This window comes from Ovis aries, chromosome X (assembly GCF_016772045.2).
Source record: "Ovis aries strain OAR_USU_Benz2616 breed Rambouillet chromosome X, ARS-UI_Ramb_v3.0, whole genome shotgun sequence".
Classification (NCBI taxonomy): Eukaryota; Metazoa; Chordata; class Mammalia; order Artiodactyla; family Bovidae; genus Ovis; species Ovis aries.
The window spans coordinates 123,781,849-124,358,564 of NC_056080.1; the positions used below are offsets into that span (position 1 = coordinate 123,781,849).

General features: G+C 41.8%; 4 protein-coding genes and 1 non-coding gene across 14 annotated transcripts; 2 read left to right on the forward strand and 3 right to left on the reverse strand.

Moving 5' to 3' along the window:
• Positions 1–12,013: 12,013 nt before the first annotated feature.
• Positions 12,014–318,684, reverse strand: PAK3 (p21 (RAC1) activated kinase 3). 10 transcript variants are annotated; one of them, XM_015105099.4, is made up of 19 exons: positions 139,211–139,492; positions 138,211–138,276; positions 137,983–138,092; positions 132,328–132,426; positions 110,943–111,144; positions 87,365–87,465; positions 83,036–83,080; positions 81,740–81,893; positions 79,984–80,021; positions 75,458–75,589; positions 73,111–73,276; positions 65,640–65,703; positions 42,689–42,737; positions 42,269–42,381; positions 40,525–40,642; positions 38,848–38,947; positions 38,072–38,268; positions 22,322–22,459; positions 12,014–18,875 (listed from the first exon to the last, which is right to left on the reverse strand). In XM_015105099.4, exons 5-19 carry the CDS (start codon positions 111,115–111,117, stop codon positions 18,786–18,788), a joined length of 1,680 nt encoding a protein of 559 aa, XP_014960585.1. In that variant the 5' UTR covers positions 111,118–111,144; positions 132,328–132,426; positions 137,983–138,092; positions 138,211–138,276; positions 139,211–139,492; the 3' UTR covers positions 12,014–18,785. The 10 variants fall into 10 exon arrangements, with proteins under 10 accessions (XP_014960585.1, XP_060264422.1, XP_060264423.1 ...); XM_060408436.1 differs by lacking the exon at positions 12,014–18,875 and adding an exon at positions 18,884–21,989; XM_060408439.1 differs by lacking the exon at positions 83,036–83,080.
• On the forward strand, positions 192,922–192,993 carry TRNAD-GUC (transfer RNA aspartic acid (anticodon GUC)). Its single transcript has one exon. It is a non-coding gene; the product is annotated as a tRNA-Asp (tRNA).
• LOC114111684 (protein FAM209-like) lies at positions 250,548–251,090 on the reverse strand. Its single transcript, XM_027963483.1, has one exon. It carries the CDS (start codon positions 251,088–251,090, stop codon positions 250,548–250,550), a length of 543 nt encoding a protein of 180 aa, XP_027819284.1.
• An 88,797-nt stretch (positions 318,685–407,481) lies between the features above and the next one.
• Positions 407,482–408,024, forward strand: LOC132658810 (protein FAM209-like). The gene has a single exon (XM_060407997.1). The coding sequence runs from the start codon at positions 407,482–407,484 to the stop codon at positions 408,022–408,024; it is 543 nt and encodes a 180-aa protein (XP_060263980.1).
• A 107,686-nt stretch (positions 408,025–515,710) lies between these two features.
• Positions 515,711–516,193, reverse strand: LOC132658811 (protein FAM209-like). The gene has a single exon (XM_060407998.1). It carries the CDS (start codon positions 516,191–516,193, stop codon positions 515,711–515,713), a length of 483 nt encoding a protein of 160 aa, XP_060263981.1.
• Positions 516,194–576,716: the final 60,523 nt, after the last annotated feature.

Consider the following 576,716-nt stretch of genomic DNA (forward strand, 5'->3'; position numbering starts at 1 on the left):
TGTCCTGGCTATTATAAACAGTGCTGCAATGAACATTGGGGTACACGTGTCTTTCAATTCTGGTTTCCTCGGTGTGTATACCCAGCAGTGAGATGGCTGGGTCATAAGACAGTTCTATTTCCAGTTTTTGAAGGAATCTCCAACCCTGTTCTCCATAGTGGCTGTACTAGTTTGCATTTCCACCAACAGTGTAAGAGGGTTCCCTTTTCTCCACACCCTCTCCAGCATTTATTGCTTGTAGACATTTGGATCACAGCCATTCTGACTGGTGTGAAATGGTACCTCACTGTGGTTTTGATCTGCGTTTCTCTGATAATGAGTGATGTTGAGCATCTTTTCATGTGTTTGTTAGCCATCTGTATGTCTTCTTTAGAGAAATGTCTGCTTAGGTCTTTGGCCCATTTTTTGATTGGGTCATTTATTTTTCTGGAGTAGAGCTGTAGGAGTTGCTTGTATATTTTTGAGATTAATTCTTTGTCATTTACTTCATTTGCTATTATTTTCTCCCATTCTGAAGACTGTCTTTTCACCTTGCTTATAGTTTCCTTTGTTGTGCAGAAGCTTTTAATTTTAATTAGGTTCCATTTGTTTAGTTTTGCTTTTATTTCCAGTATTCTGGGAGGTGGGTCATAGAGGATCCTGCTGTGATTTATGTCAGAGGGTGTTTTGCCTATGTTCTCCTCTAAGAGTTTAATAGTTTCTGGTCTTACATTTAGATCTTTAATCTATTTTGAGTTTATTTTTGTGTATGGTGTTAGAAAGTGTGCTAGCTTCATTCTTTTACAAGTGGTTGACCAGTTTTCCCAGCACCACTTGTTAGAGATTGTCTTTTCTACATTTTATATTTTTGCCTCCTTTGTCAAAGATAAGGTGTCCATAGGTGTGTGGGTTTATCTCTGGGCTTTCTATTCTGTTCCATTGATCTATATTTCTGTCTTTGTGCTAGTACCATACTGTCTTGATGACTGTGGCTTTGTAGTAGAATCTGAAGTCAGGCAGGTTGATTCCTCCAGATCCATTCTTCTTTCTCAAGATTGCTTTGGCTATTCGAGGTTTTTTGTATTTCCATACAAATTGTGAAATTGTTTGTTCTAGTTCTCTGAAAAATACCATTGGTAGCTTGATAGGGATTGCGTTGAACCTATAGATTGCTTTGGGTTGTATACTCATGTTCATAATATTGATTCTTCTGATCCATGAACACGGTATATTTCTCCATCTATTAGTTTCCTCTTTGATTTCCTTCACCAGTGTTTCATAGTTTTCTATATATAGGTCTTTTGTTTCTTTAGGTAAATATATTCCTAAGTACTTTATTGTTTTCGTTGCAATTGTGAATGGAATTGTTTCCTTAATTTCTCTATGTTCTCGTTATTAGTGTATAGGAATGCAAGGGATTTCTGTATGTTGATTTTATATCCTGCAACTTCACTATATTCATTGATTAGCTCTAGTAATTTTCTGGTGGAGTCTTTAGGGTTTTCTATGTAGAGGATCATGTTATCTGCAAACAGTGAGAGCTTTACTTCTCTTTTCCAATTTGGATTCCTTTTATTTGTTTTTGTGCTCTGATTGCTTTGGCCAAAACTTCCAAAACTATGTTGAACAGTAGTGGTGAGAGTGGGCACCCTTGTCTTGTTCCTGACTTTAGGGGAAATGCTTTCAATTTTTCACCATTGAGGATAATGTTTGCTGTGGGTTTGTCATATATAGCTTTTATTATGTTGAGGTATGTTCCTTCTATTCCTGCTTTCTGGAGAGTTTTTTATCATAAATGGATGTTGAATTTTTTCAAAGGCTTTCTCTGCATCTGATTGAGATAATCATATGGCTTTTATTTTTCAATTTGTTAATGCGGTGTATTCCATTGGTTGATTTGTGGATATTGAAGAATCCTTACATCCCTGGGATAAAGCCCACTTGGTCATGATGTATGATCTTTTTAATGTGTTGTTGGATTCTGATTGCTAGAATTTTGTTAAGGATTTTTGCATCTATGTTCATCAATAATATTGGTCTGTAGTTTTCTTGTTTTGTGGCATCTTTGTCAGGTTTTGGTATTAGGGTAATGGTGGCCTCATTGATGGTGTTATTTGAAGCACGATGTTTTTTAGTTTCGGTGATATCCAATCTATTTATTTTTCTTTTGTTTGTGGTTTTTTTTTGTTTTTTTTTTTTTTTTTGCTTTGCTCCATCACCATTTACTGATATAATCTTGGGAAATTTTTTTTTTTAATTTTAGTTTTTATTTTTTAAATTTTAAAATCTTTTGTGGTTTTGATGTGATATCTAAGAAACCATTGTCTAATTGAATGTCACAAGATTTATGCTTATGTCCACTTCTAAAAGTTTTGTAGTTTCAGCTCTCACAGGTAGATTTTTGACCCTTTGAGTTAATTTTTATTGTTGATATACATCAAGGGTCCAAATTCATCCTTTCGAGTGTGGATATCTAGTTGTCCCAGCATCATTTGTTGAAAAGACCACTTTTTCCACTACTGTATAGTTTTGGCACTCTTACTGAAAACCAACTGACCATAAATGTATGGGTTTATTTCTTGGCTCTCAATTCTATTTCATTGATCTATATATCTGTCTTTATGCCAATACTACACTGTCTTGACTACTGTAGTTTTGTGGTATGTTGTTGTTGTTGTTTTTTAACTTTTTGACTGTGATGGGTCCATCGCTGTGCAGGTGTGTGGGTTTCTCATTGCAGTGGCTTCTCTTGTTGCTGAGATGGGCTCTAGGACACATGGGCTTCAGAAGTTGTGGCTCCTGAGCTCTAGAGCACAGGCTCAATAGTTGTGGTGCATGGGCTTAGTTACTCCAAAGCTTGTGGGCCCTTCCCCGACCAGGGTTGAACCCCATGTCTCCTGCACTGGAAGGCAGATTCTTTACCACTGAGCCACCAGGGAAGCCCTGTAGTAAGTTTTAAAATCAAGAATTGGAGATTTTCAATTGTGTTATTTTTAATTTTTATTTTTTTAATATAAATTTATTATTTTAATTGGAGTCTAATTACTTTACAATACAGTATTGGTTTTGCCATACATCAACATGCATCCGCCCCAGGTATACACGTGTTCCCCATCCTGAACCCCCCTCTCTCCTCCCTCCCTGTACCGTCCCTCTGGATCATCCCAGTGCACCAGCCCCGAGCATCCAGTATCATGCATCGAACCTGGACTGGCGATTCATTTTATATATGATATTATACATGTTTTGATGCCATTCTCCCAAATCATCTCACCCTCTCCCTCTCCCACAGAGTCCAAAAGACTGTTCTATACATCTGTGTCTCTTTTGCTGTCTTGCATACAGGGTTATTGTTATTTTAGCTATTCTGGGTCTCTTGAATGTCCATATAAATTTTAGGGTAAGTCTAATTTCTGCAAAAAACCAGCTGGAATTTTGACAGGGGTTGCTTTGAATGTGTAGATCAAATTGGGTGATATAGACATCAAACAATGTTAAAAAGCATTAATTTAACAACATCAAAATGAATATGAGACATGCATTACTTTTTAGATAAAAGTAAAACTAATATCATTTATTGATAAAATTGTATGCTAACTCCATTTATGGCCCCCTTCTCAGCAAATGCCCCGTGTCCCTCTTGTGTTGTTTCTACCCGGTCCTCTAGAAACAGGAACAAAGACCTTGCTATTACAACTGTGCTGTGCATGCTAAGTTGCTCAGTCATGTCCAACTTTTTGCAACCCCATAAACTGTAGCTCCAGAGAAGGCAATGGCTCCCCACTCCAGTACTCTTGCCTGGAAAATCCCATGGAAGGAGGAGCCTGGAAAGCTGCAGTCCATGCGGTCGCTAAGGGTTGGACACGACTGAGCGACTTCACTTTCATTTTTCACTTTCATACATTGGAGAAGGAAATGGCAACCCACTCCAGTGTTCTTGCCTGGAGAATCCCAGGGATGGGGGAGCCTGGTGGGCTGCCGTCTATGGGGTCACACAGAGTCGGACACGACTGAAGTGACTTAGCAGCAAACTGTAGCTCCCCCAAGCTCTTCTGTCCATGGGGTTCTCCAGACACAAAAACTGGAGTGGGTTGCCATGCCCTCCTCCAGGGGGTCTTCCCAACCCAGGGATTGAACCCGCATCTCTTACATTCCCTGCATTGGCAGGCAGGTTCTTAACAACCAGTGCCATGTGGGAACTGGGCCATATCAAAAAGAGGCAGTTCTGACCCTGAGAATTTTTGGTTTTGCAGACTCACTGTTCATACAGTCCCAGGCTGGGCCAGGGTAAATGAAAACTACCATACGTCAAGAGCAATGCTACTGCTACTGCTAAGTCACTTCAGTCGTGTCTGACTCTGTGCAATGAACTTACATTGGTAAAACAATTCCAGTTTTACAGATGATGAAGTGAAAGCCTGGGGAGTTTAAGAAATTGGATTCAACTTACAGGGCTATTCAGTGGCAGAGGTGGGAACAAAGTCGTTCTAACTTCAGAACCTCTGATGGGCCAACTGCTCCCATGCCCTGAAGACAGTGAGTGTATGAAAACATCTGTCCAAGCCCCTTTAACCCTGCTTCCCGGACCTAGCAGAGGGAGTGTCACTTCCTTTCTCTGCACTTTCTTAGGCTGTTGAGTTGATGCCATATTCTCCCTAGAGATGTTGAGGGTTACTAGGGAAGTCTGTGGTCTGTGTTAGGGTTCTTATCCCAGCTAACCTGGACTCTTGCACAGTACATCTCTCCAGAGAAGCTTTGCCCAGAGAAACGCATTTCCTTTTATCCTGGGGCTGGACTTAGAGTCAAACCAATAACTCTTATATTTGGGGATTTTAGTGTAGACCTTCTCACCTGGCAAAACCTTTGAGATACAGGTCTCAGCAACTATTATGTAAAGAACCCATTTTACTCTGTAATGGAAAATGTATGTGTGTCTAGCTCTAGACCACTATAAGGCCGTTTCCAAGCATTCTGAATATATTGAACCTATCCAGGTTATTGGTCAAGGACCATACCTTCTTTCTTTAATTAATGTTTATTTTAACTGGAGGATAACTAGAATATTGTGGTGATTTTTGCCATATATCGACACGAATCAGCCATGGGTCCACATGTGTCCCCCCCATCCTGAACCCCCCTCCCAGCTCCCCCCATCAATCCTTCTGGGTTTTCCCAGAGCACTGGTTTTGAGTGCCCTGCTTCATACATTGAACTTGCACTGGTCATCTATTTTACATATGATAATAAACATGTTTCAATGCTGTTCTCTCATCATCCTACCCTCATTTTCTCCCACAAAGTCCAAAAGTCTGTTCTTCACATCTGTGTCTCTTCTGCTGCCTTGCATATAGGATCATTGTTACTGTCTTTCTAAATTTCATACATATGCATTAACATACTTTACCTTAAATTTTTTTTTAAATTTTAATTGAGGTATGTTTGATTTACAATGTTGTATGAATTTCTGCTGTACAGTAAAGTGATTCAGTTATACTTATGTATACATTCTATTTTTAAAGTTTTTTTCCACTATGGTTTATTATAGGATATTGAATATAGTTCCCAATGCTATACAGTAGGATGTTGTTGTTTATCCATTTTATATTTAACAGCTTTTATCTGATAACCTTAACCTCCCACTCTATCCCTCCCCAACTCCCTACACCTTGGCAACCACAAGCCTGTTCTCTTTTAAGGACCATACCTTCTTGAGCATCAAAATGAGAATTAGCTTACCTTCCAGGATGGAGGCTAGGCTGCAGCAATTGGAAGGGCAAATCCAAATGCCATGAAATAGAGAACACCATGTGATTCTGAATGTTGGCTATTACAAAGATGCCCCCTCTTCTCAGTCTGTGAGTTCTCAGCTTCAGAACTAATTATAGCATTGGCTTTATATGTTTTTCCTATGGGATTATCATACAGGAAGAGTTTGCAATCACAACCTACAGTCAGGGTTCTTAAGCATCTTTTTTCTACTCTCTACAAGCCTAGGGTTCATTAATTTTGATTTATTGATGTGACTTTCTTATGTGGTTTCTGTATCTCTCCATGGATGTATAAGCAAGGGTCATGGTTCCTTTTTAGGAAGTATTTGACAAGCTCTTGAACATGATATGAGAATCCACATGAAGGGCACGCACTGGAGAGCAAGGGGCCTGTCCTGGTGATGCTAGAGAGTCTATGGAAAGGATTTAAGAAAGGTCATGACTTTGTCAGATTTTCTTTCAGAACAGACACTAGCAGCAATGTGAATCAGAAGAGTGTCAAGAATGGAAACTAAAAGACTGGTTCCTTCAGGCCTTCATTATTTATTTTTGCTGCAATATTCCCCAAATAAATAGTGGAGGTAAAGAGTAAGGGACAGTTGAAAAGATATTTAATAGGAGGACTCATAAGAACTTGGTAACTGAGGAGACAGTATGGGTAAATAAAATGAGGAGAAGCTCAAGGATTATACCCAGGTTTCTGACTGCGGTGGTGATGGGAGACAGAACATAACACAGGGAGAGGCTCTGATATGGTGAATATTAGTTGATGCATTCAGTTCAGGACAATTTGAGTGTCGAGTGACTTTGGGACACATTAGTGGAGATTTCAAACGGGTAGATGGGTTTACAATCACGATCTGAAGTATAGAGGAGACATATGGGTTGTAGATATTTCTTAGAGAGCTATGATATGTGGGGGGGATGGGAGACTTGGGTGTGAATAAAATTGACCATGAAAGAATCCTGAAAGAACATCCACATGTGAAGGATGGTTAGAAGCAGGACTCTGAAAAGGGAATTGGATAAATGGAAAACAGAGAAGTAAGAGAATGATCAGGAAAAACTAGTCACAGAATCAAGAAAAGACAAGAGTTTCAAGAAGAAAGGAACAAGGATTTTCCTGGTGGTCCAGTGGTTAAGACTCTGCTCTTTCATTGCAAGGGGCTCAGGTTTGATTCCTGGTTGGGGAGTTAAGATCCTGCATGCTGCATGGGCAAAAAAGACAGGAAGAAAAATTCTTGAACTGAATAACAATGAAAATACAACATATCAACTTAAACATTTTTTAAAAAACAGAAAGAAGAAAGGAATAGCCAACATTCACCAAGTTAACTAAGGTTTTATAGATAGCTGCTGTGTGCCTGGGGATGCCTCAAGGGATTAAAAAAAAGATCTTTGCCCTGGTGGAGCTTACATTCAACTGGGAAGAGTCAGACAACAGATAGAAGAAATAAATGAAATGGTAGAGTATGAAAGTAACTGATAGATATTGTGAGGAAAAGGACAAGGGAAAACATATTAGGAATTCTGGTGGTGGAATTGCAGTTGAAATGGGGTAACCAGGTTGGCCTCACTGAGAAAGAAACATTTGAGCAAAGACCTGAAGGAAGTGAGACATGAGATGTGTGGCTATCTAAGGGAAGTGTTTTCCAATCAGAAGGAACAGTCATTACAAAGTCTCTGAGGCAAACACACGACTGAAATGTTTGGGAACTAGCAAGGAACCAGTGTTCCTGGAACAGAACGAGTGAAGGGGAGAATAGAAAGGGATGAGAAGGTAGGGGGTGGTACCCACAGTGGAGGGCCATGTAAGTCATTATAAGGACCCTGTCTTTACTCGGAGAGGAATATGGACCCAAAGAAGAGTTTTGATTTATGTTGAATGTTGCATAGAAGCAAGGACACCAGGTAAGAGGCTATTGCAACCAAGCAAGAGATAAAGATGCCTTGGATCAGATTGGTTGCAGTAAATGTGGTCAGATGATATATACATATATTCACAAACACACACACACCAGCACACTCACACTTAAAATCATATACAGGTGGTACCCAACTTACTTCGACTTTAAAGTTTTCAACTTCACAATGGTGCAAGAGCAGTTTGCATTCAGTAGAATTCATACTTTGAATTTTGACTTCTTCCTAAGCTAGTGACAAGCAGTACGATAGTCTCTTGTGCTGCTGGGCAGTGGCAGTGAGCCTCAGCTCCCAGTCAGTCATACTATCACAAAGGTAACTGATACACTGACAACCATTCCGTATCCAGACAACCATTCTGTTTTTCACTTTTAGTGCAGCATTCCATTAATTACATGAGATCTGCAGCACTTAATTACCAAATAGACCTTGTGTTAAATGGTTTTGTTCAACTGTCAGTTTAGTTCAGCTCAGTTGCTCAGTCGTGTCCGACTCTTTGTGACACCGTGGACTGCAGCAGGCTCATGTAAACGTTCTGAGCACGTTTAAGGAAGGTTAGCCTAAGATATGATGTTCAGTAGGTGAGGTGTGTTAAATGCATTTTCAACTTAAAATATTTCCAATTATAGTAAATTAATAACTTTTTCAAGAAAAGACAGCAAATCCTGAGTTCCTATCACAAAAAATTATTTCTTTAATTTTGTATCTATATGAGATGACATATTGTTCACTGAAACTTATTGTGATATTCATTTCATGATGTATGTAAATTCAATCATTATGCTGTATACCTTAAACTTATACAGTGCTGTATATCAATTATATCTCAGTAAAACTGGAAGAAAAAATAAAAAAAAATATTTTCAACTTACAGTGGGTTTATTGGGACATAACACCATCAGAAGTTGAGGAAGATCTGTTGTTTCTTTTTAGTCAGTTTCATTGAAGCATAACTTAAATACAATAAGATTGCCTGACTTTAGTTGGATGATTCAGTTGTGGGCTGACTATGTCTTATATGGATGCTGTAATGCCTCCTGCTAAAAATAAGTTGAAATAGCTGGATTTTCCCCAAGAGTATTGTCTTATGGCTTTAAGAGTGTTACAGAATGGATTTGGCAATATAAGAAGATAAAAGATTTGGTAACTCTTAAAGAACCAGTTATTCCAGCCAAAGATGGATAAGGACTTGAAATACAAATGTGAGGCAAAAGTTTGCTTTGCACAGCACAAGATTTCACCAATACAGATAGTGTAACCCAGATACAAGCCACCCAGGTTAGCAAAGATTTTCTTGTTTTTGGATGTAGATTGGAAAAAACAGGGTGCATACTTACACTGCACAGTTCAACAACCTTCCAGTCTGGCTCTACACAGGACCAGAAGATCTCTAATGATGGCTGCTGCGTCATGCAAGAAATACTTCTTTGTGTTTGGATCAAAAGCCAAAATTCACTCAGGACTGGCTACTCTTGAAGGTGTTCCAATCGGCCAGGATATTTTACAAGGCTAATGTGCTGTGCTGTGCTTAGTTGCTTAGTTGTGTCTGACTCTTTGCAACCCCATGGACTGTGGCCCGCCAGACTCCTCTGTCCACCGGGATTCTCCAGGCAAGAATACTGGAGTGGGTAGCCATTCCCTTCTCCTGGATCTTCCTGACCCAGGGATCAAACCCAGGTCCCCTGCATTGCAGGCATATTCTTTACCATCTGAGCCACCAGGGATGCCCAAGAGCTACCATTTATTGATACGTTTTGATATGTATTGAGCATTTTGTATTGAGTATTGAGTTATGCTATGTATTGAGCATTTTGATGTGTTAACTTTCCTATTCTTCACAATCCCATCATGTATATTTATCCTCTTTTGATAAATAATCAAAATAATTGAAACTAACACTTAGTTAAGAAAAGTGAAATGAAGTTCTAGCTCTAAAATCTAAACTCTTAATTCCATGTCAGCCTAAGGGGAATCCATCATTTACGAGATTCAAATGAATCGACAGTATATGGTCAAGTGCAGTTGAGGCCAGAGCAAAAGAGGTGATGGGAGCCAGGATTTGGGTTCTGGGTTGCTGCTGTATTATGAATGATGATTTTACACTCATGGTTTTATTTCTGGAGGGAAATCCAGAGACTTCTATGCGGGAGGAAGTGGAAGGTATGGAAATTTAGGAGGATGCTGATGTAATATTACTATAAACTAGACTAAATTAAAAATGGCCAGAAACATATAGATTGCCACCTCCCAGGGCATTTTGCAGCAACATTGAATGGCAGAAGCACCAGAACAATGTTGGAGTAGGAGGACAGCAGCTGAAAGATGGAGTGCTAATTGATGTTGAGGAATGGGGGGCTTCCCTGGTGAGCCCCAAATCATTGCTCTATCCATGGACAGGGAGTGAACATATCACAGTGGGTCACAGAATGTACCCCAGCCAATAGGCAATTAATGGAAAGCCAAGGGAGGCCACTATCCACGTGCTTGCCAGCAAAGTAAATGCCCCTTCAGGCAGGGTTCATTCATTTACTTCTTACATAAGAGTCCAAGGAGCCAAACTTGTACAACTGGCTTCTGGAGCTGCTACACCTCAGTATAGCCAGGTTCCATGGCAATGACAAAGAAAGTTGTGATTGGAGATGATGTGTTACTGTGTGTGGGGTGAGGGAAGGGGGAGGGAGCCTCCTTCAATTGTTATGCCATGATGGTAAAATAAAAGGTGGTGGAAAACTCAAAGAATTGAGAAAGTGAGGCAAACTAAAGCTGGTACATGGCATCTTCTGGATCCTTAAGCCTGTGGCCAAGTGCCGAGCCTCACCTTTTCCATCAGAGGAACAGTGCTTCTTGAAGGTCACAGAGCACCACGCACAGGCCCAGCACAAGCAACACTGTATCCCTTAGAGTACAGATGTTAGTGCAGATGACATCTGGGCTTTGACTAATAGCCTATAAAATCCTATGATCCAGACCCAACTTGAAGGATGGCTTAAGGTAGGTGTTCATAATCCTCAAAATGATACAAATAATGAGTTAGAAAAGATCATGGGATACAGAGCCCCTGTTTAAGTTTCCTGAGCCATACAGCAAATTCCTGTTGGCTATTTATTTTACAAGTGGTAGTGTAAGTTTCTATGTTACTCTTTCCACATATCTCACCCTCTCTCTCCCTCTGCCCATGTCCATAAGTCTGTTCCCTATGTCTATTTCTCCACTGCTGCTCTTTAAATAAATTCTTCAGTACCATTTTTCTAGATTGCATACATATGCTTTAGAGTATGGTATTTATCTTTCTCTTATTGAGCACATGCTCCATGAGAATACAGTCTTGCTGATAGCAGCCTGGGCAGGAACCAGCTATCAGGACACCTCCTTCCTCTGATGACAGGGCAACTCGTTTCACCCTCCACTGGTTGTGTACTAGTCTCTTTATCTTGTGTGCCATGCACGATAAGTCACTTCAGTAGTGTCTGGCTCTTAGTGACCCTATGGCCTATGGCCTACCAGGCTCCTCTGCCCATGGGATTCTCCAGGCAAGAATATTCAGTGAGCACAAGATATATAATCTGCTCAAAGGGAACAGAGTACCATTGGGTATCCACTTACACAAAGACATCAAATTATATACACAGGCTCCAGAAGGAATACTATCCCACTGTAAAAGTATTACCAGGGTAACAAACCTCCACTATGCTGAATTGCTGGTGTTTTTATCTCATCCTAAGGACTCAGAGAGTTTCTGATAAACCTGACTCCAACATGTTCACTTAGCAGCTTTCAATGAACTTTACTGTCATTTAGCCACACTTAAAGTTGGTTTTTAATACAAACGTTATCTTTCTCAGGAAAGTCCACAGTGCCTGACATATAGCAAGAGCTCAATAAACCTTTTATGAATGAAAGAGTGAATGAAAGAATGAATGTTCTCAGTGGCATGGCTTTGGAATCTCCTGTGACTTGTGGCCCTTGATTCTAGATAGAAGATAAACACTAAATATTATGCAGATGTACTTGCTCAGAATTTTCCAAGCAGAAAGATGAGCAAAAAAGCAAATTACTACATGCGCTTTCTTTTGGCAGTTTTCCTTTATCTACCTTTTGCTCTGCATCGAATATACAGATTTGTCTCTTCGAGCTCTTCTATGTAAAAACCCGATGGAGATTCTGGGCCTGAGTTATCCAGTGGCAGGATCTGCAGGACATTTCCTATATTGCTTACAAGGTTGGACGTTTTCCCTGCCTTGATTCCTTTGAGAGAATGCTACCCTCTAACCTGTGAATGGGGTAAATGGCCAATGCCAAGGGGGTGGGTAGAAGGGTGACAGAAGAGAGAAGCACCAGCTCAGTGATGTTTGTCATTTTTATTTGCAATACTTTAGGTCCAAGTTTCAAACTGCATTATTTTTACACTCAAGACACAGTCATGCACAATCCATATTTCAATTTTCTATTGCTTCAACCACAATTTAAAGTAACAATATAATAAACAAAAGTCCTTAAAAAGAGCAGATGCTGAGGTCAGAAGGATGGAACCATACCATCAGCAGGTTTACAAAAGAAATAATTTACTTAAAAAATCAAACAGAAAGACCATAAATACCTTTAATTCAGTTACAGAAGAATTTCACTACACATGGGTTTACAGATAACACATTTTAACAAAAGTAAAGCACAGCCAAATGAGATACAATTCTGATAATGAAAACACAGATCCTCCTTAATTTGTTTTGTCTGGATATTATGAGTATAATCCCAGTACACATCACTAACTACCCTGTGATCTGTCTCTTCCTTGCTGATGTACTGAGATTTAAAACTCAACCCACTAGTGGTTACAGAATTCTGTGAAAGGTCTTATTATCACTAATGAATATAGTATATGCGGGTCCATAAAGCACACCACACACAAGCACACACACTGAACTTGAATTTCACACTTAGGGCTGGTTGGCACTGCTGTAGGCAGGGCATTGGGACTGTCCACTAACTACAAGTTGATCCTCTTTCTAGTATCATACTCATCCAATTGGCCAATCCCTGTGGGAGCTGTCATCAGAAATGCTGTCTTTGGTTCCCAAGTGGATTTGTCAACACTCCTTAATGCTAATAGCACATAATCATTTTTTCCTTTTTCTCTCTGCAACCTGCAAATGTTTAGGCCCACTCAGTAGTCCCAGCCATGGCATGGGTTCTGCCATCTTGTGCCATTTTGGAAGTAAACTCTATAAAGCCCAACACTGCTTCATAGGGAAGGAGAGGCCGAAGTACAGTTCTATTCTAGCAAGTGTGACAGTGTTTCTGTTCTAGTAGCAAATACTGGCCACAGCTTAATGAAATCCAGACTTTACATACAGAGTGTATGGAAAAGAAAAACTGGAACACTAAACAGGAAAGGAACACTAAATCAAAAACAAAACAACAGTGAAGGAATTGGAAGGCTGCCACGAGTTTTATCAACATTCCCTAGTATTTATTCACTTCATTTACTTGAGGTTTGATTTTTTTTTTGGCATCATCTTACATAGTTCTATTGTTTAACTGCAATATAAGAGACCCAGGCTTAAGCATATGATATTTGCCATCACTTTAGCAGGATGAATTAGCAAGGCAATCTATAGTACCACAGAATGTTAGAGCTTTGGAAAGCCTTGGAGAGCTAGTCCAATACCTTTATTTTATAAATGTGGAAACAGACACAACATAGTTAAGTGACTTGCCCAAGGGCACGCACTAAGTTAGGAGCAGAGCCTACATTAGAATCCAAGCATTCTTATTTCTGGGCTTCCCTGGTGGCTCAGTCGGTAAAGAATCTGCCCGCAATGCAGGAGATCCAGGTTCAATCCCTGCGTCAGGAAGATCCGCTGGAGAAGGAAATGGCAACCCACTCCAGTATTCCTGCCTGGGAAATCCCACGGACAGACGAGCCTGGTGGGCTACAGTCCACGGGGTCACAAGAGTCGGACATGACTTGGTGACTACACCACGACCACCATTCTTACTTCTAGGTTAGCACTTCTTCCATTACATCTGATTGATTCTAATTGCTGTTGATTTCCTCATAGGTCCTAAATCAGGTGCACATGGTACCTACCTCACTACTGGTATTATGGGATAGCATTCATCTGACGGCAGCTTCCAAAGGAGACTCTGATGGCACTAAACAGCTTCTATAAGTTTATCTTGCAAATGTGACTGTATCATGTGGCAGTAAATGCTCATTATTATCGTCTACTTGAACACAAGAGTGTGCACGTGGAAGTTATAATCTCAGTTCCTGCATCTGCAGATTCAGTTAGATACTGCTTGATATTAAACAGACATCCAATGCATGAGGAGTTGGGTTTATATTCACTTGGTCACTAAAGGAGCATGGGATCAGAAAAGGAATGGAAAAAAAGCTTACCAACAGAAAGATCATATCAAAAACCAATTTCTGATGAAAAAGTCTTTCTTAGGAAAAATAGTTCCATTATTTCCAGGGTCCTCTTTAATTCCTTCCCAATCCACATGCAAATATATGTTCAGAATTGTGTGTTAAGTTCACTCAAAATCTCAGGTCTGTTAGACTGTCAGTTTATACATGCTGAATTTCAGTCCTCTTGCTCAGAGACTAGGAGTAGGCCATCAGTGGCCATGCCTTTGTTTAAACAAATATCAACTGCAAGTAGCTCAGAAAAGGACCATGAGATACAACTGGGGATGTCAGGGTTAAGACTCTTATAAGTAGATTACATGTTGAGAATGGCCCAAAGTGGGTTCTCTAGATAAAAGGTCTGCTCTTGGTGAAACTAACACCTGAGGCCACTACCGTATCATAAAAGTCCTCACCTGCAAAGTCTTTGGTGAGTTACAAGGAAATTCCTCTCTTTGGGTAGATAGTCTCCCTGATTCTCGTTTAAAATGATAGTAGTCACTGCACACAACCTATAATTAGGCAGATCAGAAAGCACCTAGAGGTCACCATCTCAGGCCAAAGCTCAAAGGAGTTGAGATTGAATGCCAAGAGGCCAGGGCTGTTCTAAATATTTATCTCAATATTTTCATAGTCAGCTTTTAAGTGCAAGTCATAACTTCTACAGAAATCAACAAGACTTGCCTACTGTTTATTAAAAGAAAATCCTACCTGAATGATAGTATATCCTGTTGGAAAAGGAAATGGTGGGAGCTGGCGATTTTAACCTTCTGTTCTTCCAAAATTCAACCTAAAATCTGCTAAAATGATCCAGAAAGGCAGTACCTGAAACAGATGTTGTCAGAGGGGCTATCCAAAGTGACCCCTCCAATCTAAAATAAGTAAAACAGAAACCTTAAGGCCATACCAAAGCAGAGGGGGCAGCCAGATAGTTTGAAAGCAGAAGGATGTGTTTGGAGTTCTAACAGCGACATCTCCCTAGCTTTAATGTATAGATACTAGTCCCCGAAGAAAGCATGTGCCATACCAAGTGTGTGCCAACCGCAGCATCCAGGCAAATATAAAGCCTATAGAATAATTGTAATTAGCAAGTATCTGTACCCTGCATGCTCTGGGCTCTGGCCAGAAGGCATCTGCTTCTGGCGTCTTTTCTATGTTTCTATAGTCCTCTTTCTGATGTTTATTTATTATAAAGCAATAGTATAACAATATCAAAGAAAATTCTAACAAGAAAAAAATGTGCATAATCCCACCACCCCAACACAACTGATTTCAATTGTCTGTGTTCCCAGTCTTTGTTCATATGCACACTTATTTTTACATAGTTGTCATCCCTGTTTATGTTATTTAAAGGTGATTTTATAGATTCTCTCTGAGAACTGGCAGCCTCATTAGAAATAAACAACCCATTGAACAAAGGAATAGAATTATTTACACAATCTTTGAGCTGAGAAATATCATTTATAGACAAACATCTCAAACTATCAAAACAGTTTTACAGACGACAGGAAGCAATTTCGTATTTCTTTTTCTTTTAGCAATGGAATGTGCTTCACAAGGGAGGGAAAGATGTGGGGATCAGGTGGTTAAAATCAAACATTGGGGTGCAATTCACAAGCCTGAAAGAAATCTGAATAACACAATTAAAGAATAAATACTTGAGTTAAATCTTCTTACATGACTTGGCCATCCAGTAGCCAAAATGGAACACGGACACACAAATATTTACAATGACACATAGACGAGATCAGCAAGAACGAAGTCATTACCCAACACGGTGACTGATTTGAGGGGATGTGTCATCCGAAAATCTTCACGGGATGATGACAACGTGCTGGATCCTTGCTACAACATTAACGTTCTTTTCTTTCTTAAATAAATAATCTCTACTGTGCTTCTCACCCTTCCCTGACTTTCCCACTGCCCTATCCCTCTCTCAGGACATTTTGGAATCAACATTCGATGATGCGCCCTCCTTATCTCAGGGCATGGATAGACTCACCAATGTCAAGATGAGCTGCAAAAAAACAATCCAGGAAAAGGGAATAAACTATTAACCATCTGGAGTACAACTTGGTTAGGTATACCAAGTGTAAATCCCTCAGCATCATTTTGGCAGGAGAAACAGCTTCTCTCTAATACTTATTAGAAATATACATAACTCTCCAACACAGGGAATGGTCTTTAGAAGCTGTTCTCATTTTAAAATTTACATAGATATAAATCTGTAAGAGTAAAGCCTACTGGGATATATTATCATAAAATCTTGATACAACAGGATGTGGTGAAGTAGTACAAGACTCCTCGTTGTTAACATGCTGAACTGAAAGCATAAAAGAGCAGCCATTTCTCTGCCTCCAATAATCTGAAGGATCACTGCTCCAGGTGTCCTTCCACCAACAAAATGCCTTCATGACATATAAGGGATGCTCACGGACAATTAGGGCTTCCCAACCAGGTTTGGGGCTCTCTCCAGTGGCAGGGCATAGGTACCAATGTACTGAATTCTATTTGCATCCCACCTATTGTTTCACTGAATTCCCTGGTACGATGAATGAAAAAATTTTAAAATACTTAATTTTAAATGAAATCAAAATTAAGGCCTCACTCTCTCACACACATAAAACAGTGTGGCATTAACATTTTCAGGCCCAGCCATGTCTTTGTGAAGAATAACATAATACGGTTCGAATTAATATTACCATTTGATCTTTTCACATTTGTTGTTTTATGCCCATGTGCACATTTTCTAGGGGAAGGGGTCAAGCCCCTCCCAAATTTCATAGTCAAAGAAAACAACAGGAAATCCACCAGCGGTGTTATCTCCTAAATATAAACATGTGCACTATATGGTTGGTTAGCAGAAACTCTCTAAAGAAAGTGCTTTCATTTTAAGGAATGAACAGATGATTACATGGACGGATGTGCCTCAGCAGAGAAAGAGAGAGGCCCACGGCAGTGATCTCGTTCCCTCTCTTGCTAAATGCAGATAGGTTCTATTCAGATTCTTGACATACTACAAATCAAGGAGCCCTCTACTGCACAAACTGCTAGCTTTTCAAAGGCTTAGAGAAAAAACTCTGCAGAATTTACAAAACTGATAACACTTGAAAGAGAAGCATATCCTTTCTATGCAGACACCCTCCAGATATTTTTCTACTCTCGAAGATTCAGGAAGTGGTGACTGTTGAGTGTCTAATAAATTGATACATGGTGAAATAATAGTCAAATTTTCATATCTTGCCCAAGCCACAAAAGGAACTCAGTTGGACTGGTAGGTCTTGGGATACATGATTGCAAAGCCAAAGGCTTTTCACTGGAGAGCTTCAAGATCTTTAGATACATGTTTTTGAAATTCAAAAGCCCAAAGGGCTAAGTATGAACACACCATATGCAGAAACAGAAATTAGTGATACATAGGGGAAATGACAATAAGTACTTAGAGCCAAACAACATTGACTGGGATGTAGTTTTCACTAACCTCCCATTTCTTGCAGAGTTGAATGCTCACATATTTCTGTTCTCCATATCTTAAAACTTTTTTTAATGTTTGTTATAAATTGTGAAGATAAATAATATTTTATCATCAGCAAACATTGGGTAATGGGTCTGTTTCCTCCTGATGTGCCTGTTTCACAGGTGCATACCTTCCACAAGCACAAAACAGGATTAAATTAGGTATCTATATCTTTGTTTACTTACTATCCAATGAAGATTTCAGTATTTCATGCTTATATTATCTTCCTTTTGGCCCTTAGAGAAAGCCCCATGTTTGCTTAAGTGTGGTCTCTCCAATCAGGATTTCCTAGGTTTAAGATTTAGACTCACCCAACTGGAGTGCCATAGTTTTGGTGTGTCTTTTTGCAGGTACCATGAAGATGAGCAAGCAGGTTTATACAAATGATAAATCAACTACCACTTAAGCATCATCATGAAAATGTGATAAGATTTCACCATCTGAACTTTATTTAGATAGTTTTTAAAAGCCCTTCCTGAACACACATATTCCTCTCTGCTTTTGGAAAATGTCATAAAAGAAACCTTTCCCAGTACAAATGCAGAAAAACAGGTACACAAACCAAGCCACCACTATAGAAGAATAAAAAATTGCAACTCTATGAGGGCATGGACTTCCACATGTTCACACAGTACTTGCTCTGAGGTTTTTTTTTTTTGTTTTGTTTCATTTTGTTGTTTTTTTGTTTGTTTGCTTGTTTGTTTTGTTTTTTACTTTCTTTAAAAAAAAAGTTTGACATGTTTTTTCTGGACATCTAATGACAATGCAAGTGAAAAACATTACATTGGGTAAGGAGATTTGAAGGAGGTTCGAATGCAAGAGGGACTACTCTCTAACTTAAAAACAAACACAACACTATGAAGAGGGATTGTGCATCTTTGAGAAATCTTTTTTCTTCAAAGTGAATGCACAAAATGAGGGGATTCACTACTGGCTCTTTCGCTTCACGGTGGAAGTGACCTTTTAATGGTCACTTCGACATTGCTGCCCTGTATGGGCTGCGATTCAGGCTTACAAATAAATTACATAATCTGAGGGAGTAGGAAAAAGGCTTATAAGAAGTTTCTATTCATCTCAAAGTTAAAGAAACCCCACCCCATTTGACTGTCTTTTCTTCCATCTTTCCTGCAGCGGAGTTTTATTTCAGTCTTACTCATGAGGGAGATGGTGTGGGGTAAGGCTGGCAGTCCTAGCGGCTGCTGTTCTTAATCGCTTCTTTTGCAGCAATAATCAGAGGAGTCAGGCTGGAGAGAGGCTTGGCTAATTTTAAAAATGGATGCTGCAAAAGGAAAAACAGAGGAATTACTGGAATTCTTTCCTCCAACAAGTATATTACTTTACACTTGCAAGGAGCCTTTTTTTCATTAAAATTTGTATTTTGTGGATCCAATTAAACATCATTTAAAAAAAATATAGTGCCAGCTTTTGTCCTTCAGATGTTTTTGTTCTTCAGTGTCATGAAATCTTTGGGAAGCTGACTGGCAGAGCTAGAAATTCAGAGTAGGTGTCTTGTGAAATCTCATTGTGTTCGGGAGTCTAAATTTCTGATTTTCTTAAATTGATGACTTTATCTGGAGCAGCCTTCAATGCTTGAAAAACTGTGTTCTGTTGACCACTAGAGGCCTTGACCCTGAAACCAATGGCCTCCTAACTGCTAAACCCAATAGTGTGCCTCGGCCATTTCTTCTTTGGTTGCTCCATAGTACTTCATACAAGTGAATGTCCCTTCCTTCTTTGAAATGTTGTTCTCTTTGGGGGCCTGTAACATTCTACTGTCTCAGTTCTCTTCTCTATGCAAGCTCACTGACTGCTCCCTCCCTATCTTCTTCCTGGTTTCACGTCCTCTTTCCACCTCCCATAACTTGACTCTCATCATCTTCTTTTTCTAATTTAATTCCTTGGAGAGTTCATTCCTTTCCATGGTTCTAACCAAGCTCTCATCAGCCTTATGGAGATGACTCCCAAATATCCATTGCGTGACCTGATCTCTTTCCTGAATTTTGGCCCTATTTCTCTAATTGTCTGTTGTTTATTTCCTTTTGATTGTCCTCCTGCCACCTTGAACTCAACACTGAAAAATGTACATTCAATCAAGTTGATGTATGGCAGAAACCAACACAGTATTGTAAAGCATATCTTTCAATTAAAAATAAATAATTTTAAAATAATATACAGTTTTTTATGCTTTGAAGTTTCTCAAACGGAGTACTCTTATGTGATGTAAGCTATAGGGGCTTTGGAGTCAGAATACCTAGGTTCAATCCAATCCTCTGCTTATCACAGTGGTTAAATGAGGTAAGCAACAGTTTCTTATAAGCTATATCAAGGCCAATCCATGTTAGCCAGTGTATTATTATCTTCTATCACTTCTGCTTTCGCTGAATGCTACCACTGGTTTGATATTCTGAAGTCACTTTTGTGTTCTTCTTATGTTTTACATGCAATCAGCTACCAAATGCTGCCTTTTCAATGCCTTTTACAATGATCTCTTGCTTTGCCTAGGCCTAATCAACTTAATCCTGAATTACAACAATAACCTCCTCCTCATCTTCCTGCCTCCATTTGTTTCTGTTGCTAATTCTTATTGCAGACCACCAGCGTCATCTTCCTGAACAAAGCTTTCATCATGTGTGTCCCTCAGATGCCTTCAGTGTTTCCCCATTACCTACAGCCCGTATGCTTTAGCCTGGTGTTCAAGGCTCTCTACAGTCCTGCCACCTGCAGCTGTCCTGGCTTGAACTCTACTTCAGCCACACTGTCTATTTTCTGTTCCTTTGAACTTTGCCTACATGTCTTTGATCAGGTGATAATCCTTCCATCTGAAATTCCTTCCCCTTTTCCCCCTAAACTATCTAAGACTGATCTGTCTTTCAAGGCCCAGGCAAACTCTTTCCCTTTCACAGATATCGTCTGAGTGCCATAGGCCATAGATGCATATCTTTAATCAGTTACGACATTCACTGTTTGAATGGCCACTTGGTTCCACTGAGTCTCTGAACAATCTTGTTTTTTTTTTTTTATTTTTCATATTCCCAAGGAGACGGAACTTCTAAAGAGTAGGAATCATGCCTTTAAGAGATTTGTATCAACCAGTGCACTTAAGCCTTGCAAATAGAAGTTGCTCCATAAAAATCCATTTATTTGTTCCTTTTCTCAAGCCTTCCAGTGGTGTGAATGTCATGTAAGTCTGTTTTCCAACCTCTAAAATGAACTAGAGGCAGAGAATGGAGTTATATGGACTTAAGGTAATGTGCAGAGCTTACATGTATAAAATCAAAAGATGCAACAAATACACTCTTCAATCTTCTCAAAACATCATTTTGCATCAGTAATCTGACTGGTTCAGATAAAAGTATTGTTGAGTAAGGAATTAACTAGATAATTGATTTAATTATATATATAACTATATAGCTACCTTAAGTGAAACTGTATTTTCACTCATCCTTGAAGAAGACATAATAGGAATGTGTACAGGATGTGTAAGTGGGGTGGTGAGAGGCGTGTAAAGACATGGAAATGATGTACTCAACAGTTCCAGTTTTTCATCTATAATTTGAGGCTGGAATAATGGGACGACTAATAAAGGGCTATTTCAGATAGGACATTTTCAGGCCTCATGATAGCCTGTGAAATGCTCACAGGTAGCAGAAAAGAGAAGGTGTAGCTTTCTCAGTTCCTCCAAATTGGTTTATCCCAAGTATGACTTAGGTTGGGGTAGGGTATTTTTGCCTGAGTGTGGCTCTCTGTCTCTGGAAGGAGTTCAGAAGCAATAGGAACTTTTTGTTGTTTGGCCGAGAACAGACTGAGTTCATCATTAATCACACTCTGCATGACCAAATGTTATGCCTTTTGTTTAACTGGATTATGTGTTCAAAGTCAGGAGGGACAAGTAGTCACTTTGCTTGGCTTGGCTATTACAGATCTTTATTTTCTTCCCCGAGGGACCATCCCCAGCAGTGATCCTGGGCATGCATTGCTTTATCAATATAAATGTTTTTTTCCCTTCTAAATTGGTTTGTGTGGAAGAAAGACAATCCAGGGCTCAAGTTCAAGTTCTGCCCTTCGATATTTGTGTGAGCTTTAATTTCTACATCTGTAACAGGGATTAATAACACCTATCTTAGAGTGTTGTAAGAATTAATGAGATAATATGTGTAAAAAAGTTGGTATCAAGTAGGTACTAATTATCATCATATATACGAATCCCTGAGAGCCATGAAAAGGACAAATGGTTACAGAGGCACTCACCACTGGATGGTACTCACCCAGGCAAGCAGGTGCCTGCCATTTGGCATCACAAGCAAAGGGGCTTTGACCAGTAAAGCATTAGAGTAGCAAATGCCATGGAAATAATTGCATAGTTATGTAGAGAATTACCTCCGGCCAAGAGCACCTGCGTACAACATCCAGGGGCACAAGTAAAGTTTAGAACAAAACAGTAACACCAGAGGTTCACATTGTTTTTTCCCCTTGCAAAATAAGACTCCAGGAAGAACAAAAGAGAGTTCTAGTTTAAATTGCCAACTTCTCAGAAGAAAGGCCACATGCCAATCCATTACATATTAGATGCATGCCTATATTTCTGTGCCTGTGATCTCAAATCAAATGGTTAGCACCTAACTCGAACTAGGCATCTCTCAACAGAGTTCTCTGATTGTCACACATCGAGGTAGAAAAGCTCAATATAATGACTCTCTGTTTGTAACTGTCCTATTTAATTTTCACCTGCAAAAGCTCCTTGGCAGATCCTCGCCTATCCACATCCATCTCAAGACAGCGATTTAAAAAGTCGCGGAATACAGCAGACAGTCTCTCAGGATTCTGCAGCTCTGGGGTTCCATTAGTGGCTATCAGATATAATGCCTGTAGAAAAAAATCAGAAAAATCTATTCAGCACGTACATATTAGGATCGTGAGTTGACACAGAAGACACACATCCAGTTTCTGATTTTTACCTTGGGTCAAAAAACTCCATTTTAGAGAATGATACTGGCATACACTGCAAAGTTTCTGTAACATTGAGAAATGATTACTCTTGGCAGTAAGTGAGGGACAGTGAGGTGACCCACCCTCAAAAGTTTAGAAATACGGTTATAAGGCTGTCCTCTGAGAGCTAAGCCAGTAAAATGAAAGTGTTAGTCTCTCAGTCATGTCTGACTCTTTTGCCACCCCACGGACTGTAGCCCATCAGGCTCCTCTGTCCATGGATTCTCCAGGCAAGAATACTGGAGTGGGTTGCCATTTCCTTCTCCAGGGGATCATCCTGACCCAGGGATCAAACCTGGGTCTCCTGCATTGCAGGCAGATTCTTTACCATCTGAGCCACCAGGGAAGCCAGTAAAAATCCACATAAAATGAATGTGTCATTATCCACCTAGGAAATGAAACCAAGGAACTGCCTGGGACTCTGTGATCACAGAGTTAGGGAAACACACACACACATCTAAACACATTGATAAAAGTATAACCTCTGGAAGGCACAGTTGCAAAGGTGATTGTAATTTACTGTTTATCTTGATTGGAGAATACTTGTGAGTAGACCAGGGATGAACAGGGGCTTCCCGGATGGCTTGGTGGGTAAAGAATCTGCTTGCAATGCAGGAGACACAGGAGACTCGAGTTCTATCTCTGGGTCAGGAAGATCCCCTGGAGGTGGAAATGGCAACCCACTCCAGTATTCTTGCCTGGGAAATCCCATGGACAGAGGAGCCTAGTGGGCTACTGTCCATGAGGTCACAAATAGTCGGACATGACTGAAGCGACTAGTACAACACAGGTATGAACAGGCTACATTATAGAATCAGAGAAGTAAAAGCAATCAGAAGATGGCAGTGGCTGGATGAGATGAGAAGTAACCCATGGGTCCCAAAGATGGAAGTATTCTGTTGGCCAAAAAGCTTTTTCGGATTTTTTTCATAACATCTTAACAAACTTTTTGACCAATCCAATACTTTTGTCCTGTGGCAGATATACCCCTATAGATTTTAATTAGGTTTCCCATGAAAGTCTAGCTATAATAGAAAATATAAGAAAAGCTGACATTAGTAATCCTGTATCCTACTGTAAGTTGTGTGTGTGTGTGTGTGTGTGTGTGTGTGTGTGTGTGTGTTGGAGAGAGAGAGAGTCATTCAGTCATGTCTGACCCTGTGACACCATGGACTGTAGCCAGCCATTCTCCTCTGTCCATGTTGCCATTTCCTTCTCCAGGGGAATCTTTCTGACCCAGGGATCCAACCCACATCTCCAACATTGCAGGCAGATTCTTTACTGCCTGAGCTACTAGGGAAGCCCACTGAAACATATTAAGTTGCTAATATATCTCTGAGATCTTAGTTGAGGTCACTGAGAGAGATCAACTCATGGTGTGCTAACAGAATCAAGGACCCTAACTTTCAAGGCACAGAGCTGAACTCAAGACCATGGTTAATTCATGGTTAATTCAAAGTAAACTCATCTTTCAAAGGCTTCTGAGCTCCTGACAGCCATAAAAAGCTGGCCATTCCTCATGCCTCCTCTAAGCAAATTATTCTAGAGTATTAAGTATGTATCAGGAATCATATTAGACACTAGAGATTCAAAGATGAATAATGGAATGTCCTACTTTCAAAGGTCATACAGTTTAGTGAAGAAGAGAGACTTACATATACCCACCATACAGTGAGATAAGAGCCAATCAGAGGAACGTTGCAAGTGCCAAGTCAATACAAGGATGAAGCCATTGACACCAAAGCTCAGAGAACACTTCACAGAGGAGCTTGACATTTGATCAGGGTCTTGAAGGATACACAGGAGTTTTCCTGCAGGTATTACCACCAGGGTTATGCCTGCCTATGCGCCCAGACTCCTAACTATTATGAAGACATGCTCCCGCTTGAACTGGCTTGGACTTTGTAGCAAATTATCATCCCCCTTTCCCACCATGGCTCTGAATATTATTATCAAAAACATTTCTATCAAAGTCTTTTCGCAGGCCCGTTTTCATCAGCTGGTGAGAACATCTCTCCTCCATTCCAGAAACCTCCACAGATGTACTTTAGAAAGGGTTAGGAAGGACCATTTCATCCAGTGGCTATCAACCTATAGCATGTATTGGAATCACCTAGAGGGACTTGTTAAAAACAGATCAATCTGGAGAGGGGTCTGAGAATTAGCATTCTAACAAGTATCCTGTTGATGCTGAAACTGCTGGTTTTAGGACCACACTTTGAGAACTGGTTTATTCCACCCCAATAAGCAATGGGTTTAATGATTAATACTCGGAGCACCTGTCCTCACAAGCCATCTTTGTTCTGTTATTAAAAGAAAATTGTTACTGCAAATGACATTTGCTGCCTCCTCCTAAACTCTCTTATTTCAGCTAGTCACAATTTCTGCCAACCTCTGCAGCCTTTGCTTGCTTTTTTCTGTTCTGTAGCCAAACCAAACCCTAAATAAACACATCTCTTTTCTCCCTTTCCACTCTCCCTGTGTCTGTGTACATGCCATACTGTTTCATCTTCTCACTTTTCATCTCACCTTTCTTAGCTCAACACATTCTACTCTAAATAATACTGCTCTTCACAAGTATATGTCTTTCTCACCTCTCTTCAATTCATGTACTAAGAAAAAGATTGATAGGAAACACTCCAACATGTGAACAATGGTTCCTCCTGGGTGGCAGGATTATTAATGATGTAATCTTTGAAAACAGTTTTTCAATTTTCCGAATTTTCTACAATGAATGTGACTGCTCTATTTCAAAAAAAAATCCTCCAAAACGAGACACATGTACCCCAATGTTCATAGCAGCACTGTTTATAATAGCCAGGACATGGAAGCAACCTAGATGTCCATCAGCAGATGAATGGATAAGAAAGCTGTGGTACATATACACAATGGAGTATTACTCAGCCGTTAAAAAGAATACATTTGAATCAGTTCTAAAGAGGTGGATGAAACTGGAGCCGATTATACAGAGTGAAGTAAGCCAGAAAGAAAAACACCAATACAGTATACTAACGCATATATGTGGAATTTAGAAAGATGGTAACAATAACCCTGTATGCGAGACAGCAATAGAGACACAGATGTATAGAACAGTCTTTTGGACTCTGTGCGAGAGGGAGAGGGTGGGATGATTTGGGAGAATGGCATCAAAACATGTATAATATCATATATGAAACAAATCACCAGTCCAGGTTCGATGCATGATACTGGCTGCTTGGGGCTGGTGCACTGGGATGACCCAGAGGGATGGTACAGGGAGGGAGGAGGGAGAAAGGTTCAGGATGGGGAACACGTGTATACCTGTGGTGGATTAATGTTGATGTATGCTAAAACCAATACAATATTGTAAAGTAATTAACCTCCAATTAAAATAAATAAATTTATATTAAAAATAATAAAATTTTAAAAATGAAAGAAAAAGAAAAAAAATGAACTTGTGTGTAAGCTGGGCCCTATCTTTGTAAAAAAGAAAACTGCTACTCACTGCCCTGCTAATGAGAGACAAAACCAGTTGTGGGCAATACACCAATCACAGCAAAAAGCATTTTCCTAGCAAAGTCAAACCTTAGCTGAAGAAAGATTGAAGAAAATCAAACTAGGCACAAGTGACCACATTCTGGTTTTTATCTAAGTTAGTTGAAAGCTCAAAAGAAAATTGGCTTGCTCATTTTATAGGAATGAAAATGGGCACAAGTGACCACATTCTGGTTTTTATCTAAGTTAGTTGAAAGTTCAAAAGAAAATGGGCTGGCTCATTTTATAGAAATTGCTGTTGTTTAGTCACTAAGTCTTGTCTGTCTCTTTGTAACCCCATGGACTATAGCCCACCAGGCTCCTCTATCCATGGGATTTCCCAGGCAAGAGGCAAGAATACTGGAGTGGGTTGTCATTTCCTTCTCCAGGGGATCTTCCCGACTCAGGGATCAAACCCATGTCTCCTGATTGGCAGGTGGATTCTTCACCCCTGAGCCACCTGGGAAGCTTGGCTCAATAATCAGACTAGACTTATTTTACTCACAAGGGCTTCCCTTGTGGCTCAGCTGGTAAAGAATCTGCCTGCAATGCAGGAGACCTGGGTTTGATCCCTGGGCTGGGAAGATCCCCTGGAGAAGGGAAAGGCTACCCACTCCAGTATTCTGGCCTAGAGAATTCCATGGACTGTATAGTCCATGGGGTTGCAAAGAGTCAGACACGATTGACCGACTTTCACTTCACTATTTCACTCAACATGCTGCTGCTGCTGCTCACCAAATCAGAAAAAGATAAATATTGTATGATATCACTTACAAGTGGAATCTCAGAAATAAAACAAATGAGTGTATATAACAAAACAGAAACAGACTCACAGATACAGAGAACAAACTAGTATTTAGCAGTAGGGAAAGGGAAGGGGCAGGGGCAAGATAGGAGGAGGGAATTAAGAGGTACAAACTACTATGTATAATAATAAATAAACAACAAGGATATATTATACCACACAGAGAATATAGCCAATCTTTCAGAATAACTATAAATGGAATACAAATGTTAAAAACTGTGAGTCATTACGATGCAATCCTGAAACTTACAATATTGTACATCAAATATGCCTCAATAAAAAAAAGAGATTAGAGATTTTCTTTGTAGTTGGTTGCTTCTTTAGTAAGAAACCCAGAGTCATACTTGACTTCTCCTTCTTCCTCATCTAGAAAATATTTCCTCCCCCAACTTTAGCAGGTTCAGTTCATGCAACCTTTAGAAATGGCTTTCATACCCATCCACTATTCTCTGTCCCTACTGTTACAATAGCCTCCAATAGGTTTTTTTCGAACTTAAGCCTCTGTGTTCTTCAGTCCATCCTCCTGAACAATCTGTCTTATCTTAAACCTCATCATGACATCCATTTTTCTGCTTTAGCAATTTTTATTGGCTCTCTATGGCCCACAGAGGGCTTCCCTGTTGGCTCAGTGGTAAAGAATCTGCCAGCCAATGCAGGAGATGCAGGTTCAATCCCTGGGTCGGGAAATGGCAATCCACTCTAGTATTCTTGCCTCTTGCCTGGGAAATCCCATGGACAGAGGAGCCTGGAGGGCTACAGTCCATGGGGTTGCAAGAGTTGGACAAGACTTAGTTACTAAACAACAACAACGTGGTCCATGGACATGGTTTTCAAACTGTTCTCCCCTAAATTCCCCTCAAGACCAGCTAAGTGGGAAAAGGGGTGGGAGAAGGAGATAGATGGAGAGATTCTAGGACCCTGTACCACATGTGTTTCAATCAGAGAAATACTTGATTTTATTCTCTATTTATTTATGCTTCCCTTGTGGCTCAGCTGGTAAAGAATCTGCCTGCAATGCGGGAGACTGGGTTCGATCCCTGGGCTGGGAAGATTCTCTGGAGAAGGGAAAGGCTACCCACTCCAGTATTCTGGCCTGGAGAGCTCCATGGAATGTATAGTCATGGAGTTGCAAAGAGTCGGACACGACTGAGTGACTTTCACTTTCATTATGCTTCCAAGCAAGGTTTAATTTGAACCAAGGGATCACTATAGCTGTTTGAAAACACTGGACATAGTAAAGATTCCTTTGCATGGCATAGATGGTCCTCCACGATTTGGCCCCTGCCTCTCTTTCTAGTCCTCCTCTGTTCTCATCTGAGAACCCTGCTTCCCCCACTTTCACATACATACACATATCGGCCAAGGCTCACATACTATTCATGCCAATTAGTTCTTCATTCCTATAATAAGAAATGCTCTTTCATATCTCCCTCAAATGCTATTCCCTTCAGTGCCTGGTGAACTTCTACTTGCCTTTTAATTTCTATTTCAAATGGCACTTCCTTTGCTAAGTCTTCTCAATCTCTCCCAGAAGGATATGGTGAACAACCACCTCGGTTTTCCAGGGACTGTCCTGGGTTTTACTACTGAAGGTTCTATGTCTGTCAGTGCCAAGCAAACTGGGGTGGCAGTCACCATGGAGACAGGGTTAGCCCTCCCCTCCTTTGAGCTACTATACCCCTTTGTTTATACATCTGTTTTCATGTTGTAGGGTGAATACCTGTTACTTGTTCACAGGTCTGTCTCCCTAGATTGTGAAGGTAGGAATTGTGTCACAAGCATCTCTGGATATTGTGGATAGTGGCTCAAAACAGGTGATCAATAAATTTTTTTGTTGCTAAATGAAATGAAAACCAAAAAGTAGAAATAAATCTCATTGAGATGGGAATATGACAGACTTTGCTATATGAAGTATTAAAGCTCAGAAGCTAAAGCGAATGAGTGAACATATAAGAAGATACATAGAGAATGACACCCTTTCTGAGTTGAATAGGCCTGGAATGTGGGAACTTCTGACTACCCAACTCTTCAGTGTGGGAGAAGGAAGAGAGTGCCATGAGCAATGTAAGTAAGGGGATGACATCAAAGGGAGGGAAAGCTGGAGATTACCACAACATGGTAATCTGTTGTGGGCAAACCCAGAGAGCAAGTGAAGACAATTAGTTCTCTCTGGAACTGGAAACACAGAAACTTAGTCTTCTCTGACTGATCTTGAACAGAGAAAGAGCTCTTGATTTTTCTTCTGCTACATTATTTAACAAGGTCTGTTTTATTCCTAAGGTGAGACAAAGCCCCCATGACCTACTGACCTTATTTATAATATTAGACAGACAACCTTTGGCCAAAAAATATTGCCTTTCTTCATTGTGATATACATATTACCTAGAAGTTTTTGGTGTTCTGGAATTCTTAATAACTTTACATCCCTTGTCAATAACAAACAAATGTTGCAGTTTTCTATGGATCCTGATGTGCAACTAAATTTACCTAAGTACTCAGATAGCACGACTTTACCCAGTTGGAGGAATAATTCAATTTACCTTACTGGCAATTTCCTCAGTTAAAAACTGATCAAAGCAGTCATCTTAGAAGTTACCACATTTCTCCAAAGAGGTCCCCAAACAATGCATAGGTACCCAATACATTTTCTTTAAGGCAGTTTTGCAACTGGACTAACCATTTGATTAAAAGGCTTCAGTTTGTGACTTCAGTTCATTTTAACAGTTTGTAAAGTTTAGGTTAGAAACAAACCAAGAGACTCACATGGAAATGTGTTAGTAACCCTGAGAGGCCCCAGCACTGATATAAAGACTCTCTTTACAAAGAGGAGAGTGGTGGAACATTTCTTTCTAAGTTGAATATTTGGAACTCAAAATACATTCTCTCATGGAAATGGTGTTATACGTGATGAACAGGCTCCCAAACTAGCCCATAAAAATCTATTTAACAAACAATGTAACAATATCTTAATATCTGTATAAAGACTGTTTCATGGGAAATATTATTAGTTAGCACTTACTGAATGATTACTATTAGCTCACGTGATTCATACAACAATCCCCTGAGTTATACTCGATTATGACCAATTGACAGATGAAGAAACTGAGGGCGGTAGGGCTAACATAATAACTTGCCCAACATTACACAATTAGCAATGAGGGAGTCAGTATCTGAATCCAGGAAGTGTGAGCCCAGAGTCCATCCACCTGACCACTTCACGGCACCACCTCACAGTGCTCCCACCCTCTGTGATTTTGGTTTTCGTAAACAGAGGCAGACAAGGACTCTTTAAGAGATGAAACACTCTGACATAAGACCAGGTACAGAAATTTCTTGGTCTAAAGGCATTGAGTTCATACGGTCTGTTCTCTTATTACTGTGGAATTATGTTAGAGACCAATATCAAAAGATTTGAAAATAACCCACATATTTTCAAATGCAGTGTGACATTTACCAAGAGAGCTCTGCAACTTAGCTTTTGAAAACCTCAATAAAGTTAGAAGACTGAAAAATCATGGAGGGTGACTGCAGAGAAGAAAGCATTTTAATGAGAAAACAATGTCAAAATGAGAAATTAATATCAAAGATACTTTAAAAACTCCTATGTATTTGTAAATTAAATTTCCATTTTAAAATGAGGGCTATATCTAAGAAGCCATGGTCTTATGTCCCTGGATATATTTCATAATCTCCTAGTTTATACTCTATGGGAACTTGAATAGAATTTGTATCCTACCGTTGTGTGAAAATTGTATAAATCTTAATTATGTCAAATTGGTTCATAGTGCTTTTCAGGTCTACTATATTCTACTTCTCTGTACACTCATTCTATTAATTTCTGAAAGTCTGATATTGAAACTTCAACTAAAAAAAAAGAGAGATGAGACACACTGAGCATGCGTAACTCCACCTCTACCTTTAACAAAGGAAATGGACCCTTTTGAGGTCAATCGTTTTGCAACTAAACTTGGAAATTGAGAACAAAAGGCCCAGTTAGGCTTCCTATTGTATTCACCAGTATCTGTATATATGTTGAGTGTTTATAAGCAGTGTGTCTTCTGGTTGTTGCCCATAACCTACTTATGTCTCAATTCCTTTCAACTATCTCTGAGTGTTTTATGGGAGAGATTTGGCAACAAGTGACATGACACCTTATGACTTAGAGGTCACTTTTGACCTGGGATTTCAGAGGTTAAAGGCCAGAGTGTATTACTGCCTCTGATGTTTTTATAGATTTCATTAAAGGCCCTGACATTTCTAAGATGAGAGTAAATGGGGCCAAATCTACAAAAGAAGTTGTTATATTATAACAAATGTTGTATTCCCTATCTTGACTTATTCAACCCAACAGTTCAGTGTGATAACTGAATAAACACTGTGCTCTAATTTAGTTCCTGACTTGTCTTGTATAGTAGGTCTCATCTGTCACTAAATTATACATGGTAGGGGGCTCTGCTGTTATTGTTTAATCCTTTACAAGTCATTAAAAATTGAGCTATTACAGATCTATTCTCTTATTGGTTTATGGTAAAAGGTAATTAGGTACCACCAACAGATTAGGTGTTGAACTGCCTTTAGAGTGCTCCTTTCAAGCATAAAAAATTGGCCATTGCCAGAAAATAAAGACCAGATGACTCCAACAATGGGCATGCTCATTTTAATCTCTCAGGAATAATAGTGTTTGTCAAGAAATGTGGAGCAGGCTATGTGTGCTCAAGGAGCCACCCTGGGTAGCCCAGGAGGAACCCAAGCTTGAGAACCACAAGGGGTTTGGAAGTAGAGGAGGGATAGGCATAGAGATAGAAAATCAGGAAAGCAAAATGGGGCAGGAGGTAGAGGAGAAAAGTTGTAAGAAGCAGAGGTAGCAGAACACAGGGCAAGGACTAGGGCCAAGGGACCATGGGGAAAGAAGGTGGCTGGTGGAGTGACGAGGAAGAGAAATGAAGATAAAGGCTCCACAATTCAGGGAGGTCAAGGGGACCTGATCCTAGGATCCATTCTGCTACCTCCCCATTTCTCTGGTCCTTCTCCCATAAAACATCTCAAAACATCATCTAACACGTGGTCTGTTGACTTCCTCATCTCCCATTTTCTCTTCAACCCACACCTAGTTTCTAGTTTCAATGTACTGTTTACCATTATATGTTTATTCCTGTCTCACTTCAGAACACTGGAGCAGGAAGGTACTAAGTCCCTGATTCTTTGGGGCTTTTCAAAAACCAGCTGGACTGTGATATGATCTGTGAAACATGCATTACTGCTTACATAAACTGGCTTCAACTTCTGTTTTATATGCAGTTCATCAGCTGAACAGCTCTGTACACAATAACATGCACATGTTCTCAGGACAGCCCAGGGTAGAAAATGGGTCCTTGAAATAGCTTTATCACTGTTGTGTTCTTCCCGGGCTTCTTACCCACATGCAGCATGTTTCATTTGTATCACAATCGAATGTCTTTCTTGGTAGGGAAATGGGGTCCTTTCCACTCTATAGAATACAGACTTAGTCAGGAGATAATCAGAGAGATGTCTCCAAACAGCTTTCTTTGCTTTTTCTTTCTTTTTGGCTGTGCCACTCATCAAGTAGGTCCTTAGTTCCCCATCCAAGGATCAAACCCACACCCGTTGCATTGCAAGCGTGAAGTCTTAAACAGTGGACCACCAGGGAAGTCCCTCCACTCAAGCTGTCTGAAGATCACAACTCTGGAAGCCCTCCTACAGACAGTGCCTACTCAAACCCAGGCCGTCCTGGCACTCATGGGAGGCTGGAGCATATATCTACAGCCTAAGAAAACAGAATCAGAGACAGAGACCATGAGTTTCCCCTTTTATTTAACTAAATTTCATGTGGAAGCCTGATACAGAAAACAAGTTAATGAGGGAACTATTTTGGTGGACTTGAGAACCACATGACCTCCCCACTGGGCCCCAAGGACCTCCATGGAATTCTAGGAGCCCATGGAATTCACAGAGTTCACGGGTAACCAATAATCTTGTCAAATTCCACTTGTTTGAGGCAAAAGTAAATGAGGCCCAGCAAGAAGTAATCTATGCAAGATCATGGGGCTCCTGATGGGTAGACCCGGGAACAGAATTGACTCTTCAACTCATATGATAAAGGAATATCAGTCTTGGCCAATAGTAGGTCCCTGGTTACCACGTTTGTAATCCCTCTTTGCCACATCTTCACCTAGTCAGAGTCTCAGACTTTTGTTTGCTGTGGAATTAGTTTCTCCTTTGGCTGTCTTCTGGATCATAAATTACTGGTTTGAACTGTCTGCTTCTGAATTACAATCTAAATGAGACTTGCAGCTTTCCTATGGCTAGGTCCCATTTTCCTATGCTAAATTCCTGACAACCAATGAGTCTTAAGAGCTATCTATCTTTTGACAGGCAATATTTTTCTGATTAAAAAGAGACTCTGTTACTGTTTCATGATTATTTTAGTTGCCGTTATCCCAACTTGCCCCTCCTTTTAGGCATAGGTTTGCCCTCAAAGTAGGCGGAGTGTCAACAAACCATCAATAAACCTTGCTGTTCCATAGAGGCTTATGGAAAAAGAAGGGAATGCTCCCAGATCTTCCTGAAATACATTCAAAACAATATTGACAGAGTGCTAGCAAAGTACGCTTGCTTCTCTGGCACTCAGGAAGTTTATATTTGACTTTAATTCCATCAAACCCAGACATTCCAGTCCACAACACAGGTTCCAGTGGTTGGAGGGAGCTCAAAGCACTTTGGCCCTAAGTTGCTGCTTTTTAGTGCTAGAGATTCTATTCTGCTTAATTCTCTTCTCTAGGCATATAAGCTAACCACAATTTCCCTAGTTCTATCGGAAAAAAGAAGAAACTAACACTTGTGCAGTGTTTCAAGTGTGGGGATGGGGGCGTAGGGAGCTTCTTCCTGTAGACAACAGGTCTCAATTGATACTTCTTCCCACCCTTCTCTCTGACCATACAGGTTCTACACTCTTAATTATGAGCAGTCAGACTAATGGCTTTATTATCATCAGTACATGTGATGTACACAACGGCTATCAGGTGGTAATGAGGGACTCCATTTGCAGGAGAAGCAAAATTGAAAAAGAAAATGGCATAGCAAGGAGGTATATGCTGAACTAATGTCATTTCTTTTGTGATAGTGTTGCTGGAAACAGTAAATCAAAGAATGCCAGAATGTGCCAAGATTTTGACAAAGTGATTCATGATGTCCTTTTTAGATGAAAAGGAGAAATGTGGCCAGAATGAGAGCATGCTCTTTTCTGGTTGAACAACCAGGCTCAAAGAGGGCTGATGAAGAATGTTTTTTTCAGTTTAGACAGGGTTCTACAAAGGACTAGCCACAGAGCTTTGTATTGATGTTTGTTCTAGTCCTTGGTGTAGAAACCTGACCTTATCAGTTCTTGAAGCTTCACAGGGATTCCAATGTACAACCAAGGAGGAGAACCACTGGTATAAGATAGGTGGGTTCCATACTCTCCTAAACACTGTTTTTAGCCTTCAGATATCTCTTCTTGATACTGATAATAGTCTTCCAAAGATCCAGTGTTTGATACGGCTTCACAGATGCTTAAAGCAAGGGTAGAAAGAGAACACTTAAAGTTCATCTCAACTAGGATAAAGGTCTGGAAAGTTACACAGAAAAGGGGCACCACCCACAGGGTCCAGTAGGATCCTCCACTGGATATCACTGAGACGTTTCACAAACACCAAAATCCCTCAAAACCCATTGACAAGAACAGCCCCATTATGTTGAATGCCAAGTTAATAAAGAGGCACTCTCTTAGTGCTGAGGAAAACAACAACAACAAACCAAAGATTTGTTTTATGGAAATGATTGTGCCTCCTTATTTAGAATCAGGTCATTATAATCATAGGTTTATAAAAAGATATCTTCAAACGAACACACAAGCTGGGGAGAGCAGCAGTATCCCAACATTTGATTTACATATCTACAGAGAAAGTTCGAATTTGACTTCAGTCACCTTAGTGAACAGAAAGAACAAGGCACTTTATTATTAGAGGCTGCACCAAAAATGGCTGTGGGTTACAGAACAACACATTCAAGGCCAATTATGTTGAGTGCACAGACTTCAGGCATTGAGGAACTTGTCTCCTCTCTGTCTCTGAAAGGGTACCAACCTTATAACATTGGCACAGTTAACAACTCTTTAACCTTTAAAAGGCATTTTATGAGCAAATTAGGTCAATTAGTACAGAGCAATTTACTTAAAAAAAACCCCAACTGCTTTAAAACTAGGGGGGGGAATGTAGCTAATTCCTTGCATCAGTAATAAGTTAACAGGCAATATTCCAAGAGGGCTTGCTCAGTTCCAACTGACACAACAGAGACACACACACACACACACACACACACACACACACAAAAGCCACAGCAAAATGCCAACAGCCTTCGAATGTATAGTCCCAGATTTCATCTTTAACCTCTGCTGCTCAGTGTAACCTGTTCATGGTAATTTATACTGAACCGTGTAGGACTTTCCACTCTTCAAGGGGATGCTACTGTGGAAGGAAAGTGCTTGGGGGGAGAGGGGAATCCAATCTCCCTTCATGAACGGGTAAAAAGTATTCTAAGCGTCTGTTCTGTTTCCTTTCTCACTTTTCTATTGATATATAAATCTCTTTCTCCCTCTCCTTACAATGAGCTAGACACTGTGCTAGGTGTTTACATGCATGATTTCATTTAGATTTCATACTAACTCTGCAAGAGAGATATTGTCCCCAATTACACACAGGAAACAGGGCTTATAGAGGTTTTGGGTCACCTGCTAAAGGTCACAGAGCTGGCAGATTGTAGAACCAGGACTTACCCAAATCTGCCTGACTCCATAGGCCAAATGCTTTTCATATTAACATGTTAGACTTCACTCTACCACTCTATCTCATTTCCACTTCCTTTCTTTTGTTCATCTTCAAAGTCTAAAGTGGTAGACGGGTGGTAGTCTCAGAAGGATGTTAAAGAAAGAAGGGCTAAGCCAGTTCTGCCATTTTCTATTTCTCCACACATGCCCTGGTCACCAGAATTCAAGAAAACACATGCTTCCAACAAGGTCATGGTATGTGTTTTTCTGTCCAACCTCTCCAGTGTTTCAGTGACTATATTTTTCAAATCCCAAATAAGGGCCTATAGCCAGGGATACTGGATTTTATTTAAGAGAACAGGAGGACAACATATTCAAAATCAAAACTTAAAAAGTCCTTGTGGTGCCTGGCAAACAGATAGAGGCCTGCCTCCATACGGACTTGATTGAGTCACTGGAGGTTGATCACACACAGAGAATAATGAGCATAGTTACAGTAAATCCTTATCAGTGGAATTCAACAGGGTGGTCTTCCTGATGGATCTTTTTGTTATAGCCATAATGGAGGCTTCCTGAACCTGTGGCTTGTTAATCTACAAGTACTTGTTTAGATACAAGGCTTCGGATCCTAAGAGACAAGCTGTTAATTATTAGCTCTAATCCTAGGCTAGAAGATGCCCATAAAGATTACAACTTGTTTCCTTTTTTCTAACAATTAACAGCCTTGCTGAAGAGCGATCAATTGTACTTGGGGAACTGAAGAAGGTAATAAATGCATTACTGAGGCCAACTGCTTTACAGAGCCATTTATTTAAACCTTAAATATTGCAAGCTGTAAATTACTCATTAGAAGGCAGAAAGCAAAATAGCCATAATCTGTTTAGTTTCTCCAAACTCTGAAGACTTAAAGGAGGAAATCCATGGAAATGAGAGGCCTGGTGTGTTCGTTCACTGCTACTTCTTAAAGGGCAAAGGTGGTTAGACAATTAGGACAAGCCCATGTAATTATCCATAGGTCAGGGGTGGGTTTGATTAAGTTCATGGAGGACTGACCCACAAACAGTGGGAAAATGTTCCTCTTTTTCCACTCAGCCCTGCAGGCAGCTAATCACGGTGCACGTCTCACTTCCAGATTGTTTCATGAACCCAGAGAAATAGCCCATAGAATTCATTAGGGCATTCACTCCTATCTGTTATTTTCTAATCAGTGCCGGGTCTAAGACAAGAGGCCAACTAGCAGAGAAGAATTAGGAAGGGGCAAAGGGGAGGCTGTCCCCCTCTCCATACACAGGGAATGCAGCTCCCAATTAGAAACTGCTCCATTTCAAAATAACTAGATAATTAATCTGTAAGTTTCTTTACATGTACAGAAAGCCACATATATTTGATTTACATATGGATTTTATAAGCTGAACGTGTAAACACTTAACCATATATAGGCAATGATTTTTATATACTAATGGTAAAATTCAGTTTTAGGCTCTTAGTGGTAAGGAAGACAACAATACGCAAGACGCCTTCGGCACTGGCACTCTGCATAGGATTGGAGACTAGAATTCGAATTGATACATGTTTCCTTTTCTTAATAGTGTGATGCCCTTTATATACATAACACAGCTTCTGACTTACCTTTAGGCTTTATTCAACAAAACAGCTCCTGGCTCACTTCTGCACTGAGCAACCATTTCTTTCATGTTCCTTTGCCTTTCTCTGAATGGGTGTTAGGCTCCAAAATGGAGTTTTTCTCTTCATAGAAGTAACCAGACCACATAAGGATCTAACCTCTGATTCTGCAGTCGAAAACTGAGTTACCCAACACAAACAATTTCCATTCATTTCTAACCTGACAGTCTAATTAAGTTTGTGATTTTGCCAGGCTGGTACTGTGTCTATCTTTTGTTCCATTCAATACCCACCAAGCTGCTGTGGCTCAATAAATCATTACTGATAATGTAAATCTAATTTTAAAAATTTCAGCTGTTCTGGAAATGCATTTATTTACTCTGCTAAAAGCAAGTTGCATGTGATAAAAAATACTGTTTTCTTCCCACATCTTGCTTAAAAAAAAAGCTATATATTTTTTTGACAGCAGAAAATTATACTACAAAATTTTAAAGACCCCTGACAATAGAAATAGTGCTATCAAAGCATTTGAAAAAGCTGTTGAGACATCTTAAGAGAAACAGAAAATAAATAACTCACAGTAATTTTGAAAATTACAATTTGGAGCTTCTATGTCACTTGTCCCATCAAAGAGCCCATTCTGGCCACTTTTAGTGGAGACAAGAAATGACATTTGGCTGTTTTCCCTTCCCTTGGGATAAAGGACTTGAGTTTTCTTTTTACTTACCCTGAGTGGATTTTCATTAAGGTAAGGGGGTTCGCCTTCTACCATTTCAATCGCCATAATTCCCAGAGACCAGATATCAACTTTCGGACCATAAGCTTTTCGAGTCACTACCTCAGGTGCCATCCAATAGGGAGTTCCCACCATCGTGCTTCGTTTACTTTGCTCAGGAGTGATCTGGGCACAGAACCCAAAATCAGCTGTAGAGAACAAAAGTCAGTTAAAATCAGCTCAACTTATTTTTTCTTTTATGAGAGGTCACTTTCAGATACGACTGTACCTTCCACTGAGCTTCTGAAACTGCCTCACTCATATCCTTTTGTTATCCTATCTCTCAGCTGCTCCAGATTTTAAACTAGTCTGAAGTAACTGAGTGATATCATTTTTACTAGAGCTCAATCCTGGTTCCCTCCTCATACTGTTCCCTCTAACTTATAGAATCTTTCTCTTTTCTTTCTTTTTTTTTTTTTTTGATTTTTAATCTTAAGATTTTATTATGTTTTAGTATTATTTTGACTATTATAGTATAATTATATATTACAGCTTAGGTATTTGTCATCCAGCAGATAGAATCCACTAGATATTATTAACTATTAACCCTCCCCAAATCTGGTCACAATCTACAGGAATACAATGTGAAAAAAATGCTTCACCTCAAACAGGCCTCTAAATGCCTTCAAACCCTCACTCTCAAGAGCCCTTTTCTTCTCAAGATAGACAGTGAAAGAACATAAATCCCCTGACACTCTCTCACATGTTATCTGCACCATAGTACTTACTCAGTTTGACAGAGCCATCCATCCCAAGGAGAATATTGTCACTCTTTATGTCTCTGTGGATCACTTGGTTTGAGTGCAAGAAATCCAAAGCTTGGAGGCACTATTGTATCAGGAAGAAAAAAGTTCTAGTTATATCACAAAAATTTTTTTTTGATGTTACTCATAAGTGGAAGCTAATTTTTTATTTATTTATTTATTTTTTTGTAGCTCAAGGATACTATTTTATTTTTTATTTTTTTATTTTTTTTAATTTTAAAATCTTTAATTCTTACATGTGTTCCCAAAAAATGTGTTTCATTTCTAGATAAATTTTGAGCAAAGGTACAAGCTTAAGTTGTCAGGAGAAATAAATTAAATGTTTCAAAGCCATTTTGAAATCATGTTGCCATTTACATCAGTGATGCAACTTAGTGTTATACATATGAAAGCTCCTGAATCAGACTTGGCCACAAAGAGTGATGGTGTGGTAAGTAGCACTACATTGTTAATGTAGTTGAATGAACCAATTACTATAATCATATTTGGATCTACTTGTCTGGAGGATATGGATTCGGCTTGATCTGTTATAGATATAGTAAGCATCTGCATCTGGGATATGATTAGATTCAGAAGGTCTGGAGTGGGACCTAGAAATCTGCATTTAAAACAAGTGCCCCAAGCTAGTTCTGATGGACAGATAGCTAGGTTCCGGAACCACCTCTAGGCTCTGAAGTAACTATAGGTACTAATTTGGAAATGGCTTTGTGTTGTAATACTAACAGATGGAACCACAGGCTAAAGGCTGAAGAATCCCCTGAATATTTTAAGTTTGATTTATTATATGAATAGAAAATATATGAATTTGGTGGATATGTGTACATATTTGGGGAGGAAGAAATGGGAATGAGAGGACAGCAGAAGGAGGAAATTTAAGTGAATAATTTAAAATAAAAAACAATGAAAGGCTAGCTGACATTATTTGGCTTTGTTTTACTATCATTGATTTTCAAGTTTCAGTGGGTCAGAGTTCCTACTTGTGTCTATAGAAAACTTCAATGAATAGAGGGTAGAGGGTAATGCTCAAGATAAGACTCCAATGAGGAGTGCTTTTTTTTTAAAATATTGAGAAAATTAATATAACAAAATATCCTTAGTTTAGTTTGAAACTGGGGATATGCCACTGTTATTAGAAAACAGGCAGACACTCAGACCCACTGTAGGGGTCTGAGGGAGTTTCAAGATTGTACTGTGAAAGCAACTACTTTCTGGACTGAGGGAGGACCTTGTGTAAACAACCTTCCAGAAAATGATGGGGTTATAATGTGATCTGTATATGTACATGGCTTATATTGCATAGACAAGGCAAAATAACTATCATATAAAAATTCCCCCAACCAGGAAGAAATCCCATGTCAATATTACTGCCTTCCATATTCAACAAGACTCCACTAGGCAGGCTTAGATATTGTACCCTGTGAATGGTATAATAGAATTCAGAAAGATCCATCACAAAGCAACTAAAATAAACAAGGAGCTGGGGAGAGAGGGTTAGGATTTAAATTGTTAGGATCTTCAATTGTTTTTTAGTATAAAAGTTGTGCTACTGATATTCTGACGTTATAAACATTCTAAATAATCAAAGATAAAAAAGTGCCAATGTGGGTGTTCTCATCAGCCAGAAATGTTCTGTTTTCTTACCTCTCTGCAGACAGCTGCTATCTGTCCTTCATCCATACAGGTCTCTGTGACCACATCAGTCAAAGAGCCACCAGCCAAGTATTCCATGACTACCCACAGTTCATCGCCCACTAAGTAGCTACAACAAGAGAGGGAAAAGACGTTGACTCAGGCCTTAGGAAGTGGAGACCCTTCTATATTTCCATTAAGAAGGCAATGTGCAGTGAGCCTCTGTCTGCGTTTGGTCATGTTATCTAACAAGAGGAACATATCAGTTATGATTATAAGACACTTCCTTTATCTTAGAAGAGAATATGCATGGAAATCAAAGGATCAGGAGATGAAAGTACACCGTGGAAGGAAGGAAAAGAGCAACGAAGCCTTTGGTGACTGACTACTGTCAGTCATTCCACTGTAAAAAGCTAATTTCAATTAACAGGATTGGTGAATAGCCCTTTTGGATCATTTAAGCCATAGTGTTGACTTCTTGGACTAAACTGCTCCATGAGACAATTTTATAGGATAATGTAAAAAGATTCAAATTGGCAATGGATTTACTGCACTGAAGTCTCAGTTCTGATGGAAGTCGTTTATCACATGCCCATTATCTTTAAGTAGGTATTGAGGAGCACAGTCCATATGATCAAATACGGGAAGGCAGGTCACCAGAGCAAATTCAAACCCCTGGGATCATCTGAAGGCATTTTAACAGTATGATCAGGTCTGTCTTTCCCCTCGTGTAGCAAGGGAGAGGCATTACAATGAATGGAACAATCCCAACAATTCTATCCTGCTCCTAGCTTGACATCAGTATGAAGCAAGACTTTCTATCCAGTGGTGTTCAAACTGCAGTGCCCATAAGATTCACTCAGAAAGTTTGTTCAAAAGGAAAATTCTCATTTCACAAAAATGAAATACCTCATTCGTTACAGAGAACCACCAAGAAATCTGCATCTTTTTACAAATGCAGTTTTTACAAAATTACAAAAGCAGAATACAGTCACTCTGCTGCAGTTGCCTCCTAAATGACACTTTTTTTTGGCCCCTCTTTTGCCTCCTTTCTGTACCACTGGTCTACCTGGTATAAAACACAGAAAGTGAGATCTCAAGCTCACTGAGGTTGTAGACTTGGTCTTATTTCCTTTGTATCCAAAGGAAACCCAGAGTACACAGCACAGTGGTGCCAAACAAACACATCAAAATTGAATGCGACAGATGTTAAATCACAAGTAAAGAGTTAATGCTGTTTTTAAACACCTATTAATAACCCACTGCTAACACGACTGATGAAAGAGACATTAATTACCTGGTCTAAGAAAAAGGTTTGAGATTAAAGTCTCAATTCCCTAGACCTCACTGTCAGTTCATCACAAAGCACCCATTAAAGCAGGGCCATTGTAGTCTGTCTTCTTTACTTAGATAGCCAGACACTGCACTGCTCCAAACAAACACTTGATTAAATGTTTAAAACACCGCAGCTCTTTACTATACGCGATAGTCTGTTTCGTGGCAATACAGAACCACAGTCTTCAAAAGAAAATTACACAAACTGCTCATGTTTAGAAGCAACACCATAAAATGTGTCTTCAAATGTTTAATGGATGAACAAAGATAAGTGGGTACAAGTTTAGCAATATATTTGATACTGTTTTATAGCACTTGAAAGATATTTGCAGAATGGATGCTAAATGAATAGATCCTAAATAATTGGCCATGAAAATTATATCCCATAAAGAAAACAAGCATATGATGAAAGAAAACTTACCTATCTAAATAATTAACAATATTGGGGTTCTTATTTTCCCTCATGACCAGAATTTCATTAATAATTAATTCCTTTTTGGGCTGCTGTTGAAGGTTCATCTGCTTTATGGCCACCTGAATCATGATTAAAAGATAAGAATGAATTACCATCATTAGACTAAACACAAGCATCCATATTTTTCAGCAACAGGGTCAGACATACAAATTCTTTACCTTACTAGGATTTTTCTTAATGCCACAAACTCCTTTTCTTTGGCCAATCATGAATTCATCATTCACAGCAGATACTTTGGACATCAATGAAGGAAACTTATGTCAACCCAGTGGTACCCATTTTGTCAGGCACAGATGCCATCAAAGAAGAATTCTGATCAATACGAATAAAGGAAAGTAAAAGTCAGAAATGAATGTTAATGCTTACCTCTTGTCCTGTGGCAATGTCCAGCGCTGTATAAACAGTACCTGAGGCCCTGTGAAGGCAAAAGTTATCAAATGAATAAGCAATCGAAGTGTTATCAGTATATTTTATTTGGAATAATACGTAACTATTTTTAGGGGAGGGAAATCAGAAAACTCAAGATTAAAGGATGAAGTACAAAAGGAACAACCATTTTGTATAGTAATTGCTTCCCAAACTACCATGAAGTATCTCTATTGGTGGGTCAGAAACTCTAATCAGATGTCATGTGTGCCATGGAACTAGGCAGTCATGAATTGAACAAAATGGCCTGTACCTTCTAGGAAACTCCTGGAATATTTTGAATACACCTTGGACGTTGCATAACCAATACTGCAGTCCTCGATTGAATACTTTAGGGAAGATTATATCATCTTTTGCTTCAGTTCAGTTCAGTCGCTCAGTCATGTCCGACTCTTTGGGACCCCATGAATTGCAGCATACCAGGCCTCCCTGTCCATCACCAACTCCCAGAGTTAACACAAACTCATGTGCATCGAGTTGGTGATGCCATCCAGCCATCTCATCATCCTCTATCGTCCCTTTCTCCTCCTGCCCCCAATCCCTCCCAGCATCAGGGTTTTTGTCTTTTGCTTAGACAACCGTAAATTAATCTTTGCTTTTAACATATGGACAGACTGGCTTTTTCATATATTTCTAATTCTTAAGAGTATCTTCATCTAACAAATCAATCATTCCCAGCACTGTAATTACCTATGTTGTCAATATACAGAGGAATAACAACGTGGCTTTATTCTTAAGCCTTTTTTTTTTCTTTTTTGTTAAACTTCTCAATAGTTTCTACTCTTAGGTTTCACTCCAGCCCACTATCTTTTAAAGTCTATTATTCCTTAAATCTTGGTAGTACTTATGCTTCTATTCTAACTTCAGTAATAGGGTTCCCTTGCTTTGAAAATAGAAATTGTCTAGTAAAGCTGTATGCAAGGGAACTTTCTGTGAAACACACATGCATTCTGAACCACCTCCCTACTACCATCCCCAAGAAAAAAGAAAAGCTTAGTGAATTTCATTGACGTGTTTGTGATGAATAAAGGAATGAGGATAGAGTTCCATTCTGTGATTCAGCAGGCACTATAAGGCTGCAATTTTATGATTTAAACTCTCTGGTAACTGCTATTTCTCCTCTGCTTTTTGGTTATCTCCCTGGCTGTTTTGGTTTCTGACTCTAGGAATTCTTTCCTTATGTTATCTATTTCCTTGTTTTCCTCTCCCTTCTTCTCCCTAGATCAGCCAACTTATTTCTAACAAGCATAGGAAGTTTACATTACCTCTTCCTAGGGAATAAAACAGGTGGTATAGTAGAAGGAATATTTGCTAACAGAGATCTGAGTTTTACTATCTGCCCTAACAACAGACTATATGATCTTAGGCTAGTCATTTCCCTTTTCTGAGTTTCAGTCCCCTCACTCAGCAAATGGTGATCACAATAACAGTAAATGTATAATATATTGAGCATGTTGTGTTCTACACTAAGAACTTGATATAAATTATCTTGTGCAATCCTTACCATGTTTCTGTAAGGCAAGTGCTTTTACCCCCATGTTACAGGAAAAGCCTGAGGCTGGGAGAGGTTCAGTAACCTGCCCAAGGTTATACAATTTACAGTCCAAGGCCATCTGACTCCCTGACCTATAAAATGCAGGAAAGGGGCTATCTCATTACTAAGGTTCTTTTATTCCATGATCTGCGGCAGCAGCAGAATCCAAGGACTCTACTGCCCTCCTCACTCGATGAGAGTATTTGAATAGCCATTGGAATGAGACTGAAAAAGCACACTTGACTAATAGATTCTACCTAAATTTGGTTATATCAGACATTCCTTAGGATCGAGGGTTTTATTAAATCTGTCTCAATTTCATGTTTGAGTCACTGGGTGCAGAGCAGATAGTTGGTGCTCAAGAAGTGTTTGTTCAATGAACAAATTAATAAAAGTCTTTTTAAGCAAATATGTAATTGCAATAAAACCGTTCCTTTCTGTGAAGGAAACATTTCTTCTACTTAAATCTATGGAAAACACTTCTCTGTTGGAATCAGCTATCAGACATTCCCAATTTCAGGGGCCAGTTTGTGATTTGTCCTTCTGAACTCAGAACTGCCTGGGCTCAAAGGAATAGATCATCTCAACCTGGTGCGTATTTCAGCTGCAAAAGGCCTGAGCAATTACTTAAATCTGTTTGCAGAGTGATTCAAACATGCCTTTACTTGGTTTATTCCTATATCCTTAGGCCACCTGTATAGCTTCTTCACAGGCAAAAAAGTGATGACATGTGCAAAATGAGCATCTATTTCACAGCGCTACAGAGAACAGAATGGCACAATCTATAAAAGCATTTAGCTCTGTGCCCAGATCAGAGGTGACACTGAATCGGGAACTGCTATGCTTTTATTTCTACTTTATATTGGAGTATAGTTGATTTGCAATGTTGTGTTAGTTTCAGGTGTACAACAAAGTGAATCAGTTATACAGATACAAATATCTACTCTTTTTCAGATTCTTTCCCATATAGGTTATTACAGAATACTGAGTAGAGTTCCCTGAGTTGGGTCCTTGTTGATTATCTGTTTTTATATACAGTTCTGTGTATATGTTAATTCCAAACTCCTAAAGGTGGGGGATGGTAGCTGTTATTATTATCATTGATTGCTGTTATTGGTTCTATTCACTGAGTCATTACTTAGACCTTCCCGATCTCCCAGCCAAAGCATCCTTGCTAGTGTCTGCCCCTAAATTCAGAAAGGACAAAGGTGACCTATTTGAACACTTTTTAGAGCTTCCTTGTCTGTTTTTTTTCCTCCCTTAGGAAAGTGGTTTTGCCTTTTTCCTTAAGTTTGGAATGTCTGTAAAATGAAGCCTCATGGATAAACCCTCAATATAAAATGGGAGGGTTAAACTATAAATGGGAGGGTTAAACTGCTCAAGTTAAACTAAGGGAGGCTATGTGACACAGGGGGCTGAACCTAGTGCTCTGTGACAACCTAGAGGGGTGGGATAGGGAGGGAGGTGGGAGGGGGGCTCAGGACAGAAGGGCCATATGTATACCTATGGCTGATTCATGTTGATGTATGGCAGGAACCAACATAATATTGTAAAGCAATTATCCTCCAATAAGAAAAGCTAGGGAGAGAGGCCCCAAATTCTTGTCCAAGTGGCCTTCCCCTTATTCACCGCTCTGCCTCCACCCCCAAGTCCATTTCCACTATCCTAGGAGATAAAATTGCGATTGACTTAGAATACAAGGGGGATTAGTCATTAGCATCTCCCAGAGCTTTATCGTTCAAATCCTTGACCTTTGTATTCCTTACCTCCCTCAGCATTTCATTGTCTTAAAATTGTTAAGAGTACTAACCCTGCAAGCCCAATAGCCAGGGTTTTATGGTATTCTGTGTTATAGCATTGCCACAAATCCCTACTCCGGAAGTTTAAAGACCCTGAAACTCTAGAACATAAGTTATTAACTCAAAGATGAGTTTTTCACCTCTTTTCCCCTCCCCCCACCTTATTGCATATATGCCACTGTCCGGGGGCAGCCATTTTCTCCTTCCCTCCAACTCTGTTCCCAGTCTTAAAATGGGGTTAGCCACCTCTACCCAACTTCTCACCCCTCTAGGCCCATACCAACCATGTTGTTAGGCATTCAGAATTCATTGCTCTCACCAATAAGTTACTGATTGGCCCAACATTCAACCTTTGTAGAATTCTCAACACAAATGCACAAACTCAGGTACTCATCTAAAGAGTAAAGATTGGTGCCCTGTCTCCAGCTACATTTCAGCACTCCTAGTACTTCTCCACCCTTCAGTTCTGATGCCTTTCCATATTTCAGCAACTTAAGATTCAGTTGTTAAATGTGAATCTCTCTCTTTCTCTTATTCGCCTACTAGAGCACTGTCTCTGTTCACTGATGAGTTAAGGACAGTAGGCCTCATCTCCATCAATTCAAACCTTCTGGGGTTCAAATCCTCCACACAATTCCTAGTTGTGTGATACTGGGTAAATCATTTAACCTCTTTGTGGCTCAGGATTAAAGGAAGATTAAATGTGCACAGTGTTTAAAACAAGTTCTGGCATATAGTATTAACAATTGCCCAATAAATAACATCAATAATAATGATAATCATTATTTGGTTGATCATTACCTAATGTATTCGTTAAATTTCCAAATTATAATCCGCTGATCACTAGAAATCTTTTTAAGTATCTAGGAGTTTCCAAGATATCTTGGTGTTTCAAATTCACAAGAGAAATTTGATACTTACCTAAGATGAAGCTAATTAAAATATTATATACATTTCCTTTTACTGAGAATTACATCAAATTGTGATTGCATGTCTCATGCTGATCAAATGCTCTAAGTAGCAGTTATATGTTTGTGTTTTTTTTGTTTTTGCCTCGCCAAGTATGGGAAATAAGCTATAATAGATATAATTTAATAGTTATTATTATTCACAATCTGGAGTTCATAAAGACAAATAATTAAATCTTTGCTGGTAAGGTTGAGAAGTACTCTCCTTGTAATAGTTGATGTACAGTAGTGTGGAGTCACAAAGAAACAGTCTTTGTGTCAACAAGATGCCATAGTAATTCCCAAAAGACAAACTTTGCAACAGCTGGGGTATATTGAAGTATCTCATTAGGTATCTTTATAAAATCTGTCAATCACTTTCACAGGAAAAAAAAAAAGGTCAGTATCACGTAGCACTTTAGGAGATAATAATGGCAGAAATCAAAGTGACAAAGGTGGCAGTTAAAACTAATCCTCTGGTATATTGGTGCTGAGGTGTTAAAATGGTCAACATCATCTGATTTTTATGGCATTTAATTACATTGATCCCTTTTATTCTCCTATTGCAGTTATACTGAAGCCAGATTGCTGTAGGGAGAACATTCGTTTATGATGGGGATTTTGTGTATTCCAAACCTTAGTCCTTCAGATGGTATAAAGAAATCATGCCTTATCAGGACCCAAGGGAATATAGAGATCATCCAGGTTAACCTTCTCACTACAGATGAGAAATCTGAAGCACAGAGAGTTTTGGAACTATGATTCAAGAATATTAAACCAATAGATTGCTCAACCATTGGGCCTCATCAGCAATTACAGTGAAATGTGTACTGCTGGGTTCTTGGCATCCCATTAGATGCTTTATCAACAGTTTCTTCCTGACCTGGCCAAGCACTTAATACTCAAATGGAAACACTGGCATCTAGCCTAAAGGGTCCAAAAAGAAACAAAAAATTCACTATTTCTCCCTTTCCTCTCAAGACAAGTCAGTTTATGTATCAGTAATCTTCATCACGTTTCAATGTTTTTTGCTCAGAGCCAATGTCAACCAATGATCATGAGCAGCTGCCAAATCAGCAATATGGTAGGACTTATAATTTAAATAAATTACTCTGATTTCAGCATCAAAATAGATTAGAGGCAGTAAAGAAGGGCAGGGCTAGGAAGAAACTCTTGCTCTGGGAGAAAATGGAAAGAGAAAGAGGACTAGAAGGTTCAAAGAGGTTCAAGGAGAGCCTCATGGGAATAAGAGTGAGACAGCAAGAATAGGGCATTATTCACATTTAAGTTTTCATAAGTATAAATCTGATGCTAGTGAGATCACAGTCAAGACTTTAATCCACATTTAGGTTGGCTATTTTTTACATCTACTTTGACTTCTACTGCTGCTGCTAGAAAAGACTGTATCATTTATTGAGCCTTACTTTCTGCCTGCTCTCTGTAAATGGATGAGCTCACTTAATGTTCACCCTATACAACCCTATGAGGTAAGTTCTATTATCTTCCTTTCACAAATGAGGACATGGGAAATGGTAAGTAGCTTGCCTAAAGTTACGGAGGGTCAGCAGCTTAGCTAAAAAATCCATTTGTTTGATCCACAGCCCATGGTCTTAACAACCATTTCATACTCTGCTATAGATCTTTAGGATTTTTACAATGCAAGTGTGGTACTTCCCAAAGCCTGCATTTGTATCTACTATGCTAAGCTGCCTCCCTAAAATATTTCTCTTGTCTCTAATTTTCTATTCACTTAGTCCATGTGCCCCATTGTGAACCATTTAACTTGCCCCTGGACACAACCAGAGATCAAATTGCCAACATCTGCTGGATCATCAAAAAATCAGGAGAGTTCCAGAAAAACATCTATTTCTGCTTTATTGATTATGCCAAAGCCTTTGACTGTGTGGATCATAATAAACTGTAGAAAATTCTAAAAGAGATGGGAATACCAGACCACCTCACCTGCCTCCTGAGAAATCTGTATGCAGGTCAAGAAACAACAGTTAGAACTGGACATGGAACAACAGACTGGTTCCAAACAAGAAAAGGAGTATGTCAAGGCTGTATATTGTCACCCTGCTTATTTAACTTATATGCAGAGTACATCATGAGACACACGGAGCAGGATGAAGCACAAGCTGGAATCAAGATTGCAGGGAGAAATATCAATCACCTCAGATATGCAGATGACACCACCCTTATGACAGAAAGCGAAGAAGAACTAAACAGCCTCTTGAAAGTGAAAGAGGAGAGTGAAAAAGTTGGCTTAAAGCTCAACATTCAGAAAAATAAGATCATGGCATCCAGTCCCATCACTTCATGGAAAATAGATGGGGAAACAGTGGAAACAGTGGCTGACTTCATTTTGGGGGTCTCCAAAATCACTGCAGATGGTGATTGCAGCCATGAAATTAAAAGACACTTACTCCTTGGAAGGAAAGTTATAACCAACCTAGATAGCATATTAAAAGGCAGAGACATTTACTTTGTCAACTAAGGTCTGTCTAGTCAAGGCTATGGTTTTTCCAGTGGTCGTGTATGGATATGAGAGTTGGACTATAAAGAAAGCTGAGTGCTCAAGAACTGATGCTTTTGAACTGTGGTGTTGGAGAAGACTCTTGAGAGTCCCTTGGACTGCAAGGAGATCCAACCAGTCCATTCTAAAGGAGATCAGTCCTGGGTGTTCACTGGAAGGAAGGACTGATGTTGAAGCTGAAACTCCAATACTTCAGCCACCTGATGCGAAGAGCTGACTCATTTGAAAAGACCCTGATGCTGGGAAAGATTGAAGGCAGGGAGGAAAGGGGAAGACAGAGGATGAGATGGTTGGATGGCATTACCGACTCAATGGACATGAGTTTGGGTAAAGTTCGGGAGTGGGTGATGGACAGGGAGGCCTGGCATGCTGCGGTTCATGGGGTCGCAGAGTTGGACACGACTGAGCGACTGAACTGAACTGAACTGGACGCAATAAGTTTGATTCCTTTGGAAGAACCACAGAAGATGGGTCTTCCTGTTTCTGAATCAGTTAAGATTGGTCATGCAGCCAAGAGTTAACTGGACCTAGAATTAGTTTTTAGGCCAGGACTTTATCGTCTACTGAGTATATAAGATACACGTACTCCTTGTAGGCCTCTATGTAGAAACTGTATTAATGAGTTTGATATAAAAATATATAGATATCATATTTTCAATACTCCCACATATTTACTTCTTTTGGTAAGACATATTCTTTAAGGGGCTTCCCCATGGTGGCTCAGTGGTAAATAATCCACCTGCCTATGCAGAAAAGGTGGGTTCAATCCCTGGGTGGGGAAAATTCCCTGGAGAAGGGAATGGCTACCCACTCCAGTATTCTTGCCTGGAGAATCCCATGGACAGAGGAGCCTGGCGGGTTACAGTCCATAGGTTCGCAAGAGTCAGACATGATTTAGCAACTAAACAATGGCTAAACAACAGTTGCTTGGGGCTCAGGAATGGTAACAATGTTACCATTACTGGCAATAATGCTGCCAGAAAAGAAGAGATTCAGAGTTTCTTATAATTTGCCACTCAATATTTCACCACTAAATTAAAAAAAAATTGTGCAAAAATTATGTTATCTTAGTACCTTTTAAAGTATACAGAATGTGGCGAAGGGCCAGGTGATATAGTCTTTAATTACTAGGATTATAAACAGAAACAGGCAATTTTTTGTTCTTTAGCTAGGGCATGACTTTCCCCAGTGTATTCATGGTCATCTAATTTTAAATAGAATTGTAACACATTATGGGTGTGGGGCCAGGGAGCTCAGTGGGTTATAGTCCAGGGATAATGAGGCCAAGGCTTAATCCGTGGAAAAGCCTGCTAACTCTCAACTACTCACTCCAAAATTAAGTCTAAGCAACTGTTTGCCAGTATGCACTATTGGTTTCAAGAGGGCCTAGAGAGGAAAAAGGTAGGGGAGGCAGGTGGCTTAATACAAGCTCATTGCTGTGGCTGGAAAAAAACAACCTGAAGTGCAACCTCTGCTAATGGTGGCTGATTGAGTGGCGTCATCTTTCTTTACAAGGGACAGCACACAACACAGTGCATTTAAGAGTATTAAGTAGAACTGTGTCTGAGTGTCTCCTGTGGATGTACAGGTCAGCAGTGGACTGCTGCAGGGGCAGGGGCTCTGGGTGCAGCAGACTTGGGTATGGCATAAGCCCTTTTGGAGGAGGTCGCCATTAACCCCAACATATAGCTGCTAGAACTTACACAGGATGGGGGAAATAGACTCTTGGAGGGCACAAACAGAACCTTATGGGTATCAGGACCCAGAACAAAGGAGCAGTGACCGTACGAGAGACTGACCTAGACTTGCCTGTGAGTGTCCAGGAGTCTCCGGTGGAGGTGTGGGTTGGCAGTGGCCTGCTGCAGGGTTGGGGGTACTGAGTGAGCAGTGCCTGCATGGGACCTTTTGAAGGAAGTCGCCATTATCTTTCTTACTTCCATGAAAGTTTGGCCTCAGGTCAAATAATAGGGAGGGAATACAGCCCCAACCATCAACAGAAAGTGAAAGTAAAGTCACTCAGTTATGTCCCACTCTTTGCGACCGCATGGACTGTAGCCTACAACGCTCCTCCATCCATGGTATTTTCCAGGCAAGAGTACCAGAGTGGGTTGCCATTTCCTTCTCTAGAGGATCTTCCCAACCCAGGGATCGAACCTGTGTTTCCCAAATTGTAGGCAGATTCTTTACCATCTGAGCCACCAGTGAATATACCATCAACAGAAAATTGGATTAAAGACTTACTGATCATGGTCCCGCTCATCAGAACAAGACCCAGTTTCCCCCTCAGTCAGTCTCTTCTATCAGGAAGCTTCCATAAGTCTCTTACCCTTCTCCATCAGAGGGCAGACAGACTGAAAACCACAATCACAGGAAACTAACCAATCTGATCAAATGGACCACAGCCTTGTCTAACTCAATGAAACTATGAGCCATGCTGTGTAGGGCCACCCAAGATGGACAGGTCATGGTGGAGAGTTCTAACAAAATGTGCTCCACTGCAGAAGGGGATGGCAAACCACTTCAGTACTCTTACCTTGAGAACCCCACAAACAGTATGAAAAGGCAAAAAGATAAGACACTGAAAGAGGAACTCCCTGGGTCGGTAGGTGCCCAATATGCTACTGGAGATCAGTGGAGAAACAACTCCAGAAAGAATGAAGGGATGGAGCCAAAGCAAAAACAACACCCAGTTGTGGATGTGACTGGTGATGGAAGTAAAGTCCAATGCTGTAAAGAGCAATATTGGATAGGAACCTGGAATGTTACGTTCATGAATCAAGGCAAATTGGAAGTGCTCTGACAGGAGATGGCAAGAGTGAAGGTCAACATTTTAGGAATCAGTGAACTAAAATGGACTAGAATGGGTGAATTTAACTCAGATGACCATTATACCTACTACTGTGGGCAAGAATCCCTTAGAAGAAGTGGAATAGCCATCATAGTCAACAAAAGAGTCCAAAATGCAGTACTTGGATGCAATCTCAAAAATGACAGAATGATCTCTGTTTGTTTCCAAGACAAACCATTCAATATCACAGTAATCCAAGTCTATGTTGCGGCCAGTAATGCTGAAGAAGCTGAAGTTGAATGGTTCTATAAAGACCTACAAGAACTTCTAGAATTAATACCCCCGAAAGATGTCCTTTTCATTATAGGGGACTGGAATGCAAAAGTAGGAAGTCAAGAAACACCTGGAGTAACAGGCAAATTTGGCCTTGGAGTACAGAATGAAGCAGGGAAAAGGCTAATGGAATTCTGCCAAGAGAACACAATGGTCATAGCAAACACCCTCTTCCAACAACACAAGAGAAGACTCTACATATGGACATCACCAGATGGTCAATACCGAAGTCAGATTGATTATATTCTTTGCAGCCAAAGATGGAGAAGCTCTATACTATATAGTCAGCAAAAACAAGACCAGGAGCTGGAGCTGACTGTGACCCAGATCATAAACTCCTTATTGCCAAATTCAGACTTAAATTTAAGAAAGTAGGGAAAACCACTAGACCATTCAAGTATGATCTAAATCAAATCCCTTATGATTATACAGTGGAAGTGAGAAAAAGATTCAAGGAATTAAATCTGATAGAAAGAGTGCCTGAAGAACTATGGACGGAGGTTCGTGACATTGTACAGGAGACAGGGATCAAGACCATCCCCAAGAAAAACAAATGCAAAAAGGCAAAATGGTTGTCTGAGGAGGCCTTACAAATAGCTGTGAAAAGAAAAGAAGTGAAAGGCAAAGGAGAAAAGGAAAGATATACCCATTTGAATGCAGAGTGCCAAAAAATAGCAAGGAGAGATAAGAAAGCCTTCCTCAGTGACCGATGCAAAGAAATAGAGGAAAACAATAGGATGGGAAAAACTAGAGATCTCGTCAAGAAAATTAGAGATACCATGGGAACATTTCATGCAAGGATGGGCACAATAAAGGACAGAAATGGTATGGACCTAAGAGAAGCAGAAAATATTAAGAAGAGGTGGCAAGAATACACACAAGAACTATACAAAAAAGATCTTCATGACCCAGATAATCATGATGGTGTGATCACTCAACTAGAGCCAGATATCCTGGAATGTGAAGTTTAGTGGGCCCTAGGAAGTATCACTATGAACAAAGCTAGTGGAGGTGATGGAATTCCAGTTGAGCTATTTCAAATCCTAAAAGACGATGCTGTGAAAGTGCTGCACTCAATATGCCAGCAAATTTGGAAAGCTCAACAGTTGACACAGGACTGGAAAAGGACAGTTTTAATTCCAATCCCAAAGAAAGGCAATGCCAAAAGAATGCTCAAACTACCTCAAATTGCACCCATCTCACAGGCTAGCAAAGTAATGTTCAAAATTCTCCAAGCCAGGCTTCAACAATATATGAACTGTGAACTTCCAGATGTTCAAGCTGGATTTAAAAAGGCAGAGGAACCAGAGATCAAATCGCCAACATCCGCTGGATCATGGAAAAAGCAAGAGAGTTCCAGAAAAACATCTGCTTTATTGACTATGCCAAAGCCTTTGACTGTGTGGATCGCAACAAACTGTGGAACATTTTTCAAGTGATGGGAATATCAGACCACCTCACCTGCCTCCTGAGAAATCTGTATGCAGGTCAAGAAGTAACAGTTAGAACCAGACATGGAAAAACAAACTGGTTCCGAATAGGAAAAAGAATACGTCAAGGCTATATATTGTCACCCTGCTTATTTAACTTACATGCAGAGTACATCATGAGAATTGCTGGACTGGATGAAGCACAAGCTGGGATCAAGATTGCCAGGAGAAATATCAAGAACCTCAGATATGCAGATGACACCACCCTTATGGCAGAAAGTGAAGAGGAACTAAAAAGCCTCTTGATGAAAGTGAAAGAGGAGAATGAAAAAGTTGGTTTAAAACTCAACATTTGGAAAACTAAGATCATGGCATCTAAGACCCCATCACTTCATGGGAAATAGATGGGGAAACAATGGAAATAGTGACAGACTTTATTTTGCGGGTTTCCAAAATCACTGCAGATGGTAACTGCAGCCATGAAATTAAAAGACGCTTGCTCCTTGGAAGAAAAGCTATGACCAACCTAGAAAGCATATTAAAAAGCAGAAACATTACTTTGCCAACAAAGGTCTGTCTAGTCAAAGCTTTGGTGTTTCAAAGTAGTCATGTATGGATGTGAGAGTTGGACTATAAAGAAAGCTGAGCACCAAAGAATTGATGCTTTTGAACTGTGATGTTAGAGAAGACTCTTGAGAGTCCCTTGGACTGCAAGGAGATCCAACTAGTCCATCCTAAAGGAAATCAGTCCTGAATATTCATTGGAAGGACTGATGTTGAAGCTGAAACTTCAATCCTTTGCCACTTGATGTAAAGAACTGACTCATTTGAAAAGACCCTGATGCTGGGAATGATTGAAGGCAGGAAAAGAAGGGGACGACAGAGGATGAGATGGTTGGATGGCATCACTGACTCGATGGACATGAGTTTGAATAAGCTCTGGGAGTTGGTGATGGACAAGGATGCCTGGCATGCTTCAGTCCATGGGGTTGCAAAGTGTCGGACATGACTGAGGGACTGAACTGATGTGAACTGAAGTAGAACAAAAAGCATCTTCCATTTCTCCATAAACACTGTTTTCACATATGCTAATGTGTTTCCAATCCCCTTCATCACAAAATCTACTATGAAGCTCAGACGGCATCTATTTAGTTCCTCATACCAGTGTTCTATTTTGTACAGCCCCGAATAGATCCGATGAGGAGGCAAATACTTTGGGGGCGGGTGGTCTTACCCAAAGAATCACTTCTGTAAGCCCTCAAGTTACCACTTCTGCTCTTGCAAATATTTTCTTGAACAAAGAAAAACAAGTCAGAGGTTTTATTCTCAGCACTTATCCCTGAGTTCTATGCTGAATACTGCTTTGTCAGATTTGCAAAGCAAGCTGGTATTCATCCAGTCCTTGAAGAAACAAGTTTCAAAAATATTCGTCTTCCATATGGGAACATCATGTTACAATAATAAGAAGAGATAAGTTTGCAAAATACTTAATGTGATATATTTGCTTACTTAAGCACTAAAACTAAAGTTAATTTAGAGGGATGGGGACTGGGGGGCTTCCAAAAAATGTTTGTTTGCAATTACTGATGAACTGGTCATATCATTATTGTATATAATGATATACTTGGCAAAGATTCAGAGGTAGACAAAAATTTCTTTGCATCAGATATCCATCTTTATGCATAGGAGGAAAATGATTTCAAGAAATCCTCCCATTGTCACTTGCTGACAAAGTGAGCTGCATGGCTGATTTAATATATGAAGAGACATGACATGCAACAAAGATACTCTGGTATAATATAAACATGGATTATATTGGCCAATGGATTCTTCAGAACAGCCTTCTCTTTTGACAGATAATTTCTTGTTAGAATATCTTTCTTAGACATTTTTTCCTTTGAAAATCAGTGTGGGGACAGTTTTTATTATTGTACTAAAACCCCACATATTTGAACATGGTGAGTTGGCGAGAGTGTGGACAAACAGGCACCCTCATACATTGTTGGTGGGAGTGTTAAATGGAACAACCTCTATGGAGGGCAACTTGGAAATGAAAAATACACTTATCTTTTAATGTAACAATTCCACTTTTAGGATTTCATCCTAATGATAAACTTGCATATGTATGAAATGGCTTATTTGTTTATAGTAGCAAAATACTGGAAACAAGCTAAATGTTTATCAATTTGAGCCTGGTTCATCTAAACCGCAAAACACTGTGCATCTGTTAAAAAGAATGGAGCACCAAGATGGAGCCATCTCTAAGACACAGGCACATGATAACAAAGGAGATATACAGTGTTAACATTGTTAAAGATATATGCACAGCCTGCATGTGCACAAAGAGAAATGCACCATATATCCCAAATACAAGGTAAGGGGTTCTCTCCCAATTTTTTCCTCAGAAAAAAAGGGAATGACCTTATATTCATATCCTTATAAAACCATTTATGCAATGTAATAATTCTCCATTCCCATTTATTTTTATCTACAAAGTACAGTTTAGGAGAGACACAGTAAGTGGAAATATTCTCAATCAATGCTAGTTTTAGATGCTCATAAAGAGTGTCTGTCAGAATTGGAAAGAAAGGATGTAAGTACACTATTTCTTAAGGAATGACCTCATAAATGCAGGTGTTAGATATAAAAACAAAAGTTTTTAAAGGCCACTTCCAAACAATGCAACTTAAATGGGAAGGAAATCTATGAAAGAGGGGATACATGAAGATGTATAACTAAGTCACTTTGCTGTATAGTAGAAACCAAAACAACATTATAAAATGATTTTACTCCAATAAGTTATTTTAATTTAAAAAATAAACCAAAAAACAAAATGAATGCAATGAAAAGGGATCCCAGTAGGTAAAGATGGGACAGTTTGACCATCAAAAACAGTAATAGGTGAATTGAAACAGACTGAAAACATAAAAAAACCACAAGTCTATAAAGAATTTTTTTTAAATAAAAGAGAATACTTCCCTCTTCCACTTAAATCAAAATACCTCTCATTGGACACCTTTGGAAGTAGCTTGAGTACCAACATGTTATACTGAAAAATGGCAATTTAAAAATTAAGTATTTATCTTGACTTCCCTTCATGAGCTATATTTCAGGGCAACCAAAGACTCCCCAGCTAAAGAGACAAAGTTCTTTTTAACGTAAGTATTTTAACCGATAAGTGTAGACAGAATGATAAAATTTTAAAAATGGCCATTCTGTAACCTCTAATGGGGCAATTGATTGGGGCAATAATCATCAATAGACGAAACCTTTAGATGAAAGGCTGATGACAAAATTTGTATTGGAGGGGACAATCACCCAGTGAGTCTTTTGATCTACTCATCACTAAAACATGGGACAATCAGACACTGTACCTCTTGATATGCTGCTGCTGCTAAGTCGCTTCAGTCGTGTCTGACTCTGTGACCCCATAGGTGGGAGCCCACCAGGCTCCCCCGTCCCTGGGATTCTCCAGGCAAGAACACTGGAGTGGGTTGCCATTTCCTTCTCCAACGCATGAAAGTGAAAAGTGAAAGTGAAGTCGCTCAGTTGTGTCCGACCTCAGCGACCCCATGGACTGCAGCCCATCAGGCTTCTCCATCCATGGGATTTTCCAGGCAAGAGTACTGGAGTGGGGTGCCATTGCCTTCTCCGGATGTGAACAAATAAATCAACTTAAATTTCTGTTACATTTTTCAGACTTACATAAGAGTAGAAAAAATTGTATGGGACCTTCCATATTCTTATAACCCAAATTCAACATTTATTATTATTTTAATATAATCATCATGCCATTATAACATGTATAAAAATTTAACATCAAACACCCAGTTGATAATCAAGAGTTGACCATTTGTCTCAAAAATGTGGTTTTTATGGAAAGTGAAAGTGGACTTTCCACAAATGAAAGTGGACTTCTATAAGTGAAGGTGGACCTTCCACAAAAACTGCATTTTTGAGACAAATGGCCAACTCTTGATTATCAACTGGGTGTTCGATGTTAAATTTTTATACATGTTGTAATGTCATGGTGATTATATTAAAAATAATAATAAATATTGAATTTGGATGATAAAAATATGGGAGGTCCTATTCCTATACAATTTTCTCTACTTTCGTGTAAGTCTGAAAAATGTAACAGAGATTTTTAAAAGTGATATAGTATAGAGTTACATTGTTAAAATCTAAATCTACACCTACAGGATAGATTCAGAAGACAATCATCTTAATGTCATATAAATGGGTAATTGTAACTAGGAATAAAATATCCAGGGTCAGAATCATATGTAGATTCAAAAATATTTTCTCTCAAAGATCTTAGATGGAAGTCAGATAATGTACTTGGCTAAATGCTGGGAACTCAAAAAGGGGGCTCTGGGATTAGAAAAAACAATAAAGATTCATGGGCAAATTTTGAATTATACTGCTTGTGAAATGTTAAGAGTAGAAAAATGTCTTCCAATTTATACATATTTTATGTAATTTTAAATATGTAAATAAGGGTGAATTAACAAGTTAAATGTCATAGACACTCAACATTTATTCATATAGCTAATACTTTGTGTATTCAAGTGAGTCAAAAAACAGTGTCACCTAATATTTGAGCATATATGATGTGTATGAGCACACATGTACACATGTGTATGTGTTTGTGTAAGTGTGCAGAGATTTTGTGAAAATATAAGAAATCAGGAAAAAACCTCTTTCTGGAAGTTTTCTTCATGCAAGGTGACTGAGGCTGAGGGGGAAGGGTTGGAGGGACACTTACTTTTCACTGTCTACTCCTCTGTATCTTCTATCATGTCCAAGTATTACCTACTTAAAAGAATTAAACTCAAACAAAGAAAAAACATGGTATTGCTTATATCTCTCAATTTGTTTCATAACATAGCCCCGACTGACCTTTCTAGCATTATTTCCTGTTAACTTCCCTGCCAACATATACTTTTGTCTATAGAATTGGAATTCTTGATTTAATTCTTCTAATCTTTTCAGTATGCATTCATCCAATACTTGCTGAATACTTACTCTATGCCAGACATTATTGCAGGTTCTAGGGATATCAAAATGAATGAAACCTACAGTCTGAAACAGGTGTTCACTTGGTTTTCTTCAACTGAAACTTGCTATAATCTCTATTTGTTAAATCCCAATGTTTAATCACATCCTCCTTGAAGAGTTCTTCATCATACCTGTCCCCTGGCTATAAACGATTTGTCCCTTTCTCCCTGTCCCCATAGCTCTTAGTAATTATTTACAATAATTACTGTATTTTTGCTAACTGTGGGTGTGACTTTTACCCCTAAAAATAACTATCATTTCTGGAGCCCTTCACTATGTGCTACGTACTGTGCAAAGTACTTTAAATATCTTCTCTCATTCATTTCTCACAACCTTATAAGGTATGTGAATTCTGCCTACTATGACTGAGAGAACTGGTGCTTAAACTAAATACCCTGCCCATAGCCTTCTGACTTCAGAATCTGGGCTTTCTTTCTCTTCAAACTTTTCAAATAGCCTCCCTTGATTTCACCATGAATTTCAGAATTTCAACCAATTTTATATGCCTAAATAAGCTAAGATATAAGTGGTGTAGATGTGCCCGTGCAGATCTAAGCTGTAGGATTCAGAAGGACATAGAAAAGATGTTACGGCCACAACAGCCAGAGAGCAATTTGTGAGGAGATGACAGTGAAGAAAAGAAGAGTGTGTGGATAAAGATGGGGGAAAGGTAGATGCATCTGGGAGTGAGGCGGTCCAGCTTATTTCTTAATACAACTCTCCATTTCTCTGTGTTAAATGTCTGAGAGCTAGTAAGGTCTCTGTTGACTCCTAGAACCTAGTTCTTAACTACCACTCTGCATTCTACATAGTAGACCCTTGACAAAAGTTTGCTGAATGAAACACATTATTTGTTAAACTGGATCCAAACCATTTCCTCTGAGCTGCTTCCTGAACAATATTTTTCTGTTAAAATGTTGAAGAGAAAACTAACAGAAACTTGAAAGAGAAAAACGGTTTATTTTCAGTGCACTCTCACTTAAGGAAAGACCTTAAAATGAATTCAAATATATTAATGAGAAATTTGTTCGGACAGCTGCCATGTTCACAGATTCAGCCCTCTGTCACACAGCTACTGTTTATTCAGGAGTTGCACAGGTGAGCCAATGACAGCTGTTGACTGAAAATCAATATTTCATTTTGCTGTCTCACCCTACCTCATTTATTAAACAAGTTATTTTCTATAACTATCCTAGAGAGTGAAGATGCTTAAATCTCCACCAGATATATTTCTGAGAAACTCATATTGTCAAGTTAATGATAATTTCTGGGGTGCCAGTCCTGTTTTCTTTCTTTCTGTTTCTTTTTAAACTATGCATACATCTGCCCTAAATACTTAGATTTGGTGGCCACTTATAGCATACTCTTCACAGCAAATCTGATAAAATAATGTCATTTTTAGCCTTCAAGTCACAGCTATGACCTTAGATGATTAAACATGCAATTCTGAAATTTGATTTATGAGAGATGAAGTCCAATACTCTGGCCTTAGGCCTGAATGCTGGGAGAGTAGGAACCCATACTGGAAAATTTTCATTTTGCAAGTAGATGAGGGTGATTAATGGAGAGGTTCCTCTCAAATCTGGCTCCCAATAGTAAGTTGTTGTGCTCCAGGGAGCTAAAAATGGAATACTGGGGCTGATTATTCCTAGCACCAAATGGTTACTGACACAGGTTTGAATGTCACCATCATAGTAGGTAAAGCAAATCAATTTTTTAAAAAAAAACAAACTCCATAAGTTTGAAAAGAAAATAAAAACTCTATACATTGATAACTACTGTTGTTTAGTCTCTCAGTCATGTTTGACTCTTTGCGACACCATGGACTGTAGCCTGCCAGGTTCCTCTGCCCATGAGATTTCCCAGGCAAGAATACTGCAGTGAGTTGCCATTTCCTTCTCCAGGGGATCTTCCCAACCAGGGATTGAACCTGCATCTCCTGAGTTGTAGGCAGATTCTTTACCAGTGAGCCACCAAGGAAGCCCATATATTGAGAGTAGAATCTAGTTTATCTAACACGGGTCAATATTTCATGGGAAAATTAATTTAAGTGTTTTTTTTTTCCTGGTCTGGAGAGAAATAAATCAGTATGTTTCTCATTCCCTTTAAAATTAAGAGAGCAAAAAATCTACTCAAAAATGAAAAAATGAGTTTATTAAATAAGTAATAGAGTAAATAAATCGATTTAAGTTACTAGCTTACATCTTTAATAGCTATGTAAATACATCTTGATTTTATATGATAACCATTTTAGTTGGATGTGTATGTGAAAATGGGCAGAAGGTGAAGCTAACATGGATAAAAAAGACAGACATGTGACACACACAAATAGCCAAACAGCCAAAGGAGAATGTAAGGCTGATTTAGTCATTATGAGAAACAGTTGAAGACACATTGGGAAAAAAAGAGAGAGACAGAAGGAGCTAGAAAGACAAGCATATACTCAGGAAAAGACAGAGGACAGAAGAAAGTCAAACATTTTTATTAGTTCAACAAATATTTATTGGGGCAAAAACAGATCAAGAGAAATGGGGAAAGCAGACAGGGGAAACTATATAAATCTTTGAGCTTGGCCAAATGAACTCTGGCTGTTGATTAAAACTGTTTTAGGGGGATTTGCTAAGTACAAAAGGACTGTGCTAGACAATAAAAGGCTATAAAAAGGATAAATCAAAAAGAGTCCTGGGGGGAGGCTGGGAGGGAGGCTCATGAGAAAAGGGAGATACATATATATATATATATATATGTGTGTGTGTGTGTGTGTGTGTGTGTGTGTGTGTGTGTGTGTGTGTGTGTATGTGTGTGTGTGTGTGTGTACTTATGGCTGATTTACATTGTTGTATGGCAGAAACCAACACATCTTTCTTAAGCAATTATCCTCCAATTAAAATTAATAATAAAAAAAAGAATGCAAAGAAAGTGATAGGTTTGGGGGAACCATCAATATTTAGGCAATAGAAAATGTAAAACCAAATAGCTTGGGGCCAATTCAACTCCTCCCTGTAAAATAATGCTGGTTAGAGCAAATTAATATTTTGAGTAAGAAACCTAATCAAATATAACTGTAATAAAATTAGGTAAATTGAGAACACCCCCCCACAAAAAAAAAGACTCCCTACCCTCTAAGGGCTTATTTAAAAGCTGAATGTGGTCTGTGAGTGAACTATCTGCCAGTTTCATCATTCTTGAAAATGATGAACTTGTTGGGATGTTAAATCTTTCTGCAGTGGCAAGCAGGATTTCTGCTTTGATTTTTCATTTTAGATTGCAAAAGCTTTACAAAGGTATGCAGAAAAAGAGAACTCTCCTTTTGCACCTTCAGAGGTTAGAGGCACAAATACCATCCAGGAGGGGAAATCTCTTTGGTATGCAAAATAGCCTGGCAGTCTAATCTTTGTTCTTGGAAAAATCAGTTTTGCTTCATTACCTGGTATCTGGGAGATATTTGAAACCATCTCTTACTTTTTTCTTTTCTAAATTCAGTGATGTTTTTGGCTCGGTTGCATCTTAGTCAGAATAAGCAATCAAAACAAAATTATAACATCTTTCATGCCCCAAAAGACAACTCTGAAAAAAACACTTTATGAACAAATAAAAAGCTCCCATTTAAACCTACAACTAGGGCAGTGTTGTCCATTAAACATATTAACGTGTGCCATATTTTAAATTTGGGGGGAAGCTATATTTAAAAAAGCTTAAAGGTGACATTAATATTAATAACATATTTTACTTAACATGTATTAAAATATCAATTCAGCATATAATCAATATAAACCTTATTACTATGGTATTTTGCATCATTTATTTCATAGCAACTTTTTGAAATCAGGTGTCTATTTTATAAAAACAGTATATCTCAATTTGGACTAGTTACATTTCCAGGGCTTAACAGCCACATGGCTACCATACTGGACAGCAAAGATCTGGAATGCTATTTCTCTATGGACTGTGTATCACTTTGCAATGTTAGCTCCATCAAAGACCCAATTCAATTAAAATAAAATCTAAAAGGTAACTTTTCCCTTCCAAGTTTCCTTAGTACATAACATTATGTTTTTTAACCTGCCTTATGGTGCTAACCTTTTGGACCAAAAGAGAGTTAAGGCTTGTATTGATACATGGACTTGAGAAGGCATAGCTTCCTAACTTAAATAAAACAACTAGTTCACTGGAAGCTAAGAAGGAAAACTCCAGGTGGGAAATAATGGCTACAGAAGCCAATCCTGCCCTACATTTCGGTGAACTGACTAGGCATGTCACCCAAGGTATCCTATTTAGCCTGTTCAAGCATTCATCAGGGCTTTCCTGGTGGCTCACAGGTTAAAGCATCTGCCTGGAATGTGGGAGACCCGGGTTCGATCCCTGGGTTGGGAAGATCTCCTGGAAAAGGAAATGGCAACCCACTCCAGTACTCTTGCCTGGAGAATCCCATGGAGGGAGGAGCCTGGTAGGCTACAGTCCATGGGGCTGCAAAGAGTCGGACACGACTGAGCGACTTCAAACACACACACACACACACACACACACACACACATACACACAGGCATTCATCACTATAGATTATAAGTTCCTTGAGAGCCCACATTAGCAAGCTCTGTTTCTCCTGCACTTAGCATAGTGCCTGGCACATAGTTGGTATTCAACAAATGTATGAACAAATAAAGTTATGTAAATAAATAGCTCTTGTTTAGTCTAGACACATTTGAAGTGCTCTATAGCTTCCCTGATAACTCAGTTGGTAAAGAATCCACCTGCAATGCAGGAGACCCTGGTTCTATTCCTGGGTTGGGAAGATCTGCTGGAGAAGGGATAGGCTACCCACTCCAATATTCTTGGGCTTCCCTTGTGGCTCAGCTGATAAAGAATCCACCTGCAATGCGGGAGACCTGGGTTAGATCTCTTGGTTGGGAAGATCCCCTGAAGAAGGGAAAGGCTACCCACTCCAGCATTCTGGCCTGGAGAATTCCATGGACTGTATAGTCCATGGGGTTGTAAAGAGTTGGGCATGACTGAGCGTCTTTCACTTTTATACAGCCAAATGTTAGTGGTTACCACACAGGACAGTGCAGATGAAGACCATCTCTACCATCCTGGAAAGTTCTACTGGACAGCACTGTCCTAGAGCAATGGGCAGAAATACTATTTGACTTGTTAAGTTTTAGGGGACCTCTAGACACCACAAAACTTTTTTTTTTAAATGAGTGAGTGAGAATACCAGTGGCATCAAATAATGAGGAATGAAGCAAGAGCACAAACAGGTATACATTTTACTCTCCTAGAAAGTTCAAATGCATCACCATTATAGTTTCCATTGGAAGAAGACATTGCCATATATTTCTCCCTGAGTTTCTGCCTTCCTCTTAGGGTCTTCTCACCTTGATTCCCACCAGGCACAATCCCCAAGTGTCCCTCTTACCCTCTAGTCAAAATATCTAATGAATCCTTTCCCTCATCTCCCGACATAAGTTGGCAATTTCAAAAGACACGTTAGTACAAAAGTTGGGCAGGGCAGAGGGAGAAAGAAATAAAATATAAAAATCACAAAACACAGTTCAACTTATATACAATATATAATTTCCTGAACCTAAGAATCCCAGGGAAAACAGTGAGGTGGCTGAAGCAATCCTACATTCTCTTACCTGAAAACAGACTCCATTAGCTGAGGGGATAGCACAATTTTGCAGGTACATCAGCAGTATCCCTCTCTTCCCAGCCCCAGCCTCAGTCAGGAGACCTCTGGGGTGCCATCTTGGTTCCTGGCATACAGGAGTTGGTACACCTAAATATTGTATTGGCCAAAAAATTTGTTCGGGATTTTGTGTAACATCTTACCAAAAACCCAAATGAATCTGTTGGCCAACTCAATATCTTGTCTCATTTCCCCTTTAAGGACACCCCTTTAGAATGCTTCATTTCTCTTTAAACAAAACATTTTCCTATTTCAAACCCTGTTGCCTACTCAGGCACTCCTGCTTAGTTTCATATCGAGGCTTGAGAAACATGTCTATTTATAGCTGACTTGTAGAACTGGTGACTCCCACCTTTGGCTCCCCTGAATGATCTAACCCCCTGGTTTCCAGGTCTAGCTGATGGGTCAGGATTATTTGAGGAAACAGTTCCAAAGTTCAGGTTACTAGGCCCCACTCCAGACTTCTGAACCAAATCTCTGGCAGCAGGGCCTGGGAATCTCCAGTCTCATAAGCATACTAGGTGAAAATGATGAACTCCATCCCACTCAGGGATTACTAGTCTATTTCTTCCTTACTCAGTCCGTCAAATCTGCCCATCCCTGGATCATTCAATAAGGATCTTCCCCACCACCTGTCACTTTACACTTTGACAATGAAACAGGATCTTAAGTATTAACATCCATACAGATGTAGAGGGGGCAGGAGTTTTCATATAAGCTAACATGCAGGCATGCAAGCACGCACACACGGTCTTCATATATATAATCACTTACCCTTGACCTATTTTTTCAAATCTTGTGTATTTTTTCTTTGGGTCACCAACACTCACAATGCTTCCTGAGGGGAGGGAGGGAAGAAAGAGAGAGAGAGACATTTAAATTGATTGATTTGTTTCTATTTAATACTAAAATTTAAGATGCTAGAGCCAATGACAAATAAAATGTTAGAGAAACATTCTCATGTGGTTTCTAAAATTTATATGGATAGTGATACATTTTATTAAAGTAATAAACAGTAATATATTAATTAAACTAGTAGTAATAACCCAGATGCTTATACTCAAAATTGATGATGTTTAGGCAACAAAAAGAACAAATCATAACCCAACATTTATAAAAAAATGTTCTCATAAAAGGATACTGTAGATTAGGAGATAAAAACATCTAAAGACTTGAACACAGTATTTAATAAAATCACTGTCTTCTCTGAATTAGAGTGAAGTTGAGTACATTCAATTCTGCAGCACATTCAGTTCTGCTGGATAAATATCTCTTGAGCAATTAATATGTACCCAGTACTACACTAAGGGCAGTGGGGGATGGGGATGGGTCTAATAAAGAACACAGTTTAGTAATGAGGCTTTGTGTTTTTTTTTTTTTAAAACATACATCCCCAGATACCTGAAAGTAATATAATATTGTAAGACAATTATACTTCAATTAAAAAATTGTATAATTATAAAATAAAATCCTAAAAATCTCTACACATCCTTGAACCTAGGACCCTGCTAGCATTCAAAACATTAATAGTTTAACTGAGATATGATTTCCATACCATCAAGTTCACTCATTTAAAGTGCACAATTAAATGGCTTTGAGTAAACCTTTAGGCTTGTGCAAATTTACTAAATTTCACCATAATCTGATATTAGAACATTTTTATCATCCTAAAAAGAAATCTTGTATGCACTCTAGAAATCTTGGTAAGCACTCTAGATTCCCTCTGTGCTTACCAATTCATCCCTGGGCAAGCACTTATCTATTTACTGTTTTTGTTTCAAACATTGTGGAATAATTTGACAAACCACATAAGAAAACCATTCATTTATCCTATTTGGCTCTGGGAAAAAATACTGGTTTTACAAGTTCAAAATATCATACCCACTACTCAGAGAATCAATACTTGCCATTACTCAGAATGAATCTAAAGGAAGTGACATTGACTCTTCAATGCAAAGCTCAAATAGGTACAGGAAAATTCTGTGCCATAGCAGCATCATGGGAATAAGTTTGCAAGAGGACAACTTTGAAGGGAATCATTTATCTGGATACTTTCAGCTCTCCTTTCTCTATCGGAACCTCAGTATCAGTATCAGTACTTTTAAATTATCTTAAACATCAGTATCATTACCTTTAAGTTATATCTTACTAACATGGCCCCTATTCAAAGAAGTGTGGAATCAGTAAAAAAAAAAAAGATTTATACACATTATCTAATTATGGAGTCTATCTGCTAATTGTCACTCTTATCCATTTTCTCCTCTTCATGCCCATGGCCACTGTGATTGTTTAGGCTCTCAATATCTATTGTTCAAACATTTGTGCTAGTCATTACCAAACTCCAAACTCTGCCTTCTCTAATTCTTTTTCCACAATGCCTCTGGAATAGGGTAACCATATAATTCATAAACCAAGACTGTCTTGGGTAAACTGAGATGTAAGGTCAGCCTACTTCAGAGTGATTTCACTCCATTATCCATAAATCCTCAAAAGTTCCTCCTTACTACAGGATCAAGTTCAAAGTTTTCATCTGGCATAGAAGGCCCTTTACCATTGAGCAGCATCTAACTCCTACCCAATCAAGTCTAACCTTATATTATTCCTCTCCTCTCCAACCTTCCTACTTTATATCCTAGCAACACCATCACTATCCAAGGCTCTGGTCTTTGGACATGCTCCCTCTTTCCCTTTCTTATCAATCCCATGAATTCCTGTTGATTATGTAAGTATAATATCAAGTTATCCCTTGTGAATTCTTCTTTGATCCTTCTAATGAGACGTGTGTGGCTAAGTCATTTCAGTCGTGTATGACTCTGTGTGACCCCATGGACTGTAGCCCGCCAGGCCCTTCCTCTGTCCCTGGGATTCTCCAGGCAAGAATACTGGATTGGGTTGCCAAGCCCTCCTCTAGGGGATCTTCCCTACCCAGGGATCAAACCCGCTTCTCTTACATCTCCTGCATTGGCAGGTTCTTTACCACTAGCACCACCTGGGAAGCCCCAAACATGCTGCTTTCTGAGGGCCAGAACGTTGTCTTTTCATTCTGGTAACCTCATTGCCCAGAACAATGGTTTTCACTGATCCATTAACCAAATGAATGTGAACAAGAAAAATTGTATTCCAGAGCTAAACTGTGTGCTACAGATAATACTTTGTACTAATTTAGACATGACCTACTTTCTGGGCTAGTGAACAATTTAATTCAGAATTACCAGTACATCGTATACTTGAAAAAATAATAAATGTTTCACTCATGGGTTGTTCATCCATGGTGGTTAGGTTTTTGTTGTTCGTTTTTTTGTAAGACAAGCAAGTCCATGTTCCAGTTAGGTTAAAGAAGACTTACCATATGTGAGTTATTGTAAGTTTTTTCCTCTTGTATTCCCAATCTCAGTTGATGGTACTACCATCCCATGAATTAGGAGCCCAAGTCAGAAATCTGGTAATCACCTTGACTCATCCCTTACCTTCATCCCCACATGGAATTTTCTACTGAGTCCTGGGCCTATCTCTGTTTACCTCCTAGATACCTTTTGAATCTATCATTCTTCATTACTACTGATTTAGTTGGGCCCTCGTCATTTTTTGTTTGAACTATACAACAGCCTCCTAACTGGACTCAAAATTTTCAGCCTCCACCCATTCAGTCTAGGCTCCACACCTCTATCAGGATACTCTAAGTACAGATCTGATCAAGTGATTCTCCGGTTCAGGGTTCCTGGAGCCTTCCCCAACACCTACAGGGTAAAGCTCAAACTCCTTGGCATGGAATCCAAGGTCCTTCATATCTGGCTCCTGCATCATTCTCCATCTCATCTCCCCGACTGGAACCCTATGCTCTCACCAAAATGAACAACTTGCAGCTCATGATCAGATCCTGCTACGTGATTTAGCTTCTTCTCTTAAAACTCTCATATCAACATCTACCATCAACTCTATATTCAAGTGGTATTGAATGAGTTAACATTCCCAAGCATATGCCTTTATACCTCCTTTGTGTGCTAGTCTCTGCCTAGAATGTCCTTCTAAGTTTTTTTCCTGGCAAGTTCTTATGCAGCTTCAACTCAGCTTCAGTTAAGCCTCTTCCAGGAAGTCTTCCTTGATTTTTTGGAATAAAGTCAATAACTTCTCTGTACTACTATTGCACCTTCTCTCTCTCTCTCTCTTTCTGACACTTCGGCTTTTTTCTTGCTTTTGTTCTTGCTCTCCTTCTTTGTACTTAATCTATCATCCTTCTATCTATATCTGTGTATTTGACATCCCCTTATAGATCGTGTCATAAGGACAGGAGCCATGTCTTATGCATCTTGTATCCCCAGTGCTTCTTCATATAAAGCTGTGTGTGGAATACATTGGTTACTCAATAAATATCTGTTGAATTAAAAGCAAATAATATTAGGAATTTCATTTTGTAAATGCCCCATATTTTAATACAGAGATGCATTTTACTTGAGTTATATCTACCACCAACTTAATGATTCCTGAGTTGCTATTTCATTTTTCAAATTGCCTCCCAGATTTCTATAACACTGTGAACTACTTTTATTAAAGCTAGCTATTAATGGTTAGTAAGGACCTGGAACTTAATTTTTTTAATGAAATGATTTTAAAGTCACTTCAAACCAAAGTTTTATTAATAGTTTAAAGTCTTCTAAGAAAGTTATACTATACGTTGCTGAGCAAATTGTTTTCTGTAGATGGAACAAAAGTAAGTAAGCTTTGGCCCAAGCCACTGTCTGAATTATGACCAAATCCAATTGGTAGGCATTAGTTAACAAGGTTTTATGGTAGTAAATGATTTAACTTTTATTTCTGTGGTATGCAGGATAAAAACAACAATAACAAAAACTGGGAATGAATACTTTCATAAGGAGTATGTGTATATGTGTGCACATGCTCTACCGTGTCTGACTCTTTTGCAACCCCATGGACTGCATCCCACCAGGTTCCCCTGTCCATGGGATTTCCCAGCCAAGAATACTGGAGTGGATTGTCATTTCCTTCTCCAGGGGATCCCAGGGATTGAACCCACATCTCTTAGGTCTCCTGCATTGTCAGGCGGGTTCTTTACCAGCTGAGCCATCAAGGAAGTCCCATAAGAATTACCAAAAGATGGCCATTTTGATGTGCTCCTGTTTCTGACTTTAACTGCTATTCAAATAAAATGGCACCTCCAGGTCCATTATCAGTCACAGGAGAGTGTGTGCTGCCATCTACTGATGCAAAACGAGTGAACAGGAAACCTTGTTTACAATTCTGAATTACAAAACAAGCTTTTACAGTGACCTCTTTCATCAGAGCCATTATAATTTGCATTCATAAATTACACTAAAGATAGGATTAAAAAAACATTGTGACACAATAGGCACAAAGTGATGAAAATCAGCCACTCAAAATCAAAAGGAAAAAATGATAGCAATACCAGAAAAACTTCCAACCAGAGCAATTTCCTAAATGAGAAACAAACCATTCACTTTAAAGGACAAGGATTTAAGAAATCACTAAATACTAATATTTAAAAATGGGGCTCATGATGTGGTTTCAGTGACAGAAAAGTCAATCAATGTGTTGTCCTACATATAAAATAAACTAAGATGTCCATCCACGAAAAGATTTTCTCTTTGGCATAATGAACATTTTGACTTCTGCAAACAACCAAACAAAGAACAAAAGAACTCTCTAAACTCATATTGGCTCTATTTCAGGGTAAATTAAGAGAAAGAATTTTCAGTGGGGAATTTCAGCTGGGGAGGGGGTGGCGAGAGAAGGAGGTGTTTGTGGGGCCCAAAAGAGGGAAGCCCGAAACCAATTTCTAGGATTGCACAATTCTGCTGACAGTCAGCACCTTTTGAAAAAATTCAGTAAAATGTAGGGGTTTCTTTATTTTCCATCAAATTCAGACCAGACCACAATGAACAAGCCAGACCCAGGCTATCCATCTGTGTAAAACTGAAAGATGATCTGTTCATTTCAGCCATTAATGAATGATTCCAAGGGCTGGCCCTCACAACAGCCTGACAGCTCTGTCGTCTGGGCTACTCACCTCACAGTAATCAGATTCCTGAGACTGAAGGTGAGGCCACCCTTCCCACTTTCCCCACTTATAGTGGAGTTCACTTTGGCATGGGCTGTGTATCAAATAATCATTTTTACTAAAGCAAAGCTGTTATATTTTTAAAATCTGATATAATAGGACGTGTAAAATAAAGAAAACTAAGGCATTAAGTATTCCAAGAATACTTGAACTGAAATTATCCAGGCAATTCTTTCCTTTATTCATGCCTTTTATACAAACAGCCAGCCAGCATATGCAGAAGTAAACTGAATAATGGAAATAATACAAGCTTCAAAGGCAAAGAGATTTGCATTTCAACTCTGGGTACGTCATGCATTAGTTTGGTGATCTGGTAACTTTCGCTTTTTGAGGCTTACTTTCACTGATCTGTAAAATGAGGCTAGGAAAATCTACCACAAGGAATTATGGTGAACATTAAACTCGAAAATGTATGTTAAGTGGCCAGCAGAGAAGGCACTTAGTAAATGGGAATTATTTCTGCTTTTATTCAGGAATAGTTGGTATCAGCACTAAAGAGGTATATTTAATCATGTACAGTAAAGTCAGTTGGCTAAACGCTCAATTCCAGTTCTGAGCACTTACTGAAACTTAGCCTTCCCAAATACCTCTGTCTCAGAATGTTTCAACATCAGCACTGCTGAATAATTCTTTGATGCAGAGGAGAAAGGAAGGAGGCTTATCCTTCGCATCACAGTGTTTAGAAGCACCCTTAGCCTCTATCCACTAGATGTAAGTGGCATTTCCTGTCCTGTGAGAAAAAACATGTCTCCAGATACTGTCAAATGTCCCCTGGAGGGCAAACTGGCTCTCCGACCACCTCTGCAGAGTCTTCCTGTGACCTATAGCCTGCACTGCTCTCTTCCTTTTCTGAGTTCTTTTAGAAGGACGGTTGCATGAACAAGATGGCGTCCTATTCTTTAATTGTGTCACACTATTAAACCTTATCTTACAAATAAAATTGTAAGCTTCTTAATATCAGGAAATTGTTTTTGATTGTTTCCTCCAAAAAACTCTGGCATAGAACAGACAAGTAGGAACCCGGTGAAGAGGCACTTGTTTACTCATTTTTTCACCCATTCAACCAAATAGCATCCATTAAGTCCTTTTATGTACCAGGCACTTTATTAGAGCTGGACATGTGGGAAAAGAAGACACAATCTCATCTTTAAAGAGCTCCTGGTCTAGTGAAGAAGACAGACAAGTACAGTGGGATTATTTGCTACAATAGTTCAAAGTTCAGTCACTAAACTGTGTCTGACTCTTTGAGATCCCATGGACTGCAGCATGCCAGGCTTCTCTGTCATTCACCAACTCCTGGAGTTCGCTCAAACTCATGTCCATTGAGTTGGTGATGCTATCAAACCATCGCATGATAAAGGCAGTAAAAAGATCCCTCAACTCATACTGAGAGAGAAAAGGACAGCTTTCCTGAGGAGGCATCTTTTGAGCTGAGGTTTGAAGAATGAGTAGGAATTAGATTGAAGGCACAAAGTGCAGAAAACTTGCAATCTGTTAGATGCTTTTGAAGTATGAGTTTAATGAGTATGCTTCACAGAACTTTGGCTCTTTTCAACAGAGAATTTTTTTTTTAATCTTTCTGGCCCAGAAAGGTAACTGGAAAAGAAGTGTTTTGTAAAATGGAGCAGCTGTGTATGCACAAGCATGGATACACTAATAACACTGCAAGAAGGAGGTTGAAAGCGTCAGCTTGCCCTGACTTCCTGTCCACATAGCAATGTACCTAAATTAAGAGAAAGGGCTATTTTATTGTGGCTGCCCATTTTGACTGACTGTGTTGGTTTCTGAGGTTGAATTATCTATCATGATTGATCAGGTGGGCGCCCCTAGGGTATGATCATAGGATATTTTTCATCAGACTGTTTCATCTCTTTGGGAGGAAGTATAATTTTGAAATAAAACTTACTGCTTAATTCATTTAGTAAAGTTTTCCCCTAAATTGATTTTTTCAAGTGAAAATATTTGGTTTCTGTGTAATTAGGAGTAAGAGGGGGTGGAGATTTAAAATACACAGTGCATCTCAAACTGTTTATCTCATGACGTCAGGGAGTCTGAAAGCAGGTTCAAATTTTTAAAGGTTTAATTCCCACTCAAAGTGGTTTATAAGAAACGCTCCCATGAAGAAATGGATGATGGTAGAAAAAAACTCACTTAGCTTCTCTAGGATCTCCTCATCTGTCATTTTGGATTTTTTCCTTTGCCGATCTGTATTTCTATACAAAGTACTGGAATTGGCGTTCTCAGCAGAAGGTGGTGTGACCTCTTTATTTGGTGCTGCTGGTGAAGCAATTGATTCAACCACGGAACGAGTGTAGATCTTAAAGACAAAAAGTTTTGTTACAAGTTAAAGACAACTGATGAACCAATATTGACACATCAGAATCACTGAATGTCCACAGTTTACATGTGGTTCATTCTTTTTTTAAAACATACACACAATGATTTATCATGTACTTTCATAATTATTAAATGTATCCTTTACAATTATGCCTCTAGAAGTATCAATTTTTGTAGATCATTAATATACTCAATTACTGACTCAATGGACATGAATTTGAGCAAACTCTGGGAGATAGTGAAGTACAGGGAAGCCTGGCGTGCTGCAGTCCATGCAGTTGCAAAGGGTCAGACATGACTTAGTCACTGAACAACAACAACAATAAATTCAATGTCCCTTTAATCTAAAATCACCGAGTGTGGGTGATACAAATACTAGCGAAAATTCTGTAACTAAATAGTTGTATAATCCTAGATAATTACATCATCTTCCTAAAGTTTTAGGGTCTGAGTATACTTGCTCTCCAGAGAAGGCAATGGCACCCCACTCCAGTACTCTTGCCTGGAAAATCCCATAGGCAGAGGAGCCTGGTGGGCTGCAGTCCATGAGGTCACTAAGAGTCGGACATGACTGAGCGACTTCACTTTCACTTTTCACTTTCCTGCATTGGAGATGGAAATGGCAACCCACTCCAGTGTTCTTGCCTGGAGAATCCCAGGGACGGGGTGTTGGGGGGAAGCCTGGTACGAGGCCGTCTATGGGGTCGCACAGAGTTGGATACGATTGAAGCAACTTAGCAGCAGCAGCAGCAGCATACTTGCTATCTCTCTTCTAATTCTCAAAATTTATGTTTGACCTTCCCCCTTGATTCTTTCTTTCCAGAAATGCCTTCTCTGTATCCCATCATCTTGTATATGAGCTGGCAGCCTCCAGGAGTATCCATTTCTGTAGAGGTATTTACTGAACAGTTTTTACCTACAGAAGTCAAGCAGGAGGAACTAGAAGAGCAAACTATAATAAAGGTAGCATTGGGCTATTACATTTTTGGCCACACACAGACTGGATCAATAGAATTATGATATTCAAGTGCCCTATTTGTCATCACTTTCAATCCAACCACCATATGGTTCACTCTTAGTGCTGTACATTCTATGGGTTTAGACGAGTATATAATGACATGTGGGCTTCCCTGGTGGCTCAGTGGAAAGAATTCGCCTGCTAGTGCAGGAGACACAGGTTCAGTCCCTGGGCCAGAAGGATCCCCTGGAGAAGGAAATGGCACCCCACTCCAGTACTCTTGCCTGGAAAATCCCGCAGAGGAGCCTGGAAGCCTACAGTCCATGGGGTTGCAAAAGAGTTGGACACGACTGAGTGACTAAACAACGTAATGACATGCATCCATCCTTATGGCAGCATACAGAATATTTTCTCTGCCCTAAAAATCTGTGTGCCACCTATTCATCCCTCCCTCCACCCTGCCCCTCAGCCTCTAATAAGCTTTCAAAGACAACTGATTTCTTTCAAAAAAAGAACTTTACATAGCTTCAAGTATACTGCCCTTGAAAGCTCTCAGGCAATAGTCTTTTGAGGTCCCCAAACACGCTGTGCTAATTGCGGTCTTGGTTCCTCTGCTGATGCAATAGTTCCTACATGATTCCCATGAATTTCATTCTCTAGCTTAACTTCTGCCATGGTTTCAAAATTTAGCACTTATTTGTATATTGTTTGGTATTATTCTCTCACTGTCATGTGTTAATCTGTATCTTCAAACAGTAGCCCCAACCAAGTTTGTATCTTATATTCTAGTTCTTTACCAGCTGAGCCACAAGGGAAGCCCAAGAATAACAGAGTGGGTAGCCTATCCCTTCTCCAGGGGATCTTCCTGACCCTGGAATCGAACCAGGATCTCCTGCATCACAGCAGATTCTTTACCAACTGAACTATCATTGCAGGAAACCTGGATTTGATTCCTGGGTTGAGAAGATCCCCTGGAGAAGGTAAAGGCTACCCACTCCAGTATTCTGGCCTGGAGAATTTCATGGACTGTATAGTCCATGGGGTCTCAAACAGCTGGACACGACTGAGCGACTTTCACTCACTCATTCTAGTTCTGGGAAAACAGATGCTCAATAGATACTGGGCCATCAACTAGTTTTGAACTCCAGGATTGTTTCAAAGGACATCTGTTGAATTATTTGGAAACAGTCACTTGGGACTTACTGATTTTGTATGCTCTGGTCTTGGTGCAATGACTGGTGGGGGCTCATTGTCATCTTCTTCTTCTTCCTCTTCTTCATCTTCTTCTTCAGACACGGGAGGAGCCAAAGGAGGCTCTGATGCTGTTTTTGTACTCTTAGGATAAAAACAAAGACCAGGTATTAACTATTCATTGTTTCTCTTCAGAAATGAGAAAAGGGAGATAAGATATTTAAGCACGTAGGGATAGGAGGGAATTTCATCTTTTACACGTCAGCAGAACTGTCTGCAGTTTGGTGGCCTGGACCTGCCCACACTCAGAGATAAATTCAGGTCAGGATTTAAGCACCATGAGATTTTTTAAATTCCTTTCATTTTCCACTGAGCTCACAAACAGTGAACTATTCATGTAACATTTTCGAGTTTTAATGTTTTTTAAATCAATGAATATATTGTAAAAATCAAATTAATTGGTAATAAAGCCTTGAATTTGTACCAGGCAGGTTATCATTGTGTTGACTGCTGACAGTTTATCAACAAGAAAAGGGCTATTTTGTGCCTAAGGGTAAGAGCATGCATCTGGATATGGCATAAATGTGTGTGTGTGCACGCTGTCACTTCAGTTGTGTCTGACTCTCTGGGACCCTATGACCTATAGCCCTCCAGGCTCCTCTATCCATGGGATTCTCCAGGCAAGAGTACTGGAGTGGGTTGCCATGCCCTCCTCCAGGGAATCTTCCTGACCCAGGGATCAAGCCCGCATCTCTTGTGTCTCCTGCATTGGCAGATAGGCTCTTTACCACTAGTGCCACCTGGGAAGCCCTGATAGTACAATAAATATACACAAATGTCAAAATAGCCTCAGATTGAACAGTAGGTCCCTGAACAGTATTTAGTGTTTAATAACACTAATACCAAAGAAGCTGTGATGGGTGAGAAGCAAATCAGATTCCTACAACAATGGGAGGCATCATTAACTCCATATTAATTATATAGCCATTAGTTTAACACATTTAGTGACTACAACATTGTTTCTGTTTTGATTCCCATCCAGGCTACTAGAAGATGCTGAAACTTGTAAACAATTCAGGCTATGTCTAGAAGGCGTAGTCAATCCCATGAAGTCACATCCTATAGGATAGCTAGGTCTACTGGAAGTGTTTCTAATGCAACAAAAGCACAAGCAGTGTGAAGTACAATCTTCCCCTAAAATCATAAAAAGTACATAAAGTGCAATTCCCCAGTTCTAAGTTACTGAGTCCCAAAGAAGTGATCCAACGTGACCTTAAGATTCCAAATTTAGTTCATCTGATCAATAGAAACCCACCCTTAGTCAGGTAGTTTAATCAATTGTCTCCATCTGGGAATCTGGCCAGCCCTTTGAACTCAAGTTGCCTGATGGGAAACTCAGCATCTTCTTACAGAAATATGCACCTCCTGGAAGATAATGTTCTCATCTTTTTGGCCACCCACATATCATGGAAAACCTGCAATTATCTTTGACCTCAACCTTTCCTCCAACATCTAATTAGTGACCTGGATATCTCTGGAATTTAAATCTAATCTCCATTCCCATTGCCACTGTCTCACGTAGGCCCACATCACCTCTGGCCTTGGATGCCTGCAATATCTCTCCGGTCGGTCTCCCTTCATCCAGTCTTACCTTCTGTCCTTAATTCCTTGTGAACATGTGTGATCAAATCACCCTTCATAAGCTTTAATAACTTAACTCTCTTGCTCCACAAAACTTCAAGGGCTTCCCCCTGTACACTTAATTAGACCAGATTCCTTAGAATACTGTTTAAGGGCTTCTATGATTTGGCTCCAACCTTTCAAAGCTGAACTCCTATGATTCCTTTTCTTGCATCTCAGTCTTCATTCAAACTCATACCCCATTGTCCCCTTGCTCTCTTCACTACCCTGCCCTTTATCATGCTTTCCCTTTGCCAAGAATACCCTTCTGTATCTTCACAGATCCAAACGCATCTGAACTTTAGGATCGAGTTCAAATTCCACCTTTTCTATGAAGCATTTTTCTAATTCAACATTCAAAATATGTGCCAAGTGCATATTTTGTACTAGGCACTGAGCTTAAGCCCTTGAAAAGGGCCTGCTTCCTTTATTCCTCCCCAGATAAAAGGTAGCTCCTTTCTTTGAATTCTCATAGAAAATGGAAATATTTTATGGTGTATAACGTGATCCATATGGTACTGTGCTTCTTTATGTTCATACTTCTCTTCCTTTACTTGACTGAGCTCTAAATTTCCTAGTTTTGACAAGGAGGCACTTGATAGATACATGTTTTAAAAAGTAAATATCCAGTTGTTCTTAACTCCAACAGTGAATTCATCAGTTTCTGTCCTGATCTGATGGAATATTTTGAACATTATATAGATTTAGTTTTAGTTCTACAAGTAAAGCCAATAGAAGCAAGCTAAAAAGAAGGCCAATGGACCATCCTAGGAAGCTGGTGTTCAAAATAACTGACCTCCCTAAAGAGATAACAACTATTTGTCAACATATCTATCTTGAATTGCACAATAATGACAGTAATTAAATCAAGGGAGGTAAAATATGTGTTGATGATGGAAGGTTGGCATTTGTCTTTCCCACTTTGTTAGCATCTTCCTTCATGTGCTGTTTTCAATGGAGTCCAGGAAGCTGTCATAGCAAAGAAGCAGCAGGAGGGCAATGAGCAGTGAGAACAGGAGGGCTACCTTCTGCTCTGTTGTGAGAATTCTGTGCTAAGGCACCAGTACCAGGGCCTCATGCAAGTCTCACGTGTGGAGAGAATGAGTTTTCATCCTCGTTGCCATCTAAAAGCAGCAGCAGTAGTAGCTTACATTTAATGAAGATGTAGTAGGTGCTAGGAAATGTATGAAGTATATTATATGCATTATCATATTCAATAGTCACACATGTTTTAGGAAGCAAGTATTGTTAGTATTCCCAGTTAAGGCTGAGGAAAGAGAGGGTCACAGAAATCAAGCCACTTTCCCAAAGTGGCCTCAGCTTGTAAGTGGAGGAAAAGACCAAACACTTATGTCCAGAGCCTTTATTCTTTTAAGTTTTCTCTTTAGTTGTGATAAAATAGACATAACATAAAATTTACCATTTTTAAGTGTACAGTGCAGGAGAGTTACGTATATTCACATTGCTGTGCATCCATCACTGCTATCCATCCCCCGAATTCTTTTCATCACTGAAACTCTGTACCCATTAAACAACACCCCATTTCTACCTCACCCAGCAACCACTTTCTGTATCTATGATACTGACTACTTTAGGCACCTTATATATAGGCAGAATCATGGTATTTTTCTTTCTGTGACTGGATAGTTTCACTTAGCATAATGTCCTAGAGGTTCATCCATGTTGTAGCATATATAAGGATGTCCTTCCTTTTTAAGTTTGATTAATAACCCATTGTAAGGATATACCACAATGTTTATTCATTCATCTGTTGAGGGACACTTGGATTGCTTCCACATTCTGGTTACTGTGAACATTGCTGCTATAAATATGAGTGTATAAATACCTACTCAAGACTCCCCTTTCAGTTCTGGGTATATATCCCGAAGTGGAACTGCTGATTCATGTGGTAATTTTCTTCTAAATTTTTGAGGAACTGCCATATTATTTGAGAGTCTTTAATTTTCACCAGTAATGATTTACTGCTGTCACACTGACTGCCCAGGGTGACATCAAAGCAGGCCAGCATTTGTCCTTTATAAGAGGAAGAATTAGCTTGATTATCCATGACTCTGAATAAGCAGTTAGGAAACTTTCACTATTGCTAATTATAATATTTCACTCTTAAGGAAGCAGACAAGGCAGGAAATTATTTCTATCAGGTTTTCAAAATGAAACTCATACAAAGAGAAGCCTTGTCTAAGACGATTTTCTCTGTATGAGTATTCTTTCAGATACTATAGCACTTTCAAGGCCCTTGAGCTAAGTTTCTTATTTTCCAGTCACTTCTCTGATGAAACTATCTATGGGACTTTTAGTTTTCCCCTCCCCACTTCATCTCAGTGTGCTGGAACAGGTGATACCAAAAGATGTAGTGGTATGGCCTTAGACAAGTTATTTCACCTCTCTGAATCTCACCTGTAAAATGGAGACAGTGATAAGACTTACTTAATTGGGTCATATGCTGAGTGAGAAAAGTCAATCCCCAAAGGTCATATACTATATTATTTCATTTATGTGAAATGTCCAAAATGACAAATCCATAAAATCAGATTAGTGATGCCCTAGGGCTAGGGTGGGGTGGATGGGGTTAACTCTAGGCAGACTTAGGAGACCTTATTGGGGTGATGAAAATGTTCGAAAATTGGATTATGGTGATGGTGGCATAGGTATATACATTTACTAAAACTCATCAAACTGTACACTTTAAAAGGGTGAATTTTATCATTCTAAATTATACCTCTGAAACTATTTTTTAAAGACTCTATGTGTATTTAAAAACTAGTCTTGCACAATTATATTCTGTTGGACCACCAGAAATACCAATCATACAAGACCATTTTCAATTTTTCACTTACCGAAGGATGGGCTGCTATGTATCCGTGTGCGCTTTTATCTGAAAAGTGAAGATAAAGATATTACCTTTGTTTTATAAAGACTGCCTCATTGAGAGACTATGCTCTAAAAAACCGCATGTGTTTGACCAGAAGGAAAATTGTCAATTCAGTATTAAATAGATATCATGACAAATGACATTTTTGTTAAAATAGTTCACACCCTTGCATCATCACCATATTCTCGCCACCCCATTTTATAGGTTTTAATGAAGGCCTCCAGTGAACTGCACCTATACTGAGCAATGCTGAGACTACCTACTTCTGACTGGTATGACTCTACTCATCTATATTCAGAATTTTTCCTCAGCTTCCTCCTTCCCTCTTCCCCTCCTTCCTTCCCTTTCTTTCCTTCCTTCCACCCTGCTTTCTTTTCCCCTTCTGCTCCTTCCCTCCCCTTCCTATGCTATTAGTCACAACATGAGAGCATCAAGAAAACACATGGTGAGTTTCAGAATACAGCAGTAGCTCAGACACTGTTGAGTTCTAACCTAGTTTTCAGGATCTCATCTTTGTAAGCTGGGAAAATTCGACACATAAAAATGGTGAAAAAGCAGTGGCAACATGGAATAAGGCAATGGCACCCCACTCCAGTACTCTTGCTTGGAAAATCCCATGGACGGAGAAGCCTGGTGGGCTGCAGTCCATGGAGTCGCTAAGGGTTGGACATGACTAAGCGACTTCACTTTCACTTTTCACTTTCATGCATTGGAGAAGGAAATGGCAACCCACTCCAGTGTTCTTGCCTGGAGAATTCCAGGGACCAGGGAGCCTGGTGGGTTGCCGTCTATGGGGTCACACAGAGTCAGACACGACTGAAGTGATTTTGCAACATGGAATAAAGAGTAAATTCTGCAAATCTGCCCTATGTATTAAAACCAATGCCAAGAGGGAGGGGCATTTTTTAGCTGGAGCTGTAATGATAGTATTCTCTTCTTCCTTTAGATGTAAAATAATAAATTGCTTTAGAGATGCAACCCAGTTGTTTATCGTACAAATTTGGACATCAACGTATCAAAGGCCAGGTCACATGCTAGCAAATGAAGCTGAAATAAGGCAGGAGGAACACAGCCATTTTGATCTCTTATAAATACCAAGACATATGTCTTTTTTGTAAGTCTAATTTTGAGGTCTGATCAAAATAATCCAGCAACCATAAAATTTGTGCTGTGTCATCATGGTGCAATTCAATGATCAAAGAGATAAAAAAAATAAATTTCAAGAGACCAGGGTTTGATCCAGACACCTCTTATTTCATGAACACATCACAAGGCCTGATCCTAAGTGACTTGAGTGTCTTCACGCCAGTGAAGAGTCAAAACAACAATTGTGATTGCTGATTCAAACTGACAACTACTACTTCACTGGACAATTTCCTTGTTTGAGCTCTAAAATCACTCAAATACCATAAATCTCCTAACATCAACTTCAACTTCCAACTTATCCTCTGGCTAACTTATGTTGAAGTCATTTGGAAAAGGAGCTTGAACTGTCTTCAAATGCCCTCCAGGCATTCTGTTCTAATCCTGAATTTCTGAGACTGAAATGACTTCAATTTTTTGTTTGTTGGTTTTGGATGTGTCGCACAGTTTGTGGCATCTTAGTTCTCCAACCAGGGATCGAACCCAGGTCCATGTCAATGAAAACGTGGAGTCCTAACCTCTGGACCACCAGGGAATTCCTTCTCCTTTACTTTTTGATATCTTAGATTTATTCTTACCTCCTGATGTAAAGCTCATGTATTTCTGGTTGTTGACTGTTTCTTTGGAATCATAGAATTTGAGAACATCTAGGACAGCTTGGGGGTTTTTCTTCTGTTCCAGCTTTGTTATGTTGGAGGTCTGGAGTAATCGTGCCCATTGCTCAGGAATTCCCTGTGGACAACCAAAGGGAAAGAATGGCAGCTCAGAACATTCGGCAGCTGCATTTTCATGTTCCAGTAAAGTTCTTCACCAAGAAGCCCATGCTACCTGTAGGATTACACTTGGGAAACTGAAGTTACACTCTAGATTTAAAGTTAGTAACTTAATAATGCAATCATTCTCTTCTCTAATTAAAACACATAGGTAAAACTAGGATCCAACTTAAAAAGGGTGGGTGGGAGTATGACTGTGATAGAAAAAAAAAAGCGCATGAAAATCACCTCCATATTAACTCTGCTCATCCATGAAATGATGTTTACGGCTTAGCTTATTTTTTTCTGGCGACTCAGGGCAGACATAGCAAGACTTCTCTAAATTTGTGCACAGCATAGTATAGTTCGGATCAATAGGATTTATATGTCTAGAATAACATAAGCTGTTTCTGAGCATGTTGTAATCAGAATATCTCTTAGAATAAAAGGAAAGCCTCACCCTTGGTCAGTTCATATTTTGTGATTATCAAATGCAATTTTTGGGGGGCCTAGAACTTTAATATAAAGAGGGATTGAGAGGAGACGAAAACAGAATCATGGCAGAGCAATAACCACAGGAGTGCTAAATAGTCAAGGCTGCTTTGGGTATTTTCCCTGCAGCTTTCTCCTCTCCTCCCTCTATCCCCTCCTCCCTGCTTCATTCACTGGCCACATAGAACCTGGGGACTGTGGCAACCAAGCCAAAGCCTTGTGAAAATTTGCAATCATCCAAAGCATTTAGAGCAGAGAGGAGGGAGTACTTGGCACTCTAACCAAGGAGAATTGCAAAGATTACACTGGGAGGTGAGCTTTGCATCCTTTCCTACATGTTCGGCCTATGGACGCCCCCATTTCATAATTATCCAACCTCCAAGAGCAACTTGGAGCGAGAAACAGACACACTATTCCTGAAGTGCATCTAGACACAATTTACGTGGCTTTGTCCTATGAAGTCTCGGCAAAACAATGTGTGACGTGGGCCTCCAGAGTTTGGGAATGACAACAAAAAAGTGAGATAAGCCAAGCAACAACTCTACTGCACACACATGAACCTGCTGCTGCAGTGCTATGACATCTCAAAGAAGCACTTTGATGCAAGCTTCTTTTGGGCCTGTGACGCACCTCTGGGAGCTTCCCTGGGCACATCTGTGAGCCATAGAGATCTGGCTGTAATGGACGTAAATAAAGAAAGAAAAGAAAGTTAAAACAGAATGTGGGACAACTTAGAAGGTGGGAGGAGATGAAACCAATGGGTCTGAATGGGGAGGGGGTAATCCCTTCTAAAGTGGGGCGGTTGTGAGAATAGGGAGGTATTAACTAAATCAGGGCCAGGACAGGCTACAGGACAACAGATTTCAGAAAACAGAGAAAACGACAATGTTCCAAAGTTTGGATGCAGTAATTCCAGTTTTGGCCAGATGCTTCCTCCATAAATAAGCAGTTGTAAGAGTTACCATTACATGGCTAGAGAAATTACCAAAAGGCAGAAACATGAATTTGGAGGAAAGAAGGATGGCATCAAGAAAAGCTTCAACAATAATTTGTAAGTCATCTTTTACAACTGGGTGATCACAGGTAGCCAGTGGCCATGTGATGAACTTACAAATTTCAGTTCCCAATTCTGGTGAACCGTTTTCAATTTCACATGGGAAGTGTCTGTATGGCTAAAATTCAACGAAGAGTTATATTGTGATGCTGAATTTAACCTTGACCTCATTAAAGTGATTTTCCTATATTTTGGAGCTAAAGTCATGGCTGGCTTAGAAAAAACTAGATTAAGGATTTCCCACACAGCCAGACTCTATGTTTGAATTTCTGAGTCATTTAGACCAGGGAAGGGAAACCATTTCATTTCAAACCACATTATGAACAATCTCCATTTTAATGTCGCTGTTCCAAAGTCCCATTTCCCACATAATAAGATGAGACATAAGGTAACACCTTTGTCTAAATAAAGATATTATTTACAACACTACAGAAACATGCTTTGACCCAACTGGTTTGATTTGGGATACAGGTCTTTGATTCCTGGCATTTGGGGTTACTCCAAGCACAGTGAAAAGGACACTTTTACATGCATTCATCACGCAATTTGATGCTAAAGCTTTAAGCCAAAAATTGGAACTCAGGAGCCCATGCATGATCCCAGTTCTGATTCTAAGTGCAATTAATAGCATTTGGTTAATACTCTAATGGCCAAAGGAGTTATTAAGTGTTACAAAACTAGGTATGCATTGCACATAACCACTAGAGCGGACGTCACTGGCATGATCATTACCATAATCATTAGAATATTTGCAGTCACTATACATTCTCATGGCACTTCTAAACTTTTGTGATAATAGTCTTATGATCACTAAACAGCAGGAATAACTGCTGTCAACTGCAAAAGATCTTCCAGACAACTATACTTACCATGTGACTATGCTGCTGACATAATGTCTTTTTTCCTTTTTTAAGTTGAGATAAACCAATTCATCAATGAGACCTAACACTTAAATCTGAATGTATGCCACAAAGGGATGTAAACAGAAAGCCATCTCATTATTCCAAATTGAGGTATGTAAACCCCAGAAGTCAGATAGCTCATGAAGACCTAGACGTGTGAGCATCAGAAGCAGGAGCACATGTCAAGGCCTGACCATGTAGGTAATAACAACTAGATGTACATCAAGCTGGGGATTATCCATTGTAGCCCAGGAGAATGGCAGCATGATACAACAGGCCAAGCATTTATCTTATCAGAAGAAATGATTATTTATATCACTCATACCATTTTTCCCTCTGATTGACTTGAAGCGACCGTCACAGGTCTAGAGGTCTGGAAGGGGGAGTTCTGAAGTATTTGGGACAAAAATGGCAAGATAAAGGGTAAGGACTTGTAATAGTTTTATACCCCAAATCTCACCTCCCAACCAATAATTTTAACCTCAGGGTCCAAGTATACAAGGTTTTATGGGCCAATCAGTCAAAGGATAAGCACCAAGCAATATACCAAATCAGTGTCCAAATATTCTAAGTAACAGGCCCTTCGGACGCAATGGGACCAGATAGTTCAACCAATTGCTCAAAATTCAACCTCAGCAACTGCAGTGGGCAAATTTAGTAATATGTCCCTCCCCCTCCACATGCACACTCACATATACATAATCAATTAGTGGATTAGGGGCAATTAAGACTTAATTCTAAATCCTACCAATAAAATGACTTTTAAAAGCTTATTATCGTTTGGTATTGTTAAAGTCAGTAAATATAAATCACAGGTTAAGATGGTAAAAAAAGAATTTGGTATTAAAAAAAATAATGTGGGGTCAGACAGTTATAAGAGATTATCATGATGACAATAAAGTATATCAGATTTCCAAATTTAGCCTGTGTCTTATCCATATTCAATGGATTTCTAACAACTGCATCAAACAGTTTATTTCAATATTAGATTTTTGAGAAGAGGGGAAAAGTTATTGTTTGGTTTGGTTTAGTTGCATTGAGCTGTTTTTCATGATTGGAAAGACTGCCCATCACATATTGCTATCCCACACCGCTCTGACTGGTTCTTTGGGTTCTAATTGATAGCAAAGTGAAAACAACTGATCTACAGTCAGCAAAATGCTGTGATTCACTTTCTTTCATTTCCATTCAAAACCCATAAAGAACAAACGAAAGAAAAGACAGAAAAATTGTATCATAAGATGTCAGACAAGTAAGAAAAAGTGGAAAAATATTTAAAAATTGGAAAGGAACCAGACTATATCACATGAGAATAGTGGAGGGGAAATTTTTCACATCCAAAAACAAAAAGGAAGAATAAAAGAAAAGAGAAATATGAAATAAGACAATAAAACAGAAGAAAAGCACATAGAAAACAAAAAGGTCAAAACTGGGAAAGAGAGCTCTTAAATAAGTGAAGTATTTTAAGAGAAAACTTATAATGATTAAGTGCTTTTACTGTTTCAAACGTCAGAAAAAAAGTCATCTCTTTACGATTATTTTTAAAATCTAATCTTGTTCAGATTATTCAAAATACCAATATATAATGATTTGTTGGTTTTGGTGGTGGTGATAACAGTGGTAGCAGTGATAGTGAGGTTACATTTTCTAAGTGTAGCTAACAGAATATTCTCAAATATGGCAAAGAACAGAGACTGGGCTCAAATTCAAAGCTATTTAAATAATGTCTCTGATTTCAGTGATGAAATTGGTTAAATCATTATCTCAACTTTATTAATGTCAGTACTTCTTAACGTTCTCTTCTACTTGCTACTGAGAACATACAATAAGTTTATATCATTTTACAAGACTAAGATGTTTAATCAATTTCCATTTCATTCTCACACAGCTTACTTTTGGAATTAAGAAAAAAGATAACTTGTCTGTTAATTTAGAAACATCATTTGATTCTCTAAATCAAATTAATTTGTTTCTTCTTTTCAAAAATTTAATCTTATGACAAAGTCTACTCACTAACCATCATGTTATGAAATAGGAAATTTACTTATGTAATATCTAAATTTCTCTCTGGTTTAAGAAGCCAAGAATCAATGGAGATGGTTCCATCAAAGATTGTTTTTTCCAGAATGCATTCAAAATTACTCATTATCTCAGAATGCACATTTTGACTGAGGTCCTTACTAGTATGAAAAAGTACTTGATCTTCCTGAGGACATATTTCTACCCATATCTTTTCCTTTATCCATCTAAAAGAAAAATGCTAGATCTTTAAAAAAAAAAAAAAAACAGGCGTAATATATCAGATCTGAGATTATGTGCCATTTGGGCACTACCAATATCCAAAGAAAGACTGGATCTATAGCTATAGCCTTTCTGGGAAATTCTTATTGGTATTTATTATATATACAAATATAAAGTAAGTATATAACCACTAAAGCACACAATACACCCATCAATATTTCTTTCTGAAACATGAGGTTTGTTGTTTTGAATGTCTATAAAATATACCTGTATATAAGCATAAAAATAAGCTATGTTCTTGAAATCAAAGGGAAAAAAGATCAGTTTTACAGAGATTTTTGGTTAGTGTGGTTAATTTATCTAGGTAATCCAGGATCCAATGTAAAGCCTGAATTATTCAGATAGACTGTCCTCATTGGCCAAGTTGAGTCAATGGTTCTCAGATTCACTTCAAGTGATAAAGAACAATCTCAAGTTGAGTCTATCTAGACTATGCTTCCTGTGCCATAGGAAATTAGCATTTTCAATCAAGTTGAAGGCTAACCACAATTAGACATTTTTGTCACGATGAACAAAATAATTTTGCCAATTCAAAAGCCACTCTCTAGTTCTACCTGTGATAGTCTAGGCAAAGTCCATCTTCCTTGAAGTCACCAAAGACATCAAGTCTGATATTTTGGGACATGGCAATTCTTCTTTGAAACTGATTTTCACAAAGGAATTTTTTTATGCCTTACAAAACAAAATAAGAAGCTTACTTACAGTGAATTCCCCGGTGACTGCATCAAACCCAACATGAATCGTATGTTCAAAGTCTGAAGGAAGAGAGATCTCTGGGCGCTCTTTCTCTTTCTTCTTATTGGCTAAAGGCAAAATGTTAACATGTATTTATTTGGGATAAAGTTTTGCCATCCATAAGTTGTACAGTTAGGTTCATCAAAATAATTACAAAGCTGAATGACAATTGAGACCAATGCAATTATAAAAATATTTAACTCCAGAATTTATAATTTTATATAAGTAAGTGGCTGAGAGCTGGACAAAATGTCAGGTCCAAATAATTTACAAATTTCCAAATCCAATTCAAACAAAACTTGTAGTCAAACTGATTTATATCTTTTACCAGTCTAATGATATAATCAACAGGTATCTAGGTAGATTGTATTTAACTGGCTTTGCTGAATCAAATATCACCTACTAAAGAAGGAATTCATTAGACTCAAGTAAAGCTAAGCTTTACTATTAGAAAGAACGAATAGAAAAGTGCTTAAACTATCTATAAGTGTTTATCTATTAAGCGTTTCTATGTTAAACCATAGCTAAATATTAAGTAACTAGAACTTTTAAAACTTACATGCTTACATTACAAAGCATATCTTAACAGATGCTTAGTCTTCTGTCAGTGAGAATATTATTGCAAATCAATAATATTGCAAGTCTCTCTTTATCATTAAAAATGTTTTAAATCATATCTTACCCAGAACATTGCTAGCGAAAAAACAAAGAATAAGAACAAATTGCTGCTTTTTACTGGATTAATTTCAGGTCATTCCTAGAAACAAAATTTCATGCAAAGATGGACACAATAAAGGACAGAAATGGTATGGACCTAACAGAAGCAGAAGATATTAAGAAGAGATGGCAAGAAAACACACAAAAACTATACAAAAAAGATCTTCATGACCCAGATAATCACGACGGTGTGATCAGTAACCTAGAGCCAGACATCCTGGAATGAGAAGTCAAGTGGGCCTTAGGAAGCATCACTATGAACAAAGCTAGTGAAAGTGATGGAATTCTAGTTGAGCTATTTCAAATCCTAAAAGATGATGCTGTAAAAGTGCTGCACTCAATATACTAGCAAATTTGGAAAACTCAACAGTGGCCACAGGACTAGAAAAGGTCAGTTTTCATTCCAATCCCAAAGAAAGGCAAACTACCACACAATTGTACTCATCTCACACACTAGCAAAGTAATGCTAAAATTCTCCAAGCCAGGCTTCAGTAATATGTGAACCGTGAACTTCTAAATGTTTAAGCTGGATTTAAAAAGGCAGAGAAACCAGAGGTCAAATTGCCAACATCCGTTGAATCATTGAAAAAGCGAGAGTTCCAGAAAAACATCTACTTCTGTTTTATTGACTATGAGGATCATAATAAACTGTGGAACATTCTTCAAGAGATGGGAATACCAGACCACCTGATCTGCCTCTTGAGAAATCTGTATGCAGGTCAAGAAGCAACAGTTAGAACCAGACATGGAACAACAGACTGGTTCCAAATCAGGAAAGGAGTACATCAAGGCTGTATATTGTCACCCTGCTTATTTAACTTATATGCAGAGTACATCATGAGAAATGCTGGGCTGGATGAAGCACAAGCTGAAATCAAGATTGCCAGGAGAAATGTCAATAACCTCAGATATGCAGGTGACACTGACCTTATGGCAGAAAGTGAAGAACTAAAGAGCCTCTTGATGAAAGTGAAAGAGGAGATTGAAAAAGTTGGCCTAAAACTCAACATTCAGAAAACTAAGGTCACGGCATCTGGTCCCATCACTTCATGGCAAACAGATGGGGAAACAATGGAAACAGTGACAGACTTTATTTTGGGGGTCTCCAAAATCACTGCAGATGGTGACTACTGCCATAAAATTAAGACACTTGCTCCTTGGAAGAAATGTTATAACCAACCTAGACAGCATATTAAAAAGTAGAGACATTACTTTGTCAACAAAGGTCTGTCTAGTCAAGGCTAGGGTTTTTCCAGTAGTCATGGATGGATATGAGATTTGGAGTATAAAGAAAGCTGAGCATCAAAGAATTGATGCTTTTGAACTGTGGTGTTTGAGAAGACTCTTACAAGTCCCGAGGAAAGCAAAGAGATCCAACCTGTTTATCGTAAAGGAAATCAGTCCTGAATATTCATTGGAAGGACTGATGCTGAAGCTGAAACTCCAATACTTTGGCCACCTGGTGCGAAGAATTGACTCATTTATAAAGACCCTGATGCTGGGAAAGATTGAAGGTGGGAAAAGAAGGGGACAACAGAGGGTGAGACGGTTGGATGGCATCACTGACTCAATGGACATCAGTTTGAGTAATCTCTGGGAGTTGGTGATGAACAGAGAGGCCTGGTATGCTGCAGGCCTGGTATGCAACCCATGGGGTTGCACAGAGTCAGACACCACTGAGCAACTGAACTGAACTAGAAACTTCAAACCAATTCCGATATTTTGTAGCTATTCGTCCATGTCCTTATAAATTTTGTCATGGTAGCCATTCAAAATCATTGTCCTCAAGTAACAGATTTTTCATAGTGACACAATTATGAATAAATATTTCAAGTCAAAAAACTTCAAAGGAATTATGAATAAATATTTCAAGTCAAAAAAACTTCAAAGGAATAATCACTGAAGAAATAAATTTGGGAACTGTAATGAAATTAGTCTATCTCAAAATGATCCCAGGAGGAAGTTATTGTGGAAACACTGTAAGATGGCATTTATATATCAGCAAATTTGAGTATGTATCTCTGCTATGGCTGCATTTCACAGTCAAAAAAGTAACCTCCTAATACAGGGTAAGTCAGCATGAACCAGTTTTGCCCACTTGAAACCAATCAACTTTAGAGCTGCCAGGGTGGCAAATTTAGAACATTCTGGTTCAAATAGATGTTTCCTTGCCTTGAATTTTAGACAACATTCAATTAACCATAATGGATTACTGGTTCTGTGGGTTATCCAGGATAAATTTAAAATTCAAAACATTTCATATCCAATGGTCACTCTTATGGCTTCTATTTGGGGACAGAGATATGGGACACAAATATGGAAATTCAAGAAGTAAGAGGATTAAGATACAAGATTAGGAAAGAAAGATTAGGCGGTCAGGGGGAGTGGGTGAGGGGGACAAGGGTCACTCAAAGTCTTTGCCTGGTCATGGAACACATTTAGGATTCATTTTGAAAAGTATATATGTGCCATCTAAATTCAACTCGGTATAGATTCCACATTTACAGTGAATCTATTTTATTGACTATCACTTTAACTGAACAATGAAGATTAGCATTTTCTGTAGGTACTTCTACTTCCCTTGCATGTTTATAGACCATAACTACCACTTATGATTGTTCAACTACCACTTTTACTTGTCCAGAAAGGCAAACAAAACACTCAGCTTTCTGTTCTAGCCAGTCCACTGATCACCACTGATCACCCAGCTACTCTTCTAATCACTTTCTTATTTTCCTCTTTCCTGATCTCCCATTCATGTTGAACATGGCTAACCACCTTTCTGTTTCCTCGACAATGTGGTCTGATCGTCCTCCTCCCTGAGTAATCATTCTTTATTCGATGGACATTTCTTATTCTGCCTTTCCTTTCCTAGTACAGTCTTTGGCATTCATTTCTCTTGGATGGCATTCACTCCCAGATACTAACTCATGTTGGGTAGTTTCCTAATCAGTGGTTGGCAGGGGTAGATATAGATTTTGTGGGTACAAAGACTTTATGTGATTTGAGAGGAATATTCCCTTTAAGTAAAAAACAATACAAAAATGGTAGGACTCCTTCAAGAGCCTTGGAAGAATCCCAAGTGAGAAACTGAAGAAGCAGCTGTATTTACTTCACAGTAAATCTACTGGTGGTTGGTGACCATTCTGGTATCAAAGACCAGTATGAAAAATCTAAAGAAAGCTGTGGTACTTCTGTCTACAAAATTGGATTATACACACATATACACACTTCTGAATATAACTTCAGAGGCTCAAAATTTCCCTAGGATCCAGGTTAAGAACCCCTAGCTTAGGCTATATCTTTAATCATGATATTAATTTGCATTCATGATCTCTCTTGCCAGCAAACAGGCTCTCCTTATTTCTCTGTTAGCAACGGCAGCACAATTGAAGCATGTTGACTGAGATGTAAATAAGTGTTAGTTGCTCAGTCGTGCCCAACTCTTTGCGACCCCATGGACTGCAGCCCATAAGGCTCCTCTGTCCATGAGATTTTCCAGGCAAGGATACTTGAGTGGGTTGCCATTTCCTTCTCCAGGAGATCTTCCCAACCCAGGGATCGAACCCATGTCTCCTGCACTGCAGGCAGATTCTTTACCGATTGAGCTACAAGGGAAGCTCCACTACTTAAGCTGAATGACAAGAATCAGCTTAATGGTGTCTCCCTAAGGCCACCTGATTGCCAGTCCCTTACCAGCCTAATTATGCCATTCTCATCATGTAGCACTAATTATAACAGAGGCAGGACATCCAAACTGCTCCTCCTTCAGTGTCCATGTTCTCAGTGAAATGATAACCACTCACTGCCCAGATCAGAGAAGGATTAAGGCCTTGGACTCCTCCCCTTTTGGAGACTCTAAGCAATGAAAAGATTGTGACTCTCTCTCTCAAATAAAAACAATCCTACTTCATAAAAAAGGTAAGGAAGCCACAAAAGTTCTGATGTTCCTATGATGATTAACTTGTCTAACTACTGTATATCCCAAACCAAAATGTTTTCACATTTTGGGTGCCCTAATTTGCTGGGTCTTAGACACATGCTTACTCTGGCTATTGGGTATTTCAATACTGGCCCAACTGCTCAAATCCTAAATTTGGGAGCTTCTTTGACTCCTTCGTTAATTCAATTTAATCAGTCATCAGGTTCTAACTCATTTTGGATCCATCTTCTTTCTTTCATCTCCACAAATCATCATCATCTTAGTCCAAGGCACCAGCATTTTTCACCAGGTCTTACTATCTCCAATTTTGCCCTCTGTGATTCATTACTCTGTGGCCAGAATAATCTTTTTGGAATATATGTATCTGACCACATTCCTACCTTTAAGACCCCACATTATCCAGATGTTCAAAGATCATGCACCCTAGCATGTGAGCCAAGGGCCTGCATGATCTGCCCCCGGCTTACCTCTCCACTGTCTATTCTTGCTGTGGCCCCCACTATTCCTTATCCATTTCATACTCCCTCAACTGCCAGCTTCTCTCTTACTGCCAAGCTTTTACACGTGCTAGGCTGAGGCCTGGAAAGCCTGACTTCTTACCACACACCTCTGCTTTGTGTGGACAACTCCCATTAATCCTTACTCTTGAAGACTCACTCTTGCATTCTTTCTCCTTTGGCAAGACTTTTGCTGTCTTCCTTCTGCAGACAAAGTTAAATGCCCTTCTCTTCCTGCTCCAATAGAGTGACCCAGTGTACACTCTGAGCTTGGCCCTGATTAACACTGCATTTTCATTTCTTCTTTACATACCTATCTCTGTAGCTAAAATTTGAAACACTTGACAGCAGAGACTGTATCTTACTCATTCTCACATTTCCTAGCACACAGCTTACATCTGCACACGTAGTCACTAGCATTTAGAGAATATTTACCACATGCAGAGTGTTTCTAGGGTTATCTCATTTAGTTTCAACCACAATTTTATAAGGCAAAGCTGCTCAGCTGGTAAAGAATCCGCCTGCCAATGCAGGAGACACAAGAGAGGCAGGTTCGATCCCTGGGTTGGGAAGATCCCCTGGAGAAGTAAATGGCAACCCACTCCAGTATTCTTGCCTGGAAAATTCCATGGACAGAGGAGCCTGGCGGGCTACAGTCCATGGGGTCACAAAGAGTCGGATATGACTTAGTGAGCATGCACACACACACACACACACACACACACACACACACACACACACACACACACATTGTTGTATAGATGAAGAAAGTGAGACTCAATGAAGTTAAACCACAGATGCAGGATTCAACAGCCGACAGAGCCAGGATTTGAATCTAGATCCCAGTTGTGTCCACAGAACCTACACTCTTAATAGTTGCACTGTTTATTATTCAGGCTTTCCTGGTGGCTCAGAAGGTAAAATAATCTGCCTGCAATGCAGGAGACCCAGGTTCAATCCCTGGGTTGGGAACATCCTCTGGAGAGGGAAATGGCAACCCACTTCAGTATTCTTGAGTATTCTTCAGTATTCTTGCCTGGAGAATCCCTATGGACAGAGGAGCCTGGTGGGCTACAGTCCAAGGGGTCGCAAAAAGTTGGACATGACTGAGCAACTTCCACATTTATTATTCAGTATCATTTAAAAAAAATCAATAGATTTGAGCCTAATCTTCAGCAAATGTTCAATGACTGGATCCTAAGTTAGAACTTTTTTCTTTCTTTTTCTTTTAAGGTATACTAAAAATGTCTGTATCTCCTCTAGAAAATTCTCAGGAACTGGTTGTTTATATTAAGATTCAGCCTAACCTGAATCTTGGGCTCATAAGATGCAGTCTGTTCAGCTCTGGATTGATATTTGCAGAGAGCAGAAGCACAAAGAAGAAGCACCACTTTGTAAGACTGTCAACCATATTCTATCGGAACCTGGAACAGAGGTCACAAATTGCTGACTAGACCACAAATCACAAATGGTGTTTAGTACTGGGACCCTCTGCATGTGTATGGGTTCTGGCTGTAACTCCAGGGGTCAGCTAGTCTCTCCAGAGTCTTTCATCTTGACATCTCTCTCCATCCCCCTACATTTTAAAGGAGAAATCATCTGCCATCTCCTATATTCTTCACTCCAATGTTTTGCATTTCCTCTAGCGACTAGGGCTTACTCCATTAAAATCCCTCTACACCTTCACTCCAACCTCTTCATTAAAGGCACTGTTTACTTCCTGCCTTAGGTTCTCAAACCTCACTATGCATCACTTTTGTGTGGGAAACTTCAAAAAAGTCAGAGAGTGAGTGAGAGAGAGAGAGAGAGAGTTGGAGAGGTGGTGGAGAGAGATTTCAGAGCCCTACTGCTAGAGATTCAGATTTACTCTGGGGTTGTCCCCAGAATCGTTGATTTTTAAAGGCCCTCCAGTATTTCCTTAAGCAGCTGGGGTTGAGAAAAATCATTTTAAACCCTGCTATCCAACGAAGATATCACTTTCTCAGATAATCCTGATGGACGCTGATCATTCTTCCCCATTCCATGTCTTTAGGCTTAGGGCAATGGAGAAGGGCAGAGTTGCCTCATTTTTATTCCAAATTGTTTGAGATAAGCAATTCTGCACTTGTCTACAAAGCCCCCTCCTTTGAGGTCACTGCCATTTAGTTCTCCTGGCCAAGTCTCCTTTATCACTGACTTTGGCTCCCAGTATTCTTTCCAACACTAAGTGCTGCCATCTTGCTGTTAAACATAATATACAGATGGGCACCTCTGTCACACACACCCTCTCCTTTTAAGTCCTTGATGCCCCTCAGCTTTAATGAACTTCATCTCCTTTCCACTCCTTCAATCCATTCCCATGGCCACCATTACATGAGTGGTTCTTAACCAGGGCTGCTCATCAGAATAACCTGTAGAGTTTCACAAAAATCTGAATATCTTGAGCCCACTCAGAACCTACCCTATCAGAATTTCTGAAAGGGAGGCCTGGGCAAATGATGTTTTGAAGCACCATAGATGATGTGCAGAATGGAGAATCACAGCTATTTCAGGCCTTTTCATTATCCAGAATGACCCTTTCTCTGTAATATTCTCTCAGATAACTCTGTTATCTTATTCTCTGGGCCCAGCTTTCTCACTCTTTCGTGTCATTACTCCTATTTTACTTATTCTTTGATTTCAACAAAACCTCCAATCCCTGGATCCTTCCATTTTTAGCCAACTGCTCAGCTTCCTCCTGGCCTAGACTCTACAGTACATCATTTAAACTGCCCTTAAGCCACTGCCCTGGAAACTTTGCTCCTTTGACCTCCTCTTTCAACTCTCCAACAAAACTTTACCCTGATAGAATCTAGCCATGAAACCTCCATTTCCATACCGAGGCTGGTAAAGTTGTTGGGGGCAAAAATCACAACCATATAGACTAGGGCTTACTATAAAGGTCACGGACCAGAGCTGGATCATCAGTGGTGCTGGCAACACCCTTCTTGGCCCTGGTCAACTTCCTTTCCCACGCCTCTTAGGGAACATTCTAGAATTTCACCACTTCACTCAAACTTCTGCTTCATCCTCTCCTCCTTTACTTTCAGCATAAGAAATTCCTTCTACTTCACTGAAAAAACAGAGGCCATGAGTTTAGAACTCCTTTGACTTCACTTCCTGTCCCGCTCCTAGGAATGTATCTCCATTAGTAACATCTCCCTTCACATCTTACTTACTTCACATATCTTACTTCACATCTATCCTTCTACCTGAGGTTTATACGCTCAGTGGTGCTCCACTGTCCCTGTCCCTCTCATTTCTCCATGGAGGTGGGGGGGGGGTCTCACTCCATTGATTATTTCTTATTTCTTCTTACATCTTCAGTCTCTTCCTCTCTACTGACACTTCCTATCTGGCTTTAAAAATACATGCTGAGATTTCTTTTGTCCTTAAAAATTAAAACTCCCTGCTACCACATAGCTTTCTTCAGTTGCTATAATCTCTCAACCGTTTCTTCTCTAGCTTCAACTTCTTGAAAAGGCAATCTAGACTTCCTTAACCCTCACTCTTCAAATCAGTGAAATGAATCTGAGGTCCCAAACTGATCTCCTCCCTGAGATGGCCATGTTTCAGCCCTCACAGCCACTGACTTCAAGTCAAAACTGACATGCTGACTATGATCTTCACGAAACTAACGTCTCCCCACCATCTTTCACACAATTCTTTCCGAGAGTCTACTCGTACAATTCTGGGTCTTCGGTAGACTCTAACTAGTAGTCCCCAGGAGCTGTCCTAGGTCCTCCTCTCTTATCATCAACACACTTTTCCCTTAGGTCACTTCGTCTACTTGTGTGGTTTCAATTACTGTCTACTTTCAAGACTCCTCAGGTGGATCTCCTCTGACCCCATGGAGTTAACCGCCTACTGAACACCTTTATTTGGCTGCCTCACAGCCCCCTCACTTGAAATATTTTCAAAAGAAAACAAATTCTCAACTGCCTATCCCCACCTACAAGAAGAAACTACAGTTCCTCTTGTGTTCCCTACCTCACTCTACTTAGCTGCTCCTGTCACCATCTGATTACTTGCCTGCATGCTATGCATGCTCAGTCAGTCATGTCTGATTCTCTGCAACCTCATGGATTGTAGCCCACCAGGCTCCTCTCTGCCATGGCATTCTTCAGGCAAGAATACTGGAGTGGGTTGCCGTGCCCTCCTCCAGGGGATCTTCTTGACCCAAGGATCAAATCTGCATCTCTTGCATCTCCTGCATTGGCAGGCAGATTCTTTACCACTGAACCACCTGGGAAGCTTGATTAGTTGCCTAGTTCTATTAACACTTCCTCCTAAATATTCTCTCTGCATTGCTCTCTTTTATTCTTACAATGCTGGCCCTTGGGTTAGGCCTCTGTGATTTCCCACCTATGTGATTCACACAGCCTGACTTGCCTTCTCTCATGATGCCCCCATCCTCTGCACCATCCACATTCATTCTTTTCCTGTGGCTACAGTGATATTTTGAAACACAAATCTGATATTATTTCCCTGCTTCAGTGTTGGCCCACTGCCTTCAGAATCATATCCAAAGCCCTCAGTATGACATATGTAAACCCTCGGGAACTCCCCCAATTACTTTCACAGCTCCATCTCCTACCCTTCCCCTTAGCACTCTATGCACTAGTTATGCTGAACTACCTGTAGTTATAGTCATAGAACCTCAACTAATATTATGTCATGCTTACTGCCTTCATAATTCTGTTCCTTGTATCTTAAATGCCACCCAACTCTTACATAGCTGGCTCTATTCCTTCTTTAAGATTCACCTCAGTTGAGTGGTCCCCTCCTCCAGGAAGCCTTCCCTAACTGCTCCTTCCCTCAGTCTTCAATAGACACCCCTCCTCAGTGCTTACTTCTCTATTGCACTTACCATGCTAAACTATACTCACTAACTGACTTGCATGCGTCCCTCGCTAGGCCATCAGTTCCTTCAAGGCAGGAACTGGGACTTACTCATCTCTGTACTCCAACGTTTACCCTGCCTGGTGCCTGATTCACTAAATATTTAATGAATAAGCAAATGAAAAAATGAATGGGTGAATGAATGACCTTCATTATATGAAATGAGACCCAATATATGTAGACAGGTCATGCCTATTTGCCATTATGTGTTCATGGATGAGGAGACACTTATCCAGTTTCCCCAAGAAGGCTGGAGGGGTGGGAGGGTATGTTTTAGAGTTGTGCTGGGTGGTGATGGCAGTGTTGCTGTTTTCCTCAACACTGGGGGATGACCCTGTACTCATTCAGGCACACCTCTTGCCAGGTGCCATGTTGGGGTCAAAAGCATATATTGGTAACTCAATTGTGCCAGGTTCAAGGCACAGCAAAGCAACCAATTCTGCCCTGGACAAAATCCCAGGGCAGTGCTACGCTTGCCTTCAGAAAGCATTTTAGAAAACTGTCAAAAAAAAAAAAAAGAAAAGAAAGAAAACTGTCACCTGAGTCGTCTTTGTTGTAGGAGTTCCATTTGTCATCTTCCCCTAAAATTCCTGGAAGTTTTTTTGGACCTTCTCATTGGATGTCATGGTCACATGCAGAATTATTTTTTACAACACTACCTAGCTCCTTCAAAGCAGAGCATGAAGGAAAAGAAAAGGAATAACAGAGGACAGACAGAGAAACACTTTCCTATATAAATTTGGCCTAAAAGCATAGAACAATCATTATTTTTAGAAAAGCAATGGAAAGCATGCACAATTACAATGTATGGCATAAGGAAAAAGTGACACTGAAAGCCATAATAATACAGAAAGATTAAAAAAACAAAATATTATATACAACATTTTTTAAATGCAGAAACAATTTTTCCGAAGGGGGGAAAAAACCACAGAGGCTGACTAGTTCTAAACAGCAAGCATTTCACAACCTTGCCTCTGAGGAACAATGCTTGCTAGGGGCTTGGCCCCCTTTCCTCGGAACCAGTCAGTGGGTCAGTTAACCAGTAGACTTGGAATTGTGGATCAGTGCGGTGACAGATTGGACTGGGTGACTCATTGGGAACCTAAGGAATGTTCTAAATGTGTGATCTCATTGGGGAAATAAGCTTAGCAAACATGAAACAGTTTGACAGAAGACAACAAAATTCTGTAAAGCAATTATCCTTCAATTAAAAAATAAATTAATTTAAAAAAAAGAAACAGAAACCGATACTACCAGACTAAAGGAAATTTGGTGCTAAGTTGTGAAGAACAGAGTATAAAGCCTGTTGTATGTCCAAAGAAAAGAAGATCAGAGAACTCTGTGGTGGAGAGTGAGGGCTTACTGGAGAGGAAGGAGGGTTTGAGAGATGGGTCTTAAAGAAGGGGTAGGCAGGAAAGGTAAGGCATCTCAAGTAGGAGAAATAGGAGAAGCAAAGCTTGGACATTGGAATATCTATAGCACACTGATGAGGACTGAGAAGAAAGAAGAGTAAATGGATCAGATATAGTCTTAGAAATCAGGAAGAAGAAATTGGACAGTCATAGAGTATGCTTGGAAAGGCTTTTGAGCAGATGGATGTGATGATGAAAAAGGTGTCTACTGTAAGACAAACCAGGTAGCTTTGTGCCACTCGGTACACATGGGATGATGGGGGCAGGCTTCAAAATGGCTGTTCTTTCACACAGGCTGAGGAAGAAAATGAACGGTGGGGATGGAATCGGAAGATCCATCTGCCACTGCATCTATTGCCTTGGAGATCACCTGCTGGGCATTTTCTATGTAAACTGTGTGTGTGTGTGTCTGATTTCTGCACCCAAATCGAAAATGACCTGAGGACAGAGAACCTTGTCTTACAGGTAGGATCCCCCCATGACCCTCAGCACAGAGCGAGACACATAAAAAGCAGACACCAATCTTTTCTGAGTAAAATATGTAAGTAAACTGCAAAAGATGCTCCTGCTGCTGCTGTTGCTAAGTCTCTTCAGTCGTGCCCAACTCTGTGCGACCCCATAGACGGCAGCCCACCAGGCTCCCCTGTCCCTGGGATTCTCCAGGCAAGAACACAAGCCTATATTGACATCCAATTCTGTTCTATCTCATTTTTAAACTGAGGTAGCTAATAAACTAGCTCCGGGCTCAAAATCAGCATGCAGCTCAGATTTAATTGGCTGGTTGCACACAGGTCTCTATCAGGTGAGCTTCCATTAAGTTCATTTGAGACCAAGGAGATCTAATAACATATTTCACTAGGAGGCTTGTACTGGAGTTGCAGCCCTCCTAGGAGGGTCGCTTGTCCTACAACCCCTAGCTTGACACTAGAAGCACTCTCCTGCTCCCCCAACCCAGGAGCAATCTGTACTCAGTGTTGTGTGTTCCTGAAGCCAAATAACTTGTGTGGACAGAAAGGTCATTTCCGGCAGGGCTAGTAGAGGTGGCTGGGTTAGAGATGCATCATATTAAAATGCTTGTTTTTCACCTCAACATTTCTGAGCTTTGCTCTAGGAATGCCATATTAGAAGGATAGAAAAATATTTTCAAAGGGCCACCCATCTATGGGTGACAACCTTTACTTTTCCTAAGAGACGATTCTTAGTGACTTGGTCACTCCTTAACTGGATGAGAGACGCTTTCAGTGGTTCAATCATTTTCTCTATTTCACTAAGAGGCTACTAGTCAATGGCTCACAAAGATCATGTACAAAATGTTACCCTTGTGGTCTTTTAGGAATTAGAATGCCTCAGTGTCTGCTTAACTACCAGAAAAGTAAATTGAGTACTGCAGTTGGTGCTTTAATTAAAAAAAAAAAGCCATTTTGCTCCATCCCCTGCTTTGTGGGTCACTGAGCACCCTGAGCCATAAACCTCCCTCTCTCCCAAGGGAAACTTTTTGCAGCCTTATTCTTGGATAAGACTAAGTATCCCAGAGCAATTCTTTCTAAAGCAACAGAGCAGCCTTGCAGGTGGTATCGAAGAGGCAAGTGCTCAAATAACAATGTTGTGATAGTTTCAACATTGTTAATCAGCTATACTCCAATATAAAATAAAAAAATTTAAAAAAAAAGAAGTGAGTGCTCATTGTGAGGACAATAGTTCCAGAGGGACTGATTTATGCAAAGACGGTTCTAGTTTTTGGCAGTTCTGCTCTATAAACAAACATCCTGTTGGAGAACATATTATGAGAGGGGACCCACAGGAATGTCTCACCTCCTGGATTCATGAAATGCACATTTTCCCTTATGCAAGAGAGAGACTAGTTTTCTAGTTTTCCTTCATTTATTTATTTATTTATTTTGGTAGAAAGAATGACATTTTGTGGGCCTTAAAATTTATTTTTCCCATTGGAAATACTTCTATGTGGTCACTACAATGGAAAATTAGGCATAAAAATAGATTTAATTCTTGGCTATAAGTATTTAAAGCAAGGTGGGTAAAAGATTTAAAAAGAGGTTCTACATAACAGATATATTTCTGGCTTAAACCTAGCATCCTGAGCAAAATACACACTGATTGAGCAGAAAAGGAAACTAATGTTTAGTAAGTGAGGGAAAGGGCCCAAACCCTTAAACACTGGATTATGAATGAATCTAAAGGGAGGAATGACAGACAGGTGACTCTATCTAGTTCTTTAATATTTTAATTATAAAGTATCAGATATTTTTGTAATCAAGAGTTAAAGGATGGAAAAATATAACACAGGAATCAAGGAAAAATAATTAACAATTTTTTTTTTAAACAAAGGCTGTTTCCTTCTGCTAGCAAGTTATGCCTTCAGGAGGAGTAACTTGTAAAAAGACATGACTACCGTTGTAACTGTTGAGTGAGAAAATAGATTAGATTCTCTTAGGTTTTACTTGCTTCCATAAAAATTCCATTTTTGATATTTCACTGGCCCCAAACCTATTTTCAAAACACATTAGGTGACTCTCTTTTTATGACAAGCAGTATCATAGTCAATCACTGAACCAGGAGTCGGGGATCTAAATTCTAGGCCAGCCTCACTTTGTAACTGGTAGTGGGGAAGCTTTGTAAAAGTCAGTTAACCTCTCTAAACTTCTGCCTTCCTTTGTAAAATGGATAAACCTTGCCTTCATCATAGGTTTGAAGGAGGTGATTGATATGAAAGTTCATCAAATACTATAATAACCCTACAACTGCCATCCAAAAGATATCATCTCACTAGGAATATACATACATATTAACAGGGTGACTGTTTTTGCTGGAGAATTAAGGAATCATGTCACCATCTAAACCCAGCACTTCCCATCTAGGGAATGACGACCTTTCAAACATAACTACCAAGAAAGGAGATTAAACTGGGCTATCATAAACAATCACTGCTCTTATGTCTTTTGTTATATTAGCAAACCCCAGTAGTTGGGAAGGCTCATGGGGGAAGGTTCATTCTCCTGTCTTCAGGTAGAATGTGCTAAAGCCATGAGACTCCATCCTCCAATAAAGAACCTAGAAAATTTCACCCTTAGTAATTGATAAAACTTAATCGGCATATCTGGAATTTATGGCTAGTTACATTCCCTCTGGTGAAATAGTAAGTACATTTCCCCCATCAGCTCTTCAGTGGCTATGAAAAACAATATATGTTCTCTATAAATTGGCAGCCTTTAATGCATAGATAAAAACTCAAAGTGGTACCTGATTCTGCAAGAGTAGCTATAAGCCCAATTCAAAAGTGGCATGTTCCATGAGGATGATAGGGAAAAGGAAATGATGGTCCCATGTGAGCCCCTCTGGTGACCCCCACTCACATACAGACAGCCGTCAACTTCAGTGGTATCATCTTCAAAAACTTTCAGTAAAAGTGATCATTCTGGCAAATTATCAGGAACCTAACTCTTACCCATCTTCTTCCAAGGCAACACACACTAGTTTCACTCTCATTTATACCCAATTCACACATGCAACAATTTCAATGGAAAATGTTGGGGAAAAAAAAAAAAAGGAAATATGAGGCAATGCCCTCAACCATACACTTCCATTCACATGGATAATTATATAGGGCACAAATAAGTTTGAAGGAGTCGGGGAGGCCTCATTTGTTTTAAGGAGGAAAACAACTTCATATCCCTTAGCTGGTGTCAATTTTAGTCTCCTTGCAACCCTTCATGTTAATGTTTGATGTATCTCTCTTCTGCCTTCCTCTCTTCTCCTCCATTTCCTATATCTTCTGCATCTCTTAATCTCCCCCCATACACTCTCTTAATTCCTCATAATTCTCATAACTCTCATAATTCTCCCCCTCATTCCTCTCTTAATTTCTCCCCATTGCTTCTTTCATTTTTTCTACTTATCTCCCAATCCTGCATTCCATACTATTTTTTTTTTTTTTGCATTTGTCTGCTGTCTCTAGTGGGATACCATATTTGTGTTCAACTTCCCTGTTTACTGGCCTTGAAATAGAAGCAAAGGCTCTAGTACAGAGTGCATCCTTACCCCACCATTTTCCCATTTCAAACACAGTGGACTTCTACGAGTAAAGGGGTAATATAGGAGGCTCTTGCCCTGGGGCAGAGCACTGACCCTGGAGGACAAGCAAGATGCTATGTCCTTCAGACTCCCCAAAGGGCAGAGCAATGACCTCCAAAGAGTACTCTTTGCTGAGCTGTATGGTCTACATTTGAAGAACCAAGAGGGATTGTAAACACTATCCAGGATGTAGTCGTCTCTGACATCTGGCTTTCTGCTAAGAGAATCCTCAATGAATTGAGACTCCCATTCATTGTTAACGCAAAGAAAATAACCTTGAGCTGCTGCAAAATCCCAAAGGGTCTTCAGCATCACTGAAGAAAGATGGCATACTGTTCAGTCTAGTTAGCACACTAAGAATTTTTTATTGTGAGCAATTAAAGTTAATAATGTATATTGACCAAAACATGTGAATAACAAGACCATAAAGGATAACTGAATTTTTAATGTTAAACAGTAATGCTTCCTGCTGTGTAGTATAGATAGAAGACAACATACTCTAGGAATTAGAACAATAATGTATATGATATACAATAACACAACTATATGGCACTTTAAGAACTTTTTCAATCAAATTTTTAAAAAAGTTTTCACATATACGAACATACTCAATTTAGAACCTCAACCTTTTAAAGTAAGCAATATGTAAGCCAGTAGACACACAATGGATGAGAATCTAACTCATCAAACACCCAAATCAAATTGTTAGCACATCTCTCTGGTCAACAATATTTTCTCACCATCATTTCTTTCCAAAAAACATGAAAAAAAAAAGTTTTCTTTCCTTCTGAGTGGCAATAAAAAGGAGAGTGTGATAGAGTAGTACAAGCAGAAGGTTTGGAGTCAGAAAGACCCAGGAGATTTCTGGCTTCTGGCATCTGCTGTGTGACCCTAGGCTGTCTACTTAAATGCTTTGAGCTTAAATGGCCTCACCTGTAAAACGGGGTTAATACAGAGTGGTTATAAGAATTGAAAGACTCAATACATGTAATGTGCCTGACACAGGCTTGACACTAGGAACTAATAAGTTAATCTTAGATGACTTTCTATTCATCCTGATTTGCTTTATCCAACTATCTCCTTGCCTGCTTCCAGGAAGTAGGGGCCTTTACTTCCATCTGCAGGGCTCACTAGCTCCCGAATCTCTGGATTTCTCACAAACAAAATGCACAGGAACTGTGCTCCCTACAGACACAGCTCTTCACACAGCACTGCCTACCCCCCGAAAGACACCTAAAGCTCTAGTGCAGCACAAGACATGAGACGCATAAGCACGCTTCAGATGACACAGACGTCACACGGGACTGTCCCTTCCAAAGGCAGCCTCACCTGCCTCTTTCCCACAAGTTCTTTTTTTAAGAGGAACTATGCCATTTTCAGAATCCTGGCTGATTCACTTGTCTCATTGCCTTTGCCTTATTGTTTTATTTATTCATGTATTTTTTATGGATTTATTCATCCATGTATTTATTCTCCACCATGTTTCGTAATGGATATAAGGTGGTTTACAAGAAAGGGATGGGATGGGGAAGGACGTGTGTGTGGGGGGTCAGAATAGAGAACACATGTACACCCATGGCTGATTCATGTGAATGTATGACAAAAACCACTGCAATATTGTAAAGTAATTAGCCTCCAATTAAAATTTTTAAAAAATTAAAAAAAAAGAAAGGTAACAAGGAAAAGTGCCCCTGGCTACTTTCACTTAGAAACTGGAGTGGCCCTTGTTGTTACCCGGATGCTAAGCCCCTGGAAAGAAAAGGCACAATTGTTATGGATTTTAAGGCTCCTCCCATCAATATTCTTAGTTTTCTCTTTCCTTTTTCAGTCAAATCTGAATAGTTTTTTTTTTTTTTAATCCATTTGAGAAACCAGCCAAAGATATTTTAGGTAAAGGGAAATGAAAGCAAAGAGGTCTTCCTTTGTTTCCAGATTTCAAGGAATTCATGCCTGGAGTAGTGGGTCTCCAAGCGTGGCCCCTGGACTGGCAATATCTACATCACCTGGAAACTTGTTAGAAATCCAAATTCTTGGGCCTCAAGCCAGATCAAATAAACCTGAAATTCTGAGAGGTGGCACCAGCAGGCTGTGTCTGAACAAGCTCTCCAGAGTGACTCTGATGTACAATAAATTTTGAAAACCAAAAAAAAAAAAGAATACACAAAATACAGTATGATAGCAGAAATTCAAAGTCAATCAAGTGAAAGGAAAACAAAACAAAGATAAGCTCATAAAATGAAGCCTGGAGGAAAGCTATACCAAGTGCATACACACCATAGAGGCCCATTACAGGTGCCAGGCATGGGCCACACATCTGGCACTAAATTTTCAAGCAGCCAACAAAAGAGAAACCTAATCTCACACTTCACAGGGTCCATAAAAGAAAAATGAACCTCGTGTTCAGGATATCCTTTTCCTGGTCTAAATTCTAAAACTTTTCTATGGTGAAGCATCATAATATGGTGGCCAACTGTCCCTCTTACTTTGCTCTAAAACTAAGATTCAGCTCTTGGAAAGATCTCCAACAAAGAGAGATCCTCAACCTGGAAATTATATTTACTGCTTATTTTTCTTCTACCTGTCTTTTGAAGTTCCATTCGGTCAATGAAATGTAGCAACGAAAGAGATTCCTTAAAACAAACAAACAGAAACCTCTGCTGTCACCAAAGCAAGTATTTTCATTTAACTCAAGAAATAGACAATGTGATATTATTTGTGACAAAAATTTGGATAGGATCCCAAATAACCAACAAAATAAAGGGTTAAATAAACCATGATGCTACTATATGATGAAATATTCTACACCATCAAAAACTGTATTTATGAAAAAATTTTTAAACATAGGGGAAAATGTTCATGATAAAATATTGAGTGAAAAAGCTGGTATAAAACTATATATTATGATTTTAACTATATAAAAACTACATATATATATATATATATATATATAGTCATTAAAAAGTATGGAAAGCAAGCCACTAAATGTTAATATTGTTTCTGAGATTTGTGGATATGAGTGGTTTTTATCTTTTCTACATGTTTGTCTTTATTTTCCAAGTTTTTATTAATGATGACCATTTCCATACGATGAGAAGAACTGGGAGGAAAAATACCAACCCAGTTAGTTATCTTTGGTTTGTGAAATTTTGGGTTGATTTTAACTTAAAAAAAATTCCTATTAACTGACATATAAATTCTAGTTATGGACAAAGTTACTTAAAACAAGAAACAAGAATTCTAAAACCTAGTTTTTTAGTTGTTTGTAAAGTTCCAGAATGATACAGATATAATAACACCTCAAAATTACTTAGGACTTTAAAATTTTACTTTTAATAGCACTCTGATATTGAGAATTACATTTGATTATAAAAAATATTTTGCTAGGTAGGCCATGTCTTATTATCGTCATTTAACAGGTGATGAAACTGAGGATCAAAAAAACGAAGTGATTAGCCCAAAGTCACCATAATCAGTGGCAGAGCTGGCCTTGACCCTAAGTCTCCAGACCCCAAGTACAGTGCTCTTTTCCTTCATTGGAGACTGACTGTGGTATAACCCAAGTCATCACTCACAGGCAGAAACATATAAACAGCAACCCCTCCTTACCTATGAGGGTCAAGTTCTTCAATAACCCTCACCTAGATAGGAGAGTTCCACTGAGGAAATGATAATTTTTTGTGGTTAAAAAAAACCAGGGGGAACTGAGGTCACATGTGAATGTTTGAAAGTCCTCATAAATATTTTTTATGCAGTAAAACAAAATAATAACAGTACATTTCATAAACAGAATAATGAAAATTTACATAGCTTGAATTAGTTAAAAGTGATAGGCTTGTATAGTTTCCATTTAGAGCCTGAAATGGTTTCCAGAGGTGATTAGGATGTACCCACTCATGGCAATGGAAATTTGGGGTGATGGTGAAGCAACAAACAGAGGTGGACTGTTAGTTCAAATTATGGATCTTCGTGCTCTCAGCATCTTCATCTAAGTCTGATCCTGGGATTAAAACAACTTGATTGGGGCTTTAGCCCTAACAAGCAAGTGAATTTCGGTGGCATGACTTAACAACTTTGGCTCTTCAAGATACTTTCTGTCTTCGCAAGTCTTTTTCTGAAGACACCATAGCATGTCTGCATAGAGTGCAAATCTTTAGCTCAAAAGAACTAAAATTCATTCTTTCTATGGCCAAGTAATATTCCATTGTGTAAATGTACCACATCTTCTTTATCCATTCATTGATGGACATCTAGGTTGCTTCCATGTTCTAGCTGTTGTAAATAATGCTGCAATAAAGACTGTCTGAAGGCAGCTTATTTGCTGTCTGACACAGATATTTAAATGACACTACTTAATGATTTAGGCTCTTCCGAGGTTGCTTTCTTCTGAACATGGTGTTGTAAAAAAAAGACTCCACCTCTTCATAAATTCAGTTAAATCACTCAAGCCTTGTACAAAGGCAGTTTATCAGCTGTCCAGGAATCATATTAAATGGTACCACCTGATGATTTAAGCTCTGCTGAAGATGGTTTCTGTGCAAAGTGATTTTTTTAGAAGGCATCATAGCACCTCTTAAAGAATTCAGCTAAATCACTCAAGCTCTGAACAGGTAAGCTTTGATGTGTAAAGGTACACATATTTTTTTTCATTACTTTCTTGGGGGAGGTTTTAATCTTGTTCTAAAATTTTTTCTCTTGTTGCTTATAATTGTGTTTTTCTCCAGTATTATAGCTTCCTAATTATCTTCATCATCACTTACGATAATCACCTCTGGGGTCCCGCAAGCTTCCTGAGTCATCTTCTAGCCCAGCATATCACTTAAATCAGCATCAGTAGGTTCAGACTCAACTTCAGCCAATGATTGCTCCTGTGCCAAATGTTCATCCTCACCCACAGCTTCTTGTTCCAATATTCTTAAGGTCTTTAGGAGAAATCACTGAAAGACACTTCTCTATCTCTAGTCCAATTTTCTCCCATGTCATATTTTTTTCCCCATAGGAACATATTTTTTTAATATAAATTTATTTATTTTAATTGGAGGTTAATTACTTTACAATATTGTATTGGTTTTGCCATACATCAACATGAATCTGCCACAGGTATACACGTGTTCCCCATTCTAGAAGAAAATTGCTTTACAATTTTGTGCTGGTTTCTGCTGTACAACAATGCAAATCAGCCATGTATCACCTCCCTCTTGAGCATCTCTCCCCTTCCCCCAACATTAATGGGGGAAATTAGTTTAACATTAATATCTAATGCCTCTTTTATGAAGAATACATACTTATTCTTACTTCACCCCTCCAGGTGATCACAGAGCAGGGCTGGGCTGCTGCTTGGAGCCTAGGCTGGGCCCCCTATGTTATACAGCAACTTCTCACCAGCTATCTATTTTACACATGATAATGTATAAACGTTGATGCTGCTTTCTCCATTTGCCCCACTCTTTCCTTTCCCGACTGTGTCCACAAGTCTATTCGCTATGTCTGCATCTCCATTCCATCCTTGTAAATAGGTTCATCAATACCATTTTTCTAGATTTCATATATATGCATTAACATGTGATATTTGTTTTTCTCTTTCTGACTTTCTTCACTCTGTATAACAGGTTCTAGGTTCATCCATCTCACTAGAACTAAAATCTGTTCTTTTTTATGGCCGAGCAATCTTCCATTGTGTGTATGTACCACATCTTCTTTATCCGTTCATTTGTTGATGGACACCTAGGTTGCTTCCATGTTCTAGCTGTTGTAAATAGTGCTGCTATGAACACTGGGGTACATGTGTCTTTTTCGATTATGGTTTTCTCTGGGTATATGCCCAGTAATCTCCCATGGCACATTAATGTTAAACTATCTAATGCCTCTTTTATGAAGAATACAGCATGAGTGATGGTGTAGGAATTTCATGCACTAGGATCTTTAGACAGAGGTGCCTTTGTAAGATCCTGAACAACAAAGTTATACATTAGCTTGGCATAAGTCTCCTTAAAGGTCAGACTAAACACTGTCTAAGGGTTCCAGGACCTGAATCATGCCACTGCTTATAAAGACAATCTTAAACTGAGGATGCACATTTGCCAATGCATCTGAGGAACCAAAAGGACAAGCAGGAATCAATACGACCTTGAATTCAAGATTTCTTTAGAGTAGTCTTGAGCTTCTGCAAGAAAGCACTGTTAAACCCATTCCTTAAGGAGAGAGGGAGTCATCAGGCTTTTCTATTTGCATGCTGGTATGCTGGAAACTTAGCTTAGTTGTTTCCTCTGAGAGGATATGGGCCTAGTTTTCTGCACACCAGTAATGGTTTCACTGTGAGGTCACCTGAAGTATTGGCACAAAACAGAAACACCAGCCTCTCTGTTTTGGCTGGCCTCATGTCAGCATCAGTTGGCTCATGCTCTTCAGAAGGGCAAACAGGATTGTTTAAGGGCTTCCAAAGCATGGTGGTCTCAACAGCGCCAAAGATTTGTGCACACACATGACTCTACTCTTCAGCTGCTTTCTACAGTTGTGGCAGATACACCACGGGAGCTGCAGGATCTAGTGGTTCTTTCTTTAGCACCACTGTCACCTAGGATTCAGTTTCTAGGTCGTGCATGCATTTCCAGGTGCACCATGCATTTCTCAAACCATCCATTGCTCTTGGCAGGGTATTTTGTTTTTTTTTTTCCCCCAAGATCCACTTTGGTGTCTGAAAACATGTCTTCAAAAATTCCTCTCATATGATGGGAGATCCCTTTCATGGAAAAGTGAAAGTGTTAGTCACTCAAGTCATGTCTGACTGTAGTCTGCCAGGCTCCTCTGTCCATGGAATTCTCCAGCAAGAATACTGGAGTGGGTAGCCATTCCCTTCTCCAGAGGATCTTCCTGACTCAGGGATCAAACCTGGGTCTCCTGCATTGGTGGGGAGAGTCTTTACCATCTGAGCCACCAGGGAAGTGTTTTCTTATTCCTTTGTTTGTTTTCAATCCAGAGGTTTAACAACATTTCTGTCTTTTCCATCCTTGTGTCACAAGGGATAAAGCATTTATTACATGCCATAGGTATATAGGAGGCAATCTTGGCCTCAATAAGAGTTTCAGCTTTCCTTATGGAAATTCATTAATATAATATAAGCTACCTATAAAGCTATCTGTTTTACCTTTAAGAAGCTTAAGAGTGTCCCTTTTCTCTTCAAGAGATATTACTCTTCTTGCCCTTTAGCGACTTTCTCTGGTGCTAGAGTCCTTGTACCTGGTTTCACTCTCTTCTGCCACAATAGTCACATTTACAGAAGCCATGTTTAGGCTTTATCCTAATTAATGCAACCTGACAATTACTTATGAGGGATTTTATATTCCCTAATGCACAAAGTGTCAGCATATGATATTTGAGGCCCAAGGATAAATGATAATATACTGTTGTGATACTTAATGCAAAATAGGCTGACTGTGTAGGGGATGACTGGCAGAAGAATGGTAGAGGAAACAAATGACTCAGAAATTTCTTCACACTTTGTGATATAGTCAGACAGACAATAATGTGGCACTTGGACTGACTTAGGTATGCTCAATTCAACATTTTCATGGTTGTCAAAATGGTATACAGAAGTAAATCCACCAATACTCAAATTCCTAATAAGGACAACTTGTAGTTAGGAAGGGATTACTATAAATTCTCCTTTAAATTTTATCAGAAAGAAAGGCACTATTCATATCTGTAAAACAGTCTTCTAGCTATGATTTCCCATGGCTTACTGCTGAATTTGATGTTATGTGAAAGGCAAACACAGCATTTAAGTGTATTTTCTGTAAACCTACAGTAAGTCAATCAAACATCATCCTCTGACAAAATGCAACCTCTGAAGATGGATATGCAAAAGTCAGGCAGGCCCTGAACAGCCATGCTTAAGAAATGACTTGAGAAAGAAAGCGACAATGAAAGAATAAACTAGCCCCTTTTCAACACCCAGCCACTGATACTTTACTTTTATCCCCTCCTCCTGGGAAGATAGAGCGAAGCCTGGCTTTCTTATTCTTCTCTTCAGGGGCCATAGGAAGTGGTTTGGAGCTGTGGTTGAGTGCCGAAGAATCCCGGTTGTTACTGTTCATCCTCAGTGGGGGAGCTGGGGGTTTCTCTTCATTATCCAGACCGTCAGACATTTTCAGTTATAACTGATTGCACAGCTCCTAAAGAAGAGGAGGAGAAAACAGGAGTTCAGAGAGGTCTGAAAAACAATCTGGTATATACAGGAGGTCTAACATCTTAGAAACAGAAGCATTGGTATCATGCTATCTCAGGTTTGACAATAACCTTCCTGAGGGGTTCCTTTTCTAGAGGGAAGGGAGCTGTCTCCCTAAGGCCCAATGATGCAATTTCCTAAAGAGGAAAGCAAAGGTGAGTTTTTTCAACATGTAGATACAAATACCTAAGACGCTTTCTCCCAAAGACACTTTATTTTCTGCTGCCCACACACAGTCTTTTAATGCACAATTTACAATCTTTCCTCTTTGTGAGCAAAATTGGGCACAGGAGCAGAAAGGGTGACAGAGGATGAGATGGTTGGATGGCATCACCGACTCAATGAACATGAGTTTGAGCAAGCTCTGGGAGCTGGTGACGAACAGGGAAGCCTGGAGTGCTGCAGTCCATGGGGTTGCAAAGAGTCAGGCAGGACTGAGTTACTGAACAACAATGATCATTTTGGTCAGGTAGCACCACCTCCTTGGAGTCTAGAATTGACATAGGCCTGGTTATTGATTTTTGACGCCCACAACAATCATGTTAGTCACTTTGATACTGGGATGCCTTCGGCATCTGATTCTTACCTGTGTGTACTTGATGAACAAAACACATTCTATTGCTTTATGTGGAAGAACTGAGAAACACTCTAGAAAACCAGGTAGTTTCAGCAGAGTTGGGGTAGACTGCTAGAAGCACTGCTCCATCTTCAAGTAACAGAGTAGATGATAACACAGAGATAAGTGTCACCAGGAGCAAAGAGGAACTCTAAGGAGAGGCCTGTTTCCTGAGGAGACACCATAACCCTATTCCTTGTCATATTTTATGTCCTGGAAGAGGGAACAAGGGAGTTGACAGGGGTGACAGGCTCGTAAGAACCAGTTTGGGTCTTAGCAACTAATCTGCTCTTAATTTCATTATTCTCTAGTATTTTGTGCTGAGAGCTGAACACATTTGGGTTTCACCCCACTGAAGAGTTACGTGAACTGGAAAAGCACAAACTCAAGGAAATGTTGTGGTTCCTGGCTGTCTTCCCACTCTAGTTCAAGTCTTTCCATTAGGGCCCTGACACTTGCCATTCCAAGGCAGGTGTTACAAGTACCTTTCAGGGGAAACAGGTTGGGGGAGGGATGGAGTGGGAGTTTGAGGTTAGCAGATGAAAACTAATGTGTACAGAATGGATAAAAACAAGTGAACTCTATTCAAGATCCTGTGGCAAACCATAATGAAAAGTAATGCATGATATATATATATATTATTCATATATATATATATATATATAGCTAAATCACTTTGTTGTACAGCAGCAATACATGCAACATTGTAAATCAACTATACCTCAGTTTTTAAAAAGAGTACCTACCAAGTGAATCTCTACTTCCAATAAAAGGAAAATCAAATCCTACTGCAACAAAATCTTTGTAATTTCATCAAGTATTAACTGACACTAATTAGCAGTAAAAGAGCTCTCCAAACACAACTCAGCATATCACTTTATTCCAATAACATATCTAATGAGAGGGGGTTCAGGATGGGGAACACATGTACACCCATGGCGGATTCATGTCAACGTTTGGCAAAACCAATATAATATTGTAAAGCAAAACAACAACAACAACAACAACAACAAAAAAACCTGCTATCATTCTTTTCAGCCCTTCAGAGGTTACATGTTTATTATTTTCAGTAATGAATTCTAAATTATATTACATTAAGTAGAAATTTAAAAAATTTTACTGTTAAAAATTTTCTTAAATATATAGAGCCTGTAAGTATTCAAAAATAACTGAGTACCAATTCATAGCTTCTCCATCTGCACAGGTGACCGCCAACAAACAATGATTGGTGAGACCTTGATTTGCACAAGAGATCTATTTTCCTTTGCCTAATTTTCATGCCTTGCATTATCTTAATGAATGAAGACCAATTCTAGTTTTTTGGGGGGAATTGTGACAGTGAAAATATTCAATAGTAAATGTTTTGTCACTACCACCACCAGCTTTGTAAGTCTCACATTTTCCTATATGGGTGAAACTGTTGTCTTTATTGTTTAATCACTCAGTTGTATCTGACTCTGCAACCCTATGAACTGTAGTCCATCAGGCTCCTCTGTCCATTGGATTTCCCAGGCAAGAATATTGGAGTGGGTTGCCATTTCCTTCTCCAGGGGATCTTTCCCAACCCAGGGATCAAACTTGCGTCTCCTGCTTGGCAGGCAGATTCTTTACCACTGAGCCACCAGGGAAGTTGGTGAAACTATAGCACAAGGTAAAATGAAAAAGAAACTGTGATGTCAAGGATCAAGTATATCCATAGACTACTGGTCAATATTTTAACTAGCATATGAAATCAGTGCTAACAGGTCTACATTCTCTTTCACATTTTGATCCTTCTCAATTCATTCTTTCTCCAGAAGAGAAGTGAGTTTAAGACTGATTTTACCAATGGTATTCTGTATCAGACAGGTTCATGGTTTTACTTACTAGTGAACAAGAATTTGCCAGATGAAGAATAAAAGCACTAGTTTTTTCGCCTTGTATGTGTTTTGTTTGTTTTCCTTTCTGGGTTCAAAAATAATGCCTGAATATGAGATGATTATTAAATAAAGCTCAAATGTACAGAATCTTGGTAAAAATAATGAAATTTGAAAGTTATTGCAAAAGAACTGAGGATTCTAAGTAAGAACTAGAAAACAGATTTCTGAAAAATGTGTCTCATGGGGAGAGAGAGCCACCATATTCTGGATGATATCTATTTTCTGAGGACATATTTAACTTGAGATGACAGAAGCCAGAGAAACATACATGGCCCCTTTAAAATGATATACAAAACTGATCTTACATAATAAGGCAAGTAGGAGTCTGAGCCATTCAGGGTTCTAGTGCACCCAGGTAATCCAAAATACTAGGCACCTTTGCTGTGGATAATTAGGTGTGGCTAACAGTGGCCTTTTTCATCCTTAAATACTCTCTCTGGCTAGAGACTCAAAAAGTAGATGCCCTGTTTCTTTTCAGGTCGAGATTAAAAAGGGCTACTTGGAATATAGAACTCACACTATACTCTCCTATACTAGACTAGAAATTGCTGCCAAAAATATGAATACCACATACTTGCCACTGTCCACATCAAAGGCATTCTGTAAGGGACCCAGCTTAAATGGCACACCTTTCTACTGCCCAGCAAACTGGAATTGGTTTAATTCCGTTCAACTCGTCAAGGGATTATAAGAAGGGCTGAGATAAATCTCTTACAGAGATGGAAATGAAACTGAAGAATCTTGGCCCATTTCCACAATAGGAACATGAAGCAAACAAACACTCAGTTTACCTAGACATTTCAGATTCTGTTTTGCTCAAATTATCCTAATATTATGCCAGTTCTTTGTGACCGTTTACAAGGCACAACCAACCTTCATCTTTTTCTAATGGTCCCAGATAATTCTGAGTTTGTGACCAAGGAATAATGTGGGCGACTCCTTATCGCTAACTCACCTTAAAAGCAAGGGCTTCAGAGTATACTTTTAGGTTACCAGTGGAGAAAGGCTAGGGCCCTGTAAGGCAATCTTACTGTTAATCTATTTGCTTCCCAAGTGGGAGGAATCTCCAGCTATTCCACAGACATAGAAAAAAAGGGGGAGTCTATTCTGCTATGTTTATAAACAATGCTGATTTACGAAGCCAGGTCCCTCCCCTGAAACACCTCTCTACAAAGGAAACTATTAATGGATTGCTGGTTCAATCTGCCTATGAGGTCATTATTTCCAAGATCTTGAAAGAGACTATTTTGTTTGGGGTGGCTGTAGGCTCTACTTCAAGAATTGTACAAAAGCACCATTATTCTCCAGGAACCCAATCGAAAAACTGTTGATCTTTAAAGTTTAACTGTTGTTGTTCACTTCTGCAACACAGAAGAAACTTGCAAGTGTGGGTCATGCCGGACCCAGCCACCAGCCATGTCATTTCATTTTTAGAACATGGCCCTTTGCACTGCTGGAGGAACAACTAATTTGAATGGACACCCAGCAACAGCTTGTATCTGTTCATAAATTGCTTTCAGACTTGGCTACTAGGTTTTTCCCAAGAGAATTCAAATGGCTTTTGTAGATGGTATATTTTTGGTTCAGCCCTTGGGAGTTAATGTGGCTTACCAAGGTTCTGTAATTACAATTGAAATTCATCAGCAGTAAGAAATGAGCCTCTTGTCTCATGATAACCAAGAAGCTAGAACAACCCTCTTTCAGAGTACAAAAAAGATTAATTTTTTATTTCCCTCCCTCCTTATTTCCCTTTTTCTCTCACTCTCCTATCTACTCCCATGGTCCCACCCCCAAATGCAAGGGCAGGCATGTGCACACAGGTGCACACACACACACACACGCACACACCCCTTCACTGAGTCGCCTTTTGACACAGAGATTTACTACAAAGTATTTCAAAGGAAAACTTTTATCAAGATGCATGGCAACTTTAGATGAAATGATTAGGCATTGTATATACTGGTCATTTTCTCATTCTTCCAAATGTATTCTGTTAATGTGGTACCAAATGAAACCCTCAGAGAACATTCAGTAGGTTAAAAAAAAACGCCACCAACCTGCATCTCCCAGGAGTCAATGGGAAAGACAGGTGTTCAAATATATTCTAGATAATGTGGCCAAAATTCATACCATGACATAAGTGTGGAATTGGATACAATCAAAAATACCAATTGTGCCCATTTGTCACGGGTGCTCTACTCACATGTGTGAAAGGTGAGAATCCAGAAATACTGGCCCTACGACTTGCAAGACCATCTATGGAGCCACTGGCAACTGAAATCAATATTTTCACCAGATCTGATACCATCAGAGACAATGGTATCTGATACCATACAGAGACAATGCATGTCTGTATTATTCCGTCTGCTTTCAAAAATCTAAATCACTGTTTATTTGCATACTTTCCCAATGAGAAACAAGCTAATACTGGCCTCCTTTCAAAAACAAAAGCCTAGGCCAGCAGACACACAGCCTTGATCTAAGAAACCCAGAGGTAAAATTCTCAAACCACCAGCCACACAAGGCCATTACTATAAATCGGTGAGCCCATCAACACTGCTTATGTCCCTCTCATATCAAACTAGAGGATATAACACAGGAATGAGATGCAGCCCAGGGGAAATTTCCAAGGTTTCTGACATTTCTGAGATACCTACAAAAATAATAGGGTTGGCTGCAAGACACCTGGAGCTGATGAGATGACAATCAAACTGACAAGCACACATAAGAAGATTGATTCTGGTATCACAAAAATGTAGTCAACAAGTCAAAGAACTCTCACTATGTTAAGACATTAATAGAACATGAGGGCATTTCAAATGTCTAGAATTGGGTAAATCTTTATAGCAAGAATTAGCTCTACAGATCAAGAGGAAGTGAACTTTTAATAAGTTTCCAGATTTGGAGGTATTAGGCTGACACAGATTTAAAGTCAGCCAACATCTCCTTAGACAAAGATACCAACGCTGGACTGTTCTTTGTATTTTGGGATGAAGTTACTGCTTTTACTGTGAGAATGGTGTATACACTGAATTATACTTGGTTGTGGGAAAAAGGATCCAAGAGTTACTTGCTGACTCTTTCTTGGGCTCCCTTGTGAACAGAAGTACACATTTTTCAAGATGGCTAGCTGAGCTTCCAGGTATAAACTGTGATGGGGACACAAATGATGCTTTGCTAACTAGCCTATGCTGATACTAAACCCACTTTACCTTAGACAAATTCTTAGCAACTGCAGTAGCCAGACGCTTATGATTGGCAGTGTAAGTAGATGTAGTGAACTGTTTACAATTGCCAAAAAGGAACAAAACACCTGGCCTTCCACCAAGGGGACAATGTATTGTCCTTTGAAAGAATATACAGTGCTTTGCATTTTAAAGCAACTTGCATCTGAAGATTTCTAGCAACTTTTCAGCCACTGTTTCCCATAATAGGCTAAGATGCCAAAGAAGGGATAAAGGGCATTCCTCCCATTTTATAGGGAGGAGAAGCCACCACATCTGTGTCCCTCAGTAGCCCTAAATCCCCACTCCCAGGCTAGGTAGACAAGAGCCTGACCCCTAACAATAGCCGGCCAGATGGGCCCAACTTAGCATTTTGACCATCTTGTCTCCAACTGCACGTAGTCATTAAAAATGTCATCCCCCTCACTAGATCATAAACTCCTAGAGGGTAAGAACTCCTCAGTCATAACTGTCATGCTTTCATACTGCTTAGTACAGTGCCTTGTTCCCAGTAGGCATTAAGTACACATGTGAGGGAATGAATGGAACTCTATATGTTCTATGCATTTGTTGAAGCTCTGAGTACATTTTTCTTAATGTTGAATAAGCCTATATGCTTACTCCAAGCAGGTCTGAGCCAAGAAGGAGTTTGGACATTTTGGCACTAGTCTATTGGCCAAGAAATTGGGCATCATGGAGAAGCCAACCACCTTTGGATTATCAACACCTCATTGTTCACTATATGACCTTGTAATGACCACGAGTTTATTCAAGCTCTGCTCTTATTTGAGCTGGACAACAACATGTGAAGAAGGGAGCACCATCCGCATTTTCCACATGGGGAATTAACAAGGCATAGAGTTTAAATGACTTACCCAAGGGTCATAAAATAACTGCAAGAACCAAGACTAGAATCTCAAACTCTCCTCAATTCCCTTCCCTTGATACCATTACAATGTGGATCCAGGTAAAGCCACCCACACATGCACACACTCTTTCTCTTTATACATACACTTTCATCCTCCCCAAATATTCATATGACAGTTCTACCTTTTTTCATTTCAACCCACTTCAGGCTGGTACTTACTGATTTCAACTGCATTTCTCATCCAAAGACCCAAGGCTAGAAGATTTACTGATACAACTCCAGGAAGATTCGTTGGCCGGTAGGACCAATTCTTAGATGGCCTTGTTTTGGGGCTTGTCTGTTCTGGGGCACTCACCAAGGGAACTCTGCTATCAAGAGACAGGGGTGTGCTGTTTCAGTGAGCCTTGCCTGGGAGATACCATTACAGCGTGTAATGGAGGGAAGCCATTTCGAAGATCATTTGATCATGAGGAGCTGAGCTACTTATTAGGCAGATTTGCAAAAGCAGCCAGACAAGTAAGGGAGGCACTAGCTCTTTTTACAGCTGCCTTGTTTCAGTCTTAGATCCTGCAAAAGATAGCTCACAACTGACACACATACAAAACATGGTCACACAGAACACATTCATGCTCTCACACACAAGAGCAAATGAGGTCAGTTCTGCTGTAGTCCTATTCTCTGCTAACATCTTTCTGAGTGACTTCCATTGTTTGCATCAGGAACTTCACATTAATGAAATCCAATAAGCCAGCATATTATAGTTGCACATTTCAATGATAGGTTGCAAATAAAGAAATTAATAGGTATACCACGGCATACTGCACATGTTATGTGGGAAAAGTAGCTCCCTATTTGAGCGACTTCCTAAGCTTCTAAATGGATGCAGCACCATACTTTATTATTCATTGTGTATGCTGCATGAGCTAATGCCAAGAAAATGCTAATGACCATCTGACGTGTGTTTATATTTGCAAACTGATGCATTATTACAGGTTTGGGCTTTTCATTTCCAACACTGATGCTTCTAAGAAGAGAAAATAAGATGCATGAAGAACAGAGGTAGAAATTGTTAAAGCATAAAAAAAGTAAAAGATGCTTCAAATAAATGTGGCGGGGAGAAGAGAAGTAAAACCAAGTAATAAAACACTTCCTGGTTCTCAAAACAGAACACAGTATCCTTGGAAGCTGTTGGACAGAAAAAATTAGATGCAGATGAGCAGCCCAAGTGAACAGGATATGGTAAACCAACATCTTGAGTCTCTGGGGTTCTAAATGTTCTCTGTGACTATGCATGGGTGATAATTACACCCTTCCCTGATCGACGCTGGGGAAAGAGTCACAAATTCCCTCAAACTCAAGGCTAAAAATTCAATTGCCAAAATTTCTAGGGCTCTTTGTATACATAGAGATGTCTGGACATTGTTTTCAAACCTGTGCCTTATGGCTCATTGACCTAGGAACTTGCTCTAGTCTCAATTTGTCTATACCCAAATTGGCTTTCTATAGGGAAGGTACCCACTGAACATTTAAAGAGAAGAGCTACATGGGATCAACTGAGACATTCACATAACATGTTTTCTAAACTAGGAATTTAGATCATTTAGCAAAGCTCATATTCTACCCACCACCCCTCCAAAAAAGACATTTTGCCAGAACTGGAGGTCAAAGAATTTAAACTGGTATAAAATGCAGCAACTCTTCCTCAGCTTTTGCCCCTCAACCAAAGTTTACAAAAGAGCTGAACATGTGTCTATATAGCATGTGGGGGCTATAGTTAATGAAGAGGAAATATTATCTTTAAAAAAAGGAAGAATGGGAAATGATCAGACCCAATTTCCATCTATCACACTTCACAAATAGTAGGGGATAAACTGCTGGCCACAGCCTTAGCTGTAGGAATTCCCCATCTCCTACCCCCACCGAAATGGATTATTATTGTCTTAAAGAAAATTGGCCCTGGGTCTAAGAAAAGATTACAGTCCACCCAAAGAAATTCCTCTAGAAACCAAAAGCCTAAAGGATGACCTCACAATCAAGCCTGCTGGCTTTCCTGTACCAGCTAAGTTCACTTACGAGCTTCAGATCCACCAAGTGACTCATTCTCCTAGCGGCTGGGTACTCAGCCACATGATTGCAGCTGCCACTGCGCACTTCTCTAAGATATGGCTCACGACTGGTTCATGCTGGAGCAGACCCCTCCTCTAGCACACGGTCAGTTTTGATGCCCCAGTACTCACCCGCATACACAAAGAGAAGGCTGTCAGATACCTAAGTCTTTCTGTGGCCTGGGGAAGTCCCCAGACTGAGATCATAGGGCCCAGCCCTTACCTCTCAAAGGAGGGAAATGATATCCTGGTAGGAAAAGTGCAGATGAAGCAGAAGCAGGATTCAGTGCAGGCAGTGGGAATCAGCAGGGGGATTCAGTCAGTAGTTCCCAATGACTCCTGTGGAGCCAGAACTATGGCCTAGGACACATCCTGACCAAAACTGGGGGAAGGAAGGGACTTCCCTGACACTCCAGTGGTTAGAATTCCACGCTTCCACAGCGGGGACAGGTTCAATCCCTGGTTGGGGAACTATGAGCTCACGTGCCATGCAGCATGACCAAAAAAAAAAGGGGGGGCAGGAAAAGGGGAGGAAAGCTGAGTGTTCATAATAAATAAATATATATAACTTTGTATTACAATTCGGTGTCAAGCAATGGTCATCTCAGAGTGTTCTTTCTCCTTTAAGATTGAGCCTAATACATTCCCTGCACTTACAATTATGTCAGCCAATCACCAGCAGGTTATACAACTGTATAAAGAGAGGAAAAGGGAAGATCTTATGTCAGCCCGACATTGCTTTTTATAGGAAAAGAAACCAGGTACATGCCTTCTTATTATGGATTGCTGATTGACTTTCATTTCAAAGAATCTGAAGACCAAAACAGAGACCTGCTACCCTATAAGGTGGTCAGATAGTAACTCATGCCTCTTAACCAACCCATCTGTGCTTGTATTCATTTATTTCAATAACAAATATTTATTGAGACTTATGTACTGGGTACCATGTGAGGTGCTGGGAATAAAGAGATAAACATCAGTAAATGTCCAGCCCCGAAAGAGATTATATAGGCTTGAACAGTGGGTTTCATCTCCGGCTGCATATTCTATATAAAATGTATATTAAATACACAGATAACAATACAACTACAGAATAGGTAAGGGCATGTGTTTTGCAAATTGAAGAGTGCTAAAAAAAAGAGGGACTGGAGGAGTTCAGAAGGAAGAAAACATACTTTTTGACTGCTATCCTACTAGGTGAGAAACTGGTACCAATAATCATACCTGCACATTCAAGGCAAGTGTTTGATATGGATGTTCATGCCTCCACAGGCATGCAAACTACCACACAATTGCACTCATCTCACATGCTAGTAAAGTAATGCTCACAATTCTCCAAGCCAGGCTTCAGCAATACATGAACCGTGAACTCCCTGATGTTCAAGCTGGTTTTAGAAAAGGCAGAGGAACCAGAGATCAAATTGCCAACATCCGCTGGATCATGGAAAAAGCAAGAGAGTTCCAGAAAAACATCTATTTTCTGCTTTATTGACTATGCCAAAGCCTTTGACTGTGTGGATCACAATAAACTGTGGACAATTCTTCAAGAGATGGGAATACCAGACCACCTAACCTGCCTCTTGAGAAATCTGTATGCAGGTCAGGAAGCAACAGTTAGAACTGGACATGGAACAACAGACTGGTTCCAAAGAGGAAAAGGAGTACGTCAAGGCTGTATATTGTCACCCTGCTTATTTAACTTCTATGCAGAGTACATCATGAGAAACGCTGGACTGGAACAAACACAAGTTGGAATCAAGATTGCTGGGAGAAATATCAATAACCTCACATATGCAGATGACACCACCCTGATGGCAGAAAGTGAAGAGGAGCTAAAAAGTCTCTTGATGAAAGTGAAAGAGGAGAGCGAAAAAGTTGGCTTAAAGCTCAACATTCAGAAAACGAAGATCATGGCATCCGGTCCCATCACTTCATGGGAAATAGATGGGGAAACAGTGGAAACAGTGTCAGACTTTATTTTTGGGGGCTCCAAAATCACTGCAGATGGTGACTGCAGCCATGAAATTAAAAGATGCTTACTCCTTGGAAGGAAAGTTATGACCAACGTAGATAGTATATTCAAAAGCAGAGACATTACTTTGCCGACTAAGGTCTGTCTTGTCAAGGCTATGGTTTTTCCAGTGGTCATGTATGGATATGAGAGTTGGACTATGAAGAAGGCTGAACACTGAAGAATTGATGCCTTTGAATTGTGGTGTTGGAGAAGACTCTTGTGAGTCCCTTGGACTGCAAGGAGATCCAACCAGTCCATTCTGAAGGAGATCAACCCTGGGATTTCTTTAGAAGGAATGATGCTAAAGCTGAAGCTCCAGTACTTTGGCCACCTCATGAGAAGAGTTGATTCATTGGAAAAGACTCTGATGCTGGGAGGGATTGGGGGCAGGAGGAGAAGGGGACGACCAAGGATGAGATGGCTGGATGGCATCACGGACTCGATGGACGTGAGTCTGAGTGAACTCCGGGAGATGGTGATGGACGGGAAGCCTGGCGTGCTGCGACTCATGGGGTCGCAAAGAGTCGGACACGACTGAGCGACTGAACTGAACTGAACTGCCTCTCATCTCCACATCACCAACATTCATATCTACCAGGTATTGTGTCAGGTACATGGAGATATATACAAATAGAGATGTATGAAGACCAGTCCCAGTCTTCAAAGAGCTCACAGTTAAATAAGGATGGTGGACACGCATACATGCAATAGGAAATACAAAGGGATGCAACCCAGGTAGGCACAGGATGCTTTAGAGGGACAGAGCAGAAAGGGTAACAAATGTTCTCAGAGAAGATCAGACATATATCACTTCAGCAGAGTATTGAAGGATGAGTAGGAGTTTGCTGGGGTTTGAGAAATGGGAAGTACTAGGGTGGTGTTATACATTATTCAAGAGTATATTCCAGCAAAGAAATACTCCAACCATGCTAGATCAAGTTTCTAAGGTTTGGGCAGCTGTTTCTCCTGAACTAAGTGATTCTGGTCTTATGTAAAAACAGATCTTAAAACTCTGGAAGAAAGTAACATGTATAAGACTTTCAAAAGGCAGAACACGGGATCCTGGTAACACATAGAAGAGACCAGTATGGGTAACACAAAGCATTTTCCAGACCTAATGTCATATATGGGCAGAACAGACTTCTTTGAGGGAAAATATATTAAGACTATAATATGTGGGAAAATAAACCACTTTCTTTCATGTTCCATTTAAGAACTAAGTTGCATATTGTTCCCTAATTTTAATTTCTGGAGTTGATTTTTAGTTAGGTCTTTTTATAAACCCCCCAAAAATTGTCTCCAACCAAACAAGAATGGCTAGTTCTAGCTCCACTCTTGGATTGTTCTTGCAATCTTGAGGCAATCAATAAATCTTCATAAATAAATTCAATCCTTCATTCAGTATTTATAGAGTGTCTAATATGTGCCCAGAAGGAGGAGGATGCTTTGAAAAGTTAGTGCAGGAAAGGTAGCTAGTACTCCCCACAGGTGTCTGAGGATGCTACCCTTGAGCAAGGTATTGAAGGATAAGTAGGAGCTCACCAGGGTCTAGGGCAAGAGATGAACTAGTTAGTCCCTGCCCTCGAGGAAAACAGTTTCATGGGTGTTGGCCATGGCAGCTCAGGGTGAAGATGACAACAAGTAGCTACTGAAAGACAAGAGAGGGGCTCCCAACAGCCTGAAGAAGGAAGCTTCACAGAGGAAGTATACTTGAGTTGAATTTAAAAGGACAAGTAACCAAAGGTTACATTTCAGACACAAGGAACAACATGTACTAAGACCAAGAGAAGATTACAGACAATGCAGTATGAGAGAAGCTACACATACCGTGATGCAAAAAAAATAAAAAATAAAAAAGATAAATAAGACCAGTAAAGACCAAATTAAGAAGGATCTCATATGCCTTTCTTAGGGGTTTGGACTCTGCCTGTCTAGATAAAAAGCCACAGGTGAGAAAGCACGGGCAGTATGGAAACAGGAAAAGAGAGGTTTCAAAAAGTAGCTCTATTCTGGACATTGGCCAAGGATGGCAGAGATGCTTGTAGCGGGATTAACTGGTCTCAGGACCCTAAATAGAAATCTGGGTACAAATAGAGTTCTATCCCAAGAAGCCCAGAGGAGTGTTGGAGGACTAATGTGGGTTTTGTTTAGGCTTTAGGGGGTCTTCCAGCTTTATTTCAGGATAATTGACAAATTTAAAATGTATATATTTAAGATGTACAATGTGATTAATGCTTTGGTATATGTACACAATGGGAAATGGTTATCACAATCACATTAATTGATACATCCATCATCTCACATTGTTTTATGTTTTGCTTTGTTTTGCTTTTTGCTATGTTGAAAACACTGAAGATCTGCTCTCTTAGCAAATTTCAAACATACAGAACAGTATTATTAACTACAGTCATCATGCTGTTTACATCCCCAGTGTAGCCTTTACCTTTTGTTCAGGATTCCAGACAGAACTGTGCTTCAGTTTGTTTTTAGGAAATGAGAGTAAACAACAAGCTTAGAATGATGATTATTTAAAAAGCTAATGAAGTTGGTATGCTGATAACAAATATGATGATGTGGGAGGCCCCTTAAATGAGCAGCCACTGGACTGCCACCAGTAATCATATTCCCAAGAGAATTCTAAGAACACATTAGTCTGCTTTTGGCCAGTTGGACAGCCCTTATCAGTTTCATAAAAAATTTGTCTAAAGACTCTACCAATAAACATAAACATTCTACAAAGACTAAATATCTACAAATGGTCCTCAAATATATAACTTTTCTACAAGTCTACGTACAAAGAAGAGAGAACAAACACAGTGACACATTGGATACCTCAATAAAAATTATATTAGAAATATCTAGTGGGAAGCAAAACAAAGATCTAAGAACCTTATCTTTATTACATAGCAAAAATAAAAAGCTGAAAGGAACATCAATTCACACGTGATTGGGAAAAAATTCTCTCTAGCTTTATCTATTCCTCTCAATGTGTGTGCTCAGTCGCCCGGTCATGTCTGACTCTTTTCTGACCCCATGGACTTTAGCTTGCCAGGCTCCTCTGTCCATGAAATTTCCCAGGCAAGAATGCTGGAGTGGGTTACCATTTCCTTCTCCAGGGGATCTTCCCAACCCAGAGATTGAACCTGCACCTCTTGCGTCTCCTGCATTGGCAGGTGAATCCTTTACCACTAGTGCCACCTGAGCAACATTCCTCTCAATAGAGACAGCAAAATTAAGACAATAAATGTAAACAGAGCAGCAGTCATAACATGTTTATATGGCATTATGGAATGGTTCAATGGAGAGCAGGATACGTGGGCTGAAACTAATAATTTGGAGACCATCAGCATGGAAGTAGGTGCAATCTCCCAGGAAGACACAGAATGACAGAAGGCAAGATCTCAGGGGAACACCAATATTTAGGGGCTAGAGGAGGAACCAGGGATCCTTGAGAAATACGATTAAAGAAGTGGAGGAACTGAATCTATGACATCATGGAAACCAAGAGAAAAGTATTCCAAGATGAGTATGGCTATGAGGCAAATGTCACAGAGAGGTCAAAAGTGCTCTCATCTTTTTGTCCTTCCATCCTTTCCCTAGGGTTCACTAAAGTTGATGCCTCGTCATTTTCAGGTCAGAAGAGAAACAGCCAAGGAGTCCCCAGAGGTCTAGTGATGTGTTTCAGTATATTTCAAGAATTTCCATTTCCAGGCTCTGGACATTTGGTACTCCTTGAGCAGCATGAACAAAACCACATGACATGCCTTGAGAAAGATTTTCCTTTTGGTGGGAACTGGTACTGCCATAGCCATATATCACCATGACCCTCAGCTTTGCTGCAAAGGGCACTTTTATGATGTCGTATTTGTTGCACTTCTGCAACATGCTGGACAACACACAAGACACAGAGAGAAACACCACATGGTTCAGAGAACAGAAAAACTGTAGCTACCATTTAGACTCTTTTTTTCACAAGGTTATGCTCAGTTCAAAGAGGTTGTACTTGCTAACCACCACCTCAAAGGTGCTGTGAAGCAAAGATGCAAATATTCAGCCTGGACTGGAACCTTCTCAGCCCAGCACTGCTGCTAATGAGCTTTATGACCTTGAGTACATCCCTTGATTGCTCTGAATCTATTTCTTCACAGACGAAAGGTGACTACCTCACCAAGAGGTTGTGAGGATCAAATGATCCACATGTGAGAAATGAGTAAAGCAATTTAAGGTACGTTACCCACAGAAGATGTTTACAATTACTGCCACAGATTTCATGGGCCATAAAATCACCACCATTCATTAAGATTTATGTCCTAGGCACTCTGCTAAAAGTTACTCATGAACCAGTTCACATAACTTGCATAACCCCTTGAGGTATCATTATTTCCATTTTACAGATGAAACTGACATTCAGAGACAGCCCCTTACTTGCCAAGGTCACAGAGTGAAACTATACAAAGGCAGGTACCATACGATTATCACTTATATGTGGAATCTAAAATATGACAAAATGAACTTATCTATGAAGCAGAAACAAACTCACAGACATAGAGAACAGACTTTGGAGACTTGTGGTTGCCAAGGCAGGTGGGGTAGGGAGGGGGAGGGTTGGATTGGGAGTTTGGGATTAGCAGATGCAAACTATTATATATAGAATGGATAAATAACAAGGTCCTATTGTGGCACAGGGAACTATATTCAATATCCTGTAATAAACCATAATAGAAAAAAGTTATACAATCTCATGTCTGTGTGACTCCAAAGTCTATGCTCTTATTTATGCTTCCTCAATCACACTACAGTTTTAATGTGAGATGATGAGTTCTCAGTTACCACAGCTTTCACATAGACAACAAAGCTCTTAGGGCTTTGAGATGGGTGAATTGTGCTTCCATTGTAATGTTTCGGAACAAAGCTTGGAAATGAGCAGACCCAGCACCCACAATGCAGGCATTTCAGCATTAGAATCAAGGTCAGAGGCGTGCCTGTGGCTAGAGACCAGATCTTGGGCTCCACTAGCTTAAGGAGTCTTTTCCATTCCTCCTCCCCAATGAAGGTGACGTTACTGAAGGCTTCATGAGTTCAAGGTAAAAGTTGTAGGATGAGAGGGGACATCGAAATGAACAAGAAACATCACTACAGTGGCCAGATAAGGATGTCCTAAAATGACACAGGAATTGAGGAAATGCTCACGGGTTTTCTTTTTCACTCTTCTTAAGTGGGAATGAACATTGACCCCAGCTGGTGGTTAAGAGAAATAAAAACGTAAAGAAAAGTAGGCAACAAGTTCTGTGAAAATCGGGTCTTTGGCAGCAAAGGACCATACTATTTCTCTGTTACTTCAGGGTTCTGCCCCTTTGAAAGCACTGCAGTCCAAGGGTTGTGGTAAGGATAGTAAGAGCTACCATTTGTTGAGCACTGACTTTGTGCTCAACATTTGTTGAGCCAGATATTGCATTTCATCCTAACAACTCAATGAGGTAGATGGTATTAGTGTCATGCCCATTTTACAGATGAGGAAACTGAGACTTGAGGAGCATAAGTAGTTGACTCAAACAAGGTTACATGGTAGGAAGTGACCAAATTGGGATCAGAAGCTGGGGTAGCTAATTCCAGAGTCGGTGCTCCTAATGGTTCTTGCAAAAAGTAGACTCACTAGAAAAGACCCTGATGCTGGGAAAGACTGAGGGCAAGAGGAAACGGGGATGACAGAGGATGAGATGGTTCGATCGTATCACTGACTCAAAGGACATGAGTTTGAACAAGCTCCAGGAAATAGTGAAATACAGGGAAGCCTGGTGTGCTACAGTTCATGGGGTCACAGAGTCAGACACGACTTAGTGACTGAACAATGAACACCACCACCTCTATCATAGTGAATGAACAGGTTATTAGATATTTTGAGAAGCATAAAATACCATATAAATACAAGGGGTGGGTCTCTTTACTTAGCACTCCTCACTGTATTGAAGTGAATTCAGGTAGGTGCATTTTTCCCCTCCTAAATTTCAGTCAGTACTGTCAGTTTTATAATTTGCTTTCAGTTAAGTCTCAGCATATTGGCAGAATAGATCAAATATAAATTTGCCAGGCAATTTCCCTAAAGCTGTCTCCTGGAGGAGGTTGTGGCTACATCTTAATTAAGTACAAGATTTCCATTAAGGTCTAAAGGCTCACTATTCTTCCTGTGCCTTATGCTCAGTGATAAAGTGCTTTGTTACACAATTTTCTATAAAGATGAATCATCTTCCCTGTGCTAAGAAAGATGTCCATGAGGCAATCTGCTTCAGGAAGTGGCTTCCATAATCCTGACTGCTGTTTCTAACCACTTATGGGCCTTCAAGGCCTTTGGATGCTGAAAAACCACTGGATGACATGATAAAGATTCCTCTAACCCCAAACTTCAAGACTGCTGCCTTGGACTACAGTTTCATGGTGATTTCATCTTTCCCATTCAAAGGAAATTACATCAAAGGCAGAGTCTGGGGCTTTCACCCTTTGTATTTCCCCTACTATGTAAGGTCCACAGAGGACTCTCAATCTGAGCTGGTAATGCCATTGGAATTCTGGGATGGAGGGACAGAGGCACTGGATCTGTCCTGACAATATGCCACTGCCCACCCACCCCTTTTATAGTTTCTTAGCTGAGTTTCACAAGCAGCTGCTCTGAGTCTGGCATTATGCCAGGCATTGAGAATCCAAAATAGGTAAAGTGATGTGGTCTCTACTATTAAAGACGTTCTCAGTCTCATGATGGGTGTGCATGGCAGGGTGGTGGGGAGCTGTTATCCCAGAGTACAGACTCTTCCCTATTGTGTGCCAGAAAATACATCACATGGCAGCATGGTCATATTTTGCACGATTTTTCCTCCAGGGAGACTCCTGCCCACGGACCAGGGAGCCTTCTACAGGGCGCTGGTACAGACTAGCGTGGCTCACAGCTCCAGCACCAGGCTCCTGATCTACTGGTTCACTCCTGGGTTTTTTTCTCACCCTCTGCAAGGAAATCTACAGTCTGTCTGGAGTGCAAGCAAGTTTCTTCAGCTTGTCTTTACCCCCGCCTACTGAGAAATTTCCTCTGTTGACTTGACTTTTAACAGCTGTTGAAATTCCAGTGCAGTCTATATATGCACGTGCACACTCACAATAGAAATGCATTTTATTATCCAGCTAGCTCATTAACCTTCTCTTTCTCCTCCTTGAATACCACGATCCAGAGTAAACAGGGGAAAAGCAGACCTGGCTGGATGAGAGGTACCTGCTTGGAAGCATGACTGCCCTTTCCACGTGTCTAATCAGCAGGCAATTCCAGATCATAAACATAAAAGCAGACACCTGCATTTGCATGGGAAACCACTAACAGTGCTTAAAGAAATGCACGCCTCACCTTCATCTCCCCTTGGGAGGGAAATGAAGTGGCAAGTTAAGCCATAAACTTGGAAAAGACAAACAAACCATCTAAATTCTAACCTCTCTGGCTAAGGTTCTGCCTATTAGAGATGATTTCTGCAAAAGGAATCTATGGCAAAAGGATGTAAAACTTGATCTAGGATTTGAGTTGCTTCTTTTTTATCCTAGACATAAATCTCCCTACTTTCTGCCAGAAAGATCCAGTCCCATTGGCACCTGCCTAAGAGCAACTCTCTTCCTTTTAGCTGAGGCTGAGAAGAGAACAATGGCAAATGGGGGGGGGGGGAGTGACAGTTGTGATCATGAACACAATTGAGTGTGTCACAATGTGTACGTATGTGTGCATGAGAAGTAAGAAAGTGTGTGAATGTGGTAAAAATCAGTCTATGTGTATACATAAGAGTTTGGGAAGGTTTTATGTGGGTGTGTACATTAGAGTGTGGGTCACTATTTAGCACTATTGTGAATCTATGTCAAAATGAGTGTTGCCATGTGTAAGTGTGATTACATGCAAATGTGACTGAGTTACAGTGATTGTGTCAGCACTGAGTACATGAGTGGAAGAGAATGTAATCCAGACTGTACAAAAACAAGAGTTTAAACAGGTGAGATTGTGTTTACGGTGTGAGCATGTATAAATGTGAACATATGAGCATGTATACACATGTGTGTGTCCTGGTGAGTTATGAGATGTGTAAATGTGTAACTGTAAGGAGGAAATAGTGATGACAGTGCAAATGTGTTACAGTATTTGAAACTGAGTGTGTGTATGGACTGCATGAGAAACAGGCAGAGGAATGTCAACCTGTATCTGTACACAAAGTGTGTGTGTGTGATTGTGTAGGAATTTGGGAGTTAAGGGTGACTATATCATCTGTATGGATGTGAGTCTGTAGGTATGACTGGGAGTGTAAGAACGTAAGAAGGAGCATCAATGGGTGAATGTATGAGAACGTGAGCATGGGTGTGTGTCAGTATGAAAAGGTGAATATGAGTAGGGGGACTTTCCTGGCAGTCCAGTGGGGTAGGACGCCATGCTTCCACTGCAGGGGGCACTGGTTTGGTCCCTGCTCAGAGAATTAAGATGTCATGTGGTGGGCCAAAAATTTTAAAAGTTAAGATACAGTGCATCAAATATATAAAAATAAAAATAAAATAAATAAATGTATGTATCAGTGTATGGCAGTAGGAATGTACTGGTACATAGCGTGTCTGGAAATATGACCATGTACAAGTGTGAGGGGTTAAGGGTGATCATTGCTATAAATGTGTCCGGTGTGAACAGTGAGTGTGAGCCAGGGAGGTAAATATGATCATGTCAATGTACAAGAGTGTGTGAGTGTGCATGTTTTGTGTGTGCATGCATATGTATATATGTGAACAGTGGAGGGCTCCAAAATAAGATGCTGAGACACACTTCAGGAAATGTCTCCCCCCCAAATCACAATATATGTCGAGTTACATGCAAGTGCCTTAGCCGCTCTCAACCTCTATCTTCTCATGGGGAAGAGAGATGATAAAAATACCTACCTTGTGCTCATATCACTTTTTTTTAAAATCAGAAACAAAAACAGCAACTATCAGAAAAAAAAACCTACCTTGCAGAGTTACTGTAGGATCAAACAGTCTCATGCAAATAAAAACACCTAGCATAATGCTGGCAACAGTAGGTACTCAATAAATATAAGTTATTATTGTGGCTGTCATTGAACACCCAGGAGAGACCCAGGGGCATGCTTTTTGTTTTAGCCAGTTCTAGTTACTTTCTGTTGCTCCAGCTCTATAGAGGATCCCCTACCAGGGCATCTCTGGAAAGCTGAATGCATTGGTATCGACAAGGCTGTAATTTCACACCTTCAATTTCACGGCCAAAAGTCTGGAGCTTCCCTCTCCATGAGAAGGCATCACAGAAACACCTGCCTCTGAGCTGCAGTTCTCTGTCCTGTAGGCCCAGGACAGGCTCAGTGTGAAAGAGAACTGCACTGCATATTCCCTGTTTCTTATTTGAGTCTGTTTGCTTTTCTCATGGGGTATTTTATTTCTCTTTTGCTTGTCTGAGTTTGCCCTGGGCAATATGAGAGACATCTCTGCAACTGACAAAGAGACAGAAGACCAGTCAGACAGAGGGACGGTAAGATACAAACAGATAGCTAGACTATAGCATATAGCAACAGAAGGCCAGATGGAGGAGACAACAGAGGAAGAAGCTGTCATGGCCGCCTGAGAGGAAAAGACACAGATCAGACAGGCAGGCCAAGAAATCTGAAAGAAGTGGACAGGAAGAGAGAGAGGCTCAAACGGAAAAGCTGGTAGGGAGCTGTCAGACACTTGAGTGAGACTAGAGAACTGTGAAATTTGGTCCCTACTCCTGAAGAGCTTCATTCTAGTTTACCTGCCAAGAGGAATATGCTAGAAACCATGCAAGGGTTAGTTAAGGCAGCAGAGCAACAAGGGCTACACTACATGCTATGGATTCAGGCGTTGTTGGAGAGTTGGGGAAGGACACACCCCCTGGCTGGGTGGGAAGACAGAGGGAAGGTTCTGGAAAGTTTAAGTTAAGCCTGCCAGACCCCGAAACTGGGATGGTCAGGATAGGGGTATGCTTTGAATAGGAAGGTAACATGAAGGTTATGGGGCAGTAGAAATGACAGGAAAGAATTGGTGAATTTGTCGACTTCACTATCAGGAAAGCAAGAGGAAAGGAAATGACAGCTTGATGGTATGTGTGCCTGTGTTACACTAAAGCTCCTAGATGGCGCTGGACATTTGCAAAGGACTTGGCAATGACTGTTAGCTTATTTTTCCTACTCCAGGATGTAGGCTAAAGCTGTCATTTTCATGTCAGAGATGGGAAACCAAGGGCAATGGTATAAGTCCCTAGAAAGTAGGGTCTTTGATGGCAGGAGCTCTGGTGGAAAGGTGGCATTTACCTGAATTCGGAGATCCCTAACTTCCTGCCCTGGAATCCATTACTCACCTCACACCGCCACTGCTGCAGGACCTCCGATGGGCTCAGGGCTGGGAACAGCAGCTGTCACAGGGTACAAGGACTCAGCTGCTCTCTCTTGGGGGAAACCTGCCAAGAAAAGTATTGTGGGGGACTGGGAACCTCTTTCCCCACCTGCTCCTGCTCCATTCATCTCCCCCAAACATCACACACACACACACACACACACACTACAGAAAATCCCTTAAGAAGGCAGAGAGTCAGAGTCAAGAAGTATAAAAAAGCCCAGGAACATCAGAGTCCAGACAGGACACTGAACTGGGAGTTTCAAGTTGAGGACAGCTATCACTTCACCACTCTGGAACTGCTTGCTAGTGGGTGGACTACCCTCAGCAGCTTGGGTAAGTGCTGAGAGCGCTCAGTCAAATATGACAGATGTGAAATATTTGCATATTTCAGGAGATGGTGTCATCTAGTGGATAGGAGGAAGCCATGAGATGATGGCAAATGCAGGTTTGGCTCTGGTGACACCTGAGCTGCCTCAAGACTCAGCTGTTCAGCTTATTTCATCCTTAACCTCCAAGTCTCCACCATCATTTCCGTTTCCCTTCTCAACAATGTCCCTCACTGACAGAGCAGTGGGCAGAGCACTCTGAGCTTCCCTAACTTGCTATCATCTCACAGCTGCCGAGGGCCTCAGCCTCTAATCCTATTTGGAACTTTCCTCTAATCTCTGCCACAGGGATGTCTTCCCTAGTCTTCTCCAGATTTCTTTGGGTGAATACATCCAGGGCTTTTTAGGAGGTTACAATTTATCCTAGCTTCCCCCAAGAGGTTTCCATGTCCAACCACAAAGAAGACAGGGTCTGTTTAACCCCTCCCTTTCCTCACAATCACTTCAGCCTCTCAAGGAGGAGACTGTTTCCTTGATAGGACCCCAAGCTCTGCAATCCTTCTCCTCCCTTCCCTGACCCCCTCTTCTCCACAGTCTTTGTCCTCAAAGAAGAGCAGCACCTATGGACTAACTTCCAACAGAGTCAGATACAAGCTAGCACACGCAGAGGGTCCTAATCTGAACACATGGATGGATGGATGGATGGGTAGAGACAGTAAAATTGAAGCCTCAGGGAGCCAGGAAAAGCCCGGTCATTCCCAATTCCCCTCTTCTAGAATAAAAGGACCAAGCCATCCCCCAGGAATGCCAGTTGCTGCTGGCAAGCCTCCCAAGCACATCTGTTCCCTGAGGGCCCTGGCATTCCCTGGGCGCATCCCACATGCACACTCCAGGCAGTCTTTCCAAATCTGACCCACTGCGCTGCTGAGCAGTATGCTACCCCCTCCCCTGCTGCGTGGGACCATCCTACAAGGGCATGGGATGGGGGCAAAGGCGGGAAGGCTGCCAAAGCTCCTGAGAGGGCTCAAGAAGAATGGGCGCAGTAAGTCCCCTGCCCATCCCCTAGTGGGGAGGCACACTAGAGGACCTGAAAGAGGGGAGGGGGCAAGTGCACCAGTCAGTACTAACCAAGCAGCCCCAGGTTTGTGTGCCGGATCAAGAGCTTTCCTTAGGCAGACCTCCACTTCCCTTTAGCTGCTTGTTAACTCCGGGGCAGCCTGCTTTGAGCTGATTGCACAGCTGGAGCCAATGGAGAAGCAACAGCAAGAGCAGGACACAGAGCTCCACCTAGTGGCCACACTCCTCCCACCCGTCTGGAGGTCAGTGTTGCAAGTCGGGAGTGGGGGTGTCCTGTGTGTGCACACAAATGGGGTCGGGTATGTCTGAACTGCATCCAGTACCACGTATTTGTGTGCCTCTACCATATCCTGTGTGTGGTGTGAAGTTGTGTTTATATCGTATTACATATGTATATCCGGTCAGCACCGTATTGTGTATGTGCCCTGGGCCTGCACTGGGTTGCAAGTGTATTCCATCTATTCCGTGCTGTGGGGTGCCTGGGTCTAATCTATATTGTGTATCATATGTCTATGCCACATTGTGTGCATCTTCTTGTGTGTTTATGCTGCTTGTGTGTGCACCTGTGGCTCAGCCTCCTACTGGAGGCAGAGGTAGAGATCAGGGGAGCCCTCGTGTGCCTACCAAGACCCCAGCCTTGCTGCCATCTTCCTGCCAGCATCTGTCTGGGGATTAGGGTTGACACCTCTTTGGTGGGGGAGGGAATCTGTGAACACCCACTCTCTCTACTACAGAGCAGCCCCCTCCCATGGTAGGTGCCTGGCCCAGCACTGAAGATAGCTGGGAATGTTCCAGAACCTTTTTCAGGCCCAAAGAAGGAAATTGGGCACTGGGGGTGGTATGGCTTCCTCTCTTAACTCCCAACCCCAGATGGGCCTGCAGGAAGCTGCAGCCGCCTGAGTTTTTTTTCTTTGAGCTGTTGGAAGTACTGGACCCCTTCTCCACAGGGAGTTAACAGTCGCAGAGCAGGTTAAATACTGACACCCCAGGTATAAGGGGAGCTCTGTCAAAGGCATTCCCATTGAGGTCACTAGAGGGTGCAATTGTGCTGATTGTTAGGGGCAATGTCTCTTAACAGTACAGAAATCCAAAAAGTCCACCTGGCTCAGAGAGAGAGCAGGATGGAGGAAGACAGAAGGAAAAAGATACAGACCCTAAGCCAGGCCCTTCCTTCACCTTCACCCCAAGCCCTTCTGTTCTCAGAATGACTTGAGTCAGGGTGACTATTGGGTATCTGCCTCCACCCCAGGGTAAAAGATCTGGGTGAGATTCCCCGTAGTGCTTTTTAGGGGCTTGGTTGAAGTGAAAAGTAAAAAGTGTTAGTCGCTTAGTTGTGTCCAGCTCTTTGCAACCCCATGGACTGTAGCCCACCAGGCTCCTCTGTCCATGGAATTCTCCAGGCAAAAATATTGGAGTAGGTAGCCATTTCCTTCTCCAGGGGATCTTACCGACCCAGGATCAGACACAGTCTCCTGCATTGCAGGCACATTCTTTACCATCTGAGCCATCAGGGTCTTGGTTATAGGGGGAGATTCTACACGTGGACATCTCCCCCCATCCCACTCCCTTCCCATTCATTTTAAATAAAAGTAAGGGCACACTGCTGAGAGAGATGAAATGTGTGTAGTGGTTGTGGGCTTGTTTTGTACTGTCTTCCTCTAAATTAGAGGAATGCCCAAAAGTATGATTTAAAAGGTGTAAATTGAGGGGAAGGGGCTCTCCTTGAGTGAAACTTTTTTTCATTACCAAGAACAAATGGACCCACTTCCTAAAATGTTACTACTATCTTAGGAACCACCTAGTTCACCCCAGTCATTTGAAAGACAAGGAAACTTGAGGCCCAGAAAAGGGGAAGAAACACTCAGATCAGAACACTGACTTTTGGACTCCCATGGTTGGTTCCACTCCAGCTATTTTTCCCTTTAAAACTTCCTTCTTTGGACTTTCATGGTGGTCTAGTGGTTATGACTTCGCCTTCCAGGGCAGGGGCACAAGTTCAATCCTTGGTCGGGAAACTAAGATCCCACATGCCACATGGCATGGACAGAAAACAAAACAACCACCAAAAAAAACCCCTTCATTCTCCAAATCCAGGGTCCTCCCACCTGAAGGCAAAACCCTGGCCTCCATCTCCACTGTGTGGTCTCCAGGATTGTCCTATTTCACTTCAGTGATCAGGCACCCAGGCCTTATCCTGGTTTCTATTCCCCACCAGGAACCTGTTCCTTTCTTTCTAGCCTTCAAGCTCTGCTTCCTTCATTAAGCTTTCTGCCAGCATAGCCAGCTGTGGCTCTGCCATCTTGCCCTTCCTCGCATCCCCCCTGGGTGCCATGCAGATCGCCCCAACCTGCAGATAACTGGCCAACTGTGCAAAGCAGACACGGATCCATTGCATTGATTAACATTTCCAATTAAACTCCAGGTTAGGCGATATTAGTGACTCCAGTAATCACCATGGAAAGTGAAAGTCCCTCTGTCGTGTCTGACTCTGCAATCCCATGGACTATATAGTCCATGGAATTCTCCAGCCCAGAATACAGGGGTGGTTAGCCTTTCCCTTCTTCAGGGGATCTCCCCAACCCAGGGATCAAACCCAAGTCTCCCACATTGCAGTATTCTTTACCAGATGAGCCACAAGGGAAGCCCACAGAGATAAATGCAAATACCTTCTCAAGGAAGCGGGGCACGAGAGGAAGCAACACATTCTGAGAGGAAATGGAAACAGACTGCAAGACCCGAAGGTTCATCTGGTACCCCTAAAGCAGACTTGAAATGTGTGCCAGCCTGTCACTTGATAGGAGGCTCAGGCTTCACACCTGAAATGGAGGACTCGCGTCCCTGGTGCCTGAAGGCTTGCCCTTGCCCGCCCCCTGCTGGAGAAGCCGAGTAGTGCCTAGTGCTGAGCTGGCAGCCGAGTTCCGCCCTCCCCCCCAACCCCAGTCCCTGTAGAGGCAACCACCTGGCCTCCAGCAGGTGGTGAGGTTGCGGGGAACAACAGGGGAGCTTAAGCTGAACTCTAGATGCCTCAGCAGCTTCACTTACCTTCTAGGGCAGTGGTTTTCACCATCCCTGGCCTGCACAGGGTCGGATACATACCCCTGAGCAGGGGCCCCAGGCCCAGCCCTGGCCCACCCCATGTACAACCAGTCAACCTACCTTCTGGGCCATGTTAAAAGCTCCCTCAGTCCTTTCTGGAGCCCCAGCCCTCCACTCCCTTCTCCTTAACCGGGAGGAAGAGCCAGTTGTAGAGGGTACCCTGCTCATCATCAAATTTCTTCTTCCCTCGACCAAAGCTATCAGCTCCTGAAGGCAGCTTACCTGGGTAGGATGCTTTTGATTCCCCAGCTATGCAGAAATTGTCCCCTTAAGTCTGGGCTAAGCCACAGGTGCCTCAGCAGCAAAATTTCCTCTAGTTCACCAGGGAAATCAGGGCCTTTGGGCTCCTGGGAAAACGCTGCCTTTTCCTTCTTCTTTCTCTCTATGGTTTTATTCCTACCTACTCCACTGACCTTACCCCACCTACTGTATCTGATTTCTAGACCTGATTTGTTTGTTTGTTTGTTTGTTTGTTTTGCCTTGGCTACCCACTTTGACTTCACAGTAGCTCAGCCTCTGACCTCGTAGTAACAGTCTCTGATGGGAGTAGCACCTCCCAAGCCCTGCAGTTATCCTTCAATTCCCTCTCTCCTCAAGTCTATCTGCTCCCCTCCCCTCAAAGACCTCAGCAAGCTGGCTTGCTCTATACTCCATTTCTGCCTCCAACTCTAAAAATCTGCTACCTGTGGGAATGGTCAGCTAGTCAGCTACTTGGAACGTCCTTAGGATGTTGTGGCCCAATGCCTGTACCCCTATCACAGGCGAACCCCCTTTTTCTGTTAGGTCTCTCCTACAAGGCCCACTTGCCTGCCTGGAGGCTTGGAGGGCCTTTCCCTTGACATCCCAAGGTCCTCCTGCCCTCAAGATCTCGCAGCTGTCAGCTTTTAGCCACATATGTCCCAGTCTCTGGCTATTTTGCCTCTTTCATGGGAGAGGAGGGTATGATATCTGTATTGAGAAACAGAGGCTGACATGACTCTATCCAAGCCCAGGCCTGTTAATCGTCTATTACCATATTAAGCCCCTTTGCCCAAAGGTGTCTTGAGAGGCCTCAAGAACCAAATCACAGACCTGCCCAATTATAACTTTGCAGATGGCCCAGTGAAAACCGCACTGACCTTTATACCTCGGTCATCCCAGAACAGGGGCACAGTGTTGTCACCAACAGGAATGGACCTCCTTCTGTTCCAACACCTCAGCCAGCCATACAGTTGGCCTGGATTTGAGTCTGCAAAACCATGGGGGGAGCAAGACTAACATGGCTAAAGGCTTCCCTGCTGAAAACCAGTTTTTAAAAATAGCACTGCAGCCGCCCCCTTCATACTTCCCAAAGCCAAGCCACTCACCCTTCTCTCCTTGGCTTCTACAGACCACAGCCCAGAACCCTCAAGTCCAGAGTCTGCCACTAGATTCTGAAGGTGGGACCAAAAAACAAAACAAAACAAGTGGGGCCTCTGGCTCCCTCCCTTCAGGCACCGCCCTCCCTCCGCTCCCCCACCCCACCCCTCCACCACCACCTGGGGAAGGAGAGCCTACCAGAGCAAGAATCAGAGAGGTCCAAGTTCCCCCCTCCCGAAGTATGGCAGGTATCTTGGCAAAGCCAGTTCGCAAACTGAGGGCAAGGGCCGGGCAAGCTGAGGGGGACTGGGAACGGGGGCAGTGGACCTGGTGACCCTGCTCCCCAGACAAAGACAGAGGCCAACTGAGGGACCCTGGGCTTTCTAGGGACATTATTGCATCATTCTAGTCACCACAGGAGAAGAAAGGAGGTCTGCTCTGATTGCCCTCCTCCACCCCACCAAAAAAGGGGTGGGGGGAGGAAGAAAAAGAAAGGGGGAAAGGCGTCCATTTAAGAAAATCGTCACTTTTTCTCTGTGCTTCTGTCTGGCTGTTCCTCCTCCCCCGGACTTGCCGGGCCGCGGCCACACCCCCTCCCCTTGGGGGGGTGGTGGGTAGCGCTGCTGTCGCTGCTCCAGTGTCTGGGGAGGGAGGCGGGAAGATGGTATAAGACCTACACCCTGACGTAGCTCTGGGGGCGGATTTTGCCTCAAGCGGCCCAGGCCCCAGCAAGCGAGTCTAGGACTTGACCCAGCAAAGGGGCCCTGGGCCTCCGGGAATGGCCTCGACACACCCACTTGTCCGCGATCGCGAGCCGGGATGGTGCACAGTGCGCGCCGGGTGTCAGGGCTCCGGGGGAGGCAACGTAGGGGACTCGAGGCCAGGGCTCCGCGACAGCGGGAGGAGGGTCCGAGCAGGTAGAAAATCGGCCCGGCGGCCTTAAAAGCAGAGCCCAGCCGCCACCCCCTTCCCCAGAGCGAGCCGGGTGCCATCCATCGTGGGATTTACCTGCCACTGGTCCAGCCACCCCGTCCAGACCTTGCCTCTCCCTCCGAGCGCTGGGGCTGGCTGGCGGGGCTGGGGCGCCGAAGCCCCGCGGCCGCAGCCGCAGCCCGGGCTCGGCCCGCTCCCCACCACCCTCCCCTGGCTCTCCTCCCGCTCCTGCACACTCGTTTCGGGCAGGGGAAAGCTGGAGCCCCCCGCGCGAGACCCCACACTGTCCGCTGCCCACAGCTGCCAGTCCGCGGTCGAGCCCAGCTCGGCAACCGCTCCCTCGCCCTGCTCCGCTATGACGTCACCCGGGCTCTGCACCGCGCGGAGGCCAATCAGAGAGGGAGCAGAAAACTAAAATCACCCTGAGTGGGCTACTGGGGACCAATCTTTTGTTTCCAGGCAGGAAGCGCCTGGGAGGAAAAAAAAATGAAGGGGAGGGAACAGGGAGAAGGAAAGGAAAAGGAGATGGAAACTTCTACACTGTCAGGGTTGTCTAGACAGAGGTGGGGCCCTAGAGAAGGAGGTGCACCTGACGGAGGTAGAGGAGGGGGGCTATTGAGCATAGCTTCTTCAGCTGCTGCCCGCAAGAAGACTGGCATTTCAGGTACATTTTCAGGGAGGAAGTCTGTGCAGCTACACAATCACTCTTTACTGGGGGGAAATGCTATGGATTTGGGACACCGCCTGTCAGGCAAGCAGGTTACCCTGATGGAGTGTCCTGAATCCACAGTAAACTGAGAGGCAGATATGGCAGTGGGATGCAAAGAGATGACAATCTAGATAGGAAAAACACCCTTCTACACATGAAACACACGTGGTTTTTTCTTAAAGCATTATACAAAAAGAGAACTATTAATCCACTTCAAATATATAGGTGTATAAGACTCTGATGCTGGGAAGGATTGGGGGCAGGAGGAGAAGGGGACGACAGAGGATGAGATGGCTGGATGGTGTCACTGACTCGATGGACATGAGTCTGAGTGAACTCCGGGGGTTGGCGATGGACAGGGAGGCCTGGGTGCTGCGATTCATGGGGTCGCAAAGAGTCGGACACGACTGAGCGACTGAACTGAACTGAATATGTGCTGTGCTGTGCTAAGTCGCTTCAGTTGTGTTGCACTCTTTGAGACCCCAAGGACTGGAATCCTGTGTGTGTGTGTGTGTGTGTGTGTGTGTGTGTGTGTGTGATTATACTAACAATCGTTAAGATGTGGCTGTCTCTGTCCATCCTTTCACTGAAACACTTCATGGCATCGCTTGTCTTTAAGGAAAAGTTCAAAATTTTGCCGATGTCAAAAGCCTTCTAAAATCTAACTTCAAATATCAGGTTTTGTTACTCCAAAATCTAATTAGAATAATTTGGCTAGGTTATGTAACTTAGAGTAAAGCCTAGCAAGAAGCTAGTAAGCTGTCATCAAAAATGACCAAAAGTGCAAAATAATAAGTACATTCAAATTATAATGATGCAAAATATGCCAGCAAAAAAAAATCAAAGATGAACATCAAATTATAATAGTTGGTTAAAGTAGAATTATGCGTGATTTTTCCTCTTCACTTCTTTTTATAAAGATGTGTGTCTTCACATACTTAAATGGTCAAGATGGGTCTAATCCTCTCCAGTGCACTTTTATCCAATTTTCTCAACATGTACATAATATCCAGCAATCATTTTGGCATGAAGTCAACAAAAGAAGCTTCAAAGTCAAGAATGAACTAATATATCTGCAAGGGTCCTTTTAGGAAAAGTCACACACCAGGCCCCTAAACTCACCAGAGACAACATCTGAGGAACTTGGAGACTGAGATGACTTTTTGGATTAATTCATTTTATTTTACTTTATTGGTGGGTATTAACTTCCTTTTACTTTTAATTGGAGGATAATTGCTTTACAATGTTAGGTTGGTTTTTGCCAAACATCAACATGAATCAGCCATAGGTACACACATGTCCCCTCCCTCTTAAACCTCCCTCCCACCTCCCACCCCATGGACTAATTCCTTTTAAATTTTGATGATACTTGGAATTGAAAAGAGAATAACATTGACCCTTCAAGTCTATGACAGAGCAGGAAAGAAGGAGGCAAAGACTAACTAAACCACATACTCCTCAACTTTAAGGATCACTTTGCATTTTACTTTTTATTTTTCTTAATTAAAAATATATTTATGCATACATGAGTATTACATGAATTTTGCAGAGCTGGCATTTACGTATAGATCTGACATTTATGTATAGATCTGAGTACAAAGCCCATGCTTTTTCTAATATGATGTGTGGTATTACTGATTTTGTTAAAACATATATTGGCTTTGAAAAAAAAATCTGAGTATATCAGCTTGATTTTCTTTAATCAGGCATTTTTAAATAGCTTTTGTTTTCAGTGTGGTTATTGTCTTCTAATGCAAAAACTCCCATTACCCTTCTCCTGAAATGCTTGATTAATAGGCTTAAATCAGGATGGTTCTGCTTCCAATGATCTCACAGATATCTTTTTAATTAACTTTGGGGTTAAAAAAGAGGAGCCCATCACATTGATTTTGGTTTTTACATCATGGTAAAAGTAATCTAAATATCACTGATATAAATGAATGTCATTTACTAAATGCTACATCTCTGATTTGTAAAATGCACTTCTTTCTGTTATTTTAAACAATAAGAACACATTTAAATAATAAAAAGATATAACTGGATTTTCCTGGCTAATGATTTAACTTGGGTCTTCTAGACTATTGATTTAAACTGTAATTAAAAGGTACTTGATTTCACCCTAATCATCCCATATACCTCAGCTATAACTCAGAGCTATTTATGCCATTACCACACACGGTTATTTAAATGTTTCATGCATGTGTTTCTTCTCTCTCTGGTGATTACAGAAACTAGCACAGGGCCAAAATCCTATTAGGTGCTTGATGAATTAAAACATAGTGGTGTCATAGAAAAAGGACTGGACTTAGGAGCCAGAATCAACACAAAAGATTTCAGTCTTGCAGTGAAAGAGTGATAACCAATATCATTCTTTTTTTTTTTCCCTATATCAGTCTTCATACCATAAAGCAGTCTTCACTGCTGTTGGGGTTTGTTCTCCAGGAATATAGGATAACTACATGGAACCTTGCAGGGAAACTGAAGAGTCTTAGAAGATTTCATGTATTCATCAACTCCCACTCCCCCCTGCTCCCTTCCCCCAAGCTCATTGATTTAACAATACAACAACATTGCCATAATAACCTCTTGGCATGTGCATCCTCCCTCCTAGGTTACATACCACTTTCATATCTCCTCGTGTGCATCCTCACAATGACAACAGTGTACTGTGGCAATTATTATGACCTGCATTTCACAGATGAGTGAATGGTGATCCAAGGGTTGAAAGTAAGATCAATCTCTCTGTTCAATGCCTCAGAGAGATGGTCCTAGAAACCAGGTTTCCCACTGTCAGTTTTGTTCTTTCTACCACCCTACATGGCAACTTCAATTGTATTTTTCCTTTGGTTCCCACCAACCCGACCAGCCCTTTGACTTGCATGAGAAGTGAGAGGCTCTGGGATAGGGCTTGTAGCAACAGACATAAACTGAGTATCTTCAAACTGTCTCAGCAAAATCCCAACTAAAGGGCACATTATTGTTGTTGTTTAGTCACTAAGTCATGTCTGACTTTTTCACAACCCCATAAACTGTATGTAGTCCACCAGGCTCCTCTGTCCATGGGATTTCCCAGGCAAGAATCCTGGAGTGAATTGCCATTTCCTTCTCCAGGGGATCTTCCCAACCCAGGGATTGAACCTGGGTCTCCTGCATTGTCAGGCAGCTTCTTTACCACTGAGCCACCAGGGAAGCCCAAAGGGAACATTGCTCACTCTCATATACCACTGATGGCGGTGTCAAATGGCACAGCCTTTTCGAGGGGAAGTTGGCAATACTTAGGAAAATTTTACTGCATAAGCTACTTGATCAAGAAATTTCAACTCAAGGAATTTGCCCATAGCATTTGGCCAACATGCCAAAATGCTTTCAAGTATGTTCAATGCTGAGTCTTATGAGAGAATGAAAAAATTTTACATAAAGGACAACCTAAATGATCCTTATAAGGGAACTGTTAAAGAAATCACAGTATATACATGTTGTGGAATATTATATATCAGCAAAAAAGAATCAAGTTGATACCTATGTATGGAAGTAAAAATACACATTATTGAGTAAAAAAAAAAGTTGTAGAACTTGTACTATTATTTTATTTTTGTTTAAAACAGTGTGTGCATGTGTTTAAGTTGGAATTATACACACCAAACCAAGCTTCCCTGGTGGCTCAGCAGTAAAGAATCTACTCGCAGGTCAGGAGATGCCTGCCTGCCAATGCAGGAGTTGCAAGAGATGCAGGTTCGATCCCTGGGTTGGGAAGATCCCCTAGAGGAGGGCGTGGCAACCCACTCCAGTATTCTTGCCTGGAGAATTCCATGACAGAAGAGCCTGGTGGGCTGCAGTCCATAGAGTCACAAAGAGTTGGACTCGACTGAAGCAACTGAGCACATACACACCAAACTGCTAAAACAGTTAACTCTGGGAAATAAAAAGGTGGGAAGGAAAACACATGGGTGTGTGTGTGTGTGTGTGTGTGTGTGTGTGTGTGTGTGTGTGTGTGTGTTGTGGGGAAATGGTGTTTTCTTTATATGCTTCTGCATTTTTTACAATACACAGTATTTGTATGTAAGAAACATTAAAACGGGGAAATATAGCTTAGTTTGAATTAAGAAAAAACAAAAGAAACAAAAGCACCCCTACTATCCTAAAAGGTATCTGAATGCCAGGTCAATGGTTCAGGCCTGGCAATAAAGGCTCTGATGTTCCAGGATAAGCTGAGCCATACCTGGGCAGGCACTGGAGGCTGGGCAGAAATGTACAACCCACTGAACAAAAGCAGCCTGGATTTTCTGGCTTCCTCTCCACCCCTGCCTCAATTCCCAAAGCCAGAAATTATTCCTGGTGGTCAACTCTAGGTCTCTGTGGCTCTTGGTCTTCACAGTTTTTGCTATAGCAGCTACACTTGGAAAACACACACACACACACACACACACAAAACCTACTGCTCTGAATACAAAAGAACCTGGCTTGGCAGCTAGGGCACAAGGCATTGTCTGGGAGCTTGCTGCCCACTCTTCTTTCATCTGGGCCTGTTCATTCTAATCTATTGCCATCACTGTAGTCCGGCCCTACTGGGCTCCTTCCCAACTTTCCCGCCTTCCACTCCAATCATTAGGGGATCCAGCTGTCCTGTAGGAGGAAATGTGCTGGGTAGCCTGTTGAGCAGAGGTCTCATCCAACATTGCTTAAAACCAGAGGCTGGGGAAAGAGGGAATCTCATGGCTAGGAAAACACCATTTGCGTGGGTCTTAAAAGTTCTCAACAGGGCATCAAGAGACCCAGATTCTAGTCTAACCTGTGGCCAGGATACCTTGGGAAAGACAAATTTCACTCAGCTTGAGATTTCTCCATTGTGAAACTTGTCCTGCCTATTTCCTTGGACTCTTGTATGGAGTTGGCATTGCTTTTTACTCACTAAGTTGTGTCCAACTCTCTTGCAAACCCATGGACTATAGCCTGCCAGGCTGTTCTGTCCATGGAATTCTCCAAACAAGAATACTGGAGTGGGTTGCCATGCCCTCCTCCAGGGGATCTTCCCAACCCAGGGATCGAATCCGCGTCTCCTGCATTGGCAGGCGAGTTCTTTATCACTGAGCCACTAGGGAAATCCAATGGCTAATGGAACAGGAGTGGTTTTAACAGGTTTTAGAGCTACATGCCTCCTGAATAGACTTAATGAGTCCCCATTTACATACACTCCCTGTATGGCGGGACCTTGGGACTTTGGGGTATTTCTCCTCACCTTCCCTTGCTATAGTTAGCATCTGTTAAAGACCTGCCCTGTACATTCTACAAGTTTCAGAAGCCCACAGCCTCCGCCCTCCTCCCCTCTACCAGGGAGTTAGTGAAGGAAAAGCAGAAGACAATTAAATGCAGGTGGATGTGGATGAATTAATATGAGAATTAGGAAGTTCTTCTCCTCTGACTTGGTTTTAATTAGCCCCACTACCATGGTCCTATATATCAAACCACATGATTTAATTGAGCTGATGCTCTGTTTGATTTTGTTCCTAAGTAGATCACATTATACATTCCTTCCCCACACTGCTGTCCAAACCTAAGTCAAATGGCAGAGTAAACTGAATCCGAAAAGTTGTTTTCATTGCTCTTTCCATTTTACTAGGGGGAAAGAGAGAGAATGAGAAAGTGGAGGACAAAATCTAGGGGACAAAGAACCAAGGGGAGAAACAGAAAACCAAACCTTAATTTGTGTGTGTGTGCGTGTGTGGACTGGCTGGACTATGTGGACTATGAGGACTATGATGTCATGCTTTCTCAGTTCACCTGTGATTGGCTGTTCAGTTCAGCATCTGCTGAGAGCAAAAGGATGATTATTTGCCAGAGATACAGACCTTTCAGGGAAGCTTTGAATCACTGCTGGTTGTCGTGACAACCTGGGCAGTGTCTGCTCCTGATAACCACATAATGAGGTTGTCAGGAACAGAAGTGGCCCTGTCCCCACATTCAACCTTCCCTTGTGAGCAATAGCAAAGTGGTGAGCAATAGAACATTTCTCTTGGGAGGTGAAGGGGAAAAAAAAATCATCAATAGGCATAGTGGAGATCCCCTCAGACAGTGTATGTCAGCCCAATCCTGGAAAAAAAATCTCCTTGAGGAGCTCCTCACCTACCATTGACAAGTTCCCATCTAAACCATTATATCCACTATAGATTCAGTGACCTGACAAACAGGTGGTGGAAGGGTGAAGCCTATCTCTGCAAGCAGGCAGAGAAGCTGAACAGAGGGCAGTGTGAGTGGAATATTAAACTGATATGGGCAAGGTGCATTACCTCTCTTCAAAAGATACCATCATGGTGTGGTCGAAGGTCAATGGAGGGCATGTGTCAAAGATGGCAGGGCATGGCCATATCTGGTCACCAAAGCCAGACACAAAGGCAGCTTGAGGACGATGAGTTATGTGCTTCTCTTCCTGATGCTTTCATTTTCCTGGAGGTCAACACCTCTCTACATTATCTTAGGGCTCCAGATGTTCATGAGAGGGAATATCAACTGCACCTCTGTGACACATTCTACATGCAAATCTAATTTTATTAGCACCTACTAATGACAGGGCACACAGTTAGGTGTTACAGATACTACACAGTTGAACTAAACTTGGACTGTCTCCTCAAGGAACTTGGGATCTAGTTGGGGAGAAAAAATACAAACCCAAGTAACTAGGATACAAGAGAGGTGTAGTAAGTATCCCAAGGAAAATCCAAAGTCTTAGATTTCAGAAAGAGGAGAATTATACCCAGACAGTTACACTCCAGTTCCAACTCATCTTTTCTAGGTTCTTCTCCCACCTGTCCTCCCTTATACTCCAAGTGTCAGCTCCATCAAACCAATATTTGTTTCCCTGATATGCCTTGACTTTCACACTTTTGTGCCTTTCCTCCTGCTCTTCCCTCTGCCTATCATAGCTTTCTCTCTCTTTTCCCTGTTTCTGTGTGTGTGTGTTAGTCACTCAGTCGTGTCTGACTCTTTGCAGCCCCGTGGACTATAGCTCGCCAGGCTCCTCTGTCCACGGAATTTTCCAGGCAAGAATTGCCCACTCCAGTGGGTTCCCCACCCAGGGATCAAACCCGGGTCTCCCGCATTGCAGGTGGATTCTTTACCAGCTGATCCACCAGGGAAGTCCCTTCTTTCCCTACATGGTGATATTTAATGCATATTTCCAAATCCTACTCAAATAATATCTCTGTTGAAGCACAAACTGTTCTGATGTTTATAACCCACTATTATCTGTGCCTGGTAGACATGAATGTTGACTGACATCACTGCTTGGTACCATATTCCAATTCAGCGACATACAACAAAACGTTAATACAACCAATTTTGGATTATTTGCGGGGAAGAGAATAGTCTTAAAATGTCTTATTAAGATGATCAGCAGAAACCTATTCTGCTACACATCTTCTATAACTGTTTTAAACTTTGAGAAATTGCAGAAATAGTACAGAGGGTTCCCAGGTATCCTTCAATGAGTTTCCCCTAATGTTTTGATACATTGTATTATGTTACTTTACACAGCCACAGTACCTTGTCAAAATCTGTGAAATTGACATTGATACAGTACTACTAACTGAAATACAAGCCTTTTTCAGAATTCGCCAGCTTTACATGCGCTCTCTCACTAGATAATATACCAACTCAGTTGAAAAGCAGCAAAACTATTCATGGTAGATATGAATGTCAACTTTTCCCCCCTCAGGCCCACCCCCTCTGAAAAAAGTCCAAAATTTCTAGAGTCAAAACTTGCTTGGGACTGAAAGAGAGAAAAATCAGCTTGGACTAAGGAAAAACAGCCCTGCGATGCCGGGAGCCAGCGTGAGGAATCCCACCCGTGACAAGGTCATGAGGAAGGAAGCCTGACAAAACACAAGGACGCGATCAGGCTTCAGGGGTTCCCCTGGAATTTCCTGAGCATCCACCCCCCAAAACCAGAGTCTGCCTGCTTTACTGTGTTATGCTTTCCATCTACTCTTCTGTCATTAACAGGGGGCTGTCCCTCCCCCCCCCCCCCCCCCCCCAACCTTTTTCTGGAAAAAATGAGAGCTTTTAGGTAATAAATCCCCTGGGCATAATACGAGTGTTTCAATCCAAAAACCCCTCTGATGGCTTTCTAGCCTGCCTGCAGGACTCATACAGCTGCGCATGTGATTGTTTGAGGCCTCCCGACCCCAGGAGGCACAGGAAGCTTAAAACATCCTAGGAATGTAGGGGCTTCCAAGATGTGTCAAAATCATTAGAATAGAACTGATTAAAGGTTTCATTTGTTGAGCCAATACTTGCTGCCAAATTTTTCTATCTTTTATTTTTAGATATAGTTGGTATATAGAAAAACAGGTAGTAGACCTGGTATTAGCAACATTAGATCTTTGAGTTAAGTACTTTCTTTGCACCTTTGTTCTACAGGAATGTAACTTTATTTAGTACTTTGAGGGTGATGCAGAGTAAAGAAAAAACACTTCTAGGGAAAAGGAGTTTTCTGGTTTGATAGACAATTATCCAGGAAGAGAGCCATAAAAATGTTAACAGGCCTCTTGGCCAGAAGATAATGTAAACTACCTGAGACCTTTTGTATACGGAAGGGTATGCAAAAAGAAAGCCTTATTTGTCTCAATGAGGGTCAGGACTGCTGCCCCTGCATAACTCTGCATATTCCATTATTTCTTTATGTACAACTTGGGGTATATAAGCTGAATTTTGAAAGTGGAGATTTTGGAGTCTTGCACCGATGCTGGGCTTCCCCATGTCGTTCTTTTTCTCCCCTTTTTCGGCTGAATTCCCATCTGGGGCATGGAGGCTCACCATGTATACTTACTTATCCTGGCTTCTAAGATCCGTAAGAGAGAGAGCCCAAGGCGGGGTACTCTCCAATATTCAAATGGACGCCGGGGGCCTAAGGTAGATGGTGCAAGCTCCTTGTCTGGAACTTTATTGGCTTTCCACGTATACCAAGTTATTCAGCCTCTTTTCTCCACTTAATTTTCCCACTATACTATTTCTTCCTAATCTAATCTTATATTAATAAATAAGTTTTTTTTCCTCGCCTATCCATCTCCCCTTCGAATCACCCTGGATCCACCAGGGCTGGACCCCAGCACTGCCATTCATTAGGCTGGGAGAACAGACAAAGGAACTCAAGCTGTAAAGTTAGCAGAAAACACAGTTTCTCCCAAGGTTACATAGCACCTGTAAAATGCCATAATGACCTCCATCTTCTTTGAGTGACTACAACTATTGATACTGTCTTGCCACTGATGGCTCAGACCCACTTTGCTCTTCTCATGTATTACTAGGAATACCAATTATTAAGCCACCCTTGCCTCATGACAGTACCCAATTCTTACTCAACCCCTCTTCTCCTGATCCCATCTCAGAAACTGCAATCAATCCAGAAATCATCCCTGCTTCCTTAGACCCTCCTCAGCAACCTTCAAAAGATGTTCCCTCCTCCTCCTCTTTCAAGAGTGGTACCCTACGGTTCCTCTGGAAGGCATTTCCTCAATGCATATTGACTTTGTCCAATTGTATTTGACAGTCCAATACATTTGATTTTGTACAACTATAGTCTTGTCTCTGGTAGCCTTTTGCTTATTAAGCTTTAACATAAATAATGCAACAAACAACCTATGGCTATCCAGAAGGCCCCATGAATTACCAAGAGTTAACCATATTTCCTTGAATCTACCTAGAGTCACACACTATACCTAAAACTGAGATTTACATAGTAGGTACCTAGTAGATTTTCACTGAGTGGATGTGGGGTTGTCATATCAGATTTGTTGGAATGGTACTGGATCCAGGGAAAATAGCCCAGAGAAACAGTATCGTATAGAAGTTTAATGTGCAGACTCTGAAATTGATCTGCTGATATTCAGACTCTGGATTCACTAGTTAACAGCTCTGAGACTCTGACAACTTACTGAGCCTTTCTGAACCTCAATTTCCTCATCTGTGAAATGGGGATCTAGGAGCACCTCCTTCTTAGGGTAACTGGGAAAATTAAATATAGATTAAATGCCTATAAAGTGGGAAAGCTTTATGGTAGTAGGTCCCAATTTGCTGCACTTGGAATCACTTGGTGATCAGTATAAAATGCCAGTGACTGACCTCTGCCCAGAGATTCTTATTTAGTTGTATGGTATGAAACTGGGTATTGGGGTATTTTAAAAAATCTCATACGCTACTCTTCTCTGATTCAAATGTGTCCTAAAATTTGGGAAGCACTACAGTTGGGGTTTCATTACTTAAGGATTAACTTTCCACCTTAATTAGTGGGTAACATCTCACCATCTCTCTCTCAGGGCCAGGAAGTAGAATTGGAGAACTTTCCCAAAGGGCAGGCATTTAAGTTTGATTCTCTCCCAGGCTTTACACTGTTTTTTTTCCAGCAATCCCCATGTCAACTGCCAGATGGTTTGTTTGACTTGGAAAAAAAAAAACAAACCACAACCCTTTCCTTCCATGTGCAGAACAAAGTGATGAAGACTCTGAATATCTGAGTAAAATTTCAGCTGTATTCATCTTTCCTTTTTTCCCCTTCCCAAATACAGCTCAGTCACACTTCAAATTAAGTGGTCTCAAGAGTGGATTTAAAAACCAAGTTAATATGTGAATGCAGGATTGGCTGGCCATCTTGGAGGTGGTTAATAGATTCAAATATCACTGTGCTGCTGTTCCAGATAGTTATCCACCTGTTGAGCCTCACAATCAATCCTTATCTTGTTATAACCCAGAAACTGATTACATTCAATGTTCTCTGTGTTCACTTGATTGGTCACTTGTGGGGGGTGGGGATATCCGCAATGGCTTGCCCCTCTCCCCTTTTAATCAACCAAGCCAATACATTCCGTACCCAGTAAATAATAAATATGAATTAACTGATGAGTTTTAAAGGTCAGTTAAAAATCAAAGTTGAAAATATGTTGGTGCTGATTTTTTACGAGTGGTTCACCCCCTCCCCTCTTTATTCATTCCCACAGCTAATATGGAAAATTGAACGATTTCTGACCTGCCAGGCTCAAGTTTACTGCCAAAAAGGAAAGGGGGTAGGTTGCTAGGCAAATTAATACTATAAACTCAGGAAAGTGACATCCTGCTAGGGGAGTGTGCTAACAAGCAGGTTTTAAGCGCCACTCTGACTGCACTTTGCATTCAAATGACCAATATGCTAATTACAGTCCTTATCTGTTTGTTCAAGGCCTTTAAGAGGCTCCGCAGTTCAGAGCACAGACCCCAGCCAGCAGTTTGACCGCAGGCAGGTTTGTGGAAATAATCACATGGCATTTCTTTCAACATATTTTCAAATTCAAGTTTCTTACAAATCTAGATTGGCCTTTTCCCCATTCAGGGAATTAGTGAGGCTTAACTGTGTTCACTGTGGTGCTGGCCCCCACAAACCCACGCTAACAAAGGTTCTGACTCCTACTTGAGCACCCCATCCGTTGGGGCAGATTTCCATGGTAATTTGCTGGCTCTCTTTTGAAAGACATGCAGTGTCTTTGTAAACCGGAGGTGGGTGTACTTTCCCACTAATCTTGGGATCGTCTTTGACCCTTTTTAATTTTCACCATCTATGTAAGGCCAGGAAGAACTCTTAAGCAGGCTTTTTTTGTAATTTCAAAAGCCCACGCCCCCTCATTCCTTTCTTAAGGGAGGAAGGCAGACAGAGCATCATTCTCCCCCCAACTCTAGTTGAAATCATGAGACATTTATCAGAGCTACATTGGGGGTGAGGGGCTGAGGATTTATCACCCTCCCCCTACCCAGGCTCTATTTGGATTTTCCTCGGTGGAGGAGGGTGATGGGGAAAGTATCCTGTTCTAGTTATACCACACAGTCTTCAAATTCCTGAGATTTTTAGTAAACGCTAAAAGATCTAGAATTTCCATAACAAAAGCCTCAAATACTAAATCTATTTTTTAAAACTGTATTTCACTTTTTTATAAAAAGGCCATCCCACACACACAACACACACATGTTGACATCCGAGTCATCTCTCTACAGTTTAAGACAATAATCCATGGACATGACAGGCCTGTCCTAAACAAAACTATAAATTTTTCTTAATATGCTGTAATCAAGATTGACAGGAAAAATAACAGCAGTCTCAGATATGCAGATGATACCACTCTAATGGTAGAAAGTGAAGAGGAACTAAAGAGACTCTTGATGAGAGTGAAAGAGGGCAGTGAAAAAGCTGGCTTAACACTCAACATTCAAAAAACTAAGATCATGCCATCCAGTCTTATCACTTCATGGAAAATAGATGGGGAAACAAAGGAAACAGTGACAGACTTTATTTGGGGGGGGGGGGCTCCAAAAATCACTGCAGATAGTGACCACAGAAGTGAAATTAAAAGACGCTTGCTCCTTGGAAGGAAAGCTATGACAAACCTGTGTTGCGTTGTGTCTATGCTTAATCATGTCCGACTCTTTGAAACCTACACAGCTTATTAAAAAGCAGACACATAACTTGGCCAACAAATGTTCATTTAGTCAAAGCTATGGTTTTTCCAGTAGTCATGTACAGATGTGAAAGTTGGACCATAAAGAAGGCAGGACACCGAAAAACTGATGCTTTCAAATTGTGGTGCTAGAGAAGACTTTCCAGAGTCCCTTGGACTGCAAGAAGATCAAATCAGTCAATGCTAAAGGAAATCAACCCTGAATATTCATCGGAAAGACTGATGCTGAGGCTGAAGCTCCAATACTTTGGTTACCTGATGCAAAGAGCTGACTCATTGGAAAGATTTAAGGCAAAAGAAGAAGAGGGTGGCAGAGGATGAGATGGTTGGATGGTATCACTGACTCAATGGACATGAGTTTGAGTAAACTCTGGGAGAGCAAAGGACAGGAAAGCTTGGTGTACTGCAGTCCATGGGGTTGCAAAGAGTTGCACGTGACAGTCACTGAATGCAGGAGACCCCAGTTTGATTCCTGAGTCGGGAAGATTAGCTGGAGAAGGGATAAGCTACCCACTCCAGTATTCTTGGGCTTCCCTTGTGGCTCAGCTGGTAAAGAATCTGCCTGCAATGCAGGAGATCTGAGTTCAGTCCCTGGGTTGGAAAGATCCTCTGGAGAAGGGAAAGGCAACCCACTCCAGTATTCTGGCCTGGAGAATTCCGTGGACTGTATAGTCCATGGGGTTGCAATGAGTCAGAGACGACTGAACAACTTTCACTTCGCTTCACTTCACTAGTGACTGAACAACAACAAATAAATTCTTTCCCTTTCTGTGTTCCAGTCTTCCTTTCAACGTCTTCTCCCAGCCACCCAGAGACCCAACGAGCTAAGGTAGCTGCTTGTTTCCTTCCTTGGTTTGGGTAAAAGAAATCTGACTGAGTTCTCAGTACAGTCCTAACCATTTCATGGATTGCGTCCTTTAGATACCTGTATTTAGAAATGAATTGCACAGGTGAAAATATAGAAGCTGCTGCAGGTTTAAGGGGGAGAGGATGAGAAAAGGAATTTTTTTGATAGAGAAAAAGAACCTGCTAAAGAGACCATCCCACAGCCAAGTTTGGTTTTGATGGGGTTCAGGGTTCTCAGTCATCAGAACTCCATAATCTCAAAGAGAGATTTCTGCATTTATACAGGCAAGGAAGACTTGTCATCAACTCTAAGAAATTTCCAAACAAAAATAGGGCTTTCGGTCAGAGAGAAATTCAAAATGCATCTCAGTGCTGATGACCCTCAGCTTTCTGGTTAATTGCAACTTGACCATACTAGGAGTCAAGGCTAGTTCCCATCTCAAGAACATCCATCTTTACTGCTGTTCATCTTTCTGCATTCTGATTTAGAAGGGCGGGAGGTGATAGTGGGGCTGGGACACATTCTCACTGGTATTTTAACAGACTCTTGAGATAACCTGGATTAAAACAGACTGGTGAAATTGAAAAAGCCATTTTCTGGTCTGAGGGTTTTGATTGGCTATAATACACTGCTTTAAAATAACATCTTCATTTGTTATTTTTAAATAACATCTTCATTTTTAAACACAAATTATCTTGTTTAAAAAACGACATTTACAAATAATTCAGCACTTGAAGATAAGCTGGATGTTTTATGTAACTTTTGGAAAACCTGCTTGTACTGAAAAATAAAAATAATAAGCAAATACATTTTCCTCTAAGTAGATACTCTCCCATTTTCAATGATTTTTGAGCCTGAAGCTCTTTCTACACTAGCCAAGACAAATGGGCTAGGCCATTTACCCAATAGGTCATTTGCAAAGCACCTAGGGAAAAGGGTAGTTGTTTTTCAAATAATTTACTATGCCAAAACATACGAAAAAAAGAAGACATAAAAAGAAAGCAAAATAAAACCTCACACATTCCATTGGGCTAGTGACAGCATAGTTTCAAAGTTTCTGAATCAAAAAGGTAAATATTGTCACTCTGCTTAACTTATATTCAGAGTACATCATGCGAAATTAGGAACTGTATGAATCACGACCTGGAATCAAGATTGCCAGGAGACATATCGACAGCCTTAGATATGCAGATGATACCACTCTTAAGGCAGAAAGCAAAGAGGAACTATAGAGCCTCTTGATGAGAGTGAAAGAGGAGAGTGAAAAAGCTGGCTCAAAACTCAATATTCAAGAAATGAAGATCATGGCATCTGGTCCCATCACTTCATGGCAAACAGATGGGGAAAAAGTGGAAGCAGTGATGGATTTTATTTTCTTGGGCTCTAAAATCACTGCAGTGACTGTAGCCATGAAATTAAGACACTTGCTCCTTGGAAGAAAAACCCTGACAAACCTGCTACTGCTGCTAAGTCACTTCAGTCGTGTCCGACTCTGTGCAACCCCATAGACGGCAACCCACCAGGCTCCCCCGTCCCTGGGATTCTCCAGGCAAGCACACTGGAGTGGGTTGCCATTTCCTTCTCCAATGCATGACAGTGAAAAGTGAAATTGAAGTCGCTCAGTCGTGTCCCACTCTTAGCAACCCCATGGACTGCAGCCTGCCGGCTCCTCTGTCCATGGGATTTTCCAGGCAAGAGTCCTGGAGTGTGACAAACCTAGACAGCATATTAAAAAGCAGAGATATCACTTTGCTGACAAATGTCTGTATAGTCAAAGCTATAGTTTTTCTAGCAGTCATGTATGGATGTGAGAGCTGGTCCATAAAGGAAGGCTGATGGCTGAAAAATTGATGCTTTAGAACTGTGGTTCTGGAGAAGATTCTTGAGAGTCCCTTGGACTACAAGGAGATCAAACTAGTCCATCCTAAGGGAAATCAATCCTGAATATTCATTGAAAGGACTGATGTTGAAGCTGAAGCTCCAATACTTTGGCCACCAGATGCAAAAAGCCGACTCATTGGAAAAGACCCTGACTCTGGGAAAGATTGAGGGCAGGAGGAGAAGGGGGTGACAAAGGATGAGATGGTTGGATGGCATCACCGACTCAATGGACATAAGTTTGAGCAAGCTCTGGGAGATTGTGAAGGACAGGGAAGCCTGGTGTGCTGTTGTCCATGGGCTCGCAAAAAGTTGGATACAACTGAGTGTTTGAACAAGAAATAAATTACAGAAAGGCTTACAGGCTCAAGGACTCAGCTACTGGGCTAGGTGTTTTGAAACCACCCTGGATGCGAACCATCCACAAGCTAGACACAAGAGCTTATCATTTACTCTGCTCAATTAGAAAATAACTGGGTGCCATCCATCCACACCACAGAAAGGGAGGCTGATTCCAAGGAAGCTTCCTAGAGGAGATGCTGATATCTGCTGCAGAGCCTGAACTCAGGATGGAGTATGAAAATCCCTAAGGAAGACACAGAGGGTAAGCAGTCCATGTTTAAAAGCTACTTCACAATTGGAGCTAAACTATTTACAATCTGTGATTAGTTTTATGTCAATTCATTTCATTTCATTTAACAGTCACTACTTCTCTTCAATAGCACAGAGAAGAGAAAATTAATTGAATGCAGTGAATCAGTAACCTCTTGTACACATTATTTTATATGCAGTGGAGTGAGGCGGCTCTTAGCTAGCTTTCCCCAAAATCAAGGCCAACAGGCCAGTCCCTGCCCTCTGGATGCTCACAAAGACAGATAATCCAGGAAGGAATAGAAATGTGTGTGCACTTGTGAATATTTCATGAACACATCTGAATGGACCAGCCAGTCAGCTCTCCAGCATACTTTGAGGTTTGTGAATGTTATATTTCAAGACACCCAAATTAATTGTTGACACAAGATTAATCAGGATGGGTATATCTGCAATGAAAAAGATAAAAATGATTTTGAAGTTGCCTTTATTCGTGTCATGGGTAAAAGAGGTGACTGTTTAGATATGAAATAAATAAGATCGATACTTAATGGCAAGGCCATTTTCATTGCTATCTATATAGTGTTTAGCACTCTGCCAAGTTTCTAAAAGTGTTCAGTATTGGAGAACCAAGTGAAAGGCATGCTGTATAAAGAAAACAGTTGGTGCAGGCAGTGGGTAAAGCATGGGGCAATGATAGATACCACCTGGGTGAAGTCTCCTTGGCTCACTGTCAAGAACAAGGCAATGCAGCTTCCAGAATGAAAAATCAGAGGTGAAGTTTTATGTGCAACAGTTTATCAAAGAGGCCAAGAATTGGCTGTGATAAAAACAGAGGAAGAAGGAAGGATGTAAACAAGGATAAAATTCATCACTTAAGATGTTAGAGAGTATGGAATGTGGCAAAGGAAGGAGGGAAGGCGCCACTTAAAACAGAGGTTAAAGAGAACAGAAAGGGTTCATGCTAATAAATCAGGTGAAAGAGAAAGAGACCAAAAACTAGTCCTGGAACAAGCGAGAGAGGCCATGGAATAATAATGACTCAAGCTTACTAGAGTGGAGCCTTTTTAAAAGTCAGCTTGCAGACAAATGAATAAACTAATTTAGGCAAGTGGCAAGTCATGGAGACCTCATAAAAATAGCCATCAACCAGAATGAGGTAAGGGACTACTTAAGCAATGTGAGCCAACTCACTCTGAGCCAGCATCTATGATACACAAAATCGTATGAAGGAAAAGACTGGTTACACTTTCTATTCTGTATTTGCATTTATGGGAAAGGAATGTCAAAAGCCACAAGAAAAGCAAATAGGAAGACTTCCTTCATTTGAGCCCACCAAATTTAGTTTTGTGAAAATCCCAGACCTAGGGTGGAATAAAATTACCTTTTGCATTTCCTACCAAAAAACTGTTTGCTAAGTAAATTACTAGTGTTCATGTCAGATTATTTGGGCGAAGATCACTTCTTTTCATTATTTCTGTGGCATTAATTTGTATATCTATGTCTTAATTATCAACGTGTCCCATTCATGCAATGAGCAATCTTTTCTTTTTATTGACACCTTTTATATATCAGGAAGCATGATAGGCATTAAGGAAACAAAGATATAACTATATGCATATTCCTGCCCTCAATAATCTCATACTCAGAGAATAGAAATGGAGGAATGAAATCAGAGGCTGAAAGTCTCCATTTAAATATAACTATACAAAAAAATTATTATGCAAATTCTTTTCCGATTTAGGTTGTTACATAACATTGAGCAGTGTTTTCCGTGCTATACAGTAGGTCTCTGTTTGCTTTCCATTTTAAATACAGCAGTGTGTATAACAATTTGAAAAAGATTAGATACATGTATATGTATAACTGAATCACTTTACTGTATACCTGAAACTACCAGAACATTGTTAATGTAGATACTTAATGTATGTTAAGAAGGCTGAGCACCAAAGAATTGATGCTTTCAAACTATGGTATTGGAGAAGACACTTGAGAGTCCCTTGGACTGCAAAGAGATCAAACCAATCAATCCTAAAGGAAATCAATCCTGAATATTCATTGGAAAGACTGATGCTAAAGCTGAAGCTCCAATACTTTGGCCACCTGATGCAGAGCCGACTCATTGGAAAAGACCCTGATGCTAGGAAAGACTGAAGGCAGGAGGAGAAAGGGATGACAGAGGATGAGATGGCTGGATGGCATCACCAACTCAAGAGACATGAGTTTGAGCAAGCTCTGGAGAGATGGTGAAGGACAGGGAAGCCTGGCATGCTGCTGCCCATGGGGTCTGCAAAGATTTGGACATGACTGTGTGACTGAACAACAAAATATATGTTAATGTGCAGATACTTCAATATAAAATAAAATTTTAAAATAAAAGAAAAATAAAAATCATTAAAGGATATCTACTGTATGTCACAAAAAGTGCTGTATACTTGATATATGTAACCTGCATTTCCACATGTACACAGGTGAAAATGAATTTGCTGTAATAATAATAACTCAAGTAAAACTTGCTTCTTCTTGGCACAGTGGAGAACAACAAAGAATCTTCTTTTTGTCCTTTTTTCCCCAACCTATTACTGTTGGCTTTCCCTTCCTCCAAACTCACCTCCCACAGGCAAATGGAGCACCTAAACCTCAGGAAAAACCTGCCAGAATCAGCCCTTCCATCCTCATCCCACCCGAAGGTCCTCTTAAGAGTCAAAAAACATCCTAAGATCCACTTGGTGTCTACATAAAGCTTAGCTCTCTAATACCCAGGACACTTCAGAAGACATTTTGAACCTTTATAAACCATTGGGTCTCAAGTTTCTCCAAACCATACCTGACCTTAATTACACATGACATCACATACATTTTAGTAAGTCACATGGCACTGACGCATGTCCTCCACCTGCTCAGTTCTCCTTACTGTTTCCCCAGTTATTTCTGAGAATCTTCAAGACAAGTTCTTTCCTGTTATTCTTTTACTCTCTCTCCTCACAAATGGTCAACTGCCAATAAATGAATTGAACAAATGTTCTTTAGGTAACTACTATGTGCCAGGCACTGGCCCAGTTGCTTGGACCATGACAGCAGACATTCCTCTTCTAATGAGAGACCCAGGCCCCAGTGCTGGAGGGCACCTCAGGCTGTGGGAACATGGAGGGCCCGGTTGGGGGTGGGTATGGATTCCTGAGCGCTCACAGCTGCAAGTCCGCAAAGGCCCATGAACAATGCCACCCTCCCTTCAGGAAGCAATGGCTGAAGCCTCTGATGGGTCTCCCCAGAAAGACAGAAATGGCTCCTCACTTTTCTGTGACACACTTTTTCACCTGGACCCTGAAGCTACATTGTGTCTATCCTGTAAGGCCCGGTGGAGAAGAGGACCTTCAGCTTCTTCCTGCAGCAACACCCCCTCTTCAGAGCCCTCACCACCCTACCTCACACTTTCCAACTCTGTTCCCCTGCCTACTTCTGTAGGCAGCACCATCATATCCTACTGGATGGCTCCTCCACCCACAGCCCAAGGTGTCCCACAGTCCTCCTCACAGAGCTCTTTCCTTTTCTGCAGATTATCTCAAGCAAATAGACATCTGGCAGTCTTCACAGACAGGTGTGTCTGAATCTCAATTTAGGGTCAGCAGCAGGACCTCTGCTACTCACAATGTACTTCACATGTAACCCTTCGAATAATCTTATGAGGACAGGTACAATTCTTCAGTCCATGATTAATAATTCCCATTTCCAGAAAGCTCTGAAAACCAACTTTTTTTTAAATATATATAAATTTTTTGACTAAGCTTATACGGTGACAAAACCATTGAGGCTCTCTCTATGAATATGCATATGTTTCCTTGCAGAAATATTGATGTGATTGATTGCTGGGTTCTGCAGTAGTAGTTTTAAAAATAAAAAGAAAATAGTGAATTATGAAACTTATCTGGCCACTAGGCTTTTAGATAAGGGGTTGCAAAACTATTTCTATACCACTTTTACAGATAAGGAAACTGACATTCAGGGACTTGGCCAAGGTTGCAGAGCTAGCAAATGGTGGAGCCTGGTGGAAAATCAATGTCTTTCTGTCTCCTAACCCTTTGCAATGTCCACTATGTAAGTTTGGCTGGGAATTTATTTAAGAGGTAGGGTGTATGGGTGGATGTTGCAAATAAAGGAAGGTTGAGACCAAGTAATCAGAGCGTATCTCAAAAATCTGCCTTGCAAAATTGTGTCTCTGTTAGTTAGCCACCTTGGTAGTATCATTTGTCACAATTCTATCCTCAAAAGAATTATTTTCTGATAGTACATTTTAGTACTGACAGACGGTCAATGGGGAAACTCAGAAAGATGATCCATTTCTAAAGGATTCCATGGTGTTTATCACTCTACTCTCTAGGAGGGACAGTTGGATTTGCACTAGAAAATTTGAACAGTACTATTTGCTCAAGATAAACCATCTGTGTGACCAAATAAGCCATGCTCCAGCAACGTGACAGATTCATGGTATAGTCGCAGCACTCTAATAACCATATTCATAAGCAGTGCTATTTTTGAGAAACTACTAGAGATAAGAAACATTGCCATATAGTTTATATCATTTTATTTAATAATCTTACAACAATCTTGAAATATAGTTAGAGACTGTGGTGATGATGATGATGATAACAATGTACTAAATTTTACAATGTCGTAGACACTGTGTGGGATAAATTATTTTATTTTTTTATTGGAGGATAATTGCTTTATGGGTTTCCTACGTGGTGCTAGTGGTAAAGAACCCATGTGCCAATGCAGGAGACACAAGAGACATGGGTTTGATGCCTGGATCGGGAAGATCTCCTGGAGGAAGGCATGGCAACCCACACCTATATTCTTGCTTGGAGAATCCTATGGACAGAGAAGCCTGGCAGGCTATAGTCCATAGGGTTCACAAAGAGTTCAACATGACTGAAGCAACTTGGCACACGCAATTGCTTTACAATGTTCTAGTGATCTCTGCCATTTATCAGTGCAAATCAGTCATAATTATACATATAGGAGAAGGAAACGGCAATCCACTCCAGGACTCTTGCCTGGAAAATCCCATGGACAGAGGAGCCTGATAGGCTACAGTCCATGGGGTCACAAAGAGTCGGACATGACTGAGTGACTTCACTTTCACTTTCCCCTGCCTCTAAAGCCTCCCTCGCACTATTCCACCCCTCTAGGTCATCACAGAGTGCCAGGCTGGGCTCCCCGTGTTATACAGAAGCTTCTGGCAAGCTATCTGTTTTACACATGATAGTGAATATACTTTCTCATTCCATCCTATCCTTTGGGGAGACCCTTTGCCTGCTGTGTCCACAAATCCATTAAGTCTGTGTCTCTATTTCTGCCCTGCAAATAGGTTCCTCAGTCAGTTCAGTTCAGTCGCTCAGTCATGTCTGACTCTTTAAGACCCCGTGGACTGTAGCACATCAGGCTTCCCTGTCTATTACCAACTCCTGGAACTTGCTCAAATTCATGTCCATTGAGTTGGTGATGCTGACTCAAAATAGGTTCCTCAAGTACCATTTTTCTAGATTCCATATATATGCATTCATATGCAATATTTGTTTTTCTCTTTCTGATTTACTTCACTCTATATAACAGGGTCTAGATTCTTTATGTGAATTAATCCTTACAACAAACCCATGAGACATGTACTATTATTATCTTATCAGATAAGGAAATTAAAGCACAGAAAGCTTAATGTGTCCAATGGCACACATCTAGTTAAGTAGTCACTATTTCATAGTGGAGCAAAGCTTAGAATCCAGTTTTATCAGTTAACGCTGGGCTGGAGGAAGCACAAGCTGGAATCAATATTGCTGGGAGAAATATCAATAACCTTAGATATGCAGATGACACCACCCTCATGGCAGAAAGTGAAGAACTAAAGAGCGTCTTGATGAAAGTGAAAGAGGAGAGTGAAAAAGTTGGCTTAAAGCTCAACATTCAGAAAACGAAGATCATGGCATCTGGTCCCATCACTTCATGGCAAATAGATGGGGAAACAGTGGAAACAGGGTCAGACTTTATTTTTGGGGGCTCCAAAATCACTGCAGATGGTGACTGCAGCCATGAAATTAAAAGACGCTTACTCCTTGGAAGGAAACTTATGACCAACCTAGACAGTATGTTAAAAAGCAGAGACATTACTTTGCCAACAAAGGTCCATCTAGTCAAGGCTATGGTTTTTTCTTGTGGTCATGTATGGATGTGAGAGTTGGACTATAAAGAAAGCTGAGTGCTGAAGAATTGATGTTTTGTGAACTGTGGTTTTGGAGAAGACTCTTGAGAGTCCCTTGGACTGCAAGGAGATCCGACCAGTCCATCCTAAAGGAGATCAGCCCTGGGTATTCGTTGGAAGGACTGATGTTGAAGCTGAAATTCCAATACTTTGGCAACCTCATGCGAAGAGCTGACTCATTGGAAAAGACCCTGATGCTGGGAAAGATTGAGGGCAGGAAGAGAAGGGGATGACAGAGGATGAGATGGTTGGACGGCATCATTGACTCAATGGACATGGGTTTGGGTGGACTCCAGAAGTTGGTGATGGACAGGGAGGCCTGGTGTGCTGCAGTTCATGGGGTTGCAAAGAGTCAGACAGGACTGAGCAACTGAACTGAACTGAAAGACCAATATAGCCTCAGTAAACTGGTTTCCGCAGTGGCATATATAAGAATTCCCCCAAACACTTTTAAACATCCAGCTACATATTATTAGTATAAGCTTATTGTCCTATTAAGCATCTTCCCAGGTTGTGTAGTCATTAAGAATCTGCCCACCAACACAGGAAATACAAAGAGACACAGGTTCAATTCCTGGGTCAGGAAGATCCCCTGGAGGAGGAAATGGCAATCCACTCCAGTATTCTTACCTGGAAAATTCCATGGACAGAGGGGCCTAGTGAGCTATAGTCTATGGAGCCACAGAGTTGGACACGATTGAGCAACTGAGGGACACACACCTTGTCCCATTAGGTTGGGTTACTTACATGGATTCTAGAGTCTGATGTGCAGTCACTCATTAACCATGAGAGCCACCTGATGACTCCATGCACCCTATGAAGTATCCTCAGAAAGAATATTTTAATAGAAACATCAAAGGTTTGGGGAAATGGCAGGTTGCATGTGAAAGAACTGCATGTGACTCTGGAAGCTCAGGGAAAATATCGTTGCATTAAAGGATACAACAATTCTCTACAGGCAAACAGGAGTCAGTCAGATCGCCCTCAATCATGGGAACTATGAATGAAGATTCTCCCCATTAGTTGCCCAGCATGCAGCAACATGGTCAGACTCTCTGGAGAGCAACAGCAGATCAAAGTAGTGACCAAGACAGAATATCACAAAGTAGAGGAAATACGAACAGGGGCAGTATCACAAAGTAGAGGCAGTACGAACAGTGGCAGCATCAAGTATGATGTCTTCTGACGATCCTGGGACTAGAGAATGGTGTTTTTTGTGGCCTTTAGCTGCCTCATCTGTAAAAATGGTGGTCACAGTACCATCCCTAGCAGAAGGACGGGAACTGCCTCAGATAGTCTCAAGGTCCTTGCTAGTGCTAAGATCTATGATTCATTTGAAAGAGTCATCCAAGAGGTATAGTAATGATTTGTTGTTGAGTCGCTAAGTCATATCTGACTCTTTGTGACCCCATGGACTGTAGCCCACCAGTCTCCTCTGTCCATGGGATTTCCCAGGCAAGGTTACTAAAGTGGGTAACCATTTCCTCTTCCAGGGGATCTTACTGACCCAGGGATTGAACCTGTGTCTCCTGCACTGGCAGGTAGGTTCTTTTGTCACTGAGCCACTGGGGAAGCCCATAGTAATGCCTTACACAAAGGCTTTACCATGAGATTAAAACATTCTTGTGCTCAAAAAACAAAACAAAACAAAAAAACCTTCCCTCCTAACCCCTGCCCACAATTCAACCTAAACTGCAAAGATTTCCCTGCAGTGAAAGAATTGCAAAGATTTTTCTGCAGCAATAGCAGCCCAGTCTCAGAAAGGCAAGATGTCTCCATTTGAGGCACATCCCAACCTGGAACATGACCACCACCATTTTGAAGTCCTGGAGTACTTAATGGGAGTCTCGTTGGAAGAACATGCAGTCCATACAGCTGATCAATTTCAAGACAGCTCTGGGTTGGTGCAACTCCTCTGGAATCCCAGCCAGCCTGTTCTTTTGTTTCAGGGTTACCTTGTGCCCATATAATGCAAAATCACTTTGTAATGGCTTGAATGGGTAGAAAATTGACCGTAAAAAAAGAAAGTGCTAATAGATAATCTAGTCCACAGCATATCTGGCAAAGAGATTAGCAGAATGCCATGTCAGAGCCTGCTTTGTCCTGCACTGTCATTAATGACACAGAAGAGAGAAAGAAAAAGGCAGTCCGATTTTATCTACAAAAGAGCCCAATTAAGGGTTGTCTGGAAGCAAGGACATTAAAAACAATGGATGAGGGTGTGAAAATGAAACACTGCTGGAGGGTGCAGTTGGAAAGAAATGGCCCTATTCATCTGGAAAACAAATTAAAACTCACCATTCTCAGGATGTATACATCAGGCAGCAGTGGGGGATTGGCAGTAGGAGTGCACAGAGGAAGAAACCACAAAAGCATTGAAGGAGGCCTCTGTCCGGACAGATGATATACAGACTGTGTCACAAGGCAATCAGACTGTTCTTACACATAAAGTACAAAGGGAGATGAAACACCCATCCAGACTGTTAAGTAGGAAGACGATGGATTTTGTTTTGCTTTTGTTTTATTTTGCTAAAAATATCGTTACCCATTCATCTCATTTATTCTTTCAGCATGAATTTACTGAGGCATTTGTTTTGCTTAGCTCTTTACAAACATACTTGAGGAACTACTGTGGAGCTAGGTAAGAGGCAGCCCCCGCCCTTAAGAAGCTGAAAACATTAATGGGGAGACAAGACAGCTATGCAAAAGTTACAAATGTAAGCAAAGAAATACCATAGGTTACAAGGTAATATACAAATTACCCCCTTTGCTGTGGATAGGGTGGGTATGAAAAGCAAGAAAATAGTGGTGTTGAGCAGAAAAAAATTAACCAGAAGCCCTAGACTCCATGGACAGATAGCTTTTTTTCTCCAGGAGTGGACTTAGAAGCTTCTATTTCCTCAGTCCTACATGATCTATGAGATGTGCCCATAACCAACTATGCAGGACTCTTCAGGGTAGCTACAAACCTCTAGAATTAGATAAGCCAACATGCTAATTGTGTACTGCCTGGCAAAGAGGGCTCATAAGGCAAATACCTCTCTCCAACCCTGTAGAGGAAGCTCTTTAGGAAAAAAGCTGCCCCTCTCTTAGTGGATCAACTAACTTTTTGAAATTGACATTCAGTCTCATTTCTCATATAATCAAAGGCTCACTCCTTGGTTGTGCTGAATAAATAAGTCAACACCACACTGCTTCCAGATTGGGAGATAAGCAGAGACACACACTGGGATGGACAATTACTCTTTGTATTGATTGAGAGCATAGGTTCAAAGTCAGGCCATGCCGGACTCAAAAACAATTAGAAATCGGCAATAAAAAGATAACCAAATACCATACTCCCACCATATAGATCCAACCAACATACATTTATAAATTAAAGCCACAAACGCACTTCTAAACAACTCTTAAATAAAAGAGAAATTTAAAAATATTACAAATGCTTTAGAACTGAATGATAATGAGTACAGTACATATCAAAGTCTGTTGGACATAGTCAAGGCAATATTCAGAGGAAAACATATGGCCTGAAATTCACTTATTAGAAAATAAAAATGAAAAATAAATTAATTAAGCTATCAAATCTAAGAGTTACAAAATGCACACTTAAATTAATTTGTGGCAAATAGAAGGGATTGATAAAGATAAAAATCAGAAAATGGTGAAATAGAAAATAAATAAAATAGAATTGATTCATAAAACCAAAAGATTTTAAAGTTAAACCTTCAGTAAATACTAATTAAGAAAAAAAATAAGAAGGCACAGATGAATACCACCAGGAAGCCAAATAGGGTCACAGGTAACCAAGGTAATATTAAAAATAAAAGAATATTGCATAAAATCTTATTTAATTTTTTTTAAACTGAGGTAGTATTAGTTTATAATATTACATGTGTCATGTATACAACACTATATTTTGACTTTGTATACCCTACAGTGTGCTCACCACCAAAAATTTAGTTTCTATCTGTCACTATATAGTTGATCTTCTATATACATTTCACCCTCCACCTAAACTTCCCCCTCTAGTAACAGCTACTCAGCTCTTTGTATCTATGTGTTTGTTCTAAACTAATATATTTCAATAGGAAAATTTCTAGGAAAAGACAAATTACTAAAATTTATTTAAGAAATAGAAAATATAGAAAAAATCATATAGCAAGTTAAAAACATAAGCAGCTTTACCTTTTCAAACCTTTAAATCACAGACAATTCCCATTTTATATAAATGGTTCCACAGTGTAGAAAAAGATGAGCCACTCTCACAGGAAAAGAAAGAAAAAGAAAATTATAAATTTATTTCATTTATGAGTAAAAATATAAAAATCCTAAAGGAAATGAAATCTAGCACCTTATTAAAATGATACATTATGTCCAAGTAGGGTTTATCCCAGGACAGTAAGGAGAGTTCAACACTAGCAAATTTATGAACATATTTCACTATAATGGCAGATTAAGAAAACAAATCATACAGTCATCTCAACAGAGGCAGAAAAAATTTTTTGACAAAATGTAATACCCACTGCATGATAAAAACCCACAGCAAGCAAGGAATAGAAGAGAACTTCCTCAGCAAATTTTTAGGAAACTGCCAGGAGGTAATATTGGCTATAAGCACAAGCTTTGGAGTCAGACTGGTTAGGCTTGGGTCTTAGTTCCATCATATACAAGCTATGTGATCTTGTGCAAATTATTGAATCTTTGTGAACTTCACTTTACTCATATCACAAAAGTGAGGAAAATAATAGTATCTTCTCCTAATAGTATTGGTATGAAGTTTACATGATATAAAATATATAAAGGCACTTACAAGAGTGTCAGACAGTATTAATTACTCAATAAACCATTGTTAGTTAGAACTACATATTGACAGAACATTAAGATGAGAAAAAGACAAGGATGGTCACTATCACCACTTACTATTCAACATTCTGATGCCTAACCAATGCAGTAAGATAAGAAAAATAAATAAGAGAAAAGGATTAGAAAATAAAAAAAAGCTATTGTTTACAAGTAATATGGCTATAGAGAAATCTGAGACAGTCAACTGACAAAATATTAGAACCAATATCAAACTCTAGTAGGGTATATAAAATATCATCCTATGAAAATCAATAGCTTTCCTACTACAATAACCTATTAGGATATATGATAGAAAAAGCAGTCATTTATCATAGCAACAGAAACTACAAAATACTAGTTATAAGGCCCTGAGCAAGTTATTTAACCTCCCTGGGCCTCAGATTTCTCATGTGTCAAATAGATGAGTTAACAGTAACTATCTCATAGGGTTCTTATGAGGAGAATGAGACAAAGCATGCACAGTACTTGGCAATATTCTCCTTCACAAATCCTATATACTCATTAAATGGTACTACTACTTTTACTGGACATTACTGCAACTATTGTTATTATTGCCATTCTTGTTTTTAAATTGGGTAACTTTCTATCTCACCAAGTCCTGGTGAAAGAGGTATGAGTCACAGCATCATTCTCTTTTGGCAAATAAGAAACTGTTTAACAGAGTAGGGAAATGGTTTCACCAAAGTATGAGTATGTCAGAGCCCAAATTAGGCACACCATCTGGTTTCCCCTTTAAACAACCAAAGCACTCTGATGTACAGAGCAGTAAACAGATTAACATAGTTCAGGGTATGTGGGAAGGGTCTGTAACCTAGAGCAATCCTGGAACTGTGGTCTTCCCTTTGCCAATAAATTCCCTGAAACACAAGGAAAACCCTGGAGATTTTCAGGGGTTAAATCAAGTCAGTCTCCGAGTCCAGCTAATCTTGAACAATGTTGAGGAGTCTAGAGTTTATTTTCATGTGTACAGAGTCATTGCTTTTGCAATGAATGCCCAGTTACCTGTGACCACTCTTTCCTAGAAGAAGATATGGCTGCTTTAGCAGCAGGGTGCTACTGAAGATCTCTCTGGGGAATCCTGTTTCTCTTTCAGTTCAGTTCAGTTCAGTCTCTCAGTCATGTCCGACTCTTTGCAACCACATGAATCACAGCATACCAGGCCTCCCTGTGCATCACCAACTCCCGGAGTTCACTCAAACTCATGTCCATCAAGCCGGTGATGCCACACAGCCATCTCATCCTCTGTCGTCCCCTTCTCCTCCTGCCCCCAATCCCTCCCAGCATCGGAGATTTTTCCAATGAGTCAGCTCTTCACATGAGGTGGCCAAAGTATTGGAGTTTCAGCTTTAGCATCAGTCCTTCCAAAGAAATCCCAGGACTGATCTCGTTTAGGATGGACTGGTTGGATCTTGCAGTCCAAGGGACTCTCAAGAGTCTTCTCCAACACCACAGTTCAAAAGTATCAATTCTTCGGCACTCAGCTTTCTTTATAGTCCAACTCTCACATCCATAAACGACCACTGGAAAAACCATAGCCTTGACTAGACAGACCTTTGTTGGCAAAGTAATATCTCTGTTTTTCAATATGCTATCTGGGTTGGTCATAACTTTTCTTCCAAGGAGCAAGCGTCTTTTAATTTCCATGGCTGCAGTCACCATCTGCAGTGATTTTGGAGCCCCCCAAAATAAAGTCTGACCCTGTTTCCACTGTTTCCCCATCTATTTGCCATGAAGTGATGGGACCAGATGCCATGATCTTCGTTTTCTGAATGTTGAGCTTTAAGCCAACTTTTTCACGCTCCTCTTTCACTTTCATCAGGTTCAAATCATTTAGTGTCTGCTTGCAAGTCACTGGAGAGAAATGGATACAGAGTAAGACAGTGTATCTTCCCTTTCACTCTGAGGCTTTTCACAATAATTCCATTGAGTAATTCATTCTAACAGATAATTTTTGTGAACCCCGAATAGTGTTAGGTTCTTTGCTAAGCATTTTATACATACCATCTTTTAATCATCACAATGAAATTATTTTTGAGGTAGATACTATTTTCATCTTCACTTGGCAGATAAGAAACTGAGGCACAGAGAAATCAAGTGACTTGTCCTAGCTCACGTAATAAATGAGGAAAAGACCAATGTTAAAATCTAGGTCTGTGGTCACCTAGCTCCTTTCACAGGACCATGACCTGACTGAAGAATATTCATTCCATTATGCTTTCTGGGTACTTCCCCAAAGTATGAGGCAGAGAGGTTCTTTTGATGAAGGCACATGTTAAACATTTGGTGTCAGCTGCCAGGTTTTCCAAGCTAGTGTAAGAAGCAAGATTTTTTTTTCTCTTCATGTAGCAGAAGCAGAAGCTGTCATATGGCACTACAAACAGCATGTCATGGAAAAGGCAAAGCCAGTCAGCCCTAAGCAATGATTGTCACAATGACCAGATGACAGTCTTCAAGGGAGTGGCCTTTGTCTCCTGTTCAGTTTAATTGATCAGTCCTGCAACCCCATGGACTGCAGCATGTCAGAATTCCCTGGAAGTCTATCACCAACTCCCAGAACTTATTCAAACTCATGTCCATTGAGTTGGTGATTCCATCCAACCATCTCATCCTCTGTTGTCCCCTTCTCCTCCCACCTTCAATCTTTCCCAGCATCAGATTCTTTTCCAATGAGTCAGTTCCTCACATCAGGTGGCCAAATTATTGGATTTTCACCTTCAGCATCAGTCCTTCCAATGAATATTAAAGACTGATTTCCTTTAGGATTGACTGGTTGGATCTCCTTGCAGTCCAAGGGACTCTCGAACATCTTCGAGACCACAGTTCAAAAGCATCAGTTCTTCGGTGCTCAGCCTTCTTCACAGTCCAACTCTCACATCCATACATGACTACTGGAAAAACCATAGCTTTGACTAGATGGACCTTTGTTGGCAAAGTAATGTCTCTGCTTTTTAATTGCTGTCTAGGTTGGTTATAGCTTTTCTTCCAAGGAGCAAGTGTCTTTTAATTTTATGGCTGCAGTCACCATCTGCAGTGATTTTGGAGCTCCCTGAAATACAGTCTGTCACTGTGTCCATTGTTTCCCCATCTATTTGCCATGAAGTGATGGGACCAGATGCCATGATCTTTGTTTTTTTAATGTAGAATTTTAAGCCAGCTTTTTCACTCTCCTCTTTCACTTTCATCAAGAGGCTCTTTAGCTCATCTTCACTTTCTGCCATAAGGGTGGTGTCATCTGCATATCGGAGAAGGCAATGGCATCCCACTCCAGTACTCTTGCCTGGAAAATCCCATGGACAGAGGAGCCTGGTAAGCTGCAGTCCATGGGGTCGCTGAGGGTTGGACACGACTGAGCGACTTCCCTTTCGCTTTTCGCTTTCATGCATTGGAGAAAGAAATGGCAACCCACTCCAGTGTTCTTGCCTGGAGAATCCTAGGGACGGGGGAGCCCGGTGGGCTGCCGTCTATGGGGTCACACAGAGTCGGACACGACTGAAGCAACTTAGCAGCAGCATCTGTGTTTCTGAGGTTATTGATATTTCTCCTGGCAATCTTGATTCTAGCTTGTGCTTATTCCAGCCCGGCATTTTGCATGATGTACTCTGCATACAAGGTAAATAAACAGTGTGACAATATACAGCCTTGACATACTCCTTCTCCAATTTGGAACCAGTTCATTGTTCTGTGTCCAGTTCTAACTGTTGCTTCTTGACCTGCATACAGATTTCTCAGGAGGCAGGTAAGGCAGTCTGGTATTCCCATCTTTTGAAGAATGTTCCACAGTTTGTTGTGATCTGCACGGTAAAAGGCTTTGGCGTAGTCAATAAAGCAGAAGTAGATGTTTTTCTGGAACTCTCCTGTTTTTTCTGTGATCTAAAGATGTTGGCAATTTGATCTCTGGTTCCTCTGCCTTTTCTAAATCCTGCTTGAACATCTGGAAGTTTTCGGTTCGTGCACTGTTGAAGCCTCGCTTGGAGAATTTTGAGCATTACTTTGCAAGAGTGTGAGATGAGTGCAATTTTGTGGTAGTTTGAACATTCTTTGGCTTGTTTTAAGATGAAATTAAAACATACACAGATTGTAGAAGCCAATGCAATAAGACATATGAAGAAGTTAGGTTTAAAAATAAAATGACAACTATTTAGAGCTCAGAGCACTTAAAAATACTTTTATTCATTTATTTATTCATGGCTGTGCTGGGTCTTCATTGCTGTGAGGGCTTTTTCTCTAATTGCAGTGAGCAGAGGCTACTCTCTAGTTGCAGTGGGTGGGCTTCACACTGTGATGGCTTCTCTTGTTGCAGACCATGGGCACTAGGGCGCACGGGCTTCAGAAGTTGTGGCTTGTGGACTCAGTAGTTGTGCTTCCCAGGTTCTTAAGCATAGGCTCATTGGTTGCAACGCATTAACTTAGTTGCTCTGTGGCATGTGGGATCTCTAGATTAGGGATCAAACCTGTGTCTCCTGCATTGGCAGGCAGATTCTTTACCACTAAGCCACCAGGGAAGCCCCTAATAGCACTTTTAAAGGTGATTGGGTATATGGTTTACAAGCCAGAAATAATAGCTTTCTATATACCAGAAATAAACAACTGAGAAGTGTAATAGAAAAAAAAAACAACCTTCTGAAATACATAGAAATAAATCTGACCCCAAAATGGTCAAAACTTTTATGAAGAAAACTATAAAAATGTATTGAACAACATAGAAAAACCTTATAAATGAAAGACAGGATGTTAAAAACATAAATTCTCACAAAAATAATCTTGTAAGATCAAGGTAATCACAATCTAAATCATAAAAGATTTCATAATATTTGACAAACTGATTCTAAAATTTAAAAATAAAGTGAATTTGCAAGAATAGCCAAAATAGTTTTAAATAGACAAGGTACTTGTAGATATCAAAGCATGTAATACCTCTGGGTAATTAAAATGTATTTACATAGCATAGGACTAGACAAAAATAAATCAATAGAGCATAATGAAAAGTCCTGACACTGATTCGTGTACCTATGGGAATTCAGTATACAATAAAAGTGGCATCTCAAATCAATGAAAGCCTGACTATTCAAAACCTCACATCTAGACAGCAGTTTATCAGTTTAAGTAAATAATATTATTACCTAATATACATCATTTGGAAAACTAATTTTCATGTGAATGAAAGATCTAAATGAAAAATATGGATGCAAGTCTTCATTTATGCAGAATATATAATAAATGCCTACAAACCAACAAGACAAAGATGTTCAACACAGTAGCAAAATGTGCAAAGAATAAAAACCAAAAGTTCACAGAACAGTAAACTCAAATGGTCAGTAAATCTAAGACTATATCCAATCTTCCTAGCAATTAACAGTGAGATACCATTTTCATCCATTAGACTGTCAAAATGAAAATTTTCTAAAACATCAAATGTTGACAAGAAAAATGTTTCTCCTAACACTACTCAAGCCACCAGATGTAACTTCCAGGTTATAGGAAATACAAGGGAAAAAATAACAGGTAAAATAATAACATTTGTTACTATACCATTTGAAATAATAGGACAGATAGAGAATAGGAGATAATCTAGAAGACAATCAACTTGATATACTTCAAAATCAATGTTTGGGGAACAAAGGTGGGAGTATTGTTCTAGAATAAAAGAGTCTAAAGAGACATAACAAAACCAGAGTTTCACAAAGGACCAAATTGACTCAAAAAGAACTGTAAAAATCTGAATAGAGCTATATAAAAACATTGAATTGATAATTAATTACTTTCTACCAGGAAAAGCCCAGGACAAAAAGCTTCACAAATGAATTCTATGAGATGTTTAAACAAAAGTTAATACTTGACACTTCACAAATTCTTGCAAAATTAGAAGAGGAGGGAACACTTCCTAACTCCTTCTATGTGGCCAGTATCACCCTGATACCAAAACCAGACAAAGACATTGCAAAAAAGAAAACTATAGACCAGTATACTTTACAAATAACACATACAAAATCCTCAACAAAATAGAAGCAAATGAAAGCCATCAGCATATAAAAAGGATCGTATATCATGACCAAGTTTAAGATTTATCCCCCAAATTCAAGATTGGTCCAATATATGTAAATCAACTGACCTAACATACCACGTTAATAGAATAAAGGGGAAAATCCCACTCAATCTCAATAAATATTTAAAAAAGCATTTGACAAAACCAAATATTCTTTCATGATGAAAACACTTGAAAAACCAGAGATAAAAGGAAATCTCAACCTGACAAAGGATGTCTATGAAAAATCTTAATAAAGATTTCCCTATAAGATCATAAAATATGAATGTCAACTCTCACCATTCCTATTCAACATTGCTTGGAGGTTTTAGCCAGGGCAATTAGGACAGAGGAAAAATGGTATCTGATATTGCAAAGAAGAAGTAAAACTATCTCTATTCATAGATATGATCATATGTGTAGAAAATTCTAAGGAAATCAGTAAAAACTTTTAGAATAAATCAATAAGTTTAAAATAACATTAAAAAACTTGATTTTTAAAAAATACTTAGGAATATATCTACCTAAAGAAACTAAAAAGCTATATATAGAAAACTATAAAACACTGATGAAAGAAATCAAAGAGGACACTAATAGATGGAGAAATATACCATGTTCATGGATCAGAAGAATCAATATAGTGAAAATGAGTATACAACCCAAAGCAATCTACAGATTTAATGCAATCCCTATCAAGCTACCAGTGGTATTTTTCACAGAGCTAGAACAAATAATTTCACAATTTGTATGAAAATACAAAAACCCTCGAGTAGCCAAAGCAATCTTGAGAAAGAAAAATGGAACTGGAGGAATCAACCTGCCTGACTTCAGGCTCTACTACAAAGCCACAGTCATCAAGACAGTATGGGACTGGCACAAAGACAGACATATAGATCAATGGAACAAAATAGAAAGCCCAGAGATAAATCTACACACCTATGGACACCTTATCTTCGACAGAGGAGGTGAGAGTATACAATGGATTAAAGACAATCTTTTTAACAAGTGGTGCTGGGAAAATTGGTCAACCACTTGTAAAAGAATGATACTAGATCACTTTTTAACACCACACACAAAAATAAACTCAAAATGGATTAAAGATCTAAATGTAAGACCAGAAACTATAAAATTCCTAGAGGAGAACATAGGCAAAACACTCTCCGACATAAATCACAGCAGGATCCTCTATGACCCACCTCCCAGAATACTGGAAATAAAAGCAAAAATAAACAAATGGGACCTAATTAAAATTAAAAGCTTCTGCACAACAAAGGAAACTATAAGCAAGGTGAAAAGACAGCCTTCAGAATGGGAGGAAATAATAGCAAATGAAGCAACTGACAAACAACTAATCTCAAAAATATACAAGCAACTTATGCAGCTCAATTCCAGAAAAATAAATGACCCAATCAAAACATGGGCCAAAGAACTAAATAGACATTTCTCCAAAGAAGACATACAGATGGCTAACAAACACATGAAAAGATGCTCAACATCACTCATTATCAGAGAAATGCAAATCAAGACCACAATGAGGTACCATTTCACAACAGTCAGAATGGCTGCGATCAAAAGTCTGCAAGCAATAAATGCTGGAGAGGGTGTGGAGAAAAGGGAATCCTCTTACACTGTTGGTGGGAATGCAAACTAGTACAGCCACTATGGAGAACAGTGTGGAGATTCCTTAAAAAATTGCAAATAGAACTGCCTTATGACCCAGTAATCCCACTGCTGGGCATACACACCAAGGAAACCAGAATTGAAAGAGACACATGTACCCCAATGTTCATTGCAGCACTGTTTATAACAGCCAGGACATGGTAACAACCTAGATGTCCATCAGCAGATGAATGGATAAGAAAGCAGTGGTACATATACACAATGGAGTATTACTCAGCCATTAAAAAGAATACATTTGAATCAGTTCTAATGAGATGGATGAAACTGGAGCCGATTATACAGAGTGAAGTAAGCCAGAAAGAAAAACACCAATACAGTATACTAAAACATATATATGGAATTTAGAAAGATGGTAATGATAACCCTGTATGCAAGACAGCAAAAGAGACACAGATATATAGAACGGACTTTTGGACTCTGTGGGAGAGGGAGAGGGCAAGATGATTTGGGAGAATGGCACTGAAACATGTATACTATCATGTAAGAAACGAATCGCCAGTCTATGTTCGATACAGGATACAGGATGCTTGGGGCTGGTGCACGGGGATGATCCAGAGAGATGATATGGGGTGGGAGGTGGGAGGGGGTTCAGGATTGGGAACTCATGTACACCTGTGGCAGATTCATGTCAATGTATGGCAAAACCAATACAGTATTGTAAAGTAAAATAAAGTAAAAAATAAAATAAAATAAAATAAATAAAAATAAAAAAATAAAGCTAATTAACAAGTAAAAAAATAAATAAATAAAATGGGGAGAAAATATGAATGAACATTTTTCCAAAGATGATATACAGATGGCCAATAGGCTCATCAAAAATGCTCAAAATCACTAATTATCGGAGAAATGCAAATCAAAGCCACAATGAGACATCACCTCACACCTGTTAAAATGGCTATCATCAAAAAGTTTATAAATAATAATTGTTGGTGAGGAAGCAGAGAAAAGGGAACCCTAGTAAACTGTAAATTGGTGCAGCCACTATGGAAAACAGTAGGGAGGTTCCTCAAAAAAGTAAAAATAAGAACTATTATAAAATCCAGTAATTCCACTGCTGAGTATATATCTGAAGAAAACAAAAACACTGATTCAAAAAAATGCATGCACCTCCAGTGTTCATAGCAGCATTATTTACAGTAGTCAAAGATACAGAAGCAACCTAAGTGTCTATCAACAGATGAATGAATAAAGAAGATGTGGTATATACACACACACACACACACAACAGACACAGGGTGGAATATTACTCAGTCATTTGAAAAAGAATGAGATCCTATAATCTGCAACAACACAGATGGACTTAGAAGATATACTTAGTGAAATAAGTCAGACAGAGAAAGACAAATATTCTATGTTATCACTTATATGTGGAATATAAAAAATATTCACAGATAAAGAGAACAAAGGCTTCACAGGTGACACTAGTGGTCAAGAACCCACCTGCCAATGCAGGAGATGGTAAGAGACACAGGTTAAATCCCTGGGTTGGGAAGATTCCCCTGGAGGAGGGCATGGCAATCCACTCCAGAATTCTTGCCTAGAGAATCCCATGGACAGAGGAGACTGGCAGGCTACAGTCCAAGGGGAAGCAAAGAGTTGGACATGACTGAGCGATTAACACTTTCATTTTTCACTACTTTCAATAAAATATGCAATTAGCCTTGACTGGATCCTGGTTGCCAAAATAAAGCATTATAAAAGACATTTTAAGACTCTTAGGGAAATTTGAATGTGAACTGGATATTAAATAATATAAAGCTTAGGAAATTATTGTTAATTTTCATAAGGGTGATAAGATATTGTTTGAATGTAATTGGCATTTATGTAGGAGAATGTCCTTATTTTAAGAGGTCCTTGCTGAAGGATTTTGAGGGTTGAGTCATGATACTTACAACTTACAATGAAGTGGTTCAGCAAAAAATGATAGCTTGATAATGGATAGATAGATAAAACAAGGATGGTAAATGTCAACAATTATTTAATTTAGGTGCGGTTATATAGACAGTCATTATACTATCACATTTTTTCTGTTTGAAATTTTTCAGAAGAAAAGTGTGAAAAAATATTTGCAAAGGATTGGGGAAGCATATATGTTTATACACTCTAAATTATGAAAAGCTACTTAAGAGCATGATTATAAAAAGTCCACCCACAAAATAATCCTCTATATTTGCATTGGTCTCTACATATATACATAAACATAGAGGAAAAGGTCCTAAAATACACATACCAAATGGAGGACACTGACAACTTAAGGAGGGAGTGGGGAGTGAGATTGAATGTGATGATATCACATGTGAGACCAAAACTGAATAGAATGTAGTTAAAGAAGAACAGTGGGCAGAAAGAAAGGACAATGAATTATGGTTTGTTTCAATCTCTAAAGATTGACAACAAACTTTCATATGAAGGGTTTCTTATAACAATTATATCCCTCATGTGGTATAGCAAGGAGTGGGGTATGAAGAAGCTCAGATTTTCTCTACTTTCGGTTCAAGGGCTCCTCTTGGTCAGTTCAGTTGCTCAATCATGTCTGACTCTTTGCGACCCCATGGACTGCAACACACTAGGCTTCCCTGTAAGTCTATCACCAACTCCCGCAGCTTGTTCAAATTCATGTCCATCAAGTTGGTGATGCCACCCAACCATCTCATCCTCTGTCCTCCCCTTCTTCTTCTGCCTTTAATCTTTCCCAGCATCAGGCTCTTTTCCAATGAGTCAGTTGTTCATATGAGGTGGCCAAATTATTAGAGTTTCAGCTTCAGCATCAGTCCTTCCGTGAATATTCTACCCTTTAGAATGGACTGGTTTGATCTCCTTGCAGTCCAAGGGACTCTCAACAGTCTTCTCCAAGACCACAGTTCAGAAGCATCAATTCTATGGCGCTCAGCTTTCTTTATGGTCCAATTCTCACATCCATACATGAAAACTGGAAAAACCATAGCTTTGAGGTCTCCTCTAGTCCCTCTCAATTTGGCTGACATCACCCTTCATCTGGGTTCTGGTCTTATCTCACCAGCAGCTGTCTTGGGGGCCCTGCTTACTAGAGGAAGGGGATTTTGTTCCCCAATCATGCTCTTCCAGGAGCACAGATTCTCATTCAGGAGGCCCAGTCTCCTGCAACAGTCCTGCCTGGTGACGGGGGAGGGAGTGCTGGTATTGCCTTCTTGAGTTTTCCTCTGGCCTAAATAGAACTGGGGACACATCCAAACTTTTTCTTGACAAATAATACAGCAGTGACTTGACTGAGAGAGAAACAGAACAATGGGAACAGAGAATGGAAGTAAAGGGGTGAGAGGAAGGGGAGAAGAGGGGAGGAAGAGGGAAGGGGAGGGAAGGAAGAGATGAATGTGAAGAATGGGACCATATGCCAGGTTTGTTCACAGATCAAATCATCTCATTATGTGGAGAATGCTTCTGTGGGCTCTGGTCAACTTAGCAGCTTCTGTTGGAGTTCTTAGTCTTTCTCAGAACATTTCAGTTTTATGGGCTGAGGTTTGTTTTCTAGCCTGGCGAGGACTTGTTTCAGGATGTGAGGCATGGATATGTGTGTGATTTTCTGGTCAGTATTGATGCGGATCTCACACTGGTCAGGGATGACCTAGGGCCATGTGGAGAGTAGTTGCTGCCCTGTTCTAGTCAGTGTCCTGAGTGGTTTCACAGGACTGCTTGGGGTAGTGATTCATTGTTGAGGCGAGAGGGACTTGAGACCTGACTCTGTTTACTATGTCCCTTGAATTATTGGGGGTTTCCCTGGTGGCTAAGATGGTAAAGAACCCACCTGCCAATGCAGGAGACACAAGAGATGTAGGTTTGAAACCTGGGTCAGGAAGATCCCCTAGGGAAGGCAATGGCAACCCACTCCAGTATTCTTGCCTGGAGAATCCCATGGACTGAGGTGCCTGGTGGGCTACAGTCCATGGGGTCACAGGCAGTCAGACACAACTGAGCTACTAGCATTTTCACTTTCACTTGAATTGATGGAGACAGTGTTATGGATCTTGGTTTCATGAGTTCAGCCTAATGCTCTATGGATAGGTGGTGTGGGAGCCATGTTATAGGCTGACACCATACTCTTGGTGGACTCTGGTCTGGTTCTTGGGCTTTGAGGACTGGTACCAGCTATGTGGACCTGCTCTTGTCAGTCATTTCCTCAAGCTACAGTTGTGTGCACCGGCCAGATCATGGGTTGTCCAGATAATAGGAGCAGTCGTGAGTGGCTGGTCAAGCCAATAAGTGAAGTGGAGGCATGGTTATAACCTGTCACATGGTGTGAGGAGATGAATAAGTGTCTGGAGGGCTGCTCCATGAAGAGCTTGGTTGGGGTGTAGTCTGCTCAATAATAGCCCCCAAAGGGTCCATATAAGGATGGGGAGTGATGGTGCGGGCCAGTGGTTAGCACGCACTGCATACGTATACTGGAGTCTTGCTGGTTTGGAAGAGATTTGCCTCATGGCATGTGCACCAAGGTAGTAAGCTTTAGAGAGCTATATAATGTTGGATGGCAATGGCTGCAGGAGAGGATAATGTTCAAAATATTTAACAACAGATTCTGCATGGGCACTGGCCACTTGGAATATGATGCTAAAGCAGGCCTTATATCTTGGTTGTGAGATCCTGAGGAGGTCCAAGAAGTCTTAGGGAGGGCCTAGGGAAGCTGGGAAGATGATGGGATGCACAAAGGGAAGGGATGATGATATAGAGAAGTAGGTATTTATCAGTAAGTAGGGAAGAATTTCAGTATTTGAACAACTGTTATGGCTATACTCATATATTCTGGATGAATATTTGTCCTAGTTTTAAGGTTACTATTCTAAGCAAAGGCTGTCTGATGGCATGAGGCATTTTGAGTAGTGACAGGTGACTGCCTCATAGTTTGTGGGGAAACAGAAAAGGCAGGCCAAACAAGGCCTTTGCAAGCCCTAATTAACTGAAAAGAGTTTGGAAGTTTGCCCTCATCTTTCTCATGCAAATGGAAATCATTCTAAACCATATAACAGGTGTTAAAAAAATTCAAAAAAGTTCTGATTTTTCTTATCATGACTACTTCATTTTTTAAAATTTATTTATTTATTTGTTAAAATTTTAAAATCTTTAATTCTTACAGGCGTTCCCAAACATGAACCCCCCTCCCACCTCCCTCCCCCTTACATCTCTGTGGGTCATCCCCATGCACCAGCCCCAAGCATGCTGTATCCTGCATCAGACATAGACTGGCGATTCAATTCTTACATGATAGTATACATGTTAGAATGCCATTCTCCCAAATCATCCCACCCTCTCCCTCTAAGTCCAAAAGTCCGTTATACACATCTGTGTCTTTTTCCTGTCTTGCATACAGGGTCGTCATTGCCATCTTTCTAAAGTCCATATATATGTGTTAGTATACTGTATTGGTGTTTTTCTTTCTGGCTTACTTCACTCTGTATAATCGGCTCCAGTTTCATCCATCTCATCAGAACTGATTCAAATGAATTCTTTTTAACGGCTGAGTAATACTCCATTGTGTATATGTACCACTGCTTTCTTATCCATTCATCTGCTGATGGACATCTAGGTTGTTTCCATGTCCTAGCTATTATAAACAGTGCTGCGATGAACATTGGGGTACATGTGTCTCTTTCAATTCTGGTTTCCTCGGTGTGTATGCCCAGCAGTGGGATTGCTGGGTCATACGGTAGTTCTATTTGCAATTTTTTAAGGAATCTCCACACTGTTCTCCATAGTGGCTGTACTAGTTTGCATTCCCACCAACAGTGTAGGAGGGTTCCCTTTCTCCACACCCTCTCCAGCATTTATTGCTTGCAGATTTTTGGATTGCAGCCATTCTGACTGGTGTGAAATGGTACCTGATTGTAGTTTTGATTTGCATTTCTCTAATAATGAGTGATGTTGAGCATCTTTTCATGTGTTTGTTAGCCATCCGTATGTCTTCTTTGGAGAGATGTCTATTTAGTTCTTTGGCCCATTTTTTGATTGGGTGGTTTATTTTTCTGGAATTGAGCTGCATAAGTTGCTTGTATATTTTTGAGATTAGTTGTTTGTCAGTTGCTTCATTTGCTATTATTTTCTCCCATTCAGAAGGCTGTCTTTTCACCTTGCTTATAGTTTCCTTTGTTGTGCAGAAGCTTTTAATCAAAGAGGACACTAATAGATGGAGAAATATACCATGTTCATGGATCAGAAGAATCAATATAGTGAAAATGAGTATACTACCCAAAGCAATTTACAAATTCAATGCAATCCCTATCAAGCTACCAGCCATATTTTTCACAGAACTAGAACAAATAATTTCAAGATTTGTATGGAAATACAAAAAACCTCGAATAGCCAAAGCAATCTTGAGAAAGAAGAATGGAACTGGAGGAATCAACTTGCCTGACTTCAGGCTCTACTACAAAGCCACAGTCATCAAGACAGTATGGTACTGGCACAAAGACAGACATATAGATCAATGGAACAAAATAGAAAGCCCAGAGATAAATCCACACACATATGGACACCTTATCTTTGACAAAGGAGGCAAGAATATACAATGGAGTAAAGACAATCTCTTTAACAAGTGGTGCTGGGAAAACTGGTCAACCACTTGTAAAAGAATGAAACTAGATCACTTTCTAACACCCTACACAAAAATAAACTCAAAATGGATTAAAGATCTAAATGTAAGACCAGAAACTCTAAAATTCCTAGAGGAGAGCATAGGCAAAACACTCTCAGACATAAATCACAGCAGGATCCTCTATGATCCACCTCCCAGAATTCTGGAAATAAAAGCAAAAATAAACAAATGGGATCTAATTAAAATTAAAAGCTTCTGCACAACAAAGGAAACTACTTCATTTTTTAAAGTCACATTTCTAACTCCTTAAAAAGTTATTTGAGGGCTTCCCTGGTAGTCCGGTGATTAAGACTGCAGGCTCCCAATGCAGGGGGAAGGGGTTTGATCCCCCGTCAGGGAACTAAAATACCGCATGCCTCACGGTGTGGCAAAAAAAAAAAAAAAAAAAGTTATTTGGTGCTGCTCCTGCAGTGCTGTGCCCTAAGCATATATGAGCTGGCCTTCTGGATAACACAGCACTAATCTGGGGCACAAGACAGTCGACTTCCCTGGTGGCTCAGACGGTAAAGCGTCCGCCTACAATGTGGGAGACCTGGGTTCAATCCCTGGGTCAGGAAGATCCTTTGGAGAAGGAAATGGCAACCCACTCCAATACTCTTGCCTGGAAAATCCCACGGATGGAAGGGCCTGATAGGCTACAATCTGTGGGGTCACAAAGAGTCGGATACGACTGAGCGACTTCACCTTACCTTAGACAGTTGTTTCACCAGGCATATGTGAACCCTGGTCTAGGAGATGGGTTGCGTTATTAAGAGCAAAATGGCAGCATAAAGCCTGGTGAAGATGAGAGCTGGCAAGGTCAGCTACACCGCTGATCTAACAAGGAAAGTCTCTGACCTGGCCATCCTGCATGAAGTGGTGGCTGGGTGGTCAAGATTGACCTCATGATATTCAGAGTGGTGGCATGGTGACAGATCCTGTAAGACTGGCTTCACTACATTGTAAAGTTCAATAAGAGCTCCAATCTGAGCAGCAGTTGCCTCACAGAGTTAAGATTGGTGAAGTAGGCCATGGAGGTCACTGTCAAGACTCCATAATGGTAGGGTGCACTCTGGTGGAGAGCAGGCTTGTCTCAGTTTATATCACAGCTAAGATGCAACCTCAAAAAGAAAGCTCTTATTCTGTACAGTTAGGGTATGGCTTCTCATGTAAGCAAGAGTTGCCTGACAGTATTGGGAGAGTGGGTGAGTGCCAGGAGGGCTGCTGTGTGGGGTTCACCACTGTGGTGTGGACCTTGGTCTGAGAAGGTACTGTGTGAGGTTATCCTGATCAGTGGATGAGATCCCTAAAGGAATGTGCCAAGATAAAAAGAAAGGGCTCTAAGATGGATAGGGCCTGCCTTGTGTTGTAGTATGGCACAGATGTGAGGGTCTTAGGTGGGGCACGAGTGACCCACTGTATGTACCTTGGTCTGAAAGTTTCCTTATTAAGATCCTGCCTAGTAGTATGTAGTGTGTCAAAAGTGCCTGGTCCTGGAATGGACCTTTAAGGATACTATATCCAGACACTTAAAACACACAAGGAACCAGTACTGTCAAAGGTTTGCTGACTGGTGACTACTCAATGGCTTATATTCCATCATTTAATACCTATGCATGCTAAGTCACTTCAGTCATGTCTGACTCTTTGCAACTCTATGGACTGTAGCTCTGTCCATGGGATTCTCCAGGCAAGAATACTGGAGTGGGTTGTCATGCCCTTCTCCAGGGGATCTTCCTGACCCAGGGATTAAACCTGGGTCTCTTATGTCTCCTGCATTGGCAGGTGGGTTCTTTGCCACTAGCACCACCTGGGAAGCCCACTTAATATCTATATAGATAAATAAATAGAGATAATCTGGGCATTTTTCTGGACCTGTTCCTAAAATCTTGTAATCTAGAAGACATCAGGCCTCCAATTACCCATTTGCACTCAGAGACACTGGTAGCAACTGGCCAAAGGGCACTGAGAACCTCAAGATTCAGAATCTGTTGGGGTTCCAACTGTCTCATCCATTCCTGAGCCAGTGGTAGAGATTCATTCCTCAGCCAGGCACACCTCTTTCCATCAAGTCTTCTAGAATCCTATACTTCTCTGTATTTTAATCTCAAATTCCTCCTGGAAATAAACATATAGGAAGGCCCTGTCTCAGGTATCCTGCACCTCACACATGGGGCACATTCCTGAATATGTCCTATATCTCAGAATAATAGTGAAAGTTAAAGTTGCTCAGCTGTGTCCAACTCTTTGCAACCCCTTGGACTATACAGTCCCATGGAATTCTCCAGCTCAGAACACTTCTCCAAGGGATCTTCCCAACCCAGGGATTGAACGCAGGTCTCTCGCATTGCAAGCAGATTCTTTGTCAGCTGAGCCACGAGGGAAGTACCAGAAGAATAGATGTGAACCTAATTTCACAGTGCCTATGAGATATCTGTGCTGTACATCTATGAAAAGTTTGCAATGTAGAAGTCACCACTGTCAATTCACAGCTTTACAACATGTATAACATGTCCTATTATTTAATAAAAGTATAAAATATATCACCATATCCTTTTTAGCTTTTCTGACATAAAGGGATGTGGCCAAGATATTAAGTCCCTTATTCTGAGAAAGAAGTTAAACTGTTTATAAAATCACCCACTTCCATTTCTACTGTGTCAGCTTAAAACTTTATAAAGCTGGTACTTATGTCAGAGAGTTAAAGGAAGGAAACACACTTATTGTAGGTGCACCTATTTTGCTCACAGAAGTTAGAGAGCCTGGCTTCAAACCTTGTCTCAATCACTCAGTAGCTGTGTGACCCAAGAACATGTATTCACCACTCTAGGTCTCAGCTTTATCATCTAAAAGCTAGTGATAATATTAATTGCACTTGCCCCTTGGGAATCATTGTGAGGATTAAATGAAGTTGTGCGATGATTTGCTTAAGAGGATTAGGACAGTATCTGGCACATAGTTTACAATACATGTTGAAGTGAAGTGAAGCCACTCAGTCATGTCGGACTCTTTTTGACCCCATGGACTGTAGCCTACTATGCTCCTCTGTCCATGGGATTTTCCAGGCAAGAGTACTGCAGTGGGTTGCCATTTCCTTCTCCAGTGGACTTCCTGACCCAGGTCTCCCACACTGTAGGCAGACGCTTTACCATCTGAGCCACCAAGGAAGTCCACAATACATGTTAGCTGCCATTATTATTAACTCCACAAGACAGAGTTAAAAAAAAATTATTGACTATTACTCTGTATTCTCTATAACACATGACAAACAAAATATTTAAGCTATAAAGCTATATAAAACACTTTCTGGAGGCCCTCTGGCTCACATTCCAGTGCTCTGTTGTCTTAACTCATTCTTCTGTGTTGATGACCTATAAATTGTTCATGACCTCTGACTCTTGTCTGCTCCTACAATTCTTCCCAGTTCACCAATAAAGTATCTAGCTGCTGCTACTGCTGCTAAGTTGCTTCAGTCGTGTCTGACTCTGTGCAACCCCATAGACAGCAGCCCATCAGGCTCCACCGTCCCTGGGATTCTCCAGGCAAGAACACTGGAGTGGGTTGCTGTTTCCTTCTCCAATGCATGAAAGTGAAAAGTGAAAGTGAAGTCACTCAGTCGTGCCCAACTCTTAGCAACCCCATGGACTGCAGCCTACCAGGCTCCTCCATCCATGGGATTTTCCAGGCAACAGTACTGGAGCGGGGTGCCATTGCCTTCTCCAAATAAAATATCTAAAGTGAAGTGAAGTGAAGTCGCTCAGTTGTGTCCAACTCTTTGTGACCCCATGAACTGTAGCCCATCAGGCTCCTCTGTCCTTGGGATTCTCCAGGCAAGAATACTGGAGTGGGTTGCCATTTCCTTCTCCAGGGGAACTTCCTGGCCCAGGGATAGAACCCAGGTCTCCCGCATGGCAGGCAGATGCTTTAACCTCTGAGCCACCAGGGAAGCCCAGTTTAAAGTATCTAACTTAAGGCTAATTTCTCTTCCTCGGTAATTTCCAGAGATGGTGGGAGAATCAGGGAGGAGGGAAGGAAGGAGGGCTGAGGGGATGTGACTCAGGCTTCTGAACTAGGCAGCTCAAAGAGCTAGGCTCAACCTGAGCCAGAGGAGTGGGCTAGATGGTACCTGCTGTCCCCATTACTCTACTCCCAAGGAGGAAGTACTATTTGCGGCCACATGCTTGTTTGTCTTCCAAGCTTCCCAGTATCTTATTTTGCAATGGAGCTTGGAGCTGCTGAGGATGGATTCACATTATGTGTGTTTGGGGAAGGTCCACCTTTGCCTTGAAATGAGAGCTCAACCTTAGGGCCAATTTGAGACTTGGTCTTGAAATCTTGAAATGTTCAATATGGAAGACTAGGTCTAGAGAAAAACAAAAAGGGAGGAAATGGACCCAAGACCATCTTTTAAAAGCAATCTCTGTGAGTTTTTGGCTTATTGCCTGGAATGTTACAGAAATTAACCTCTTCCAGTGATAGCTAGGACAAGCTGAGTTTATCAATACAATTCTAAGATTTGGGATGGATATTCAAACCTATTTTCATTCATCCACATATTCAACATATATTTTTTCATTTTTGTCAACACATATATACTGTGCACCTGCTATGTGCCAGGCACCCTTCGATGCTCTGGGGAAAGACATGTGAACAAGCCACACAGAGTCACTGCTCAATTGGAACATGCCTCTTTTTTAAAAAAAATTTTTTTCAGAATCCAAATCCAGACAGTTTTGTTTTATTCAGAATGCAACAACCCATTGTGACCACCCAAACCCACCCCTCTCTTTCTGCTCAAACCCAAGGCCCAAAGCCCAACACATAGTTGTAAGTTTCATTTCACAAAGCAGCTGAGAGACTTGGGCCACTTGCCATTTTGTCCTGAGTCCCTACTTTATAGCATTATCCACCCACCCCTGGCCTCCAGGTTTGCCTTGTGGGGTCTAGACACTGACATAGGACAAATAAGCCCTTCAATTGAAACAAAATCATCATTGTCATGTCCTCATTAGGGACCCTATTATATACTCTCTGCACAAGTCCTGACACTGGCCGGTGCCAATCTGTCAAGGGAAGTAGAACAAACAGTCTCTGATAGGCTCTTGGCTCCCAGCAGGGATTCAGGATGAAGCCCAGGGTGAAGAATGAGACCTTGTTTACTGGCAGAGGGAGAGGGTTGGAGAACACTCTGAGATTGTTGCCAGCAGCTCCTTCTAAGCAGAAGAGCTGGCCCTAGAGGTCTGAGGACCTCATCCCAGCCCTGCTACTAAATTCCATGAGTGAGTTCCCTCACTGTGACAAGCCACATGTTGGCCGTGAATACAAATTATAAGTGTTTTGACTGACAACATCAGCCAGCTTTACAAGAGGCTCTGCATGTCTAGAAGAGCTTGTTGATGCTGCATTGTCTCCGGTGGATAAGGGATCAGAAAGTGCACTTGTAGTGGGAAAACAAAATAGTGGTGATGACTTTATAGTTCAGTTCAATCACTTGGTTGTGTCCCACTCTTTGTGACCCTATGGACTGGAGCAAGCTGTCTTCCCTGTCCATCACCAACTTCCAGAGCTTGCTCAAACTCATGTCCACCAAGTCGAAGATGCCATCAAGCCATCTCATTCTCTGTCACCCCCTTTTCCTCTTGCCCTCAATCTTTCCCAGCATCAGGGTCTTTTTCAAAGAGTTGGCTCTTCACATCAGGTGGCCAAAGTACTGGAACTTCAGCTTCAGCATTAGTCCTCCCAATGAATATTTAGGGTTGATTTCCTTTAGGATTGACTGGTTTGATCTCCTTGCAGTCCAAGGGACTCTCAAGAGTCTTCTCCAGCACTACAGTTCAAAAGCATCAATTCTTTGGTACTTTATAGGCAGGCTTCCCCTCCCCTCCCCCAGCTTTTTCTTCAATCATTCTGAGGCACTCTCCACTGCTTATCTTGATAACCGCCCCTGTGAGCAGTGAGGAGCGTATGTTATGAAGCTGATACCAGGGAGGATGACACTGACTCCTCACAGCCCACGCTTAGGGCCCCCTGCTTGGGAAAGAATCCACAGGATTGTTCAAGGGAGGGAGTGAACTGTGGGGAAGAGGCTTGGGGAGTCGGAGATTATTATAATCCACACATTCTAGTTGTACATCCTGGGAGGTTTGAGATGTAATAAACAGGTCCCTTGAAATAAGAATTTTCTATACCCTTCAGTTGCTTTGTACTCTTCAAGGATCCTGCTGCCATTACTTTCAATTCTCATCTCTATGCTGATAAAATCTTCCACCTCTATCTCCTCCTCCCTGTAGGATTCTAGGCCCACATTGAAAGGCTCTGCCAGAAACCTCAGGGGATGAGTGAAACTCAGTGTGTTCTAAACCAAGCCTGTCATCCTTCCTTCCCACCCACCAGCAATTCTTCTCCCAAGCTTTCTGCTTTGATTTCATGGCAAGAATCTATGAAATTATCATTTATCCCTTCCTTCCACTCCTATAACTTCCAGATAGCAAGTTCTACTAATCTATTCCTCCAACTCTTTTTTTTTGATTAATGAATGGATAATTACTTATTTCTTAATTGACCTGTGGTCCCAGTTTTGATACTCTATAATAGAAATAGTGACCTAAGAAGCCTTCCAGTGTTTCCAGCATTGCATGTGTGCATATTCAGTCATATCTCTTTTGTGACCCTATGGATCACAGGCTGCCAGGTTCCTCTGTTCATGGAATTTCCCAGGCAAGAATACTGGAGTGGGTTGCCATTTCCTCCTCCAGGAGATCTTCCTAACCCAGGGATTGAACCCACAACTCTTGCGTCTCTTGCACTGCAGGCAGATGCTTTACTGCTGAGTCACTGGGGGAGACCATTTCCAGTATTAAATGCCCTGAAATGAAATCTGGGTGGGTTTAATCTGATATTGGTATTTTTTTCCAATTTTGCTTCCTATTATCACCAATTTAATTAAAGGGACTTTACTGCCTGTTGCATCACTGCAGTAACTGCTCTGCTGCCAATTAATTTATTCAACATTCATTCAATATATATTTATTGTATGTCTACTACATGCCAGGTACTGTTCCAGGCATGGAGAATACAAGGGCAGATGAAACAGAAAAGGCTCCTATTCTCCTGGAGCTCACATTCTAGTTGTGTGTCTGGATGGTGGGGAATAAACACTTAAAGAACAAGATAATTTGATAGAGATAAATACTATGAATAAAATAAAACAGGGACTTTCCTGGTCATCCAGTGGTTAAGAATCCACCTTCCAATGCAGGGATGGGTTCAGTCCCTGGGTGGGAAACTAAGATCCCACATACTGTGGGGCAACTGAGCCCATGCACTGCAACTAGAGAACCCACGTGCCACAACTACTAAGCCTGTGCGCTCTAGGGCCTATGCTCTACAACAACAGAAACCCATGCATCGCAACTAGGGAAAGCCCTCTAGCCTCAACAAAGAGCCCATGCACTGCCACAAAGACCCACCACAGTCCTCCTCCCAAAAAGAAAAGAAAACAGGCTGATGTATTAGAAAGTGATAGCAAGGAAGGAAGTGGCCATTACAGGCCTTTCTGAAAAGGTGACATTTATGCTGAGTCCTTAATGACAAGAAGACATCTATCACATGTAGAGAATTATGAGATCAGCATTCCAAATAGAGAGAGGAATTGGCACAGAAGCCCTAGTGGACTTGTTTATCAAATAGACAAGACAGTGAGACTGAAATATAGGGATCAAGAGGGAACTGGCACATGCTGAGGCTGAAGAATCATGCAGGGGCCAAATCCTGTAGGGCTCTTATATGTCACTGGAAAGAGTTTGGATTTTATTCTAAGTGAAATGAGAAGTGATAGTTTCAAGCAAATGAGTGATGATCTGACATATTTAATTAGATTTTTAAAAATATTTATTTATTTATCCATTGAGCCTTTGCCCTGAGTCATGCCTATTGAAAATCCCAGGTTTCAGTACCTTGCTTGATGCCCCAACAAGATATGATCCCTTCTTTTCCTGGTGCAGTTCTTAAGGCCTACAGAAAAAAAAACTACAACCATGAGCATTTATATAGTTTCAGCTTATAAGGTTATATGCATGTTCTTATTTAGACTCATAGTTAACACTGCCCTGTCCTATAACCCGTTGAGTTTGTGTGTCTCTCCCCCTTAATGTTCAACTAACTCTCTGAGATCAGGGACTAGGCCTTATGCCACAAATATTCATTGATATCTATTACTATGTGTAGAGTGTGAAATGACATCATATCTTCATCTATACACAGATATATCTCAATGCAGTCAACTTGTTTTGAAAGTTAAAAAGCATCTAGAATTTCTATAAGGAATCCCTTATGGCATTCACCTCACAAGCTATCAGTTTAAAGAGGCCTGAATCTTATTATGGTGATCAGATTGAAATGTATAGACATATCGAATCACTATGTTGTGTAAAACACACTTATAATGGTGTTGTAGGGCCATTATAATGAAAAAGCAAACAAACACAAAAACCCATAGAAAGACAAGATATTTATGGTTACCAGAGGTGGGGTGGGGGAGGGGGAATTAGATGAATGCAGTCAAAAGGTAAAAACTTCCTGTTATAAGATAAATACGTACTAGGGATGTAATGTCGGAGAAGGCAACGGCACCCCACTCCGGTACTCTTGCCTGGAAAATCCCAGGGACAGAGGAGCCTGGTGGCCTGCCGTCTATGGGGCTGCTAAGAGTTGAACATGACTGAGGCGACTTAGCAGCAGCAGCAGCAGCCACAGCAGTAGCAGGGATGTAACGTACAGCATGATAAAGATAATTAACACTGCTCTATGTTATCTATGAAAGTGGTTAAAAGAGCAAATCCTAAGAGTTCTCATCACAAGGAGAAACACTGCTTTTCTTTTTGTTTAATTTTGTGTCCATATGAGATGAGATAGGCTTCCCAGGTGACTCAATGGTAAAGAACCCTTCTGCCAATGCAGGAGATGCAGGAGATGCTGGTTCTATCCCTGGGTTGGGAAGATACTCTGGAGAAGGGCATGACAACACACTCCAGGATTCTTGCCTGGAGTGGATTCTTGCCATACAGAGGAGCCTGCTGGGCTACAGGGGGTCACAAAGAGTCAGACACAACTTAGTGACTGAGTCCACATGAGCATGAGATGATGGGTGCTCATGAGACTTATTGCGGTCATCATTTCATGATGTGTAGCATCAGGTCATGATGCTGTACTTCTTTAAGGGGTATTGCTGTAAGGCAATCATATCTCAATAAAACTAGTAGATAATAAATACAAATAGGTCTGTCTCTCATTCACTGGGGACTGAGTACTGAGCTTCCACCCCTTCACGTGGCCGGGTGCTGTGTCATATGTGCGTTCTAGGGCACAATTATGGTTATGACTCAGCATGCTGAAAGCTGTACATAATAATATGGAATTGCAGCATTAGTCAAGTTCTGCTGCATTAAGGGGTTACAAACACTGAGACAATTCATATAGGAAAGATAGGGGAATGAAATACTCATTAATATCTATTATTTGTAATAATAGCAATTTTTTTAATGTTTCAGTACTATTCTGATTTTTTTTCATCTAAACAGGTGTTAGCCATATCTTTAGTTACAGATGTAGAAACTAAGGCACATCCAGGTTGAGTGACTTGGATGAGTCACACAGGTGACAAGTTGCTGAGTTGAGATTTGGGACACTCCACCCCATTTGTAGGGCTTCCCAGGTGACACAGTAGTAAAGAATCCGCCTGCCAATGCAGGAGATGCAAGAAACACGGGTTTGATTCCTAGATCTGGCAGATCCCCTGGAGAAGGGAATGGCAACCCACTCCAGTATTCTTGCCTGGAAAACTCCATGGACAGAGGAGCCTGGCAGGCTATAATCCACGGGGTCACACAGAATCAGACGTGACTGGGCACACATGTGCCAAACTGAAGCCCAGTGAAAGGAAGTGGCTTGTTTAAAGTCATATGCTTGTTGGACCACAGGCTTCTCATGCCTCACGGAGTAATCCTTCCCAACAACACTTCACTGATGGCAGGGAAAACAAGTGGATGGCACACCCTTTAGGGCTTGAGCCATTCTGACTTTTCTTTTGGTGACAGCAAATGAGAACTGTCAATGCATGTAAAACACGTGCCTAGCAAATAGTAAACATGCAGTAAATGGTAATGGCCTTCTTGCCCTCTCAGTCTCGGCTCCCACATAGCTCACTCTGCCCACCATCAGCCAAGGATCTCTTCTGGCTCGCAGTTGAGCAGGTTAGCCAGGATGACCCTTATTAACAATAAGAGATGAGATTACAGACTGAAACTTAGATCAGTAAATGAGAAGGCCAGACCACCTCAGCTTAGTGGCATGGCAGTGGCAGAAACAAAAGCTCAGAAGCAGGGTCAAACAGAGGTGACTAGTGTTGAAAAATTCCTGTCCGCTGGAGCACCAGACAGGCATCTGGTAGCCAGTGCAACTCATGAGCTGCCACAACCCCCACAGCCTAGCCCAGCTCTGGACCATTGAAACAGCAAGTGGGATGCAGGGAAATCAGCCATGGAGGCAGTTGCCTAGAATCTTGAGACCATAATCTTGAGACTTTCTAGGGGAAAATTAATTTTTCTCATTACACCAGTACCTCTATAGCTGGAAGTGTGTAACTAGGCATGATTGTTGGTGAGACAGGTGGCCCTTATTCAATAGAATAGACCCAACTTTTGTTTGACAAATCCAACCAATTATCTTCCTTTCTCAACTTCCCAATTATCTTCCTTCTCATTATCCTGGGAAACATCAGATTGAGTGCAATCACATCACACTTAGAGGGATAGCAAATTTAGTGAAATCTCTTATTTATATGAAAAAGAAACCCATAACCATATGCTAAATTTGCCACAATTTTTCTCAAATATCAATAGAAATATTGTGCTCAAAACATCAGAAAATAGAACTGTTGAAAATAAAAGTATAACATAATCCCAGCAACCGGGCAATATCTGCCAATAACATACTGGGAAGTGTTAGCAGTGTGGTTCTGCTTTTAACTAGTGTCAAACCACCTTACTGCTTCCAAATTGACATTCAAGGTAATTTCCTATACATTTTGGGCACTTTGCCCATTGCTTCCCCTTGTTGGCCACTTTCCAGACATCTGTGTCTGATTAAACCTGCAGCATCTGATGAGGATCCTTGGGAAGAAAAGCTAACAGTGCCTAAGATCTAAAGTGGCAGTCAATTTCATTGTGGAAGGCAAAAGAGGAGAAAAGAGCTAAAGGAGTCTGTGGCTGGGGTGTCTGTCACCTAGGCTTCCCTTGCAGAGGTTGTGTAGACAGATTGTAAGCTTTCATGTCATATGTCATAACTGGAATCATTCATCTTCTAGACATTTCTGAGACTCCAATGCCAGCCCCCACTCTCCTCTCAAAAGGCTTATTTTCACAATCTCCATGATCTAGCTTAGGTGGGCAATGCCAAAATGGCAGGTTTTCTTGGAGTTTCTGTTCCACTAACCTGCAAAATGCATTCTAAGATCACATTCTCATAGTCACAGATGACAGCACAGATGGAAAAATTAACACTTATGAGTTAAAGCACTCCAGAATTCTGGTATTCACATTCTTCAAAGCCGCACCTGAGGGACTGCTACTACAGTGTAGGAGATGATGATAGATGGGAGTAACCAACAAAGCATCCATTATTTGCCAGCGACCACTTATCTCCCTATTTCTATGGTAACATCCAGGGAGTGACCAGGGTACTTGGACAGAAAAGAAAAGAAAGGACCAGAAACCTTGATACCGCTGCTTTTAAAAAGTTGCCAACTCTCTTTCTAGGGGTTCCTATGCAAAACAGAGTGGTTAAAGACCAAATTAATAAAGCAGGTCTTGGGAATTCCCTGGTAGTCCAATGGTTAAGACTTGGCACTGTCACTGCCAGGGCCCAGGTTCAGTTCCTGGTCGGGGAACTAAGATTCCATAAGCTATGCAGCGTGACTCTCCCCTCCCCCCACCAAAAAAAAAGGAAAGAAAAAAAAAAGGCAGGTCTTGTTCTTTGTTGATGTGCTATTAGCAGCCATTGAGTGAACATAGAAGGAAAATGAGGAGCAACTGAAAGCCACATTCTCAGGATTTGTCAAGAGAAGTGGGTAGCAAAAAAAGAAAAAAAATGGAAATTATCTATTATGTTAGATTATGTGTCCATTCTCAAATGTTCTAATAGGAGAATATATTATAATATAATAAATTAATCTTTAAATGCTAAAAAGAAGAGTAAGGGGTAGCACATTGGGGAACAACACCCCTCCATTGTTTGGTAATCTGGTGATGACATGGTGGTAGAGTACAAGAGATACATGGTGGAAGCCTGAATTCTCCTTCAAACTCAGTCATTATTTAACTGTGTGGCTCCAGGCAAGTAAGTTCCTCATCCACAAAAACTGACATAATTTAGCCTCCCAGACTATCTGTCTACTTCAAAGCATGATGACAAAATTGCATTCAGTATACTTTGGTTTCTTATACTGTTTGAAGCCATCAAAAATCTCTGGATAAATATATGTTTTTAAAAAATGTCTTAAAATCAATAAAGAACCACATTAATTATGAACTATCAGAAAGAGAAATTAAGAAAACAATCCCACTTAAAATTTCATCCAAAAAACAACAAAATACCTAAAGAATAAATTTAACCAAGGAGATAAAAGACCTGTACCCTGAAAATGACAAATCACTGAAGAAGGAAATGGAAGAAGAAACAAATAAATGGAAATAAACTCAGTGCTCATGTGATGGAGCATGGGTTGCTTCTTAAAATGTCTATACTGCCCAAAGTGATCTACAGATTCAATGCAATTGCTATCAAAATTGCAATGGCATTTTCCACAGAAATCAAACAAAGATTCCTAACATTAGGATAGAACCACAAAAGACTCAAATGGCCCAAGCAATCTTGAGAAAGAAGAACAAAGTTGGAGATGTGCTCCTTGATTTCAAACTATATTACAAGCTATAGGAATGAAAGCTGTATGGTATTATCATAAAAAGGACACATAGCATCAAACCTGGACTGGCGATTCATTTCACATATGATATTATACATGTTTCAATGCCATTCTCTGCTGGGAGCCAGCACGAGGAGTCCCGCCTGTGGCAAAGGTCATGAGGTTAAGGGGTCCGACAGGCAAAGGCGAGTCAGGCCTTAAGGGAGCCTCACTGAATTTTCTCAAACATCTACCCCCCAAACCAGAGTCTGCCTGCTTTATTGTACTGTGCTTTCCACTCTTCTGACATAACAGGGGGCTATCCCCAACCACCTTTCTCTGGAAAAAGTTAACTTAGAGCTCCAATTGACAGTCTCCTGCATATGAAAAGAATCTTTCATCTCATACCCCTTTGATGGCTCTCTAGCTTGCCTGACAGGTTTAACTACACATGTGAATTGTTTACGGCCCCCAACCGCGAGAGGCATGAAGCTTAAAGCATCTTAAAGATATAGAGCCTTTTCTAAAGAGCTAAAAATTATATTGGTGATGGGTTTCACTGTTGAGTCAATGACTGCTGCCAGACCTCCATATTCTTCATCTTTTACGCACCTGGAGGATATTATTCAATGTAATTGGGATATAGAAAAAGGAATATAGTAGTTTTGATGTTAGCAACACTAGGCTTTTGAGTTAGTAAACTTTCTCTTTGTTATAAATCACTGTACTCCACTTTCTTTGTTATAAATCGTTGTGTCCTTGCTATGTAAGAATGTAACCTTAATTAGTGCTTTCTGAGAGTGGCACCAGACTTTTGGAAAGAACAACACTTTTAAGACAAATAAGTTTTCTAGTTGACAGACCCTTATCAGAAAAGGGCCGTAAAATGTTAATAGGCCTCCTGTCCAGAAGATGATGTAAATCACCTAAGACTTGTGTATACAGCTAGGTATGCAAAGAGAAAGCCTGGTCTAGATAAGAGTCAGGGCTGCTGATGCTGCATAACTTTGTATTATCCATTGATCTCTATGTACAACCAAAAGTATAAAAAAATTTCCCAGACAATAAAGGATGGACCAGTCACTGGAAAGACTGGTTTCCCCCATGTGGTCTTTTCTCCTCCTCTTCTTTTCTGGCTGAATTCCCATGCAGGGCGTGGAGGCTCACCATGTCTACTTACTTGCCCTGGCTTCTAAGACCCACGTAAGAGGGAGCCCAAGGCGGGGCACCCTCCGCTATTCAAGCGGGCGCCGGTGGCCTATGTAGATGGTGCAAACCTCTTGTCTTGAGGTTTTATTAGCTTTCCACGTAAACCAAGTTATTCAGCATCTTTTCTCCACTAATTTTCCTACTACACTATTCTCTCCTAATCTAATCTTATATTTCTAATTAAATAATTTTTTCTAAGATGCCAACTCTGTTTCCCCTTTGAATTACCCTGGATCCATCAGGGCTGGACCCCGGCAATTCTCCCAAATCATCCCACCCTCTTCCTCTCCCACAGAGTCCAAAAGACTGTTCTATACATCTGTGTCTCTTTTGCTGTCTCACAAAACCAATACAATATTGTAAAGTAATTAGCCTCCAATTAAAATAAATAAATCTATATTAAAAAAAGATAGATCAATGGAACACAAGAAACAGCCCCAAAATAAATTCATGAAGTTATAATAATTCAATTCAATTCAATGGCGACCGCATGGATAGTAGCCTGCACCAAGCTCCTCCTTCCATGGGATTTTCAAGGCAAGAGTACTGGAGTGGGTTGCCATTTCCTTTTCCAGGAATCTTCCCAACCCAGGGATCAAACCTAGGTCTCTCACATTATAGACAGATGCTTTACCGTCTGAGCCACCCTATTATTTTATGACAAAAGAGCCAATTATATACAATGTGGAAAGGACAATCTCTTCAATAAGTGGTGAGAAAATTGGATAGTCACATGAAAAAGAATGAAATGGGACCACTATCTTATATAATACACAAATTTTAGATCTAAATGGAATCAAGACTTGAATGTAACATTTGAAATCATAAAGCTCTTAGAAGACTACAGAGACCATGAGCTCATTAACACACATCTCAGCAATGATTTTCTTGGCTCTGACACCAAAAGCAAAGGCAACAAAAGCAAAAACAAATAAAGGGAACTACACTAGACAAAAAATTCTGCACATCAAAGAGAACCATCAACAAAATGAAAAGGCAACCCACCAAATGGAACAAAATATTTGTAAATCATATATCTGATAAAGGATTAATGTAGCCATGAAATTAAAAGATGCTTGCTCTTGGGAAGGAAAGCTATGACAAACCTAGACAGCATATTCAAAAGCAGAGACATCACTTTGCCAACAAAAGTCCATCTAGTCAAAGCTATGGTTTTTCCAGTAGTCATGTATGGATGTAAGGGTTGGACCATAAAGAAAGCTGAGTACCAAAGAACTGATGCTTTTGAATTGTGGTGCTAGAGAAGACTCTTGTGAGTCTCTTTGACTGCAAGAAGATCAAACCAGTCAATCCTAAAGGAAAGCAACTCTGAATATTCACTGGAAGGACTGATGCTGAAGCTGAAGCTCCAATCTTTTGGCCTCCTGATGTGAAGTGCCAACTCACTGGAAAATACTCTGATGTGGGAAAGACTGAAGGCAAAATGAGAAGGGAGTGGCAGAGAATGAGATGGTTAGTATCACCAAGTCAATGGATGAGTTTGAGCAAACTCTGGGAGATAGTGGAGGACAGAGGAGCCTAGTGTGCTGCAGTCCATGGGGTCACAAATACTTGGACGTGACTTAGTAACAGGACAACAACAAACCAAAATATATAAAGAACTCATACAAACTCAATAGCAAAACAAAACAAAACAAAACAAAAACAATCCAATTAAAAGTGGGCAGAGGATCTGAACAGACATTTTTCCAAAGAAGGCATACAGATGCCAAATAGTCATATCAAAAGATGCTCAACATCACTAATCATCAGGGAAATCAAAATCAAAATCACAATGAGGTATCACCTTTCACCTGTTAGAATGACTATTATGAAAAAGACAAGAAATAATAAGTGTTGGCCAGGATGTGAAGTAAAAGGAATTATATTGTTGGTGGGAATCTAAACTGATGCAATCACTATGGAAAACAGTATGCTGCTGCTGCTAAGTCACTTCAGTCATGTCCGACTCTGTGCAACCCCATAGACGGCAGCCCATCAGGCTCCTCTATCCCTGGGATTCTCCAGGCAAGAACACTGGAGTGGGTTGCCATTTCCTCTCCAATGCAGAAAAGTGAAAAGTGAAAGTGAAGTCGCTCATTTGTGTCTGACTCTTAGTGACCCCATGGACTGAAGCCTACCAGGCTCCTCTGTCCATGGTATTCTCAAAGCAAGAGTACTGCAGTGGGGTGCCATTTTTTTTCCCAATGGAATACAGTATGGGGATTCCTAAAAAGCTAAAAACAGAATTAGCATATGATTCAGCAATTCCACGTTTGGGTATTTATCCGAAGAAAATGAAAACACTAAATCAAAAAGGTATATGTATTCCCATGTTCACTGAAGCATTATTTACAACAGCCAAGATATGGAAAAAGATGTGCAAGATTCACACATTTGCAAGACTGGTTCCAAATAGGAAAAGGAGTACGTCAAGGCTGTATATTGTCACCCTGCTTATTTAACTTCTATGCAGAGTACATCATGAGAAACGTTGGACTGCAAGAAACACAAGCTGGAATCAAGATTGCCGGGGGAAATATCAATAACCTCAGATATGCAGATGACACCACCCTTATGGCAGAAAGTGAAGAGGAGCTAAAAAGTCTCGTGATGAAAGTAAAAGAGGAGAGTGAAAAAGTTGGCTTAAAGCTCAACATTGAGAAAACGAAGATCATGGCATCCGGTCCCATCACTTCATGGGAAATAGATGGGGAAACAGTGGAAACAGTGTCAGACTTTATTTTTGGGGGCTCCAAAATCACTGCAGATGGTGACTGCAGCTATGAAATTAAAAGACGCTTACTCCTTAGAAGAAAAGTTATGACCAACCTAGATAATATATTCAAAAGCAGAGACATTACTTTGCCGACTAAGGTCCATCTAGTCAAGGCTATGGTTTTTCCTGTGGTCATGTATGGATGTGAGAGTTGGACTGTGAAGAAGGCAGAGCACCGAAGAATTGATGTGTTTGAACTGTGGTGTTGGAGAAGACTCTTGAGAGTCCCATGGACTGCAAGGAGATCCAACCAGTCCATTCTAAAGGAGATCAGCCCTGGGATTTCTTTGGAAGGAATGATGCTGAAGCTGAAACTCCAATACTTTGGCCACCTCATGCGAAGAGTTGACTCATTGGAAAAGACTCTGATGCTGGGAGGGATTGGGGGCAGGAAGAGAAGGGGATGACCGAGGATGAGATGGCTGGATGGCATCACAGACTCGATGGACATGAGTCTGAGTGAACTCCGGGAGATGGTGATGGACAGGGAGGCCTGGCGTGCTGCGATTCATGGGGTCGCAAGGAGTCGGACACAACTGAGCGACTGAACTGTGCGTGACACAAACACACGATGGAATATTATTCAACCATTAAAAAGAACAAAATTTCTCCATTTGCAATAACATGGATAGAACTTGAGCACATTATGTTGAATGGAATAAGTCAGACAAAGAAAGATAAATACTAGATTATTTCATTTCTATATGGAATCTAAAACAGAAAATGATCCAAGTTCATAGAGACAGAGAACGGATTGCTGCTTGCCAGAGACAGAGGGTTGGAGTGGGGGTAAAATGGTGAAGGTAGTTTAAAGGTACAAACTTCCATTATAAAATAAATGTCATGCATGGAAATGTAATCTATAGCATGGTGACTACAGCTAATACTGTATTGCATATTTGGTCTCTTAGCAAAGTTGCAGAGAGAATAGTTCTCACAGAAGAAAAAAATCTGTGATTATATATGAAGACAAATGTTAACTAGACTTATTGTGGTGATTGTTTTTCAGTATATACAAGTACTGAATCATTGTGCTGTATACCTGAAACTAATATAATGTCATATGTCAATTACACTTTAAAAAAATAATAAAAAAGCTAATGATACTGATTAAAAAAGAAATTAGGCTAATGGGATGAAAGGAAAGAAATGTACAGTAATGGTTAATAAAATATTACACACATAAAAAACAAACAAACAAAAAAGAACTAACAAGGTAGCAAGTACTATAGGACAAAACTGAAGTGATAATAGGAACCTAAAAAGTTAAGTGAGCATGGAGGTAGTTTCTTTTGCCCTAAGGGACTTTTCTAATGGTAGAAAATTTGAGCTTTCATGTTGAAGCCTTGTGGGTCAAAGGGGACAGAAATCAAAGCCCAGAACAGCAGAATGTGAGAAATACGACAGGAAACTCTCCCCACAGAAATCCAGGGCTCCAAATAATTATACTTACAGGATATGGGTGAATCATACCTGAACCTTTTAGACAGGGAGGGAGAGAAGGATGAGGATAGGGTGAGGGAAGCAGCCAGAGCTTCAGGAAAGAGGAAGATGTGGAAGGACTCAAAAGCCATAATTTAGACTTGATCTAGAACTAGTAGGGACCAGCACCAAGGGTTTGGGGCAGCAGAGGAGTGGCATTTGAAGGGGTGTTTGGGGAAGCTGAACCTAGCGGCAAAGGTGGGGTACTGGGTGAGGTGAGTAGTTTCAGAGCTTCTGGGAGAAGAGTTAAACAGTCTCTAAGGGCATCTGGTCAAGGCTATGGTTTTTCCTGTGGTCATGTATGGATGTGAGAGTTGGACTGTGAAGAAGGCTAAGAGCCGAAGAATTGGTGCTTTTGAACTGTGGTGTTGGAGAAGACTCTTGAGAGTCCCTTGGACTGCAAGGAGATCCAACCAGTCCATTCTAAAGGAGATCAGCCCTGGGTGTTCTTCGGAAGGAATAATGCTAAACCTCATGTGAAGAGTTGACTCATTGGAAAAGACTCTGATACTGGGAGGGATTGGGGGCAGGAGGAGAAGGGGAGGACAAAGGATGAGATGGCTGGATGGCATCGTGGACTCGATGGACGTGAGTCTGAGTGAACTCCAGGAGATGGTGATGGACAGGGAGGCCTGGCATGCTGTGATTCATGGGGTCGCAAAGAGTCGGACACGACTGAGCAACTGAACTGAATTGAACTGAAGGGCATCTGGGCAGACTGCATCCCAAACATTCCCCTTACATTGTCCCTGAGGGCAACCACCCAAGAGGGCAAAGTGAGAGCAATTCAGCCATCTCTTCTCATCCCTGCCCAGCAAAGTCTGTCTGGACTCCAGCTTTTGCCTCAGTGCCTACGCAAACACTAATAAGTGCCAAGGCATTGCCATGGAAACCACTGCTTCAGCTTTCTCATGGAATGCTCTGCAGCAGCGAGGCTTCCTGCTCTGGGAAGCTTTTAGCAAATATTTGAAGAAAATGGCAAATGCATCAGCCAGGAGTGTACACGTTCAACTGGCTGGTGGGGTGTGGATGTGGAAGGAAGGGGCTACATCATAGTGCAGGGTCCATTGGGAAACCGACTCAGCTGTAGGACCACTGAAAAACAAAGACCTTTGAAAGCCACAGTGCTTTTAGTTAATAGGCTAGGCTCCTAACGTTTTACCTCTTTCCACTAGCACACGGTTATACCCTAGGACCTGAGAGTCTCAATTGCATGCCCCAACTCCAGGAACCCATCAGTGACACTCTGAAATTCCCTATGGCACAGCTCAACATGATGGAGTAAAGTCTGGTGGAATAACATGGAACATAGCAGGGCTGAGAACTGCAGAGGGAAAAACATCCATAATGATAATAACCAAGAATAAATCTTAGTTAATTCTGTACAGAGCACTGCTCTAAGCACTTTCTAGGGGTTTTCTCATTTAATTCTCACAGTATCCTGTGAGGTTGGTCCTATGAGCCTGAAGTAGCTTCATGATTTACCTAGGCACCCACAGGTCACAGAGCTGAAGGTGTGAACCATGATTCATCATACATTTGTAACCATTCTGCCTTCCATTTTTATTTCTGATGATGGCTTTATTGTGAAATATAGTATGCCTTAAAAGTATGTGAAGGGCTTCCCAGGTGGTGTTAGTGGTAAAGAATCCACCTACCAAGCAGGCGATGCATTTTCTTTTTTTTTTTTTTTTTTTTAATACTCCAGGGGATGAAGATGTTTTACTTTTTTTTTTTTTTAAATTTTAAAATCTTTAATTCTTACATGCATTCCCAAACATGAACCCCCCTCCCACCTCCCTCCCCATAACATCTTTCTGGGTCATCCTTGAGGCGATGCATTTTCAATCCCTGGGTTGGGAAGATTCCCTAGAGGATGCATGGCAACCCACTTCAGTACATTTGCCTGGAGAATCCCATGGGTAGAGGAGCCTGGCAGGCTATACAGTCCATGGTGTTGCAAAGAGTTGGACATGACTGAACTCTGGGAGATGGTGATGGACAGGGAGGTCTGGCATGCTGCGATTCATGGGGTCACAAAGAGTCGGACACGACTGAGCGACTGAACTGAACTGAACTGAACTGAGCTACTGAGCACACACACACACACACACACACACGTAAAAGTATGTAAAAAACATATAGGTATTTTCTTAGTTATATTTGTCTGCTTTCAGTAATTGATCCATAATGTTGATGATGATGATTATAATAGTTAACATTTACTAGGCAGTTAGTTGTTGCCAAGGAGGGTCCTAAATGCTTCACCTATCTTCTATCTTACATAATTCTCACAACAACCCAGTGAATCAAGGACTTCTATCATCACCTCTATTTTAGAGAAGAGTAAAATTGAGGCTTGGAGAAGTTAAGTAACTCAACCAGTGGAATTTGGCAAAGCAGGGACATGAACCCAGGTCTCTCTGATTCCAAGGCCCTACTGCCATATGCAGTCATTAAGTGCCATTCTCTCTGGACTTAGGTTGAGTCTTCTAGTGCAGGCAAACCTCCCCCCTCCACTACTCTGATAGCATCTTGGAGACAGTTTGTTTGTTTGTTTGTTTGTTTTTTGCTATATCTGCATTTCCTGAAACAGTTAAGAACCCCGAGGGGCCCAGCCCCTCTCTAATATGCAGGATGTCCCCCTTGGATTCTTAGGGTGGGCAAATGTTTCTCAGCCAGGACCCTACTATTGGGTGCCTCATAGGACTCTTTCTTTCATTCATTAATTTATTCATTTATTTTTGGCTCTGCTGGGTCTTTGTTGTTGCACGGGCTTTTCTCTAGTTGCACTGAGTAGGGGCTACTCTCTAGTTGTGGTGCACTGGCTTCTTATTGTGGCTTCTCTTGTTGTCAAGCATGGACTCTAGAGCATATGGGCTTCAGTAGTTGTGGCATGTGGGCTCAGTATTTGCAGTTCCCGGGCTCTAGATCATAGGTTCAATAACCGTGGCTCAAGGGTTTAGTTGCCCCGTGGCATGTGGGATCTTCCCAGGTGAGGGATCAAACCTGTGTCTCCTGCATTGCAAGGTGGATTATTTACAACTGAGCCACCAGGGAAGCCCCACAGGACCCTTTTTTTTAGCCACAGGGCACCACACAGGCCCAGCCACTTTAGGGAAATTCATTCACCTATTTGCTCATACCTAGCTTGCCTTCCTTGGAGAAGGAAATAGCAACCCACTCCAGTGTTCTTGCCTGGAGAATCCCAGGGATGGGGGAGCCTGGTGGGCTGCCATCTATGGGGTCGCACAGAGTCGGACACGACTGAAGTGACTTAGCAGCAGCAGCAGCTTGCCTTCCTGGTTTGGGTTTCAGACAAGTTTAGGGCAGGCTATACTGACCCTCCATCTCTGATCATTCATGAGGCTGCATCTGTGTGGGCTGCAGTCTAGCCTGATTCTCCAAGAAAGAAATCATCTCTGCCCCAGTTCTCTCACTGTTCTTTGTCTTCATGGTCTATTAAAGCATCAGCTTGGTCTGCTGAGCTTAGAGTAACTCCAGCACTCTCTCTTACTGAGCAACCTCACCTGGAGGCGTACTTCTTCTGGTCTTTAGTGAGTGGTGGGTGGTGGAGGGTAGATGAATTGATGCTATTTTTTGCTTAGAGTCTAAAGTCAAATGGCAGCTGCAGGTACAGCTAGGTCAGATATAAAACTGAAAATCTGATGGCATCAGCTTTATAACATGATAATTCCTCTCATTTAAGAGCAACAGGAACCTTACAAATGGGAAGTCTATAAATCAGCAAGTGACATTCAGCACATTAATGAAACAATTTCACCCAAAGCCTCTTGTCAGTCAAAGCTGTCCAGGACCTGACAAGGAGGCAGCAAGTAAAACTGGATTTCTGAGTAATATAGCTGCTTTGTGAGCATGAGAAGGGTGACTGGTTGAACTTGCCCTTTATGCCACTGAATTTCATGGATTGATCTTCAAATATCATCCAGGGAAACACAAGCTTAAATGACAGTGACTGCCATAGGAGAAAGAAAACTACTAAGTTCTAAGTAAACCTGGTTTATCCGAGGTATTACTTGCTACTGACTAGCTGGGGTGACCTTGTGAAGCAAGTCACAGAACTTCTGATCAGGAAGTGATGATAAAGTTTATCTTGTCTAATCCTCTCCTGATGCTTGAATATATTTCATAATACCAGTGACTACCGGCATCCTGGGAGTGACAGGGAACTTGCTACCCATCAAAGCACTTCCTCCAATTCTTAATGAGCTTTCAATTTCATCTATTTTGCTATTTAACTAGCACTTACATTGTGCTTCATATATGTCAGATACTGATTTAAGCAAATCACAAATTTTGAACTATTTAATCTTTAAAATAACTTTCTGATATAGGTAGGCTTCCCAGGTGGTGCTAGTGGTAAATAACTAACCTGCCGATGCAGGAGATGCAGAGACATGAGTTCGATCCCTGGGTCAGGAAAATCCCCTGGAGGAGGGCATGGCAACCCACTCCGGTATTTTTGTATGAATCCTATGGACAGAGGAGCCTGGCAGGCTATAGTCCATGGGGTCGCAAAGAGTCAGACATGCCTGAAGCGACTCAGCATTGCATTGCATTGCATGATGTAGGTAATATTATTATCCCAATGTTACAGGTGAGGAAGCTGAGTGTCAGAGAGGCTAAAATACTCAAAGTCACACAGCTAGTGTCAGAGACAGGATTCTGACCGAAGCAAGGAAGCTTATCACTGTATGCTCACACACTGCACTGTGATAAACTCTTTTATTGAGCTGAAACATGTTTACCTCTGTAACTTTGTTACCTCATTGGTCCTAGTACTTACTCTTCCGGCAGTCCCAAAGGCTACATTAGATTTAACCTCAGAAAGGCCTTTTCTACTCTTGAGTGCAAGGCAGATTAGGATGCTGCAGCCATTGCTGTAAGAATGATGGGTGGGATTGGGTGGGGGAAGGAGGAATGTGGGAAGAATTGGGAGACTGGGATTGACACACACACACATATTATTGATACTATGTATAGAATAGATAACTAATGAGAATCTACTGTATAGCACAGAGAACCCTACTTAAGGCACTGTGGTGACCTGAATGGGAAGGGTGTCCAAAAGGGAGGGGATATATGCATATGTATGGCTGATTCATTTTGCTGTACAGTAGAAACTAACACAACATGGTAAGGCAACTATAGTCCAATAAAAATTGATTAAAAAAGAAGAATGATGGGGTTAGTGCCCCAGTTCAGTTGGGCAGAGGATGGCAGAGCACTTTACTGTCAATGTACCAGACCCAGAGATGGAAAGAAACTACTCTAAAGTCACAGAATGAGTTGATGATAGAGTTTGAACTTGAATCTATGTGTTTGGACTTCATGTTAATGTCCTTTATGCTCCAGTCCCTGAGGCTATGTCCATCCTTGCCCACTGCTCCCAACACACACATTATCATCATTGGTAATAATTGTAGCTACCATTCAATGAATGCTTACCTAATCTGTACCTGATTCTCTGCATACATTGTCTTGTTTAACCCTGAGAAATACCTCTACACTGTAAGATAGGTACTACTATCATCTTCATTTTACAGAGATAGAAATCAAAACACAAGCAGGCACTTGCCAACAGTCAAACAGCTAGTAAATTGCAGAACTTGTTTTTTTTTTTTTTTAATATGGACCATTTGAAAGTCTTTATTGAATTTGTTACAATATTGCTTGTTTTATGTTTAAGTTTTTTGGCCACAAGGCAGGTGAGATCTTAGCTGCATTGGAAGGCAAAGTCTTAACAATTGGACAACCAGGAACGTCCTCAGACCTTGGATTTGAAATGAGATCTTTCTGTCACTAGAGTTTGGGCTTTTCATCACTACATTGCAGACCTCTCCACAATATTCACAGAACTGGGGCACCTTGTTGAATCCCTTGTTGAAAGGGAGATTATGAGTGTTAAAAGCCCATGAATAACTATAGATATCCTGTTCCTGATATAATCAAATTTTTATTATATTGAAAGAGTTTGAGAGAAAAAGAGAAAGAATGGTTTTTGCCTTTAACTGAGATAAGACATGAGAATATAACTAGTAAAACATGGTGGGGGAGACTCATGCTTGCTTTAATTTTACAACAAAGTTTTCCTCAGCACCTACTGTGTACCCGATACTGTGTACTAGAAAGACAGCAGACCTGTGCTGTGTGCTACTTAGCAGGCTCAATTTTGTTTCTTACCAGGGTAATGCCAAGTCTCTACGACTAAGGGGAAGACAATATTCACTCTACTTCCTCTAAGAACTGAAATATTTGGTTACCCTTGAGTGATTAAAAACCACAGTATCAAGGAAAGATGAGTTTGTGAACAAACAAGGGATGTGGGACAATTAAAAAAGCCATCTACACCCTTACAAACCTCAAATGGAAATCCTCTCAATTTTAAAACAGTGGCAGGGAATCAGGGAGCTTAAAAAAAATTGGCACAAAAGGTTGATAGCCTTCATATATAAAGAGTTTCCAATTTGTCAAGAAAAATAGACACTAATGGTTAAGTGGGCAAAAGGTACAACTATTTTCTAAAGGAGGAATTATAAATGGCTAATAAATATGTGAAAAGCTTCCAACCTCACCTAGAAATAAAATACATAAAATGAACTAACAGTCAGAAGCAACTTTTGCCTATTAAATAAATCCCCCCAAAGATTTTTTAATGAAAGGACTCAACGTTGGCAAAAGAAAGTCCTGCGGGCTCTCTTATGCATGGCTAGTTTCAATTGGGCAAGTTTTCTGTAAAGTTTTCCCTGATGCTGGGAAAGATTGAAGGCAGAAGGAGAAGAGCGTGTCAGAGGATGAGATGTTTGGATGGCAACACCGACTCAATGGACATGAACCTGGGAAAACTCCCAGAGATGGTGGGGGACAGGCAGACCTGGTTTGCTGCAGTCCATGGTGTCTCCAAGAGTCAGACACAACTTGGCGACTGAACAACAACAAAAATAAGTATAAAAAGCCTGTGCTTCCCTGGTGGCTCAGATGGTAAAGAATCTGCCTATAGTGAGGGAGACCAGGGTTGGATCCCTGGGTCAGGAGGATACCCTGGAGAAGGGGATGGCTATACACTCCAATATTCTTGCCTGGAGAACTCCATGGATAGAGGAGCCTGGTGGGTTACAGTCCATGGGGTCACAAAGAGTCGGACACAACTGAGCAACTAAGATTTTCACTTTCTTTTCACAAAAACCTACATTTAGACCCATGGCATCTAATGACTTGCCTGAGGTCTATGTGAGGGGCAGCTATGGTCCACAGGTCTATCTACTTACTCAAAAGACATTCAGCACACACAACTTTGATCAGTCAAGCTTAGCCTCATGTAATTCTTGGTGTCTCAACTAGACTTTGGTCTTTGTCCAGGGCCACCTCCTTTAGCAAGTCCATTGCACTGAGTACTAGTTCAAAGAATCACTGCCTAGAGATGTATGAACTGATGGAAATGGTGTTACATAGGGAACCCAAGACCCACATTTCACATTATACAGTTAATAAGCCTGAGTTTTGGCATTAGCTCTTCCACTGATGGCCATTTGGCTTTGGGGAGTTTACTTACCTCTCTGTTTCAGTCTCCTGACCTGTCCACTGGGGTTGGTTTTATTCACCTGTCAAGATGACTGTGGAGTGAGGCTCTGCCACTTGATCTTGAGAGAGCTACTTCACCTCTCTCAGAATTTCAATTTTCTCATCTATTTAGTACTTCTCTCATGGGGGGCTGAAGTGGAGAAGGAATGAGAAACTGCATGGGAAGAACTTAACACTGTGCCCAGAGTAAGAGTTTATATATATATATATATATATGAGGGGGCTGAAGCATAATCTCTTCTAGTCACACAGCATTTAAAATCCTATTTTTAAAACATTTTCTTTCTATTTTCTCTCTCTCTCTAGGAAAGCCTGAAAACATCTACTAATGTTTCATAGCTATGACCACAACCTCTGCCTTCTGGCATGCCACACCACTTCCCCACACCACTCCCCGCCTGCTCTCATGCCAGGCACCATTCGGTCCCCAGCATGGCATTGACTACCCACAGCAAAGAACAACAAGTGCTTTGCGAAAATTCAGCCAACTGCTTACAACTCCCTCTGGGTGTGGCATCACAGTGGCTATTTAATGGGGACTAAACTGAGGCTTAGAGATTTGGGTGAGTCCCTGCAGATGGCAGCAGCTGAAACAAGAGGCAGAATCCTTAACCCTCAATAACCACAACTATGTCCATTAGCATAGCATTACATGTGTTCAGGACTCTTTCCTGATATCTCCATTGAACTGCCCAACAAGGCTATGAGGCCAGCGGGGCAGATATTACCATTGCCATTGAAAAGATGAGGAAGTGAGGCTCAGAGGACAGCCTTGCCTAAGGTTATACAGTTAGCTAGCAGAAGAAGTGACATTAGATCCTAGGTCTAGTCTAGAGCTCTTTCCACTACATCTACCACAGGCTTGACATAGCTGTCAAGGTCAGTTTCAAAGGAGTGCAGCTCAGGTAAGATACAGAGGTTGTCTTGGGAAAAAAGAGCAGATGACATTGACAGCAAGCCCACCCTTTGTCCCCATAGTAATCTACTTGCCCTGACCTGGGAAATAACTAAAAGACTGAAACAGCAGCATCCATGGAGTACTACAAAGGTTGTCTAAAAGATCAGACAAAGAAGCTTATATAAAAATTGTATTTTACACATTGTTGGAAAGGGAGGAGTGGAAGAGCAATGACAACGTGATCACTGGAGCATTCAGGCAGTCTCTCGCTTATGAAAGGTGACCTCCATTTGTTCTCTGGATCATTTTAAAAAATCTCTGGGCATTTATCTGTCTCTCTTTCTCTGTCTCTCTCTGGAGATATAGATATAAATACATAAGACAGATAGACATATAGATATCTTCACCATCTTTGGCAGAGAAGGCAATGGCACCCCACTCCAGTAATCTTGCCTGGAAAACCCCATGGATGGAGGAGCCTGGTAGGGTGCAGTCTATGGGGTCACTAAGAGTTGGACACGACTGAGTGACTTCACTTTCACTTTTCACTTTCATGCATTGGAGAAGGAAATGGCAACTCACTTCAGTGTTCTTGCCTGGAGAATGACAGGGACGGGGTTGCCTGGTGGGCTGCCGTCTATGGGGTTACATAGAGTCGGACACGACTGAAGTGACTTAGCAGCAGCAGCAGCAGCAGCAGCAGCAGCAGCTCCATCTTTGGCCATATTTTAGCCTTCTGAGTAGTTTACTGTGACCATCTCCCAGGAAATAATCTATCCTTCAGTCTTACTCTGTGGCTTCCATCCTCATGGACAGAATAAAGTACAGAGAGAATTAAGAATAGCAGGGGAAATTTAAAGTAGGACTGTGTGTATGCATTTGTATGTCTGTGTGTGTGCACACGCACAGGGGCAGGAGAAATGAGAACTTGAAATAAAGAGAAAATGTTCCCAGCTCTGCTAGGGTGCTGACACTGAAACGATGTAAGGCATAAGATTGTGGAATTGTTTTTTAAAAATATATGAGATTATGCCCCTTCACATGAAGGCTGTATAATAACAATAATAATCACAAAATTAAGGTCAAATGTATTGAGATATGTTGTTCAGTTGTTCAGTCATGTCCAAATCTTTGTGATCCCATGGACTGCAGCATGCCAGGCTTCCCTGTCCTTCACTATCTCCTGGAGTTTGCTCAAACTCATGTTCGTTGAGTCGGTGATGCTATCTAACCATCTCATGCCCTGCTGCCTTGTTCCCCTTTTGCCTTCAATCTTTCCCAGCCGTTTTTGGGGATTAGAATGAAAACTGACTGTTTCTAGTTATTGAGATCTTATTGTGTGCCAATTACCCTGCAAAATGCTTTATAAACATCATTTTACTTATTCCTCACAACTCTGTGAGGTAGGTATCATCATCACATTTTACAGACAAACAATGTTTAGGGGAATTAAGTAACTAGACCAATGTCACACTCTTAATGTCACAGCTCAGGCTGAACCCAAGCATCCATCTCCAAAGCCTGTGACTTAAACATTACACTCTATTCTTCTGCAGGGGGATGAACTCCCCCCTACTCCCACCTTGCTCCAAAATAAGACATAATACTTATGCAAAGTTCCTCAGAATGCCGTTATGCTTTTCACTTTGTTTCATCCTTATAACCAGTACTATCAGTCCCCACCTTATAGTAAAGAAAGTTAGGAAAGAGAAAGTAAGGGAAATTGTTCAAGGTTCCATGGCTAGCTAATGGCAAAGTCCGAATTAGAAGACAGGAGTCCTGACTCCCAGACCAACGTTTTTCCATGATGTTATATCTGCTTCAGAGCTTCTGACATGGACCCCAATGCTCCCTCTGGGATTGACAGACATGTAGCAAGAGCTGGACCTAGTGACTTGCTCCTAAGGGACACAATATAGCAAAAGTGATGGGAAGTAACTTCATTGATTAACAGCCAAGGCTGTTAATCCATCTTGCTGACACCCTCTCTCCACTGCCTTTGTTGGCTAGCCACACTAATGCTGTAAACTGCCACACAGGAGAGGCCACGTGCCAAGGAACTGAGGGTGGTCTCCAGACAGCAGCAAGACCTCAGTCCGACAACCCACATGGAGCTGCATCCTCCCAACAACAATATGAGTGAACTTCAAAGTGGATTGTTCCTCAGGTGAGCCTTGAGATGACTACAGTCCTGACAAGCACCATGAGGCAGCCTTGTGAGAAAACCTGCTTAGCTGTGCCTGGACTCCTGACCCACAGAGCCTGGGAGATTATAACCATGTTTTGTGGGAAGTCATTAAGCTTTGGGATGATTTGTTACGTAGAGATAGATAATTAACACAGTATGATTCCAGCCAACAGCTTCATTGATCTTCTGCTTATTTACAGCAAAACAAAACCATGGCATAGCCCTGGAGAGGGTTGAGGAAAAAGATCTAGATGAGCTTTTTTTTTTTTTTTTTTTAATTTTTAGTTGTTGTTTTTTTTTTTTTTAATTTTTTAAATTTTAAAATCTTTAATTCTTACATGCATTCCCAAACATGAACCCCCCTCCCACCTCCCTCCCCATAACATCTTTCTGGGTCATCCCCATGCACCAGCCCCAAGCATGCTGCATCCTGCGTCAGACATAGACTGGCGATTCAATTCACATGATAGTATACATGTTAGAATGTCATTCTCCCAAATCATCCCACCCTCTCCCTCTCCCTCTGAGTCCAAAAGTCCGTTGTACACATCTGTGTCTCTTTCCCTGTCTTGCATACAGGGTCGTCATTGCCATCTTCCTAAATTCCATATATATGTGTTAGTATACTGTATTGGTGTTTTTCTTTCTGGCTTACTTCACTCTGTATAATCGGCTCCAGTTTCATCCATCTCATCAGAACTGATTCAAATGAATTCTTTTTAACGGCTGAGTAATACTCCATTGTGTATATGTACCAAAGCTTTCTTATCCATTCATCTGCTGATGGACATCTAGGTTGTTTCCATGTCCTGGCTATTATAAACAGTGCTGCGATGAACATTGGGGTACATGTGTCTCTTTCAATTCTGGTTTCCTCGGTGTGTATGCCCAGAAGTGGGATTGCTGGGTCATAAGGTAGTTCTATTTGCAATTTTTTAAGGAATCTCCACACTGTTCTCCATAGTGGCTGTACTAGTTTGCATTCCCACCAACAGTGTAGGAGGGTTCCCTTTTCTCCACACCCTCTCCAGCATTTATTGCTTGCAGATTTTTGGATCACAGACATTCTGACTGGTGTGAAGTGGTACCTCATTGTGGTTTTGATTTGCATTTCTCTAATAATGAGTGATGTTGAGCATCTTTTCATGTGTTTGTTAGCCATCCGTATGTCTTCTTTGGAGAAATGTCTATTTAGTTCTTTGGCCCATTTTTTGATTGGGTCGTTTATTTTTCTGGAGTTGAGCTGCAGAAGTTGCTTGTATATTTTTGAGATTAGTTGTTTGTCAGTTGCTTCATTTGCTATTATTTTCTCCCATTAAAACCTCGAATAGCCAAAGCAATCTTGAGAAAGAAGAATGGAACTGGAGGAATCAACTTGCCTGACTTCAGGCTCTACTACAAAGCCACAGTCATCAAGACAGTATGGTACTGGCACAAAGACAGACATATAGATCAATGGAACAAAATAGAAAGCCCAGAGATAAATCCACACACATATGGACACCTTATCTTTGACAAAGGAGGCAAGAATATACAATGGAGTAAAGACAATCTCTTTAACAAGTGGTGCTGGGAAAACTGGTCAACCACTTGTAAAAGAATGAAACTAGATCACTTTCTAACACCGCACACAAAAATAAACTCAAAATGGATTAAAGATCTAAATGTAAGATCAGAAACTATAAAACTCCTAGAGGAGAACATAGGCAAAACACTCTCAGACATAAATCACAGCAGGATCCTCTATGATCCACCTCCCAGAATTCTGGAAATAAAAGCAAAAATAAACAAATGGGATCTAATTAAAATTAAAAGCTTCTGCACAACAAAGGAAAATATAAGCAAGGTGAAAAGACAGCCTTCTGAATGGGAGAAAATAATAGCAAATAGATGAGCTTTTTAACTCCAGGGAGAAGTTGTGAATTTAAAGATTGCCTCCTGGCCTCCTTTGCTATTTCCTTTGCCCTGAGGTTCTCATAGCCATGTCCCAAGGTGGTGCAAGTGGACCTAGGGCCTCTCATGCCCTACTAGTCATAGTCCAGTTTCTCGGTGCTTGACTTGTGTTAAAACCAAGTGGCTGATATGACCCAGCAATCCCACTGCTGGGCATACACACCAAGAAAAGCAGAATTGAAAGAGACACGTGTACCCCAATGTTCATCAGAGCACTGTTTACAATAGCTAGGACATGGAAGCAACTTAGATGTCCATCAGCAGACGAATGGACAAGAAAGTTGTGGTACATATACACAATAGAATATTACTCAGCTATTAAAAAGAACACATTTGAATCAGTTTTAGTGAGGTGGATGAAACTGGAGCCTATTATACAAAGTGAGATAAGTCAGAAAGAAAAATACCATTACAGTATACTAAAGCATATATATGGAATTTAGAAAGATGGTAATGATGACCCTGTATGCGAGACAGCAAAAGCAACACAGATATAAAGAACAGACTTTTGGACTCTGTGGGAGAAGGCGAGGGTGGAATGATTTGAGATAATAACATTGAAACACGTATATCACCATATGTGAAATAGATGACCAGTCCAAGTTCCATGTGTGTAACAGGGCACTCAAAGCCAGTGCACTGAGACAACCCTGAGGGATGGGATGGGGAGGGAGTTGGAAAGGGGTTTCAGGATGGGGGACACATGTACACCCATGGTTGATTCATGTCAATGTATGGCAAAACCCGCTACAATATTATAAGGTAATTAGCCTCCAATTAAAATTAATTAATTAAAAAACCCAAGTGTCTGAAATATCAGGTCAGCTTGGTAAGCCCCTTAAGTGCCTCCCCTTAGGAGTCCCCCCCTAGGGCCCAAGGCCCCACACTAGGCTATCTTCATTCCAGCAACTATAGCTGCTCCCCAGCCACTGGCCCAACCACAGAGCTATTTCGGAATTTCTGAGTGTGGGCTGCAGTAAGTGAGGGGTTTTGACAGACTCCCTAAAAGCAATTAGCCAAATGGGAATCACTTACACTCAATTTTCAAGTGGCTAATTTGGTGTCGGGGAATCTTCTTTAAAAGGCGTGGGTGGCAGACATCCCAGTGTATCCTGTAACTATTTTCACTAGCTAGCTTAGCCAAGGGAGTTGCATTCCCACACACTAAGAAAAGTCTCATCAAGGGGGTCCACCCGAGTGCTTTCTTTGCTTGCTCAGGCATCTCTACTAAATGAGAGTCGAGCCAGAGAGAGTTACTTTTCACCCTGTCAGCAGAAACTGGAAGGTGAGTGCAGGCCACTGTGGGGCTTTAGTAGAGCACTGCCCTGCCTGTGAGGTAAGGTTCCTCCTCTGGCTCCACATCCTTAGTCCCTGTATGTCTTATGAATGCCTGTGTGTGTGCCTGGACTGGTAGTTATAGGGGAAGGAGGAGGCAGGGGAGGGGCACGGCAGATTGGAAAATGTGCACTCCCCCACAGACAGGAAAGCCTGAACTAGCATCTCCTCTCACAGTTGTAGGTGACGAGTGTGAAGATTTGGCTCTTGACAGCTACATGTGACACACATCTAGAGGGACCTGTGGCCATAAAGACCCTGTGTTTGTGTGTGCAGACAGGCTGTGAATGGGAGCATGGGAGCGCACCACTGAATGAACTCTCACTATATAGAGTGTTTCCGGGTCAGTGTACCTAAATCTAGTGATGAAAAATCAAGTCACAATGGGACTATGTATAGATGTGTAGCACATCTCAAATTCTCAGTGTGAGTCATTCACTGATGTGCATGTGTGAGTATACCTTCCTGTGTGTTAGTAACAAGGGGAAAGAAGCATGTGAACATGAAACTGACAAGGAGCCCCGTGAAGAGTCCTTTAGGAAAAGGGCAAGGAAGAAGATCTGGCTCTTTAAGTGCCCACCCAGAGGGAGCTGAACCAAACTACTGCATTTCCTCAACAACTGAGCCAATCCCTGCCCCCTTCTCCCTCCACTGCAGTCATCAAGAGAAAGGGAAATGGTGCAAAATCACCCCTCCCTCAGCTGAAATGGACATGACCTCCCTGCCTCTTTCTTTCTTAACAAGTGTCTGTAAGTACCTGCCCAGCTTGGCTCAGCAGTGAGCTTTCTTCCCTTTGTTTTTCATTATCTTCATTTGATCTGCAGAGTCTACTGTTCACAGGTGCACCCAGTTAAGAAGAATGGTTAAATGCAGTGCTGTGAGCCGCCCCATCTTAATTTCTGACTGTTCCCAAAAATTACAAGAGAACTGGCTACCAGTAGAGCAATAATGGATTATCTTTCACCCAGAGGTCTTGCACCCTGAAGAATAAGCTTGGCTGAAAACCAGAGCTGCTCACATAATGTTCCATTCCTGCCTGTAGTTACACAAAACACAACCTGGGTTTAATGGTCCTCGAGAATATTGATCTACATGTTTACAAGCTTGGGCAAGTTTCTGGATGAAAGATGCTAACATGGTGGTGAAAAAGAAATATTACTTCTTACTCTAGACCGAGCGAATTGTGGCAAATGCAGTGGTGAGCCTCTCAACCATTTTTGTGCTATGGACCCCATAGCAGTCCAATGAAACCTATGGATCTCGTTCTGAACCGGATGCAGCATGCTTGGGGCTGGTGCATGGGGATGACCCAGAAAGATGTTATGGGGAGGGAGGTGGGAGGGGGGATCATGTTTGGGAATGCATGTAAGAATTAAAGATTTTAAAATTTAAAAAATAAAAAACTAAAATAAAAAAAAATAAAAAAAAATAAAAAAAATAAAAAAAAACATTTTTAAATGTATAAAATATATAGGATTACCAAGGAAATATTGAAATAAGCCCATTATTTAAAAATTTGTGGGGACTTCCCTGATAGTCCAGGGGCTAAGATTCCATGCTTCCAATACAGGGGGCCCGGGTTAAATCCCTGGTCAGGGTACTAGATCCCACATGCCACAACTAAGACCTGGTACAGCCAAACAAATAAATAAAAAGAATTTTAAAAATTATAGTATAGTCACATATGTTCCTTTTATTAACATGTTAAACAAGTTTTAGCAGAAGGTCTCATAAGTAATGTAATTTGCAAATAGTGATCAGCACAAATGATATTTCAAGACATTGGCAATGACTATAATGTTACAGGATAAAAACATCTGTGATTTCTACTGGTGATAAAATTACAACTACTGTAATACTACTGTGGTTTATTGCCAAATCTGTAACAGAAGTAAAAGCTAAATTTCAGTTAGAGATTTGTAAAAATACAAACATACTTTTTTTCTTATTCAAATTCAATAGACCCTCCCTGCATTCTATCCATGAATCCCTAAGTCATTAAATTTTCTTGAGGCATAGAGACAGCATCAAAGCTGAAAAAGCAGTAGCAACTCCTAAATAAGAGAATGTTCTGACCACCTGATCACCTCTGAAAAGTCAAAGAAGGCTGAGAACAATGAAGTCAGTGATTGTATTAGATGCATAAAGAAACAAAGACAAGTGCATGAACAAACAACAACAGCGGAAATGTTTGGAAATCAGAACTGATTCAGTCATAGGTATTTACAGTCACTACAGTAACTGAGCATGGTGATAAACCAGCCTCCAACCAGAAAGGGTTAAAATATATTTTGCTACTTTGTTCTCTGCTCAAAGAAGCACTACGTTGGTTTCCTTCTCTCTATAGGAGTAAGCCTAATTTTCCTGGGTTGGACTTCAGGGGTTCCCAGTACCTCCTTCCTATAGGAAGCCTTCCCTAACCCTCTCAAATAGTGACTCACTTCTTGCTCTAGACTAGCCCAGTCATATAGTACTCACTTGCTGTACCCTGGTTCTCTGTTTCACATATCTCTTTCTTCCATTAGACTGTGAGCTCCCCAAGATAGGAGCTGTGTTTTTTTCTCTCACTGTAGGTATTCAATTTGTATGCACTGGATGTATATGCTATTGAGTCAATTTCAATGGATGAGCCATTGCAAACAGTTGGCTTTGACCACATTTCTCATCCAATTTGTAATTTGCCTGGGACAAAGATGAGGGTGGGTTTCATTAGTTGTATCAGTTCAGTTCAATCGCTCAGTCGTGTCTGACTCTTTGCAACCCCATGAATCACAGCACACCAGGCCTCCCTGTCCATCACCATCTCCCGGAGTACACTCAGACTCACGTCCATCGAGTCAGTGATGCCATCCAGCCATCTCATCCTCTGTCATCCCCTTCTCCTCCTGTCCCCAATCCCTCCCAGCATCAAAGTCTTTTCCAATGAGTCAACTCTTCTCATGAGGTGGCCAAAGTACTGGAGCTTCAGCTTTAGCATCATTCCTTCCAAAGAAATCCCAGGGCTGATCTCCTTCAGAATGGACTGGTGGGATCTCCTTGCAGTCCAAGGGACTCTCAAGAGTCTTCTCCAACACCACAGTTCAAAAGCATCAATTCTTTGGCACTCAGCCTTCTTCACAGCCCAACTTTCACATCCATACATGACCAGTGGAAAAACCATAGCCTTGACTAGATGGACCTTAGTCAGCAAAGTAATGTCTCTGCCTTTGAATATGCTATCTAGGTTAGTCATAACTTTTCTTCCAAGGAGTAAGCGTCTTTTAATTTCATGGCTGCAGTCACCATTGCAGTGATTTTGGAGCCCAAAAAAGTAAAGTCTGACACTGTTTCCACTGTTTCCCCATCTATTTCCCATGAAGTGATGGGACTGGATGCCATGATCTTCGTTTTCTGAATGTTGAGCTTTAAGCCAACTTTTTCACTCTCCTCTTTCACTTTCTTCAAGAGGCTTTTTAGCTCCTCTTCACTTTCTGCCATAAGGGTGGTATCATCTGCATATCTGAGGTTATTCATATTTCTCCCAGCAATCTTGATGTTTATTGTGTTTCTTCCAGTCCAGCGTTTCTCATGATTGTCAAAAGTACAGGACACTGGAGAGTTGAGCTAATGATGAAATCACTTGCATTATGTAGCTTAAACTTTCACAATGAGAACTAATGTGGGACTTCCCTCATGGTACAGTGGCTGAGACTCCCCACTCCTAATGCAAGGGGCTTTCTGGGTTCAACCCCTGATCAGTGAAAAAGATCTTGCATGCCAAAACTGAAAGAAACTGCATGCCACAACAAAGATCAAAGATCCCACAAGGTGCTATGAAGACCTTGCACAGCCAGATAAATATTTTAAAAGGAAAGAATTAATGTCATTCAAATGTATTCAGATGGAGCTAAGATGCAGCATTTATAACACTGTTAACTTAAAACCTAATGAATTAAATAAATAAATTTAAATTAAAAAAAAAACACTAATGAAAAAAGTGGGAAATGACCAGGAAGTATTTCATGATGTCTTGAAGTAGGGCTACCTGAACTTCAAAAACAATCAAGAAACAAGCAGATCAACTTGAGGTTTTCTTCTTTTGTCTTAGTCCAGTTCTCCATCCATCCATCCATTCATCCATCCATCTGTCTACCCATCTATCCATCTTTCCATCAAAAACCATCCAACATCTAGCCGTCCATTCATCCTTGATCTAGCCATACATCCAACATCCCTTCATCCATCCATCCACCTTTCTATGTGACTAACATAATGCTTACTCCTTGGAAGAAAAGTTATGACCAACCTAGATAGCATATTGAAAAGCAGAGACATTACTTTGCCAACAAAGGTCCGTCTAGTAAAGGCTATGGTTTTTCCATTGGTCATGTATGGACGTGAGAGTTGGACTGTGAAGAAAGCTGAGCGCCGAATAATTGATGCTTTTGAACTGTGGTGTTGGAGAAGACTCTTGAGAGTCCCTTGGACTGCAAGGAGATCCCACCAGTCCATTCTGAAGGAGATCAGCCCTGGGATTTCTTTGGAAGGAATGATGCTAAAGCTGAAGCTCCAGTACTTTGGCCACCTCATGCGAAGTTGACTCATTGGAAAAGACTCTGATGCTGGGAAGGATTGGGGGCAGGAGGAGAAGGGGACGACAGAGGATGAGATGGCTGGATGGCATCACTGACTCGATGGACGTGAGTCTGAGTGTACCCCGGGAGTTGGTGATGGACAGGGAGGCCTGGCGTGCTGCGATTCATGGGGTCACAAAGAGTCAGACACGACTGGGCAACTGAACTGAACTGAACATAACTAGGCAAGTTTAATGTTCTTGGAATCTTAAAGGGAAATGAACTCTATAGTTAATGTAGCTCTCAAACTGTCACGTGAAAATTCTGATGGGGAATATGGAAATCTGATATTTAACAATTGTTAGGTTGAACTAAGCATTATCTCTCCTAAAAACCTTCCTAGATCTTTTCAGTTCTGCCTTCCCTCTCACTGCAGATTCTAAATAGCTCTCAAACATCAGTCCTGCCACCCTCCTACACAAGTTTCTTCTCAGTGAACACTGGTAAGGATTCCCACCTCCTCAACATGAAGGTGGGAATGCTGCTGCAGTCTTTTGATAGATGGGGAGAAATGATAAGATTTTAGGCAGGATGTGAAAAAGGGAACCACACCTTAAAACTCACCTCCTCCCCTGAAAACTTCCTGAGGCTTCACTGGCTCCCAGTTCCTTGAGGAAGGTACCAAGGGACAAACAACAGATCAAGAATAACAAATATCTGAAACTTGTATGGGAGATTGTTGCCCCATTAAGCCAAGCTTCCCATGAAACTTTGCTGAAATTCTAAGCAAGGAAAACAGGCAGCATGAAATGACACTGTAACTCAGTCCCTCACTGGCATGGGTCTGCACTTCCTGGGAGAAGTGAATCAATACAGTAGAGTGTCCAAGTGGGACACATTGCCCAGAGAGGGCTAGCAACCTTCCTCACAACCCCAGGGAAGACCCTTCACTGTCCACTCCGTACACTCTTTGATTCATTTCTTTGTTCCTTTTGTGTATATTCTATAGTTTATTTGTAGTTACTATGGGGATTACATGCAACATCCTTATGCCAATCTTTCTTTAATTGATACCAACTTAAATTCAATCACATAAAAATTCTACTCTTTTATGCTCTACCCACTCACTTTATGTTATTGATGTCACAAGTGTTATGTTATTGATGTTGTGTACCCATTAACATAGGTTATATTTTCATGCATTTGTCTTTTAAATCCTTTAGAAAATACCAAGTGGAGTTATAAACAAAATTAAAATTAAAGTGTTTTTTATATTTGTCCATGTATTATTTACTTTTACTGGAGAATTTATCTTTTCATATGCTTCAAATTGCCATCTAGCATTCTTTCATTTCAACTTAGACTTCATTTAGCATTTCTTTCAGGGTACATCTAGTGGGAATGAACTCCTGAACTCTTACCTTTTGTTTGTCTTGAGCTTGTCTTGCTAAGTCGCTTCAGTCATGTCTGACTCTGTGCGACCCCATAGACAGCAGCCCACCAGGCTCCTCCATCCCTGGGATTCTCCAGGCAAGAACTTTGAAGTGGGTTGCCATTTCCTTCTCCAATGCATGAAAATGAAAAGTGAAAGTGAAGTCACTCAGTCGTGCTGGATTCTCAGTGACCCCATGGACTGCAGCCTATCAGGCTCCTCTGTCCATGGGATTTTCCAGGCAAGAGTACTGGAGTGGGTTGCCACTGCCTTCTCCATGAGCTTGTCTTAGCTCCCTCATTTTTTCAAGGACAATTTTGCTGGATACAGAATTCTCAGTTGACAGTTTGCTTTTCATTCAGTGTGGCCTGCAACGTTTCTGATGAGAAATTTGATAACAGTCTTATGGGGGACTCCTTTATACATTCAAGTCATTTTTCTCTTGCTTCGTTCAACATTCTTGTCTGTCATTCTCTTTTGATTATTTGACTATTGGATTATAATGTCTTTGTTGTTGTTTAGTTGCTCAGTTGTGTCCTACTCTTTGTGACCCCATGGACTGTAGCCCACCAAGTTCCTCTCTCCATGGGATTTCCCAGGCAAGAATACTAGAGCAGGTTGCCATTTCCTGCTCCAGAGGATCTTCCCAATCCAGAGACTGAACCCACATTTCCTGCATTGCAGGTGGATTCTTTACTGCCGAGCCACCATTTGGGTCTTTGGGGGTTTATCCTACTTGGAATTTATTGAGCTTCTCAGATTTGTATATCTATGTCTTCCCTCAAATTTGAGAAGATTTTAGCCATTATTTCTTCAACTAATCTCTCTGCCTCTTTCCCTGTTCTTCTAGGACTTCCATAATGTGTATAATTGTATGTTTAATAATATCACATAAGTCCCATAGGCACTAGTCACTTTTATTGATTCTTTTTTCTTTTTTGCTTCTCAAACTGGATAACTTCAAATAAACTGTCTTCAACTTTGCTGATTCTTTCTTATGCCTGTTTGAATCTGCCTTTGAAATCCTCTAGTGAATTTTGAAATTCATTTATTCTCATTTTCATCATCAAAATTTTTCATATTTTTCATAATTTCTATATTTTATTGATATTCTCATTTTGTTCATATATTATTTTTCTGATATTTTAGCTCAGGCTGCTATAATAAAATACCATAGAAGCACTGGCTTTGTTGTTGTTTTCAGTTGCTCAGTCATGTGTGACTCTTTGTGACCTGATGAACTACAGCACACCAGGCGTCCCTGTCCTTCACCATCTCGGAGCTTGCCCAAACTCATGTCCATTGAGTCAGTGATACTATCCAACCATCTCATCCTCTGTCATCCCCTTCACCTCCTGCCTTCAGTCTTTCCCAGCATCAAGGTCTTTTTCAATGAATCAGCTCTTTGCGTGAGGTGACCAAAGGATTGGAGCTTCAGCATCAGTCTTTCCAGTGACATTCAGGGTTGATTTCCTTTAAGATTGACTGGTTTGATCTCCTTGCTGTCAAAGGGACTCTCAGGCATCTTCTCCAGCACCAGTTTGAAGGCATCAATTCTTCAGCACTCAGCCTTTTTAATTGTCCATCTCTCACATTCACACATGGCTACTGGAAAATCCAGTTTTGAGTATATGGATCTTTGTAGGCAAAGTAATGTCTCTGCTTTTTAATGTACCATCTAGGTTTGTCATTGCTTTTCTTCCAAGGAGCAATCATCTTTGGGCTGCAGTCACCTTCCATTGTTTCCCCATTTATTTGCCATGAAGTGATGGGATTGGATGCCATGATCCTCATTTTTTGAATGTTGAGTTATTTGTCTATTTTATAGATAGTAATGCTACTGCTAAGTCACTTCAGTCGTGTCTGACTCTGTGCAACCCCATAGACAGCAGCCCACCAGGCTCCCCCGTCCCTGGGATTCTCCAGGCAAGAACACTGGAGTGGGTTGCCATTTATTTCTCCAATGCATGAAAGTGAAAAGTGAAAGTGAAGTCACTCAGTCGTGTCTCACTCTTAGTGACCCCATGGACTGCAGCCGACCAGGCTCCTGTGTCCATGGGATTTTCCAGTCAAGAGTACTGGAGTGGGGTGCCATTGACTTCTCCAATAGATAGTAGTAATATGTATCTGTTAATCCCACATTCTTAATTTACTCCTCCCTCTCCTCTTTGGTAACCATATGTTTGGTTTCTATGTCTGTGAGACTATTTCTACTTAGTAACTAAATTAATTTCTATTATTTTTTAGATTCCACATATAAGTGATATATAATATTTGTCTTTCTCTGCCTGACTTACCTCACTTAGTATGATATTCTCTAGGTCCATCCATGTTGCGACAAATGACACTATTTCATTCTTTCCTATGGCTGAGTAATACTCCATTGTATATATGTACCACATCTTCTTTATCCATTCATCTGGTGATGCACACTTAGGCTGCTTCCATGTCTTGGCTATTGCAAACATTTTGCCCAGCTGCTTTTCAATGTTTTAATTTCCCAAAGATTCTAACCTCTGCTTCTTCTTAGGTACTAGATATGTTATTATATTCATTTGCCCATAATCTCTTGGTCCCAAGCATCCACAGGTCTGCAGTTGTCCTGCAATTTGCCTCCGTAGCTTCCAGCCCGAAATCCAAACTATGTCACTATTGCTCATCTGTGCTCTAAGTCAGGTGATACAGAAACCAGTTCCTCAGGTAGCCCACAGACAGGCCAGAATATTGCATATATGTTCCATCCTGCTCCTTCTGTCCCAAGTGGGGGAACCAAGAATTCAGTTGATTACCCCTGACCATACTGCACCACATTGTGGAGGGGGTGAACCAAGGGTGAGTAAAGTGTAATGAAATGTCTGGCCATTTTTAAGGTAGCTTTTATTTGATTGGGCATTTGCTTGGTTGCTACTGATTTTTAACTGGTTTCTGAAACTCTTATAAAATTATTGTAGTCAGTCTTTAATTGTTAATTTGATGTTTCTGTGAGGACTTGGAGCTTCCTAGTCCACCATCTTGCTGATATCACCCATTTGCACTTATTATTAACCATTGAATAAACAATGCATGGTACATAGGAGATGCTTAACAAATGTTTTCTGAATTGAATTTTAACCTGACTTGCATTATTACTTCAAGTATATTAGACCTGAGTGCTCACCTAGATTGTAAGCTCCCTAGGGTAGGGAATCATTCATAATTTCTGCTATGTTTACATAGAATAGGTAGGGGTGCTTAATATCTGTTTATTTTGCTCAAAGTAGGTGTTTAACAAATATTTATTGATTTTATATGACTGAATTGGCTTTTACCTCTCATCCTCGCCTTGCCTTTGCCCAGAGTGAACACAGACTTGGAATTCATTAGTTGGTACACAAAAATAAATGGATTGGAGCCATGTAGTGCCCTCGTCTCACTCCCAGAAAGTAAAAATAAATCTAGGTCTAGCCTCTACTCTGCCCCTTGTGAAATTCACATTCATTTCCAGCCAAAAGCAGGAACTACTATCCTTGTTGAATTTTCACTATTTAGCATTGTAAGTTCCAAAGGAAGCACCAATTTTAGAATAAAAGTTATAGGTCACAAACTCCTATTTATCTCCAAGAGTCCCTGGAACAAATGGTTTAATTATCATCTCATAATTATTCCCTCCTTTTTCCTTCCTTCTTTTCTCCCTTCCTCCCATCTATAAATATATATTTAACAAGCACTACTGAACAAGAACTGATGATGTACACATGAGACAAGTAAGGCATGGACCTTGCCCCCAAGAGTTCACTGAACAGTAATCATATACATGATCCTTCACTCTATCTGGAATAATGGTTACTTTCTGAAAGAATTCAAACAGCCAATTATCTCCCTGGTAACAAAACCAATTCGGGGGTTGGGGGAAGATAACTGTGTCCATAAGAGGGAACAGGAAGACCCTGAGCTGACCTTTTTCCATGGCCACATCAAAATTACAACTATTTACCTATGAGAACAACCTGACGATTAGGAAAAATTATCTTCCACAGCTAAAGATATAAAGGAACCACAATAAGATGGGTAAGAAAAATTGGGACACAGTATTGTCAAGACCCATATCCCTGGGTAGCTGACTCACAAACAAGAGAATAATCAAAATTGCAGAGATTCTCTCCAAGGAGTGAAGGGTCCAAGCCCCACAGTCGGCACCCCAGCCTGGGGGTTCTATCCCAGCAGGACAAGTGCTCAGAACATCCAGCTTTGAAGGTCAGCAGAGCTTGCATACAGGAGAGACTGAGGGCCGTAGAAAACAGAGACTCAGCTCTTTAACAGTTTGCACAAGACCTCACATGTTCAAGTCCCAGTGCAGAGGCAGTAATCTGAAAGGAGCCTGGGTCAGATTCGCTTGCTGATCTTAGAGAATGACCTGGAGAAAGCAACTGGGACTCTCCCCAGGGACACAGATACTGATAGCCACTTTTTGGAGCTTGTTTACCATAAGGACACAGGCAAGTGCCATTTTCACATCCTCCTTCTAGCCTATTAGTGCCAGGGTCTTATCTGCCCACCAGCGGGCTGGCATCAGTCCTAGACCATGATCCTGCCCCATAGCCAGGGATCCCAGGACCTAGCCCTGCCCAACATCAGGCTGGAAGGAGACCCAGGCCCTGCTGGCTCCCCAAATCAGCCAACTTGGGACCTGACCCCACCCACTAGTAGGTCAGCACCAGCTTCTGGATGCCCCCTGACACAACGGCCAGCCAAACCAGGACCCAACCTGCCCACCAGCCAGCTGGCACCAGCCCTGGGACATTTGGAACCATGCAACCAGTCAAGCTGTGACCCAGGCCACCAGCAGGCAGCAGCCAACCAGACTGGGGGCCAATCCTACCCACAAGTGTGCCCACAGTCATCAGTTCTGCCATAAGAGAAGGGCCCACGTAGCCCACAGAGGGGACAATCCTAGAGAATATACCTCTGGTGACCAGAGAGGAGTTTGCTGCTGGGCCCTATTGAATGTCTCCTGCATAAGCCCACTTCTCCAAGAACAGGAAGTGTAACCAACCTACCTCATCCTTAGAAATAAATACAGAAAATTAGGCAAAATGAGGAGATAGAGAAATATGTCCCAAAGGCAGCAACAAGACAAAACCCCAGGAGAAGAACAAAATGAAGTGGAGCTAGGCAATCTGCCTGACAAAGACTCATGGTAATGATCATAAAAATGCTCAACAAACTCAGGAGAAGAATTGAAGAACACAGTGAAGTTTAACAGCTAGAAAATATAAAGAAGAACCAAACAGGGCCAGAAAAATACAATAACTGAAATTGAAAGTACATTGGAAGGAATCAACAGTAGACTAGATGATACAGTGGAATGAATCAGCACACTGTAAGAGAAAGTAGTGGAAATCACCCAAGTTGAACAGAAAAAAAATGAATTAAGCAAATGAGGATAGTTTAAGAGCTCTCTAGAATTACATCAGGCATACCAGCATTGGGATTATAAGGGTACCAGAACGAATAGACAAAGGGGCAGAGAACGTATTTGAAGAAATAGTGGCTGAAAACTTCCCTAACCTAGGGAAGCAAACAGATATCGGGGTATAGGAAGCACCAAGAGTCCCAAACAAGATGAACCCAAAGAGGTCCCCACCTAGACACATTGTAATTAAATTGGCAAAAATGAATGATAAGGAGAGTCTTAAAAGCCACAAGAGAAAAGCAAGCACAAGGGAATTTCCATAAGGCTATCAGCTGACTTTTAAGGAAAATTTTGCAGGCCACAAAGAGTGGCATGATATATTCCAAGTAATGAAAGGAAAAGACCTAAAACCAAGAATACTCTACATGGCAAGGCTATCATTCAGATCTGTGAAAGAAAGTCGTGTCCAACTCTTTGAGACTCCATGGACTGTAGCCTGCCAGGCTTCTCTGTTCATGGGATTTCGCAGGCAAGAATACTGGAGTGGACTGCTATTTCCTTCTCCAGGGGATCTTCCTGATCCAGGAATACATGTGTCTCCCACATTGCAGACAGGCTCTTTACAGTCTGAGCCACCAGGGAATCCATTCAGATCTGAAGGAGAGATAAGAAGTTTTACAGACAAACAAAATCTAAAAGAGTTCAGTACCACTAAACCAGCTTTATAAGAAATGTTAAAGGGACTTCCCTAAGCAGAAAAGACCACAACTATAAATACAAAAATTATAAAGGGAAAACTTTAATTGGTAAAGGCATATGTACAGTAAAGATAGTGGACTAACCATTTATAAAGCTAGTAGAAATGCTGAAAAACAAAACTAGTAAAATCATCTATATCCACAATAGTTAAAGGGATACACAAAGCAATTATATGTAAAATGTGATGTCACAAACATTAAAGATAGGAGGGAGTGAAAATGCAGGGTTGTTAGAATTCATCCAAACTTAAGAGATCATCAACTTAAAACAATAATACGTGTGTGTGTGTGTGTGTGTGTGTGTGTGTGTGTGAAACCACAAACCAAAAATCTGTAGTAGGTACACACACAAAAAGAGAAAGACATCCAAACATAACACTAAAGACAGTCATCAAATCACAACTGAAGAGATCAAAAGAAGAAAACAATGACCAAAATGGCAATAAGTACATACCTATCAACAATTACTTTAAATATAAGTGGACTATATGCTCTCATCAAAAGACACAGAGTGGCTGAGTGGATATAAAACACAAGACCCATATGTATGCTGTATATATTAATATATGGCACTTACTTCAGATCTAAAGATGCACATGGATCTTAATAAACATTTTTCCAAAGAAGACACACAGAAGGCCAGCAGGCACATGAAGAAAAGACCAACATCGCTAATTATTATGAAGATGAAAATGAAAATCACAATGGGATATCACCTCACATCTGTCACATGGCTATCAGCAAAAAGACAAGAAATAATAAAAGTTGGAGAGAATGTGGAGAAAAAGGAATCCTTGTGTGCTGTTGGTGGGAATATAAACTGGTGTGGCCACTATGGAAACCAGTGTGGCGATTCCTCAAATAATTAAAATAGAACTAACACACAATCTGGCAATGCCACCTCTGGATATTTTTCCAAAGAAAACATAAACACTAATTTGAAAAGATACATGCACCCTTATGTTCGTTGCATCATCATTCACAGCAGCCAGGATATGGCAGAAATTTGTGGCCAGTGAGAAATAAATGGATAAATATGTACATGTATACAATGGAATTTTACTCAGCCATAAAAAAAAATGAAATCTTGCCATTTGCAACAATATAGATGGACCTATAGGGTATTATGCTAAGTGAAATAAGTCAGACAGAGAAAGAAAAATACTGTTTGATTTCAGTTACCTGTGGAATCTAATAAAACGAATGCAAATAACAAAAACAGAAAATTCCCCGGTGGTCCACTGGTTAGGACTCTGCACTTTCACCACTGAGGGCTGGGGTTCAGTCCCTGGTTGGGAAACTAAGATCCTGCAAGCTGAGAGGCGTGGCCAAAATAAATTAATTAATTAATTAAAACAACTTGTTTTTTTAAATAATTTTAAAATAACAGAAACAGAAATGCTGTCAGAGATACAAAGAACACAATGGTGGTTGCCAGAGGAGAAGGGATTGGGGGTGGGGGTGGGATGAGTCAAATTGGTGAGCATGATTCAGTTCAGTTCAGTCACTCAGTCGTGTCCGACTCTTTGTGACCCCATGAATCGCAGCATGCCAGGCCTCCCTGTCCATCACCAACTCCCAGAATTCACTCAGACTCACGTCCATCGAGTCCGTGATGCCATCCAGCCATCTCATCCTCGGTCATCCCCTTCTTCTCTTGCCCCCAATCCCTCCCAGCATCAGAGTCTTTTCCAATGAGTCAACTCTCTGCATGAGGTGTCCAAAGTACTGGAGCTTCAGCTTTAGCATCATTCCTTCCAAAGAAATCCCAGGGTTGATCTCCTTCAGAATGGACTGGTTAGATCTCCTTGCAGTCCAAGTGAGCATGATTAAGAGGTACAAATTTCCAGTTCTAAAATAAGTCATAGGGATGTGCAGCATAAGGAGTATAGTCAATAATGCTGTAATAACTTTGTATGGTGACAGATGGTAACTAGACTTACTGTGGTGATCATTTTGCAATGTATGAAAATATCCAATCACTATGATGTACACTTGAAACTAACATGATATTGTTAACCCAATTATACTTGAACAAAACAATTTGGACCTTGTGATCTCTCCCTGTGCACTCTAGGACACACACACGTTTTTAAGTAGGCAAGCTATCAAAATTTCTCTTTGGATTTCCCATGTCTCCATTCAGTTATTCTGGCACTGTCTCTTCCTGCCCCCAGGCAGCTAGTGCACTTTTAATCCTACCAGCTAACATTTTAGAGAGTTTATGCTATCTGGCACAATGCTCCCACCTGCTCCCATGTAGGCGCCTCTTCCTGACAGTGCCCTATGCTCTGTTTTCACCTCTCCAACACCTTCTGTCTTAGGGCCCAATTCCAAATGGCTATTCTCGTAGCTTCCAGTTAATTGAAAAATAGAATTTTGCTGAGGTACTTATGGTTGATCAATTTCATTATTTTTAAAATTAATTTATTTTTTAACTGAAGAATAATTGCTTTACAGAATTTTGTTGTTTTCTGTCAAACCTCAGCATGAATCAGCCACAGGTATACATATATCCCCTCCCTTTTGAACCTCCCTCCCAACTCTCTCCCCATCCCACCCCTCTAGGTTGATCCAGAGCCCCTGTTTGACTTTTCTGAGCCATACAGCAAATTCCCGTTGGCTATTTATTTTACAGATGGTAATGTAAGTTTCCATGTTACTGTTTCCATACATCTCACCCTCTCCTCCCCTCTCCCCATGTCCATAAGTCTATTTTGTATGTCTGTTTCTCCATTGCTACCCTGTAAATGAATTCTTCAGTACCATTTTATTAGATTCCATATATGTGCATTAGAATACGATATTTATCTTTCTCTTATTGAGCACATGCTCCATGAGAATATAGCCTTGCTGATAGCAGCCTGGGCAGGAACCACCTATCAGGGCACTTCCTTCTTCTGATGACAGAGCAACCCGTTTCATTCTTCACTGATTGTGTACTAGTCTTTTTATCTTGCATGCCATGCATGATAAGTTGCTTCAGTAGCGTCTGACTCTTAGCGACCCTGTGGACTGTGGCCTACCAGGCTCCTCTGTCCATGGAATTTTTCAGGCAATAATACTGGAGTGGGTTGCCATACCCTCCTCCAGGGGATCTTCCCAACCCAGGGATCAAACCTGCGTCTCCTTCAACTCCTTCATTGCAGGCGAATTCTTTACCACTGAGCCACTGGGGAAGCCCTCTCTTTATCTTACTCTCTCCACAATCCCCTACCTTTAGATCTCCCAACAATTCTGCCCTTGATAGACACCCCACAGCCTCTGCCTTAGCTCAGACTTTCATGACCTCATGTCTGAGGCGCCTCTGTCCATGGGATTTTCCAAGCAAGAACATTGGAGTGGGTTCCATTTCCTTCTCCAATCAACTGCTTACTAAGTGCCAAACAGTGTTCTAAGAGCTTGACACAATTTAATCTTCACATAACCCTTTGAGATGAGTAATAATATTGTCCTCATTTTACAGATAAGAGACCTGAAGCACAGTAGAGTCACATGGCTAACAAGTAGCAGAGCTGGGACACAAACTCATGGAACCTTGGCCTCACAGTTCACACCATAAGACTTCTTTAGCTAGAAGGAGAACATAATAACAGTCTCTGTGGCAATCTCTTTGCTGAACAGCTTCTGTCTCCATTTTTGTTGTTGTTTGGAAGATAAAGTCATCATAGCCCTGAGAATCGAGTAGTTTGTGAAGCAAGGTAGTCAGAGAAGCTTTCTTGAAGTAGCTTTTCCTTGAAGGGTGAATGTAATGAAGGAAGAGAGAACAGCAATGCATATTTCAGGGAAAGGTAAAAAGTGGGGAATGCTGGGCTTCCCTGGTGGTCTAGTAGTAAAGAATCCACTTTCCAATGCAAGGGACACCAGTTTCATCCCTGGTCTGGAAAGATTCTACATGCCTCCTGGCAACTAAGCCCACAAGCTGCGACTACTAGGCCCATGTGCCACAACTACTGAAGCCTGGGTGCCCAGAGTCCCTGCTCTGCAACACAAGAAGCTACCACAGTGAGAAGTCCGAGCATTGCCATTGGAGAGTAGGCCCTACTCACTGCAACTAGAGAAAGCCCACACACAGCAACGAAGATTCAGCACAGCCAAACCTAAATAAATATTTTTTAAAGGGTGGCTTTAAAAAAAAGAGAAAGTTTTGGTTTAAAAAAAAATGTGGAGAATGCTCCAGTTGTGTGGAGACCAAACTGCTGAAGCAAATTCCTTTGAGAAAGTTGGAACCCCAACAGGAGATGCATGTTAGGGCCAGGGTAGTGCATTTTTGAATACCAAGTTAAGTCCTTTGAATCTCAGGAGTAAGTCAGTGGTCTCCACACTGTGTTCCCCGAGGCCAAGGGAAAAAGGAGGCTCTGTGTCCTCCCTCCTTGCTTCAACTAAAGCACAGCTACATTTTTTGGAGTAAGTCACTTTTATCTGCTTTTCACTTGGGGGTTTCGATTACCTAGTATTTTGCTTGTAGAAAGCGTCCCCTGGTAACCGGAAACCAAAGAATGAACAAATGAACAAATAGACTTTGAAAACTGCAACTCCAGGCAATGGAAAGCCAGCTACGGTTTTTGACCAGGGGTATGACATAACCAGAATGGTGTTCTAGAAATAGAATCCTGCTGATAGAATGCAGGGGGAACCATAGGATATCGATAATAAGTAGGGGGACTTGTTGGGACCTTGTGGTAACTGTTGAAGTTGATCAGGCCAGGGGCAGTGGGAATGATTAGAAAAGGGACAGATGTCCAGAACATTGCAAAGGATATTCATAGAGCATGGTTAGTATAGTATGCTAACTAACAGGATGTGAGAGTCAGAAAGGAGGAGTAGTAGCAGCATTAGTCGTTCAGTCGTGTCCCACTCTTTGTGACCCCATGGGCTGTAGCCCACCAGGCTCCTCTCTCCATAGGATTTTCCAGTCAAAAATACTGGAGTGGATTGTCGTTTCCTTCTCCAGAGGGTCTTCCTGACCCAGGGATCAAACCTGGGTCTCCTGCATTGCAGGCAGATTCTTTACCAACTGAGCCACCAGGGAAGCCCAGTCAGAAAGGAGTAATATCTCTAAAAGGGATATTTCAGCTGATAAAGAAAATATTTGAGATCAAAAGACTATTCCAATGTGCTTCAAACCAGAACATATTGGGTGAGATGTACTTCTGACCCCTCAGAAGAGAAAACTACCCTCTATTTGTTTTTCTGGAAAACAAACGGACACATTCATCTATCTTTAAGAGTGAATTGGGCAAAATAAGGGTGATTTTTCAGGACTACTCAAACACCAGTTACCAGATATTCCTGTCTGACAAGAGATTCCCTTAGGGGTCCATACTGGTGAGAAACAAGCTTAGAGAGGAGAAATGTTCCTATAAGCCTGTACTGTGATCCAGTTGGATAAATTGTAATCCACCTCTTTCTGGGATCACACAGAAAAGAAGATGGTATCTTTGGATGCCCATTCCTTACCAAAGTCCTTTTCAATTCACACCCTCTACTATGGGGCAATACATGGATTAATGAGAAGGCAAGTGAGATCCACTTAACAGATGAATAATACAATTTTTGATAATAAAAGGAGAGAATCAGAATACTATTAATGAAAACCAGCCAAGCAATCTTGCCATAGGTAAATTAAAGCCCCATGAAACCCAACAATCTTCTTAACCAGCCTTGGTAAATATGCTGAGATGAATGGGGATTGTGACCTTTTTCACAGGAATGACCACAAAGTTCTAGACAACTTGAGCACTTCTCAGTAGACGAATGGCTGAATAAATCCTAGTAGAATCATGTTATGGACTATTATGTAGCTATTTGAAGAGCTGAGCCAGATCAATGACTACTGGTGTGCTGGGAGGTCTGTGATGTACTCATTTTCTTTGTTTGTTTTTTTTTGTCCTTGTTGTTTGTTTTTGTTAGGGTCTAGTTGCTTTACAACGTTGTATTAGTTTCTGATGTACAACAAAGTGCACCAGCTATATGCATACATATCCCCTCCCTCTTGGACCTCCGTCCAGCCCCCATCCTACCCATTAAAGTCATCACAGAGCACTGAGCTGAGCCCCTGAACTATATAGGAGGTCCCCACTAGCCGCCTGTTTCACAATTGGTAGTGTATATGTGTGTGCATATGTGTCAATCCTACTCTCCCAATTTGTTCCACCCTCCCCTCCTCCCCCATGTACACACATCCGTTCTCTACATCCGCATCTCTATTCCTGCCCTGCAAATAGGTTCATCTGTACCATTTTCCTGGATTCCACTAAAAACAGAACTACCATATGACCCGGCAATCCCACTACTAGGCATATATACCCCGAGACAACTCTGATTCTAAAAGACACATACACCCAGATATTCACTGCAGCACAATTTACAACAGCCAGGACATAGAAGCAACCTAAATGTCCATCAACATAGGAATGGATAAAGATGTGGTGCAATGGAATATTACCCAACCAAAAAGAGGAATGAAATTAGGTCATTTGTGGAGACATGAGTGAAACCAGAGCCCATCATACAGAGTGAAGTAAGTCAGAAAGAGAAAAATATCACACACTAACACATATATGTGATGTACCTAAGTGCATAAACCAGGCTGCAGAACAATGTGTATCTCATGATCTCATTCTAGTACAAACACCAAAATCTCCAGTCACAGGCTCTGTGCCTGCATGCCTTTGCATGTGCACAGGAAGGCCGTGGGAGGGTTCAGACTCAGGCTGTTACTATCGCTTATTCTGTACAGAGGAAAAGAAGAGGGGAGCACATTGCTTATTTTGCTTCCTATGCCTGTGTATTGTTTCACTGGTTGCCCTGAAGATGGGGGACGTTTACAATTTCTGAAAAAGTTGAATTCAATTCCTATTCAGAAAAAAGAAAACTTTCCATGGGCCTTAGAGGACTCCTCTCCCCTCCACTGCATCTCTGGTTTCTCGACAAGAGAAGTTATTTCTTGCTCGGAGACTCTTGCCTCCTTTGCTGCTGGAGCATTTGTATACCAGGAGAGGTGAAAGGTGAAGGGTGAGGGAATGGAGAGAGTTTTAACTAGGTCTCATCCTCTTGCCCCTTGCCAACATTCCTGGGAAACAGAAATAAGCTACATGGAAAGTCAGACAGAGCCTGGTGCATAAACAGTTTTGGAGTGAATAAGAATCAATTGTGTTTGGGGGGACTACCCTGGTGGTCCAGCAGCTAAGACTCCCACACTCCCAATGCAGAGGGCCAGGGGGTCCGGGAACTAGATCCCACATGCTGTGACTAAGAGTTCAAATGCTGCATCTAAAGAGCTCAAATGCCACAGCGAAGATAGAAGATCCTATGTGCAGCAACTAAGACCTGAAGCACTGAAATAAATAAACAAATTTTAAAAGGAAGCAACTGATCTAACGAGGTGGATGAAACTGGAGCCTATCATACAGAGTGAATTAAGTTAGAAAGAAAAAGACAAATACTGTATGCTGCTGCTGCTGCTAAGTCGCTTCAGTCATGTCGGACTCTGTGGGACCCCATAGACGGCAGCCCACCAGGCTCCCCTGTCCCTGGAATTCTCCAGGCAAGAACACTGGAGTGGGTTGCCATTTCCTCCTCCAATGCATGAAAGTGAAAAGTGAAAGTGAAGTCGCTCAGTCGTGTCCTACTCTTAGCGACCCTATGGAGTGCAGCCCACCAGGCTCCTCCGTCCATGGGATTTTCCAGGCAGGAGTACTGGAATGGGGTGCCATTGCCTTCTCCCAAACAATGTATATTAACCCAAATATATGGAATTTAGAAAGAAGGTAACAATGATCCTTCAGGCAGGACAGCAAAGGAGACACAGATGTAAAGAACAGACTTTTGGACTATGTGGGAAAAGGCAAGGGTGGGATGATTTGAGAGAATAGCAGTGAAACATGTATATTACCATATGTAAAACAGATGACCAGTGCAAGTTTGATGCCTGAAATAGGGCACTCAGAGCTGGTGCTCCAGGACAACCCACAGGGATGGGATGGGGAGGGATGTGGGAGGGGGGTTCAGGATGGGGAGACACATGGGCACCCATGGGTGATTCATATCTACGTATGGCAAAAAGCATCACAATATTGTAAAGTAATTATCCTGCAATTACAATAAATTAATTAATTCTTTAAAAAGGAAGCAGCTGAGTTTCAAAGTCACAGCTTCATTTCAAGGAAAGGGGGGAATTGGCAAACCTTGTGGTCCAGGAGGCCCAAGAGCCAAAACTGCCTGCCCCTGGCTGCTACCTCCCTCTCCCTTTTGCATTCTGCCTTCCCTCCAAGAAAAACAAGTCACAAAAAGAGTCATCACCCCTTGAGCATGTGCTGTGAGGCCAGCACTGACGCCATGCAAGGCATTGTCAGCCATATCATGTCAAGTTAATGTGCTTGACAACCCCTGTGATAGATAGGCTGTGATTTTTGGGAAAATGGACTAGGCCAGAGCCATCTTTAGAAGGCTTTAACTGGCGTTATTTAATCCTTTGCTGTACCAAACCCTGAGGAGTCCCCTAGTGCTCTCCAAGCTATACTTGATGAAAGACACAGAAGGGAGTTCAGAGAAGTTCAGTTCAGTTCAGCTCAGTTCAGTCGCTCAGTCATGTCTGACCCTTTGTGATGCCATGGACTGCAGCACCCCAGGCTTCCCTGTCCATCACCAACTCCTGAAGCCTACTCAAACTCATGTCCATTATGTCGGTGAAGCCCTCCAACCATGTCATCCTCTGTCGTCCCCTTCTCCTCCCGCCTTCAATCTTTCCCCAGCATCAGGGTCTTTTCCAATGAGTCAGTTCTTCGCATCAGGTGGCCAGTGTATTGGAGGTTCAGCTTCAGCATCAGTCCTTCCAATGAATTTTCAGGACTGATTTCTTTTAGGATTGACTGGTTGGATCTCTTTTCAGGCCAACAGACTCTCAAGAGTCTTCCCCAACACCACAGTTCAAAAGCATCAATTCTTCTGCATTCAGCTTTCTTTATAGTCCAACTCTCACATCCATACATAACTACTGGAAAGACCATAGCCTTGACTAGACGGACCTTTGTTGACAAGATAATGTGTCGGCTTTTTAATATGTTATCTAGGTTGGTCATAACTTTTCTTCCAAGGAGTAAGGGTCTTTTAATTTCATGGCTGCCGTCACCATCTGCAGTGATTCTGGAGCCCAAAAAAATAAAGTCTACCACCATTTCCCCATTTATTTGCCATGAAGTGATGGGACTGGATGCAATGATCCTAGTTTTCTGAATGTTAAGCTTTAAGCCAACTTTTTCACTCTCCTCTTTCACTTTCATCAAGAGGCACTTTAGTTCTTGTTTGTTTTCTGCCATGGGGTGGTGTTATCTGCATGTCTGAGCTTATTGATATTTCTCCTGGCAATCTTGATTCCAGCTTGTGCTTCATCTAGCCCGGCATTTCTCATGATGTACTCTCCATGTAAGTTAAATAAGCAGGGTGACAATATACATCCTTGACATACTTCTTTCCCGATTTGGAAACAGTCTGTTGTTCCATGTCCAGTTCTAATTGTTGCTTCTTGACCTGCATACAGAGAAGCTGGCTAGTGCTTAAAAGATCACACAGCCTTGAAGAGCAGAAATGGGATTGGCTTGTCCGGGATTAGATTAAGCCTGAGAAACTTGCTACTTCCCAGGGTTATTGCAGAGCACCTCAGGAGCTCTAGTTCCCAACTTGCAACTGTGTGGCTCTTACACAATCCCAGGAAGCCATTTATTCATGATAGTAATTCCTGACATTGACATAGCACTTTACATTTTGCAAAAACGTTCCCTGTATCATTGTATATCTTATAGTCACAAATCTGATGGAAATCAGACAAGAAAATTACCCCAATTATATAGATGAGGAAACATTTTCAGAGGGGTTACATGACTCAGCCAAAGTTATAAAGCCAGGAAATTCATGATCCAGAACTAAAATATAGGAGGCAGTGAAGGAAGGGAGCGACTGTATGTGGTTGCTACACATTTTTGTTCTGTTCAGCCAACTAAGTAACATCTATGCTGGGATTATGGGGGCACAGTATTACTCAGTGGTGTAAAACGTGGATTTTGATATTTATTCACCAGGTGGCCCTGGATGAGTCACTGACCAGCTCTGTGCCTGAATTTCTTCATCTATAAAATGTAGATACATAACAAAAGTGCCTACTTCTTGAGTCATTGTAAGAACTCTCCTATGAGATGCCTCATATAGAGCAGTTATGAGTTCACGGCATTTAGCACAGTGCTTTGCATCCTGGGAGAATTCCGTACATATCAACTATTCTTTCTCTGTTTTAAAATACTCAAGATGTGGCTCTTGTCCACAAGTACAAATACAAAGTAGATCTTTGTGAGGCTGTGGAGCCTGCCAAGGTTATTTTGTAATAGATGCTTTGATACAGAGCAAATTTATTCATAAGGAAGAGGAGCCCAAAGATGGAAGACACGATCACAAAAAGTGATCTGAGAGGCCATTCAGTTCAGTTCAGTTACTCAGTTGTGTCTGAATCTTCAAGACGCCATGGTCTGCAGCACCCCAGGCTTCCCTGTCCATCACCAACTCCTGGAGCTTGCTCAGACTCATGTCCATTGAGTCGGTGATGCCATCCAACCATCTCATCCTCTGTCGTCCCCTTCCCTTCCTGCCTTCAATCTTTCCCAGCATCAGGATCTTTTCCAAGGAGTCAGTGCTTCACATCAGGTGGCTAAAGTATTGGAATTTCAGCTTCAGCATCAGTCCTCCCGATGAATATTCAGGACTAAATAGTTTGTAGTAATCCCTTTTGCATTGTCTGCTGTCCCTGGGGCCACTGGAAGGCGAAGTGACAATGGGTTGCACTTGTTTTCATCCGTATCAAAAAGTGGCTTTACCAGCTCCAACCTGAACTCTGTCGGTGCCACCCTTCAGAGCTGGCACCTTTCCAATGGGTCAACATACTCCCTCCCTCTCCCTAAATGTAGATGTCAGCCAGAGACACCTTCTCCTGTCTCCCCAAAAGGTAGAAGGGTGCAGAGAGACAGGCCCATTGGAAAAATGGAGGGGGAGGAACCAGGTGGGAATGGGGACAGGTATGGTACAGTGACAGGAAGACTGACAAAAACAAAAGAATGCTGCCTCCTCTGGATACAGCCAGTTGAAAGGGGAAACCAACTCTAAAGAACTCAGGGGGCAGGGGGCAGCCAACACTGTGACAGTACTATATGCCACTAAACTGTTCACTTTCGAATGGTCACTTGCAGGAACTGTGCTGGTGGTTAAGACGGCACTCCCAATGCAGAGGGCACGGGTTCGATCCCTGGTCAGGGAACTAAGATCCCACAGGTCGCACAGCATGGCCAAAACAAAAAAGGTTAATTACATGTTATTTGGATTTTACTTCCATATAAAAAAGAATCCAGGGACTCATGACACCACAGTCCCAGAGAGAATTTTTTGCAGAAATGGGCCCTGGCCTGGGATTCAAAGAGCCTTGAACAGGCAACGAATGCCTATTTGTGTCTCTCCTGTAACCTGTCCTCTCTGGGCTGCCCACTCATGTGGTGATAGTGTATGTGTGTGTCTGGGTGTGTGTGCAGTTTCTCAAAGCAGCTCCTATAACTCTTGACTGCAGGAATTTTCGCAAATAACACTTAATCCTTGTTAAACTCACGTTCTAAGCCCATCTTTCATCCTCACAGCAATCCCCATAGGTAGGGACTATTATCATACCCATTTTACAGATGAGAGAATGGAGCCCCAGAAAGGTTCAGGAGTTGCTACAAAGTCACCTAGTAAGTGAAGTGTACAGGCTCAAACCCAAAGCCAGGCACTGAAGCTCTCTACTTCCTGCACCGAACACCTGCACTCTTTCAGGTTCAGAACAGTATGTTTATACATATGGGTCTTCCCTGGTGGCTCAGACAGTAAAGAATCTGCCTGCAATGCAGGAGACCTGGGTTCGATCCCTGGGTCAGGAAGATCTTCTGGAGAAAGAAATGGCCACCCACTCCAGTATTCTTGCCTGGAGAATTCCATGGACAGAGGAGCCTGGTGGGCTACAGTCCATGGAGTCACAAAGAGTCGGACATGACTGAGTGACTAACACACACATATGTCTACACATAGAAGAAGCTCAATAAATCCCCATCAAAGGAATGCCTCACTTCCATCTGTTAAGCTCCTGCTCAGCTCTCTAACTCATTTGATGTTCAGAGCCCTATGAATTTAATGCTATCATCAGCCCCACTTTACAGGTGAGGAACCTAAAGCTCAGAGATGTTAAATAACTTGCTTAAGTTTATACAGCTCATCGATGGCAACACTCTGATCCAAACTCAGACCTGTCAGCCAGATCTTTCTCAACTGTCTTCCAGAAACTTCTCTGGGGCTGCCTGCTCAGTAAAGCCCAGCTGGGTCCTTCTGTGCACCCATGTAAGTTGGCCTTGATTTGGATGTAAACAGGGGAGATACAAATAAGAGACTGGCCTCTAATTCAATGCATGGAAAACATGATCACAGCAGGCAGGCAGAGAAGGGTGCTGCCATGGGGGAAAGGAGGGAGGCAAGGCCTGGAAAATTCTGATGGAGGCAGGGGCTATGCCCCATCTGCTCCAACCAGGGGAGAGACATTTTGGCTCTTCTTACAGCAAACGCAACAAACCGGAAGCATGCCACAGTCAGCATGAAACGAGAATCTTCCTTGGACATCTGATTCTAAGAAATGAGTCTCCAAGCTGGAGGAGGCAGCCAGGTTCAGGCAGCCTGTACCCTGACACCTCATCAGAATTATGCTGCTGTCTGTGGGAGCCTCAGCTCAGCCCCAACTGCCACCCACCAGGAGGGGCTGAATTTCCCCTGTGACCTGTACCATGGGCTGTTTTGCTTCATACCCCCCTTCCATGTGCTGCCAGCCTTTGTTTCAGCTTCTTCCGTTGGGTGCTCCGTTCTGTTCTGGGGATCAGAGTGACTCTCACAGGGCCAAGCCACATGGCTCACACGGTGATGCCACAGTCCAGGGGTCAAGATGGATGGACTACCTATCCAGAGAGCTCTGTGGGCCCACCCTACTTCACTTAGAGCAGCAGTGCCCAACCTTTTTGGCACCAGGGACCTGTTTCATGGAAGACAATTTTTTTTCCATGGACTGGGAGTTGGGGGGAACAGTTTCTGGATGATTCAAGTACATTACATATTACATTAGTGATACAGTTTCTTTATATTATTATTATTACATCAGCTCCATTTCAGATCATCAGGGGTTAGATCCCAGAGCTTGGGATTCTCCTACACGGCTGAGCCCAGAGGACATGCTTCCAAAAAACGTGTTGATTGATTGACAGGTGGATGGCAGGGTGATTCAGTCATAGAACTTTGCTATTCCAGGTGTGGCCCATGGACCAGAGGCACTGGCACCACCAGAGAGTCTATTAAAAATGTAGAATCTCAGGCCTCAGCTCAGACTTTCTGAATCAGAAAGAGTTTTGAACCAGACTCCCAGGAGATTTACATGACCATTAAAGAGAGAGATGAACTGGTGTAGGACAGTGACTCAGAAAGGCTTGCACTGTAACCGCTGTTTAGTAGGTACTCATTCTCTGTTTTTCTGAATCCAGTAGTTTCTAAATGTTGTTGTACATTATTTCATCTGGGGTACTTTTTAGAATTTTTTTTTTCTTTGGAAATCATTTTAAACTAACAGAAGAGTTCTAAGAATAGTACAAGGAGCCCTTGCCAGCAGGGTAAGCCCTCACCCAGATTTGCCAAATGTTAGCATTTTGCCATATTTGCTGTATTCATCCCTTGTTATGTTTCTACATGGTATTTCCCCCTTTAATCCATTCACCTAAATTGCAGACATCATGTTCTTCACTCCTAAATATTCCAGCATGTATTTCCTAAGAACAAGAACATCCTCTTAGGTAACCACAATCTGGTTATCAAGTTCAGAAGTTTTAACACTGACACAGCAATATGATCTAATATACAGTCCATACTCAAATGTGGTCAATCAGCTCAATGACGCCCTTTATGGCAATTCTGGTTTTCATCTGGAGAGCTTTTAAAGTGCCGATGCCATGGTCCTATCCCCACACCGATTAAGAACGATTCTCTGAGGGAGGGGCTTGTGCCTATAATAAATTTTCATTGGAGTATAATTGCTTTACAATATTGTATTAGTTTCTGCTGTACAACAATGTGAAGAAGCTATATATATATACATATCCCCTCCCTCTAGAACCTCCTTCCCACCTCCCCACATCCCACCCATCTAGGTCATCCCAGCACTGAGCTGAGCTCCCCGTGCTATACAACTTTAGGCTTTCCAGGAGATTCTAATGTGCAGCCAGGTTTAAGAACCTGTGTGCCAAGGCTTTTTCTGTGGTCCCTAGAGTTCACAGGGGTAGAAACCCTTGCTCAAAGAGTGAGCCCTGAGTATAATTTGTCTAAGCCCCATGTCTCTTTTAATCTGAGTTCTGCCATTAGTCATTGCCTATAAGGTTCTTGGGCCTTTCTTCACTTCTTCTGATGCCACCACCCCGATGGGAACAAAACAGTTATTTTTCCATGCTCCTATTTCCCCTATAGCCACTTGGCCCCTTCCTTCTTTCTTAAAACCAATACAGTATTGTAAAAGTAAAATAAAGTAAAAATAAAAATTAAAAAAAAAGAAAGAAATGGAGCCTCTAATGGCATCTGCTCTGGGCTGTGTTCTCCACAAAGCTGCATCTAACAAGTTGGCTACTACACCTGGAATTACAGAAGAGCAAGGGCAGGTGGTGGAAAAGAAAGCCAGAGATGCAGCAAATCAATTAAGAAGAGGGCCAAATTTCTCTCTGGGCTGGCCACAAAGTTTCTCCAGAGTTCAAAGACTGCTTGATTAGAACTAGGCGGTTCTCAAATTACCTTGGTTTGGAAAACAAGCCACTGAGGTGAGCAGATGTAGCAATCTGCAGCTAGAGTGGACACAAAGGTGATGTACAGATGGGGAGCAATTGAGAAACTCCAGCTAATCCCAGGAGCCAGCAGGCTTTTGCATTTCCTGAAAGAATTTGGGTCAAACTAACTGGTTGGTTTAATTGATTCAATGGAGCTCTTCTGTTTCCAGCCATGAGCAGATGAAGGGGAAGCCTGGCATGTCTGTGAGGGAGCTCATGTTATTTAGTTAGCTGGGTCACCCATTTCCCCAGCCTTGAAATAGCATGGCCACCATCACCGCCACTCCTTTTCCCACCCAAACATCTGTGTCACTGCAAACAAACAAACTCAGTTTTCTTTGAAAAGGCTCCATCAGAGGAGGTCGAGTCCAGATTTGCATGTGTTGGTGAGTATATTCTGGAAGAAAGGTGAAGGCACAAAGCAGATCATTTGGCTTCAAAGCAGTTTTGTTGATGCCTGACAAATTGACTCGCTTTTAGGATGTATTGACATTCTTTACTATTCGAGAGAATTAGTCTACTCAGATGGATGGCTTTAACAGATACATCTTTGCAGTTAGTCAATGACAAAATATTTGTGAGTGGCCATTGAAAAATCAAGAGAGTTCCAGAAAAACATCTATTTCTGCTTTATTGACTATGCCAAAGCCTTTGACTGTGTGGATCACAATAAACTGTGGAAAATTCTGAAAGAGATGGGAATACCAGACCACCTGACCTGCCTCTTGAGAAACCTGTATGCAGGTCAGGAAGCAACAGTTAGCACTGGACATGGAACAACAGACTGGTTCCAAATAGGAAAAGGGGTACGTCAAGGCTGTATATTGTCACCCTGCTTACTTAACTTCTATGCAGAGTACATCATGAGAAACGCTGGATTGGAAGAAACACAAGCTGGAATCAAGATTTCCGGGAGAAATATCAATAACCTCAGATATGCAGATGACAGCACCCTTATGGCAGAAAGTGAAGAGGAGCTAAAAAGCCTCTTGAAGAAAGTGAAAGAGGAGAGTGAAAAAGTTGGCTTAAAGCTCAACATTCAGAAAACGAAGATGATGGCATCTGGTCCCATCACTTCATGGGAAATAGATGGGGAAACAGTAGAAACAGGGTCAGACTTGATTTTTCTGGGCTCCAAAATCACTGCAGATGGTGACTGCAGCCATGAAGGTAAAAGACGCTTACTCCTTGGAAGGAAATTTATGACCAACCTTGATAGTATATTCAAAAGCAGAGACATTACTTTGCTGACTAAGGTCCGTCTAGTCAAGGCTATGGTTTTTCCTGTGGTCATGTATGGATGTGAGAGTTGGACTGTGAAGAAGGCTGAGCACTGAAGAATTGATGCGTTTGAACTGTGGTGTTGAAGAAGACTCTTGAGGGTCTCTTGGACTGCAAGGACACCCAACCAGTCCATTCTGAAGGAGATCAACCCTGGGATTTCTTTGGAAGGAATGATGCTAAAGCTGAAGCTCCAGTACTTTGGCCACCTCATGCGAAGAGTTGATTCATTGGAAAAGACTCTGATGCTGGGAGGGATTGGGGGCAGGAGGAGAAGGGGACGACAGAGGATGAGATGGCTGGATGGCATCACGGACTCGATGGACCTGAGTCTGAGTGAACTCCGGGAGTTGGTGATGGACAGGGAGGCCTGGCATGCTGCGATTCATGGGGTCGCAAAGAGTCGGACGTGACTGAGCAAATGAACTGAACTGAACTGAATGTCTTTCCTCTTCACAAGAACTTAATAATGTGCAAAATGAGATCATTCCCCCTGGCCCAGGACTTGAGAACATTTTGAATTGTGGTCATCCTGCCTGGGAATCCCTGGTGGCTCAGCTGGTAAAGAATCTGCCTGCAATGAGGGAGACCTGGGTTTGATCCCTGGGTTGGGAAGATTCCCTGGAGAATGGCTACTCACTCTAGTATTCTGGCCTGGAGAATTCCATGGACTGTATAGTCCATGGGGTCACAAAGAGTCAAACACAACTGAGTGATTTTCACTTCACTGATTGAGAACTAAAGAATACTCAACTTATTGCCAGAGTCCAAAAGGAGGGCACCCCGTATTACTAGATAACTGTTAGAAAATTCCTCAATTAGGACCCCGTGTACACTGTCATTGCCATTTCTAACATCTCCCTCAACAGAGGACTCCTTGTCTGATTACAGGTTTTGGTCCCTGCCAGTAAGACAGAATGTGCTTAAATTGATCAAAGATGTGTGAATTGCACATATCTCAAATTTTTGTACAAAAAGGCCAGCTTCAGGAAATGTTTTCTTAGAGTATAGTTCACATAGCTTAATTCAAGCTAGCAAAGGGATTGTCTTTCACATTAGGACTATTAAAACTTGGTTAATATTCTCTCCAACCATGAATTTTCATTTTTTGGTTACTTAATATGTATATTAAATATATACATTGTGTGCATCCCCTGGAGAAGTAAATGGCAAACCCAACCAGTATCCTTGCCTGGAGAATTCCATGGACAGAGGAGCCTGGTGGACTGTAGTCCATGGGGTCACAAAGAGTTGGACATGACTGAGTGACTAATACTTTTACTTTCACTACATAGCCAGAAACGAGCCAACACTAAACAAACTTTAAAAGTGCACAAGGCTTGTCCTTCCAAAACTGTTCTCTCCCACGTATTTTTTTCATTTTTTTATTGAAGGATAATTGCTTTACAGAATTTTGTTGTTTCCTATCAAACTTCAACGTGAATCAGCCATATATATATATATATATATATATATATATATATCTCCTCTCCTTTTTGAACCTCCTTCCCAACTTCTGTCCCATCCCATTCCTCTAGATTGATATTGAGCCCCTGAGTCATACAGCAAATTCCCATTGGCTATCTATTTTACGTATGGTAATGTAAGTTTCCATGTTACTCTTTCCGTACATCTCATCCTCTCCTCCTCCTATGTCCATAAATCTATTCTCTATCTCTGTTTCTCCATTGCTGCCCTGTAAATAAATTATTCAGTACCATTTTTCTAGATTCCATATATATGCATGCATTAGAATATGATATTTATTTTTCTCTTTCTGACTCACTTCACTCTGTATAATAGATTCTAGGTTCATCCACCTCATTAGAACTGGCTCAAATACATCCCTTTTATGGCTGAGTAATATTCCATTGTGTGTATGTACCACTACTTCTTTATCCATTCATCTGTCGATGGACATCTAGGTTGCTTCCATGTTCTAGCTATTGTAAAAAGTGCTTCAGTGAACAATGGGATACATGTGTCTTTTTCAATTTTGGTTTCCGAAGGCAAAGGCACCCCACTCTAGTACTCTTGCCTGGAAAATCCCATGGACAGAGGAGCATGGTAGGCTGCAGTCCATGGGGTCGCTAAGAGTCGGGCATGACTGAGCGACTTCACTTTCACTTTTCACTTTCATGCATTGGAGAAGGAAATGGCAACCCACTCCAGTGTTCTTGCCTGGAGAATCCCAGAGACAGTGGGCTCCCGTCTATGAGGGTCGCACAGAGTCGGACACGACTGAAGCAACTTAGCAGCAGTAGCAGCAGCAGGGGTATATGCCTAGGAGTGGAATTGCTGGGTCATATGGTGGTTTTATTCCTAGTTGTGTAAGGAATTTCCATACCATCTTCCATAGTGGCTGTTTCAGTTTACATTCCCACCAACAGTGCAATAGCATTCCTTTTTCTCCACACCCTGTCCAGCATTTATTGTTTGTAGAATTTTGATGATTGCCATTCTGCCTAGTGTGAGGTGATATCTCACTGTAGTTTTGATTTGCATTTCTCTAATAATGAGAAGACTCTTGAGAGTCCCTTGGACTGCAAGGAGATCCAACCAGTCCATCCTAAAGGAGATCAGTCCTGGGTGTTCATTGGAAGGACTGATGCTGAAGCTGAAACTCCAATGCTTTGGCCACCTCATGTGAAGAGTAGACTCACTGGAAAAGACCCTGATGCTGGGAGGGATTGGGAGCAGGAGGAGAAGGGGACGACAGAGGATGAGATGGCTGGATGGTATCACCGACTCAATGGACATGAGTTTGAGTGAACTCCGGGAGTTGGTGATGGACAGGGAGGCCTGGTGTGCTGTGATTCATGAGGTCTCAAAGAGTCAGACACGACTGAGTGACTGAACTGAACTGAACTGAACTGAATAATGAGCAAGGGCTTCCTTTGTGGCTAGTTGGTAAAGAACCATGGAACATCCTGAATCCTAGGCCTATACTTATACTCAAAACTATCTCCAACCTCACCTTTTTCTTGGTGTCTCATTCCCATAGGATCTTATTTGCTACTAGAAAATTACTAAATTTATAGGCTCAGTTCAGGTAAAAATTACAAGGAAATATTTCAGAGAAATGACTAGTGATATGAGCATTTTGGCATGCAAAATTCACAGTGGGAAAATAAGCTTCTTTTGTGAAGTTCCAGAGTTATTCCTGAATAAGATGTTGTCATTTTCAAAAAATTAATGTGCTATTTTTCTATAACTTAAAACATCCACTAAGAAATGTCTAAAAGAACTAAGACCACATGTATCTCAGGAAAGCCTTTGTTTCTAATCTCAAACTTATTAAGATTCTACAGAGATAGCCATCAGGGCAAAACAAATCCATCATCAATAACAGGGTTGTGTGTGAAGTCGCTCAGTCATGTCCGACACTTGCAACCCCATGGACTGTAGCCCACCAAGCTCCTCTGTCCATGGGATTCTTCAGGCAAGAATACTGGAGTGGGTTGCCATTTCCTTCTCCAGGGGATCTTCCCAACCCACGGATCGAACCCGGGTCTCATGCATTGCAGGCAGATGCTTTATCCTCTGAGCCACCAGGGAAGCCCTGTAACAGGGTTAAGATTGCATATAAACAGTTAAAACAAAACAACAACATTGTAAATCAACTATGTGCTGTGCTTAGTCCCTCAGTCATGTCCAACTCTTTCCGACCCCATGGACTGTATTTCAAATTTAAAAAAGATTGCATGTAAAATACATAAAGAATGTATATTTTGAGGATGTGGCTAAAAACTCACCATGTCCACTTTATACACTGCATTGACTAATAAAAAGATATAATTCTGGGCATGATTTTCTCAATGTCAGTTCCACAGAGTCTCCGAGTTCTTATATTAGTGACAAAAATGAAAACTATAGAACAAGTTAGTGTTCTTTCTGATTCCATGTATGTTTAGTAAATTGAGTTCTTTTTCCCTCTGCCTGTTTTATCTCCATAGCCCTTAGTGATTACATGATATATTTGGCTTCTTGCTTATCTCTATCTAAATTGAGAATAAAATATATATTCCACAAGGACAAAGAATTTTTTACCACTATATCTCCAGTGCCTGAAACACTCTGACACATAGTAGGTGCTTAACAAACATCTGATGTATGAAAGAGGATGCCACTATATTAAGAGAGATAACAAACACAGATTCTATTATAATGGAACAACAAAAAAGGAGATGAATGATTGATAAAAATGCCATTATTGTTTGTATCTATATCTGAATATGCATTTATATGCCTTTAAGTGAAAGAGCAGTGCTGAGTTAATTTCCTTCCATTTCAAATAATGACTATATTTATATTGACAAAGTTAGTATACCATGAAGTAAATAATATTTTGCCTCATTCTCAATGTTCTTTAGTTTATATTGCTATCTTTGCCTTCTATGAAAGTTTATTTTCTTTTTTAAATTTTTTTAATTTTATATTGGAGTATAATTAGTTAACAATCTTGCATTAGCTTCAGTTGTCCAGCAAAGTGATTCACTTACATATTTATCTATCCTTTTTCAAATTCTTTTCCCATTTAAGTTATTACAGAGTATTCAGCAGAGTTCTCTGAGATATACAGTAGGTCTTTGATGGTTATCCATTTTAAATATAGCAGTGTGTACATGTCAATCCCAAACATTTAATACATCTTTAATCATAAGTCACTTTAAATCAGTGTTGGAAGTAAACAGAATGTACGTTTTACTAATGATAACATATAAATCAGAGAAATATTCATTAGACACGGTACCAGACCCTGGAAAACAAGTGTCTTATTTAAGATGTCTGTTTTCTTGAAAATCAAAAGCATAGGAAAATATTGATTAAAATAGTCTTCCCCCCCAAGAAAACTAGCACATTCTCTTTACTGACAGAAAAACAAGAATGTTGATAACTGAACTATAACAAGACTCTGAATTAGACTAATTAAAACCAAACATTAGAATTTCTATAAATCTATGTTCGATTGAGGTGCTTGCTAATATATCTTCTCTGATTACATAGACTATATGGACTTTCATAATTACAGAACACACTGAGAGAAAATTATTCTTGCTAGCAAATAGCAAATAGTTTAGTTACTGTTCTTTTAAAAATATATCTCCCTTAGTAAGTATATCAACATATTTCACAATTGTTTCCTCTTTCTAACATTATATAAATGGATTCATTTGAATCTCAGTGGAGAAAAAGCACAGACTATAAAAATACTTGAATAATTTGCTTATAGCTTTCAAAACCATATAAAGAAGAACTAAGATAAGTCAATATTCTGATAAAATACATATATGCTTGTAAGTAAAACTTCAGGGTAAATGTACTGTAACTGCAACTGGTACTAATATAACTTTAGTTAACATCTAGCAAGTATATAAGAAATTCAAAAGAACCCCCCCTCCAAAAAAAAAGCCAAGGGAAAAGTTCATGCTGAACTTAAACTTTTGTGCGGAGCCACTAAACATTAGTGGACAAAGCAATACTCAAGAAAAGAAAATGTGGTCAATATTGTCAATTAAAAATAAGTATTTTCCAATATGCATGATTTAAAGTTATGAGTCACTCATGAAAAAATTATCAGAGGACTAATTTAGCAAAGTAATAACTGATGGTGTAAACAGCAGCAGAAGTTTCCCTGAGAAGATGATCTATTTAAACCTCAGATTAAAGATAAAAAGCCTGAAGAATTTATGGTAATAAAACACAATGGAAATGCTACAATGGAAATATGGAAATAAGATAACTTTTTAGAGTAGACTGGTGAAAATAAAACAATGAGATACCTGCTGCTGCTGCTAAGTCACTTCAGTCGTGTCCAACTGTGTGACCCCATAGACAGCAGCCCACCGGGCTCCCCCATCCCTGGGATTCTCTAGACAAGAACACTGGAGTGGGTTGCCATTTCCTTCTCCAATGCACGAAAGTGAAATGTGAAAGGGAAGTTGCTCAGTCGTGTCCGACTCTTGGCGTCCCCATGAATCACAGCACGCCAGGCCTCCCTGTCCATCACCAACTCCTGGAGTTCACTCAAACTCATGTCCATTAAGTCAGTGATGATGCCATCCAGCCATCTCATCCTCTGTCGTCCCCTTCTCCTCCTGCCCCCAATCCCTCCCAGCATCAGAGTCTTTTCCAATGAGTCAACTCTTCGCATGAGGTGGCCAAAGTACTGGAGTCTCAGCTTTAGCATCAGTCCTTCCAAAGAACACCCAGGACTGATCTCCTTCAGAATAGACTGGTTGGATCTCCTTCCAGTCCAAGGGATTCTCAAGAGTCTTCTCCAACACCACAGTTCAAAAGCATCAATTCTTCGGCACTCAGCTTTCTTTATAGTCCAACTCTCACATCCACACATGACCACTGGAAAAACCATATCCTTCATTAGATGGAACTTTGTTGTCAAAGTCATGTCTCTGCTTTTGAATATGCTATCTAGGTTGTCATAACTTCCTTACAAGGAGTAAGCGTCTTTTACTTTCATGGCTGCAGTCACCATCTGCAGTGAGTTTTGGAGCCCCCCAAAATAAAGTCTGACACTGTTTCCACTGTTTCCCCTGTTTCCCCATCTATTTCCCATGAAGTGATGGGATCAGATGCCATAATCATTGTTTTCTGAATGTTGAGCTTTAAGCCAAATTTTTCACTCTCCTCTTTCACTTGCATCAAGAGGCTCTTTAGTTCCTCTTCACTTTCTGCCATAAGGATGGTGTCATCGGCATGTCTGAGGTTATTGATATTTCTTCCGGCAATGTTGATTCCAGCCTGTGCTTCTTCCAGCCCAGCATTTCTCATGATGTACTCTCCATATAAGTTAAATAAGCAGGGTGACAATATACAGCCTTGATGTCCTCCTTTTCCTATTTGGAACCAGTCTGTTGTTCTGACTGTTCTGACCAGTCTGACCAGTTCTGACTGTTGCTTCCTGACCTGCATACAGGTTTCTCAAGAGGCAGGTCAGGTGGTCTGGTATTCCCATCTCTTTCAGAATTTTCCACAGTTTATTGTGATCCACACAGTCAAAGGCTTTGGCATAGTCAATAAAGCAGAAATAGATGTTTTTCTGGAACTCTCTTGCTTTATCCATGATCCAGTGGATGTTAGCAATTTGATCTCTGGTTCCTCTGCCTTTTCTAAATGCAGCTTGAACATCTAGAATTTCACAGTTCACGTATTGCTGAAGCCTGGCTTGGAGAATTTTGAACATTACTTTACTAGCATGTGAGATGAGGGCAATTGTGTGCTTGTTTGAGCGTTCTTTGGCATTATCTTTCTTTGGGATTGGAATGAAAACTGAGCTTTTCCAGTCCTGTGGCCACTGCTGAGTTTTCCAAATTTGCTGGCATATTGAGTTCAGCACTTTCAGAGCATCATCTTTCAGGATTTGAAATAGCTCAATTGGAATTTCATCACCTCCAGTAGCTTCGTTGGTAGTGATGCTTTCTAAGGCCCACTTGACTTCACCTTCCAGGATGTCTGGCTCTAGATGAGTGATCACACCATCGTGATTATCTGGGTGGTGAAGATTTTTTTGTACATTTCTTCCGTGTATTCTTGCCACCTCTTCTTAGTATCTTCTGCTTCTGTTAGATCCCTACCATTTCTGTCCTTTATCGAGTCCATCTTCGCATGAAATGTTCCCTTGGTATCTCTAATTTTCTTGAAGAGATCTCTAGTCTTTCCCATTCTGTTGTCTTCCTCTATTTCTTTGCATTGATCTTTGTGGAAGGCTTTCTTATTTCTCCTTGATATTCTTTGGAACTCTGCATTCAGAAGCTTATATCTTTCCTTTTCTCCTTTGCTGTTTGCTTCTCTTCTTTTCACAGCTGTCCTGGGAAGCAAAGGCCTCCCCAGACAGCCATTTTCCTTTTTTGCATTTCTTTTCCATGGGGATGGTCTGGATCCCTGTCTGCTGGACAACGTCACAAACCTCCATCCATAGTTCATCAGGCACTATCTCTATCAGATCTAGTCGCTTTGGATTGGCCAAATACAAAAATCTGACAAAACCAGTTACTGGCAAAGATGAGGAACAACAGGAACTCTCATTTGTTGTTAGTGGGAATGCAAAATGGTACAGTCACTTTGGAAGCAATGTCTTACATAGCTAAACCTTGTCATACGGTATGATCTAGCAATTTTGCTCCTAGATAGTGCACCAAGTGATTTGAAAGCTAATGCCCACACAGAAACATGCACCTGAATTGTATAAAGCTTAACTCATACTCTATGTCTCTCTCTCTCTCTCTCTCTCTCTCTCTCTCTCACACACACACACACACACACACACACACACACACACAAATTGGAGGCAACCAAAATGTCCATTACTACCTGAATGTTTAACTACAGAACATCAATATAACAGAATATTATTCAAGAACAAAAAGAAATGGGCTATCAAATCACAAAAAGAAATGGATGAAACTTAATGATGTTATTAAGTATAATAAGCTAGTCTGGGAAAGGTTATACACTGTGAAAGTTGCTCAGTCATGTCCGACTCTTTGTGACTCCATGGACTATAAGTCCATGGAATTCTCCAGGCCAGAATACTGGAGTGGGTAGCCTTTCCCTTCTCCAGGGGATCTTCCCAAGCCAGGGATCAAACGCAGGTCTCTCAGTCTGGAAAAGGTTACGGACTGCATGATACCAATTATACCACATTCTGGAAAAGGTAAAACTGTAGCGCGAATAAAAAATAGCAGAGGCTTTTTTTCCTTTTGCTTCAAAATACTTTTATTGGTTTGGATACAGTTGGTGAACACTCAACTACTCTTCTTCCTTGATGTGAAAATCCACTCCATCGGGGTCTCCGGTGTCCCATAACTCATATACTGTAATGTTACTCTGTGCGTCACCAAGAACCTCGATATTGGGACACTGGCGTCTATCACCGGTTGCCGCGATGAGTTTCAGATTCCGCATCCTGGACACAAGGTTCACAAGTTTCGTCTTGACCTGGGTTAAGGCACCGCACATACAGTCTTTGTAGGGGGAAGCTTTTATCTTCTTTCTTCCTGGAGGGCCAGATGAACAGCCCTGACGGCCAGGAGGAGTGCACACGTTACTTTCGTCATCGCCTGCAGGAAACTTCAGGATCACCAAAAACATGAGGAAGATTAACAGCCAGTGCGAATTGCTCCCAAACCAGCCTGGGGCATGCTCTGGTTGACTCTGCCGAATTCGGAAGTGCCTTCCGGTGGGCACCATCCATGGGGGTTCTTTGGCTTCATCTCTCAGGACATAAAACATATAGGCAAAGACAAACGAGATAAACGTAGACCAAAAAAATAACCATATTAGCGACCGCATCGTGAGCTGAGACGAAGTGGCTCCTGGTGCGCTGGTCTGCGCTGGCACCTGGAGACTGAGGACCAGGCAGGGCTGGGCCCTTGGTGACGTCACAGAGGGCCCCGCCCCCACCAGAACCCATGTGGCCATGGGATGACTTCAGAGCAGAGGGTAAGGAGGCCTGCAGGGGTCAACCGGGAGTGGGGCTTAAAGGGACATGGGGACATTGCCAGTGGGCAGCTGAAAAAGAGGCGAGGAGTGACAGAGTGCCATCTCCATGCCAGTGTATTCTTTCTGAACCTGGTGTTCTCCTGGGAGAGTGGGTCCATCTTCTATTTTTATTTTTCCATTTGTGGAATCCAGACACTGTGGTGAGCAGAGCAGACCCAGGGGCATGTGCCCCTGTGGAGCAGAGAGCCAAGTGGGAAAGAAAGATATTAAACCAGAGGCCACAAACTAGGAGCCACTGGTGTTTTGTGCGGCCTGCCACTGTTCCTAAAAATGATTGTGCCCAGGGCTAAGTCCTGTCTGACTCTTTGCCACCCCATGGACTGTAGCCTGCCAGGTTCCTCTGGAGACGGAAAGTCAGGGGCATCACCAGTGATGCAGCAGGGGTGGACAATGAGGTAGGTACTCTCTAAGGTCCCTTCCAGATCAGAGGTTCTATGATCCTGCATGGCAATTTCCCAGAGGGCAGGGATGCACCTCCCAGGCAACAAGCAGCAGAACTGGCACATCTCTGGGGAATTGCTGAGTTGGCAAAACTACACTAGCTCTGATGCCCCTGTGGATGAGCAAGTGCTGGCTGCACTCCTCCTCCCCGTCTGTGCATGTTTAACCGCTACATGTGTTTGAAGGTGACCTTGCTCTGCAGGTGTGGCTTGAGAGCTGTGTTCCTTTCTTCTCTAGGGAGACGACCCTTCTTTGTGCTGTGCAAGTTGATGATCTGAATGAATGTGTATGGCTGCAGCACTCGGCACTTTGCCTTTCTGTCTGCGCCGGTGGTTTCCACACTTGAGTGTGTATCAGGGTCACCTACAGGGCTTGCAAAGTCCCATTTTGCTGGATCTCAGTCCTCAGTCAGGCCTGGGTGAGACTTGAAGACTGGCACTTCTGCACGTCTCTGGGCAACACTGAGAACCACCCTGCAGACAATGGCTTCACTCACAGAGACGTGGCTTGCCTCTGACTGCTGTGCACTGAACCTGAGGGCCCAGTGGGAGTGGAGTGACAGCAAGAGCACCGAACTGGAGCCTGAAGACCAAGGTTCTGCACTGCACCTGCGCTCTAGCGAGCTGTGTGACCTTAGGCAAGCCTCAGCACCTCTCTGCGCCCGTAGCTGCCTTGCAGGCACAAGGGCGCGATGAAGTTGGTGACTGCTACTCTGGATGTTTCTGAAATTCAGATTTGGTCTGTCACTTTTGTCCCCAGCCTAGTCTTCCCAATTGGGGATCCAGATACCCCCACAGCACGCCACCCCCAAGCATCCAAGTGCCCACTTCTGTCCATAATCACCCCCAGCTGGAGTGGTCCACTTGCTTGAGGGTCTCCTTCTACAGCCAGCCCTGTGTATGGAGCCCAAAGGGTGAAACTGGTGTCTGCCTCTTAGAGACCCACATCTACCACTTGGGGGTATGTGTGTCTTGCATGTGCTACTTGAAACGCCTTTTAGCACAGAGATAAGGATACAGAATCCTAGAGCTAGTCTCCTGATGGTAAAATTCTGATGCTAAAGACTTACTGTGTTACCTTGGGTAAGTTAGTTACCATCTCTGTGCCTCATGTATCTGACTTTAAAATGGAGAAACAGTACCTACTTCATGGGATTGCTGTGAGGACTGAATGAGATCATGTATGCAAGGCCTTTACCAGAGTGCCTGGCACATAGTAATCGCTTAACATGGTAGCTGTTGTTTCTCAAAAAGAGGATAATGGCCTCCTCTATACCATTAGAGATGCAGGAAAGCTGAAAACACTATGGTTGCAGGTGTTCCACTTTCTTAATACCTCCCATGGTACATAATAACAACAATAGGAATACATATATACTGACACTAGGGCTTCCCAGGCGGTGCTAGTGCTAACGAACCCGCCTGCCAATGCAGGACATGTAAGAGGCTGGAATTCGACCCCTCAGGGTTCAATCCCTGGGTTGAGAAGATCCTCTGGAGAAGGGGATGGCAACCCACTCTAGTATTCTTGCCTGGAAAATCTCATGGACAGAGGAGCCTGGCGGGCTACCATCCATAGGGCTGCAAAGAGTCAAACACGACTGAAGTAACTTAGCATGCATGCATAGTAATACCTTATAGAAATGTATATTTCACATTTTTGAGGACATTATCCACTAAATCCTCTCATTCCATCTTTATCACACTATAAGGACAAGGCCACCACATTTGTGTGGATATCAGGATGAGCTGCAATGTTCTGAAAACACTGCTGTCTACAAGCCTCCCGTCAGTACGCTGCTTTTCCCTATGTGGATTTCTGCTCCTGCATGGGTGAGAGAGCATCCTGGGCCATGGCTGCCAGCTGGGGAGGCTCCAGGGACCCCATCTGGTACTCAGCCCATTTCTCTCAGGTACACATCAGGCCTAGAGGCTGCTTCCCATGTGGCATTATTGCTTGCATTCTGTTTACTGCATGCATTGCTGCCGCTGCTGCTGCTGCTAAGTGGCTTCAGTCGTGTCCGAGTCTGTGTGACCCCAGAGACGGCAGCCCACCAGGCTCCCCTGTCCCTGGGATTCTCCAGGCAAGAACACTGGAGTGGGTTGCCATTTCCTTCTCCATTGTATGAAAGTGAAAAGTGAGAGGGAAGTCGCTCAGTCATGCTCGACTCTTCGCGACCCCATGAACTGCAGCCTACCACGCCCCTCAGTCCATGGGATTTTCCAGGCAAGAGTACTGGGGTGGGGTGCCATCACCTTCTCCATACTGCATGCATTACTAGGCCCCAAATATCCAAATGATGCTAAGTGGATGATTCGGGGACTTCTGATACTACACATAAATGAAACCACAACAATGCTCCGGACTTTTTCAGTTGCACTTATCAGGCCAAGAAAAATCAGACCACCCTTCTATGCTGCCAGTGACACTTATTGACGTGAAATCATGAAGATGGCTCTGGCTGTGGTGTTACAACCACACGGCATTAATTAGAGTTCGCTGATTGGTGAGGAATCAAGCACAGGAGATTCAGAAACTCATTATGGTGCTTAATTTGTTTCCTCAGCAGAAACTGGATAAGGATTCTAGATTTCAGTGATTTCACTTCCCTGCTCTTTTCTTTCCCTTCATGCTTCTGTCATCACTGACTCAGCTGGAAACAGAGGTCAAGGGCAGGTCCTCTGTATACGTGCTATGTCGCTTTAGTCATGTCTGACTCTTTGCAACGCCAGGGACTGTAGCCCGCCAGGCTCCTCTGCCCATGGGATTCTCTAGGCAAGAATACTGGAGTGGGTCGCCAGACCCTCCTCCAGGGGATCTTCCTGATTCAGGGGTCAAATCCACATCTCTTATGTCCCCTGCAGTGGCAGGCAGGTTCTTTACCACTAGTGCCACCTGGGAAGCCTGGTGGGTCCCCTATTTGGTGCCTATTGTTTGACTTCCCTGAGCCTTCCCCGGTGGCCACCTTCTGTCCATTATCTTTAAGATCCCAGCAAGAGGCAACCTTACCTTGTTCAGCTCTATTCTAGTCACACTAGGCTTCCATGCTGTTCCTTAAACTGGTCCTTTGCACTTGCTATTCACTGTGACTGACTTTGTGGGGCTCTTGTTCCCTCTCTTCTTTAAAGTCTTTATTCAAATGTCACCTTCTCAGGGAGGCCTGACATAACCAACATATTTTAAAACTGACCCTCTCTTGCTCCTCATCTGCATTTCTTGCTTTATCCATAGTATCTGTTTCCTTCTAAAACGCTAATTTCCCTATCTGGTGAAGGGCTCTGGCTGTCCAGATGAGAGGTACTGTCTACCTCTCTGTTGGGATGCCAGAGGTCAGGATAGTACTCACAGCTTTACCAGGCCAATGGATTTGGAGAGAAGTGGTCCATCCAACAAAGAAAAGCAAAATAAACAACATATTTACTTTACCTCACATCCCCTGCGTTTTTCTCCTTACCCTGTCAAAGCCTTCAGAGTCCAGTTTCTACCTGATAATACAAATCAGCCAAGAAGGCATATGTAGGGAGAGAGGATAAGACAAGAGGATTCTAACTGAAGCCCTTTTAGGCCAAAGAGTTTGAACACAGGGGACCTTGCCTGGCCAGAGTTGTCCAGAGACTTCAGGCTAAGCATATTTCATTTTATTTTAATGTAATAAATATTTTAAAACAGAATGATTAGTTTTAGATGATTGATTAATGAATAAAATAATATTTCTAAACCAAAAAAATTACTAATTTCCCAATTGCTTTAGTTATTCCCTCCTCTACATTCACTCTACTAAAAGGCAAGACCCAGAAAGGCAAGAATATATTTAACTTTTTATTTTGAAATAATTTTATTAAAAAGCAGTGTTTCAAGAGGATGGAGTAATGATATTTTTATTTCTTTGGGAGCTTCTATCACAAAAGTGAATACTCATAGCTTGTATTTTTATAATACTTCAAAAGTAGGTTCCCATACAAATTCCTTGAGATACATTATTATTGGGTCTAATTCACAGAAGAGGACACTGTGACTCAGGAGGTAAAGCAGATACTGTCAATGTCCTTCCCATATCCTTTGTCATTTATCATTTCTGTGCCTGCCAGCCTGCTTTCAAACTGCTTAAAATAATGTTTGACTTTGCAGGAAAATAGTAAACATAGCACAGAGTGGCTGTACACCATTCACCCAGCTTCCGCTCACATTAAACTGCTTACATAATAATGGTAATAGTATCGAAACCAGGAAATTAATATTGATACAACACTGTTAACTAATCTGTAGACCTTATTCAAATTTCTCCAGTTTTCCCACTCATGTCTGTTTTTTAATTCCAAGATCCAATTCAGGGATCTCATATTGTATTTATTGTCATGTTTCATGAGCGTGGGCTTCCCTGGTAGCTCAGCTGGTAAAAAATCCACCTTTAATGCAAGAGACCCCAGTTAGATTCCTGGCTAGAGACAATCCCCAGGAAATGGGATAGGCTATCCACTCCAGTATTCATGGGCTTCCCTGGTGGCTCAGATGGTAAACAATCCATCTGCAACATGGAGGGCATGGCAACCCACTCCAGTGTTCTTGCCTGGAGAACCCCCATGGACAGAGGACCCTGGAGGGCTACAGTCCACATGGTCACAAAATTTTAGCGACCCCATGGACTGTAGCCTGCCAGGGTCCTCTGTCCTTGGGGGTTCTCCAGGCAAGAACACTGGAGTGGGTTGCCATGCCCTCCTCCAGGGCATCTTCCCAACCCAGGGATCGAACCTGCATATCTTACACCCCCTGCACTAGAAGGTGGATTCTTTACCACAGAGTCACCTGGGAAGCCCTGACTGATGTTATTCCATGGTTAAATTAAGGTTGGGTATTTGAAGCAAGAATACCACTGAAGTGAAGTTGTGCAGGGTGGGGTTTTTTGATTGTTTGTTCCTTGTGGTAGCCCCAGTTGACTAGGTCAGGCCCTGACATATGGGAGGTGCTCAGTACTCGTGAAGCCACAAAGGAATCAGACCCCCAGGCACTCGCACTCCTTTGTGACCATGGGACGATTATGTTCTTGGAACATCACATTCATTGGGAACCTCTTATACCTTTGAGGAAGAAGAAAGTAAGCAAACTGGGTAGGGAGAAGGTTCCCTACCACAAAGCTAAACAATAACAGGTGAAGGAACCCAAGTAGCATGTGGCCCAGTGAGAGAGAAATGGTATAACACTTAGAGAAAATGATAGAAAAGGTACTGTTACTTTAAAAAAATAATAACCTCCCACCTACTATAGACTGAATCCCCTCAAAATTGATGTTGAAATTTAATCCCCAATGTGGTAGTATTTGAATGTGGGTCTTTGGGAGGTGATCAGGTAATGAGGATGGAAACCTGATAAATGGGATAGTGCCCTTATAAGAAAAGGCCCACAGAGCTCCTTCGTCTCCCTCTGCCATGTGAGATTATAGCGAGAAGATGGTCATCCACAACCGAGGAGTGGCCTCACTAAATTTGCTGGTACCTAGATCTTTGTACTGCAAAAAAAATAAATTTCTGTTGTTTATAAGCCACTCGCTCTACAGTATTCTGTTAGAGCCACCAGAACAGATAAAACATTCACCCAAACAAAACACATTACCTTACATGTGAAAGTAAGTGGCTCAGTCCACAGGTTCTGAAGTCAGATTGGTGGATTCGCAACTTGGCTCTGACACTTACTAGCTAGGTAATGATGAACAAACCTCTTAACCTCTCTGTGCCTCATTTTCCTCATCTGCAAAGTGGAGCTGCTATTAATAGTAACATAGTAGTATTTTTCTGGGGAATGCTGGAGGTAATACAGGTGAGCAGCTTAATGTGTTCAGCTGCTTCAGTCATGTCTGATGTTTTGTGACCCCATGAACTGAAGCCCTCCAGGCTCTGGTCTATGGTGTTTTTCAGGCAAGAATACTGGAGTGGGTGGCCTTTTCCTACTCCAGGGGATCTTCCCAACCGAGGGATCAAACCCATGTCTCTTGCGTCTCTTGCCTTGACAGGCAGGTTGTTTACCACTAGCACCACCTGACCCACTCCGGTATTCTTGCCTGGAAAATCCCTGTGGACAAAGGAGCCTGGCGGGCTACAGTCCATGGGGTCGCAAAGAGTCGGATACGACTGAGCGACTAAGCACAACACAGCACTACACAGCACAGCGCCACCTGCGAAGCCCTGTCCGATGTTATCTCGTGGTTAAATTAAGGTTGGATACTTGGAGCAAGAAGCTTAGAGCCGTATCTGAAACAGTAAGCACTTAACTTTCCAGAACACTATCCAATAAGTCATCTTATTAGATATTCAAAGCAATCCCTCAAGAGCAGATATTATGACTTTCATTGACCAATAAAGAAAGTGAGCATTAGGGAGTTCCCTGGGGTCCAGTGGTTAGAATTCAGTGCTTTCACTGCTGTGACCCAGGGTTCAATCCCTGGTCAGGGAACTACAATCCCACGAGCTGCATGGCATGGCCAAAAAAAAAAACAAAAAACAAAAAACAAAAAAAAAAAACAAAAAAACAACGGAGAAAAAAGAAGAAGAAAGAAATTGAGGCTTAGAAAACTGAAAAGATTCACCTCAGGCCTAAGCTACTGAGCGAGAAAGCTGGAGTAAGATATAGGTCATACCTTTCCTAGTCCAGTGCTGTTTAGATTTATCTCTTAGCATCACACTCTTCTTGGTACTGGAGAGGATCTGGGATACTCTCAACCTTCTAGGACCTTCCAGCACAAGTGAGAAAGAGAGAGCAAGCATTCTGAGATAGCCCAGCAACTCTCCACGGAACAGTGGTCATACTGACAACCACAGGCATCTTCCACCTTATACCGACAGGGCTTCTGAGATGGTTGTTTGAACCACGGGAGGTATTTTCCAAGGGAGGTAACACTGTGAGCAAGAGTAGGCACCCAAGCCAGCCTACCAAACATACTCATAGCAGATCACGGCTACTGATACAGAGCCCAGCTACTGATGCAGTTCCTGGGGCACAGTTTCTTACAGGGGTGGGGAAAGGAGGCAGAGGCTGGGGAGGAAGATACAGCCTGGGTTCTGCCAGGCCTTGATGGCCCAGGAAGAAAGTTGGCTTTGGTTCTACATGTGCTGGGAAACCACTGGAGGCTGTCAAGCCAAGGAATTATTTTATCTGATTTACTTTTGAAAGAGCACTTTGATGCTATAATAGAGAACCATGCAAAGCTGATTCTGTCGTGAGTCAGACCTGGACTTGAATTTCAACTCTTTCCCTTCATAGATTGAACTTTTCCTGTGTAACAGAGATAATAATAGTATTAGGAGGATGGGATTGACATGCACACACTGTTGTATATAAATTCAATAACCAATAAGGACCTCCTGTATAGCACAGGGAACTATACCCAATAATCTGTAATAACCTATATGAGAAAACAATCTAGAAAAGAGTGACGATATATTATATATCTCTATAACTGATTAACTTTACTGTATACTTGAAACTAATACAATGTTGTAAATCAATTTACAGTTCAATTTTTAAAAATAGCCTTCACCTCACGGGTGTGCAGTAAGGAGTACAACAGATAATGTATATAAAGTGCTTAGTCCGGTGGCTGGTCCATAGTAGGTGTTCAGTGTGTGTCAGCTGCAATTATGATTATTATTAGTTGTTGTTGTTTTATTATTATAGTAACAACTTTGAGAGAATACACAGGATGGGATTCAGATTAAGCATTAGGTCAATGCGTGTTGAAATAAACTTTTTGGACTCCTGAGACCTGACACGATGGTGGACTCTTCAGGTGCCAGGTGAGGAGATGGAAAAGGTCTGTCTGGGGGTACTGCCAACTAACTACATCCTTTCTTCCCAGCCCAGGACATGCTCTTGCCTGTGGCTGTATCCCTGCACAGGACTATGTCTGGGCACTGAGTGAGATGACAGAGAAGGCATGGATAAAGAAGCATTCTTTCCTCACCATTCGTATTAGTTCCCAGAGTCCCAAAGGGTCCATTCATTCAAAAGTGCCCCCTGTGTGCTAGTCCGATGCTGGGCCATGCCATCTTTCCAGCAATGGCTGAGTCACAAGAACCCTGGAGGAAGCCCCAGTGGGCTGACCATCACCTTATACTGTGAGGATTATGCAATGTGGCAACTGGGAGGAGCCAGGTTCAAGGCTTCTGGTGGCTGCATGGCCATCGGCTTCTCCTCCTTGGACTCTGGTTTAGCTATTCCTTGGCCTGAGCAACAGGAGATTATGAATCACCCTCCAGCCAGGAGGGGCAGACTGGGATAGCACTGCGGCCCATGTCTCAAATGTGCCCTGTGCCACAGATAGACCACGCCTAGAGAATGGAGATGAAGCACAGGGGTTTCTCTTCTGGCACGCTCCTGAGCTTTGCTGTCTCATCTGGCTGCACCCAGTTCTTACAGTCCCAAAGCCTGTCTACTTCATGGAATGGAGGATTACAGAGATACAGCATGCCCTCTCAGCAAAGGGAGTTGTGCCATGCCAACCCATGCCTAGGCTGTCTGCCTCTTAGGTAAGCTTGGTGTGCCAGGAGTGTGGCAGGAATGACTGGGACTCAAGCCAAAGTTCCATGCAATTTACCTGCCACTTTATCCTGCTATTACTTCTTATTCAATGCTTTAACATTTACTTCCATTGATTTATTTTCAACTATTTGTTTGGCTGCATTGGGTCTTATTTGCATCATGTAGGATCTTAGTTGAGGCATGCAAGATCTATTTCCCTGACCAGGGATCGAACCTAGATCACTGCATTTGGGAGCAAAGAGTCTTAGTCACTGGATCACCAGGGAAGTCCCTAGTTCTATTACTTCTTTCAAACATTTGATCACTTAATCAACAAGATTTAAAAATTTGTATTGTCATTGAAGTATGTAGTTGATTTACAATGTTGTGTTAGTATCTGGTGTACAGCAAAGTGATTCAGTTATATATAGATATATATGTTCTTTTTCATCTTCCTTTCCATTATGACTTATTACAGGATATTGGATTTAGTTCCATGTGCTATGCTGTAAGACCTTGTTGTTGACCCATCCTATATATAAGAGCTTACATCTGCTAATTCCAAACTCCTAATGTGTCTCTCCCTCATTCCCTCCCCTTCAGCAACTACAAGCTTGTCTCTATGTTTCAACAACATTTGTGGAATGCCAACTCTCTGCTAGGCACTGTGGGAGGTGGCGCAGACACATGAGACAAAATCCCTGCCCTCAAGGAACTTACATTCTGAAGAGACTAGATCATTCATATTATTTATTTCTCCCATCCAAAAAGTTAATAAAATACTCTTTCAACTCTAACCCCACCTCCAGATACTACTACTGCCCCACTGCTGCCCTCCTCCTTATAGTAAAACCTTGAAGCAACTGTTTATGCTCATTGTCTCCAAGTCCTCTCCTTTCCCTCCTTCTTGTTGTTCAGTTGCTCAGTCATGCCCAACTCTTTCCAGCATGATAGACTGCAGCATGCCAGGCTTCCCTGGCTTCATTATCTCCCAGACTGTGCTCAAACTCATGTCTATTAAGTTGATGATGCCATTCAATCATCTCATCCTGTGTCGCCCCCTGCTCCTCCTGCCCTGAATCTTTCCCAGTATCAGGCTCTTTTCCCTCTTCCATGAAGTCTTCCTCCCTTTAAACATGTACCTCCCAGACTAAGTTAGAAGCCACCTGCTCTGAACTTCCAGAACATGTTAAGAGTGTGGGCTTGAGAGTCAGACCTGTGTTGGAATATCACAGCTGTACCTTCCCAGTTCTGTGATCTTATATAAGTCATCTATCTTTTCAGGGCCTGATTATCCTTATCTGTAGAATGGAAATAAAACTATATAAGATATTTGAAAACACCTAACTGAAAAGGAGTCAGTTCTTTACATCAGGTGGCCAAAGTATTGGAGCTTCAGTGTCAGCTTCAGTCTATCCAATGAATATGCAGGGTTGATTCCCTTTAGGATTGAATGGTTTGATCTCCTGGCTATCCAATGGACTCTCAAAAGTATCCTCCAGCACCACAGTTTGAAAGCATCAGTTCTTCGGTGCTCAATCTTCTGTATTTTTTTAAAATTTTCATTTTTACTTTATTTTACTTTACAATACTGTATTGGTTTTGCCATACATTGACATGAATCAACCATGGGTGTACATGCATTCCCAAACATGAACCCCCCTCCCACCTCCCTCCCCATAACATCTCTCTGGGTCATCCCCGTGCACCAGCCCCAAGCATGCTGTATCCTGCATCGGACATAGACTGGCGATTTGATTCTTACATGATAGTATACATGTTTCAATGTCATTCTCCCAAATCATCCCACCCTCTCCCTCTCCCTCTGAGTCCAAAAGTCCACTATACACATCTGAAGGCATCAGTTCTTCGGTGCTCAATCTTCTTTATGGTCCAGCTCTCACATCCATACATGACTACTGGAAAAACCATAGCTTTGCCTATATGGACCTTTGTTGGCAAAGTGATGTCTCTGCTTTTGAATACGCTGTCTAGGTTCGTCATAGCTTTTCTTCCAAGGTGATCTGATTTACTATTGCCTAATATAGCTCTTGCTGCTGTGTGGACGCATGAGTGAAAGTAGAGAAGCAACTTCAGGGTGACCTAAACTAAGCTGGTGCCTGATGTCCCTTTCCATTTAGACAGAAGCCTGAGAGCAGCATACAAATACATTCTGCTCAGATAAACACAGACTCAAGGCCATTGTTTTCTGGAAACCTTCCCAAAGCTATGATTCTATAGATTGCTAATTCTGTGACCAGTAGCTCAGTGGTTGAAAGATGTATGCCATGTCCTGCCCTACAGACAAGGCCCCCTTGATCAGTAAGGCCCTCTTGACCAGTTAATGGGAAAGATGCTTTCTAACAAGAACACAATACAGTGATAAAGAGATTTTAAGATGTGATAGCAGCATTCATTCATCGAAATTTTAAAGAGCCCCACTAATCCCCAGCACTGAGTCTTTTATGCTTTCTAGTTGGTAGAGGTGGTAGGAAGGAGAAGAAAGAGAGAATGGGAGAGAGAGAACTCAGCTCACAAGGGAGCTTATACATTAGAGGAGGAGATCAAGACATGAACACAAACAGAAATCACACTAAATATATTGAGGTTAAGTTTCCAAAGGGAGATGGAAATACAATAAATAATTGTCACTTATTTAACACTCGATTTATGTGAAGCACTGTGTTAAGTTTTACATACATTCTCCTTTAATATTCATAAGTCGATGGACTAGGTAATATGATCACCCATGATGCTATAATAGCAGCTAACATTGATTAAGTGCTTTATATCAGCCAGGCATTGGGTTAGGTGTTTTGAAATATCTTATGTAGTTTTATTTCCATTCTACAGATGAGGATAGTCAGGCCCTGAAAGGATAGGTGACTTATATAAGATCACAGAACTGGGAAGGTACAGCTGTGCTATTCCAACACAGGTTTGACTCTCAAGCCCACACTCTTAACATGTTCTGGAAGTTCAGAGCAGGTGGCTTCTAACTTGGTCTGGGAGGTACATGTGTACAGGGAGGAAGACTCCATGGAAGAGAGAAAGTGTGAAGATGAGAAGGAAAGAAACTGGCAACTGGCCTCACTTGGCAGAGCTGGCGGTATGTGCTGGGGAGAACCTATCACTCCAGACTTGATCTTGGGGTACCTTGGTTCTTGCTTCTCCTAAGGCCCCAGAGAGTTCAAACATCTTTAACTGCCCTTCAAAGAAGGATAAGGTTTAGATTTTAAAACTCAAAACATGATGAGCAAGGAGTTGGCAGACCCTTCTTTAGTTCATTTCTTTGGTAGAAGCAGCCTTTGGCATTTATAACATTGAAAACAAGATCCCGGATGGACAGGGAATCCAGGGGAGGCAAAATCCAGCAACCAACACCACATCTCAAGCCAGCAAAGAAAGTTCATCATGCATCACTGCTTATAGGACAGCAAAAATTCGCCAGTGATGTAAACCTCCATCAATACGGGATTGATGAGTTAAGTTAGGATGCATCCGCAGAAAAGAACACTGTGTTGTTATAAAGGATGAAGTGAAACTATATATTCTGACAAGGAAAGACATTTCCAAAAGCTTATAAGTTAAAAAAGTAGGTCACACAACATTCTCTGCAGCATGATTTGATTTGTATCACAGATCTGTGTTTATGAATACACAAAACCATGAACCACAGTTATCCGGAAGTTGGTCAGCACAAAGAATTACAGAAGGACTTTCTAATTCATATACTTTTGAATGCTGCTGACCTTTACATGCTTATATTACTTTTATCGTTGGAAAAAAGTACAATAGTTTCCATTTTACAAAACAAAAGAAGCCTTCTTGGATCACCTTCCATCCATCCCGTCTTTTGTAACTACAACATATCTTAGGTTCAGCAGTGCATCTGAAATTATATCCTACAACTTTCCCACAAATGAGTTAAGACAAGGCAGTGATATATTAAGCAGGTTATAACACAGGTGAAATAGACTGGCAATTGATCAAAAAATTTTACACAAAGCATAGCTAGCAACCAGGAGAAAAGTCACCAGAGAAAGGCCACAGGGCTTTTCCACTTTTACTAGTAGCTTAGATCAGTGATCCCCAACCTTTTTGGCACCAGGGACTGATTTCCCAGAAGACCATTCTTCCATGGACTAGGGAGTGGGGGGCGCGGGGTGAATAGTTTCGGGATGAATCACGCGTATAACATTTATCGTGCACTTTATTTCTAATGTAATGGTGCTGCTGATCTGACAGGAGGTACCAGTCCCTGGCCCGGAGGTTGGGGACCCCTGACTTAGATGACACAGAAAACGTACTTACCACGTCTGAAGATGACTCAAAACTGGCGGGGATATCAAATTTGTTGAAGAACAAAGTGGAGATTCAAAATGAGCTCAGAATGGCTGGAGAACTGGGCTAAAATTAAAAGAAATAATAAGGTGAAAATTATAAGATAAAGAAAAAAATTCTCAAAAAATGTAAACGTCTATTTTGTGAGGCCAGAATAAGGGAAGCATGGCTTGGCAGCAGGTCACATAAAAACAGACAATTCAAAAAAGATCTAGCAGTTCAAGTTGACCCATAGCATAATGTAACTAAATTATGTAAAGCTGCTAAAAACAGAGCACATTTTAGGTTGTATTAATTCAAGTATGGTTTCTAGACCCCAGAATATAATTGTCACACTGCAGTCTCTGCTGTTCTCTCCCGGAGTCTCCTGTTCCAATCTATGCCCCACATTGCACGAGGATCATTAACAAAGGGAAACACCTCCAGAGGATGGTCATGAAATTGACAAAGGAGCTGGAAACCATCCCATAACAGGAGTGGCTCTTGAAGGGACCAGAGACACAGGGTCTTAAAAAGAGAAACATCCCATACAGGATGGAAGTGAAAGTGAAAGAGGGTGCTCAGTCCTGTCCCACTCTTGCCATTTCTTCTGCAACCCGGGTCTCCTGCATTGCAGGCAGACGCTTTACCGTCTGAGCCACCAGGGAAGCCCCTGAACCCACCTGCTTTCAAATCTCAGAAGCATTCCCAGATACATGCCTACCTGGGTTGCTCAGGTGACAGAACTAGGACTACTGCCACCTAGTGATAGCAAGGAGGCAGATTTTTCAGTAAACCTGTCAAAAAGCTTCCTGACCTTGAGAGGGCCCTGCGGGAGGTTGAGTAGCCTGGTAAGACAGTGTCATTTTAAGACAAGGATGGGTGAACAAATACCCAGTGGTAGAATCACAGTAACCAGGGCCCTTTCCTCTCTAAAAGATCACATCTTTCTCCTATGAGATCTCCATGTCCTCCCGGGATCAATGAGCCTCTCTTTGTGGTCTACAGAGTGGTAAGGACAGCTGGACAGGAACTACTGAGGCTGTCCCCTCTTGCTTATTGTTATCCAAGGTCTGGGTGGGCAAGACTCACTGCTTATCTTATATTTTTATTTGACTTATTTATTTTTGTTTCCTATCCTCCTCTAATGGGCTATAAGTATAAGCAGGGATCCTGTATGTCCTGTTTTGGGCTAAATCTCAACCCCTGGAATATCAGTAGCAGATGGTAGGTGCTCAGTAAATATTTAACAAAATGACTGCTGCTGCTGCTGCTGCTAAGTCGCTTCAGTTGTGTCCGACTCTGTGCGACCCCATAGACGGCAGCCCACCAGGCTCCCCCGTCCCTGGGATTCTCCAGGCAAGAACACTGGAGTGGCTTGCCATTTCCTTCTTCAATGCATGAAAGTGAAAAGTGAAAGTAAAGTCGCTCAGGCGTGTCTGACTCTTAGCCACCCCATGGACTGCAGCCCACCAGGCTCCTCTGTCCATGGGATTTTCTAGGCAAGAGTACTGGAGTGGGGTGCCAGTGCCTTCTCTGAACGAAATGACTAGTGCATCCCAAACTGACATCATTTTCAGAAGGTTTAATTTTCTCAGTAAAAGATATTTCAGATTTAAGAACCAGATCTCAAAATAATAACAAGCAGTTGTATCTTAGTAGTAAGAGTCCAGGTGATTTTGTTTCAGTTTCTCAATTTCCCCAATGTTTTGTTATGCAATCATATTGCATTACCTGGCCATCATCATCATAATAGCTAACATCTACTGAGTGCTTTCCATGTGCCAGGCGTGGGGATAAGCACTTTACTTGGATTAATTCATTTAAGCTCACAATAGCCTTTTCAGTTGGCACTAGTATTATTCCCATTTTAAAGACCAGGAAACTGAGAAACAGGGAGATGATATGACTTGCCCAAGGTGATGCAACTAACATCAGGCAGAATTCAAAGGCCATGTTATTACCCCCTGACATCAATGTAAGATGAAAACTGATTACGATGATAATGACAAGTAACATGTCTTTAGCCCTAATCATGTATAATATGTGTTAGTCACTCAGTCATGTCTGACTCTTTGTGACCCCATGGACTATAGCTCTCCAGGCTCCTCTGTCCATGGGATTCTCCAAGCAACAATAATGGAGTGGCTTGCCATTCCCTTCTCCAGGGGATTTTCTTACCCCAGGGACTGAACCGGGGTCTCTCACACTGCAGGCAGATTCCTTACCATCTATTTGTATAAGGTTCTGTACTATTTCCAAAACATTACCTCCTTCAAAGCTCAGAACAGCCCCTTATGGTGGGAACGATTATTATGACCATTGTACAGTATTAGCCCCTTCTATAATGTAATCAACCATGTCCGCTGCCCCACCTGGACTATACTTTGATTTCATGAGAATCATACTTTTCTTGACTTTCTCTTCTGCATTCGAGCCAAGTGAAGAAGTGATTATCTGCCAGTCACTACTTGAACCCTCCACTCTGTGGAGATTAGGTCTCCAACATAGATAACTTCAGCCTTTCCCTGTGCTGTTGCCCCTTTCTAGAATGTCCTTCTTTCCTCTTTCACCACAATCCTACTATTTTTTTTTTTTTCCAAACACAGCTCAAATGCAACTCCCTCCAGGAATCCTTCAGTGATCAGCCCTTTCCACCACAATCTCTCTTATTATACAATCTGTACATTTCATTCAGCCTGGTCATCTCTGGCTTTGTAGTGCTGGCTCTCCTTCAACTCACATATGTCCCTTTTTCTCAGTTAGACTAGAGCTCACAGAGGCAGCTAGCTCTTGAGTTTCTTGGCAAGCCCTGAATAAATGGTCTCTTAGCTTTCCCTTAGTAGGTGCTCAATAATTATTTTGCTGATTTCATAATGATAATCTAACCTCACAGCTGTAAAACATTGTCTTTTCTAATAGATATTATCTCATACATATTATCTCACTTTTGCTTCATAGCAGACAGACAAGATTTTACTTTTCTCATTTTCACAGTAAAGTAAGTTAAAGGCCAGGGAGGCTAAGTAAGCTGTCTCAGGTCACACATCTCAGAATTCAGCCCAGCCCTCTGGACTCGAAGCCCCAGATTCCTCATCCTAGAACACACTGATTCTACTGGAAGGTACTGCTGGCTGGGAGTAATGCTAATAACATTCCTATAAAGACCTTGTCTTGATCCTATCATGGGAGCAAAAGCAATAAAGAGTGACAAGAGGCCGTATCCATGGTTGAGATTGGGAAGGGAGGTAAATTCATACACTCCATGCCGAGAAGTGCCTGGTGCTTATCAGATGGGCAGTGATGACTGTGTTATATCCCCTGTGAGTGGGACACTTGGGACTAAACAAAATGTTGTCCTCCACCAAGGCCAGCGTGACTCAATCCTCAGCAGAAGTGGGGCAGTCCAGCAGGCACAGGGTGAATGAGAGAGAGCACTAAGAAGCAAGAAAGGTGGGTTCAAGATCCAGTTCTGCTCCAATCTAGCTGTGTGACCACAGGGAGGGTAACCAGCCTCTCTGAGGCTGTACTTCCTTCCTCACTAGTCAATGTCCAATGACAAGGCCTCTCATAGACCCTATGTTTCATGAACTGGTGATCCACAAACCAAATTTGGGCCAGGAACATATTTTCTTGGGCCCAAATACTGTTTAAAATTGTTTTGATATGGTAAGCAACACTTAAAAATCAGATTTAAGCAACACTTAAAACTCTGAATCAGTAGAAATATTCAGATTTCCAAGCTTTCTAGAAAAAAATAGCAAGACCTGGCAACATTAAAAAAGTGGAAGACTTCATACAAAATTTGATTTCCAGTCTTTCTAGAAAACAATATCTGGATATACACGATTTTTTTGTTAATTGTTTATTCTTTACAATATAATATGATAGGTTTTGATAAGTAGCACAGAGAAAATATAAAGGAGATAGGGGAGTTCTGAAGTAGTAGGGGAGGGGAATCCTGCAAGGCCTACAGCTAACAGAAGCTGCTCTGAGAAAGCCTTACTGCCAAAGCAAGCTATTCCCAGGACCCTAAAGGGCTGGAATCCAGGTGTTTTGGCTCCCTTTAGATGGGGCATGTAGCTAATACCCTTTACATACCAAGTGGGGAGTAAGAAGACACTGACCTTGGCTGATGTGAATTGAAACACAGTTTTAAGCTTATTCTTTGATTTCACAAAGGCAACAAAAGAGTTTCAAATGGTAAAATAAGTATCAAAGTCTGAGAGAAGGAGAGGAGAGAACTGTATTTACAAAGCGTAGGCTAATCAAGAGCAACTAAACACTGTCATTCACCCAGATGCATTTTCTGTCTAATGGGGGTCAAAGCAACTAGCCTGATACCTGTAGCAATATCCTGCCTTGCCCTTACATCTCAGGCCAGGGCCATTACAAGGTATCAGAACTCATTCTAATTAGAAAACAACCAACTCTGTCAACCCAAGCACAGGATGGCAGAGACGTGAAGAGGAGAAATGGATCCTACTCCACTCTCTTGTTGAATGGCCTCTTGTTGGCCATTTATTGTCTGGGCTGGGACCTGACAGGTGATTTCTCTGGATACCAGTGTCTCCAAATGGAACATAGTATCCATTAGTACACCCCAGCATTTTGGATCATGATCTACAGTAAAAAGTTTGTCATTCATAAAGGACACATTACTATATATATATATATATATATATATATATATATATATATATATGCAGATAGACAATAAACATATCATGAAGCAATCCTTACCCTTACTGTATTGTGCATCATTATTTCCCAGTTCATCCCCCCCCCCACCTTTTTCTAAATCCTGATCACTACTCACTAAATTGATTTTCTTAGCAGTGGGTAATAATTGGCAGCTTGAAAAACACTGCTTCAGACCAATGTTTCCCAAATCTGGTGCCACATCAGAATCCCTTGGAGTCCTTGTTAAATACATATACTTGTGCTCCCTTTCAAACCTACAGAATCAGAATTTCTTCAGCGTGAGACCTAAGAATCTATATTTTCTTTTACCAAATACCAGTGATACACTGGCATTAAGACATCACAGTTCTCCTCAAGACGTAGAAGCATATAACAGCAATAACAGTCATTACTATCAAACACCTACTTCATGCCAGTGCTGCCGGCATAAGAACTTTCCATTCATTGACTCACTTATATCCTCACAGCAACTCCACTTTATAGATGAGGAAACTGAGGCTCAGAGAGCCTCCACTTTATAGATGAGGAACTGAGCTCAGAGACATAGATAGAGAGGTTAAGGACGTGGTGGGGCGATGACTCATGGGGGCTCTGTTCCCACCCTTGCTGATCCCTCCGTCTCCCCTCTGTAGTTCCAGAGACCTTGGATCCATGCTAGATGTTTTATACCAATTCAAGTTCAAGGCCATACCCCAAGGGGTCCAACCAACAAAGGCAAGGAGAAGGTGTAAAACAAAACAATAAGAGTTGCACTTATATTGAATTTTAACTGTCCAAAGCATATGTGTGTCTATTTTCTCCACATTTATTCCTTTCAGGTATCCTGTGAGGCAGAAAGTGTTAGTCAGAGTGTTAATTGCTCAGTTGTGTCTGACTCTTTGCAACCCCGTGGACTGTAGCCCACCAGGCTCCTTTGTCCATGGAATTCTCCAGGTAAGAATACTGGAGTGGGTAGCCATTCCCTTCTCCAGAGGATCTTCACACCCGAGGTATCAAAACCAGGTCTCCTGCATTTCAGGCAGATTCTTTACCATCTGAGCCACCAGGAAAGATGGCAGAAGAAGCAGAAAAAAAAAATACAGAGACACAAAGAGGGAAAGTGACTTATCCAAGGTCTGACAGCAAATCAAAGAAAAGCTATCCCAAGCAGGGTCTACAATCGACTTCCCCAGGCAGGGTCCATACTGACTTCCCCAGGCAGGGTCTACTACTGCTCTTGGGCTGGCTTCCTCCAGAGTTTCTAGATCCATGCCACTTCAAGTCTATCTCCCTTTAAGGTAGAAAAGGAAGAAGAGCTGGTACTTTCTGCCTCCCTCTTTACAGGATTTACTATCAACGTCGGAAATGAGCACACTCTGTATACACACTGCCTGACGGACAGGTTGCCCCAAACCTCCTACACAAGGCTGTACTGAAAACTGGCAGTATTTCTGTTTTTGCCATGTAATTTAGAAACAGAAAACTCTGCACCATGCTTCAAAGAAAACTAATGGATTCAAGGATGAAAGGAAAAGGCATTATCCCTCCCACACAAGGTAAATGCCACCAGCCAAGAGTGAGGTGGTGTTTGGAAGTCACTGCAGAGCAAAATGTTGTGAACCCACGGAAAGCCAAGGCAGTGGTCTGGATCAATCACTCTGATGGCAAAAAGGGGCTGGAGGGATGAATGACCCCCATTTAGCTTCCTTGGCTGAGACCCTTCCTCTGTTGAGAACATCCCTTCTGTTTCTACCACAGAAAGGGGTGTTGTTTGCAATGTGTATACATTTATGTGACCCATGACTAGCTCTTTATCAAACACTCTTATTGATTCTAACATTTTTCTTCATCCCTTCCCCTTCACAATGCAGGCTGTTCCCTCTCTCCCCTTAACAGATCCCAAGGATTATCTAATACACACACTATTTAGTGAAAATAAAAGCAAGCCATCCTTCTCTTGGCCTCCATCTCCCCATCTCTAAAGGCAATTGTTGTTGTTTAGCAGCTAAGTCATGTTCGACTCTGTAACCTGCCAGGCTGGACTATAACCTGCCAGGCTCCTCTGTCCATGGGATTCTCCAGACAAGAATATCTCTAGGAAATCTTCCCGACCCAGGGATCGAACCCGAGTTTCCTGTGTCGCCTGCATTGGCAGGCAGGGTCTTTACCATGCACCACCTGGGAAGCCCACATAAAGTCAACGAGTTAAACCAAATGGTCTGTTAGGTCCTTTCTCTAGTTCTAGGATTCGGATAAAATATGTAGGTAAAGCCCTACTTATAGCCCACAAATGTGACTCCGGATCTGAGCAGGGAGGGGCAAACTGATTTCAAATTGTGTTTTAAACAGCTGTCTTTTGTTAAAGGGGGTCCAAAAGGTGGGATAAAGGAAAAAAGAAACATTTCTATCATGCCCATGATCGGGCTATCATCCTAACAACGAAGGTCACTCTCCTTTTTCCTGTCTCTTGCTTTACTTTTTGTTCTCTCTACATGTGGCCAGGGTTGCAAAGCCTGCCTAGTCAGTTGCCTCTTCCCTGCATGTCAGTTTCACATCCCAGGTGAAGGTGCAGGGAGCAACTGGCCCTGTAATAGCTGAGGTTACAGCCACGCAGAGCTTCAAGTTAATGCCAGTCTCACCTCCATGGAAGCACTCCACTTGATGTCAGAAAAATTGGAAGAGGTGTTAAATTTTTTTGTGATTGCAACTCCCTTTTAGTTGGGGGAGGCTGGCTTAGGATTTGATGGTTTTATAGATTTCAGAATCAAGAAAGTAGAAAGTATCTCAGCTTTTTCATTTACATTGTCAATCACCGAGGTGGCTCCTTCCCCAAGGGGATGCTAACTAGATCTGCACTTGCTGCGGTTTTGCCAACACAGCATGGGCACCTCTCCCACCTGCTTCCTGGGGCTGGGTTCAAGATGATGAGATTGCATAAGGGAAACACTTCCAGGGCATTTAAAAAAAAACAGAGGAAATAAAAATATTCTCATCCTTCAGATGCACTTCAGTCAAACCGCCACCATTTGAATCAAGTTACAGAATCTCCTGGGTCTCAGGTTGCTCATCGTCAAGTGGGAATAATATTAATAATACCTCCGAAGGTTATTGTGGAGAGTAAATGGGTAAAGTGCCTAAAGCAATGCCCCACCACATGCTAATGCCTCAACAACTGCAGTTATGCTGACTATTATTATTTCTCTTGGCCAAACCAGTCTCTAACCAGCATTTTCTGGTCATCTCATTTCACCTGAGTGAAAGTCACTCAGTCGTCCTGTCTGACTCTTTGCGACCCCATGGAATAGCCCATGGAATTCTCCAGGATAGAATACTGGAGTGGGTAGCTGTTCCTTTCTCCAGGGATCTTCCCAACCCAGAGATTGAATCCAGGTCCCCCGCACTGCATGCAGATTCTTTACCAGTTGATCCACCAGGGAAGCCCTCTCATTTCACCAGAGGATCTAAAAGCACACTAGCGATGAGGTTGAGCTAAAGTGCATCTTGGAGCCATTCAGGTGGGTTGAAGCTGCCCATTTTCCAGTTGCTGCCCTGCTATTTACTCACTCAGCAAATATTCATTGACCACCTATTACACGGCAGGCACCGTACTAGGTGATGACATATTAGTGAAGAAGATAAAGTCCTTGCTTCATAGTGTAAACACTCTAGAAGGGTCGGAGAGGGTACACAGTATGTAGACAAGAAATGCAATGACTGAGACAGGGATGAGCTCTCATGATCCAGAGATCTAAAGCCAGTAAGGCTGGGGTCAGGGTTGGGGCATGGGAAAGGGTGGTGTGAGATGAAACTGCAGGGGAAGGCAGGGTCCAGATCATCAGAGCCTTTCAGGCCAGGTGAGGAGTTTTATCTTCATCCTAAGAACGCTGGGAAATAAATGGAAGGTTTCAAGCAAAGGATCAATACACTACGTGTGGCTGAGAGGAAGAGGAACATTGCAGGCGAAAAATTATAAGTCGTGCTTTGGACAGTGTGTATCGACTCTGGCTGCCCAGCTAAGCAGCTGATCTATCAGTTTCTGTAGCTTAAGTTCCTTCCCACTGAGGATCTCAAAGCATGAGGGGCCTTTGGAAAATTGGCTCAGCAGGTTTCTTTTTGTGCTTCCTTTGGCCGAAGATGAAATAATGATTTCAGTTTGTTCCTACCAGTTTTTCAAGATTTTTCATTTATTTACAGGCTCCTGGTACCGCTCAATCAATCTCTCTCTCTCACATACATGCATGTGCTCACGTGCATGCTCTCACACACACACACACACACACACACTTATCATTTCCCAATGTCCCTTTTTATCTGATTGCTCTTTGTCATGACCTGAAAACCTTCCACTTTGGGGCGTACACCTTCATTCGAGGACAAGGATTCTCCATCTGCTGCCACCAAAAAATTGCCAAGAGTTTCACAGCTTCACCCAAACCCTCTCCCCGTGACAGGAGAAAGGTGCTTGGAGCAGAGCCAAGCGAGAAAATGAGTCCAGCACTGAGAAATTAAACAAAGTAATGTTGACTAGGGCAGGGGGATTAATCAGGAAATCTTAAGGTCACTGTGATCTCTTTGATTGCATTAACATCTAGTAGCAGAAGAGTACAGATTGATCAGTGTTACAGCAGCAGGGAGGAGGAATGAACCTGGAAGTCTAATGCCCAGAGTTCCATCTTCCATAGCCTTCAAGCCAGTGGCTCAGCTGATAAAGAATCCACCTGTCAGTGCAGGAGACGCAGGAGATGCGAGTTTGATCCCTGGGTCGGGAAGATCCCCTGGAGAAGGAAATGGCAACCCATTCCAATATGCTTGCCTGGGAAACCCCATGGACAGAGGAGCCTGGCGAGCTACAGTCCATGGGGTCACAAAGCCACACATCTTCCATAGAGAGAATTAATGCCAGTAGATGAAGGCAGATCTCTTCATTCCTGAGCCAGTCACACTCCATTAGAACCCACTTCCTCCCTAGACGTGTATCAGGTCATCTATGCTCCCTGCTAAGTCATTTCAGTCATGTCTGACCCTTTGCCACCCCATGGATTCCTCTGGCTCCATGGAGCTCACCAGGCTCCTCTGTCCATAGGGAAGAATGTTCTCCAGGCAAGAATACTGGAATGGGTTGCCATGCCCTCCTCCAGGGGATCTTCCCAACCCAGGGATCGAACCCACGTCTTTTACAAGTCCTGCACTGACAGGTGTGTTCTTTACCAGTAGGCACCAAATATCTTTCATTAAATTGCCCCCTTGCACACTGTGCCCATTCTTCACATTCGATCAGACTATCTTTTCCTCCAAATATCCCTTTCTCCAGATGGCTTAGGGAAGACTTTTGAAGAACAATTCACTCATGGTGAGTCAAGTACTGGGTTGGCCAAAAGGTTCGTTTGTGCTTTTCCATAACATCTTGATGGATAAGTCTTCAGGGCCTGCCCTTGCTCCATCAGCTCGGACACTTACTTCCTAGAGTCCCTTACACCTTTTTCTTAATTTATCCATATTTCCAAAAGAGAAAAGCAGTCCGCCTTCTGCAGTGACAGGTTGTAGACCTGGCTCCCATAAACAGAAGACACCAGGCTGGTGTACCTTTGCCTCTTTCTAGTCAGCAAACCACAGTGACCTGAACTGACCTGTACAGGCCTTTGAGGAGAAGGGTTACTTAATGAGGACAAGCACACGAAAGGAAATATCAATCAATAACAATTGTAGCTCTGGTTTCTCCAGCTCCAGCCATGTGCCAAGCACAGGGCTAAGAGCTCTAAACAGATTAACTCTCATAGGAAGGCAGGTGTGGTGCATATCACCATTTCATAGTTGCAACAAAATGAGGCTCAGAGACACGAAGGAACTTGTTTGAGGGCCCACAGCTAGCAGTGAGCAAAGCTGGGGGTTTAAACCCATACCTGTCTGATATCAGAGCAAGTACTCATAATCAGTTGAGTGTGCCATGCTGGACTTGGGAACACCCCTCTGTTTCAGCCTTTCTTCCCTTCACATGAGATGTATCCAGAATCATTGTGATGACTCCCACATCTCTGGCTCTAGCCTTGACCTATTTGGTGTCAGTCTTAATCAACTCCTTTCTACTGGATAGTTCCTTTCCACTCATGTCACCTAGTTACTCAAACTTAACATGCCAAAAGCTTATTTTTTCTTCCAACCAGCTCTGCATCTCAATTTGCCTCTTTCTGTCAGTTAATCCCCATTCCCGGGCTCCTACCTTCAGGATCCTCTCCAACTACTCTCTCTGACCTCATGCGGTCAGGCACCAAATTGTGGTGATTTCCTATCTATAATGACTCTTGAGTCTACCCCTTCTTCCATTTCAAATGCTTGTTACACACGTGTGCATGCTCAGTTACTCAGTCATGTCCAACTCTTTGCAACTCCCATGGACTGTAAGCTGCCAGGCTCCTCTGTCCATCGGATCCTCCAGCAAGAATACTGGAGCGGGTTGCCATTCCCTTCTCCAGGGGATCTTCCTGACCCAGGGATCAAACCCACATCTCCTGTGTCTCTGGCATTGGCAGATGGATTCTTTACCACTGAGCCACCTGGGAAACCTCCTGTTGGTTGAATTGAAAACACACACAGACACACAATTTATAATCTCACAGTTCCCATGCACGAGTCTGAGGTCCAGACATGGTACACCTGGATCTTCTGCTCAGGGTCGCTCTGGGCTGAAAAGGTGTCAGCAGGGTTGTGATTCTCATCTGAAGTTCTACTAATATAAAGTGTAAAAGCGTAATATAAAGAATTTTCATATACTTTTCACTCAGATTCCTCAAATGTTAACATTTTTCTAACATTTGCTTCATTCTTTTCTCTTTTAATGAATATTTATATTCACATACACAATTATTTTTTTCCGAAGCATTTGAGAGTAAGTGGCAGGAATCATGCCCCTTTATCCTTAAGTAATTCAGTGTATATTTTCTAAACAATAGAAGGTTAATTCTATTATGTAGCCACAGTAAAATTATTAAAATCAGGAAATTAATACTGATATAACATTATCATCTAATCAAAAACCTTCTTTCAAATTTCATCAATTATCCCAATAACATCCTTAAAAAAAAACCCAAAATTTTTCTGCGATAGGACTCAATTTATAATATAAATTTATACAACAGATCAGTTCAGTTCAGTTGCTCAGCCATGTCCGACTCTTTGCGACCCCATGAACGGCAGCACGCCAGGCCTCCCTATCCATCACCAACTCGCAGAGTCCACCCAAAACCATGCCCATTGAGTTGGTGATGCCATCCAACCATCTTATCGTCTGTCATTCCCTTCTCCTCCCGCCTTCAATCTTTCCCAGCATCAGGGTCTTTTCAAATGAGTCAGCTCTTCACATCAGGTGGCCAAAGGATTGGAGTTTCAGCTTCAACATCAGTCCTTCCAATGAAGACCCAGGACTGATCTCCTTTAGAATGGACTGGTTGGATCACCGTGCAGTCCAAAGGACTCTCAAGAGTCTTCTCCAACACCACAGTTCAAAAGCATCAATTCTTTGGTGCTGAGATTTCTTTATAGTCCAACTCTCACATCCATAAATGACTAATGGAAAAACCGTGGCCTTGACTAGATGGACTTTTGTTGACAAAGTAATGTCTCTGCTTTCGAATGTGCTGTCTGGGTTGGTCATAATTTTCCTTCCAAGGGGCAAGCATCGTTTAATTTCATGGATGAAATCACCATCTGCAGTGATTCTGGAGTCCAGAAAAATAGTCAGCCACTGTTTCCACTATTTTCCCATCTATTTGCCATGAAGTGATGGGACCAGATGCCATGATCTTCGTTTTCTGAATGTTGAGCTTTAAGCCAACTTTTTCACTCTTCTCTTTCACTTTCATCAAGAGGCTCTATAGTTCTTCTTCACTTTCTGCCATAAGGGTGGTGTCATCTGCATATGTGAGGTTATTGATATTTCTCCTGGCAATCTTGATTCCAGCTTGTGCTTCCTCCAGCCCAGCATTTCTCATGATGTACTTTGCATATAAGCTAAATAAGCAGGGTGACAATATACAGCCTTGATGTACTCCTTTTCCTATTTGGAACCAGTCTGTTGTTCCATGTCCAGTTCTGACTGTTGCTTCCTGACCTGCATACAGATTTCTCAAGAGACAGGTCAGGTGGTCTGGTATTCCCATCTCTTTTGGAATTTTACTCCGTTGATTGTGATCCACACAGTCAAAGGCTTTGGCATAGTCAAGAAAGCAGAAATAGATGTTTTTCTGGAACTCTCTTGCTTTGTCCATGATCCAGTAGATGTTGGCAATTTGATCTCTGGTTCCTCTGCCTTTTCTAAAACCACCTTGAACATCTGGAAGTTCACAGTTCACTTATTACTGAAGCCTGGCATGGAGAATTTTGAGCCTTACTTTCCTAGCCTGTGAGATGAGTGCAAATGTGAGCTAGTTTCAGCATTCTTTGGCATTGCCTTTCTTTGGAATTGGAATGAAAACTGACCTTTTCCAGTCCTGTGGCCACTGCTGAGTTTTTCGAATTTGCTGGCATATTGAGTGCAGCACTTCCACAGCCTCATCTTTCAGGATTTGAAATAGCTCAACTGGAATTCCATCACCTCCACTAGCTTTGTTCGTAGTGATGCTTCCTAAGGTCCACTTGGCTTCACATTCCAGGATGTCTGGCTTTAAGTGAGTCATCACACCATCGTGATTATCTGGGTCATGAAGATCTTTTTTGTACAGTTCTTCTGTGTATTCTTGCCACCTCTTCTTAATATCTTCTGCTTCTGTTAGGTCCCTACCATTTCTGTCCTTTATTGAGCCCATCTTTGCATGAAATGTTCCCTTGGTATCTCTAATTTTCTTGAAGAGATCTCTAGTCTTTCCCATTCTGTTGTTTTCCTCTATTTCTTTGCACTGATCTCTGTGGAAGGCTTTCTTATCTCTCCTTGCTATTCTTTGGAACTCTGTATTCAGATGCTTATCTCTTTCCTTTTCTCCTTTGCTTTTTCGCTTCTCTTCTTTTCACAGCTATTTGTAAGGCCTCCCCAGACAGCCATTTTGTTTTTTGCATCTCTTTTCCATGTGGATGGTCTTGATCCCTGTCTCCTGTACAATGTCAGGAACCTCCATCCATAGTTCATCAGGCACTGTATCTATCAGATCTAGCCCCTTAAATCTATTTCTCACTTCCATTGTATAACCATAAGGGATTTGATTTAGGTCATACCTGAATGGTCTACTGGTTTTCTCCACTTTCTTCAACTTCAGTCTGAATTCGGTAATAAGGAGTTCATGATCTGAGCCATAGTCAGTTCCTAGTCTGACTGTATAAATCAAATCACATTTATTCAAATCAGATTGATTATATTCTTTGTAGCCAAAGATGGAGAAGCTCTATACAGTCAGCAAAAACAAGACTGGGAGCTGACTATGGCTCAGATCATGAATTTCTTATTGCCAAATTCAGACTGAAATTGAAGAAAGTGGAGATAACCACTAGACCATTCAGGTATGACCTAAATCAAATCCCTAACAATTATACAGTGGGAGTGACAAATAGATTGAAGGGATTAGATCTGATACACAGAATCCTGAAGAACTATGGATGGAGGTTCATGACATTGTACAGGAGGCCATGAACAAGATCATCCCCAAGAAAAAGAAATGCAAAAAGGCAAAATGATTGTCTGATGAGGCATTACAAATAGCTAAGAAAAGAAGAGAAGCTAAAGGCAAAGGAGAAAGGGAAAGATATACCCATTTAAATGTAGAGTTCCAAAGAATAGCAAGGAAAGATAAGAAAGACTTCCTCAGTGATCAATGCAAAGAAATGGAGGAAAACAATAGAATGGGAAAGACTAGAGATCTCTTCAAGAAAATTAGAGATACCAAGGGAACATTTCATGCAAAGATAGGCTCAATAAAGGACAGAAATGGTAGGGACCTAACAGAAGCAGAAGATATTAAGAACAGGCGGCAAGAATACACAGAAGAATTGTATAAAAACGATATTCATGACCCAGATAGCCACGATGGTGTAATCGCTCACCTAGACCCTGACTTCATGGAATGTGAAGTCAAATCGGCCTTTGAAGGCATCACTATGAAAAAAGCTAGTGGAGGTGATGGAATTCCAGTTGAGCTATTTCAAATCCTAAAAGATGATGCTTTGAAAGTGCTGCACTCAATATTCCAGGAAAGTTGGATATGAGAGTTGGACTATAAAGAAAGCTGAATGTTGAAGAATTGATGCTTTTGAACTGTGGTGTTGAGAAGACTCTTGAGAATCCCTTGGACTGCAAGGAGATCCAATCAGTCAATCCTAAAGGAAATCAGTCCTGAATATTCATTGGAAGGACTGATGCTGAAGCTCAAGTTCCAATCTTTTGGCTACCCGATGGAAAGAACTGACTCATTAGAAAAGACCCTGATGCTGGGAAAGATTGAAGGCAGGAGGAGAAGGGGACAACAGAGGATGAGATGGTTGGATGGCATCACCAATTCAATGGTGAACTTGGGCAAACTCTGGGAGTTGGTGATGGACAGGGAAGCCTGGTGTGCTGCAGTCCATGGTGTCACAAAGAGTTGGACACAACTGAGTGACTGAACTGAAATGATCTGATAGGACTCAAACAGGAAAGAATACTTCAATTTAGGTATCATATCTCTTTAGTATCCTTTAACTGGAAATAGTTCCTCAGTCTTTCTTGTCATTCATGACCATGACATATATGAAGAACACACTGGACTCTGATATTCATGCATTTTACCACACAGTGGACAGAAGAGTAGAATATTCCAAAACTTCCTAACTAAAGAATCATAGAATATAGAAGAAATCTGAAAATGAAATACTTGTTTATCTAAGTCCCAAGCTGTTTTCATACACACCTCACAATTGTGGCCATATCATTTACCCAACAATTTTCTTTAAATTAATTCACTTTTAAACTGTATTTCTGTGGTAGCCAAAATTCTAAATATGATCCCTAATGATCCTTGCTTTTATATAATCCCCTATCCTGGAGCTATCAATTTGATGAGAAATTACTCCAGTGATTATACTACATTATATGGGCTTCCCTGGTGACTCAGATTGTAAAGAATCTGCCTGCAGTGCGGGAGACCTGGGTTCAATTCCTGGGTTGGGAAGATCACCTGGAGGAGGGCATGGCAACCCACTCCAGTATTCCTGCCTGGAGAAGCCCCATGGACAGAGGAGCCTAGTGGCTACAGTCCATGGGGTTGTAAAGAGTCAGCCAAGACTAAGCAACTAAGCATACATATGGCAAAATGGAGGTTATCTGGATGGGCCTAATCTAACCACATGAAGCTTTGAATAGCAGAGAGTTCTCTCTGGCAAGTAGGCAGAAGAGGAAGTCAGAGATATTTGAAGTATGAGAAAGATTTGACAGACCAAGGTGCCAGGTCACTAGCTTTGAAGATGGAGGGGGCCATGTTAGAAGGAACTGCTGGTGGCATTTAGGAGCACACGGTGACACCTGGCTGACAACCAGCCAAGAAATGGGGACTTCACACATACCTCCAAAGAAATGAATTCTGAAAAATATCTGAATGACCTTGGAAGCAGATTAATCCACAGAACCTCTAGGTAACAGCCCAGCCCAGTTTACATCTTGAACAGAAAACCCTGTCAAGTCTACCAGAACTTCTGACCTACAGAATGGAATGAAGATGAAAATACAAGCTATGCTAAAAATCCAAACTATCAACAGGCTATGCAAGAAAAATGGTATGACCATGAAAATTGATGCAAGAAAGTATTTGACAAAATCCAACACACATCCATGATTAAAAAACAAAAAACCAAAAACCAAAACTCAGAAAGCCAAGAATAGAAGGGAACTTCCTTGACTTGATAAAGAACATCTACAAAAAATAAATAAATAAATAAATAAAACAGGTAAGACTGCCACAACTGAATCAAGAAATAGCTAAAAAGGATTATATACCATGACCAATTGATATTTATTCCAGGAGTGCAGAGTTGGCTTAGCATCCAAAAACCAATTAATGTAATTTAATAGAATTATACTTCAATAAAGGACAGAAAACCACATGTTTATCTCAATAGATACAGAAAATGCACTTGGCACAATCCAGCACCTCTTCATCATAAAACACTCAACAAACTACAAATAGAAAGGAACGTCCTCAATCTGGTAAGCAGTACCTATGAAAAACCCACAGCTAATTCCATACTTAATGGTGAAAGAGTAAAAGCTTTCCCCCTGGGATTAGGAAAAATTCAAGGATGTCAACTGTTGCCATCTCCATTCAACATTTTACTGGAGGTTCTAGGTGGAACAATTAGGCAAGAAAATAAAAGCCCTCCTGAATGGAAAGGAAATAATCACAGATGACATTATCTATATCGAGAAAATCCTAAGGAATCCACTGAAACCAAATTAAAACTAGTAAGTTTATTTGTTCAATATTATGTAACAATCTAAATGGGAAGATAATTTGAAAAAATAGATACATGTATATGTATAACTGAATCACTTTGCTGTACACCTGAAGCTATCACAACATTGTTACTCAACTGTATTCCAATATGAAATAAAATGTTAAAGAAAACAAGGTTGCAAGATACAAAATATAAAAAATTTCATTTCCACATAGGAGCAATAGGCAAGCTAAAATTAAAATTAATAATTTACCTTCATTTACAAGAGCATCAAAGATAATAAAATACTTAGGAATGAATTTAGCAAAATAAATATAAAACTTATCATCTCTACCATACAAAACATGGTTGAAGGAAATCAAAGAAGACCTAAAAGAATGGGACCTAACCCTACATTTATGGAAACACATCCCATGTTCATGGATTGGAAGATACACACACACACAGACACACACACACAGAGACATATATACTTATAGAAGAATAGAATAGAGTTTAGAGTTCAAAAATAAATCCTCACATTTATGAATAATTGATTTTTGACATGCATACCATGAAATTTCAATGGGGAAAAAATTTCCTCAATAAATGGTGCTGGGACAACTGTATGTCCATGTGCAAAAGAATGAAGTTGGACTCTTCATTTCATATGAAAAAATTAACTCAAATGGATCAAAGGTGACCCAGGGAATGAACTTAGGTCTCCCGCATTGCAGGCAGACTCTTTACTGACTGAGCCACCAGGGAAGGCCTAATGTAAGAGCTAAAACTATAAAACTCTAGTCTTGAATCAGGTAATGGTTTCTTAGATATAACACTAAAAGCACAAGCAACTGGACATCATTGAAATTAAAAGAATACAATACAGATAGTGAAAAGGCAATTCACAGAATGGGAGAAAATATTTGCAAATCATATATCTCATAAGAGACTTCTCTAAAATATTTAAAGAACCGTTACACCATACTAAGAAAACAACCAGGACAGTCAAGAAGTTGAAACAGCACAAAAAGTCCATCAACTAATGAATGAATAAACAAAATGTGATATGTGTAAACAGCAACATATTATTCAGCAATACTGGAGAGGGAAATGACAGCCCACTTCAGTATCCTTGCCTGGAGAATCCCATGGATAGAGGAGCCTGGTGGGCTATAGTCCATAGGGTAGCAAAGAGTCAGACATGACTGAAGTGACTTAGCACTCACGCACACCGCATTCATAGTTTCGGAAACTCCATATAGTGACAGTGTCAATTCTCTCAAAATTGATGCACACATTTAATGTAATTCTTATCAAAATCCCATCAAGATTTTAGTGGATTTAGGCAATATTATTCAATGATACATTTCGAAATACAAAAGACAAAATAGGTAAATAATTTTGAAAAAAAATAATAAAGCAAGGGTAGTTGCTTCACCCAATATTAAGGCTTACTATATCATTTCAGTAATCAAGAGAGCATCATTATTGGCAGAGGATAGACACAGACATCAATGGAACAGGATAGGAAACCCAGAAATAGACCCACACAAATATGCCCAACTGATTTTTGACAAAGATGCAAAAACAATTCAAGGGAAGAAAGATAGCCTTGTCAAGAAATGATAATGGAGTAATTTGACATCCATAAGCCAAAAAAAAAAAAAAAAAAAAAGGCTTGACTTAAATTTCACATCTTATATAAAAATTGACTCAAAGTAGATCATAGATTCTGTACAGTTTTTACAAACTATGTTCAGTTTACAGAAGACTTTTTTTTTCATTTCTGTGAAAAAGTTTATGTTTTAATGCAGAATATTTTTTATAGAACACTTCTGATAGAAAAATAGGAGAAAATCTCAGGGACCCAAGGCCTGGTGAGTTCTTAGGCATGACACCAGAAGTATAATCTATAAAAGAAAATCAATAAATTGGACCCCATTAAAATTAAAACTTTGCTCTGTGAAAGACTTAGTTAAAAGAGTGAAAAGATAAATACTGAGAGAAAATATTGTCAAACCATGTATCTGGCAAAAGACCGGTATCTAGAATATATAAAGAATTCTCAGTACTTCAACAGCAAAAAACACAGAACTATATTAGAAAGTGGGCACAAGACAGTAAAAGGCATTTCACTGAGGAGGATGCTTAGATAGCAAATAAGCACATTAAAAAGTTGTTCAACATTTTTAGCCACTATGAAAAATGCAAATTTAAAAGATACCACTACACACCTGAGACTGGTGGACTAAAAATTAGTGGAAACATCAAGTGTCGGCAAGGATGCAGAGAAACTGGATTACTCACGTATTACGCATGAGAATGTAAAATGGTACAGCCCCTCTGGAAATCAGTTTGGCAGATTCTTATATTGTAAAACTAAACATGCATTTACCTCTGTTGTGTGATCACTAAGTCACATCTGACTTTTTGTGACCCCATGGACTGTAGATCACCAGGCAGACTCCTCTGTCCGTTCCAGACCCAGGGATCAAACCCACATCTCTTGTGCCTACTGCATTGGCAGGTAGATTCTTTACCACTGGCACCGCCTGACCCAGCAATTACCCTCCTGGACCTTAATCCAAGAGATGAAAACTTATGTCTACATAAAAACCTGTACATAATTGTTCATAGAAGTTTTATTCATAAAAGCCAGAAACTGAAAACAGCAAAAATGTCCTTCAACAGAATAATTAAACAAATTCTGATCTGTCCATATCATGAAATACTAGTCTGCATTAAAAAGGAATGAATTTTTAATATATGCAACAACTTGGATGGGTCTCTGGGGCATCAAGCCAAGTAAAAAAGTCAATCTCAAAAGGTTGTATATTATTCCAATTATATAACATATTTGAAATGACAAAACTACAGAGATAGAGAATAGATTAGTAGTTGCCAAGGGTTAGCGATGGTGGGGAGAAAAAAGTGGGTATAACTAATTAGAGGTAGCAGGAGGGAGATCTTTGCTGTAATGGACTAATTTTGTACCTTAACTGTGGTGTTGGATACATAAAACCATACAGGAGATAAACTGATCTAGAACTATATATACACACACATCGTGTCAAAGTTCATTTCCTGGCTTAATACTGTACAATGGTTACGTAAGGTATAACCCTGAGGCCACAAGGAAACTAAGTGGAAACTAAGTGGAGGGCACACAGGTCCCCTCTGTAACATCTTTACAACTTCCTGTAAATCTATAATTATTTAAAAAGTAAAAGTCTAGGGACTTCCTTGGTGGTCCAGTGTTTGAGACTTTTGAGACGCTGCACTTCAACTGCAAGGGGCATGGATTTGATCCCTGGCTGGGGAACGAGGACACAGCATGCTTTGCAGTGCGGCCAAAAAGTAATAAAAAAAAATTTTTTTTTTCAAAAAAGTCTAAAAAACTGTGGACTGTATATGCATTTTGTTTCAACTTTTAAAAAAAGTGGGAGAGATTTTGTATAAACTTCTGGATTTCTATTTTCTCTTGGAAAGTCCTAAGACATGGAAACCCTGGCCCACAATGCCAGGCTTTTTTTTATGTGGGAATTGCTCTCGCTAGCCATCGGAGTCCTCACCGAGGTCCTGGTAGTCATTTATGCTATGGTCTGCCCCTTCCAAAGGCATTTGAGCTTGTGGCCTCTGGTCATGCCTTTGTCCCCAACCCTCTGCCTGCCTGAACTTTCACCCATTTCTAACAAGGCCATGCCCCAAATAGGAACTCTGCATGAGAAGCCTCCAGTTCAGGAAAGATACCTCTAGTCCTCACCTTTCTGCTATCAGTTCTGAGCCCTCTCACTCACTAATTCCTAATTTATTTGCTTTGGCCCCACTCCCTCAGCACTGTTCAGGTTCTTGCCGAATACGGCAAAGCTTTAGGATGTTAACTGTACTGCTGGTTTCCTGAACCACAGTCAGGGACACAGGGTGTTTTAAGGTCAGGGCTCTCCTTCCCTACCTGCCTGACTGGGCAGGAAGACTATATACTCTTGAAGTGAGAGTTGAGCATATGTCTGAAAACTCTCTGAGGCCCTGTTGAGTGGTTTAGCATTCCCTTGCACACAAGGAATGCTCTTTGGCAGAACATAAAGGGCTTTCCCAGTGGCTTCATGAAAAAGAATTTACGTGCAATGCAGGAGACGTGGGAAACATGGGTTCAATTGCTGGGTCGGGAAGATCCCCTGAAGTAGGAAAAGGCAACCCAATCCAGTATTCTTGCCTGGAGAATCCCATGGACAGAGGGGTCTGATGGGCTACAGTTCATAGGTTCACAAATAATCGGATATGATTGAGTGACTGAGCATGCATGCAAAGGACATTTGAAAGCCTTCCTCTCAAAGACGGGGGGCGGAATCTGTCCCTGACACAGACTATAAAACATATCTTGCCCCTAGTTTTTTCTCTTCCTTAAAAGTTGTTTAAATTACAAAAATCACACATACTCATGTGGAATTCTGGTGACATTATAGAGAAAAATTAAAGGAGCAAAATAATCTGCAACCTCACTACCTACAGATAATTACTATTAGCATATTGATGAATTTCCTTCCAGTCTTTTTTCTGTGTTTACTGAGACACTCCAAAAGAGCGTCACACTCAATATATTCTGTAGCCTGCCTTTCTCAATCAGCTACTATGAGCGTATTTCTTTGTCAATAAAAATTCTTACAAAACATTTACATTTGAATGGGACTGCTGATACTATCTTCCCTTCTCATTCTTCTAAGAGGGGGTCTCACTCCCTCTCTCTCCCCCACTCCTTCTCTACCTCCTTTTTTCCTTCCCTCTCTCTTTCCTACTCTCACTTTCTTTGACATACTAAGTGAATCATATTTACAGGGATAAAGGTTTGGGTAGGGGAGCAGTGGGCCTATGGAAGGTGTAGATTGAAGAGGAGACGGTTCGGTGAGTAGAGGTGAAAAGCTGCTCTGGACATCAAAACTGGTCTGCTAAGCCGAGCAGCAAGATGAATTGACCCCATCCCCCCTTCCTTTGTGTGGGAGTGAATGGAACTGGAGCACTGGGGCCAACAAAGACCACCGTTCTTTCCATTATGGAGACTCCAGTTGTGGAAACCCATTTTTCATATAAGAAAAATATATTCCTTTTCTGGGGGACACATATTTAGTCATTCATTGGCTACATCAGCTGAATGAATTATAACCGCCCCATCTACCAGACATTTACATGTGCTGAGCACTGTGCTCATCACTCTACATGAGTCTGTGCGGTGGAGGAAAGCATAGTGCTTAAGAGAAAGCCTGACAGGCTGCCCAAGTTTGATTCTCAGCTGTTTTTTTGTTTTTTAACTTCATTATTATTATTATTATTTACTTTCCAATATTGTATTGGTTTTGCCATACATCAACATGAATCCACCACAGGTGTATACGTGTTCCCAACCCCGAACCCCCCTCCCACCTCCCCCCCACACACCATCCCTCTGGGTCATCCTAGTGTACCAGTCCCAAGCATCCTGCACCCTGCATTGAACCTAGACTGGCGATTCGTTTCTTATATGATATTATACATGTTTCAATGCCATTGTCCCAAATCATCCCACCCTCTCCCTCTCCCACAGAGTCCAAAAGACTGTTCTATACATCTGTGTCTCTTTTGCTGTCTCGCATACAGGGTTATCGTTACCATCTTTCTAAATTCCATATGTATGCGTTAGTATACCGTATTGGTGTTTTTCTTTCTGACTTCTTCATTCTGTATGATCGGCTCCAGTTTCATCCACATCATTAGAACTGATTCAAATGTACTCTTTTTAATGGCTGAGTGATACTCCATTGTGTATATGTACCACTGCTTTCTTATCCATTCATCTGCTGATGGACATCTAGGTTGCTTCCATGTCCTGGCTATTATAAACAGTGCTGCAATGAACATTGGGGTACACCTGTCTCTTTCAATTCTGGTTTCCTCGGTGTGTATGCCCAGCAGTGGGATTGCTGGGTCATAAGGCAATTCTATTTCCAGTTTTTGAAGGAATCTCCACACGGTTCTCCATAGTGGCTGTACTAGTTTGTATTCCCACCAACAGTGTAAGAGGGTTCCCTTTTCTCCACACCCTCTCCAGCATTTATTGCTTGTAGACTTTTGGATCGTAGCCATTCTGGCTGGTGTGAAATGGTACCTCATTGTGGTTTTGATTTGCATTTCTCTGATAATGAGTGATGTTGAGCATCTTTTCATGTGTTTGTTAGCCATCTGTATGTCTTCTTTGGAGAAATGTCTATTTAGTTCTTTGGCCCATTTTTTGATTGGGTCATTTATTTTTCTGGAATTGAGCTGCATAAGTTGCTTGTATAATTTTGAGATTAGTTGTTTGTCAGTTGCTTCATTTGCTATTATTTTCTCCCATTCCTAAGGCTGTCTTTTCACCTTGCTTATATTTTCCTTTGTTGTGCAGAAGCTTTTAATTTTAATTAGGTCCCATTTGCTTACTTTTTCTTTTATTTCCAGTATTCTGGGAGGCGGGTCATAAAGGATCCTGCTGTGATTTATGTCGGAGAGTGTTTTGCCTATGTTCTCCTCTAGGAGTTGTATAGTTTCTGGTCTTACATTTAGATCTGTAATCCATTTTGAGTTTACTTTTGTGTATGGTGTTAGAAAGTGATCTAGTTCCATTCTTGTACAAGTGGTTGACCAGTTTTCCCAGCACCACTTGTTAAAAAGATTGTCTTTAATCCATTGTATATTCTCACCTCCTTTGTCGAAGATAAGGTGTCCATAGGTGTGTAGATTTATCTTTGGGCTTTCTATTTTGTTCCATTGATCTATATGTCTGTCTTTGTGCCAGTACCATACTGTCTTGATGACTGTGGCTTTGTAGTAGAGCCTGAAGTCAGGCAGGTTGAGTCCTCCAGTTCCATTCTTCTTTCTCAAGATTGCTTTGGCTATTCGAGGGTTTTTGTATTTCCATACAAATTGTGAAATTATTTGTTCTAGCTCTGTGAAAAATACCACTGGTAGCTTGATAGGGAGTGCATTGAATCTATAGATTGCTTTGGGTAGTGTACTCATTTTCACTATATTGATTCTTCCGCTTCATGAACATGGTATATTTCTCCATCTATTAGTGTCCTCTTTGATTTCTTTCACCAGTGTTTTATAGTTTTCTAAATATAGGTCTTATTTTCTTTAGGTAGATATATTCCTAAGTATTTTATTCTTTTTGTTGCAATGGTGAATGGAATTGTTTCCTTAATTTCTCTTTCTATTTTCTCATTATTAGTGTATAGGAATGCAAGAGATTTCTGTGTGTTGATTTAATATCCTGCCACTTTACTATATTCATTGATTAGCTCTAGTAATTTTCTGGTGGAGTCTTTAGGGTTTTCTATGTAGAGGATCATGTCATCTGCAAACAGTGAGAGCTGCCACTTACTACCTGTGTGACCTTGGGCAAGTTAACCCTTTTTTTATCCTTGGGTTTTGCATCTATAAAACAGCGATAATCAGAGTACCTATTTCACAGGGTTATGGTGAACATGTGAAGTGCTTAGAAGAGGGCCTGGTCCATACCAGGTGCTTCCCAGTGTTAGCTGTCATTGTTAGTGGTAATAAATCTTCACAGTAGCTCCATGATAGAGGTACTGTTGTTATCTTTCTAGGAGAAACTTGGGTTTGGAGAAATCAAACGATGGCCTAAGCTCATGAGGCTGCTAAGGGGTCAAGATCCAGCTCCAATCTGCCTTACTTTGGAACTGGGCTTGTAAACCACAGGGCTAATAGGTCTCCCCTCTTTCTCTGAATGGCAGCTGATTGTCTTGTTCTCAAAGCCTGGAACTGAGGGTGAGGCGGAGGAAGGGGACAGTGAGACAATGAGGGCCTTCCCACAAACTTGGCCACTTCAACAGAGCTCAGGCCATGGGGCTCAAAGCAGCAACCCCCAGTCAGAGAAGGGGTGCTTGGGCCTAGTTCCCTTGGTTTTGATCTCCTGCTGGGAGACTTTGGGCTTAAGCTCCCAGCCCTCTGACTCTCCAACATTTTGACCTGTCCCAGAAAAAATGCTGCCTGGATTTTTTTATTTTCCTCTGTCCCGTTTCCACTTCAATCTCACCTCCTCGTGGCCCACATGGCTTTTGGGGCAGTTAGCCTCATGCTGGCTAGAAGAGACAGCTGTCTTAAGGCCGGCCCCTTTGTTTGACAGAAGCTGGTAAATCAGCAGTAATCCCCGATTCACAGTGATAATCAGCTCCCTGTCTGGACAGTCAGGGCTGCACAAAATAACAAGTGGGGCCGCACCTGTTCTGGGGGTCTGGCACTCAGAAAGAAAGCTGCTATGAATGGCCCAAGCCCCCACTGAGCAGCAGCTGCAGCCTGGAATCACAGCTTTGTTAGCATAAGAATGGAGCCAGCCACGCCAGCCAGCCTGCTAACCAGCCAGCCTGCCAGCTTCCTTTTTTCCCTCCTTCCCAGCTCATCCTTGAACACCAAATGGGCCACCCTCATTGTGAGCAGACCCGCTTCGCCTTTCTTTTCTCAACTGGGATGATCAATTTTTCATTTGTGGGGAAAAGGAAAGCACTTTCCTTTCTTCAGACTGGATCCCAGGGGATGAAGAGTCTGTTGATCTGCTCACTGTTCCTTGGGGTCTCACTCCGGACTGGAGGTTACCCCAGCATGGGACCCCAGGAGGCACACTGCACAGAGTAGAATGCAAATGGTGCCCCCTGGAGTTTTGCAGGGCACAGCCTGTGTGGCCGGGCCCTGGGAGCACATGGAGCCCAGGGCTTCCTCTAGAAAGGCCTCTACCCTCTTGCTACTCAATGGGGTTCATGGATCCGCTCTATCAACAGTATCTGGGACCCTGTCAGAAATGCAGAAGCTCAGACCCTAACCTGAATCAGCAATCTGGTTTTAGCAAGATGTGGTGATTCAGCTGCTCATCAACATTTGAGAAGCACTAGGGTAGGAAATAAGTTTCCACTTTTCACCTATTTGAAAGTGGTTGAGCTTTTCGAATGAGAAAAATCATGGTTCCAATCTTAGCTCCATCACTTACTAGGTGTGTGACCTCAACTGAGTCACTTAACTTCCCAGAGCCTCAGTTTCCTCATCTGTAAAAGGGCAACAATGATAATAATGACAGGGTTATTGCGAGAATAAATAACAAAAATGTTTATGAAGGTCACTAGCATACTGCTGGCATATGATCCTGTCTCAATAAATAATAGCTGTTCTTCTTATTTTGCTCCCTGATAAACAACACTATTCTGCCAACTACAGATGAGTCAGATGCTGACCTGCCCAGTTGTCTATTCATCAGGAAGGGCCCTTTATTTCTTCTGCCACTGTTATGGGAACTTAAAGCAGTAAGTTTAATTAAGAACACCCCACCACTATATAGCATTTTGAACTTTTCAAAGCATCTTTCACACTCACTATTTTATAACATGGAACTGGGAACCACCGGATTTGTCAATGCCAAGATTCCCTTTGTATAAGTGACGATGTGCGTGTTCCCCTTTCTTGAAGACAGATGAAAAGCCTCCAGCCTGAACTCAATCCCAGTTTGGAAGAGTGTAAGCAGGGCCATGGTCCATGAGCTGGCATGAGAACTAAGCTCATGGAGAATCAGTTTTCACTAAGATCACAGCATGGGGCTAGACAGGGTTTCTTAAGGTTCTCCTAGTTCTGAGAAAGTAAACATGGAACAAGCTTTGATTCAGTGGGCTTTTCTACAGGTTTTAAAAAGACTCTTTAATCATTTGGAAGCATATGAGAGATAATGCCAAGGAGAAAAATGCAAGTTATGGAACAGGGTGTAATTTAATATCTGAGACTGCCTAGGGATGGTGCCTGCATCAAGGCCCTGGGTGTTCTTCAGGCAGAGTTCAATGTTCATGTCCATGACAGGCACCAGGCACCTCAAACGGAGGAGGAAGGGCCTTAGAACAATCACCAAAAGTCACATCAAGCTGTGAGAGCCCTCAGTCTGGTCTGGACCTTGGCAACCAACTACACACATCTGGAAGGGTCAAAGTTCCTGAATTCAAGCTCTATGAAGCTTTCATACTCTTGATATAAGAGATACTCTTCTGTTCGTGATAAACAGTGAACTTGTTAAAGTTGGTTGTGAAGATCAAGGTCAATGGCATTCAAATTTTTTCTTCTGGCTCCAGAATTTTCACTCTAATGGAGAATGTCCTCAGTTGCCCAGAATAATACACACAAAGCACAGTTGCCCTGATTGAAGAGTTTCACCCTGGCGAGTGGTGCACTCAGCTCACTGCCCCTCACCTTCACTCCAGAACATGCACAGGGATCCCTGTACATTAAACTTGAAAACCACTGCTATGAGTCCCTGGGAGTCGCTGATGACATATGAGCAGAGCAGAAACACAATAAGTTTTCCATCATAGAAGGATTCTTTGGGTTCCAAAGACAGCTTTAAGGAGGTTGCTATAGAGCCAGGTGCTCCAGTTAGGAAGATACTACAATGGTACAGGTGACAGATGATGGGAATTCAAAGAAGGGGCAGTCAAGATACCAAGAACAAACACATGAGAGATGGTTGTGAGATAGACTTGGGAGGAACTGGTCATTGTAGAAAGTGAGGAAGATGAAAGAAGAATCTTGGATGACTCAGATTTCTCATTTAGTGGAGCCAGAGTATATAAAAGGTCACATTCAGTTTTGGACATTGAGTGGAATTTCTAGGCAGAGACAGCCCATAGCCACTTTCATAAACAGATCTAGGGCTCGGAGAGAGATCTGTGGTGAAGGTACACATCTGCAAGTTATAAAATGTAGGTAATAGCTGAAGTCGCAGGCATGGATAAAATTTCCAAGAAAAAGTGTGAAGGAGTAGGAAAAGAAGGACTTCCCAGGTGGCGCTAGTGGTAAACGATCCTCCTAAGATGAAGAAGACATAAGAGACGCGGATTCGATCCCTGGGTTGGAAAGATCCCCGGGGGAGAGCATGGTAACCCACTCCAGTATCCTTGCCTGGAGAATTCCATGGACGGAGGAACCTGGTGGGCTACAGTCCATAGAGTCACAAAGAGTCAGACACGACTGAAGTGACTTAGCATGCAAGCACACAGTAGGAAAACAGAAAGCACTTCCTGGGAACACTGATATTTTGGGTTTGGGAAAAGAAACCGAAGCTTAAAGAGCAGCCACAGAAGAGGGAGGTGAATCAAGAAAGAGCAGTGTCATGGAATCCACTGGAGAACAAATTTTCAGGAAGGCAGGCAGTAAAAATTAATGATTCAGAAACACCAAGTAAGTCAAAAGACTGAGAAATGCTCATTAGATTTGTCAGTTGGGAAATCACTGGTGTCCACAGCAAAAGATGTTTCAGGGGAGTGATGAGGACAGAAACCAGATTCCACTGTGGAAATAAATGGAAGCAGAGGGGATGGCACAGGCTGAGGAGATTCACTGTTCAAGAAGCTTGGCAATGAAGGGGAGAAGAGACATAGGGCAGTAGCTAGAGAAGAAGGATATGGGATTGAAAAGAAAGTCTTGAAAGATAAAACACTGTAAATATTCTGAAAGGAGCCCATAGTAAGAAACATGTTGAAGATCCTCAAGATAGAGGAAAGCTTTTGTAGGTGTGACTGAGACAACTGAATAAAAGTGGAGAAGAAGAAGGGGGAAACAGAGGATGAGATGGTTGGATGGCATCACTGACTCAGTGGACATGAGTTACAGCAAACTCCAGGAGATAGTGAAGGACAGGGAAGCCTGGCATGCTGCAGTCCATGGGGTGGCAAAGAGTGGGACACAACTGGGCGACTGAACAACAACAAGAGATGCATCTAGGTGGCAAGACAGGAATTTGAGACCAAGGAAGCCTCTTATTTTCTCTGTTAAATGGAAAATGAAGCCACCTTCTAACAGAGACATGGACAGGTGTGGGGTTGGAGGCTGGGGGAGGGTAATTTACCCACCGAGAGGAATGTGAGATGTAGCTTACTAGGGTCACACTTTGTCAGATTTCCCAGTAGTTTTAGGGAACAACTGAGATTGGTTTCCTGCCCAGGTGCAGAAGTATAGGATAAGAGCCTGTCGCTTATCTGGTGGTTCATTAGAATCACTGACAGAGCTTAAAAAGACCAACTTAGGGGCCCCATTCCAGGCCAATGAAATCAGGCATCAGCTCCTTTTAAAGCATCCCAGGTGATTCTCATGTGCAGCCAGGACCAAGATCCACTGGAATAATCTATGGTTTGGGCTTTGCTGAAATACTAACCAGACGAGAACGTTAACACATTATAATTGCTAAAAAAAAAAGTTGCACTATGGGGTTTAGGAGGGAGAGGAAAAGAAGAGAAGCCAGAAGGACTGATAACTAGGAAGAACTCAGTAGAGTCAAGAGATGAGAGATTTAGCTAAGGTGAAAGAGAAAGCGTAATTAGAATGAAGGGGTGGGTGTAGAATCTTTAACTTACCTGATAGGTCAGTTGGTGAAGAACCTGTCTGCAAAGCATGAGACCCCAGTTCGATTCCTGGGTCAGGAAGATCCACTGGAGAAGGGATAGGCTACCCACTCCAGTATTCCTGGGCTTCCCTTGTGGCTCAGCTGGTAAAGAATCCACCTGCAATGTGGGAAGGCTGGGTTCGATCCTTGGGTTGGGAAGATCCCCTGGAGAAGGAAAAGGCTACCCACTCCAGTATTCTGGGCTGGAGAATTCCAAGGACTATATAGTCCATGGCCTCAGAAAGAGTCAGACAGGACTGAGCAAAGAAGCTTTGCTATCATACTACTTGAGTTTAAGATTTCAGAGGTGTAGTAGTTCAGGGCAATGAAAAAATACATGAGCTGGCAAGAGGGACACATGATCAAAGTTGAGTAGAGATGAAAGTGAGTGGAGACAAGTGAAATCAAGTAAGCTTCAAATGTAAGTCAGACTCTATCCCATTCTCCAGCCAGAACCTTCCCTTCTAAAGGCTCACCGTCTCAATTCAGAGTAAAAGCCATAGTCCGTACAATTTCATGCAAGGCCTAAGAAGACCTGGGCTCTTACGGCTCCCTGACCTTGTCTTCTACTCTCCCATCACGAACTCAGCTTCAGCCATATCGGCCCCTTCCCAGCCAGGTACGCTCCTGCCTTAAGACAGCTGCACTCTCGGTTCTCTCTGCCTGTAATGCTCTCCTGCAAGATATTTACATGGTAGCTCCCTCACTTCCTCCAGGTCTTTGCCCAAATATCATCTCCTCAATGAAGGCTACCCTTGTTGAAATTCCTTCTCTCACATATAAAAGTGATTCTTCTCTCTCATCATTGCCTACCTTGTTTCCCTGCTTCATTCTCTTCCATCTGTTTATCACCAACAGACATTCTATGCATGATTATTTGTTTACTGATGGGTTAACTCTCTCCCCTACTCCTGTCCTCCTGATGGTAAGGTTCTTGTGGACAGGAATTTTTGTCCATTTGTTCATTGCTACAGCCTTCACACCACACCTCTGACAGTGCCCAGTATATCACAACACTCCATAAATATTCATCAAAGGCACAAGCCATGAGTCCAAGGTGCTGGATGGATTGTACACTGGCGCACTAAAGTCTTCCAGGATAAAAGCAGGGCTCATGTTTGAGAGGAAAGTAATAAACCAGGCATTAAAAGTCCAGGAAAAGTGTGGGTTGAAGAGGAGGAAGAGTTGACAAAAAGAAGAGTGGATAGTATAAGCAGCACATGCCTCAAAGGAGCATTTATTTAACTTTATTTCATTTTTAAAACAATCTATCTTTTAGACTTTGTCAGCGCAGGAGCAGCCTAGAGGAGCTACCCCACCCGAGGCCAGGGGCGGCGGCCAGGAGGAGCTACCCCACATCCAAGGAGCGGGGGCTGCACGGGCACCAGATGGCCTTAGAGGAACTATTCCACGTTCAAGGTTGGGAGGGGCGGCGGTGAGGAGATACCCCTCGTCCAAGGAAAGGAGCAGCGGCTGCGCTTTGCTGGAGCAGCCGTGAAGAGATTCCCCGCGTCAAAGGTAAGAGAAACCCAAGTCAGACGGTAAGTGTTGCAAGAGGGCAGACACACTGAAACCATAATCACAGAAAACTAGTCAATCTAATCACACTAGGACCACAGCCTTGTCTAACTCAATGAAACTAAGCCATACTCTGTGGGGCCACCTAAGACAGGCGGGCATGGTGGAGAGGTCTGACACAATGTGGTCCACTGGAGAGGGGAATGGTAAACCACTTCAGTATTCTTGCCTTGAGAACCCCATGAACAGTATGAAAAGGCAAAATGATAGGATACAGAAAGAGGAACTCCCCAGGTCGGTAGGTGCCCAATATGCTACTGGAGATCAGTGGAGAAATAACTCCAAAAAGAATGAAGGGATGGAGCCAAAGCAAAAACAATACCCACTTGTGGATGTGACTGGTGAAGCAAGGTCCGATGCTGTAAAGAGCAATATTGCATAGGAACCTGGAATGTCAGGTCCATGAATCAAGGCAAATTGGATGTGGTCAAACAGGAGATGGCAAGAGTGAACATCAACATTTTAGGAATCAGCAAACTAAAATGGACTGGAATGGGTGAATTTAACTCAGATGACCATTATATCCACTACTGTGGGCAGGAATCCCTCAGAAGAAATGGAGTAGCCATCATGGTCAACAAAAGAGTCCGAAATGCAGTACTTGGATGCAATCTCAAAAATGACAGAATGATCTCTGTTCGTCTCCAAGGCAAACCATTCAATATCACAGTAATCCAAGTCTATGCCCCAACCAGTAACACTGAAGAAGCTGAAGTTTAACGGTTCTATGAAGACCTACAAGACCTTTTAGAACTAACACCCACAAAAGATGTCCCTTTCACTATAGGGGACTGGAATGCAAAAGTAGGAAGTCAAGAAACACCTGGAGTAACAGGCAAATTTGGCCTTGGGATACGGAACGAAGCAGGGCAAAGACTAACAGAGTTTTGCCAAGAAAATGCACTGATCATAGCAAACACCCTCTTCCAACAACACAAGAGAAGACTCTACACATGGACATCACCAGATGGTCAACACCAAAATCAGACTGATTATATTCTTTGCAGCCAAAGATGGAGAAGCTCTATACAGCCAACAAAAACAAGCTGACTGTGGCTCAGATCATGAACTTCCTATTGCCAAATTCAGACTTAAATTGAAGAAAGTAGGGAAAACCACTAGACCATTCAGGTATGACCTAAATCAAATCCCTTATGATTATACAGTGGAAGTGAGAAATAGATTTAACGGCCTAGATCTGATAGATAGAGTGCCTGATGAACTATGGAGGGAGGTTTGTGACATTGTAGAGGAGAAAGGGATTAAGACCATCCCCATGGAAAAGAAATGCAAAAAAGCAAAATGGCTGTCTGGAGAGGCCTTACAAATAGCTGTGAAAAGAACAGAAGCGAAAAGCAAAGGAGAAAAGGAAAGAGATAAGCATCTGAATGCAGAGTTCCAAAGAATAGCAAGGAGAGATAAGAAAGCTTTTCTCAGCAATCAATGCAAGAAATAGAGGAAAAGAACAGGATGGGAAAGACTAGAGATCTCTTCAAGAAAATTAGAGATACCAAGGGAACATTTCATGCAAAGATGGGCTCGATAAAGGACAGAAATGGTACGGTCCTAACAGAACAGAAGACATTAAGAAGAGGTGGCAAGAATACACAGAAGAACTATACAAAAAAGATCTTCATGACCCAGATAATCATAATGGTGTGATCACTCACCTAGAGCCAGACATCCTGGAAGGTGAAGTCAAGTGGGCCTTAGAAAGCATCACTACGAACAAAGCTAGTGGAGATGATGGAATTCCAGTGGAGCTATTTCAAATCCTGAAAGATGATGCTGTGAAAGTGCTGAACTCAATATGCCAGCATATTTGGAAAACTCAGCAGTGGTCACAGGACTGGAAAAGGTCAGTTTTCATTCCAGTCCCAAAGAAAGGCAATGCTAAAGAATGCTCAATCTACCACACAATTGCACTCATCTCACACGCTAGTAAAGTAATGCTCAAAATTCTCCAAGCTAGGCTTCAGCAATAAGTGAACTGTGAACTCCCAGATGTTCAAGCTGGTTTTAGAAAAGGCAGAGGAACCAGAGGTCAAATTGCCAACATCCGCTGGATCATGGAAAAAGCAAGAGAGTTCCAGAAAAACATCTATTTCTGCTTTATTGACTATGCCAAAGCCTTTGACTGTGTGGATCACAATCAACTACAGAATTCTGAAAGAGATGGGAATACCAGACCACCTGACCTGCCTCTTGAGAAACCTGTATGCAGGTCAGGAAGCGACAGTTAGAACTGGACATGGAACAACAGACTGGTTCCAAACAGGAAAAGGAGTACATCAAGGCTGTATATTGTCACCCTGCTTATTTAACTTATATGCAGAGTACATCATGAGAAACGCTGAGCTGGAAGAAGCACAAGCTGGAATCAAGATTGCTGGGAGAAATATCAATAACCTCACATATGCAGATGACACCACCCTTATGGCAGAAAGTGAAGAGGAACTAAAAAGCCTCTTGATGAAAGTGAAAGAGAAGAGTGAAAACGTTGGCTTAAAGCTCAACATTCAGAAAACAAAGATCATGGCATCTTGTCCCATTACTTCATGGGAAATAGATGGGGAAACAGTGGAAACAGTGTCAGAGTTTATTTTGGGGAGCTCCAAAATCACTGCAGACAGTGACTGCAGCCATGAAATTAAAAGATGCTTACTCCTTGGAAGAAAAGTTATGACCAACCTAGATAGCATATTGAAAAGCAGAGACATTACTTTGCCAACAAAGGTCCGTCTAGTAAAGGCTATGGTTTTTCCTGTGGTCATGTATGGATGTAAGAGTTGGACTGTGAAGAATGCTGAGTGTCGAAGAATTGATGCTTTTGAACTGTGGTGTTGGAGAAGACTCTTGAGAGTCCCTTGGACTGCAAGGAGATCCAACCAGTCCATTCTGAAGGAGATCAGCCCTGGGATTTCTTTGGAGGGAATGATGCTGAAGCTGAAACTCCAGTATTTTGGCCACCTCATGCAAAGTGTTGACTTACTGGAAAAGACTCTGATGCTGGGAGGGATTGGGGGCAGGAAGAGAAGGGGACGACAGAGGATGAGATGGCTGGATGGCATCACGGACTCAATGGACATGAATCTGAGTGAACTCCGGGAGTTGGTGATGGACAGGGAGGCCTGGAGTGCTGCGATTCATGGGGTCACAAAGAGTCGGACACGACAGAGCGACTGAACTGAACTGAACTGATCGTTTAGACTGTGATGACCTACAGGGCTGGGATGGGGGGTGAGTGGGACAGATGCGCAAATGGGATGGGTGTTGATAAATTTATACTTATAGCTGATTTGGTGCTTCCTGGGTGGCTCAGGGATAAAGCATCCACCTGCCAATGCAGGAGACACAAGAGACACAGGTTTGATCCCTGGGTTAGGAAGATCCTCTAGAGAAAGAAATGGGAACCCACGCCAGTATTCTTGCCTAGGAAATCCCAAGGACAGAGGAGCCTGATAGGCTACAGTCCATGGGGTCCAAAGAGTCGGACATGACTTAGCAGCTGAGCATACACGCACACATAGTTGGCTCACATTGTTGTATAGCAGAAACCAACATAACATTGTAAAGCAATTATCCTCCAATTAAAATAAAAAATAATAAAAAAACAATCTTTTTAAAACAATAAACAATACATTTAGTTGTTTTTGAATTCTATTATCTGTTGGCTTGTTTTCTTTTTTTTTTAAGATGGACAAAAAAGACCTGAAAATAGCATCAGAGAATAAGAGCATGTGGACATCACACCTCAGTAACGTGGTGTGTGCAGCCCCAGAGAGTAAGCAGCTGCAGGAGAATGGATATGTTTTCTAAGGCAAGAAGGTGTCTGGAATTTGTAAATCTGGCTGCACATCAGCATCACCTGGGGTGTGGCTCTTTAAAAAGTAAAAGTGCCCAGGCCTCACTTCAAGCCAGTTGAATCAGAATCTCACAGGGAGGGAGTCCAGGCTTCAGTCCTTGTTAAAAAGCTTCCCAGGAGACTCTAATGTGTAGCCAGTGCTGTGATGCTCAGAGGTGGATGACACAGCAAGAGGGAAGGGTCAGGGGACTTAGTCGATGTGCAACCTGAGTCTCAAAGGGCACAGCCAAAATCATGGGAGACATGATGGGGTGATGAAAAGAAAGTTCAAACATGTATGGGTATGAAAAGCCCCAGGAGAGCAGAAAGGGGCTTACATTTATGACAGTGGCAGGGGATCACATGAATGGAGAGGCTTTAAGAGGTCTCAAAAGTCAGGGTTGACTCCTTTTGGAAGAAAATCACTGGGTGAAGCTGTGCAGGAGTTGAAACAAGCTGGGGAGGTGTTGATTACCACCTAGGCCGGTTCCAGATTTGGGGAATTCAGACAGTACAGTCAGGTCCAAGGTGGGTAAAAGGTGGGGATGTCATGATAGCTTGCAATTTTCTCTTGGTGGCTTTGGAAAACAGGAAGTGAAGTGGACCCCTAGATGTTCATTGCTATAGGCTGTGTGTTCTGGGAATGATGACCAGGTCAGTCTTGGGTCTCCATCAGGAGAGGTTGAAGGCAAGGCAAGTGGGAGCAGTGATGATGGAGCTGCTTAGAGTTAACTCCATGGACAGTTGGAGGAAGGTGGTTTCCATTCTGTCTGGACTACAGGGGGTGAATGCAAAGCAGGTTTTGGTTAGGGAGGAAGCTGGGCTGGCTAGACCAGGATCAGGTCTCTGGAGGCAGGGAGCTGCTGGGTACCCTTAATCCCACTGAGATGATAAATTCATACCCATCCCCCTCCAATGCCCTTGGTTGGGTATTACCAGAGTAATAGGTACCAGAGTAGGTAGCCTTTCCATGCTCCAGGGGATCTTCACAACCCAGGGATCAAACCCGGGTCTTCTGCATTGTAGGCAGATTTTTTTTTTTTTTTTTTTTTTTTTTTACCATCTGAGTCATGAGGGAAGCCCATTAGCATACAGGGCAAGGCCTGGTTCAGTTCCTCATTGGAAACCAACCTTGGCAGTCTGTGGGAACCAGGGGTGCTGCCTCTGCAGACTAACCCACCACCTAGCACCCCCTTAAGGCCTTCGCTAAAATGGACCTATGTGTGCACATGCTTCTCAGTGGAGTCTGACTCTTTGCAACCCCAGGAACCATAGCCTGCCAGGCTCTTCTGTCCATGGGATTTTCCAGGCAAGAATACTGGAGTGGGTTGTCATTCCCTTCTCCAGGGGATCTTCACAACCCAGGGATCAAACCCTTGTCTCGTGCACTGGCAGGCAGATTCTTTACTAAAGTTATGGATTCTGACCTCCTGATCCTTCCCATTCTGGTGGTCAGGACTGTTACGTCTCTTTTTCTGTCACTCATCTGGGTGCCTATGCATGTCTATAACTGTGTGTGTAGCTCCTGGGGCTCCTGAGGATGACTCTGGACCTCCTCCACGAAGGGAGCAGGGATGAGCCAGGTTGTCCCCAAGGAGCAAGCTGTACACACTTTCAGTTCCAGGGCTGATCTCTGAAGCCAGGACATCTCAACGTGTGATCCAGGGCTTACCTGCACCACCATTCCCTGGGATGTTTGTAAAAATGCAGATTCCTGAGCTCCTACCTCAGAACTATAGGATCAGACAACTCCCTGGAGAACTGCAAGAATCACATAAACACTGCAATAGGGCACCTCCTTATTTTATCTTGTCTAGATGCTGTAACCCCGCTAAATTTTGTCTATTCTGTGATGGACTCTAAGGTCCACAGCATGCTATCCATAGTATGTGCTTACCCATGGCCATGAAAACCCACACCTGCCTGAGCAACTGAGGCCCTCAGGTCACTTCTCGTCTTCTGCTCTGCCCATCCTGAGCTAGCCTGTACATTCCCATGAAGTCACGCTTCTGTGAACACAGAGGCTTTACTGCATGGATGAAGGATGTTCTGAAGACCAAGGTTAGGTGTGCCCTGTGCATCATGCTGACACAGCAGCAACTGTTCAAAAGGGGATTGATGATTAAATGCAGTTCAAAGTCTATCCAGGAACATATCTTTTTCTTTTTTAAAGAAAAGCTTGATCCATTCATGTCTGATGCTTTAGTGAGAAGAGTAAAATTGAAAAATAAACAAGTTCCTTCCCTTAATTGATCAGTCTTCAATACATGATGTCTTGGGTGCTTTGGGGAGTACAGACATGAGGAAGACATAGTCAGTGTCCTCAAAGAGTTTAAAACCTAAGGCAATGGCAACCCACTCCAGTACTCCTACCTGGAAAATCCCATGGACAGCAGAGCCTTGTGGGCTGCCATCTATGGGGTCGCACAGAGTCAGACACGACTGAAGTGACTTAGCAGCAGCAGCAGGGAGACCATGGGGCTTCCCAGTGGCTCAGTGGTAAGGAATCTGCCTGGAATGCAAGAGATTCGGGTTTGATCCCCAGATCAGGAAGATCCTCTGGAGGAGGGCATGACAACCCACTGCATTATTCTTCAGAGAATCCCATGAACAGAGAAGCCTGGTGGGCTACAGTCCACGGGGTCACAAAGAGTTGGAAATGGCTGAAGCGACTGATCATGCAGGGACAGAGAGACAACAAATACTCTCATGTCAGTTATCGTCAAAACAAAGTAGTATAGTATATATGCCCCATAACCATTAGAGACCGAATGCGGCACAGGAGAGCTAAACCCTGAACTGGCTTCAGGCTACATCCCCATGTCCCTTAGTGGTACTGCCATCTTCCTCACTCAAGTCAGACACATGGAAGTCCTCCTTGATTGCTCCCTCCCCTTGCCAGCATATCCCGTCCACCAGCAAGTCCCTTTGGCTCTAGCTGTAATATGTATCTTAAATCTGCTCACTTCTCTCCATGGCCACTGCCACCCCTTAGTCCAAGCCACCAGAATCTCTCCCTGAACTGGTATCCCAGGCACCTAGTCTTGGCCTTCTTTCCCTTCATTACTCTCTACAGGCCAAGTTTGTGTAGCAGCCAGAGGACTATTTTAAACATATGAATTAATCATTTTGATCCCTGATGAAAACACATCCATGGCTTCCCAATGCACTCAGCATAAAGAGGGAACTCACTACCGTGGCCTGCAAGCCCCCACGTGGTCTCCAGTCTCACTGAGCACCCCTTTTCCATGGTTCACTAACTCTTTGAGTCAGCTGAATACGGCCAGCACCCACCTGAAGTGTCTGCCCACGTTGATCCCTCAGTCTGGAATATTCTTTGCTATTATTTATTCATCTTTCCAATCTCAGCTTAGATGTCACTTCCCCCAGAAAGACTTTCTTCATTCCCTCCCATCTAAATTGTCTCCCTTGTAACCATCTCTCATAACCACCCTTTCTTCTCCCTTACAGCACTTATGACAACTTACACATTTGGCCCTTGAATAACATGGGTCAGAGTGGTGTGGGTTCACTTACATGTGGATATTTTCTGATGTGGGGGGACTTCCCAGGTGGCTCAGCGGTAATGCAAGAGACAAGGGTTCAGTCCTTGAGTCAGGAAGATTCCCTGGAGAAGCAAATGACAACCCACCCCAGTATTCTTGCCTGGAAAATTCTGTGGCCAGAGGAGCCTGGCAGGCTACAGTCCATGGGGTCGCAAAGAGTCAGATATGACGGAGTGACTGAGCACAGATACCACACTACGACATGATCAGTGGTTGAATCCATGGGTGGGAATTGCAGATAGGTTGGGATCACATATATGGAGGGCTGATTATAAGTTATACACATTTTTTTCAGTGACACAGAGGTTGGTGCGCCAAACCTCATATTGTTCGAGGTTCAACTCTAATTATGTATGTCTCTGTTGGTTTGCTTAATGTCTGTTTCCTGCACTAAATTGTGAGCTTGATGAAGGCAAGTTAATAATCACATTCTAAGTGCCAAGCACATCACCTAGTATATAACAGATGCTCAATGGGTCCTTGAGATGAAAAAAGAAAGAAGTGAGATGTTCTCAGAAGGATTTCTGGAGAAGAACCAGTAGGAGAGCACCATGAACAGAGGCATGGAAATGGGTATTTATGTGCAAGATGTATTCTGGGGATGAGGGTAGCCTGGTGTAGCTGGAGTATGGGGTCTGTGTTAAGTAAATACTATTGGAAATGTGTGTCATAGTCATTTATACTAATACAGTGTGTGTGTGCTGTCATGTCTGACTCTTTACGACCCCATGAACTGTAGCCCACCAGGATCCTCTGTTCATGGGAATCTCCAGGCAAGAATATGGGAGTGGGTAGCCATTTCCTCCTTCAGGGGATCTTCCCTACCCAGGGATCAAACCCACGCCTCCTGTGTCTCCTGCATTACAGGCAGATTCTTAACCACTGAGCCACCTGGGAAGCCCATATAATAGAAAGTCTGAAACTTCTGGCTAAGAAGTGAGATTTTTACTTGGTCATGTCCACCATGGGGCTACCCTAGCCTGATCCCAGCTAGTATCCAAGCAACCCCAGGGTGGGTCAGATGCAAAAATCCTCCTGTGCTGCAAGCAGTTAGAGGTGGTATGGCTCCATATCTCCAGCCATGGCCAAGGGCCCAGCAGGATTCAGAATGAGCAACATCTGCTGTGTCCAAGTCAATCAGTTGTACACTGCTGCACCAATGCCTGCCGTACCAGTGGAAAAGTGGAAGGGGTGGCATAGAAGGGTTTCTTGGCCAAGTATTGGGTTGGCCATAAAGTTTGCTTATTTTTCCATAAGATGTTATGGAAAAGCCCGAAAGAACTTTTTGGCTAACCCTAACACATCGAAAAGTCCCCCTGGGTCATGTAACCCCTTCTGAATATTTTATACGTGTCCAAGATCCCATCTGGACCCTTACCACTCCAGGCTGACCGATATCTCTAGAAGTAACAATACTGCCTCCTACCTGAAATGGTTATTAGAAGGATGGAATACGAAAATACATATGAAGTACTTAGCATAGTGCCTCACACATGGGAAGCACTCAGTAATGTTAGCTATTCCTACTGTTATTAGCAGCTTCAACAGCAGCAACAATAATATTGACCAGTTCAGGAAAGAAATAATAAGAGGTGAACTAAGGCAAAGGTCACTGAGGAATCCAATGAGGACAGCATATGCCTGAAATGAGCAGTCACTGTGGGGCCCCAGAGGTGCAGATAAATGTATCGAGAAAGGCTTCAAGGCTGGTGCCCAGCCAGTGGTGGGCAGGGCAGGTTGCTTGGTCACCAGGCTGAGGTAGGTGATGCCCTGGGAGGTAGCCGCCCTCAAGGCAGGCCCTGTCACCAGGGTTCAATTCCCAGCTCTATTGATCAGGTAGGAACTGTCACTATGGCAGCATCTGCTTGCCTTCCTTGACGTGGGAGGAGACGCAGGGCCCTCTGGCCTGTTGTCTTGGAGGAAGGCCAGAAGGGAATACGTGCCTGGTGGGGCTGCCAAGGGAGGAAAGGGAGGGGCAGCTAACAAAACTTGGTGCTGCCTGGAGCCAGGTTCCTATGGGAGCTGATAAGCAAGGTCTGCCTTGTCCTCATTTTTGTCACTTTGTGAACTATTTGGGGTCCTAGGAATCAATCAGCTGCTGTCCAGAAGCAGCCCAGGTGACACAGCCCAGGTGCAGGGTTTTTGCAGGAAGCTCTCAGGAGGTCTCCAGGCAGAAAGGCTGTCTCCTCCGCTCACCCTCAACAACAGGCATCAGAAACCTCTGCTGGGGTGGGAGTTAGGTTCAGAAGTGGCCCAGACATGGAGAAGCCAGGGGCCAAAGAGCCTACAGGGCCACTAAGTTGGCAACTGACAATACTTTCTTGAGCACTTCTACAGGCCCAGCAGCATGCTGAGAACCTTGCAAGAATGAGCTTGTTTATTCCTCAAGAAAACCCTATGAGGTGACTACTGTGATTGTTCCCATTATACAGGTGAAGGAACTTAAGTTTAAGGAGGCTATGCGACTTACCCAAAGTTGCTGGACTAGGATTCAGGTGCTCATCATCATAAAAGAAATAGCTGCTCTTTACTGAGCACTAACTATGGGGCAGACCCTTGCTATGTATTATCTTTTTGATTCCTTACTATTGCTCTACAACATAGGTGTAATTCTTACTCTTTCCATTGTACAGAGTTAAGGCAATTAGATGGTTAAGAAACTTTCCAAGATCGCATAGTTAGTAGGAGACAGAACAGGAATTTGAACTTAAGCAAATGATTCCAACTCTTAGCCCTTGAACCTTCTACTACTTCTCTCTCTCTCTCTCTCTTTTTTTTCCCCAGAACAGCTCTTTAACCAGGGAAAACCTGAAAACTACAATCATCTATCTTGGACCATTTGTTTTCAATGATCTGCTTGCTTTAATATCCCCATGGAAACTGGAGAGTCGGGATCATTACAGATGGGAGAACTGAGGCCTAGGAGACCAAATGACTTGTTAGGCATTAGACATGGATCAAGTGACTGAGGCCTTAAGAGACCCTTAGGCCCATTGACTCCCATGACTGAATGACAATAAGGACAAACCCTCCAGAAAAGAGGTGGGAGTCTTTGTCTGGCATCTCCAACTCAAAAGAGATTTTAGAGAAATTATAGCCAAAGTAAGATCTTTCCAGGAAGGAGCTAAGAAAAAGAAAAAAGAATTGTTTTTCTGTAGCAATGTTAAATCGATCCATGCACTCCAGTCAAAGTGAAAACTTGGGCTCCTTCAAATGGGGTCTTAGGTTATGGCGCCAAGACAGACTTGCTCCCATGGGAATATTCTTGAAATCTCTGGGCATGGATTTGTTGTACTCATGAGTTTGAGTCACATCAACACGAATTCAATGAGTCTGTATTGGTGGATGCCAAATATTCCTTGCCTCATGTTGCAAGTTTGATAATGAGAATCAGACAAGAAGGACTTGGGTGAGCTGGAAACCCAAGAATCCAAGCCAACAAGAATGTTGTTTAGCCTATTCTGGGCCCCTTTCCTGGCTCTCTCCCCTTTTCCAGTCCCCTTTTAGCTGAGAGCATCCAGGAAGTCATTCCCTACCTCTGCTCTTGGCACTGGCTTCCGGAAGGGAGTGGGAGGAAGAAAATACCAAGTATGTTTCACATCCCCAGGGTCTATGAAACTAGCAATAGTCACAGGGGTCTCAGGAATGTACTTCTCAATGCCAATAGTTGCAGTTTTACTCAGGTTTCAGTTCTCAAGAATCAAAACCAGGTTCCCAGGCCCACCCCTCCAATGATACTTAATAACCCTGGCAACATTATTCTGCCATTAAAACCAACTCCCCCTTCTTTCTTGGTGTTTAAAGTTACTGAGGCTCTTCCGGGCTCAGACTCTTCACACCCAAGAAAATCTGTTGCTGCATAGATTGGCCTCCAGTACAACCCAGCCTGATACACACCACAAGGTAGGAGGCAGATACTGTATGCACGCGTGCATGTTAAGTTGTATCCAACTCTTTGTTAACCCATGGACTGTAGCCCGCCATTACCCTCTGTCCATGAGATTTCCCAGGCAAGAATACTGGAGTGGGTTGTAATTTCCTCTTCCAGAGGATCTTCCAGACCCAGGGATTGAACCCGCATCTCCTGTGTCTCCTGCATTGCAGGCGGATTTGTTACTGTTTGAGCCATCATGGAAGCCTGATATACACCATGGGGAATCCTTAATAGCAGAATACTCTGTGTAATCATGCGGGCCCTAGGACCAGACAGATAGATCCACTGTGCTACTCACCAGCTGACTGAACTTGTACAAGTCCCTTAGTGGCTCTGAGCCTGTTTCCTCCTCTGGGATATGGGAATACTAAGAATGCCTATCTGATGGAGCTGTGGAAGAGATTCAGTGAGATAATGCATGCCGGGACAGTGGCATGGTACCTGGCACTGGGCTTAGTAAATGATGGCTATAGATAAAGAGGAAGACTTGCTGTCTCTGAAACTTTGCCTTGAAGAAGTATTTCTCTAGCTCCAATTTCCCCTGTTATGAAGTGAAGGGCTGAAGGCTGAGACCCTAGGAAAGAAATGGAGCAAAGGGGTGTGTACATTTTATTTTTTGGTCCCACAGTGCAGTTGGTGGAATCTTAGGTCCCCTACCAGAGATTGAACCCAGTCTGGCAGTGAGAGTGCTGAGTCCTAACTGTTGGACTGCCTGGGAAATCCCCAAAGGCGTGTATCTTGATGCTGACCCCTTTCCTTTAGGCACTTAGAGAACAGGACAATATTGAGAGAGGGCCTACGGTTGAAGGAAATGAAATCAGTAATGTGATGAAGTGAGGGGTGATGGGTGGGGAGAAGGTGTTTAAAGAGGGGTGGGGTGGTGGGAGATGAGGGCCTAAAAAGCTCAGAGGTTGAAATCCCATGAAACAAGAGAACCCACAGCAACACCATGAGCTGAATGAAGGAAAGAGAAAGAAAAGTTTACAAAGTAAAGAAGGGATAGAAGGAAGCTTCAAAAGGGATTCACAGGAGAGCTTGGGCAGACAGGTCTGAATTCTGGTAACTGCTTTGGCCTTTCTCAGAAATGTTTTGACAGAAGATTTTGGGCCAAAGGTCCTGAAATATGCTCATTATTGAATAAATGGTCAGTTTGTTCACTCAGACTTGCTCTTATTAAAAGGAACAGTCTGCTCTCCACTCACTTCTGCAGAAACTAGCCCCAGGGAATAAGGTCGCAAACCAGCCTCCCCAAATGAGGTCTCATATCACAGGTTTCTAAACCATAGACATAGAGACACCTGGACTTTCCCACTTTGGAAAATGGGTTTCATTTCCTCAGGCTGGAAAACTCAGTTCTTGCCTCCAGAAAGTTACCACAGGAAGGGGTTATAGCCATCTCTGAATCGTCGAAGGAGCTGGATAACAAATAGTGTAGCTGGGTCCACTCTTGGAGTTTCCGATTCAACTGGTTGAGGTGGGGACTCCAACATATTTTTTTAATGTGCCTCCAAATGATTTTGGAGTTCCCTGGTGGCTCAGATGGTAAAGCGTCTGCCTCCAATGTGGGAAACCCGGGTTCAATCCTTGGGTCAGGAAGATCTCCTGGAGAAGCAAATGGTAACCCACTCCAGTATTTTTGCCTGGAAAATCCTGGAAAAGCCTGGTAGGCTACAGGCCATGGGGTCACTAAGAGTCGGATACAACTGAGCAACTTCACTTTCACTTTCACACGATTTTGTTACTAAGCAAGTTTTGACTGGAGACAAATATGCTTTGCTTAGATGAAAGGCACTACAATATAATCTATTCCTAACAAAGAGTGAGGAATCTGAGGCTCAGAGACATTGAAGCACTTGTTCAAGGTCACACAGCTAATTAGAACAAAACCAGAACTGGGATTCAGGTCTCTGCCTCCCAATTTCCTGTAAGCTCCACTAACTGACTGACTGCTTCTTAATAAGATTGTCCTTTCAAGTTTAAGTATGGGAACAATAGATATCCCCTCCTGATTCTAATGAGTTAAACAGCAATGCTACCTTTGGGGAATAATCCTTAGAAAACAAAACATGACAATCCCCAGTTCTATGAAAAGCATCAAGCAGAGTTTTAAAAAGAAAGGAAAATATAGCCCTTTCCCTTATGACCACCCATAAGGAGAAATTCATTACATGATTTATGTGTAGAGACCATATTTGTGGCCATAATGTTTCAGTTATAAATTATTCAGCATTGGAGAGTTCCCTGGTGGTCCAGTGGTTAGGCCTAGGTGCTTTCACTGCTGTGGCCCTCAGTTCAATCCCTAGTCAGGGAACTGAGATTGTGTAAGCCATGTAGCACAGCCAAAATAAATAAATAAACAGACAAATAATTCAGCATCAAAGAAGGGACACCCTAGCTTTAAGAGGAGCGTGTGTATGTGAGTGTGAGTGTGTGTGTTCAGTCATGTCCAACTCTTTTGTGACCCCATGGACTGTAGTCGGCCAGGCTCCTCTGTCCATGGGATTTTGCAGGCAAGAATAATGGAGTGGATTGCCATTTCCTACTCCAGGGGATCTTCCTGACTCAGGGATTGAACCTGCATCTCTTGTGTCTCCTACATTGGCTGGCGGGTTCTTTACCAGTTGAGCCACCAGGGAAGCTCCAGTACATTCATTAACTTAGCAGCCAAAGCCATTTTTTTTTAAAGCAGCAAAGGGCAATAATTCTGGCCATCAGATCCAAGCCTTTAAAAGAAAAACCCCACATATATTAGATAGGATCTAAAGTCATTTTCCAAATACCAAGATTTTGAAGGAAATGGGAAACCACAAATAATAACTGGCTATAGTTCAAATGCTGACTTCCCTGGTGGCTCAGAAGGTAAAAGCGTCTGCCTACAATGCAGGAGACCAGGGTTCGATCCCTGGGTCAGGAAGATCCCTTGGAGGAGGGCATGGCAACCCACTCCAGTATTCTTGCCTGGAGAATCCCATGGACAGAGGAGCCTGGTGGGTTACAGTCCATGGGGTTGCAGAGTTGGACACGACTGAATCAACTTACTTGGCACACACATATCCATCCCTAGAGGAGAAAAGTGGCCAGATTTTTAACTAGCATGTGTTGGAGTTATGTCAGGAGACTTTTCCAGCACATCCAACTCTCAGAGCATTTCTCCTTTCCAGATGTGTCTTCTCCATCTGTAAAATGGGTACCAACTATCGCTGCTCTTTCATACCCCACAGCATGCTCAATCACCCCCAAAGGATTTAAAGGTTGCTACTGCTGCTCTCACTCTTCAGACGAAAGACAGTTCTTAAGCCACAGAAATGACTGCTCTGATATCCACCTTCTCCTAATCCTACGTGTGGCCTAAAGCGAACACCAAAATTCCTTGACCATACCTGGATGTTGGCAGCAAAGAGATGCAAGAAGATGAAGCAAGCCAGGCAGAGTGACAAGAAAAGCTACACCTGTACCTGTTTGTCACTATTCCCTTTGCAGAGGGTGACATCACTGTTTATTTCTATTAGAATAACTCCTCATGGGAGGGCCTCAAACTTGTCCTCTTTGCAGGAAGGCAAGTCGGAGAGAAGCCGACTCCTACTCAGACCTCAGCCTCTGGAAAATTCTGGAACCAATCTAGCTGACCTCTGAGTTCAGTGACGATGCAGCAGTAGCTTTGTTCCAAGTGTCTTACAACATACATCTCTAAAGTTCATTTGTCATTGTCTGCGGCTGCAGCGGCCACCAGCAGAAATGACCCTAAATAGCCATTCACTTCACAGTGAATTTAGAGGGACTTGATGTTGGAAAATGCTTTTGACACAGTTCTAGTTGGAGATGAATTAAAAAACATGTTTGCTTAAATAATTGAAGGTGAAATGTGTATTAGATGTGTTTCACGTGCAGTTAGGGTTTTCTGCCCCAGCCATTGTGATGCCAAACACGAGTTCCTGCCTAGCACTTGATTTAAGGTGCCAAATCTGAATTAGCAGAAGATCTCAAGAGGAGGAATAAAGTATACTTTGATATACTGCAGTTGGAGTGCAAATTGGTTTAAAACAATCACTTTAGAAGGCACTTTAGCTATATATATATATATATATATATATATATATATATATATATATATATAAAACTGAACAAACCCAATCCCAGGAATTTATCTTAAGGAAATAGTGAGCCAAACGCATATAATAGAGTCCACAGACATTCGTGGTGGCATTGTTGAAGTGCTCATAAAGGAACAGAGTGGTGGTGATTATTTTTTGAAATCGTAAACATTTCTGTGCAATGAAAATCAAAGTCAAAAGATAAATAATAGACTGTAGTTACTGTATTTGCAATATAGATCACAGTTAAATTATTGCTACTCAAAATACATAGAGAGATTCTGGTTATCACAATGAGCAAGAACAACCCAGTAGAAAAATAGCAAAGGATATGAAATGGCAACGCAGAAGAAGAAATGCAGATGTGCCAGACACATACTTCAGCCTCACTAGCACTCAAAAAAAAAAAATACCCAAAGGAAAAGGAGACTTTTTCAGCAATCACATTGTCAAAGATTGAAAGGATCCACCAACCTAACTGAAATGGGTGAGGAATAGCATGGAGAAATGGCCATTTTGGGGGGAGAAGGTAAGTCACCATCGACTTCCTGGAGGGCAAATGAGCAGGCTCTCTAAAAAAGAAAAGAGAGATGTGAAAACTAAACTCTTTGAACCAATAAGGTCACTACTGTGAATCTGCATGTGTGTTCAGACGTTGAGTCAAGTCCCACTTTTTTGTGATCCAACAGACTGTATCCCGCTGGGCTCCTCTGTTAATGGAACTTTCCAGGCAAGAATACTGGAATGGGTTGCCATTTCCTCCTTTGGTGGAATCTTCCCAACCCAGGGATTGAACCTGTGTCTCCTAAGTCTCCTGCATTGGTGGGCAGATTCTTTATCACTGAGCCACCTGGAAAGTCCACTGTGAATTTACACTGCAAAAATGCTGGCCACAGTATGGAGAGACACGTGCAGAAGGAAGTAGGCTGAACCAATATTTAATAATTTGTAAAATTTGAAACAATGTAAAAATTCACCAATAAAGCTTGGATTTAAAAAATTAGGTCACAACTGGATGACAGAATACTATGCAACTGTTAAAAAGAATGAACTAGCTAGATGTATACTGGCAGGCAAAGACCTCCAGACACCGTGTCCAGTGAAGTGCACACTATAGAGCAGTATATGGTGTCTCAGTCACATCTTCTTTTTTTTAAATATATATATATTTTTTTCTTTTAGTTTTTTATTTTTTTGATTTTAAAATCTTTAATTCTTACATGCGTTCCCAAACATGAACCCCCCTCCCACCTCCCTCCCCATAACATCTCTGTGGGTCATCCCCATGCACCAGCCCCAAGCATGCTGTATCCTGTGTCAGACATATTTAGGCACATGAATACATATATGAATATTCATAGAAACACACACATAACTATACATACCAAACTGTGAACATAGTGGGTAATCAGTGGTGGAGAGGCCAGGAACATTCTACTTCATATTCCTATTTTTACAAGCCATAAGCATGTATTATTTTGATCATAAAAATGCTTTTTTAAAACAAGAAGTGAGGCAAGCTGTACCACTCCCCCACAATGTCCAGCTCCCACTCCAAACCTCTAAAAATGTCGCCTTCAAGGACATGGTGTTCCAGGATCTAAGACAATTTCTAATTCCCAAAGACATGAGCGTTTGCTGTTTAGAAGTTGAACTAGGACGAGAAAGTCTGGAAAGAGGTAGAAGGGTTGTGGCATTTTTTTCAGAAGAGCTTGTTTCATGTAGTGGTGACATTATGGACACCTTTTCTAGAACAATCTCCCTCTCCCATCCTTCCAAGTCTCCCACCTTTCTTTCTGCCATGCCTCGTTTTCTCCTTATCTCTTTCATAATGTTGGGAGAAAGGGAAATGGCTAGCTCACTTCAGTTCCTTTTTTGTTTTTCCTTCAACTCCAGGATTAAATCCCATTCTTTCATCCTAAAGAAATTTCACTCTAACCTCTACACCACCCCAGTCTATTTGGCACAAGGCTCATCCCAGTACTTCCAATTTCCTCTTAGATAAGACTGACAATTCCAGCTCTGGGAGTCTTCAGAATGTAGCGAGCATCTACAAGTGATCCTAGGCTGTGTACCAACACCAACAGCCAGCAGACCAGGAGCTACAAACCTGGATGACCCTGACATTACATGCCTGTGGTAGCGGATGTGGGCCCTTCTCTGGGGAGTGCATCAGTAGTTTTCATCAGACTTTCAAGGAGGTCCTTGGTCCATGCAATGTTAATAATGACCAAGGTAGAGGGACTGGGATGATTTAATCACCCACTGGGTATCTTGGCAGGACACCCAGACCTTACGTTTCCAGATAGCTGCATGGCTTGGTGAATCAGACAACCATACGCTCAAAAGGAATGGAGATCCGGAGATACAAGGAAGCAGGCCTTTGAGGCCTCCCAGAGAAACCTGTTCCTCTGCTACAGCCCACACAACTCAGCCTTGGACACGACCTCCAAGTCCCACTGAATGAGCCAATCCACACTCCCCTGAAATATACAAGACTATAGCCAGGCAGGCTCCTTTGTACATGGAATTCTCCAGGCAAGAATACTGGAGTGGGTAGCCAGTATCTTCTCCAGGGGATCTTCCCAACCCAGTTATCGAACCCAGGTTTGCTGCATTGCAAGCAGATTCTTTACTGTCTAGTCACCAAGGAGGTGCCACACAAGGACACAGCTGGGTATAAAGCTGTGTAAAGAGCATAAGGAGGCAGCAGATCTGAATTTTAGCTTTTACGAGGACTTCCGTTCTGACATATGGTAGCTGTGTGACCTTAGGTGGCTTACTGCACTTCTCTGGACCTCATTTGCCTCATCCAAAGAGAACGTTTGAATCAGATGATCTTCACGAGACACTTGCAGCTCTACTGTGCTATGACTCTCCCCTCCTGGATAGGCATTTCCACTAAGCTCTCCAGGACAGAGAATGACTTCACTCTCACTTTCCAGCATCACATCTTAAAGTCACACAGTTTCCTCTTGTGGTTAAACCTAAATCACTCCTACTGCGATGGAAGCTTGCCGCTTGCATGTGGGAAAATGCTGGTCCGTGTGCAGAGCACCATAGACTGCTAACTCTAATGCTCTCACCTCAGTCTCTACCTCAAACCCAGTCTGCAATGATTATTTAGTGATTAATCCTCAAGAACTCTATCCTTTCAAGGAAGCTTGTAAGGAAAGGGAGGAATTAACAAAGAGTCAAGGGAATCAGGAAGGGTCAATGGTCATGAGAGTGGGTTTTTTTTTTTTTTTTTTGCTTTAAATTTCCTTAAAGATGGCCATGACTTCCTACTGGCAAAAGGGACCCTGGATACTGGTCAAGAAACCTCTCCTGCAAATAGGACTCTGGTCCAGATGGGGCACTGGGGTCACTGGAGAGGAGCCCGTAGCAGTCAGCTTCCAAGATGGTCCTTTAGAACTGCTTCTGCAAGAGGATGAGTCTGAAGGATAAAAGCAATTTTCCAACTACATTTAATTCCCACCTCCAGGGCTATCTGGTCAGCAGGGTGTGTTCAGATTGATGGGATTTCCTTGAGGCTGCACTGATGATACCTCTGGACCAGGAAATTATAGGCCATGCTAAAAGTGTCAGGATGTGAAAGGAAGTAACCCCAGAGAACTGAGTCACCCAAGGTTGGATGAGGATATAGGTTTTCTGCAGTCAAAGCAGAGCAGAGAACTGAGACAGACTGCCCAATAAGGCAGCAGAAAAACAGGACTAGGGCCCGAACTATCGAGATAATTGCCTTAATTCTTCACTTCCCTTTTATAATAACCTTGAGTTTATATAGAGCCTTTCTTCTAAGGAGCTCAAAATACTTTGCAGAGATATTATCTTAGTTGTCATCACACCATCACAGTCAGTGAGAGCAATGATCATTATCAACTTCATTTTACACATGGGGGAAGGAAAGCCTAGAGGGCTGAAGCAAGTCATCCAAGTTTACTCAGCAAGACAATGACAGCCTCCAAACTCAGTGCAAAAATGCTCTTGCCTGGCATTGCCCAAAGAATGTTCTTCCCCACACCAGCTCAGCCAAATGCTTGCTGGAACACCAGGTTCTGTGGGCAAAGATATATACACTGGCCTAGTGACGGCTTTTAGAAGCCCTGCAATAAACAATACTGTTTCTGTTTAAGCAAGTCTTTCTCAAATTTAACCACAGAACTCAGTGGGTGTGTGTGTGTGTGGGGGTGGGTGAGTGGGTGTGTGTGTGGGGGGGTGTGAGTGTGTGTGTAACACCTACTACCATCCTATGGAACTAGTCTTTTTGGAACCCGCATTAGGAAGCATTGTCCTAGCCATTAGACTAATCTGAGTATCACCACAGTAACAGATCAATTCCATTCTAGCCCAAGCTGTAGAGGATGTTTCTTAGAGATAACGCCCCATACCTTATGATACTGACAGCCAGTGACCAAAGGACCTTGATGCACCCAAAGGACCTCAGGGCATCATTTCCTCTGCAGCAGGGCACTGGCCGGTTGAGAGGAAGCCGATCCAAGCTTGCCTACTTCTGCTGGCACACCTTTCAAATAGAAGCCAGAGCTATTTGGGGTCTTCATTGAAGGGAGTAAATGCCTGGGATGCTGGTCCAAACGTTCAGGGTCCACACTCTTAACTAGCAGAAGTCTGTGCTCACCAGGCACTTACAGTAGAAATCATCCATCTCTCAGGTTCATTCCTAGTGCCATTCATCAGTCCATGCAATCAGTGCCCACACAACAGAACAGAAGACTCAGAATCTGCCCCTGCTGTGGCTTCATTGCATGAGTATTAGAGTGGTCATCATATATCCATTTCAGAGCTAACATACGGCACAGAAATACTGTGCTATTATTAATTACCAGTGACACTACTAAGAGTACCTAAAATGTAAAACTCCCTGAAGACTCTGTCCTGATTAATTTGTATTTTATATACAATTCGGGGCTTCCCAGGTGGCGCTAGTGGTAAAGAATCCACTTGCCAATACAGGAGACATAAGAGACACGGGTTTGACATGGTTGACATGGGTCAGAAAGATCCCCTGGAGGAGGGCATGGTAACTCACTCTAATATTGTTGGCTGGAGAATCCCATGGACAGAGGAGCCTGGTGGGCTATGGTCCATAGGATCTCAAAGAATCAGACACAACTGAAGTGACTTAGCATGCACGCATATACAATTCAAATAACAGAAGATCACAAAGGATTTCATATTTATTCCTGCCATTTTCACATTTTCTTTTAGTGTTTATTAAACATCCACACCATGAGGGAAAAGGCTTCCACTGAAATTGGTAAATTTGTATGCAAAAAGTAAATGTAATACAAATATACCTTTCTGTATCCATCTGTTGTTTATGGGAACATTTCTGTATAAATCGATTTTTGGTAAAAATATTCACTGTAAAGGTCACAGGGGCACTGTTATTTAAGATGATCTGATTATGAATCCTTTTGTAAAACAACAAATTCTGCAATGTGAATACTGTCCCCATCTAGTTGGTTTGCCTTGTTAATCCATAATTACACATATCAGATTTGCTTAAAGCAAAACACACTAATATTAATAAATGAGCTAGACATTTCTTAAGACAGGGATGTATTCTGATCTGTATCAGTCTGCAATGCTGGCTCCTTTTAAATCCACTATTAATCACCATCCCAGTCCAAGGAGATTCATCCTAACTTTGTTGAGAATGTAACAGTGACCCGTCCAAGGATTCCTCTGTCTTTATATTTGCTGTCACTTCAATTTAACCACCTGGTGAATTTATTCTTCAAGACTCATTCAAATGTCACTTCCCCCATGAAACCTTTCTTGATCTTCTCCCCACTCCTCCAGGCAGGCTTCCCTCTTCCATGGTCTTACAGTACCCTGCCCAGGCCTTGTCAAACTCTATGGTAATTATCTGTTTACACTTTCTCTCTTGCCTACCAGACTGTGCACTCCCTGAGAGCTGAGGTGATGTTTCATTCATTTATTCATTTCTATACTTCCAATACCTAACACCTCTGGTGCATAGCAGGTGTTTAATAAATGTTGGTTGTTTGACTAAATGATCACTGTTCTTAATTGTACATTTTTTGACCCTGAAAAACAACACTTTATTAAAATCATAAATTAAAATGTCAAGAGAAGGCTTACTAGTTTTGTTCATTTTTACTGATCTCTTCTTTCTTTGGTAAAAAAAAAAAAATTGCCATGCCAATTCACACCTTATGGATCAACCAACAAAAAACCCTCTAAACCAAATCCACAACTAATACATAATGCTTTTAGCATGTCCGTTTTCTCCAAACATAATACAGCTACCTCCTAACCCACCGCTAACATCACTGCAATAAAGACATGAGGATTCACTAATTAAAGGGGTGGGATGAGGAAGAGGGGTGGGGGGAGTTACTGCAGGGATCACTGTAAGAGCTTTGTATCCTCATTGGCTGAGAAGAGAAGCCTGCTAAGAAAGTTGGGCATCTTTGGGGGAACAATAATGATGTCCAGTGGGACTTGGCCAACCTGGCTAGAGATTCCACATCCAGAATGTCCTAAGCAACAGCCCCAGCTGGGGGATTTCCATGACTTTGAAACCATCATTACCCTTCTGATGTGGGCAGAACAGGTTGGACCTGATCTGCCTGTGTGTTGCTGCAATCTGGCTTGGCATGGGATGATACCCAAGGACATGTAATGCCAAGAGTAGCCTAGCCCCATGGTGCAGACACACACACACACACACACACACACACACACACACACACACACACACACACACACCACTCCAATTCACACTCAAAAACCCCACACAAAACCTGCACTATCTTCCTCCCAAATTTGCTTTCCTGTGTGCCAGTCACACACAGGGAGTGCCCCTCACATTCCCTCACTTCTCCAGACTGCCCCATCCACACCCCACTCTACTGGCACACTGTAGCCTAGCGTGGAACTGGAAGCTGGTGGGGACTGGTTTTGCTGTAGGCAACAAAGCCTCATGCACCCAGGCGTCCTGCTGGATCCACTCCATCCATCTCTCCCCGCCCCCACCCATGAGAACCCCCAACAAGAGAAAGCTCAGCTCTGGGAAGTGGATGTGGGGATTGGGGGCCCAAAGAAAGAGAGCTTTAGAGGTGGGCAGGGTCACGAATCCAGGCAGCTACCGAGCTCTCTCTCCATGAAGCGACAGCGACGGCGAACTGGCAAAGGGACCGGGACTGCCCTCCCACCGCATCGCATCCCATCTATTCATAGTAAAAGGCCAAAACCTGAGAAATAATCTACACTCCCATCTGCCCCGTGCCCCTCACCCGCCCCAACGGCTCTTGGAGCCACTGGCGCTCCAACAGCCTGCAACAAAGCGCCCCCGACACAGACCTGTTCCAGCCTCTTCGTGGCCCGAGCGGAGGGCAGCCGTTGCAGAGGGTTCTGCCTTTGGCTCCGGGCAGCAGGCGCCGGGGATGGGAGGAGGAGCAAGTACTAGGAGAGGAATGAGGACAAGAGGGGATGGGAGTCACAGCAGCCCCGGCGGTGGCCGTAGAAGGAGGAAGAGGAGGGGGTGGACGAGGAGGAGGAGGAGGAGGCGGCGGCTTCTGTGGCAGCTGCGGAGGATGCTCTGGCGAGGGGCAGGGCTGGGCGCGCGGGGCGTGGGCTCACGTGCGCCCCATGGCCTGGGGATGCGCGCGCGCCTGGGTGTGTAAGAGCATCTGGGTGTATTTTGACTGCGATTATTCCAATTCCGACCTAGTCTGGAATTTATGGTTCCTGCAGCCAGGCGGAACTGAAGCCCTTTCAGTCTCCCAAACCAGATTATGCTGGTCTGGAGATCGGGCTTGGAGGTGAAATGAGCGAGATGGGGGAGAAGACGCTCAGCACTAGGGTGCCAGGCCTGCCATTAATGAACAGGTCGTTACCTTCAGTCTTCTTTCTGGGCACTAATAAATTGCATCCTTTAACACGTATCTTTGGAAAACCTATAGCTAAGGAGAATAGACAGTCACCATCACATGGTGTTGAATGAGCTGCTGGCTATGTCAGCGCTGTCTGGACTACCCAGAAGCCAATTTCTGTTCTATCTTGGGATTAACTTTCGGGAGTTGAGGCACCATAACTTCATACAGGATCTGAGTTCTGCCTTTTCTCCTCTCACTCCATTGCCAAATCTCTGTGCTTGTACCAAGGTGTGAGGGTAGGTGGGTACTAAGTCGCTTCAGCCCTGTCTGAACCTTTGCCACCCTATGGACCGTAGCCCACCAGACTCCTGTGCCCATGGGATTCTCCAGGGAAGAATACTGGAGTGGGTTGCCATGCCCTCCTCCAAGGGATCTTCCCAACCCTGGGATCGAACCCACATCTCTTACGTCTCCTGCATTAGGCAGGTGGGGTCCTTACTGCCAGTGCCACCTGGGAAGCCCTGTAACCAAGGTGGCATGCAGTCAATTCTCTACTTTTTAGTCTGCTCATCCAGCCAGTATTATCCAGATGCCTGGTTTCACTGGTGTCAAGCAGTCGCTTAGTCCTCATGCCACTCTCCCTCTAGAAGTGGGGCACTCAGTTTAGATGAGAACCAAGACCTGTTTCCTGGAAGTCAGAGGGTTGAAGAAGATCAGGCATCCAGCTGGAGACTATTTGGATCTGCACTCCTCAAGCTAAGATAAAGTGAAACCAATTGAAAGATGCATAATTTTTCTCCATGACTGAATCCTTGATGAACCCCTTTCTTCGAGCCCTGATGAAGATCTCCTTCCCACTCATGACCTTTTGAGCATTCCAATTCATCTTGCCTAGTGGCTTCTGCTTGTAGATTAACAAAGCACTTCCTAATAGTGGTATCCCTACCATGTCACCTCTGTGAATTAAGCAAGGAAAATATAATTGTTTGTATTTTACAGATAAGGAAACAGATTTAACAAAATTAAGTGTATTTCCCAAACATTATGAGGAACTCTGTACCAAGGTCACAGGATAAAATTCTTTGGAATTGACCAAGCCCCATAGCAACTGTTGTCATGAGCCTCCAGATCTAAACTGGCCAGTTCCCCTGACCCCATCTTAGGTAAAATACCCACCGCATAGCATCCTAACCAATCACTTAATACCAGCATTCCAGTAGGAATTTTCTCTATCTTAAGGCTATAAAGATTGAATGCTAGCCTGCTTAAAGGGGTTGGCTCTTCCTTGAGCCAGCTCCCTGTTCTAACAGCATCTCCCCCTCTAATAAACTTTACTCTCCTCTCATTCTCCCACATCTCTGGAAATTCTTTTCCAACCCACGCATGGACCACAACACATTACAGGCTAATAAGGGCTTCTCAAGGGTCACTAGTATTAAAGAACCTGCCTGCCAATGCAAGAGACTAAGAGATGTTTGTTCAATCCCTGGGTTGGGAAGATTCCCTGGAGGAGGGCATGTCAACCCACTCCAGTATTCTTGCCTGGAGAATCCCATGGACAGAGGAGTCTGGTGGGCTACGGTCCATAGGATGGCAAAGAGTCAGACATGGCTGAAATGACTTAGCACATACACACAGGCTAATAAGTGGCAGATCCAGAATTGGGACTCAAGTCTTCAGATTTTTAGGGCAAAGCTCATTTTTTCCCCTTTGTCTTTTTTTCCCCCCCTGCACCGTGGGACTTGTGGGATCTTAGTTCCCCAGTGACCAAGGATCAAACACTGGCCCTAGCAGTGAGTGAAAGCGCTGAGTCCTAATCACTGAACCACCAGGCAATTCCCAAAGCTCCTATTTTAAATGACACCTTGCAAAGAAATTTCAAATTCATCTATTGATCTCCATGTTAGAAGGTAATGGTTTAGTGCATTGTCTAAATAGAAATTAAATAAAATGAGATTTTGAAAAAGTATTTCAGTTAGGTGGATGCATTCAGGTGCAACTCACAAGTTAGGAAGCAGAAAAGAGGTAATAACTTTTAGGTCTCAGTCCCCAACCAGCATACAAAAATGATTCTTTTGATTCTGCTACCAACATCTCCTGTAAGAATAATTTGGTACAGAAAGGACAGTAGAAACAGGATCTATTTTAATTTCCTGGGGGTGATAACCTTTTGAATATTTCGCCCATGAGCTAGGTCTTTGTCTTCTAAGTCATGAGAAGAAACCATCATTTGTCATCAGGGGAGGTACCCTGTCTCCCACACAGCAGCCCGGGCAGTCCCAAGAGTATGCAGATGGCTATCAGGCAGAAGAGGCTGGCAGTGCTGGAGGCAAAAGCTGTGCTCTGGGGCCATACAGCTCTAGCTGAAAAATCTTGGAGAATGACTCAGTATGGATGCGTGCGTGCTGAGTCACTTCAGTCATGTCCGACTCTTTGCAAGCCCATGGACTGTAGCCCACCAGGCTCCTCTGTCCATGGGATTCTCCCGGCAAGCATACTGGAGTCGGTTGCCATCCACTTGTAAAATAGGTGGAGAGATGTGAAAACCAAATGGAGTGATACTGTAACTGAGCAGGATGCTCTGGAGCCTTCTCAGGACAGGGCCTCTCCCCCATATCCTCTGTTGTAGTGCCTCTCTCTAAAGTATCCAGATAATAGTATCTCATTCATATGTCCTGAGTTTTTCAGATGCTAAAACCACCACCTAATGGAAGAAATTAACTACTTGATGATCAGGAGGATGTACCACCCCGCCACCCCACCGACCTACTGGAGCCTAAGGATGTTAACTGCCCTGTAGCCTCAACATCAACCAGAGAGTTGTGCCAGAGATCATCACATTCTTTGAGACCCTCATCCCCCATCTTGCTTTCAAAAATGTTTTGCTTGGGGACTTCCCTGGTTAGAACTTCCAGTGGTTGAAATTCAGCATTTTCACTGCTCAGGCCTGGGTTCAATCCCTGATTGGGGAACTAAGATCCTGCATGCCATGTGGCATGGCCAAGAAAAGAATGCTCCCCGATGGTGTGGTGGTAAAGAATCTGCCTGCCAATGCAGGAGACACAGGAGACTCGGGTTTGATCCCTGAGTCTGGAAGATCCCCAGGAGGAGGGCGTGGCAATCCACTCCAATGTTCTTGCCTGGGAAATCCTGTGGACAGAAGAGCCTGGTGGGCTACTATCCATAAGGTCACAGAGAGTCGGACACGACTGAAGCGACTTAGCATGCATGCACAAAATCCTTTGGGAATTCAAGGTTTGGGGGGACATGAACCCCTCCCCCTGGTTCTTGCTTCCCTGTGCAATAAACCTCTGTGTGCTCCAAACTCTGACCATTCCATATTTATATTTGTTTGGTCTCTCAGTGCCTTGGGCACCCAAACTTGCTTGAGACATAGCAAGACTCAATAAATGATAGGTATTATTGTTAGAGAGAGAAAAGCAACAACTACATTAATGAGTCTTTCTCCATTAAAAGCAGAAACTCTTTATCACTAGTGGTACCTCAATACTGAGAGCATGCAGAAGAGATTGCTTTTCTCCAGGATAGGAGAGATCGAGTGCTGGTGACAGGCGATAGGCAAGATAAGCAAAGAGAGATGAGGGATTTCCAGCAACTACTGAGGACCAGCATGGAAGAGAATAGGATTAGAAGACAATGATAAAGAGGGTGTCTAAGATTGGGCCTGTAGGCCAGTTCACAGTTTTGTAACAATGTACATGGTTTACTCAGAGGGGTGTTTTGGCTTTTCTGAACAAGTTCCTTTTATCAAAAGACTTAATAAAGAGCTCTGTTCAGAATCTGTCAGAAATACCTGAATCTGACATTTAGCTAGGGACTCCCTGTTCTGATTTGGTACCAAACAGAGATTATTCTTGTTCGAGCCTTGCCAAGCACAGAGAGGTTGAGTCATAACAATGCTCAGAGCCAAGCTGCAGAAAAATTGTAAAGGAGGTGAAATTTGTCTCTGACACCCTTCAAGGTCTCTCTGTGTTACATACACCCTTATCTTCCCACTTAAAATCTCTGGACATCAAAATCCCTGACTTTCCCAACCAGGAAAAATGACCTAGATGTAGAATGAAGTGCCTTTATATGCTTCTCAAAAGGAAGACTAGCAGGAGGAAACAATGCTAAGCCCAATGAAATGGATCACTAATGGAAGAAGGTCAGGCTTTCAGGGTGGTGAAGATACCCCGGGTGCCCTCACACCTTTTAGGTATGAGACGTTCCATGGATAAGACAAGACCTTGGAAATGTAAATTCACATCATAACAGAAACCCAGAACAGGAAGAGGCATTAGTTATTATTTCCAGCCCAACTCCTTTGTTTCACAAGTATTGATTAAACCAAGGCTCAGAAAGGTTAAGTGACTCTTCCATGACCACAGAGCTCCCAAGAAGAAGAGTCAGGACTTGAATTCCAGGCACAGATCTATTTCCACTACAATGTCTTACTCCATCTACCAGGAAGAAAACCAGGAACAATTGCTTAGGACTGATATTTGAGACTGCTCTGGGTACATAAGGATGACGTGAAAATAAGAACAGAGGACCAAAATGAAGGTGCAGTCTTGCTTCTTGCTTCCTTTAGCTTGCTCCTGACAGGTAATTTTTCTTAGTTGCTATTTCAAACAAGACTGACATGTAGACTCGTCTATGTGATGCCAGGCACCCAACTCTGGAAATGATATTAGAGGTATAAGACTATACTGAGGGTGGACAGAATCCTGGTGATTCCCTGAATCTTTTATTTATTATTGTGACAAGAATGTTTAATATGAGACCTACCCGTTTAAAAACATTGTTTAAGTATACAATGTGTGTGTGCTAAGCCGCTTCAGTCATGTCTGACTGTTTGAAACCCCATGGACTGTACTCCACCAGGCTCCTCTGTCCATGGGATTCTCCAGCCAAGACTACTGGAGTGGGTTGCCTGCCATTTCCTCCTCAAGGGGATTTTCCTAACCTAAGGTTCGAACTCAAGTCTCTTATGTCACCTGCATTGGCAGGCGGGCTCCTTAACACTAGTACTGCCTGAAAGTGAAGTCGCTCGATCGTGTCCAACTCTTTGGACCCCATGGACTGTAGCCTATCAGACTCCTCCATTCATGGGATTTTCCAGGCAAGAGTGCTGGAGTGGAATGCCATTTCCTTCTTCAGGGGATCTTCCCGACCCGGGAATCAAACTCGGGTCTCCTGCATTGCAGGCAGACGCTTTACCGTCTGAGCCACCAGGGAAGCACCACCTGGGAAGCCCCCAAATTGTTAACTATAGGCACAATGTACAAAAGATCACTGGGATTTAGTCATCTTGCATCACTGAAATTTTATACGCATTGAATAGCCCCTAACCATTCCCCCTCCTCCCAATACCTGGCAACCACCATTCTATTCTCTGGATATTGGTGCCCATTGGGGTGCTGATAGGCATTGCATTGAATCTGTAGGCCACTTTGGATGATATGGACATTTTAACAATATTAAATCTTTAAATCTATGAATACAAGATGTCTTCCCATTTACTTGTGTCTTTTCACATTTCTCTCACCAGTGTTTTGTAGTTGTCAATGTACCAATTTTTGATCTCTTTGGTTAAGTTTATTCCAAAGCAATTTATTATTTTGATGTTACTGTAAATGATATTGCTTCCTTAAATGCCCTTTTGAATAGTTTATTCTTGGTGTATAGAAATGCAATTGGTTTGTGTATGTTGATTTTATATTCTGTAACTTCATTGAATTCACTTATTAGTTCTAACAATTTTGGGAGGGATGTAGGGGGAGTCTTTAGGGTTTTCTACAAAGAGGATCATGTTATCTGCAAACAGAAAAAAATTTACTGATTCCTTTCCCATTTGGATCCCTTTTTGTTCCATCCAGTTGTTCTGACTGGAACTGCCAGTACTATGTTGTATAAAAGTGGCAAGAGTTGGCATCCTTGCCATGTTCCTGATCTTAAAAGAAAAGTCCTCAGTTTTTCACCACTGAGTATGATGTTAGCTATGGGCATTTCATATATAGTCTTTATTTTATTGAGGTGATTTCCTTTTTTTTCCCCAGCTTTATTAAGGTATAATCAACAAATTAATATTGTATGTATTTAAGGTTGTACAATATTTTGATTTATGGGTCCACTGTGAAATGACTACCACATTCAAGCTAGTTAACACATCCATCACCTCACAAACTTACCTTTCTTTGTGTGTGTGGCAAGAAAATGTTAAGATCTACTTTAGCAAATTTCAAGTATACAATACAGTATTATTTATGGTCACCATGCTGTACATTCGACTGAACGACTTCACTTTCATTTTTCACTTTCCTGCATTGGAGAAGGAAATGGCAACCTACTCCAGTGTTCTTGCCTGGAGAATCCCAGGGATGGAGGAGCCTAGTGGGTTGCCGTCTATGGGGTCTCACAGAGTTGGACACGACTGAAGCGACTTAGCAGCAGCAGCATGCTATACATTAGATCCTCAGAATTTATTCATCCTGCCTAAGTGAAACTTTGTGCTCTTTGACCAACATAATTTCCTTCTATTCCTGGTGTGTTGAGAGATTTTATTATGAAAGTGAAAGTGTTAGTCACTCAGTCATGTCTGACTCTTTGCAACCCCATGGACTGTAGCCTGCCAGGCTTCTCTGTCAGTAGGATTCTCCAGGCAAGAATACTGCAGTGGGTTGCCATTCCCTTCTCCAGGGGGTCTTCCTGACCCAAGGATCAAACCAAGGTCTCTTGCATTGCAGATTCTTTACTGTCTGAGCCACCAGGGAAGCCCTTTATTACAAAAGGATGTTGCATTTTGTGAAACGCTTTTTCTGCATTTATTGAGATGATCATGTAATTTTTTATCTTTCATGCCTCACATGAATTGATATTTTATATGCTGAACCATCCTTATATCTCAAGAATAAATCCCACTTGGTCATGGTGTGTGATCCTCTTAGTATGCTCTTGATTCTGGTTTGCTAGTATTTTGTTGAGGATTTTCACATCTATGTTCATCATAGATATTGGCCTGTCACTTTCATTTCTTTAGTTTGGCAGGCTTTGGTATCAGGGTAATGCTGGCCTCACAAAATGAGCTTGGAAATTTTTCCTTCTCTTCCATATTTTTCGAATAGTTTGAGAAGAATTGGCATTAATTTTCCTTTAACTATTTCATAGAATACACCTGTAAAGCCAGCTGGTCCTGGGCCTTCCTTTGTTGGCAGTTTTTCAATTACTGATTCAATCTTCTTAATAGTTAAAAATCTCTTCAGGTTTTCAGTTTCTTTCTAATTCAGCTTTGGTAGTTTGTATGTTTCTAGAAATATGTGTTTTTCTTCTAGGTTATCTAATTTATGGATATATAATTGTTCTCAGTAGTCTGTTCCAATTCTTTTTATTTTTGTGACATCAATTGTTATGTCTCCTCTTTCATTTCTGACTTTATTTCAGTTTTCCCTCTTTCTTACTCTAGCTAAAAGTTTGTCAATTTTTTAATCTTTCTATTATGTGTCTTTTCTCTAGTTTGTCTATTTCTGCTCTGATCTTTCTATTTTCTTCTGTTAACTCGGGCTTACTTTGTCTTTTTTTAGTTTCTTGAGGTGTAAAGTTAGGTTGATTGAGTTTTTTTTTTTTATGTAGGCATTTACTGCTAAAACTTTCCTCTTAATACTGCATTTACAGCATTTCATAAGTTCTGCTATGTTGTATTTTCCTTTTCATTTGTTTCAAGATTTTTTCTAATTTCCCATTGATTTCTTCTTTGGTCCATTGGCTGTTTAGGAGTCATTCCATGAGACTTGCATTTTTAGAATAAATCTTTGGTAGGAGCATATTATAATGAAAGTGAAAGTGAAAATCGCTCAGTCATGTCCAACTCTTTACGACCCCATGGGCTGTAGTCCATGGAATTCTCCAGGCCTGAATACTGGAGTGGGTAGCCTTTCACTTCTTCTGAAGATCTTCCTGACCCAGGAATCGAAACAGGGCTCCTGCATTGCAGGAAGATTCCATACCAACTGACCTATGAGGGAAGCCCTATTATAATGAGACTCTCCTTAAAATAGAGTGCCAGGAAAGAATCTAGTTAGTGAAAGTTTCCAGTTTACTAGGATCTTGTTAATTAAAGTTTTACTGTAATCGCAAAACAGAGAAAAGATTGAAAATAACGTCATCTTTAAAAAAATAGACCATAAAGCCCAACACTATGAAGTCTTACTTTCTTTTTTTTTTATTGTAGTATTTCCTATCTAAGCTGTTGACTGATTTTTTTCCAATAAACTATGGAAAATTATGAAAGAAATGGGAATATGAGATCACATGACCTGCCTCTTGAGAAATCTGTACGCAGGTCAGGAAGCAACAGTTAGAACTGGACATGGAACAACAGACTGGTTCCCAATAGGAAAAGGAGTACATCAAGGCTGTATATTGTCACCCTGTTTATTTAACTTATATGCAGAGTACATCATGAGAAAGCCTGGGCTGGAGGAAGCACAAGCCAGAATCAAGATTCCCAGGAGAAATATCAATAACCTCAGATATGCAGATGACACCACCCTTATGGAAGAAAGTGAAGAGGAACTAAAAGCCTCTTGATGAAAGTGAAAGAGGAGAGCGAAAAAGTTGGCTTAAAGCTCAACATTCAGAAAATGAAGATCATGGCATCTGGTCCCATCACTTCATGGGAAATAGATGAGGAAACAGTGGAAACAGTTTCAGACTTGATTTTCTTGGGCTCCAAAATCACTGCAGATGGTGACTGCAGCTATGAAATTAAAAGACGCTTACTCCTTGGAAGAAAAGTTATGACCAACCTAGACAGTATATTCAAAAGCAGAGACATTACTTGGCCGACTAAGGTCCGTCTAGTCAAGGCTATGGTTTTTCCTGTGGTCATGTATGGATGTGAGAGTTGGACTGTGAAGAAGGCTGAGTGCAGAAGAATTGATGCTTTTGAACTGTGGTGTTGGAGAAGACTCTTGAGAGTCCCTTGGACTGCAAGGAGATCCAACCAGTCCATTCTGAAGGAGATCAACCCTGGGCTTTCTTTGGATCTGAAGCTCCAGTACTTTGGCCACCTCATGCGAAGAGCTGACTCATTGGAAAAGACTCTGATGCTGGGAGGGATTGGGGGCAGGTGGAGAAGGGGACGACCGAGGATGAGATGGCTGGATGGCATCAGGGACTCGATGGACGTGAGTCTGAGTGAACTCCGGGAGATAGTGATGGACAGGGAGGCCTGGTGTGCTGCGATTCATGGGGTCGCAAAGAGTCGGACACGACTGAGTGACTGAACTGAACTGAACTGAAGGGAATTCACTGGCCGTCTAGTGGTTAGGATTCAATGCTTTCACTTCCATGGCTTGGGTTCAGTCCCTGAGCAAGGAACTAAGACCCTGCAAGCTGCTTAGCATGGCCAAAAACAAACAAATAAATAAATAAATAAATAAAGCCATGAAAAGAGGAGGAGGAAAATAAAATAGTAAAAAGGACAAATAAAAATCACATAATAAGGAGCTAAGAATAAATCTAAATTTATCAGTAGTAACTCTGAATATAAATAGGCTAAAGTACTCAATAAAAATGTCAAGGATTGTCAGGATAAATAAATGAACAAACCCCAGTTATATACTGTTTAAAAGAGAAATAATTTCATTTAGACTTCAATGTAAGGACATGGAAAAACTATATATCAAAGGATAGAAAAATATACTGGGCAAAAACTCACCAAAGAAACATGAAGTAGCTATTTTCATATAACACTTTTAAATGTATGGCAAAGTGTTATTAGAGGTGAAAGAAGTCACTTCATTATGGAAAAAGCCAATTCAACTAAGAAGATATAATATTTCTAAATGTGTAATTGCCTGTTAACATAGTCAATGTTTTCTTCAAAACAACAATTGACAGATCTACGAGGATAAATTGATAAACCCACTATCATAGTGGGAGATTCTAGCACATCTTTTATAGTAACTGATAGATCAAGCAAAAACTAAACAGTAAAGATAGTAAAAGACTTGAACAGCATAATTAGTAAGCTGGATATAATAGATATATATGTAAAAATTTTCAACAATTAGAGAGTATACATTACTTTCAAGTATATTTGAAGCACATTCAAAAATTAACCACATACTAGCTTCAACAATGGAGAAGGCAATGGCACCCCACTCCAGTTCTCTTGCCTGGAAAATCCATGGACGGAGGAGCCTGGTAGGCTGCAGTCCATGGGGTCACTTAGAGTCGGACACGACTGAGGGACTTCACTTTCACTTTTCACTTTCATGCATTGGAGAAGGAAATGGCAACCCACTCCAGTGTTCTTGCCTGGAGAATCCCAGGGACGGGAGAGCCCGGTAGGCTGCTGTCTATGGGGTCGCACAGAGTCAGACACGGCTGAAGTGACTTAGCAGCAGCAGCAGCAGCAGCAGAAGCTTCAACACATTTCCATGATTTGGTGTAGTAGTAGATCACTTTCTCTAATTATAATGCAACTAAGTTATAAATCAGTATTTTTAAATGACTATGAAAAATTCACTTGTTTAGAAACTTGAAACACAATATTAGATAACTTATAGGTGAAAGAAAAATTATAATGAAAATTAGATTTAGAACTGAATACTTAGTTGTGAAACATAATGAAAAATACTGCATATCAAAATTTGTGAGATCATCTAAAATGATATTTAGAAGGAAATGAATAGACTTTAAAGCTTTCACTAGAGAAAAAGGAAGGCTCAGAACTTATTGTGAAAAATGAAAGTAAACATGTTAATTTCAGAAATTAGAGAATGAATATCAGACTAATCCTCATGAAAGCAGAAGGAAGGAAATAATATGCAAAGAACTTCATATCAGTACATTTGAAAACTTGAGTTTAAAAATGAGCTTATTCTTTGAAAAACACATTTACTAAAAGTGAATTTAGAAATAGAGAATCCAAAAAGTCCTTTAGCCACTAAAGAAAATGTCAGTACATAAAATTGTACCCAGGGGGGTGGAGGGGAAACACTGGACGCACAGTTCTTGACAGGCTTGGTTGGTTGGTTCTACCAACCACTGAAGGAAAATATCATTCAATATTTCTCAATTGTTTCCATAGAAAAGAAAATTAGTACACTCCTAGAGTTATTTTGGTACCTAAACCTAACAGAGGAATGATACAAATCACTCTTATTCATGGCTATGAGATGTAAAAATTATTTTAAAACTTATGGCACCCCACTCCAGTACTCTTGCCTGGAAAAATCCATGGACAGAGGAGCTGCAGTCCATGGGTTGCATGACTGAGCACGCATGCATGAGGGTAATAGGGAAGTGGGTTGGTAGCAATAAACTGGTAAAACTAAAAAAAAAAAAAAAAACTTAAAAAACTAAATTTAGCAATGTATTAAAAAGATAATGAATATTTACCAAGTTGGGTTTACACCAGAAATGCAAGATTAGTTTGGAGAAATGACAAAAAAAAAAACTCATCATATTAACTGATTAAAAAGAAAAAATCCCATATGATCATTTTACCAATATGGAAAACACATTTAATAATACTTAACATTCATTCATGATTTTAAAAGTCCCTTAGCTAATTAGGAACAAAAGGGCTCTTCCTATACCTGATAAAGTGCCCTATGCCAATAAGTATAGCAGACATCATCCCAGGGAAATCTCGAAAGTATTTCCTTTAACATCAGAAACCAGACAAAGTTGCCTCCTGGCACAATCCTTGTTCAGCCAGTGGAGGTTCCAGCAAGTACAGTCAGACAAGGAGAAAAAAAAAAAAAAAAAAAGGTGGGGGGGGGAAGAAATGGTAATTATTTGAATTTTGTGTGGTATATTTTATATCAATTATGTCAATAAAGCAGTTAAAAAAATTTCTGCCTTGATCCTGGCCTAACCTGAGCCAACCTAGCGTTACTTAATTTAAACTAACACCTTCAGTACTGAGGTAGAGTGATCCTGTAACAAGAAGATCTCAGCCCAAGAACTTCCACCTATGTGCCTCTCTCTTAGGTTAAGTATTTGGTGTAGGAACAGGAACTGCTGGCAGTTAGAGCTGCCTTTGAGGCATGGAGTCTCTGCATCTATAATGATGTAGACCAGACTATGCATTATGATACCATCGAAGCAAAACTGGATGCTCAGTTTTGCCAGGTGAAGTGGCACTATTCCAGAAGGGGTAGACTTTTCACATACAATCTGTTCCATTGAGTACATGCCCAGTCAAGTCGGTCTGGGTGCAGCCAAGACCCTACCTCAAGAGAGCCTCTGACCTAGGAATTTTACTGCCATTATAGTCAGTTGCATCTAACTGAGGCAAGTGAAGCAGACAACAGGCAGATGCCCCTATGCAGGAGCACTGGCTGCTTCTCAAAGAACCGGCTTTTGGTTTCATTGCTTTTCTCTATTGTCTTTCTGTTTCCTATATTATTGATTTATACTTTAGTCTTCATTATTTATTTTCTTCTAATTACTTTGTATTTGTTTTTCTAATTTTTAAGGTGGAAGCTGAGATCATTGATGTGAGATCTTTCTAAACTACTTCTAGTTACATACCACAAGTTCTCTACATTATATTTTCATTTTCACTGAGTTCAAAATATTTTCTAATTTCCCTTTGACCTCTTATTTGACTTATGGATTATTTAAAAGCATCTTATTAAGTTTTTAAATGTATTTAAACACTTCTTAGATGCTTTTATTATTAATTTCTAAATTAATTCTATTGCGGTGAAAGAATATACATTGTATCACCTGAGTACCTTAACATTTGTTGAGATATTTTGTTCAACAGGGGTTTCCCTGGTAGCTCAGACAGTAAGGAATCTGCTTACAATGCAGGCAACCTGGGTTCCATTCCTGGGTTGGGAAGATCCCCTGGAGAAGGGAATGGCAACCCACTCCAGTATTCTTGCCTGGAGAATCCCATGGACAGAGGAGCCTGGTGGGCTACAGTCCATGGGGTCACACAGAGTTGGACATGACTGAACACCTAACATACTACATTCTTTTGTTCAACAGTATGATCTATCTTGATAGATGTTCCATCTGCACTTGTGACATCTGCTGTTGTTGGGTGGACTGTTTTATATGTGTGAAACAAGTGCGATGATACTGTTATTTAATCCTACAATACCATTGCTTATTTTCTCTCTACTTACTCTATTAATCATTGACAGAATGTTGTTGAAATCACCAACTATAGTTGCAGATGTCTCCTTATTGTTCTGCCACTTTTTACTTCATGTACTTTTTAGGAGCATAAGCATTTAGGAATGTTGTGTCCTCGTGAAGAATTGATCCCCTTATCATTATGAAATGACCTTCTCCGTCACTGATAATACTTTTTTTCTTTCAAATTCACTTTGTTATGAATGCAATCGTGACAACTTTCTTTTGGCTAGGGTTAGCATGGTGTGTCTTGTGTCATCCTTTTACTTTTCACTTGTTTGTGTCTTTATATTTAAAGTGTGTAAAGCATACTTCATTTTACTGTACTTTGTTTTATTGCCCTTCACAGATATTGCATTTTTTAATACATGGAATGTTTGTGGCAACTCTGCATTGAGCATATCCATTGGCACCATTTTTTTCAACAGCATTTGATAACTTTGTATCTCTGTAACATACGTTGACAATTCTCCTGATATTTCAAACTTTTTCATTATTATTATATTTGTTATGGTGGTCTGTGATCAGTGATTTTCGATATTGGTATTGCAATTTTTGTTTTTAATTTTTAAATTAAGGTATGTACAGTACTTTTTTAGACCTAATGCTATTGCACACTTTATAGACTACAGTATAGTTTAAACATAACTTTTATATGCTCTGAGAAACCATAAAATTAATGTGATTCCCTTCATTGTGATATTTGCTTTATTGTAGTGGTATGAAGTCAAGTGTGCAATATCTCTGAGGTATACCTGTATATTAAATTCAGCAATATTTGAATCTTACTATTTTTATTGAATCTGACAAACTTTGCCCTTTCATTAGGGAGATTAGACCATTAGACCATTGGTGCTAACTCTATCATCTTGCTATTTGTTTTCTCTTTGCCTCATCGGTTCTTTGTTCCCTTTACCTCTTTTTCTACCTTTTTTGGTATTATTATTCATTTTTAATTATCATATTTTATCTTCTTTGTTGGTTTATTAGCTATAGCTTTTGTTATTTTACAGATTGATTCAAGATTTACAGAAACATTTGTAAGTGATTAACAGTCTTCTGTCAAGTGAATTTATACCCCTTCACCACAGAGGAGCCTGGCAGGCTATAGTCCATGGGGTCGCAAAAAGTCAGACACGACTGAGTGAATAACACTTTCACTTTATTCACAAGTAGTATAAGAACCTAACAACAGTATAAATCCATTTCTTCCCTCCCAGACTTTACGCTACTGTCATACATCGTATTTTTACTTATTTAAAGTGAAAGTGAAAGTGAAGTTGCTCAGTCGTGTCTGACTCTTTGCGATCCCATGGACTGTAGCCTACCAGGCTCCTCCATCCATGGGATTTTCCAGGCAAGAATACTGAAGTGGGTTGCCATTTCCTCTTTCAGGAGATCTTCCCGACCCAGGGATTGAACCCGGGTCTCCCGCATTGTAGGCAGATGCTTTACCATCTGAGGCACCAGGAAAGTCTTATTTATAAGACTATTTACTTATTTATAAACCCCACAATTCATTGTTATTTTATCTGTTTAAAGAATCAGCTATCCTATAAAGAGATTTAATAATTATGGAAAAATATATATTTATCCAAATAGTCATCATTTCCAGCACTCTTTATTCCTTTGTATAGACACAAGTTTCCATCTAGTATCATTTTTGCTCAACTTGAAAGACATCCTTTAATATTTCTTGTAGTTTGGGGTTGATGGTGTGAAGTATCTTAAGCTTTGTGTGTCTGAAAGTCTGTCTGTCATCTTCATTTTTAAAAGGTATTTTCCCTGGGTATAAAACACTAGGTTAACACATTTCCTTTCAGAACTTTAAAGATATTATTTTCATTCTCTTCTCACTTGCACCATTTCCCATGAAAAATCTACTGTGACTCTTATTTTTGATCTTCCGTGCATAAACTTGTCTTTTTTCTCTGGCTGCTTTTAAGATGTTCTCTTTATCATTGGCTTTGATAAATTTGATTAGGATGTCGTTTGGTATAATTTTCTTCAGGTTTCACGCTTGTGAGAGTCTCTGAGCTACCTGAATCTGTGGGTTTATAGATTTCATCAAGTTTGGAAATTTTTCGACTATTGTTTCCTCAAGCATTTTCCCTAACGTTTCCTTGCTCTCCTTCAGTGACTCCAATTACTCATATATTAGGCTGCCTAAACTTGTTTCACAGCTCACTGATGTGCCTTTCATTATATTGATTCTTTCTGTCCTGTGTTTTCCAAAGGTAGTTTTTAATTGTTGTATTTTTTAGTTTACTGATATTTTCTCCTGCAGTGTCTACTTTGCCGTAAATCCCATTTTGTTGTTCAGTCGCCAAGTCATGTCCAAGTCTTTGTGACCCCATGGACTGTAGCACACCAGGTTTCCCTGTCCTTCACTATCTCCCAGAGTTTGCTCAAACACATGTCCATTGAGTCGGTGATGCCATCCAGCCATCTCATCCTCTGTTGCCTCCTTCTCCTCCTGTCCTCAATCTTTCCCAGCATCAGGGTCTTTTCCAGGTAGTTGGCTCTTTGCATCAGATGGCTAAAGGACTGGAGCTTCAGCTTCAGTCCTTCCAGTGAATTTTCAGGGTTGATTTCCTTTAGGACTGACTAGTTTGATCTCCTTGATATCCAAGTGACACTCAAGTGTCTTTGCCAGCACCACCATTTGAAAGTATCAAGTCCTTGGCACTCAGCCTTCTTTACAGTCCAACTCTCACATCTGTGGGGGCTTCCCTGGTGGCTCAGAGGTTAAAGCATCTGCATCCAGTGTGGGAGACCCAGGTTCGATCCCTGGGTCGGGAAGATCCCCTGGAGAAGGAAATGGTAACCCACTCCAGTATTCTTGCCTGGAGAATCCCATGGACGGAGAAGCCTGGTAGGCTACAATCCATGGGGTCACAAAGAGTCGGACACGCCTGAGTGACTTCACCCTCTCATATCCGTACATAACTACTGGAATCCAATTTAGTATGTTTTTAATCTTATACATTATAGTTTTCATCTCTAAAGTTCTATTTGGGTCATTTATAATTTTTTCCATGTCTCTATGAGACACTGTGAATATATGTAAGTCACTCAGTCATATCCAACTCTTTGAAGCCCCAGGGATTGTAGCCCACCAGGCTCCTCTGTCCATGGAATTCTCCAGGCAAGAATATTGGAGTGAGGAACCATTTCCTTCTCCAGAGGGAGTCTTTCCGACCCAGGGGGTCAAACCTGGGTTTCCTGCATTGCAGGCAGACTCTTTACCATCTGAGCCACATATGGACTACAGTAAAAGTAACTGTTTTAATGTCTTTGCTAATTTGAATGTCTGTGTTAATTTTGGGTTAGTTTTTAATTGATTCATTATTCTCATTAGTGGTTAAGTAATGTTACATTGTATGAATGTACCATAATTTATTTAACTAGTGCAGTATTGATGCATATTCTATTCCTTTCAGTCTATTACTAATACAATTAATGCTACAATGGACATCCTTATATTTATGTCTTTGTGAAATATGTTGGTAGGAAAAATTTCTGAAATCAAATTGCTGAGCTATAGAGTATGTGCATTTAAAATTATTTAGTTAGTTGGTTATTTAAATTTTTAATGTGATAGTCATTCTGACCCCATTAAAAGGGACCTGGCTCATTCATGCAAGTGATATCTGGAACAGGTATAGTCCCAGTGTCCTTTGATACTTGGTTCCTGCTTTTGATAGTCATTCAGATACCACACATTTGGTTTTCCCACATCTGCCAAATTTATGATTTTCCTCTTGTCTTTCTTAGTTCTTCCCATTTGACACTGCCTCTCAACTTCCACTGCTTTCCTAAGACTCTTGCATCACCACTTATTTTAGATAGTTTTTTTTTGTTTATATATAATTTTGTTATTTCTTCCTTCCAGATCCATGAGCAAGAACTTCAGGAAGAAGCAGCTCCTGTTACCCATCTATGACTTGTGGGGCTAGCTCACTAGGTTGCTCTGCTTCCTACCCTCCACATTATGAGAAGAACATCAGAAAGTATTTAGAGGGCAACTTTCTCTTTAGGCACGGATACAGGGCTGCATGCTTACCTACCACCTACTAGGACAAAGCTTTGGTCACTGTGTTGGAACATGTCCTAGCTTGATAAAGATTCATGCCCCCAGCTTTGGGCTCCAAATGCTGGTATATATGAAGATATTTAGTCATCTTTCACAGGAGAATCAAAGAAAGCTACTTTTCTTGAATTGAAGAAAGCAGGGAAAACCACCAGGCCATTCAGGTATGAAAGTGAAGGTCACTCAGTCATGTCCAACTCTTTGTGACCCCATGGACTATACAGTCCATGGAATTCTGCAGGCCAGAATACTTCTCCAGGGGATCTTCCCAGGTCTCCCACATTGCAAGCACATTCTTTACCACCTGAGCCACAAGGGAAGTCCAAGAATATTGGAATGGGGTAGCCTATCCATTCTCCAGTGGATCTTCCTGACCTAGGAATTGAACTGGGGTCTCCTGCATTGCAGGTGGATTCTTTACCAACTGAGCTATCAGGGAAGCCCTTAGGTCACTCAGGTATGACCTAAATCAAATCCTTTACCTAAATCAAATCCCTAAGCTAAATCAAATCCTTACTGTATAATATACAGTGGAAGTAACAGATCCAAGGGATTAGATCTGATAGAGTGCCTGAAGAACTACGGATGGAGGTTCATAACATTGTATAGGACACAGTGGTCAAAACTATCCCCAAGAAAAAGAAATGCAAAAAAGGCAAAATGATTGTCTGAGGAAGCCTTACAAACAGCTGAGAAAAGAAGAGAAGCAGAGGCAAAGGAGAAAAGGAAAGATATACCCAGCTGAATATAGAGTTTCAAAGAATAGCAAGGAGAGATAAGAAAGCCTTCCTAAGTGATCAATGTAAAGAAATAGAGGAAAACAATAGAATGGGAAAGACTAGAGATCTCTTCAAGAAAATTAGAGACACCAATGCACCATTTCATGCAAACATGTTTTCAATAAAGAATAGAAATAGTATGGACCTTACAGAAGCTGATGAGATTAAGAAGTGGCAAGAATATACAGAACTCCACAAAAAAGATCTTAATTATCCAGATAACCATGATGGTGTGATCACTCACCTGGAGCCAGACATCCTGGTTTGTGAAGTGGGCCTTAGGAAGCATCACTATAAGCAAAACTAGTGGAGGTGATGGAATTCCGGCTGAGCTATTGCAAATCCTAAAAGATGATGCTGTTAAAGTGCTCCACTCGATATGCCAGCAAATTTGGAAAACTCAGCAGTGGCCACAGAACAAGAAGTTTCAGTTTTCATTCCAGTCTCAAAGAAAGGTAATGCCAAAGAATGTTCAAACTACCGTACAATTGCACTCATTTCTCGTTTAGCAAGGTAATGCTCAAAATCCTCCAAGTGAGGCTTCACCAGTATATGAACCTAGAACTTCCAGGTATACAAGCTGGATTTAGACAAGGCAGAGGAACCAGAGATCATATTACCAACATCCATTGGATCATAAACAACAACAACAACAAAACAATAGAATTCCAGAAAAACATGTATTTCTGCTTCATTGACTACACCAAAGCCTTTGACTGTGTGGATCACAATAAACTGTAGACATTTCTTAAAGAGATGGGACCACCTCTTAAAGAGATGGCAGACCACCTTACCTGCCTCCCATGAAAATTGTATGCTGGTCAAGTAGCAACAGTGAGAACCAAACATGGAACAACAGACTGGTTCCAAATTGGGAAAGAAGTACATCAAGGCAGTATATTGTCACCCTGCTTATTTAACTTCTATGCAGAGTACATCATGCAAAATGCCAGGCTGGATGAAGCACAAGACAGAATCAAGATTGCCGGGAGAAATATCAATAATATTGCATATCAGATATGCAGATGACATCAGCCTTATGGCAGAAAGCGAAGAGGAACTAAAGAGCCTCTTGATGAAGGTAAAAGAAGACAGTCAAAAAGCTGGCTTAAAACTCAACATTCAAAAAATGAAGATCATGGCATCTTGTCCCATCCCTTCACGGCAAATAGTTGGGGAAACAATGAAAATAGTGACAAACTTTATTTTTTTGCACTCCAAAATCACTGTGGCTGGTGACTGCAGCCATAGAAGATGCTTGCTCCTTGGAAGAAAAGTTATGACCAACCTAGACAGCATATTAAAAAGCTGAGATGTCATTTTGCCAACAAAGGTCCATGTAGTCAAAGCTATTCCCTTGGACTGTGAGAAGATCTAACCAGTCAATTCTAAAGGAAATCAGCCCTGAATATTCATTGGAAGGACTGATGCTGAAGCTGAAACTCCAACACTTTGGCCACTTGATGCGAAGAATTGACTCATTTGAAAAGAACCTGCTGCTGGGAAAGATTGAAGGTGGGAGGAGAAGGGGATGATAGAGGATGAGATGGTTGGATGGCATCACCGACTCAACGGACATGAGTTTGCATAAACTCCGGGAGTTGATGATGGACAGGGAAGCCTGGCATGCTGCAGTCCTTGGGGTCTCAGAGTCAGACACAACTGAGTGACTGAACTGAACTGAACTAATGGTTTTTCCAGTAGTCATGTGTGGATGTGAAAGTTGGACCATAAAGAAGGTTGAGCACTGAAGAATTGATGCTTTCAAACTGTGGTATTAGAGAAGACTCTTGAGAGTCCCTTGGACTGCAAGGAAATCAAACCAGTCAGTCCTAAAGGAAATCAATCCTGAATATTCATTGGAAGGACTGATCCTGAAGTTGAAGCTCCAGTCCTTTTGCCACCTGATACAAAGAGCTGACTCATTAGAAAAGACCCTGATGCTGGGAAAGATTGAAAGTGGGAGGAGAATGGGATGACAGAGGATGAGATGGTTGGATGGCATCACCAACTCAATGGGTATGAGTTTGAGCAAGCTCCATGAGATAGTGAAGGACAGGGAAGCCTGGTGTGGTGCCATCCATGAGGTAACAAAGAGTCAGACATGACTGAGCAACTGAACAGCAACAATAAATTATGTCCTGTATGCCTATAGACATGGATGAGTAAGGTTTATACTTCTTGCAAGTTCAGAAAGTACTCGGCCTCCTAACTAATCTGAGAAATATGGTGGCCCAGCTTGTCAAAAGGGAGCCAGTGTACCCTGCCACTTAACTGAGGATAGGGTATACTCAGGACCCGTTAGTGCTTGGTAGACCAAACCCTGATCAATGAACCCAGTTGCCTATTTAACCCATAGTCACCACTCTGTGAACAACTATCACCAATGCATCTTTCTGAGGACTCTCAAGATCACCTCATAGGTAAGTATATAGGAGGGTGTCACGGGGCACTACTGCCCATTGGCCACTATCCTATCTCTCTTGGTCCTTGACTTTGCTTTCCTTGAATCTCAGGACCCAGCCACTGATATAGAGGTGAAGTTTCAGTGGATGGGATATAGCAAGGAATGGGGGTAAATGGGATAGATAGATTCACATAAAGGGGTTAGCTGGAAACCTATTGTGTCAGTAATGTTCATTACCTTGAGTGCCCCCATATGGTGGTGTTTTTGTATGTGTGATTGTCTCCCATGGTGACGCTCTGTTCAAGGACCCAGAATTGTCCAGTATGCTTCATGTCCTGACCTTCAAAATGCTGGTAAATTACAGCTTCTTATGTCCTACATAGTATGGGAGAGTGAGGAAGGCAGTGAATATAAAAGTCATAATTACTGCAAAAATAAGTATTTCTGGCTGGATGAATGTGATAAGTTTTGAGATAACTGGAGAATAGTAAGGAGGGAAGCTAGTATGTTGCCAGTAAAAGATGTAAGAGCAGAGGTACTCCTCTAGTTAGCACTTGGTTGATGTTTTCAACCTCACTTCTACATCTACAAGCAGTAAATAATTCACAGATACAAACGTGAAGGACCTTGAATGGGGCCCTCCAAAATTGGGATGATTATTGACAGCAGTAACCAAAGACCATATAGCTGGATAATTTGGAACCAGAAGATTCTTTTGATAAACAAAATAAACACTGCTGAAATAGATAAGGAGCTGGTGCTAAATACACATGATTGATTTTTTCCCCAGGGCATCTGCCACTCTGAGGATTTTGTGAAGTTATAAAAAGGGAATATGCTAGAAATAGCTGACTGTGAGATGTTTGAGATCCTAGGGGTGTTTGGAGATCTGAAGTGGAGACAGAAGACTTTTGGATCTCCTAGTCTACTCCTCGACTTAGAAGCAGCTATGATGTCTTGTCAGTGATGGAGCCCTACTAAAAATCATGTTCAAGGTCTTGACTTGAATGGATCACAGTGGCCATCAGAGCTGGTTCATGGTACAAGAGAAATACTTGTATGTGAGCTTCTCCAGCTAGGAAATATAATTGTTCCCTCTCAGAGAATAGGCAGTTACAATATTCTGTGCCTATCAGGGTTGGATCTCAGCCAGGTGGAGCCATGAGTAGGCATCCATCTATAGCCTGCTCTGGATCATGTAAGCTAATTGTAGAGTGTGGTGGTGTGGGGCTTGGAATCCAAGAGAATCCCAAACCTAGCTCTTTGAAATTAGACAAGTCACTTAATTTCTTCAAACATTAGTCTCCACATCTCTAAAAATGTGAATGACAATAGTACTAAAACATAAAGGATTGTTATGAGGACTTTTATATTTTCTACCAGTTTTGTAGAGATATAATTGACCTGCAGCACTGTATAAGTTTAAAGGGTACAGCATAGTGTCTTGCTTACTCCATGAAATGGTTGCCACAATACATTCAGTGAACATCCATGAGGATTTAAATGAAATAATTTGTGCAAAGCATTTACCCCAGTGCTTGGAGAATGGGATTACCATCAGTTATTATTTTTCTTGGGTCTGGATAACCAAAGTCTGTGGAAGAACCTACCAGGGTGAGGCTGCCTCCATTTCTCCCTCTTACTCCATTTTTTTCTGAAGTAATGTTGGATTTCTCCTTCCAGATGAGTAGAGCTCTGGAGCAACTGGATTTAGACCGGAGTGTGCTGTCATTGGGCTTCCCAGGTGGTGCTAGTGGTAAGAACCCACCTGCCAATGCAGGAGACATAAGGGACACATGTTCAATCTCTGGGTCAGGAAAATCCCTTTGACGATGAAATGGCAATCCACTCCAGTATTCTGGCCTGGAGAATTCCATGGACAGAGGAGCCTGCCAGGCTATGGTCCATCATATCACAAAGAATTGGATACGAGTGAGTGACTTAGCATGCATGTGCTGTCACTGGAACTTGTATTGCCCACAGGGATAGTGCTGGGCTGGAATGCAGTCTGCAGAAGATAGAACAGAGTTGGCTCATCCAAGCGGCAACATTATGGAGAAAAATTGAAATGAAGGCCAGGCAAATAGTCAAATCTAAATATCAGGCCAAATAGGCTGGGTAGGAGAAGCTGTGATGTAGGTAACAGAGTAGAGAGGGGAGAAATTACCTAAAAGCCAGAGAGGGCTTGGTTATTACTCAGTTCCACCACAGACAAGTTGAATGGCCTTGAGCATCTAAATTAAACTTGCTTTATATTCTGAGTTTGCCATTTCCTTAGCTGTTGGCCTTGGATGAATTTCTTACCTTTCTGTTCTACAGTTTCCTCATCTGTGAAAATAGAGATTAAAAAGGATGCATAAGTCATAGCATACTTGTGAGAATTAAAAATGGCAGTCTCTACAAAGTACATGTTATACCTAGTGTTTGGCACACAGTAAGTTTGCAATGAATGTTAGTTGTTGCTGTTAAACAGAGTGCAGAATAAAAGCCTGGGAAAATTCCCCAAGCTGTGGCTCACACACACCAACAAGTTTTCTAAGATGCCTTTGACCACAGTATGAGCAGAAGGAGTTAGAAAGGGCATTGACTTAGACGGGGTGTCCTCCAAGCTGTCCTAAAGGCTTGATATATAATGACAGTCAGTAACAGTTCAAAATGTGAACCACTATATCCACAAGGGGCTTCCCAGATGGCACTAATGGTAAAGAACCCACCTGCCAATGCAGGAGATGTAAGAGACACGGAATCGATCCCTGGGTCAGGAAGATCCCCTGGAGGAGGGTATGGCAACCCTCTCCAGTATTCTTGCCTGGAAAATCCCATGGACAGAGGAGCCTGCTGGGCTACAGTCCATGAGGTTGTAAAGAGTCAGACATGACTAAAGTGACTTGGCAAGCAAGCATATCCACGACAGAGATACTGAGTTGCTCCAAAAGATGACAGTCTTCATCTTGCAAAGCTGAGCTGCTAGGTCTTTCTCTATTACTCTAGCTCTTGGAGTCTATGCCTATCAGTCATGGGTATTGGATATCCTTGAAGTAACATGTCTAGGTTTCTAGGTTAGCCTTCATGGCCAGTACCCCTCACACATACACAAAGTTGGTGGAACACAGGCAGAGATATTTCCTTCCTAGAGAAGCAGGCGAGTAAAATGACAGTGGCCTTCCCAGGTGGCAGTCGTAAAGAATCTGCCTGCCGATGCAGGAAGCACGGGTTCCATCCCTGGGTCAGGAAGATCCCCTAGAGGAGATGGCAACCTGTTCCAGTATTCCTGCCTGGGAAATCTCATGGACAGAAGAGCCTGGAGGGCTACAGTCCATGGGGTAGCAGAGTCAGACACAACTGAGCAGCTGAGTGCACACACACAGACACACACACACAGACACACACACACACTGACAGTGATGCAGCCAGGGTTCTAAGTTAGATAGCCATTGATTGTTGTTTTTATGATATTGGTTGGGATAGTGTGGGAATAGTTATGTCTAGGAGGCCTGCAAGAGGTCAGAGATGAAAAGTGGCTCCAACTACTAGAGAACTAGGGCCATGATGAGAACGAGATAAACATTTTCCTCTTTTGAGAAAGTTAACCTGGAGGCCAGTGAGTGTAGTAAAATGGGGTAGAGGCAGTAGCAATTCTCCATCAACTTCAGATATCAATAGACCACTTTGAATGACCTGAGGGTCCCAATCTGGTGGGGCTGGCACTTTGTCAGGCACTATGTAAATGACTGGGCTGTCCAGGCCTTCGTTTAAGAAAGTCACCTCTGGGTTTTTCAAGGTCTCCTCAGAGGTGGTGCTACTTTAGATGATCCAGAACTGTCCAGACTTGGGATTCCTTCAAGGTCAGATCATGGGAATAAATTAGGGACATCCTCCAGGTAGATAACAAACATTCTGTTGATGAGGTTTATAATATCCAAAGTCAGCAAACTAAGGCTTATGAGTCAAAATCAAGCCACTCTTTGGTTTTCTTTTGCCCATGAACTAAGAATAGTCTCCCCTCCCTTTGGCCATGCTGGGCTGTTCCCCAACCAGGGATTGAGCCTGGGCCCACTGCAATGAAAGCACCCAGTCCTAACACTAGACTGCCAGGGAATTCCCTAAAAATCATTTTTACAGATAAGCATTTGCAATTGATTTAATGGCAGGTTGGAGAATGCAATGGCAGCCCAATCCAGTATTCTTGCCTGGAGAATCCCAGGGATGGCAGAGCCTGGTGGGCTGCATCTATGGGGTGGTACAGAGTTGAACACAACTGAAGCGACGTAGCAGTAGCAGCAACAATGCAAACTCAAAACCAAATTAAGTGAAATATTATTTTAAAAAAGGTTTTCCATTTTTCTCATTAGCTGGTTTATATTATGAAAATGGGCTTCCCAGGTGGTGCTAGTGGTAAAGAACCCACTTGCCAATACAGAAGACATAAAAGACTCGGGTTTGATCCTGGGTCAGGAAGACCCCCTGGAGAAGGGAATGGCAACCCATTCCAGTGTTCTTGCCTGGGAAATCCCAAAGACAGAGGAGCCTGGTGGGCTATAGTCCATAAGGTTGCAAAGAGTCAGATACAACTGAAGTGACTTTGCACATATTATCAAAAATCACACCCAATCAGTATTGTATTTAGAGATTTTTTCAATAAAAATTTATGGGAATCATTTTGCTTTCTTATGATGAAAGTATATCATAAGTGCTTATGATGCTTATGATGAAGCTACATAATAATATTCTTACATTTTCTCTTGGCCTGCAAAGTCTAAAGTATTTTCTATCTGGTCCTTCACAGAAGAAGAAGTTTTCTATCCCCTGGGTAAGATAATAAAAGTAATAATAAATAATGCTAGTTAATATTTATTGAGTACTTATTATATACTCAGGCATCACTCTAAGATGTTTACATGGATGATCACATTTATTTCTCACTGTATTCCTATTTGCCATTATTCTGATTATGTTCATTTTATCCTTGTTACAATGGAACCACAGAAAATTTACATAACCGACCCAAAGACGCAAAGCCAGGGTGTGGTGGAGCCAGAATTTGAATCCACAGTCTACCTCTGGAACCCAAACTGTCAATTGTTGAGCTATATAAACAATGGATCAGGCATCACACAGGCGCAAGAGTTGAACAAAACTTTCAAACTAGTCAAGGTTCTAGATTGGTGAAGGAAAGTCTGGCTCCACCTCTTGCTCTTTCCGTCCAAGTCATAGGACTCCGTAAGGGCAGTCCACGCTCTGAGAGGTCAACAATCAGAGGAGTAAGTGTACTACAGCAGCAGGAATCCTGGCAGAGATGACTTAGCCTGTTTCCTTTCTCACAAGGAGCAGCAGAGCTTTTGTGGGCATTAGGAGGCTGGGTGAAACCCTCCCACACACTGGCTGCTGCAGACATTCACACAGCCTGGGTATTGGGTCCTAAGGGTTACATGCCTGACAGACAAATGAGTCCTGAGTACTGGGGTGATCTCCCATCACATTCATGAGAAGGCAGCACTTATCCTTCCCAAACACCTCAGGTCCCAAGTATTCAGGTGACAAATGAGTTAGGTCCCAGGGGGTACAAACAACCCTGGCTGCAGAATAGAGAAGTAAAGTGAAGAATATGCATTTTCATAATGAAAGGAGATGAAATATGGTGTTCTGGCCAGCAGAAGTCAAGGGCCAAAGGGAGTTCTCTCTGAGAAGCTGAATTAGCAGGGAGTCAAAACCTCTGGCCTAAGACATTTGAGGCTAGTTACTGGCCTAAGACATTTGAGGCTAGTTACTGGAAATAATATGGTATACCCAGCAGGTCCAGAGCTTTGAGGAATGGCTGTGGAGTTCTTAGGATGAAAGAGGACTTTGGGTTTTAATGGGTTCAAGAGATTTTAATATTGTTGTATCAAAGAGATACAAACTCAGGCCCAAGAAGCTACTCCAGTAGATCTCTGTAGCTCATTCAATGCCCAAAACACAACCTGCATGACCTTGTTTTGTCCTCACTCCAAGCTAGCAGTCTTCAACATGTTCTTGCAGCAACACCTATGCTCCAGTAGGAAGAGATCCGCTTGCCCTGTGTCACTGTTACCATGGACTTCAACTCTGAGCTCCTTTCCTCTTCAGACCCCGACACAACAACAATAATAAATAACCCAAATGCTTGATATCGCACTTAGAATGTCCCATGCACTGTTTTAAGTAATAGGTGTATATGTGTGTCTTTCAACACCATCTCACAAAACTGGCTCATTGTCTCTGTCTCAAGGGCCTACCTGGATCCGACACCATTACTTTTTTCATCCCGGATCTTCTGTCTTCACAGGCTACCTTGAGTACAGATTTACAACCAGGCATACTTGTGTTTGAGTTGGGGCTTTGCTCATTTAGTAGCTGTATGTGTTCAGTTGCACAGTTGTGTCTGACTCTTTGTGCCCGCATGGACTGTAGCCCACCAGGCTCTTCTGTCCATGGCATTCTCTGGGCAAGAATACCAGAGTGGGTTTTCATGCCCTCCTCCAGTGGATCTTCCTGACCCAGGGATTGAACCTGCGTCTCCTGCATTGGCAGGTGGATTCTTTTACGCTAGCGCCACCTGGGAAGCCCTAGTAGCTGTATGACTCTGGGCAACTTAATTAAGCTTTCTGTGCCTCAGTTTCCTCATCTGTAAAACAGGGATAACAATAGTTCTGACTTCATATGGTTGTTGCAAAGACTGGATTAAAGAAGTTAATCTAGCTAAAGCACTCAGAACAGTGCTTTGTAAACTCTCAATACACATTAGCTCCTGTTATTACAGTGCATCAGGTACTGTGCTAGATATAGATTCCACATATCCACTCAGATGTATTTCCTACTAGACTGTAGGTGATGGTGTGCCAATAAACGCTTAACAATGAGCTCTCTTGGGAAAGAAAACAAGGCCCTAATTTGTAGAGCTTAGTGATTTCTGTGGAATAAATCCTCTGACCATAGCTGATTTTAGTTATCTATTAATACATGATGACATTGGACCATAGCCGATTTTAGTTATCTATTAATACATGATGGCATTGAACCAGAGTCAGGAAGGAATGTTACTGCAAAGGATTTGAAGGCAGAGCTCTGTTCTTAGCAGTGAAAGTTTTAGCACTCAACACCCTACATCTTGAGAAAACTGGGGTGCTTGATCACCTGGGGCTGATTCAAGTTATTCTGGTAATAGACCCAGTCCCAGCACAGCATTTGGCACAGAGGACTGTTCAAGAGATACAGATGAGTTGTAAGATTGGCAGGCATTTTGTAAGATACACTGAAGCAGGTATGTCCGGTGGCCCAGGTATGGATTTGGCCTGCAGACACTGGCTCTGCCACTTCATAACTGCTTTGAGCCTCAGTTCCCCCATCAGGAAAATCAGGATGAAAGTACTCACCTCCTAGGAATGCTGAAGGGTTAAATAAGGTAGGGAGTGAGAAAGTGCCAAGAGCATTTCCAGTTTCATAGTATTCTCTCAGGAAATGCTAATTAACAAACAATGTCCACCCTGCCCTTCTTTATTCTCCTCTCAGGCCTAATAGTAGGTGATTTATTTTATTCTTCTGGTTTCATTCTACACATTGCACTTGGATTGAAAAGAAAAGAAGTGAGGTGGAGCCAGGGATTGAAGCTGGAGGGCTTAGGATGAGATTTGCTTTGGGAGTCCGAAACTCACATTGTTTTGGCTGAGTGGGCAACACATGAGGTTATATGAGGGACCTCCCAGACCCAGGGGCTCCCTGCTGTGCTGTTCTGTGCTTATTCACTCAGTCGTGTCCAATTCTTTTTTGCGACCACATGGCCTTTAGCCTGCCAGGCTCCTCTGTCCATGAGGATTCTCCAGACAAGAATACTGGAGTGGATTGCCATGCCCTCTTCCAGGGGATCTTCGCAACCCAGGGACTGAATCCAGGTCTCCCGAATTAGAGGTGAATTCTTTACCATCTGAGTCACCAGGGAAGCCCCAGGAGCTCCCATAGTGGGCACAATTCCTATCTCGGATTTCCCCTGTCAGCTGCCAAGCTATTTGGGAAAGCATGTCTTATAGGGACCACATATTAAAATGTATAAGCCTGAATATTAGGTTTAAAAAAAAAGTGAACAAAGATGAAGGACGTGTGGGAATTCTGGATTCTGGAATGAGGGAGAGAGGAGAGAAATGGAAAGGGAGAATGAAAACCCGTCAATGACACACTTCTCAAACAACTCTCAGCTTTGTTGAAAGCTGGCCCTGTTGATACAAATACAGACCTTTCTCTTTTTTTCTTTTCTTTTATTTTATTTAAGCAAAAAATGCTTTTCTGAAGAGTGAAAATAAAAAAAATCCTCAACTCTCCAGAGTTAGCTGACCGTGCTGCTGAAATAAGATCCATGTGTGATTCATATCCAACCTATGAGAGCATCTGGTAATCAGCTTGTCACCCTTTCTTTGCTAGAGTAAATACCTATCAAGCAAGGAGATCCCCACTAGAAAGGAGAATGACGTTTCTGCCAAGCGGGCTAAGAGTTGTGCATCAATTCCTGTGGGGGCAAGAAGGCTGCAATCAAACCACTGGAGTGAGAGACAGTCCCATCTGAGAAGGTGACACAGAGAGTTCTCTGTAGCTGAAGAATCTAAGCTATTCCATTTTGTTAACAGAAAAACTCCATTTTGTAAGTTTCTGGGAAAAGAGCCTTTGGAAATCCCCTGACCTCACCCCACCGCCCACGAGCCAATTGGACCCCAGACCAAAATCTCCTGACTTAACACTCAGGAACTTGTGGTCTACCTAGACAATAGGGACCAATCAAGAACCAACACACAACGCTTTGAAAGAAAGTGACCAATCAGACGTTCCCCTACCTAGAAATCCTTTTTTTTTCCATGTATACTCCCTATATAAGCAACGTAATCCAAAACCTGGGGCTCCTCCCTATAGCCGCTGTGTCGGTATCAGTGGGAGCCTTGCTCGAGTTTGGTAATAAAAACTTTCTTGCTTTTGCATCGGATATCAGCTCCCTGATGGTCATTGGGAGGTTTCGCGACTTGGACATAACATAGCCTCTGCCTGTCAGCTCCTGGGTTCCCCTGGGATGAAGATACATTTTACAATTTATTGTAAAATTGGCAGTGCCTTATTGTGTAATGTTAGAAGAAATTGCAAGGAAATAACAATACCTAACATTTATCATGGAGAAGGAAATGGTAACCCACTCCAGTATTCTTGCCTGGGAAATTCCATGGATAGAGGAGCCTGATGGGCTATAGTCCATGGGGTCACAAAGAATCAGACACGACTGAGCAGAAAACACTTCTACAACATTTATCAATTGCTTATTACATGCCAGATACCTTATATATTGTCTTCTTGAGTCCTCACAACAACCCTGGGAGATACTATATCCATTTTACAGAAGAGGACAATGAGGCTTGGCAGAGGGAGGGTGGTAAAGCTACCTAAGTTTGTTTGCTGTGGAATTTGACTACTGGCCAGTTTGACCCTAGAGTCTAGCACATCACTACTGTGCTGACCTTCCCCATCATGTAATCCCTGGGGCCTCTTTTGTCCATGCTTTTCTTTTTATTTATTTATTTATTTATTTTAGTTTTTTATTTTTTAAATTTTAAAATCTTTAATTCTTACATGCGTTCCCAAACATGAACCCCCCTCCCACCTCCCTCCCCACAACATCTCTCTGGGTCATCCCCATGCACCAGCCCCAAGCATGCTGCACCCTGCATCAGACATAGACTGGCGATTCAATTCTTACATGATAGTATACATGTTAGAATTCCCATTCTCCCAAATCATCCCACCCTCTCCCTCTCCCTCTGAGTCCAAAAGTCCGTTATACACATCTGTTTCTCCTTTCCTGTCTTGCATACAGGGTCGTCATTGCCATCTTCCTAAATTCCATATATATGTGTTAGTATACTGTATTGGTGTTTTTCTTTCTGGCTTACTTCACTCTGTATAATTGGCTCCAGTTTCGTCCATCTCATCAGAACTGATTCAAATGAATTCTTTTTAAGGGCTGAGTAATACTCCATTGTGTATATGTACCACAGCTTTCTTATCCATTCATCTGCTGATGGGCATCTAGGTTGTTTCCATGTCCTAGCTATTATAAACAGTGCTGCGATGAACATTGGGGTACATGTGTCTCTTTCAATTCTGGTTTCCTCGGTGTGTATGCCCAGCAGTGGGATTGCTGGGTCATAAGGTAGTTCTATTTGCAATTTTTTAAGGAATCTCCACACTGTTCTCCATAGTGGCTGTACTAGTTTGCATTCCCACCAACAGTGTAGGAGGGTTCCCTTTTCTCCACACCCTCTCCAGCATTTATTGCTTGCAGATTTTTGGATCGCAGCCATTCTGACTGGTGTGAAGTGGTACCTCATTGTGGTTTTGATTTGCATTTCTCTAATAATGAGTGATGTTGAGCATCTTTTCATGTGTTTGTTAGCCATCTGTATGTCTTCTTTGGAGAAATGTCTATTTAGTTCTTTGGCCCATTTTTTGATTGGCTCGTTTATTTTTCTGGAATTAAGCTGCATAAGTTGCTTGTATATTTTTGAGATTAGTTGTTTGTCAGTTGCTTCATTTGCTATTATTTTCTCCCATTCAGAAGGCTGTCTTTTCACCTTGCTTATATTTTCCTTTGTTGTGCAGAAGCTTTTAATTTTAATTAGATCCCATTTGTTTATTTTTGCTTTTATTTCCAGTATTCTGGGAGGTGGATCATAGAGGATCCTGCTGTGATTTATGTCTGAGAGTGTTTTGCCTATGTTCTCCTCTAGGAGTTTTATAGTTTCTGGTCTTACATTTAGATCTTTAATCCATTTTGAGTTTATTTTTGTGTGCGGTGTTAGGAAGTGATCTAGTTTCGTTCTTTTACAAGTGGTTGACCAGTTTTCCCAGCACCACTTGTCAAAGAGATTGTCTTTACTCCATTGTATATTCTTGCCTCCTTTGTCAAAGATAAGGTGTCCATAGGTGTGTGGATTTATCTCTGGGCTTTCTATTTTGTTCCATTGATCTATATGTCTGTCTTTGTGCCGGTACCATACTGTCTTGATGACTGTGGCTTTGTAGTAGAGCCTGAAGTCAGGCAAGTTGATTCCTCCAGTTCCATTCTTCTTTCTCAAGATTGCTTTGGCTATTCGAGGTTTTTTGTATTTCCATACAAATCTTGAAATTATTTGTTCTAGTTCTGTGAAAAATGTGGCTGGTAGCTTGATAGGGATTGCATTGAATTTGTAAATTGCTTTGGGTAGTATACTCATTTTCACTATATTGATTCTTCTGATCCATGAACATGGTATATTTCTCCATCTATTAGTGTCCTCTTTGATTTCTTTCATCAGTGTTTTATAGTTTTCTATATATAGGTCTTTAGTTTCTTTAGGTAGATATATTCCTAAGTATTTTATTCTTTTCATTGCAATGGTGAATGGAATTGTTTCCTTAATTTCTTTTTCTACTTTCTCATTATTAGTGTATAGGAATCCAAGGGATTTCTGTGTGTTGATTTTATATCCTGCAACTTTACTATATTCATTGATTAGCTCTAGTAATTTTCTGGTGGAGTCTTTAGGGTTTTCCATGTAGAGGATCATGTCATCTGCAAACAGTGAGAGATTTCTTCTTTTCCAACTTGGATTCCTTTTATTTCTTTTTCTGCTCTGATTGCTGTGGCCAAAATGTCCAGAACTATGTTGAATAGTAGCGGTGAAAGTGGACACCCTTGTCTTGTTCCTGACTTTAGGGGAAATGCTTTCAATTTTTCACCGTTGAGGATAATGTTTGCTGTGGGTTTGTCATATATAGCTTTTATTATGTTGAGGTATGGTCCTTCTATTCCTGCTTTCTGTAGAGTTTTTATCATAAATGGATGTTGAATTTTGTCAAAGATCTTTTCTGCATCTATTGAGATAATCATATGGTTTTTATTTTTCGATTTGTTAATGTGGTGAATTACATTGATTGATTTGCAGATATTGAAGAATCCTTGCATCCCTGGGATAAAGCCCACTTGGTCATGGTGTATGATCTTTTTAATGTGCTGTTGGATTCTGATTGCTAGAATTTTGTTGAGGATTTTTGCATCTATGTTCATCAGAGATATTGGCCTGTAGTTTTCTTTTTTTGTGACATCTTTGTCTGGTTTTGGTATTAGGGTGATGGTGGCCTCATAGAATGAGTTTGGAAGTTTACCTTCCTCTGCAATTTTCTGGAAGAGTTTGAGGAGGATAGGTGTTAGCTCTTCTCGAAATTTTTGGTAGAATTCAGCTATGAAGCCGTCTGGACCTGGGCTTTTGTTTGCTGGAAGATTTCTGATTACAGTTTCAATTTCCGTGCTTGTGATGGGTCTGTTAAGATTTTCTATTTCTTCCTGGTTCAGTTTTGGAAAATTGTACTTTTCTAAGAATTTGTCCATTTCTTCCACGTTGTCCATTTTATTGGCATACAACTGCTGATAGTAGTCTCTTACGATCCTTTGTATTTCTGTGTTGTCTGTTGTGATCTCTCCATTTTCATTTCTAATTTTATGGATTTGATTTTTTCTCTCTTTGCTTCTTGATGAGTCTGGCTAATGGTTTGTCAATTTTATTTATCCTTTCAAAGAACCAGCTTTTGGCTTTGTTGATTTTTGCTATGGTCTCTTTTGTTTCTTTTGCATTTATTTCTGCCCTAATTTTTAAGATTTCTTTCCTTCTACTAACTCTGGGGTTCTCCAATTCTTCCTTTTCTAGTTGCTTTAGTTGTAGAGTTAGGTTATTTATTTGACTTTTTTCTTGTTTCTTGAGGTATGCCTGTATTGCTATGAACTTTCCTCTTAGCACTGCTTTTATAGTGTCCCACAGGTTTTGGGTTGTTGTGTTTTCATTTTCATTAGTTTCTATGCATATTTTGATTTCTTTTTTGATTTCTTCTGTGATTTGTTGGTTATTCAGAAGTGTGTTGTTCAACCTTCATATGTTGGAATTTTTAATAGTTTTTCTCCTGTAATTGAGATCTAATCTTAATGCATTATGGTCAGAAAAGATGCTTGGAATGATTTTGATTTTTTTGAATTTATCAAGTTTAGACTTATGGCCCAGGATGTGATCTATCCTGGAGAAGGTTCCATGAGCACTTGAAAAAAAGGTGAAATTCATTGTTTTGGGGTGAAATGTCCTATAGATATCAATTAGGTCTAACTGATCTAATGTATCATTTAAAGTTTGTGTTTCTTTGTTAATTTTCTGTTTAGTTGATCTGTCCATAGGTGTGAGTGGTGTATTAAAGTCTCCCACTATTATTGTGTTATTGTTGATTTCCCCTTTCATACTTGTTAGCATTTGTCTTACATATTGCAGTGCTCCTATATTGGGTGCATATATATTTATAAATGTTATATCTTCTTCTTGGATTGTTCCTTTGATCATTAAGTAGTGGCCTTCTTTGTCTCTTTTCACAGCCTTTGTTTTAAAGTCTATTTTATCGGATATGAGTATTGCCACTCCTGCTTTCTTTTGGTCTCTATTTGCGTGGTATATCTTTTTCCTGCCCTTCACTTTCAGTCTGTATGTGTCCCTTGTTTTGAGGTGGGTCTCTTGTAAGCAGCATATAGAGGGGTCTTGTTTTTGTATCCATTCGGCCAGTCTTTGTCTTTGGGTTGGGGCATTCAACCCATTTACGTTTAAGGTAATTATTGATAAGTATGATCCCGTTACCATTTAGTTTATTGTTTTGGGTTCGGGTTTATACACCCTTTCGTGTTTCCTGTCTAGAGAATATCCTTTAGAATTTGTTTGAGAGCTGGTTTGGTGGTGCTGAATTCTCTCAGCTTTTGCTTGTCTGTAAAGCTTTTGATTTCTCCTTCGTATTTGAATGAGATCTTTGCTGGGTACAGTAATCTGGGCTGTAGGTTATTGTCTTTCATCACTTTAAGTATGTCTTGCCATTCCCTCCTGGCCTGAAGAGTTTCTATTGAAAGATCAGCTGTTATCCTCATGGGAATCCCCTTGTGTGTTATTTGTTGTTTTTCCCTTGCTGCTTTTAATATTTGTTCTTTGTGTTTGATCTTTGTTAATTTGATTAATATGTGTCTTGGGGTGTTTCGCCTTGGGTTTATCCTATTTGGAACTCTCTGTGTTTCTTGGACTTGGGTGATTATTTCCTTCCCCATTTTAGGGAAGTTTTCAACTATTATCTCCTCAAGGATTTTCTCATGATCTTTCTTTCTGTCTTCTTCTTCTGGGACTCCTATAATTCGAATGTTGGAGCGTTTCATATTGTCCTGGAGGTCTCTGAGATTGTCCTCATTTCTTTTAATTCGTTTTTCTTGTTGCCTCTCTGATTCATTTATTTCTACCATTCTATCTTCTATTTCATTAATCCTATCTTCTGCCTCCATTATTCTACTATTTGTTGCCTCCAGAGTGTTTCTGATTTCACTTATTGCGTTATTCATTATATTTTGACTCTTTTTTATTTCTTCTAGGTCCTTGTTAAACCTTTCTTCCATCTTCTCAATCCTTGTCTCTAGGCTATTTATCTGTGATTCCATTTTGATTTCAAGATTTTGGATCATTTTCACTATCAATATTCGGAATTCCTTCTCTGGTAGATTCCCTACTTCTTCCTCTTTTGTTTGGTTTGGTGGGCAACTCTCCTGTTCCTTTACCTGCTGAGTATTCCTCTGTCTCTTCATCTTGGTTATATTGCTGCGTTTGGGGTGGCCTTTTTATATTCTGATAATTTGTGGAGTTCTCTTTATTATGGAGCTTCCTCACTTTGGGTGGGGTTCTATCAGTGGCTTGTCAAGGTTTCCTGGTTAGGGAGGCTTGTGTTGGAGTTTTGATGGGTGGAGCTGGGTTTCTTCTCTCTGGAGTGCAGTGGAGTGACCCGTAATGGGTTATGAGACATCAAAGGTTTTGGGATAATTTTGAGCTGCTTGAATATTAAAGCTCAGGGGAGTGTTCCTGTGTTGCTGGAGAATTTGCGTGGTATGTCTTGTTTTGGAACTTGTTGGCCCTTGGGTGGAGCTTGGTTTCGGTGTAGGTATGAAGGCATTTGATGGCTCCTATTGCTTAATGTTCCCTGAATTCAAGAGTTCTCTAATGTTTTCAGGCTTTGGATTTAAGCCTCCTGCTTCTGGTTTTCAGTTTTATTTTTACAGTAGCCTCTAGACTTCTCCATCTATACAGCACCGATGATAAAACATCTAGGTTAAAGATGAAAAGTTTCTCCACATTGAGGGACACTCAGAGAGGTTCACTGAGTTACAAGGAGAAGAGTAGATGGAGGGGGTAGTTAGAGGTAATTGGAATGAGATGCGGTGAGATCAAAAGAGGAGAGAGCAAGCTAGCCAGTAGTCACTTCCTTACGTGCGCTCTACAGTCTGGACCGCTCAGAGGTATTTACAGAGTTATACGGGGAAGAGGAGAGGGGGAAGTAGACAGAGGTGACCAGGAGGATAAGAGAGAGGAATGAGTAGGAGAGAGACAAATCCTGCCAGTAACCAGTTCCTTAGGTGTTCTCCACCGTCTGGAACACACAGAGATTCACAGAGTTGGATAGAGAAGAGATGGGGGAGAAAAGAGACAGAGGCCACCTGGTGGAGAAAAAGGAGAGTCCAGAGGAGGAGAGAGTGGTCAAGCCAGTAATCTCGCTCTCAGGTAAACTTGGGTAGTGAAGTTTGGGTTTTTAAATGTACAAAATTGACAACAAAAACCTAAGAGCAAAGATTAAAAATCTAGAGTAGAGGTTGGATTTTCAAAGACACAATATTAAAGAAAAGCAGAAGGAAAAGGAAGAAAAAAAAAAGAATTATTAAAAAACAAACAAACAAACAAAAAAAAAAAAACCACCAACAACCATCCAAAGACTATATATGGTGTTTGCCTTAATTTTTTTTTTAAAAAAAGTCTTTTTTAAAAAATAGTAATAATAGGTTATAGAAATTAAAATTAGAGGAGAAATAGAAGACTTAACAATTAAAAAGAAGTTAGAAAAAAGAAAAAAAAACAAAAAACAAAAAAGCAAAAAAAAAAAAAGGAGTGATTTTAAAAATAGTAAAAATATATCTTGCCCTTCTCTGGTGTTATGGGCCGTGTGGGATCACTTCCAAGGCGGTTCCCTCTGTTTAACTTCTTCTGTTTGCTGGTTTTTTAGGCTCACTAGTTCAGTCATGCTGTGGGGAGGGGGGATGCTGCAAACAAATAGCACTGTCGTGTGCACACAGTATCTCTGCCCCGCTTGACCTGTCCTTTCTCGCGGTGCACAAACCGCTCCGGCTCTAGGATGCTCAGCCGGGAACCATCTGGGGCCGGCCCTAGACTGCGTGCACTTCCCCGGTCCAAGCTGCTCAGGTTTGCCGCTCAGGCAGCCCTCAGAGGCACAAATTCGGCTGGGACTGTGCTTTGTGCCCTTCCCAGGTCCGAGTAGCTCAGGAGTTTGGCGAGCGCGATCGCCGCAGCTTGTCACCTTTTCTGCCGCTGCTGCTCAGCTTTCTGGGTGGACCGCTGGCTCACCCCGTGAGACAGATTGTGACTGTCCAGCACCCGCAGAAGTCTTAGCAAAGGAGCCTGCTTGCAGTTAGGTAAGTAAAGTCTCTCCGGGTCTGCAATTGCCCCTTTCCAGTCCTTACGGCTCTGGCTGCCTGTCCCCGGTGGGGGATGGTCTGCAGCCGGCTTTTCCATTCCGTCCTTTGTTCTGTGCTCGGTCCTGGCGGTGTCTTATGTTCGAGCTTTTCACGTGGTAGCTATCCCACAGTCTGGGTTGCTAGCCCAAGTTAGATTGTTCTGGTTGTGCGTGGGGCGTTCCTGCCCGATTCTTACAAAGCTCTGCAGCCCACGCCTCCCACACGTCCCTGCCCTGCCCCCACTTCCCAATGGCGGATGCAGGTGTCTGTGCTGCTTTTCCGCTGGGGGAGTTACTGGTGGGCTTGTAATCTGTTGGTTTTAATTATTTATCTATTTTTCCTTCCTGTTATGTTGCCCTCTGTGTTTCCAAGGCTCGCCACAGACTCGGCAGGGAGAGTGTTTCCTGGTGTTTGGAAACCTCTCTTCTTAAAATTCCCTTCCCAGGACGGGCTTCCCTTCCCAGGACGGAGCTCCCTCCCCACCTCCTTTGTCTCCTTTTTCGTCTTTTATATTTTTTCCTACCTGTTTTTGAAGACAATGGTCTGCTTTTCTGGTTGCCTGATGTCCTCTGCCAGCCTATAGAAGTTGTTTTGTGGAGTTTGCTCGGCGTTGAAATGTTCTTTTGAGGAATTTGTGAGGGAGAAAGTGGTCTTCCCGTCCTATTCCTCCGCCATCTTTTCTCACCCGCCCCCCCCCCGTCCATGCTTTTCAAAGAGCCCAGTGGTACCCTTCCTATCTGGTGCTAACAATGTACTCCCCTGAACCCAGAAGAAAAAAAAAAGGACATTCCTCAGCTTCTTTCTGGGTTGTCTTAAATGGAAAACAAATGCAACCTGTTGACATGCTGATATTCACTGTGTCAAAGTGAAGTGCTGGTGGTGTAAGGGTTACCTTTGCTAATGTAGATGTGTGCCCTCCAACCCTCCTCCAGAGAGTAGCTTCCTGATTTGCCCAGCTCTGTTCTTTTACTTTTCTGCCATGAGCAATGTCATCTATCTCCAGGCCAGAGTCTCCACCAGCACATATGCCATCACTGGGTGAATTACAAAGAGGCAGCCCTGCTAGGACAAACTCAGGGAAAGGTGTGCCTTTCTCAGGACTGATGCAAACCCAAGCCAGAGCATAGAGCTTGGGAAATGGGGATTACAGAGTGTATTTAAGGTCCCACTCCCTTCCCTCCAGAACCCTAGTGGAGGAGACATCTACTTAATCTTCTACTGCCTTGGAGCAGCCTTGCTCCAAGCTCACCACCCCTAACCTACAAGGGTCTCCTCCTCTTTTGACTTTGAAGGACTCCTTGTGTATTGGAGCTTTAGAAAATGGTTCCCTAAGAAATCATCCCTGGATTACTCCCCAAGTAGATATATTGAGAGCAAGGCTAATCAGGTATCTATTGCTATACTTCTCATAAGACCTAGCACTGGCCTGGGTGCCTAGGAACCAGTCACTAATAAATATGGAAAGAGACAGAATTGTGGTCTGTGTAGGGGAAGGGCCACACAAAAATGGACATTGTCTGTCCCCAGAAATGATGCTACATAAACATTCAGCAACATCTGCCTATGTCTTATCCATTCCACCTCACCACACCCATCCTGTAACACCCTGACACCCAGGCTCAGCCTTCTTATATATCCCAAGTCTCCCCACTTCACAGGGAGAAAACAAAAAAGAAGTCCAAACCTTATTTGAAGGCAAATTCTCCTCGGAAACCACAGAGACTGTGATCAGCCCAACTCTGATCAAGTGGATTTGAGTGTCTTTGTTGTTCTCTTTGAGCCCAGGGGTGAGTGTTGGAGTGATTGGCATTTTCCTAACATCCACAGGAACCTCTGCCCATCAGGGCCCAGGTAACTCAACCACGTCTGTGTGTGCTCACTGTAGCAGGAAACACAGACTCTGTGTATAAAACAGGAGAATACCTCAGGGAAATGAATACTCCTGAGAACGGCAAGGTTCATATCTTGAAACTACATTTGCAGGCACTGAGGAAATCTATATTAATCAACTGAAATGGAAGGCCATTTTATTTCAGAGTCAGACTGGAGTCAATAGCTGGAAGGATTTTCAAGCAATACATTCTATTAAGCACTGAATTAGGTACCCAAGTGCTAGAGGATGGTGGGATAGAGTCCTGTGGGATGAGAAAGGAAAGAGTATTCTCGGGTGCTTAAAGAACTATTAAGGAAAAGAGAAGAAAGCCCTACACTCTTCCAGTCCTAATCTAGGTTGAAATTCGTTCTTCCTTGGGATTTTGAAAACTTGGGGTAACATGCACACAACATAAAATATACCATCTTGACCATTTTTAGGTGTTCAGTTCTGTTGGGTTAAGTGATCCCCATTATTGTACAATCAATCTCTGGATTGATTTTCATCTTACAAAACTGAAACTTTGTACCCCCATTTCCCCTGCCATTCAGCCCTTGTCACCCACTCTTTCTGTGTCTATAATTTGACAACTCTAGGAACTTCAGAGAAGTGGAATCACTTCCTTGGGACTTTTATACACATAATAGAGTCCATTTCTTATAAACATTTCTCATTATAATGCCCAGATTGAGTCACAAAACACTCCCTTTGGCAAATCCCTTAACTCCTAATAGATTCGGTCTGTAGGAAGGCTTCTTCTTCTGCCCGTTAAGTGTGACTGATTTTTTCATCCTCTATCCTGGTTCCTCTGTTCTTCTCACTCTACAGGTCCTTCTGAGCAATTTGACCCATAAGCTTTATGGGTACAGCCACCTGAATTCTGTATCCTAGGTCTCCCTCCTGTGCTCTACACCAATACGTTCAGCTGACTACTGGGGACCTACACTCGGATGTATCCTAGGTTCCTCAGACCCGACATGTCCAAAGCTGAACACATCACCCACCCCAATACAATCTGCTCTTCCATTTGTGTTCCCTAGGTCAGAGAATGGCAATACCATCCACTTGACTGCCCAAGCAAGAGACTTAGGACCATTTTATCTCTTACCTCTCCACCAATCCTAGTATCCACTCAGTCATCAAGGCCTATGGATCTAGTCTTCTCCATTTCATGCAACATCTGAGAATGATGATACAAGGAAAGCATAATTCACTCTGTATGGAAAGTAGGCAGAGCAGGCCTCAGAGAACAGATACTCCAGTCAAGTGCTGAAGAATAAGGAGAAATATGCCCAATGAACAGGTGACTACATCACTGCAAGCAGACAAAGTAACCCATATGCAGCTACATAGAGAAGAAAGAGCATTTGCAGAGAACATCAAATAGTCCAGCATCCTTGGAGCATAGAGTGAAAGTCGGGAAACATGAATGGTTTGTGGAGTGCTTTGAACACTGTGTTGAAGTCATATTTTGCAATGGAACAGCAATAAAAACCCCATCATGGATCACAGCTTTGTTACAGCAAAGGGGCTTGCATAACTCAATGAGCCATGCCCTTCAGGGCCACCCAAGATGGATGAGTCACAGTGAAGAGTTCTGACAAAATGTGATCCACTACAGAAGGAAATGGCAACCCACTCCAGTATTCTTGCCTGGAGAATCCCATGGACAAAGGAGCCTGGTGGGCTACCATCCATGGGCTCCCAAGGAGTTGGACACGACTAAAGTGACTTAGCATGCATGCATGCACTCAGTCTTCACCCCCAGCACTAACTTCCCATCCTCCAATCTCACATCAGTTCTTGCCCTTAGCTGAATTTAGCTGGAAGTCCACTAATATGGAAGTCTGGGAAATATAGTCTGCAGAGTTTGGTCGACCTGTGACACAGAGCACATCAGGAGATGAGCGAAGAATACATTGAAACGTGATGTAGGCACAAGACCAGTATGCTTAGTACTTGAAAAGATCTGCCAGCCATTATTTTTCAATTTACCAACAGTACAGTCTTCTTCCCCTAGAACAATGGAGACCCAGCAGCCAGGCAGTACCTGTGAGAACATGAGCCTCTTAAAATCACCTATTAGGATGTCCTGCTGTACAAAAAGGGCTGAGTATTTCAAAGGGTACCAAGTTCCAAAGGCAGGTGTCCAAGTAGGAGTTGGTGGCTGAATCTCTGTCAAACATATGTCCATTCCGTGCCTTTGTTGGAAACTTTAGGATCATTATCTGAACATCTTTAAGGTAACTGACATTAATTTCATGGTCTTTCCAACTAAGCCTCTCTCTTCCCTATGCCTCCATCCTGTCCTCCACTGTACCTCGCCTGGTCTGAGGCATCCAAGCCCTGCTCTGCTACCTTTTCTAAACTACTGTCATGGATTGAAAAAAAGATCCCAAAGACACTGTGACCAGTTACAGTGCCTTATTGTGGCAAGTATTCAATAGGTGTCTGTTGAGTGAATGAAACACCAAGAAAACTGAAAACTGGTCATGGGAAACTAGCTTGTGTTTCCTAAAAGTACTGGATTGAGGTAGGCCTTTTAGCAGTTGCACATAGGGAAGCACAACCCTGCCATGTCCTGCACAGCAGAGGAGATCTGAGCAGGGGAGAGGTCAGTGTAGTGTGGTTGCCTTTACAAGCTCCCCCTTTTCAACATGTGAAGCTATCGGTTTTCTACCCTGGTCACATTTCTTTGGCTCGGGAAAATTCTCTCAGGTTCTGACTCCCACCATCTGCTTGGCATCCTATCACTCTTGACTGGTTCCCTTCATACCCGAATTCTCCCCCTCTGAGCTCTCCTCTGGCTTGACAACCTAGATGAACCACTGATGTGCCAGCATTTTGGTTTCAGTCTTTGGAAGGGTTGGATGACTCACATTTCAAACACTGCCCTTCACCATGGGTGAGGTTTGACCCACCCCATCCCCACCCCATGCCTAGTTGAAGCTCCCTGACATGGCATCCCCACCTAGAGATGATGGGGATATAAGATGGGTGCATGGAGTTACTGGTTTTTGTGACCACCTGAGAAAGTCACATCTTGCAGGGGAAGTGAAGCAATGAGTCACTGCACTCTCTTGCAATCTAGAAATGGAAGGTTCAGGGAAGGATTAAAGGGATTTCCTCTAAACCCCCGAGAGATACATGAATACTCTGCATCTCTCAAGACTTTCAACACCATAATCTGCTCATTCAGTCTATGATGAAAGATAAGGTACATTCAACAGCCCCATATGTAAGCGGCTAAAAATAGCTCAGAGAAGACCAGTTCCGAGAGGGTCTCAGTGGACTCCACAATGAATAGATGCTATGTCCAAGACTCTCAGTCTTTTGGAAATTCAGAGACATCTACATGGTGTTACTTTGTCACCCACCAACTTTTTTTTACTGTACCACAACACCTGCTAAAACAGTGGACAAGAGATGGGCAAGTATATGGAACGACTAGAGGACTGGTGTCAACCTCTGGGATTGGTTGGGCCTAAGCCTTAACCATTCTTGCACCCTGCTTTACTCCTGTAGAGTTTCAAGCCATGGCACCTGCCTTCATGTCTGGGCCCCAGTAGACTTCTGACTAATGGACACTTTTACAAATGAAGTCTTTATGTAGCTGACCACACAGCCCAAGCCAATCTTGAGTTGCCACTCATACCTCTTTGCTGTAGGAACCATGTTTCTCATGATACTTCACTATCAAACTGGGATTAGGGAAAAATTCTAAGAGTAAAGAATCCGATTATTCATGTGTCATATTACTGCCTTTGCAATTGTACCCCAGCTGTGCCAACCACTGCTACCAAAAACATCAAGGAAATTTTCTGTCTCTAAGGACTTGACATCAACCCAGTCTCTCACTAGAAAGCCATGTTTGTATCCCTACTTTGGAGGGTACCATTCAAAGTTCTCCACTTTTGCATCTACCTATCACCATTGGCAGATGGGTGGTCAGATGCATCCTTTAAATGAGCTCTTGGAGGCCTCCCTCTGTGCTATGCCTACTATGCACAGCAGGGACATGTTTCCTAACCTAGTGGACTTAAGAGTTACATGGAGAAGGTCACTGAATTGCCACAAGGAATGCCCCATTTCAGAGCAATCAGCTTTCTCTTTAGCACTTCTGTCACTCCACTGACTGGTCAGAACTTAGAAGATAGACAGGCCAACCAACAGAACTTCTAGGCTCCCCTTCTGGTGGGTCTAGGGTGAGAACAAGAAGGATGTTGGCTAGTCCAGGGGGAGCTTGTCCTCCTGCCTTTGCCCCCAACTGAAGAGTGGCTACCTGAAGCCCCTAAAAGACATGATCTTCTTGATAGCATATGGGCCTGTACCCTGCAGACCTAGATCCCTATGCTTGCTCAGCTTCAAAACTAAGAAAGAGCCTTGAGTCAGTGACAGAGACATCCGTTTCATGGAAGGGGAAGCTTACATGTCTGAAGCAAGATCTGGAGTGACACTCCACTGTGTGAGGCCAACAGTGAGCAGGACATGGTGGCAGTCTTCACTCCTGGGGGCGAGGGGAGTTTGCCAGTTACAGAGGGAATTGACATAAGGTGGGCTCAGAGTAAACAGCAGAGAGGCATGCGTCTCATCACCCCTTTGATAAGCATCACCAGCTGGGTCCTGGAGCAAGTGAGTAGGAATGTCAGTCCTGTGAGTGGGTGTAGGTGAAGAACACACTGATGGGTCGGGGCATGTACAGAGAGCAAGAGAGCAGCCATCTTGAGTGGACTGACCATACAGAGCATTTCTACTCTGTCTCTCCACTGCATATTTCCCCACTCTATTTCTTCTGGCCCTCAACTGGGCTGATGACCCAAGGCAGGAAATAGTATATGTGGTGGGAAAGGTAATTGCCTGTTCTGTTGCCATGTCCTGTAAGAGCTTCTTGTGTGTCCATGTTACCACAGTGACCTATCTTGAGGCCGAGAATGAGTAATTTAGACTTCATACCTCACCACCAACTTCTAACTCCTCTTCTCCTTGGCTGCTTTCAGACCCCATTTTTATTGGCTAGAAGCAGCTACCACTACCTTGTTTATTTTATTTTATTATTTTTATTTTTTGGCTGGGCCACATGGCACGTGGGATCCTAGATCCCTGACCAGGGATCAAACCCATGCCCCAGGAGTGGAAGCACAGAGTCCTAACCACTGGACCACCAGGGGAATCCTTGCCACTGCCTCTTGAGAGCTAAGTGTACACATATCTTCCCAACTCTGCCTTCAGTGATGTCACATCAGTGTTGTAAAATCATCCATTATAGGAGGATTTATACCACAAAAATGGTCAAACACTGCAAGCTAGTTTCTTCCCACCCAAAGAGCCAGTTGTTACACACTGACCACCAAACCCCTGCTTGTAACTTACCACCTCCTCTTTGATAAGTCCTATTTGTTTTTCAGGAACAGATACTTTCCTTTTTCTGAACCTACAATTTTTGAGGATGTTGCTTTAAGCAACTGCTTTTTGATTACACATAGTGACACCCAACTCCGGTATTCTTGCCTGGAAACCCCATGGACAGAGGAGCCTGGTAAGCTGCAGTCCATGGGGTCTCTCAGAGTCAGACACAACTTCACTTTCACTTTCACTTTTCAGTTTCGTGTATTGGAGAAGGAAATGGTAACCCACTCCAGTGTTCTTGCCTGGAGAATTCCAGGGACAGGGGAGCCTGGTGGGCTGCCATCTATGGGGTGGCACAGAGTCGGACACGACTGAAGCAACTTAGCAGCAGCAGCAATGACACCAAGGGGCAAGAGGAATCCCCCTGCCATGGCCTGAGTATAAGGGACATCCCTCTGATCAGAACTACAGTAATCCCTCTGGTGCAACTAGTCAAAGGCAAGGTACCAGACAAGGGTTAGAGTCTACTTGGCTCTTTGGGGCTTCTATTTGCATTTTCCAGAGGAGGCTTGTGGCAGTAGTGTAGGTAGTAGACATTCTGCCAAGTGACAGCCCAGCATTGGAACTGAAAATTTTAGTATCCACGTGGAAGCCTTTGCTGCCAAAACTCCAAATCCTGTAGAAAATTGCTGGTGATGGCTAGTGGTGGTCTGGCTTTATTTGGATGAGACTGTTCTGAGACTGCAGGGAATGGTAGACATACTACATAACTGGAGTCTTGATTGACAGATCACAGAAATGGTAACAAACCGTCAAATAGTGGGGCTTCCCAGGTGGTTCAGTGGTAAAGAATCCACTTGTCAAGGAGACCCAGGTTCCAACCCTGGGTTAGGAAAATTCCCTGGAGAAGGAAATGGCAACCCACTCCAGTATTCTTCTTTCAATATAAATTTATTTATTTTAATTGAAGGCTAATTACTTTATAATATTGTATTGGTTTTCCATACATCAACATGGAATCCACCACAGGTGTACACGTGTTTCCCATCCTGAACCCATCTCCCACCTCCCTCTCCATACCATCCCTCTGGGTCATCCAAGTGCACCAGCCCCGAGCATCCTGTATCATGAATCAAACCTGGTCTGGCGATTTAATTCACATATGATATTATACATGTTTCAATGCCATTCTCCCAAATCTTCCCACCCTCACCCTCTCCCACAGAGTCCAAAAGACTGTTGTATACATCTGTGTCTCTTTTGCTGTCTCACATACAGGGTTATCGTTATCATCTCTCTAAATTCCATATATATGCGTTAGTATACTGTATTGGTGTTTTTCTTTCTGGCTTACTTCAATCTGTATAATAGGCCCCAGTTTCATCCACCTTATTAGACTGATTCAAATGTATTCTTTTTAATGGCTGAGTAATACTCCATTGTGTATATGTACCACAGCTGTCTTATCCATTCATCTGCTGATGGACATCTAGGTTGCTTCCATGTCCTGGCTATTATAAACAGTGCTGGATGAACATTGGGGTACACGTGTCCCTTTCAATTCTGGTTTCCTTGGTGTGTATGCCCAGCAGTGGGATTGCTGTGTCATATGGCAGATCTATTTCCAGGTTTTTTATGGAATCTCCTCACTGTTCTCCATAGGGGCTGTACTAGTTTGCATTCCCACCAACAGTGTAAGAGGGTTCCCTTTTCTTCACACCCTCTCCAGCATTTATTGCTGGTAGACTTTTGGATCACAGCCATTCTGACTGGCGTGAAATGGTACCTCATTGTGGTTTTGATTTGCATTTCTCTGATAATGAGTGATGTTGAGCATATTTTCATGTGTTTGTTAGCCATCTGTATGTCTTCTTTGGAGAAATGTCTATTTAGTTCTTTGGCCCATTTTTTTATTGGGTCATTTATTTCTCTGGAATTGAGCTACAGGAGTTGTTCGTATATTTTTGAGATTAGTTCCTTGTCAGTTGCTTCATTTGCTATTATTTTCTCCCATTCTGAAAGCTGTCTTTTCACCTTGTTTATAGTTTCCTTTATTGTGCAGAAGGTTTTAATTTTAATCAGGTCCCATTTGTTTATTTTTGCTCTTATTTCCAATATTCTATGAGGTGTGTCATAGAGGATCCTGCTGTGATTTATGTCAGAGAGTGTTTTGCCTATGTTCTCCTCTAGGAGTTTTATAGTTTCTGGTCTTGCATTTAGATCTTTAATCCATTTTGAGTTTATTTTTGTGTGCGGTGTTAGGAAGTGATCTAGTTTCATTCTTTTACAAGTGGTTGACCAGTTTTCCCAGCACCACTTGTTAAAGAGATTGTCTTTAATCCTTTGTACATTCTCACCTCCTTTGTCAAAGATAAGGTGTCCATAGGTGCATGGATTTATCTCTGGGCTTTCTATTTTGTTCCATTGATCTATATTTCTGTCTTTGTGCCAGTACCATGCTGTCTTGATGACTGTGGCTTTGTAGTAGAGCCCGAAGTCAGGCAGGTTGATTCCTCCAGTTCCATTCTTCTTTCTCAAGAGTGCTTTGGCTATTCCTGGTTTTTTGTATTTCCATACAAATTGTGAAATTATTTGTTCTAGCTCTGTGAAAAATACCGTTGGTAGCTTGATAGGGATTGCATTGAATCTATAGATTGCTTTGGGTAGTGTACTCATTTTCACTATATTGATTCTTCCAATCCATGAACACAGTATATTTCTCCATCTATTAGTGTCCTCTTTGATTTCTTTCATCAGTGTTTTATAGTTTTCTATATATAGGTCTTTAGTTTCTTTAGGTAGATATATTCCTAAGTATTTTATTCTTTTCCTTGCAATGGTGAATGGAATTGTTTCTTTAATTTCTCTATTTTCTCATTATTAGTGTATAGGAATGCAAGGTATTTCTGTGTGTTGATTTTATATCCTGTCACTTTACTATATTCATTGATTAGCTCTAGTAAATTTCTGGTGGAGTCTTTGGGGTTTTCTATGTAGAGGATCATGTCATCTGCAAACAGTGAGAGTTTTACTTCTTCTTTTCCAATTTGGATTCCTTTTATATATTTTTCTGCTCTGATTGCTATGGCCAAAACTTCCAAAACTAAGTTGAGTAGTAGTGGTGAAAGTGGGCACCCTTGTCTTATTCCTGACTTTAGGGGAAATGCTTTCAACTTTTCACCATTGAGGATGTTTGCTGTGGGTTTGTCATATATAGCTTTTAGTATGTTAAGGTATGTTGCTTCTATTCCTGCTTTCTGGAGAGTTTGTATCATAAATGGATGTTGAATTTTGTCAAAGGCTTTCTCTGCATCTATTGAGATAATCATATGGCTTTTATTTTTCAATTTGTTAATGTGGTGTCCAACATGGATTGATTTACGGATATTGAAGGATCCTTGCATTCCTGGGATAAAGCCCACTTGGTCATGATGTATGATCTTTTTAATGCGCTGTTGGATTCTGATTGCTAGAAGTAGAAGTTTACCTACCTCTGCAATTTTCTGGAAGAGTTTGAGTAGGATAGGTGTTAGCTCTTCTCTAAAGTTTTGGTAGAAGTCAGCTGTGAAGTCGTCTGGACCTGGGCTTTTGTTTGCTGAAAGATTTCTGATTACAGTTTCAATTTCCATGCTTATGATGGGTCTGTTAAGATTTTCTATTTCTCCCTGGTTCAGTTTTAAAAAGTTGTACTTTTCTAAGAATTTGTCCATTTCTTCCAAGTTGTCCATTTTATTGGCATATAATTGCTGATAGCAGTCTCATGATCCTTTGTATTTCTGTGTTGTCTGTTGTGACCTCTCCATTTTCATTTCTAATTTTATTGATTTGATTTTTCTCCCTTTGTTTCTGGATAAGTCTGGCTAATGGTTTGTCAATTTTTTCTATCCTCTCAAAGAACCATCTTTTGGCTTTGTTGATTTTTGCTATGGTCTCTTTTGTTTCTTTTGCATTTAATTCTGCCCTACTTTTTAAGATCTCTTTCCTTCTAGTAACCCTGGGATTCTTCATTTCTTCCTTTTCTACTTGCTTTAGCTGTAGAGTTAGGTTATTTATTTGACTTTTTTCTTGTTTGTTGAGGTATGCCTGTATTGCTATGAACCTTCCCCTTAGCACTGCTTTTACAGTGTCCCACAGGTTTTGGGTTGTTGTGTTTTCATTTTCATTGGTTTCTATGCATATTTTGATTTCTTTTTTGATTTTTTCTGTGATTTGTTGGTTATTCAGCAGCGTGTTGTTCAGCCTTCATATGTTAGAATTTTTAATAGTTTTTCTCCTGTAACTGAGATCTAATCTTACTGCATTGTGGTCAGAAAAGATGCTTGGAATGATTTCAATTTTTTATGAATTTGCCAAGGCTAGATTTATGGCCCAGGATGTGATCTATCCTGGAGAAAGTTCCGTGTGTGCTTGAGAAAAAAGTGAAATTCATTGTTTTGGGGTGAAATGTCCTATAGGTATCAATTAGTCTAAGTGGTCTATTGTATCATTTAAAGTTTGTGTTTCCTTGTTAATTTTCTGTTTAGTTGATCTATCCATAGGTGTGAATGGGGTATTAAAGTCTCCCAGTATTATTGTGTTACTGTTAATGTCCCCTTTCATACTTGTTAGCATTTGTCTTACATATTGCGGTGCTCCTATGTTGGGTGCATATATATTTATAATTGTTATATCTTCTTCTTGGATTGACCCTTTGATCATTATGTAGTGTCCTTCTTTGTCTCTTTTCACAGCCTTTCTTTTATAGTCTATCTGATATGAGTATTGCTACTCCTCCTTTCTTTTGGTCTCTATTTGCATGGAATATCTTTTTCCAGCCCTTCACTTTCAGTCTGCATGTGTCCCTTGTTTTGAGCTTGGTCTCTTGTAGACAACATATATAGGGGTCTTGTTTTTGTACATTCAGCCACTCTTTGTCTTTTTGTTGAGTCATTCAACCCATTTACATTTAAGGTAATTATTGATAAGCATGATCCCATTGCCATTTAGTTTATTGTTTTGGGTTCAAGTTTATACACCCTTTCTGTGTTTCCTGTCTAGAGAAGATCCTTTAGAATTTGTTGGAGAGCTGGTTTGGTGGTGCTGAATTCTCTCAGCTTTTGCTTGTCTGTAAAGCTTTTGATTTCTCCTTCATCTTTGAATGAGATCCTAGCTAGGTACAGTAATCTGGGCTGTAGGTTATTTTCTTTCATCACTTTAAGTATGTCCTGCCATTCCCTCCTGGCCTGAATAGTTTCTATTGAAAGATCAGCTGTTATCCTTATGGGAATCCCCGTGTGTGTTATTTGTTGTTTTTCCCTTGCTGCTTTTAATATTTGTTCTTTGTCTTTGATCTTTGTTAAGACATTAATATGTGTCTTGGGGTGTTTTGCCTTGGGTTTACCCTGTTTGGAATTCTCTTGGTTTCTTGGATTTGGGTGATTATTTCCTTCCCCATTTTAAGGAAGTTTTCAGTTATTATATCTTCAAGTATTTTCTCATGGTCTTTATTTTTTCTTGTTTTTCTGGGACTCCTATGATTCGAATGTTGGGGCGTTTAACATTGTCCCAGAGGTCTCTGAGATTGTCCTTATTTCTTTTAATTAGTTTTTCTTTGTTCCTCTCTGATTCATTTATTTCTACCATTCTGTCTTCTACCCCTCTAATCCTATCTTCTGCCTCCATTATTCTACTGTTGGTTCCCTCAAGAGTGTTTTTGATATCATTTATTGCATTATTCATTATATAGTGACCCTATTTTATTTCTTCTAGGTCCTTGTTAATCTTTATTTGCTTCTTCTCAATCCTTGTCTCCAGGCTGTTTATCTGTGATTCCATATTGTTTTCAAGATTTTGGGTCATTTTCACCTTCATTATTCGGAATTCTTTAGCAGGTATTTCTTCCTCTTTTGTTTGGTTTGGTGGCCATTTATCCTGTTCCTTTATGTGCTGGGTATTCCTCTGTCCCTTCATCTTGTTTATATTGCTGTGTTTGGGATGGCCTTTCTGTATTCTGGCAGTTTGTGGAGTTCTCTTTATTGTGGAGTTTCCTCACTGTGGGTGGGGTTGTACAGGTGGCTTGTCAAGGTTTCCTGGTTAGGGAAGCTTGTGTCTGTGTTCTGGTGGGTGGAGCTGGATTTCTTCTCTCGGGAGTGCAATGTTTCTCCAGTAATGAGTTATGAGCTGTCAATGGGTTTGGAGTGACTTTGGGCAGCCTGTATATTGAAGCTCAGGGCTGTGTTCCTGTGTTGCTGGAGAATTTGTGTGGTATGTCTTGCTCTGGAACTTGTTGGCCCTTGGGTAGTGCTTGGTTTCAGTGTTGGCATGGACGTGTTTGATGAGCTCCTGTCGATTAATGTTCCCTGGATTCAGGAGTTCTCTAGTGTTCTCTTAAGCCTCCTGCTTCTGGTTTTCAGTCTTATTTTTACAGTAGCCTCAAGACTTCTCCATCTATACAGCACCATTGGCAAAACATCTAGGTTAATGATGAAAAGTTTCTCCACAGTGAGGGACACCCAGAGAAGTTCACAGAGTTACATGGAGAAGAGATGAGGGAGGAGGGTGATAGAGGTGACCCGAATGAGATGAGGTGGAATCAAATGAGGAGGGAGCAAGCTAGCTAGTAATCACTTCCTTATGTGTGCTCCACAGTCTGGACCACTCAGAGATGTTCACGGAGTTACACAGAGAAGAGAAGAGGAAGGAAGGAGACAGAGGTGGCCAGGAGGATAAAGGGGGGAATTAAAAGGAGAGAGACAGATCCAGCTAGTAATCAATTCCCTAAGTGTTCTCCACAGTCTGGAACACACAAAGAGATTCACAGAGTTGGGTAGAGAAGAGAAGGGGGAGGGAGGAAATAGAGGCGACCTGGTGGAGAAAAGGAGAGTCCAAAGGGGGAGAGAGCAATCAGGCCAGTGATCTCACACCCAAGTAAAAATGGATACTGAAGATTGGATTCTTAAAGGTACAAAATTGATAACAAATACCAAAAAGCAAAGATTGAAAATCTAGAGTTAGAGATTGGATTTTCAAAAATACAATATTAAAGAAAAAAAAGTCACAAAAATTATAAAATATATATATATATATATGAAGTTTGCTTTTAAAAAAATAGGGTCTCTCTTTTTTTTGCAAAGTAATAGTAGGTTATAAAAATAAAAATTAAAGGAGTGATAGAGGACTTAAATTTTAAAAAAATCTAAAAAAATTAAGAATTTTATTAAAAATAGTAAATAAATATCTAGGACTTTCTCTGGTGTTGTTGTGGGCAGTGTGGGGTTCTTTCAGTTTCGGATAGTTCCTTGATCTGGCTTATATTTCTCAAGATCTATAGGCCCCTTCCTATGTATTCAGTACTAACTACAGGGTTTTAATCTATTGCACCTGTCACGACCAAGAAGGTTCCCTGTTTTAGCTTCTTCTGTTTGCTGGTCTCTTCAGTGTCTACTTTCTGCCCTGACACAAAGTGGTGTTGGTGGATACTTTTTTAGGCTCACTTGTTCCATCGTGCTGTGGGGAGGGAGGGACACTGTGAACAGATAACACTAGTGTGTACTTGCAGTGACTCGGCCACACTGGGTTTGCCCCGCTCATGGCGTGTGTGCCTTCCCTGTCTACACTGCTTAGGTTCTAGGTTGCTCTGCCTGGAACTGTCTGAGATTGGCCCTGGGTTGTATGCACTTCCTAGGTCTAAGCCTCTTAGGTTCACATAATTGGTTAGTCCTCAGAGGCGAAGACTCGGTTGGGCCTGCGTTTTGTGCCCTTCCCAGGTCTGAGCAGCTCAGGTCACCAGGTGTTTGGTGAGTGCATTCGCTGAGACTTATCGCCTCCCCCATCCCTGCCGTTCGGTTTTCTGGGTATACGACTGGCACCTTCTCAGGCAGATGTTGACCATCCAGAATCCCAAGAAGTCTTAGTTAGCAATGAAGCCTGCTTGCAGTTTGGTAGATATTGCCTCTCTTGGGCTGTGATTGCCCCCTTCCGGCTCTGGCTGCCTGTCAGCAGAGGGGGATGGTCTGCTGCTGGCTAGCTCTGCTCAGTCCTTTGTTCTGTGAACAGGCCTGACGGTGTCTTAGGTTAGGGCTTTTCGTGTAGCTCTAGTCAGGTCTTTGTTCTGCGAGCGCGTCTGGCGGTGGCTTAGATTAGGGCTTTTCGCGTGGTAGCTATCCCACAGTCTGGTTTGCTAGCCCAAGTTAGTTCCCTCAGATTGCCCTCGGGGCATTCAGGTGTGGTCCTTACTCTAAGCAATGCAGCCCACACCTCACTGCCCAGCCCCTGCCTCACTGCCCAGCCCCCGCTTGCTAGTGGGGGATACAGGTGTCTACACTTCTCCACTGGGGGAGTTACCACTGGGCATGTAATCTGTGGGTTTTAATTATTTATTTATTTATTCCTCCTGGTTTTGTCACCTTCTGTGGTTCCAAGGCTTGCCACAGAGTTGGCAGTGAGAGTGTTTCCTGGTGTTTGGAAACTTTTCTCTTTTTTAAGACTCCCTTCACAGGAAGGAGCTCCATCCCTACCTCTTTTGCCTCTCTTTTTTTCTTTTATATTTTTTCCTACCTACTTTTGAAGACAATGGGCTGCTTTTCTGGGTGTCTGATGTCCTCTGTCAGCATTCAAAAGTTGTTTTGTGGAATTTACTCAGCGTTCAAATGTTCTTTTGATGAATTTGTTGGGGAGAAAGTGGTATCCCCGTCCTATTCTTCTGCCATCTTAGGACAACCTTCCCACTTCGGTTTCTTGCCTGGGAAATCCCATGTACAAGGGGCCTGGCAGGCTACAGTCCAAGGGGTTGCACAGAGTCAGACATGACTGAAGCAACTCAGCATATACACTGAATGATGATGATGAGGGATCCATAGGACAATCCAGGGGAAATTGTTCCAAGCAGGAAGAATAACAGATGTGAAGACTCTGACTCAGGAATGAATGGTGCTTGCTTCCATTGTAGTGGTTAAGAGGGCAGTTTCTGAACTCAATCCACTTGGAATCAGTACTGACCCAGCCATCTGCTCTGTGACCCTTGGCAAATCATTTCATTTCTCTGTGCTTAAGTTTTCTTATCTATAAATTAGGGATAAAAGTAGAACTGGCATCACAAGTAATGATGAAGCTTAAGTGAGATAATGCATATAAAGTGTTTAGCACAGGGCTGGAACATAGTAAGTTACAAATAAGTGCCACCTATTGCTACCATTATTTTATTAAAATTTGATATTTCTTAAGATTTGATTTTTTAAGCTACTTCACTAAGGTAAGATAAACACACAGAAAGCTGTACATATGTAATGTGTGTAACTTGATGAGCTTGGAAATAAGTATATGCTCATGAAGCCATCGCAGTAATCAAGGCCATGAAATTTCCATCACCTGCAAGTTTCTTTTGCTCGCTTTACTTTTTAAAATTTATCTTAACATTAAAAAAAAATGCTTTTCTCTTGCAGTAAGGGCATTTAACATACAACCTACCTTTTTAGCAGAATTTTAAGTATGCAATTGCAATATTGTTACCTGTAGACCCCATGTTGTATGGTAGCTCTCCAGAACTTATTCATCTTGTATAACTGAAACTTTGTACTCTTGACCTACACCTCTCTATTTTCCCCTCCTCTAGCTCCTGGTAACCACTAGTTTCCTCTCTGGTTCTTTGAGTTTTACTGTTTTTGATTTCTCATGAAAGCAGGATTGTGTGGTATTTGTTTTTCTGTCTGGTTGATTTCATTTAGCATAATGTCCTCCAGGTCCAACCATGATGTCAAAAATGTCCTTTTCTCAGGATACATATTATTCTACCTTGTGAACATACCACACTTTGTTTATCCATTCTTCTGTTGACAGACATTCAGGTTGTTTCCATAACTTGGCTACTACTCACAGTAATTGCTACGATGAACATGAGAGGGCAGGTATGTCTATGAGATCCTGAAAGTAATTCCTTTGGATGTACCCAGGTATGGAATTGCTGGATAAATGGTAGTTTTCTTTTTCTTTCTTTCTTTTTTTTTTTTTTTTTTTTGAGGAATCACCATATTGTTTTCCAGTCACTACACCAGTTTACATTCTCATCTTATTATTGTTATTATTGACACCACTGCTGTGGAAGGGATCAGTAACTATGGAGATCTTCCACTAAGCTGTGAATGGGAGAAAGTGCTCAGGGGCTGATATTCCCACCCCCTGGGCCCTCAGCTTTTCATGGCTTGAAGTCCTTGAAGTAGACTTCTTCAAAAGTCAGACTTTGTTCCAATTTATAACAAAACAATACAGTTATCCAATACCTCATGTGTCCTCTCAGCCCTGGATCACCCAGAACATTGTCCACCCTGAGAGACTGGGTTAGCAGGTAGAGAAACTGCTCTTACTCTGAGGGCACAGCCATTCCTTTCAGCCTGGACTCAAGGGCTTAGGTCACTGCTCAATGCTTATATTCCGCATTAGAGCCCAAGGATAAGACACCAACTTGCTGCAGGGATTCATTTGATTCCCTTAACGAGACCCCAGGTCTCTTTCTGATTTGGAAAACTGAAGAGTTTCACCTTTACCTGAATGACAATGACCTTGATGTGATCATCACTACCTGCACATGCTGACTGCCAATCTCTGGGACCAGCTCCGTGAGTCATCATTATGAAACTGGACCTGTAGAGGCTTACAGTTGTTTTTATTTCCTAGAAAGTAACAGATAAAAGTTGTACCTTAGCTGAGGCAAATTGACCATAATATGGTTTAACCAAAGCAGCATCCTGTATCTTCTAACACGCAGTGGAATAGAACAGAGTACAACATTGAACAGTGGTGTACCACATTTTTCAGAGTATGACATTTATCATCAGACTACCTTGGTTCAAATCCCAATTCTTCCAGTCACTACCTATATCACCTTGGGGTAAGTTACCTAAGATTTCTGTGTCTTAGTTTTATAATTTATTAAGTAGGAATAGAATAAGAATAGAAACATGGACATAATAAGTGCTCAATAAATGTTACCTATTATTTTAATGATCAACAGCTTATATGACCTACACATACAGCCTGTTCTCTATCTGGATAGCATCACATTTTATTTACTGACCTGCTTTTAGGAAAAAAGCAAAATAAAACGAAGCAAATATATTGTCTGGCAGGCTCAGTACTGCCTGTAGTGGCATCACCCTTGAACTCACACTGCAGAGGTCAAAGTCCAGAAGTGGAATTCTTTTTTCCAGTTTTTTTGAGGTATAATTGAAAAACACTGTATGTATTTAAGGTGTATGACACTATGGTTTAATATATATATATATACATTATGAGATGATTACAACAATCAAGTTAATTCACACATCCATCATCTCACATAGTCATCTCTCTCTCTCTCTCTCCCTCTCTTTTGGTGTAGTGGGAACACAAGATCTATGCACTTGAAGTAGAAAGTAGAAAATTTCAAGTATACAGTACTATTTTTAAATTCAATTTCTATTTTTTTAAACACCAAAACCATTTTGTATTGGAATATAGCCAATTAGCAACGTTTTGATAGTTTCAGGTGAGTAGTGAAGGAAGGGACTCAGCCATACATATACACATATCCATTCTCTCTCCAACCCCCTTCCAATGCAGGCTGGCACATAACATTGAGTGGAGTTCCATGTGCTATACAGTAGGTTTCTGTTGGTTATCCATTTCCAATATAGCAGTGTGGACTTCAGGAAGGTCATGCACAGTACTATCAGCTATAGTCACCATGCTGTTCATTAAATTCTCAGAACTTATTCTTCTTATAACTAAAAGTTTGTAACCTTTGACTAACATCTCTGCATTTTTCATACCCCCAGCTCCATTAACCAATGTTCTACTCTCTTGTTTATATGTTCTACTTTTTTAGATTCCAGAGGTGGAATTATTGAACCAAATCCTGTCTAGCCTAGATGCCAAACATTCAGCTGTAATAACCCCTTAGATCAATTAGGCATATCTATAAATGTCTGAGGTTCACTAAACACTGCTGAGCATTGGTCCCCACTTCTCTGCCTTGACATGGATAACGGGGGACCTCTTACCTAAGGGAAATGTGTTCCTCTAATCTATGACAATAGCTATGGCTATGAAGACTCTGCTAACTCTGTTCAGGCTCTGGTCTATCAAACTAGGCCATAACTTGGTGAAGCTGATTCTTATAGCATCAAGGTACGGGGCTATTCTATCAGAATCCCAGTACTAGTGCCCACATTCCTGTCTGATTCTCCTGCAACATTTATGTGAACATCATCAAGGTCTTTGTTTGCAAAAGAAAGCTACTGACCATCAGCACTCTCTTAGAGGTATGTTGTTACTTCCTGGAATCCAGGTGTTTGGTGACAGAATACTCAGATCACTGAAGTCCAGAGCATCTTAAACACAGTGGCTGCTTACTGATGCTTGACTCTCTAGACACATTAGGCATTTACTTAAAACTGTGTGTTAGTCGCTCAGTAGTGTCTGACTCTTTGTGACCCCATGGATTGTAGCCCACCAGGCTCCTCTGTCCGTGGAATTCTTCATGCAGAATACTGGAGTGGGTTGCCATTCCGTTCTCACAGGGATCTTCCCCACCAAGGGATCAAACCTGGGTCTCTTGCATTGCAGGCAGATTCTTTATCCTATGAGCCACCAGGGAAGCCCACCCAACGCATTTATTTAAGAGACTAGTAAAGGAGTGGTTCCAATAAACTAAGAAATATGTCTGTGAAAGGGCTCCCCAGGTGGCGCTAGTGATAAAGAATCTGCCTGCCAATGCAGGAGACACAGAGACACAAGTTCGATCCCTGGAAGGGAAAGATCCCGTGGAGGAGGGTATGGCAACCAACTCCAGTATTCTTGCCTGGAAAATTCCATGGACAGAGGAGTCTGGCAGGCTACTGTCCATGGGGCTGCAAAGAGTTGGACACGACTGAGCACTATTTGAAAAAGAAATGCTATATAATTTTTTAAAGCACCAAACTAGTATCTCAAAAAAAGTTTGCACGTTTTTGGACTTCTCTAACACCTATTTATAGTTTGTTATTGTTTGTATTTTCAGTCATAATAGGGAGGGCATACACATTGTTGTGCTTTAGGGCTTCTAAAGGTTTTAACCTAGCCCCTATGTGCCGCATGACTCAAGTGCTTAGAGTTTTTCATCTGTTATATCCCAAACAGCTAGAATTTTCTAGGCAAACCTAGAATCTGGAGTACTATGAGATGGGAGGCAACCTCACCGAAGGATATTTAGGTAACAGAGATTTAGCAGTTGTCAAGATGCAACCACAACTAGCAGAGGTGGCTTAGCAGGGCCACGAGGAGTTGACTATGTGGAGAAGCACCTCACTGAGTTTCAGGGTCACTCATAGTTGGCCTTAGGAAGTGAGGAGTTCTCACTTCCTGACATTACTCTAACTTCCAGTTGTTTGTGGCTCATCCGAACCCTAAATACAGGGCCGACAGGAAACTCTGCAACTGATGTGGCACTCCCCAGAATACCATGAACTCTGACGCCTATATCCAAAGTCAAATATAGGTCTAAGCAACTCAAAGACCAATTCTTCCACTCCTGACACCAAATGTTCCTGGGACACCATTAAATTCAAGTTCCTTCCCAAACTGGCATATTTCATAGCTACAAAGTCATCCTCGTGATAGCAGTGGTTTCTTAACAGAAAAAAAAAATTATGTTATATCATGACTCTGACTCCCATCCACATCTGCATTCATTTATTTGTTCAATAACTGTGTATTAAGTGTTCTGTGTACTGTGGAAACAGTATTGAAATGGAATAGTAAGGTCCTTGATCACATAGATGTTATATGTGAAGGAGGGAAAGGAGGAGAAAAGAAGTATATAAACAAATAGTTAAATACACGATCAATCTGTAGAGGCTGATAAATTTCAACAAGAAAATTAATGTAGTGACATGGAAAAATCATTGGCAGGAGTCAGCTCTAGACAAAGTGATCAAAAAGACTTTTTTTGGAGGAGGTAAGACCTGAAGGATGAAAATGAACAAGCCATGCAGGGAACATGCAAGTAGAGGGAAGAGTGGGTGCAAAGGCCCAATGGCAAGAAAGGGCCTAGGTTTCAGGAGCAGAAAGAAGATGCTGAAATATGCTGAGTGAGTGGGAGACTGGTACAAAATGAAGATGTAAAAGTGGGCAGAGGATACCACCACCTTGTTTATCTTACAAGATCCTTTTCCTCTCTGGATGTTCGAGCCATCTGACCCAGCTTCATCCATCTGTATACCATCCACCTACAGACTGAGTCAAAGAGTTTAATCAGTCCAGTGCTAGAAGAATTTCTCTGCTGCTATTCCGCCTACCAGCCAGATGATCCACCTACTTCACCACAGCAGAAGCTGCCTATAACATCTCCCTGTATTTCTGGTTTGGAAGCACCTCCTTTCATAATAACTCGAGTCCTGGCCTTCACTATTTTTTTTTTAATTTCTAGTATCAGGGACATCTTGCAGCCAGTTTGTACCCTGGGGAGCTGTAGGATGCCTAGAAAGGGCACCTTCTGGCAGGCCAAAGACCAGTACAAAGATAGACCTACTGGTTCTGGGCAAGAGAGGGCAGAGAATTGATGGGAAACAATATGGAACACAATGTTTGGGTTATTTCTAGGCATGTATGCACCATGGAAGCTCACGGATCCCTGCTTGTAAACTTTTAAGAATATCTATCATCAATGCTAAAGATATCATACTAAGTGAAGTAAGTCAGAAGGGGAGAGACAAATACCATATGATATCACTAATATGAGGAAGCTAAAAGATGGCACAAATGAACCTGTCTGCAAGACAGAAACAGACTCATAGACACAGAGAACAGACCTGTGGTTGCCAAGGGGAGGGGCGTGGGGGAGGGATGGACTTGGAGTTTGGGATTAGTAGATGAAGCTACTACATTTACAATGGATAAATGACAAGGTCCCACTGCATAGCATAGGGAAGTATATTCAATATCCTGGGATAAACCACAATCAAAAAGAATATAAAAAGAATGTATATACATATATACATATATGTGTGTGTATAACTGCCACTTTTCTGTACAGCAGAAGTTAACACAACGTTGTGAATCAACTACACTTCAACAAAAAAAGAAAAAAAAAAGAGTGAATATCTATTATCAACCCTGTAGCTCTCTGACACCAGCTTTCCAGATATGTTCCTCTCTACACTAACCCATTAAATCTCATTTTCCATTTTGCATTCAGTGGCTCTCCCAGATAACCTAGGAATAAAATTATTACTATTTCATAGAGAGAGTAGGTATAGGGTTCATGTTGATTGTATGGTTAGATCTATACCTGGCCTGATGGGAGGGTCACAGACAGTGGCCTGGTCTTAGGATTCTACCTCGCATTCGACCTGGTCAGCAACAGGCCGGAATTCGTAAAACCAATGCACAAAAATCCTGGTATCCACCCCTTGCCAAAAAAAGTTTGGAAGAAAATAGTGTCTACACTGTTGTCCATTTTAATGCTTTCAGAAGAACTATGATGGTGGTCATGGCATCTGATGAAAAACCACAGAAGTCATCTGTATCCTGGCATAGTCATTACTCCAGGCTTCCTTCCCACCCCATCTCTGTGTACACAACCTATCTCGCTGATCTCCTTCGAGTCCCATCTCCCTCAAATTCATACCTTGATTGTTTCTCTAAACTATGTGGATTAGAAACTTGAATTTGGACTGTCTTCAGGACTCTGACCTGGAATTTCCTTAGGACAATTCTTCAAGTAACTTCTCCCGAACTCCATTCAGTACAATAATCATAATGAGGAAGGAGAAAAGGAGGAAGAGGGGAGTTAACATTCACTGAGCTACTACTACACATCAGGCATTGGGCTGAGCATTTCATGTTCATTTTCTCGTTTAATATTTTAAAATCCCTATGAAATACTTACTGTCATTATTCTCATTTTATAGATGATAAATGTGAGGCTCACTAAAGTTATATGACTTGTCAAAATCATACTAGTAGACAGAGACACAAAAAGCTAGGGTTCCAGCCCAGATGCATTTGAATTCAGAACCTATACTCTCAACCATATTGTGTCATTGCTACATGCCCAGCCAGGTCTGCAGCAGAAGGGAAGTCAGACATTACAGCCACATTTAATACTTCATTCCCTCTAAATGCAGTCAGGGTGATCATATCCAAGGTCATGGGCACTGCAGACAAGGATGCTACTGAGTGAATGAGGGAAAATGCTTCAAAGTTTGCCTTTCTCCCACCTCTGCAAACCTCCTGTCTTGGCCCCTCTTCTGGCTCCCTTTGTATCTTGAGTTCTAGATTTCATCCAGACCCGTTTGTGTTTAGTGACCTTGTAGCACTAGATATTATCACTTCCAGGGACTTCCCTGGTGGTCCAGTGGTTAAGACTCCATGCTGCCAGTTCAAGGGGTATGGGCTCAATCCCTGGTATTGACCTTGGTGAGGCAGGAACAAGGGGTGGTGAGAAACAAGATCTTAATTCCCTGTCCAAGAATTGAACCTGGGTAGCCTGGATGAAAACTAGGAATCCTAGCCGCAAGACCAGCAAGGGCTAGAGTTTAGAAGCTAGTTTTCCCTAGATCTTTGTCCCCTGTGAAAAATACAGGTATCACAGAGGCAGAAACTGTAAATGCATGTACAAAGTTTATTATTAAAGACATAGCACAGCAAGTGGGAGAGCACAAAGAGAAACGGTTTGTTTAGATGAGATAGAAGCAAGGCAGAGATGCACAGTTGGAGAGAAAGGGTGTGGGCTTCCCACCTAGTCAGGAGGAGTGCAGTAAAGAGGCATATAAGTCATTTATATAGGATAGTTCTTCTGGGTCTTTGTTTACCTTTGGCCAATTATCTGGTTTCTTTTTCCACACCTGACCTACCCTGGTACACTCTCCTATGAGTGCATGCACCCCTCAGCCAAGATGGATATCAAAGGGAAGGTTTCTGGGAAGAGCAAGACTCATTATGGTCTGGCATTATCCCCTGACTTTTGACCCACAAGGAACCTTTCTGTGCATGTGTAGTGTCTCCTTTAGGGGAGAGTGGAGAACCCTTAACTTTACTGAAGGTTTGCCCCTCTTTGTCCTTGCCATGACTTACCTTAAGGTGTTTATAAGAGACAAACACTGGCTATTTACCCTGTTTCTGTTGCTGCTTCCATTTTGGAGCGAAAACAGGAGGCTGACTGTAAATGTTTTAACTGAAGCCTACTTATCTCTTATCTCAGAAAATGCTAACAGTTTTAAGTATCCAGCCTGAAGCCCACTTCTTTGTGCCACATGAAATGTAAACAGGAAGCCAGTTATAAATGTCTAACCTGGAGCCCATCTATCTCCTACATCAGTTAGGGAACTAAGATCACACATGCCATGCAGTGTGGCCAAAAGATTAAAAAAAAAAAAAAGATATTATCACTTCCAGTTACTGGCTGTAGGCAAAGCCTCCTAAAAACATAGGTGAGAAACATTATTACCTCAGCATCTAGCCTAGGCATATGAGACAACACATACCACATGCCTTAGGCTGTGGGTACCATACTTTGTCCTGCAGAAACCACTGGAACTAGGGACTTTGGCTTCCTGCTGGCAACCACTGAAGTTTAGTGTCTGTGTTTATAGTACAGTTTGTCTGTTTATATCTTCTGAAGGGACCTAGACCATGGCTGCTATTTCTCCTATCTTGAAAGTAATGACTTGTTCCTCCAACCACCCTATGAAGGCCTAGCAATGATAGATCAACCCTGATGGCAATGCCTGTGAGCCACAAGATGGTCATATCAAAGTGAAAGTGAGGGAGCAAATCAAGACAGTCTTTATGGCCAATTTTTATCAAATACAGTTAATCTTTTGATGATACACAACTCTGCTTAACTGTTTCAATAGCTCACCCTTACTTGTGTGGTAATGTCCAAATGAGTTCATACAACTTCCAGGTCCCTGTATGACGTTGTGTGCTCAGTTACTCAGTCATGTTCAACTCCCTGTGACCCTATTACCACTAATGAAAGAAAATCAGACATCTCAAGTTAATGAATTAATCGCTTTTCTATGTATGGGAAGATGCAAGAGTATGGGCTCTTGCATACTGAGCCTGCCAGGCTCTCTGTCTATGGCATTTTCTAGGCAAGAATACTGGAGCAGTGCTGCCATTTCCCTTCAGGGGATCTTCCTGACCCAAGGATCAAAGCCACATCTCCTGCATTGGCAGGCAGATTGTTTACCACTGTGCCACCTGGGAAGCCTGCCCTGAATGATAGTAACTTTGAGATGTATTTTAGGATCAACAGTAAAAACTACATTTTACCCACTTTCCACCTTTCCCATTGGTCTTTCAGGGTTTTGGTGCTAGAAGGCCACAAATTTAGGCCACTTTCTGGAAACACATTTTCTTCCCTGTATGAGGTCCACCCTTCTCCTAGGCTCTATAGTATCTGTCTCTCCTAGACCTTGTGATGAGAAGTGTTGCCCGCTTTCTCAGCAAACAAAGGATGTGGCCATCAAGCCATCAGCCATTACCTCCTCTCTGAATTGAGCCTGAGGGAACTCAGGATGGAAACCACTCATCCACTACCAATGGTTCACCCAGAGGGCACTCTGGATGCGAAAGAACAGGATACTGGCCCTAGATAGCTGAGGGGCATCCTCAAAAGAGCAACTTCAGTGAGCCCATACTCTTGCGTCTTCCCATACATAGAAAAGCAATTAATTTATTAACTTGAGATGTCTGATTTTCTTTCATTAGTGGTAATTTTTGATGTTCTGACTATCCGGTTTTTGTTGCAAAAACTCCTAAATATCCTGGCTCCTCACTCACCTGTTTGGAGCAGTGCTTCAGAGCGATCTGAGAGGCTTGTTGTCCTTAGAAAGCCTGTCAAATAAAACATAATTCTCAGCTTTTAGGTTGTGTGTGTTTTTTTCCCCAGCTGACAAACCTGGGAAGCAATTTATCCATATGAAAACAGATTTGCTTCTGGAACCCAGGTCCCTATGTACCCATATCCTTCTTTTAACTAAACACCTAGGCTTTCTGTAAGAATGTAGGCAACTGGTATTATACACCTTGATGATTAAGCACAGAAATTTGGGGTCCATTAGACCAGAGTTTGAATCCTGACTCTGCCTCTCATTAATTACATGACAGTTTCTGCTTCAATTTCCCTCTGTAAAATGGGAATGATGATAATAGTTGTACCACTTTCATAATGTTGTTCTGAAAATTATATGAACCAATGCATATAAGTCACTCAGGGTCTTACTAGTCATTTAGCTTGTTTCCCCACTGTTGGACTTCCCTAGTGGCTCAGGTGCTAAAGAATCTACCTGCAGTGCAGGAGGCCTGGGTTCAATCCCTGGGTTGGGAAGATCCCTTGGAAAAGGGAATGGCTACGCACTCCAGTATTCTTGCCTGGAGAAGTCCATGGACAGAGGAGACTGGCAGACTACAGTCTGTGGAGCTGCAAAGCGTCAGGCACCATTGAGCAACTAACACGTTCACTTACTTGCTGCTGCTGCTGCTACTGCTGCTGCTAAGTCACTTCAGTCGTGTCTGACTCTGTGCAACCCCATAGACGGCAGCCCACCAGGCTCCCCCGTCCCTGGGATTCTCCAGGCAAGAACACTGGAGTGGGTTGCCATTTCCTTCTCCAATGCATGAAAGTGAAAAGTGAAAATGAAGTCACTCAGTCGTGTCCAACTCTTAGCGAACCCATGGACTGCAGCCCACCAGGCTCCTCTGTCCATGGGATTTTCCAGGCAAGAGTACTGGACCGGGGTGCCATTGCCTTCTCCGGTTCACTTACTTACTTTATGATAATTCCATGTTTAGTATTTCAAGAAATCAAACTGTTTCCACAGTGGCTGTACCATTTTACACTCCCACCAGCAATGAATGAGGGTTCCAAGTTTTCCACATACTCATCAGCACTTCTTGTTTTCTACTTTTTCATTATAACCACCTAGTGGGTGTGTTGGAGAAGACTATTGAGAGTCCCTTGGACTGCAAGGAGATCCAACCAGTCCATCCTAAAGGAAATCAGTCCTGAATATTTGTTGGAAGGACTGATATTGAAGCTGAAACTCCTGTACTTTGGCCACCTGATGCAAAGAGCTGACTCATTAGAAAAGACCCTGATGCTGGGAAAGGTTGAAGGTGGGAGGAGAAGGGGATGATAGAGGATGAGATGATTGGGTGGCATCACCAACTCAATGGGCATGAGTTTGAGTAAACTCTGGGAGTTGGTGATGGACAGGGAGACCTGGAGTGCTGTAGTCCATGGGGTCGAAAAGAGTCGGACACGACTGAGTGACTGAACTGAACTGAACTGAGTGGGTGTAAAATGATATTTTATTGTATTAGTACCTTTTGCAATTTGCAATAGGGATTTGCAATTTCCTAATAACTAAAGCTACTGAGCATCTTTTCATCTGTTTCTTGGCCATTGTTTATCTTTTTTGGAGAAATGTTTATTTAAATCATCACAACAGAGATGTACTCAAATCACTGTAGCTCATCCCTCAAAACATGCTTTCTTAGTAACCAGTTTCCACTGCTACTTTTCCACTTTCACTGGAGGCAGATAATCCTTATAGGAGCTAGGAACTTCACTTAGACAAGCAAAAAACGGCTGTCACCTTATAAAACACTTGTAGAAGAAGAATGCCAAATAGTACCAAACACAAGGAAGGACATTTGAATGTACCATACCCTATTCTCTATTCAATTGTTTTACAATCTGGAGGATTACCATTTGGGACTGAGGTGACAGAGGTGGTCAAGTCCAAGTTCTTCTAGTTCAAGCAAACCTCATCTATACATATCCACTGAGTATTGCTCTGCTGCTAGCAAGTGGACAAAGGGCCAACAATCTGAGTTGAGAAAGGTGTTTATTAAGCAAAAGGTGCTGGGTTCAAGAAAAGCTCTAGGAAAGTGCTAAATGGTGCCCCTGGCATTGTGCAGTACACAGCATGCCTTTGCAGTTTGCAGAGGTACATTCTAATCTCTGGATCCTCCCAAGCTCTTTAAAGCTTTCCACTAGGCAAATTCTGAGGGAGCGATGGCTCATTCCATCTGCAGTAGAAGCCTGTAGAGAAAAAGTGGTGCTCATTACACATCGATCCCTTTAACTCCTCCAAGCATGCCTATGCCAAAGGCCCTGACAAGTGTCTGAATGCAAGCCAGTCCTTCTGGGTTTTATCCGGCCTTTCCCCTGCTTCAAACCTCACACAATGGCCTCCCCTGGCCCTCCTTGTATCTCCTGTCTCATCCAGTGCTACTCTTTCTCTTTGATCATTGTGCTCCAGCCACAATGGTCTCCTTTTTGTTTTTGAACATGCCCAGCTCTTTTCTTACCTCCAGGCCTTTGCACTGGGTGTCCTCTTCCTGAGACCCTCTTTTCCCCCATGCTTCTCACTCCTACTCATCCTTAAGGGCTCAGCTTAAAGATGACTTCCTCAGAGAGCCCATCTGTGACTGGACAGCTCAAATCACTATTCTTTTCCTATATCTCCACTCTACTCTTCTCTCTCATAGCATCCTGGACTTCTCCGTGCAGCGCTTACCACATTCATTCAGATTTTGTTTATTTCCTGTCTCTTTCACTAGCCTGAACTCTGCAAAGGAGGTGATGGTGCTGATTTTTAAAATTTTACTTTTAATTGGAGGAAAATTGCTTTACAATGTTGTATTGGTTTCTGCCATACAACAATGTGAGTCAGTCATAATTATATATATATATATATATGTATATATATATATATATATATATGTATATATACATCCTCATTCTTGAGCCTCCTCCTTCCCATCTCCCCATCCCACCCCCCCTAGGTCATCACAGAGTGCCAGGCTGGGCTCCCTGTGATATTTGTTCATGATTATATTGCATCCTCCATGTCTAGCACAGTGCCTGACACATGATATGCCTCCAAACGTATTTTTCAAATAAAGGAATGTGTACAAATTTGAAGTGTCTTCCTTAAAGATTAAATTAGCAGATTAAATTAGCCTAAACATTTAATTTTGAAAAGATCAGCTGTCAATACATACTTAATTGGATTCTAACACCTTTTCCATGGTGAATTTGATCTAAGGTGGTTAAACTTTCTGATGAAACACAAATTGGATCATGTCATTACCTTGCTTAAAATCCTTCAAGAGGTTGCCATGGCCTACAGGAAAAGTGTCCAAACATATCCCCAAGATTGACAAGTACCTTTGTGACAGTGGATTTCAAACCTTTTTGACTGTGACCCACAGTACAAAATATATATTATCTTGTAGCCTAATACCCACTGCTATAAATATGCGTATAAATAACAAATTTTTTCACAAAAGAATTTTTATCTTTACTGCAGGCAATACAGTATATTTTCTATTCTACTATCGTCCATATCACTTAATAAGATGTTGTTCATGACTCACCAAATCAACCTCACAAAATAGTAATGGGTTATAAGCTGCAGGTCAAAAATGATGCCATGAGGTTTGAACTCAATCTCCAGCCCCTCAAACCCTTCTAAGCTCCTCACAGCTCCCCTCATATGCCATGCCATCTCATCTTTACTCACATTGCTTCCCTAGTGGCTCAGATGGTAAAGAATCTGCCTGCAATGAAGGAGACCTGGGTTTGATCCCTGGATACAAGATTTGATCCCTCCTTCCTTGGAGGAGGGCATGGCAACCCACTCCAGTATTCTTGCCTGGACAATTCCATGGACAGAGGAGCCTGGCAAGCTACAGTTCATAGTGTCACAAAAAGTCGTACACGACTGAGCAACTAATGCTTTCACCTGCAGGACGCATTTGGTTTTCAAAACTCAGTTGAAGACTCAGTGAAGCTGTTGTCTTCCCAAAGGAGAAGTGATGACTTCCTCCTCTGGGTCCACCTCATCCCAATCTTCAGAACTTCATATTGGCATTCTTTATCAAAGTCCTTAACAAAATGTATTATTTGTGTTTACTTATATAGTTTCAAGAGATTGACAAGGTGGGAGTATAAATACATTGAATAATGGAAAGTTCTTGGTTCTTTGTTGTCTAGTGAAGACATTCAGTGATCCTTGGACATCGTTAGATACCCTCGTTGTGATTTCCATTTTTCAACCCTCATTACCTTGTTAACAAATGACTCTTGAAAGCAACAGTCTTGGTGTGTGCTCCAGTGGAAGAACTTAATGAGTTCCCATACACTACTGGAATGGATGGTGAGTTTTTACACTTTTTCTTCCATATTGTACATTTACCATTGGGTCTAGTATTCTTTCCCACATGGCTAACGGCTGGAGAGAAAATGTGACAGACCTAGATGGTGATACCTGGCGGACTTGAGGTGGACATTATATTTGGTTCAAGTCGTACCATTCTGACTTTGGACACTATTTCCTGATTTGGATTCTGTTCTTACCCTTTGTGATTGAAATCCATACTTGGTTTCCTTAGCTTGACCTCCTACGTTGCACCCCATACGTCTGAATTGTCTGCTTTGGCCTTTTATGTTCCTGACTGTCTCAGGGTGAGGATTGAAGTGTCCTCTGCTTGTCATGACAGCACTTCCCTCTGTCTGGAGATGAGATACTATACCCAGCCATTTTTTCCCTGCGGAAGTCACATTTACTTGTTTTTAAATTAATTTTTATTGGAGTAGAGTTGCTTTACAATGTTGTGTGAGTTTCTACTCTACAGAAAAATGAATCAGTTGTGCATATACATATATCCCCTCTTTTGTGGATTTCCTTCCCATGTAGGTAGCTACAGAGCACTGAATAAAGTTCTCTGTGTTATACGGTAGGTTCTCATTAGTTACCTATTTTATACATAGTAGTATATGTACAACAGTCCTAATTTCCCAATCCATTCCACCCTTTTCTCCCCTTGGTATCTGTACATATTTTATGTCTGTATCTCTGTTTCTGCTTTGCAAATAAGTTCATCTGTACCATTTTTCTAGATTTCACATATATGTGTGAATATACATTTGTTTTTCTCTTTCTGACTTACTTCACTTTGTATGACAGTCTCTAGGTCCATCCACATCTCTGAAAATGGCACAATTCTCTTCTTTTTTTTTATTACTAAGTAGTATTACATTATATACATGTACCACAGCTTCTTTATCCATTCCTCTGTTGATGGACATCTAGGTTGTTTCCATGTCTTGACTATTGCAAATAGTACTTCTATGAACATTGGGGTGTATGTACTTTTCTGATTTATAGTTTCCCAGCCTTTCTAAGGTAGTATGGCATTCAAGAAACCATAAGTCTCTCAATATTTAAAGTAAACCTCTGAATGTGGCTCTCTAACCTAGCCTCCCCAGATCCTAGTACTTCTGTGAAAAAGAAGAAAATAAAGCTGAGGATGTGTCAGAATGCTTAGACTATCAAAACAATGATAACAGAGGAACACAACCATTTTTGCTGCACATCAGAGTTTCAGATTAACTTAATGGACTCAGTATTCATAATCCTAAATCTAGTGGGAAGCACACAATACCATCTAAAAGAAAGAGGAAATGAATTAAAGCAGAATTTCAGACTTTCTTACAGGTAATTAAATTATTTGATGATTCCCTTTGAAATAAGCAATATCCCAATGACATATGCACACCTGATGAATGGCATCATCCATGAAACTGAAATTGATCGGTTTATTCAGGAATATATTGATAAAACACGCTCTACTGGAGAAGGGAATGGCAAACCACTTCAGTATTCTTGCCATGAGAACCGCATGAACAGTATGAAAAGGCAAAAAGATAGGACACTGAATGGTGAACTCCCCAGGTGCGCAAACGCTACTGGAGATCAGTGGAGAAATAACTTCAGAAAGAATGAAGAGATGAAGCCAAAGAAACAAGACCACCCAGTTGTGGATGTGACTGGTGATGGAAGCAAAGTCCAATGCTGTAAAGAGCAATATTGCATAGGAAATTGAAATGCTAGGTCTACGAATCAAGGTAAATTGGAAGTGAGCAAACAGGAGATGGCAAGAGTAGACATCGACATTTTAGGAATCAGTGAACTAAAATGGACTGGAATGGATGGATTTAACTCAGATGACCATTATATCTACTACCATGGGCAAGAATCCCTTAGAAGAAATGGAGTAGCCATCATAGCAAACAAAAGAGTCAGAAATGCAGTTTTGGACTGCATTGGATGCAGTCTCAAACACGACAGAATGATCTCTGTTCGTTTCCAAGGCACACCATCCAATATCAGAGTAATCCAAGTCTATGCCCAGACCAGTAATGCTGAAGAAGCTGAAGTTGAATGGTTCTATGAACACCTACAAGACCTTTTAGAACTAACCACCCAAAAAAGATGTCCTTTTCATTTTAGGGGGCTGGAATTCAAAAGTAGGAATTCAAGAAACACCTGGAGTAACAGGCAAATTTGGCCTTGGAGTACAGAATGAAGCAGGGCAAAGGCTAATAGAGTTCTGCCAAGAGAATGCACTGGTCATAGCAAACACCCTCTTCCAACAACGCAAGAGAAGACTCTACACATGGACATCACCAGATGGTCAATACCAAAATCAGACTGATTATATTCTTTGCAGCCAAAGGTGGAGAAGCTCTATACAGTCACAAAAACAAGACCAGGAGCTGACTGTGGCTCAGATAATAAATTCCTTATTGCCAAATTCAGACTTAAATTGAAAAAGTAAGGGAAACCACTAGACCATTAAGATATGATCTAAATCACATCCCTTATGATTATACAGTGAAAGTGAGAAATAGATTCAAGGGATTAAATCTGATAGACAAAGTGCCTGAAGAACTATGGACGGAGGTTTGTGACATTGTACAGGAGGCAGATATCAAGACCATCCCAAGAGTAAGAAAGGCAAAATGGTTGTCTGAGGAGGCCTTACAAATAGCTGTGAAAAGAAGAGAAGTGAAAGGCAAAGGAGAAAAGAAAACATATACCCATTTGAATGCAGAGTTCCAAAGAATAGCAAGGAGAGATAACAAAGCCTTCCTCAGTGATCAATGCAAAGAAATAGAGGAAAACAATAGAATGGGAAAGACTCTTCAAGAAAATTATAGATACCAAGGGACTATTTCCTGCAAAGATGGGCACAGTAAAGGACAGAAGTGGTAGAGACCTAAAAGAAGCAGAAGATATTAAGATGAATTGGCAAGAATACTGAGAACTATATAAAAAAGATCTTCACGACCCAGATAATCACGATGGTGTGATCACTCATCTAGAGCCAGACATCCTGGAATGTGAAGTCAAGTGGGCCTTAGGAAGCATCACTACAAGCAAAGCTACTGGATGTGATGAAATTCCAGTGGAGCTATTTCAAATCCTAAAAGATGATGCTGTGAAAGTACTGCACTCAATATGCCAGCAAATTTGGAAAACTCAGCAGTGGTCACAGGACTAGAAAAGATCAGTTTTCATTCCAATCCCAAAGAAAGGCAATGCCAAAGAACGGTCAAACTACTGCACAATTACACTCATCTCACATGCTAGTAGAGTAATGCTCAAAATTCTCCAAGCCAGGCTTCAACAGTACGTGAATGGTGAACTTCCAGATGTTCAAGCTGGATTTAGAAAAGGCAGAGGAACCAGAGATCAAATTGCCAACATCTGTTGGATCATCGAAAAAGCAAGAGAGTTCCAGAAAAACATCTACTTCTGTTTTATTGACCTTGCCAAAGTCTTTGACTGTGTGGATCACAAAAAACTGTGGAAAATTCTTCAACAGATTAGAATACCAGACCACCTGACTTGCCTCTTGAGAAACCTGTATGCAGGTCAGGATGCAACAGTTAGAACTGGACATGGAACAACAGACTGGTTCCAAACAGGAAAAGGAGTACATCCAGGCTGTATATTGTCACCCTGCTTATTTAACTTCTATGCAGAGTACATCATGAGAAATGCTGAGCTGGAAGAAGCACAAGCTGGAATCAAGATTGCCAGGAGAAATATCAATAACCTCACATATGCAGATGACACCACTCTTATGGCAGAAAGCAAAGAAGAACTAAAGAGCCTCTTGATGAAAGTGAAAGAGGAGAGTGAAAATGTGGCCCGAAAACTCAACATTCAGAAAACTAAGATCATGGCATCCAGTGACATCACTTCATAGCAAATAGATGGGGAAACAGTAGAAACAGTGTCAAACTTTATTTTGGGGGGCTCCAAAATCACTGCAGATGGTGACTGCAGCCACGAAATTAAAAGATGCTTGCTCCTTGGAAGAAAAGTTATGACCAACATAGACAGCATATTAAAAACGGAGACATTACTTTTCCAACAAAGGTCGTTCTAGTCAAAGCTATGGTTTTTCCAGTATTCATGAATGGATGTGAGAGTTGGACTATAAAGAAAGCTGAGCACCAAAGATTTGATGCTTTGTCAACTGTGGTGTTGGAGAAGACTCTTGAGAGTCCCTTGTACTGCAAGGAGATCTAACCAGTACATCCTAAAGGAGATCAGTCCTGAATATTCATTGGTAAGACTGATGTTGAAGCTGAAACTCCAACACTTTGGCCACTTGATGCGAAGAACTGACTCATTTGAAAAGACCCTGATGCTGGGAAAGATTGAAGGTGGAAGGAGAAAGCGATGACAGAGGATGAGATGGTTGGATGGCATCACTGACTCAATGGACAAGATTTGAGTAAACTCCAGGAGTTGGTGATGGACAGGGAGGCCTGGTGTGCTACAGTCTTTTGAGTTGCAAAGAGTCAGACACGACTGAGTGACTGAACTGAACTGAACTCAGTGACTTCAGAAGGGCCACCAAACTCATGGAAGACAATATGGCATAATTACACTCATCCTCTTGGGGAGACGATCCATTATAGTAGTTTCTACTTCCGGTGCTTATACTGTTGACCTTCAACTTTGTATCTTCAGTCTGGACCTATCCTGTCAACAACAGACAAGACAAACCCATTCTCAGAGCTCAGCTCTGCCACTTAGTAGCAGTGCGACCTTAGCTAATATGCCCTGAGCCTCAATTTCTTGCATGACTCATAGGGCTGATGTAAGAATTTCAATGTGATAATCTATGCAAAGCCCTTAGTATAGTTCTTACCATATAGAGAGTAAAATTAATAAATAAAATAAATACTTATGAAATATTTTCTAAAATGCATATTTGGAAATAAAGAAGATGAATTCTCCAGCCATGTTTGGCTGAGGCTGGACATGCCATCTTCAGATGTAAAAATAGCAAGATCTCAGAATCAGCAAAGGAATAACAGATTCTTTGGGGCTATAAGGTATCTCATAGGGGACTTGGAGTCTTGTCCATATTCTCAGTTTAGACACCCCTCTACATGATCTCTAGAAGAAGAAATGAGTCTTCCTCTGACTCCAGCTATGTCTGAAGCTATTCACCTTTGCACTCCTTGCATATCTTGACTCAGCTCACCCATGACTCTTTGCCATATTGACCATTCTCTCTCAAGAGAATCTCTAAGAAGGATCCTCCCAGAAGATGTTTTGAGTCTAACTTTGCTGGACTTTCATCTGGAGGTAGAAATAACTGACAACTACATTCAGTGGCCAGGAAGGCCCCAAGAACTCAGCAGGTAAAGAATCTCCCTGTGATGTGGGAGACATAGGAGAAGCAGGTTCAATCCCTAGGTCAGGAAGATCCCCTGCAGGAGGAAATGGCAAGCCACTCCAGTATTCTTGCCTGGAGAATTCCATGGACAGAAGAGACTGGAAAGCTACAGTCCATGGGGTCACAAAGAATTGGTCACTGAGCACACACAGACCACAAGCCCAGTGGCCACTGGTGAGAGCTCAGAATCATTATGATGTGGCCTTGAAGGGATGGGACGTGGAGGTGGTGACACCTCAGCATGGTGGCTCTCAACCTGGAGCCTGCATCCAAACCACATGGAGTTCTTGTGAAAACACTCATTATTGATATCCACCTCCAAAGTTTCTGATTCAGTAGGTCTGGACTAGGACCTCAGTATGTGCATTTCTGACAAGTTCCCAGGTGATATGTTGTGGCTGGGGAGTCGAGGGACACACTTTGAGAACCGCTGCTCTAGTCCAACCTTCATATAATCATCCCTAAGCCTGAGAACTGGATTCAATAGGTCTGGGACCCAACCAGGAATCTCAGTTTTAAGTAAACACTCTAGATGGTCCCAATGCAGGTGTTCTATGGACCGACTACACTTTGTGATGCCTGGTATTTGTGATCTCAGAACTTATTCCTTGAGATACTGGTTGAGTAAGTTCTATGGTATGACCCAAGGATCCATGTATTGAACAAGTCCTCAAGTAGATCTGATGCACAGTCAAGTTGAAAGCCATCGGTTTATCCTGTCACCAGTTAACCACACTGATGGGGCACAACCAGAAGATGTAAAGAGAAGGGATGTCCACATTAGTAGTGAGAGTTTGCATGAAAAAGGCCTTTGAGATAACTCCTCTTGAGAATAAGGGCCACTGTGTAGGCAGAGGTAGTGGGGAGGAGGATGTAAAGTAGCTTCAAGGCCCAAGAAAGTCCTGCCAACTTTTAGTCAGCTGGGCAAGGAACTGCTCGGATAGCAGTATAGCAAGGCCAATTCCTATTCATCTTTCAAGACCCTACTCTGAAGCATCTATTGCCTGACACTGACCTCAGAGGCTTCCCTAGGGTCAATCAATCCCTAGGTGTCTTTTGGATCACCCCTCATAAGACAATTCTAAGAGCTGGGATGAAGAGGAACCTCAGAGATCATGCACGTGGCTTCCCGCCATGGCATTAGGGATGTGGAGACTGAGGCCCAGAGAGGGAAATCAACTAGGAGGATAATAAAAGACCACACCCCTACCAGAAACGGGGTCCCAGACATGATCTACTAATAGAAGCTAGGGATGGTGCTAAGCATTTTATATACATTATCTCATGCAATAATCACAAGAATATCATTAACTAAGCATTACTGTTATCCACCTTACACCCTGAGACCTAGAGAGGTTTTTGCACCTGGGTGTATATGTGTGCTTGAGTAGCTTGCTACCAGAGCATGAGCTGGAGAAAGCAATAGCCAAGTAAACACTATCAGCCCCTTGATTGGTCACAGCAGTGAATTCCAGCCACTGTAATAAATGTGTTTGATGAGGGGGATTGGTAGCCATTTCATGACAGGGGCCTGGGGAGGAAAGGAGACAAAATGGCTGCCCGTGAGCTAATGGCCCATGTGCAGTAAGGAGGAGAAGGGGGCAGCTCTTCATGAGGAGGAGGCTTTCCTCTACCCAGACGGTTGGGAAGCGAGGGCAATGTGCATTTGGAACAGGGCTATGTAACAGGGGAGTCCAGGGGCCCAAGCAATAAGTTGGCAATGATGCATTTTAGAGGTGGGGGCTTCAACACAGCTCAGAATTGAACCAGAGTTGAGCTCAGCTCTGTCTAAAGCAAGAACTTCTGCTTTTAATCTTCAAATCAGTGGGCTTCATGATTTACTGCACTTCTGAATGGCCTGGAGTGCTAGTTGTAAATACAGATCCCAGGGCCAGACTCACAGACGTTCAGATCCAGAGCGTCCCGGGTAGGGTTCAACAACCCCCTCCAGGGGATTTTGCTACAGCTGGTCCATGGCTCGTAAGTTGAGATTTACACTCTTGGACATTCTAACAGAGTAACACCATTCCCAGGCCACAAAACAGTGGTCATCATGGACATCCACACAAAGAGTAGACACATTTTCCCTTGCACCCTGCACCCTGATGTCTTCAGCCTGGTCACCGGCTCACTGTTCACCAGAAGAGGGCTGTGTCTCAGAGTCTTTAGAAATACTTACTCTATCCAAAGGCCCCTAAAAAATAAAAAAAATAAAATAAAAAAAAAACAAAGGCCCTGACTCATGGACTTTTCCCTTAAAAAAAAAAAAATTATTTGGGGCTCTGCTGGATCATTGCTGCAACACAGGTTTTCTCTAGTTGCAGTGAGTAGGGACCACTCTTCTTTACTGTGTGTGGGCTTCTCATTGCGGTGGCTTCTCCCATTGTGGAGCACAGGCTCTAGGCACACAGGCTTCAGCAGTTGTGACATGCAAGCTCAGTAGCTGTGGTACATGGGCTTTAGTGGCTCTGTGGCATATGGAGTCTGGGGATTGAACGTGTGTCCCCTGCATTGGTAGGCAGATTTTTATCCACTGTAGCACCAGGGAAGTGTCCTGTGTTTAAAAAAATTTTATTGAAGTATAGTTGATTTACAATGTTGTGCTAATTTCTGCTGTACAGCAAAATGACTCAGTTATACACACATATAAATGCATATTCTTTCAAATATTCTTTTCCAGTGGTTTAACACAGGATATTGGCCTTCACCCTCTTAGTACAAAAATGTATGAACTTATCACAGATGGTCCATAATTACGGCTCAGTTCAGTTCAGTTCATTCACTCAGTCATGCCGACTCTTTGTGACCCCATGAATCGCAGCATGCCAGGCCTCCCTGTCCATCAACAAGTCCCAGAGTTCACTCAGACTCACGTCCATCGAGTCAGTGATGCCATCCAGCCATCTCATCCTCTGTCGTCCCCTTCTCCTCCTGCCCCCAATCCCTCCCAGCATCAGACTCTTTTCCAATGAGTCAACTCTTTGCATGAGGTGGCCAAAGTATTGGAGTTTCAGCTTTAGCATCATTCCTTCCAAAGAAATCCCAGGGCTGATCTCCTTCAGAATGGACTGGTGGGATCTCCTTGCAGTCCAAGGAACTCTCAAGAGTCTTCTCCAACACCACAGTTCAGAAGCATCAATTTTTTGGCGCTCAGGATTCCTCACAGTCCAACTCTCACATCCGTACATGACCACAGGAAAAACCATAGCCTTGACTAGACGGGCCTTTGTTGGCAAAGTAATGTCTCTGCTTTTCAATATTCTCTCTAGGTTGGTCATAACTTTTCTTCCAAAGAGTAAGCGTCTTTTAATTTCATGGCTGCAGTCACCATCTGCAGTGATTTTGGAGCCCCGAAAAATAAAGTCTGACACTGTTTCCCCATCTATTTCCCATGAAGAGATGGGACCGGATGCCATGATCTTCTTTTTCTGAATGTTGAGCTTTAAGCCAAATTTTCACTCTCCTCTTTGACTTTCATCAAGAGGCTTTTTAGTTCCTCTTCACTTTTTGTCATAAAGGTGGTGTCATTGGTATATCTGAGGTTATTGATATTTCTTCCAGCATTCTTGATTCCAGCTTGTGTTTCTTCCAGTCTAGCGTTTCTCATGATGTACTCTGCATGTAAGTTAAATAAGCAGGGTGACAATATACAGCCTTGATGTACTCCTTTTCCTATTTGGAACCAGTCTGCTGTTCCATGTCCAGTTCTAACTGTTGCTTCCTGACCTGCACACAGATTTCTCAAGAGGCAGGTCAGGTGGTCTGTATTCCCATCTCTTTCAGAATTTTCCAGTTTCTTGTGATCCACACAGTCAAAGGCTTTGGCATAGTCAATAAAGCAGAAGTAGATGTTTTTCTGGAACTCTCTTGCTTTCTCCATGATCCAGCAGATGTTGGCAATTTGATCTTTGATTCCTCTTCCTTTTTGAAAACGAGCTTAAACATCAGGAAGTTCATGGTTCACGTATTGCTGAAGCCTGGCTTGGAGAATTTTGAGCATTACTTTACTAGCGTGTGAGATGAGTGCAATTGTGTGGTAGTTTGAGCATTCTTTGGCATTGCCTTTCTTTGGGATTGGAATGAAAACTGACCTTTTCCAGTCCTGTGGCCACTGCTGAGTTTTCCAAATTTGCTGGCATATTGAGTGCAGCACTTTCATAGCATCATCTTTCAGGATTTGGAATAGCTCAATAGGCATTCCATCACCTCCACTAGCTTTGTTTGTAGTGTTGCTTTCTAAGGCCCACTTGACTTCACATTCCAGGATGTCTGGCTCTAGATGAGTGATCACACCATCGTGATTATCTGGGTCGTGAAGATCTTTTTTGTACAGTTCTTCCATGTATTCTTGCCACCTCTCCTTAATATCTTCTGTTTCTGTTAGATCCATACCATTTCTGTCCTTTATTGAACCCATCTTTGCGTGAAATGTTCCTTTGGTATCTCTAATTTTCTTGAAGAGATCTCTAGTTTCCCATTCTGTTCTTTCCTTCTATTTCTTTGCATTGGTCACTGAAGAAGGCTTTCTTATCTCTTCTTGCTATTCTTTGGAACTCTGCATTCAGATGGTTATATCTTTCCTTTTCTCCTTTGCTTTTCACCTCTCTTCTTTTCACATCTATTTGTAAGGCCTCCCCAGATAACCCATTAATATTTCTTGAATGTTGAAATTTCAGACCGTAAAATAAAATACAAGAAGTTCAAAAGAGCAGAAAATTAATTGTTTGGACTTCTTTCTTACCTCCCACCTTGATTTCTACTCATTCTCTCTAAAGGACACCACCATTAATAAAATCTCATGCAGCCTTTCCATATTTTTTTCCTTATCAAGTACTGATTTTGGAGGGCACTCTTCAGATCTACCTGTTTGATGTCCATAGGTCAGTAATTAGAATTAACACCGATTGAGCTTTACATATGCACCAATCACTTTATACATATTATCTCATTTAATTCTCAGAACAACTCTGTGAGGTTCAGTTCAGTCACTCAGTCATGTCTGACTCTTTGCGACCCCATGAACTGCAGTACACTAGGCCTCCCTGTCCATCACCAACTCCCAAACTCATGTCCATTGAGTCAGTGAGGCCATCCATCATCTCATCCTCTGTCATCCACTTCTCCTCCTGCCCTCAGTCTTTCCCAGCATCACAGTCTTCTCCAATGAGTCAGTTCTTCGCATGAGGTGGCCAAAGTATTGGAGTTTCAGTTCCAACAACAGTCCTTCCAATGAACACTCAGGACTGATCTCCTTTAGGATGGACTGGTTGGATCTCCTTGCAGTCCAAGGGACTCTCAAGAATCTTCTCCAACACCACAGTTCAAAAGGATCAATTCTTCTGTGCTCAGCCTTCTTTATAGTCCAACTCTCATACCCATACATGACTACTGGAAAACTATAGCCTTGACTAGACGGACCTTTGTTGACAAAGTAATGTCTCTGCTTTTTAATATTCTGTCTAGGTTGGTCATAACTTTCCTTCCAAGGAGTAAGCATCTTTTAATTTCATGGCTTCAATCACCATCGGCAGTGAGTTTGGAGCCCCCCTGAAAAAAGCCCACCGCCAACTTTATTTTCCACTGTTTCCCCATCTATTTCCCATGAAGTGATGGGACCAGATGCCATAATCTTAGTTTTCTGAATGTTGAGCTTCAATTCAACTTTTTCACTCCCCTCTTTCACTTTCAAGAGGCTCTTTAATTCTTCAATTTCTGCCATAAGGGTGGTGTCATCTGCATATGTGAGGTTATTGATATTTCTCCTGGCAATCTTGATTCCAGCTTGTGCTTTGTCCAGCCCAGCGTTTCTCATGATGTACTCTGCATGTAAGTTAAATAAGCAGGGTGACAATATACAGCCTGGATGTACTCCTTTTCCTGTTTGGAACCAGTCTGTTGTTCCATGTCCAGTTCTAACTGTTGCTTCCTGACCTGCATACAGGTTTCTCAAGAGGCAAGTCAGGTGGTCTGGTATTCCCATCTCTTTCAGAATTTTCCACAGTTTACTGTCATCCACACAGTCAAAGGCTTTGGCAGAGTCAATAAAGGAGAAATAGATGTTTTTCTAGAACTCTCTTGGTTTTTGATGATCCAGCACATGTTAGCAATTTGATCTCTGGTTCTTCTGCCTTTTCTAAGACCAGCTTGAACATCTGGAATTTCACCATTCATGTATTGCTGAAGTCTGGCTTGGAGAATTTTGAGCATTACTTTACTAGCCTGTGAGATGAGTGCAATTGTGCAGTAGTCTGAGCATTCTTTGGCATTGCCTTTCTTTGGGATTGGAATGAAAACTGACCTTTTGCAATCCTGTGGCCATTGCTGAGTTTTCCAAATTTGCTGACATATTGAGTGCAGCACTTTAATAGCATCATCCTTTAGGATTTGAAATAGCTCCACTGGAATTTCATCACATCCAGTAGCTTTGCTTGTAGTGATGCTTCCTAAGGCCCACTTGACTTCACATTCCAGGATCTGGCTCTAGGTGAGTGATCACACCATTATGATTATCTGGGTTGTGAAGATCTTTTTTCTGTGAGGTTAGGTAATACTATTATTGCCATGTTACAGATAAGTAAACTGAGGCTAAGAGAGAATAAATAATTTGATTTGCTGAAATCATGATAGCTAATATATATCAGATTTACACTATGTACCAGTGTTAGTCACTCAGCCATGTCTGACTCTTTGTGACCCGATGGAGTGTAGCCCACCGGCCTCCTCTGTTCATGGAATTCTCCAGGCAAGAATACTGGAGTGGGTTCCCATTTCCTTCTCCAGGGGATTTTCCCAACCCAGGGATCAAACACAGCTCTCCTGTATTGCAGGAAAACTCTTTATGGACTGAGCCACCAGGGCAGCCCTTACACTATGTGCCAGGCACTATCTTAATCATGTTACATGCTTTGCCTGATTTTAACTGACTGTAACCTGTGGTGAGCTGTGCTTAGTTGCTCAGTTGTGTCTGACCCTTTGCTTCCCCATGGACTGTAGCCCGCCAGGCTCCTCTGTCCATGGGGATTCTCCAGGCAAGAATACTGGAGTGGGTTGCCATGCCCTCTTCCAGGGGATCTTCCCAACCGATGGATTAAACCCAGGTCTCCTGCATTGCAGGTGGATTCTTTTACTGTCTGAGCCACCACGGAAGCCCATAACCTGTGGAGATGGGTATTATTAGTATTTTAATCTGCATTTGTAGATAAAGAAGCAGAGGCACAGAGAGGTTAAGCAACTTGCCCAAGATCACACAGCTGGTAACAAGCAAAGCTGGGATTTAAAGCTGGGCAGAGTGGCTTCAGGGTTGGCATGCTTACACACAGTGCATGTGGCCTCCTTAAGAAGGTATGCTGTCATATTAAATCACTTCAGCCATGTATGACTGTTTGCAACCCTATGGACCATAGCCACCAGGCTCCTCTGTCTACAAGATCCTCCAGGCAAGAATACTGGAGTGAGTTGCCATACCCTCCTCCAGGGGATTTTCCCAGCCCAGGGATTGAACCTACATCTCTTATATCTCCTGCATCACAGGCGAGCTCTTTACCACTAGCACCAATGAAGCACATAAATAAGACTCTTAAAGCTTTGAACCTCATAAATGCTGAATTCACACAGAACCACTGCTGGTGTGTCCTGGCTAGAACCTCCTCTGTCAGAGCAACTTTGACACCCCCAAATGCTTTCCTGTGTCCCCCAAATCCCTCATGCTAAACCTCTGAGGCCAGCTGACATGCCTGCTGATCCTCAGTGGCCAGCTGCATGACCCAGATTGCATCACGGGAATTGCTCTGCAGACTGCTCTCCTCCAGCCCTGCCTTGCTACAGCCTTCTGGCATTTCAATTCCTGTATTGGCTTCTTGTGCAACCTCTGGACCTTAAACTTGGGTTGGGTATGGAGTCTTTCTAGTATCCCACCTTTATTGTTCTCCGAAGGAACCCCTCCCGGGTCGTTCTCCAAGTTTTGTGGTCCAGCTTGTCTTAGCAGGAATGGCCACTCTCTGTCCAGGGCCTCAGGGCCAAACCTCAGTCCTAGGCTGCTTTCCTCTCTTCCTGGGTGGGCTGGTCTCAGACTCTAAGTCCCATAGAACGGGGACTTGAACAAGTTGCCTTCAACTCTGGGCTGCTTTGCAGAGCTGTCACCTGCTGTCTGGGGAGAGAAAAAAAAAAAAAAGGCCAATTTCTCTTGATGGTGCTTCCTCCTGACAGCTCAGCTGGCCACTCCTCTGTGGGTGGTGATGCCTCAGAGAGCAGCCACCAAGGGACCTCAGCCTTGCCCTTACGCCACCCTCTGGAGAAAAGAGGAAGTGATCTCAGGAAAAAAAAAAAAAATGGAGAATCTAACGCTGGAGGAACGTCTGGCCCCTGCCCCAGCTTTCCCACTGTGCAGGGGCCTGGACACAGTGGAATAAGAAGCAGAGGGTGGGTGTTGCTTTAGTAATCAGCTGGCTCCCTTTCAAGGCATTCTGTGGATTTGTAGATCCTCCTCTTCTAGGAGCTTGCCTGAGAGGGGTTAGCCAGAGCTGCAATCTACAACTCCTGGCTCCAGGATGTTCTAATACAGAACTTCTGTTTGTTTGTTTTTTTTTTTTTATCATTTTATTTTATTTATTTATTTTGGGCTGTCTGGGTCTTCATTGCTGTGCAGGCTTTTTCTCTAGTTGTGGTGTGCAAGGGCTACACTCTAGTTGCTGTGTGCAGATTTGTCATCACGATGGCTTCTCTTGTTGCAGAGCACCTGCTCTAGGATGCATGGGCTTCAGTAGTTGTGGCACCTAGGCTCAGTAGTTGCTGCTCCCTGGCTCTAGAGCAGAGGCCCAAGAGTGTGGCACATGGGCTTAGTTGCTTCATGGCACTTGGTATCTTCCCGGATCAGGGATCGAACCTGTGTCTTCTGCATTGGCAGAAGGATTTTTTTTTTTTTTTTACCACTGAGCCACCAGGGAAGCCCAGTGCATGACTTCTTAACCTGGCCTCCAGACACGGGGTTCATCCACACAGAGGATATGAGAATTTGGATGCAGAAAATACATCCTTGTCATTACTAATCTCTAACTTCAGTTCAGTTCAGTTCAGTTCAGTCGCTCAGTCGTGTCAGACTCTTTGCGACCCCATGAATTGCAGCACGCCAGGCCTCCCTGTCCATCACCAACTCCCAGAGTTCACTCAGACTCATGTCCATCAAGTCCGTGATGCCATCCAGCCATCTCATCCTCTGTCGTCCTCTTCTCCTCCTGCCCCCAATCCCTCCCAGCATCAGAGTCTTTTCCAATGAGTCAACTCTTCGCATGAGGTGGCCAAAGTATTGGAGTTTCAGCTTTAGCATCATTCCTTCCAAAGAAATCCCAGGGCTGATTTCCTTCAGAATGGACTGTTTGGATCTCCTTGCAGTCCAAGGGACTCAGAAGAGTCTTCTCCAACACCACAGTTCAAAGGCATCAGTTCTTCTGCACTCAGCCTTCTTCACAGTCCAACTCTCACATCCATACATGACCACAGGAAAAACCATAGCCTTGACTAGACGGACCTTAGTTGGCAAAGTAATGTCTCTGCTTTTGAATATGCTATCTAGGATGGTCATAACTTTTCTTCCAAGGAGTAAGCATCTTTTAATTTCATGGCTTCAGTCACCATCTGCAGTGATTTTGGAGCCCAAAAAAATAAAGTCAGCCACTGTTTCCACTGTTTCCCCATCTATTTCCCATGAAGTGATGGGACCAGATGCCATGATCTTTGTTTTCTGAATGCTGAGCTTTAAGCCAACTTTTTCACTCTCCTCTTTCACTTTCATCAAGAGGCTTTTAGTTCCTCTTCACTTTCTGCCCTAAGGGTGGTGTCATCTGCATATCTGAGGTTATTGATATTTCTTCTGGCAATCTGGATTCCAGCTTGTGTTTCTTCCAGTCCAGCGTTTCTCATGATGTACTCTACTACTCATCCATAGAAAAGAATGAAATAACGCCATCTGCAGCAACAAGGACCTAGAGATTATCACACTAAGTGAAGTAAGTCAGACAAAGAAAAGTAGCATATAATATCACTTATATTTGGAATCTAAAATATGCCAGAAATGAACCTACCTACGAAACAGAAACAGACGCACAGACTTTTGATTGCTGGAGGTGGGGGTGGGGTGGGGGTAGGGGGAGGGATGGACTGGGAGTTTGGGATTAGCAGATGCAAACTATTATACACAGAATGTATCAACAACAAGGTCCTACAAAATAGCACAGGGAACTATACTTCATATCTTGTAATAAACCATAATGGAAAAGAATATTAAAAATGTATATACACACATATATATGTGTGTGTGTGTAACTGAGTCACTGCTGTAAAGTAGAAACTAACACAACATTGTAAATCAAGTATACGTCCGTAAAGTTAAACTTTAAAAAATGGTTCTAAACAGAGGTTCTGTCAGTTTCATAGGTCTACTGAAGGGTTCCATGGCACCCCAAAGTCAGACTCCCAGCTCTTAGGAATTCTGTGTGACTCTGGCCCAGGAACTAGATGGATGTATCTGTGCTTAGGGCTCATGATGGGTGCTGGGATGCTGTGAAAGGAACAAGTCTGCAGGAAGAACAGAGGAGAAACTCAGGTGTGGAGCTGACCACTACACCACAAGGCCAGGCCTCACCTCCTCACCGTTGCCACAGGAGCCCATCTTCCCTCCTCCAGGAGGCTGAACAGCTCTGTGGCAGGTTCAAACTCATTCCCCATGGCACGGCATATGCCACCAGATGGCGCCATTGTAGGTGCCTGTGGCTGGGAGGGGCTGCCATGCTTCAAAGGCTTTCATAGTCCTAATCCAGTCTAATACAGTCACTGTTCCCAAAGCTGTTGGGCTTGTTGTCCAGGCCCAGTTAGGACTCTAAGAGACTTGAAAGCATGGAAAAGACTATGATGTCTACCTCATATGCAATTTAAAACAAAAGCAAAACTAAACTGTAAATGATTCTGCTAAACTTCCAGTGACGTTTCTAGATTTCCTGATTGTGAAATTCCAGTCTTTGACGTTGAACTTTCTTGTGCCCTTGATGTCGCAAGTCTGTCCATCAGGAAGATCAGCCCATCCTGCTGGCAAAGGGGTAACCAAGCCGAATCCGGCTCTGGGTGCCAACTGAGACCTAGCATCCCTATGCCCTCAGTCACAATGTGTCAGACACTGGCACATTCCAGGACATATGGCAACTACTTCCAGATTTCTGATAGACTAAAAGGTTTTGGAAAACTCTGTGGACCCTGCCCAACCAATTCACATGGCTTAAGCCAGCCCCAGTGTGCGTGAACCCCACTCTATGATTCAGAAAAATAAGGATCACTGAGGTATAGCAAGAGGCTTGCCCGATGGCTCAGTGGTAAAGAATCTGCTTGCAATGCAGGAGCAGCAGGAGATGTGGGTTCATTGCCTGGGTTAGGAAGATCCTCTGTAGGAGGAAATGGTAACCTACTCCAGGATTCTTGACTGGAGAATCCCATGAACAGAGGAGCCTGGTGGACTGAAGCGTCATTTCTCCCATGAGGTATAGGAAAAAGTCCACATGTGGCATTATGCAAGTGTTCTGGCTAGATATCATGTCACTTGCAAACCTCTCTCAGCTCCACCCTGCCTCTCCATCCCTAACCTCCGCTGACTATAAAGCCAAACTTCTACCATCCTCAGGGCAGCTATATCCTGTACATCTCAGGGTTGTGCTCACATTTGCCTCCACAAACATTCCAGCATGAGTTTTTGCCAAGCTTCACCAGATCCTCTACCTCCCCAGAAGGGACTCAATAGTCTTTGTAGAAAGAAAAATCGACAACTCTAACTCTGGTGGCTCAGTGGTAAAGAATCTGCCTGCCAATGCAGGAAACTCGAGTTCGATCCCTGGGTTGGGAAGATCCCCTAGAGAAGGAAACGGCAACTCACTCCAGTATTCTTGCCTGGAGAACTCCATGGACAGAGGAGACTGGTGGGCCTCAGTCCATGGGGTCACAAAGAGTCGGATACAACTGCAGCACTAAGCACCTAATTCTGCCAGAACTCTGTCCGCAGTGTCAGTTCTGTAACCATATGGAAACACTTTCAATTTTGTTAATTCCCAGCTTCCCAGACAAAACCCCATGGGATCCAAGGTTATGCAGAGTTAGACTTCCAGGTCACTGACACCCCTGATCAAATCTAGGAGGGTGACCAAAACCCTCTACTATTTCAGACAGTTCCTGCATCTGATGACAGCCCGCAGCTTTCACAACAGCTTTTCAAACAGCTGATGAACCAGATCTCATGAGATCCCCTGTATTCAGGCTTCATCTTTACTACTTCTCTACACCATCAAATCCTTGGCTCAGGCAGCCGTGGACCTGCCACAGCAGCACGCACACTGGTAAATGAATGTTTGACAAATGGAGAGCTCCTTGGCCTCTTTCTGCCTGTCTAGGGCATCTGTGTGGAGTCTGGCAAGAAAGAAATCCACTAATCTGGAAAGGGATCCCCTGAACCCTTAAGGGAAAATGGCAATTCCCGTCAGCCACTGGGTACTATTTCAGTTTTCTACTCATACTATCCTATTGCCACCAAGTACCAGAAAGCAATTTAGTTGGGATGAAGAGTGCCCTGGAGAGGACCATGGCCTACTATCACATGAACCTGGAAAAGACTGCCCTTAGGAGACATGGAAGTCAGAAGGGTGACAGGAATGGCATCTAGTCTGTTGCAACCTGGAGCCTTCAAGCCAACTGGCACCTTCTGCCCCATGCCAGCCACTATCAGTGACTGAACTGAACTGAGAATACATGTACATGAATCCATGTGTTCCAGTGGAGAAGTCGCTTCAGTTGTGTTCGACTCTTTGCAACCGCATGGACTGTAGCCCGCCAGGCTCCTCTATACATGGGGATTCTTCAGGCAAGAATACTGGAGTAGGTTGCCATTCCCGTCTCCAGGAGATCTTCCTGAGGCGGGGATTGAATCCTGAGGGGTCAAATCCCAGTCTTTTATGTGTCCTGCATTGGCAAGTGGATTCTTTACCACTAGGGCCACCTGGGAAGCCCTAGTGTTACTATATGTGTTATCATTATTATTATTATGTACCACAGGAGGTGTTAAGAAAGTCAGACACCTGTAGACATAGTGTTTTCACCTTCCCTGCATGTCTAATGCAATCAGTTCAGTTCAGTTTCTCAGTCACGTCTGATTCTTTGTGACCCCATGGACTGCAGCACATCAGGCGTCCCTGTTCATCATCAAATCCCAGAGCCTGCTCAAACTCATGTCCATCGAGTTGGTGATACCATCCAACCATCTCATCCTCTGTCGTCCCTTTCTCCTCCCACCTTCAATCTTTCCCAGCATCAGGGTGTTTTCTAATGAGTCAGTTCCTTGCATTACGTGGCTAAAGTATTGGAGTTTCAGCTTCAACATCAGTCCTTCCAGTGAATATTCAGGACTAGATTGATTGGTTGGATCTCCTTGCAGTCCCAGGGACTCTCAAGAGCCTTCTCCAACATCACAGTCCAAAAGCATGAATTCTTTGGTGCTCAGCTTTCTTTATAGTTCAACTATCACATCCATACATGACTACTGAAAAAACCATAGCTTTGACTAGACAGACCTTTGTTGGCAAAGTAATGTCTCTGCTTTCTAATATGCTGTCTAGGTTGGTCATAACTTTTCTTCCAAGGAGCAAGCATCTTTTAATTTCAAGGTTTCAGTCACCATCTACTGTGATTTTGGAGCCCAACAAAATAAAGTCTGTCATTGTTTCCATTGTTTAATATTATAATGTTAATATCTAGTGTTATAAAGAGGGCCAATACCTTCTTTTTGAGAAACAAAAGCGACGATGTTAAGCACTTGCTATGTGCCAGGAGTAAAGGCCTTGCATACATGATCTCATTTAGTCCTCACAGCAATCCCATGAAGTAGGTACTGTTTCTCCATTTTAAAGTCGGGTATGTGAGACTCAGCGATGTTTACTAACTTACCCAAGGTAACACAGTAAGTCTTTAGCATCAGAATTTACCAGCAGGAGACTAGCTCTAGGATTCTGTATCCTTATCTCTGTGCTAAAAGGCATTTGAAATAGCACATGCACGACACACATAACCCCAAGTGGTAGATGTGAATCTCTAAGAGGGAGACACTGGTTTCACCCTTTGGGCTCCATACACAGGGCTGGCTGTAGAAGGAGACCCCCAAGCAAGTGGACCACTCTAGCTGGGGGTGATTGTGGACAGAAGTGGGAACTTGGATGCTTGTGGGTGGGGTGCTATGGGGGTATCTGGCTTCCCAGTGGGGAAGACTAGGCTAGGTACAAGAGTGAGAGACCAACTCTGAATTTCAGAAACACCCAGAGTAGCAGTCACCAACTTCATCGCGCCCTTGTGCCTGTGAGGCAGCTACAGGTGCAGAGAGGTGCTGAGGCTTGCCTAAGATCACACAGCTCGCTAGAGCACAGGTGCAGTATAGAACCTTGGTCTTCAGGCTCCAGTTCGGTGCTCTTGCTGCCACTCCACTCCCACTGGGCCCTCAGGTTCAGTGCACAGCAGTCAGAGGCAAGCCACGTCTTTGTGAGTGAAGCCATTGTCTGCAGGGTGGTTCTCAGTGTTGCCCAGAGACGTGCAGAAGTACCAGTCTTCAAGTCTCACCCAGGACTGACTGAGGACTGAGATCCAGCAAAATGGGACTTTGCAAGCCCTCTAGGTGACCCTGATACACACTCAAGTGTGAAAACCACCGGCCCAGACAGAAAGGCAAAGTGCCGAGTGCTGCAGCCATACACATGCATGCGGGTCTTCAACTCGCACAGCACACAGAAGGGTTGTCTTCCTAGAGAAGAAAGGAACACAGCTCTCAAGCCACACCTGCAGAGCAAGGTCACCTTCAAACACATGTAGCAGTTAGACATGCACAGACGGGGAGGCGGAGTGCAGCCAGCACTTGCTCATCCACAGGGGCATCAGAGCTAGTGTAGTTTTGCCAACTCAGCAGTTCCCCAGAGATGTGCCAGTTCTACTGCTTGTTGCCTGGGAGGTACATCCCTGCCCTCTGGGAAATTGCCATGCAGGATCATAGAACCTCTGATCTGAGAGGGACCTTAGAGTGTATCTACCCCATTGCCCACCTCTACCGCATCACTGGTGATGCCCCTGACTTTCCGTCTCCAGAGGAACCTGGCAGGCTACAGTCCATGGGGTGGCAAAGAGTCAGACAGGACATAGCACTGAGCACAGAAATTTTTAGGAACAGTGGTAGGCTGCACAAAACATCAGTGGCTCCTAGTTTGCGGCCTCTGGTTTAATATCTTTCTTTCCCACTTGGCTCTCTGCTCCACAGGGGCACATGCCCCTGGGTCTGCTCTGCTCACCACAGTGTCTGGATTCCACAAATGGAAAAATAAAAATAGAAGATGGACCCACTCTCCCAGGAGAACACCAGGTTCAGAAAGAATACACTGGCATGGAGATGGCACTCTGTCACTCCTCGCCTCTTTTTCAGCTGCCCACTGGAAATGTCCCCATGTCCCTTTAAGCCCCACTCCCGGTTGACCCCTGCAGGCCTCCTTACCCTCTGCTCTGAAGTCATCCCATGGCCACATGGGTTCTGGTGGGGGCGGGGCCCTCTGTGACGTCACCAAGGGCCCAGCCCTGCCTGGTTCTCAGTCTCCAGGTGCCAGCACAGACCAGCGCACCAGGAGCCACTTTGTCTCAGCTCACGATGCGGTCGCTAATATGGTTATTCTTTTGGTCTACGTTTATCTCGTTTGTCTTTGCCTATATGTTTTATGTCCTGAGAGATGAAGCCAAAGAACCCCCATGGATGGTGCCCACCGGAAGGCACTTCCGAATTCGGCAGAGTCAACCAGAGCATGCCCCAGGCTGGTTTGGGAGCAATTCGCACTGGCTGTTAATCTTCCTCATGTTTTTGGTGATCCTGAAGTTTCCCGGAGGCAATGATGAAAGTAACGTGTGCACTCCTCCTGGCAGTCAGGGCTGTTCATTTGGCCCTCCAGGAAGAAAGAATATAAAGGCTTCCCCCTACAAAGACTGTATGTGCGGTGCCTTAACCCAGGTCAAGACGAAACTTGTGAACCTTGTGTCCAGGATGCGGAATCTGAAACTCATTGCGGCAACCGGTGATAGACGCCAATGTCCCAATATCGAGCTTCTTGGTGATGCACAGAATAACATTACGGTATATGAGTTACGGGACACCGGAGACCCCGGTGGAGTGGATTTTCACATCAAGGAAGAAGCGTAGTTGAGTGTTGACCAACTGTATCCAAACCAATAAAAGTATTTTGAAGCAAAAGGAAAAAAAGCCTCTGCTATTTTTTATTCGCGCTCCAGTTTTACCTTTTCCAGAATGTGGTATAATTGGTATCATGCAGTGTATAACCTTTTCCAGACTGAGAGACCTGCGTTCGATCCCTGGCTTGGGAAGATCCCCTGGAGAAGGGAAAGGCTACCCACTCCAGTATTCTGGCCTGGAGAATTCATGTGTATGTTTTTGTGTGGGCATTAGCTTTCAAATCATTTGGTGAACTATCTAGGAGCAAAATTGCTAGATCATAAGGTATAATAGTGTTTAGCTATGTAAGACATTGCTTCCAAAATGACTGTACCATTTTGCATCCCCATTAACAATGAATGAGAACTCCTCTTGTTCAGCTGAACAATAGCCAGGCTGTCCTATCACCCACTGAACTACAGAGTAGTACCCTACCCAGGGTACCCCTTTAAGTCCCTGACATGCCAATCCACAGAGTAGGACCCCAGTGGGGGCGGGAGGGGGTCCTCTATGTGCCTGACACCGAACAATAGAGAAGGACCCCAGCAAGGGAACCCTCTAAATGCCTGAACTGGCAGAGCTATGGAGAAAGACTAGCCAAAGAGGCCTTCTGATTGCTAGCTACCAGAGGCTCAACAAACAACAAACAAACAAAAACATACTCTGATAGGGCCATAACTCCTGTGGCTGAGGCAGTCTGTGTCCCTGCACATTTGGTGCTGTCAGGGTCCCTGTGACCCAAGCAGCTGCATCACCATCATGCTCAACCCTCACTGGGGCAGAGCTTCCACAGACTCTGCATCTATGCACACGGTGTCACTTTGGTCGTGTCCACCTCTTTGAGACCCTGTGGACTGTGGCTTACCAGGTTCCTCTGTCAGTAGGGTTCTCCAGGCAAGAATACAGGAGTGTATTGGCCAATACTAGTTCCCCATAGCCTTCTACAGCACTATATTTCCCGCTGTCCTAGCTGCCAACTCCCATAAAAGCAGCTGCACCACCACCATACCTGGCCCTCAATGGGGCAGACCCAAGTCCTCCAGGGCAGCCTCAGGAGTAAAGCCCAGTGGACGACCTACCTGCAGAGGTGGAAATAAAACCACAGTTGAAACCCAGGGGTAGTGTGGCTAAGGAAGACCCAAAACCATCCCACCAGCTGTACAAGCTGCAAATTAAATCCACACAATCAACTAGGCAGCTTCTGTGTCTACAGAATATATAAAAGGACACTGAGAGCTCCCACATAAGAAAATGTGGTAGTTCTGATCACTGTGGACATTGGAAGCAAGCAGACACAGGAGTAGGACCAGATTAGAGTCTAAGCTGCCCTCATAGCAGGCCCAGAGACCAACACAGTGTTGGAGGGCAACCTACGGAGGTGAGGTGAACTGTGACTCCCAGCAAGGGAAAGGACACTGACAGCAGTGACTCAAGAAAAACTTATTATTCTTCTATTTTGACTTGTTCTGTAGTTTTTTTTTTTTCTTTTCTTTTTGACATTTCTGTTTTCCATTTTCCCCCACTCTGTTGTAGTTGTTGGTTTTATTAGCACTGTGAAATATAATTAAGCTTTTGAGTGTTTTTTTTTTCTTTTTTCAATCACACTTTTTATTGCTGTTATAAATCTCCTAGTCTACATTGGCCTTTTGTAGTTCTGCGGAGTTTTCCTTTCCTTTTTTTTCCTTCTTTTTTTAATTTTTAAAAACCTATATTTTTCCCTACATTTATTCCTTTGCTTTTCCTACTGTTCTTTTCCCCTTGCTGTTAATCTTTAACATATATGTATCTTCTTTATCTACCTTTATTTAACTTTGCATTTCTATACTTTCTCTCTTTTTTTGATAACTAAAATTTAAATTTTATTTGGATTTCATCTGTTTTTTTTTTTTCCCCCCACTAATACACTGTTTTCCCTCTGAGATGTAATCCGGGGTACTGTATTGGATTAGTTTTCATAACTCCTCAGTATCCTCTGGTCTGAGACACTGTCTTACACCTTTACTGTTTTTTCTTGACTTTGACAATTCTTTGTTTAAAAATATAAATTTATTTATTTTAATTGGAGGTTAATTACTTTACAATATCATATTGGTTTTGCCATACATGAATCCGCCACGGGTGTACAAGTGTTCCCAATCCTGAACCCGCCTCCCACCTCCCTCCCCATACCATCCATTTGGATCATCCCAGTGCATCAGCCCCGAGCATCCGGTATCATGAATCGAACCTGGACTGGAGATTCGTTTCACATATGATACTATACATGTTTCAATGTCATTCTCCCAAATCATCCCACCTTCGCCCTCTCCCACAGAGTCCAAAAGACTGTTCCATACATCGGTGTCTCTTTTGCTGTCTCGCATAAGGTTATCATTACCATCTTTCTAAATTCCATATATATGCGTTAGTATACTGTATTGGTGTTTTTCTTTCTGGCTTACTTCACTCTGTATAATCGGCTCCAGTTTCATCCACCTCATTAGAACTGACTCAAATGTATTCTTTTTAATGGCTGAGTAATACTCCATTGTGTATATGTACCACTGCTTTCTTATCCATTCATCTGCTGATGGACACCTAGGTTGCTTCCATGTCCTGGCTATTATAAACAGTGCTGGATGAACATTGGGGTACACGTGTCTCTTTCAGTTCTGGTTTCCTTGGGGTGTATGCCCAGCAGTGGGATTGCTGGGTCATAAGGCATTTCTCTTTCCAGTTTTTTAAGGAATCTCCACACTGTTCTCCATAGTGGCTATACTAGTTTGCATTCCCACCAACAGTGTAAGAGGGTTCCCTTTTCTCCACAGCCTCTCCAGCATTTATTGCTTGTAGATTTTTGGATCGTAGCCATTCTGACTGGTGTGAAATGGTACCTCATTGTGGTTTTGATTTGCATTTCTCTGATAATGAGTGATGTTGAGCATCTTTTCATGTGTCTGTTAGCCATCTGTATGTCTTCTTTGGAGAAATGTCTGTTTAGTACTTTGGCCAATTTTTTGATTGGGTCATTTATTTCTCTGGAATTGAGCTGCAGGAGTTGCTTCTATATTTAATCATTTGTCTATTGCTTCATTTGCTATTATTTCCTCCCATTCTGAAGGCTGTCTTTTCACCTTGCTTATAGTTTCCTTTGTTGTGGAGAATCTTTTAATTTTAATTAGGTCCCATTTGTTTATTTTTGCTTTTATTTCCAATATTCTGGGAGGTGGGTCACAGAGGATCCTGCTGTGATTTATGTCAGAGAGTGTTTTGCCTATGTTCTCTTCTAGGAATTTTATAGTTTCTGGTATTACATTTAGACCTTTAATCCATTTTGAGTTTATTTTTGTGTATGATGTTAGAAAGTGTTCTAGTTTCGTTCTTTTACAAGTGGTTGACCAGTTTTCCCAGCACCATTTGTTAAAGAGATTGTCTTTTCTCCACTGTTTATTCTTGCCTGCTTTGTCAAAGATAAGGGGTCTATAGGTGTGTGGTTTATCTCTGGGCTTTCTATTTTGTTCCATTGATCTATATTTCTGTCTTTGTGCCAATACCGTACTGTCTTAATGACTGTGGCTTTGTAGTAGAGCCTGAAGTCAGGCAGGTTGATTCCTCCAGTTCCATTCTTCTTTCTCAAGATTGCTTTGGCTATTAGAGGTTTCTTATATTTCCATACAAATTGTGAAATTATTTGTTCTAGCTCTGTGAAAAATACTGTTGGTAGCTTGATAGGGATTGCATTGAATCTATAGATTGCTCTGGGTAGTATACTCATTTTCACTATATTGATTGTTCTGATCCATGAACATGGTATATTTATCCATCTATTAGTGTCCTCTTTGATTTCTTTCACCAGTATTTTATAGTTTTCTATATATAGGTCTTTAGTTTCTTTAGGTAGATATATTCCTAAATATTTTATTCTTTTCGTTGCAATGGTGAATGGAATTGTTTCCTTAATTTCAATTTTCTCATTATTAGTGTATAGGAATGCAAGGGATTTCTGTGTGTTGATTTTATATCCTGCCACTTTACTATATTCATTGATTAGCTCTAGTAATTTTCTGGTGGAGTCTTTAGGGTTTTCTATGTAGAGGATCATGTCAACAGTGAGAGTTGCAAACAGTGAGAGTTTTACTTCTTCTTTTCCAATCTGGATTCCTTTTATTTCTTTCTCTGCTATGATTTCTGTGGCCAAAACTTTCAAAACTATGTTGAATAGTAGTGGTGAAAGTGGGCACACTTGTCTTATTCCTGACTTTAGGGAAATGCTTTCAATTTTTCACCATTGAGGATAATGTTTGCTGTGGGTTTGTCATATATAGCTTTTATTATGTTGAGGTATGTTTCTTCTATTCCTCCTTTCTGGAGAGTTTTTATCATAAATGGATGTTGAATTTTGTCGAAGGCTTTCTCTGCATCTATTGAGATAATCATATGGCTTTTATTTTTCAATTTGTTAATGTGGTGTATTACATGGATTGATTTCTGGATATTGAAGAATCCTTTCATTCCTGGGATAAAGCCCACTTGGTCATGGTGTATGATCTTTTTAATGTGTTGTTGGATTCTGATTGCTAGAATTTTGTTAAGGATTTTTGCATTTATGTTCATCAGTGATATTGGCCTGTAGTTTTCTTTTTTTTGTGACATCTTTGTCAGGTTTTGGTATTAGGGTGATGGTGGCCACATAGAATGAGTTTGGAAGTTTACTTTCCTCTGCAATTTTCTGGAAGAGTTTAAGTAGGATAGCTGTTAGCTCTTCTCTCAATTTTTGGTAGAAGTCAGCTGTGAAGCCGTCTGGACCTGGGCTTTTGTTTGCTGGAAGATTTCTGATTACAGTTTCAATTTCCATGCTTGTGATGTGTCTGTTAAGATTTTCTATTTCTTCCTGGTTCAGTTTTGGAAAGTTGTACTTTTCTAAGAATTTGTCCATTTCTTCCAAGTTGTCCATTTTATTGATATATAATTGCTGATAGTAGTCTCTTATGATCCTTTGTATTTCTGAGTTGTCTGCTGTGATCTCTCCATTTTCATTTCTAATTTTATTGATTTGATTTTTCACCCTTTGTTTCTGGATGAGTCTGGTTAATGGTTTGTCAATTTTATTTATCTTTTCAAAGAACCAGCTTTTGGCTTTGTTGATTTTTGCTATGATCTCTTTTGTTTCCTTTGCATTTAATTCTGCCCTACTTTTTAAGATTTCTTTCCTTCTACTAACCCTGGGCTTCTTCATTTCTTCCTTTTCTACTTGCTTTAGGTGTAGAGCTAGGTTATTTATTTGACTTTTTTCTTGTTTGTTGAGGTATGCCTGTATTGCTATGAACCTTCCCCTTAGCACTGCTTTTACAGTGTCCCACAGGTTTTGGGTTGTTGTGTTTTCCTTTTCATTGGTTTCTATGCATATTTTGATTTCTTTTTTGATTTCTTCTGTTATTTGTTGGTTATTCAGCAGCGTGTTGTTCAGCCTTCATATGGTGGCATTTTCAAGAGTTTTTCTCCTGTAATTGAGATCTAATCTTACTGCATTGTGGTCAGAAAAGATGCTTGGAATGATTTCAATCTTTTATGAATTTGCCAAGGCTAGATTTATGGCCCAGGATGTGATCTATCCTGGAGAAGGTTTGGTATGCACTTGAGAAACCCGTGAAATTCATTGTTTTGGGGTGAAATGTCCTATAGATATCAATTAGGTCTAACTGGTCTATTGTATCATTTAAAGTCTGTGTTTTCTTGTTAATTTTCTGTTTAGTTGATCTATCCATAGCTGTGTGTGGGGTATTAAAGTCTCCCAGTATTATTGTGTTACTGTTAATTTCCCCTTTCATACTTGTTAGCATTTGTCTTACATATTGCGGTGCTCCTATGTTGGGTGCATATATATTTATAATTGTTATATCTTCTTCTTGGATTGATCCTTTGATCATTATGTAGTGTCCTTCTTTGTCTCTTTTTACAGCCTTTGTTTTAAAGTCTATTTTATCTGATATGAGTATTGCTACTCCTGCCTTCTTTTGGTCTCTATTTATGTGGAATATCATTTTCCAGCCCTTCACTTTCAGTCAATATGTGTCCCTTGTTTTGAGCTGGGTCTCTTGTAGACAACATATATAGGGGTCTTCTTTTTGTATCCATTCAGGCAGTCTTTGTCTTTTGGTTGGGGCATTCAACCCATTTACATTTAAGGTAATTATTGATAAGTATGATCCCATTGCCATTTAGTTTATTGTTTTGGGTTCGAGTTTATACACCCTTTCTGTGTTTCCTGTCTAGAGAAGATCCTTTAGCATTTGTTGGAGAGCTGGTTTGGTGGTGCTGAATTCTCTCAGCTTTTGCTTGTCTGTAAAGCTTTTGATTTCTCCTTCATCTTTGAATGAGATCCTTGCTGGGTACAGTAGTCTGGGCTGTAGGTTATTTGCTTTCATCACTTTAAGTATGTCCTGCCATTCCCTCCTGGCCTGAAGAGTTTCTATTGAAAGATCAGCTGTTATCCTTATGAGAATCCCCTGTGTGTTATTTGTTGTTTTTCCCTTGCTGCTTTTAATATGTGTTCTTTGTGTTTGAACTTTGTTAATTTGATTAATATGTGTCTTGGTGTGTTTTGCCTTGGGTTTATCCTGTTTGGGACTCTGGGTTTCTTGGACTTGGGTGATTATTTCCTTCCCCACTTTAGGAAAGTTTTCAGCTATTATCTCAAGTATTTTCTCATGGACTTTCTTTCTGTCTTCTTCTTCTGGGACTCCTATGATTCGAATGTTGGAGCGTTTAACATTTTCCTAGACGTCTCTGAGATTGTCCTCATTTCTTTTTATTCGTTTTTCTTTTTTCCTCTCTGATTCATTTATTTCTACCATTTTATTTTCTACCTCACCAATCCTATCTTCTGCTTCTCTTATCCTACTGTTGGTTCGCTCAAGAGTGTTTTTTATATCATTTATTGCATTATTCATTATATGTTGACTCTTTTTTATTTCTTCTAGGTCCTTGTTAAACCTTTCTTGCATCTTCTCAATCCTTGCCTCCAGGCTGTTTATCTGTGATTCCATTTTGTTTTCAAGATTTTGGACTATTTTCACTATCATTATTTGGAATTCTTTATCAGGTAGAATCCCTATCCCTTCCTCTTTTGTTTGGTTTGGTGGGCATTTATCCTGTTCCTTTACCTGCTGGTATTCCTCTGTCTCTTCATCTTGTTTATATTGCTGTGTTTGGAATGGCCTTTCTGTATTCTTTCATTTTGTGGATTTCTTCTTATTGTGGAGTTTCCTTGCTGTGGGTAGGGTTGTACGGGTGGCTTGTCAAGGTTTCCCAGTTAGGGAAGCTTGTGTCGGTGTTCTGGTTAATGGAGCTGGATTTCTTCTCTCTGGAGTGCAATGAAGTGTCCACTAATGGGTTATGAGATGTCAATGGGTTTGGAGTGACTTTGGGCAGCCTGCATATTGAAGATCAGGGCTGTGTTCCTGTGTTTCTGGACAATTTGCATGGTATGTCTTTCTCTAGAACTTGTTGGCCCTTGGGTGGTGCTAGTTTTCAGTGTAGGTATGGAGATGTTTGATGAGCTCCTGTCAATTAATGCTCCCTGGAGTCAGGAGTTCACTGGTGTTCTCATGATTTGGACTTAAGCCTCCATCTTCTGGTTTTCAGTCTTATTTTTACAATAGTCTCAAGACTTCTCCATCTATAGAGCACTGTTGATAAAACATCTAGGTTAATGATGAAAATTTTCTCCACTTTGAGGTACACCTGGTGAGGTACACAGAGTTACATGGAGAAGAGAAGAGGGAGGAGGGAGATGGATGTATCCCAGATGAGATGAGGTGGAATCAAAAGAGGAGAGAGCAAGCTAGCCAGTAATCACTTCCCTATGTGCTCTCCACAGTCTGGATCCCTCAGAGATCTTCATGGAGTTACACAGAGAAGAGAAGAGGGAGGAAAGAGACAGAGGTGGCCAGGAGGATAAAAGGGGGGAATCAAAAGGAGAGAGACAGATCCAGTCAGTAATCAGTTCCTTAAGTGTTCTCCACAGTCTGGAACACACAAAGAGATTCACAGAGTTGGGTAGAGAAGAGAAGGGGGAGGGAGGAGATAGAGGCGACCTGGTGGAGAAAAAGGAGAGTCCAAAAGGAGAGAAAGCAATCAGGCCAGTGATCTCGCTCCCAAGTAAACATGGGTAATGAAGATTGGGTTCTTAAAGGTACAAAATTGATAACCAATACCAATAAGCAAAGATTAAAAATCTAGAGTAGAGGTTGGATTTTCAAAAATATAATATTAAAGAAAAAGAAAACAAAGTCATGAAAATTATTATATATATATATATATATATATATATATATATAAGAAGTTTGCTTTAAAAAATAGGGTCTCTTTCCTTTGCAAAGTAATAGTAGGTTATAAAAATGAAAATTAAAGGAGTAATAGAGGACTTACAAATAAAAATTTTTTTTTAAATTAAACAATGATAGTAAAAATAGTACAAATATATCTAGATCTTTCTCTGGTGGTGTTGTGGGCAGTGTGGGTCAGTTCATTTTCAGATAGTTCCTTGATCCGGCTTATATTTCTCAAGAGCTATAGGCCCCTTCCTATGTAGTTGTTACTAACTACAGGGTTTTAATCTTTTGCACCTGTCATTTCCATGAGGTTCCCTCTCTTTTAGCTTCTGTTTGCTGGTCTCTTCAGTGTCTGATTTCCACCCTGACACAAGGGGGTGGTGGTGAACACTTTTTTAGGCTCACTTGTTCCGTTGTGCCGTGGGGAGGGAGGGACGCTGCAAATGAATAACACTGGCACATGCTCACAGTGTCTCAGCCACACTGGGTTTCCCCCGCTCATGGCGTGTGTGCTTTCCCTGTCTACACTGCTTAGGCTCTACATTGCTCTGCAGGGAACTGTCTGAGGCCCGCCTTGGGTGATATGCACTTCCCAGGTCTAAACTGCTTAGGTTCAGGTACTCAGGTAGTCCTCAGAGGCGCAGACTTGGTTGGGTCTGCGCTTTGTGCCCTTCCCAGGTCCAAGCAGCTCAGGTGACCAGGTGTTTGGCAAGCGTGGTCGGTGCGACTTATCATGTCCTGTGTCCCTGCCACTTGTTTTTCTGGGTGTACAACCAGTGCCTCTTCTCAGGCTGATGTTGACCATCCAGAATCCCAAGAAGTCTTGGTTAGCAATGAAGCCTGCTTACAGTTTGGTAGATACTGCCTCTCTAGGGCCTCGATTGCCCTCTTCCCGCTCTGGCTGCCCTCTCCTGCCTTTCACCAGGCAGGGGGATGGGCCGGGCTAGCTCTGCTCAGTCCTTTGTTCTATGAGCGGGCTTGACAGTGTCTTAGGTTAGGGCTTTTTGCATAGCTCTTGTCAGTCCTTTGTTCTGTGAGTGGGCCTGTCAGTGTCTTAGGTTAGGGCTTTTTGTGTGGTAGCTACCCCACACTCTGGTTTGCTATCCCAAGTTATTTCCCTCAGATTGCCCTTGGGGCATTCAGGCCCGGTCCTTACTCTAAGCAATGGAGCCTGCGCCTCCTTGCCCAACCCCCACTTGCTAGTGGTGGATGCAGGCGTCTGCGCTGCTTCTCCGCTGGGGGAGTTACCGTTGGGCATATAATCTGTGGGTTTTAATTATTTACTTATTTTTCCTCCTGGTTATGTTGCCCTCTCTGGTTCCAAGGCTTGCCTCAGACTTGGCAGTGAGAATGTTTCCTGGTATTTGGAAACTTCTCTCTTTTAAGACTCCCTTCCCGGGACGGAGCTCCATCCCTATATCTTTGTCTCTCTTTTTATCTTTTATATTTTTTCCTACCTTCTTTTGAAGACAATGGGTTGCTTTTCTGGGTGCTTCATATCCTCTGCTGGCATTCAGAAGTTGTTTTATGGAATTTACTCAGCATCCAAATGTCCTTTTGATGAATCTGTGGAGGAGAAAGTGGTCTCCCCGTCCTATTCCTCTGCCATCTTAGGAACACCCCCACATTTCTATTTCTATCTTTCCTTTCTTTCTTTCACCATATTCGTTAGTTTTGTTTTCATTGCTTTATTCCCCAGTTGGCACCTTGCTTTAGTTTTGTTTTCCAGTTTGTGCTTTAGTTAGCTTTGATCTTAAATGGTGGATATCATTTTTGGTTTCCTTCATTCACCAGGTCAATCTATTGTACTTTATTTTTGTTGGACTGTTTTGATTTTGCTTATGGGTGTATATGTATATATTTCATTATTTTAATGATTATTTGCCTGATTTTGTAACTGCCATTTGTCTGGGGTTCATCTTTCATTTCTCATTTTTGGGTATTTGTTTTAATCTCTTTTAATGCCATAACAAACTACCCGTGGACTCTCCATTTCTGGCCGGAGATCAAGCCCTGACCTTTGGAGTGGGAGCACTGACTCCAAGACCCTAGACTACCAGAGAACTCTTAACCCTAGGGAGTATCAACTAGTGAGAACTCCCACAAATGAAACCACTTGAGTACAAGACCCAGCATCCCCCAAATACCAAGTAGGACTCTGCACAGGACACCTCATCCAAACAACAAATAAGACAAAAATACAAACCCAATCATCAGCAGACATGATTACCACCTCACTCAGCCTTGCCCATCTGAGAAAAAAAAAAAATACTCAGCACAAATCTCTCCCTATATGAAGCTTACGGATACCACTGGACCAACCTTAGGAGGGCAGAAACAAAAAGGTAGAAAGAATTCAACCCTGAAGACTGGGAAAGGAGACCTCAATCACAATAAGTTTAAAAAAAATAATGAAAAGGCAGAGAAATATGGCACAAATGAAGGAACAAACTGAAAACACTAAAGTCCAAATAAATGAAGAAGAAATAGGCAAACTACCTGAAAAGAATTCAGAATAATGATAGTAAAGATGATCAAAAACCTTGAAAACAGGATGGAGAAAATGCAAGAATCAATTAACAAAGACCTAGAAGAATTAAAGAACAAACATACAGAGAACAACACCATCACTGAAATTAAAAATACTTTAGATATTCAGATATTCAATAGCAGAATATCTGAAGCAGAAGAATGGATCAGTGAGCTGGACGATAAATGGTGGAGATAACTGCTGAAGAACAGAATAAAGTAAAAAGAATGAAAATAACTGAGGATAGTCTCAGAGATCTCTGGGACAATATTAAATGCACCATTTTGAAATTTTCCCCAACATGGAAAAGGAAATAGTCAAATGATAAAGAACAATCTCAAGTTGAGTCTATCTGGACTACATTCCCTGTGCCATGGTAAGAGGAGAGTGAAAAAGTTGGCTTAAAACTCAACATTCAGAAAACTAAGATCATGGTATCCACTCCCATCACTTCATGGCAAATAGATGGGGAAACAGTGGAAACAGTGTCAGACTTCATTTTGGGGGGCTCCAAAATCACTGCAAATGGTGACTGCTGCCATGAAATTAAAAGACGCTTACTCCTTGGAAGGAAAGTTATGACCAACCTAGACAGCATATTAAAAAGCAGAGACATTACTTTGCCAACAAAGGTCCGTCTAGTCAAGGCTATGTATGGTAGTCACGTATGGATGTGAGAGTTGGACTATAAAGAAAGCTGAGTGCCGAAGAATTGATGCTTTTAAACTGTGGTGTTGAAGAAGACACTTGAGAGTCCCTTGGACTGCAAGGAGATCTAACCAGTCCATTCTAAAGGAAATCAGTCCTGAATATTCATTGGAAGGACTGATGCTGAAGCTGAAACTCCAATCCTTTGGTCACCTGATGCGAAGAACTGACTCACTGGAAAAGGAGAAGGGGACGACAGAGGATGAAATGGTTAGATGGCATCACAGACTCAATGGACATGAGTTTGAGTAAACTCCAGGAGTTGGTGATGGACAGGGAGGCCTGGTGTGCTGCAGTCCATGGGGTAACAAAGAGTTGGACATGACTGAGGGACTGAACTGAACTGAATTAATTTGAAGGCTAACCACAATTAGACATTTTTTGCCATGATGAACAAAATAATTTTGCCAATTCTCTCGTCACTCTCTAGTTCCTTCTGTGATAGTCTAGGCAAAGTCCATCTTCCTTGAAATCACCAAAGACATCAAGTCTGACATTTTGGGACATGGCAATTCTTCTTCGAAACCTATTTTCACAAAGAAAAAAAAAAATGTTTCATGCGTTATGAAACAAACCCCACATGAATCTTATGTTCAAATTCTGAAGGAAGAGAAAGATCGCTATAATCTCTTCAAACATTTTCTCATACCCCCTTTCTTTTTCTCTTCTTCTGGGACCCCTATAATTCGAATGTTGGTAGTGCTGGGTCTTCTTTGCTACATGTGGGCTTTCTCTAGTTGCAGCAAGCAGGGGCCACTGTTTATTGCGGTGCACGTGCTTTTCATTATAGTTTCCTCCCTTGTTGCAGATCATAGGCTCTAGGTGTGCAGGCTCAGTAGTCGTGGTGCACAAGCTTATTTGCTCTGTGGCAAGCAGAATCTTCCCAGACCAGGGATCGAACCCATGTCTCCTGCTTTGGCAGGTGGATTCTTATCTACTGGACCACCAGAGAAGTCCCTAAAAGTTTTAAATATTTTAACAAATATTTTTCACAATGACTGTGTGCCAGGCACCTTTCTTAGCCCTTTACATATAATCATTTTATCTTTACCACAACTCTCTGGCAGAAGTAATGATTTAATTTCCAGTTTAGAGATGAGGACGGAGAAGGCAATGGCATCCCACTCCGGTACTCTTGCTTGGCAAATCCCGTGGGTGGAGGAGCCTGGTGGGCTACAGTCCATGGGGTCGCAAAGAGTCAGACATGACTGAGCGACTTCACTTTCATGTTTCACTTTCATGCATTGGAGAAGGAAATGGCAACCCACTCCAGTGTTCTTGCCTGGAGAATCTCAAGGACAGGGGAGCCTGGTGGGCTGCTGTCTATGGGGTTGCACAGAGTCAGACACGACTGAAGCGACTTAGCAGAGATGAGGAAACTGAGGCACACAGAGGTAAAATCAGTCACCTGAGGTTCAACAGCTAGGAAGAGACAGAATCAGAATTCAGACCCAAGAAGCCTGGCTCCACATTCTGAGGGCTTATTCACTATTCTGTGCTACTCTTCTGACAATACCGTTGGCTTCCCTTTTATGTTCTAGTCCACAGCGCCCCCTTGTGTTTTATTTATTCCCAACCGTTCTGAATAATTGTCCTGCCTATCCCCACCAAGACTCCGTCCAAGCGAAGAACTGGTAGTCCCGCTTCGTCCAGGAGAACTGGTAGTCCCTCCCCTCCACCAGGTGTAGCCAAGCTCCCAGAATGGGATCCAAATACAGGTGAGTGGTGGTGATGTGCTGAACTGGCAATCATATCTGGCCATTATTTTCCTGGCAGTAAAACTGTCGACTAAAAAACACAGTCACAACCTGAAAGTAGAGTTATTTTATTTGGTGGGAATGTTTAGGACTCCGAGCCTGGGAGACAGCATCCCAGGAAAAACTGCTCAGAGGAGTTTGCAGGAGGGGAAGTCAGGCTATATACAAGTTTGCAACAAGGGGAGCAGGCAGTCTGATCTTCAAAGATCAGGTATCAGGTGAAGGAGTTTAGCGTTCTGTGTGTGGGAAGATGCAAGTCTCTGGGCTCGCTGAATTCACTCCTTTCATATGCACCGCAGCCTTCTGGGGCCATCCTGTTTTCTTGTTCACCTTGCTTCTTGCATTCCCCCAGCTCCTCAGCAATCACGGTGGGGGGCGGGAGCATCCGATGGATTGCAGTTTTGGGAACCCTCATTCACCTTTGAAGGCCAGAAATCGCTGATGGCTGTGACATTTCTTGCTGATTAATATGGCAGGAGGTATTTTCACTTTACAGTCGGATCAGCGGTAAAGAATCCGCCTGCAAACAGGAGCCTCAGGAGACACAAGTTCTATTCCTGGGTTGGGAAGATCCCCTGGAGAAGGAAATGGCAACCCACTCCAGTATTCTTGCCTGGAGAATCCCCGTGGACAGAGGAGCCTGGCAGGATACAGTCCATAGGGTCACAAAAGAGTCGGATAGGACTAAAGGGACTTAGCACGCACAGGGAAGAAGGAGAGACAGCAGATACAAGAGGAATTTCCAAGGAAAAATCAGCAGTATTGTGAGGCATGAGGAAGTAGAGGCTCCTTCAAGGATCATCTTCTGGCCTGAGTGACTGGGCAGGTGAATGGTGTTGCCACTCACTGAGATGCGGGTACAGAAGGAAGAGCAGGTGGGCAGGGAAGGTAGTTATAACAGCAGGCATCCATGGCACGTGCATCATGGGGGGAGCAGGCAGACACTGATCACTGTGCTCACTTTACTGAGGAGGGAATGTGAGGTTCTGAGACCTGAAGAAACTTTCCCAAAGTCACAGAGTGAGTAGCAGGGTCGGATTTGAACCCAGGTCCTTCTGACTACATGTCTGGGCTTTTAACTGGTTGGATGGAAGGCAATCAGCCTATGCTCAGACCCCCTTCCCTTGTTCTGCCTGCTATTTCAACCCTGATTATTGTCTGTCTTCATGCCTCCTGATTTGCTGCCTTTCTAGAACTTTAATTTTGGCTTGGGCTCTGACCCTGGCTGCCAACCATTCCATGACTCTCAGCCTTTCTTTAATCTTCAGTGTTTAGATAACTGCCTTCTCACCACCCCATCCCCCTCAAGGCCACACTCTACCCTCTTCCCGTGCATGCTTCACCCAGACCATGACTCAATTGACTCTACAGTGTATGAGACCCTTTTCCATTTCCCATCCAACACTGAGTCTCCATGCCCAGATTCCTGTCTTCTAGTCTCACCCTGTAATGAATAGCAGGGCTGTGACTCAGTTTCTATCTTGAAATTTTGTGTCAAGGGATGCTTGAATTCCATGCTCTGCGTGCATGTGAGTGTGTAGAGATTGGTTCCATATACTAGAATTTCGTGGACAGAGGCTGGATGTCCCCAACATTGCTGGACAGTCCTACATAGTGAAGAATGCCCTGGATTCTGCCTAACTTTTGAATGCCACCTCCCCTACCCAGTTATTCACTTAGATGAAAAAAATCTATTTATAATGATCTGTGCCTAAAGCATAACTCTGCTTTACACATTAAAGATTTTTTGCATGGTTTGAGTACTTGCTTGTAATTTCCAGAAATACAACTACTGTGTAAATGGAAAGAAAAATTGAATTTTGTTTAGTTCAGGACTCTCCCAAGAGTTGTTTACCATTTTTGAAGATCAAGTTGCTGACAGTGATGCTGCTCATGGTAAGGGAGTCACTAATGCAATGCCCTGTAAAGGTCTGTATTTGTAGCATAATTTGCACCTATGGGGTTTCTACACAAAGGTGCAAGTTTCTGCCTGTTTCCTTCGATCTTCTAATGTGGTGCGGCCTGAACCTTTACAGATGGATTAATTACAAATATTTTCCTTTTATTTCTCCTTAACACCGCAGTTAGGCCTTTGTCTGTCTATCTCTATGTGTTTCCCTCTGTCTCTCTCTCTCTCTCTGACACACACACATAAATACATAAAATTGCGTATATATTAGATATATTACATTGTCCGTGTCTTTCCTTGTTTCCTTGATTCTTTGTTTTCAGGATAGCAAATTGTTTGTTAAAAAGGCAAGCACTTACTAAAGTGCCCAAAGCTGTTTCAAATTCTTTGTATGTATATCTCACTTAATCCTCACAAAAGCCAAATGAGGTAAGGCTTATTTGCACTTTTATTTTGCAAATGAAGAAACGGAGTCACAGAGAGGTAAAGTAATTGGCCAAAGTCACACAGCTGGCAAGTGATGGAGCTGCAGTCGGAACCCAAATCTGTTTGACTTCAAATGCAGTGTGCATTCAGTTGCTGGGTATGTGGTAGATTATCTGTCATGCTTCTTATCAGTGTTAGAACGGACTCAGAATGATTCTAAGGGCAATGTATTCCAAAATCTTTGAGGGTTCCTAGAAAAAGTACAGAGAGCCTCAGAGGATGGCAAATACTCTTGTATACATCTGGGCATGTTTGCTTGGAGGCTTCCCTCATGGCTCAATGATAAAGAATCCACCTGCCAATGCAGGAGATGCAAGAGACGCAGGTTCCATCCCTGGGTCGGGAAGATCCCCTGGAGAAGGAAACAGCAACCCACGTCAGTATTCTTGCCTGGGAAATCCCATGGACAGATGAGCCTGATGGGCTGCAGTCCATGGCGTCACAAAAGAGTTGGACACAACTTAGCAACTAAACCACCAGAACATGTTTGCCTGACACTCACATATCCAGTCAACTGATCTGAGTCAAGTTGAATGGTGTCTTATTCCTTAATTGCTTCTTGTATCCAATCAGATTGTATAAGGCCCGAGAGTAGCTCTGTGCCAACCATACTTTCCATTTGAAAAAATAACGTACATTATCTGACACAGAATACGGCAATGGGACCAAAGAGGTTCCATCCGGACTCCTAAATCCCTACCCTATCAGCAGCCAGCCACCTTTATAGGACTTGGTGACTACTGAGATACTCACTCCTTTATTTTTCTCAATTAACAAGCCATCTCAGGTGAAAATGCATGTTACATATCTGCCTTATTCAGAGAAACGGGCCATCCATCGTGCTTCGTGTAGGTGCAGCCTTCGCACCCCCGTTGAGAACTACAAAGCTCATGTTCAGGCAGCTCTGAGGTCCACCACTAGATGGCAGCGTTCTCCAGACTTTGAATGACAGAAAAGTCCAGCCAGTTCATGAGTCATAGGTCAAATGAACCATCTTTTCTGCCACTAGAAGAATGCCCACATGTTTTCCATGCTGCAGTTTCTGGAAAGGTAACTTGCTTTTGGCAACTTGTTGACATTTGAACAGTAATCTGGTACAGCTGGGTCTCCTCTGTTTTAGTACAAATACTCATTGAGCACATACTATGTTGCAAGTGCCTTCACTACCGAGGGGCCTGGGTTCGATCCCTGGTTGGGGAACTATGATCCCACAAGCTGCATGGTGCAGTGGGGGAGAAAAAGGAAGAAAGTCACCATCTCATTGGGGACATTGATCCCTGAAATAAAATTTATATGATAATATCGTAAGCACTGTGATGGAATAAGCAGAGATGTGGTACCCACATCAATCTGGAGGCTCAGGGAAGTCCTTCTGGAACAGGTGACACTGAAAACTGAGTTGCAAAGAAAGGGCGGTTAATAGCCAGGGAAGAATGTGGGGAAGGGGATTTGGGACAGAGGAAACAGACTGAGCAGGAAGCTTGCGACAGCATGATGTGTGCTGAGGAAGCAAGTGGGAGCTAATGGAAACAATAAGAGAATATGGAATGAGGTGCAGGGTAGGTAGAAGTGAAGTTTAGGAATGCAATAATGATATCACAACCAGGAACTGATACATAAAACCATGTGCTCTTCCCAACTACCTCTGGAGATAAGAGCATCACAATCTTACCTTGAGAAGGCACAATCTCTTCATTTCTCACAATGCCATGGTGCAACTCAAAATAACTTTGGCAAACATTTATTCAACCTGTACTAAGTAGTGAGCACTATGCTAAGAGCTGCTTCGTGCATTGCCTTCTTCCATATATGCAATAATCTAGGTGATGGATACTTTGAGGCTATTATTATTCTCATTTTACAGATGAGGAAACCTAGGTTCAGAGAGGTTAAGTGACTTGCTCAGGATCACACAGCCAACAAGTGATGGAGCAGGAGTTTGAATCGAAGCATGAACTAAGTACAGAGGAGGTATAGGAAAGAGAGAGAATCACAAATAATGTCAGTAGGCATGGGCTGAGAGTGACAAGGGGGACTTTCTGACACAGCTAATGCCCAAGATGAGTTAAGTGAAATGGATAATAATAATAGAGTAGTGAAAACACATAATGTTTTCAGATATGCATAGGCTCTGTACTGTTTCCACTGTTTCCCCATCTATTTGCCATAAAGTGATGGGACTGGATGCAAGGATCTTAGTATTCTGAATGTTGACCTTTAAGCCAATATTTTCACCCTCCTCTCACTTTCATCAACAGGCTCAAGAGGCCCATAAGGGTGGTGTCATCTGTGAATCTGAAGTTATTGATAATTCTCCTGGCAATCTTGATTCCAGCTTGTGCTTCATCCAGCTCAGTGTTTCTCATGATGTACTCTGCATACAAGTTAAATAAGCAGGGTGACAATATACAGCCTTGACGTACTCCTTTTCCTATTTGGAACCAGTCTGTTGTTCCATGTCAAGTTCTAACTGTTGCTTCCTGACCTGCATACAGATATACCAACAGGAGGTCAGGTGGTCTGGTATTCCCATCTCTTTCAGAATTATCCACAGTTTGTTGTGGTCCACACACTCAAAGGCTTTGGCATAGTCAATAAAGCAGAAGCAGATGTTTTTCTGGAACTCTCTTGCTTTTTCGATGGTGCAACGGATGTTGTCAATTTGATCTCTGGTTCCTCTGACTTTTATAAATCCAGCTTGAACATCTGGAAGTTCATGGTTCACATATTGTTGAAGCCTGGCTTGGAGAGTTTTGAGCATTACTCTACTAGCATGTGAGATGAGTGCAATAGTGCGGTAATCTCAGCATTCATTGGTATTGCCTTTCTTTGGGGTTGGAATGAAAACTGACCTTTTCCAGTCCTGTGACCACTGCTGAGTTTTCCAAATTTGCTAACATATCGAGTGCAGCACTTTTACAGAATCATCTTAGGATTTGAAATAGCTCCACTGGAATTCCATCACCTCCACTAGCTTTGTTCATAGTGATGCTTCCTAAGGCCCACTTGACTTCACATTCCAGGATGCCTGGCTCTAGGTGAGTGATCACACCATCGTGATTATCTGAGTAGTGAAGATCTTTTTTGAATAGCTCTTCTGTGTATTCTTGCCACCTCTTCTTAATATCTTCTGCTTCTGTTAAGTCCCTACCATTTCTGTCCTTTAGTGAGCCCATCTTTGCAGGAAATGTTCCCTTGGTATCTCTAATTTTCTTGAAGAGATCTCTAGTCTTTCCCATTCTATTGTTTTCCTCTATTTCTTTGCATTGATTGCAGAGGAAGGCTTTCTTATCTCTCCTTGCTAGTCTTTGGAACTCTGAATTCAAATGGGTATATCTTTCCTTTTCCCCTTTCCCTTTCACTTCTCTTATATTCACAGCTATTTGTAAGGCCTCCTCAGACAACCTTTTTGCATTTCTTTTTCTTGGGGATGGTCTTGATGCCTGTCTCCTGTACAATGTCATGAACCTCCATCCATAGTTCATCAGGCACTCTATCAGATCTAGTCCCTTAAATCTATTTCTCACTTCCACTGTATAATCATAAGGGATTTGATTTAGGTCATACCTGAATGGTCTAGTGGTTTTCCCTATTTTCTTCAATTTAAGTCTGAATTTGGCAATAAGGAGTTCATTATCTGATCCATAGTCAGCTCCTGGTCTTTTTTTTCGCTGACTGTATAGAGCTTCTCCACCTTTGGCTGCAAAGAATATAATCAATCTGATTTTGGTATTGACCATCTGGTGATGACCATCTAAAGAATCATCTCTTGTGTTGTTGGAAGAGGATGTTTGCTATGACCAGTGCATTCTCTTGGCAAAACTCTATTAGCCTTTGCTCTGCTTCATTCTGTACTCCAAGGCCAAGTTTGCCTGTTACTCAAGGTGTTTCTTGACTTCCTACTTTTGCATTCCAGACCCCTATAATGCAAAGCACATGTTTTTGAGGTGTTAGTTCTAGAAGGTCTTTAGGTCTTCATAGAACCATTCAACTTCAGCTTCTTTAGCATTGCTGGTCAGGGCATAGACTTGGATTACTGTGATATTGGATGGTTTGCCTTGGAAACGAACAGAGATCATTCTGTCGTTTTTGAGATTGCATCCAAGTACTTCATTTCAGACTCTTTTGTTGACTATGGTGGCTACTCCATTTCTGCTAAGGGTTTCTTGCCCACAGTAGTAGATATAATGGTCATCTGAGTTAAATCCACCCATTCCACTCCATTTTAGTTCGCTGATTCCTAAAATGTTGATGTTCACTCTTGTCATCTCCTGTTTGATCACTGACAATTTGCCTTGATTCATGGACCTAACATTCCAGATTTCTATGCAACATTGCTCTTTATAGCATTGGACTTTGCTTCCATCACCAGTCACATCCACAACTGGGTGTTGTTTTGCTTTCATTTAGTTCAACATTCAGAAAACTAAGATCATGGCATCTGTTCCCATCACTTCATGGCAAATAGATGGGGAAACAGTGGAAACAGTGACAGACTATTTTTGGGGTCTCTAAAATCTCTGCAAATGGTGACTTCAGCCATGAAATTAAAAGATGCTTACTCCTTGGAAGGGAAGTTATGACCAACCAAGATCGCATATTAAAAAACAGAGACATTACTTTGCCAACAAAGGTCCATCTATTCAAGGCTACGGTTTTCCCAGTAGTCATGTATGGATGTGAGAGTTGGATTCTAAAGAAAGCTGAGCACCGAAGAATTGATGCTTTTGGAGAAGACTCTTGAGCATCCCATGGACTGCAAGAAGATCCAACCAGTCCATCCTAAAGGAAATCAGTCCTGAATATTCATTGGAAGGACTGATGTTGAAGCTGAAACTCCAATACTTTGGCCACCTGATGCAAAGAGTTGATTCATTGGAAAAGACCCTGATGCTGGGAAAGATTGAAGGTGGGAGGAGAAGGTGATGACAGATGATGAGATGGTTGGATGGCATCACTGAATCAATGGACATGAATTTGAGTAAGCTCTGGGAGTTGGTGATGGACAGGGAGGACTGTCCTGCTGCAATCCATGGGGTAGCAAAGAGTCGGACACAACTGAGCAACTGAGGTGAACTGACTGAGTCTCTGTACTGAGTGTTTTATAAGCATTACCTTATTTCATCTTTACAATAGCCCTCTTATCATCCCCTTTCACATATGAGGACACTGAGGCACAGAGAAGGTAACCAAGTTGCTCAAGGTCATTGGTTAGTTAATGCCAGGGCCTGGTAGAGCCAGGAGGCCCTGAGTGAGAGGGAGATATGAGCGACAATATTTCAGCCCAAGGAAACAACAGCAGGACATGAACCACCATGGAAGGCTGCTAACCCAGAGCCACTTGGGACTGTTAGACTGTAAAGGGACTGAGAAGTGCTTAGGACTGTGAGGCTGGGGAGGCCAGTGGGAGCCATATTGTGAGGGACCTCGGGTGCAGCTTAAACTTGACATATGAGGAGCAGGAGGCCAGGACACACATGAGACTTGTAAGAGGGGAGGGATCTAATCTGCCTGAGCTGAAGTCTTTCTTCCCTTTGCCAGCATGTTCAGGTAACTCATGATGCCACATAAACATCCAGTCAGAGTTCCTGCTTTTTCTAAATGTGCCTGCTTGTACTCAGAGTGGCTGCATTTCCTGATGCTAACTCTGACAGCTCTGCTCCCAGACAGCGGTCCTCCGGGGAGGGCCCCGGCCCAGCGGCATCAAACCTGAAGCAGGAACTCTGGAGAGTGGGCCTGGCCACTTCTGTTGCCACAAGCCTCCAGGTGATTCCGAGGCACACTAACACTTGAAAACTGCCATATTATACTATTGCTTCAATAATGTGCCTGTGCGTGTGCACGTGTGTGTGTGTGTATGTGTGTGTGTGTGTGTGTGTGATGTATTTCCTCTCCCAACTCGGTGAGGTCAGGAGCCAGGACTTTTTTTGATCACCCCACCTCGTGCCCCCTTCTGCTGTGCACATCCCAGCTCTGGCACTGACTCGCTGCCTCTAGGTCCCTGATTACTCCCACACCCCAGTTTAACCATCCATAAAATGGGACTAATGAGAATGATAATAATAATATTGATTTCATTTGGTTGTTGAATCAAAAGAGTTAATGCAATTAAAGCTGTTAGGACAGTTTTCTTGACTCCTCTTAAGTACTCAGTTTTATATATTACAGTTGTACCTGGTGTCCAATCAATATTGGAGAATGGATTAAATGAGAGTAGGTTTGGGGTATTCCCTCATGGTCCAACGGTTAGGAGTCCACGCTTTCAGTGGTGAGGTCTCAGATTCAATCCCTTCATTGGGGAACTAAGGTCCTGTAAGCAGTGGGCCAAAAAAATAAAAAGTAAAGCAGGTTTAAATGAAGGGAGGAGAGAATAAGAAAAGGCAGATGGGCTAACTGGCGGAGGAAACAAGAAAAGCAAACCTGTTTCAGACAGATTCAGCCACACCCTAGAGACCATCATAGCAATCCAGGAGCCTGACTTTGCAGGGAGTCAGAGAGAGAGAAAGGGAAAGATGCAAAAGAGATCTGGTTTCATTATATGAAACATCCATAAGGGGCCAATCTACAGTAACAGAAAGTATGCCACCAGGGGTGGGTGGTAGGTGAGAGTGGAGTGTGACTGCTGGTGGGTATGGGGCTTGCTTCCTGGGTGGTGAAAGTGGTCTGAAATTAGATAGTGGTGATGTTATCACAAGTCCATGAATATACTCAAAACCACTAAATTGTATACTTTAAAAGGGGTCCATGTTATGATATGTGAATCATATCTCATTTTTTTAAAAACTGTTAACAAAATCAGATAAGCCTGGTCATTCCAAAAAGAGAAGTCAGGACCTCGGCCTTTCTTTCTCATTAAGCCCCAAGAAACCAGGCACTGAGCAGGTGCAGAACTGAGACCAGGAAAGAAAGAATTTCATAGCTGGATTTTGTTCTAATTTGTTTTGCCACATAGGGGCACCCAACTCATTTCCTGTGTCATTATTTCTAAATGTAAAAAAAGTCTGATGTTTTCATTAAGACCTACCATTTTGATGACATAAAATTAAATTGTCAGAGAAAGGCAAAACCTGATTGTAATTAAAGTGCAGCCCCAGACTGGCATATAGTGGGGAATCTCATAGACCTGTGCGTCACATGCTTGAGTTCAACGTGGGTGAAAATATCAACCTTTTTTTTCCTCCCATGGCCATGGGCAGCATAACCTAGTCAAATAGTCCTGGAAGATCTAATTATATCCCCAAAGGGCCCAAACCACTTGATTTCGCCTCCCAGCCTTTAGAGTTGCCAAGAAAATCATTCAACTATTATTTTACAGCATGATAAAAGCAGCCTTATGCCTTTATGACACAGGATGGATGAATTCGGATTTGAGGACATTTGAGGTTTCAATATATGCTCAACATTGTTCATTGTGGTGGGGGAGGCCACTTTATTTTATTAAAGATAGGCTGAACATGTCTGCTTTATAGAACCTCTCTGTGACAAGATTGCCTACTGCCAAGAGAGTCCTACCAAGAAAATCCAAGGCAAGAAGCAAAATAAATAAGCATGAAGCAATGAATGCTGGAAAGAAGAATAAATGAAGGCAAAGGGGAGGCCATACAGGATAGTGGTAAGAGGAAAATATATCATGTGCCACAGACCTAGATTTACTAGGTTTCAATCCTAAACCAAACTCAAAAATATGAAATTGGGGACTTCCCTAGCAGTCCAGTGGTTAAGACTCTGCCTTCCAATGTAGGGGATGTGGGTTGAATCCCTGGTCAGGAAACTAGATCCCACATGTTGTGGGGTGTGGCAAAAAAATAAAAACAATAAAATAAAAATAAAACATAAAATGAACTCAGGATTGAAAAGAAAAATATGAATCTGTATAGTACAAAAGCATATAGATTCTAGAATTAGGCTGGCTGGGTTCAAATATTGACTGTGTTCTCTGTTTTCCTGACTTCTTTAAGACATTAGCTATATATATTTCTTTCACAGTCCTTTCTATAATCTCTGTTATTATTATGACCTGACTCGCACTAGATTATAAGTTATATGGATAAGGCAAGGGGCCATGTCTGGCTTGGTATATAGTAGATGTGCTCAGTTGCTCATTCATGTCTGACTCTTTGCAACCCCATGGACTGTAACCAACCAGACTTCCCTGTCCATGGGATTTCCCAGGCAAGAGTGCTGGAGTGAATTTCCATTTCCTTCTCCAGGGGATCTTCACTACCTAGAGATCAAGCCCACATCTCCTGCAGGTGGCGGGTGGGTTCTTTACCACTGGCAGATGAGTTCTTTACCACTGCGCCACCTATACTCAACAAATATTTGTAGAATTGACTAGAACTCTTAACTTTGTGTGGTTGGCCAACCTACTTCTCTAAGTCTTGGTGTCTTTTTCTGTCCATCAGTTGGGGATGATTTTGATACCTGCTTGATAAGATTGCTGAGAGAAATCCATATAAAATTACTATGGCTAGCACCTAGCAGGAGCTCCCCAAATGCTCCCTATTGTTATTATTGTAAAGTAAAATTCTGTATTGGGCTTCCCTGGTGGCTCAGCTAGTAAAGAATCAGCCTGCAATGCTGGAGACCTGGCTTCGATCCCTGGATTGGGGAGATCCCCTGGAGAAGAGAAAGACTACCCATTCCAGTATTCTGGCCTGGAGAATTCCATGGACTATCCAATTAGCAGTCTTCAGATACTGGAATAAGAAATTCAATGAACTGGGTTCCTTTCTTTAAAGATTTTGTTTTTATGAGGACCATGTTTTTAAAGTCTTTTTTGAATTTGTTGCAATATTGCTTCTGTCTTGTGTTTTGATTTTTTGGTTGTGAGGCATGTGGGATCTTAGTTCCCCGACCAGGAATCAAACCCACACTCACCTCCAGCACTGAAAAGTGAAGTCTTAACCACTGGGCCTCCAGGGAAGTCCCAAGGATTGTTTCTTTAAAAGTGGCATTTTGGCGGCGATCCTAAGATGGTAGAGGAACAGGATGGGGAGATCACTTTCTCCCCCACAAATTCATCAAAAGAACATTAAAACGCTGAGTAAATTCCACAAAACAACTTCTGAATGCCAGCAGAGGACATCAGGCACCCAGAAGAGCAGCCCATTGTCTTCGAAAGGAGATAGGAAAAAATATAAAAGACAAAAAGAGAGACAAAAGAGGTAGGTATGGAGCTCCGGCCTGGGAAGGGAGTCTTAAAAGAGAGAAGTTTCCAAAAACCGGGAAACACTCTCACTTCCGAGTCTGTGGCTAGCCTTGGAACCACAGAGAGCAATGTAACTGGGAGGAAAAATAAATAAATAATTAAAACCCACAGATTACGTGCCCAACGGTAACTCCCCCAGCGGAGTAGCAGCACAGATGCCTGCATCCACCAGTAGTAAGCGGGAGCTGGGCAGGGAGGCGTGGGCTGCATTGCTTAGAGTTAGGACCAGGCCTGAATGCCCCAAGGGCAATTTGAGGGAACTAACTTGAGCTAGCAAACCAGACTGTGGGATAGCTAACACGCAAAAAGCCCTAACCTAAGATACCACCAGGCCCACTCACAGAACAAAGGACTGACTAGAGCTATGAGAAAAGCCCTAACCTAAGACACCGTCAGGCCTGCTCACAGAACAAAAGACTGAACAGAGCTAGCCAGCTGCAGACCATCACGCTCCGGTGACAGGCAGCCAAAGCCGAAAGGGGGCAATCACAGCCCCAGAGAGGCATTATCTATCAAACTGCAAGCAGGCTTCTTTGCTAAGACTTCTTGGGGTTCTGGACGGTCAACATCCTCCTGAGAAGGTGTGCTGGTTGTACACGCAGAAAACCAAGCGGCAGGGATGAGGGAGGCAATGAGTCACAGTGATCATGCTCGCCAAACACCTGGTCACCTGAGCTACTCGGACCTGGGAAGGGCACAAAATGCAGGCCCAACCGAATCTGCGCCTCTGAGGACTACCCAAGTGCCTGAACCTGAGCAGCTTAGACCTGGGAGGTGCATGCAGCCCAGGGCTGGCCTCGGATGGTTCCCAGCAGAGCAACCTAGAGCCTGAGCTGTGTGGGCAGGGAGGGCGCACATGCCGTGAGCGGGGGCAGGCCCAGTGTGGCTGAGACACTGCGAACACATGCCAGTGTTATTTGTTTGCAGCGTCCCTCCCTCCCCACATCGCAAATGAACAAGGGAGCCTAAAAAAGTGTCCACCACCGCCCCCCTGTGTCAGGGTGGAAATCAGACACTGAAGAGACCAGCAAACAGAAGAAGCTAAAACAGAGGGAACCTCCTTGGAAGTGACAGGAGCAATAGATTAAAACCCTGTAGTTAGTACCAACTACATAGGAAGGGGCCTATAGTTCTTGAGAAATATAAGCCGGACCAAGGAACTCTCCGAAAATGAACTGACCCCACACTGCCCACAACAACACCAGAGAAAGTCCTAGATATATTTTTACTATCATTCTTTTTTTACATTTTTTCAGAATTTGTAAGTCCCCTATTCGGAGAAGGCAATGGCACCCCACTCCAGTACTCTTGCCTGGAAAATCCCGTGGATGGAGGATTCTGGTGGGTTGCAGTTCATGAGGTCGCTAAGAGTCAGACACGACTGAGCGACTTCACTTTCAGTTTTCACTTTCCTGCATTGGAGAAGGAAATGGCAACCCACTCCAGTGTTCTTGTCTGGAGAATCCCAGGGATGGGGGAGCCTGGTGGGCTGCCGTTTATGGGGTCACACAGAGTCGGACACGACTGAAGCAACTTAGCAGCAGCAGCAGCAGCAAGTCCTCTATTACTCCTTTAATTTTCATTTTTATAGCCTGCTATTACTTTGAAAAAAAAAAAGACTTTTTAAAAGCAAACTTCATATGTATATATTTTTTAATAATTTTTGTGACTTTGTTCTTTTTTTTTCCTTCTTTTCTTTAATATTGTATTTTTGAAAATCCAACCTCTAGATTTTTAATCTTTGCTTTTTGGTATTTGTTATCAATTTTGTACCTTTAAGAACCCAATCTTCCATACCCATTTTTACTTGGGAGCGAGGTCACTGGCTTGACTGCTCTCTCCCCCTTTGGACTCTCCTTTCTTTCCACCAGGTCACCTCTATCTCCTCCCTCCCCCTTCTCTTCGCTACCCAACTCTGTGAATCTCTTTGTGTGTTCCAGACGGTGGAGAACACTTAGGGAACTGATTACTGGCTGGATCTGTCTCTCTTCTTTTGATTCCCCCCTTTAGCCTCCTGGCGACCCCTGTCTCCTTCCTCCCTCTTCTCTGTATAACTCCGTGAACATCTCTGAGTGGTCCAGACTGTGGAGTGAACATAAGGAAGTGATTATTGGCTAGTTTGCTCTCTCCTCTTTTGATTCCACCTCATCTCATTCGGGTCACCTCTGATGCCCTGTTCCCTCTTCTCTTCTCCATGTAACTCTGTGAACCTCTCTGGGTGTCACTCACTGTGGAAAACTTTTCATCTTTAACCTAGATGTTTTATCACTGGTGCTGTATAGATGGAGAAGTCTTGAGGCTACTGTAAAAATAAGCCTGAAAACCAGAAGCAGGAGGCTTAAGTCCAAATCCTGAGAACAGCAGAGAACTCCTGACTCCAGGGAACATTAATCGACAGGAGCTCATCAAACGCCTCCATACCTACACTGAAACCAAGCACCACCCAAGGGCCAACAAGTTCCAGAGCAAGACATACCACGCAAATTTTCCAGCAACACAGGAACACAGCCCTGAGCTTCAATATACAGGCTGCCCAAAGTCACTCCAAACTCAGTGACATCTCATAACCCTTTAGTGGACACTTCATTGCACTCCAGAGAGAAGAAATCTAGCTCCACCCACCAGAACACTGACACAAGCTTCCCTAACCAGGAAACCTTGACAAGCCACCCATACAACCCCACCTACACCGAGGAAACTCCACAATAAGAAGAACTCCAAAAACTGCCAGAATACAGAAAGGCCATTCCAAACACAGCAATATAAACAAGATGAAGAGACAGAGGAATACCAGCAGGTAAAGGAACAGGATAAATGCCCACCAAAACAAACAAAAGAGGAAGAGATAGGGATTCTACCTGATAAAGAATTCCAAATAATGACAGTGAAAATGATCCAAAATCTTAAAATCAAAATGGAATCACAGATAAATAGCCTGGTGACAAGGATTGAGATGATGCAAGAAAGGTTTAACAAGAACCAAGAAGAAATAAAAAAAGAGTCAATATATAATGAATAATGCAATAAATGAGATCAAAAACACTCTGGAGGGAACAAATAGTAGAATAATGGACTCAGAAGATAGGATTAGAGGGATAGAAGATAGAATGTTAGGAATAAATGAATCAGAGAGGAAAAAAGAAAAATGAATTAAAAGAAATGAGGACAATCTCAGAGACCTTTAGGAAAATGTTAAACACCCCAACATTCGAATCATAGGAGTCCCAGAAGAAGAAGACAAAAAGAAAGACCATGAGAAAATACTTGAGGAGATAATAGTTGAAAAATTCCCTAAAATGGGGAAGGAAATAATCACTCAAGTCCAAGAAATCCAGGGAGTCCCAAACAGGATACACCCAAGGTGAAACACCCCGAAACACATATTAATCAAATTAACAAAGATCAAACTCAAAGAACAAATATTAAAAAGTAGCAAGGGAAAAACAACAAATAACACACAGGGGATTCCCATAAGGATAACAGCTGATCTTTCAATAGAAACTCTTCAGGCCAGGAGGGAATGGCAGGACATACTTAAAGTGATGAAAGCAAACAACCTACAGCCCAGACTACTGTACCCAGCAAGGATCTCATTCAAAGATGAAGGAGAAATCAAAAGCTTTACAGACAAGCAAAAGCTGAGAGAATTCAGCACCACCAAACCAGCTCTCCAACAAATGCTAAAGGATCTTCTCTAGACAGGAAACACAGAAAGGGTGTATAAACTAGAACCCAAAACAATAAAGTAAATGGTAATGGGATCATACTTATCAGTAATTACCTTAAAAATAAATGGGTTGAATGCCCCAACCAAAAGACAAAGACTGCCTGAATGGATACAAAGACAAGACCCCATATATGTTGTCTACAAGAGACCCACCTCAAAACGGGACACATACAGAATGAAATTGAAGGGCTGGAAAAGATATTCCATGCAAATAGAGACCAAAAGAAGGCAGGAGTAGCAATACTCATATCAGATAACATAGACTTTAAAACAAAGGCTGTGAAAAGAGACAAAGAAGGACACTATATCATGATCAAAGGATCAATTCTAGAAGAAGATATAACAATTAAAATATATATGGACCCAACATAGGAGCACCGCAAAATGTAAGACAAGTGCTAACAAGTATGAAAGGGGAAATTAACAGTAACACAATAGTAGTGGGAGACTTTAATACCCCACTCACACCTATGGATAGATCAACTAAACAGAAAATTAACAAGAAAACACAAATTTTAAATGATAAAATATACCCGTTAGACCTAAATGATATCTATAGGACATTTCACCCCAAAACAATGAATTTCACCTTTTTATCCAACGCACACGGAACCTTCTCCAGGATAGGTCACATCCTGGGCCATAAATCTAGCCTTGGCAAATTCATAAAAGATTGAAATCATTCCAAGCATCTTTTCTGACCACAATGCAGTAAGATTAGATCTCAATTACAGGAGAAAAACTATTAAAAATGCCAACATATGAAGGCTGAACAACACGCTGCTGAATAACCAACAAATCACAGAAGAAATCAAAAAGAAATCAAAATATGCATAGAAACCAATGAAAAGGAAAACACAACAACCCAAAACCTGTGGGACACTGTAAAAGCAGTGCTAAGGGGAAGGTTCATAGCAATACAGGCATACCTCAAGAAACGAGAAAAAAAGTCAAATAAATAACCTAACTCTATACCTAAGGCAACTAGAAAAGGAAGAAATGAAGAAGCCCAGGGTTAGTAGAAGGAAAGAAATCTTAAAAAGTAGGGCAGAATTAAATGCAAAAGAAACAAAAGAGATCATAGCAAAAATCAACAAAGCCAAAACCTGGTTCTTTGAGAGGATAAACAAAACTGACAAACCATTAGCCAAACTCACCAAGAAACAGAGAGAAAAATCAAATCAATAAAGTTAGAAACGAAAATGGAGAGATCACAACAGACAACACAGAAATACAAAGGATCATAAGAGACTACTATCAGCAATTATATGTCAATAAATTGGACAACTTGGAAGAAATGGACAAATTCTTAGAAAAGTCCAACTTTCCAAAACTGAACCAGGAAGAAATAGAAAATCTTAACAGACACATCACAAGCACAGAAATTGAAACTGTAATCAGAAATCTTCCAGCAAACAAAAGCCCAGGTCCAGATGGCTTCACAGCTGAATTCTACCAAAACTTTAGAGAAGAGCTAACACCTATCCTACTCAAACTCTTCTAGAAAATTGCAGAGGGAGGCAAACTTTCAAACTCATTCTATGAGGCCACCATCACCCTAATACCAAAACCTGACAAAGATGCCACACACACACAAAAAAAAACCTACAAGCCAATATCACTGATGAACATAGATGCAAAAATCTTTAACAAAATTCTAGCAATCAGAATCCAACAACACATTAAAAAGATCATACATCATGACCAAGTGGGCTTTATCCCAGGGATGCAAATATTCTTCAATATCTGCAAATCAATCAATGTAATACACAACATTAACAAATTGAAAAATAAAAGCCATATGATTATCTCAATAGATGCAGAGAAAGCCTTTGACAAAATTCAACATCCATTTATGATAAAAAAAAAACTCTCCAGAAAGCAGGAATAAAAGGAACATTCCTCAACATAATAAGAGCTATATATGACAAACCCACAGCAAACATTATCCTCAATGGTGAAAAACTGAAAGCATTTCCCCTAAAGTCAGGAACAAGACAAGGGTGCCCAGTCTCACCACTACTATTCAACATAGTTTTAGAAGTTTTGGCCACAGCAGTCAGAGCAGAAAAAGAAATAAAAAGAATCCAAATTGGAAAAGAAGAAGTAAAACTCACTATTTGCAGATGACATGATTCTCTACATAGAAAACCCTAAAGACTCCACCAGAAAATTACTAGAGCTAATCAATGAATATAGTAAAGTGGCAGGATATAAAATCAAGACACAGAAATCCCTTGCATTCCTATACACTAATAATGAGAAAGCAGAAAGTGAAATTAAGGAAACAATCCCATTCACCATTGCAACAAAAAGAATAAAATATTTAGGAATACATCTACCTAAAGAAACTAAAGACCTATATATAGAAAGCTATAAAATACTGGTGAAAGAAATCAAAGAGAACACTAATAGGTGGAGAAATATACCATGTTCATGGATCAGAAGAATCAATATAGTGAAAATGAGCATACTACCCAAAGCAATCTATAGATTCAATGCAATCCTTATCAAGCTACTAATGGCATTTTTCACGGAGCTAGAGCAAATAATTTCACAATTTGTATGGAAATACAAAAAAATCTCGAATAGCCAAAGCAATTTTGAGAAAGAAGGATTACACTGGAGGAATCAATCTGCTTGATTTTAGGCTCTACAACAAAGCCACAGTCATCAAGACAGTATGGTACTGGCACAAAGACAGAAATATAGATCAATGGAACAAAATAAAAAGCCCAGAGATAAATCCATGCACCTATGGACACCTATCTTTGACAAAGGAGGGAAGAATATACAATGGAGAAAAGACAATCTCCTTAACAAGTGGTGCTGGGAAAACTGGTCAACCACTTGTACAAGAATGAAACTAGAACACTTTCTAACACCATACACAAAAATAAACTCAAAATGGATTCAAGATATAAATGTAAGACCAGAAACTGTAAAACTCCTAGAGGAGATCATAGGCAAAACACTCTCCGACATAAATCACAGCAGGATCCTCTATGGAACATCTCCCAGGGTATTGGAAATAAAAGTAAAAATAAACAAATGGAATCTAATTAAAATTAAAAGCTTCTGCACAACAAAGGGAACTATAAGCAAGGTGAAAAGACAGCTTTCAGAATGGGAGAAAATAATCGCAAATTAAGCAACTGACAAAGAACTAATCTCAAAAATATGCAAGCAACTTGTGCAGCTCAATTCCAGAAAAATAAACGACCCAGTCTAAAAATGGGCCAAAGAACTAAACAGACATTTCTCCAAAGAAGACATACAGATGGCTAACAAACACATGAAAAGATGCTCAACATCACTCATTATCAGAGAAATGCAAATGAAAACCACAATGAGGTACCATTTCAGGCCAGTCAGAATGGCTGTGATCTAATAGTCTACAAGCAATAAATACTGGAGAGGCTGTGGAGAAAAGGGAACCCTCTTACACTGTTGGTGAGAATGCAAACTAGATAGCCCCTATAGAGAACAGTGTGGAGATCCCTTAAAAAAACTGGAAATAGAATTGCCTTATGACCCAGCAATCCCACTGCTGGGCATACACACCAAGGAAACCAGAATTGAAAGAGACACATGTACCCCAATGTTCATTGCAGCACTTTTTATAATAGCCAGGACATGGAAGCAACCTAGGTGTCCATCAGCAGATGAATGGATAAGAAAGCAGTGGTACATATACACAATGGAGTATTACTCAGCCATTAAAAAGAATACATTTGAATCAGTTGTAATGAGGTGGATGAAACTGGAGCCGATTATACAGAGTGAAGTAAGCCAGAAAGAAAAACACCGATACAGTATACTAATGCATATATATGGAATTTAGAAAAATGGTAATTATAACTCTGTATGCAAGACAGCAAAAGAGACATAGATGTATAAAACAGTCTTTTGGACTATGTGGGAGAGGGAGAGGGTGGGATGATTTGGGAGAATGGCATTGAAACATGTATAATATCATATATGAAACGAATCGCCAGTCCAGGTTTGATGCATGATACTGGATGCTTGGGGCTGGTGCACTGGGATGACCCAGAGGGATGGTACAGGGAGGGAGAGAGGAGGTGGGTTCAGGATGGGGAACACGTGTATACCCGTGGGTGGATTCATCTTGATGGATGGCAAAACCAATATAATATTGTAAAGTAATTAACCTCCAATTAAAATAAGTAAATTTCTATTTTTAAAAAAAGAAAGATGGTGGGTCTATTTATTTTTTAGGAGCCAATGTATGATTTTTGGCTTCCTGCCTATTCTATTTATTTGCCTGTGAAACACCAGGAAGATGGGGAGGTGGTGAGTGAGGAATCTTGGGATAGGAGAACCAGAGAATTCACTATCAGGATGTGTAGGGAAAAGAAAAATAGAGGCAGTGGTGCAAACCAAGACGTGTGTAGACACATAGCCTGCAGTCTTGGACACATGGAGCCACAGCTGAGGGAAAGTGAGGTTAGAGCATGGGTCTTAGATTCAGCAGCCATGAGTTTGAGTCCTGGTTATACTCCCTGCTATACCTAGGTGACCTTCCAGATTTGTAAAAAATCAGATGACAACAGTAATACTTACCTCATAGGGTTGTTTTGAGGCCGTTTAGAATACACGCACATGAATCCATGTGCAGCAGAGGCTAAGTCGCTTCAGTCATGTCCGAGTCTTTGTGACTGCATGGACTGTAGCCTGCCAGGCTCCTCTGTCCATAGGGATTCTCCAGGCAAGAATACTGGTGTGGGTTGCCGTGCCCCCCTCTAGGAGATCTTCCCAGCCTAGGGATTGAACCCATGTCTCATGTCTCCTGCACTTGCAGGCGAGTTCTTTACCACTAGTACCACCTGGGAAGCCCATGAATCCATGTAAGTCATTCAAAATGCATTTTGAATATATTCAGAAGAACACATGGAAAAGTATTGAGTTGGCCAAAATGTTCATTTGGGTTTTTCCATAAGATTTGGCCAACCAATGCTTAGCATCACACCCAACACACAGTGAGTACCTGATAAATGGAAGGTAGGCTTCTGATCAGGCTTCCCTGGTGGCTCAGATGGTAAAGAGTCTGACTGCAATGTGGGACACCTGAGTTCTATCCCTGGATTTGGAAGATCCCCTGGAGAAGGGAATGGCAACCCACTCCAGTATTCTTGTCCATGGATAAAGGAGCTTGGCAGGCTACAGTCCATGGGGTCACAAAGAGTTGGACATGACTGAGTGTCCTAATTATTAATTATGATGATTAATCCATAGAATTTTGAAGCCAGAAGGAACCCCAGAGATCACTTAACTCAGTCTTTTGATGATATAGATGAAGAAGCCAAGACCCAGAGAGATGAAGGGACATGTCTGAAGCAGACAGCTGATGGCAGCACCAGGACTAGTTCTGGTCTTCTGATGTGGGTCTGTAAGACATTTTACCCCAAGGCACATACATAATTTGACAGCATCATGACTAGGTCACTTTGGTCCTTTATGTCCTTCCACCCATCCTTTCCCCATTCTGGTCTCAATCAAAAGCCCAGGTGATTCCTGTCTGGGATATATTTCAGTCCCCTCAAAGCTGGCCTACACTTAAGAAAAATCATGGCTGAGGAGAGTGGCAAGAGCAGCTTCCTCAGCAGCTGGAATTCCCTGCTACCATGCACACTTCCTGCATACTCACTTGTACTAGATGCCATGCTCTCTACCCAGGGAGCTGGCGGCAGTGCCAGTGCTCATGGCTTCAGGGCTGCCCTGAGGAATGAAACAGATTCTTGCTGTTTTTCTCATGAAGATCCTGAGGGGCTTTCCTCAGTATGTTTCTCCTCATCACCACCAGCAATGAAGGTATCACTTTGTGATATGCTTAGTTGTTGTTCATTCGCTAAAGTCCTGTCTGACTCTTTGCAACCCCATGGACTGCAGCACACCAGGCTTCCCTGTCGTTTACCATCTCCCGGAGTTTGTTCAAATTTATGCCCATTGAGTCAGTGATGCCATCCAACCATCTTGTCCTCTGTCGTCCCCTTCTCCCCCTGCCTTCAATCTTTCCTGGCATCAGGGTCTTTTCCAGTGAGTCAATTCTTTGCATCAGGGTGGCAAAGGGATTGGAGCTTCAGCTTCAGCATCAGTCCTTCTAATGAATGTTCAGGACTGATTTCCTTTAGGATGGACTGGTTGGATCTCCTTGCAGTCCAAGGGACTCTCAAGAGTCTTCTCCAACACCACAGTTCAAAAGCATTAATTCTTCTCGTTCAGCCTTCTTCATGGTCCAACTCTCACATCCATATATGACTACTGGAAAAACCATAGCTTTGACTATATGGGCCTTTGTCAGCAAAGTAATGTCTCTGCTTTTTAATATGCTGTCTAGGTTTGTCATGGCTTTTCTTCCAAGGAGCAAGCATCTTTTAATTTCATGGTTGCAGTCACCATCCACAGTGATTTTGGAGCCCAAGAAAATAAAGTCTGTCACTGTTTCCATTGTTTCCCCATCTATTTGCCATGAAGTGATGGGACCAAGTGATTTCCAAAATACTTACCTTCTGGTCCAGCTTGGGCAACAGCCAACCAGAAAAGATGCTGGAGAACCATGGGTACAGGATACTAAAGGCCTTCTGCTGTGCCAGCCATTTACCCTTTAGCTATGGATCAAAGAGAATGCTCAAGGGTCCCAGAGAGGGGGCAGAAGCAGTGGAGTCTGCAGGGGACACTTGGGGAAGCCTGAGATAGCTGCACTTTACCAAGCATCTAGGAACTACTTCAGTGCTATAACAATGGTACAACTATATAGGAGCATACTGCTTAGTCAGCCTGGATGTGGAGCTGACAGAAAACCAGTGAGAGTGGGTTTGGCACTCTGGAAGCTTCCATATTAGACAACTATGCCCATGCCAGGGCTCTAAGACAGCTGAGCAGAAGTGGAAACCCCCTACCTGCTGACAACTGAGCGTTTTATAGCCATGCCTCGTTCCCAAGCTTGAGAAGTCTCCTTGCTGCCATTGTCTCTGCCTTCAAGGGTGTTGCCTGGGAAACATTTCGGGAGTCTTCAGACATTGTACTTAATACTTTTAAACAAGGAGTCTTTTTTTTAAAACTGGAGGATAATTGCTTTACAGTGTTGTGTTGGTTTCTGCTATACTACCACACGAGTCAGTCATAACTATATAGATAGATAGATGATAGATAGATACAGTCCCTCCTTCTTGAACCTCCCTCCCACTCCCCTATCCCACCCCCACACTAGGTTGTCACAGAGCACCAGGCTGGGCTCCATATGCTATTAATATGTAGCAGCTTCCAACTAGCTATCTATATGACATTTGGTGATGTATGTATGGCAATACTACTTTCTCAATTCGTCCCACCCTCTCCTTTCCCCGCTGTGTCTACAAGTCTGTTTTCTACATCTGTGTCTCCATTCTTTCCCTGCAGATAGGTTCATCAGTACCATTTTTCTAGATTCCATATATGTAGGGAACTAGGTATAAAGAAGGTTGAGAAGTGCTTGCAAACGAGACTCTCAACCAGGGCTGAACATTCTTGCAAACGAGATGTTCAGCTAAGAATCCTGTTTGTTCCCATGGGAAAAGAACATTTCTTGCACACAAGGATGTTTCTCTGATTCCTCAAAAGGAACAGACCCTGGGACAAAACGGATTCTAAGTTGATAAGGAAGTTCCCCAAAACAAAGTCTTAGCTTCAGTAAATAAGTCAAGGTAAAGGTTATCTCGCCCTGCGCCTGTGCACTGTATAGTCTCTGAATCATAGTGCTTGGCAGCTTGCCCTGTAGGTTGTTGTGCAAGGGATATAAAATAAAGCAGCTGTAAGAAGCCAGTGTTAAAATATAAAGATTCAAACCACTCTGCAGTGTTGGTGTTTCATTCCGTCGCCAGCACATATATACATGTGTGTGTTAATATATGATATTTGTTTTTCTCTTGCTGAATTCACTCTGTATAATAGGCTCTAGGTACATCCACCTCACTACAACTGACTCAAATTCATTTCTTTTTGTGGCTGAGTAATATTCCATTGCATATATGCACCATAACTTCTTTGATCTATTGATGGACATCTAGGTGGCTTTCGTGTTCTGACTATTGTAAATAGTGCTGCAGTGAACATTGGAGTACATGTGCTTTTTCAATTATGGTTTTCTGAGGGTATATGCCCAGTAGTGGGATTGCTGGGTCATATGGTAGTTTACTCTTAATTTTTTAAGTAATCTCCATACTGTTCTCGGTAGTGGCTGTATCAATTTACATTCCCACCATAGACAAGGAGTCTTTTTAGTTTTATTTTTTATGTAATATAGTTGATTTACAATACTGTGTTAGTTTCTGGTGTATAGCAAAGTGATTCAGTTACATATACATTTATTACACATGTATATATATTCAGATTCTTTCCCATTGTACTTTATTACAAGATAGTGAATATAGTTCACTATGCTATACAGTAGGACATTGTTGTTTATCTATTTGATATATAGTAGTTTGTATCTGCTAATGCCTAACTTTTAATTCATCCCTGTCCCCGCCCCAGGAGATGAGGAGTGTTGTTTTTCGCAGTGCATTGGTCTGGCATGGTTTTGAATAGGAACTGAGAAGGTACTGGTCTGTGGGGGACACCAATATCTTCTTATTTTTAATATTTATTTGGCTGCACTGGGTCTTAGTTGTGACATGAGGGATCCCTAGCTGTGGCATGCGGGGTCTCTAGTTGCACCATGGAAACTCTTAGTTGTGGCATGAAGGGTCTAGTTCCCTGACCAGGGATCAAAACAGCCCCTCCTCACGTTGTGAGTGGGAGTCTTAGCCACTGGACCACCAGAGAAATCCCCAATATCTTTTTTGACCCCAACAATTTACCCTAGAGTCACTCTATTCCTCCTCTTATGTGGTAAGGTGTCCCAAGAAACCACAGTAGCGCTGGCTCTCCAAGATGACTCTCCAAATGGGGGGCCTGAAGCCCAAATTAAATTAAATTAATCCCAAGCACTACCATTATGGGATTGGCTGATTCCATAGGTAGCTAAGACACACTGACTACCATTTTCCCTGCTGGACTCAGTGACATTTTGGTTAGGGATGAATAAGTAGTAAGAGCAGCACAACCCTGTGCACAGAAGGAGCTCTTCTTTATGTGTCCTGTAAATCAAGGGGCAGGACGGAGGCCCTGCGTGTGCTCTGGCCTGCTGCTCCCTTCCCCCGCCCTGAATGCTCCTCGCTGTGCTGTGCCACAATTAATCAGGCTTTCTAGGTTTTAGTTAATTTCAGGACCCCAATAAGTTGGTTTGTACTGGCATTCGTCCAGCCTTGATAATTTCACAGCCATGTGCTTAGGAACTGTGGCAAGTTTGCACAGGACTTAGCAAGCACGGAGCAGAGGGGAAGAAGGAATAAAAGGAACTCTTGTTTGGCTTAAGTTCCATTAATATTGGGGAAAGCTGAAATCTAAATGACAGAAAAGCATGGCTGAGCACGTGGGCTTTGCAGCTGGAAGGGGGGGGTTTCTCTGTGTTTTTTCCACCCTCCCTCCCAACTCAGGGTGGATTTGAAAACACTAAAATTAAATAAACCCAAACCTTCGCTTGACATTTCTCTTGGTCTGATTGTTCTCAAGTTTTCATCTCTGATTTCACAAGACTCCCCTGAGGAATAAGCACTGGAGCCCACAATCTAGTAAAAGGTTCATTTGGGTTTAGGCTTTTTTATTTTTAAAGCTATGATTCTTGGAGAATTGTATTTTCAATTACAGGCAGCTTTTATGACTGAGAGGTTACCAGGAAAATTCAAAAGCAGTGAGAGGAGAGGTCTGTCATGAGTACAGACATTTGGGGCCGATCTGTATAAATTGGCTGCTGTGGAGAATAAGCCCAACAAGCAAAATTTCAGAGACTCAGCCATATCTTTGGCACTTGGCTTCCAGAATGCGCTGTGGCCAAGAAACACAGGTTGGAAGAGGCCAACAGGCTAAGTGACTGGGCACCCAGAATATGATTTTACAATCAAAGAGCTTGAAGAAACAGATGGGGAAACTGAGGTCCACAGGAAGGTCAGAATATGACCCATCCAAAGCAAAATCACGACTGGAGCCCAGAATCCTGGCCTCAGTTCAAGGATCCATCCAGGTTCTGATGCTTCTTCTCTTGTAGCAAGAACATATTTTCTCTAATATGAAAAAGGAAAGGAAAAAAAAAAAAAGACTTGGACACTTGGTTATAGGGCCAATGTGAGAGTGGCTGTTTAGATTTTCAGATTTTCTTGGCAAAACTCCCTGGACGTGCAGCTTCTCTGCTAAGTTTTAAAACCATCCAAACACAGGGAAAACTGGAGATGAGTGTTTGACTGTGTCTACATGATGCCTAAAGAGACAGTCGATTCAGTCAAAAAATATTATTCATGTTGCTGGTTTGGCAACACCACCCATTTGTGGACTGAATCTTTTACTTTTTAACTCCTTGAGAGACAGTGTTTGGTAGAAAAAAAAAGGTCTGAGCCTGGTTGTCAGAAAACCAGGCTTCCAGACCCAGCTGAGCCACCTACCCACTCTCTGCCTCCTCCCCCGGGCCTCAGTTTCTCCATGTCTGGTTAATCAGATTTGGATTAAGTTGTCTCGATGGTGTGTAGAGTTTTCACCTTCTAGAATACTGTTCTATGCACACTCAGTCATTTTCCAGCATGGGGTGTGAGAAGAGGATGTCCCTACTTGTGGTTTTTGACCTCTGCATTTGAGGTCAGCAGCCCTTCAGTTCTGGTGTGAGAAGAGGTTTCTGGATGTAATTCACAGCCTATTTCCATTTCACTGCCAACTTGGCTTCTAAATGGGTAGCTCACTGCCCTCCCTGGCCCCTCCCTTAGTCTCCTTCTCATAAGGAGAAAAGCAGTGTAATATTCAGCTGAAAAGAACAACTCAGCGGCACTGTCAGGGGGGCTTGTATTTTGTCATCTGACCTCATCAAGCTAGTGCCAACCCTTCACAGTCTACACCTCCCTTGCATATCACCCATGCTCCCAAACTGGATAATTTGCCTGTGAGATATTTACAAAGAGGTAGGGAACAAGGAAGTAGTGTTGACTTAATGATGCGTTCCATGTCAGGTGTTGAATCTGACGTTTTCTGGTTGATTTCTGACTCTTAGCCTGTGAATAAGAATTCCTAGCTCACACCCTGCTCATCCCACTTATTTTGCTGAAGTTTTTTTGAGTGAGTTCGAGCCAGTGGTGTTCTGATTCCAGCTCCTATCAGCTTGGGAGGGGAAATTGTGTGCACCTCTTAACCACTCTGTGTTAAATGACAACACATTGGTAGTTTGAAATTGGCCATATTGGGGATATTTATATAACAGAAATCAGAAATTGTCAGTTTTTCTCCCTAGAGAGTCACTTGTTCAACAGTTATCACTGTACACCATGGTTCAAGTTTGAATGACTGTTGGCCTTCCTTGATGGCCCATTGGTTAAGAATCCGCCTGCCAATGCAGGAGACACAGGTTTGATCCCTGGTCTGGGAAGAGGCCACATGCTGCAGAGCAACTAGGCCCATGTGCCACAAATACTGAAGCCCACGTGCCCTAGAGCCCATGCTCCACATCAAGACAGAAGCCACTGCAATGAGAAGCCTGCAGACTGCAAAGGAGAGTAGCCCCTACTCACTGCAACTAGAGAAAGCCCATGCAACAATAAAGACCCAAAGCAGCCAAAAATAAATAAATAAAATTTAAAAAACCCAAACGGCTCTAGAGACTAGAAACGTAATCTGAATGGATAAAGCAGGCCTGAAGGTAACAAAAGGGACACAATAGAGATAGTTAGAGACTGTGGCAGTTGATGAGCACGTACGCTATGTGAAAGTAGCAGCCACTCCCCTGTTCCAGAGCATGTACCTAGGCAGAGATATCGTCCCATGGTTGCCAGCAATTCTAATTTTCAAGAGGAAGTTGAGATCAAGGTTTTATGTGAAATATCCTAATAATAAACACTAAAGATTGTTTGGAACCAATTCAAATTTTGAAAAAACAAAAACAACAAAAAAACCCTGTTCAGTCCAAGCAAAACATGTGTGCAGGCTCTCGTCAGCCCTTGGGTCAGCATTTTGCTATCTCTGCTCTCTAGATCCTCTGTTTCCTGCTCTTATTCCCTGGGTGATAACTGATGCTGAGTTGTCAGCATCATTTCCTAATGAGAAACAAACTTTCTTTCCCTGAGAACTGGAAGAACAGGGTATTTGGATGTGAGGATATCCAGGTGGCTTCTCATGATTCTACTCTGGCTTGTGTCTTGTTTTCTAGTTCATGTGCCATGAAGCCGGAGAAAAGGATATTAGGCCCCAATCTGCATCGAATATTTTATGATGTTCTCCCAGTATCAGGACAATAACCAGTGCTGATGCACCTGTGTGTGAGGACAGAGTGACTTCCATTTTGGCATGTCTCTTGACTATTCCACTTTGAAGGCATGTTGGCATTCTACTCCCCAACTCACTCCCTGCCTATAAGAAGAAGGTGGGAAATTGGACTAATTACTGGTATATTCTTCCTGCTTTTATCCCCACTCTCTTCTACAGACAGGGAACTAAATCTTAAGTAGCTAATAAAGGACTTTACTTAGTGTGGAATAGCTCTCACATTTGGCCTAAGGAATGGGGGCAGGGAGGAAAAGTAAGGATGGAAAGAACTAACAGGCATTATGTAAGGCATTGTGCCAGGCCCTCCTCATACCTCCATAGCAGCAATATTATCATCTTCTTTTTACATAAAAGGAAACAGACTCAGAAATGTTATATGACTTGTTGGGACTTAAACTCAGAAATGCTTGATTCTAAAACCATGCAAAGATCTCCTGGAGAAGGGGATGGCAACCCACTCCAGTATTCTTGCCTGGAGAATTCCATGGACAGAGGATCCTGGTGGGCTACACAGTCCACAGGGTCACAAAGAGTTGGACATGACTGAAGTGACTTAACACGCAGAGCACCAAAGACAATGAAACAGTCACTTCTGTGGGTTCTACTGAAGAATAATAGTGGATCATTCTATTCTTTCCTGGAAAATTCCATGGTTGGAGGAACCTCGTAGGCTACAGTCCATGGGGTCACAAAGAGTTGGACACGACTGAGCGACTTGACTTTCTGCTCCCTAGCTTTGTAATAAACACAAATACTGTGAGCAGTTCATGGCAGTTCTAAAGAACTGTGGATACCTTGAGATCCTATCGTGAGCTATTTAAGCAAAGACAATTTAAAGTGACTAAATGCTTTATAGCAATAAAGCTACTAGGGAGGCAATTTTTATTCCACCAGATTGCATTTTTCTATACACAGTGTAACACTTGGACATACTAGATCTTCAGTTTTTATGACATCCCTAGTGAACAAAGTTTAGATATCTTGGTGAGACTGCTTGAAAATGTAATTAAACTATGTGAAGAATCCTCAACCGGAAGGGAATGTATTTTATGTTCTACCCGTTTGACTCACTCATGGTGATTGTGGGCATGCTATAATTTTGAATCAAGGAATAAACTCCCTCTCATCGTTTACATATTTACTATAATTCTGCATGGTGTGATGAGTTTAAAATACACAGTATACTAACACATATATATGGAATTTAGAAAGATGGCAATGACGACCCTGTATGCAAGACAGGAAAAAAGACACAGCTGTGTATAACGGACTTTTGGACTCAGAGGGAGAAGGAGAGGGTGGGATGATTTGGGAGGATGGCATTCTAACAAGTACACTATCATGTAAGAATTGAATCGCCAGTCTATGTCAGACGCAGGATACAGCATGCTTGGGGCTGGTGCATGGGGATGACCCACAGAGATGCTATGGGGAGGGAGGTGGGAGGGGGGTTCATGTTTGGGAACACATGTAAGAATTAAAGATTTTAAAATTAAAAAAATTTAAAAATTTAAAAAAATACATATGTTCCTGAAATTCCCTATAAACAAAATCGTGCTTTTTCAGTGGCTTTATGATAAATCTGGAGATGTGCTTCTTTGGGCAGAGAATGATGTAAACTTCTCCCAAAATTCTCTTAAAGTCAGTTAAAAGGAAAATCATTTCTATAAAATACTATTCAGGTATAACTCAAAGCACAAATCAAAAAATTCCTTGGGTAATGTTTGTTTGATACAGTAACTGAAAGGATTGCTAAATGGAAAATGACAGCTTAGCTAAAAAGAACACATGGAACCAAAAAGTAATGACTTCTATTAACTCTGTTTCCAGGATTCTATAAACTGCTCTGTTTACTTCTAGGAAACAAAATTGTTTTTACTGGTGGTATCAGTCAGAATTGGGCAGATTACACTGTAAAAAGAAGCATCCTCCAAATCTCAGAAGCTGTGCTGCACAAAGTTCCATGTATCACACTTTTGATTTCCAAAATAATTCTGCTGGGATCTTTGCTCATCTTCAGTTCAGTTCAGTTCAGTTGCTCAGTCATGTCCGACACTTTGCGACCCCATGAATCGCGGCATGCCAGGCCTCCCTGTCCATCACCAACTCCCAGAGTTCACTCAGACTCACGTCCACTGAGTCAGTGATGCCATCCAGCCATCTCATCCTCTGTTGTCCTCTTCTCCTCCTGCCCCCAATCCCTCCCAGCATCACACTCTTTTCCAATGAGTCAACTCTTCGCGTGAGGTGGCCAAAGTATTGGAGTTTCAGCTTTAGCATCATTCCTTCCAAAGAAATCCCAGAGCTGATCTCCTTCAGAATGGACTGGTTGGAACTCCTTGCAGTCCAAGGGACTCTCAAGAGTCTTCTCCAACACCACACTTTAAAAGCATCAATTCTTTGGCGCTCAGCTTTCTTCACAGTCCAACTCTCACATTCATCCATGACCACAGGAAAAACCATAGCCTTGACTAGACGGACCTTAGTCGGCAAAGTAATGTCTCTGCTTTTGAATATGCTATCTAGGTTGCTCATAACTTTTCTTCCAAGGAGTAAGTGTCTTTTAATTTCATGGCTGCAGTCACCATCTGCAGTGATTTTGGAGCCCAAAAAATAAAGTCTGACACTGTTTCCACATGTATTTCCCATGAGGTGATGGGACGAGATGCCATGATCTTCGTTTTCTGAATGTTGAGCTTTAAGCCAACCTTTTCATGCTCCACTTTCACTTTCATCAAGAGCCTTTTTAGTTCCTCTTCACTTTCTGCCGTAAGGGTGGTGTCATCTGCATGTCTGAAGTTATTGATATTTCTCCCAGCAATCTTGATTACAGCTTGTGTTTCTTCCAGTCCAGCATTTCTCATGATGTGTTCTGGATATAAGTTAAATAAGCAGGATGACAATATACAGCCTTGATGTACTCCTTTTCCTATTTAAAAGCACTCTATTCTTCCATGTCCAGTTCTAACTGTTGCTTCCTGACCTGCATACAGATTTCTCAAGAGGCAGGTTAGGTGGTCTGGTACTCCCATCTCTTTCGGAATTTTCCACAGTTGATTGTGATCCACACAGTCAAAGGCTTTGGCATAGTCAATAAAGCAGAAATAGATGTTTTTCTGGAACTCTCTTGCTTTTTCCATGATCCAGCGGATGTTGGCAATCTGATCTCTGGTTCCTCTGCCTTTTCTAAAACCAACTTGAACATCAGGGAGTTCACGGTTCATGTATTGCTGAAGCCTGGCTTGGAGAATCTTGAGCATTACTTTACTAGCATGTGAAATGAGTGCAATTGTGTGGTAGTTTGAGCATTCTTTGGCATTGCCTTTCTTTGAGATTGGAATGAAAACAACTTTTCCAGTCCTGTGGCCACTGTTCAGTTTTCCAAATTTGCTGGCATATTGAGTGCAGCACTTTCACAGCATCATCTTTCAGGATTTGGAATAGCTCCACTGGAATTCCATCACCTCCACTAGCTTCGTTTGTAGTGATGCTTCCTAAGGCCCACTTGACTTCACATTCCAGGATGTCTGGCTCTAGATGAGTGATTACACTGTCATGAATATCTGGGTCATGAAGATCTTTTTTGTATAGTTCTTCTGTGTGTTCTTGCCACCTCTTCTTAATATCTTCTGCTTCTGTTAGGTCCATACCATTTCTGTCCTTTATCCAGCCCATCTTTGCATGAAATGTTCCCTTGGTATCTCTAATTTTCATGAAGAGATCTCTAGTCTTATTTTGTTCTTTTCCTCTATTTATTTGCATTGATCCCTGAAGAAGGCTTTCTTATCTCTTCTTGCTATTCTCTGGAAATCTGCATTCAGATGCTTATATCTTTCCTTTTCTCCTTTGCTTTTCGCCTCTCTTCTTTTCACAGCTATTTGTAAGGCCTCCCCAGACAGCCATTTTGCTTTTTTGCATTTCTTTTCCATGGGGATGGTCTTGATCCTTGTCTTCTGTACAATGTCACGAACCTCATTCCGTAGTTCATCAGGCACTCCATCTATCAGATCTAGGCTGTTAAATCTATTTCTCACTTCCACTGTATAATCATAAGGGATTTGATTTAGGTCATACCTGAATGGTCTAGCAGTTTTCCCTACTTTCTTCAATTTGAGTCTGAATTTGATCATAAGGAGTTCATGATCTGAGCCATAGTCAGCTCCTGGTCTTGTTTTTATTGACTCTATAGAGCTTCTCCATCTTTGGCTGCAAAGAATATAATCAATCTGATTTTGGTGTTGGCCATCTGGTGATGTCCATGTGTAGAGTCTTCTCTTGTGTTGTTGGAAGAGGGTGTTTGCTATGACCAGTGCATTTTCTTGGCAAAACTCTATTAGTCTTTGCCCTGCTTCATTCCGCCTTCCAAGGCCAAGTTTGCCTGTTACTCCAGGTGTTTCTTGACTTCCTACTTTTGCATTCCAGTCCCCTATAATGAAAAGGACATCTTTTTTTTGCTCATCTTAGTCACTCTGAAACTCAGGCTTCATTTCCAAATATGCATTCATGATTCCTGTGGTAGTGGGAAGGGAATGGGACAAGTCATGCACTAACTCTTTATTCCCACACATCACTTCTCCTAAGATTTCAATGACCAAAGCAAGCTATGGTTTTCCCAGTAGTCATGTATGGATGTGAGAGTTGGAACATAAGGAAGGTTGAGTGTTGAATAACTGATGCTTTTAAATTGTGCTCGAGAAGACTCTTGAGAGTCCCTTGGACTGCTAAGAGATCAAACCAGTCAATCCTAAAGGAAATCAACCCTGAATATTCATTGGAAGGACCAATGCTGAAACTCTAGTCCTTTGGCCACCTGATGTGAAGAGCCAACTTATTGGAAGAGACCCTGATGCTGGGAAAGATTGAAGGCAAAAGTAGAAGGGGGCAGCAGAGGATAAGATGGTTAGATAGCATTACCAACTCAATGGCATGAGTTTGAGCAAATTCTAGGAGATAGTGAAGGACAGGGAAGCTTGGCATGCTACAGTCCATGAGGTCACAAAGAGTTGGACACAACCTAGTGACTGAACAACAAAGCAAATCAGATGGTGGTGCTCATAGTAGGAGGTGAGAATAAAGTTCTACATGAACCTTAAAGAAAGAAAGATGGAAATATTAGGTGAACCACACTATTGACAGCCAATTCTGTGTTCTAGCACTTTTTAGAAATGACTAGCAAGAAGAAAATATAACAAAGACAAAAATTCAGTAACAAACATGAATACATTCAAGTGATAAATGGGGTTACATTAAATGCAGCTTAAGGGTTCTCAAAGGCCAACTTCTAGATACTGAATCAAGTATTTGATTAGTACAACCTTTAGGTTGGTCTGATTTTCTGTATAAAGAAGTAAACATATGCCATAATTTGCTGTATGCTGTGCTCAGTCACTCAGCCATGTCCGACCCTTTGTGATCCCTTGGATTATAGCCTGTCAGGCTCCCCTGTAATTTTCCAGGCAAGAATACTGAAGTGGGTTGCCATTTCCTTCTTCAGGGCATCTTCCCAACCCAGGGATCTAACCTGCATCTCTTGTGTCTCCTACATCAGAAGGCTGATTCTTCACTGTGCCACCTGGGAAGCCCCATGCAATAATACACTTCTCCTTAATCTCTATGTGTCCTGCTAGTTTTTGAAAGTTAATCAAATAACCAGATTTTTCAGGTTCAGATAGGATAAGAAGAATTTAAAATGCTAAAATCTATACTCTCAGAACATTGATCAATATTAATCATTCCATAATGCTTCCATTTTTACATTCACTTCTTCCACTTTTGACAACATTGACCTTGAAGGCATTATGCTAAGTGAAATAAATCAGACAGAAAAAGACATATACTGTATGACCTCATTTATCTGTGGTATCTTTAAGAGAAAAAAAAAAGCCAAACTTTGGGACTTCCCTGGTGGTCCAGTGGCTAAGATTCTTGGCTCCCAATGCAGGGGGCCAAGGTTCGATCTCAGGGAACTAGATCCCACATGCTACAACAAAGATCGTACATGAGGCAATGAAGATCTCCAGTACCACAGCTGAGATATAGTGCAGCCAAATAAATTTTTTTAAAGCCAAACTTTGAAACAGTAAAATGGTGACTGCCAAGAGCTGCAGGATGAGGGAAATGGGGAGATGTTGGTCACAGGGTACAAGCTTCTAGTTATAAAATAAATAAGTTCTGAGACTCTAAGGCACAGCATGGTGACTACAGTTAGCATATAATTAAATATATAATATAACCCTGTTATATACTTAAAAGTTGCTAAGAGTGTAGATCTTAAAAATGTTCTCACCATAGACCCAAAAAATGTAATTATGTGAGGCAACGTGAGGTGATGAACATGTTAACGAACATTATTGTGGCGATCATTTCACAATATATACATATGTCCGATCATCATGTTGTACATCTTAGACTTACACAATGTTATAGGTCAATTAAATTGCGATAAAGCTGGGAAAAAATAAAATGACTATGTGTTCTACAGCACACTTTATACTAGATTAGCACACAACAATCAATTGCATTTATATACACTAGCAGTGAACACTGGAAATCAAAATTAAAGCCACAATAACATTTGCAATTGCTCCAAAGAAAATAAAATATGTAGGTATGAATCTAACAAAATGTGTACAAGATCTATATGCTGAAATATAAAAAGCATTGATATATGAAATCGAGAAAGACCTACAGAAATGGAGAAACATATTGTATTCACGGATTGGAAGGTAAGACACATGAAAGCTGTCAGTTCTTCCTAAACTGATCTACAGGTTTAATGCAATTCCTAGCCAAATCTGAGAAAGGTTTTTTGTAGACATAAATGAGCTTATTCTAAAATTTATACAGAAAGGTATGGGACCCAGAATAATTAAAACAATCTTGAAAAGGAAGAATAAAGTAGGGGAACCACTCTACTTGATATTAATCCTACTCTATGTCTATAACAATAAAAACTGAATGCTGTTGATAGAGGAATAGACATAGAAATTGATATAAGGAAAGAGACAAACTAGAAACGGACCCATACAATACCCAACTGATGTTTGACCACGGTGTAAAGGCAGTTCAATGGAAGAAAGATAGTTATTTTAAAAATGATGCTGGAGCAACTGGACATCCACAGGCAAAAAGTGAACCTCAATCTAAATCTCATACCTTATATAAAAATTAACTCAATGAATCACAGATTTAAATGTAAAACTTAAAACTATAATACTATAAAATACAGGGGAAAAATTGATCTAGGGATAAACAAAGCATAACTTATATGCAGAGTATATCATGAGAAATGCTGGGCTGGATGAAGCACAAGCTGGAATCAAGATCTCTGGGAGAAATATCAATAACCTCAGATATGCAGATGACACCATCCTTATGGCAGAAAGCGAAGAAGAACTAAAGAGCCTCTTGATGAAAGTGAAAGAGGAGAGTGAAAAAGTTGGCTTAAAACTCAACATTCAGAAAATTAAGATCACGGCATCTGGTCCCATCACTTCATGGCAAATAGATGGGGAAACAGTGGAAACAGTGACAGACTTTATTTTTTTGGCTCCAAAATTACTGCAGATGGTGACTATAGACATGCAATTAAAAGACACTTGCTCCTTGGAAGAAAAGTTATGACGAACCTAGACAGCATATTAAAAAGCAGAGACATTACTTTGCCAACATAGGTCTGCCTAGTCAAGGCTATGGTTTTCCAGTGGTCATGTATGGATGTGAGAGTTGGACTATAAAGAAAGCTGAGTGCCGAAGAATTGATGCTTTTGAACTGTGGTGTGGAAGAAGACTCTTGAGAGTCCCGTGGACTGCAAGGAGATCCAACCAGTCCATCCTAAAGGAAATCAGTCCAGAATATGCATTGGAGGGACTGATGCTGAAGCTGAAACTCCAATACTTTGGCCACCTGATGCAAAGAGCTGACTCATTGGAAAAGACCCTGATACTGGGAAAGATTGAAGGCTCGAAGAGAAGGGGACAACATAGGGTGAGATGGTTGGATGACATCACCGACTCAGTGGACATGAGTTTGAGTAAACTCCGGGATCTGGTGATGGACAGGGAGGCCTAGTGTGCTGCAGTCCATGGAGTCACAAAAAGAGTCAGGACTGAGCAACTGAATTGAATTGAACTGAAACAAAGCATTCTTAGACTTATTGTCAAAACACAGTCCATAAGTGGAAAAACTGACTAACTGGACCTCATCAAAATTAAAAGTGTTTGTTCTATAAATGCTTAGGGGAAGAGGATGCAATCTGGGTGAAAATATTTGCAAACCATGTATGCAACAAAGGATCAGTACCTAAATAAAAAACTCTTAAAATTTGACTGTAAGAAACTATTCAATTAGAAGATGCCAAGATATATGAAGAAACATTTCACTGAAAAGGATATACAGATGTTAAATATGCACATGAAAAGACAGTAGCTATCATTAGGCATTAGGGAAATGCAATTTAAAACCACAATGATATATCCCTGTACTCCCATCAGAATGGCTAAAATGAAAAATAATGACAACAACAAATGCCGACAAGGATGTAGAGAAACTGGATCTCCCATTCACTTCTGGTGGGAATGTGAATAGTGTAGGCACTCTATAAAAGCGTATGGCAGTCCTTACAAAAGTAAACATGCATTTGCCATACAATCCAGGAACTGCACTATTGGGCATTTATTCAGGGGAAATGAAAATTTAGGTTATGCAAAATCTGTAGACAAATGTTCATAGCCCCTTTATTTGTAATTGCCAAAATTTGGAATCAATCCAGATATCCTGCAATATATGAATGGTCAAACAAGCTGTGATACCTCCATACCATGGAATACTACTCAGCAGTAAAAAGAACAAACGCTTGATATTGGAACAACTTTAATAGATCTCCGGAGAATTATGTTGAGTGGAAAAAGCCAACTTCCAAAGGTAACCTGTGTATGATTCCATGTAATATTCTTAAATGACAAAATTACAGAGATAGAGAACAGTTTAGTGGTTGTCAGGAAGAGAGGGAGACAAGATGAGTAACAGTGGAGACCCTTGTGGGGTTGGCACTGTTTAGTATCTTGACTATGGTGGTGATCACATCAACCTACATGTGATAACATTTCATAGAGCTAGACACACAGGCAGATGGGTGCATATAGAACTGTTGAAATTGGAATAAGGTGGATAGATGGTATTGATGTCAATTTCCCGTTTGTAATATTGTACTATAGATATGTTCTGCCAGGTGGCCCTGTGGTAAAGAATCCACCTGCCAATGCAGGAGACATGGATTCGATTCCTGGGTGGGGAAGATCCCCTGGAGGAGGAAATGGCAACCCACTCCAGTAGTCTTGCCTGGGAAATCTCATTGACAGAGGAACCTGCTGAGCTACATACAGTCCATGGGGTAACAAAAGAGTAGGACACGACAGTGACTAAACAACAACTATAGATATACATGATGTTATCATTGGGAGTGAAAGGAATTTGAGATCCCTGCGAATTATTTCTTACAATTGCATATAAATCTATGATTATCTCAAAGTAGAACTTCTTAAGAATGACTATGAGATGATCTATGCTTGATTCCCCATTTAATAAGTAGAGAAAAATAAAGCATAGAGATAATCATCAGTTTATCTTGAAAAAGACCTGGTATGAAGTCTAGGTTAAGACCCACATTGGAGTTCCCAATTCAGAAATCAAGACTGGAATGAATATAAGGACCACCAGCATTTACACTAATGAAGAACCTTCAGAGCATTCCAGCACCCCCTTATACAGTTGCCAAGTGTACAAGATATCCTGAGCAAAAACTGCCCAGTTGAAAAGAACCATTTGATCATAATAAATCATTGGAAGCTTTTAAACCACTAGGTTTGGGGATGGTTTGTTATGGAGTAATCAGAATACTACATCAAGCAAGGGGAGCCAGTGGTTGTAGCCAAATAGATGAGTTTTTAAATCTCAGTGAGTCTACTGATTTTTAATACTGGGATCTATGGTTGTCTCTGTCTGTTCCCTGACACCCATTTTCCTGAATACTCTCTAAGCACATTGGGAGTGATGATGGGGGTTGGGGGATGCAGATACAAAGCAAATTAAGCAACCAGTCCTTGGCCTTGAGGAACTCAGTGCAGTGAGACAAAACATCAGTGCCTTAAATGGCATGAGAATGGTTATGAGGCAACAAATCAGCAAGTTCAAACTAATATAGTACAGCACAAATTGAATGCATGTGGTAATGTATGGCTACCTAGGTGGCAGGATGGAGCTAGACATTTTGGGCCCTGAAGGCAACATTTCAGAAAGAGCCAAGTTTTCTTTGTTAGCACTGAAATAAATATCCCCAGCAATTCAGGGCTAGTTGGATGATATTAACACTTGTGAAGAAAGAAAAAAAAAAAAAGAGTTAACTTCCAGGGACAATTATTTTTGTTTTCATTCTCCTTTGTTCTCTCTTCGTGATATATGATATGGTTTTGGCAAGCACAATTGCTCTGAGCATCAGCTTCCTCATCTATAGACTGGCCATAACAGCCAGAGAGCAGTGGGTTGAAAGGCAGGAAATCTTAACTGGAAGGTCAAATCTATCTAGAGCAGCCTTCCATACATCATGTCTCCGGCTCCCTTCACCATCAGTTTCTTCTGTGGCAGGAAGACATTGAGATGAATGGTCCAGAAGTTCCTGGCCAACTCCAACACTTGAGGGCATGGACAGACCATTCCGTTTGTTGTGAGAATTTAAAAAGTAATGATGATGCATAGGAAAGTACTCTGTAAGCCATAAAGTGGCATGTTGATGTTAAGAGTATCAAGGTAAGGCAGTTCCACCTTGAAAAAATCCTGCAGCTCTCCTTTAAATTTAGGAGCTCAAAATATAAATGGGTACTGTCTGTCAAGACACCACTTTCGGGCCCTAAGAGAATTCTGATAATTTGTAACTCTTGCTCATGGAATAAACTCAAATTTGGACTAGTCCATCTCGGGTTCACCAAAAGGTCAGCAGTGATATTGCGATTTCACGGATGGGTTCTTGGTGAGCCACTCCCAAGTTTTCTTCAAGACACCTAACGATTACTGGAGACCCTTTCCCTGGGTCTTAGGAACTCTCTTGGTGGACAAAAGCAGATTTCTAAGTCGTATCCTGTCCCTCCACAGACACACACTCATCGCCACCCTGCCTTGAAGGGCACCAACGTTTTGTCACTTTATGAGCCGCGATGTGGATTTGGGATACACCCCGAAACGATCAGCAGCCTGCTATAGGGCATCGTTTTCGAGGCCAATTCATCCCGCGTCCCGTGGTCTGGCCGTGGTGTCAGAAGAGAGGGGCTGAGGGCTTCCAGCAGGGAAGTCGGAGGGGTAGCCAGTGTCATCAGGCCGTGAGCAAGCGGCGGGGAGCTCCTAGGCGTCTCCAGCGCGGAGCGGGAGGAGGGGCCAGAGGGGATGTGCGGTCCCTTTAAGATCCCAACGCTGGCTTAGCCAGAGGAGTGGAGCGGGGCGGGGCGTGGGGGCGCTGCGTGACGGGAAAGTCGCCGGCTGAGCCTTACACTTTCTCCCGATTTCTTAACTTTCGGGTCGGGGGATAGGGGAGAAAGCGGCGGTGTCGCGGAGGCGAGGGGGTGCGGGCTTGCAGCGGCTTGCGTGGTCGCGGACTTCCCGCCCGCGCCGAGGCGCCGGCCTCGCAGGCCAAGTGGGGAGCGGGCGGCGGGCGGGCAGGTGGCCCCGGGCCGCCGCACCCGCGCCTTGGCTCTGCCGCCTGGAGCCGAGAGAACCGCTGCTCCCTCGTGGTGTGAGGGCGGTGATGTTTTTCCTCCCACCCACTTTCGAGTCCCCCCTCCCCCCTCGCACGCACTCTAGCTCTCGCCACAACCTGCGAATCCCAGACCTCGGAGGAGCGCCCCGGGGAGCTCGGAGCGGCTGCACGTGTGGACCACGGAGGAGGCCGGTGGCCAGGTCAGTGAGCGGTGCCGGGAGCCTGCTTTCCCTCTCTTCCTTTCCAGCCTTTGCACAGGTGGGCCGTCTTCCCCCAGGGCATCCCAAACTTCCCTGAACCTGCCACCCCGGCCGACTCCCTGCTCCAGCTGCCCTTGTTCGGGCTGGAGGTGAGGCCCAGGGCGCTGCACCAAGGTAGGTGGGTGGGTGGGTTGGGGGGGGGGGGTGTCGGCTCCCTCCGGATTCGAACTCGGTACTCCCACTTGGCCTGAGTAGTTCCAGGCTCTGGAGCTGCGGGGAGGCCCCTTGGGTAGCCATCTAACAGGTTCTGCGGTCCCCTTAGTGATCGCCTGAGTCTTTTTTGCTTGGTTGCCCAAGTGCCCTGGACCAGTAGGTGCTTCAGACATACTCAAGTTAACGAAACAGAGCAGAAGGGGCTGGAGGCTCCTCTGTCCTCCTTGTGGACATCTGCCACATTTTCTGGCCCGGACCACTGGGGTCAGAGTTGGAGCCACTAAGCTCGGGGTGCAACGCGGTATTGCCAGAACTCAGGGCCTGGAAAGCCTGCCTTCTAGTTCCTGCCGGCCCTGCCACTAACTTTATGAGAATGGGCAGTTGAGTTCTCTGGGCTCCAGGATGCCCATTTTGAAGGTGGAGTTGTTGTGGGAAATCAAAAGGAAATGATAGATAGCACGGTGTTTTGCAAACCAAACTCCAGGCATTGTTTGCCCCTCAGAGCAGAGATGGAGGCATCTCAACTCAGACCAGAGACACCCTGGCCTGAAGCTGCCATTTTTCAGGGCCAGCCCACTGCCAGTGAATGGAGAGTTTTCTTGTTGGGTGGTAGACTGGGGAGAGGATTTTAGCTGATGGACTCTGGCCTGCGACTCCAGTGTCTTCTTACTGTTTGTCCAAAAGAGAATTGTTACCCTGGGGGCTGTCCCACAGACAATAGTGAATGTAAGATTACAAGGGTAGTGAAGCCTCTAGGAAGGATTAAAGGAACACTGTGGGGCATGAAGAGCTGGCTGAGTTGCCCATCCTTTAGCCCTCCTTTGGGAATGTCTCTGATTCTATTCTACCCAGGAGACCTCTTCTGAGAACGGACAGAGCCTTGACACTTGGCCGCCCAGATCCCTTGCAGTCACAGCCAGGCAAGGAGCCCTTGGTCCCCTCGCTCATTGCAAATGAACTTGGGGAAAGCTTGTTTCACGAAGGCACCTTAATGGGTACATTTCTTTAGGGTCTTACATGTGTCTTAGACTCCTGTAAAGCCCACTCAGCCTCCCCAGCTCGGCAGCGTTGGTCTCAGAATTTTTGTTTTCTTTGTTGTTTTCTTGTTGGGGCCTGGCTTTCCCCCAAATATGTCAATGGCTACATTTCTAAGTAACCTGTAAAAGAGCCAGTGCAAGTTCAATGGCACAATGGCCTGTGTGAAGCAGACAGAGAGTTAATGCCGAAATAACTCCAGTTAACTGGGTCAAAGTATAATTTGAAAAATTAAGGACAGTTTGGCTCTTTGCAAGTGTAAGAGTCGGCATGTTTGCTGAGCAATGCTCACTCGTGTTTATTGCTGCAGCCCCAACAAATGTCTTGAACCGTTCTCCTCCCCCAAAAGGAAAAAGTTAAAGGGATACAGAGAAATTGAACAGAGACCTGGGGAGGGAACTCTTCTAGGTTTATAGCTCCATACAGAACATGAAGGCAGGACTTCAGGATTTTGTAAATCAAAAGTGATTATTTATAAAGAGATTCATTTTCTGATGTTCTTCATCCCAGCCAGGGAGGCCACACAGATGACAGGAACGCCAAAAGAGATTAATTGCTCTCTAGTCACCAACTTTTCTCTTTGCTCATACCATTAGTTGAGACCCAAGAAAAGCAAAACAAACAAACAAAAACCAAAACCTAAGAGCCGTTTTCTTGCCAGCTTGAGTTATGAGGAAATGCTACTGTTCACCAAATCACCCAACCATTGTACAAGAAAAACAATCCAGTTGGTTCTTGCATGGGGAGACCCAAAAACCACGGCTTCAAAAATCCCCCCTGAGAGCCATATGTGATTATGATAAACTGGATTTCAGTGGTTTTAAAAATATCTTTCTCCTTTGGAAGCTTGGGGGATAAGCTTATTAAAGAAGGCTCGGGAAGAACCTCACTGGGGTGAGTTGCTGTGTTAAAGCTGTTCATGGAAATGATTTGCTTTGAGGGAACCTGGTAACTCTCAGAGGACAGAGCTGGACATTCTGAGTGATTGAAGGAGGGCCAGAAGCTCCCAGAAGGGATCTCATCATCAGAACCCAGGTCTTTTGAAGACTATGAACATGTCCCAGGAAAATTTAGTCGTCGTCTAAGGAACAGGAAGGAGGTAGAGAGGCAAACCAGTGCTGCAAATCCTGGCTGATAGCATAAATTATTCTCTATGACCAGTTCTGCTTTGGTTACATACTCTTAATTTGAAACCATGGATTTTAAATTATCTGGCCAACTTCATAATATTTAAAGTAAGAGTGGTGGCATTCACATCATGGCCCAAAGACAATTCAGTTCTCCCAAATGATCATCTTGTATTCCATCCCACTCTCTATACTCAATATTTAGGTTGGACCTGCTGAAAAGATTGTTGAACTCACTTCCCATCCAATGTTAATCCCAGACTGAAATATGGTGTTTCTTGAATTATTTAAATATTTTCAAATCCCCCATTGGAAGAGTTTTGCCAGCTCTAAAGTCGATGGAAATGACCTGTGGCTGGATATAATCTATAGCAAACCTTCTGTGTTCTAAGCCTCAGAAAGCTTTCCACTCCTGAGACTGGGAATGCAGTTCTCCTATTTTTAAGAATGGTAGGTGCTTTGGGGGTGGTCTTCTGCATGGTGATGCAATGTGAACATATTCTCTACTTAAGTTTGCCCAATATTCCTTAAATGGTCCATTTAAAATTTCCATTTCACAAGGGACTTCATGTGAGAGGAGTATGTCTGAACCATTCAGGTGCTTACATCACATCCATTTGCTAGTCACATCTCTTTTCCAACATAAGTAGCCACACTGAAAATCCTTATAGATCTCATAAGAGACACAAAACACTGATCAACGCTTGCCCCATCCTTGAAGGATTAAAAATAATGGTATTCTTGAAGCTAAGATCAGTTGACTTTCGTTTCAGAAATTGTTTGGGTCACTGCCTATTATTTTTATCTTGTTTGCCAAAATGGCCGGTTTTAAAACCCCAGTTTCCCTTTTCTCCCAAAGAAACTCTCTTGAGAAATCAACTTTAATTCCCTTAGAAATGAGGATTTCAAAATTTATTTTTTCTTTCCTATGACTTGCCTGTAAGGATTTAGCCTTAGCGTTGGATAGGAATGTATGTTTGTCCACTTAAATTTTCCCCCACAGTCTTTGCGAGGCAGGAGAGCAAAGTTCTCTTTCTTTGCAGGAAAACAGTGCTTATTACACTTATGTAAATTCCCCCAGCCCTTCCCACCCTCCAGTAGGTTAGAAGCCTGAGATAAGAGGTCTCTATCAGTTCCAGTTCAGTTCAGTTCAGTCGCTCAGTCGTGTCCAACTCCTTGCGACCCCACGAATCACAGCACGCCAGGCCTCCCTGTCCATCAGTTCCAGTAGATCTGTTCTAAGTCTTTTTGTCTGCTTGCTTCCCACCAGCTTGAGTACACTGGGCCCTGAAAGTTTCAAGCTGCCTTTTGCACTGGCCGGAATGAGAAAAAAGTGAAAGATGGGCGGCATGGGAGGCATGAGATACATCTTCTCCTTGTTGCTGTTCTTTCTTTTCCTAGAAGGAAGCAGAACAGAGCAAGTAAAATGTAAGTGTCTTGAGTTTTAAAAAAACCAAGATACTTTCTTGTCATTTCTTTGAGAATATGCTTATAATCTGAAGAGATTGCGAGTTAGCCCAAATGTGGCCCTGCCACGAATCTAAGAAAGTGAATGTTACTGCTTTATGTGTGCGTTGATAAAAGAAGGAGAGCTTTGAATCAGGCCGATGAATTTGGGGCTGTTTTTCTGATTATCATATAGTTTTCATCTCATAGAACACATGACACATTAGTTATTTTCCATTTCCTATTCTAAACTGTACAAATCTCATTCCATTTTACGTAATTCTAGAAATATCTGACAGATGAGCTGGATTTTTTCCCAAATTTCAGACTCCTCTGGAAAGGTTTTCACTTTATGATAAAGAATAGCACAGAAAAGAAAAAGAAAAAAAAAAAGTTAAGCAGGCTCTGTCTATTCCCTTCTGCCAAAAAATGAAGAAGGGAAAAAACCTTCACACGAACTGGATTGAGATGAAAAATCCTTTGAGGAAATTGAGATTCCAGGGACCGTGAGCAAATTGGATGCCATTTGTTGAACGGAACATTCCTGCAAATCCAGGGAGTATTTCTAGAAAGTCAGCAATCCGTGTCATGGGCTGACACATTGGAGAAAGCTGAGTGGCAGGAAAAGGGGGGTAATTAACCCTCCTTGCAGCCACATTTGGGAGATTTATACTCATAAATTTTTGCTCTTTAATAAATCCATTGACATCTTTGCTCTTGTTAGGAGCTGTCTGCCTGCCTTCGCCCACTGTGAGCCTCGCCTTCTTTGGGCCATTTGCAGCCACCTCCAAGGTGGACCCTGGCTCTGCATTTGAAGGAAAAGCCCTCTCTCTAGTTCCCCTTTATGGCTGCATCAAAAGAAGCACAAAGTGGAACTGGTCCAAGATGGCATTCTCTGCTCCACTGAACTTATTCATGAGAAGGAACTGTGCAAATATGCCTGGTAGGAGCTGAAACAGCATCTGAAGCCCATCACTTCAACACGTATCTCCTTTATCAGCTTAAGTTAAATATATTGGGCATGAGGCTCTCTGTTAGGGAGAACAGTGCTGAATCTTTTACCTGTCGTTCTGCTTCACTGTGGTTTTCATAGTAAAATGAGTCTCCTTCCTGAGAGAAATGGGGCTTTTGATTAGGCTTTTAAATATGAGTGATCCATGGTGATCTCTCATATGATCGAGACACAAAAACAGAAGTTTGAGCAAGACACAGTAGGAGCAAGAGAGCTTAAATCAGCCTCTTCTCTTGTAGTCTTCAACCGACCTTCTTCTCCTGCTTGAATACGTAATCTACCTCAGAACCCTCAGCTTCCAGAAGTTTGCCTTGGTTTCAGTGGATGTGAGAGAAAAGTCCAGTCCATTCTCAGCTAAGCTCACAAGCAGCTGGACTTGAAACTCCTTTGTTTCTTAGGGAGAAACTTCCCTTATGGCCTTGTGGCAGCATGGGGAAGCTTGCAACTCTTAGGAGACCATCTTCTCTGGGAAGCCTTCCATATTAATGAAGAACTGAGTGGTATTGTCCATAGAAATAGACAATTAGAGCTTAACTGACAAACCAAAGAAAAAATGTGATTGAAAAATGATTGACAGACCCCAGACTATCACTCTCTAACATTTCCTACTGCCTGTGAGTCTGTCCCAAGCCCTTTGGATATTCAACTGGTGTCAAAATGATTATGTAACAGATGGCCTAAGGGACCAGTTCTGGGCTAGTGTTTCCAGCTTATAGTCAGATAATGAGGCTTAGGTCATCGTCATTCCCTAAATGAGCCCTCAGCATCATTCTTTGGGGCCTGACCCAAGCTAACTGTCTCAAAGATATGTGCCAAGTTATCTCTACTAAAAGGAAACTCTACAAGTCTGTGCCTTAGGTGTGTTGCCTTGGCACACAAACACACTCACACACACATACACACACTGCATGCACAGAGATTTATATTGCAGCTCTACAAGACATTAGAAGCAGTAGGAAATGGTTGCATAAATGATCCTTGTAATGTACTCTCATGCTACCAAACACTCCTTATTGAAAGTGATAGCCCTGGAAAATGCATATATTAGCTTATTTTGAAATTTTTAAATTATGAAATGAATACTACTCGCTATACAAAATGATGTGAAAGTATCTGAACTTCATAAAGAACCTGTTTCTCTCCCATTCCCACACCTCAGGGATGACTGTTACTATTAATAATAGTTTTCTATTATACTATTAATAATAGTTTTCTATTATTCTCTTAATAATAGTTTTCTGTTTCTTCCATGCTGTTTTCTCTCTGTGTTATCAAAATATACATATCTATAGGGATTTTTTCTTTTATCAAAATTGGATATTATATATATATTTTTCCTTATAACTTGCTTTATTCAGCAGTGTGTCCAGGACATCCTTCCATGTCAGAACATTTTGGTGTAACAGTACCATATTCATCCTAATGCCTACATAGTACCCAGGTATATGAGTGTGCTATGGTTTGTTTAGATAGTCCCTATTTGTAGATAGATTGTTTCCAGTTTTTGTTATTACTATAAGTAAGCCATTAATGAATCCCTGAAAGCACTTAAGCAAGTATTTGTGAGTAATTGTCAGGTCAAAGTGTATGTTCAGTTTTAATCTTGGCAAAAACTGTCAAATTGTCCTTCCAAAAAAAGTATCAGTTTTTATTTCCACCATATATGTATGCATGTCCATTTCTAATTCCTTCACTAAAAGTATTATTAATCACTGTATTCATGGGCTAGTTTACTAGAGGAAATCATGTTTCAGTTGTGCTGTGAGATTTTCCTGTTACTGGAGTATACTTTCAATTACTTCTAATTGAATTGTATTTCTCCAGTGAATTGGCTCTTTTTCAGTTGGATTGCTTGTCTTATTGATTTGCAAAAGCTTATTTATTAACATTTTGTTATTTCAAATGTTGTTATTAACCTTTTGTATTTCACATATTGTTTTCCCAGTCTGCCATTTCATTCAAACTTTGTATAAGCCATATTTTCCCATATAGAAGTTTTAAAATTTTGTATAGTCAGATCTGTCATTTATTTCCTTTATGGCTTGTGGATTTCTTCTTATTCCTAGGAAGATCTTTCCTACTCCATATGCTTATACTTTTATCTACTGCTTCCATAATTTGGGGTTTTACCCACAGTTCTCTCTTCTATCTGAAATTTATATTCATGCTTGGTGTGTAGTGGGGCTTCCCAGGTGGCTCAATGGTAAAGAATCCACCTGCCAATGAAGGAGAAAAAGGTTTGATCCCTGGGTCGGGAATATCCCCTGGAGAAGGGCATGGCAACCCCATTCCAGTATTCTTGCCTGGAAAATCCCATGGACAGAGGAGCCAGCCTGGCAGACTGCAGTCGATGGGGTCGCAAAGAGTCAGACGCAACTGAGCATGCAGGCACACACATGGTGTGCAAGAGGGAACTGATTTTTTATCTCTGGGTAGTAGTTTCATGACTGTTATTTTTGTTCATTTTTATACTTCTATTTATTCCAAAGATTTCACAATTGGCAAATATTACTTTGACAACAGGAAAAAGTCCTTTGAAGTAAAAGGAAATCAGGATTCCCATATTGTGCTGTTGAGTTCTAGAGAAGAGTAGGTATGGGACTGGAAGAAGCAAAATGAGGGGAAAAAAATAACAAAAAAACTTCAAGAAATGTGTAAGGATCATAGAGTTTCATGTCCGCTGCTTGCTGCCTGGTACTGTTTTACCCAAGGAAGCCAAGGTTTTTTCTCATTCATGGGCTGGTTTGAGTATAAGCATGTTGGTCAAGGCAGATGCTCTGTAGCCTGTTTGCTCTCCCATTTTAGGCATCAGGATGGAACGAAGGGCGATGCTATTATGGTCAAAGACACTCACTCAACTGGTGTAGAATCTGAGGAGGTCTGGAGGAAATGCTTTCATAGCAGAAAGCTATTTGCACAAGGAAAAGTAGAAGTGGGTGCTGCCACTTGCTAGTAGCTAATTAGCCAGAGTTACCTTGCTCTCACAGGAGGGAAAACCAGCTCAGGAACCCAGGAACTATGGACAGTGCCATCACAGTGGATGAATGAGCCATTTATGGCTTATGTAAAAGTTTGTTACTGTCCAAAAGCAGCGAGGTTGGAGATCTTCAGCTGGGAAAATATCTTTCTGTAACTGCATTATGCTCAATTGTTAAAGTTGTAGTCAAAAGAGGCCAGGAAGTTCTTTTGAAGTTCAAAGAAGCGTAACATTCAGTGCATAATATTCACGCAAATATAGGACAAAATAAGCTGAAGAGTTTGCCTCTTTTGGCACATCTGACTTAGGTTATGAACTATTGATCAAAGTGAGATGGAAGAATTGAGTTGTTAAGAATATTTAATTATATATTTCAAATGAACCAGCCTGTGCCAAGGCTGGCAAAAGTCCTTGGGAGAGAAATGGTTGGTGCATTTCATGGCTTCTGTGCCTGCTTTATAAGGTGGGTTAGCTGGATCTTCCAAGGGACTAGATTCTCACTCATTTTTCTGCTTTGGAGAAAAGCTTCTAACATTTGTATCTGGCTGAAAATGGGCCTCTGAATTTCCCAGGAAGGATGAGTCCCCAAAAGATTAAAGACAAGGAAGAAGATAGTGAAATTTTGAGACACAGGAAGCATGGTCTTATGGAGCCTACCCAGAGCCTCTTTATTGTGAAAGTCAACCAGAAGGGCTTGAGTCCTCTACCTCCAGGTTATCACTTGGACATTTGAGCTGATTATTTGACAAGGCAAAGAAATGAGAAGAAGAATAGACCTATTCACATCTTAGAAGTTCAGATAGGTAGAAGTAGAGTAAATGAGAATGCTTTAAAATTAGCTTAATGCCTTTCAAGGTATATTCTTAATTATTTTTTATGTTGGGAGGGACCAGTGGTGTTGGCTATGGAAACTCTGGAGTCTGCTTTGATCCAAACCCCAGATCCATGGCTTTCTTACTTACTTTGGGAATATTGCTTAATCTCTCCAGCTTTAGTGCTCTTATCAGTACAGTAGGGGAAGTAATAGTGTATTGATCGTAAACATGGTCATCTAAAGACTTGATGATATCGTGCACACAGAGGGCTTTGTGACAGTGGCTGGCACACGGTTTTTAATGAGTGGTAGCTTCCCTGGTGGCTCAGAGAGTAAAGAATCTGCCTCTAGGGCAGGAGACCCGGGTTTGATCCTCGGGTAAGGAAGATTCCCCGGAGAAGGGAATGTCAACCCACTGCAGTATTCTTGCTTGGAGAATTCCACGGACAGGGGAACCTGGCAGGCTACAGTCCATGGGGTTGCAGAGTCAGACACGACTGAGTGACTAACATATGCACACAGAGCAATTAGAGTAACTCTCTTACAGGCCAAATGATATTATCACCTTAATTTTCAGATGCGAAACTTGAAACTGAGTGGGGTCAAGTGACTTTGTACAAAGCTGGACAGCAAATCCAGGGCAGCACCAGAATGAAAACCCAGGTCTCCAGATCCGCTGTTCTGTTCACAACACCAGTTTGTGTCTAGCAGTTCTTTGAGGAAGCCAGTGCCTTCTCTTGAATAGAAGCCCAGTGCTTTGCACATGTGGAGAAGGAAATAGCAACCTACTCCTGTATTCTTCCCTGGCGAATCCCATGGACAGAGGATCCTGATGGAATACAGTCCATGGGGTCCCAAAGAGTTGAACACAACTGAAGTGACTTAGCATGGCATGCACAGCTTTGCACATGGCAGCCATTCAACATGTGAGATGATCTGAGTAAATGAATAAAGAACTTTGTACTCAGAATTCCAAAGACAGGCAGTATACTATTTGGGAGTTAAAAGGTAGAGTCTAGGACTAAAGTTATTCTGGAACCTAAATAAGCTAAGCCAGAGGAAATTTGTGAGGAAGGTTAAAAATATGTGCCTTTATGTCTATGATTCTTAGATTTCCCTGACTTATCAGGAGGATTGGAATGCCTTCATAGTCTAATGGAGAGTGAACTGTGCTCTAAGTCAGGAGACCTAGCTTCTGGTCAGTTCTGTTGCTCACTGTGTGGTGTTGGTTGAGTTATTCATGCTCTCTCTGAACTAAAGATTCTCTACTCTCTGAGAGGAATTCTTCCCTTCTGGACAGCAAACTAAAGGATGGGAGAAAAAGGGGTTGTGCAGGGGGGGAGGGCAAGGGAAACCAGAAAAATGAAGGTGAATGTGTTAGTCGCTCAGTCATGTCCAACTCTTTGCTACCCCATAGACTGTAGTCTACCAGGCTCTTCTGTCCATGGGATTCTCCAGGCAAGAATACTGGAGTGGGTTGCCATTTCCTCCTCCAGGGGAATCTTCTGACCCAGGGATTGAACCTGTCTCCTGAATTGCAGGCACATTCGTTAGTGTCTGAGCCATCAGGGAAACCAAGGCTCTGTCTTTAGATATTTGGAGCACACCTGGACTTTTATCGTTGTCACAAGGTCTTTGCAAAAAGTGTTTTACTCATTTAAGACTTATAGCCTGCTACTTCTAAAAAGATTAGATATAGGTTCTATATGAAAGAATGGGATTCCCTGGTAGATCAGCTGGTAAGGAACCCACCTGCAATACAGGAGACCCTGGTTTGATTCCTGGGTCAGGAAGATCCCCTGGGGAAATGATAGGCTACAAACTCCAGTATTCTTGGGCTTCCCTGTTGACTCAGATGGGAAAGAATCCACCTGCAGTGTGAGAGACCTGGGTTCAATCCCTGGGTTGGGAAGATCCCCTGGAGGAGGGCATGGGAACCTACTCCAATATTCTTGCCCGGAGAATCCCCATGGACAAAGGCACCTGGCAGGCAACAGTCCATGGGGTCACAAAGAGTCGGACACCGCTGAGTGACTAAACCCAGCACATCACAGCATATAGGAAAGAATAGTTGCAAGATAACTTTTTAAAAGCTGAAACAAAAAATGGAGGCCATCTGACCAAAGTAGAATGGGCAGATATTTTTAACGCCTGATTTGGTATCATGGGGCTTCCCAGGTGGCTCAGTGGTAAAGAATCCACCTGTCAATGCAGGCTGTGCAAGAGATGCGGGTTCCATCCCTGGGTCAGGAAGATCCCTTAGAGAAGGAAATGGCAACCCACTCCAGTGTTCTTGCCTGGAAAATTCCATGGACAGAGGGTCCTGGTGGGCTACAGTTCATCTTGTCTCAGAGAGTCAGATACAATTGAGTGACTGAGCATGCACAAAGGTTGGTACATTACAGTATTCACATTTCTAAGTTGATGTATGCTTCCTGAAAAGAAAAAAGAGAAGCTTTCCATTGGTTGGCAAGAGAAATGGACAATTTCATCTACCTCCTACTTAGTCAAATGGTATTAATGATGGGATGTTTGCATAAAGTACATTTTGGGTGGTACAAAGACACCAATTGTAATCTTGGTTTCATAGAAGAAAGAATCATATTTGACATTTCTCTATTAACCCTCTGTAAAGGAATAGGGCAAACATTAAATTATATCTCAATGTAAGTTTTTTTATAAGTGCTAAGTTAATGTAGTCCAGATAGTTTAACTTTGAATGATATAAGCTAATCGAAGGCTAGAACATGGAAATTTTATACATATGGTTGTTTAATATGTCTAGTAGACTGCATTGTCAATTATCAGATGCCCTAAGCAAAGTTTACATCAAAGTGATTTTTTTTTCTATTTAAAAATAGATGTCAAAAAAAAATAGATGTCATTTTTCAACATTCAGAGGAAAATAAAAGTATTAGAGAAACAAAAGCCATTGGTAATCTCAACATTTATGTTAATCATGGTTAATTGGTATATAGACTCAGAGTCTTTTTTTCTATGCAACCACACACACACACACACACACACACACACACACACACATATGTGGGCCTCCATGGTGGCTCAGATGGTAAAGAATCTGCCTGCAATACCGGAGACCCAGGTTCGATCCCTGGGTTGGGAAGATCCCCTGGAAATTGAAATAGCAACCCACTCCAGTATTCTTGCCTGGGAAATCCCATGGATAGAGGAGCCTGGCAGGCTACAGTCTATGGGGATCACAAAAGAGTTGGACGTGACTTAGCAGCTAAATGACAACAACACCACATATATATTATTTTATAAAAATGAAGCACTCAGGCAGGGTATGTGCCCCGTAGTGGGATTACTGGGTCACATGGTAGTTTATTCCTAATGTTTTGAGAAGAATCTCTATACTGTTCTCCATAGTGGCTATGCCAGTTTACATTACCACTAACAGTACAGGAGGGCTCCCTTTCCTCCACATCCTCTGTAGCATTTATTGTTTATAGATTTTTTTTTATGATGGCCATTCTGATTGGAGTGAGATGATACATCACTGTAGTTTTGATTTGCATTTCTCTAATAATGAACAGTGTTAAGCATTTTTCCGTGTGTTTATTGGCTATCTGGGTGTCTTCTTTGGAGAAGTATGTGTTTAAGTCTTCTGCCCACTTTTTGATTGGGTTGTTTGTTTTTCTGATATTGAGCTGCATAAGCCATGATTCAAAAAGACACATGTACCCCAATGTTCATTGCAGCACTATTTACAATGGCAATTGCCAGGACATGGAATCAACCTAGATGTACATTGACAGATGTACATTCCTAGATGAATGGATAAAGAAGTTGTGGTACATATGTACAATGGACTATTACTCAGACATAAAAAGGAGCAAGCTTGATTCAGTTCTAGTGAGGTGGATGAACCTAGAGCCTGTTACACAGAGTGAAGTAAGTCAGAAATAGAAAAAGAAATATCACATATTAATGCATATGTATAAAATCTACTATATAGTACTGATGAACCTATTTGTAGGGCAGGAATAGAGACGCAGACTTACAGAACATACTTGTGGACACAGCAGGGGAAGGAGAGGGTGGAATGCATTGATAAAATACTGTTGAATATATACATTACCATACATAAAATAAGCTAGCTAGTTGGAAGTTGCTGTATAACATGTGGAGCTCAACCCAGTGCTCTGTGACAACTTAGAGGGTTGTGAGGGAGGCTCAAGAGGAGGGGATGTATGTATATTTATTGGTGATTCACATTGGTGAATGGCAGAAATCAACACAGCATTGTAAAGCAGTTATCCTCCTATTAAAATTTTTTTAAATGAAGCACTGATTCATCATGGATTCTCTAAAGTGCACCTGCAGTGGGGATTTAGCCTATGTTGTCTGAATTGAAAACTGGATATGTGAGATACCAGTTGTAGGGCACACAAAGTTGATTCTATTGTGAAAAGTTCAAGAGCACAACTTAAATTCTTGACCAAATAGTAAACCTCCTTTAGCAGAGATTTGTGCAGCTGAGGTGCTGATAGAAAGAACAGTTTGTTTTTCTCAGACAAGAGCTTTGAGTTTTTTGCCCAAAGTCCTATGCCAGATGACAAGTAAGAGATGATTTTAGCCAGAAAAATTATTCAGATCAGGTTTCACCAGTTGAGCAGCCTTTCTGTGAAAGTATCTCCCATGGCCTTGAGAGTACCATCAAGTCTCAGTTATCCATGTTAATGGGAGATAGAAGGGCACAATGAATTGAAATTTCCTGGAAAATCTTCATTTCTCAACTTAGCCAATGATGTCGCCTTGCTCAACTCTCAAACCTCTTCAAAATATGGACCTTTTCTTCTCATTGAGTTTGCCCACCTGCTAGTAGAAAAGCTAGTAGAAAAGGCAGGTAGCAGCAAGCCCAGGCTGTGCATAGGCCACTCAATATATATTAAGTTGAGTTAATTTTGGACAAATGATCCAACAAGTAGGAATAAGATAATTAACTACCAGGTAAAGAGAAATAAGCTATATACTCAAAAGTGAAGGACTTGGGTTTTTCTTGGCTTTCCACTTTCACTGGCTTCAATAGCCTGAAAATGAAGTCTTAAAGCCCTGAGGAATTCTGAGTGAGACTTCAGTTCTAGAAACCCAGTTTCCAGAGAAATAGGACATTTTTTTTTTCTGTAGTGACTGCTACATCATGCCCTTCGTCCTGCTTCAAGTTAGATAGATGTTAGAAGAGAAAAACTTATGCTTTTAATTTTTTTCTTGACTATTATAGTAGCCTTTAAAAAAATACTCAAAAAGGAATTTGTTTACTTGATTTGTCCTCTCATATAATAAACAGCAAAGATTCATCTCTCCCTTTCCACTGACTGTATGTATTTATTTTACTATAAATAAATATTATTGTAGTACTTAACATGCTGATGTGTCTACAGTAATAGCTCTTATCGAAAACTGTTCATGGGAATGTTTTCTTGCCTTTAGACTGGTGATGAAGTTATTGAACTTTTGACCTGGTGCCGGGTGCTAGACAGTAATGGTTGGGGAAAACATTGATGGCATAGAAGCACATCTTTGTTGTTTACTTTTTGTCATCGTTTCTGTTAACAGGGGCCCTTAAAGTAGCAGGGATTACCACTTTTAATTAGGGCCACATGAACCCATTTGAAAAATAGCTATGATGATACAGGTTGAGGTCCATCTCAAATGTTCATTGAAATTCCCTTGGGACCAAGTTCTACTCAACAGAAATCATGAGTCAATGGGAAGTCATGGAGTCTCTAGACTTCCCAGGTGGCTCAGTGGTAAAGAATCTGCTAGTGCAGGAGCCACAGGAGACAAGGATTCAATCCCTGGGTTGGGAAGATTCCTTGGAGATGGAATACGGCAACCCACTCCAGTATTCTTGCCTGGGAAATCCCATGGATAAAGGAACTCGGCAGGCTACAGTCCATGGAGTCACAAAGAGTTGGACATGACTGAGAGACTGAGCAGTTGAAGTCTCCAGATGGTATCACTCAGGTACTGGCAAGTGATAAGTTTACTTTGCTTGCCTGCATCTCCTTCAAGTTGGTGAGGTTTCACTGTTGCAATAAAATGAACTCACTTGTGCTTCTTGTCCAAGATGATATACTGGAACTTGAGGTGTGGTCAATGTTGCTGTGTCACTCATGAAAGTTTTTTTTTAAGTTTAGACTTACAAGAATGTGCTGAAATGAACTTTGTCATAGTTTCTGAAAATTGAGCATTGTTTCATCTACTCAAGGAAAAATCAGCTGTAATTTGGCTAAGCACCCAATCTTGGACAACCATGGTAAAACATGTCTTAAAGATTATAGTTTTTTTTTTAAAAAAAGATTATGGTGTTTTCTTTTGCTATGTAGTTGAAATCAGTGTCAGTAATTGCAGAAGTGTTGTTTTATAGCACGAGTGATATTACTGTTTAGCTCCTTTTCTCTGCCTTCAGTTCCTGAATTTGCTCCTTCCAGGAATTTGTGGATTTCTCTTTGGAGCATAATGAGTCAAATCCCATGTTGCTGAGGTAATAGGACCAGAGTACTTGATGAAGACCACTATGTTTACATTTATGGTCAGGTTTTGATGCATAGTTAGTTTTTGAATAAGATGTTTTCATCCTCAAGATGCATAGTTTGTAAGACACTAGTATGGCGCTAGTGGTAAAGAACTTGCCTGCCAATGCAGGAGACATAAGAGACGTAGGTTCAATCCCTGGGTCAGCGAGATCCCCTGGAGGAGAGCATGGCAACCCACTCCAGTATTCTTGCCTGGAGAATCCTATGGACAGTGGAGCCTGGCGGGATACAGTCCACAGGGTCGCACAGAGTCGGACACGACTGAAGCAACTTAGAACTTGACGTAGTATTGTAATGTGAAGTAGATGCCATGTATTGTGAGAAAAATGCTGATGGGTATAAAGAGAATGAAAAAGAACTTTTAGCTGGGTTACTCTTCTCTTCCCAACTCTATTTCATAGCTCTTGGAAGCATAGGCACTATTTCATACTCTATAATTTGTCCTTGAGATAAATACCAAAAATGCAAAATGAAGTCTTCCAGTTGTATCCTTTCCTATAGTCATTTGAGTATGACTTGGCTTCACTACAGACAACACCTGATTCCTTAAAAGGTGAGCAAAGCTGTGTTTCCAGGTAGGGTGGGAAGGGTGGTTTGAGAAAAAGTTAGGCAAGAATGTGTGGAAGCCCTTTATTTTTTAAGTTCTAAAAGTGGGTGACATGCACTTTACACTCATTTAGCAGGACAGGCAAAATGCTACAGTGGTTTCAGTTCTTGGTTCTGAGGCCAGCCTTCTTAGATTTGAATCCCAGCTCCATACCTTGACTACTCATGTCAACTTAGGCAAGTTACCAAACCTCCCTGTGCCTCAGATTCCTTCTCTCTAAAATGGGGCTAATAATGGGATCTAGCTTGTAGGGTTGTGGTAAGAATTTATTGAATTCATGGATTTAAAACCTTTAGCTTATAAGACATGTTCAACAAATTTTGTTGTTATTTTTCTTAATGCTGTTATCATCATGCTCATCTGGCTCAGTGTTCTTCAGGACCTGGTTTCTTGGCCTCTTTTTACCTTTATCTTCTACCTCCTTAGCCTTGAGCCACATTTGGAGCAGCCAAATTCAGATCAATCAGTTTCACACATTGTCTAACAATACTCTGTCTAGAGGCTGAATTTGGGGCAAACAGAATCTGTTGGCTGAAACAAGTTATTTGGATCATCTGTGGTTGTCATGAATAGTGGTGAGCTCAGATATATTGAAAGGATCCATTGAAGAGTTTCTGTGAAGAAATCTATCTTAAAGATATTTTAGAAAGGTGATAGCAACTTGCTTCACAGCTGTAGATAAAGAATACCCTCCTTGTGGCATTGGTGCATACCATTCCTTTGGAAATTGACTTGCCTGTAAGTTAGAATCTTAGCAATTTGGAAATGAGTTAAAAATATGTAAATGCACATGAATCCCACATTTTGATAGCTTGCCTTATTTTGGTGCTTGCCTAGTCTTTCAGGGGTGGGTCCTTATCTTTTATTATCCCATTTCTTTATCATCCAGAAAGGAATAAATCACCCAACCATGCCGATTACATTGCTAATGAAAGTTCATCCAGTTTCATATTTTAAGTAGGTAGAGCTCATGTCAGCCTCTGAGTGAGCTGATTATTTCTGGCAAAATAGTCCCGAATCAAATACGTAGTACACAGGTTCCATCTTACTTTGCAATGTGAATTTAAATGAACAAAGTAATTTCCAGCTTACCTCCACCCAAGTATTAGCAATTGAAGAACCATACAAGGAAGGCAATTTATGCCAGCCTAATAATACCACCTAAATAGCCTCCTTCATGGATTTGCTTCTAAGCGTATACTCAGATTTTTCTGAAATGTTTAGGGAAGTTGTTTATATGAAATGCAAATAACTTAGGTGTTTTAAAGATTATGAATTTATCAAATTTATTTTAGAGAAACATTCTCTTCTCACCAGTATGTGGAAGTTTGCAAAAGGTCCTTCATTTATGTTTATTTTGGGAAATTCATGATTTGTCTCTCTTCAATTAAACATGCAGGGATTGTTAAAAAGATTTCCTACTTCATTCTATAACACTGTGGAGCAGAGGTCGAATTTGTGTATTTACCAATAAAATTGTATTCCTGAGACATGGGTGAAAAGTATACAACTTTTGCCTACAAAGTAATTTTTATTTTTCTGAGTTCTTTTAATCAATAAATGGCCTTGAGCACTTACATTTAGTCCAGAATGAATGTAGCTTAATATAATAATATTAACAATAATAATGGTAATATCATAAAAGGAATAATTAAAAGTTACTGATAAAGAAAAATATATATATTGTTTCCATTTTCCCTCACCAAATTTGTGAAGTTTTAAGCAATTAAAATATCCAGTGTTGGACATTTTCACACACTGCAATTGGAAAGTAAATTACTGCAGCTTTTCTGGAAGGCAGCTTGACAATATAGATTGGAAATTTAAAAGCATTCATTACCTTTGACTCAATAAATCTACCTCTAAGAATTTATATTTAGACAATAACCAGTATTACATACATTAGTGTATATGCAAGGATATTTATTTTTTGTTTATTTTTTGGCCACACCTAGAGGCATATGGGATCTTAGTTCCTCGACCGTGAATCTTCTACTGCCTCCTGCAGTAGAAGCACGGAGTCTTAACTTCTGGACAGCCAGAGAAGCCCCTATATACAGGGATATTTATCAAGGAAATTTTCAAAACAAAGAAAAGGATACAATTTGAACCCTCAAATAAGGGATTGGTTAAGAAATAATGTTTCATGGCCCAGGATGTGATCTATCCTGGAGAAGGTTCCGTGAGCACTTGAGAAAAATGTGAAATTCATTGTTTTGGGGTGAAATGTCCTATAGATATCATTTAAGTTTAACTGGTCTATTGTATCATTTAAAGTTTATGTTTCTTTGTTAATTTTCTGTTTAGTTGATCGATCCATAGGTATGAGTGGGGTATTAAAGTCTCCCACTATTATTGTGTTATTGTTAATTTCCCCTTTCATACTTGTTAGCATTTGTCTTCCATATTGTGGTGCTCCTAGTTGGGTGCCTATATATTTATAATTGTAATATATTCATCTTGGATTGATCCTTTGATCATGATGTAGTGTCCTTCTTTGTCTCTTTTCACAGCCTTTGTTTTAAAGTCTGTTTCATCTGATATGAGTATTGCTACTCCTGCTTTTTTTGGTCTCTATTTGCATGGAATATCTTTTTCCAGCCCTTGACTTTCAGTCTGTATGTGTCCCTTGTTTTGAGCTGGGTCTCTTGTTGTAGACAACATATATAGGGGTCTTGTTTTTGTATCCATTCAGCCAGTCTTTGTCTTTTGCTTGGTCCAGAAGGCTTCACAGCTGAATTCTACCAAAAATTTAGAGCAGAGCTAACTCTTCCAGAAAATTGCAGAGGAAGGTAAACTTCCAAACTCATGCTATGAGGCCACCATCATCCTAATACCAAACCCTGACAAAGATGCCGCAAAAAAGAAGACTACAGGCCAATATCATTGATGCAAAAATCCTTAACAAAATTCTAGCAATCAGAGTCTAACAACACATTTAAAAGATCATACACCACAACCAAGTGTGCTTTATCCCAGGGATGCAAAGGTTCTTCAATATCTGCAAATCAATCAATGTAATTCACCACATTAACAAACTGAAAAATAAAAGCCATATGATTATCTCAATAGATGCAGAGAAAGCCTTTGACAAAATTCAACATGCATTTATGATAAAAACTCTCCAGAAAGCAGGAATAGAATGAACATACCTCAACGTAATAAAAGCTATATATGACAAACCCACAGCAAACATTATCCTCAATGGTGAAAAATTGAAAGCATTTCCCCTAAAGTCAAGAACAAGACAAGACTGCCCACTTTTACCACTACTATTCAACATAGTTCTGGAAGTTTTGGCCACAGCAGTCAGAGCAGAAAAAGAAATAAAAGGAATCCAAATTGGAAAGGAAGAAGTAAAACTCTCACTGTTTGCAGATGACATGATCCTTTACATAGAAAACCCTAAAGATTCCACCAGAAAATTACTAGTGCTAATCAATGAATATAGTAAAGTGGACGGATGTAAAATCAACACAGAAATCCCTTGCATTCCTATACACTAATAATGAGAAAGTAGAAAAAGAAATTAAGGAAACAATTCCATTCACCATTGCAAGGAAAAGAATAAAATACTTAGGAATACATCTACCTAAAGAAACTAAAGACCTATACATAGAAAACTATAAAACACTGGTGAAAGAAATCAAAGAGGACACTAATAGATGGAGAAATATACTATGTTCATGAATCAGAAGAATCAATATAGTCAACATGAGTATAAAGCAATCTACAGATTCAATGCAATCCCTATCAAGCTACCAACGGTATTTTTCACAGAGCTAGAACAAATAATTCTGCAATTTGTATGGAAATACAAAAAACCTGGAATAGCCAAAGGAATCTTGAGAAAGAAGAATGGAACTGGAGGAATCAACCTGCCTGACTTCAGCCTCTACTACAAAGCCACAGTCATCAAGACAGTATGGGACTGGCACAAAGACAGAAATATAGATCAATGGAACAAAATAGAAAGCCCAGAGATAAATCCACACACCTATGGACACCTTATCTTTGACAAAGGAGGCAAGAATATACAATGGATTAAAGACAATTTCTTTAACAAATGGTGCTGGGAAAACTGGTCAACCACTCGTAAAAGAATGAAACTAGAACACTTTCTAACACCATACACAAAAATAAACTCAAAATGGATTAAAGATCTAAGCATAAGACCAGAAACTATAAAACTCCTAGAGGAGAACATAGGCAAAACACTCTCCAACATAAATCACAGCAGGATCCTCTATGATCCACATCCCAGAATACTGGAAATAAAAGCAAAAATAAACAAATGGGACCTAATTAAAATTAAAAGCTTCTGCACAACAAAGGAAACTATAAGCAAGATGAAAAGACAGCCTTTGGAATGGGAGAAAATAATAGCAAATGAAGCAACTGACAAGGAACTTATCTCAAAAATATACGAGCAACTCCTGCAGGTCAATTCCAGAAAAATAAATGACCCAATCCAAAAATGGGCCAAAGAACTAAATAGACATTTCTCCAAAGAAGACATACAGATGGCTAACAAATACATGAAAAGATGCCCAACATCACTCATTATCAGAGAAATGCAAATCAAAACCACAATGAGGTACCATTTCACACCAGTCAGAATGGCTGCGATCCAAAAGTCTACAAGCATTAAATGCTGGAGGGCTGTGGAGAAAAGGGAACCCTCTTACACTGTTGGTGGGAATGCAAACTAGTACATCCACTTTGGAGAACAGTGTGGAGATTCCTTAAAAAACTGGAAACAGAACTGCCTTATGACCCGGCAATCCCACCGCTGGGCATACACCCCGAGGAAACCAGAATTGAAAGAGACACGTGTACCCCAATGTTCACTGCATCACTGTTTATAATAGCCAGGACATGGAAGCAACCTAGATGTCCATCAGCAGATGAATGGATAAGAAAGCAGTGGTACATATACACAATGGAGTATTACTCAGCCATTAAAAAGAATACATTTGAATCGGTTCTAATGAGGTGGATGAAACTGGAGCCGATTATACAGAGTGAAGTAAGCCAGAAAGAAAAACACCAATACAGTACACTAACGCATATATATGGAATTTAGAAAGATGGTAACAAGAACCCTGTATGTGAGACAGCAAAAGAGAGATTCACATTGATGTATGGCAAAACCAGTAGAGTATTATAAAGTAAAATAAAGTAAATTTTTTTTAAAAAAGTTATATAATTTAAAAAAAAGAAGAAATTATGTTTCAACTGTGTTAATGAAAAATCCTGTCACTAGGCATGTAGTATAGGGAGAATATTTAATGGCACAAAAATGTGCACAATGTGTTAACTTTAGAGGTAGTTTATAAAATGTATCTTGTTATATGTTGTTAATTATATAAATAGAAAACATTATATACCTTTATGCACAGAAGAGAGACTAGAAAGAGCTTCTAATTTCTTGACATGTAAAGAGCTTAGAAGTTGTCACTCCTATTGTCACAAGAACAAAGGCTTAAGGAAATGAAAATCAGCAAGTCCTCTTAAAATCACAGAAAATTGAGGTCACAGGGCAAACTGCCTTGTGGTTTTTACTTTGAAAACTGGAAAAGCAGGCGAATACAATCACCACTGCTGGATCCTGGTTGGAGCACTTAACGGGTAATCGACTAATTGCTGGAGAAGGAGCATGCTCTAGCCTGAGAGAGAAAAACTCCTTTTTGTGAGTTTTTACCTCTAGGACCCCCACCAGGTTCTCAGGTTTGGTGAAAATTTTATAATTGTTATAGGTAGAGGAGGGGGAAAGTAACCATTTTAAGTAAGCCTAGAGTTCTTTATTCTCATTAACTAAAGCCTGGCCTCAGTTCAGTTCAGTTCAGCTCAGTTGCTCAGTCATGTCCGACTCTGTGACCCCATGAACCACAGCACACCAGGCCTCCCTGTCCATCACCAACTCCCAGAGTTTACTCAAGCTCATGTCCATTGAGTCGGTGATGCCATCCAACCATCTCATCCTCTCTCATCCCTCTCTCCTCCTGCCCTCAATCTTTCCCAGCATCAGGGTCTTTTCAAATGAGTCAGCTCTTCACATCAGGTGGCCAAAGGATTGCAGTTTCAGCTTCAACATCAACCCTTCCAATGAACACCCATGACCGATCTCCTTTAGGATGGACTGGTTGGATCTCCTTGCAGTCCAAGGTTCAAGTCAAGAGTCTTCTCCAACACCACAGTTCAAAAGCATCAATTCTTCGGCACTCAGCTTTCTTTATAGTCCAACTCTCACATCCATACATGACTACTGAAAAAACCAAGGGAAATGGTTTTATCTTAGACTAACTAATTTGGGTTTTATCAGGGTCTAACCACCCTGGAATGTCTTCACTGGTGGCTCAGTCAGTTTGAGTCTGCCTGCAATGCCAGAGATGTGGATTCAATCCCTGGGTCAGGAAGATCTACTGGAGAAGGAAATGGCAACCGACTCCAGTATTCTTTCCTGGAGAATTCCATGGACAGAGGAGCCTGGTGGGCTACAGTGGAATGGAACCACCCTGGAAGAAGGAATATATGCCCAACTCTACTAGCTTTCCTGTCTCACCTACACTGGTGGGCAGTAGCGTAGTTAATTAGTGCTTTTGAAGGTCACAACTCAGGGACATGGATCACTAAAAACTGAGAGCTAATTATATGATTATAGAACATTTCTCCTTCCCCTACAATTTGCTACACATCAATTGAGATCCTGTATAATAACAGGAGATTGAAAGACCTGCAAGCCTTAGATACTGTTTAAGAAGAAGAATCTAGGGAAACTCGATAACAATGGAGAGGATAAACAAAGACACTAGGCAGATTTTAGCCTCTGACACCATGGCTACAAAAAACAGTAAAACTAGCCTAACTCCTAGACAGATTAACATAAGACCTCACACTAACGCTCCATTTACCTCAGTTACTTTTACTCAGTACATCATGTCTGAGTTTCAACAAAAAATTACTGGGCATGAAAGGCAAAAAAAAAAAAAAAATCAATTTGAAGAGACAAATCACGCATCAGAACCAGGCTCAGATATGGCAGATATTTTGAAATTATCAGACTTGGAATTTAAAATAAATAAGATTAATGTGTTGAGAACTCTAATGAAAAAAGGAGGCAAGATGTAAGCATATATGGGCAATGTAAAGAGAGATTAAAAATAAAAATCAAAAGGAAATGTGAGAAATCAAAAACACTGTAACAAAAATGAAGAATGCTTTTGATGAACTCATCAGCACACTGGACATGATTGAAGAAAGAATAAGTCATCTAAAGATATGGCAAGAGCCTTCCCTGGTGGCTCAGTGGTAAAGAATCTGCCTGCTGATCCAGGAGACATAGGTTTAATCCCTGATCTGGGAAAATCCCACAGATTTTTTTCCCAGCATCTGGGAAAATGCTGTAGAGCAAGCAACTAAGCCCATGTGTCACAACTATTGGGCCTCTGTTCAGAGCCTGGAAACCGCAGCTACTGAGCTCATATGCCACAGCTACTGAAGCCCACATGCCCTAGGGCCCATGCTCTGCAGCGAGAGAAGCCGCAGCAATAAGACCACGTATTGCAACAGAGTAGCTCCCTGCTTGTCACAACTAGAAAAAAGCCCAGGCAGCAACGAAGACCTAGCACAGCCATAAATAAATGAATAAATAAATAAATAAATATAATATGCCAAGAGAAATGTCCCAAACTGAAAATGTGATTAAATTCAATAGAATATTCAAGAACTGTGGGAAAATTACAAAAAGTGTCACATGTATGTAAGAGGAATGACAGAAGGAGATGAGAGAAAGGAAAAAGAAATAGAGTGAAATAATAATGGCTAAGAATTTTCCAAAAGCAATGGCAAACACCAAAGCACAAATCCAAGAAGCCCAGAGAACACAAAGCAGGATACATGTGAGAAAATTTATACCTAGACATATCATATTTAAACTGCAGAAAACCAAAGGCAAAGAGATCTTGAAAGAGGAAAAATACATTACCTATAGAGGAATGAGGATAAGAATTGCATATGATTTCTCTTCAGAAACCATGCAAGCAGTAAGAGAGTGGAATGAAGCACTTAAATTGTTGAAAGAAAAAATCCATCAACCTACAATTCTGTATTCAGCAAAACTATGCTTCAAAAGTGAATGAGAACTATTTTCTCAGACAAACAGAAATTGAAGGAATTTTTCACCAATTGACTTGCCTCACAAGAAATGTTAAAATAAATTCTTTAAGAAAAATGAAAATAATGTCAGAAACTCAGATCTATATAAAGAAGGGAAGAGTATTAAAGAAGGACTAAATGAAGATAAAGTGAAATCTTTTATTTTTATTATTAACCTAACAGAATAAAGTTTGTTCAAAATAATAATAGCAACAGTGTACTGAATAATTATAGTTTATGGAAAAGTGAAATGAATGACAGTGATTTTATAAAGGATGTACCCTACTACAAAGTACTTGCAGTGCCTGTGAAGCAGTATAGTGTTATTTGAAAGTTGATTTAGATTTGTGTATATGTGTATTGTAAACTCTATGACTACTACTAATTAAAAAGATGAGTATAATTGATATACTAAGAAAGAGAGAAAATATAATAAGAAATACTCAAATAAAGCCATAGAAAGCAGAGGAAGAGTGGAATACATACACATAAAAAATCAAGGAAAATGAATAGAAAATAATTATAGATATTGTCAGTATTAACCCAGCTGTATCAATAATCACTTTAAATGTGAATGGTCTATATACACCAATTAAAAGACAGACTATCCAAGTGAATTTTATATATATATATATATATATATATATATATATAAAAGGCCCAACTATATGTTATCTACACACTTGAAATGTAAAGATACATATAGATTAAAAGTAAAAGGATGCTAAAAAATATCCTCCAATTAAAAATAAACAAATTTTTAAAAGTAAAGGGATGGAGAAAAATATAACATGCTAACACACTAATCAGATGAAAGTGGGAGTAAGTATTTTAGTTTTAGACAAAGCAGATGTCAGAGCAAGGAAAATTATATGTATACCTAAGAGAGCATCAAAATACATGATGTAAAAATGGATAGTTCTGCAAGAAGATACAGGCAAGTCCACTATTTTAATTAGAGAGTTTCAGTTCAGTTCAGTTCAGTCACTCAGTTGTGTCCGACTCTTTGTGACCCCATGAATCGCAGCACACCAGGCCTCCCTGTCTATCACCAACTCCCGGAGTTCACTCAGACTCACGTCCATCGAGTGGGTGATGCCATCTAGCCATCTCATCCTCTGTCGTCCCCTTCTCCTCCTGCCCCCAATCCCTCCCAGCATCAGAGTCTTTTCCAATGAGTCAACTCTTCGCATGAGGTGACCAAAGTACTGGAGTTTCAGCTTCAGCATCATTCCCTCCAAAGAAATCCCAGGGCTGATCTCCTTCAGAATGGACTGGTTGGATCTCCTTGCAGTCCAAGGGAGTCTATTCTCAAGAGTCTTCTCCAGCACCACAGTTCAAACGCATCAGTTCTTCGGTGCTCAGCTTTCTTCACAGTCCAACTCTCACATCCATACATGACCACTGGAAAAACCATAGCCTTGACTAGACGGACCTTTGTTGGCAAAGTAATATCTCTGCTTTTGAATATGCTATCTAGGTTGGTCATAACTTTTCTTCCAAGTTTAAAACCCCTCTATTAGTAATCAACAGATCCAGCAGGCAGAAAATTAATAATGGTATAGTTGAGCTGAACTGCACCATCAGTCAATGGGATCTAATTGTCATCTGCAGAGTATTTCATCCAACAACAGAAGAATACACATTCTTCTCCAGCTCAATGGAACATTCACCAAGATGGACCACATTCATGGGTCATAAAACAGATCTTAACGAAACTTATAAGAATATAAATTATATCAGTATGCTCTCAGAACATAGTAGAATTAGACCAAAATAACAATAGCAGAAAGATACCTGTAAAAATAAGAAAATATGTAGAGATTAAATAATATACTTCTAAATAGCACATAAGCCAAAGAAGTCTCAAGTGAAGTTTAAACACATTTTGGATTATATGAAATAAAAATATAATTTATAAAAAATTTAAGCAGTGCTTGTAGGGAAATTTATAGCATAGAATTAATGTATTAGAAAAAAAGACCTGATATCAATAGTCTCAGCTTCCACCTTAGGAAACTAGAAAATAAAAAGAGCAAATCAAACCCAAAGTAAGCAGAAGAAAAGAAATTTTAAAAAATTAAGTGGAAGTCAATGAAAGTTATACCAGGAAAACAAAAGAGAAAAACCAATGAAACCAAAGTCTGGTGCTTTGAAAAGATCAATAAAATAGATAAACCTCTAGTCAGATTAACTAAAAAAGAAAGCACAAATTACTAATTTCAGAAATGAAAAAAAGGCCATCACTACCACCAGAACCTGAAGATTAGCAAAAATTATCTTCCACAGCTAAAGCTATAAAGAAACCACAATAAGATGGGTAAGAAAAATTGGGACACAGTATTGTCAAGACCCATATCCCTGGGTAGCTGACTCACAAACAAGAGAATAATCAAAATTGCAGAGGTTCTCTCCAAGGAGTGAAGGGTCCAAGCCCCACAGTCGGCACCCCAGCCTGGGGGTTCTAACCAAGCAGGACAAGTGCCCAGAACATCCAGCTTTGAAGGTCAGCAGAGCTTGCATACAGGAGAGACTGAGGGCCGTAGAAAACAGAGACTCTGCTCTTTAACAGTTTGCACAAGACCTCACATGTTCAAGTCCCAGTGCAGAGGCAGTAATCTGAAAGGAGCCCGGGTCAGATTCGCTTGCTGATCTTAGAGAATGACCTGGAGAGGCAGAAAGCAACTGGGACTCTCCCCAGGGACACAGATACTGATAGCAGCCACTTTTTGGAGCTTGTTTACCATAAGGACACGGGCAAGTGCCTTTTTCACGTCCTCCTTCTAGCCTATTAGTGCCAGGGTCTTATCTGCCCACCAGCGGGCTGGCATCAGTCCTAGACCACCATCCTGCCCCATAGCCAGGGATCCCAGGACCTAGCCCTGCCCAACATCAGGCTGGAAGAAGACCCAGGCCCTGCTGGCTCCCCAAATCAGCCAACTTGGGACCTGACCCCACCCACTAGTAGGTCAGCACCAGCTTCTAGATGCCCCCTGACACAACGGCCAGCCAAACCAGGACCCAACCTGCCCACCAGCCAGCTGGCACCAGCCCTGGGACATTTGGAACCATGCAACCAGTCAAGCTGTGACCCAGGCCACCAGCAGGCAGCAGCCAACCAGACTGGGGGCCAATCCTACCCACAAGTGTGCCCACAGTCATCAGCTCTGCCACAAGAGAAGGGCCCATGTAGCCTACAAAGGGGACAGTCCTAGAGAATATACCTCTGGTGACCAGAGAGGAGTTTGCTGCTGGGCCCTATTGAATGTCTCCTGCATAAGCCCACTTCTCCAAGAACAGGAAGTGGAACCAGCCTACCTCATCCTTAGAAATAAATAAAAAAATTAGGCAAAATGAGGAGATAGAGAAATATGTTCCAAAGGCAGGAACAAGAAAAAACCTCAGGAGAAGAACAAAATGAAGTGGAGCTAGGCAATCTGCCTGACAAAGACTCATGGTAATGATCATAAAAATGCTCAACAAACTCAGGAGAAGAATTGAAGAACACAGTGAAGTTTAACAGCTAGAAAATACAAAGAAGAACCAAACAGGGCCTGAAAAATACAATAACTGAAATTGAAAGTACATTGGAAGGAATCAACAGTAGATTAGAAGATACAGTGGAATGAATCAGCACACTGTAAGAGAAAGTAGTGGAAATCACCCAAGTTGAACAGAAAAAAATGAATTAAGCAAATGAGGGTAGTTGAAGAGCTCTCTAGAATTACACCAGGCATACCAGCATTGGGATTATAGGGGTACCAGAAGGAACAGACAAAGGGGCAGAGAACATATTTGAAGAAATAGTGGCTGAAAACTTCCCTAACCTAGAGAAGGAAACAGATATTGAGGTATAGGAAGTGCAGAGAGTCCCAAACAAGATGAACCCCAAAGAGGTCCCCACCTAGACACATTGTAATTAAATTGGCAAAAATGAATGATAAAGAAAGTCTCAAAAGCGACAAGAGAAAAGCAAGCACAAGGGAATTCCCATAAGGAATTCAGCTGACATTTAAGGAAAATTTTGCAGGCCACAAAGAGTGGTATGATATATTCCAAGTAATGAAAGGAAAAAACCTAAAACCAAGAATACTTTACATGGCAAGGCTATCATTCAGATCTGTGAAAGAAAGTCGTGTCCGACTCTTTGAGACCCCATGGACTGTAGCCTGCCAGGCTTCTCTGTTCATGGGATTTCTCAGGCAAGAATACTGGAGTGGACTGCTATTTCCTTCTCCAGGGGATCTTCCTGATCCAGGGATACATGGGTCTCCCACATTGCAGACAGGCTCTTTACAGTCTGAGCCACCAGGGAATCCATTCAGATCTGAAGGAGAGATAAGAAGTTTTACAGACAAACAAAAGCTAAAAGAGTTCAATACCACTAAACCAGCTTTATAAGAAATGTTAAAGGGACTTCCCTAAGCAGAAAAGACCACAACTATAAATATAAAAATTATAAAGGGAAAAATTTAATTGGTAAAGGCACATGTTCAGTAAAGATAGCAGACTAACCATTTATAAAGCTAGTTAGTTAGTTAGTTCAGTCACTCAGTCGTGTCCGACTCTTTGCGACCCTATAAAGCTAGTAGAAAGGCTGAAAAAGAAAAGTAGTAAAATCACCTATATCCACAATAAATATTTAAAGGGATACACAAAACAATTATATGTAAAATGTGATGTCACAAACATTAAAGATGGGAGGGAGTGAAAATGCAGGGTTGTTAGAATTCATCCAAACTTAAGAGGTCATCAACTTAAAACAATTTGTGTGCATGTGTGGGTGTGTGTATGTGTATGAAACCACAAGCCAAAAATCTGTAGTAGGTACACACACAAAAAGAGAAAGACATCCAAACATAACACTAAAGATAGTCATCAAATCACAACTGAGGAGATCAAAAGAAGAAAACAATGAACAAAATGGCAATAAGTACATACCTATCAACAATTACTTTAAATGTAAGTGGACTATATGCTCTAATCAAAAGACACAGAGTGGCTGAGTGGATATAAAACACAAGACCCATATGTATGCTGTATATATTAATATATGGCACTTACTTCAGATCTAAAGATGCGCACGGATCTGAATAAACATTTTTCCAAAGAAGACACACAGAAGGCCAGCAGGCACATAAAGAAAAGATCAACATCGCTAATTATTATGAAGATGAAAATGAAAACCACAATGGGATATCACCTCACATCTGTCACATGGCTATTAGCAAAAAGACAAGAAATAATAAAAGTTGGAGAGAAGGTGGAGAAAAAGGAATCCTTGTGTGCTGTTGGTGGGAATATAAACTGGTGTGGCCACTATGGAAACCAGTGTGGCGATTCCTCAAATAATTAAAATAGAACTAACACACAATCTGGCAATGCCACCTCTGGATATTTTTCCAAAGAAAACATAAACACTAATTTGAAAAGATACATGCACCCTTATGTTCATTGCATCATCATTCACAGCAGCCAAGATATGGCAGAAATTTGTGGCCAATGAGAAATAAATGGATAAATATGTACATGTATACAATGGAATTTTACTCAGCCATAAAAAGAATGAAATCTTGCCACTTGCAACAATATAGATGGACCTATAGGGTATTATGCTAAGTGAAATAAGTCAGACAGAGAAAGAAAAATACTGTTTGATTTCCGTTACCTGTGGAATCTAATAAAACAAATGAAAATAACAAAAACAGAAAATTCCCTCGTGGTCCACTGGTTAGGACTCTGCACTTTCACCGCCGAGGGCTGGGGTTCAGTCCCTGGTTGGGAAACTAAGATCCTGCAAGCTGAGAGGCGTGGCCAAAATAAATAAATAAATTAAAACAACGTGTTTTTTAAAAAATTTTAAAAATAACAGAAACAGAAATGCTGTCAGAGATACAAAGAACACAATGGTGGTTGCCAGAGGAGAAGGGGTTGTGGGTGGGGGTGGGGTGAGTCAAATTGGTGAGCATGATTAAGAGGTACAAATTTCCAGTTCTAAAATAAGTCATAGGGATGTGCAGCATAAGGAGTATAGTCAATAATGCTGTAATAACTTTGTATGGTGACAGATGGTAACTAGACTTACTGTGGTGATCATTTTGCAATGTATGAAAATATCCAATCACTATGATGTACACTTGAAACTAACATGATATTGTTAACCCAATTATACTTGAACAAAACAATTTGGACCTTGTGATCTCTCCCTGTGCACTCTAGGACACACACACGTTTTTAAGTAGGCAAGCTATCAAAATTTCTCTTTGGATTTCCCATGTCTCCATTCAGTTATTCTGGCACTGTCTCTTCCTGCCCCCAGGCAGCTAGTGCACTTTTAATCCTACCAGCTAACATTTTAGAGAGTTTATGCTATCTGGCACAATGCTGCCACCTGCTCCCATGTAGGCGCCTCTTCCTGACAGTGCCCTATGCTCTGTTTTCACCTTTGCAGCACCTTCTGTCTTAGGGCCCGATTCCAAACGGCTATTCTCTTAGCTTCCAGTTAACTGAAAAATAGAATTTTGCTGAGGTACTTATGGTTGATCAATTTCATTATTTTTTTAATTAATTTATTTTTTAATTGAAGAATAATTGCTTTACAGAATTTTGTTGTTTTCTTTCAAACCTCAGCATGAATCAGCCACAGGTATACATATATCCCCTCCCTTTTGAACCTCCCTCCCAACTCTCTCCCCATCCCACCCCTCTAGGTTGATCCAGAGCCCCTGTTTGACTTTCCTGAGCCATACAGCAAATTCCCGTTGGCTATCTATTTTACAGATGGTAATGTAAGTTTCCATGTTACTGTTTCCATACATCTCACCCTTTCCTCCCCTCTCCCCATGTCCATAAGTCTATTTTGTATGTCTATTTCTCCATTGCTACCCTGTAAATGAATTCTTCAGTACCATTTTACTAGATTCCATATATGTGCATTAGAATACGATATTTATCTTTCTCTTATTGAGCACATGCTCCATGAGAATACAGCCTTGCTGATAGCAGCCTGGGCAGGAACCACCTATCAGGGCACTTCCTTCTTCTGATGACAGAGCAACCCGTTTCACTGTTCACTGATTGTGTACTAGTCTTTTTATCTTGCATGCCATGCATGATAAGTTGCTTCAGTAGCATCTGACTCTTAGCCACCCTGTGGACTGTGGCCTACCAGGCTCCTCTGTCCATGGAATTTTTCAGGCAGTAATACTGGAGTGGGTTGCCGTACCCTCCTCCAGGGGATCTTCCCAACCCAGGGATCAAACCTGCGTCTCCTTCAACTCCTTCATTGCAGGCGAATTCTTTACCACTGAGCCACTGGGGAAGCCCTCTCTTTATCTTACTCTCTCCACAACCCCCTACCTTTAGATCTCCCAACAATTCTGCCCTTGATAGACACCCCACAGCCTCTGCCTTAGCTCAGACTTTCATGACCTCATGTCTGAGCTATCCTAATAACAGTTAACTTATCAGCTGCATGTGGTGGTGGTTTAGTGGCCAAGCCGTGTCCGACTCTTTGCGACCCCATGGACTGTAGCCCACCAGGCTCCTCTGTCCATGGGATTTTCCAAGCAAGAACATTGGAGTGGGTTCCATTTCCTTCTCCAATCAGCTGTTTACTAAGTGCCAAACAGTGTTCTAAGAGCTTGACACAATTTAATCTTCACATAACCCTTTGAGATGAGTACTAATATTGTCCTCATTTTACAGATAAGAGACCTGAAGCACAGTAGAGTCACATGGCTAACAAGTAGCAGAGCTGGGACACAAACTCATGGAACCTTGGCCTCACAGTTCACACCATAAGACTTCTTTAGCTAGAAGGAGAACATAAAAACAGTCTCTGTGGCAATCTCTTTGCTGAACAGCTTCTGTCTCCATTTTTGTTGTTATTTGGAAGATAAAGTCATCATAGCCCTGAGAATCGAGTAGTCTGTGAAGCAAGGTAGTCAGAGAAGCTTTCTTGAAATAGCTTGTTCTTGAAGGGTGAATGCAATGAAGGAAGAGAGAACAGCAATGCATATTTCAGGGAAAGGTAAAAAGTGGGGAATGCTGGGCTTCCCTGGTGGTCTAGTAGTAAAGAATCCACTTTTCAATGCAAGGGACACCAGTTTCATCCCTGGTCTGGAAAGATTCTACATGCCTCCTGGCAACTAAGCCCACAAGCTGCCACTACTGAGCCCATGTGCCACAACTACTGAAGCCTAGGTGCCCAGAGTCCCTGCTCTGCAACACAAGAAGCTATCACAGTGAGAAGTCCGAGCACTGCCATTGGAGAGTAGGCCCTACTCACTACAGCTATAGAAAGCCCACACACAGCAACGAAGATTCAGCCCAGCCAAAACTAAATAAATATTTTTTAAAGGGTTGCTTAAAAAAAAAAAAAAAGAGAGAGAGAAAGTTCTGGTTAAAAAAAAAAGAAATGTGGAGAATGCTCCAGTTGTGTGGAGACCAAACTGCTGAAGCAAATTCCTTTGGGAGAAAGTTGGAACCCCAACAGGAGATGCATGTTAGGACCAGGGTAGTGCATTTTTGAATACCAAGTTAAGCCCTTTGAATCTCAGGAGTAAGTCAGTGGTCTCCACACTGTGTTCCCCGAGGCCAAGGGAAAAAAGGAGGCTCTGTGTCCTCCCTCCTCGCTTCAACTAAAGCACAGCTACATTTTTTGGAGCATGTCACTTTTATCTGCTTTTCACTTGGGGGTTTCAATTACCTAGTATTTTGCTTGTAGAAAGCGTCCCCTGGTAACCGGAAACCAAAGAATGAACAAATGAACAAATAGACTTTGAAAACTGCAACTCCAGGCAATGGAAAGCCAGCTACGGTTTTTGACCAGGGGTATGACATAACCAGAATGGTGTTTTAGAAATAGAATCCTGCTGATAGAATGCAGGGGGAACCATAGGATTTCGATAATAAGTAGGGGGACTTGTTGGGACCTTGTAACTGTTGAAGTTGATCAGGCCAGGGGCAGTGGGAATGATAAGAAAAGGGACAGATGTCCAGAACATTGCAAAGGATATTCATAGAGCATGGTTAGTATAGTATGCTAACTAACAAGATGTGAGAGTCAGAAAGGAGGAGTAGTAGCAGCGTTAGTCGTTCAGTCGTGTCCCACTCTTTGTGACCCCATGGGCTGTAGCCCACCAGGCTCCTCTCTCCATAGGATTTTCCAGTCAAAAATACTGGAGTGGATTGTGGTTTCCTTCTCCAGAGGGTCTTCCTGACCCAGGGATCAAACCTGGGTCTCCTGCATTGCAGGCGGATTCTTTACTGTCTGAGCTATAGGGAAGTCCCTAAAGGAAAGAAACAGTATCTATGAAAGTTAAAGTCACACAGTCATGTCTGACTCTTTGCGACCCCATGAACTATAACCTGCCTGGTTCCTCTGTCCATGGAATTCTCCAGGCAAGAATACTGGAGTGGGTTGCCATTTCCTTCTCCAGGGGATCTTCCTGACCTGGGGATCGAACCCAGGTCTCTTATGTTACAGGCAGATTCTTTACCAACTGAGCCACCAGGGAAGCCAATTATGTATGAGACTTTGAACAAATCAGTTAGTTCTCCAGGCCTCATTCTCTCTGTTGTCCGGTGAGGAGAGTGATTTCTGACACTCAAGGCTGCTATAAGAGTGGAATTTGAGTTTTAAAGTGCTTTAAAAAGCATCAAGTATATACACAGTAAAGTATTTTGATATGGATCTTATATGCCCAGATAATGGTATGTGACAAGAATTTTTATAAATCAAACCTCATATTAATATTTTAACACTTTGTTACATGAGTTTGAAAGAACTTTATGGTGGACACCCATGTCCCCACCATGTCCTTGATTTTTAAAGGCACTGTCCAACAATAGTTTTGCAAAAGAAACCAGCTAAGCAGATTGATATTCATCATTTTCTGTAATTTGTGCTCATCTTCCTAGTGTGGCCTCTCTAGCCCTTTTGCATTGTCTTGCAAAGGAATCTTTACCTGGGGGAGAAGCCAGAATGTGTTTGCCCCCAACAAAGTGTAGTTTCTCTTTGCTTATCAAGGTTGTGCCTAGAATGCTCATGGCTAGAAAAGGCAGGAGAAAAATTGGACGAGATCAGTGAAGGAAGGCATCAGGAAGATGTGGTCCAGTTGGATAAATTGTAATCCACCTCTTTCTGGGATCACACAGAAAAGAAGATGGTATCTTTGGATGCCCATTCCTTACAAAAGTCCTTTTCAATTCACACCCTCTACTATGGGGCAATCCATGGATTACTGAGAAGGCAAGTGAGATCCGCTTAACAGATGAATAATAAAATTTTTGATAATAAAAGGAGAGAATCAGAATTCTATTGATGAAAACCAGCCAAGCAATCTCGCCATAGGTAAATTAAAGCCCTATGAAACCCAGTAATCTTCTTAACCAGCCTAGGTAAATATGCTGAGATGAATAGAGATTGTGACCTTTTTCACAGGAATGACCACCAAGTTCTAGACAACTTGAGCACTTCTCAGTAGACGAATGGCTGAATAAATCCTAGTAGAATCATGTTATGGACTATTATGTAGCTATTTGAAGAGATGAGCCAGATCAATGACTACTGGTGTGCTGGGAGGTCTGTGATGTACTCATTTTCTTTGTTTGTTTTTTTTTGTCATTGTTGTTTGTTTTTGTTAGGGTCTAGTTGCTTTACAACGTTGTATTAGTTTCTGATGTACAACAAAGTGCACCAGCTATATGCATACATATCCCCTCCCTCTTGGACCTCCGTCCAGCCCCCATCCTACCCATTAAAGTCATCACAGAGCACTGAGCTGAGCCCCTGAACTATATAGGAGGTCCCCACTAGCCGCCTATTTCACAATTGGTAGTGTATATGTGTGTGCATATGTGTCAATCCTACTCTCCCAATTTGTTCCACCCTCCTCTCCTCCCCCATGTACACACATCCGTTCTCTACATCCGCATCTCTATTCCTGCCCTGCAAATAGGTTCATCTGTACCATTTTCCTGGATTCCACTAAAAACAGAACTACCATATGACCCGGCAATCCCACTACTAGGCATATATACCCCGAGACAACTCTGATTCTAAAAGACACATATACCCAGATATTCACTTCAGCACAATTTACAACAGCCAGGACATAGAAGCAACCTAAATGTCCATCAATCAACATAGGAATGGATAAAGATGTGGTGCAATGGAATATTACCCAACCATAAAGAGGAATGAAATTAGGTCATTTGTGGAGATAGAGTGCCTGATGAACTATGGAATGAGGTTCGTGACATTGTACAGGAGACAGGGATCAAGACCATCCCCATGGAAAAGAAATGCAAAAAAGCAAAATGGCTATCTGGGATGGCCTTAGTAATAGCTGTGCAAAGAAGAGAGGCAAAAAGCAAAGGAGAAAAGGAAAGGTATAAGCATTTGAATGCAGAGTTCCAAAGAATAACAAGAAGAGATAAGAAAGCCTTCTTCAGCGATCGATGCAAAGACATAGAGGAAAACAACAGAATGGGAAAGACTAGAGATTTCTTCAAGAAAATTAGAGATACCAAGGGAACATTTCATGCAAAGATGGGCACGATAAAGGACAGAAATGGTCTGGACCTAACAGAAGCAGAAGATATGAAGAAGAGGTGGCAAGAATACACGGAAGAGCTGTACAAAAAGATCTTCACAACCCAGATAATCATGATGATGTGATCACTAATCTAGAGCCAGACATCTTGGAATGTGAAGTCAAGTGGGCCTTAGAAAGCATCACTACGAACAAAGCTAGTGGAGATGATGGAATTCCAGTTGAGCTATTTCAAATTCTGAAAGATGATGCTGTGAAAGTGCTGCACTCAATATGCCAGCAAATTTGGAAAACTCAGCAGTGGCCACAGGACTGGAAAAGCTCAGTTTTCATTCCAATCCCAAAGAAAGGCAATGCCAGAGAATGCTCAAACTACTGCAAAATTGCACTCATCTCACATGCTAGTAAAGTAATGCTCAAGATTCTCCAAGCCAGACTTCAGCAATACATGAACCGTGAACTCCCTGATGTTCAAGCTGGTTTTAGAAAAGGCAGAGGAACCAGAGATCAAATTGCCAACATCCACTGGATCATGGACAAAGCAAGAGAGTTCCAGAAAAACATCTATTCCTGCTTTATTGATTATGCCAAAGCCTTTGACTGTGTGGATCACAATCAACTGTGGAAAATTCTGAAAGAGATAGGAATCCCAGACCACCTAACCTGCCTCTTGAGAAATCTGGATGCAAGTCAGGAAGCAACAGTTAGAACTGGACATGGAACAACAGACTGGTTCCAAACAGGAAAAGGAGTACGTCAAGGCTGTATACTGTCACCCTGCTTATTTAACTTCTATGCAGAGTACATCATGAGAAACGCTGGACTGGAAGAAACACAAGCAGGAATCAAGATTGCCAGGAGAAATATCAATAACCTCAGATATGCAGATGACACCACCCTGATGGCAGAAAGTGAAGAGGAGCTAAAAAGCCTCTTGATGAAAGTGAAAGAGGAGAGTGAAAAGGTTGGCTTAAAGGTCAACATTCAGAAAACTAAGATCATGGTATCTGGTCCCATCACTTCATGGGAAATAGATGGGGAAACAGTAGAAACAGTGTCAGACTTTATTTTTGGGGGCTCCAAAATCACTGCAGATGGTAACTGAAGCCATGAAATTAAAAGACGCTTACTCCTTGGAAGAAAAGTTATCACCAACCTAGATAGTATAATCAAAAGCAGAGACATTACTTTGCCGACTAAGGTCCGCCTGGTCAAGGCGATGGTTTTTCCAGTGGTCATGTATGGATGTGAGAGTTGGACTGTGAAGAAGGCTGAGTGCCGAAGAATTGATGCGTTTAAACTGTGGTGTGGAGAAGACTCTTGAGGGTCCCTTGGACTGCGAGGAGATCCAACCAGTCCATTCTGAAGGAGATCAACCCTGGGATTTCTTTGGAAGGAATGATGCTAAAGCTGAAACTGCAGTCCTTTGGCCACCTCATGAGAAGAGTTGACTCATTGGAAAAGACTCTGATGCTCGGAGGGATTGGGGGCAGGAGGAGAAGAGGACGACAGAGGATGAGATGACTGGATGGCATCACTGACTTGATGGACGTCAGTCTGAGTGAACTCTGGGAGATGGTGACGGACAGGGAGGCCTGGTGTGCTGCGATTCATGGGGTCGCAAAGAGTCGGACACCACTGAGCGACTGAACTGAACTGTGGAGACGTGAGTGAAACCAGAGCCGGTCATACAGAGTGAAGTAAGTCAGAAAGAGAAAAATATCACACACTAACACATATATGTGATGTACCTAAGTGCATAAACCAGGCTGCAGAGCAATGTATATCTCATGATCTCATTCTAGTACAAACACCAAAATCTCCAGTCACAGGCTCTGTGCCTGCATGCCTTTGCATGTGCACAGGAAGGCAGTGGGAGGATTCAGACTCAGGCTGTTACTATCACTTATTCTGTAGAGAGGAAAAGGAGAGGGGAGCACATTGCTTATTTTGCTTCCTATGCCTGTGTATTGTTTCACTGGTTGCCCTGAAGATGTGGAACGTTTATAATTTCTGAAAAAGTTGAATTCAATCCCTATTCAGAAAAAAGAAAACTTTCCATGGGCCTTAGAGGACTCCTCTCCCCTCCACTGCATCCCCGGTTTCTCGACAAGAGAAGTTATTTCTTGCTCGGAGACTCTTGCCTCCTTTGCTGCTGGAGCATTTGTATACCAGGAGAGGTGAAAGGTGAAGGGTGAGGGAATGGAGAGAGCTTTATCTAGGCCTCATCCCCTTGCCCCTTGCCAACATTCCTGGGAAAGAGAAATAAGCTACACGGAAAGTCAGACAGAGCCTGGTGCATAAACAGTTTTGGAGTGAATAAGAATCAATTGTGTTTGGGGGGACTACCCTGGTGGTCCAGCAGCTAAGACTCCCACACTCCCAATGCAGAGGGCCAGGGGGTCCGGGAACTAGATCCCACATGCTGTGACTAAGAGTTCAAATGCTGCATCTAAAGAGCTCAAATGCCACAGCGAAGATAGAAGATCCTATGTGCAGCAACTAAGACCTGAAGCACTGAAATAAATAAACAAATTTTAAAAGGAAGCAACTGATCTAACGAGGTGGATGAAACTGGAGCCTATCATACAGAGTGAATTAAGTTAGAAAGAAAAAGACAAATACTGTATGCTGCTGCTGCTGCTAAGTCGCTTCTGTCGTGTAGGACTGTGTGCGACCCCATAGACGGCAGCCCACCAGGCTCCCCTGTCCCTGGGATTCTCCAGGCAAGAACACTGGAGTGGGTTGCCATTTCCTCCTCCAATGCATGAAAGTGAAAAGTGAAAGTGAAGTCGCTCAGTCGTGTCCGACTCTTAGCGGCCCCATGGAGTGCAGCCCACCAGGCTCCTCCGTCCATGGGATTTTCCAGGCAAGAGTACTGGAGTGGGGTGCCATTGCCTTCTCCCAAACAGTGTATATTAACCCAAATATATGGAATTTAGAAAGAAGGTAACAATGATCCTTCAGGCAGGACAGCAAAGGAGACACAGATGTAAAGAACAGACTTTTGGACTATGTGGGAAAAGGCAAGGGTGGGATGATTTGAGAGAATAGCAGTGAAACATGTATATTACCATATGTAAAACAGATGACCAGTGCAAGTTTGATGCCTGAAATAGGGCACTCAGAGCTGGTGCTCCAGGACAACCCACAGGGATGGGATGGGGAGGGATGTGGGAGGGGGGTTCAGGATAGGGAGACACATGTGCACCCATGGGTGATTCATATCTACGTATGGCAAAAAGCATCACAATATTGTAAAGTAATTATCCTGCAATTACAATAAATTAATTAATTCTTTAAAAAGGAAGCAACTGAGTTTCAAAGTCACGGCTTCATTTCAAGGAAAGGGGGGAAATGGCAAACCTTGTAGTCCAGGAGGCCCAAGAGCCAAAACTGCCTGCCCCTGGCTGCTACCTCCCTCTCCCTTTTGCATTCTGCCTTCCCTCCAAGAGAAACAAGTCACAAAAAGAGTCATCACCCCTTGAGCATGTGCTGTGAGGCCAGCACTGACGCCATGCAAGGCATTGTCAGCCATATCATGTCAAGTTAATGTGCTTGACAACCCCTGTGATAGACAGGCTGTGATTTTGGGAAAATGGACTAGGCCAGAGCCATCTTTAGAAGGCTTTAACTGGCGTTATTTAATCCTTTGCTGTACCAAACCCTGAGGAGTCCCCTAGTGCTCTCCCAGCTATACTTGATGAAAGACACAGAAGGGAGTTCAGAGAAGTTCAGTTCAGTTCAGCTCAGTTCAGTCACTCAGTCATGTCTGACTCTTTGTGATGCCATGGACTGCAGCACCCCAGGCTTTCCTGTCCATCACCAACTCCTGAAGCCTGCTCAAACTCATGTCTATTATGTTGGTGATGCCGTCCAACCATCTCATCCTCTGTCGTCCCCTTCTCCTCCTGCCTTCAATCTTTCCCAGCATCAGGGTCTTTTCCAATGAGTCAGTTCTTCACATCAGATGGCCAGTGTATTGGAGTTTCAGTTTCAGCATCAGTCCTTCCAATGAATTTTCAGGACTGATTTCCTTTAGGATTGACTGGCTGGATCTCCTTGCAATCCAAGGGATTCTCAAGAGTCTTCTCCAACACCACAGTTCAAACGCATCAATTCTTCGGGGCTCAGCTTGCTTTATAGTCCAACTCTCACATCCATACATGACTAGTGGAAAAAACATAGCTTTGACTAGATGGGCCTTTGTTGGTAAAGGAATGTCTCTGGTTATTAATATGCTGTCTAAGTTGGTCCTAGCTTTTCTTCCAAGGAGCAAGCGTCTTTTCATTTCATGGCTGCAGTCACCATCTGTAGCATTTTGGAGCCCCCCAAAATAAAGTCTGTCACTGTTTCCATTGTTTCCCCATCTATTTGCCATGAAGTGATGGGACCAGATGCCATAATCTTAGTTTTCTGAATGTTGAGCTTTAAGCCAACTTTTTCACTCTCCTCTTTCACTCACTTTCAAGAGGCACTTTAGTTCTTGTTTGTTTTCTGCCATAGGGTGGTGTCATCTGCATGTCTGAGCTTATTGATATTTCTCCCGGCAATCTTGATTCCAGCTTGTGCTTCATCCAGCCCGGCATTTCTCATGATGTACTCTGCATATAAGTTAAATAAGCAGGGTGACAATATACATCCTTGACATACTCCTTTCCCGATTTGGAAACAGTCTGTTGTTCCATGTCCAGTTCTAACTGTTGCTTCTTGACCTGCATACAGAGAAGCTGGCTAGTGCTTAAAAGATCACACAGCCTTGAAGAGCAGAAATAGGATTGGCTTGTCCGGGATTAGATTAAGCCTGAGAAACTTGCTACTACTTCCCAGGGTTATCGCAGAGCACCTCAGGAGCTCTAGTTCCCAACTTGCAACTGTGCGGCTCTTACACAATCCCAGGAAGCCATTTATTCATGATAGTAATTCCTGACATTGACATAGCACTTAACATTTTGCAAAAACGTTCCCTGTATCATTGTATATCTTATAGTCACAAATCTGATGGAGATCAGACAAGAAAATTACCCCAATTATATAGATGAGGAAACATTTTCAGAGGGGTTACATGACTCAGCCAAAGTTATAAAGCCAGGAAATTCATGATCCAGAACTAAAATATAGGAGGCAGTGAAGGAAGGGAGCTACTGTATGTGGTTGCTACACATTTTTGTTCTGTTCAGCCAACTAAGTAGCATCTATGCTGGGATTATGGGGGCACAGTATTACTCAGTGGCGTAAAACATGGATTTTGATATTTATTCACCAGGTGGCCCTGGATGAGTCACTGACCAGCTCTGTGCCTGAATTTCTTCATCTATAAAATGTAGATACATAACAAAAGTGCCTACTTCCTAGAGTCATTGTAAGAACTCTCCTATGAGATGCCTCATATAGAGCAGTTAAAAGTTCATGGCATTTAGCACAATGCTTTGCATCCGGGGAGAATTCCATACCTATCAACTATTCTTTATCTGTTTTAAAATACTCAAGATGTGGCTCTTGTCCACAAGTACAAATACAAAGTAGATCTTTGTGAGGCTGTGGAGCCTGCCAAGGTTATTTTGTAATAGATGCTTTGATACAGAGCAAATTTATTCATAAGGAAGAGGAGCCCAAAGATGGAAGACACGATCACAAAAGGTGATCTGAGAGGCCATTCAGTTCAGTTCAGTCACTCAGTTGTGTCTGAATCTTCAAGACGCCATGGTCTGCAGCACCCCAGGCTTCCCTGTCCATCACCAACTCCCGGAGCTTGCTCAGACTCATGTCCATTGAGTCGGTGATGCCATCCAACCATCTCATCCTCTGTCGTCCCCTTCTCTTCCTGCCTTCAATCTTTCCCAGCATCAGGATCTTTTCCAAGGAGTCAGTGCTTCACATCAGGTGGCCAAAGTATTGGAATTTCAGCTTCAGCATCGGTCCTCCCAATGAATATTCAGGACTGAATAGTTTGTAGTAATCCCTTTTGCATTGTCTGCTGTCCCTGGGGCCACTGGAGGGCAAAGCGACAATGGGTTGCACCTGTTTTCATCCGTATCAAAAAGTGGCTTTACCATCTCCAACCTGAACTCTGTCGGTGCCACCCTTCAGAGCTGGCACCTTTCCAATGGGTCAACATACTCCCTCCCTCTCCCTAAATGTAGATGTCAGCCAGAGACACCTACTCCTGTCTCCCCAAAAGGTAGAAGGGTGCAGAGAGACAGGCCCATTGGAAAAATGGAGGGGGAGGAACCAGGTGGGAATGGGGACAGGTATTGTACAGTGACAGGAAGACTGACAAAAACAAATGAATGCTGCCTCCTCTGGATACACCCAGTTGAAAGGGGAAACCAGCTCTAAAGAACTCAGGGGGCAGGGGGCAGCCAACACTGTGACAGTACTAAATGCCACTAAACTGTTCACTTTCGAATGGTCACTTGCAGGAACTGTGCTGGTGGTTAAGACTGCACTCCCAATGCAGAGGGCACGGGTTTGATCCCTGGTCAGGGAACTAAGATCCCACAGGTCGCACAGCATGGCCAAAAAAAAAAAAAAGGTTAATTACATGTTATGTGGATTTTACTTCCATATAAAAAAGAATCCAGGAGCTCACGACACCACAGTCCCAGAGAGAATTTTTTGCAGAAATGGGCCCCGGCCTGAGGTTCAAAGAGCCTCGAACAGGCAACGAATGCCTATTTGTGTCTCTCCTGTAACCTGTCCTCTCTGGGCTGCCCACTCATGTGGTGATAGTGTATGCGTGTGTCTGAGTATGTGTGTGGTTTCTCAAAGCACACACTTGAGTGCTTGACTCTTGACTGCAGGGATTTTCGCAAATAACACTTAATCCTTGTGAAACTCGCATTCTAAGCCCATCTTTAATCCTCACAGCAATCCCCATAGGTAGGGACTATTATCATACCCATTTTACAGATGAGAGAATGGAGCCCCAGAAAGGTTCAGGAGTTGCTACAAAGTCACCTAGTAAGTGAAGTGTACAGGCTCAAACCCAAAGCCAGGCACTGAAGCTCTCTACTTCCTGCACCGAACGCCTGCACTCTTTCAGGTTCAGGACAGTATGTTTATACATATGGGTCTTCCCTGGGACAGACAGTAAAGAATCTGCCTGCAATGCAGGAGACCTGGGTTTGATGCCTGGGTCAGGAAGATCTTCTGGAGAAAGAAATGGCCACCCACTCCAGTATTCTTGCCTGGAGAATCCCATGGACAGAGGAGCCTAGTAGGTTACAGTCCATGGAGTCGCAAAGAGTCAGACATGACTGAGTGACTAACACACACATATGTCTATATATAGAAGAAACTCAATAAATCCCCATCAAAGGAATGCCTCACTTCCATCTATTAAGCTCCTGCTCAGCTCTCTAACTCATTTGATGTTCAGAGCCCGATGAATTTAATGCTATCATCAGCCCCACTTTACAGGTGAGGAACCTAAAGCTCAGAGATGTTAAATAACTTGCTTAAGTTTATACAGCTCTTTGATGGCAACTCTCTGATCCAAACTCAGACCTGTCAGCTAGATCTTTCTCAACTGTCTTCCAGAAACTTCTCTGGGGCTGCCTGCTCAGTAAAGCCCAGCTGGGTCCTTCTGTGCACCCATGTAAGTTGGCCTTGATTTGGATGTAAACAGGGGAGATACAAATAAGAGACTGGCCTCTAATTCAATGCATGGAAAACATGATCACAGCAGGCAGGCAGAGAAGGGTGCTGCCATGGGGGAAAGGAGGGAGGCAAGGCCTGGAAAATTCTGATGGAGGCAGGGGCTATGCCCCATCTGCTCCAACCAGGGGAGAGACATTTTGGCTCCTCTTACAGCAAACGCAACAAACCGGAAGCATGCCACAGTCAGCATGAAACGAGAATCTTCCTTGGACATCTGATTCTAAGAAATGAGTCTCCAAGCTGGAGGAGGCAGCCAGGTTCAGGCAGCCTGTACCCTGACACCTCATCAGAATTATGCTGCTCTCTGTGGGAGCCTCAGCTCAGCCCCAACTGCCACCCACCAGGAGGGGCTGAATTTCCCCTGTGACCTGTACCATGGGCTGTTTTGCTTCATACCCCCCTTCCATGTGCTGCCAGCCTTTGTTTCAGCTTCTTCCGTTGGGCGCTCTGTTCTGTTCTGGGGATCAGAGTGACTCTCACAGGGCCAAGCCACATGGCTCACACGGTGATGCCACAGTCCAGGGGTCAAGATGGATGGACTACCTATCCAGAGAGCTCTGTGGGCCCACCCTACTTCACTTAGAGCAGCAGTGCCCAACCTTTTTGGCACCAGGGACCTGTTTCATGGAAGACAATTTTTTCCATGGTCTGGGGGTTGGGGGGAACAGTTTCTCGATGATTCAAGTACATTACATATTACATTAGTGATACAGTTTCTTTATATTATTATTATTACATCAGCTCCATTTCAGATCATCAGGGGTTAGATCCCAGAGCTTGGGATTCTCCTACACGGCTGAGCCCAGAGGACATGCTTCCAAAAAACGTGTTGATTGATTGACAGGTGGATGGCAGGGTGATTCAGTCATAGAGCTTTGCTATTCCAGGTGTGGCCCATGGATCAGAGACACTGGCATCACCAGAGAGTCTATTAAAAATGTAGAATCTCAGGCCTCAGCTCAGACTTTCTGAATCAGAAAGAGTTTTGAACCAGACTCCCAGGAGATTTACATGACCATTAAAGAGAGAGATGAACTGGTGTAGGACAGTGACTCAGAAAGGCTTGCACTGTAACCGCTGTTTAGTAGGTACTCATTCTCTGTTTTTTTCTGAATCCAGTAGTTTCTAAATGTTGTTGTACATTATTTCATCTGGGGTACTTTTAAGAATTTGTTTTTTTTTGAAATCATTTTAAACTAACAGAAGGGTTCTAAGAATAGTACAAGGAACCCTTGCCAGCAGGGTAAGCCCTCACCCAGATTTGCCAAATGTTAGCATTTTGCCATATTTGCTGTATTCATCCCTTGTTATGTTTCTACATGGTATTTCCCCCTTTAATCCATTCACCTAAATTGCAGACATCATGTTCTTCACTCCTAAATATTTCAGCATGTATTTCCTAAGAACAAGAACATCCTCTTAGGTAACCACAATCTGGTTATCAAGTTCAGAAGTTTTAACATTGACACAGCAATATGATCTAATATACAGTCCGTACTCAAATGTGGTCAGTCAGCTCAATGATGTCCTTTATGGCAATTCTGGTTTTCATCTGGAGGGCTTTTAAAGTGCCGATACCATGATCCTTTCCCCACACCGATTAAGGACGATTCTCTGAGGGAGGGGCTTGTGCCTATAATAAATTTTCATTGGAGTATAATTGCTTTATAATATTGTGTTAGTTTCTGCTGTACAACAATGTGAAGCAGCTATATATATATATACGTATTCCCTCCCTCTAGAACCTCCTTCCCACCTCCCCACATCCCACCCATCTAGGTCATCCCAGCACTGAGCTGAGCTCCCCGTGTTATACAATTTTAGGCTTTCCAGGAGATTCTGATGTGCAGCCAAGTTTAAGAACCTGTGTGCCAAGGCATTTTCTGTGGTCCCTAGAGATCACAGGGATAGGAACCCTTGCTGAAAGAGTGAGCCCTGAGTATAATTTGTCTAAGCCCCATGTCTCTTTTAATCTGAGTTCTGCCATTAGTCATTGCCTATAAGGTTCTTGGGCCTTTCTTCACTTCTTCTGATGCCACCACCCAGATGGGAACAAAACAGTTATTTTTCCATGCTCCTATTTCCCCTACAGCCACTTGGCCCCATCCTTCTTTCTTTATAAGAAATGAAGCCTCAAATGGTATCTGCTCTGGGCTGTGTTCTCCACAAAGCTGCATCTAACAAGTTGGCTACAACACCTGGAATTACAGAAGGGCAAGGGCAGGTGGTGGAAAAGAATGCCAGAGATGCAGCAAATCAATTAAGAAGAGGGCCAAATTTCTCTCTGGGCTGGCCACAAAGTTTCTCCAGAGTTCAAAGACTGCTTGATTAGAACTAGGCAGTTCTCAAATTACCTTGGTTTGGAAAACAAGCCACTGAGGTGAGCAGATGTAGCAATCTGCAGCTAGAGTGGACACAAAGGTGATGTACAGATGGGGAGCAATTGAGAAACTCCAGCTAATCCCAGGAGCCAGCAGACTTTTGCATTTCCTGAAAGAATTTGGGTCAATCTAACTGGTTGGTTTAATTGATTCAATGGAGCTCTTCTGTTTCCAGCCATGAGCAGATGAAGGGGAAGCCTGGCATGTCTGTGAGGGAGCTCATGTTATTTACTTAGCTGGGTCACCCATTTCCCCAGCCTTGAAATAGCATGGCCACCATCACCTCTACCTCTCCTCCCACCCAAACATCTGTGTCACTGCAGCCAAAGAAACTCAGTTTTCTTTGAAAAGGCTCCATCAGAGGAGGCCGAGTCCAGATTTGCATGTGTTGGTGAGTATATTCTGGAAGAAAGGTGAAGGCACAAAGCAGATCATTTGGCTTCAAAGCAGTTTTGTCGATGCCTGACAAATCGACTCGCTTTTAGGATGTATTGACATTCTTTACTATTCGAGAGAACTAGTCTACTCAGATGGATGGCTTTAAAGATAACATCTTTGCAGTTAGTCAATGACAAAATATTTGTGAGCGGTTAATGTCTTTCCTTTTCACAAGAACTTAATAATGTGCCAAATGAGATCATTCCCCCTGGCCCAGGACTTGAGAACATTTTGAATTGTGCTCATCCTGCCTGGGAATCCCTGGTGGCTCAGCTGGTAAAGAATCTGCCTGCAATGAGGGAGAGCGGGGTTTGATCCCTGGGTTGGAAGATTCCCTGGAGAATGGTTACCCACTCTAGTATTCTGGCCTGGAGAATTCCATGGACTGTATAGTCCATGGGGTCACAAAGAGTCAAACACAACTGAGTGATTTTCACTTCACTGATTGGGAACTAAAGAATACTCAACTTATTGCCAGAGTCCAAATGGAGGGCACCCTGTATTACTAGATAACTGTTAGAAAATTCCTCAATTAGGACCCCGTGTACACTGTCATTGCCATTTCTAACATCTCCCTCATCAGAGGACTCCTTGTCTGATTACAGGTTTTGGTCCCTGCCAGTAAGACAGAATGTGCTTAAATTGATCAAAGATGTGTGAATTGCACATATCTCAAATTTTTGTACAAAAAGGCCAGCTTCGGGAAATGTTTTCATAGAGTATATTTCACATAGCTTAATTCAAACTAGCAAAGGGATTATCTTTCACATTAGAACTATTAAAACTTGGTTAATATTCTCTCTAACCATGAATTTTCATTTTCTGGTTACTTAATATGTATATTAAATATATACATTGTATGCATCCCCTGGAGAAGTAAAAGGCAAACCCAACCAGTATCCTTGCCTGGAGAATTCCATGGACAGAGGATCCTGGTGGGCTGTAGTCCATGGGGTCACAAAGAGTTGGACATGACTGAGTGACTAATACTTTTACTTTCACTACATAGCCAGAAATGAGCCAACACTAAACAAACTTTAAAAGTGCACAAGGCTTGTGCTTCCAAAACAGTTCTCTCCCACGTATTTTTTTAAATTTTTTATTGAAGGATAATTGCTTTATAGAATTTTGTTGTTTCCTATCAAACTTCAACATGAATCAGCCATAGGCATATATATATCCTCTCCTTTTTGAACCTCCTTCCCAACTTCTGTCCCATCCCGTTCCTCTAGATTGATACTGAGCCCCTGAGTCATACAGCAAATTCCCGTTGGCTATCTATTTTACATATGGTAATGTAAGTTTCCATGTTACTCTTTCCGTACATCTCACCCTCTCCTCTCCCCTCACTATGTCCATAAATCTATTCTCTATCTCTGTTTCTCCATTGCTGCCCTGTAAATAAATTATTCAGTACCATTTTTCTAGATTCCATATATATGTATGCATTAGAATACGATATTTATCTTTCTCTTTCTGACTCACTTCACTCTGTATAATAGGTTCTACATTCATCCACCTCATTAGAACTGGCTCAAATACATCCCTTTTTATGGCTGAGTAATATTCCATTGTGTGTATGTACCACTACTTCTTTATCCATTCATCTGTCAGTGGACATCTAGATTGCTTCCATGTTCTAGCTATTGTAAAAAGTGCTTCAGTGAACAATGGGATACATGTGTCTTTTTCAATTTTGGTTTCCGAAGGCAAAGGCACCCCACTCCAGTACTCTTGCCTGGAAAATCCCATGAATGGAGGAGCCTGGTAGGCTGCAGTCCATGGGGTCGCTAAGAGTCGGGCATGACTGAGCGACTTCACTTTCACTTTTCACTTTCATGCATTGGAGAAGGAAATGGCAACCCACTCCAATGTTCTTGCCTGGAGAATCCCAGAGACAGTGGGCTCCCGTCTATGAGGGTCGCACAGAGTTGGACACGACTGAAGCAACTTAGCAGCAGTAGCAGCAGCAGGGGTATATGCCTAGGAGTGGAATTGCTGGGTCATATGGTGGTTTTATTCCTAGTTTTGTAAGGAATTTCCATACCATCTTCCATAGTGGCTATATCAATTTACATTCCCACAACAGTGCAATAGCATTCCTTTTTCACCACACCCTGTCCAGCATTTATTGTTTGTAGAATTTTGATGATTGTCATTCTGCCTAGTGTGAGGTGATATCTCACTGTAGCTTGATTTGTATTTCTCTAATAATGAGAAGACTCTTGAGAGTCCCCTGGACTGCAAGCAGATCCAACCAGTCCATCCTAAAGGAGATCAGTCCTGGGTGTTCACTGGAAGGACTGATGCTGAAGCTGAAACTCCAATGTTTTGGCCACCTCATGCGAAGAGCTGACTCACTGGAAAAGACCCTGATGCTGGGAGGGCTTGGGGGCAGGAGGAGAAGGGGACGACAGAGGATGAGATGGCTGGATGGTATCACCGACTCAGTGGACATGAGCCTGAGTGAATTCCGGGAGTTGGTGATGGACAGGGAGGCCTGGTGTGCTGTGATTTGTGAGGTCTCAAAGAGTCAGACACGACTGAGTGACTGAACTGAACTGAACTGAACTGAATAATGAGCAAGGGCTTCCTTTGTGGCTAGCTGGTAAAGAACCATGGAACATCCTGAATCCTAGGCCTATACTTATACTCAAAACTATCTCCAACCCCCCCTCCCCACCTTTTTCTTGGTGTCTCATTTCCATAGGATCTTATTTGCTACTAGAAAATTACTAAATTCATAGGCTCAGTTCAGGTAAAAATTACAAGGAAATATTTCAGAGAATTGACTAGTGATATGAGCATTTTGGCATGCAAAATTCACAGTGGGAAAATAAGCTTCTTTCGTGAAGTTCCAGAGTTATTCCTGAATAAGATGTTGTCATTTTCAAAAACTTAATGTGCTATTTTTCTATAACTTAAAACATCCACTAAGAAATGTCTAAAAGAACTAAGACCACATGCATCTGAGGAAAGTCTTTGTTTCTAATCTCAAACTTATTAAGATTCTACAAAGAGATAGCCATCAGGGCAAAACAAATCCATCATCAATAACAGCGTTGTGTGTGAAGTCGCTCAGTCATGTCCAACACTTGCAACCCCATGGACTGTAGCCCACCAGGCTCCTCTGTCCATGGGATTCTCCAGGCAAGAATACTGGAGTGGGTTGCCATTTCCTTCTCCAGGGGATCTTCCCAACCCAGGGATCGAACCCGGGTCTCGTGCATTGCAGGCAGATGCTTTATCCTCTGAGCCACCAGGGAAGCCCTATAACAGGGTTAAGATTGCATATAAACAGTTAAAACAACAACATTGTAAATCAACTATGTGCTGTGCTTAGTCCCTCAGTCATGTCCAACTCTTTCCGACCCCATGGACTGTATTTCAAATTTAAAAAAGATTGCATGTAAAATACATAAAGAATGTATATTTTGAGGATGTGGCTAAAAACTCACCATGTCCACCTTATACACTGCATTGACTAATAAAAAGATATAATTCTGGGCATGATTTTCTCAATGTCAGTTCCACAGAGTCTCCGAGTTCTTATATTAGTGACAAAAATGAAAACTATAGAACAAGTTAGTGTTCTTTCTGATTCCATGTACGTTTAGTTAATTGAGTTCTTTTTCCCTCTGCCTGTTTTATCTCCATAGCCCTTAGTGATTACGTGATATATTTGGCTTCTTGCTTATCTCTATCTAAATTGAGAATAAAATATATATTCCACGAGGACAAAGAATTTTTTATCACTGTATCTCCAGTGCCTGAAACACTCTGACACATAGTAGGTGCTTAACAAACATCTGATGTATGAAAGAGGATGCCACTATATTGAGAGATAACAAACACAGATTCTATTATAATGGAACAACAAAAAAGGAGATGAATGATTGATAAAAATGCCATTATTGTTTGTATCTATATCTGAATATGCATTTATATGCCTTTATGTGAAAGAGCAGTGCTGAGTTAATTTCCTTCCATTTCAAATAATGACTATATTTATATTGATAAAGTTAGTATACCATGAAGTAAATAATATTTTGCCTCATTCTCAATGTTCTTTAGTTTATATTGCTATCTTTGTCTTCTATGAAGGAGTATTTTCTTTTTTAAATTTTTTTATTTTATATTGGAGTATAATTAGTTAACAATCTTGCATTAGCTTCAGGTGTCCAGAAAAGTGATTCAGTTACATATATATCTATTCTTTTTCAAATTATTTTCCCATTTAAGTTTTACAGAGTATTCAGCAGAATTCTCTGAGCTATACAGTAGGTCTTAGATGGTCATCCATTTTAAATATAGCAGTGTGTACATGTCAATCCCAAACATTTAATACATCTTTTATCATAAGTCACTTTAAATCAGTGTTGGAAGTAAACAGAATGTACGTTTTACTAATGATAACATATTAATTAGAGAAATATTCATTAGACACGGTACCAGACCCTTGAAAACAAGTGTTTTATTTAAGATGTCTGTTTTCTTGAAAATCAAAAGCATAGGAGAATATTGATTAAAATAGTCTTCCCCCCAAGAAAACTAGCACATTCTCTTTACAGACAGAAAAACAAGAATGTTGATAACTGAACTATAACAAGACTCTGAATTAGACTAATTAAAACCAAACATTAGAATTTCTATAAATCTATGTTCGATTGAGGTGCTTGCTAATATATCTTCTCTGATTACATAGACTATATGGACTTTCATAATTACAGAACACACTGAGAGAAAATTATTCTTGCTAGCAAATAGCAAATAGTTTAGTTACTGTTCTTTTAAAAATATATCTCCCTTAGTAAGTATATCAACATATTTCACGATTGTTTCCTCTTTCTAACATTATATAAATGGATTCATTTGAATCTCAGTGGAGAAAAGGCACGGACTATAAAAATACTTGAATAATGAGCTCATAGCTTTCAAAACCATATAAAGAAGAACTAAGATAAAGTCAATATTCTGATAAAATACATATATGCTTGTAAGTAAAACTTCAGGGTAAACGTACTGTAACTGCAACTGGTACTAATATAACTTTGGTTAACATCTAGCAAGTATATAAGAAAATCAAAACAACCGCCCCTCAAAAAAAAAAGCAAAGGAAGAAGTTCATGCTGAACTTAAAATTTTGTGTGGAGCCACTAAACATTAGTGGACAAAGCAATACTCAAGAAAAGAAAATGTGGTCAATATTGTCAATTAAAAATAAGTATTTTTCAATATACATGATTTAAAGTTATGAGACACTCATGAAAAAATTATTAGAGGACTAATTTAGCAACGTAATAAATGATGGTGTAAACAGCAGCAGAAGCTTCCCTGAGAAGATGATCTATTTAAACCTCAGATTAAAGATAAAATGTATGAAGAATTTATGGTAATAAAACACAATGGAAATGCTACAATGGAAATATGGAAATAAGATAACTTTTTAGAGTAGACTGGTGAAAATAAAATAATGAGATACCTGCTGCTGCTGCTAAGTAACTTCAGTCGTGTCCGACTCTGTGTGAACCCATAGACAGCATCTGGTACTCAGCCCATTTCTCTCAGGTACACATCAGGCCTAGAGGCTGCTTCCCATGTGGCATTATTGCTTGCATTCTGTTTACTGCATGCATTGCTGCCACTGCTGCTGCTGCTAAGTAACTTCAGTTGTGTCCGACTCTGTGTGACCCCATAGATAGCAGCCCACAGGGTTCCCCCATCCCTGGGATTCTCCAGACAAGAACACTGGAGTGGCTTGCCATTTCCTTCTTCAATGCATGAAAGTGAAAAGTGAAAGGGAAGTCGCTCAGTCGTGTCTGACTCTTGGCGTCACCATGAATCACAGCACGCCAGGCCTCCCTGTCCATCACCAACTCCCGGAGTTCACTCAAACTCATGTCCGTTAAGTCGGTGATGCCATCCAGCCATCTCGTCCTCTGTTGTCCCCTTCTCCTCCTGCCCCCAATCCCTCCCAGCATCAGAGTCTTTTCCAATGAGTCAAATCTTTGCATGAGGTGGCCAAAGTACTGGAGTCTCAGCTTTAGCATCAGTCCTTCCAAAGAACACCCAGGACTGATCTCCTTTAGAATAGACTGGTTGGATCTCCTTCCAGTCCAAGGGACTCTCAAGAGTCTTCAACAACACCACAGTTCAAAAGCATCAATTCTTCAGCACTCAGCTTTCTTTATAGTCCAACTCTCACATCCATACATGACCACTGGAAAAACCATATCCTTGATTCGATGGACCCTTGTTGGCAAAGTCACGTCTCTGCTTTTGAATATGCTATCTAGGTTGGTCATAACTTTCCTTCCAAGGAGTAAGCGTCTTTTCATTTCATGGCTGCAGTCACCATCGACAATGATTCTGGAGCCCCCAAAATACAGTCTGACACTGTTTCTATTGTTTCCCCATCTATTTCCCATGAAGTGATGGGACCAGATGCCATAATCATTGTTTTCTGAATGTTGAGCTTTAAGCCAAAATTTTCACTCTCCTCTTTCACTTGCATCAAGAGGCTCTTTAGTTCCTCTTCACTTTCTGCCATAAGGATGGTGTCATCTGCATGTCTGAGGTTATTGATATTTCTTCTGGCAATGTTGATTCCAGCCTGTGCTTCTTCCAGCCCAGCATTTCTCATGATGTACTCTCCATATAAGTTAAATAAGCAGGGTGACAATATACAGCCTTGACGTCCTCCTTTTCCTGTTTGGAACCAGTCTGTTGTTCTGACTGTTCTGACCAGTCTGACCAGTTCTGACTGTTGCTTCCTGACCTGCATACAGGTTTCTCAAGGGGCAGGTCAGGTGGTCTGGTATTCCCATCTCTTTCAGAATTTTCCACAGTTTATTGTGATCCACACAGTCAAAGGCTTTGGCATAGTCAATAAAGCAGAAATAGATGTTTTTCTGGAACTCTCTTGCTTTTTCCATGATCCCGCAGATGTTGGCAATTTGATCTCTGGTTCCTCTGCCTTTTCTAAAACCAGCTTGAACATCTAGAATTTCACAGTTCACGTATTGCTGAAGCCTGGCTTGGAGAATTTTGAGCATTACTTTACTAGCATGTGAGATGAGTGCAATTGTGTGCTGGTTTGAGCATTCTTTGGCATTGTCTTTCTTTGGGATTGGAATGAAAACAGCTTTTCCAGTCCTGTGGCCACTGCTGAGTTTTCCAAATTTGCTGGCATATTGAGTTCAGCACTTTCACAGCATCATCTTTCAGGATTTGAAATAGCTCAACTGGAATTTCATCACCTCCACTAGCTTCGTTTGTAGCGATGCTTTCTAAGGCCCACTTGACTTCACATTCCAGGATGTCTGGCTCTAGATGAGTGATCACACCTTCGTGATTATCTGGGTCGTGAAGATCTTTTTTGTACAGTTCTTCCGTGTATTCTTGCCACCTCTTCTTAGTATCTTCTGCTTCTGTTAGATCCCTACCATTTCTGTACTTTATCGAGTCCATCTTCACATGAAATGTTCCCTTGGTATCTCTAATTTTCTTGAAGAGATCTCTAGTCTTTCCCATTCTATTGTTTTCCTCTATGTCTTTGCATTGATCTCTGTGGAAGGCTTTCTTATCTCTCCTTGATATTCTTTGGAACTCTGCATTCAGATGCTTATATCTTTCCTTTTCTCCTTTGCTGTTTGCTTCTCTTCTTTTCACAGCTGTCCTGGGAAGCAAAGGCCTCCCCAGACAGCCATTTTCCTTTTTTGCATTTCCTTTCCATGGGGATGGTCTGGATCCCTGTCTGCTGGACAACGTCACAAACCTCCATCCATAGTTCATCAGGCACTATCTCTATCAGATCTAGTCTCTTTGGACTGGCCAAATACAAAAATCTGACAAAACCAGTTACTGGCAAAGATGAGGAACAACAGGAACTCTCATTTGTTGTTAGTGGGAATGCAAAATGGTACAGTCACTTTGGAAGCAATGTCTTACATAGCTAAACCTTGTCATATGGTATGATCTCACAATTTTGCTCCTAGATAGTGCACCAAGTGATTTGAAAGCTAATGCTCACACAGAAACATGCACCCGAATTGTATAAAGCTTAACTCATACTCTATGTCTCTCTCTCTCTCTCTCTCTCTCTCTCTCTCTCTCACACACACACACACACACACACACACACACACACACACACACAAATTGGAGGCAACCAAAATGTCCTTTACTACCTGAATGTTTAACTACAGAACATCAATATAACAGAATATTATTCAAGAATAAAGAAATGGGCTATCAAATCACAAAAAGAAATGGATGAAACTTAATGATGTTATTAAGTATAATAAGCTAGTCTGGGAAAGGTTATACACTGTGAAAGTTGCTCAGTCATGTCCGACTCTTTGTGACTCCATGGACTGAAAGTCCATGGAATTCTCCAGGCCAGAATACTGGAGTGGGTAGCCTTTCCCTTCTCCAGGGGATCTTCCCAAGCCAGGGATCGAACGCAGGTCTCTCAGTCTGGAAAAGGTTATACACTGCATGATACCAATTATACCACATTCTGGAAAAGGTAAAACTGGAGCGCCAATAAAAAATAGCAGAGGCTTTTTTTCCTTTTGCTTCAAAATACTTTTATTGGTTTGGATACAGTTGGCCAACACTCAACTACTCTTCTTCCTTGATGTGAAAATCCACTCCATCGGGGTCTCCGGTGACCCATAACTCATATACCGTAGTTATTCTGTGCATCACCAAGAACCTCGATATTGGGACATTGGCGTCTATCACCGGTTGCCGCAATGAGTTTCAGATTCCGCATCCTGGACACAAGGTTCACAAGTTTCTTCTTGACCTGGGTTAAGGCACCGCACATAGAGTCTTTGTAGGGGGAAGCTTTTATCTTCTTTCTTCCTGGAGGGCCAGATGAACAGCCCTGACTGCCAGGAGGAGTGCACACGTTACTTTCGTCATCGCCTCCGGGAAACTTCAGGATCACCAAAAACATGAGGAAGATTAACAGCCAGTGCGAATTGCTCCCAAACCAGCCTGGGGCATGCTCTGGTTGACTCTGCCGAATTCGGAAGTGCCTTCCGGTGGGCACCATCCATGGGGGTTCTTTGGCTTCATCTCTCAGGGCATAAAACATATAGGCAAAGACAAACGAGATAAACGTAGACCAAAAAAATAACCATATTAGCGACCGCATCGTGAGCTGAGACGAAGTGGCTCCTGGTGCGCTGGTCTGCGCTGGCACCTGGAGACTGAGGACCAGGCAGGGCTGGGCCCTTGGTGACGTCACAGAGGGCCCCGCCCCCACCAGAACCCATGTGGCCATGGGATGACTTCAGAGCAGAGGGTAAGGAGGCCTGCAGGGGTCAACTGGGAGTGGGGCTTAAAGGGACATGGGGACATTTCCAGTGGGCAGCTGAAAAAGAGGCGAGGAGTGACAGAGTGCCATCTCCATGCCAGTGTATTCTTTCTGAACCTGGTGTTCTCCTGGGAGGGTGGGTCCATCTTCTATTTTTATTTTTCCATTTGTGGAATCCAGACACTGTGGTGAGCAGAGCAGACCCAGGGGCATGTGCCCCTGTGGAGCAGAGAGCCAAGTGGGAAAGAAAGATATTAAGCCAGAGGCCACAAACTAGGAGCCACTGGTGTTCTGTGCGGCCTGCCATTGTTCCTAAAAATGATTGTGCCCAGAGCTAAGTCCTGTCTGACTCTTTGCCACCCCATGGACTGTAGCCTGCCAGGTTCCTCTGGAGAAGGAAAGTCAGGGGTATCACCAGTGATGCAGTAGGGGTGGGCAATGAGGTAGGTACTCTCTAAGGTCCCTCCCAGATCAGAGGTTCTATGATCCTGCATGGCAATTTCCCAGAGGGCAGGGATGCACCTCCCAGGCAACAAGCAGCAGAACTGGCACATCTCTGGGGAATTGCTGAGTTGGCAAAACTACACTAGCTCTGATGCCCCTGTGGATGAGCAAGTGCTGGCTGCACTCCTCCTCCCCATCTGTGCATGTTTAACCGCTACATGTGTTTGAAGGTGACCTTGCTCTGCAGGTGTGGCTTGAGAGCTGTGTTCCTTTCTTCTCTAGGAAGACGACCCTTCTTTGTGCTGTGCGAGTTGATGACCTGAATGAATGTGTATGGCTGCAGCACTCGGCACTTTGCCTTTCTGTCTGGGCCGGTGGTTTTCACACTCAAGTGTGTATCAGGGTCACCTAGAGGGCTTGCAAAGTCCCATTTTGCTGGATCTCAGTCCTCAGTCAGTCCTGGGTAAGACTTGAAGACTGGTACTTCTGCACGTCTCTGGGCAACACTGAGAACCACCCTGCAGACAATGGCTTCACTCACAAAGACGTGGCTTGCCTCTGACTGCTGTGCACTGAACCTGAGGGCCCAGTGGGAGTGGAGTGGCAGCAAGAGCACCAAACTGGAGCCTGAAGACCAAGGTTCTGCACTGCACCTGCGCTCTAGCGAGCTGTGTGACCTTAGGCAAGCCTCAGCACCTCTCTGCGCCCGTAGCTGCCTCTCAGGCACAAGGGCGCGATGAAGTTGGTGACTGCTACTCTGGGTGTTTCTGAAATTCAGATTTGGTCTGTCACTCTTGTCCCCAGCCTAGTCTTCCCAATTGGGAAGCCAGATACCCCCACAGCACGCCACCCCCAAGCATCCAAGTGCCCACTTCTGTCCATAATCACCCCCAGCTGGAGTGGTCCACTTACTTGGGGGTCTCCTTCTACAGCCAGCCCTGTGTATGGAGCCCAAAGGGTGAAACTGGTGTCTGCCTCTTAGAGATTCACATCTACCACTTGGGGGTATGTGTGTCTTGCATGTGCTACTTGAAACGCCCTTTAGCACAGAGATAAGGATACAGAATCCTAGAGCTAGTCTCCTGATGGTAAAATTCTTATGCTAAAGACTTACTGTGTTACCTTGGGTAAGTTAGTTACCATCTCTGAGCCTCATGTACCTGACTTTAAAATGGAGAAACAGTACCTACTTCATGGGATTGCTGTGAGGACTAAATGAGATCATGTATGCAAGGCCTTTACCATAGTGCCTGGCACATAGTAAGTACTTAACATGGTAGATGTTGTTTCTCAAAAAGAGGATAATGGCCTCCTCTATACCATTAGAGATGCAGGAAAGCTGAAAACACTATGGTTGCAGGTGTTCTACTTTCTTAATACCTCCCATGGTATATAATAACAACAATAGGAATACATATATACTGACACTAGGGCTTCCCAGGCGGTGCTAGTGCTAACGAACCCACCTGCCAATGCAGGACATGTAAGAGGCTGGAATTCGACCCCTCAGGGTTCAATCCCTGGGTTGAGAAGATCCTCTGGAGAAGGGAATGGCATCCCACTCCAGTATTCTTGCCTGGAAAATCTCATGGACAGAGGATCCTGGCGGGCTACCATCCATAGGGCTGCAAAGAGTCAAACACGACTGAAGTAACTTAGCATGCATGCATAGTAATACCTTATAGAAATGTATATTTCACATTTTTGAGAACAGTATCCACTAAATCCTCTCATTCCATCTTTATCACACTATAAGGACAAGGCCACCACATTTGTGTGGATCTCAGGATGAGCTGCAATGTTCTGAAAACACTGCTGTCTACAAGCCTCCCATCAGTAGGCTGCTTTTCCCTATGTGGATTTCTGCTCCTGCACGGGTGAGAGAGCATCCTGGGCCATGGCTGCCAGCTGGGGAGGCTCCAGGGACCCCATCTGGTACTCAGCCCATTTCTCTCAGGTACACATCAGGCCTAGAAGGCTGCTTCCCATGTGGCATTATTGCTTGCATTCTGTTTACTGCATGCATTGCTGCCGCTGCTGCTGCTGCTAAGTCGCTTCAGTCATGTCCGAGTCTGTGTGACCCCAGAGACGGCAGCCCACGAGGCTCCCCTGTCCCTGGGATTCTCTAGGCAAGAACACTGGAGTGGGTTGCCATTTCCTTCTCCATTGTATGAAAGTGAAAAGTGAAAGGGAAGTCGCTCAGTCATGCTCGACTCTTCGCGTCCCCATGATCTGCAGCCTACCAGGCCCCTCAGTCCATGGGATTTTCCAGGCAAGAGTACTGGAGTGGGGTGCCATCACCTTCTCCATACTGCATGCATTACTAGGCCCCAAATATCCAAATGATGCTAATTGGATGATTTGGGTCTTCTGATACTAGACGTAAATGAAACCACAACAATGCTCTGGACTTTTTCAGTTGCACTTATCAGGCCAAGAAAAATCAGACCACCCTTCTATGCTGCCAGTGACACTTATTGATGTGAAATCATGAAGATGGCTCTGGCTGTGGTGTTACAACCACACGGCATTAATTAGAGTTCGCTGATTGGTGAGGAATCAAGCACAGGAGATTCAGAAACTCATTATGGTGCTTAATTTGTTTCCTCAGCAGAAACTGGATAAGGATTCTAGATTTCAGTGATTTCACTTCCCTGCTCTTTTCTTTCCCTTCATGCTTCTGTCATCACTGACTCAGCTGGAAACAGAGGTCAATGGCAGGTCCTCTGTATACGTGCTATGTCGCTTTAGTCATGTCTGACTCTTTGCAACCCCAGGGACTGTAGCCCGCCAGGCTCCTCTGTCCATGGGATTCTCTAGGCAAGAATACTGGAGTGGGTCGCCAGACCCTCCTCCAGGGGATCTTCCTGATTCAGGGGTCAAATCCACATCTCTTATGTCCCCTGCAGTGGCAGGCAGGTTCTTTACCACTAGTGCCACCTGGGAAGCCTGGTGGGTCCCCTATTTGGTGCCTATTGTTTGACTTCCCTGAGCCTTCCCCGGTGGCCACCTTCTGTCCATTATCTTTAAGATCCCAGCAAGAGGCAACCTTACCTTGTTCAGCTCTATTCTAGTCACACTAGGCTTCCTGCTGTTCCTTAAACTGGTCCTTTGCACTTGCTATTCACTGTGACTGACTTTGTGGGGCTCTTGTTCCCTCTCTTCTTTAAAGTCTTTATTCAAATGTCACCTTCTCAGGGAGGCCTGACATAACCAACATATTTTAAAACTGACCCTCTCTTGCTCCTCATCTGCATTTCTTGCTTTATCCATAGTATCTGTTTCCTTCTAAAACGCTAATTTCCCTATCTGGTGAAGGGCTCTGGCTGTCCAGATGAGAGGTACTGTCTACCTCTCTGTTGGGATGCCAGAGGTCAGGATAGTACTCACAGCTTTACCAGGCCAACGGATTTGGAGAGAAGTGGTCCATCCAACAAAGAAAAGCAAAATAAACAACATATTTACTTTACCTCACATCCCCTGCGTTTTTCTCCTTACCCTGTGAAAGCCTTCAGAGTCCAGTTTCTACCTGATAATACAAATCAGCCAAGAAGGCATATGTAGGGAGAAAGGATAAGACAAGAGGATTCTAACTGAAGCCCTTTTAGGCCAAAGAGTTTGAACACAGGGGACCTTGCCTGGCCAGGGTTGTCCAGAGACTTCAGGCTAAGCATATTTCATTTTATTTTAATGTAATAAATATTTTAAAACAGAATGATTAATTTTAGATGATTGATTAATGAATAAAATAATATTTCTAAACCAAAAAAAATTACTAATTTCCCAATTGCTTTAGTTATTCCCTCCTCTACATTCACTCTACTAAAAGGCAAGACCCAGAAAGGCAAGAATATATTTAACTTTTTATTTTGAAATAATTTTAGTAAAAAGCAGTGTTTCAAGGGGATGGAGTATTGATATTTTTACTTCTTTGGGAGCTTCTATCACAAAAGTGAATACTCGTAGCTTGCATTTTTATAATACTTCAAAAGTAGGTTCCCATACAAATTCCTTGAGATACATTATTATTGGGTCTAATTCACAGAAGAGGACACTGTGACTCAGGAGGTACAGCAGATACTGTCAATGTCCTTCCCATATCCTTTGTCATTTATCATTTCTGTGCCTGCCAGCCTGCTTTCAAACTGTCTAAAATAATGTTTGACTTTACAGGAAAATAGTAAACATAGCACAGAGTGGCTGTACACCATTCACCTAGCTTCCGCTCACATTAAACTGCTTACATAATAATGGTAATAGTATCGAAACCAGGAAATTAATATTGATACAACACTGTTAACTAATCTATAGACCTTATTCAAATTTCTCCAGTTTTCCCACTCATGTCTGTTTTTTAATTCCAAGATCCAATTCAGGGATCTCATATTGTATTTATTGTCATGTTTCATGAGCGTGGGCTTCCCTGGTAGCTCAGCTGGTAAAAAATCCACCTTTAATGCAAGAGACCTCAGTTAGATTCCTGGGTAGAGACAATCCCCAGGAAATGGGATAGGCTATCCACTCCAGTATTCATGGTCTTCCCTGGTGGCTCAGATGGTAAACAATCCGTCTGCAACTCGGGAGACCTGGGTTCGATCCCTGGTTTGGGAAGATCCCCTGGCGGAGGGCATGGCAACTCACTCCAGTGTTCTTGCCTGGAGAACCCCCATGGACAGTGGAGCCTGGCAGGCTACAGCCCATAGGGTCGCCAAAATTTTGTGACCCTATGGACCGTAGCCCTCCAGGGTCCTCTGTCCTTGGGGGTTCTCCAGGCAAGAATACTGGAGTGGGTTGCCATGCCCTCCTCCAGGGCATCTTCCCAACCCAGGGATCGAACCTGCATATCTTACACCCCCTGCACTAGAAGGTGGATTCTTTACCACAGAGTCACCTGGGAAGCCCTGACTGATGTTATTCCATGGTTAAATTAAGGTTGGGTATTTGAAGCAAGAATACCACTGAAGTGAAGTTGTGCAGGGTGGGGTTTTTTGATTGTTTGTTCCTTGTGGTAGCCCCAGTTGACTAGGTCAGGCCCTGACATATGGGAGGTGCTCAGTACTCGTGAAGCCACAAAGGAATCAGACCCCCAGGCACTTGCACTCCTTTGTGACCATGGGACGATTATTTATGTTCTTGGAACATCACATTCATTGGGAACCTCTTATACCTTTGAGGAAGAAGAAAGTAAGCAAACTGGGTAGGGAGAAGGTTCCCTACCACAAAGCTAAACAATAACAGGTGAAGGAACCCAAGTAGCATGTGGCCCAGTGAGAGAGAAATGGTATAACACTTAGAGAAAATGATAGAAAAAGTACTGTTACTTTAAAAAAATAATAACCTCCCACCTACTATAGACTGAATCCCCTCAAAATTGATGTTGAAATTTAATCCCCAATGTGGTAGTATTTGAATGTGGGTCTTTGGGAGGTGATCAGGTAATGAGGATGGAAACCTGATAAATGGGATAGTGCCCTTATAAGAAAAGGCCCACAGAGCTCCTTCGTCTCCCTCTGCCATGTGAGATTATAGCGAGAAGATGGTCATCCACAACCAAGGAGTGGCCTCACTAAATTTGCTGGTACCTTGATCTTTGTACTGCAAAAAAATAAATTTCTGTTGTTTATAAGCCACTCACTCTACAGTATTCTGTAGAGCCACCAGAACAGATAAAACATTCACCCAAACAAAACACATTACCTTACATGTGAAAGTAAGTGGCTCAGTCCACAGGTTCTGAAGTCAGATTGGTGGATTCACAACCTGGCTCTGACACTTACTAGCTAGGTAATGATGAACAAACCTCTTAACCTCTCTGTGCCTCATTTTCCTCATCTGCAAAGTAGAGCTGCTATTAATAGTAACATAGTAGTGTTTTTCTGGGGAGTGCTGGAGGTAATACAGGTGAGCAGTTTAATGTGTTCAGCTGCTTCAGTCATGTCCAGTGTTTTGTGACCCCATGAACTGAAGCCCTCCAGGCTCTGGTCTATGGTGTTTTTCAGGCAAGAATACTGGAGTGGGTGGCCTTTTCCTACTCCAGGGGATCTTCCCAACCGAGGGATCAAACCCATGTCTCTTGCGTCTCTTGCCTTGACCGGCAGGTTGTTTACCACTAGCACCACCTGACCCACTCCAGTATTCTTGCCTGGAAAATCCCTGTGGACAAAGGAGCCTGGCGGGCTACAGTCCATGGGGTCGCAAAGAGTCGGATACGACTGAGCGACTAAGCACAACACAGCACTACACAGCACAGCGCCACCTGCGAAGCCCTGTCCGATGTTATCTCGTGGTTAAATTAAGGTTGGATACTTGGAGCAAGAAGCTTAGAGCCGTATCTGAAACAGTAAGCACTTAACTTTCCAGAACACTATCCAATAAGCCATCTTATTAGATATTCAAAGCAATCCCTCAAGAGCAGATATTATGACTTTCACTGACCAATAAAGAAAGCGAGCATTAGGGAGTTCCCTGGGGTCCAGTGGTTAGAATTCAGTGCTTTCACTGCTGTGACCCAGGGTTCAATCCCTGGTCAGGGAACTACAATCCCACGAGCTGCATGGCATGGCCAAAAAAACAAAAAAACAACAGAGGGAAAAAAAAGAAGAAAGAAATTGAGGCTTAGAAAACTGAAAAGATTTACCTCAGGCCTCCTAAGCTACTGAGCGAGAAAGCTGGAGTAAGATATAGGTCATACCTTTCCTAGTCCAGTGCTGTTTAGATTTATCTCTTAGCATCACACTCTTCTTGGTACTGGAGAGGATCTGGGATACTCTCAACCTTCTAGGACCTTCCAGCACAAGTGAGAAAGAGAGAGCAAGCATTCTCAGATAGCCCAGCAACTCTCCACGGAACAGTGGTCATACTGACAACCACAGGCAGCTTCCACCTTATACCGACAGGGCTTCTGAGATGGTTGTTTGAACCACGGGAGGTATTTTCCAAGGGAGGTAACACTGTGAGCAAGAGTAGGCACCCAAGCCAGCCTACCAAACATACTCATAGCAGATCACGGCTACTGATACAGAGCCCAGCTACTGATGCAGTTCCTAGGGCACAGTTTCTTACAGGGGTGGGGAAAGGAGGCAGAGGCTGGGGAGGAAGATACAGCCTGGGTTCTGCCAGGCCTTGATGGCCCAGGAAGAAAGTTGGCTTTGGTTCTACATGTGCTGGGAAACCACTGGAGGCTGTCAAGCCAAGGAATTATTTTATCTGATTTACTTTTGAAAGAGCACTTTGATGCTATAGTAGAGAACCATGCAGAGCTGATTCTGTCGTGAGTCAGACCTGGACTTGAATTTCAACTCTTTCCCTTCATAGATTGAACTTTTCCTGTGTAACAGAGATAATAATAGTATTAGGAGGATGGGATTGACATGTACACACTGTTGTATATAAATTCAGTAACCAATAAGGACCTCCTGTATAGCACAGGGAACTATACCCAATAATCTGTAATAACCTATATGAGAAAACAATCTAGAAAAGAGTGACGATAGATTATATATCTCTATAACTGATTAACTTTACTGTATACTTGAAACTAATACAATGTTGTAAATCAATTTACAGTTCAGTTTTTAAAAATAGCCTTCACCTCACGGGTGTGCAGTAAGGAGTACAACAGATAATGTATATAAAGTGCTTAGTCCGGTGGCTGGTCCATAGTAGGTGTTCAGTGTGTGTCAGCTGCAATTATTATTATTATTAGTTGTTGTTGTTTTATTATTATAGTAACAACTTTGAGAGAATACACAGGATGGGATTCAGATTAAGCGTTAGGTCAATGCGGGTTGAAATAAACTTTTTGGACTCCTGAGACCTGACACGATGGTGGACTCTTCAGGTGCCAGGTGAGGAGATGGAAAAGGTCTGTCTGGGGGTACTGCCAACTAACTACATCCTTTCTTCCCAGCCCAGGACATGCTCTTGTCTGTGGCTGTATCCCTGCACAGGACTATGTCTGGGCACTGAGTGAGATGACAGAGAAGGCATGGATAAAGAAGCATTCATTCCTCACCATTCGTATTAGTTCCCAGAGTCCCAAAGGGTCCATTCATTCAAAAGTGCCCCCTGTGTGCTAGTCCGATGCTGGGCCATGCCATCTTTCCAGCAATGGCTGAGTCACAAGAACCCTGGGGGAAGCCCCAGTGGGCTGACCATCACCATACACTGTGAGGATTATGCAATGTGGCAACTGGGAGGAGCCAGGTCCAAGGCTTCTGGTGGCTGCATGGCCATCGGCTTCTTCTCCTTGGACTCTGGTTTCGCTATTCCTTGGCCTGAGAAACATGAGGTTATGAATCACCCTCCAGCCAGGAGGGGCAGACTGGGATAGCACTGCGGCCCATGTCTCAAATGTGCCCTGTGCCACAGATAGACCACGCCCAGAGAATGGAGATGAAGCACAGGGGTTTCTCTTCTGGCACGCTCCTGAGCTTTGCTGTCTCATCTGGCTGCACCCAGTTCTTACAGTCCCAAAGCCTGTCTGCTTCATGGAATTGAGGATTGCAGAGATACAGCATGCCCTCTTGGCAAAGGGAGTTGTGCCATGCCAACCCATGCCTAGGCTGTCTGCCTCTTAGATAAGCTTGGTGTGCCAGGAGTGTGGCAGGAATGACTGAGACTCAAGCCAAAGTTCCATGCAATTCACCTGCCACTTTATCCTGCTATTACTTCTTATTCAATGCTTTAACATTTACTTCCATTGATTCTTTTTTTTTTTTAACTATTTGTTTGGCTGCATTGGGTCTTTGTTGCATCATGTGGGATCTTAGCTGAGGCATGCAGGATCTATTTCCCTAAACAGGGATCGAACCTAGATCCCTGCATTTGGGAGCAAAGAGTCTTAGTCACTGGATCACCAGGGAAGTCCCTAGTTCCATTACTTCTTTCAAACATTTGATCACTAAATCAATAAGATTTAAAAATTTTATTGTCATTGAAGTATGTAGTTGATTTACAATATTGTGTTAGTATCTGGTGTACAGCAAAGTGATTCAGTTATATATAGATATATATGTTCTTTTTCATCTTCCTTTCCATTATGACTTATTACAGGATATTGGATATAGTTCCCGGTGCTATACAGTAGGACCTTGTTGTTGACCCATCCTATATATAAGAGCTTATATCTGCTAATTCCAAACTCCTAATGTGTCTCTCCCTCACTCCCTCCCCTTCAGCAACTACAAGCCTGTCTCTATGTTTCAACAACATTTATGGAATGCCAACTCTGTGCTAGGCACTGTGGGAGGTGGCGCAGACACATGAGACAAAATCCCTGCCCTCAAGGAACTTACATTCTGAAGAGACTAGATCATTCATATTATTTATTTCTCCCATCCAAAAAGTTAATAAAATACTCTTTCAACTCTAACCCCACCTCCAGATACTACTACTGCCCCACTGCTGCCCTCCTCCTTATAGTAAAACCTTGAAGCAACTGCTTATACTCATTGTCTCCAAGTCCTCTCCTTCCCCTCCTTCTTGTTCAGTTGCTCAGTCATGTCCAACTCTTTCCAGCATGATAGACTGCAGCATGCCAGGCTTCCCTGTCCTTCATTATCTCCTGGAGTGTGCTCAAACTCATGTCTATTAAGTTGATGATGCCATTCAATCATCTCATCCTGTGTCGCCCCCTGCTCCTCCTGCCCTGAATATTTCCCAGCATCAGGCTCTTTTCCCTCTTCCATGGAATCTTCCTCCCTGTACACATGTACCTCCCAGATTAAGTTAGAAGCCACCTGCTCTGAACTTCCAGAACATGTTAAGAGTGTGGGCTTGAGAGTCAGACCTGTGTTGGAATATCACAGCTGTACCTTCCCAGTTCTGTGATCTTATATAAGTCATCTATCTTTTCAGGGCCTGATTATCCTTATCTGTAGAATGGAAATAAAACTATATAAGATATTTCAAAACACCTAACTGAAAGTGAGTCAGTTCTTTACATCAGGTGGCCAAAGTATTGGTGCTGCAGCTTCAGCTTCTGTCTATCCAACGAATATGCAGGGTTGATTTCCTTTAAGATTGAATGGTTTGATCTCCTGGCTATCCAATGGACTCTCAAAAGTATCCTCCAGCACCACAGTTTGAAAGCATCAGTTCTTCGGTGCTCAATCTTCTTTATTGTCCAACTCTCACATCCATAATGACTATTGGAAAAACCATAGCTTTGCCTATATGGACCTTTGTTGGCAAAGTGATGTCTCTGCTTTTGAATACGCTGTCTAGGTTCGTCATAGCTTTTCTTCCAAGGTGATCTGATTTACTATTGCCTAATATAGCTCTTGCTGCTGTGTGGAGGGCATGAGTGAAAGTAGAGAAGCAACCTCAGGGCGACCTAAACTAAGCTGGTGCCTGATGTCCCTTTCCATTTAGACAGAAGCCTGAGAGCAGCATACAAATACATTCTGCTCAGATAAACACAGACTCAAGGCCATTGTTTTCTGGAAACCTTCCCAAAGCTATGATTCTATAGATTGCTAATTCTGTGACCAGTGGCTCAGTGGTTGGAATATGTATGCCATGTCCTGCCCTACAGACAAGGCCCCCTTGATCAGTAAGGCCCCCTTGACCAGTTAATGGGAAAGATGCTTTCTAACAAGAACACAATACAGTGATAAAGAGATTTTAAGATGTGATAGCAGCATTCATTCATCAAAATTTTAAAGAGCCCCACTAATCCCCAGCACTGGGTCTTTTATGCTTTCTAGTTGGTAGACGTGGTAGGGAGGAGAAGAAAGAGAGAATGGGAGAGAGAGAACTCAGCTCACAAGGGACCTTATACATTAGAGGAAGAGATCAAGACATGAACACAAACAGAAATCACACAAAATATATTGAGGTTAAGTTTCCAAAGGGAGATGGAAATACAATAAATAATTGTCACTTATTTAACACTCGATTTATGTGAAGCACTGTGTTAAGGTTTACATACATTCTCCTTTAATATTCATAAGTCGATGGACTAGGTAATATGATCACCCATGATGCTATAATAGCAGCTAACATTGATTAAGTGCTTTATATCAGCCAGGCATTGGGTTAGGTGTTTTGAAATATCTTATGTAGTTTTATTTCCATTCTACAGATGAGGATAGTCAGGCCCTGAAAGGATAGGTGACTTATATAAGATCACAGAACTGGGAAGGTACAGCTGTGCTATTCCAACACAGGTTTGACTCTCAAGCCCACACTCTTAACATGTTCTGGAAGTTCAGAGCAGGTGGCTTCTAACTTGGTCTGGGAGGTACATGTGTACAGGGAGGAAGACTCCATGGAAGAGAGAAAGTGTGAAGATGAGGAGGAAAGAAACTGGCAACTGTCCTCACTTGGCAGAGCTGGCGGTATGTGCTGGGGAGAACCTATCACTCCAGACTTGATCTTGGGGTACCTTGGTTCTTGCTTCTCCTAAGGCCCCAGAGAGTTCAAACATCTTTAACTGCCCTTCAAAGAAGGATAAGGTTTAGATTTTAAAACTCAAAACATGATGAGCAAGGAGTTGGCAGACCCTTCTTTAGTTCATTTCTTCGGTAGAAGCAGCCTTTGACATTTATAACATTGAAAACAAGATCCCCGATGGACAGGTAATCCAGGGGAGGCAAAACCCAGCAACCCACACTACATCTCAAGCCAGCAAAGAAAGTTCATCATGCATCACTGCTTACAGGACAGCAAAAATTCGCCAGTGATGTAAACCTCCATCAATACGGGATTGATGAGTTAAGTTAGGATGCATCCGCAGAAAAGAACACTGTGTTGTTATAAAGGATGAAGTGAAACTATATATTCTGACAAGGAAAGACATTTCCAAAAGCTTATAAGTTAAAAAAGTAGGTCACACAACATTCTCTGCAGCATGATTTGATTTGTATCACAGATCTGTGTTTATGAATACACAAAACCATGAACCACAGTTATCCGGAAGTTGGTCAGCACAAAGAATTACAGAAGGACTTTCTAATTCATATACTTTTGAATGCTGCTGACCTTTACATGCTTATATTACTTTTATCGTTGGAAAAAAAGTACAATAGTTTCCATTTTACAAAACAAAAGAAGCCTTCTTGGATCACCTTCCATCCATCCTGTCTTTTGTAACTACAACATATCTTAGGTTCAGCAGTGCATCTGAAATTATATCCTACAACTTTCCCACAAATGAGTTAAGACAAGGCAGTGATATATTAAGCAGGTTATAACACAGGTGAAATAGACTGGCAATTGATCAAAAAATTTTACACAAAGCATAGGTAGCAAACAGGAAAAGCGTCAACAGAGAAAGGCCACAGGGCTTTTCCACTTTTACTAGTAGCTTAGATCAGTGATCCCCAACCTTTTTGGCACCAGGGACTGATTTCCCAGAAGACCATTCTTCCATTGACTAGGGAGTGGGGGGCGCAGGGTGAATAGTTTTGGGATGAATCACGCACATAACATTTATCGTGCACTTTATTTCTAATGTAATGGTGCTGTTGATCTGACAGGAGGTACCAGTCCCTGGCCCGGAGGTTGGGGACCCCTGACTTAGATGACACAGAAAACGTACTTACCACGTCTGAAGATGACCCAAAACTGGCAGGGATATCAAATTTGTTGAAGAACAAAGCTGAGATTCAAAATGAGCTCAGAATGGCTGGAGTACTGGGTAAATTTAAAAGAAATAATAAGGTGAAAATTATAAGATAAAGAAAAAAATTCTCAAAAATGTAAACGTCTATTTTGTGAGGCCAGAATAAGGGAAGCATGGCTTGGCAGCAGGTCACATAAAAACAGACAATTCAAAAAAGATCTAGCAGTTCAAGTTGACCCATAGCGTAATGTAACTAAATTATGTAAAGCTACTAAAAACAGAGCACATTTTAGGTTGTATTAATTCAAGTATGGTTTCTAGACCCCAGAATATAATTGTCACACTGCAGTCTCTGCTGTTCTCTCCCGGAGTCTCCTGTTCCAATCTATGCCCCACATTGCACGAGGATCATTAACAAAGGGAAACACCTCCAGAGGATGGTCATGAAATTGACAAAGGAGCTGGAAACCATCCCATAACAGGAGTGGCTCTTGAAGGGACCAGAGACACAGGGTCTAAAAAAGAGAAACATCCCATATAGGATGGAAGTGAAAGTGAAAGAGGGTGCTCAGTCCTGTCCCACTGTTGCCATTTCTTCTGCAACCCTGGTCTCCTGCATTGCAGGCAGACGCTTTACCGTCTGAGCCACCAGGGAAGCCCCTGAACCCACCTGCTTTCAAATCTCAGAAGCATTCCCAGATACATGCCTACCTGGGTTGCTCAGGTGACAGAACTAGAACTACTGCCACCTAGTGATAGCAAGGAGGCAGATTTTTCAGTAAACCTGTCAAAAAGCTTCCTGACCTTGAGAGGGCCCTGCGGGAGGTTGAGTAGCCTGGTAAGACAGTGTCATTTTAAGACAAGGATGGGTGAACAAATACCCAGTGGTAGAATCACAGTAACCAGGGCCCTTTCCTCTCTAAAAGATTACATCTTTCTCCTATGAGATCTCCATGTCCTCCCAGGATCAATGAGCCTCTCTCTGTGGTTTACAGAGTGGTAAGGACAGCTGGACAGGAACTACTGAGGCTGTCCCCTCTTGTTTATTGTTATCCAAGGTCTGGGTGAGCAAAACTCACTGCTTATCTTATATTTTTATTTGACTTATTTATTTTTGTTTCCTATCCTCCTCTAATGGGCTATAAGTATAAGCAGGGATCCTGTATGTCCTGTTTTGGGCTAAATCTCAACCCCTGGAATATCAGTAGCAGATGGTTAGGTGCTCAGTAAATATTTAACAAAATGACTGCTGCTGCTGCTGCTGCTGCTGCTGCTGCTGCTGCTGCTGCTGCTAAGTCGCTTCAGTTATGTCCGACTCTGTGCGACCCCATAGACGGCAGCCCACCAGGCTCCCCCGTCCCTGGGATTCTCCAGGCAAGAACACTGGAGTGGGTTGCCATTTCCATCTCCTATGCATGAAAGTGAAAAGTGAAAGTGAAGTCACTCAGTCGTGTATGACTCTTAGCCACCCCATGGACTGCAGCCCACCAGGCTCCTCTGTCTATGGGATTTTCCAGGCAAGAGTACTGGAGTGGGGTGCCATTGCCTTCTCTGAACAAAATGACTAGTGCATCCCAAACTGACATCATTTTCAGAAGGTTTAATTTTCTCAATAAAAGATATTTCAGATTTAAGAACCAGATCTCAAAATAATAACAAGCAGTTGTATCTTAGTAGTAAGATTCCAGGTGATTTTGTTTCACTTTCTCAATTTCCCCAATGTTTTGTTATGCAATCATATTGCATTACCTGGCCATCATCATCATAATAGCTAACATCTACTGAGTGCTTTCCATGTGCCAGGTGTGGGGATAAGCACTTTACTTGGATTAATTCATTTAAGCTCACAATAGCCTTTTCAGTTGGCACTAGTATTATTCCCATTTTAAAGACCAGGAAACTGAGAAACAGGGAGGTGATATGACTTGCCCAAGGTGATGCAACTAACATCAGGCAGAATTCAAAGACCATGTTATTACCCCCTGACATCAATGTAAGATGAAAACTGATTACGATGATAATGACAAGTAACATGTCTTTAGTCCTAATCATGTATAATATGTGTTAGTCACTCAGTCATGTCTGACTCTTTGTGACCCCATGGACTATAGCTCTCCAGGCTCCTCTGTCCATGGGATTCTCCAAGCAACAATAATGGAGTGGCTTGCCATTCCCTTCTCCAGGGGATCTTCTTACCCCAGGGACTGAACCGGGGTCTCTCACACTGCAGGCAGATTCCTTACCATCTATTTGTATAAGGTTCTGTACTGTTTCCAAAACATTACCTCCTTCAATGCTCAGAACAGCCCCTTAAGGTGGGAACGATTATTATGACCATTGTACAGTATTAGCCCCTTCTGTAATGTAATCAACCATGTCCACTGCCCCACCTGGACTATACTTTGATTTCATGAGAATCATACTTTTCTTGACTTTCTCTTCTGCATTTCAGCCAAGTGAAGAAGTGATTATTTGCCAGTCACTACTTGAACCCTCCACTCTATGGAGATTAGGTCTCCAACATAGATAACTTCAGCCCTTCCCTGTGCTGTTGCCCTTTTCTAGAATGTCCTTCTTTCCTCTTTCACCACAATCCTACTAATTTTTTTTTTTCCAAACACAGCTCAAATGCATCTCCCTCCAGGAATCCTTCAGTGATCAGCCCTTTCCACCACAATCTCTCTTACTATACGGTCTGTACATTTCATTCAGCCTGGTCATCTCTGGCTTTGTAGTGCTGGCTCTCCTTCAACTCACATATGTCCCTTTTTCTCAGTTAGACTAGGGCTCACAGAGGCAGCTAGCTCTTGAGTTTCTTGGCAAGCCCTGAATAAATGGTCTCTTAGCTTTCCCTTAGTAGGTGCTCAATAATTATTTTGCTGATTTCATAATGATAATCTAACCTCACAGCTGTAAAACATTGTCTTTTCTAATAGATATTATCTCATACATATTATCTCACTTTTGCTTCATAGCAGACAGACAAGATTTTACTTTTCTCATTTTCACATTAAAGGAAGTTGAAGGCCAGAGAGGCTAAGTAAGCTGTCTCAGGTCACACATCTCAGAATTCAGCCCAGCCCTCTGGACTCAAAGCCCCAGATTCTTTATCCTAGAACACACTGATTCTACTGGAAGCTACTGGCTGGGAGTAATGCTAATAACATTCCTATAAAGACCTTGTCTTGATCCTATCACTGGAGCAAAAGCTATAGAGTGACAAGAGGCCGTATCCACAGTTGAGATTGGGAAGGCAGGTAAATTCATACACTCTGCCAAGAAGTGCCTGGTGCTTATCAGATGGGCGGTGATGACTGTGTTATATCCCCTGTGAGTGGGACACTTGGGACTGAACAAAATGTTGTCCTCCACCAAGGCCAGCATGACTCAGTCCTCAGCAGAAGTGGGGCAGTCCAGCAGGCACGGGGTGAATGAGAGAGAGCACTAAGAAGCAAGAAAGGTGGGTTCAAGATCCAGTTCTGCTCCAATCTAGCTGTGTGACCACAGGGAGGGTAACCAGCCTCTCTGAGGCTGTACTTCCTTCCTCACTAGTCAATGTCCAATGACAAGGCCTCTCATAGACCCTATGTTTCATGAACTGGTGATCCACAAACCAAATTTGGGCCAGGAACATATTTTCTTGGGCCCAAATACTGTTTAAAATTGCTTTGATATGGTAAGCAACACTTAAAAATCAGATTTAAGCAACACTTAAAAGTCTGAATCAGTAGAAATATTCAGATTTCTAGAAAAAAAATAGCAAGACCTGGCAACATTAAAAAAGTGGAAGACTTCACAGAAAATTTGATTTCCAGTCTTTCTAGAAAACAATATCTGGATATACACGATTTTTTTGTTAATTGTTTATTCTTTACAATATAATATGACAGGTTTTGATAAGTAGCACAGAGAAAATATAAAGGAGATAGGGGAGTTCTGAAGTAGTAGGGGAGGGCAATCCTGCAAGGCCTACAGCTAACAGAAGCTGCTCTGAGAAAGCCTTACTGCCAAAGGAAGCTATTCCCAGGACCCCAGTGGGCTGGAGTCCAGGTGTTTCGGCTCCCTTTAGATGGGGCATGTAGCTAATACCCTTTACATACCAAGTGGGGAGTAAGAAGACACTGACCTTGGCTGATGTGAATTGAAACACAGTTTTAAGCTTTGATTTCACAAAGGCAACAAAAGAGTTTCAAATGGTAAAATAAGTATCAAAGTCTGAGAGAAGGAGAGGAGAGAACTGTATTTACAAAGCGTAGGCTAATCAAGAGCAACTAAACACTGTCATTCACCCAGATGCATTTTCTGTCTAATGGGGGTCAAAACAATTAGCCTGATACCTGTAGCAATATCCTGCCTTGCCCTTACATCTCAGGCCAGGGCCATTACAAGGTATCAGAACTCATTCTAATTAGAAAACAACCAACTCTGTCAACCCAAGCACAGGATGGCAGAGACGTGAAGAGGAGAAATGGATCCTACTCCACTCTCTTGTTGGCCATTTATTGTCTGGGCTGGGACCTGACAGGTGATTTCTCTGGATACCAGTGTCTCCAAATGGAACATAGTATCCATTAGTACACCCCAGCATTTTGGATCATGATCTACAGTAAAAAGTTTGTCATTCATAAAGGACACATTACTATATATATATATATATATATATATATATATATATGCAGATAGACAATAAACATATCATGAAGCAATCCTTACCCTTACTGTGTGTATTGTGCATCATTATTTCCCAGTTCATCCCCCCCCCCACCTTTTTTTTTTTCAAAATCTTGATCACTACTCACTAAATTGATTTTCTTAGCAGTGGGTAATAATTGGCAGCTTGAAAAACACTGCTTCAGACCAACGTTTCCCAAATCTGGTGCCACATCGGAATCCCTTGGAGTCCTTGTTAAATACATATACTTGTGCTCCCTTTCAAACCTACAGAATCAGAATTTCTTCAGCGTGAGACCTAAGAATCTATATTTTCTTTTACCAAGAACCAGTGATACACTGGCATTAAGACATCACAGTTCTCCTCAAGACGTAGAAGCATATAACAGCAATAACAGTCATTACTATCAAAACTTACTATCAAACTTCATGCCAGTGCTGCCGGCATAAGAACTTTCCATTCATTGACTCACTTATATCCTCACAGCAACTCCACTTTATAGATGAGGAAACTGAGGCTCAGAGAGCCTCCACTTTATAGATGAGGAACTGAGCTCAGAGACATAGATAGAGAGGTTAAGGACGTGGTGGGGCGATGACTCATGGGGGCTCTGTTCCCACCCTTGCTGATCCCTCCGTCTCCCCTCTGTAGTTCCAGAGACCTTGGATCCATGCTAGATGTTCTATACCAATTCAAGTTCAAGGCCATACCCCAAGGGGTCCAACCAACAAAGGCAAGGAGAAGGTGTAAAACAAAACAATAAGAGTTGCACTTATATTGAATTTTAACTCTCCAAAGCATATGTGTGTCTATTTTCTCCACATTTATTCCTTTCAGGTATCCTGTGAGGCATAAAGTGTTAGTCAAAGTGTTAGCTGCTCAGTTGTGTCTGACTCTTTGCAACCCCATGGACTGTAGCCCGCCAGGCTCCTCTGTCCATGGAATTCTCCAGGTAAGAATACTGGAGTGGGTAGCCATTCCCTTCTCCAGAGGATCTTCACACCCCAGGTATCAAAACCAGGTCTCCTGCATTTCAGGCAGATTCTTTACCATCTGAGCCACCAGGAAGGATGGCAGAAGAAGCAGGAGAAAATAATAATAATACAGAGACACAAAGAGGGAAGGTGACTTACCCAAGGTCTGACAGCAAATCAAAGAAAAGCTATCCCAGGCAAGGTCTACTACTGACTTCCCCAGGCGGGGTCTACTACTGACTTCCCCAGGCAGGGTCTACTACTGCTCTTGGGCTGGCTTCCTCCAGAGTTTCTAGATCCATGCCACTTCAAGTCTATCTCCCTTTAAGGTAGAAAAGGAAGAAGAGCTGATACTTTCTGCCTCCCTCTTTACAGGATTTACTATCAACGTCTGAAATGAGCACACTCTGTATACACACTGCCTGATGGACAGGTTGCCCCAAACCTCCTACACAAGGCTGTACTGAAAACTGGCAGTATTTCTGTTTTAGTCATGTAATTTAGAAACAGAAAACTCTGCACCATGCTTCAAAGAAAACTAATGGATTCAAGGATGAAAGGAAAAGGCATTATCCCTTCCACACAAGGTAAATGCCACCAGCCAAGAGTGAGGCGGTGTTTGGAAGTCACTGCTAAGCAAAATGTTGTGAACCCATGGAAAGCCAAGGCAGTGGACTGGATCAATCTCTCTGATGGCAAAAGGGGGCTGGAGGGATGAATGACCTCCATTTAGCTTCCTTGGCTGAGACCCTTCCTCTGTTGAGAACATCCCTTCTGTTTCTGCCACAGAAAGGGGTGTTGTTTGCAATGTGTATACATTTATGTGACCCATGACTAGCTCTTTATCAAATGCTCTTATTGATTCTAACATTTTTCTTCATCCCTTCCCCTTCACAATGCAGGCTGTTCCCTCTTTCCCCTTAACAGATCCCAAGGATCATCTAATACACACTCTATTTAGTGAAAATAAAAGCAAGCCATCCTTCTCTTGGCCTCTGTCTCCCCATCTGTAAAGGCAATTGTTGTTGTTTAGCAGCTAAGTCATGTTCGACTCTGTAACCTGCCAGGCTGGACTATAACCCACCAGGCTCCTCTGTCCATGGGATTCTCCAGACAAGAATATCTCTAGGAAGTCTTCCCGACCCAGGGATCGAACCCGAGTTTCCTGTGTCGCCTGCATTGGCAGGCAGGGTCTTTACCATGCACCACCTGGGAAACCCACATAAAGTCAATGAGTTAAACCAAATGGTCTGTTAGGTCCTTTCTCTAGTTCCAGGATTTGGATAAAATATGTAGGTAAAGCCCTACGTATAGCCCACAAATGTGACTCAGGATCTGAGCAGGGAGGGGCAAACTGATTTCAAATTGTGTTTTAAACAGTTGTCTTTTGTTAAAGGGGGTCCAAAAGGTGGGATAAAAGAAAAAAGAAACATTTCTATCATGCCCATGATCGGGCTATCATCCTAACAACGAAGGTCACTCTCCTTTTTTCTGTCTCTTGCTTTACTTTTTCTTCTCTCTACACATGGCCAGGGTTGCAAAGCCTGCCTAGTCAGTTGCCTCTTCCCTGCATGTCAGTTTCACATCCCAGGTGAAGGTGCAGGGAGCAATCTGGCCCCGCAATAGCTGAGGTTACAGCCACGCAGAGCTTCAAGTTAATGCCAGTCTCACCTCCACGGAAGCACTCCACTTGATGTCAGAAAAATTGGAAGAGGTGTTAAATTTTTTTGTGATTGCAACTCCCTTTTAGTTGGGGGAGGCTGGCTTAGGATTTGATGGTTTTATAGATTTCAGAATCGAGAAAGTAGAAAGTATCTCAGCTTTTTCATTTACATTGTCAATCACCGAGGTGGCTCCTTCCCCAAGGGGATGCTAACTAGATCTGCACTTGCTGCGGTTTTGCCAACACAGCATGGGCACCTCTCCCACCTGCTTCCTGGGGCTGGGTTCAAGATGATGAGATTGCATAAGGGAAACACTTCCAGGGCATTTAAAAAAAAAACAGAGGAAATAAAAATATTCTCATCCTTCAGATGCACTTCAGTCAAACCACCACCATTTGAATCAAGTTACAGAATCTCCTGGGTCTCAGGTTGCTCATTGTCAAGTGGGAATAATATTAATAATACCTCCGAAGGTTATTGTGGAGAGTAAAATGGGTAAAGTGCCTAAAGCAATGCCCCACCACATGCTAATGTCTCAATAACTGCAGTTATGCTGACTATTATTATTTATCTTGGCCAAACCAGTCTCTAACCAGCATTTTCTGGTCATCTCATTTCACCTGAGTGAAAGTCTCTCAGTCGTGTCTGACTCTTTGCGACCCCATGGAATAGCCCATGGAATTCTCCAGGACAGAATACTGGAGTGGGTAGCTGTTCCTTTCTCCAGGGGATCTTCCCAACCCAGGGATTGAACCCAGGTCCCCCACGCTGCATGCAGATTCTTTACCAGTTGATCCACCAGGGAAGCCCTCTCATTTCACCAGAGGATCTAAAAGCACACTAGCGATGAGGTTGAGCTAAAGTGCATCTTGGAGCCATTCAGGTGGGTTGAAGCTTCCCATTTTCTAGTTTCTGCCCTGCTATTTACTCATTCAGCAAATATTGACCACCTATTACATGGCGGGCACGGTACTAGGTGATGACATACTAGTGAACAAGATAAAATCCTTGCTTCATAGTGTAAACACTCTAGAAGGGTCGGAGAGGGTACACAGTATGTAGACAAGAAATACAATGACTGAGACGGGGATGAGCTCTCATGATCCAGAGATCTAAAGCCAGTAAGGCTGGGGTCAGGGTTGGGGCATGGGAAAGGGTGGTGTGAGATGAAACTGCAGGGGAAGGCAGGGTCCAGATCATCAGAGCCTTTCAGGCCAGGTGAGGAGTTTTATCTTCATCCTAAGAACGCTGGGAAATAAATGGAAGGTTTCAAGGATCACTACACTACGTGTGGCTGAGAGGAAGAGGAACATTGTAGGTGAAAAATTATAAGACATGCTTTGGACAGTGTGCATTGACTCTGGCTGCCCAGCTAAGCAGCTGATCTATCAGTTTCTGTATCTTAAGTTCCTTCCCACTGAGGATCTCAAAGCATGAGGGGCCTTTGGAAAATTGGTAATCCCTGCTCATCTTTGGCTCAGCAGGTTTCTTTTTGTGCCTCCTTTGGCTGAAGATGAAATAATGATTTCAGTTTGTTCCTACCAGTTTTTTCAAGATTCTTCATTTACAGGCTCCTGGTACCTCTCAATTAATCTCTCTTTCTCTCACATACATGCACGTGCTCACGTGCATGCTCTCACACACAGACACACACACACTTATCATTTCCCAATGTCCCTTTTTATCTGATCACTCTTTGTCATGACCTGAAAACCTTCCACTTTGGGGCAAACACCTTCATTCAAGGACAAGGATTCTCCATCTGCTGCCACCAAGAAATCACCCAGAGTTTCACAGCTTCACCCAAACCCTCTCCCTGTGACAGGAGAAAGGTGCTTGGAGCAGAGCCAAGTGAGAAAACGAGTTGAGCACTGAGAAATTAAAGAAAGTAATGTTGACTGGGGCAGGGGGATTAATCAGGAAATCTTAAGGTCACTGTGATCTCTTTGATTGCATTAACATCTAGTAGTAGAAGAGTACAGATTGATCAGTGTTACAGCAGCAGGGAGGGGGAATGAACCTGGAAGTCTAATGCCCCGAGTTCCAGCTTCCATAGCCTTCAAGCCAGTGGCTCAGCTGATAAAGAATCCACCTGTCAGTGCAGGAGACGCAGGAGATGCGAGTTTGATCCCTGGGTCGGGAAGATCCCCTGGAGAAGGAAATGGCAACCCATTCCAATATTCTTGCCTGGGAAACCCCATGGACAGAGGAGCCTGGCGAGCTACAGTCCATGGGGTCACAAAGCCACACATCTTCCATAGAGAGAATTAATGCCAGTAGATGAAGGCAGATCTCTTCATTCCTGAGCCAGTCACACTCCATTAGAACCCACTTCCTCCCTAGACGTGTATCAGGTCATCTATGCTCCCTGCTAAGTCATTTCAGTCATGTCCGAATCTTTGCCACCCCATGGACTCCTCTGGCTCCATGGAGCTCACCAGGCTCCTCTGTCCATAGGGAAAAATGTTCTCCAGGCAAGAAGCTTGGAGTGGGTTGCCATGCCCGCCTCCAGGGGATCTTCCCAACCCAGGGATCAAACCCACATCTTTTACAAGTCCTGCACTGACAGGTGTGTTCTTTACCAGTAGGCACCAAATATCTTTCATTAAATTGCCCCCTTGCACACTGTGCCCATCCTTCACATTCGATCAGACTATCCTTTTCCTCCAAATATCCCTTTCCCCAGATGGCTTAGGGAAGACTTTTGAAGAACAAATCACTCATGGTGAGTCAAGTACTGGGTTGGCCAAAAGGTTCGTTTGTGCTTTTCCATAACATCTTGATGGATAAGTCTTCAGGGCCTGTCCTTGCTCCATCAGCTCAGACACTTACTTCCTAGAGTCCCTTGCACCTTTTTCTTAATTTGTCCATATTTCCAGAATGCCGGGGTCCAGCCCCAGTGGATCCAGGGTGATTCGAAGCAGGCACAGTGTAGGCGAGGAACAAAACTTATTTATTTATTAATATAAGATTAAATTAGGAAGAAATAGTGTAGTAGGAAAATTTAGTGGAGAAAAGATGCTGAATAACTTGGTTTGCATGGAAAGCCAATAAAGTTCCCTACGTTAGGCCACTGGCATCCTCCTGAATAGTGGGGGGTGCCCCACCTTGGGCTCCCCCTCTCGTGGATCTTAGAAGCCGGGGCAAGTAAGTAGACATGGCGAGCCTCCACGCCCCAGATGGGAATTCAGCCTGAAATCAGAGTAAAGAGGAAACACAGGGGAAACCAGTCCTTCCAATGACTGGCCCAGCCTCTATTGTCTAGAAAGGGCTTTTATACCTTTTAGATTGTACATAGAGATCAATGGGTAATACAAGATTATGCAGCGTTAGCAGCCCAGACTCATCAAAACCAGGCTTCTCTCTCTGCATACCTAGTTGTGTACACAAGTCTTAGGTGATTTACATCATCTTCCAGCCAAAAGGGCCAATTAACATTTTACAGCCTTTTTTCTGATAAGGGTTTGTCAACCAGAAGACTTATTTGTGTTGACCTTCCCAAAGTCTGATGCCACTCTCAGAAAGCACTAAATAAAGTTACATTCTTACATGGCAAAGATAGAGCAATTTATAACAAGTAAAAGGAGTACAGTGATTTATAACAAAAGAAAAGTAATTAACTCAAAAGTCTAGTGTTGCTAACATCAAAACTATTATATATCCTTTTCCATATTCTGTTTATGTTGATTAACATTCTCCCAGGTGCCTAAAAGATAAAGAATATGGAGGCCTGGCAGCAACCATTGAGTCAACAGTGAAATCCCTCACCAATATGATTTTTAGCTCTTTAGAAAAGGCTCTGTATCTTTAAGATGCTTTAAGCTTTGTGCCTCTCCTGGTTGGGGGGCTGTAAGCAATTCACAAGCTGTAAGAGGTCTGGGGGAACCTGTTAGGCAAGTTAGAGAGCTATCAGAGGGGGTTTTAAGCCGAGACATTCTTTTGCAGGAGACTGAAGCCCTGAATTAACTTTTTCCAGAGAGTGTCAGAAGAGTGAAAAAGTACAATACAATAAGTCAGGCAGATTCTTATTTTTGGGGTACATGCTCAGGAAATACCAAGGGGAAAACCTGAGACTTGACTCACCTTGCCCATCAGGCCTCTGCTGCATGACCTTGTCACGGGTGGGATTCTTCACAATGGCTCCCGGCACCAGAAGAGAAAAGCAGTCCGCCTTCTGCAGTGACAGGTTGTAGACCTGGCTCCCATAAGCAGAAGACACCAGGCTGGTGTACCCTTGCCTCTTTCTAGTCAGCAAACCACAGAGACCTGAACTGACCTGTATAGGCTTTTGAGGAGAAGGGTTACTTAATGAGGACAAGCACATGAAAGGAAATATCAATCAATAACAATTGTAGCTCTGGTTTCTCCAGCTCCAGCCATGTGCCAAGCACAGGGCTAAGAGCTCTAAACAGATTAACTCTCATAGGAAGGCAGGTGTGGTGCATATCACCATTTCATAGTTGCAACAAAATGAGGCTCAGAGACATGAAGGACCTGGTTTGAGGGCCCACAGCTAGCAGTGAGCAAAGCTGGGGTTTTAAACGCATACCTGTCTGATATCAGAGCAAGTACTCATAATCAGTTGAGTGTGCCATGCTGGACATGGGAACACCCCTCTGTTTCAGCCTTTCTTCCCTTCACATGAGATGTATCCAGAATCATTGTGATGACTCCCACATCTCTGGCTCTAGCCTTGACCTATTTGGTGTCAGTCTTAATCAACTCCTTTCTACTGGATAGTTCCTTTCCACTCATGTCACCTAGTTACTCAAACTTAACATGCCAAAAGCTTTTTTTTTTTCTTCCAACCAGCTCTGCATCTCAATTTGCCTCTTTCTGTCAGTTAATCCCCATTCCCGGGCTCCTACCTTCAGGATCCTCTCCAACTACTCTCTCTGACCTCATGTGGTCAGGCACCAAATTGTGGTGATCTCCTATCTATAATGACTCTTGAGTCTACCCCTTCTTCCATTTAAAATGCTTGTTACACACGTGTGCATGTTGAGTTACTCAGTCATGTCCAACTCTTTGCAACTCCCATGGACTGTAAGCTGCCAGGCTCCTCTGTCCATCGGATCCTCTAGCAAGAATACTGGAGCGGGTTGCCATTCCCTTCTCCAGGGGATCTTCCTGACCCAGGGATCAAACCCACATCTCCTGTGTCTCTGGCATTGGCAGATGGATTCTTTACCACTGAGACACCTGGGAAACCTCCTGTTGGTTGAATTGAAAACACACACAGACACACAATTTATAATCTCACAGTTCCCATGCACGAGTCTGAGATCCAGACACGGTACACCTGGATCTTCTGCTCAGGGTCGCTCTGGGCTGAAAAGGTGTCAGCAGGGTTGTAATTCTCATCTGAAGTTCTACTAATATAAAGTGTAAAAGCGCAATATAAAGAATTTTCATATACTTTTCACTCAGATTCCTCAAATGTTAACATTTTCTAACATTTGCTTCATTCTTTTCTCTTTTAATGAATATTTATACTCACATACACAATTATTTTTTTCTGAAGCATTTGAGAGTAAGTGGCAGGAATCATGTCCCTTTATCCTTAAGTAATTCAGTGTATATTTTCTAAACAATAGAAGGTTAATTCTATTATGTAGCCACAGTAAAATTATTAAAATCAGGAAATTAATATTGATATAACATTATCATCCAATCAAAAGCCTTCTTTAAAATTTCATCAATTATCCCAATAGGATCCTTTAAAAAAAAAAACCCAAAATTTTTCTGCTATAGGACTCAATTTATAATATAAATTTACACAACAGATCAGTTCAGTTCAGTCTCTCAGTCGTGTCCGAGTCTTTGCGACCCCATGAACCACAGCACGCCAGGACTCCCTATTCATCACCAACTCCTGGAGTCCACCCAAAATCATGTCCATTGAGTCGGTGATGCCATCCAACCATCTTGTCCTCTGTCGTTCCCTTCTCCTCCCACTTTCAATCTTTCCCAGCATCAGGGTCTTTTCAAATGAGTCAGCTCTTCGCATCAGGTGGCCAAAGGATTGGAATTTCAGCTTTAACATCAGTCCTTCCAATGAACACCCAGGACAGAACTCCTTTAGGATGGACTGGTTGGATCACCTTGCAGTCCAAAGGACTTTCAAGAGTCTTCCCCAACACCACAGTTCAAAAGCATCAATTCTTTGGCGCTCAGCTTTCTTTATAGTCCAACTCTCACATCCATATATGACTAAGGGAAAAACTGTGGCCTTGACTAGATGGACTTTTGTTGACAAAGTAATGTCTCTGCTTTCGAATGTGCTGTCTAGGTTGGTCATAATTTTCCTTCCAAGGGGCAAGCATCATTTAATTTCATGGCTGCAATCACCATCTTCAGTGATTCTGGAACCCATAAAAATAGTCAGCCACTGTTTCCACTATTTCCCTATCTATTTGCCATGAAGTGATGGGACCAGATGCCATGATCTTTGTTTTCTGAATGTTGAGCTTTAAGCCAACTTTTTCTCTCTTCCCTTTTACTTTCATCAAGAGGCTCTTTAGTTCTTCTTCACTTTCTGCCATAAGGGTGGTGTCATCTGCATATCTGAGGTTATTGATATTTCTCCTGGCAATCTTGATTCCAGCTTGTGCTTCATCCAGCCCAGCCTTTCTTATGATGTACTCTGCATATAAGTTAAATAACCAGGATGACAATATACAGCCTTGATGTACTCCTTTTCCTATTTGGAACCAGTCTGTTCTTCCATGTCCAGTTCTGACTGTTGGTTCCTGACCTGCATACAGATTTCTCAAGAGGAAGGTCAGGTAGTCTGGTATTCCCATCTCTTTCAGATTTTTCCACTGTTGATTGTGATCCACACAGTCAAAGGCTTTGGCATAGTCAATAAAGCAGAAATAGATGTTTTTCTGGAACTCTCTTGCTTTTTTGATGATCCAGCTGATGTTGACAATTTGATCTCTGGTTCCGCTGCCTTTTCTAAAACCAGCTCGAACATCAGGAAGTTCACAGTTCACTTATTACTGAAGCCTGGCTTGGAGAATTTTGAGCATTACTTTACTAGCCTGTGAGATGAGTGCAAATGTGAGCTAGTTTCAGCATTCTTTGGCATTGCCTTTCTTTGGGATTGGCATGAAGACTGAGCTTTTCCAGTCCTGTGGCCACTGCTGAGTTTTCCAAATTTGCTGGCATATTGAGTGCAACACTTTCACAGCATCATCTTTCAGGATTTGAAATAGCTCAACTGGAATTCCGTCACCTCCACTAGCTTTGTTCATAGTGATGCTTCCTAAGGTCCACTTGGCTTCATATTCCAGGATGTCTGGCTTTAAGTGAGTCATCACACCATCGTGATCATCTGGGTCATGAAGGTCTTTTTTATACAGTTCTTCAGTGTATTCTTGCCACCTCTTCTTAATATCTTCTGCTTCTGTTAGGTCCCTACCATTTCTGTCCTTTATCGAGCCCATGTTTGCATGAAATGTTCCCTTGGTATCTCTAATTTTCTTGAAGAGATCTCTAGTCTTTCCCATTCTATTGTTTCCCTCTATTTCTTTGCATTCATCACTGAGGAATGCTTTCTTATCTCTCCTTGATATTCTTTGGAACTCTGCATTCAGAAGCTTATCTCTTTCCTTTTCTCCTTTGCTTTTCACTTCTCTTCTTTTCACAGCTATTTGTAAGGCCTCCCCAGACAGCCATTTTGTTTTTTGCATTACTTTTCTATGGGGATGGTCTTGATCCCTGTCTCCTGTACAATGTCAGGAACCTCCATCCATAGTTCTTCAGGCACTCTGTCTATCAGATCTAGTTCCTTAAATCTATTTCTCACTTCCATTGTATAGTCATAAGGGGTTTGATTTAGGTCATACCTGAATGGTCTAGTGGTTTTCTCCACTTTCTTCAATTTCAGTCTGAACTTGGCAATAAGGAGTTCATGATCTGAGCCACAGTTAGTTCCTGGTCTGACTGTATAAATCAAATCACATTTATTCAAATCAGATTGATTATATTATTTGTAGCCAAAGATGGAGAAGCTCTATACAGTCAGCAAAAATAAGACTGGGAGCTGACTATGGCTCAGATCATGAATTCCTTATTGCCAAATTCAGACTTAAATTGAAGACAGTGGGGAAAACCACTATACCATTCAGGTATGACCTAAATCAAATCCCTAACAATTATACAGTGGAAGTGACAAATAGATTCAAGGGATTAGATCTGATACACAGAGTGCCTGAAGAACTATGAATGGAGGTTCATGACATTGTACAGGAGGCCATGAACAAGATCATCCCCAAGAAAAAGAAATGCAAAAAGGCAAAATGGTTGTCTGATGAGGCATTACAAATAGCTAAGAAAAGAAGAGAAGCAAAAGGCAAAGGAGAAAGGGAAAGATATACCCATTTAAATGCAGAGTTCCAAAGAATAGCAAGGAAAGATAAGAAAGACTTCCTCAGTGATCAATGCAAAGAAATGGAGGAAAACAATAGAATGGGAAAGACTAGAGATCTCTTCAAGAAAATTAGAGATACCAAGGGAACATTTCATGCAAACATGGGCTCGATAAAGGACAGAAATGGTAGGAACCTAACAGAAGCAGAAGATATTAAGAAGAAGTTGCAACAATACACAGAAGAAACATACAAAAAAGACCTTCATGACCCAGATAACCACGATGGTGTATTCACTCACCTAGAGCCTGACTTCATGGAATGTGAAGTCAAATGGGCCTTTGAAGGCATCACTATGAAAAAAGCTAGTGGAGGTGATGGAACTCCAGTTGAGCTATTTCAAATCCTGAAAGATGATGCTTTGAAAGTGCTGCACTCAATGTACCAGCAAATTTGGATGTGAGAGTTGGACTATAAAGAAAGCTAAATGCTGAAGTATTGATGCTTTGAACTGTGGTGTTGAGAAGACTCTTGAGAGTCCCTTGGACTGCAAGGAGATCCAATCAGTCAATCCTAAAGGAAATCAGTCCTGAATATTCATTGGAAGGACTGATGCTGAAGCTCAAGTTCCAATCCTTTGGCCACCTGATGCAAAGAACTGACTTATTAGAAAAGACCCTGATGCTGGGAAAGATTGAAGGCGAGAGGAGAAGGGGACAACAGAGGGTGAGATGGTTGGATGGCATCACCAATTCAATGGTGAACTTGGGCAAACTCTGGGAGTTGGTGATGGACAGGGAAGCCTGGTGTGCTGCAGTCCATGGTGTCGCAAAGAGTCGGACACAACTGAGTGACTGAACTGATCTGATAGGACTCAAATAGGGAGGAATACTTCAATTTAGGTATCATATCTCTTTAGTATCCTTTAACTGGAAATAGTTCCTCAGTCTTTCTTGTCATTCATGACCATGACATATATGAAGAACACACTGGACTCTGATATTCATACATTTTACCTCACAGTGGACAGAAGATTAGAATATTCTAAAACTTCCTAACTAAAGAATCATAGAATATAGAAGAAATCTGAAAATGAACTACTTGTTTATCTAGGTCCCAAGCTGCTTTCATACACACCTGACAATTGTGGCCATATCATTTACCCAACATTTTTCTTTAAATTAATTCACTTTTAAACTGTATTTCTGTGGAAGACAAAATTCTAAATATGATCCCTAATGATCCTTGCTCTTATATAATCCCCTATCCTGAGTGTGGGTGGAGCTATCAATTTGATGAGAAATACTCCAGTGATTATACTACATTATATGGGCTTCCCTGGTGACTCAGATTGTAAAGAATCTGCCTGCAGTGCGGGAGACCTGGGTTCAGTTCCTGGGTTGGGATGATCACCTGGAGGAGGGCATGGCAACCCACTCCAGTATTCTTGCCTGGACAGAGGAGCCTAGTGGCTACAGTCCATGGGGTCACAAAGAGTCAGACAAGGCTGAGCAACTAAGCATACATATGGCAAAATGGAGATTATCTGGATGGGCCTAATCAAACCACATGAAGCTTTGAATAGCAGGAAGTTCTCTCTGGCAAGTTGGTAGAAGAGGAAGTCAGAGATATTTGAAGTATGAGAAAGATTTGACAGACCAAGGTGCCAGGTCACTGGCTTTGAAGATGGAGGGGGCCATGTTAGAAGGAACTGCTGGTGGCATCTAGGAGCACAGGGTGACACCTGGCTGACAACCTGCCAAGAAATGGGGACTTCACACATATACCCCCAAGGAACTGAATTCTGAAAAATATCTGAATGAACTTGGAAGCAGATTAATCCACAGGACTTCTAGGTAACAGCCTAGCCCACTTTACATCTTGAACAGAAAACCCTGTCAAGTCTACCAGAACTTCTGACCTACAGAATGGAATGAAGATGAAAATACAAGCTACACTGAAAATCCAAACTATCAACAGGCTATGCAAGAAAAATGGTATGACCATGAAAATTAATGCAAGAAAATATTTGACAAAATCCAACACCCATCCATGATTTAAAAAAAAAGAAACTCTCAGAAAGCCAAGAATAGAGGGGAACTTCTTAATATGATAAAGAACATCTGCAAAAAAAGTAAAAAATACAAATACAAACAGGTAAGACTGCCACAACTAGCAAACTGAATCAAGAAATAGCTAAAAAGGATTATATACCATGACCAATTGATATTTATTCCAGGAGTGCAGAGTTGGCTTAACATCCAAAAACCAATTAATGTAATTTAATAGAATTATACTTCAATAAAGGACAAAAAAAAAAAAACATGTTTATCTCAATAGATACAGAAAATGCACTTGGCACAATCCAGCACCTCTTCATCATAAAACACTCAACAAACTACAAATAGAAAGGAATGTCCTCAATCTGGTAAGCAGCATCTATGAAAAACCCACAGCTAATACTATATTTAATGGTGAAAGAATAAAAGCTTTCCCCCTGAAATTAGGAAGAATTCAAGGATGTCAACCGTTGCCATCTCCATTCAACATTTTACTGGAGGTTCTAGGTGAAACAATTAGGCAAGAAAATAAAAGACCTCCTGAATGGAAAGGAAATAATCACAGATGACATGATCTATATCGAGAAAATTCTAAGGAATCCACTGAAACCAAATTAAAACTAGTAAGTTTATTTGTTCAATATTATGTAGCAATCTAAATGGGAAAAGAATTTGAAAAAAATAGGTACATGTATATGTATAACTGAATCACTTTGCTGTACACCTGAAGCTATCACAACATTGTTAATCAACTGTATTCCAATATGAAATAAAACGTTAAAGAAAGCAAGATTGCAAGATACAAAATATAAAAAAATTTCATTTCCACATAGGAGCAATAGGCAAGCTAAAATTATAATTAATAATTTACCTTCATTTACAATAGCATCAAAGATAATAAAATACTTAGAAATGAATTTAGCAAAATAAATATAAAACTTATCATCTCTACCATACAAAACATGGTTGAAGGAAATCAAAGACCTAAAAGATTGGGACCTAACCCTACATTTATAGAAACACATCCCATGTTCATGGATTGGAAGATACACACACACACACATATGTACATATATACTTATAGAAGAATGGAATAGAGTTTAGAGTCCAAAAATAAATCCTCACATTTATAAATAATTGATTTTTGACATGCATACCATGAAATTTCAATGGGGAAAAAATTTTCCTCAATAAATGGTGCTGGGACAACTGTATATCCATGTGCAAAAGAATGAAGTTGGACTCTTCATTTCATATGAAAAAATTAACTCAAATGGATCAAAGATGACCCAGGGAATGAACATAGGTCTCCCGCATTGCAGGCAGACTCTTTACTGACTGAGCCACCAGGGAAGGCCTAATGTAAGGGCTAAAACTATAAAACTCTAGTCTTGAATCAGGTAATGGTTTCTTAGCTATAACACTAAAAGCACAAGCAACTGGACATCATTGAAATTAAAAGAATACAATACAGATAGTGAAAAGGCAATTCACAGAATGGGAGAAAATATTTGCAAATCATATATATCATAAGAGACTTCTCTAAAATATTTAAAGAACTGTTACACCATAATAAAAAACAACCATGACAGTCAAGAAGTTGAAACAGCACAAATGTCCATCAACTAATGAATGAATAAACAAAACGTGATATGTGTAAACAGCAACATATTATTCAGCAATACTGGAGAGGGAAATGACAGCCCACTTCAGTATCCTTGCCTGGAGAATCCCATGGATAGAGGAGCCTGGTGGGCTATAGTCCATAGGGTAGCAAAGAGTCAGACATGACTGAAGTGACTTAGCACTCACGCACACTGCATTCATAGTTTTGGAAACTCCATATAGTGACAGTGTCAATTCTCTCAAAATTGATGCACACATTTAATGTAATTCTTATCAAAATCCCATCAAGATTTTAGTGGATTTAGGCAATATTATTCAATGATACATTTGGAAATACAAAAAACAAAATAGGTGAATAATTTTGAAAAAGAATAATAAAGCAAGGGTAGTTGCTTCACCCAATATTAAGGCTTATGATATCATTTCAGTAATCAAGAGAGCATCGTTATTGGCAGAGGATAGACACAGATATCAATGGAACAGAATAGAAAACCCAGAAATAGACCCACACCAATATGCCCAACTGATTTTTGACAAAGATGCAAAAACAATTCAATGGAAGAAAAATAGCCTTGTCAACAAATGATAATGGAGTAATTTGACATCCATTAGGAAAAAAAAAAAAAAAAAAAGACTTGACTTAAACTTCACATCTTATATAAAAATTGACTCAAAGTAGATCAGATTCTGTACAGTTTTTACAAACTGTGTTCAGTTTACAGAAGACTTTTTTTCATCTCTGTGAAAAAGTTTATGTTTTAATGCAGAATATTTTTTATAGAAGACTTCTGATAGAAAAATAGAAAAAAATCTCAGGGACCCAAGGCCTGGTGAGGAGTTCTTAGACATGACACCAGAAGCATAATCTATAAAAGAAAATCAATAAATTGGACCCCATAAAAATTAAAACTTTGCTCTGTGAAAGACTTAGTTAAAAGAGTGAAAAGATAAATCAAATACTGAGAGAAAATATTGTCAAACCATGTATCTGGCAAAAGACCAGTATCTAGAATATATAAAGAATTCTCAATACTTCAACAGCAAAAAACACAGAACTATATTCGAAAGTGGGCACAAGACAGTAAAAGGCATTTCACTGAGGAGGATGTTTAGATAGCAAATAAGCACATTAAAAAGTTGTTCAACATTTTTAGCCACTATGAAAAATGCAAATTTAAAAGATACCACTACACACCTGAGACTGGTGGGCTAAAAATTAGTGGAAACATCAAATGTCGGCAAGGATGCAGAGAAACTGGATTACTCACGTATTACGCATGAGAATGTAAAATGGTACAGCCCCTCTGGAAATCAGTTTGGCAGATTCTTATATTGTAAAACTAAACATGCATTTACCTCTGTTGTGTGATCACTAAGTCACATCTGACTTTTTGTGACTCCATGGACTGTAGATCACCAGGCAGGCTCCTCTGTCCATGGGATTTCGCAGGTATGAATATTGGAGTGGATTGCCATTCCCTTCTCCAGGGGATCTTCCAGACCCAGGGATCAAACCCACATCTCTTGCATCTACTGCATTGGCAGGTAGATTCTTTACCACTAGCACCACCTGACCCAGTAATTACCCTCCTGGACCTTAATCCAAGAGATGAAAACTTATGTCTACATAAAAACCTGTACACAATTGTTCATAGCAGTTTTATTTATGATAGCCAGAAACTGAAAACAGCAAAAATGTCCTTCAACAGAATAATTAAACAAACCCTGATCTGTCCATATCATGAAATACTAGTCTGCATTAAAAAGGAATGAATTATTAATATGTGCAACAACTTGGATGGGTCTCTGGGGCATCAAGCCAAGTAAAAAAGTCAATCTCAAAAGGCTGCATATTATTCCAATTATATAACATATTTGAAATGACAAAACTACAGAGATAGAGAATAGATTAGTAGTTGCCAAGGGTTAGCGATGGTGGGGAGAAAAAAGTGGGTATAACTAATTAGAGGTAGCAGGAGGGAGATCTTTGCTGTAATGGACTAATTTTGTACCTTAACTGTGGTGTTGGATACATAAAACCATACAGGAGATAAACTGACCTAGAACTATATATACACACACATTGTATCAAAGTTCATTTCCTGGCTTAATACTGTACAATGGTTATGTAAGATATAACCCTGAGGCCACAAGGAAACTAAGTGGAGAGCACACAGGACCCCTCTGTAACATCTTTACAACTTCCTGTAAATCTATAATTATTTAAAAAGTAAAAGTCTAGGGACTTCCTTGGTGGTCCAGTGTTTGAGACTTTTGAGACGCTGCACTTCAACTGCAAGGGGCATGGGTTTGATCCCTGGCTGGGGAACAAGGATCCAGCATGCTTTGCAGTGCGGCCAAAAAGTAATAAAAATAATTTTTTTAAAAAAAAAAGTCTAAAAAACTGTGGACTGTATATGCATTTTGTTTCAACTTTTAAAAAAAAGGCTGAGAGATTTTGTATAAACTTCTGTATTTCTATTTTCTCTTGAAAAGTCCTAAGACATGGAAACCCTGGCCCACATTGCCAGGCTTTTTTTATGTGGGAATTGCTCTCTCTAGCCATCAGAGTCCTCACCGAGGTCCTGGTAGTTGTTTATGCTATGGCCTGCCCCTCCCAAAGGCATTTGAGCTTGTGGCCTCTGGTCATGCCCTTGTCCCCAACCCTCTGCCTGCCTGAACTTTCACCCATTTCTAACAAGGCCATGCCCCAAATAGGAACTCTGCATGAGAAGCCTCCAGTTCAGGAAAGATACCTCTAGTCCTCACCTTTCTGTTATCAGTTCTGAGCCCTCTCACTCACTAATTCCTAATTTATTTGCTTTGGCCCCACTCCCTCAGCCCTGTTCAGGTTCTTGCCGAATACGGCAAAGCTTTAGGATGTTAACTGTACTGCTGGTTTCCTGAACCACAGTCAGGGACACAGGGTGTTTTAAGGTCAGGGCTCTCCTTCCCTACCTGCCTGACTGGGAAGGAAGACTATATACTCTTTTTTTTTTTTTTTATGTTCTTTTTTTTTTTTTTTAAATTTTAAAATCTTTAATTCTTACATGCATTCCCAAACATGAACCCCCCTCCCACCTCCCTCCCCATAACATCTTTCTGGGTCATCCCCATGCACCAGCCCCAAGCATGCTGCATCCTGCGTCAGACATAGACTGGCGATTCAATTCACATGATACTATACATGTTAGAATGTCATTCTCCCAAATCATCCCACCCTCTCCCTCTCCCTCTGAGTCCAAAAGTCCGTTATACACATCTGTGTCTCTTTCCCTGTCTTGCATACAGGGTCGTCATTGCCATCTTCCTAAATTCCATATATATGTGTTAGTATACTGTATTGGTGTTTTTCTTTCTGGCTTACTTCACTCTGTATAATCGGCTCCAGTTTCATCCATCTCATCAGAACTGATTCAAATGAATTCTTTTTAACGGCTGAGTAATACTCCATTGTGTATATGTACCACAGCTTTCTTATCCATTCATCTGCTGATGGACATCTAGGTTGTTTCCATGTCCTGGCTATTATAAACAGTGCTGCGATGAACATTGGGGTACATGTGTCTCTTTCAATTCTGGTTTCCTCGGTGTGTATGCCCAGCAGTGGGATTGCTGGGTCATAAGGTAGTTCTATTTGCAATTTTTAAGGAATCTCCACACTGTTCTCCATAGTGGCTGTACTAGTTTGCATTCCCACCAACAGTGTAGGAGGGTTCCCTTTTCTCCACACCCTCTCCAGCATTTATTGCTTGCAGATTTTTGGATTGCAGCCATTCTGACTGGTGTGAAGTGGTACCTCATTGTGGTTTTGATTTGCATTTCTCTAATAATGAGTGATGTTGAGCATCTTTTCATGTGTTTGTTAGCCATCCGTATGTCTTCTTTGGAGAAATGTCTATTTAGTTCTTTGGCCCATTTTTTGATTGGGTCGTTTATTTTTCTGGAGTTGAGCTGCAGAAGTTGCTTGTATACTTTTGAGATTAGTTGTTTGTCAGTTGCTTCATTTGCTATTATTTTCTCCCATTCAGAAGGCTGTCTTTTCACCTTGCTTATATTTTCCTTTGTTGTGCAGAAGCTTTTAATTTTAATTAGATCCCATTTGTTTATTTTTGCTTTTATTTCCAGCATTCTGGGAGGTGGATCATAGAGGATCCTGCTGTGATTTATGTCTGAGAGTGTTTTGCCTATGTTCTCCTCTAGGAGTTTTATAGTTTCTGATCTTACATTTAGATCTTTAATCCATTTTGAGTTTATTTTTGTGTGCGGTGTTAGAAAGTGGTCTAGTTTCATTCTTTTACAAGTGGTTGACCTCTTGAAGTGAGAGTTGAGCATATGTCTGAAAGCTCTCTGAGGCTCTGTTGAGTGGTTTAGCGTTCCCTTGCACACAAGGAATGCTCTTTGGCAGGACATAAAGGGCTTCCCCAGTGGCTTCATGAAAAAGAACCCACGTGCAATGCAGGAGACGTGGGAAACATGGGTTCAATTGCTGGGTCGGGAAGATCCCCTGAAGTAGGAAAAGGCAACCCACTCCAGTATTCTTGCCTGGAGAATCCCATGGACAGAGGGGTCTGATGGGCTACAGTTCATAGGTTCACAAATAATCGGATATGATTGAGTGACTGAGCATGCATGCAAAGGACATTTGAAAGCCTTCCTCTCAAAGACGGGGGGTGGAATCCATGCCTGACACAGACTATAAGACATATCTTGCCCCTAGTTTTTTCTCTTCCTTAAAATTTGTTTAAATTAAAAAATCACACATACTCATATGGAATTCTGGTGACATTATAGAGAAAAATTAAAGGAGCAAAATAATCTGCAACCTCACTACCTCCAGATAATTACTATTAACATATTGATGAATCTCCTTCCAGTCTTTTTTCTGTGTTTACTGAGACACTCCAAAAGAGCGTCACACTCAATATATTTTGTAGCCTGCCTTTCTCAATCAGATACTGTGAGCGTATTTCTTTGTCAATAAAAATTCTTACAAAACATTTACATTTGAATGGGACTGTTGGTACTATCTTCCCTTCTCATTTTTCTAAGAGGGGGTCTCACTCCCTCTCTCTCCCCCACTCCTTCTCTATCTCCTTTTTTCCTTCCCTCTCTCTTTCCTACTCTCACTTTCTTTGACATACTAAGTGAATCATATTTACAGGGATAAAGGTTTGGGTGGGGGAGCAGTGGGCCTATGGAAGGTGTAGATTGAAGAGGAGACAGTTTGGTGAGTAGAGGTGAAAAGCTGCTCTGGACATCAAAACTGGTCTGCTAAGCCAAGCAGAAAGATGAATTGATCCCCCCCCTCCACCCGCTTTGTGTGTGAGTGAATGGAGCTGGAGCACTGGGGCCAACAAAGACCACCGTTCTTTCCATTATGGAGACTCCAGTTGTGGAAACCCATTTTTCATATAAGAAAAATATATTCCTTTTCTAGGTGACACATATTTAGTCGTTCATTGGCTACATCACCTGAATGAATTATAACCACCCCATCTACCAGATATTTACATGTGCTGGGCACTGTGCTCATCACTCTACATGAGTATGTGTAGCAGAGGAAAGCATAGTGCTTAAGAGGTGGCCTCTGGAACAGGCTGCCCAAGTTTGATTCTCAGCTCTTTTTTTAAAATTTATTTATTATTTACTTTCCAATATTGTATTGGTTTTGCCACACATCAACATGAATCTGCCATGGGTGTACACATGTTCCCAATCCCGAGCCCCCCCCCCACCTCCCCCCCACGCACCATCCCTCCGGGTCATCCTAGTGTACCAGTCCCAAGCATCCTGCAACGTGCATTGAACCTAGACTAGCGAATCGTTTCTTATATGATATTATACATGTTTCAATGCCATTCTCCCAATCAACCCACACTCGCCCTCTCGCACAGAGTCCAAAATACTTTTCTATACATCTGTGTCTCTTTTGCTGTCTTGCATACAGGGTTATTGTTACCATCTTTCTAAATTCCATATGTATGCATTAGTATACTGTAATGGTGTTTTTCTTTCTGGCTTCCTTCATTCTGTATAATCGGCTCCAGTTTCATCCACCTCATTAGAACTGATTCAAATGTATTCTTTTTGATGGCTGAGTAATACTCCATTGTGTATATGTACCACTGCTTTCTTAACCATTCATCTGCTGATGGACATCTAGGTTGCTTCCATGTCCTGGCTATTATAAACAGTGCTGCGATGAACATTGGGGTACACGTTTCGCTTTCAATTCTGGTTTCCTTGGTGTGTCTGCCCAGCAGTGGGATTGCTGGGTCATAAGGCAGTTCTATTTCCAGGTTTTTAAGGATTCTCCACACTTCTCCATATTGGCTGTACTAGTTTGTATTCCCACCAACAGTGTAAGAGGGTTCCCTTTTCTCCACACGTTCTCCAGAATTTATTGCTTGTAGACTTTTGGATAGCAGCCATACGGACTGGCATGAAATGGTACCTCATTGTGGTTTTGATTTGCATTTCTCTGATAATGAGTGATGTGGAGCATCTTTTCATGTGTTTGTTAGCCATCTGTATGTCTTCTTTGGAGAAATGTCTATTTAGTTCTTTGGCCCATTTTTGGATTGGGTCGTTTATTTTTCTGGAATTGAGCTGCATAAGTTGCTTGTATATTTTTGAGATTAGGTCCTTGTCAGTTGCTTCATTTGCTATTATTTTCTCCCATTCCAAAGGCTATCTTTTCACCTTGCTTATAGTTTCCTTTATTGTGCAGAAGGTTTTAATTTTAATTAGGTCACATTTGTATATTTTTGCTTTTATTTCCAGTATTCTGGGAGGTGGGTCATAAAGGATCCTGCTGTGATTTCCGTCGGAGTGTGTTTTGCCTATGTTCTCCTCTAGGAGTTTTATAGTTTCTGGTCTTACATTTAGATCTTTAATCCATTTTGAGTTTACTTTTGTGTATGGTGTTAGAAAGTGATCTAGATCCATTCTTGTACAAGTGGTTGACCAGTTTTCCCAGCACCACTTGTTAAAGAGATTGTCTTTAATCCATTGTATATTCTCGCCTCCTTTTTCGAAAATAAGGTGTCCATACGTGTGTGGATTTATCTCTGGGCTTTCTATTTTGTTCCATTGATCTATATGTCTGTCTTTGTGCCAGTCCCATACTGTCTTGATGACTGTGGCTTTGTAGTAGAGCCTGAAGTCAGGCAGGTTGATTCCTCCAGTTCCATTCTTCTTTCTCAAGATTGCTTTGGCTATTTGAGGGTTTTTGTATTTCCATACAAATTGTGAAATTATTTGTTCTAGCTCTGTGAAAAATACCGCTGGTACCTTGATAGGGATTGCATTGAATCTATAGATTGCTTTGGGTAGTGTACTCATTTTCACTATATTGATTGTTCTGATCCATGAACATGGTATATTTCTCCATCTGTTAGTGTCCTCTTTGATTTCTTTCATCAGTGTTTTGTAGTTTTCTAAATATAGGTCTTTAGTTTCTTTAGGTAGATATATTCCTAAGTATTTTATTCTTTTTGTTGCAATGGTGAATGGAATTGTTTCCTTAATTTCTTTTTCTATTTTCTCATTATTAGTGTATAGGGATGCAAGGGATATCTGTGTGTTGATTTTATATCCTGCCACTTTACTATATTCATTGATTAGCTCTAGTAATTTTCTGGTGGAGACTTTAGGGTTTTCTATGTAGAGGATCATGTCATCTGCAAACAGTGAGAGCTGCCACTTACTACCTGTGTGACCTTGGGCAAGTTAACACTTTTTTAATCCTTGGGTTTTGCATCTATAAAACAGCAATAATCAGATTACCTATTTCACAGGGTTATGGCGAACATGTGAAGTGCTTAGAAGAGGGCCTGGTCCATACCAGGTGCTTCCCAGTGTTAGCTGTCATTGTTAGTGGTAATAAATCTTCACAGTAGCTCCATGATAGAGGTACTGTTGTTATCTTTCTAGGAGAAACTTGGGTTTGGAGAAATCAAACGATGGCCTAAGCTCATGAGGCTGCTAAGGAGTCAAGATCCGGCTCCAAGCTGCCTTGCTTTAGAACTGGGCTTGTAAACCGCAGGGCTAATAGGTCTCTCCTCTTTCTCTGAATGGCAGCTGACTGTCTTGTTCTCAAAGCCTGGCGCTGAGGGTGAGGCAGAGGAAGGGGACAGTGAGACAATGAGGGCCTTCCCACAACCTTGGCCACTTCAGCAGAGCTCAGGCCATGGGGCTCAAAGCAGCAACCCCCAGTAAGAGAAGGGGTTCTTGGGCCTAGATCCCTAGGTTTAGATCTCCTGCTGGGAGACTTTGGGCTTAAGCTCCCAACCCTCTGACTCTCCGACATTTTGACCTGTCCCAGAAAAAATGCTACCTGGATTTTTTATTTTCCTCTGTCCCGTTTCCACTTCAATCTCACCTCCTCGTGGCCCACATGGCTTTTGGGGCAGTTAGCCTCATGCTGGCTAGAAGAGACATCTGTCTGGAGGCCGGCCCCTTTGTTCGACAGAAGCTGGTAAATCAGCAGTAATCCCCGATTCACAGTGATAATCAGCTCCCTGTCTGGACAGTCAGGGCTGCACAAAATAACAAGTGGGGCCGCACCTGTTCTGGGGGTCTGGCACTCAGAAAGAAAGCTGCTATGAATTGCCCAAGCCCCCTCTGAGCAGCAGCTGCAGCCTGGAATCACAGCTTTGTTAGCATAAGAATGGACCCAGCCACATCAGCCAGCCTGCTAACCAGCCAGCCTTCCAGCTTCCTTTTTTCCCTCCTTCCCAACTCATCCTTGAACACCAAATGGGCCACCCTCATTGTGAGCAGACCCGCTTCGCCTTTCTTTTCTCAACTGGGATGATCAATTTTTCATTTGTGGGGAAAAGGAAAGCACTTTCCTTTCTTCAGACTGGATCCCAGGGGCTGAAGAGTCTGTTGATCTGCTCACTGTTCCTTGGGGTCTCACTCCAGACTGGAGGTTACCCCAGCATGGGACTCCAGGAGGCACACTGCACAGAGTAGAATGCAAATGGTGCCCCCTGGAGTTTTGCAGGGCACAGCCTGTGTGGCCCGGCCCTGGGAGCACATGGAGCCCAGGGCTTCCTCTAGAAAGGCCTCTAGCCTCTTGCTACTCAATGGGGTTCATGGATCCGCTCTATCAATAGTATCTGGGATCCTGTCAGAAATGCGGAAGCTCAGACCCTAACCTGAATCAGCAATCTGGTTTTAGCAAGATGTGGTGATTCAGCTGCTCATCAACATTTGAGAAGCACTAGGGTAGGAAATAAGTTTCCACTTTTCACCTATTTGAAAGTGGTTGAGCTTTTCGAATGAGAAAAATCATGGTTCCAATCTTAGCTCCATCACTTACTAGGTGTGTGACCTCAACTGAGTCACTTAACTTCCCAGAGCCTCAGTTTCCTCATCTGTAAAAGGGCAACAATGATAATAATGACAGGGTTATTGTGCGAATAAATAACAAAAATGTTTATGAAGGTCACTAGCATACTGCTGGCATATGATCCTGTCTCAATAAATAATAGCTGTTCTTCTTATTTTGCTCCCTGATAAACAACACTATTCTGCCAACTGCAGATGAGTCAGATGCTGACCTGCCCAGTTGTCTATTCATCAGGAAGGGCCCTTTATTTCTTCTGCTGCTGTTATGGGAACTTAAAGCAGTAAGTTTAATTAAGAACACCCCACCACTATATAGCATTTTGAACTTTTCAAAGCATCTTTCACACTCATTGCCTCCTAGCATTGAAGACTCGGGGTATTGGAACTGAAGGGGTGCCTAGAGATGACCTCACCCAACATCCTCCTTGTTCAAGGAATGATTGATTGTCCAGTGAGTAGCATTAGAATCTGGTTGCTGCTTTTGTGCTTATACTATCAAGCAGTTTTAACTTGGCTTAGGGAGAAATGACACTAGAGGCTCAGGTCAAGCCAGGGTGTGGCTACAGCTGACTCATCCCTGAACATTCTCTGAACTAGACAGATTAAGACTATTTTACAACATGGAACTGGGAACCACCGGATTTGTCAATGCCAAGATTTCCTTTTTATAAGTGATGATGTGCGTGTTCCCCTTTCCTGAAGGCAGATGAAAAGCCTCCAGCCTGAACTCAGTCCCAGTTTGGAAGAGTGTAATCAGGGCCATGGTCCATGAGCTGGCCTGAGAGCTAAGCTTATGGAGAATCAGTTTTCACTAAGATCACAGCATGAGGCTAGACAGGGTGTCTTAGGTTCTCCTAGTTCTGAGAAAGTAAACATGGAACAAGCTTTGATTCAGTGGGCTCTTCTACAGGTTTTAAAAAGACTCTTTAATCATTTGGAAGGATATGAGAGATAATGCCAAGGAGAAAAAATGCAAGTTATGAAACAGGGTGTAATTTAAAATCTGAGACTGACTAGGGATGGTGCCTGCATCAAGGCCCTGGGTGTTCTTCAGGCAGAGTTCAATGTTCATGTCCATGACAGGCACCAGGCACCTCAAAGAGAGGAGGAAGGGCCTTAGAACAATCACCAAAAGTCACATCAAGCTGTGAGAGCCCTCAGTCTGGTCTGGACCTTGGCAACCAACTACACAGATCTGGAAGGGTCAAAGTTCCTGAATACAAGATCTATGAAGCTTTCATACTTTTGATATAAGAGATACTCTTCTATTCGTGATAAACAGTGAACTTGTTAAAGTCTGTTGTGAAGATCAAGGTCAATGGCATTCAATTTTTTTCTTCTGGCTCCAGAATTTTCACTCTAATGGAGAATGTCCTCAGTTGCCCAGAATAATACACACAAAGCACAGTTGCCCTGATTGAAGAGTTTCACCCTGGCGAGTGGTCCACTTAGCCCACTGCCCCTCACCTTCACTCCAGAACATGCACAGGGATCCCTGTAACATAAACTTGAAAACCACTGCTATGAGTCTCTGGGAGTCGCTGATGACATATGACCAGAGCAGAAACACAAGTTTTCCGTGGGAGAAGGATTCTTTGGGTTCCAAAGACAGCTTTAAGGGGGTTGCTATAGAGCCAGGTGCTCCAGTTAGGAAGATGCTACAATGGTACAGGTGACAGATGATGGGAATTCAAAGAAGGGGCAGTCAAGATTCCAAGAACAAACATATGAGAGATGGTTGCGAGATAGACTTGGGAGGAACTGGTCATTGTAGAAAGTGAGGAAGATGAAAGAATTTTGGACGACTCAGATTTCTCATTTAGTGGAGCCAGAGTATATAAAAGGTCACATTCAGTTTTGAATATTGAGTGGAATTTCTAGGCAGAGACAGCCCATAGCCACTTTCATAAACAGATCTAGGGCTCGGAGAGAGATCTGTGATGAAGGTACACATCTGCGAGTTATAAAATGTAGGTGATGAAACCAAGCTCCACCCAAGGGCCAACAAGTTCCAAAACAAGACATACCACGCAAATTCTCCAGCAACACAGGAACACTCCCCTGAGCTTCAATATACAGGCAGCTGAAAATTATCTCAAAACCTCTGATGTCTCATAACCCATTACGGGTCACTCCACTGCACCCCAGAGAGAAGAAACCCAGCTCCACCCACCAGAACTCCAACACAAGCCTCCCTAACCAGGAAACCTTGACAAGCCACTGATAGAACCCCACCCACAGTGAGGAAGCTCCATAATAAAGAGAACTCCACAAATTACCAGAATATAAAAAGGCCACCCCAAACGCAGCAATATAACCAAGATGAAGAGACAGAGGAATACTCAGCAGGTAAAGGAACAGGAGAGTTGCCCACCAAACCAAACAAAAGAGGAAGAAGTAGGGAATCTACCTGAGAAGGAATTCCGAATATTGATAATGAAAATGATCCAAAATCTTGAAATCAAAATGGAATCACAGATAAATAGCCTAGAGACAAGGATTGAGAAGATGCAAGAAAGGTTTAACAAGGACCTAGAAGAAATAAAAAAGAGTCAATATATAATGAATAATGCAATAAATGAGATCAGAAACACTCTGGAGGCAACAAATAGTAGAATAACGGAGGCAGAAGATAGGATTAGTGAAATAGAAGATAGAATGGTAGAAATAAATGAATCAGAGAGGAAACAAGAAAAATGAATTAAAAGAAACGAGGACAATCTCAGAGACCTCCAGGACAATATGAAACGCTCCAACATTCGAATTATAGGAGTCCCAGAAGAAGAAGACAGAAAGAAAGATCATGAGAAAATCCTAGATAATAGTTGAAAACTTCCCTAAAATGGGGAAGGAAATAATCACCCAAGTCCAAGAAACACAGAGAGTTCCAAATAGGATAAACCCAAGGCGAAACACCCCAAGACACATATTAATCAAATTAACAAAGATCAAACACAAAGAACAAATATTAAAAGCAGCAAGGGAAAAACAACAAATAACACACAAGGGGATTCCCATAAGGATAACAGCTGATCTTTCAATAGAAACTCTTCAGGCCAGGAGGGCATGGCAAGACATACTTAAAGTGATGAAAGACAATAACCTACAGCCCAGATTACTGTACCCAGCAAGGATCTCATTCACATACGAAGGAGAAATCAAAAGCTTTACAGACAAGCAAAAGCTGAGAGAATTCAGCACCACCAAACCAGATCTCCAACAAATTCTAAAGGATATTCTCTAGACAGGAAACACGAAAGGGTGTATAAACCCGAACCCCAAACAATAAAATAAATGGTAACGGGATCATACTTATCAATAATTACCTTAAACGTAAATGGGTTGAACGCCCCAACCAAAAGGCAAAGACTGGCCGAATGGATACAAAAACAAGACCCCTCTATATGCTGCTTACAAGAGACCCACCTCAAAACAAGGGACACATACAGACTGAAAGTGAAGGGCTGGAAAAAGATATACCATGCAAATAGAGACCAAAAGAAAGCAGGAGTGGCAATACTCATATCTGATAAAATAGACTTTAAAACAAAGGCTTTGAAAAGAGACAAAGAAGGCCACTACATAATGATCAAAGGAACAATCCAAGAAGAAGATATAACAATTATAAATATATATGCACCCAATATAGGAGCACCGCAATATGTAAGACAAATGCTAACAAGTATGAAAGGGGAAATCAACAATAACACAATAATAGTGGGAGACTTTAATACCCCACTCACACCTATGGACAGATCAACTAAACAGAAAATTAACAAAGAAACGCAAACTTTAAATGATACGTTAGATCAGTTAGACCTAATTGATATCTATAGGACATTTCACCCCAAAACAATGAATTTGACCTTTTTTCAAGTGCTCATGGAACCTTCTCCAGGATAGATCACATCCTGGGCCATAAATCTAAACTTGATAAATTCAAAAAAATCGAAATCATTCCAAGCATCTTTTCTGACCATAATGCATTAAGATTAGATCTCTATTACAGGAGAAAAACTATTAAAAATTCCAACATATGGAGGTTGAACAACACACTTCTGAATAACCAACAAATCACAGAAGAAATCAAAAAAGAAATCAAAATATGCATAGAAACTAATGAAAATGAAAACACAACAACCCAAAACCTGTGGGACACTATAAAAGCAGTGCTAAGAGGAAAGTTCATAGCAATACAGGCATACCTCAAGAAACAAGAAAAAAGTCAAATAAATAACCTAACACTACAACTAAAGCAACTAGAAAAGGAAGAATTGGAGAACCCCAGAGTGAGTAGAAGGAAAGAAATCTTAAAAATTAGGGCAGAAATAAATGCAAAAGAAACAAAAGAGACCATAGCAAAAATCAACAAAGCCAAAAGCTGGTTCTTTGAAAGGATAAATAAAATTGACAAACCATTAGCCAGACTCATCAAGAAGCAAAGAGAGAAAAATCAAATCCATAAAATTAGAAATGAAAATGGAGAGATCACAACAGACAACACAGAAATACAAAGGATCATAAGAGACTACTATCAGCAGTTGTATGCCAATAAAATGGACAACGTGGAAGAAATGGACAAATTCTTAGAAAAGTACAATTTTCCAAAACTGAACCAGGAAGAAATAGAAAATCTTAACAGACCCACCACAAGCAAGGAAATTGAAACTGTAATCAGAAATCTTCCAGCAAACAAAAGCCCAGGTCCAGACGGCTTCACAGCTGAATTCTACCAAAAATTTCGAGAAGAGCTAATACCTATCCTACTCAAACTCTTCCAGAAATTGCAGAGGAAGGTAAACTTCCAAACTCATTCTATGAGGCCACCATCACCCTAATACCAAAACCTGACAAAGATGTCACAAGAAAAGAAAACTACAGGCCAATATCACTGATGAACATAGATGCAAAAATCCTCAACAAAATTCTGGCAATCAGAATCCAACAACACATTAAAAAGATCATACACCATGACCAAGTGGGCTTTATCCAAGGGATGCAAGGATTCTTCAACATCCGCAAATCAATCAATGTAATTCACCACATTAACAAATTGAAAAATAAAAACAATATGATTATCTCAATAGATGCAGAGAAGGCCTTTGACAAAATTCAACATCCATTTATGATAAAAACTCTCCAGAAAGCAGGAATAGAAGGAACATACCTCAACATAATAAAAGCTATATATGACAAACCCACAGCAAACATTATCCTAAATGGTGAAAAACTGAAAGCATTTCCCCTAAAGTCAGGAACAAGACAAGGGTGTCCACTTTCACCGCTACTATTCAACATAGTTCTGGACGTTTTGGCCACAGCAATCAGAGCAGAAAAAGAAATAAAAGGAATCCAAGTTGGAAAAGAAGAAGTAAAGCTCTCACTGTTTGCAGATGACATGATCCTCTACATGGAAAACCCTAAAGACTCCACCAGAAAATTACTAGAGCTCATCAATGAATATAGTAAAGTTGCAGGATATAAAATCAACACACAGAAATCCCTTGCATTCCTATACACGAATAATGAGAAAGTAGAAAAAGAAATTAAGGAAACAATTCCATTCACCATTGCAACGAAAAGAATAAAATACTTAGGAATATATCTACCTAAAGAAACTAAAGACCTATATATAGAAAACTATAAAACACTGATGAAAGAAATCAAAGAGGACACTAATAGATGGAGAAATATACCATGTTCATGGATCGGAAGAATCAATATAGTGAAAAGGAGTATACTACCCAAAGCAATTTACAAATTCAATGCAATCCCTATCAAGCTACCAGCCATATTTTTCACAGAACTAGAACAAATAATTTCAAGATTTGTATGGAAATACAAAACACCTCGAATAGCCAAAGCAATCTTGAGAAAGAAGAATGGAACTGGAGGAATCAACTTGCCTGACTTCAGGCTCTACTACAAAGCCACAGTCATCAAGACAGTATGGTACTGGCACAAAGACAGACATATAGATCAATGGAACAAAATAGAAAGCCCAGAGATAAATCCACACACCTATGGACACCTTATCTTTGACAAAGGAGGCAAGAATATACAATGGAGTAAAGACAATCTCTTTAACAAGTGGTGCTGGGAAAACTGGTCAACCACTTGTAAAAGAATGAAACTAGATCACTTTCTAACACCGCACACAAAAATAAACTCAAAATGGATTAAAGATCTAAATGTAAGATCAGAAACTATAAAACTCCTAGAGGAGAACATAGGCAAAACACTCTCAGACATAAATCACAGCAGGATCCTCTATGATCCACCTCCCAGCATTCTGGAAATAAAAGCAAAAATAAACAAATGGGATCTAATTAAAATTAAAAGCTTCTGCACAACAAAGGAAAATATAAGCAAGGTGAAAAGACAGCCTTCTGAATGGGAGAAAATAATAACAAATGAAGCAACTGACAAACAACTAATCTCCAAAATATACAAGCAACTTATGCAGCTCAATTCCAGAAAAATAAAAGACCCAATCCAAAAATGGGCCAAAGAACTAAATAGACATTTCTCCAAAGAAGACATACGGATGGCTAACAAACACATGAAAAGATGCTCAACATCACTCATTATTAGAGAAATGCAAATATCAAAACCACAATGAGGTACCACTTCACACCAGTCAGAATGGCTGCAATCCAAAAATCTGCAAGCAATAAATGCTGGAGAGGGTGTGGAGAAAAGGGAACCCTCCTGCACTGTTGGTGGGAATGCAAACTAGTACAGCCACTATGGAGAACAGTGTGGAGATTCCTTAAAAAATTGCAAATAGAACTACCTTATGACCCAGCAATCCCACTGCTGGGCATACACACCGAGGAAACCAGAATTGAAAGAGACACATGTACCCCAATGTTCATCACAGCACTGTTTATAATAGCCAGGACATGGAAACAACCTAGATGCCCATCAGCAGATGAATGGATAAGAAAGCAGTGGTACATATACACAATGGAGTATTACTCAGCCATGAAAAAGAATTCATTTGAATCAGTTCTGATGAGATGGATGAAACTGGAGCCGATTATACAGAGTGAAGTAAGCCAGAAAGAAAAACACCAATACAGTATACTAACACATATATATGGAATTTAGGAAGATGGCAATGACGACCCTGTATGCAAGACAGGAAAAAAGACACAGATGTGTATAACGGACTTTCGGACTCAGAGGGAGAGGGAGAGGGTGGGATGATTTGGGAGAATGGCATTCTAACATGTATACTATCATGTAAGAATTGAATCGCCAGTCTATGTCTGACGCAGGATACAGCATGCTTGGGGCTGGTGCATGGGGATGACCCAGAGAGATGTTATGGGGAGGGGAGGTGGGAGGGGGGTTCATGGTTGGGAACGCATGTAAGAATTAAAGATTTTAAAATCAAAAATAAATAAATAAATAAATTAAAAAAAATAAAATGTAGGTGATAGCTGAACTCGCAGACATGGATAAAATTTCCAAGAAAAAGTGTAAAGGAGTAGGAAAAGAAGGGCTTCCCATGTGGCGCTAGTGGTAAACGATCCTCCTAAGATGAAGAAGACATAAGAGACGTGGATTCAATCCCTGGGTCGGAAAGATCCCCCAGGGAGAGCATGGTAACCCACTTCAGTATTCTTGCCTGGAGAATCCCATGGACAGAGGAACCTGGTGGGCTAGAGTCCATAGAGTCACAAAGAGTCAGACACGACTGAAGTGACTTAGCATGCAAGCACACAGTAGGAAAACAGAAAGTGCTTCCTGGGAACACTGATATTTTGGGTTTGGGAAAAGAAAGCGAAGCTCAAAGAGCAGCCACAGAAGAGGGAGGTGAATCAAGAAAGAGCAATGTCATGGAATCCACTGGAGAACAAATTTTCAGGAAGGCAGGCAGTAAAAATTAATGATTCAGAAACACCAAGTAAGTCAAAAGACTGAGAAATGCTCATTAGATTTGTCAGTTGGGAAATCACTGGTGTCCACAGCAAAAGATGTTTCAGGGGAGTGATGAGGACAGAAACCAGATTCCACTGTGGAAATAAATGGAAGCAGAGGGGATGGCACAGGCTGAGGAGATTCACTGTTCAAGAAGCTTGGCAATGAAGGGGAGAAGAGACATAGGGCAGTAGCTAGAGAAGAAGGATATGGGATTGAAAAGAAAGTCTTGAAAGATAAAACACTGTAAATATTCTGAAGGGAGCCCATGGTAAGAAACATGTTGAAGATCCTCAAGATAGAGGAAAGTTTTTGTAGGGGTGAATGAGACAACTGAATGAAAGTGGAGAAGAAGAAGGGGGAAACAGAGGATGAGATGGTTGGATGGTGTCACTGACTCAGTGGACATGAGTTACAGCAAACTCCAGGAGATAGTGAAGGACCGGGAAGCCTGGCATGCTGCAGTCCATGGGGTGGCAAAGAGTCGGACACAACTGGGTGGCTGAACAACAATGAGAGATGCATCTAGGCGGCAAGACAGGAATTTGAGGCCAAGGAAGCCTCTTATTTTCTCTATGAAATGGAAAATGAAGCCAGCTTCTAAGAGAGACATGGACAGGTGTGGGGTTGGAGGCTGGGGGAGGGTAATTTGCCCATCAAGAGGAATGTGAGATGTAGCTTACTAGGGTCACACTTTGTCAGATTTCCCAGTAGTTTTAGGGAACAACTGAGATTGGTTTCCTGCCCAGGTGCAGAAGTATAGAATAAGAGCCTGTCACTTGATTAATCTGGTGGTTCATTAGAATCACTGACAGAGCTTAAAAAGACCAACTTAGGGGCCCCATTCTAGGCCAATGAAATCAGGCATCAGCACCTTTTAAAGCATACCAGGTGATTCTCATGTGCAGCCAGGACCAAGATCCACTGGAATGATCTATGGTTTGGGCTTTGCTGAACTACTAACCAGACCAGAACGTTAACATATTACAATTGCTAAAAAAGTTGCACTATGGGGTTTAGGATGGAGAGGAAAAGAAGAGAAGCCAGAAGGACTAATAACTAGGAAGAACTCAGTAGAGTCAAGAGATGAGAGATTTAGCTAAGGTGAAAGAGAAAGCGTAATTAGAATGAAGGGGTGGGTGTAGAATCTTTAACTTACCTGATAGGTCAGTTGATGAAGAACCTATCTGCAAAGCATGAGACCCCAGTTCGATTCCTGGGTCAGAAAGATCCACTGGAGAAGGGATAGGCTACCCACTCCAGTATTCCTGGGCTTCCCTTGTGGCTCAGCTGGTAAAGAATCCACCTGCAATGTGGGAAGCCTGGGTTCGATCCTTGGGTTGGGAAGATCCCCTGGAGAAGGAAAAGGCTACCCACTCCAGTATTCTGGGCTGGAGAATTCCAAGGACTATATAGTCCATGGCCTCAGAAAGAGTCAGACAGGACTGAGCAAAGAAGCTTTGCTATCATACTACTTGAGTTTAAGATTTCAGAGGTGTAGTAGTTCAGGGCAATGAAAAAATACATGAGCCGGCAAGAGGGACACATGATCAAAGTTGAGTAGAGATGAAAGTGAGTGGAGACAAGTGAAATCAAGTAAGCTTCAAATGTAAGTCAGACTCTATCCCATTCTCCAGCCAGAAGCCTCCCTTCTAAAGGCTCACCGTCTCAATTCAGAGTAAAAGCCATAGTCCGTACAATTTCATGCAAGGCCTAAGAAGACCTGGGCTCTTACGGCTCCCTGACCTTGTCTTCTACTCTCCCTTCATGAACTCAGCTTCAGCCATATTGGCCCCTTCCCAGCCAGGTACGCTCCTGCCTTAAGACAGCTGCACTCTCGGTTCTCTCTGCCTGTAATGCTCTCCTGCAAGATATTTACATGGTAGCTCCCAAACTTCCTCCAGGTCTTTGCCCAAATATCATCTCCTCAATGAAGGCTACCCTTGTTGAAATTCCTTCTCTCACATATAAAAGTGATTCTTCTCTCTCATCATTGCCTACCTTGTTTCCCTGCTTCATTCTTTTCCATCTTTTTATCACCAACGGACATTCTATGCATGATTATTTGTTTACTGATGGGTTAACTCTCTCCCCTACTCCTGTCCTCCTGATGGTAAGGTTCTTGTGGACAGGAACTTTTGTCCATTTGTTCATTGCTACAGCCTTCACACCACACCTCTGATAGTGCCCAGTATATCACAACACTCCAAAATATTCATCAAAGGCACAAGCCATGAATCCAAGGTGCTGGATGGATTGTACACTGGGGCACTAAAGTCTTCCAGGATAAAAGCAGGGCTCATGTTTGAGAGGAAAGTAATAAACCAGGCATTAAAAGTCCAGGAAAAGTGTGGGTGAAAGAGGAGGAAGAGTTGACAAAAAGAAGAGTGGACAGTATAAGCAGCACATGCCTCAAAGGAGCATTTATTTAACTTTATTACATTTTTAAAACAATCTATCTTTTAGACTGTGACAGTGCAGGAGCAGCCTAGAGGAGCTACCCCTGCCCAAGGCCAGGGGTGGCAACCGGGAGGAGAGACCCCACGTCCAAGGAGTGGTGGCTGTGCAGGCGCCAGAGGGCCTAGAGGAGCTATTCCACATTCTAGGCCAGGAGGGGCAGTGGTGAGGTGATACCCCTCATCCCAGGTAAGGAGCAGCAGCTGTGCTTTGCTGAAGCAGCCGTGAAGAGATTCCCCACATCAAAGGTAAGAGAAACCCAAGTAAGACAGTAGGTGTTGCAAGAGGGCAGACACACTGAAACTATAATCACAGAAAACTAGTCAATCTAATCACACTAGGACCACAGCCTTGTCTAACTCAATGAAACTAAGCCATGCCATGTGGGGCCACACAAGAAGGGTAGGCATGGTGGAGAGGTCTGACACAATGTGGTCCACTGGAAAAGGGAATGGCAAACCACTTCAGTATTCTTGCCTTGAGAACCCCATGAACAGTATGAAAAGGCAAAATGATAGGATACTGAAAGGAACTCACCTGGTCAGTAGGTGCCCAATATGCTACTGGAGATCAGTGGAAAAATAACTCCAGAAAGAATGAAGGGATGGAGCCGAAGCAAAAACAATACCCAGCTGTGGATGTGACTGGTGAAGCAAGGTCTGATGCTGTAAAGAGCAATATTGCATAGGAACCTGGAATGTCAGGTCCATGAATCAAGGCAAATTGGAAGTGGTCAAACAAGAGATGGCAAGGGTGAACATCGACATTCTAGGAATCAGCAAACTAAAATGGACTGGAATGGGTGAATTTAACTCAGATGACCATTATATCTACTACTGCGGGCAGGAATCCCTCAGAAGAAATGGAGTAGCCATCATGGTCAACAAAAGAGTCTGAAATGCAGTACTTGGATGCAATCTCAAAAATGACAGAATGATCTCTGTTCATTTCCAAAGCAAAACATTCAGTATCACAGTAATGCAAGTCTATGCCCCAACCAGTAACGCTGAAGAAGCTGAAGTTGAACGGTTCTATGAAGAGATACAAGACCTTTTAGAACTAACACCCAAAAAAGATGTCCTTTTCATTATAGAGGACTGGAATGCAAAAGTAGGAAGTCAAGAAACACCTGGAGTAACAGGCAAATTTGGCCTTGGAATGCAGAATGAAGCAGGGCAAAGACTAATAGAGTTTTGCCAAGAAAATGGACTGGGCATAGCAAACACCCTCTTCCAACAACATAAGAGAAGACTCTACACATGGACATCACCAGATGGTCAATACCAAAATCAGATTGATTAAATTCTTTGCAACCAAAGATGGAGAAGCTCTATACAGTCAACAAAAACAAGCTGACTGTGGCTAAGATCGTGAACTCTTTATTTCCAAATCCAGACTTAAATTGAAGAAAGTAGGGAAAATCACTAGACCATTCATGTATGACCTAAATCAAATCCCTTATGATTATACAGTGGAAGTGAGAAATAGATTTAAGGGACTAGATCTGATAGATGGAGTGCCTGATGAACTATGGACGGAGGTTCGTGACCTGTACAGGAGACAGGGATCAAGACCATCCCCATGGAAAAGAAATCCAAAAAACAAAATGGCTGCCTGAGGAGGCCTTACAAATAGCTGTGAAAAGAAGAGAAGCGAAAAGCAAAGGAGAAAAGGAAAGAGATAAGCATCTGAATTGCAGAGTTCCAAAGAAGAGCAAGGAGACATAAGAAAGACTTCCACAGAGATCAATGCAAAGAAATAGAGGAAAACAACAGAATGGGAAAGACTAGAGATCTCTTCAAGGAAATTAGAGACACCAAGGGAACATTCCATGCAAAGATGGGCTTGATAAAGGACATAAATGGTATGGACCTAACAGAAGCAGAAGATATTAAGAAGAGGTGGCAAGAATACACGGAAGAACTATACAAAACAGATCTTCATGACCCAGATAATCACGATGGTGTGATCACTCACCTAGAGCCAGACATCCTGGAATGTGAAGTCAAGTGGGCCTTAGAAAGCATCACTAGGAACAAAGCTAGTGGAGGTGATGGAATTCCAGTTGAGCTATTTCAAAGCCTGAAAGATGATGCTGTGAAAGTGCTGCACTCAATATGCCAGAAAATTTGGAAAACTCATCAGTGGCCACAGGACTGGAAAAGCTCAGTTTTCATTCCAATCCCAAGGAAAGGCAATGCCAAAGAGTGCTCAAACTACTGCACATTGCACTCATCTCACACGCTAGTAAAATTCTCCAAGCCAGGCGTTAGCAATACATGAACCGTGAACTCCCAGATGTTCAAGCTAGTTTTAGAAAAGGCAGAGGAACCAGAGATCAAATTGCCAACATCAGCTGGATCATGGAAAAAGCAAGAGAGGTCCAGAAAAACAGCTATTTCTTATTTATTGACTATGCCAAAGCCTTTGACTGTGTGGTTCACAATAAACTGTGAAAAATTCTGAAAGAGATGAGAATACCAGACCACCTGACCTGCCCCTTGAGAAACCTATATGTAGGTCAGGAAGCAACAGTTAGAACTGGACATGGAACAACAGACTGGTTCCAAATAGGAAAAGGAGTATATCAAGGCTGTATATTGTCACCCTGCTTATTTAACTTATATGCAGAGTACATCATGAGAATCGATGGACTGGAAGAAACACAAGCTGGAATCAAGATTGCTGGGGGAAATATCAATAACCTCAGATATGCAGATGACACCACCCTTATGGCAGAAAGTGAAGAGGAACTCAAAAGCCTCTTGATGAAAGTGAAAGTAGAGAGTGAAAAAATTGGCTTAAAGCTCAACATTCAGAAAACAAAGATCATGGCATCTGGTCCCATCACTCCATGGGAAATAGAAGGGGAAACAGTGGAAACAGTGTCAAATTTACTTTTCGGGGCTCCAAAATCACTGCAGATGATGATTGCAGCCATGAAATTAAAAAATGCTTACTCCTTGGGAGAAAAGTTATGACCAACTTAGATACCATATTCAAAACCACAGACATTACTTTGCCAACAAAGGCCTGTCTAGTCAAGGCTATGGTTTTTCCTGTGGTCATGTATGGATGTGAGAGTTGGACTGTGAAGAAAGCTGAGCGCCAAAGAATTCATGCTTTTGAACTGTGGTTTTGGAAAAGACTCTTGAGAGTCCCTTGGACTGCAAGGAGATCCAACCAGTCCATTCTGAAGGAGATCAGCCCTGGGATTTCTTTGGAAGGAATGATGGTGAAGCTGAAACTCCAATACTTTGGCCACCTCATGTGAAGAGTTAACTCACTGGAGAAGACTTTGATGCTGGGAGTGATTGGGGGCAGGTGGAGAAGAGGACGACTGAGGATGAGATGGCTGGATGGCATCACTGACTCAATGGACGCGAGTCTGAGTGAACTCCAGGAGTTGGTGATGGACAGGGAGGCCTGGCATGCTGCAATTCATGGGGTCCCAAAGAGTCGAACATGACTGAGCGACTGAACTGAACCCAACTGATCTTTTAGACTGTGATGACCTACAGAGCTGGGATGGGGGGGGGGTGGGACAGATATGCAAATGTGGTGGGAGTGGATAAATATATATTTATAGCTGATTTGGGGCTTCCTGGGTGGCTCAGGGGTAAAGCATCTGCCTGCCAATGCAGGAGACACAAGAGGCACGGGTTCGATCCCTGGGTTAGGAAGATCCTCTGGAGAAGGAAATGGGAACCCACGCCAGTATTCTTGTCTAGGAAATCCCATGGACAGAGGAGCCTGGTAGGCTACAGTCCATGGAGTCCAAAGAGTTGGACATGACTGAGCAACTGAGCACACATGCAGGCATAGTTGGCTCACATTGTTGTATAGCAGAAACCAACACAACATTGTAAAGCAATTATCCTCCAATTAAAAATAAAAAATAATAATAAACAATCTTTTTAAAACAATGAACAATACTTTAGTTGTTATTGAATTCTATTATCTGTTGGCTTGTTTTCTTTTTTTTTTTAAGATGGACCAAAAGACCTGAAAATAGTGTCAGAGAATAAGAGCATGTGGACATCATTCCTCAGTAACGTGGTGTGTGCAGCCCCAGAGAGTAAGCACCTGCAAGAGAATGGATATGTTTTCTAAGGCAAGAAGGTGTCTGGAGTTTGTAAATCAGGCTGCACATCAGCATCACCTGGGGTGTGGCTCTTTAAAAAATAAAAGTGCCCAGGCCCCACTTCAGGCCAGTTGAATCAGAATCTCACAGGGAGGGAGTCCAGGCTTCAGTCCTTGTTAAAAAGCTTCCCAGGAGACTTTAATGTGTAGCCAGTGCTGTGATGCTCAGAGGTGGATGACACAGCAAGAGGGAAGGGTCAGGGGACTTAGTTGATGTGCAACCTGAGTCTCAAAGGGCACAGACAAAATCATGGGAGATATGATGGGGTGATGAAACGAGAGTTCAAACATGTATGGGGATGAAAAGCCCCAGAAGAGCAGAAAGGGGCTTACATTTATGAGAGTGGCAGGAGATCACATGAATGGAGAGGCTTTAAGAGGTCTCAAAATTCAGGGCTGACTCCCTTTGGAAGAAAATCACGGGGTGAAGCTGTTCATTCCAATCCGAAAGAATGGCAATGCCAAAGAATGCTCAAACTACCACACAATTGCATTCATCTCACACGCTAGTAAAGTAATGCTCAAAATTCTCCAAGCCAGACTTCAGCAATATGTGAACCGTGAACTTCCTGATGTTCAAGCTGGTTTTAGAAAAGGCAGAGGAACCAAAGATCAAATTGCCAACATCCGCTGGATCATGAAAAAAGCAAGAGAGGTCCAGAAAAACATCTATTTCTGCTTTATTGACTATGCCAAAGCCTTTGACTGAGTGGATCACAATAAGCTGTGGAAAATTCTGAAAGAGATGGGAATACCAGACCACCTGACCTGCCTCTTGAGAAATCTGTATGCAGGCCAGGAAGCAACAGTTAGAACTGGACATGGAACAACAGACTGGTTCCAAATAGGAAAAGGAGTACATCAAGGCTGTATATTGTCACCCTGCTTATTTAACTTATATCCAGAGTACATCAAGAGAAACGATGGGCTGGAAGAAACACAAGCTAGAATCAAGATTGCCAGGAGAAATATCAATAACCTCAGATATGCAGATGACACCACCCTTATGGCAGAAAGTGAAGAGGAGCTAAAAAGCCTCTTGATGAAAGTGAAAGAGGAGAGTGAAAAAGTTGGCTTAAAGCTCAACATTCAGAAAACGAAGATCATGGCATCCGGTCCCATCACTACATGGAAAATAGATGGGGAAACAGTGGAAACAGTGTCAAACTTTATTTTGGGGGGATCCAAAATCACTGCAGATGGTGATTGCAGCCATGAAATTAAAAGACGCTTGCAACTTGGAAGAAAAGTTATGAGCAACCTAGATAGCATATTCAAAAGCAGAGACATTACTTTGCCGACTAAGGTCTGTCTAGTCAAGACTATGGTTTTTCCAGTAGTGATGTATGGATGTGAGAGTTGGACTGTGAAGAAGGCTGAGCGCCGAAGAATTGATGCTTTTGAAGTGTGGTGTGGAGAAGACTCTGAGAGTCCCTTGGACTGCAAGGAGTTCCAACCAGTCCATTCTGAAGGAGATCAGCCCTGGGATTTCTGTGGAAGGAATGATGCTAAAGCTGAAATTCCAGTACTTTGGCCACCTCATGCGAAGAGTTGACTCATTGGAGAAGCCTGATGCTGGGAGGGATTGGGGGCAGGAGGAGAAGGGGACGACCGAGGATGAGATGGCTGGATAGCATCACAGACTCGATGGACATGAGTCTGAGTGAACTCCAGGAGATGGTGATGGACAGGGAGGCCTGGCGTGCTGTGATTCATGGGGTCACAAAGAGTCAAACACACCTGAGCGACTGAACTGAACTGAACTGAAGCTGTCCCAGAGTTGAAACAAGCTGGGGAGGTGTTGATTACCACCTAGGCCAGTTCCAGATTTGGGGAATTCAGACGGTACAGTCAGGTCCAAGGTGGGTAAAAGGTGGGGATGTGATGATAGCTTGCAAGTTTCTCTTGGTGGCTTTGGAAAACAGGAAGTGAAGTGGACCCCTAGATGTTCATTGCTATAGGCTGTGTGTTCTGGGAATGATGACCAGGTCAGTCTTGGGTCTCCATCAGGAGAGGCTGAAGGCAAGGCAAGTGGGAGCAGTGATGACGGAGCTGCTTAGAGTTAACCCCATGGACAGTTGGAGGAAGGCGGTTTCCATTCTGTCTGGACTACAGGGGGTGAATGCAAAGCAGGTTTTGGTTAGGTAGGAAGCTGGGCTGGCTAGACCAGGATCAGGTCTCTGGAGGCAGGGAGCTGCTGGGTACCCTTAATCCCACTGAGATGATAAATTCATACCCATCCCCCTCCAATGCCCTTGGTTGGGTATTACCAGAGTAATAGGTACCAGAGTAGGTAGCCTTTCCATGCTCCAGGGGATCTTCACAACCCAGGGATCAAACCCGGGTCTTCTGCATTGTAGGCAGATTTTTTTTTTTTTTTTTTTTTTACCATCTGAGTCATGAGGGAAGCCCATTAGCATACAGGGCAAGGCCTGGTTCAGTTCCTCATTGGAAACCAACCTTGGCAGTCTGTGGGAACCAGGGGTGCTGCCTCTGCAGACTAACCCACCACCTAGCACCCCCTTAAGGCCTTCGCTAAAATGGACCTATGTGTGCACATGCTTCTCAGTGGAGTCTGACTCTTTGCAACCCCAGGAACCATAGCCTGCCAGGCTCTTCTGTCCATGGGATTTTCCAGGCAAGAATACTGGAGTGGGTTGTCATTCCCTTCTCCAGGGGATCTTCACAACCCAGGGATCAAACCCTTGTCTCGTGCACTGGCAGGCAGATTCTTTACTAAAGTTATGGATTCTGACCTCCTGATCCTTCCCATTCTGGTGGTCAGGACTGTTACGTCTCTTTTTCTGTCACTCATCTGGGTGCCCATGCATGTCTACAACTGTGTGTGTAGCTCCTGGGGCTCCTGAGGATGACTCTGGACCTCCTCCACGAAGGGAGCAGGGATGAACCAGGTTGTCCCCAAGGAGCAAGCTGTACACACTTTCAGTTCCAGGGCTGATCTCTGAAGCCAGGACATCTCAACGTGTGATCCAGGGCTTACCTGCACCACCATTCCCTGGGATGTTTGTAAAAATGCAGATTCCTGAGCTCCTACCTCAGAACTATAGGATCAGACAACTCCCTGGAGAACTGCAAGAATCACATAAACACTGCAATAGGGCACCTCCTTATTTTATCTTGTCTAGACGCTGCAACCCCGCTATATTTTGTCTATTCTGTGATGGACTCTAAGGTCCACAGCATGCTATCCATAGTATGTGCTTACCCATGGCCATGAAAACCCACACCTGCCTGAGCAACTGAGGCCCTCAGGTCACTTCTCGTCTTCTGCTCTGCCCATCCTGAGCTAGCCTGTACATTCCCATGAAGTCACGCTTCTGTGAACACAGAGGCTTTACTGCATGGATGAAGGATGTTCTGAAGACCAAGGTTAGGTGTGCCCTGTGCATCATGCTGACACAGCAGCAACTGTTCAAAAGGGGATTAATGATTAAATGCAGTTCAAAGTCTATCCAGGAACATATCTTTTTCTTTTTTAAAGAAAAGCTTGATCCATTCATGTCTGATGCCTTAGTGAGAAGAGTAAAATTGAAAAAATAAACAAGTTCCTTCCCTTAATTGATCAGTCTTCAATACATGATGTCTTGGGTGCTTTGGGGAGTACAGACAAGAGGAAGACATAGTCCATGTCCTCAAAGGGTCTAAAACCTAAGGCAATGGCAATCCACTCCAGTACTCCTACCTGGAAAATCCCATGGATGGAGGAGCCTGATGGGCTGCAGTCCATGGGGTCACTAAGAGTTGGACACGACTGAGCAACTTCACTTTCACTTTTCACTTTCATGCATTGGAGAAGGAAATGGCAACCCACTCCTGTGTTCTTTCTTGGAGAATCCCAGGGACAGGGGAGCCTGGTGGGCTGCCGTCTATGGGGTTGCACAGAATTAGACATGACTGAAGTGACTTAACAGCAGCAGCAGGGAGACCACGGGGCTTCCCAGTGGCTCAGTGGTAAGGAATCTGCCTGGAATGCAAGAGATTCGTGTTTGATCCCTGGATCAGGAAGATCCTCTGGAGGAGGGCATGGCAACTCACTGCATTATTCTTCAGAGAATCCCATGAACAAAG

Coding starts and splice junctions, on each gene's coding strand:
- PAK3 (XM_042242240.2), bottom strand. CDS start 111,117: ATGTCTGACGGTCTGGATAATGAAGAGAAACCCCCAGCTCCCCCACTG. Junction 42,382..42,688: donor ACATTGCCACAGGACAAGAG/GTAAGCATTAAC, acceptor ATCATGATTCAG/GTGGCCATAAAGCAGATGAA. Junction 22,460..38,071: donor TTAATGAAAATCCACTCAGG/GTAAGTAAAAAG, acceptor TTTTTTCTACAG/GCATTATATCTGATAGCCAC.
- LOC114111684 (XM_027963483.1), bottom strand. CDS start 251,090: ATGCGGTCGCTAATATGGTTATTTTTTTGGTCTACGTTTATCTCGTTT.
- LOC132658810 (XM_060407997.1), top strand. CDS start 407,482: ATGCGGTCGCTAATATGGTTATTCTTTTGGTCTACGTTTATCTCGTTT.
- LOC132658811 (XM_060407998.1), bottom strand. CDS start 516,193: ATGCGGTCGCTAATATGGTTATTTTTTTGGTCTACGTTTATCTCGTTT.